At 59.2% G+C, this 469,051-nt stretch overlaps 8 protein-coding genes and 1 long non-coding RNA gene across 15 annotated transcripts; 5 read left to right on the top strand and 4 right to left on the bottom strand.

Moving 5' to 3' along the window:
- The first annotated feature begins 8,621 nt into the window (after window positions 1-8,621).
- Window positions 8,622-9,160, top strand: PHLDA2 (pleckstrin homology like domain family A member 2). Its single transcript, XM_045558465.1, has one exon. It carries the CDS (start codon window positions 8,722-8,724, stop codon window positions 9,109-9,111), a length of 390 nt encoding a protein of 129 aa, XP_045414421.1. The 5' UTR covers window positions 8,622-8,721; the 3' UTR covers window positions 9,112-9,160.
- Window positions 9,161-11,598: 2,438 nt separating this feature from the next.
- SLC22A18 (solute carrier family 22 member 18) lies at window positions 11,599-30,645 on the bottom strand. 3 transcript variants are annotated; one of them, XM_045558463.1, is made up of 11 exons: window positions 30,576-30,645; window positions 28,132-28,407; window positions 25,337-25,434; window positions 24,429-24,589; window positions 24,049-24,181; window positions 17,743-17,855; window positions 16,744-16,851; window positions 16,080-16,180; window positions 13,663-13,764; window positions 13,302-13,422; window positions 11,599-11,830 (listed from the first exon to the last, which is right to left on the bottom strand). In XM_045558463.1, exons 2-11 carry the CDS (start codon window positions 28,273-28,275, stop codon window positions 11,643-11,645), a joined length of 1,269 nt encoding a protein of 422 aa, XP_045414419.1. In that variant the 5' UTR covers window positions 28,276-28,407; window positions 30,576-30,645; the 3' UTR covers window positions 11,599-11,642. The 3 variants fall into 3 exon arrangements, with proteins under 3 accessions (XP_045414419.1, XP_045414418.1, XP_045414420.1); XM_045558462.1 differs by lacking the exon at window positions 30,576-30,645 and adding an exon at window positions 28,871-29,198; XM_045558464.1 differs by lacking the exon at window positions 30,576-30,645 and adding an exon at window positions 29,038-29,198.
- Window positions 30,646-43,140: 12,495 nt separating this feature from the next.
- On the top strand, window positions 43,141-45,526 carry CDKN1C (cyclin dependent kinase inhibitor 1C). Of its 2 annotated transcripts, none has more exons than XM_045558461.1 (4): window positions 43,141-43,289; window positions 43,466-44,127; window positions 44,608-44,746; window positions 44,827-45,526. In XM_045558461.1, the coding sequence occupies exons 2-3, from the start codon at window positions 43,476-43,478 to the stop codon at window positions 44,739-44,741; spliced, it is 786 nt and encodes a 261-aa protein (XP_045414417.1). In that variant the 5' UTR covers window positions 43,141-43,289; window positions 43,466-43,475; the 3' UTR covers window positions 44,742-44,746; window positions 44,827-45,526. The 2 variants fall into 2 exon arrangements, with proteins under 2 accessions (XP_045414417.1, XP_045414416.1); XM_045558460.1 differs by having other exon boundaries at window positions 43,161-43,289; window positions 44,832-45,526.
- Window positions 45,527-73,085: 27,559 nt separating this feature from the next.
- Window positions 73,086-365,131, bottom strand: KCNQ1 (potassium voltage-gated channel subfamily Q member 1). Its single transcript, XM_045558459.1, has 15 exons — window positions 365,056-365,131; window positions 329,117-329,243; window positions 328,520-328,598; window positions 327,838-327,934; window positions 327,060-327,200; window positions 317,978-318,088; window positions 316,741-316,836; window positions 314,536-314,658; window positions 313,502-313,643; window positions 244,992-245,112; window positions 144,703-144,778; window positions 141,216-141,310; window positions 140,331-140,377; window positions 139,375-139,436; window positions 73,086-74,265 (listed from the first exon to the last, which is right to left on the bottom strand). The coding sequence occupies exons 1-15, from the start codon at window positions 365,056-365,058 to the stop codon at window positions 74,077-74,079; spliced, it is 1,509 nt and encodes a 502-aa protein (XP_045414415.1). The 5' UTR covers window positions 365,059-365,131; the 3' UTR covers window positions 73,086-74,076.
- Window positions 365,132-401,955: 36,824 nt separating this feature from the next.
- On the top strand, window positions 401,956-404,374 carry LOC123642182 (collagen alpha-1(XVII) chain-like). Its single transcript, XM_045557083.1, has 4 exons — window positions 401,956-402,291; window positions 402,516-402,742; window positions 402,863-403,061; window positions 403,458-404,374. The coding sequence occupies exons 1-4, from the start codon at window positions 401,956-401,958 to the stop codon at window positions 404,043-404,045; spliced, it is 1,350 nt and encodes a 449-aa protein (XP_045413039.1). The 3' UTR covers window positions 404,046-404,374.
- An 8,887-nt stretch (window positions 404,375-413,261) lies between these two features.
- Window positions 413,262-415,201, top strand: LOC123641922. The gene is made up of 2 exons (XR_006736371.1): window positions 413,262-413,504; window positions 413,908-415,201. It is a non-coding gene; the product is annotated as an uncharacterized LOC123641922 (long non-coding RNA).
- Window positions 415,202-425,704: 10,503 nt separating this feature from the next.
- Window positions 425,705-441,621, top strand: TRPM5 (transient receptor potential cation channel subfamily M member 5). Its single transcript, XM_045558458.1, is given in 25 exon segments — window positions 425,705-425,762; window positions 425,765-425,820; window positions 426,198-426,378; window positions 426,978-427,144; window positions 427,658-427,844; window positions 429,022-429,086; window positions 429,233-429,424; window positions 429,658-429,760; window positions 430,938-431,056; window positions 431,509-431,850; window positions 431,917-432,057; window positions 432,123-432,246; window positions 432,675-432,820; window positions 433,236-433,348; window positions 433,546-433,638; window positions 433,753-434,011; window positions 434,704-434,822; window positions 434,994-435,126; window positions 435,274-435,448; window positions 438,329-438,482; window positions 438,836-439,014; window positions 439,274-439,406; window positions 440,260-440,332; window positions 440,769-440,835; window positions 441,213-441,621. Coding segments are annotated over 25 exon segments (3,486 nt in total). The 3' UTR covers window positions 441,320-441,621.
- A 704-nt stretch (window positions 441,622-442,325) lies between these two features.
- TSSC4 (tumor suppressing subtransferable candidate 4) lies at window positions 442,326-444,964 on the bottom strand. Of its 4 annotated transcripts, none has more exons than XM_045558454.1 (3): window positions 444,875-444,964; window positions 443,756-443,911; window positions 442,326-443,590 (listed from the first exon to the last, which is right to left on the bottom strand). In XM_045558454.1, exon 3 carries the CDS (start codon window positions 443,565-443,567, stop codon window positions 442,593-442,595), a length of 975 nt encoding a protein of 324 aa, XP_045414410.1. In that variant the 5' UTR covers window positions 443,568-443,590; window positions 443,756-443,911; window positions 444,875-444,964; the 3' UTR covers window positions 442,326-442,592. The 4 variants fall into 4 exon arrangements, with proteins under 4 accessions (XP_045414410.1, XP_045414413.1, XP_045414411.1 ...); XM_045558457.1 differs by having other exon boundaries at window positions 443,779-443,911; XM_045558455.1 differs by lacking the exon at window positions 444,875-444,964 and adding an exon at window positions 444,062-444,676.
- Window positions 444,965-447,111: 2,147 nt separating this feature from the next.
- On the bottom strand, window positions 447,112-463,655 carry CD81 (CD81 molecule). Its single transcript, XM_045558453.1, has 8 exons — window positions 463,373-463,655; window positions 453,241-453,355; window positions 449,989-450,086; window positions 449,293-449,367; window positions 448,913-449,017; window positions 448,475-448,573; window positions 447,815-447,901; window positions 447,112-447,722 (listed from the first exon to the last, which is right to left on the bottom strand). The coding sequence occupies exons 1-8, from the start codon at window positions 463,436-463,438 to the stop codon at window positions 447,660-447,662; spliced, it is 708 nt and encodes a 235-aa protein (XP_045414409.1). The 5' UTR covers window positions 463,439-463,655; the 3' UTR covers window positions 447,112-447,659.
- Window positions 463,656-469,051: the final 5,396 nt, after the last annotated feature.

The following is a 469,051-nucleotide window of genomic DNA, read 5'->3' as shown; positions in this document are numbered from 1 at the left end:
CTCCTTGTCCCAACTGACACCCTGGGCAGCCCCGTACTGAGGTGCAGGAGGGGGTCAGCACCCAGGCCTCCCGTGCTGCTCCCGTCCTCCCTGTGGCCATTCGTCTCGTGCTGCCCCTCATGCCTCTCAGGGGCGTGCCAGGCTCACTCAGAGCCAGGACTGAGCTGGTGCTGGCGCTGGCGCGTGCCTGGAACCCAGCTGTTTCGGAGGCTGAGCCAGAAGGATTACTTGAGCCCAGGAATTCGAGACCAGTCTGGGCAACACAGCCAGACCCCATCTCAAAAAGTAAACAACCCCTGGGACTGACCAAGGGCCCAGCTGGCCTTCGAGCTTCCTCCTGGGCCCGGGGAGGGAGGAATGGGGGTGCATCCTGGCAGGTGGGTGGGGGGCCGGGCTTGGGGCCTGGCTGCCCTCGTGACCCCCGTGCCTCTGCGCAGTGGCTCCAGTGCTTCCCTCAGCTGCCAGCAGTGAACCGGGCGGTGGCGGTGGCTGTACCTCAGCAAGGACAGGGTGGGAGGTGACCAGTGGGCCAGCCAGATGCTGGGCTGCCCCTTTGCCAGGAAGCTCCAGGACCTGCCATGGGAGCCACACGGAGGGGCTGGCCAAGGAGCTGTGGGGGTGCTGGAGGGGGTGGTGGATGGAGATGGGGTGGGCTGAGGTGTCCACAGGTCACCTCAAGTGGGTGTATTTCACTGTGTGTAAATTAGACCTCAGGGAAGCTCATTTTTCAAAGGCTCTCCACAGTGGGGTGACTCCCCTGGAAATGGTGGTTTCCTCTGGAGTCGGGAGCTGTATCCCCACCGGGCGCCCTGCGCCCCCCACAGCTGCTTCCTCGGCAGGGCCGGCCCTGTCCATGCAGCCTGCGGTTCGGCCCAGGGGTGGTGCGTCCCGGACTTGGCCAGTCTGCTCTGTGGGCTTGAGGCCCCCCTTTATGTGGGACGAAGGCCTGACTCCCCGCGAGGGCCCCAGGTACCAGGCCAGGGCTTCCTGCCATCCCTCCCATCCGTCAGAAGGCCCCGGGCCTGTTACTGCCAGGGTCTGAGCTTGCCCCGAGGTGGGAGGGCAGAGCCGAGGGGCAGCAGCCTGGCGGGGGAGGTGGAGCCCTCGGCCTCACTGTCTTCTGCAGGCACACTCTGGGTGGCGGTGCTGACCTCCGACCTCCCTGGCTCACCCTGGCCCTGACTTGCTTGGCTGTGAGTCCAGGCCCAGGGCTGGGGACCTGGTGAGCAACAGGAGACTTGGGAGGTGGACTGCGAAGGGGGGGCCGGGGGCAGGGGGTGGGAGAAGTGACCATCCCTGATGCGGCCACCTCCAGCCGCAGTGCCCTGAGGGAGCCCCTGGCTCCCCGCCAACTGACTGGACTTTGGGCCCTGCCGGGAAGCCCTTCAGAGCCGGTGACTTCCCAGCCTCCTCTGGAGGTAGGCGCCACCTCCCCACCACAACCTCAGGGAGCCATCTAGGGTGGGAGCCCCAAGAGACCCCAGACCCAGCCATTTGGGGTCCACCCACCAGGCGACACTGGCAGGCAGTGGCCCCCAGTGGCAGGGGCTCCAGGACCCCACTTCGGGCTGGCCCCGCTGAATTGGATGAAGGTTTCCAGGCACCTTGTGCACCAGGGACCTTCCCCACTGGAGGGTCGCAGGCCCTGGGGCTCAGAGCAGAAGCCCTGCCCCAGGTCACATGGGGCCGCGCTGAGCCGGGTTCCCACCAGGCCATCAACCCTTGAGCCTCCCTGGGCCAGCAGGAGGGTGAGGCTGGGCACACCCTGCCGAGGCCAGGTCACCTTGGTGTGCCTGGGCGGAGGCCCCGCCTGCAGGCTGTCCCCACTGCCAGTCACCGGCCCAGCCTGGCTGGGCTGACTCAGCTCTCCAGGGGCGGTGGCCGGATGTTACTTTCTATGACAACCCAACAGGCCTGGCTGGGCTGGGGAGACAGACAGCCGCTTCCAGGACACCACTCGGCAGACCCACACCGGTGCACCCTCCACGGGCGCTTCCTGGGCGTCCCCGAGCAGCCTGTGGTGGTGACCAAGTTTCCCAGGCTCTCTGGGTCTCAGTTTCTGCGCCTGCAGCCTGGGGAGAGGCCTCACCTCCTGTCCAGGCCCCAGACCCCCGCGGTGCCCACATCCGGGTCTGCCAGCCCCGAGCCGCCGCCGGTGCCTCAGCAAACAGGAGGGGCAGTGCTGGCAGGACAGGAGGGGGTGTGACTGGGGACAGCCGGGCACAGGTGCTGGGCCACAGGGGAGTCCTGAGGGCTTTGGGCCTCCACCTGCCCTATTGCCAGCATGGGCTGCCCTCCCCAAGGACTGGGACCCCAGACATCTGCTGGGGGGGACCGTGCTCGTCACTTCCAGCTTGTCGGGGTCCAGGGACTCCTTGGCAGTGGCCCCGATCTCTGCCTCTGTCTTCCCTCAGCCGCCTCCTTTCTGCACCTTCTCTGTCTCTCCTGTGAGGGGACATGGGAGGCACTTGGGCCTCACCTGGGTAGTCCAGGAAAAGCTCCGGGTCCTCACCTCAGTCACACCTGCCAGTAAGGTGGCATTCAGTCTTGGGCCACAGGAGGTCACATGCACAGGTTTCGGGGAAAGAACGTGGACGTGTCTTTCTGTCGGCCCACAAAAGGAGCTTTTCAGGCAGACAGAGCACGTGAAGAGGAGACAGCCTCGCCACGGCCCACGAGTCGCCAGAGGGATGGGCAGCCCCTGGCGGGCAGAGAGATGCGTGTGGAGATAAGACCCCGGTTTTTGGCCACCAGGTTGGTTAAAACAGAAAACCAAAAAAAAAAAAAAAGAAAACCGTGTAGCGCTTCCATGGTCAGCCCTGCCGCGGGGCAGTGGGCACCTGCAGCCTCAGGTGGGCGCGGGTGGGCAGCACCCACACCCCCGAGCGCCCCACCAACCCAGCCGCGTCTCACGCTCGGTCCAGGCGAGGGGCGCGCACACGAGCGCGAAGGCCAAGGCGTGCGGGCACGAGAGCCATCACCGGAGACGGGGAAGCTGTGGCCTGTCCCTCGGCAGTGAGGGGAGGTGGCCCAGACGCAGGAGGAGACAGGCTCCTGTCCCTGCATACGTGGAGGGTCACACGGAAACGCACATTTTAAACTGTGGTAAAGTACACGTAACAGAAACGTTGCCACCTTAGCCATGTTTCAGTGAAAGGTCACCGGCCTTAAGCACATTCATGTTGCTCCGCAGCCACCGCCACCGTCCGTCTCCAGAACTTTCTTGTCATCCCAGACTGACGCTCTGTCCCCAGTGGGCACTGACTCCCCAGCCCCTGGGACCTGGTGTCATCCACCTCCAGGAATCAGTGCGTGCATCCTTGCGTGCCTGGCTCGGTCCAGTGCGCAGTGGCCGCGCCAGACCCTCCTCCTCACGGCGGTGCCGCTGCGTGGCGTGGGTGGCCGCTCTGCCGGGCCCCCCTTTGCGAACGCTCCTGTGGACGTCACGCACGAGGGTCCGTTCCAGCCCTGCTTTCAGTTCTGACCCGTGGACGAGAAGTGGAATCGCTGATCACATGACAATCCTCTCAATGTTTTAAGGAAACGTAAATGCAGTTTTTAGAAGGGTGAAAGGGACACACCTTACCCTGAGTGGCCCTGGGTGGAGGCATGAGAGATGAGCACGCAGAACTTTGAAATCATTCCAGCCCATTTTTTATTTTTTATGTCAACAATACACTACTATTTTTGGTAATTTTTTACAGTAGGAAAGAACTAATAAAAATACACTGACAGGGCCCCGTGCCTCCCCCCATCCCTGACCCGCTGAGTAAGCCGCTCCGGCCACAGGGAGCGGGAGGACGCACCTGTGACTCCCAGGCTGAGCGCCGGCTCCTCTGCCCGGGCTCCCTCGCTCCCTTCCTGCATTTCCTTCATTCGTTTTGTTCTCCAAGCCCTGGAGAGATCCCGGTGAGCCAGACTGCCGCCTGGCCGAGGGCAGAGCTGGCTCCTCTGAGACCCCCGGGCCTGGCTTGCTCCACTCAGCACCATGTCCTCAGAGTCCAGCCATGTGGTAGATGCAGCCCCACCTCCACAACCCCTGCAGGCTCCAAACACCCTGCAGAAACCAGGAACACCCTTCCCTCCTTGGCCCCCTGGTGAGCTCCTATTCATTCCTCAGTACCCTGCTCAGAGGGGCATGGTGGGCCTGGCCCTATCTCCCAACCCCTGCAGGCTCCAGGACCCCCCCGTTCAGCCCACAATGGCCTGACAGAGCCCACCAGAGCCCCCCACGCCACTGTGCTCCTGCCCTCCACTCCAGATTCACTCCGAGGCAGCAGGGGCTCATGTTCTGGTGAGCAGATGCAGTGTCCACTAACTCCCGTCGTTCTGTACAGAGAGTCGGGTCTCTGGGACAATACAGTAGATGCTTTTTTAGCCATCTGTTCCCTAAATCATTTCCTGAGTGCCTAGGTGGGGCCCTGCAGGCCCTAAAGAATGAAACACTGTCACTGTATTCCAGGAGCTGTTAGTAATTTCTGAGCAGGGTACGGAGGGATGAGTAGGAGTTCACCAGGGGCCAAGGAGGGAACAGTGTTCTGGGTTTCTCATTCACTCCCCAATGCCTTGTGAGGTGGGGCCTGCCTGACTCCAGTGGAGGGGCTCGGGGAACCAGAGGCACAGAGGATACAACTCTGAGAGGCCACAGCCAGGCTGACAGCAAGTTCTGTACCTAAAACCAGGTGCCTCCCACCCTAGGCTTCTCACTTTCTTCAGGCTCTGGCTGGGAGGGGACAGATCCAGGGCGGGCCTGAGTCATAGGCCCTGGCTCACGAGGCACACCAGGCTCAGGTCAGGTGGCACCAGGGTGCCTCTCAGGTGCTGTGACTTCGCAGCCTGGGCCTCCCCCACCCTCCCCAGGTTCTCGCGGGAGCAGGGTCAGGGACCCAAGGCCCAGCAGTCATGTGGTTGGTGGGAGGCAGGCTTTAGAATGTGCCTGGCAATCCAAGAGGGCTTCCTGGGGGAGGCAGGGGACCAGGGGCCCCTCCTGAGGAAGGGCTGTCCCTGAGCACAGGAAGAGGGCGGTGTCGAGCCCCAGGCACCCAGGCCAGGCCCGATGACACATAGCAATCTCACAGGCTGGCCTGATGGCTGGGCTGGTCAGGCAAGTGCCTGGAGGGCTCAGCCTCGTCACCGCGTGGAAGTGACCTCACTCGGGGAGTTTCGGAGAGATGCCCACATTCCGCCCCAGCTGCCGACAGCCTCCCAGCTGGGCCCCAGTGCAGAGGAGCCGGAAAGCTGGACAGGACTGCGGGTGGGTGGCTGGGTGGGTGTCCCGGGCCGGATGTTTGGGACCCAGACTGTCCCACCACTGCCTGCCTGGGGGTGGGGGCCTCTTGGTCAGGCTCCATGCAAATCCCAACATGGCCCCTCGCACAAATATTAGTAAACTTGGCTTGGATTGACGCTGCCTGACGCCACCAACGTGCGGCAGAGCCATCCCGGTTCTGGGAAGCAGCTGCCAGACGTCTCCACCCAGAGAGGCCTCTGAGCGCCCGGGCGCCAGAGTGCAGTAGGAGGGGGACAGTGGTGGATTCCAGTCCCACTGGCCACTGTGACTTCGGACAAGTCACTTCACCTCTCTGAAACCACCACTCTGTGTTCCCTGCAAAGCCAAGAAAGCAGCCCCAGCAGCCCTGCCTCCCGGGGACCCTGAGGGGGAAATGAGGCCACATGGGCCTCCCGGTGGTTGTCAGGCCTGGACGCTTCTCAGGCCGAGGGCTGCCGCTCTCCGGCACCATGTGGGCGCAGCTCCTGCGGGGTCCAGCCGGGGTCCATACCGGGGTCCCCAGTACCCAGCAGGAAGCTGGGAAGGGGGGTGTCCAGTCTCCGTCCTGGAGGCTCCTCTGGGCTCTTGGCTATCAAATGGCCCTGGGATTAGGGTCACCCCAAAAGCTCCTTGCCCAGCGTTCCTATGTCAGCACTTTGCTTCCTCATTATTCTCCCCCACCCCAGTCCCATCCTCCGAAGGGGACCTTCGGACAGGCCTGCCTGGGCTCTGGGGACAGGGTCCCTTCCCGACAGTCACTCACCTCTCTGAGCCACCGTTTCTGCAATCAGTGCAATTCCTCCTCCCGGGACCTTACTAAGGTGGGACGTTGCACCTGTCTCAGCGACCTGCCAGGTGGTGCTTGGTCTCCTAACTCTGCAGCCCCTGACACTGTGGATCATTATTGCCCGCGTCTGTACAGAGGCCCTGAAGAAGTCCCACCTGGGGCACCTGGTCCCCGGCTGCCGGGATGGGGAGCCAGCCCCCCTTAGCTCTCAGCCAAGTTCTCCACCAGGTTCACGCTGGTTTGGCCAAGCAGAGCCCAGGATGTCTGGCAGCCGCCAAGGACCCGGCCCCTGGGGCAGGGGTGGCAGGTGGTAAAGCTGCCAGGGTCCCCTCCAGGGCCCTGACCTATTCCCAGTAGTCCTGCCTTGACCTTGACCTTGTCTATGAAGGCAGCAACAGTGAGGGGACTGGGCCTGGAACCAGGGCTCCCAGCCCCCCTGTGTCCTGGCCTCCCCCTCCTGCCCCCACCAGTCAGAGCACCAGCCCTGGGCTGCAGACTTCCCAGCCTCCCCTGGGAAGCCCGCTCAAGAGAGGGGGCTCGGGGAAGCACCTCACCTGGCCTCACCTGTTCCTCCCCCAGCGCTCTCCTCCCTGGACCTGTTTCCTCATCTGTGAAGTGGGGGTTAGAATACCCACTTTGGGGTGCTCTCAGGGTTAGTAGGTGGAGGCTGGGCACAGTGCCTGGCACACGACGCCAGCTGCCCCTTCGAGGTCTCCCTGGGACCCGTTCCTGGCACTCCGACCCCACAGAGTTCTCCACGCTGTCCTCTCGGCCCCATGCCCTCCCAGGCTGGTACCCGCTGTGCTCCTGAGGGCAAGTGGGCCTCTCGTCCTCTGGAGTTCCAGCACCAGCCAGGCCTGCACACACTAGGTGCTTAAGCCATGCCCAGTGTCTGGGGTTTCGCTGACTAGCCCTTGGGTGAGGGAGGCAAGCTGGTGGGCCTCAGACCGCTTGCAGGCAGGGCGCCCGGCTCCCTTGAGCAGTGACAGAGCGCCCCACGCCCGGCTGGGTTTTCCTGGTCTCCCGCTGCCCAGAGGAGCCTCTTGTCCAGAGCACACTGCCCAGCAGCCCAGGACCCAGGAAGGACAGCGCAGCCCTGTGGCGGTGGCATGGTGGCTGGGGACGGGACACCAGGGAGGGTCGGCATCTCTCCTGCCGTCTCACCCAGCCTGACGCTGCAATCCCCTCCACCCAGCAATTGGCCTGCGGGGCTGGATGCCACCTTTGACGGGGAGCTCATCACCTCTGCCCAGGGCCCGCCCAGCACTGTCCTGAGGGGAGCTCTTTCTACCCACCCTCTGGCCTGCCCCCTCCCTCCAGCCTCCCTGCAAGGACGGGCAGGCAGGGTGGCCAGGTTGACCTGCAGTCACATGCTGGGGACAGCGTCCTGGCACAGCCCATCTCTGCCCTTCCACGCCAGGTGTCCCGGCCACACAGGTGGGACTGCTGCAGCTGCCACCGGGATGGCATCCACAGAAGCCTGGTCCTGGGCCCGGTTGGAACCCTAAGTGCCTCTTTCCTCCTTACGGTGGCCCTGAAGGGCCGGGGTGCTGGGCTGGTCAGGGGGTAGGGGACTTGGGAGGCTTGTGGCAAGGGCGGGGCAGGGCTGGTCCCAGGACTGGGTTTGATGCTCTGGTGTCCCCACGTTGACATTTTTAATACTTTTTGAACCAACGGACTCTCCTTTTCACTTTGCGCGGGACTTACAACGTGAGGCCGTCCCGGTCGGGTCTCACCGCAGCGGCGGGACCTCGGTGCAGCTGGGGCGCAGCTGGCTGGGGGCGCGGGACCCCCAGGGGTCCGCTCAGCCGGCCCCAGCCCCGCCCCTGGGAACCCGGGAGGAGCTGGCTTTCGCTTCCGCCGCTATTAAACCCTTTAAAGGAAGAGGGTAAATCAAACTGCCCGTCAGCCCGGCTGGAAGGCGATGACTCAGCCGCCCCCGCCGCCCGCGGGCCCCCAGGGCCTCCCTCCGCCCGGCTGTGCCGTGGCGGCCCGAGGACCCCGACCCCGCTGGGGACGCCTGGCGGCCCCTCACGCCCCCTCAGGCCGCCTGCGTACCCCGCGCTGTGGTAGCCCCTGCCGGACCTAGCGGGTCACTGGGCCGGTTCAGAGGGGGAAACCGAGGCTCAGAGCAGGGGAGTCCTTCCAGGCGCTGCCCGTGGGTGGCAAGATGGGCGATAAGGCGACGGGCCGGGGCCCCTTCCGGAGAGGGTCTCTGGGTGCCCGGGGAGGGGCCCGAGGGCGACGGGACGCCCAGGGCTGAGAAGCTACGAGAGGCCTGGAGCGGGGTCCGGACGCCGCGGTCCCCGCGCCCACGGGCGCTTCCCGGGGCTCCCGGCGTGAGTCACCGCGGGCAGGGCCGGCGGAGCGCATTCCTGCGCGGGCGCCTGCGAGCCGAGGGGCGGGCGCCCGGGCGGTGGGGCCACGAGGCGCCCCCGGGCACGGCAGCGGGGGCAGCGGGGGCAGCCGGGCTGGGGGGCGCAGGCCTCGGACGTGGAGGAGGGGCGGCCTCGAGCGCCCCGGGATCGGGGCGGGGGCGGGCCGGGCCGGGGCGGGGCGGGGCCGCTATAAAGGCTGCGCCGGGGCCACGAGGCGCAGAGCCGGTGCCGCCGCCGCCCGGGAGCCCTCGCCGCGTCCCGCGCCCGCCGCCCCGCGCCCGGCCGACATGAAGACCCCCGGCGAGGTGCTGCGCGAGGGCGAGCTGGAGAAGCGCAGCGACAGCCTGTTCCAGCTGTGGAAGAAGAAGCGCGGCGTGCTCACCCCCGACCGCCTGAGCCTGTTCCCCGCCGGCGCCGGCGCGCGCCCCAAGGAGCTGCGCTTCCACTCCATCCTCAAGGTGGACTGCGTGGAGCGCACGGGCAAGTACGTGTACTTCACCATCGTCACCACCGACCGCAAGGAGATCGACTTCCGCTGCGCGGGCGAGAGCTGCTGGAGCGCGGCCATCACGCTGGCGCTCATCGACTTCCAGAACCGCCGCGCGCTGCAGGACTTCCGCGGCCGCCAGGAGCGCGCCGCGCCCGCGCCCGCGCCGCCCGGGCCCCGCGCGTCCTAGCCCCGCGCCGCCCGGGCCCCGCTCGTCCTGGCCCGCGCCGCCCGGGCCCCGCTCGTCCTAGCCCCGCGCCGCCCGGGCCCCGCTCGTCCTAGCCCGCAACGCCCGGGCCCCGCAGCGCCCTCGCGTCCTGGCCCGCACTCGGCCCGGCCCAGGGAGGACGACTGGACTGCGGCCGTCGGGGGAGGCCCGACCTCGCCGGGAGACGCTTCCAGAGGGGACATGGGGACCTGGCGCCACGCAGTGGCCTGAGGCGCGTGGCCGGAGCCGACGCCTGCCCCCGTCGCGCCGGGGTCCCGGGGCACTCAGGCCGGACCCCGGCCCGTTTCCCGCGGAGCCACACGCTGGACGAGTCCGGCCCGGCGCTCGGGCCGCCGCGCACCTGCCCGCAGAGGAGGACCTTCCCCGGCGTGCGGAGCCTGGCCCCGCTGCGCGGGCGCGTTAAGTTATTGGACTATCTATGTATTTATTTTGATGGGTCTTTGTCATGACACCGTTTTGTCTTAATATTTTGTTTTTGCATCAGTGTGTCCATTCCAAATAAATGACTCGAGCAGTTCTTTTTTCTACCATCGCTGTGGCGCAATGAGCTTCCTGCTGGGAGGGGGGAGGCTGGGATGGGGCGGCCGGGTGCCCGGCCTGGTCTGAAAGGCACTGGGTGGGACTTGGCCTTTAGTGAATGGTGTCATCTGGGCCACGTCCACCCCCTCCTTTCGCAGCCGCCTCCCCAGAGGCCAGGAAGTGCCTGGGGCTTGGCCCTGGCTACCTTCCCCTCCTGGGCGTGTCCTGGGAAGGACAGGGCGGCCGGCAGTGTTAGCTCTGGAGTTCACTCACAAACGCCCCATCCGAGCTGCTGCTGCGTGTGCGTGGGGTGTTCTTGGCCACCCCTCCTGCCCTCGCACCACCTGTCCAGCCACCGGCTGGCTGCCCCCGCTGGAGCATGGCAGCTCGGGCCCGCTGCCAGCCTTCCTGGCCAGCGGGGTGGGTGTTGTTCCCTGGGGAATGGAACAAAGATCTAGGTTGTCTAGTGGCAGGAGGTTGAGGTCCCTGAGTGACCAGGGGCTGGCCCAGTGACAGTGGGGGTGGAGAGGCAGCCCTCTGCGCTTCCTGAGCTACCTGGCCAGCTGGCTGCTTCTGCCTTCCCTGCCCGGCTACATCCGCTGTAGACAGGGATGGACCGAGACGGTTTATGTCACAGCTACCTGGCAGGCAGGACTCTGGACGTTTGTCCTCCACCCAGAGGATCTGTTGGTGGAGAACAAGCCCAGGTTAAAAGAGGGTTCAGACGCTGATTCTGCCCTGTGAGGGGCCTTCGTTTCTGGACTGTCCTGGCTGGTGGGCGGGGAGGTAGCAGTGAGGGGAGTGAAGCCCCACATTGGGCCCTAGTCTCTGTCACTTAGCCTTGGCCCAGTAGGAAGCCAACACAGGCTGGGGAGGTGCTGTCCCTTCGCTGGGTGGCCTGCCGGAGTCCTGGGTGCCAAGTCCAGAGAGGAAAGCTTCCCTGCAAGGCGTTTTCTCCCAAACACTATCTGTGGAACCCCTGTGCAAAGGGGTAGGTCCCCCCAAAGACAGCGGAGAAGACTCGCCACGGACCCTGCACTGGCCCAGCCGAGGGCCTCTCCCGCCACAACCTCGCGGGCAGCAGGGCCAGGGTTAGGAGGTGAGTCCCTGTCCCTGGCTGGGCTCCCGCAGAGGCCTGGCCTGCCTGCACTCTCGGCTCTCTGGGGCCACTGCCAGTGTGGGGCCCGTGGGATGCTGAGGTTTGGGGATTCTGTCCTAATGACTTTTTAAAGGAAGCCTGAGGGAGGAGGGGTGGCTTTCCTGGTCTCAGGGACATCTGCAGGCCCTGTTGAGGTTGTTCTCTCCAGATCAGTCACTCATTGGTCACTCAGTCACAGCAGCTGGGCTGGCCTCCCACCTACTGCCCCCTCCCCGGGGAGCCCAGAGCAGGGGGTGGCATGAGGGAGGTGGCTGCAGGGGTCCTGCCCGACAAATCGGCTCCAGGATGAAGAGGCTGAGAGGGGGAGACCCCGGAGGAAGCCCCTTTGGGAGGCCGGGCCGGCGTCGCCGGTGCAGTCTGGGACCGGGGCGTCGGGGCTCGTGTGCTCCGAGGCAACAGTGAGGGCCTGTTCCCTAGATCTCTCTGGCCTCGCTCCCCTGACCTTTTTTGTGTTATTCATTTTCCTGGGAGCACAGACTCAGTGGCTCTGAATATCCAGTGCCCTGATCTCTCAAACAAACCAACACGCTCCCACCGCGGGCTGGGCGTGAGTGAGCTGTCTGCACGGCAGCAGGGGGACTCCTCCCTGTCCGCGTTGGTGGACTGGAGATTGGGCTAATGGCTGGGAACAAACGGTGATTCTGTCTTGCCTGGAGCCCCAGGGCCCAGCTGCAGCCCTCTCCTCCAGGAAGCCCTCCAGCCCATGAGCTGCACCTCCCCGGCAACAGACGCAGACAGGCTCTGTGGGAGCTGCAGAAATCAGACCGGAAGAGTCCTGAGGGAGTTTATTGCCAGTCTGTGCTGGGTGCGGTGGTCACTGGACTTTGTCCCTCTTCCGGGGCGTAGGCTCCCTCCAGATGATCAGGAGGAGGAGGAAGTTGACAGCGGCCTGCACGTGGCCGAAGACGGGGACGCCAAAGCTGCGGTACAGCAGGCCACCCAGGGTGGGGCCCAGGGTGCGGGTCAGCGGCTGCACAGAGGCGCAGAGGCCCAGCATGGCCCCTGGGGGTAGGGATGGGGACCGGGGTCAGGCCCTGGGCAGGTCCCTGGCAGGATGCCCACCCCCACCCCCCTACCCGGTCTGCACGTCTCGAGGCCTGTGTGAAATCCTCCCCGAAACGCCCCGGAGCGTTTCCACCTGCCTGCTCCGAACCTTTGGTCCCCCTGGCCTGGCCTTGGGGGCACAAGGCAGTTCCGGCTACCCCTAGCCGCCCCCACGGGCAACCCAGCTGCGCAGGGGGCTGCCACGGAGTTCTCTGATATGGGGCTGAGCCTCCTCCCTGCTCCAGAAAGTTCCCCAGGGAAGGAGGAGCCTGGGAATGGGGCCACAGGTCGTGGGCAGCAGGCCCCACCCTCCCAGGCCTGCCAAGGGAGGTGGCATCTGGCCTGGGGCTGCCGAGGAGCCGGCTCTCAGGGCACTTTCCCAGGGCCCACACTGGCCGCTGAGGGCTGCTGAGAGCGGTGGGGTCTGCTGAGACACGGTGGGGCTCTGGGGCCAGGGTTTCAGCGTGGGCGCGACCCCCCAGTGCCGCCTCCGCAGCCTCCTGGCCATCAGCCCCTCCTCCAGCCACGGGCCCTGCAGCTCCCAGACACCCCCCACAGGGTGGGGAGAGCCCCCACCTGGCTGTCCCCACCTGAGCATGAGGGGCTCTCCATGTCCCTCTGGAGCTGTCCCCAGGGTGAACACGTACGTGGACACTACATGAGGCCGGGCGCAGCAGGCTGTAAGCGACCACCCCCAGAACTCAAGGTGGAAGGACCCCCTCTGCCCAATCCCAGCCCCCCAAAAGCACTGAGCTGTGGCCCCAAGCCCAGAGGGGATCCCCCAGGCCCCTCAGAGCTGGGGATTCCCAGCAGGTCACAGGGCCTGGCGAGGCTCCACCTGGCTCAGGGCCTGGGGGTGGGGAGGGATGGGGGTGTAATTTAAGAGCAGCCTCGCCCCCTCCCCCGCCCCTGCAGAACTACCGGCCCCTCTGCCCGCTGTTCCCAGGCTGGGGCTGGGAGCCCGGACCTGTTGCTCCTCCCACGCTGAGGGTGGGGCCCTGGGCACGACTGGCCTGCCCCACCCGGGCCCGGCCTTGCTCCCCTGCTCCCTCCTCTGGGCCTCTCACCCTCTGACTCCCACTGGCTGGGCGGGGGGATGGGGGAAGCCCGGCACCACGGCCCTCAGGGACCGTGAGTCCTTGCTGGCCTCCCCAGCTGCCTGGGCCACTGGGCTGTGTTCCCAGGGCCTCTGCAGGTGCTGTCCAAATCCACACCTCCACGCCCTGTTCAGCTGGCCCCGCCCAAAACGCCAACTTCCCATCTTCCCTGTTAGTGAAACCCTGCCTAGGGTCACAGCCAAGCCAAACACCGCCTCCAGGCAGCCCTCCTCCCACGGCCCTGGCCTGGGCCTGCCCCGGCCCACCCACACCCACCGGGCAGCTGGGCAGGCTCCACGGAGTGAGGGCCTGGCCCCAGATGGGCTGCTCACCCGTGTCCGCAGCCGGGACAGCCTTGGTCAGCATACTGTCAGTGACCACGTTGAGGGTGCAGAGGCTGAAGACCAGGCCGGGCACCAGCAGGCAGAAGTGGAAGACGTTGGTCATCATGGCCTGGCATGGGCGGGGGAGGGGGTGCGCTGAGCGGGGGCTGCACAGGGCCGGCGGGCTCCTCCCTGCAGCACCCCCTGCTCCTCTCACCCTGACTGCCACCTGCTCGGGGCTGGCCCTGACTGGGTGGAGGGTTGAGGTGGCCGGTGGGACATGGCCCGAGGGGCCATGCCCGCGGCAGAGGTCAGGGGAGTGGGACCGGGACCCCTCCTTCGCGGGGGCAGCCCACAGGGCAGTGCTCACCATGGCCAGCCCCACCAGGACGAAGACCAGCACGCTGGCCCGGAGCAGCGCTTCCTCCGAGAAGTGGCTGCTGAGCCGCCCGATGACCAGGCCCTGGGTCACCTAGGCCAGAAAGAGAGGGCGGAGGTGGGTGTGGGGGAGGCCTGGACGGCAGCCAGCCCTGCTGCAGCAGCCCCTCCTCAGAGAAGGCCCGGCACCATCTGCAGCCCTTGCCCGGAGGGCTCTGGGCTCCCTGGGGCGGCGGGGCTGCAAGGCCAGGCCCAAGCCAGGGCACCAGGGACTCGGCGCGACTCAGACAGACAGGCCTGGCCCGCGGGCCGCTCCCTACGTGGTCATCCGGCCTCCTGCAGCCTGCAGGACGGGCCGGGACCACACAGGGGGCCGTGTCCTGGGGAACCACCGCATTGGACCAATCCCTGTCCCGCTTCCTGCCAGGCACAATGAGACTGTCCCGACCGAAACACAAGTGTCCTTTAAAACAATCCAACTTTCACACGTGCTTCCTCTTTGGGTTTTCTGGAGTTTTTAAACGCTTTCTAAAGGAAGATCGATTTGACGAGTCGCACTCTGTGTACTGCATCTAAGAGGAGATTCCGCAGCAGGAAAGGCTTGAGTCGGGGCTCAGCGTGTAACGCAACACGCAGACCCACGTCCGCACCCGGCACGCACGGGGATGGCTCCGCTTTCCCGTGAACTCAAAGCCGCTTCTCCTTATGCGCCGCGCGGGTTACCGCAGGAGCTGGCGGGGCAGAGGGCCCATTTCCTCCCCACCTTCCCCTGCCCCCCTGTCCCCCACTGCCCCACCCCCCCCAAAGGGTCCCTGGGCCCCTAAAGCAGCCGGGCTTCTGCAGGGCCCCTGCTCAGACCCCCCTGCAGCCCCTGCAGACCACCCTCCCCCACCTGTCCCGCCTGTCCCCTCGATGGCTCCCTGCAGCAGGGGCCCCCCGCACCCAGGCCCCCCAGTTAGACCAGCACCCTTCCTTGTCCTCCCCTGACTTGTGACCTGGACCCACCCCAGGCGTGCCGGGTGGGGGCACACCTGCCCCGGTGGGGGGGGAGCTCGGTCTCCGCAGGGCCCTCGGAACGGCCAGCGGGGGGCTCCCGCAGGAGGCCTTCAGGGAACAGGGTCTGCAGGCCCCCCAGGACCTTCCCCTCAGGTCGGGACCTGTGTGCCCTGCAAGGTGTCCCCCGGGGCGTCGGTCACCACCCCAAGCCCATCTCAGGTAGAGTCACCACTGCAGCCGTGGCAGGCCCAGCCCCCCCCGCCGGGGTCAGAGGCTGCCGGCGTCCGTCCCAGGGGTCTCGGGGGTCTGCAGATGTCGGCCGGGTCAGTGGCTGGGAGCGCCGTGTTCAGAGCCGGCCCGTGTCTGCCCACTGAAGATTATTGTTATTGTTGTTTTTCTGTTTATCTCTTTTTTCCCACCAGGGCAGCCGCCCCGGCCCACGGTGGGGGGCCCCTCCCAGGAGGGGCTATTTTAGCACCAGGGCCTGAGGCTAGGGAGCAGATGGCTCGGAGGTGCCAGGAATGCCACATGCTTCTGGAGAGGTCGTGAGCAGCCCCCCACACCCGTCCCAAAATAGCCCCTCCAGCACTCCGGCTGTCAGGGTCCTGGGCGGCGGCACGTTGCCACCTGTCCCTGCTGCCACTGGCCTGGCCCAGCTGCCCAGGAGGAGCTGGGGTGGAGGAGGCCGGGCCTGGGCAGGGCTGGGCCTGGGCTGGGGCTGGGCCCTGGGGCTGGCAGACAGGACACCTGCCCCAGCCGAGCCGCCACAGCAGAGCCCGCGAGGGTGCCTGGCCCTGCTCTAAGGACGTCGCCACCTGAGGTCGCATAATCCACCTGACAGCCCCGTGAGGCGGGCAGGGTGGCCAGCCGCGCCAGGCAGGTGAGAAAGGAGACTGGGTTTGGGAAGCTTGCTCTGGCCACACGGCTGGAAGGCAGGTGGGCGGACGCAGACCCCAGCCGGCTGCCCACTGGAGGCCAGAGGCCACCATCTTCACGTGTCCCCACTGCTGGGGGCTGTCCCCGCCATCCTGTCCCTGCCGGCACACAGATGTGCACGTGATGTGGTGGCCCATGGGCCCCTGACCTGCTGGCCCAGGAGGCCGAGGGCTCACCAGCCCTCACTGGGGACAGGACCTCCAGGGACGGGTGGGCCCTGGTGCGCGGGCTTGGGGCTGGGCGGGGGCCTGAGTGCAGCCCCAGGCGTGGGGGCCGAGGCCACGGGGCGGGGAGCTGCAGGGAGGGGCAGCAGCGCTTCCAGCTGCAAGGAGGACGGGGGTGGGGGCTCGCAGGGAGGCAGAGGGGGGCCAGGAGGGCCCGGAAGCCCCGTGCAGGTGACCCAGGCAGGTCGGAGAACAGTCTGGACACCGCTGGGAACCCAAGTCCGCCAGGCCCCGTGCGCCGGCGCCCACTCACCATCTGGAGGACCCCGAAGAAGGACATGAGGTAGCCGGCCTGGGCGGCCTCCAGCTGGAAGAAGTCCATGGAGATGATGGAAAACATGACCATGAAGAGCCCTGGGCAGAGGCGGGCCGTCAGGGGCGCGAGTCACCCACCCCTGCCCCCTCGCTGGGTGGGCCCCCCCCCGGCCTGGCCAGTGCCTGGTTCAGGGAGGGGCACGTGGCCAAGGAGACCTTTCCCTGGGATTCTGTGGACCCTGCAGAAAGCCCCTCCCCCGGGGACTGCGAAGTTGCAGACCGAGCAGGAAGGTGCTGCAGGGGGGACCACGGCTGACCACATGGGCAGATTCGGCCCCCAGACCCACCGGTGGCCTCTGCGCTGTGAGCACTCAGAGCCCCCATTACTGAAGCTGGTGACTTGGGCGGGCTGGGGGCACAGAGGCCGGGGCAGCACCCCAGCCGCGTGGCCTCAGCTGAGCACTGCACGAGGCAGAGGGGGGTTAACCCCTGGGCACCCGAGGAGCTTTGCAGGTGGTTTCCCCAGTTTCTTCTCTGTGCTGCCTCCTGGCGGGTCGGAGCGCGGGACGCGGGACGCAGGCCACAGGACAGGCCGGGCCCTGACCGCAGACCGTCCCTGTAGCGGGCCCTGCGTGCCTGGGGGACCGGCCGTTGGGACTCACCTGAAGGGAAGCCGGAGACCAGCTTGACCAGGAAGACCCGCAGGACACCCGGCAGCAGCAGCAGGCGGGCGATGGCCTTCAGGTCAAACACGCTGGCCTGGGGGCCGCCTGGGCACCCGAGAGGCCAGTCAGACCCCTCGGAGGCCTTTAACCCGGCTCCCCGCCCCCGGCCCCTCCTGCCCTGCCCGGGCCCGGCCCAGCAGCCCTCCTGCCTCTGGCTTTGGTGCCGCCCGGGGCAGTGGGAGCTGACGACACTCCCCGCGCCCCTCCACTGCCCCCGCGTGGGCACCGAGCGGCTGCTCACACTCCCCGGGTCCTGGAGGCGCTCAGGGGAGCCTGGGTGCAGAGTGGTGGGGGCCCGCGACCCCCAATCCACGTGGCCTGGCGGCTGCTCCCAGGTGGCATCAAGTGCCCGCCAGGCCCTGACCCACCGGACACTTTCAAGCACTGTGTCGTGGGCCTCCCGGTGGGCTTGGTGGGTTCTCCTGCCCCTCCCTCCCCTCCCGGGGCCTCCTGCCTCCCTGGCTGCCCCCGTCCCTGTGCAGGTCTGGCCTGCGCCCCAGCCCCACCTCGTCCCAGGATGTCCCCTGGGGGGGGGGTCTTTCCATCCCAGACTGGCTCTCCATCCCTGGGCAAAGAGGTAGCGGGTCCAGCCGTGTGCCAGGCCCGTGGGGCTGGGACTCAGCCGGCGCCCCACAGAAGGGACCCCTCTGAGGAGCCCTGACCTCTCCTGGTGGGGCTGGCCTGCCATCTGCCCCCCACCCGCCGCTCCCCCAGGCTGGCTGTGCACCCACACGTCACCCTGGACACGTCACCCTGGACACACTGAGTCTCCGGGGCCCACCCGCCCTGCGGTCCCTCCTGGTCCTCCCCGGCCGCAGGCCTCAGGCTGTCCGACGCCGCACAGGTGCCGTGTGAGCACCCCCCACTCCCTCGTGACCCCCCCCACCCCCGCAGGCCTGGCGGGTGGGCGGGAGGAGCCTGTGCTGTGGCGCTTACCTGGTGGTGCAGCCTCGGCGCCGGGGCGCTTGGTGCTGGCGGGGATGCAGGTGGCGCTGAGGCCAGCTCCCAGGAGGTTGGCCACGAGAGCCACAACAGTGGGGCACTCAATCCTGGGGACAACAGCCTGGCTGCACAGGGTGCCCGTCCCACCCCGACCTGTGCTCCGGTCACACTAGAGCCTCAATGGCTGCAAACAGCCCCAACACGACCGCCCAGGCCCCCGCAGCCTGTGACACTCGGTGACAGAGGAAGGAGGAAGGATGGAGCCTCCCCTCTTCCCTGACTGTCACCCTTGTGTGGCCTTGGCAGCTTGGGGGTTTGGGGAAGCCAGGGTGGGGGCCCAGGAGGGCTGGGGCAGGGTCTGGGGCTGTGGACCCTCCCAGGGGCCGGCCGGCTCCCAGGCTCCCGAAGGTCAGGAAAGACCCCAAGGGCAGGTCTGTGTGCGTGTCGCTGGGGAGGCGGTGTCGGGGACCTGGGCGCCTACACTGTGTGGTGGGGACGGTCACACCACCCCTCACGGCGAGGACAGGCCTGGCTCTCCGTCCCATCCCATCAGGACCCCACCCCGCCTCCTCAGGGGCAGGGCATACTGGCCTGGGGGTGCTTTGGCTGGGGGTCCGAGCCTGCAATGCCCCAGACGCATCCTGCAGGCTGCCTGCCGCCTGCCAGGCCACCAGCGAGCCCATCTGGCTCCCCCCCAGCTTTCACCCCTGAGGATGCGTTTCTCGCTGAGTCAGCACGCAGAACCCTGGCCTGTGACCCCTCCGGAAGGAGCAGGCAGGCCCTGTCACCCGGGGAGCACAGGCACTTGGACACTGGCCATTCTGTCACCATTTCCTTCTGAGGGCTGGCCTACCCCCTGCCCTGACGGGGAGGCAGGAGGAGATGGGGAACTTCTCACTGAGCACAGTTGTAAGGCCTCCAGGCCCAGGCATGGCCTGAAATCCCTTCCTCTCAGCAGGTGAGCAAACTCCTATACATCCTGCAATGGCCCTTCTTGGTGCAGCCCTGGCCCTCCTTCCCAGATGGGACATCATCTCTGGGCCCCGGGTCTCAGAAGGACTTACTTTACCAGATGGCCAGAATCTGGGCACCTCATTCCATCACATGCAAATGACAGCTGGAACCAGGCGGCCCGAACCCAGGCTGGCGGAACAGCAGCGACCACGACGCTGCCTCCCACGCCCTCCCCAGCCGAGCGCCCGAGTCATCACCCCCCGCCTGCCTCCATCTGGACTCCTGCCCAACTCGACAGTGACAATTCCCCACCAAGCTGGTCACCCTCACCCCTTGCTCTGAGGCTCTGAGAGGGGACAGCAGGCACCAAGGTCACCTGCTGCTGGGAGCTAACCCTCAGTGGGCGTGGCCTTTTGGGCTGTGTCCCCTTCTTGTCCACCCTGGAAGACAGTCTAGGTCAGCTGCGACCTGGCTTTAATGACAGCTGGCTCACAAGGGGTGAGCAGGGGCCCAGAGAGTCACTGGACGTCCAGCCTAAGGCTGGGGGGAAGCTGTCTGCCCACCCCCTCCAGGCCCCACCACACTGTGGCCAGAACCACATCTGGAAATGAAGACCTCGGGGGACCACTCCTGACTCAGCTTCCCCCGGCTTCCAGGCCCCCAAGAAGGTCCTAAAGCCCTCTCAGGCCTAACCCCCGACCCCAGTCCACCACCACTGGCTAACCACACAGGCCTCCAGCCAGACTACAAGCTCCTTCCTGCCCCAGGGCCTTTGCACAGGCTTGTCCCTCAGCCTTAACACGGTCTGGCCCAGCCACTCCTTCCACAGTGACGTCTTCTCCCCTCCCAGGTCGCCCTGCGCTAGCCGCTACTCTCAGCCACTGTGCCGGTGGCGCTTCCCAGCCCCAGCACGCGGGTCCTTTGTCTGGGGAGGCGGAGGCCCGCTGGGGTGATTACATCCGGCCGTCCCACTCATAGGCCGCCTGGCTGGCCATTTTGAGTCACTCTGGTCCCCGAGGCTGTCCAGGGCAGCCCTGAGTGTCTACTCAGAAGCTTCCAGGGAGCCGGCACCACCGGGGGTGGGGGCAGGGTGAGGGCTGCGGCTCCGGGGTGTCCTCTGCCAGCTGAGCCACACCCAAGCCCGGGGGCGGCTGGGGGGCAGGTGGCCTGCGTTCCCAGCCCCAGGGGCCAGATAAGGTTCGCAGAAATATGTGCCGACTCACTGAGGGCTCCACGGGGGCAGTGCCGAGCCAGAGCTGGACCACCCACTGCCCAGGAGGGCCAGCAGGGGACACTCGCGTCTCAGGAGGCGCCCTGGCTTCCGCCCCTGTGACTGGATGGCCCCAGCCCAGCAACCAAACTCTCAGCAGGCCTGGCAGGCAGGCGTCCGCTGGAATCCAGGTCACTTTGGTGGGGGGGAGAGACCTCCAGGGGGCCAAGAGTCAGCAGTCTTGGCTGTGGGCCCAGCTGTGCCTGTGACTTGCTGTGTGGCCGCAGCTGGGCTGGCCTAACCCTAACCCTGAAGGTGAGGGTGGGTCTCCTCCAGCGCCCAATGGGAGGGCCTGGGGACCCCCCGCATGGGCCACCTGCTTGGAGGCTCACTTGCCTCTCTCCAGCAGGGTCACCGTTGGGGCTCAGTGGTCCTCACCCCATGCCACCTGCTGCCACAGCAGGGAGGCACCGTGGACCATATGTCAGTGAACAGGCATGGCTGCGTACCAATAAAACTTTATTGACAAACCCAGGCGGCAGCCTGCACTGGCCTGTGGACCACGGTCTGCCGTCCCCGTTCATGAGGCCACCTCCCAGGCTGACAGCTGGACACCCTGACATACAGCCTGGGCCTTCCCCGACCCCAGAGCCCTCATCACTGACCTTGGACGTCCGATGGCCCTCACACCCCACACGCCCTGCACTGGACTCCTGGCCAACCCCCACTCAACCCACAGAGGCCTCGGCTTGGTGGCCGCGTGGCCGTCCCCCCGGCTGCTCAGGCCAGAAACCTTGGGGTCCTCCCGACTCCCCTCCGCCCTGCACGCCCCTCCATCCTCAGCAAGTCCCGTGGGGCTCCCCTCCAGCACGGACCCTCCCGAGGCCTGGGCTCCCTGTCCACACAGCCCCCAACCCGCACCTGCCCCGAGAGCCCACTCCACACCACAGGCCCCTTGTCACAAATGTCCCTGTGGCCCCATCAGCTCTGCTCGGCGACAGCCCCGGCACACTCGGGCAGAGGCCCAGCCTTGCCGGCCAGCACCGCCTCGCTGGGCTCGGGTCACCCCAGCCCTTGCTTTCTCTCCAGCAAGCCGGGACGTCCTGTCTGCAGGGCCCTCTCACACGCTGGCTGGGACTGTGTCATCCAGAGAAGGTGACCCCGAGGGGCTGCATGCTGTGGTGCGCGGCCTGGGTGAGGGGGCTCTGTAGCCGTGGCTTCTGCCCAGTCCCTCCCCAGGCTGTGGGATCCTGGGCTGGGGACACAGTCACAGAGGGCCCAGCCCTCCGCCGGCAGCCAGGTCTCAGGTCTCCCAGCCCCGGGCTCCAGAGGCTGGGCCCAAACCAGTTAGGCCACTTCCTGCCCCAGGCCCCGGCAAGTCCCCTTCCGCCTCCCACCGGCACCGGGGTGTGGGTGGGGCACAACTCGGGCCTTTCAGGGGACGAGGTGGGGGTGGGGGTGGGCAGCGGGTGGCAGCCAGGGGGCACCCTCGCCATGCGGTTTCTATCAAGTTAGGGGAAGGGGGGGGTGCGAGTAGCTGCCCCAGGCTCAGCCAGAGGCCTGCGCAGCTGCAGGAGTTGGGGGACAGATGCAAATGCCCTCGCCTTGGGCCATCCGGTTCCGAGCCTGCCTCCCTGACCTCCAGGTGAGGACAGGGCGGGGACCACAGGCCAGGCCAACACTGGGCCCACTGTGGACCCTGCCCCATCTGGGTGGGATGAAGGCAGCGGATGGGCCACAAGGTCACTCACACGCCCTCCCCTGCCCCGCCACTCTCGGCAGCCAGCTACAGTGGCTGGGGGGTCAGCCTGAGCCCCTGCTCCTCCAGCTCCCTGTGTGTCCCCAGCCCTGGGCGCCGGGCGGGACTGGGAGCGGGACTGGAAGCCGTGGGGAGAGAGGCACACTCTCCCGGGCCTCGGCTCCCACCCATCGAAGGAGATGTCAGGCTCCCCCTTGGTAGATGTATATGTCAGGCTGAAAGCCCCTCAGAACCTGGGAGGAAAGCGGGCAGAGAAGCTGATGGAATGTTCTGGAAGCTGCGGGCAGGGGTAGAGGCCACCTGGAGGGCTGCTGGGAGGGGAGGGAAGTGAGTGGTGGCTTCCGCAGGCAGCGGGAAAGGGCAGCCTAGGACAGGAGGGGCCATGTGGCCGGGCATGCTGGGGCGGGGGGCGGGGGGGGGGACGGGGGACAGACGGACAATGGATGATGCTGCTCAGACCCTGTGGGCAAGCGAGGGCCTGTTCCGGGCGAGGAAACCAGGCGAACCAGAGTCCCTGTGGTGGGGCGGTATGGGGGGTCCTGCTGGTGCCCACCCCTCCATTCCCCCTCCTCACTCTAGCCACTCACTCCCCTTCAAATTGCCCCAGGCTGAGCTGTCCCTGTGGCCCCAGCCACCCTCCAGAGATGTCCCCCCTCCTGTCCTTGTCCCTGTCCTTCCCGTGGGCTCCTCCCATCCTGAACCCACCTGGACCCTGTCTGCATCTCCCATCTAGCGCACCTGGCGGCACCTGGCTCCCTCCAGCCCGGCCACAGAGGCAGCTGCCATCCAGGGCTGGACATAACCCTCCCCCCGCAACGGAGCCGAGGTCACTGGGGGGCCCTGGCCTACCAGACACGGCAGTTCAGGTGCGGCGGGTCCCTGCCCTCCAGGAGCCATACGGCCCTTCCCTTCTCCCCACCCTACGTACGGCCTGTCCCCAGTCCCCAAACATGAAGCGCCCAGGGCTGAGGGGCTCAGGCAGCCCAGGTGCCACCCCACCTGCAGGCTCCGTCACCGCTGCCTACTCCACAGCGCCCTCGAGCGCCCAACAAGCACCAGGACTGGCCCTGAACGGGACCCCAGGCTGCTTGGGCCTCAGCACAAGGCCCCCCTGTCAGGGCACGGTCTTGACACCACTGTCTTGAGTTCACACCCACAGCCCACCCATCGGCAAAACCAAGCCAGAGTCTGCCCTCTGCCCTCTCCCGCCACAGCCACCCCGGTTCAGGCTGCCACCCTCACTGCCCCCTGCCCTCCCTTCGGGGACTCTCACCCCCGTGTTCTCAACCCCTGCTGGTGCCCACCCAGGGCCTGTCCTGCCCCTGCCCCTCCCCAGCCCTCCAGCCATGAGGGCCCCATGGCCTCTGGCCAGGGAGCAGGCAGGGCCTCCACCCCAGCACCAGCCCCGGACCAAAACCAGGGCTGGGTCTGAGGGACAGGGCTGGTGCCAGGCTGCTCCAGGGGAAGCTGCCTCTGAGGGACAGTGGGAGCTTCAGGGGAGGGAGGAATGGGGGCGAGGCCTCATGGGGAGCTGGTTTCCCCGCGGCAGAAGGAAAGTCCCTCCAGGCCCAGGTGTGCTGGGTTCAAGGTCAAGCTCTTCTCCCCAGAGGTACCTGACCGCTCTGGCTGGACCACTGCAGGGGCTTGGGGCAAGAAGCCTGGCACGGGGTTCACCCTAGGGACCACGTGTGGGAGCTGCTGGCCATAGGACGCTGAATCCCGCAGGACAGGCCTGGGCAGCCCAGGGTGCACAGGCTGGGGGGGCAACGGTCTTCCCTTACAGCATGGGTTCCTTTCAGCGCCCGGAAGCCCAGGCTACTATCTGGATCCACATTGCAGAGGGGAGGAAACGGAGGCAAGGAGGCTGACAGGAAGCAGCAGACCCAGCGATCCTCCCCATCCTCCTCCCTTTGGAGCCCCCAGTCAGAGGGGTCCCTGCCGCAGCCCCCTTTTCCTGGGACACAGGCCCCCTCTCAGCCTCCAGGGGAAGCTGGAAAGGCACTGTCCCCAAGCAAAAGTTCCCCAAACAGAGACTGCACCTGCAGGCAGGACCCCTCAGTTCCCGCCCTCAGGCTGGGGGCGCTGCCTCGTGCCCCGCAGCCCGGCGTCCGGGATCCGGGACCCCCGCCCCAGAGCCCCGCCACCCCGGTTTCCTTTAGGCCAAGCCCGCCCAGGCTCCTCTAGCCGGCACAGCGCGGGCACCCCGCGGGCGTCCCTGCGCTCCGGGCCAGAGCCTGGGCACGGATGACGGCGCCCCTGCCGGCCAGGCCACGTGGGCCTCGGCCCCGCCCGCCACCCCGCCCGCTCTGCTCCAGACGGGGAAACCGAGGCAGGGGGAGGGCGCGGCCCCGCGAGGGTCCCCGGCCCAGCCACTCACCCGCACGCGGTGCTCAGGGTCCCGCCGAGCAGGGAGCCGAGGATGAGGCCGACGCCGAAGCAGAGGCCGAGCCGGCCCAGGGCCGCAGGCCGCTCCTCGGGCTCAGACAGGTCGGTGATGACCATCTGGGCGGCTGGGGGCGCATGGGGACTGAGGGCGCGGTACCCCTGCTGAGCCCCCGCCGACCGGGGTGCTGCCCCGCCCGGCCTTGCCCTCCATCGCCCCCCTCCACCCTGGACATACCACCCCTGTCCCCGTCGGGCCATCTATCGCCCCCCCCAGAAGTACCACCCCTGCCCCCCCCCCCCCGCCATCCACCCCCCCACGTACCACCCCGGCCCCGCCCCCATGGCCCTCGAGCCAGGCCCACCTGGCCCTACCTGGGAGCCCGTGCATGAGCGCGCTGGGCAGGCGGGAGGCGAAGAGCAGGTAGGTGCCCGGCAGGGCGGGGCTGCAGGAGGCCGCCAGGAGCAGGTAGAACGCGGAGGCCGCCAGGAAGGAGAGCGTGAGCGCCGCCCGCGCGCCGCGCTGGTCTGCGAACCTGGGGGCAGCGGCAATCAGGGCCCCCCAAGGGAGGCTGGGGTGCGAGGGGCTGGGGGCTGGGCCTGTTTCCCCATCGGCACAGTGTGGCAGTGAGCTGGGGCGGTCCGACCTGGGGACAGTCCCACTCGTGTGAACATAGTGATGGCATCCTACGGACCAAGGGGACGCGCCTGCGTTTTAGGGACTTTCACGGAAAGCGTTTCCCAGGTTGGGTCTGATCGGCCAGCTCCTTTCTCCTGAGTGTTCCCGCTCGGAGAAACCCTCCGCGACCCCGCTGGCCCTGCCTGCAGAACCGCTTCTTTTCTGCTTAAACGTTTCGCTGAAGGTGTGGCTGACACGTCACCCTCCATCCGCTGTGGTCTGTGGGAGGGCGTCCACTGTCCTGTCCCCAGCCTAGTGTCCCCGCAGCATGGAGACCAGGGGTCCCTGGAGGTCCTGCCTGGGTCCCAGTGGGCACTGGGCCCCAGAATCACCTTTTCAATCCAAGTTGATGGTGGGACTCCCAGCTCGGGGGGCTGGGCATTACTGCCACCAGCTGTCCACCAGTTAACCCCCCCTCTGGCCACAACCAGTTGGCGGAAGGCACAGGCTGGGGCCCTGGAGCCAGCTGAGGACAAAGCTCCTCTGCAGCTTGTCCTAGTTGGGGCCAGCGTGAGGTCAGGACCCAGTCTGTCACCCCTGAGGGGTGGGCCTGCGTCATCGTCATTGTGGGGTGAGGGCCCCCCACGCCCTCTACCTACTGTACCTGCCAAACACAGGCCCGCCGAGCAGCTGCAGCACGCCAAAGGTCGTCTGCAGGTAGCCAAAGGCGACAGAATCCAGGCCCAGCCTCCGCGACAGATACTGAAACACAGGAGGGAGCCCATGGGGAGGGTCTGGGGGGGGACCCCAGGCCTGGGATCTGGGGTCCCGGGACGGGCAGGGGGTGGAGGGAACAGAAGGCCTGGGCTCTGATGACTCCGCAGAGCCACCTGAGCTCTTAGGTGGGAGCCGTGGTGGCCCTCCTGCCCCTCTGCAGGGCACACCCCGGACGGAGCGCCTGCCGCCACCCTGTGTCTGCATCCACTCAGAGCTTTGCAGGGATGACGGCAGCTCCTGAACAGCGAGAGATTGTCCCAAAGCAACTTAGTGACTGCGGCCCGTTGCTCAGCCGGACACAGTCCACTCTGCGAGACCCCCAGCCCCCTCAGGGAGGGACAGGTCCCTGACAGTGTCCCTCCAGGGCACCTGGCGAGCCCCTGGGACCCTGCTCTAATTCTCTGTGACTTCAATGCCCCTGTCGCTGCTCCTGCCCCACCCTGGACTCTGAGCTCCTGACCCTCCCTCCAATGATCCCACTTATTATGGGATGGACTGTGTCTGCCCACAAGTCATATGTTGGGGTCCTCACCCCTAGTTCCTCATACCTTCTTAAGAATAGAGTCTTTTCAGAGACAGTCAAGCTACAGTAAGGACATGAGGGTGGCCCCTAATCTGATATGACCAATGTCCTTATTAGGAGGGGAGTTTTGGACACAGATGCACACAGAGGGGCGACAGTGTGAAACACACGTGACGCTGGGGGCAGAGACTGGAACGACGTGGCCATATGCCAAGGGCCGCTTGGGCTGCGGGGAGCTGGGGTGAGGATGGTTCCCTGCAGGTTTCGAGGTGGCGAGGCCCTGCTGACACCTGCAGAGCGCTGAGATGACAAACTGCTGCTGCTCGAAGCCCCCGAGTCGTTGGCACTTTGTCACGGCAGCTCCAACTCTGACCCTGGGCTCTCCCTAAGCGCAGACTTGGGGCCCCAATCCCCTGCTTTCCTACTGTACCCCTTGGGCCCTCTTTTGCTGTGGACTGTCCTGGGTCCCCTGGCCCTTCTTGGCCACCACTGCGGGTTCCTCCTGCCGACCCGGCCTCCAAGCCTCCCTCACTCTGGGGTAGCTCACCCCGTGACCGTCCCCGCGCTGCAGAGTCACAGAGCTTCCCTGGAGCCTTTGCGCCAACGCTGCCTTCTCAGTGCGGTGCTCCTTGTGTCCCCGCACTTGGTCCCCCGCCCTCCGCTTTCCCGCCGCACAATCTATGCATTGTGCTGTTAATGGTGCCCACCCCTCACAGCAGCACGCAGGTGACCGCCAGCTCTGAGGGGTGGGCTGTTTAGTGCCATGTGCAGGTTCTGAGGGCAGGTCCGCTCACAGGTGTGGGGCACGGGTGTGGGCACGGCAGCCTGCAGCTGCTGCTCCGCCTTGCCCAGTGCCGGCTGTTCTAACCTCTCACTCCGTCCGCCCACACTAACCCTACGAGGGAGGGACAGTCGCGACCCATTTTATGATGAGGAAGCCAAGGCTCCTGCCCAGGCTGCCCCAGTGCTAAGGAGGATATTCAGGGCCTGACCCCAGGCCCTGTAGCGGGAGTGAGCCGGGCTTGGGGCATGGTGGGCCGGGGTCTGCGGGCTCGCCATTTGGCTGGGAGCCCCTGCCATGCCTGCAATGGTGGCAAAGGCCACTGCCCACTGCCATCCAGACTCCCAGGCCCAGGTGGTGAGGGCCGCGAGGAGGAGGGGAGCCGGAGTATGGGAGGCCGCAGGCTGGCCCGAACTCTGCCTGCACTTCTTGGTGATGGGTGACTTTGGTCCCAAGTGTCTCTGAGCCTGAGACTCCTGGGGTAATGCGACTGGAGAACCGGCCTCAGTCAGGGCTGCCTCAGGCCTCGGCATCGCGGACCTGCCCGGCCTGGCGGGCTGACCACAGTGGGGCCGGGGTCCAGCGCCAGCAGAGCACCTCGTCCAGCCTGACCCTGGCTGCTCACGAAAATCTCCAGGGCAACAGCCCAGACAGAAAAGAACCTCTGGGGGTCTAGGTTCTTCCAAGCTCCCCTGAGTGTTGCTGCCCTTGGAGGGTGAGACCCCGTGGGCCTGCTCCATCGAGCTTTGCTGAGTGAATACACCGGAGTGAAAAGCGGGCATGATGGGGGCGGGTGGCCAGGCACAGCCCGCTGTCAGCCAGGCGAGCTCCGAGAGCGAGCTCCGGAAGGCAGAGCAAGGGGATCAGGTCCTGCCCTCCCGTCGGGGGTGGGGGGCAAAGAGGTGGCCGAACACACCTGGAATAGACTGTCAGGTGTGGGTGGGCAGGGGGACCCCGGGGAAACTGGGCAGGACGAGGGGGTGGAAAGGCCAGGCGGATGCAGGAAGGCCTCTCCCAGGGAGCGAGCTGCACAGAGGCCTGGGGCAGCCAGGACCAGGGTTGGGGCCGGGGATCGATAGGACAAAGGCCCCCAGGTAGGAGGAACAGTAAGGACAGCCTCTTGGAGGTGCTGCCACCAGCAGGGCCTCAGCCTGGGGTGGTTCCCTATGGCTCCTCTCCAGGGCTGGCGGTGCACCCAGAGCACGGGCCGTGCTGATGCGGGGCTCCTTACTCGGCTCGTGTGTGGCACGGAGCCCCAACCCCAAGGGGCCCTGGCAGCATCAGGCCTCACCCCACTCTCTGCCGCTGCCCAGATGGGAGGCAGGAAGGACAGGAGGGCAGCGGCTGGCTGGCTTCCGGGGGAGGCAGAGGCACTCACCGGCAAGATGGAGAACTGCATGAAGAGGCAGGTGAGCTCCAGGGTGGTCAGCAGGTAGGTGAGTCGGATGAGCCAGGGCTGGCCCAGAGCGCCCATCCTGCCTGGGGACTGGCCCCGGCCCCTGGGGCCCCCGGCTCCCTGCATCCCAGGCAGCACCGCAGGGAGACCTGGGAGAGATCCAAGCAGGCTGGAGGGGCAGGGGCAAAAGTCCTGTTGATCTGGGCACAGGCGCTGAGTCACTCAGGCGCAGTGGGGCGGCACCCAGCCTGGCCTCGCCTTGGGGAGAGAACAGCATTTTAGGATCCCCTAGTCAGGCTCCCCAGACACCTTGACCTTGGAGGACGAGGCAGGTGGCCCTCCCCTCCACATCTGACAACTCCTGGTCACCAGGCACATAGCCTCCATGGGAGAGGGACAGGGACCCCCCGCCCTGCAGTGTGGCCCTGCTCAGGGCCCCAGGTTTAGAGGGAACCAGGAAGGCACGGTGCCCTGTGTTTAGAGGGAAACAGGCTCAGAGCGGCTGCTGGCTGCAGCTCAGCTCAGCGCCTTCCGTGGGCCCCTGAGGCCCAGGGTGCACCTGCCCCGACACGGGGCAGCCCAAGACAGCGCAAGGCCTGCCTTCCCGACACCTCCAGCCAGAGCCCTCGCTTCTGGAGCGGCGCTGGGGGTGGCCCGAGGTGAGCCCCTCCCCCAAACCGGAAGAAACCGGATTTTGCCCCTGTACGCAGGCCTGCCCTACCTTTTGCCAAATTAACACCTGACAGTTGGAGCCCAAGGTTCAGAGCTTGGGGCAGGGCGAGGTGACAGCGCAGAGGGCCTGGGAGCTGGGTCCCGCCGCCCTCCCATGCCCGGGGTGCGGGGTGCCTGGGGGGAGCGGGGCAGCCCAGGCAGGCACGTCAGGGGCACCTCGCTGGGCGCAGGCTCGACGCTGCTCGGGGTTCGGGGATCCGGGCCCTTCTCAGGGGTGCGCTTGAGCACTGGTCAGGTGGGGTGAGCTCCGCCTCGCCTTTTGGGGCGACCGGGGACAAGGACCTCTCTTCTGGGGCTGGGTTCCCGCACCCCTTCCGCAACCTAGTGTTCCGCGAGCGCCCGCGGCGACCTTTGCGCTCTCATTGGCCGAGCGCGACACGCCCCGAGCGGGCCCCGCCCCTGCCAGCTTCCGTCCCGCCCTGGGCCTGGGGACCCGCCCCCGGCCAGATGTTGTCCCGCCCTGGGCCCGGGCGCCGAGGCCGGAGCTCTGTCCCCGAGCCGCACAGGGCGTCCCCTCGGGGCCGCGCGGGGCGGGAAGTGCGACCGGGAGGTGGAGGGGAGGGGAAGGGGAAGGGGGGAGGGGAAGGGGGAGCGGAGCAAAGCGGAAGGGTGGGGGTGGGGGTGGGAGAAGTGGGGGGGGGGACAGGCGGGCTAGTCTGGCCCGGCCTGTTAAGGTCCGCGCAGAGACCCAGGGGCGGGGCGGGGAGGCGGGGACGTTTCAGGGAACAGCTCCCAGCCCCGCCGCACCCCCCTCAGACCGGGAGGCAGCTTTTCCCCAATTCGTCCCGTCTACCCTGTCCCCACACCCTTGGCAGGGGCCGCCAGAGGTGCTGGTGCACAGGTGCGCACGGCCTCCCCGGAGCACACTTCGCGGGGCCTGCCCTGGGGGCCACTGTCCTCGGCGGGCTGACTGCGGCTAAGTAACCAGGCGCTCATGCGGGACTCCTGCCCCCGCACCTGCCCCGCCGCCGGGGCAGCAGCCAGGCCGCAGCCGATGTCAAAACCAGAGTGCCCTCCGCCATGTTTGCCCACAGCTCCACGGGGCAGAGAACTGCAGGGTGGGACGCTGGACAGGGCGGGGCGCGCGTCGCAGAGCCCCTCCTGTGTGCCTGAGCAAGAGTGGCCAAAGTCCTGGCAGTGAAGGGTCAGGGCCAGGTGGCCCCGAGGCCTGCTGCTGGGCATGTTTGAAGCCACCCCCAGTCAGCAGCACAGGTCATGCACTGAGGAAGGTTCCCGCCCAAACAGTGCAAACGGGGGCAATGTGTTTGTATCTGAGGTGCGTGTCCCCCAGGACCTCTGCCAAACTGAGTTTCGAGAATAGTCACCACTGGCCTCCCTGGGGGACTTGGGGAGCCCGGAGCCGGGCAGGTCCAGCCAGGGTTGCTGGCCTGGCGGGAGGCTGGGTGAAGGAGTCTGGGGGGTGTCGTAGGTTCAGGAGTCCAGGGGGAGGACTGATGTCCAGGTGGTTCTGTGCTCCATGGGGTGGGGGTGAGGGATTGTCCCCAAGAGGTTCCAGACTCCCCAGGACCTGGCAGCTCCTGGGCTGCTTCTCGGTGACCTGGCCAGGAGATTGGGCCTGTGCTCCCTGGGCAGGTGTTGGAGGGTGATAGGCAGGAAGGGAGGGAGGCGAGTGTCCCCAAACTGCCCAGGGCAGGTGGGGAGTTGGGGGAGGGGCAGAGGGGCCGGTTACTTACTGCCTTCTTCCTGCAGCTCAGGCAGGGCCCGTGTGGGAGAACTGGTTGAGTGAGCAGAAGTGATGGGATCTGGAGCTAGTTTTCCTGTTTGTCATGGATAAGCTGGGGGGCGGGGAGTGGGATGGGGGCAGCTTCCTGGTTCTGAGGGCAGGTGGGAAAGTTGCCCTTCAGGCTGGATGAGGAGAGAGGAGGACCTCCTCCTCCGGAGGAAGCAGCCTTGCTGTGGGCCAGGGGGCCAACCTCTCAGCCGCTCAACGAACTCTGTACTTCCCCAACCCCAGGGCGCTCACAGCCTCTGCGTGCCTCCCAGAAGCATGGCTGGCTGGCCTGGGCTTCGCCCACTGGGGTCTGGTTTGGGAGGGAGGGCTCCTCAGAGGAGGTGCCTTGCCGATCCTTATGGCAGGTGTGGGCTGGGCGTTCCAGGCAGAGGGAACAGCGTGGACAAAGGCTGAGAGGTGAGCCCAGGCTTGGGGTGTTTAGGAAGCAGAGAAGGCTTAGTGGGCTGGGGCAAAGGATGTGAAGTGGGGTGAGGGGGCAAGAGTGAGCCTGGAGAGAGGGTGGCCCGGGAAGTGCCGGAAGAGGGCAGGACCTGGCCAGCCGCCCTGGGAAGGGCCACTCCGACTCTGACTGCTGTGTCCTGGAGGCAGGGACCCCGGAGTCTCCCGGACGACAGGAGGCCAGCCCCTGAGCTGACCCCAGCCCACACTGCCCCCTGGGTGTCTGAAATGGCAGTGGACCTCGAAACAGGCAGCCTAGCTCAACCCAACGAGCATTTATGGAGCGCCTCCTGCATGCGAGCAGTGCCAGGCGTTGAGATGCTTGGCCCACAAGGCTGGCCGCACCTTTAGCTGTGTCACTGTGGGGCATGTGAGTGCTGGGGCAGAGGATACTCGAGCCCTGTGATGCGTGAGTAAGTGACATGCCGCTTGTGAGCACTCTGGCTCTTCCTTTGTGTGCAGTGGGAGCTCTTGCAGGTTTCTGACTTTATGTTTAGAAGGATCCTCTGGCTGATGTGCCCGTGAGGGATGGAAGGGGTGAGCCAGCACAGGGAGGCTTCTGCTGTGATCCAGATGAGAGGTGACAGGGGCTTGGATGGTGGGTGGCAGTGGAGGGAGGGGTGGGACTCTGCACATCTCTGGAAGGGCTGACAGGCTTTCCTGATCCACTGGGCCCGCCCGGGCTGAGTCTGTGGCGTTTGGCTGCTGCGGAGGGAGCTCAGTGTCGCCCATGGAGGGGAGGGGCCGTGAGTGAGTGGCCGGGGCAGAAGTCGGAGCTGGGTGTGTGGATTAGGGTGCAAGGAGATGGCATTAGCGCTGTGCACCTGGGCTGTGCACCTGGAGGAGATTCCGCAGGAGAGGGTGGGGAGCGAGGGGGGAGGGGCCAAGGGCCGAGGCGACCCCCACTCTGGGAGGAGGAGCCCCCTGAGACTGCCCAGGGAGAGGGAGGGGGCCGAGTGGAGAGGGTGAGTCCCTGCCCCAGGTCGCTGGCTCTGGCGGGCGATTCAGGCGGGAGGAACAGGCACCAGCTCGGCTGGGACGGCTCTTCTGAGGGGTTTTGCTGCGAAAGGGAGCTGAGAGAGGAAGTGGGATAAAGAGAGAAAACAGTTGTTTACAGTTTAAAAAAAAAAAATACATGACACTGCAGAGGAGAGAGAAGGGTGGGGGTGGCCCTGACACAGCACCAGACAGTTCTAGGTGGGCCGGTGGGGGGAGCAGGGCCCCAGGGTGGGTTGAGGGGCCTCCTATGGCACATGCAGGGAACGTGTGGAACCCCCGTTGTCTCCCCCAGGGCTCCCTGAGGACCCACCTCAAATGGCCCTTCTTCAGGGACACCAACAATGTTTTGGCTACGGGGGACCAGGGCCGAGGCAGGGTTGGTGTGGGTCCCCGATCTACCGGCCCCTGCCAGGGTGCCCAGGGCACCTGGCCAGCCCAGGGGAGCCACAGTTTCAGACCTTGGTTGGCAGGAGGTGCCTGGACCCCACAGCACTGCGGTCCCCAACCCCTGGGCCATAGACCAGACCGGTACCAGTCCGTGGCCTGTTAGGAGCCCGGCCACACAGCAGGAGGCCAGCGGCAGGAGAGTGAGCAAAGCTTCATCTGTGTTTGCAGCCGCTCCCATCGCTGACATCAGGGCATAAGCGCCGCCTCCTGTCACATCAGTGGCGGCATTAGATTGTCCCAGGAGCGCGAGCCCTACTGTAAACTGTGCCTGGAGGGCTCTAGGCTGTGGCTCCTTGTGAGACGCTCATGCCCGGTCTCAGGTGGAGCTGAGGCCATGACGCCAGCGCCGGGGAGCGGCCGCACACACAGACTGCCATCAGCAGAGAGGTCCGGCCGCACACACACGTGATGTGCGTGAATCATCCTGAAACCACCCCCCACCACCCATGGAAACATTGTCTTCCATGACACCAGTCCCTGGTGCCAAAACGGCGGGGGACCGCGGCCACAGCAGGCTCTGTTGGCAGGCAGGCACCTCACTGGGGTCCGTCCCAGCATCCCCAGGCCTGGCTGGCTCCGGCTTGGGGGTTGTCCTTGGAGCCTTACAAGGTCCCCCAAGGTGTCACAGCCTTACAAGGGCCCCCAAGCCTGCAGTGGGCACTGGGGCCTGGCCCGGGTGTTGGCTGCGTCTCAGAGGTGTCAGGCTGAGAGTATGGGAGGCAGCTCCAGAGGCTCCTCACCCCTGACCAGCGTCCTTGGCCCCAGGGGAACAGCCCTGGGCGGCCTGGTCATGCCCACCCTGCCTCTGACCTGCTGGGCACTGGTCCTTCGCAGGTGCCACACGAGGGGCTGGGCTGGCACGTCCTCAGGAACCTTCTGGAACTGGAGTCTGTGAATATGCTCCTTGGAGTCCGGGCAGAGGCTTTTTAGGAGGAGGAGCAGGGGCTGGGCCTTGTCCAGGGCTGGTTCTCCAGGGGGCAGGTGTGTGGAACTGAGGTCTTTGGGCCACGGCAGGGCCACGCCCCGGAGGATGCTCTGCCGGCCAACAGGGGCTTCTCCAGTGGCTTCTAGTGACCCAGGGACCTGGCCAGCCCCAGATGGCAGCTTCCCAGTGTAGGGACGGCAGCTGCTGTGGGCCTGGGGCAGAGGTCTGGGGTCCTGGGACGGGCGCGTTCCCACCCCTCACCCACGGGCTCCACTGTGGGCCTGGACGCAGGGGCTTGGCATGGGGGGACGTGGTTCACAGACTCCAGGGGCTCCTGCTGGTCGATGGCCACAACCAAGAGGGGTACAGGCCTGGTGGGGAGGCGTGGCCGAAAGCTGCCTGGAGGAGGTGTCCACTGTGCGAGGCCTGAAAGCTGGAGACCCCTGGGGTGTTGGAGAGAGGGCTGGGCAGTGGTCTGAGGTAGCCGGGTCCCCTTTCTCATGCCATGGGCCCCGGACAGAGGGGTTTCAGGATGAGGGTTTCCCATACTAAAATGGGGACATTGCCTGGCAAACCTGCTCCCCTCCCCTCACGGGTCCCTGCGGGCCAGACAGTGTCCCTGGGCCTTGACCTGGAGCGAGGAAGGGAAGATGCTGGAGGAGGGGAGGGGCGCGGCCTGGATCTTCCCTGCTTGTGCTCCGGAAGGAACCACAGCTTCAAAGGAGTGGGGAGTGGCCAGTGGCTGGCGGTGCTGGCCCGGAAAGGTCCTCGGGGTGTGTGTGTGTGTGTGTGTGTGTGTGTGTGTGTGTGTGTGTGTGAGGGGCAGCCTGCCTTGGGAAGAGGCGGCCTGTGGGCATCGCAGGAAAGCGACCCCACACCCGTTCACCAGGCTGGGCCGGGAGAGGAGTGAGGGTCAGTGGCACGTGCTCCCGGGGCCTGGTCCCCAGACAGGCACGTGCCTGAGGGCCCACGTTTGCCGCTGCCTGTCTCGTGGGTCCCGCGTCTGCCCTGAGCCCTGCCTCGTTTGGCCCTGGCTCCTGCTCCCCCAGGTATGAGGGACAGCCCCAGGCGCTGACATCCGGCCCACAGGCAGCATCTTTAGAACCTCTGACGTCTCAGAATTCAGTCCAGGGACCAGAAAGAAGCAAGAAGTCACGAAAGCCATGCACCCTTCTTGCCCTGGGGGTCCCTCAGCCTCACCTGGTCTCCTCCCCAGACTGGGCAGCATGCCAGGAGCCTGGGTGGCCACGCCGGCATCGCAGTGGGCCGGAGCAGCCTCTTCGCTCTGCTCTGGGCACCCCAGACCTGTCTGAGTGAGCCCCTCAACCCCTGGTGGCCCCGGCCAGCCTCCACCCCGGGCAGCAAGGCTCCCCTACCCCACTCGGCTCCCCCACCCCACTCGGCCCTGCTGGGTCTAGCACACATTTCCCGAACCGAGGAAGCCCGAGAGCGAGGCCTGGCTGCAGCCCTGCCTGCGGGGCCGCTGCGCCCTGTCTTGGGAGGGGTCTGTGCCCTTGTCTGCCCACCTGCCTGCCGATGCCTTCCACCCACGGATGTTTTCACCCTGCAAATCCTGCCCGGCCCCGTCTGGTCAGGCAGTTGGCACCCTGCCCTCCTGCAGCCCGGGCACTGCCCTGCTGCCTGCTCCCTCTCGCCTGCCCGGAAGCCCCTGAGGGCACAGCCTCCTGTGAGGGCACAGGGCGGTGGCTGCTGAAGGGAGGGATGGACAGAGATGAGGACGCGGATCAGACACCACCGGTCCAGGCCCTGACTGGAGAGGAGGAGGGACCAGGCCCCTATGCCCCAGCACTCTTGGCAGCGCCTCCCTCGATGTCTGTCACGGCTGGGGTTCAAATACAGACAAGGTCCAGCATTAGCTCGCGTCACTATTTGCTGCAAGTTAAAACCTGGCGCCACCTGGGGAGGGGACAGCTGAAGCTGGGGCTTAGCAGTCAGCCCCGCCAGGCCGGCATCTCATGATTTACCAGGCCTTGACCAGGGTCTTGACCTCTCCAGCCTCAGTTTCCGCACCTGTGAAATGGGGACACTAATGACTGTCTCGTAGGATGCTTGTGAGGGTTGAGTGAGATACTTCGCACGTAAAGTGCGAGCATGGGGCACGGGGGGGGTGCTGCCCAGAATTCGGGGGATGGGGACACTGCTGAGTGCCAGGCACGTGTGCAGCACCTGCTGGCGTGGGCCTGAGTGCTCCCTCAGGGCCTGAAGGAAGACGGACACATCAGAGTCACCGTGGTCTGCATCCCGGGGCCCCTGAACCCTGGTGGGGGTGGGGGGTGCTTGCACTGTCCAAGCTGCTTGTGTTGTAAATAGCATTTCGTCCCGCCCGGTAGTGCTTAGGGAACTACGGGATCAAGGGTCTGAGTTGTCCCTGCCGGCCCACGTCCCTGGGTTCAGAGCGAATGTCCAGTTTCATTGCGAAACAGCTGGAGGGGTTGTCGGTGTTGGGGTCTGTGCCCTGCCCACCCCTGGGTTGGAGGAGAGACTGGTGCTGGGAGGGGTGTGCGGCGTCCTCAAGAGTGCCGCTGTGCCCGGCACACGCTGACTTGGCCTCCACGCTTCATCAGGAGCCTTACAGGTGAGACAGCACAGGCACAGAGTGGTTAAGCAACCCACCCAGGGACACACAGCTGGTAAGAGGCAGTCACTCTGCCTGACCCTGATGCCTATAGTCTGCCCCTCGGCGGGGCAGTGCCTGGCCCTTGCAGGGTGAAGGCTGCGCTGTATTTGGACGACGTCAAGGTGAAGACTGCTCCTGGGCGGCAGCCCCAGGCCCTGCATGCCGGGCCCCTCCCCCAGCCCACCCTCTGCACGGCCTGTGTCCATCCTGATCTCAGCGCCCAGCGCCCAGCCCAGAAACAGGAGTTATGATGACTGCTCTGGTCGCCGTCGGGAGCAGCCGGAGCGCGGCTGAGCTTTACGACTGAAGCTGCGTGAGTGCGTGTCCGCACGTGGTCACCCAGCCCCGCGGGCCGGCGGAGAAGCTGGGGTGCAAAGGCAGAGGGTGCTGGGATGCCGCAGTCCGTGGGAAGACGGGCAGGAAGAGGAAGAGGAGGGGCTGGGAGGAAGGAGAGGAGGAGGGCCTACAACACAGGCGGGAGCCCACCCGGGTCTTTAGGGCAGGCTCCGTCTCTCCCTCCGCCCCTGCAGGTGGGAGAGGCCAACATGCTATTTCCCACTAAGGTGTGAGTGACAGCCCCCAAAGCACCTCGGGGTTTCGGGTTTTTTTGAAAATGAACTTTGGCCTTTCAGGGGCCTGACTGGCCACGGTGGGCAGAACCCCCATCTTAGGCTTGAGGGGTCTGCAGGTCACAGAGATTAAGGCCCTCACCCACGTCACCTGCAGCTGCGAGGCATGGGTGAGGTGGGCGGGGAGGCAGCAGGGCTGGGGGCTGCTCAGGGTTCCTGCCCGGCGGGGTGTGCGGTGCTCCGGGCAGCCATACCGTTTCAGGACACCAGGGGGCAGCAGCCGCCCGGCTTTGGTCATCAGGGCTGCCAGCTCGCGGATGGGTGGGAGCGGCTGTTCCGCTGCCCCTGCGGGGGAAGAGGGGCCCGGGCACCCCATCTGCTGAGCACCTACTTCAAGCGGCCCTGGGGGTGCAGGGTGACCGTGAGGAGCAGCCGGGTTGAAGCCTGTCCTGGGGTCCTGGGAGCTGGCCAGGGCGCAGCCACTGTTAGCTCCTGGCCTCACCTTGGAAACCCAGCGGGCGGGGGGGGGGGGTTTCCAAGCTGGGTGAAGTGAGGAAGCCCCTCTTCCTCCCCGACCCTGGGGGACGGTGGAGGCAGGACCCCAGCCCAGGGCAGGGCTCAGCCTGGTCGTCTCCGGCTTGCTGTCGGACCGAAGGCAGGTCACCCAGCCTCTCTGGGCCTCAGTTTCCTGCACAGGAATGTGACAAGGTTTAGTGAGGTCACACGGTGCATGGTAAGTGCTCAGCTGATGTCTAAAATAAAGCCTGTCCCAATGCCGAGGAAGCCCCTTCATCTCGGAGGTCCCGGTGGGCGCAGGCCGGGGGCTGGGGCTTCGGCCTGGAGCCTCCCTAACTGCAGGAGGGACGGCAGGGGTGCAGACGGGGACCCTTGAGCCGCCTCTGCAGGCACCGCCCCTCTCCTGTGGCATTTCAGGAGGCCCTGGGCTTCCCCGAACGCTGAGGCATGGGCGGTTTGGAAAGGCCTGGGGTCCCTGGTGCAGCCCGTGGGCAGGAGACTCCCAGTGATCCCCACCCCCCCGCTGGCTCCGACAGGAAGCTGGGGAGGCTCGGTGGGGAGGGGGGTCTGCTCACACCAGATTTGTTTTTCTTGCTGTTTCCCTGGTAAAGTGAGCCGCTGGCCGGGCCCTGCAGTCTGTGTCCTGCTGGTGGGGAGGAGGGCAGGCCTGGTGGGCTCAGAGCTGGCCAGAGGGCGTCTGACACAGGTCCCCACGAGCCCTCCAGATCCTCCTCCGCACCTGCCCCCTGGCCGGGGAGGGGCCCCCGAGAGGGGCCGTCTGTAGCCTAGGATGACCAGTGGTCCTAGGTTTCCTGGGACATTCTGTGTTGAAACCAGTCCCCTCCTGCAGACCCCCAAGGGACGCAGCCCCTGGCCCGTTTGTGAGACGGGCGGTGGGGGGCTGGCCTGCGGGCGGCGGCTCCCGTCCATGCTGTTCTCTCTTCCCAGCAGCCCTCCCTGCAGGGCCTGCCCAGTCCCTCCCACCGATTCCTGGGGAGTGTGGACCCCCGGCCCGGGACCCCAAGCACAAGGCAGTCCCTGTAATCGGAGCTTGTGCCGCATGTGGCCGCGTCACAGGAGGGAGGCCGGCACCTGCGGAGGACGTGTCTGGCAGCCTCCCCAAGAACAGCCTGTCCTGGGGGGCGGGGCGAGCCCTTGGGAACTGGTGCAGCAGGAGCAGCCCCTGCGCCAGCCCTGGGCCCCCATGCGCTGCGCTGGCTGCTGCTGGGGGTTGGCTGGTTAATCTGTAACTCCCCACCCCCGGCCCCGGTCAGACTCCCCACCCCATTTCATGGAGGAGAAGGTGGAGGCTTGGGGACAGAGCTGGGCAAGGTCCTGCCCTGGGCTGGTCCGAGTGCTTGGTGCTGGGCGAGCGGTGGCCCTTCTGGGGTCCCCCATCCCTGGTCAGGTCCGGAGCCTGCACAGATGCCCACCCTGGCTCCAGGGCTTGGGGGGATGTCAGGGGAGGCGCACTGGGGCCCTGACTTCTTCCCTCCTGCTTTCACGTCCCTGCCCTGGCAGAGTCTGTGGACAGGCTGAGCCTCAAGCCTTGGGGGTCTCAGGCTCAGTAAAATGGGCATAAAATCACCTCCCTGTCGGGGGCTTGGAAGGATCAGCTGAGGCCACGAGCCCGGCCCTGGTGCAGGGCAGGGCATAAGATGGGGACGGCTAGTGTCACCATTGTCTGTAACATCCCTCGGGCCTCCTCAGAACGGGTGCCACCTGGATACCAGTTGGGGAGGCACCTGGGAGGGCACAGACACAGACCCCCCTAGCAGGGACCGAGGAGTACTGCGGGAGGGCACGTGGTTGGCCTCAGTCCACGATGCTGGGGTGGCCGGGGGCACTCAGGTGCCCCAGTGGGCTCCAGAAGCAGCTACATGTGGCACGCAGCCCCCCTCCCCCCTGACCTGGAGCCTGCATTCCCAGCCTTCTGTGATTGATGGGTGACATGTGGCCCATGGCTCAGTGGAAAATTCTTCCAGGCCTTAATGTATGTGAAAGACAGCTCAGGGCCTCCGAACCCAGGGAACTGGCCCGAGGCAGGTTTGACCAAGGCCCAGAGGGGAGAAAGGAGCCCCAGGCCCATCTGGGGTCACCCCCTGGGAAGGGCCATTGGCTCAGCCTTGTCCCTGCCCCAGGCCAGGTGTCCTATGTCCCAGACTTTGTGTTCCCAGGGGCTCTGGGTCAGGGGGTGGGCCTGACCCAGGACAGCCGTCCCTGTCCCCAGGAAGCTGCCCATGGCACATGTTCCCAATGGGGTCTGTGGCCGTGCCAGAGAAGCAGCTGTGGAGACCCCACACCCAGGAGGGGCTTGGTGGGGGCAGGCCAGGCACCAGAGAGGAGATCGGCCACTAGGAAGCAGCACGTGGCCAAGGGCAGGGCCTCCTGGACCCACCCCAGCTCTGCTGCTCACTGGCCAGCGTGTTCGCCCGAAAGCCTCAGTCTCCTCAGCTGTAAAATGGGCCCACAACACCAACTGCCCAGCCATGGGGGGCACTGTGAAGACTGTCTGCTGGGGAACTGAGCTGCGTTAACTACCCAGTCTCCCCCGGGAGCTAAGCCCTGAGATGGCTGCGGCCGAATTGCTCTTGCTTCTGGGTGTGTTCGCAGCCTTAGAGCATGGTTAGGCCCCAGGTGCGTTCCCAGCACGGGAGTATAGTGGTTAGGCCCTGGGTGTGTTCCTAGCACGGGACTATAGCGGTCAGGCCCCGGGTTCGTTCCTAGCATGGGACTATAGTGGTCAGGCCTGGGGACTGGGCAGAGGAGTCAGACTATTCTAGGTGAATCCTGCCTTGAGCACTTGTGAGCAGGAGCAAGTTTTTAATCTTCCTAATCCTCTGTTTCCTCATTTATAAAACGCCGACTGAAATCAACCCGTGCCAGCCATGTATGTCAGAGTATGTAATGCCAGCCACTGTAACAGACACTCACATGTTTTCAGTGGGTTAAGATGCAATAACGTTTATTCCGTACTCCCAGCACGGGCTGCGTGGGTGTGCAGAGGGTGCTGGTGGGGCTGGCTGTCCCTCCACGTGGTCACTCGGGGCCTCGAGGCCCTGTGCGACCCTCCGTCTGGCCAGCAGAGGGCGGGGAAGGACTGCTGCGCCGTCTGCCTGTGCCCGCGGGAAGTTGTGCACAGCAGGGCTGACAGCCTTCCCTGGCCAAAACTAGTCCTCAGGCCACCTGAATGCAAAGGAGCTGGGACATGTGGTCTTTCTGGGTGCTCGAGGGAGCCGAGGCTGGGTGGACACACTGCCGTCCTCTGTGGCTTCACTGGAGGGGACAGGACTGACGGGAGTAGACGGGAGACAAACATGAACACCGCTTAGCAGGGCCTGGGCAGGAGAGCCCCCGCTCCCTGCACGCAGCATTCGGGCACTAGAGCAACCCATGAAGCCTGTCTCGGCGGAGCGGAGCCCATCCTGTGTGGTGGGACCAGCACCCCCTCCCCAGTTCTGCTCTGCACAACACGGAGTACAAATATTGTTCCCTTTGTTTCCTTTGGATGTATTTTTAATCACCAAATTGGAGCTCGGCTGTTGTACCCGAGACAGATGTTTGCTTGCTCCCGGGCCCCTTGGGATGGACGACTGGGCCTCCTCCCAGCGCCTGGGCTTGGGGCTCCCAGGCCCCAGCTCCGGGGTGCCTTCCTCCAGGTGTGTCCCTGGCTCAGGGTGGAGGCCTCAGCCCCACTCCTGGGACCAGCAGGTTTAATAAGCTACTTGGTTCCATCGTGGATTGAATTCAGAGCCACAGACTTCCAGAAAGTCACCTCCCAGGCTAACGAGGCCAAAAGAGGGGGAGTCCCCAGGGCACCAGCTTTGACTCCGTAATACGCCGGTAAAGCAGAAAGATGCAAGGAGGAAGCCTGAGTGGAAACCTGACCAGAAAGGAACTCAGGAGTGTCCCGGCCGCTTCCTCTGGCTGGGCGGCTGACCTAGAAGTCTCGTTGTTTCCCTTATAAAACAGGGTGAGAGTCGCTCCACCTACTCGGCCAAACGAGGGGGTGCACAAAGCCACCCTCCTGCTCCTGGCACCGGCTGAGCGCTGCAGTGAGCACCTTGGCTGGTTGGCCTTCCCGGGCAGCTGGAACCTGGGCATCCTGCCCTTTGGGAGATCCCGGGCTATGCAGTCACCACTCCATGGCCCTGTGCTCGGGGTCCCCTGGGGAGGCCGTGAGTGGCACTAGGCCAGACAAGACCCTAAGACCCTGCCCCCTTCTGCCCCCGCACCCCTGCCAGTTGATACCAGCCCTGCTAGAGGGGTTCATGGTGTCTGGGGAGCCTCCTTCAGCTTTTCTTTATTTTCCTGAAGATAAAAATTGTGACACTGGTGCTTGTGGGAAATTTGGAATATAGCATACAGAGAAAAATAAAGAAATCCACATAAATCATTGCCTCTGGTCCCACCAAAAGAGCAGCCCTCACCCCGCCCCTCACCTGGGTTGACACCTAGTCCCGAGCCGGTTGCTCCCCTAACTTCAGCCCTCCTTCCCGGGGACTCAGAAGACCCCTCCACACCCACATCCTCATGTTACCATGGCACCCCACCACTGGGGTGTCCTGGAACCCACCAGACCTGGAGGGGGAGGCAGCCTGGTGGGGGTGGGTGGGCCTCACTTTTCCTCCCCTCCCAGAGGCTGCTCTCGCTGACTTGAGGCTCAGGCTTACCTGAGACAGGGGCTGAGAGCTCAGCGCTGTGCTGGACTCTCCCAGCAGGTGCCTGGCAGCCCCCTCCTCCTGGGCTGCTCCAGGCTCGGGCTCGTTGGAGGGGGCTCCAGGCATTTCCTGGGCCCCTGTCTCATGAAAGGCTGGGCCAAAAAGAAGGCAGCAGAAAATAAAGGCCTCTCTTGGTCTGGCCCCGCTGGGATAAGAGCTAAGGGGTGTTTGTGTGTGTGTGTGTGTGTGCCGCGCGCCCGCGCTCGGAGTGAGTGTGTGAAAGAGACAGACCAGGGTCTGCAGCAAGAGGGGCTGCAGGTGGGGGAGGGGCATGGTCCTTCTCTGTGACCTCAGGCAGGTCCCTCCCTTTATCCAGCACAACAGCCTCCGGCCAGCCGGGCAGGCAGTTCCCGGGCCTGGAGTGGCCTAGCACAAGCCTGAGGCGGGTGGGCACCCGGTCAGTGAGGTGACAGGCACAGCCGAGGGTGGGCTTGGCATGTTTCCCATCTACTGGGCAGGGTGGGCCCCTGAAGATCGCGGCTCCAGGCTCCGACTCCGGGGGGGCTGACGGCAGGCTCTCCAAGGTGTCCCCACGTCGCCCCTCGGGGAAAGAGTGGCGCTGAGCCCTGTGCCCCCTCGCGACGCCAGGGCCGTAGGGCTGGCAGGTGTGTCAGGGCTCCAGGTGCGCGGACCCCTCGCAGAGACACGAGCCCGGAGCAGCAGGCCGCGCGGGGGCAGCCGAAGACCCCGTCCCGCTCCCACCAGGCGGGCTGGCAGCGGCGGGTTAAAGCCCCGTCAGCTGGCGCAGGCGGCCCAATGGCAGCGCGGGCGGCGGGGCTGCGCCGGGGTCCGGCCCGGGCCGGGGGCGCGCTGAGCTGGCGGGATGCCGGCCCCGCCGCGCCGGGCCGAGGGGGGCGCCCGCGCCGCCGCCGCGCAGCCCCCGCCTGCAGACAAAGGAGCCGGCGGGGGGCGGGCGCGGGGGGATGGGGCGAGGGGGCGGGGCGTCGCGGTGTCACGTTACCGCCCGCGGCGCCCTTTAACTCGAGCCCCGCCCCGCTCACCGCCCCCTTCCCCGGCTACAGCGCGCCGGCTGCGCGGCCGCCAATCAGCCGGCCGCCCCGGCCCGCCCCGTGGGTGTGCGCGCGGCCAATGGGCGGTGCGCGGGGGCCGGGCGGCCGGCGGGGCGGGGGCAGCGCGGCGCCGGCCAATCGCCGCCGTGTTGTTGAAACTGAAAATACTACATTATGCTAATCGCGGCGGGGCTCGCGCGCGCGGGGGAGGTGGGGTCCGGAGTATAAAGGGGGCGCGGGCGGGCTGGGCGTTCCACAGGCCAAGTGCGCTGTGCTCGAGGGGTGCCGGCGGGGCCAGAGGGAGCGAGCAGGCAGGCACCGAGGGGGCGCGGCTGCCGGCCGGACGAGACGGGCGAACCGGACGCGGGAGCAGTCCAGGACCAGACAGCCAGGTAGCCGCCGTGCCCGCCCTCCCGCCGCGTCCCTTTGCAATCGCAGTCTGGTCGCGCGGGGTCTCCCCTGCTCCCGGCCTCCGCCCTCCTTCTCTCCTCTCCCTCTCGCTCTCCTCTCCTCTCTCGCCGCCCGGCTTCGCGCAGCCCCCAGCCACGTCCGACGCGTACCTCCGCAGCACATCCACGATGGAGCGCCTCGTCGCCCGTGGGACCTTCCCTATCCTTGCGCGCACTAGCGCCTGCCGCAGCCTCTTCGGGCCCGTGGACCACGAGGAGTTGAGCCGGGAGCTGCAGACCCGCCTGGCCGAGCTGAACGCCGAGGACCAGAACCGCTGGGACTACGACTTCCAGCAGGACGTGCCGCTGCGGGGCCCTGGACGCCTGCAGTGGACCGAGGTGGACAGCGACTCCGTGCCTGCATTCTACCGCGAGACGGTGCAGGTGGGGCGCTGCCGCCTGCTGCTGGCGCCCCGGCCCGTCCCGGTCGCCGTGGCTGTCAGCCCGCCCCCTGAGTCGCCGGCCGCTGAGTCCCTCGACGGCCTCGAGGAGGCGCCGGAGCAGTCGCCCAGCGACCTGGCCCCGGCGCCCACCCCGCCCCCGGCCCCGGCCCCGGCCCCGGCCCCGGCCGCGGCCTCGGCCCCGGCCCCGGCCCCGGCCCCGGCCCCAGATGCGGCGCCTCTAGATAGCGCCGAGCAGGGTGCGAACCAGGCGCAGCGCAGCCAGGAGCCTCTTGCCGACCAGCTGCTCTCGGGGATTTCGGGACGTCCCGCGGCCGGCACCGCTGCCGCCAGCGCCAACGGCGCCGCGATCAAGAAGCTGTCCGGGCCTCTCATCTCCGGTGAGCCCCGCGCGGCCCCGCCCCGGCCCGGCCCCGCTTTGTCCGGCCGGCCGGTCTCCCCAGCCCTCGGGGGCCTCGCTCCGTTCCCGCCTCCTCCCGTGGCATTAAAGGGCCCGCGGCGCTCAGGGCGCGGCTGCGCCCGCGCCCGCCTCCCCGCCCCGCTGTTGTGCTCTCGGGCGGCTCGCGCGGGAGGGAGGGGAGGAGGAGTCCCGGCCGCGACCCCCTGGGAGCGCGGTCTTCGCCCCAAGACGCGGGAGACCCTCCCCGGGCGCGGCCGGGTGCGGTGAGCGCGGCGCGGAGGGGGTTAAGCACGGCAGCGGCCCCGGGGGGCTTGGCCGCGGGACAAGGGGAAATGCTTACACAGCACATTGCGCGGCGACGTAAACAAAGCTGACCCGCCGCGGACCTCGGCGCGGGCGGGGACGGCGCCCCCACCCCGCCGGCCCCGCCCCGACCGGCCGCGCGCGCTGTCGCCCGCAGATTTCTTCGCCAAGCGCAAGAGATCTGCGCCCGAGACCAAGTCTTCGAGCGATGTCCCCGCAGGGTGTCCCTCTCCTAGCGCCGCTGCTGGGGTGGGTGCGGCGGAGCAGACTCCGCGCAAGAGGCTGCGATGAGCTAGGTGAGTACGTCGCACCTGGGGCGGAGGGGCCAGCCCGCAGGGTCCCCGCTGTCCTTGCTCACCAAGCCTTCTCCCCGCAGTTTAGAGCCCAAAGAGCCCCGAGGGAACCTGCCGGGGCAGCGGACGTAGGAAGAGCGCTGGGCCTCGGCTGGGACCGTTCATGTAGCAGCAACCGGCGGCAGCTGCCGCAGAGCAGCGTTCGGTTTTGTGTTTAAAGTTTGAAAACTGTGCAATGTATTAATAACGTCTTTTTATATCTAAATGTATTCTGCACGAGGAGTACACTGGTCCCAAGGTGTAAAGCTTTAAGAGTCATTTATATAAAATGTTTAATCTCTGCTGAAACTCAGTGCAAAAAAAAAAAGAAAAAAGAAAAAAAAAAGGAAAAAATAAAAAAAACCATGTATATTTGTACAAAAAGTTTTTAAAGTTATACTAACTTATATTTTCTATTTATGTCCAGGCGTGGACCGCTCTGCCACGCAATAGCTCGGTTATTGGTTATGCCAAAGGCACTATCTACCACCCGCATCCCGTTATTGACAAATGTAAATTTATTTTTATAGCGGACTCTGGGGAAAAGGGTCGCTCACCAGCTGTAGCTGCCGTACATGCCCACCTAGCTTGCAGTCTCTTCGCGCTTTCGCTATCTCTCTTATTATTATTGTGTTTATTTTAAACTTGAAGACAAATCTGTTGAAATGGTTCCTGAGCCGTCTGTACCACTGCCCCGGCCCCTCGTCCGCCGGGTTCTAAATAAAGAGGCCGAAAAATGCTGCACTCCCCCTCCCCCTCCGTCTGTTTGTGCTTGTACACTTCTCGGGCTCCCTTCTGCTGTACCCCAAAAGCTGGGTTGCTAGAACACAGGGCAGAGCGGGCAAAAGCAGCAGCTCTGCAGGGGCAGCCCCAGTCTGCTTTCTATCACGTCTGTCCAGGACGGAGGGGGCTTCTCGTGGCCGGTCTGGCCAAGCCCACCTGCCCCAGACCCCTCAGCTAGTGAGGGGCACCCCACCCCGCCTGCATGTGTCACCCCACCCCGTGTGCCAGGCTTCGTGCAGCCTCTGACCTGCCCTTGTCAAAGAAACCACCTACATCCTGGCCACATCTGGCATCTTAGGGTTGAGGATGCGCTTGGGGGGCATATGGGGGGAGGGTGGGGAGCAGGGCTCTGGGGGGTGCCTGCTGGGGCTTGGCCAAGGCAGACCCACCCCTGCCGACTCCTTCAGACCCTGCACAAGGTGCAGCCCCCACTGCTCGGGGTGCCCAGCTTCATGGGCCACCAGACTGCAGTGTTCAAGACCTAGTTGCACCCGCAGTGGGGGAGGGGCAACCTCAAGGCCCATGGGGGGAGGGGGAGGGGGAGGGGCCGGGACCAGGAGTGGGTGGGGAGCAGTGGGCTCTGGCGCGAGGCTTGGTGGAGGCATTGGAGGCTGCATGCACGCTGCACACTTGCCCTGTCGCCACACTGGTCTCCTGGTTTCAAAGTGCCCCTTTTAGTCAAAAAGGATAGGTTTATTTTTTTTATAGCTGACCTATAAACCTCTGAAAATTATGGCTTACAATGGAAAGGGTGACGTAAAACAGCAAAAACAGAACGGCTAGCAGTATTTTTGCTGGTGCCTTGGGCCAGGAGAAGAACTGGGGGACCTCACGGGGCCACACGTAACCGGCACACACTTTCTCCACCCGTCAGGGGCAAAGCGGGGCTCAGGGCGAGATTTTCGGGATGCGTTTAGACATATAATTAACTAGTCTTCTCCCAACTGCCTGGGATGGGGGGAGGAGAGAGCCAGGCCTGGCCCCAAGGCCCCGGTGCCACCAGCGGCCCTCGCCTGATGGTAAAGGAGGAATTAGACCTTCACGGCCTGACGTCAGACTTCAAACCTCTCCTCTCAGGAGAAACTCCGCTGCATCCGCCTCTGTGGCCAGGACAAAGTCCTTTCCTCTCTGAGATGGAGGAGGGTGGGCACCTTCCGCCACGGGCCGGGGAGGTGTGAGCCGGGTTGAGGCTGGCCAGGTGCCTGGCGGGCAGTCGGTGGGGCGAGAGGTGACCGAGTGTGGCTGGGGAGGGGCCTTGCCCCCCCACAGACATACCTGCTGCAAAGGCCTCTCCTGCAGGCGCGGGTGGCCAAGTGTCTGCACTTGGCTTTGTTTCTCACAGCCCTGGTCTCTGGGCACAGGGACCTGGGGGTACACCCCGCTGGGGAGCTCTGATAATAACAACCACAGCGACAGCCACAGCCACCAAGCGTGGGCCGTGTGGCTTTTCTCCGTGCCAGGTGTGTGCTGAGCAGGATTCGTCTTTGGTGAGATCCTACCAGCAAGGTGCCGCCATGTTCCCCATGTGTCTCAGGAGGACACAGTGCAACCCACCTGAGGTCACACCACTGACCTTGGCCGGACCAGGGGTTTGGACTGGTGAGCTCTGGGGCCTGGCCTGGAAACCACCGTGCAATCCCGTCCCCTGGACCAGGCTGGGAAGACAAATGGTCACTCTGTTGGGCTCCAGATCAATAAAGCAGTGACAGGCAGGGTGCTGCTGGGGAGGGGTTGCCCTGGCAGTGGTGGTGGGGGGCTTGGGGAAGCCACACAGCAGCCAGGCAGGGTCCTGGGGAGGAAGGGTGAGTCGTCGGTGAGGCAGGGGAGATGAGGTCAGCGGGGAGGGAGCTGCTGGGGTCTGCCCTGGCGCCAGGGGCCTCGGCCGGCCTGGCCCGCATGTCAGGCCAGCACACATGCTGACACGTTATTCCACGGCAAAGCGCTGTTTGGGGTGTGCCTGCCTGGCCTCCCCCTTCCCTGTTCTGTCCTACTGGGCCTCATGGGCTGGGGTCAAAGGCTGACTGTTGTCTGTAGGCAGTGGGACATCCTGGAGGGACTGAAGCAACGGATGACAGGAGCCTCTGGAGGCTGCTGGATGGAGAGAGGAAGGGCCGAGGGTCCAGGAGGATGTGACGGTCCTGGCAGAGGCGCTGGGTTTGGCACATATTCCAAGAGCCTCTAGCATGCCAGGCTGTGCTCAGGCACCAGAGATGCTGCAATGAATAGGCACCTGACTCCCTGTCCCAGGGGCTGTCTCTGTCTGGGGGGGGGGGGTGACATAATTATACCTAGTAAGTGAGCTATAGCACACACACAGGTGGTGTCAGGGGTAAACAGAGCTGAGCAGCGGGCTTCTGTTGAAAGCGGGGCATGCCAGGAAGCCCCTCCTCCAGCTCGCAGCGGTGACACGGGGACAGACTGGTCTGGCAGAGAAAACAGCCAGTGCAAAGGCCCTGAGGCTGGGGCATCCATGGGATAGGAAGCCAGAGGGCCTGGAGGTGGGGTTGGGGGAGCTGTGAGATGTACTCAGTGGGGGGACTGGGGCCTGCGGATGGATTGAGGGGAGTCTAAGAAGCAAGTACCAGGAGGGCTCTGAGGGCCGGCGTGAAGGGCGCCATTCTCAGAGCCCAGGGAGTCTGCCCAGAGGAGGGAAGGAGAGCAAAGGGCGGAAGCCCTTCTTCTGGACGGACTGCAGTTCAGGCCACCCCTGCCCTGCAGACATGTGTTGGTTCTGTCAACAGCCCTGCCGACGGGGCGTCAGCGCCCAGGTTGCAGGGGCCACAGAGGCAAAGCCACATGCCCAGGGTCACTCCCTGCTAAAGCGCCAGCCCAGGCCTAGCCCAGCTGGCGTCCCATGGTGTCTTACGAGCACTGCTTTGTTTCTTATTTTTTGATTCCATGTTATTAACTGAAGTCCACAGTTTATGTTAGGGTTCACTCTTGGTCTTGTCCATTCTGTGGGTCTGGACAAATACTGACCTGTGTGCACCATCCCCGAATGGTACAGGAGCGTATCACTGCCCTAAATCCCTCCGTGCTCTACCTCCCCCCTCTCCCCGCCCCCAGCCCCTGGCGAGCCCTGGTCCCTTCAGCGTCACCATAGTTTTGTCTTCTCTAGGATGTCACAGGGTTGCACTCATACCGCATGTAGCCCTTTCAGATTGGCTTCTTTCACGCAGCAATGTGTATTTAATGTTCCTCCATGTCTTGCCACAGCTTGATAGCTCATTTCTGTTCAGCGCTGAATAATATTCCACTGTCCGATGCACCACAGTTTATTCATTCACCTGCTGAAGGCTGTCTTGGTTGCTTCCCCGTTTGGACAATTATAAATAGAACTGCTGTGAACATCTAGGTGCAGGTTTTTGTGTGGATGCAAGTTCTTACCTCGTTTGGGCAAAGGAATGCAATTGCTGGATCATATGTTAAGAATACTTTTAGTTTTGTAAGAAACCACCACACTGTCTTCCAAAGTGGCTGCACCATTTCGTAGTCTCAGCAGCAGGGGTGAGAGTTCTGGCTGAAGAGCACTGTTTTTCAAATGCTTCTCATCTGTAGATCACACCAGCCACCCAGTTCAGGTGAATCAAAAACCAAAAACCTCTTCACAATTTGGACATGACAAGGACAAAGCATAATTAAAAACGAGCAGTATGACCATGGTACAGGAGGAAGAGCCCGGGCTACTGGGTCAGTTTCTCGTCTAGCCGGCCTGTGGCACGTTGTTTCAGTGTCCAGGTATTTGCTACATGGCCTTGCAGGAGGACTCTGCGTCTCCGGTGGGTTGATATCAGACAGGGCCACATGGCTGGCTCTGGCCAGTGAAATGTGACTGAGGTGACACGTGCCATTGCTGAGCAGAGCCTGTCAAAGCCAGCGGTCCTCCATTTTGTCCCACTGGGAGACCAGTGAGAGGTCAGAGAGGGGCTGAGGGGTGGAGCACAGCCACAGCCTGCCAGCAGAGGGCTTGTCACGGCGAGTGAGAAACACTCCACGCTTGGTGTAAGGCCCCTGAGAGTTTGGGGCTTGTTTGTTACACAGCATAATGTAAACTGAGCTGACAGATGCAGTTTCTTTGAAAAATCTCAACTCACTGTTAGCAGTTTTTAGGAATGACAACAGGACCTTGTGGCATTTTAAGTTGTTCTGGGTACTTGGACATGTGTCCAGAAATTATGCAGAGCCTTCTCCCTGAGAGCTGCTCCATTGAGCCGATCACATTTAAAGGCTCCTGGCAGTGTGTGGGCACTGGGCCCTCCCTGTGGTTACCGTCTGCTCTGCCGTAGTGTGGTACGTGTGTTAACAACTGTCCAGTAACGCATCTCATTTTTTTCTTTGATGTGGGAAGAGAATTATCCTGATTTGGGAAAGGGTCAAAGTCTCAGAGATTGAGCTATTCGCCGCCCTACAGTGTGGCATACTTAGGAAATCCCAATTGCTTATTCTGAAAGTTAAAACTCGTAGTATTTGGGCCCTGCAGTGGGCATTTTAAGGGCAGTTGAGATACTGATTACACCACCAGGATGTGCTCCATGGGCAAGAGGAGCAAAAAATGGAAATGGCCTCCGGTGGCCTTATGGCATCAGGAAGAAATGCTGTGGTCACAGCTGTTGCTGGGAAGCCCCCAGGTCTTTGTCCTCAGGGCTGGCCTGCTTCAGCCTCATAGCTGTGTGGCACTACCCCCCTCAGCCCCAAGTTACAGCCACTATGTACTGCTCAAGACCGGGGCATAAAGTCAGGTGTGGACTGGCAGCAGTACCTTCTCTTCTGTTAGCATGATAACACCTGTTCTAATTATCTCTTGCCAAGTAAAAAACTATCCCAATACTTTGTGGCTTAAAACAATGGTTTCATTTATACCTATGATTATATGCGTCAGGAATCTGGGAAGAGTTGGCAGGGTAGCTTGGTTCTGCGTTACGGGGTGTCAGCTAGGGTAGTTGGATCCGGGTTGGAGGATCAACTTCCATGATGGCTTACGTCCCTGCCTGCCAGGGCCCTGCAGGCCGCCACCTGGGGGCCTCACCTCCTTTTCACATGGCTTCCTCCATAGGCCTGCTTGGGCTTCCTGACAGCATGGCAGCTGGGTTCCAAGAGAAAGTGTTCCCAGAGACCCTGGAGGAAGCAGCAGAGCTTCCAGAAACCTGGTCTTAGAAGCTGTGCAGCATCTTGTCTGCCTCATCTGATTAATTGAGTGAGCTACTGAGGCCAGCCCACGTTCCGTGGAGGGGACTTAGACTTTGCTTCTCAGCGGGGCACGTGGCAAAGAGCGTGCAGCCATCGTGGCCCCATGCCCTTGCCAGCAGTGCCCAGCCCTGGGGATCACTGAAATCCAGCATTTCGGGACTCGCAGAACAATTGTTACCTAAATTCAAAAGAAAAACAACATTTTTCTCCTTCTAGCATGGATTTTCAGTAATAAAGAGAATAAAAAATCATTGAACACTTTTGCTTGTGTTTGAACTGACCAAGTGCCGGGAGTGGCTCTCTGCTTGGCACCTTAGGAAGATGTGGGTGCAGGTGAGGGCAGAGAGCCGTGGGGACATGGCAGAAAGGACCCGTCACCCCCAAGGCCACTGAGATGCTGCCCCGAAAACACCTGATAGGGACATTTGCCAACAGCCTTTCTGCCTTCTTTTATTGCATGCTTGTACACAATGTATGTGTGCACTGAATATGCATAAGTAATGTGTACACATATCATACACACAACACATACGTATACGTGTGCATATATATGTATATTCCTCTCTCTCCGTTAACTTTGTATTTGGTATTAAATGTTTTCAGCAATATGTACTAGCATCACTTACATTTCCTTAAAAGCCTGCTTACGGAAATTGCCGCGCGCACACACACACAATTCAGCAGAACAGCACAGTGAGCTCCGCGTGCTCCCCGGGCAGCCTCGACAACCATCACCGTGTCCCCAGTCTTGTCCTACTTCGCACCCCAACTTTTACTTTTTATTTTTTTCTGGAGCGTTTTAAAGCTGCTCCCAGCCCTCCCACCTGCAGATTCTCACTCAGGGTGACTCAGGCAGGTGTCACTCCCGTCAGGTTGTCCTGGAAAGCGTGCCTTCTTGCGCTTTCTCACTCCACAATACTGCTGGGCTCCAGGGAAGGCCCTGGCTACGTTTGGAAATGCCACGGAACCACTGCTGGGCTCATGCCACCATCTGGCCAAGTCTCTTAAGAGACCATGCACCTGGAACGAGTCCAGTGACAACCTGGGTCCAGTGTCACGGTTGGTGCACGGTCCCCGCACATAGGCAACATCCCACATTCACCCTGGAATCCTGACGGGTCGGTATGTGACTGCTTTGCTGAGCCTCTTTGGAGCCATTGGTCTATTTGGGGACTTGAACAGGGAAATGCCACACATGCAAACGATAACACACAGGCAGTCCCTCAGCCACGCTGGCTCGCCCTTTGGGAGACAACAGGTTACAGACTCGTGGTCTGTGTGTGAACAAAACTCACCTTTCCTCCTTCCCTTGAAACTGCCACCTTCCTGTGGCTACTTGCCCTGTGGTCTGATGGTCTGGGGTGTCCCCATGCAGCCACTGGGTGGTCTTGGGGGCCTGTGGGCAGGAGCTTGGGTCAGAGGGTGGCTGGCTTGTGGCTGACAGGTAGAAAACACACAGGGATTCTGGACCAGCCCAGCTCAGCCCCGGAAGGGTGGAGCCCAGCCTGGAGCAGGGCGGGGCGGGGTGCTGTGACCAGCACTGGGCGTCTTTCTGTCTCCCGTTCTAGACCGCTCCCTTCTCGCTGGGGTCTGACTCTCTCTCCACTGGTCCGTCCACAGCGGGGAGACATCCAGGGTAAAGAAGCCCCTCTCTGGGCCTCGGTTTCCCCCTCTGAAGGGGAGCACGGGACAGCAGAGTCTCTGAGGGCCTGCCTGAGGGGCTCCGGGGCCAACGGCCTTTGGGTTTACGAGGTTTGTCTGTGGGTTGAAACCTGCCCCCGGCCTCTGCCATTTGTCCAGACTCTGCTGCTCTTGCTCGGTGCTGGCCTTGTCCCTGCACCTGCCTGGACTGAGGCTTGGAAGACAGGGTAGGAGGGAGCCGCGTCCCCACCCCCTGGTGCTCTGGGGGCTTTCATTTTGACAGCCACATGGGGTTTTATCAGCCCGCCCCAGCACTTCACTCTCAGTCCCGGGAAGGAGCACGTGGTCAGAGGACAGGGCCTTACAGAAGGGCGTGGCGGAGCTGGAACCGTGGAGGCTGGAAGGAAAGACATCCGCAACCCGGGGCGCTGGTCTGAACGTGTCCCCTCCAAAATTCATGTGCTGAAACTTAGTGGCCAATGTGACAGTATGAAGAGGTGGGGACTTTAGGAGGTGAGCAGGTCATGGGGGTTACTCACTGCTGAGTGGGATTAAGGCCCTCGGAGAAGAGGCTTCACTAAGCACCCGCTTGCTCACGACCGGGCGCCCGATGGAAGCAGGGGGCCCCCACCGGACAGCAGCCCCGCCGGCAGCTTGACTTTGGGCTTCCCAGCCTCTGAAACTGTGAGACGTGAATCTCTGCTCTTTATAAATTACCTGGTCTCAGGTGTTTTGGAGCAGCAGAAACAGACTAAGACACCTGGCGTCCTCCGCCCGAGGCTACCAGCCTGGCGCCTCTGTGCAGGGAGCCCGGCTTCCCCCAGGGACCACTGCGCTGCGGTGGGCAAGCTGACCCACCCTGCGGCCAGGACGGACGTTGCCAGGGCCTGGTCCCCAAGGAGGAGTCTTTGTTCCGACAAAGCCAGCGCCCGTCTCCTGTTTTCCTGTGTGAATGTCTCTCAAAGCTGGTGCCTTGTGTGCCTCGCTGCTGCCCGGTCTGCAGCTCGGAGTCGCTCTGAGACGCTGCCATTGGCTCCTGCAGAGCCATGTGCCCAAACCAGAGGGAGAGCGGGAGAGAGGGGGACAGGGAGACAGGAAAAGAGGGGGGAGGAGAGGAGGGAGGAAGGGAGGGAGAAAGGAAAGAGAGAGGGAGGAAGGAGGAAAGACATACCAATTGAATTCTGTCAAATGACTGGACTCTCTGAGAACTTGTTTTCCTTTCAGTGGCTCACTTAGGGGGTTTCTTCCTCAGTTTCTCATCTGCTGCTTTGGGGTCTCGAGGGGCCAGGCTTGGGGAGAAGACGCCAGCCCTGTGCTCTGCCGGGCTCCTCCAGGCTTCTGGGTGCCGGGGTTCTGGGGGCTCTCCCTGGGCCCTCTCATACCTCGCTTGGCGCATCCCACCCAAGGCCACTGAAAAGGGAACAGTGACAGAAAAATAAAGAGTGCAGGTCTCCAGGAAGACCCACGGGAGGGCTGGGGCCTCCTCGTGGGAACAGGGTTGGAGCTCTGAGGGAGGCCTCTCCCGGGAGCCCCAGGAAAGAAGGTGGGGAAGGTGGGAGGAAATTGAGTCGGTGGTGGCTGCTGGGAGGACGGAATCCTGTCAAACTGGCGTCCGGGCGGGGCACGGAGGAGCAGACCAGCCACGCAGCCACCGCGGGCTGGGGCCCGGAGTCACCCGAGGTCAGAAATGCCCAAGCAGGAAATGAGATGCAACTTGTAAAAGACATCAAAGGAAATGGAAAAACATTCTTCTAATATGTCAGGGAGGCTGGAGGAAGGAGGGGGAATGCTCCCTTTATTAGGGGACTGGGGAGGGGGCGATAAGAGATGGCACTGGACGGCCAGAAGTAATTAAAATCCAAAGTGCCAGACACCTGGGGGCGGGAACAAGGACCCCCCTGCAGCCCAGAGGCCCAAGGAGCCCGCTGAGAGTCCCCAGAGGAGCACGGGGACAGGGGGCCGAGAGGCTCGGCCCCGAGCAGGCCCAGGGCGTGCAGTCTTGCAGGGTGCACCCTGCAGGCAGCCAGCACCCGCTGGTCTTGGCAGAGGCCTGGGGGCTGAATGAACGCCTTTCCTGGAGGAAAATCCCAGCGGGGTCGGTGAGCCAACACGTGACGATCCACAGGGCATTGAGTTGCCAACCGGCTCCTTCCAGAGAGGAGCAGTGTGTCCACGCCGAGGGACGCTGCTGCACGGGGAAGGGGTGGCCTCGAGGTCCCCCTCGTCGGTAGCCAGGCTCAGCCTGCCTCTCTACACAGGTCCGGCCCATCTCCGGTGCCTGCCTGGGGTTGGCTGTTGGAAGTGGGGCCCTTCTCCCTGCCTCCTGCTCCTCAGGAAACCTCTGGATGGCTGCACCCCAAGGCGAGCCTACCCCAGGCCTGTGTGCACCCCAGGCGGCCTCACAGTGCCCACGCGGTGCCTCCTAGCAGCTCTGGAGCACTTCCTGCCCGGCCCAGCCATGGCTTCCACCCTCCAAGGAGCAGATTCCTTTATTCCAAGAGGAAGTTGGTGCTGGGCACACGTGGGAGCCTCCAGACAGCCGTGAACTCAGGCCCTGAGTGTGTCCCTCCCGGCTCAGCCCAGGCTCTGAACCGGAAGTGGGTGGAGGTGGAGGCGTCCTGGGCCTGGCACCCAGGATGGCCAGGGCTGCGTGGCTTCCACTAGCAACAGTCGCCTCAGGTGGCAAATGGGGCTACGAGGAACCCTGCAGCAGCCCTGGGGGCGGGCTTGTTTGTCCCAGGCCCCGGGGGAGCCAGGGCGAGCCTGTTCCTTGCAGAGCAGAGCTTTCCTGGCTCCCAGGACTGTAAACAGAAGCAACAGTAACGACTGGGGTTCAAAAGTTCAAGACTCTGGTTCAAAGGCGGCCGGAGTGGACGCCCTGAGCCCGGCGACGGGTGGGTAGGTGCGCACCCCGCAGGGGGCCGGTGGCGGTGGGCGCTGGCCACCCGAGGGAGGCCAGGCGCGGCTCGTGGCGTCGTGGTCGTCGTGGTCGCCGTCGGGGAGCGCGGGCAGCTGTGCGCAGGCGGGAGGGAGCGCGGCGCCCGGCCCTGCCCGAGACGGCCGGAGCCTCCCCCTCCCGGCCGGCCGCAGCGCTCAGCTCGCCGGTCCGTGGGGAGGGGCGGGAAGGCAGCTGGACCCGGCGCGATTTATGGGCCTTTCAGGCGAGCAGGTGCCTCCTCGGGCCGCCCATTGTCTCGCCGGCCTCACAATGGGCCGGGGCTGCTGCAGCCGCAGTGCCGGCCCCCGCCGCGGCCCGCACGGGCGCCACGGCCCCGGGCGACGCGAGAGCCGGGCCGCGCCGCCGCCCGCGCCAGTCATCGCCGGGCCGCGGGAGCGCCCCGTGCGCCCTTCGTGCGTCCTGCGCGCGCCGGCCCGGCTGGCCCGCGGGGACCCCGCGTGCGCCCGAGCGCCCGCGTCCTGCGCCGTCGGGCACCGGCTCTGCCCGGCTGCCAGGGCCCGCGCCGCCGCGTCGCGGTCGCACACAGGGGCCCATTCTTCCCGGCTCCGCGCAACCATATGGCAAATCCGCGTCGACACAGCAGCCCCCCGCTCATTCAGGCGCAGAATGTCCCGCAACAGGGAACAATCACAACTCTGTTCCCGTCTATTATGGATGCGAACGGGGCGAGAAAAAAAAATCATTTAACTCCAAGAGATAGCCAGCTAATTAGCAACCATATGTGAGCCCGGATTCAAAGCGATGCGAGGAGTTCATTCTGAGTCAGGCGACTTTATTAGGTATAGAAGACAGATGTCCCGACAGCCCACGCATCACAGAAAATCGTGTCGGGGAGTTCTTGAAATGTCCGGGAGAGCTCTTTAAATATTAAAGACCCAGCCCGCTGATGGACTGGGCCCGGGTCCTCTGGGATCGCCAGGCCCCAGGAGCAGGACTTAGCAACTGTGACACTGGCAGACGATGGCCCGACTGGCCCGGGGAGGGTCCCTCCTCCTCCTTCCTCCCCTCGGACTCAGACCCTGTCCACTCAGGTGCTCTGGGGGCCCAAGGAAGAACAAAGGGAACTAACTCCTGTACGCATTGACTGCCCGTTAGGCTGTACGGCCTGCATGGGCCAGCGAATGGCTCTGTTGGGGCATCCAGTCCCTCGTTTGCCCCAAGGAAGGAACTTAGAACCAAGCTGCCTGGGGAAGTGTCTGGGTACACGGGCCCAGCCGGCGCCCAGCGGGCCGTGCGTCCAGTAGGTCTTCCTTTGGAGGGGACAGAATGAGTGAATGAACGAGGGAATGAATGATCCAGTGTGGCAGCCAACCCAACCATGAAAATCCCTCGGGGCTGGGTGGGCGTGGGGGCAGTTGTGGAAGGTACACTCTCCTGATTTCTGTCCCGAGAAAGGAGCCTGTGGCCATGAGGCTCTGCTTCTTTGAGGAAGGAAAACGGAAAGCTCGTTAGAGAGAGAAAAAAACTTTCTCTGTTTTCCATGCAATGCAATTATGTTCCAGCTTTTTCTCCGTGTTATTCTTTTAAGCCAAATGTCTGAATAAAAGGATTATTCCCCCGCCCTCCCCCCCAGGACGGCCTGTGCGGCTGGGCTCGCAGGCGGGGCGCTGCTGGGGAGATTAACTGCAGCCCGTGGCTTCCGCATTTCTTCTGTGAAAATAAGTGAGGTCAGCTGCCATTCAATTGTCCAAGCATATATATTTGAAAATTTAAATATTTGAATCAAAGGGAAAAGGGGAATTTGCATTTGTGCCCAATGCGACGAGCGAGTCCCCGAACGCCGCACAATGGGGACGTTTCAGTCGGAATGAATTGTCTCCTCGCGGGAGGATTCTGTATAAAGGCAGCCAGTGCTTTCTCTTTTGTTTTCTTTTGCTTTTGTTTTGTGTTGTGTGTTTTTCTTTCCTCTTGCCCCGCTCCAATCCAGGAGGGTGTTTTCTGAAACTTGGTGACTGACTTTGGTTTTGAGGACATAAAGAAACATGGAAAAACTCCCAAGAAACATTCACATCAGAGGCTTCTCTGGCACAAAAGCGGAGTTTAATTGAACATGTGCGGGTGAAAAAATAGATGGGGGGTGGTGGTCCCAATGCCACTTAGAATGGGCTAATCAGCTGACTCCAGCTGGTCTGGATGAGGCTGTTAATGAAGCCCCCGGTGAGCGGGAGGGAGGCCCGGCCTGGTCCTTCAGGCAGGCCCTGGCTGTCCAGGGCCCCTGGCCTGCCCAGCCGCCCAAGCCAGCCGGACCCGAGTGCCCCTTGTCCGCAGTTAGCATTAGGGGCACACGGACATCGACTCTGCACGTGGCTTTTCTGTCTTGGCCTTGGAAAATGGCATTTTTGGGCGCTCCCCGCTTTTACGATGTGTCCCTAGGTGTAAAGGAAAGTAGCCGGGAGCCAGCTTATAGCATGAAGTCAGAAAGGGTCTCTAAGCCAGGGCTGGGTGGGGTCTGCTGGTCTGGAGCCCTGGGGCGTGGTCCCTGTCCACCCCGGCTGTGTGGGCCTGCACAGATATCTTCCCCGCCGTGGAGTTCCAGTAGGGCAGATGCTGGTGTGTCAGTGTCTCAGGGCTGCCGTGACAAAGTGCCACAGGCTGGTGCCTTCATCAGCAGACATGCATTCTCTCTCAGGTCTGGAGGCTGGAGTCCGTGACCAAGGTGTCACAGGGCTGGTTCCTCCTGAGGTTTCTCTGCATGGCTTGCAGACGGCCACCTTCTCCCTGTGTCCTCACATGGTCGCCCCTCTGTGGTGTCATGTCCTGACCTCCTCTTCTCATAGGGTCACCGTCCTACGGACGAGGGCTACACATACAGCCTCATTTTAGCATAGTTGCCTCTTTAAAGGCTCTGTCTCCAAATACAGTCACATGCCGAGGCACTGGGGGTCAGGGCTTCCACATGTGACTTTTACGGTGGACACAATTCAGCCCATAACACGGGGCTTCCAGCTTGGGCTTCCTGCCCTGTGGCCTGGGATGCCCAAGGCAAACTTCACTGTCCGGGCCTCTGGGGACCAGGCTCGGCAGGAGGGTGGGTGACCGCGGTTCATGACTAATGCAGCTGCCAGGGCCTCCCGCATTTCAGAGAGGCCTTTAGTGACATTTGGGAACCCTGGTCCTCCCAAGCCCTGCCCCCCAGCTTGATATTATCCCCAGAGGATAAGAGTCTGGGAGCAGATACTGTCGCCTGAGAACTGAGGTTCCTTTGGAGCCTCCAGGCCTAAGAGATATGTGTCTGATAATGAAGGCACCCAGCCTGTGGCGCTTTGTCATGGCGGCCCGAGACACGGACACGCCAGCATCCACCCTGTGGGCCCAGGCTGTGGGAGGAAGGGTGGTGGGCGAGTTTCCTGCTGGGGGCTCTGAGTGGCCACCCCGCCAGGCCCCCGCCCAAGGGGCCCGCTGTGCCTGCCTCTGCCTGCCTTTTCCTTTTTCCTCTCTTCCCTCATTCCTCCTTTATTTTCTCTTTCCCAAATCTGGCCCCCCACAAATCCCTGAATCCAAATAAAACCCAGCAGAGGCTGAAAAGCGAGATAAACCTCAGAGCTCCGCAAGATGACCTGGGGCTGAGCCCTGACATCTGTTCTTGCATCAGCCACTCTGCTGCTGTGCGACCCAGGCAGGTCGGTTGACCTCTCTGGGCCTTGGCTGGCCCGCATCACGGCAAACACAAACACAATGCTGACCTGTCTCTCGGGCAGAGTGAGAAGGAGCTAATGAAAATGGCTATAAAAACACTCCAGGCATTTAAAAAATGTCACGTAATTGCAAAATAATAACGATAACAACAATATACTTTGGAATTTTGCTGGAACTGAGAGCAGGCCCGCGTGGAATTTGGCACTAAGTGGGTCTGCCCTGGCCTCTGTCCAAGGGGGTTTAGTTACTGAGGCGCCCCCAGGACTCCACTCTGAGGCGGCCCTTCTCGTAAGGTGGTCCTGCCCGCGGATTCCCGTGCGGGGCTGGGGCCGGGGCCGGGGCTCTCCCCAGGCCGGGAGCCAGCTCCGAGCACTGTTGCTACAACCCCAGGTCACAGGGCTGGCAGACCGGTGGTGTTTCTTATTTCAATTCCCAAAATGAAAATAGCCTTCTATTTCCCCCTGATTGTAGAAATATCATGTGCTCATTGTAAAAAAAAAAAAATACAGAAACAATACAGGAATGCGTGAAAAAGAAAGTAAAAGTTCTCCCAGATAGATTCTGCCCCCGGAGATGGCCCCAGGTGGTAGTTTGGGGCTCCCTCCCATTTCACACCACAGGGACCCACATTTACTTTTTAGGTCCAAAATATTTTAAAATATTAGAATATCTATCTATACACACACATATATAAACATATTGCTTTAACTGAAAATATTTTACTGTAAGAAGAGGCTTAGGAGACCCATATATGAATGTGATAAACCAAGGAACAGACAGTGTGGGAGAGAGTTCAGGGTCCCCAGAAGCTGGTGACAGTACCACAAGTGGAGAAGACGGCTTACGTCTCCATAAGAGTGTCAGAAAAAGGTCCAGCTCCCCCCAGGTTACAGGACTGGGGAGATGCTGCTGTCGAGAAGTGGCCGCGGGGGCACAAGGAAGACACACATGCTCTTGAGATACCACACATGGGTGTGGTGGCCAGAGCAGCGTGTCCAGCGTGGCTGGCGGGGCCCAGGCCAGGGACAAGCTCCTGTCCCGGGACAAGCTGCAGGGGCGGAGGCGAGCTCAGCTGGGCAGGCTTCCCCAGGGGGAGACGGAGGCCCCCAGTTAATGAAGAGGCCACAGGGGGTCAGGACCAAGGGATGTTAGTCTCAAATGGGTGTAAAAATCCCATTTGAACAGTTTCCTGGAAAGAAAAGAAAGAGGGGGGTTTGAGGGGGCACCTGTTATTTCCACACTGATAGGAAATGGTTTCCCTCCCGTGACCATGGAAACTTCCATGGTACATCCTGGCTGTGCATTTCCTATATGCCGGGCTGCCCCTGCTCACAGCACGTCACCGTATTGGCACAGACTGGGACAGCGCCCTGCAGGATGGGCATCGAGGGTTGGCTGCAGCCTGGGTGTCTGCAGGACCCCTGTGCGGTCCCCCAGGTGGGCCCTGGGTACCGGCTAGGGTGCAGCCAGGCCCTGTGCTGGGCACCCAGCAGGCAAGGGCTCCCTTCAAGAAGTATCTGCTCAGAGGTGCCAGGTGAGGGGGGTGTGGCCCAGGGCAGAGAGCTGGTGAGGTTCCTGGGGACTGTCTGTCCAGGGAACAGCAGTGCCCTGAGCGGCCTGAGCAGGCATGGGGCTCCGGGCGGAGGGCTCAGCCGGCACAGGCTGCAGTGGGCTGGGGGTGGAGGGCAGGCACTGCTACAGGGTGGGGGGCTGCGGGGTGAGCCAGTCAAGGCCAGGCCAGGGTGCCAGGACCAGGTGGTGGCAGTTGGACCAGATTCATGGTGTCAGCTGACTTCAGTGCCAGCTGAAAATTGAAGGGTCCTCCTACCGTTGACTCAGCCCTTTGCCTGAGCAAGTTACAAAACCACAACAGAAAACCCATGGAACAGGTGAATCCTCTTTTCTCTGCAGTGGTGTCTCTGGCTGGGCCTGTTGGGGAGTACTTACCCACCCGAAACGGCTCTGCCCGCGCACAGCTGGTGGCAGAACAAGTTAGCCACCCGCCAGTGTATAGGTTTTCTAAGTTTGTGGTTGACATTTTGCTCGTGAAGCGCACACATCCCCTTCGTTTTCTCTCATTCACTGTCCAGACACCCCCGCCCCAGCCCCGCTGAAACAGCCGGGCACCCGCGGCTTCTCCCTGGCCGGTCGGGTCGGAGGCCCGGGCCCGGCTTCCGCGGGCGGAGGCGCGAGGTGGGAGGTGGCGCGGGAGGCCGGGCTGGCCCCAGGGATTGTGCTGGCCCTGCGCAGGCAGGGGATCTGTTTCTGTCGTGAAAGACGCAGGGTGACGAGTGGGGCGTCCGCTCCTCGTCCTGGTTGACCGCACCGTGCGAGGACCCGTGCTCGGGTGAGAGCAGAGCCCGCGTCTGGGAGCCGCGCCGCCGCCTGCGAGCGCCGCGGGCCGGGGGTCCCGCCGCCACCTCCACCCCCACCGCGCCGGGCCTGTTTGGAGAAGAAAGCGGGCCAATTTGTTTTCATTCAGAATCACTTAAGATCCCATTTCGGAGAAATGAAAAGAGAAAAGCGCGCTTCCCGCGCCCAGCGCAGGTGCCCGCCGCGGCGCGCTGGGGGCGGCGACCGCCCTCCCGGCCCGACCCGGCCCCTCCACGCGTCCCGTCCGGCCCGGCCGGGCTCCCGACCCGCTCGGCTCCCGCGTCGAGCGGCCGCCCCGCAGGCCCCGCTCGCCCCGCTCGCCCCGCTCATCTGCATGACGCGCACACTCGCGGCCCATCTGCAAAGGCGCAATTAAACGCGGGGGGGCGGGGGCGCCCGACATTAGCATTTCCGCGGCCATCTGGCGCGAGGAGCGGGCGCGGCCGGACAAAGGGCGCCGGGCGAGGGGAGAGGCGAGTGTGCCGCGGCATTGACCTGCAAATGAGGCTTTGTCCGCGCATTAAAGCTCGCCGGACCCCGACCCCGGCCCCGCCCCGCCCGCCGGCCGGCCACTGCGGCCCAGGCCCGGACAGGGCGCCCGAGGCCTGGTGGCCGTCGCGGCGCTGGGCCTGTGCGGAGCCAGGCCGGCCGGCGGCCGCGTCGCGTCGGGGGAGCCTCGAGGCCCCGCCCAGGCCTGGCCCTCCCGGCGGGGCCCTGGGACATGGGCCCCTGGGGCCTCTGACCCCTGCCCCGCCCCCACCGTGGTGCCCAGCCCACACCTCCTGAGGTTTTCTCAGGATACTGGAAGCCTTGGGGGGTGGGCGGCCGCAGGGGGCAGGGACAGGTGGGTGGTGTGCAGGACTTTATGTTGGGAGATACGAAAGCCCGCCACCTGGACCAGTTTTTATATTTTGCTGTGGTCATTAATGCCCTAAATCTTTGAAATGGTTTCACGGTGTTTTATGAGCCTTAAAAATTAGGGGACTCTGGAAATGGACAGGTTGCATTACAATTTGGTGACATGTGATGCTGAGGGACGGAGCCCTCTGTGTGGTGGCATCAGAGGAAGTCCGTGGCTCCTGAGGGCCCGGAGGCAGCTGGACCCTGTTGGCGTCTGGGTCAGTGGGGGTCTCCGTAAGGCCCCCTCGGCTTTCTACGGCCTTGCTCTGACTCTGGGCTCCTGCAAGCCGGGGCCCCTGGGCGGGCCGCCATGAGAGGCTGTGGCCCAAGCTAGACTGCGGTAGCAAACCCAGGACCCCTGTGAGGCACAGAGGACAGCGTGTGGCTGGCTGTCCTGGGTTTCGTCTCCCCAGGTGGACGAGTGGAGCCTTGGCGATGCTGTCCAGGGTGAGTCCGTCTGTGGTTGTCACCCTGCCCAGCCACCCAGCACCATCTCCTGGCAAGGCCCCCACCCCAGCCTGAGGGTGAGGAGGAGCTTTCCTGGAGGAGGAAGGCCTGAGCGGAGTCTTGCACCAGGCAGGGGGAGGGACTGTGGCCTGTCCTGGGGTCAGCAGGGGGAGGGGCTGGGACCTGGGAATCTGTTCAGGGTGCAGGGGAGGAGGATGCTGCAGATGCAGGTCGGGGCTGGGTCCTCAGGCCGTGCGTGTCAGACAGAATCAGGCTTTGGGGAGATCCTCAAATATCTCCCCATAGCAGAGGCCACGATGTCTCAAATCTGCCCAGAAACCCCCACCTCTGGGCTCCGATGAGGTCTTCAGGTTCTCCTGGGGTGCAAATACTGTCAGAAAGAGCAAGCTAGAAGTTGAGGTCAGTAACATTCTAGTGAGAATTACTCTGCCAACTAATTTTGTCAGTAATTGAGGGTCCAGGGACCAGCATGGAAACACGAGTCCCTTGGATGGGGCGCAGATAGGGAGTGTGTGGGCATGAAGCCTGGCACTGGATCACAGGTGTGGGGACTTTGCCAGGCATCCTAAGGGGTGGAGACCCTCCCCTTTGTGAAGTGGCTGCAGGAGCCGTGGCCTCAGCTGTGGGCCATGCACGTGGGCAGGGGCAAAGGTCTCTGGCCTGGGAGCCGTGTGAGCCGGGAGGCGTTTCTCCACGGGCCTTGTGTTTTTGTTTGCACCACCTCATGCCCTACCACAAGGGCACTGGGACAGGTGGTGCCTGGGACATGGTGGCATCTGGCTCTGAGTTGTGCCTTGGAAGCTGCAGTGGTTCATCAGACGAGGTTGTGGGTGTGAGATGTGCCTGGAAAAAGCAAAGCACAGCAGGACGGCGGCCCCTGTCTGTGCTGGGCTGGGGGCTGGGCATGTGGCCCCGGCTCTCCCGGCATCCGCTCGGGCCCCTGCAGGGGAGGTGGAGTCACAGGGATGTGGGACGCGGTGGGAGGGTTCTGGGGGTGGGTAGGGTGGCAGGCACACATGTGGGCTGGGGTCGGGCTGGTCTGGGGGGCCAGGTGCTGGAGGTAGGTGCGGTGGGGAGAACAGGAGGGGAGCCCCTCTTTCTCCTGCGTTGTTCCCGTGCTCTGGGGTCAGGTCCCAGCCACCAGCAGGCAGTGGAGCCCAGGGCCTGTGTTGGGAACAACCCCAGCCAGTGCTCTTTGTCCTCAGGAGGTCACAGGTCCAGCCTGAGGTGGCTCTCTGCAAACCCCCATTTACTGACCCCCAAGGGCTCTCCCTGTCATGCATCCCACCCGTGACCCCCTGGAGGGACTCTGCCTGTCTGAGGGGGAATCAGCTGCAAGGACACAGACGACGTCTGGAGTGGGTTCCAGGTGCCATGAGGGAAGAGCCTGAGCCACACATGGAAGGCATCATGGAAGAGGAGCCCCTTGTTCTGGGCTTTGGAGGATGAGTAGGAGTTTGCTAAGTCCAGATGGGGAGGCAGGTAGGTGGTGGTGGCCGTGGTGGCACGTCAGGGGTGGCCTTTGAGAGGGGCCTGGAGATGCACCTCATCCTGCCTGGGTTTCCAGTTCTTGCTTCCTGAGCTGGGTTGGAGCCCACATTCCTGTCACAGGATGCTCTTTTCAGCGTGACCAACTGGGCAGAAGTGCTCGTGGACCTGCCCGTATGGAAGGCAGGGCTGCTTTTGAGCCGGGGGTAGGGCCCGAGTCCTGGCCTGGGCCTGTGGCTCAGGAGGGTGGCCTGGAAGGAACATGGAGCCCACGGCCTGGCTTCAGAGTCCCCGCGAGCCCTGCAGTGCTCACAGCCTGGCTGGCCCAGGCTGACGCTGGCCTGGGCGGGGACCGGCTGTGAAGATGGCCAGTGGCCCGGCCCCCCTCGCGTCCCTGCCTGCTCTGTCCCTCGCTTCCTGCTTGGCCCGTGAGCGGCCAGCCTGGCTGGAGACCCCCCGCTGGAGAGCTGCTAAAGAGAAATGGCCTCTTTGCCTGCGGCCGGTCCTGTCCCCGTGGTCCCCGTGGGGCCCAGCAGGCCATAGGCTCAGTCGTTCTCCTCCCCGAGTCCTCGGAGGCTTTGACTGAAGCCCAGGCGGAAAAGCCAGTGCCCTCCCAGCCCAGCTTTGCCCGGATGTGGAGGCCGGGGCTGGGGTGGGGCGTGGGGCCACTGGCGGCCAGCAAGGCTGCTGTGGCTGCAGTCTCAGGACCCCAGCCTGCTCTGGGTTCCTCTGGCAGGACGTTAAAAAGGGTGGGCAGGGCAGGACCTTCTGTCCTCTATGCAGCTCCAGGAGGGCGGAGCCGGTGCCTTAGCCTCAGTTGCTTCCCAGATGGCCGCCTGCCGCCTCAGTTGCCCGGGTCCCAGGTCGCCTTGCCGCAGCCCATCTCATGCTCCCCACGGGCTGCCGGGGCCACCTTCTCCGTCTCTCACTTAGAGGGCACCCGCAAGGTGAGCCCAGGGGCAGGGTTGGTGCCAGCCTTGGGCTCCTTGTCTGTAAAATGGGGCAGTAACACTTGCCTGACAGGTGTAGGGCCCAGGTGGGGGGTCCCCGTGAATGCTTGGCTTGGAGGGCCCCCGAGCCTGTTCTGGACTGCCTGCCGTCTGGGAGGCCCTGGAGGTGGGGCAGGGTCTCTGCCGCCTTTGCCACCCCTCCCCACACTTGTCCCGGGAGGCAGTGGCTTGGGGAGGCCTGTGCTCAGGCGGGGGCCCAGGTGGTGGGGGGGCGGCCCCAGGTCGGGCCAGGCCGGCTCCAGGGAGGCTGAATGAGCACTCTGTCCTGCCACCCGCAGCTGTCATCTGCCGCTGGGATTCGGTTTCCTGGACTGGTGTGGCTGCAGGTGGATTCTGTGAGGCCCAGTGACCTCACAGCCTGGAGCCTGGGTGTCTCCCGAGCCAGGCGGTGGCCGGAGGGGTGGGAACAATGGGGCCTTTTCCCCCAGGGGAGCAGGGCCGAGCCGGTGTTGGGAAAGCAATCTGCCTGCACCGGGAGGCCTCTCGGGCTCGCTGGCAGGAAGAGGGGCCGCTGGGGACAGCAGTGCCAGGCCTTGGCAGGGCTCTTTGGAGGCTGGGCCAGCCAGGCAACGGGTAACTGAAGCCACCCAGGCACACGTGCAGGGTTTGTGGAGCATTTTCACGGCACAGCTCTGCCTGCTTTACCTTGAGGCTGGTGGCAGGAGGAGAGGAGTGTGGCAGTGGGCACCAGGGGGCGGGGGCTGACTGCCAGCTTCTCTGCTCCCCAGGGCGGCTCAGGCTCTGCAGGAGATGAGGGTGGGGCCGCCCCCTCCTCGTACTCTGGGGAGGCACAGGAGCTCTGGGTTTGTGTAGGGCACGAGAAACAGCTTCCTCTACCCGTCCAGTTCTTGGACTGAGCTACGAGTTAAATTGACACAAGGCAGATTAACAGGAGCAAACTCATTTTCACTATGTACATGTGAGGGAGTCCCACAAATGTGACACTCAAACGTGGGTGACATGTTGGGAGCTCATACGGCATCCTGAGCCGCAGGGAACAGGGGCTGGGGCTCCTGGGGGCTGGGGATGACTTGACTTACAGGAGGAGGGGTGAGGTCCCTGTGGGGCGTGGGCATCCAGCAGGAGGGGGGAGGTCCCACCTGGGTGTGCCCACCTGCTGTCTGGGGGCAGAGACTGGGGGTCACAGCCAGCGGAGTTGCAGTGGGCTGGCTGGGCCTTGGAGCCCTGGGAGGAGGCGCCTTCTGAGCCTTGACTGTTCCTTGCGTGCTTGAAGGATCTTTCTGGAGCACAGGGGCACTGGGAACAGCTCGGGGAGGGGGATTTGGGCTCTCAGGGCGAGCATGGGTGTGTGTGGGTGTGGTTCCCTGGGCACCTGGGACTGTCTTCTGGGACGGTGCTGAGCACACGTCTCGGTCTGAGGACGTCTGTGCTGAGGTCAGAAGGACAGAAGGTCCCCCAGGTGAGCCTGGCAAGCCCGCTCTGCCCCGCGAGTGGGCACCGGCAGGACAGTCGGGCTGCGGGCCGCGGTTGTAGGTAGCACCCAGGAAGGGGAGAGGTGTGTGGTGGTGGTGGGGGTGAGGCCCGCTTTTTCCAGCCTGTGGGCTGGGGTGTCTGCAAACATGCAGCAAGGAGGTTTTACTGTCTATACCTTGAAAAATAATGTCCAAGGCAGAAGGGGGGCATCCAGAGGGGGCCACTGGGGACTGTCGGCTTGAGGAGTCACCGTGGAACATTCAAGAAGCACCTACCACACATGCGGCATTGACTTGCTCACAGGCACGTAGGGTAGGATGTGGTCTCAGCCACATTTGACAGCTGGGGAAACCAAGGCACAGAGTGGCCCGGCATCTGGCCCAAGGTCACAGAAAATTCAGGCCTCTGAAACCCCCTCTCCCCTCCTGCGGCTCACCCGTGCCTCAGTTTCCCCTTCTGCAAGTGGTGGCTCTGAGCAGCTGTGTTGTCAGTGGTTGGAGGGCCCACGAGGTGCCTTCCTGGAGCGGCCGGTGGTGCATCTCCCCTGCCGACCCCTGGCGGGGGGGAGCCTGCTCCTGATCGGGGACAGTGTGGGTTCGCCGGGGTGCCAGAGGGACAGATGGAGGCCCAGAGAGGAGACCGGCCTGGCTGCGGGTCCAGAGTGGAGCTCCTGGCGGAGCGGGAGCCGGCCAGCTCAAGTGGAAGACCCGAGCCGACTGTCTGCGCCGGCTTCTCCTCGCCCAAGGCCTTTGACACACTCCTGTGGACGAGAGAGGGGATTTGATTAAGACCCTTTGAAATTACTTAATGACATTAACCACTGTCCTGACAACCCCTCTGTAGACAGCCCCTCCCGTGGGGCCCCCTCCCAGGCCATGCTGGGCTCCAGCTCCCTGGGCTTGCTGGGGCCCCCGGGGCCTGCCCAGGCCTGGCCCGGTGGGTCTCACACCCGCACGCTCCACCCCCAAGGGCCTGGGGGAGCCCCCCAGGCTGTGGCCTCTCCCAGCGAGGGCCTCCGCGTGCCCCGCCTGTTATGCCCGTGCCCTTGGCCGAGGTACTGCAGGCCTGGCCTTCTTGGGGTGGGCCGAGGGCCCGGTTGGGGTGAGTGCTCCCTGTGTACCCTCCCGCGGCCCCTCCGACAGGTCCTCCGGCCCTGCAGATGCTGGGGCCCCTCGGTCTTGCTGTGGGGCTACTCTCCCTGTTGACCTCCCTTGACCGTTGCGGGACAGCTGGGTGGCGTCTGAGGCCCTGGCCCCAGCAGTCACCTGTGCTGAGCCGGGCACCGCCCGCAGCTACGCCAGGCGATGTCCCGCGAGACGCCTCCCTCGCGGCCTGTTCGTGTTGAGCTGTGCTCAGGGACGTGCCGCTGGGCCTTCCCTGGGCGCAGCAGGCGCTGTCACTGGCGCTTGGTCTTGCGTCGCTGTGGCTTCGCGAGGTCTCCTCTTACGCTAGCGCCCGCGTCCCTGTGAGGCTGGGGCTGCAGTGACCGGCTGAAACCTGGAGCAGTTCGGGGCTGCCCGAGGGACACAGCGGAGAGGGGCTCCTGGCTTCTGGCTGCAGCTCCCCTCCGCCCTGCTGCCGCGGTCCACGTTCACAACGCGGCGGTTCTTGTGGCGTGCGTGCGTGTGTGGGCGTGTGCGTAAGGCGTGGCCGTGGGCTTTGGCTTTGCATGGTCCGGCTGTAACAGTCCCCTGAGGATCCACCTGTGAAGTCTGGAATTTTCCCTGCGGGGCAGGTGCAATGGACGCCTTCTTGGCACCGGGGGGCATGTCCTGAGGGACCACCTGGCCTGCTGTGCCAGGCAGACGCAGTGCTTGTGGCTGCTCAGCCTGTGGCCCGGCAGAGGAGCGTGCTCAGGCCACCTGGGAGTTTGCTGTGTCCCTTCCTCAGATCCAGCCCAAGCCTGAGACCCGGGAGGGCCAGCCCTGTGCTCCGGCCAGTGTAGCCCTCCCGGCCGGGCGGCCCAGCAGTAGCTCCTTTGCTGTTGGAAGTCCCGTTTGTGCTCTGGGGCTTCTCGGTGTGACGTCACACAGACAGGTGCTGTGTTGGGGCCTGCCCTGCCCTGGCCTTGGTCTCCCTTCCCTACAGGGGGCAGGGGGGGGACCACAGGCTCTGAGGCCGTTCTGCTCTGCGCGCCCCTCCCCTCGGGCACCCTGTCACTGCCCTCAGCACCAGCGACCCCGCGCGCTGGTCGGGCGGGTAGATGGTCCCGCCTTGATGCCGCTCGGCGGTGATGCCCAGCAAGACCACGCGGGCCCCTGCGGCCGGGCTCTGGGAGGGTTTCCACCGCGCCAAGTGTAGAGGGGGTGGGTGGCAGAGGAGGCAGCGGGCGTTTCCAGAGCCATGGGCAGGTGGCAGTCGCTGTGGTCCCCAGGTGACAAGCTCTTGACTGGGTCCACTCCCAGGAAGTGAGAGGGGTTGGGTGTGCGAGGCCCCTGTTGGGCACCAGGATGGACTCTGTCCTCTGAGCCCGGCCTGGGCCACCTCTGGGCCCGCTCATGTCTTCTCCGGCCGAGGCGAAACCCATCCTGAGGGACACGTGACAGGCAGGACACGGCTCGGCCCCAGGAGCTGAGGGCGCCCTGTCCCCTCTGGGTGCTGTAGGGTGGGGGGTCTGAAGGGACGTGGAGGCCAGAGGGGCCTGAGTGTCCCCTGGTGTCCGGCAGGGCCACCCTGGGCCTCTGTGCACCTCCTCCACCTTGCACCTCACTCAGGTGCCTGGGGCTGTGGGGGCTACGGGAGCAGGTAGGGTGCCTCGCAGGGATGCTGAGAGGAGGGCCAAGTGACAGAATCAGGGCCAGAGGTCACAGAACGACCTGCTGAGGGGGGGGATCTGGGGCTCAGGGCGGAGCCCACCCCCTGCCGCACAGCCAGGGTTTGTGGTCTGGGGGCAGCTGCTGTACCCTGGACTCAGCAGCCCTGGGATGGGGTGGCAGCCCCCAGCCCTCGAAGGGCCAGGACCCCATGTTTAGGGACATCTGGGCAAATGTCTCCAGCCAGTGCCGTGATCCCCCGCCCACCTTTGCCCAGGCCTGGCTGTGGGGGCTGGAGGCAGCTCCCCCCAGCAGGAGAAGAGACAGCAGCTGGCCGGCGAGGTCGGAGCCATGGCCTGTGGGCTCCTGTGCCACCAGCCCTCCCTGCTTTGCCACGGAGGCCCCGCTGCACGACGGCCGTCAAGGGCCCGGGCGGGAGCTGTCAGCTTCCAGAGGCTGCGGCCCCAGCCCTGCGCTCGGAGGTCAGTGGTGACCGAAGCTCTGTCTTTTCGGCTCTGGCTGCCTGGAGCACACCGCAGGCCCGGCTGCCTGGGACCCTGACCGACCCGGTGGGGACCCACAGTGGCCAAGGACAGCAAGGGTCGGGGTGCTGAGTCTCCAGCCATAGGCCCGACTGCCCCAAATCGCCTGACCCCTGGCCACAGGAACAGGCCATGAGGCAGGAGTGAGGCTGAGAAAGGGGGGTGCAGAGATGCTGGAGACCCCCACGGAGCTTCCGGGTCCGAGGGGACACACGGCCATGCTGGGCCTGGGGTGCTGGGGAAGGCGGCTTTTGGCTTGGCTAAGGAAGGGTCCCCGAGTCAGGGTCCTCCAAGTCACCTCCTCCGGCCCCTGCCTCACTCGGTGCGCTGTGTCGTAGGGGCTGCGGGAGGGGGGCGTGGGGCTTGGGGCTGTGTGGGGGTGTCCCCAGGAGTGCTGGCCCTCGTCTGTGCCCCCAGCTGTCTGGCTGCCTGGCCTGACCTCCCCCCACGGGGGCCCAGGGTGCAGACCCCCGGCTGCCCATAGGTGGTGCCTCCTGGTGGTGCCCCGCCTGGGTCCAGGTCAGCCTCTTTTCAAACTCTTGTTTCTTCATTTAACTGGCGCTTCCTGAGCACTCAGCCGGGGCCAGGCCTGTGCTGGGCACTCCTAGCTCCGGCCTCTCCCCCAGTGGTGGGCCGGTGGGCACTGCGCCCGACCCTCTATGGCAGGGGCTGCCTGCTGAGATGAGGGAGGGAAGCTCGGGCACAGGTGCAGGGGGAGGGGTGTGGGAGGGAGTTGGCCTGGTGCAGGGACTGGGCTCAGGCAGAGACGCGCTGGGGCCTCACAGGCTGGCCTGGGCGAGGCAGTGGGGAGCCAGAGTTGGTTTGGGAGCAGGACCGGGAGCAGCCAGCTGGGGTTGGACAGCTCTTGCTCTGGCTCCGAGGGGCAGGGGCCTCGGAGGGGTGAGGCTGGATGCAGGAGGGACTGGGAAGGAGCTCCCAGGGGTCAAGCCAGCCAGGCAGGGGTGCAGCAAGGAGGCAGAACGCAGTGTCACCCCCCCCCAAGCGGCTTGTCTGGCTTCCTTTACTAAGCACCTACTGTGTGCCTGGCCGAGGCCCAGACTTTGCATGTCTAATTGCCCCACCACGCTCCTTCGAGGGGTGCTTTCCCTGCTCCCCATTCCACAGCAGGGAGGGGTGGGCAGTGAGGGGCCATAGGCCTCCCCGCCCTTGCCTCCTCCTCCTGGGCCCCTGGCCCCAAAACGGGAGAACCCGCAGTGCGTCCAACGCCAGCACCGGAGACTGGCTCGCCGGGGCCCAGCCCAGTGCCAGCAAGGTGCCACGGAGGGCAGGCGGCGGGGAGGGGCGGCAGGGCGGAGGAGGAGGGTGCCCCATGAAGCAGGAGCGGCCCCTCCGTGGCCCCCCAGCAAGCAGATGCTCCTGGCACCCACTGGACACTGAGGACCTCAATAAGGGAGCCCAATTTGGAGACAAAGGCCGGGCTCTGCGGACAAACACTCGCGGACATCGTCAGCGAGGCGGCCAGGCAGCCGCGGCAGGGCCCACAAAGAGCCCGAAGAAAGGGGCCGAGGGAGGGGCCGTGAATGGGCCGGGGCTGCACATGCCACCGTTGCCCGGGCGACGGCCCTCTCCCGGAGAGGTCTGCCGGGCCATTGTCCGGGGCCCACAGGACGTGTCACACACCAGATGGTCGTGTGCTGTCTAGGTCACTTATCGGGGGACAGAGTGAAGGAATGCGGCCGGCGCGGCGGGCCGGGGCGCCATCTGTTCCCTCCGACCGCGGGGCACCGGCGGGCCTGGAGCTCCCGGCGGCCGGGCCCAGCCTCCACCGAGCTTTAATTAGCTAATTCCATAATTGGGCTTTATTTCAGGTAAATTGCATTTCACACCCGAGAGGGCTGCAATGGGCCGTGCGGGAGCGAGGGACTCGGCGCCGTGTGTGCCGTCGATAATGCGGCCACGCGGCCGGGGCGCAGGGGCCGCCCCTGCCCGGAGGGCACCCGCCGAGCCCCCTGCGGCCGGGCGGGGCCGGGGCGCTGCGGAGGGCCCTGCTTCCCCCTGCGCATCCCAGGGTTTCCACAAATATTTACTCAACACTGAAACAACAGCTCCTGCCTGTCAGCGCCACGCTGGTCCCGCCCCGAGGTGTGGGCTGCGAGGCCCGTGCGCCCCTCCCCTCCCCGGCAGCACGGGGCCGCAGGACGCCAGGGCCCTGTGGTGGGAGCTGGGGCCCCTCCAGTGGGGCCCAGCCCACTCCCCGCGGAGACCTGCGTCCCTGTCCCCCCACCATGCACCTGCTGCCTCCAGTGGACTTGGGACAGCCCCGTTCTTGAAACCTCAGATGCCCCCAGGCCTGGTGGGGGTGACTTTGGGGTGCGCTCAGGACGGAGGGCAGGAGGGACGCAGTCTCAAGGACTGAGATAGCGGTGTGGCGTGTGGGCACGGCAGAGGAACCCCCGTCCGGGCCGAGGGTCTGTCCTGTGAGCTGGGGCAGTGTTTCCATCTGCAGGAGGGAGGGCCACACACAGAGCCACGCGCACAGGGCGAGGGTGGGTGGCTGGTGCCCGCCTGGCATGTGCCCCCTGCGCAGGGCACTGGAAAGCTCAGGAGCATCGCGCTACTGACGGGGAAGTAGAGGCCCCAGGAGCCCCAGCCCTTCCCGGCACTGTACCCCGCAGTGTCCAGGCCCCAGGGACCTGGGGGGTGGGCCTGGCCTGGGGGGCGACGGAGAGACTGAGTCTGTCCCTGGGGGTCGCTGCCCAGCACCACTCCCCACCTGGGCCCCCCTGCCCCAGGGCCACAGGGTCTGCAGGAGACAGGCAGTGACCACACGTGACCACGCACTGTAGCCAGGGCCACACCAGGGAAGTCGTGAGGCCACCAGAGCCCCAACCAGGAGGGACATGGAGTGGGGCTGGCACCTCTGCTGGCCTCTTGCAGCCCCTCCGACCTCTGTGAATCCTGAACCAGCTCGGGCTTGGTGGCCGCCTGAGCCCAGGGGTCCTGTCCACCAGGGGTTCCTGGGGGTCGGGGATGCCTCGGGCAGGGCCTCTGGGGGAGGGAGCTGGTCCGAGGAGAAGCGGGCAGGGAGGGCAGGGGCCGAGGCCCGGGCTGTCCCGAAGATGGGGTTGGTGCCCCGCACTCAAGGCAAGACTGGCGCCCAGACCAACCTGTGATTCTCCGTGTTTATTAGGAAAAGACTGTACGATTAAGAACCAAAATCACACCGTGAAACTCCCTAAAACACAGATTCCAAATCACCGCAAATTACTGTTTCTATGAGACATGATGCCCAGAAGGAACCCCTGTTCTGCGTATACACCGTGACTCCTCTGCACATCGGCAGCTGGCTGGGGTGGGGGACACGGTGTCCCTCCATGTCTGTCCAGCTGCTCGGACGAGGAACTGGAGCCGGGGCTGCACACTTACGGGGCCCGGGGACCCTTCTTTCCAGATGGTGGGAGGAGCTGCCAGTCCAAGGCAGGGGAGGTGGACACCCTTCACTCTGACGTGCCCGGGGGCAGCGGTGCCTGTCCCTCACTGGGACCTGTGGCCTCAGGGGCAGCCCCGCAGTCCCCTGCTCATGGGTCAGCGTCTCTCGAGAGCAGGGAGCCAGGGCCCTCTGAGCGGCTCCCGGACATTCATCGTAGCCGCCCTTTAGTCGGCTTGGGCTGGGCCTGGATTCGAGGACAGCCCCTGTCCCTGTGTCACCCTCGGAAGCCCCGGGGCCCGCAGGGTGTGCCTGCTCTCAGCCTGTGCTGCTTCCTGGCCAGACACGGGCTGGGCTGGGCACCCTGGATGCTGGGCCCTGGGGGGCCACCCTGACGCCCCCACTGTGTCCCGACCACCATGCAAGCCATGTCATCCTCAGGATGTGGGGACTGGGTGCTAGGGGTGACAGCTCAGAGCTGAGAGGGACACCCCACCCAGCCAACTTCTAGTACCCCGCAGCCAGGAAGAGGTGGCCTTCGTGGACCCCCAAGCTCAGGCTGTGCCAGACAGCGTGGCCGCGGGGGTCCGGGGCCCTGGACAGTGGGGCTGTTCTCTCTGGGCCCTCCTGGAGGTGGCTGTGGACAGGTGGGTGCCCCTGCCGAGAGGGCCTCCCCTCCCAGCCCCGCCAAGCCCCATCAGGACCCCTCATCGGGGCCCCTCTGGGGCACAGTCAGCTGCTCGTAGGTCGGGAGGGAGCCATGGGCAGGAAGAGCTCGGGGTTGATGGTGGCGTCGCCGCTGCCACCGCCGCCACCAGGCTGGACTGCTGGGGCTCCGCCCGGGGAGCCGCCGCGGTGCAGGGAGAGCAGCTGGTGAAGCATGTCCGTGATGAGCACCAGCCTCTGGTCCAGCTGCGTCACCTGCAGGGACAAAAGCAGGTGTGAGCTGGTGGTGGGAGGTGGCCCAGGTGTGCGGACGGCCCAGGGCCTGCGCTCAGTGGGGGGGGCCTGGGGACGGGGAGTGTGGGTGGCACACGTGTGTGCAGCCATGTGCCTGTGCAAGGCCTCTGGTCACGCCTGTGTGCAGACTGTGCATACGTGTGCCCACTGGGGCGTGTGGCCTGTGTGCCGAGTGTCTGTGTGTGTCCACACGTGTACACACCCTGGGTGGGGAGAGCTCCTCTCCTCCTTGGCCCTCAGCCCCCGGCCCGGTGGCTGGAGGTTCGCCGGCAGCACCCCCAAGCTTGCTGCCCACCGTGGCCTGTGGCCAGGCCTTCCAGGTGGCCTCAGGTGTGGCAGGGTCTGCACCAGGGACCGGGCCCGAAGAGTCAGGTTTACTGCAACCTTCGGCTTCCTGGGGGACTTCGGGGTGAGGCGCCAAGGGAGGCTGGGGCTGCGTGTGCTCCGAGCAGGGGTGGAGCGTGGTGGGGCTGGCAGCGGGAAGGCGAAGCAGGCGCTTCTGCTGGGACCCCCAGGCACCACTCGCCTGACCTGGCAGGGACACCACCATCTCCCCAGACCCCGTCTGCGCTGGCTTCCGCGGGCGGGGAAGCGCCCGGAGCTCCCTCCCAGGCCAGCCACGCAGCCCCACCTTGCGTTCATCAAGGGCCGGTTCTGTGCTAAGCCACCGTGCCAGGGTGGCTGCCGTGCCAGGCTGGCAGGGAGGCAGAGGCAGGACAGGTCCTGAGACACGCGGGGCAGAGTAGGTGCTCCACGGAGGCCGCGTGGTGGCCGTGCCGTCAGCAGAGAAGCCCCAGATAGGCTGAGAGCTCCTGGGAAGGGCTGGGCCGCTGGGGAGGAGCTGAAGCCAGGCCTGGGGGGGAAGTGGAGGCAGGGCCCACGCCGGGGCAGGGAGGGCAGGGAGGGAGCCCAGGTTGGGGACCGTTCCCCAGGAGGGTGGCCCAGGAGGAGGTGCCCAGCCAGTGAGCGGGTCTGGGAAGGATGCGCAGCTCGGATGGCGGCCACAGGGGACGATCCTTCAGCCAGCAGCATCCCTGGGGGGATCCCTGAGGGTGCTGTGTCCAGAGTGACGTAGACGCTACTGCCACTCCACAGGTGCCTGGGGCACGGGAAAAGCCAGAAAGTAGGCGGCCAGGTCTGGGCGCTGGGCAGAATGGCAGAGCTGCCTGGGCAAAAGCGCAGCTTCTGGGGGAAGCCACACGGACGACTCAGCCAGGTGTCAGCCACTGGCCGTGGCCACCCGATCACAGGGACACGCACCATGGTGCAGGACGCCTGTGCCCCAGGCTGCCCAGGGTGGGCCCACATGGACCCCACTGCTGACCAGCCAGACAGGGTGGCCAGGCTGGACCTGGGGGTCGGCTGGGGGGGAGACGGCTCCAGGGAAGACGCTGCAGGGGCAGTGGGCACATCTCGTGCTGGCCGGAGGCGGAGCAACCCGTTTGCCAGGTTCCCGGGCAGGTCCCGGCCAGCCCAAGGATGGTGCTGTGGTCAGCAGCACCCAGCACCCCCCAACCGCGGAGGCCGGGCAGAGGGGAGGGCAAGGGAGAGGCGGCCGGGCAGGGCAGAGTCGAGGGGCGCGGTCTCCCCTGAGTGGGGCCAGAATGCCTGTCCCAGCAGCCCCAGAGGGCGAGGTGGGCACCCTCTACCTGGGAGGCAGGGCCTTTGCCCTTCCCGGAGGACCCCAGGGGACCCACCTCCCCAGCCCCACTGGTGGCAGCTGTAGGCTGAGGCTCCGGCTCCCCGCTCCCCGCCTGCCCCTGTCTTCCGGGTGTCGGGGCTGAGTCTGAGACCCACCCGTCCTGGGACCAAGGGTGGCTGCAGGCCCGGGGCCCGACAGCCCAGGCCAAGGCCAAGGCCGTTCCAATCTTCTATTTTCCCAGACAAACCTGCTGCGGAAGCCCGGGCTGTACGGAGAGGGGTGCAGGTGTCTGCGGTTTGGCCCAGGAAGGGGCCTGGGGCCCTCGCTCGGCCCCCCCGCCCAGGTACCTGCCAACACCTTAGCTCCCTGCAGAGCCGTTTGGGGACCACCCAGGGGGCCTCCACACCGCCCCCCCCCAGATGCAGACACTGAGGCCAGGAGAAGAAGGGCCTTGGTCAGGGTCACCGGCTGGGACTGCTGTGGCTGTCATCCTGCCCCCTGCAGCCCCGCACCCCAGGGCTCCATGCTGGGACCATGGCGCTGCCATGAGGGGACAGCCCAGCCCCTCTGTCCCCTGCACACCAGATCCCAGTGGGCCCTGCTGCTGGCAGGGCCAGGACCCTCAGTCCCACTGCCTGCTCATGCCCTGGGGGGCCATGGAGGTCCCCCAGGCTTCAGCGTCCACTTGGGGAAACTGAGGCCTGGGGACCTACAAGTACGTGGCAGATGAAAGCTGCAGCTGGGCTTGACCTCCGGGGTCACCAGGTGCTCACGCCCGGGTGCTGGTAGGGTTGGACGAGGGTGGTCCCACGTGGCTTAACGTCACTCTAACTGTGCTTGGCCATGGATTGGTTCGGCATTAACGAAAGCACTGAATATATCACAGACGACAGTCTGCGGTTTCATGAATTTTCACTTTCTGGTGCTGGAACATCTATGAAGCCCAACATGTGCCAAGGGGCTTGCAGACCTTTGTCGGGCATTCCTGGGTAAAGAAGCCGGGCTGGCTGCCTACAGGTGGGGCCCAGGGCCGTGGGTGTGGCGGGGAAGGGCCCAGTTGTGAGCCACCTGGGGTGACAGTCCTGGCGGGGAGCCCAGCTCCGCGTGGTGCCCAGCCTCCTGCTGCAGAGCGGGAGGGAGGTGGCCACAGGGCTGAGCTCGCCTCCGAGGGACACTGCAGTGCGTCCCTGAAGCCACCTGGGCCAGCACCAGCCCCTGCCCTGCTCTGGCTGCTCCCCGAGCTCATCCTGGCTGCTGCCCATGGCTGCTGGGGATGTGAGGGGCCCATGGGGGTCTCTGGTTCCCCCATGCTCCCTTTAGCCAGGCTGCTGGAGGCAGAGGCCCGGGGCGAGCTGGGTGTGGGCCAGAATCCCGGGGCAGGCCCGCGGCCCAGGGCCTGGTGTGGCCTCGTCCTCCTCACTCGGGAGGGCAAGTCTGGGGAGGACGGGAGAGAAGGGGTGTGATGGGGGCCTCTGACCAAATGGGTAACTCCAAAGCCTCTGGCCACGGTCGGGGTCCTCCTGTCACCCCAGGTCCTCCCGACCCTCCCGGCTCCTCCTCAGCCCCAGCCTCGGCGCTGGCCACAGCGAGTCTCGCAGAGACGTCCTGCGGGCGTCCCGCCCCACTTCCGCCCTTCCTGCTCTGAGCGCCGAGTGCCGGTACCTCGCGCCTGGGTTTGGTTTTGGGGGTGACGGGCGCCTGATGGGCACCTCGACCGGCGAGAGAGTGGCCCTGGCCAGAGCCGGCCGCAGGGAGGCCCGTCTGGCGGGTGCCCGGGGGCGGGGCCGCCGTCCTCAGGGGCAGGCACTGGGGCAGGCTCCCCAAGAGCTGCCGGGACAGATCTATTTTGGGGATCTCGGATCTCGCCGTTATTTGCAGTTTGATAGTGATCACGAGGGCAAGGCAAACAAAAGCTGCTTTGTGCCCTGCCCGACTCACCAAATTAATAACCATAAGAGACTCGTGCAGCCCTTGAAGAGAGAAAAGCAATTAGAATAACAGCTCGTTAGAGAGCCCGGGGCACAGTGATCACACCCAAGGCAACGGGCATTCCTGTTTGATGTGGTTATAAATTTGTTTTCAAAAGGAAATCTTGAAAAAGAGTCTTTCAAAGGAAATTTTTGCAGAACCTGCCCAGCCTTGATCCCTGCCTGGGGCCAGCAAAGGACGGGCCTGGTGGATGCCTGGGGCCGTCTCAGCCGGGCTGGCCAGAGACAGGCGGGAGAGCCGGGCACACCAGGGCCTGGCTTAGGGGGACAGGCACCCCACGATCTCCCCGCTGGAGCTCCCTGGGGCACCCTCTTGGTCAGTGCCTACAGGCAGGGTGGGCTTCCTCTAGGGACAGCCCAGGGCCCTCTGTATGGTCACAGGGCAAAGGTCACTTCGGCTGTGCTCCTGTCTGCGCTGAGGAACCAAGTTACTAGAGTTCTCAGGTGTGGGGCGGGCAGTACTCGCCGGTCTACACCAGGCGCTCAGCAGTCGGAAGCGGCCCCGGTTCCCACTGGGGCCGCAGGCAGCTGGGGAGGGGGTCCAGGCGCGGGGTGGGGCACACGGAAGCCTGGCACCCAGCCAGCGCTACCCTGTGATCACTCGGCAGAGAGCTGACCGGCGGGAGGTCACCATCGACCACGCCCTCAGACCCGTCCCGGGCCACCTGCCTCCCCCGCCCTCCCTGGTGCCCGCCGCTCGCTCCCCCAGCCAGGCGGGGGTGGGGCAGGCGTACACAGGCACCAGCCCCCCAGCAGCGGTGCCGAGGCCCCCAAAGCTGTCCAGCCTGGGCCTGATTTGCACAGGAGGAAAATGAGGCTTGATGACAGGAGGTGGCCTGCCCAGAGCCACCGGGGGGACACCTGCTGACCTAGGCCCAGCAGGGCACAGAGATGAGTTGGGGCAGAAACTGGGGGCTGGTGAGGGGCTCGTCCGTGTGCCCAGGGCTCACGTGTCTCACTCCACATCCTTTTAAGGGGCGGCCCCCACTTCCTAGACCCTGGGAGGGGGCAGGGCAAGGGGGTGCAGGAGGTGGGTGCGCGTGGGCAGCAAGGCCACTGCTGGGCTCACCGCCCCCCTCCTGCCCTGGCTGTGGCCTGCGGTGCCCAAACAGCCACCTGCCACCCGCCCGCATCGGCAAGTGATGCCACGGAGGCCCGAGCAGGCCCCACATCCCGGGACGCAGCCTGGAGGGACGTGACCCCTTTCCCACGCCCAGTCCACGCCGCACTGCACATCCCTGCCGCATCCTGTCCAGAGGCAGCTCGCGTCTCACTCCCAGGAGCAGCCCGGTCCCTCCTGTGGCCCCAAGGGCCCCAGGCCACGCAGGTGCCGGCATGTGCCTGCCTCCCTGCTGTTCCCACTGCTGGCAGGTCACCCCTGCCCCAGGTCTCACCAGCATCACCTGACCCGAGGCCATCTCCCTCCCTCTGTCATGGCCCTGCCTGTCCTCCGTCCCCAGTCTTCTTTTCTCCAAGGCACCTGGCGTGGCCACATCCAAGTTCCTCACCTGTCTCTCCCGCCGGAAGTAGGCTGAGGGCCCTGGGCCCCCGCCCGGCCTGCTGCACCCTCCGCGGGCACCGGGTCCCCGTGGAAGGACCCAGCTGCTGTTGAATGAGCACGGCAGGTGCTGCAGAGCCCCCAGGTGCCCCCAGCCTAGAGGGCGGGCAGGAGACGGTGGGGTGGGCGGGAGGTCCCTGGCCCCGGACTCTGCCTGTCCCCAGGGTGAGAGCAGGGATGACACCCACAAATCACCCTCTCGCCAGGGCTCGCGGGCTGGCCGAGCCTCAGCGCTGGGTACGAGTGGAAATAGATCACCGCGTTTCATAACGTCGTAATTTACGGTGGGAGCTGGTGTAATTGTGTTTATGACTTTGTTTTAGTGCTTCGGCTCTTGGAGAAAAATCCACTGTGTTTCTGGCTGCTGAGGTTTCACTGCCAGTCCCCGGGGCAGCTGCTCTGCTGGAACTTGCTGTCCCGCGGTCAGCCAGCCAGCGTGTACCCAGCGAGCTGGAGAGACGGCCCCAGCCTGCGGCCCACAGGGCCGGGGTTCAGGTCCTGCCTCTGCCGCTTCCTGGCTGGGTAACCACGGGTAAGTCACTCTGCCCCTCTGAACCTCAACTTGCCCACCTGTACATGGGGACAATGGTCGTACGTCCCTCAGTAGGGTGTCGTGAGCTTTGAGAATTCATGCGAGCAGGCACAGGAAGGGAGCCGGCACTCAGTGCACGGTGAGTCTCCCAAGAACCCCTGCGTCAGGGGCGCCTTGGGTGCGTGTACAGCCAGCCTGAGGCTGAAGGAGGATTGCTGCGTACACTGGAGGTGTGCACGGTGAGTCGGCCCGTGTGTGTGCACGCACATGTGCGTGCCCATGGCTTTATGAGGGTGTGAGAGACTATGTGTGCAAGAATACACGAACTACCCTGGGTGTGATTTTATACAGCTTCCTTCACTTCCCACAAATTGTCTGCCTGGACCACCAGGCCCCGGGGCCTTTGCACATGGCGTGGTGGTGAGCACTGCCCCTCTTCCCACCGGTGCGTGGTGCTGCCGGACCAGGCAGCTTGGAGGTGAGCAGGGGGCCCCCACAGTGCGGGGGCTCTGTTGGGTGCCAGGTGTCCTCTCCTGATGGGGAGGCAGATGCCACCACCTCTGGGACCCCACATTCACCAGCATGCCAGCCATTGTGCTTGTCCGCCCGGGGCAGTGCCAGGCTGCGCATGAACCTTGGCCCAGAGAGGTGGGTGGTGTGGCAGCCCCTTGTGCCTTGGCCCTGGGATTGGCGTCCGCGTGGGGCTGGTGGACTGGCACTTGGCTGAGCGGGTGTGTCTGCTCAGAGGCTGCAGACCAAGAGCCTTGTCCTTGTGACTTTCCCTTGTGTCCCTCACTGCTCTGGCTGCTGGGGAGTCAGAGGTGGCCACACTGCAGCAGGTGACCTGAGCCACCACAAGTGGTCAGACCTTCGGCAGGATGCTGGGCACAGAATGACCAGTGGCTGAAGGCCTGGTCAGTGCCGTCCGCAAGACCCTTCCTGGGGCCTGCCAGTGGCCGGCTGCCCATCGCCGACAAGCCGTCAGGGGCGCAGGCTGCCTCCCTCTGCGAGAGCTCCCGGATGGGAAAGACCCGTCCACCCGCCCACAGACACGCTCTGGCCAGTCCCTGCCCACTGGCAGACCGGGGCCTCCCCAGCACCATGGTCCAGGCTGACTGCAGAAGGGGTCTTGGGACCCCCTTGCCCCTCCACCGGCACCTGGTCCCCAGCTCTAGGCTCAGCTCTCTGCTCTCCCCAGGGCTCCAGGTCCCTGTCTCCTGGCACGCAGGTCAACAGCACCTCGGCTCAGAGGCCCAGGTGGGACTGGATCCCCCAGGCCTGCCCCGATCCCGTCCTCCCGTCTCAGAAAATGGCACCGACGTCCACACAGTGCGACCAACTGCCCAGGCTCCCCGGCGCTCACGTCACATCCCGCACCCTGGGGGGCTTGTGGCTCTGAATCCACCCTCCAACACGCCCACCGAGGCCAGCGGCCTCCTCTGCCTGGACGGCCACAACCACCTCTCACTGGCATGCTGTGTCCCTCCCACGGCTCCGAGCGGCAGCTGAGCCAAGCTTCCCCCTGAGCTGCCTCCCCCTCCACCGCCAGGAGAATCCAACCCCCAGAGTCCCCTGCGGTGTTGCCTCCACCCGCCCCTCAGGCCATCCTCCCCACCACTTCTCTCAGGCCCTGGGTGTACCTGTCCCCATCCTGCCCCAGGGCCTTTGCACTCGCTATCCCTCTGCCTGGGAAACTGTCCTCCCCACTTGTATAAGCTCAGCTCAGATCCAGGGCAGCCTCCCAGCCCTCTGGCTAATGTGCCTCCTCCTCGCCCCAGTGCTCCCTGGGGCCCTCCCCGCACCCGAACATCTCGGTCTGTCGCTCTCCTTGCCTGGCGGTCCCTCCTGAGGCCAGACTCGGCGCTGTCTGCCCCACAGTCTCCCGGTGCCTAGGACCCGGTAGGCCTCAGTAGACACGCGTGGGCCAGAGTTGGTGCTTCACAGATATTTGCCGAATCAGTCCCTGAGGCCCTGGCGGTTCCGGGGCCCCGCGGGGGTGGGTGCGGGGCGGGGACGCAGCGGCCAGGGCTGGCACCCCGGCCAGCCCCTTCACTGCACTGATTTGCCAGGACTCTCTGTGTGCCCAGCGAGTCTGACCTTCGACATGAGCACTGCAAATATCTTTTCCTAGTGCGCTATTTGCCTTGTGGATGGATTTGTGGTGTTGCCGTCTTGTGCTGCAGAGTTTTTTTCACTTTTTCGTGTGGTCAAAGCTACCCTTTTTCTCCTTCACGGCTTCTAACTCTACGCTTGCTGGAGGGGCCCTGCCCCTTCCGGTGCTCAAATATGTTTTCCCATAATTTTTTGATTTGTATTTTACCCTCAAACCTGCGACTCGTGCGGGCTCAATACCGACCCGCGGGGGTCACGCCGCCCACGGCCCCCCCGTTTCCTGTGCAGCTGGCCCTGAACCTACACGTGGATTTTCCTCCACCCCTCGGACAGCAAGACCGAGCCGTCCCCCCAGCCTCCCTGCGCGCGCACGGGACGGGGCCCGTGTGACGAGCAGCGAGGACGGCTCCTCTTCCTCATGCCCTCTCAGCGCCATCCCTGCTCTGACTGCGCTGCACCAATACGGCGTGTGCTGGTCGGCTTTGTGTCACCCGCAGGCTTCCTGTCAACAGTGGGCTGTTACAGCCGCCCAGTCTCCTGGGGGTCAGAAGTTACGCGTGGATTTTGGCTGCGTGGGGCTGGCACTCCCACGGCCCAGGGGCTCAGGGTCGGCCGCGGCAGGGTCCCCATGTGTCTTCACCCACTTTGGGGTCTGCACAAAACTGCTGCCACGGTTGCTCTCGTCCCCGCCTTGGCGGGGGAGGCAGGGCCTTCCCTTCTGGGGTCAGAGACAGCAGCGGCTCTCAGGGAGGTGGCCGGGGAGCCACAGCCAGCGGCTGGCCTGGGCGACCTCGCGGCGGCCACTCCCCTCCCCCTCCCCGGTGGAGACCTGCCCAGAGCCGGAGGACCCTGCCTTGCACTCTGAGCAGAAGACAAAGTCCTCACTCTGCTGTGGGGGCCGAGGCCCCGCCGCCACCCCTGCCCCCGCCGGCTCCGGCAGGGCCACTCCTGCCCCTTTCCTGCGGGAACGTCCTCCCCCTTGCCCACCCCTGTGGGTGTGCGCCGTGTTCACGGAGGTGCCAGCCGATGCCCTGGAGCTGGTGCCGCCTGACCCCGCCCTCCTGGACACTTAGCCGACCACGCTCGCACCCACAGCCTCACTGAGCCCCGCCATGGCAACCTCAGGGTGGGGTCAGAGGTTATGGAGGGGCTCAGTGGCAGAGTTGGGGCCCGTGAGCACACAGCTACCTGGGTGGCACAGAGACCCTTTGCCCTCCTCCCGGAGGGGTCTGGGTGGGGGGCCCAGAGCACAGAGGCCAGGGCTGCCTTGCCACCTGGCAGCTGGACGGGGTGGGGCAGGCCCAGGCCTGGAGGGGGCTCCAGCCTCCCCAGCCGACCGGCCAGTCCCTAGGTGGCCACAGTAGTGTTGCGGCTGCAAAGAGCCAGGCCGGGCGGGGCCGTCGGTGAGGGCAGCTGCCCACCTCGCGCAGCCCTGGGCCCGCTGGTTCCGCCGGCTTGCGGGGTGGGCGAGCCGGAGTGCCGGGCGGCTGGGAAAGGCCCGGAAGCTGAGAAGTGGTGTTTGTGTTGGCTGCAGGCAAAGGCCTCACCTGCACCAGATTCTCCTCCTGCACTGCCCTCTCTGACGAGCCACGGAGTCCCGGAAGCCGCGGGGACGCCAGGCAGAACACTCTGTCCCCAGGGGCCAGCGAGGGCTCCGCGGCCTCAGCCAAACCCCAGGCCTGGCGGGCGATGCTGGCCCTGCCACGGTGGCAGGTGGGCAGAGGCTGCCCGGAGGCTCCTGTGTTATTGCTCCAGGTTTGCCCACACGGGCCCTGCCGCTGGCTGCTCTCTGGCCAGGCCCAGCTGCCCCCGTATCCCCCACCTGGGGCTCTCAGCCAGGGACGGGGCAGGTCATGTGCCAAAGGCACCAGCCCCAGCGTCCCCTGTCCTCTCGCTGTCCCCGCAAGACCACAAGCAGAACCTGCTGTTGCTTCGGGCCAAAGACCCCCGTCCTCACCTCCTTCCCTCCATTCTGGACAGAGCCAGCCCTGCCCCCACTTCCAGAGAGTCCAGGCTTGTCCCCCCTGCCCCATGCCGGCACCTAGCTCCACCCTGCTGCTCTGAGCCCACCCAGCCCACCCCCACGTGTCTACCCGTCCACCCCACTGTCCGTTTACTCGTCTGCTTAACTGATGTCGGCCCCCGTGGCTCCCTCAGGGTGACCCACCCTGGCCCCCAGGTCTAAGTGTCTAGGCTGCCCCCTGCCCCTGCTGTTGGCTTTTGGCATGGCGCTGACGGTCCTTGGACACACTCCCCCAGGTACGTGGTGGGCACAGGGACTCTTCTCACCTGTCGCCCCCCCACTCCCCTCCCCGATGGACATGGCCCCCACGGGCCCGGTCTGGTTTCCTGAAGTAGCTGCACACCTAGAACGGCACCTGGCACGTAGCAGGTGCACCCCAGGGGTCCCTGAACGTGGCCTGGACGTTTCTTGCCAGCCCCTCCATCATTCCAAGTTGGCAACATTTTTCTCCAAAATGACCGCAGTTGCCCCGGCACCGTGGGCCCTGCCATCCCCTCTCCTGCCTGCAGCCAGAGAAAGCATTTGTGTCTGCCGACCTGGTCATGCCACCCCCCACCCTGCATGAGGACCCTAGGAGGTCTCCCCAGTGTCCTTGGCTTTGGCTTCCCGGGCCCCCGGGCCCCCTAGGCCCCCAGGGCCCCCTCACCCTTGCCCTGGCTTCCCCTCCTCCCTTCCTGCCGCAGGACCTTTGCACGAGCCGGCTGGCTTCCTGGAGTACCAGGCAGGCCCTGGGGTGAGGGTCTCCTTGGCCAGCCCCTGCCCCCACTCCTGGTTTTGCTGTCATCGCCCTCCTGCTCTCCTTCCAGGCCCTGCTGTTTCAAACATCTGCTCCTGAAAGCGGGGACTCTGCCGGGTCAACAATGGTTCGAAGGCCCCATCCTCGCTGTGTGTCCCCTTCTCAGCACAGGGCAGCCAGGGGGGCATGCTGGGTTGCGCCTGAGAATGGAGGCTTGTGTGCGGGGCAGGCCCTCTGGGGGCAGGTCTGGCTCCCCTGTCCAGCTCTGTGGGCCTGCGGGGAGGGGTCTGGGGACGTGTCCCCCAGCTCCCCGGGCACCTGGGAGCTGCCTCTGACCACTCCCTGGGTCCCCAGCATCAGCCTCCCCACGGCCAGCCATGTTTTCTCCCCACGCCGCCCCCACGCCACCTGTGGACGTCTCAAGATGACACTGGAAGCAGCTTCCCAGGTGCTCCCTGACCTTGCCCACTCCTGAGCCTCTTCCTCAGACCCCAACCCCCTGGCCGCCCGCCCCACCTGCCACCACCGGGCGGGCGCGCCCTGCCCTGCCCCCGCCAGCGCGCGGTGCTGCTGCAGCCCCAGAGCCCTCTGCCTCCTGCTGCAGCGCTCGCTTCACAGCCGGGCAGCAGACAGGACGAGGGTTTGCAGGACACAGGCACCCAGTGAAGACGTCCTCCCCCCGGATACAGATGCGCAGAGAAGCCCCCGTTTCACCTGCCCCGCCTCACTGGTCCCGTCCCCACCAGGCAGCCGTCCCAGGGAGCTGGCGCTTCTCCTTCCAGAACCCGCGCATGCGATGCCGCCCCCGCCCGCCGAGGCTCTGGCACACGTGGTAACATGATAGGCGTGTGGCTCCCGGCTGGCCTGTTTCCACTCAGCACAGGTTCCGAGGCCGCCTGCAGAGACACGTCGGCCGCGTCTGCTCCTCGGGGCGGGAGCGCAGCCTCCCGTGGGGGTCTGCGGACCTCACGACAGGGTCCCTGCTGGAGGTGGGGCAAGAGGCTGCACCGGCGACACCCTCGTGCCCACATGTGCTGGCATCTGGGGACACCGGGGAGGGCACCCTCTCCAGGGAATGGGTGTTCTTGGTGGCAAGGCCATCTCTGGGTGGCCCCACCACGTGGCTCCCCTGCCAGCCCCACTGCCCTCTTCTGTCCCCCGGGGCTCGAGGTCAGGCCTTGACTGACGTCCTCCCCCCGCTCCTGGCTGAAGGGTCCCACCTTGGTGGAAACACGACAGGTCCTCCCGGGCACCCGGCCCCTGGCTTTGCAGGGGGTGGGTCCTGTCCTGTGTCACTGGTCCTAGTCGTTCCTCCTGCCCCTCTCCCAAAGCCCCTGCTTTGAACCCAGGGTCGTGGGATGACAGCCCCCTGCGTCTCGTGACCTGCCCGCCCCAGCCGCGTTCCTGCAGAGGGGAGCCTCTGGGCTCCGGGTCAGAGCTCCAGCCCCACCCTGGCAGCTTCCAGACCTCCCAGCCCCCTGCTGAGGTCCTGGCCTCCATCCCCGGCACCCCGCGGGTCATGCCATAGTGGCCTCCTCAGGGAGCTTTCCTTCCCCCCACCCCCCAGCTCCGTGTGGTCTTAGCCCCACCTCCTGTGTGCCCTTGACCCCAAGACCACAGGCCAAGCCCCAGTCAAGCACCCTCTCACCGTGCGTCACCTGTCCCTACCCAGCTCGGCCACCCTCCCAGGCCGGACCTGGCCGTGTCCTCTCCAGACCCAGGGCCTCTGTCATTCCCGGACCCTCCAGGCTGGGCCTGCCGCAGGCCCTTTGCACCAGCTGTGTCTGCGAGGAAGCCTCTCCCCCCAGGAGCCCTTAGCTGGCCTCCTCTTCTTTAAGCCTGCACTTCCTGTCTGCCTCCCCAGGCCCTCCCCAGCACCCTCGCCACGCAGGCGCCCCCGCCCTGGCGCACGGGCGGCGCCCCTGGGCACTCTCGGCGCTAACCTTTCTTGTTTCCTCTCTGTCTGTGGCAGCCGGCCAGCGCCTTGCGGGCGGGAAGGAGCCGCGCCAGCGCCTGGTGCGCAGGGGGTGCTCGGTAAACACCGGGGGAGGTGAGTGGATAACGGTCACGAGACCAGAACTGTCTAGAACTCTGCTGCCAGGGGGGCTGGCAGAGGGCTCGCCGTGCGTGTGTGCATGTGTGCGCGGGTCTCTGGATGCAGGCTTCGCTGGAGCCGCGCCGGGCCCTGGGCTGGGCATGAGGACACCGGGAGCAGGGACGTGGAGCGGCATCTGGGTGGTGGCGGGGACCCAGGGCTGCAGTGCCAGGGCACAGGTCGGCAATAGCCAGGTACCGCCAGCCGTCCTCAGGCCCGGGGGCGCCCTGCCTGCCCCCCAGGGGCCGGGATGTCCAGTCTCACGCCGTTCCCGCCTCGGTCCTGGCCTGGAGACAGCGGCACCATGACTCAGCCGGCCGGGGCCGGGCTGCAGCTGCACCGACTAGATGGGCCGGCAGCCCCCGGCCCCCGGGCCCGTACCCAGGACGGGGCCTCTCTCCCTCCTTCCCCCACTTCCAGCTCCCGCCCCTAGGACAGGATTCCCTGAATTTGGGCCCCCTGAGGCGGGAGCCAGGTTGGAGGCCAGGCCTGGGGGCTCTGGGCTGGGGTCCCAGATCGGGGCTGGGTGGCCAGGCCTGGAATCTGGAATCCAGACCCTTTCCTGGCGTCTGGAAGTGCTTCGTGGAGAGGGAGACGTGGACAGACCTCGTGCTGAGGCTCAGACTCCCTCCCCGGAATCCGCTTTCCCGGGGAAGCTGAGGGGACCCTTCCCACTTCTGGGCTGAGCCCAGCCTTGCCTGGCATTCAAGGCCCAGCTGGGGGCTTGGGTGTCTCCCCCACTCGTGGACACTGGGCACCCTCCCTCGCCTCTACTTGCACCCCCGTGGGGCGGGGAACTCAGTCCTCACAGCCGGGCCGCTCCCACGCTCTGTGTCAGGGTGGCGGGAGAAGCCCTGGGAGACAGGCCCCGGGGCCGGGCTGAGTGGGGCAGCAGGATGTGACCGGGAGGCCCAGGATCGCACCTCTCTGGCCCTCTGGCTGCTGGGAGCAGCGAGACCCACCACATGGCAGCCCCCTCGCCCACAGACACGCTCCTGCATGGGGGTCCAGCGACGTGCCTGCGGCCCCCTCCGCTCTGGCCGTGCTCTGCCCGCCTTCCCCCGGCAGGTCCCCTGGTCCTCTGCAGCTCAGCTTGGAGGGTTCGAGCTGCTCCCCTGTCACTACGTCTGGGCGACTCCTCCGTGGTCTGCCCTGCCTGGACACTGGCCCTGCGGGGGCCGCCACACCACGCACCAAGCCGCCACGCCGTGCACCAAGCCGCCACGCCGGGCACCAAGCCGCGACCCCGCGCACCAAGCTGCGATGCCTGCAGCAGGTGCTCAGTGCCCGTCCCTGCACGAGCAGAGCAGTGCGGGAGGGGACAGGGGCCTCTGCCCATGCCTTCCCGGTGCCCAGCCCCCCGCAGAGCTCCTTGGGGCTAAGCAGGGTGCTGCCGCCCCACCCCCACTGCTGGGCGGCTGTCGGGAAGGGGTGAGGGGTGGGGGAGCAGGGTGGGCGGACAGGAAGTCGCTGGGGCTCCAGGCCAGGTCCTGAGCGCTCCAGCCCATCTGCGCATATTTGGCAGGTCCTGCTCCCCTCTGCTCCCAGGCCTGCCTGGACGGCCCCGGCGCCGGACATGCCAGCCCTCCCAGCTGCCTGGCTCCCCGTCCCCGCTGTGGCCTCTGTCCCACCCCAGGACACTTGCCCCTTTCCTGCTGCTGGGCCTCGCTGTCCTCCCGAGCAACCCTGCCGCTAGCGGGGCGCTGGGGGTGCTGGGGGTCTCTGCCCCTGAGATGGGCCCCCAGGTCCACGTGCCCGGGACAGACTTGGGGCATGACGGCTGTGCCCATGTGCCCACCCTGAAGGCCTAGACCCCATCGAGGTGGTCTGCAGAGAGGGTTCACAGGGCTGCAGGTTCCGGGTGGGGGAGGGCTGGGCCTGGGGGCAGGTGGGGGGCTCAGCTGCAGATTCTGCCACCCCTGCCCCCATCCAGGGCGGCGCCAGCCTCGTGGGAGGTGGAGGCGGCGGCTGCAGGTCAAGGGGCGGCACCTGGACAGAGAGAGACGGTGTCTGGACACAGGGGCGACCTTCAACCCCGGCCCCCGGGGCCCAGCCCTGGCTCTGGAAGTCCATGGGCCTCCCTGGCCCTCAGGGAAGAGAGGAGGGGCTGTGTCCCCTGCTCTGCTGCTGGGCCCCTCTCGGGAGGAGCACCCCCACGCACCCCCACCCTGCACGTCCTCCCCACTACCGAGGGCCCGGGAGTTGTCCCCACGGCCCTCCTGGCTCTGGAGCAGTCACGGACAGTGCTGTCCACTTCTCACCCCCGGTGGCCGGCAGTGTCCCCTGTGCAGCCTGCCCGGGGCAGGGGACAGTGGCCACAGCATCTATCTTCCACCAGCGGGAGGAGCAGGCTGGGGACGCTGTGGGGCCAGGTCAGGGTGGGAAGCGAAGGGCGGAGCCCCTGGGCCGAGCACGGCCTGTCCACCCCCCCGCAGCCCGGCCAGGCCCTGCAGGCGGGCGCGCCCTCTGCCCCTGCCCCACACTCGCCTCTCGCCGTGGCCCCAGCCTGACTGGTATCTCCCTGTCCCTGGGCCCCAGCCTTGCTCCTCTACCCACCGCGGGTCATTCAGCGGTGACCTGTCGGGAACCCTCTGCGGACGAGCCAGGGCAGGGTGCAGGCCCCCGACAGCGAGGCTGGCTGCCTTGGCCGACCCTGGCACGGAGAGACCCTGGTGTGGAGGACCCTGGCGCGGTGGGGTCATGCCCCCGCCCTGGCTTGCAGCAGGGGAGGCAGGCTGTGGGCAGATGTCCCAGAATGTCCACTGAGTGGGCACCTGTGGACATTTGTGGCTCATGTCACCCCCCATGACCCTGTGAGCTCAGGACCCTGCTTGGCCCCAGTCCAACCTGGACAGCCCCGCCGAGCTCCCACCATCTCGGCAGCTCCTGAGCATGCAGGTGGCTGAGCGCACACCTGCTCCCGCGGCTCGAGCCTGGGCGCACCGGCCCGGGCTCATGACGCTCTGCGCTAGGCGGCCGTGCTTGTGGTGCTGGCTGGCCTTCCTAGGGGGCTTGTCCTTCGGGCACGTCCATCAACCGGAGGCGGGCACCACTGTGCTCCGCGTGTTGGCGGACGGAGGCACACAGAGGCTGGGTACCTGCCCCCGGGTTGCCCAGCAGGGGGGTGGTGGGCACAGCAGGGAACGCGGCCCACCGGCTCCTGTAATGACCACGCCCTGTCCTGCCGCACAAGATCCACACGCGGTGGGGTGGGGGACCCAGGGACACCCATGCAGCCAAGAAGAATCCTGCTCGGCTCCTAACCCTTCATTTTCCTAATGGGAGAGCTGAGGCCTAGAAAGGGCCAACCTATGCTGGGTTACCTGGTACACAGGTGATGGGGGAGGGGAGGGCCCAGGTGTGTGGCCAGGGTGCTGGTGGGGACAAAGACAAATGTGGGGTGTCCTTGGGGGGTGGAGGTCTGAGGGCCGTGGAGCCGTGGGGGGGGTCCCAGGAAGGCCCACAATGCTAGGAACGGGGGCGGAAGCGAGGGGAGGCCTCCACCCGGGAAGGAGCCCCGGCCTGGCCCCCAGCCCGCCCGGCCCGGGCTGACCCTGTGAGCTGATGAGAGATTCAGGCCCCATCCTGCAGCTCCCAGCCCGCCCTTCCTGCTCCCACGGCCAGAAGGAAGAGGCTCTTGGGACACCGGGGCTGGGTGGGGTGACACACACTGACTATAGAGGGTGTGGTCTGCAGGCCTTGGGAGGGTCTGGGTCCCCAGATACAGGTTTCCCATTAGGTGACGTGGATCCTCGGGTCTTGGAGACCGTCTGAGGTATCATTCATGTCACAGCTCTGGGGGGCCTGCCCGGGGGGAGCCAGATCCCTGTGTCAACCTTAGCTAAACGTGGGAGGGGCGCCCACCAGCGAGCCCTGCTCTCCCCCCACGGCCCCCGCTATCTGGAGGGCTCCCGTGTGGGCCCCGCCAGCCCCGGCACGTGGCGTGAAGGGCCCGCTTGCCCGGCCTCTTCACCACGCGCCTGCCGCTCCCAGCCCCAGTGCCGCGCCCTCACCTGAGCCCCGCAGAGGCCCCAGCCCAGGGTGGACCCCTCCTCGCCAGGGCATTGGCGGAGTCCCCCCGCTCCCCGGCACCGTCATCCCTTCCTGCATTTTGGGGCCTTCTCAGCATGAGCCAGCGAACCCAGCTGAAGCTCCCCCATCTTTGAACAGCCTCCCTGGGTGCTGCGTCCTCCATCCCCGGCTCCCGTTCCCGAGGCAACCCCTCAACTCTCTCAACTGTCTCTGCTTTACCTTGGTGTTGCCAAACTACGCGCTCACATGGCTGCACCTCACTTCTGCAGTTTTAGACGTTATCTGTGATTGCCTGAGGTGGAAGATGAGAGATCAGGATTTTGTTCTCACGCCCCTGCCCCCAATTCCCTTATCTTCCCGGTATAGATACATCACAATGCTAGGCCAAATAAATATTGACTGTTTGCATTTTACATAAACACTATGTAACTCTTTATAGCACTATTTAAATACTGTTTTCAGCTGAGTCATATGGTCTTTGATTACAATTTATTGTTTTCTGTGGGTTTAGGAATTGCCTTTAGGATTTGCTTATTTTAATGCATCTATCACCAATTCATTCTTGTACTTTCTGGAAAGAATTGTAAAACTTCTATTCATCCTGTTGAGAACACTGGCAATCTATCAGCTTCATTAATTTTTGTCCTGGAAGTTTCTTCCTAGAGTCCTCGGCAGGACTAGTTGCTCCCTAGGCCTGCAGGACAGTGTAATGCTAGAATTTCTTTCCTCCAACAAGCTGGGAATTTTCTTGGCCTTTTTTTTTTTTTTTTTTTACCTTTTTTTGGTGTTGCATTCCTCCTGGTTCCTGAATTGTGTGTTTCTTTCTTTCTTGGTTTTTCCCCTCATTTTGCTGAAGCACATCCTCAAGTAACTTTCTGAGAAAAGTCGGGTGGTAGGTAAAGTTTTTGACTGTAAATGTCTGAAAATGTCTTTATTCTACTCTCATACCTGAGAGTTTGGGTATAGAATTCTGGATTGGAAATAATTTTTTCCCTCAGAAGTTTGCAGGCATGTCTCCATTATGTGAATTGCTGCGAAGAAGTCTGGCACCACTCTGAGTCTCGATTCTGCGAGTGTGACCTATTTTTCTCTCTGGAGACAGAATGTCTGCTCTGTTGCTGCTGCTATGAAATCACGGTGATGTGTCCCATGCAGGCATTCTGGGAGCCGAGGAGGGAAGGGGGCTTATTGCTTAGCACGAAACCTTCACTAAATCCCCGCTGTTCTCACCTGGGTAGTTCCTGCTCCACCCACGGCTGCTTCTCGTGTCCCCAAGTTCAGAACCTCTCAGGTTTGGCTTTTCCAGAGACTAAACCTCCTGTGTCTGGCTGGGCTGAGGGAGAGACAGGCCGCACCTGGCTTCATGGGCTGGGGTGACACCTGAGAACACCTGCTACTCAGACTGAGCTTCCCTAGGAATCCTTCTTTTTGCAGTTCCCTTGCCCTCCAGTCGGCCTGCAGCTGCTGGGGTCCCGGGCCAGCCCACCCTGCCACCTGGCTCCCCGCAGTTCCTCTTCCTGCGGGGCTCGGTGTCTCTGGTCCTGCAGGTCATTCTGCTGGTCTTTCGGCTTCCCAGTTTTCAAATGTTGTCAATGTTTTTTCGGTCTATGCTTGTCTTTTCTCCCAATCTCTTTACCCTTGTCGATTTATACCTTGACTTTCTTTTTTCGGTGCCTTCACTGCCATTTTAGCGGGGCGTGGAGGGAGCAGAAAGCAGCGTGTGCCAATGTGGCACGCTCGACCGGAGGTGGACCTGCTTCCTCAGCCCCGCTCTGGGCTTCAGCCCGGGCACCCCACTGCTCCGGGTCTCGGTGGCCTCCCTGTAGCCACTTCGTGCTGTCTTCGGTCCTGACTTCTCGACATTTTCCTCCCAGGGGGCCGGGCCTTCCCTGCCAAAGCCCTCTGGCCCCAGGACCCGTGTGCCACGGTGTCTCTCCTCCACACGGGCCGCCTCCTCCAAGTCCCCTCCGTGGCCCCTGTCCCCACTGGCCATGACATGGTGGCTGCCCAACCTTGGTCCTGCCCTCGCCCCTCTGCAGGTGCGAGCCACCTCTGTGGCTGACCTCAGCACATCTAACGGCCTCTGCCCGGTCTGGGCTCAGGGACAACCGTGCACGGTGCTCCCGGCCCCGACCTTGCCACTCGACACCTTGAATTCAGCATGTCCCCAGCGAGGCTCTTGCTGTGTCCCGTCCACCCATCCTCCTCAGCCCATGAAACGGCGTCACCGTGCCACCGGCTGCTTGTGCCCTGGGCTCCGCCACGCAGGTGTCCTTCCCTTCCCTCCCTCCGATTCCTGTGGCTCTTTCAGTCTGGCCTCCCAACTCCATGTGGAATTCACCCTCAGGCAGAGCCGGCTAATTGTCCCAGTGGGTGCTCTCCTGCTGCATCAACAGAACCCCGACTCCAGCTGACGTTTGCCGCCTGGGATAGAGACTCCGTCCCCGGGGCCCTTGCAGCCACTCGAGTGCACGTTACACTCTCGTGGTGCACAGGAGGGGACTCGGCCGCTTCCTTGCAGGGTCCCATGGAGGGGGGGCACCTGCCCTTCACTTCCCTTTTCTCTCCTTCCCGCTGCTGGAACGCAGATGTGATGGCGGAATGCAGATGTGATGGCGGCCACAGAGCAGCCCCCGGGGGCCGCAGGACAGGCCCTGTGTTGTGGAGAGCAAGGCGAGCAGGGAGAGGAAGTCGGACTCGGCCCTGGGCGTCTGCTAGGCTGGGACCCCACGGTGGCAAAGCTCTTGAATGGGCCACCCCTGCCGTCCGGCAGCTGAACCAAGAGCCTCCCGTCCTCCCACCCCAATCCTGACTGTAGCCTGTCACCGGTGGCAGCACATAGCCAGTCTCTCCCGCCACCCCCAGCCCGCTCTCCACACAGCTCCGCGGTAGCAGAACATGTCACCTCTGTGCCTGGAGCTTAAGACCCGCCTATGGCTTCCGAGGGACTGAACGTAAGTCCAAGCTCCTCAGGACACTGCTCCAGCGCCCCCTCCCTGGAGACGCCCGCTCCCCAGGTGCCCCAGTGCTCCCTGGCTGCGCCCTGCTTCTCCCTGTCCTGGCTGCTCCGGGCCTCGCGCCCCACGGGGAGGGGCGTGCGTGGTGTTGCCAGCGCACAGTAGGATCCTGGGTGGACGCAGGGCCGGCCCCGAGGTGAGGGGCGCCCGGTGGAGCCATTGCCGGATGCCTTCCCAGCCCCCGAGCCCCTCTGTGTTCTGTCCCCGGGACCACGAGTGGCGCCAGGCACGCTGGGCCGGCCTCCCAAGCCGGAGCCAGCAGGGGCACGTCCCCGCCGGTGCCGGCGGAGCAGGGCGGGAGCGGGCGGGAGAGGGGGCCTGAGAGCCGGCCTGGCGCACCGGCAGCCCTGCGTCCGCCTGAGTTTCCGTGACTGTCTGCGCGGAACCGCACGGCGGTTTCCATCCGCGCTGCCAAGTGGCGGCGGCAGGGCCTGGCCGCGGGCTCTGACCCCCGGCGGGGCCCGGACCCCCCCCAGGCAACCTGGGAAGTACTGGGGGGCCCGAAGGGTTAACCTGCCCTCCCCCCTCCCGTCTCAATTTCTTCATTTTTCGAAGGCCGGGCCCTCTTTCCTTCCAAGTCACAGCTGACGTGAAATGTAGCCTTAAAATGCAGCTGACATGAAAAACAATAGCACTCCCTCGGAGAGGCCCTGCTGCGGCTGCCGGCCCCCACCCCCAGTAATTACTCAAGACATTGGCATGAGCGGCCGGTTAGGTAACAGGCTGCTCGCTCCGAGACTTATAACTCACAGGCGGTTACACATAATCTCCACAGACAACAAAATCATTTCCAGGATGGCGGGAGGACCGGGCCTCGGGAGAGGGTACGGGGCAGGAGGTGGCCAGGCTGTGCTGACGGGGCTGGGGTCCGAGGAGGGAGCTTCCGGGGGCCCTGGGGACGCAGCCTGCAGACCCGGGGAGCTGGTGGAGTGTCCATGGCAAGGAGCTGCCCCACCCTCTCTGTCCCAAACCCCACCCTCACCCCATCCCTGGAGTGGAGGCCACCCTGGTGCAGTCCGTTACTGAGCAAAGCATCAGAGAAACTCATTCATACTGAAGTGTGAATGACTAACTACTTTGGGAGAGCCCTCACCCCCCCAACTCTGCGGAGGATAATTAATTTTCGGTTTACTGTCCGTGGCTCCACTGTACTGACTTCCGCGAGGGCAGGTCCACATACTTCCCCCGTGTTCCCAGAGCCTAGTACATAGCAGACATTCAGAAAATATTTGCTGAAGACGACGACAGTATCTAACCCAAACAAGGAAGCGTCCACGGTGTGACTTCAGGCACACGGGCGGCCCCCTGGCAGGAGGGCGGGAAGGTGCTGGAGTGCAGGGGTGTGGGGCACCTGCTGCCCTCGGTGCCTGCTCTCCTGGCACCCCGGGCCCCGGTGTCTTCGCACAAGACACGCCTATTCCCCGGAGGGATGGTGCACGAGGCCGGCTGTGGACTCGGACTTCCCCGCGGTCCGGTCTGCACCCGGCAGCCAGCCGGCAGCCCAGCCGCCATGGACAGCATGGTGGGCCCAGCCCCGCCTCGGGGAAGTGGCGCCTCCCACCCTCTCTGGACCCTTTTCCTCGTGACGCTACCTCTGTGCACTGCCTATCTCTGTCCAGGCTGAGGCTGCGCACACCACACCACCCGCACTGTCCCCGAGTGCAGGACAACGCTCGGATGTGGGGCTGGCCCGGCCCCCACATCCAAACATCCCCCTCCCCCGTCCGGTCACTCAGACCATAAGGCGCACGGGGCACTGCCGTGTGCCCGGCACGGGGCGTGCGTGAGCTCCTAGCCTGGATTGGCGTGGAGCCTCCCGTGTGGGGCAGGGTGTCCACGGCAAGGCACCGGGACAGGCCCGCAGCGGATCTCCATGGCGCAGGGCCCCACTGGCGGTCCCCATGCTTGACGCTCCCCCTGGGTGGGGGCCGAGCTCCCCGCCATCTCCCTGCCCCCGCCATCCCCGCCGCTGTTCCTGCGCCAGCTCAGCCCACTCGCTGCCCGGTGGAGCGTTCCCACTCTCTCCTCTCCCTGCCGTGTCTCGCCAGGTGACCTTGTCATCACCCTTCTTCAGGTGCTATCTCTGTGCTGACAGCCCTGGAACGTCCGTTTTCAGTTCCCGTCTCTCCTCGGAGCCTCACAGCCCAACTGCCACGCGGACACCTCCACGCAGCTGTCTCGAAACCCGTCGGGCTCAGCGCGTCATCCTCCAGCTCCCATCTGGGTGGACCCCTGTGGTCCCCGACCTCGTGGCTGTGCCAGAGCCTGGGGGCCTCTCCTGGTGACTCGCTCCCTCGCCCCACACCCAGCGCACCCCAAGCCGGGGACTCTGCCTCCTGCTCATGTCTGTGTCTGCCCATCTTTCCAGCCCAGGGTCCTCGCTGCAGGACCCCCCAGCCACGGTACAGCATGTCACAAACTGTCCTGGCTCTCAGCCCACATGCCAGCCCCACGCCTGGGGCAGTCCTTCCGTGGCCCCCTCACCAGCCTCGATAACGCGCCGGCTGTGTGGTTTCCTGATTTAGCAACCTCAGAATCTCTTACAAATGTCGCTCTGTGGAGGGCGAGGACCTCGCTCTTGTCCTGCTCCCTACGCCCCCTAACTGTCCTGTACAGCTTTCTTGTCACTGTCACAAAACCCACGCCTGGCACTCAGGTTCCCTGCAGAGCTGGGGGCACGCTCTGCTCACCTCTCCTGCAGGCATGGCGGTTCTGGTTCTCCACTCTGCACTCCAACAACGCCCTCCTCGGGGCGACCCTCTGCTGCTCTGGAAGCCCCGTTGCAGCAGGTTTTCCTCTTGGTCCCACCTGTTCCCTGTCCCGGGGGGGCCTCTCCTGGAGCACCTGTCCTCCGTGCTGGCCCGGGCCGGAGGCCTTCGGCCCTGGGCCCGGCGGCTGGGCTTGGACCTCCCTGACTTCTCTCTGCATGGCATCCGCGGCCTCCCATCTTTCCGTGTCTTCCTTTTCCCTGGTTTCTGCCCATGTTTTGCAGGAGCACATTCTCCACGACCTTCTAAGAAAAGGTGTGAAAAGTAAATTTTATAAGTCTTTTTCCCTTTTTAAAAAATTTCTGCAGTGACTTGGAAGAATTTTATAAGTTCTTGAGTGTCTGAAAATACCTTTATTGTCTTCTCACACTTGACAGATACTTCGGCTGGGTATAGAATTCTATTTTCCTCCAGAATTTTGAAGGCATCTGTCTTTCCACATCTTCTCCAGTGAAGGCCGTTTGGAGGCCCACAGCTTGGGAAGTTACCTGTTCGTACTTCGAGAAGATTCTTGGGGCCCCCTCTTTACCTCTGCTGTTTTAGAAGGACGTGACAACATGGCGGCTGCTCTTTTTTGTGGCAGTTCTCGATGGGCCCTTCCTTTCGTTTATGTTTCCCCTCACCGCCCTTTCTGGAACTTCTAGTAGCTGGATGTGGATCTCCTTGGATTGAGTCTCCATGTTTCTTGGCTGTACCCTCTGATTTTCCATCTCTCAGTTTTTATTCTACTTTTGGGGAGATTTACTTCAATCTTTTACTGATTTTTTTTGACTCAGCAGCATATTTTACATTTCCAAGAGCTCTTTCTGATTCTCTAATTGCTTCCTTTCCATGGCATCCTGCTCTGGCTCTTCTGGAATCTCAGAATGATTTTGCACACGTCAGTTTTTTTCAGGTTGCTGCCTTGCTTGCTTGGGTGCTGCTGCCTGAGGGTGGACCCTGCCTCGGGCTGTAGCCTCCCTCGCCCCACTTTCTCCCTGGGCCCGTGCTCAGCCCTCTGCATCCTCTCAGATCCATAGGCCGGGCACGCTCCTTCCTGCCCCAGGGCCTACGCACGTGCCGTCCCCATCTGGAAGGTTCTCTCCGTCTCTCTACTCAGTTGAGCTCATTTCCACTCATCCTTTGGTCTTCAGCTTGCAGACTGCATCCTTGGGACGCCTTTGCTAACGCCCTAGGTGGGGTCACAACCCGTTATGTCCCCCCTCTGCTCTCTTTACCGCACTTAGTACAATTCCTACCAAATCTTGTCGTGGTGGTTTAACACCTGTCCCATTTCGCCACCCTCACTTCCTAGAGGGACTCCCCCATGAGGGCAGGGGTCCCGGCCACCTCGGCCGCTGCTGTAACCCCGAGCCTGGCACTGAGCTGGTGCTCGGATCAGTGTCTTGCTCCTGCTCTAACCAGTTACCCCAAACTTACTGGTGCACACGTTTGTCATCTCACAGTTCTGGAGGCCAGAATCTTCACGGGGCTAAAGTCAAGGTGTGGGCAGGGCTGGTTCCTTCTGGAGGCTCCAGGGGCGAGCACGTTCCTCGCCTTTTCCCCGCTGCCCCGGGCTGTGCGTGCCCCTCGGCTGTGGTCCTTGCTCCGTCTCCAAGGCCAGCAGCGCAGCCCTGGGCCCTGCTCTGAGCTCTGCTGCCCTTGTCAGGTCTCCGTCTCTGCCTCTCATGCCTCCGCCTTGGAAGGGCCCTGCGGCCGCAGCCGGGGCCCAGCCGGGTGCTCCGGGACCGTCTCCGCTCTGAAGACTCTTCGCTCAGTCACATCCACAAAGTCCATTTTGCCCCGTAAGGGCACGGGCGAAGGTGCCATGGATCAGGACAGGACGTCTCCAGGGGCCACGACGTGCGCACGGCCCTCACGCGCCCTGGCTGAGGGGGGCAGGGTGGGGGTTGGCTCTAGAGGAGGGTGATGGGGTGTCCTGGAAGCAGCGCCATTTAAGGGCCACCTCAAGGGCCAACGGGAGGCAGCCAGGAAAGGGGGAGGGGTCCCGGGCACAGGGAACAAGGTGAGCAGGGCGGGGACTTCCCGGGGAGGGTGGCCCAGGGAGGCCACTCAAGGGCCTTGGAAGCCACCAATTCCGAACAGTCCAGCATTACAGTGAGGGGACGGGGGCAGTGGGGCTGTGCCCTCACTAGGCTTTTCTGCAGGCCACTTCCCGACGCCCGCCCACCCCGTCGGAGCCCACCGAGCCAGTCCCCGTGGGCCCCCTGACGCAACAGCCGGAGCAAGGACAGACGCACAGCGGCCCCCACGGCCCCCGCTCAGACCTCTCGAGGGCTTCCGTGCAGCGGGTGTGACAATTCGGCGCATGTGACTCGCACAACACTCCCCACCCACTGCCAGCCCTTGGCCTCCTTTCCGTCCTCTCTGTCACTGAGCCCCTGCCCTGCACGGGGCCTTTGCACGCGCCGCACCCCTGCATCTGGAGTCTCCCAGCTGAGGAGCGAGAGGCGGGGCCCACCCAGCTCTGGAGCTCGCCCGCCCGGGAGACCAGGGAGGAGTCTTCCCACACTCGGGGCCTGCCCCGCCCCCAGGGATCAGAGCAGAGGGACAGGGCCACCAGGTCGGCTTTAGATTAGATCTGATGTCCTCGGAGAGATGCAGAGGCCAGGCGCCCGCAAAGGGACAGAGATTAGAGACCCAGACGGCAGGAAGAAGCCTCCGGGGCGGGTGGAGACAGAATGGCCGGTGGCGGGGAGGAGCCCCCCCTGCCCATGTTTCCCCAGGACGCAGCATAGCGGGAAGAGCTGGGGACAAGGGGATGCACTTTCCAGAACTTCAGGACGCACCCTAGCCGGGGAGGAGGAAGGGAGGGAGGAGGGAGGCGCACAGACCCAAACCTAGAAAAGAGACGGTTTCCCCAGACGCGAGGAGAGGACAAGCGTCCCCCCCAGATGCTATTGGCCAGGCGCAGGGCACAGAGACGGACGTGGCACAGCGGGGACGCGGCAGGCGAGCTCGGGAGCACGGAGGCGGAGCGTCGGGACGACTCTGCTAGCCAGCGGCACTCGGTCAGCGGGAAAGACGCCACGGCCACCACACGTGTGTGTGAAGGCCCCAGAAATGACGTGAGGCCCCACAGAAAAATTCAGCAAATTTCAAAAAGTCCGTACCTTAGAATCAGAAATTAGTAACAACAAAAAGCGGGAAGACTGACTGATGTCCCCGGAAGGTTAGAGAGCGCACCTAACCTAAGTGACTGTCTAAGTGACTTTCTGATTAAGGAGAAGACACGATGGGAGTTAGACCCATCCCAGGATGGATCCACGATGAGATCGTGACCCTGCTGCGCCCAGGGCCGGGGGAGGCTGCCATGGGTGCACTTGGAGAAACACCCACAGCAGGTGCAGAAACTGGAAAAGCCTGAAAATAAACGTGCTAAGCTTTCGACCTCAGGAGCTGGAGAAGCGCGCTGGGGCCGGCAGGAAGAAAGCGGGAAAGGAACCGTCACGGTACAGGGGACGTGGCAAAAAGAAAACTCTTTCACGAACACAGAATCAATCAATCAAACCAAATCCCGGTGGCTTTAAGAGCCAATAAAATTGATAAACTTTGAGTGAAATTGCAGACGGGGGTGTGGAGAGGAGGTGGCGACTGCGGCTGAGTGGGAACCGAGGCGTGGTCAGTGGTGGGGACGTGCACGTCCACGTCAGCAAACTGGAGATGTGGCCGGAGGGGACGTTTCAAGGAAAAGGTTGCCAAAAGTGGCTAATACGGTAGAAAACCCAATAAACTCAAACCCAACGGAGAAACCGCAATGACAGCCGCCTACTCTCGTCTACACGGTTCCCAGCCCAGTTTTGGGGGTAATTTCTACAATTTCCTCAAAAAGCAGACGACATCCGTCTTACACAATGTGTTTCCGGGCACAGCTCAGGTGGGGAGTCCCCCAGCTCATCTTACGAGATAAAAACCAGGCACCAAAACTGGGCAAGGAAACACAAGAAAATCCTAGGCCCACACCAGGTACGGATGCAGATGACCAAATCCTCAAAAATACATCAGGGACAGAACTGAGCAGACGACTGAGTCAGGGTCACGCAAGGCCCGCCTGTGGGGAGGGTGGGTTGGGCCTTGCACCAGCCTTGCCTCCGCTCACAGCCCAGCTCGCAGCCAGGCATACAGCAGGCACTTAGCATCGCCATGAAACTGTCTTGCTTGCTTTTGGTTTCCTGAGTCATCCTCTGTCCTCCCCAGGGGGCCACGGGCTTGGGTGCTGGGCCTGCGGCGAGCTGGTCACCACTGGAGCTTGGAGCCCGAAGGACCGGGGTGCTCGGCGAGTGCCTGTGGAATGGCTGAGTGGACGGGGCAGGTGGGGACGGCGGGGGTCTCCCTGGGGCGCATCTGGCTGGTCTGCACCAAGGGAGTGGGGTGGGAGCAGGAGGAGGGGCCCCAGGGCCGGTGGCTGCGGGGAGGGTGGCTGGGGCTCCCACGCCACCTGCTTTCCGACTGGCAAGTGGCCCCCGTCTGACGCGACCGCTGGGCCCGGGGCCGTGTGCAGAGCTGCAGAGCCGGGCTGTCTCCCCGGCAGTTGTGAGGACACCTGTTGGGGAGGGCGTGGCGGGGGTCACACTGGCAGCTGAGCGGGGCTGGCCGGGCCGGGACAGGGCCTGGGGAGGGGGGTTCTGGGCAGCTGGCTCTGAGCACCCGACAGGTGGGCAGGGGTTAGGGGCTCGGCAGCTGGGACGGGGGCCGCATTCCAGGGTTTAGGCCCAGCCTCTGAGCTGTGTGCACACGTGTGTGGGGGGGTGGGGGGCAATGGCATTTGGTGCAGGACAAGGGACAATGGGGGACTTTCTGGGCCCCTCATCCGGGGTAGCAAAGCCCTGTGACAGCTCCCGGCATGTGTTTCAGATGTGCCATGGCATCTGCCCTGGCCGTCCCCTCTGACAAAGGCCTCTTGGAGCTTTTCTGGGGAGACTGGGCTGCCCTGGGGTGCGCAGACTGGGGGCTGCGGCCACACCTGGGACGGTGCCTCCAGGAACGTGGGGTGCAGCCTGCGTGCTCGCATGGCCAAGGCTCAGGGTGCGCCCACGGGTGGCACAAGGGCACAGGGTGACGTTCCTGGCCCCACACTCTTGGGCCGAGGGACACAGAGGGCAGGGGCCACAGACCCTCCCCTGAGCCGGGGAGCCGGGTCTGGCAGAGGCAGGGGCTCAGGGCACCCCGCTCCGCTCCAGGGGCCGGGAGACGCTGGGCTCTGACAGCGCAGAGTCGGATCCGCAGAACGCGTGGCTGGGGGTGTTTTAGTCCTGCCGCTTCCGCGCTGGGCAGTGGTCATTGTACCGCGAGCTCCGCCAGAGCGAAAGAAACAGGTTTTGGAGACAGTAGCAGTGTGGGAGCTCTTGGGTCAAACATGGTCAGGTTCTTTCGTCTCAGGCCTTCTCGGGGGCTTTGAAACGCATGTGTGCACCATTGGCACAAAGATGGTGGCTGCCGGCTGAGGAGGTGCTAAAACATGTCCCGCTGTGGATCCAGGGTCTGTCCTTGGCATTCCGGTTGCATCCCAAACACTCCGTGCGTCTTCAAGTCTAATTAACGTCCTACCTTTGCCACGGGGGAAGTGGGTGGGCCGTGACAGGATGGGCCCCATGTGGGAAGGGGCCCCCTGAATGGGTCAGTGCCGACAGTCCCCCAGCCCAGGGCGGCTCCCTCAGGCTTCGTGGAACTGGGACCGCCCCGAGTTAATGCCATGGGCTCTGCCCAGCGCCGGGAGCCCCACCAGTCTCGGTGCCTCCCTGGCCGGGGACACTGCTGGGCCTGCCGACGGCCCCGTCTCGGGTGCCAGGAACCAGAACCGGGGAACCTGTCCTTCCGCAGGGACGCTGAGGGGCTCAGCTCAGGACCTGAAACACCCCGGGGGTGCCCCCTGCCCGCTGGGTGGCCGCCATAGTTGGGTGTCAGCTTCGTTTTGGGGGTGTCAGTGTTGCACAGGTGGGGGAGCTGGGAGCACTGACGTGACCCTCATCCTGGGGTGCAACAGGGGTTCAAGGTAGCGCTCAGACACTGGCCGAAGCCATGGAAAGGGCCGTCGCGGGTTCTGTCCAATGTAGTTAAAAACATCTGACTGTGACCACAAAAATGCTGGCATCCGGGCCTGCTGCAAAAACATTTTCATGTCAAACGCAAATGCACTGGCGCTGTGAGAAGCTTGTGCCATTAACCCTTGGCGGATGCGTGTGCGAAGCCGGCCTGTGCAGCCGAGCCGGGCGCGGGCGGGGGCTGTGGGCCTCTGTCATGGGCCGTGGGACGCAGACTAGGGCGGGGGTGGCCTCCCGTGGTCCCTGGGCAGTCAAGATAGTGGCTGGGCTAGGTGGCCTGGGACCCGCCTGCAGCCCGCGGGCCCGACGACCCCTGGGGAAGGGGACCAAGGTCTCAGAGGGGCTCTCCAGAGGCAGGGGGCAGCCACCCCCTGGGTGGGCCATGCTCACAGATGCCCACATGTTCATTCAGGGAGCCCTGAGCCAGCACCCACGGGGTTCAGGTGCTGGGGAGGGGTGTGGGGTGAGCAGATGAGACCCCACCCTCTCACAGAGGGTGTCAGGGGCCGGGGCGATGGCCACACGCCAGGAAAGAAGCAAGGGCCACGTGGGGCCGGGGGCTCAGGGGGGCCTCCTTTGGGGGAGTTAGGCTGGGGCAGTGCCAGAATGTTCCAGGTGCAGCAAGTGCTTTCCCGCTTGATGAAACATCACGGCCATCCCTGGAGTCAAGGGGTCCCACTGTGCCCCTTTAGCTGCTGCCAGCCCCTCGTCGCGGTCTGGTTTCACCACGGTGTGGCCACCAGGCCCCTCCTGGTGACAGGCAGTCTGAGTGCAGCTTCTTCCCCGTCCCAGTGGCACAGCGGGGAGGCCTCTCCCCACCCCAGGACAGACTCAGAAGGGTGACGGCTGCACCGTAGGCCACACGCGGTCCCACTCCCACTGGCCCATTTTCCCAGAAGGCAGTGGAAGTTCTCCCCGGGCGCTGGGAGAGCCCCGCCTCCCCACGCGGTCCCCAGCACTGAGCTTTACTCCACTTTTTAATTTCGGCCCATCCGCCTCTAGAGTCTCCTCCTGCACCCGCGGAGGCACAGCCCTCGCCGCCCGTTTGACTTTGGTGCGGCAGGGAGCCCGCTGCACACCGTGGCTGGTGACCCTTCAGCGTGACACGGGCTCCACCAGCTTCCCAGAACAGAGCGGAGGTCCCCGGTCACTGTTCTCTTCCTTGGGGGCTTGTGGATCTCCCAAGCCCAGGCCACCAGCTGTCCACGTTCATCTCCCGGAGCCCGAGCCCGGGGCCGTGCGCACACTTGGGCCTCTCCGGTGCCTGCGCCCGCCTGCCAGGGAACGCATCCAGTTGGCCTGGTCCCCCAAGTCCCCCACCCCCAGTGCCCCGACAGGTGTGTGGTGACTCAGCGGTGTTTAATTTTTCAGCACCGGCAGCTGTCGGAGACAGCCCAGAGACCCCTGAGTAGCCTGCCTCCGGCTGAGGGCGGGGCCGAGCCAGGAGCCCGGGACTGTGGCAGAAAGGGGGGCAGCTCTGCCCAGGCCTCCCGGCCCCTCCCTCCCCTCAGGCCCTCTGCTCTCCTCTCTCCCTCACCCTCACCCGAGCAGCGGCTCCCGCACCTCCCAGCCCACCACTCTGCTTCATAGGGTGGGGACAGTCTGGGGGACAACAGTGCCAGCCCCTGCAACTCTACTGTCAGGTGTCCTGGGCACCCTGTTTTTCTTGGGGTTGGCAACTGCAACAGGACACCCTGTCCCCACTCTCAAAGGCTCTAGAAGGGGGCACTGGGGTAGGGGGTCATGAGCTGGTACCGTGCATTTGGGTCTACAGAGCGGGAGGGACCCCCAGGACCTTCTCTGACTCCACAGGGCCAGGAGAGGCCTCTGAGTTCACAGCCACACTGTGGGCCTTCAGCATCCACAGGTGGCCATGGGGTCCCTGAGCCTGGGGTCCCGTGTGCTGCCTGCTGTAGCATCCATGAGACCCACTTGGGCCTCTAGGGAGGGAGTGTGGGTGTGGCAGTGGCTGGACTCCTCCAGGGTCCCGAGTGGCCTTTCAGCCAGGTGCAGGCTGTCACCTGGCCACTCCAGGCTCGGGCCCCACACTAACCTGAGCATCAAGGCATGTGGGGAGGGGCCAGTAGTGACCACCTGGGGCTGTTGAGAGCATGGAGGTACCTAACACAGGGCCTGACACGTCAGAGGTGCGGGGACAATGGTTGCTACATCGACCCCTCCCTCACAGTCGTGAGGCTGAGATGGGGAAAGCCACATATGCAGAGAGCTGGCCTCAGACAGGCAGCTGGGCCCTCTGCGCAAGCACTTTCTCTCCAGGCCCCAGGCCAGGCCCAAGAGGGAGCGGGGCCAGGCTGACTGGGAGTGGAGAGAGAGCCAGGCTCCGTGGCACCTTCTCAGAAGCAGGGAAGAGTCTGGAAGGGAAATGGCTCGAGACCTAGGCCTTGGCAAGACAGTACAGTGGTCTTCCTAGCAGCCAGAGGCAGATGGAACTAGCGGGGATGCCAGCCTTGAGGGCTTGGGGCACACGTGTTCCTAATGAAGGAATCCTTGCTCGAGGTCCTTTGTCTACTCTTCCAAGCTTACTCACTCATTACCTCCTGCCCTCCCTTCCATATATCCATCCACCCTTCCTGCCTTCCTTTCCTCCTTCCATCCATCTACCTATCCACCATCCTATTCCTCATCTCTTCTTCCACCCACTCACCCATCCATGCATCATCCATCCATCATCCATCATTTATCTATCCCTCTTCCATCCATCCATCATCCATCTATTACCCATCATCCATCCATCCATCACCCATCATCCATCCATCCATCCATCACCCATCATCCATCCATCCATCACCCATCATCCATCCATCCATCATCCATCCATCCATCACCCATCATCCATCCATCCATCCATTCATCATCCATCCATCCATCACCCATCATCCATCCATCACCCATCATCCATCTATCCATCCATCCATCCATCACTCATCATCCATCCATCACCCATCATCCATCCATCCATCCATCATCCATCCATCCATCACCCATCATCCATCTATCCATCCATCCATCACCCATCATCCATCTATCCATCCATCCATCACCCATCATCCATCCATCACTCATCATCCATCCATCCATCCACCCATCATCCATCCATTCATCCATCACCCATCATCCATCCATCACCCATCATCCATCCATCCATCCATCACCCATCATCCATCCATCCATCACCCATCATCTATTCATCCATCATCCATCTATCCATCCCCCATCATCCATCCGTCCATCCATCCATCCATCATCCTTCATCCATCCATCTATCACCCATCATCCATCCATCACCCATCTATCCATCCACTCATCCATCTCTTTAGTCCTCTCATTTCTCCATCCATCCATCCACCCATCTCTCTGCCCATCCACCCATGAATCCCTTTCTTCAAACCCCGCTCCAGTCCCCGTCCATCCCTCTCTTCATCTCGTGCATGTTCATTCGCGTCCCTCACCCTGAGGCCCATGCGCCACCTTCATTCTTTCCACAAGCAGTTAGAAGCTGCCTCCTGTGTATCTTGCGGCAACAATGAGAAGATCAAAAGGCACTGATGACGCAGCCGCTGGCCTCTGGAGTGACAGCCTGCCACCAACTAAAAATAGACCAGAATCAACCAGGATGCTGGTCCTCCCTCTGTTCCTTCTCTCATCCTTTGAGTCCCTGCCCCCCTGACAGGGGACACACTCCATGTGGCCCAACAGTTTCAGATCAAAGAGGTGGTCATGGGATGGGTGGGGTGTTGTCAGGGCTTGGTGAGCAGGTATGGGTTGAGGAAGGGGGTGAGTCGGGATGATGTGGCGGGGGCAGGGGTGTTTGCTGAGAGCGCCAGTGCTGAAGGAGGGCAGGTTGGGGGAGGAATACGACGATTCTGGTCTCGCCCCGGTGAGGGTGGGGAGTCTGAGTCCCCCGAACGGAGGTGCACCAACGGTGGCTGGGCTGCAGTCAGGGGCCTGGGCAGCAGGGCCTTGAGGCGGGCCCTGGGCATTGAAGGGCGTGCTGGCATCCTGGGGCCATCACTGACCCCTACGGGCAGCCCCGGCACTCTGGGGCCAGGATGGAAAGCCCTCGGCTTACCGCCCGTTCCCTCGCTTTGACAGGTGACCCTACAGTGCCGAGAGGAGGACGAGGGCTCACAGTTCCTCGGGTATCTCCACCAGGCCAGGCTCTGTGCTAGGCACAGGACTCCGAAGGGGATGGTGCCCGGCCAGCCCTGCCTTCTGAGACCTTGCATTGCAGTGAGACAGCCAGGGCTTGGGGCCAGGCACGGGCACAGGGTGGGAGGGTGGCGAGGGATCAGGGTGCAGCCCGCGGCTGTGAGGGGACAGTGCGGCTGCCAGGGAAGGGCGAGCACAGACAGCGTCCCCGGGCATGGCCCAAGGGCACGACTCATGAGGCGCAGAGGCCTTGGGACCCAGGCGGAGTAGGAGCTTGAGGAAGGTGACCCCGCGGAGGCCACGGGGCGCAGGGCGCGGAAGGTGCCTGGATCGCATCCAGGGAAGAGGGAGGCCGCGGGGGCTTGAGCAGGGAGTGCTGTGGTCTGGTTTATGTTTTGAAGCCCCTCTGGCTGCTGCACGGAGACAGGAATGTGGGGGGAGAGAAAGCTGGGGCGCCCCTGGGGACGGGGCTGGCCCTCAGTGTCGGGAAGGAATGCCGTCTTCTCCATGCTGTCCCGCCCGCCAGCAGTGCCCTCCCGGCCTGGCAGAGGCTGCAGCAGGAAGAGCAGGACCACGGAGCTGGGCGGGCTGTGACACACTCGCGTCCCCCGTCGCTTCCACCTGTGCCTGTGTGCGGGTCATCAGGGTGGGCTGGGAACAGAACCTTCCCCTGGTCCCAGGTCACTGAGGAGGCGGCGGCAGGGAGGGCGGGGAGGACTTCTAGAAAGGGCTCTGGGGCTGCTCAGGTGTGTGAGCCAACACATTTCCTTCCCCGCTCAGACAGGTTCCCGGGACGTCGCTGTTCTTCGAAACAGAGCTCGTGGGAGGGTCCGGTTACCGGGCGAGCAGGGGCCGAAGCTGGCCGAGGGGGCCGGTGCAGGCCCGGGGCTGCCGAGGCTTCCGGAAGAGGGAGCGACGTGGAGGGCTGTGAGGGGCGGGCTGGGGCCAGCAGACGGCAGAGGGTCTGGGAGGGCAGCACGGCACGAGGACAGGGTATGGGGCTCAGGCCCGGGCGTGGCGGGTGCGCGGGGTGTGCCTGGCATGGCGCCTGAGCTGCTGCGGGCTCTGAGGGCTGCTCACGCTGCGAGCGTGCACCAAGAGCGGCTTCCCCTGCCGTCTGTTCACTTCTCAGAACTGCTCCCAGGCAGGGACCCAGGGCCCATCCTCTCCCCGATTCGCAGATAAGGAAATGCAGACTCCGAAACTCAACCTGCCTGAGGTCTCGCCTCAGGGGCCGACTGGGTGGCAGGGGCTGAGCTCACCCCCAGAGTCTGGTTAGGAGGCTGTATGGGGGTGGTAACGAGGGCCGGGGGGCTGGGAGGCACAGGGGTGGGGCACAGTGACGCTGAGCCCCCAGAGGACAGAGGCCGGGGCGCTGGTGTCTCCATCAGTGTCATGAGAGGAACGTGCCTGGCTTGCCCACGGGCCCAAAGGGATGACAGCCCCTGCCCGATGGCGCCTCAGCACCGCCCAGCCACCCCGCAGACCCGAGCGACTCTCAGTGCAAGGCAGTGAGACGTGGGGGCTGCTTGTCACACGGCGTAACTGACTGCTGCTTAGGGGTGGGCCCCAGAGGTTTCTCTAAACTTTGCAGAACATTCACAACCCTTCTCCTTCCACCCACATCACAACAAGGACGGGATTCTCAGCAGCCCCAGGGCACAGGCGGAGCTTTGCTGACCCACTGCCCACGCCCAGGGCCCCCTCACGGGCTGTGTGTGCAGAAAGGCCCACCTGCATCCCAGCCTGCACAGCGCCAGCTGCCAGTGCTGGAGAGGGCCCGGTGGCCATGTGACAGCTGCCAGCCTGAGGAGGAAGTCCCGCCATCTGATCTGCTTGGCCTCAGAACCCTGCTCACCCGCCAGGGGCAGGAAGCTGGCTCGGCCTGTGCAAGCCCAGGGGCAGGGAGGGGACCACGTGCGTCTGGTCCTCAAAGCAGCCCTGCGGGCTCGTGTCACCACGCCCAGCCAGCAGATGGGAAAACTGAGACTCGGGGACATCACGCACTTGGTGACCTCCTGAATCCGTCTGTCTCCAGGGAGCTTCCTTCTGCTCCCACTGCGTGTGCACAGGGTGTGGGGGGTGGGACAGAGACGAGCAGGTTATGACCCTGGGCCACGTGTGTGCCACAGGCTCCCAGCTCACGGGAGTCCACTGACATCCGCGTGACGTCCTAACCCTGCTGCTGGAGGGACACGCCAGTCTTGTGCTCACACAGTGGCTTCTCATCCTGTCCTCGCTGCCCAGAGGCCAGGACCGGACGCTGAGGCAGGGCCTCAAGTGCAAAGAGTTTATCTGGGAAAGTGGGAGGGAGGGGACCATCACAGACGCTGGGGCACCCAGGGCACCAAAGTCGGCCCCACTGGAGAGCCCAGGGGACCGTGGGGAACTTTCCCACCACCTCTCCGTGGCTGGCCAATGCCTCCGGGCCTCTCTGGTGTGCGGCTTGCCCTGCACTCGGGTGGCCGTGGTGTGGCGTGGTGCGGCGTGGAAGCCGCGGGCCCCACCTGCTTTACAGAAACGCAGGCCCCACTGCGAGTCCACACTCTGATCTCCGTGGACGCAGACACGTCGGTGGAGCCACCCCCACTCAGGAGCTCAGGAAACTGAGGAGGAGGACGTTCCCCGAGGGCCATCTGCTGGGGCCCGGCCTGCCCAGAGCGCGGCTTTTGCTGGGCTCTCCTCCCGCTGGTCTCCGCCCCCGGCCACCCTCCCTCAGCTCCCAGGATGTCCCCCAGACACCGGTCGGCCAACCCTCCTGGCACCACACCCACCCGGGACAGTGCTCAGGCTTGTGGCACCAGGAGGGCAGGAGTAGACCCAAGGCTGAGCACGGGGTCTTCGTCCTATCCCTCTGTCACAGCAGTGTCCTACTCAGTGAGACTCCCAGCCACCAGCCCTGTACCCCCAGACAGGCTCTTGGAAGCAGCGGCCTCAGCGCTATGATGTACGGGGTCCCTCAGTGTAGCGACAGGCACCTCCCCCATCACTGGCGCACAGCGTCCGTGCCAGCCAGCCAGCCTGCCCGCGCGCAGGGCTCACGCTGACACTTGGAGCGTGACAGAGAGAGGCTGATCAAACGGAAACAGGAGACCAGGGAACTAAGACGATCTTAAGATATAGGCCCTTCCCCGATAAAACCCCGCGGCCTGAATTTTCACTGGGAAATTCAGACACCTGGGCCTAGAATGTACACACTAAAAACCTCCAGGGAAAAAACAGAAAGTCCTCTTACAAAGGCATGAGAATTAAGCAAGCATCAGACTTCTTAAAGACAGGCTGCGGGACGAGGTCTTCAAAATTCTGAAGGAAAATCGCTTTCCACTTGAGATTCTATACCCAGTTAAACTAGCGATGGGGCACCGTGGTCGAATCAAGAAGTTTTCACCACGTGGGACTGTGAGCGCCGACCGCCCGCGTCAGGGAGGCACTGGGGGCTGCCCCGGGAAACTGAGGAAACAGAAACAGGAAGGCGTGAGCTCCGGGGAACAGTGAACACAACCCGGGACAGTCACGAAGGAAAGTTCCAGAAGGACTGGAGGCGGGAGGCCTCGGGAGAGACGGTCTCAACTGCCGCAGAGGAGGAAGGGGCTCTGCACAGAGGATCTGCGAGAAGGGCACCAGCCCGGAAACCCGGGCACTGGCACAGGGGACGGAGCGGACAAGGCAAGGGGAGGGCAGCAAAGCCACCGACCTTCCAGAATCAGTATCTGGAAGAATCCCTCCAACCAGGAGATTATTCCAAACCCAAGTGAAGAACCAAGGAAGAGGCAACTGCGGGGAGAGGACCACGGCGTGTTTCACGTAGAGCCAAGACAGGAGGGCGGCTGGCAGCGGGGCCTCAGGACCTCGAGTGTCACCAACCCAGACCGGCGCCCCCGTAGCCGCAGTCTCGTGACGACCACGCACGGAGAGGCAGGTGGCCGGGGTCGTGGCGCTGCTCGGGGCCACGTGAAGCTGAGAGACAACCACACAAACCCACGACGACTCAGCCTCCCACATCTTACGGTATTTTTCCCTTTACCCTGTGAGTGACATTTGGAAACGAATTTCTCTTTTGGTGCAGAAACATTTACCAGAATTCAGCATTTTTTCCCCCATTTCACTTTGGTTTTCTTTGTTAAGAAAAATGCCAATTTAAAAGTCGCAGGTATCATGTGATTATTTATAATAGTTTCGGATAGTATGCCTGTCCATTCGTCTGTCTGTCCACCCACTCATCCGTGCGTCATCCATCTGTCCCCTCTCCCTCTCTCTACCCATCCATCCGTCCCCCCATCCATTCATTTGTCCGTCTATCCATCCATCCATCCCCCCCATCCATTCATTTGTCCGTCCATCCATCCATCCGTCCCCCCCATCCATTCATTTGTCCGTCCATCCATCCATCCGTCCCCCCCATCCATTCATTTGTCCGTCCATCCATCCATCCATCCAACTATTCATCCACCCATTCACTCATCCACCCACCCAGCCACCCATTCTCTTTCTGTGCATCACGCAGAGAAATGTCTGGAATGCTGCTCCCCTCGCACTCATGGTGGGTATTTCTGGGATAAGAAGGGGTATCCTTCGGGAGAAGGGGGAGTCACAGAGATTTTCATCTTTCATTTCAGACTTTTATGTTTGAATTTTCTAGAAATTCAAATAGAACCTATGTTATCTATCAATCTACCTAAACATTTCCATTAAAACAATTTCTGATAGTTATCTACCGAGCTATCACGGTCCTCTCTTTGTTTTCTTCTCTGTTCGGCTCTGCATCGAAGTCTATTAATAGCAGGTCTGAACGCTATTTTCGGACGCCCTCCCGCGGAGGTCTTCCCTGACCACCCTCGGCCTGCCCGGCCCGCGCCTTGCTCCGCGCCTGCACGGTAATTATCCTGGTCTGTAATTACACGGTGTGTCTTTGACTGGGAGCTGCTCTGTAAATCTGGGACTCTGTCCTGTCCCTGCAGCAGCCCCAGCACCGCTCGCCGTCTGGGACGTCACGGGGGCTCGAGCAGGTGCCCTGGGAGGGATGGGGACGGGGTCAGCCCGATGGGCTCACCCCCCACGTCCCGAGCAGACAGTGTCGCGTCGCGGTCTGGCGCTTGCCAGCGGGCGGGGAAGCCAGCCCACAGCCGTGCCCACAGCCGTGCCCACGAGAGGGGCGGGAGACAGGCGCTCCCACTCGCCACGCGCCGGGCGCCGGGCCAGGTGCTCAGCGGGGAGGGCCCCAGGTAATGCTGGCACACGCCCAGAGCGAGCGGGCGTCCCGTCCTGCAGACGTGGAGACCGAGGCCCGGCGGGGCTGCCTGCGGCACCCGAGCTCTCTGCTGCGACCCCACTCGTGCCAATGCTCGGGGTTGCAGGGGGTGGGTGGGACAAGGGCTGATGGGGTCTCAAGACGGTGGCCCAGTCAGGGACCAGGTGGCCTTGGGCAGAAGCGAGACCGTCTGTTTGGGGGGAGATCGGTAGGTGGTGCCAGGTGGAGAGCGGGGGCCGAGAGATGTCCCTGAGACTGGGGCAGAGGGGTGTGAGGGCTGGGGAGAGGCTGGGGGCGGCTAGTCCCCAGGGTGCCCATGCTGGCTCCTGGCCCTGCACTGGGCCCCGTAGTGTCTGCACGTCCCCTGGGGTTGCCGGGCTGCCTGTCTCGGTCCCGCCTGGCTGAGAGGGCTCAGAGGCCGCACCTGGCCCCTTCTCCACGTGGAGAGACGGGTGGCCCTGAACGGGCCGGCCGGGGCCCCCTGAGCTGCCTCCCACGCTCCTGGGAGCAGGGTCAGCGTCCCCCAGGCCCCAGCCCGGCAGAGTCCTTTGGGGAGGCGCCCAGGAGCCGTGGGGACGAGGGGCCCCATTGCTTGTCTGTCCACTCACTCCAGGCAGGCGCTCCTGGGGCGGGGACCGCGTGCTCGGATCCCAGGGCCCGGGCAGTGGGGTGGGCGGGGGCGGTGGGCCCCTCGCAGATTGTGATGGGAGGAAAAGGGCTGGGGCGGGAGGCGGCGAGCCGGGGGGAGGCAGGCAGCTGGAGTGGCCGGGGCTGGGAGGAGGGTGGGGAGGACGGCGGGCTGCCCCTCGCCCGCCCCATGCCCAGAGCCCACGGCGCATCCTGGGGACGAGCGCGTGCAAGCGCGGCGTGGGGAGGCCGGTGGGCCGTGCGAGGGGAGCCCAGGGCCCGCGGAGTGTTCCGAGGAGAGATTTATTAGTGAAACAAAAGCATATTTTTTCAGGCAGGACTGTTTGTGCAGTTACCTCATGACATCGCCTTGGCCTCAGGCCCGGAGCGGGCAGCCGCGGGGGCCCCGCACGGCGACCGCGGGCGGCACAGACCCACTCGTAGCCGCCTGGTCCCCTCCCGGCCTTATCTGGTCCCGGACATCAAAGCGGGGGCTTTTCATAAGCGAATTAAAATAGCACACAAACAGCGCAGGGCCGGGAAGACCGGGCCAATTAGCTCCAGCAGAATAAGAGGCCTTTCAGCGCAGAGCCGCCTTCTTAAGGAGTCGCTGCGGCTTGTCAGGCTGGATGAAATATTTTGCCCAAAGCTCATTATAATAATGAACCTGCATTTCTTTCCTCAAGAGAATAATTAGCAGACTTCCAAACGGGTTAAAGCAGCAATTTAAACACTGCCCCCTTAATTGTCCCATTTACTTCATTCTGTGACAAGGAAACGTTGGCGCCTTCGGAAAAAGCCGAGACTCCCAGCGCCCTCCCCGCACCTCACAGAGCCGCGGGGCCTGCGGAGAGGGGCTGCGCCCCGGCCCCGGGGCCCCCGCCCTGCCACCCCCTGGCTGAGCCACCGTGGGCACAGTCCCTGAACGCCGGGCTGGCCCGAGAGGGAGCAGGGGGGGCCTCTGAGAGCTGGGAGTGGGGGCGGCGCACATCAGGCTGCCGGGCGCAGGAGGGCTGCGGAGGGTGAGGCTGGGCCTGCAGGCCCGGCCGCCGGGGGAGAACCCCGAAGGGCCACCCGAACCCGATACACTCACGGGCAGTGGCCTGGCCGCATCTGGGGCCCTGGCGATGCCCATGGAGGGGACGGAGGGGCCCGCGTGGGACGGAGCAGAGGGCTGAGAGAGCCAGAGAAGGGCGAGGTGGGGGGGGGTCAGGGCCACAGTCCCACAGAAAGCTGCGAAACCGGAGTGGCTCTGAGAAAGAAGGCACGGCCCAGCCGCCGGCCGCCTGGTGTCCAGCCACTCGGTGTGGCAGGTGGGGACCTGGTGGGCCCTGTCACACAGCCCACTCAGCTGTCACTGCAGACAGGGTGGTCAGGCTTCACTGCGCAGTGGCTGAGGTGGCCCTGGCTGGCCGGGCGGGACCGGTGAGTCCAAGCGGCGGTGCGGCCGGCCGGGCCAGCGTCCCCCAGCAAGGAAGCCTGCTCGTGCCTCCCGCTCTCCCTCCCGTTCTCCCTCCTCACCCCACGTTTACTGTTTATCTTTTTTTGATTATAAGAACCACTCAGGGCGGATTTCGGAAGATACAGAAAAATCTTTCCCAAACCCATCTCCGGTCCACCCTGCAGACAGGCGGGGTCACCTTCGGTGCGTTTCCCGCAAGCCGAGCGTCCACCTCCCCAGCCGGGTCCATCTGTCTCCATGTGGCCCACACTGCGCACTTTCCCGGGCCACCGAGCGATGTCTGAACGCAGCATAATTGTCCCTAATGTGCACGGCTCACCAACCGTCCTGCAGACGTGGGCCACGCGGTCTGTTTCCAATTTCTCACTGTTACAAATAAGGCTGTGATTAACTTGTTTGTGCATAGCTCTTTGCAGTGACTCGGATCTGTTCTTCAGGGATAGAGTCCTGGACGGAGGCCCGTGGGGGCAGGGGCGGCTTTCCGCACCCCCGACCTCTCTCCAGTGCCCTCTGGGGCGGTGACCCGGCCACGGTTCCGTCTCACCTCAGTGTCCCGGCACGGAACGTCGTACGTTCACGTGCGTTTCCGCCAATCTGGCATCTCTTCATTTAAGCCCTTAGAGCAAGGGTCGGCCGACTTTTCTGCAAAGGGCCAGAGAGTAAATACTTTAGGCTTTGTTGGTCACACCTCTGTCACAGCTACTCAAATGCCTACGTAGCACGAGAGCAGCCGGAGGCGACACGTTCTCCAGTGTGCGTGGCTTTGTTCTAACAAAACTTTATTTACAAAAGCAGGGGGCAGGGCTGCCCAGGCCCACTGGCTGTGGTTCACCAACGCTGCCTTAGAGGATGGACGGAGCAAGCTAGCTTCAGGTTCTTTGCTCACTTCCCTACTTTTGGGGCCGTGCTTTCCTGGTAGATGTGGAGTCTTTCCATAATGGCAATGGTCTCTCTCCGTCGCGGGCTGCAGTTTCTCCATCCATGCTGTCTGGCAGCAGCATGGGCAGGAGGGAGGGCAAGGCTGGGTGGGCTCTGCGGCCTGGGCCCCAGGACCTGTGAGCTCGGAGACAGAGCCTCACTCCTGCACTCCGCCCCGTCTCCACGTCCGGCTCAGCCTGACCCACCGGGGCCAGAGGACACGCCGTGTGGCTGTCCATGGGCAGGAGCCCGGGGCCCGCGGAGGGCGGGGCTCACGCTTCCTGGCTGTGCCCCCACATGGCTCCGTCCTGCCCACGGCCTGTCGCCCCTGGAATTCTGCTCACTCTGGCAGTGAGTTGTCTGTGTTGTCTCTGGCCGGCCATGCTGCCCCTCCCTGATCAGACGTGTCATCACATGTTCCAGGTGGAGCCAGGTGGCCTAGGGACAAATGCCAGCCGTGTGACCCTAGGCCTGTCTGTGACTTGGGCTCGTCAGACGCAAAGCGGGACGAGCAGCAGCAGCGACTCATGGAGGGAGCACGTGTCCCCGAGGCCCGGGATGCTCCACGCAGGGGGCGTGGCCTCGGGGCTGCCTCGGGCGCCAGGAAACGCCAAAGGTGGCAGCTGGTGCTTCGGCCTTGGGCAGGGCAGCCCTGCTCGTCACTGTCTTTCCCTCCAGAAATGTCATAGCTTTTTTCATCTCTATGCTTCGATGTGAGCTCTGGAACCATCTGTCAAGTCAGCGATCTGTCAAGTCAGCGATCTCACCAGTGCTCTGGCTGGAGGTGGAGACCGACCTGCAAGCGCAGCCGGGCCTGGCGGCATCTTGGTGACACCTGGTCCCTCCGACAGGGGCACCGGCTCCGCTCTGGCCTTCAGCTGTCCCCTCATCCCTCTCCACGCCGTTGCTGTGCTGCCCTTGTTTCTGCCCAGGGCAGCGGGTGTAGTGGCTCAGGGACCAGCCCGCCTGCGTTAGGATCTTGGCTCCACCACGGATAAGCCGGGTAGCCCTGTGGCACGGGGGTGCTTTGTGTCTCAGTTTCTCTTCTGTAATACGACGTTGTAGGAGGTGCCAGAGGCCTGGCTTGCGGGCACTTGCAGGGCGGGGTGGAGCTGGCACACAGCGTGGGTGCGCTGCAGTTACTCCCGTCCTTGGGAACATCGCTGCCCCTGCGGCTTCCGGCAGGCTGCTGGCCGTGGCAGAGAGCCGCGGCCCCTGTGGCACGTCCTCCTTAGCGTGCGGAAGGGGCTCCGGCTCTCAGACAGGTGCACGTGTGCTCCTGCCCCTCCCCTCAGCCTTTGCACCCTGACACCTTGCCCTGCACTCGGGGCTGTGGCCATGGGCTGCCCAAAGGCTCTGTGTGAGCCGAGTGGGACCTGCCAGCTGGCCAGAGGAGGTGACCCGAGGTGGCCCCAGCCAATGGGGTGCCCTGACTGTTTGTGAGAGCTCACCCTGGGGTCCATGGGGATGGCACGGGGGGAGCAGCTTTCCCTAAGGTGGGATGCGAGGGGAGGAGAGAGGCCGGGAGAGAGGTGGGGAGCGTCACTGAGAGGACAGGAGACAAAGGGGTCCTGGGAGCTCCCTGGGCAAGTCTGGGCAGGTGGCAGCCCTGAGACTTGGGGGGCAGGCTGGCGGTGGGCAGCAGGAAAGGGGCCGGGAGACGGGGCTACAGACGGCACAGGCCTAGACTTGCACCCCTGGTCCCGCTGGGCTCTTCTGCAGCCCCCAGCCCTGCCAGCCGCTCCCCCCACACCACACGGGCACCCCAAAAGCGCCTGGGACACAGGTGCACTGTCCGGAGCACACAGGGAGTGGCGTTCTACAGGCACAAGAGCGCCGCAGCTGCCCCCACACCACAAGCAGCCCCTTCCGCCAGCCGCCTGCGGCTCTCACAGGCCAGGCTGAGCCCCGCCCGAGTGCCACCGTCCGGGCTGACTTGCCGACTGGCGGCACTCCGCGTTCCTCGGCTGGGAGTGGGTGGCCAGGGGTGCCCCACAAAGCCAGATTCTGTCCCGGGTGTGCCTGTCGTGGAGACCCAGCTGGGTGTGCCCCCAGCCCCCTGCCGACACCGCCTCTCACAAACGGCTCCCGTGGCCTTTGGGCCCGGCTGGGAGCCCGTGCGGACCCCACGCCCACGCCACGCCCACGCCGCCAGCCTCGGCACAGCCCCCACGTGGGCTCCCGCGTGTGTCTGCCCTGCTCCGTGCAGGCAGCCGAGGAGGCCGCATCCAGGTGGCCCCGTGGAGCCTGGGGGACCGTCTGGTCTGCCTTCCCGGTCTGGCCTTCACAGACAGTGCTGCGGGGTCTGCAGGGGGCTTCCTGGGCTCTGCTGCAGGGGCCTGACATGGCAGGGCTGGGGCTGGCTGGTGGGACTGCAGGGTGGGGCTGGGGGAGCCAGCAGCGGGGGAGCCCGTGGTCCTGAGTGGACGACCCCACCCTGCGAGCCCTGACTCTGGACCTGGCGCCTCCAAAGTGCCCACGGCAGGGACACTCAGGCACCCTCTGTCCCTGGTCAGTGCCAGCAGGGGGTGAGGGGAATGAGCGTTTGCTGGACCCTGGGGTCTGGCCCCACATCGTGGGGACCGGGGGGCACTGGGCTGGCGCCTGAGAGGCAGGGTGGCCGCCAAAGCCACTGTCCCCAGAGAGCAAAGCTTTATGGGAGGGCGCCAAGCTGAGGCCCCGAGCCCCTGGAGGGGCGCCGTGACATGGCCGGTGTCTCCAGTGGGTTTAATTAACAGCCCCCAGGCAGGCCCATAAAGCGGCCGCCTGCACCCGAGGACGGTGCATTCCAGGGCCAGGCTCCCGGCCGCCACGATGGCCCCTCGGGATGACAGTTAATCTTGACGAGGTCGAGGAGGCTGTGCAGTGACCCCAGCCCCATCAGCCGGGGACAGGGAGGGGGATGGGGACGGAGCTGTGGGCCCTTCGTTTCTCCTCCCCCAGCAGACTGCGAAGGCCAGGAGGGTCCACGGGCCTCCCCACTGCGGGGGAGTGGCTTGGCAGGCCTCTCAGGTCCCCGGCACAGGGCAGGCCCCCTCCCCCCAAGTGAACTTCTGCAGCTGAGGCATCTCGCTGGGGCCCCCAGCCCTCCCCGGCAGGGTCTCTCGTCACCCCCACTTCATAGACGGGAAGGGGGGCGCGGGCAGGTGTGAGCTGCCCCAGGTCACAGGCGGGTGAGGGATGGAGTCACCCCAGACCCGTGAGGGGTGGGGAAGGTCACAGGAAGGAGGGGCCCAGAGTTGGGATCGAACACCCCACTCTGGGAAGATGTGGGAGCCAGTCAGTTCCCACACGACAGGCCCCCGGGGTCCCTGGCGAAGGGCCTCTCCCTACCCCCGCTCCGACCCACAGGCACTGGGCACCCTGCAGCCGTCCGGGGAGGCCCTGCTTCCCCTCACACGGAAGGACCTTCAAGGGATGCCGCGGGTGGACAGGCTTCCCCGGCGGCAGGAGGGCGGAGGGAGGGCCTGCAGGGTGCTCGCAGGCTGGGCGGGTGGGCAGGCGCGTGGCTCTGGCTGGCTGAGGGCCGGAGTGGGTGCGGGGCTCTGGGCACACCTGTCCTAAGCAGGGGTCCACCCTGAGCCCCAGGGGCCTGCCCGCCCACTCCAGAGCAGTGCAGGTGCTCAGGGCTCTGGGGCGGGCTCGGGGCACACCCAGCGCTTGCCCGGTGGAGTCCCGCCCCACAGGCCAGGGTCGGGCTCAGACCCGCAGACCTGTGCCTGGCACCTAGGAGGTGCCACACGGTACAGGCGTCTCTGCCCACCCGAGAGTAGCCAGGCCCGGGGACCAGCCTGGGCTTCCAGCTGGGACAGGAGGGCTCACAGAAGGCCAGAGGGGTCCAAGCCCCAGCAGCCGGGGAGTGGCCGGCCTGGGGTCTGAGACCTGACCCCGAAGTCAGCTCTGTCCCTGAGAGGAGAAAGGGGAATGGGCACAGGCCCGGCGGGCTCAGCACTGTCCCAAAGTGGGTGCAGCCACACCTGACTTCCCCTGCCAACCCCTGGAAAAGGGGAGCAGAGGACGGACGGGTCACGGCATCCTCAGCTCGTCCTGGGCCAGGGTGAGTGCCCACGGCCACTGCAGAAGGGAAGACACAGCCAGGGAGAATGCACACTCCGCGCCCTGCCCCAAGGCCACTCCGCTGTTCCCGCCGAGCACGCAAAGCCCCCCAGCCCCCACCGGGTGCAGAAGCCCCAGAACCTCTGTTGGCTCCTTCCGTACCCGGACCTGCCCAGGGCCCCGGGCTTCCGAGGTCTGTGTGCTGCCGGGGAGGGCATGGGGACAGGCAGAAGGGTGCACCCAGGAGCTGCTGGGACAGGGTCCCCATCTCCGCTGGTCTTCCCTGGCACGGGCAGCAGGTGTGGCCCTGAGAGGCAGGACACGCTGCCCCCAGCTCTCCCTTCTCTAAGCTCCGGCTTCTTGGCCCTGCACCCTGCGTGCGGCGGGCACCACCCCGGGCTCTGGCGCCCGGGCAGTGGACAGGCGCCACGGACTGAACTGCGTCCCCCAAATCCGTGTTGAAGCCCTAACCCCCCACGTGGCAGTATTTGGAGGTGAGGCCTTCAGGAGGCGATTAGTATTGCAGGACGTCACCAAGGCGGGGCCCTGATCTGAGAGCCTAGAGACCTGGTTAAGGCTCCGTTGGCCCCACACGCCTGCCCACCCTTGGGCAGCCGCCCTGGCCCCCGGGACCTCAGATCTGCACCTTCAAAATGAGCTCACCAGGCGGATACAGGATTAGTGGGCAGGTGTGGGACCCTCGGAGCTCAGGATGGCCAGAAGTCACACTCCTGCACGGCCACAGCCCCTGCCCAGCCACCGGAACCCTGTGCACCGCCCGCCTGGAGGCTGCCGGCCTCCGCTCGGCCTCCTCCTGTGACAGGGAACTCACTTCCACATCCACAGCTCTGACGACAGAGAAATTCTCCTAAACGTTCTCCACTCTGACCCAGAAGTTCTACTTCTAGAAAATAAAACACGAGAGAAAAATGCATAGGAGGGTATTTGCTGTAACAGGATGGAGAATGGTGACAAACTGCAAAAAGCTCAAATTCAGCTCCTTCCCGAACTGGCCCTTCAGCTGTCGTGGCCGCAACGAACACACGTCACACTCATATGAGTAAATGCACCATGGACATCACATACTACGTGTGCAAACACACAACACACATCACACGTGACACACAAACACACCACATACATCACAGGACAGATGCAGACACACACGCCACACTCACACATAAGAACATACCGTGTACATCACGCATGCACACACAGCCGTAGAAGTTAGACATTCCCTTCCACTCCATTCCAAAGAGTGCCGGAGGTCACCACTGGAGCGACCTCCTGGCCCGCCGTGGGTGCCCACCCGGAGTCTGAGTACACGGCCCTCCAGGTGTGGCCCCATCTGCCCCTCGTGCTTCCATGCAGGTGGGCGGCCTCTCTCTCTGCCCCAGGCTCCACCTGCCGCAGGGCCTTTGCTCTGGTGCTGCCTCTGCCTGGAGCCCCTTTCTAGTCACCTGAGGCCGCTGCTTCCTTGCCCTGTGCAGGTGTCTGTTCAGGTTTTCCCTGTCAGGCAAGTGCTACCTGGTCACCGTACTCCAGTCTAACGCCCCTTCCTGTGGGCTCCTTCAGGCCGGCACCTTCTCTCTACGTCCTCTGCTCATCCCTGCCCTGTTCCTAGTCCCCACGGCCCCTTCTCCATCCCAAATTAGGCAAATGCACAGGCACAAATCCACCCAGCCCCTCGATGCACAGGCGAGAGTTCAAACAACGCGACCAATTTATAAACAATTTTCTCTGCAACGATTAAGTTACATTTTCCCCAATAGCTGCTTCATTTTCTTGTCAGAAATACACAGTTTTCACATTTGTCTCACTGCAAGGGTAATTAATTTCCAGACCATAAGTAAGAACTTAATTTGATACCTGCAAGGATTATAAACTATTTCAAGCTGTTGTTTACACGAAATCAAGAGAGATTCGTTCTGTTTGCAATTATGTTAATGAGGAGATAGAACGGGTATTTCTTTTTTCCAGGGAACTCAGCATAATTTTGCCATTACCAATGAATTAGTCTCAAAAAGGCTACCGCTGCTGCAAATCCCTCGACGGCTATAGGTGACCCTGGCGAGGGGGCCCCCCAGACGGCTGAGCACCCCAAGGAAGGCTCTTGCGCAGCGGCTCAGATGCCCCTGGGCGTTGAGTTCTGGGGACTGGGCGTGACCCCAGGTTGTTGGCAGCTGGCCGGGCCGCAGGTGGGTCTGACGGATCTCTCCTAACCTCCCTCCTGGGGCTGAGCTGCGAGGGGTGACAGAGGAGGGTCCGGGTGGCGGGGAACTGGGGCACGATGGGCAGCCCCTTCTGCTCAGATGGTCGCTCCCAGGCTCCTGGGCCCCGGCACAGTGCTGGCCGCCCGGTGGGGCTGCAGGTGGGGGATGCTTATTCGTGGTGTGACCTGCTTGGGCTGCAGGCATGTTCGGCCCATCCCTGGCTGGCTGTCACTGTGGGCGTGGGGGTGGGGCCAGCATGCCCCCTGGCCCGGGCCCCAGCGCCAGCCCTTCCTCGCAGGCCTCCCCGCGCACCTCGGGGCCGCATGAGCAGCCGGCGCACGGCTTCGGGCTGCGTCCTCGTAAATCCTGGGATACTGGAGATGGCCCAGGTGAGGCCAAACGATGCCGCACTGTGGCCCATGGGGACAGTCTGCCACCACTTGCCTCTGGCGCAAACATACAATCTCCCCCTATGGACCCAATTTTGCCTCTGGCCCTCGGGGAGTCAGGACGGGCACGCACGGTCTCACTCGACACGGGACCCATCCACGGCCAGGACAAAGGCCGCCTCTGTTGGCACCATGAGGCAGACGTTCCACTGATCCATCGTTTGCGGCCTGTCACACCTGTCGGTGGTGCAGGCGGGACGGTGCAGCAGTGGGGACCGGCCGGGAGACCCACGGCAGGGAAGAACGGCCACAGCCTCCATTTTCCTGGGAGACCTGCGAGTCCTGGGGGGCCTTCCCGCCGCCTGGCTCCCCAGGGCGCCCACTCACTCCCTGCGGCTCTGAGGCGGGGGGCGCGGCGGGCCGAGCAGGGAGGAGCCTGGACACAGGCCCGGCCGAGCACTCTGAGCTCCAGGCGAGGGCAGGGCCGTCCACTCTTGGCCGCCACGGCCGCTTCACCCCCAACAGCACGGAGACACAGGGAGAGGAGACAAGGAAACTGAGGCAGGGAGGGGTCGCGAGACCGGCCCACGCCCCCCAGCCGGTGGGATGGCGCAGGTGGGTGGGTTGTGGGAGGAGGTAGCAAGAGGTGGGACAATTCCCTGGGTGCCACCAGCCACTGGCCAAGGATCCTCTGAGCTGTTGGACAACTTGGTCTTGACCTAGTGGCCCGCCATCCTCCTCCCCTCTGCAGCTCTGGAGGGCGCGGTGGGCACCCCCATCCCAGTCTCCCGCGGTGCACTCGGGCCACTGGCGCCATCCTGCCTGCAGGGACTAGGGAACCCGTGAACGTCCCTGACCTTCCACCCACCAGGAGGAGGGACCTCGGGAGGAACAGGTGTGGGGTTGTGGGCAGCAGCGTCAGAGCGGGGAGCTAGAGGGGGCGATGGAGGCCAGGAGGGACCCCCAGTCTTAGGCTCCCTCCCCTGGCCCGGCCCAGTGGGCCACCGTGCCTTGTCCCTGTCCTCCCAGGAGTGGCCAGTCCCTGGACCTTCCACTCCCCCCACCAGACGCCCTCCCGGACCCCCGTCCGTTCAGGGTCTGCTCCCCTATCGCCCACGAGCATGCCTGCCTCACTCCTCTGTGTCTTCAGGGTCCTGCGTCCTCGGGTGCCTGGTGGGGCACAGCTGAGTCCCAGAGAATGCGGCTCCCTCACTGTCCAGCTCCAGCCTCCGCCTTGCGCTGGGCTGTGGGGGGCCCGTCTGTCTGTCCCGGTCCCCACACGTTCCCCTCCTGTCCTTAACCCCACCTGTCTCCTTCCCTCATCCGTTTCCACCCAGCCTCTAAGCATCGGGGTTCCCGCTGCCCACCTGACAAGCTCAAAATGGAGTTGGAGATTCTCCCCACGTGCCCCCATCCGGGTGCTCCCCATGGAAGCCGGGGCCCTTCTCGAGCCCCCTCCCCTTGGTCTGCTCGTCCAGCCGACCAATGGGGCAGCAGGCTGGGAGCTGGCCCCCATGGGTGTCCACCCTAGTCTCAGGCGCCGATGCCATTTCTGACCCCACAGAGCCCCTTACCTCACCTGGGGCCCCGTCCTCCCTCTTCCCCTCCTCCCTCCTCCCACAGAAGCCAGAGCCGGCCCTGGCCCCGGACCCTTGGCCTGGCCAGCCTGCAGCTGGCCTGCCGGCCCCCCTGGCCCACGCTCACAGCCTCAGGGGGACGTGCCCTGGTGCCCCAGGACCTTTGCACTGGCTGCTCAGCCTGGGTGCTCTTCCACCTCCCTTCCTCCCTCCTCCAGGCCAAGGACCCCTGGCCAGAGACAGCCCTGCTGACCAGTACTTTCTCCCCCATCCGGGAGAGATGTGACGCCGGTCACCATGTGCACCCCACGCGTGCTCCGAGGGGCAGGAACCAGCCTGTAGTATTCGCGGTGGTGGCCCCGGGCGCGGAGCTGGTGCCCAGGGGACACGAGACAGAGAAACAGCGGACGGAGTAAATGCACACAGCGCTTCCGAAGGATCTTTCCTTGTTTCTTTCCTTCCTGCTCCTGTGGCGCCTGGTCCCGCCACGCAGACCGGAAGGGCCTCGTCTTTGAGGGTACTTGTGGCCCTCATGTGACTCGCCGGTGCCACTCCCACCCCGTTGTCAGCTGTGGCCCCTGAGCACCACGGGACATTGCAGAGCCCTAGACCAAGACCCCACCTGCTTGCTGGGCTCACAGGTGGGCCCTTGTCATCTGCAGGTGCCCAGCCGAGGGTGGCCGGGTGACTTGGGCACCTTCTCAGAAGCCCCCGGCCCCGGGGGTGGGCGCCCGTGGTCGGACGGGTGTCCCTTCTGCTGGACGGAGCGTCCCTGCACAGGCACCGGCCACCTCCCTGCCCGCACAGATGGCTCTTCCTGTGTGGGGCTACCGGGCACTCCCGGCTGGGGGCAGCGGAGGGGCCCCGTTCCACTGACCCACCTGCGTCCGGTGGGGGTGGCGGCAGTGGGCGGGGAGCAGGTCGGGGATGGGGCTGTGCGCTGGCCCCCAGCCCCTGCGCTCACACGGGCCCTCTCTGGCCTACCCTCACGTGCTCCACCCTGGCCTCCCCTGGCCCCAAAGCCCCTCATCTCCTCCACGTGAAGCCTCAAGTCCCGCACCGGCCAACGGGCCCGGCGCAGCCCCGGGCTCCTCCTCACCCCACGGCTCTGGCCTCACTGCCTTCCTGCTGTTCCGGGCACCGTCCCACCGCGGGGCCTCTGAGCTGGCTGCACCCTCCACCACCGGGAACACCCTCGCCCCAGACATGGCACGGTTCGTCCCCTGCCCCGAGGCCTCTGCTGGCAGTACCCGCACGCCCTCCAACTCCTTGCCGAAGGCCCAGACCCACCTGGACAGAGAAGGCTATTTCCGAGTGGAGGGAGGTGCAAGGCCCAGTCCTCTGTGCCAACCTAGTGACTTCTGCCTTCCTGGGAGCAGTGGCCACTGTGACAGGGAACCTGCACTGAGCATTTCCTGGGTGCTGGACCCATGGCATGCCCCACACACTGCTTGCCTCATCTACACGCTGGCTGCCATTTCACAGAAGAAGATCTGGGGGTCAGAGGGGCCCTAGAGAGGAGCAGCCTCTTCCTCATCCTGCAGCCTCTTCCAAACTTGGGAAGGGGCTCAGGCCTGCCCTGCTCTGGGCCATCATGGCGGTCCCCCCCAAGGCCATGGGAGTGAGGGAGGGGATGAGGGCCCAGGAGCGGGGTGGGGGAGGGGCCGGCGGAGGCATGAATGGATGTGCCGGGCTAGGCGGGAAGCAGCGGATGAGGAACGGGGTGGGGAGGGAGCACGCTGCCAACCCAAACAGCCCAGCGCGCCTCAGCCCCGTGTTTAATCCACAAAAATTTCCATCTGCCTCTGGAGCACTCAGAACCCGGGCAACGAAAGCCTGTTCGCTCGGCAAAGTAAACAGCAGCTCCGCGCAGCGACTCCCATGCGTTCGCGTCCCAGTTTGAAACGGCAGCGTCAGCCATTTTGTAGACACCGCGCCGTCCAAAGTGAGGCACGAGCCCCACACCTGGGTCTGGGAGGCCTGGAGCGGGGAGACCACCTGCTGCGTGTGGCTTTGCGGCCGGGGACCTGCTGGCATCCACCTGCCACCCAGTGCCGGGCGGACACGGCTGCCCCCGGCCCGGGGGGCAGAACACCAAGCCCGCCAGGCCCGGCCCTGGGGCCGCCAAGCCCCCAGCCCCTGGTGCTCCTTGGCATCCGCACCTGTCTCTGACCTGGCTCTGCAGATCTCGGGGGAGGTGGCCCCGAATGTGCCGGGCACGTGCCCCTGCTGCCTCCCACCCCCTCTGCCCCGCCCGCCACCCTGCCTCCGTGACCCGCCATTCTCCGAGCCGGCATGGCCAGAGGAGATGGCCCAGGCTCTGGGCTGGGACATCTATTTTTGGTGGTGACCAAGCCACTGCTTAATATGCAGAACCAGCCAGGGGCAGGCTGTGCCCTGACCCACAGGGTGACAAGTTTAAACAGGGGCCCATTTTGACCAAAATACATGTTTTCCTGAGGTTGGCTGAGGCAGCGGCAGGGTTCGCCGCACAGACGAGGCTCTGCCCGCGCTCACCCCAGGTCCCCTGCCGCAGAGGATGCGGTGACTGCGTTCCCCAAGGGGCTCCCGCCACGGCTCGCGGCCACGCACGCCGCACCCAGACCCGCACGCCTGCGCCTGCTCTGCTCCCGGCCTCTCTCGGGAGCAGTCGCACCCACAGGCCTTGACACGCACCCGAGCTGAATTTTTAAAAAATGTAGATTTCCTCTCTGGCCAATGTTTGAGGTCTGTAAATAGAGTCACGCTGGAGCGTCGGGAGGGCGGGGGCTGCCCCCAGCCAGGCCGGGAGAGAAACCCCCGAGAGAGAGGGGGGTGTGCAGGGCGAGACGGCTCTGCTGGGGCTGCCGAGGACGAGGAGAGCAGGAGGCCACGGTGCAGCTGGGGAAACTGAGGCCTGGACTCAGGGGGCTTGCTAAGGGCCTGACAGCGGGGTCGGGGCAGAGCTGGGGCTCCCAGAAGGGCCCTGGCCACCCTCCTGCCTGTCGCCAGCCCAGCCCTACGCCCACCCTCTCTGAGCTCTGCCACCAGCCGCCCAGGCCTCCTGGCTCGGAGACCACAATGCTGCCCACACCGCAGGGCCCTTGCACGAGGCTCCTCTGGCCCTGGTGGGATCAGTTCACGAATCCTCCAGCAGAGCTAATGTCACCCCCTCCACGGACTGGTGAGGAAACTGAGGCACCAAGAGCCTGCGTGGCCCGCCTGGGTCTCAGCCCCAGTGGGAGCAGGGGTGGGGCTCAAGCCTGGCCTCTGGCTCCAGAGACACAAAGGGAAGGCCCGGGTCAAGCTCCACGCAAAGTGGGAAGGGGGAACGAGAAGGCCCCTTGGGCTCCTTTGTGACTTTGAGCAGCGTGAGGCTACTTGCCTGCAGGTGACAGAAGAGCTGTACACACGGAGCCAGTGCCTGGTGCGGGACATTATGCACCCTGGTGCCGAGTGCAGGTGAGCCGGCTGCCGTGCTGTGTGCATGCGTGGACGCTGGGTGTGGACAGGCATGCCTGGCTAAGGACCCTGAGCACAGCGATGACGGTGATGACCTCTTCGATGGGGCTTGGGGGGGTTCGTGAGGGTCCAGTGGACAACTGGGGGTGGACAGGTGAGACGGCCTGCGGAACTGGCCAGGGCCGCCCCTCTGAACCCTACAGTGGAACCAGAGGTGGGGCCAGCTCCTGGTGCCACGGAGACACCAAGTGCCACGTATGCAGCCCCAGCAGGGGAGGTGGGAACAGCCCCATCCTGCCCAGCGACAGTCAGTGGCGGCCGACTCTATGGCGGGTTTGAGGGTCATTTCAGCGCACAGCGCAGCAGAGCAGCCTGGGGGTCAGAGGGCACGAGCCATCCCCCAGGGCCGGCGCAGGTCTGGCAGGCCGGGTCTGCAGCAGTAAGGCGGGACCCCCGTGCCGGGTTCTCTGCCAGCACGTGGCAGCCCCGTGGCAACCACTTGAGGGTGGGTGGCCCAGAGAGGGGCCCCGAGGAGGGAGGGCCTCACTGGACACTGGGGCTGTGGGGTGGTCCTTCCGGCGGGAGACCAGAGGACCAACGCGGGAGTCTGGGGCAAGGCAAGGTCTTGTTTCCAGGCGCCTTCATCCGTGGGACTCACCTTTACCAGAATCACTGTCCCTGGGGGAAAAGGAAATAGCCCGGAACGTGCCCACGGGCCGTTCAGCGCGTCTTGGCCTCTGAATCCAGCACACGGCTGCTCCGGGGTCCGGGAGCCGGGCCTGGGAAGGGAGGAGGCCGGCGCCCGGCTCCCATAGCACGGCTCTGCCGCGTCCCTGCCCCCGAGCTCTGTCTGGGCCACATGGCCCACGGACACAGGCTCACGCTTCTCGGCAACCTGGGCTTCTCGCCGAGCGATTCACCGAGGGTGTCCCTCACAGCGAGCTCGTGCGCACTCGGCATCGGGCTGCGCAACGTCCCCTGCGGGAGCCGCCCCGTCCTGGGGTAGACAGCCCTCCTCCCAGCGCCAGGCCAGTGGCTCCGAGCTGCTGGCAGTGACGCGCTCCAGCCAGACGGATCTCGTCGTGCACAAAACCTGCCCCTGCTGCTTTCCTTCTGGGAGCGAAGCTGCTGGATCAGAGCGCACGTGTATTTTCAATGTTCACAGACAGGGCCCGATGCCTTTCCAGACGCTCTGTGCCTACAGTGGTTCCCGTCCCCACCAGCGAGACAGAAGGATGTTTCCCCACCCCCGCCAGCGTGGGCAGCGCCATTTCCCTACACTCTGACTGCAGCCTGCGTCCCCACACGAGGCCGTTGGCCATGGCGGGGCCGTCTTTCAAAGATGCCTCTTGAGTCGGGCTCCAGGCACAGCCGCTGGGGGTGGCACATGGGCCTGGGCACCGGCCAGGTACGCTGGGACGGCCGTAAGGAGGCCAGGCGTGGCTCCCAGGGTCCCCGGAGGCGGGAACGGCTCTGACCTCAGGCTCCCTCCAGGAGAGGCCTCAGCCCGGCCCGGGGGCCCCGGCACGTCTCCCTGGCGCTCGCGGGCACAGGGACTCCCTGGCAGACACGCCCGCCCAGCCCAGGCACGGGGTGGCGGTGCTCAGCGTCAAACGACGCTTTCATTATAGGTTTATCTTTGAAACCCTAGACAAAACAGGGCTTGTGTGGTTTGACTGAGGGGCAGCACCTCAGGCCTCCGCCATCCACTAAGACGGCTCCTCAGGAAAGAAAAAATACACTAACCTTAAAATAACCAGTTCCCAGAATAGCAAACTAATGACGGCTTCTAAAGGGAGCCCTTTGATCAGTCGGAGCCCCCGCCTTTGCCTATTTACGGCCCTGTCACTCAAGAGCAGCCCCGCAGCAGAGAGGGAAGTGCCAGGAGGGAGGGAGCCGGGCAGAGGAGACGCCGGGCGCAGGGCTGCCGGTGCCCGCTCCAGGCTGCCCGCTCTAGGCTGCCTGGCCGTCTGCCTTCCTTTCTTTTTTTATTTCAGAGACAGGGTCTTGCTCTGTGGTCCAGGCTGGAGTATGGTCGTGCGATCATAGCTCACTGCAGCCTTGAACCCCTGGCCTCAAGCGATCCTCCCGCGTCAGCCCCCAGGTGGGCTGGGACTGCAGGCATGCACCGCCACACCAGCCAGGCTGACTTTCTGATGCAACCAGCCCGTGCCCGGGCAAGGTGCTCCCGGCCTCTACAGCAGCCCGACCCGCCAGCAGGGCAGTCTGCGGACGCGCGGGCGTGCCCCGCAGGCCGGTTCTCACGGCCTCCTGAGTGTCAGCTTCCAGGAGGGCAGCCAAGCCCCAGAGACAGACACGACTGTAAAGAGCAAGAATCCCGGGTGGATGGTCCTCAGGGACATCGGAGAGGCGTGGGTCATGGGCTCTGGGGGCTCAGGGAGAGGAATTCAGGGCAGATTCTGCAGAGAGGGAGCCCAGCAGGGGTCTGTTGGGGGAAAGGGGTGGGGAGGGGCCCTAAAACGCTGTGTAAGCTGCCACTCTCCTGCCCGGACACCCCTCCACCCGCACCCACCATGTTCTACTGGTGTGCACCAAGCCAGGCCCGGGTTACCTCCCACCATGAGGACACGATTGCCCAAAGCTGCACAGTCCAGCAGTCCAGCCACCAGCCCTGTGTGGCTACAGCACACTTGAAATGTGGCTACTGAGATCAAGGAACTGAAATCTTAATTTTATTTAATTTTAATAAATTGAAGTTAAAATTTAAATATGGATCCTTGATTCAGTTATTAGAAAACTTTTAAGTACGTTGGAAGTGACTTAGGCATGGGAACCTCTTCTTTCAACCGTAAACTTTATGAACTCTAAATACGGACCAAGTACTTCCCACGAAAACCCAGTGTCCGAATGGAGACGTTCCTAAAACACACGCCGGCTTCTGAAACCCAGCGTGAAAAAAAGAATGTAAACTATTCCAACAGTTTTTTAAATACTGATTATATACTGAAATGATAATATTTTGGGTCTACTGCATTAAATAAAATATTGTTTCAACTAATTTCACCTATTTCTTTTAATCATTTTTAAAGTGGCTATTAGAAAATCTAAAATCATATCTGTGTCCGGCACCAATGAGCTGACCAGGGAGTAAAGAAGGTTAGAAGCTGAGAATTCAGTGAAAGTGGGACCCCCAAAGGTGAGGGGGGCCCTGAAGGCCTTTGATGAATGGGATGAACTTGAGCTTTGGTTTTCACAGTCTCACCAGGGGCGGATAATTAGGCATCAAAGCCCAGGCCTGTGCCAGGTGGGCGGTCTCACGGCAGGGACCTACATAAAGCTGGGACCCTCAGAGGGCTCTATCTTCAGCGTGGGGCTCAGTGACAAAGCGCCCACTCCCCGAGAAGATTGCTAAGGAACTTGCCTCACTGCTAAGAGGAGGGGAATGAGTTTTGTCCTGGGAAGTCACGTTCACAAGCTGGTCCAGGCTTAGCTTGGAAGCTCCAATTCACACCACCTGGGTGGTCTAGGAAACCATGAGCCTGGAATCAAAGACCATGTTGGTGGTACATCCGTGTGTGTGGCAACGGAGGAGGCAAACACGAATCCTCCCTGAGGACCTCAACTTCACACCAGGCCTCGAGACTTCCCACAGATAAATTTCAAGCTATATGAGCTTACAGTTAAAAAAAAAAAAGCAAAGGAAATGAAACACTATGAATGAGGGCCAGCAGAAAACAATAAAACAGCGATACAGATTTAGATACTGGAATTCAGAAAAACTAAATATAAAACAGCCATATTTAATACACTTCAAGAGATTTTTAAACAGTTTGAATATATAAGTGAAGAGGAAGATACGATACAAATGACTTATCAGGTATGAATAAGAACCAAACAGAATTTTTATAAATAAAAATTAATAATTGGAATTTAAAAGTCACTGGACAGGTTTAACAGCAGATTAAACACAGCTGAAGAAACAATTAGTGAACTGGAAGATGAATAAGAAGATTATTTAGAATACAGTACAGAGAGACAAAGTGATAACATTTTTAGAAAGAGGTTCGGAGACAGGAAGGAGCGTGAGATGCTCTACCACACGTGGAATAAAAATTCCAAAAGGAGACCATGAGGCTGAAGCAAAACCTCAAGAGATATTGGCTGGGAATAATCCAGAACCTATGCCAAGATAAAGGCCAGACACCAAGCCACAGATAAAGGTAACCTGAGCAGAACAAAGGAAACCTCTTAACACATCCTGGTGACGATGCAGAAGAAGGTCAAAGGAAAGACCTTAAAGGCAGCCAGAGGAGAAAGACCGTTCACCTCCCAAGGAGCCACAGTGCCTCCTCCTCTTCCCTCTCGACAGTAACAATGAAAGTAAAAGAACAGTTTGATAATATTTTCAATGTGCTAAAAGAAAATAGTTTTGGTAAGCTAGGGCCTAGAGTTTTATAACTGGTAGCAATATTTTTTAAGAATGACAGTAAAATGGTCGTTGTCAAACAAATAACATCCGAGAGATTTTGATTTTCACTGAAAGAAATTCTAATGAATGCTTCAGCCAGAAAAAATGTGATCCCAGATTTAAGATCTGAGATGAAAAAGAAATGACAAGTGACAAAGAGACAAATAGGTTAAATTTAAACAAATGCTGATTGTATAAAACACCACCAATTCGTGGGTTAAAAAATAAACACGATTGAACTAAAATATACAACAACGAAGCACGTAAGTCAGGAGGAGAGTGATTGCAGTGAAAGTGCAAGGTCCTTGTTTTATTAAAGATATGGGTAAAGATAGCGATTACCTCTAACATACATTTAGAATGTTCCAGGTTGACCTCCACAAGAATGGCAATAGAATATACAACTTCAAAACCAGGGGAAGGAAAAGTAGAATGAGAAATAATAATCAACCCAACAAGAAGAGGAAAAAAATAAACATTAAAAATTTAGTACAAATGGAAAGCACAAAATACACTGTCAGAAATTATATTAAGTGTAAATTATTACATGATTTTTTAAAACCCAGTAATATAGTGTTCACAAGTAACAAACCTAGAACATACAGTTATAGGATTAAAAAGAAAAAGATTTAAAAACCTGACATCAAAGTCAGAAAAAAAATCACAAGGGAAGAAAACTATGGATCAAAATCCTTTATGAATACAAACTTTCTTACCAAAATGTCAGCAAACCTAATCCAGCATCACACATCATGACCAAGCGGGACTTATCCCAAAATGTGAGGTGGGTTTAACACCTGAAAATCAATGTCTCCACCATATCCACAGAACAAGGAATCAACCGCACGATCCTCTCAACAGACGCAGACAGGGCATCTGGGGACGTCCAACGTCCATTCACGATGAGAGATTTCCACACACTAAGAATAGAGGCAAATACCCTCGACGTGATAAAAGCACCTATGGAAAACCTACAGCTAATGTCATACTTCATGGCAAATGGCTGAATGCTTTTCCCGGCAAGATCTTGCTTTAGCCACTTTTAGTCAACATTTTACTGGAAGTTCAAGCCAGTGCCCTTAGGCAAAACACAGACATTAAAGGCATCTGATTGGAAGGGAAGAAGTAAAACTGTCTTGATTTGCACACGACATGACCCTATATGTAGAAAATCACAAGGAATCAATAGCAACAACAAAAACTACTAAGACTGCTAACCGCAAGGTCATGGTTTACAAGATTGATATAAAAAATTAATGGTGTTTCTATATACCAGTAATGAGCAGTTAAAAAATAAAATTAAGAAAATAATTCTATTAACAACAGGATGACAAATAAAATATTTAGGAATAAATTTAACAAAAGAGGTGTAAAATTCATACACTGAAAACTACAAAACATCACTGAAAGAAATTAAAGTAGATCAAATAAATGGAGGGCTATACCACGTTCATGGACTGTAAGGTATGATTTTGTTAAGATGTCAGTTTTCCCCAAATGGATCTATAGATGCAATATAATGCCTAACAAAATACCAGCAGGCTATTTATTTTTTTTTGACAAAAGTAAACAAGTTGAACCTAAAATTCATATGAAAATTCGGGGGGACTGAGAATGGACAAAAACAATTTGAAAAGAGACGAAAATTATTTAAGACTTACACTACTTCATTTCAAAACTTACTGTAAAGCTACAGGAATTAAGACAGTGTAGTGTGGGTTTATGGACAGGCATCCAGACCAACAGAACAGGGTTGAGAATCCAGAAAGAAACCCATACATCTGTGGTCAATCGATTTTTGACAAAGACGCCATAACTGAATGGAGGAGAAAGAGTCTTTTCAGCACGTGGGGCCGGGACAGCCACATCTCCAAAAGCAAAAACAAAATAAAAGAAAACAAACTCAGACTTTGCCTTACACCACATCCGAAAATTACCTCCTAATAAATATAGATCTAAACGTAAGAGCTAATTCTATACAACTTCTAGAAGAAAAAAAAATAGGAAAAAAGTGTTTATGACTTTGGATTAGGCAAAGAGGTCTCAGAACATCCAAAACATGAGCCATGCAAGAAAAGACAAATTGGACTTCATTAAAATTAAAACTTTTGTGATTTAAAAGACACGATTAAGAAAATGAAAAGACAGCCACAGACCGGGAGAAAATATTTGCAAGTCATAGATCTGATAAAGGCCTTGTATCCAGAACATGTAAAAAACTCTTGCAACTCAATAATAGAACAGACTACTTAATTAGAAAATGGGCCCGAGAGTTGAATAAACATTTCACCAAAGCAGACTATGAATGGCTAATAAGCACATGAAAAGTGGCTCGGCATCATTAGTCATTAGGGAAATGCAAATCAAAGCCACAATGAGATACCATTACATACTCGCTAAACGGGCGGAACTAAAAAAGGCCATGTATTTGCAAGGCTGTGGAACCTTTGTGCATTACTGATGGGAAAATGAAATGGTACAAATCCTTTGGAAACAGTTCAGAAGTTTCTTAGAAAGTTAAACAAATTTACCCTACGCCTTCTCGGTAATGCCAGATCAAGTAGATAAAAACGTTCCCAGGAGCAGGCAGAAGACCCGGAGCCTGCTCGGGTGACGTGAACCACGCCGTGCCCGGGAGGGTCAGGACAGACGCTGGTGTCCAGCACGGAAGGTACATTTACAAAAATTGACCACACATTTTGCCGTAAATCGTATGCCAAAACATTCCAAAAGATTGACATCATGCAGACGGATGCTCTCGCGTTACAGAGCAAGATTACTAGAAAGCTCTGCCACGATTATAGCAATGACAAAAGTCACGTTGCTAAATAACTCCTGAGATGAACAAGGGGGTCACGACAGAGCTGAGACGAACACAAAAGCGAATGGAGATTGAAAGTAAATGCCGTGTGCGGAGCACGGGGGATGCAGTTTGAGTGACATTTAGAGGAAAAACGTACAGGCCTGAATACCCACCTTAGACAGCTGGAAAGCCTGAAGGTTAATAATTACCCAGCGTAAGAAGTGAGAGAACGAGCAGTATACGAAGGCCAAATGAATGGGAGGAAGGAAATAAAGAAAAGAGTGAAACGGAACAAAACCCACAGTCGAGAGGATTAACGAAGCCAACTTTTGTTAAAAATTTTAATAGAACTGACGGATACCTGGGGGTGGGGGAGCGAAGGCACAAGCGCACAGCGTTGGGGACAAAGAGGGTCTAGATGCCGACGCGGCTGGCGTGGACATGATCACAAGTGCCAATGAACTCGAAACTAAGACGAAATGTATGAACTCCTAGAATTCACAGCCATCTATCAAAGCCCAGGCAAGAAGAAATAGAAACCCCGAGTTCCTCCTCACTGTGAATGGCATTGAATCCGTAATTAAGAATCTTCCCACAAAGAGAACACCAGGCCCCGGACCGCTTCACCCTTTAAGTTCCACCAAGCATCCGAGGAAAGAACAAAAGCCCCGAACTCGCACGGCCTTTCCCAGCTATGGGAAGAGGGACCGCTGCAAGCGCAGCCCGCAAAGCTCACGCCCCTCCGATGCCCCGACCCAACCGGCACAGACCAGCGGAGGAAATCATGTTATGCATGTATCTCACACGTAAATATTGACACAGAAATTCTGAACAAAAGATTAGCAAATGGATTTCAGCAGCGCTCGAGAAATAATATACGACGTGAAGGGTTGGCGGGCGGGGGAGAGGCTGGGGACCACATAGGTGGCTGGGAAAACAATCCGAGCGAGAGAGGGCCAAGGCCTGAGCTCAGCGGGGCTGGGCTGCAGAGCGAGGGCGCCGGCCTTGGGCCGCTCTGGGGGCGGAGCTGGGGCCTGCGTCCCGGAGGCACGTTTGCCCGGCTCCTGGGGCAGGAGGCGGTGGGGGGAGTGTCAGGTGGGGGCCTCTTCCCACTCGGCGCCCTCTGACTGGGGCCCAGAAACCTGGGACTCCCCCGTGTCCGGCTCTAAGCTGTGAACATTTCCGGCTGAACCAGAGAAGAAAGAAGCCCCCAGCCCACTGTGCTCCTATCAGCAAAAGCAGTGTGAGTGGAGCTTGCAAAACAAACAGGGCCCGACGTCAACACCGTGGCAGGTCCTGGGGGGACGGAGCTGAGGACCCACGCTCAGGAGGAAGGGCGGGACGGCCCTGCCATCGGCTCCCCCCAGGACAGGCCACGCTGCTGGCCCTGAGCCCTGCCCGGGACCCCGGAAGCCCTGGGGCTGCAGGAGTGCACAGGGCCGGCGTCCTCAGGACTCCCGCTGCAGGGACTGTCAGAATCGTCCACCCCCTGAGGCTGACCTTGCCGGCCCTGCCCCAACCCCAGCCCTCTGTCCCCGGCCTCTTTCCAAATGCAGAGTGATTATGAAACACCTTCTTGTTTTCTCTGTCCCCCCGCGCCTCCCCCACCTGTCTGTGGCCTCCTTGGGACCAGCCCTTCACCTAACTGGCTGTGTGCCCTCGGGTAACCACTTAACCTCTCTGGGCCTCAGTTTTCCCACCTGTAAAAGAGGACTTATTTGGGCAACTAAGAGTCCTTTCCAGAACAAAGAAGACAACGATACAAGACGACCGCGGGAGAGCATGTGCACACACATAGGAGTTCAGAGCCCCCCACATGACAGCGGAGGGCACGGGCAGGGAGCAGCCCCGTGCCGCGCCCGGGGTGCTGTCCGTGGGGCATGGGGCGGGCATGCCGTCTCTGCTCACCACACCCCAGAGTGAGGCAGAGCCTGAGTGGCCAGGGCAGGCAGGCAGGTGGGAAGGAGTCCCGGGGGGCGGGGGGCACCCCGCAGGGTGGGTGGGCGGCTCGTTTTGGAGCAAAGACACACGCTGCCAAGCAGAGTTTGCACAAGGCTGCACCGTGGGGCTTGGGCGAGAAGGGAGTCCATGGGCTCCCTCTCCCCGGGGTGGGCCCCTGGCCCGGACATAAAGGGAGGAGGGGCTCCCTGCTAGGGAAACTGAGGCAAGCCTGAAAAAGCTCCATGGCAACCCTGCAAGGGGACACTCCAGGCCTCCCTGACCCCTAGAATGACCCCCTCCCAGGAGTGGGGGCCAGGCAGCTGCGCGTCCCCAAGGCCTCTTCCCTGCTCCCCTCTGGGCCCCTCGTCCCTGTGGCTGGGCTGAGCTGAGAAAGCAGCTGGGGGCTGCAGCCTTGACTCCCTCCTGGCCCAGAGCCAGCGGGGGGTGCCGGGGAGGGGAAGGGGCCTCTGGGAGGGCCCGGGCTCTGGCTGGGCTGGCAGGCCGGCTGGCACTGGCGGTGTCGTGGGCCCGCCAGGCCTCCGCAGGCCAGTGGCTGCTGGACTTCCTGTCCCCTCTTCCCCAAGTCAGCAGGATTGCGCTTGGCTTGCTCGTGGTCCCGATGGCCGCGTTGATAACCGTGATAGGGGCCCAGGCTGTGCCGCCATGCCCTCTGGGCCCGGCGGCCTTTCCCAGGGTCTGTCCCCGAGGGGGCATCGGGCGGGGGAGGGGCTGGGCAGGCTGCCACCTGCCCGGCCGGGTCAGCACGTCTCTGTCAACCCTCAATGGGCAACCTGGTTCCAGCTCAGACCCCTTAGAGGGGCCGAGATTCAGTGTGGACCACGGTGCTGCTCACTAACTCGGGGACCCCAGGACAGGGACTCGGTGATGGGACGAGGATGGTGCAGGGCCAGTGCCGCTAAGTGAGGTGCGTGCAGAGCCTCCCGGCCCCGCGCAGCCCTGGCTCAGCGCCTGCTGGGGCCCTGCGACTCGGCCGCTTTGTTCTCAAACCTTCCCCCAGGGATCAGGGACTCCGGAAAACACTTGCGTTGCTGCTCAGATCTGACGGACGGGCAATAACTCTGCACCCCCAAGGCCAGTGCTGGCCCCACCGCAGCCCACCACACCGGCCTTGGTCACCCATGGGCGGTGTTCTCGTGCTCAGAACCCGGCAGGCCACGAGATGGCTGCTCCTCAAGCCCAGGAAAGGGGGTGCTGCCCTTCAGGGCCCCACGTCCCCCTGTCAGCCACCCACTGTGACCCCAAAGGGTACCAGGTTCCCAGTCTGGGCTTAAAGGGGGTGGCCCGTCTCGTGGAGGAGGAGGCAGAGCCACAGGAAAGGCCTGGAACTGCAGTGGTGGCAGGGTGGTGCTGGGGCCGGGGACTGTGGGGCAGGAGGCTCGTGCCCAGCCTGTGCCATCCACGAAAGGCCCCCAGGATCCTGCCTGTGACAGGCGTCGGGCCACAAAGGCTGCCTGGCCAGGGCTGCGTGAGGAGTGGAGGGGCCTGGTGCCACGCCCTGGCTCTAGCACGACTTCCTTTGATGTCATCTGGAAACTCCTAGCTCTGCCCTCAATACAGGGCGCCCGGCCTGCTGTGCCGGGTATGCCCGCGTGTGAGCAGCAGGGAAAGCCGAGCAGACACCCCCGTAGCCAGACGGCGGAGACTGGGGCTCCCAGGCCTCTGGGCCTGGCCGGGCTCGCGGGCAGACCTCCCCCAGGGCTCAGACCCTGCCCTGCCAGATAGGCACACCTTCACTGGGCCGTCTGCCGGGCACAGCCCTGCTCGGGCTTGTGCCGACCATGGATGGCCAGGCCCTCTGGGGGGCTCAGGGTGCGGGGGCCACACAGCCCCAGCGGGCCAGGCCCGAGCGAGTGTTCCAGTGGGCACCCGAACGCCGGCCCCTCGCCTGCTCCCAGCCACCGGTCTCGGGCCCCACGTCCACCCCAGGCCAGGGGCAGACTGTGCCAGGTGGGGAGAGGTGATGCTCCGGCCCTGGGCCCAGGATGGGGCGGGGCAGGATGGGGAGCCGGCTCGCCCGAGCGTGGGCCGGGCTGTGCCGCGGTGGACGTGTGCCAGAGCCAGGCGTTGCCGGGGAAACCGCACAGCAGACGCACTCCCTGCCCAACCGAAATTCCTCTATTTTTAGCCTCTCAGCTACTTTCAGATAAAGTCCATGCAGACAGCCGAGCTGTTTGGCAAGATAACAGCCCGCTTCAAACCACAGAGACTGCAAAGGGCAGCGGCGGGCTCAGCCATGGGCCTGAGAACCCCCTGCCCCTCGGCCCAGAGTGTCCTGTGGCTCCTGGGCCACCCCGGGTGCGGGGCACAGATCCTGGCAGGAGCAGGGCACCCTGGTGGCCCATCTGTGCGTGCCGAAGCCCTGGCGTCTGGATTCGCGGGGTCTTGGGCGGCCGGGACACAGAGGAGGAGCCACAGACCCTGCACCTCCCAGATGCCCAGTGGGGCCAGGCGGAGCCGTTACTGTGACCCAGGCAGGACCCTACCGCAGGGGTCATGCAGACGCGGGGGCTGAGGGGGCTGGCCGGGCAAAGCCGAGTCCTCCCCCAGCACGCCTGGGCTCAGGACAAGCAGAAGACACCTCTTCTCCCTGGAGCCCACCCTAGTCGGGCGCTGCGTCTCCCTGCACCCTCGCCCTGCCCATGCCAAGGCCCCAGACAGCTGGGCCCAGGGCAGGCTGGGACTGGAGGCCGGCACCCACCAGCCCTGCACTCAGGGCGTGGCCAGGAGCCTCCTGGAGCGAAAGCAGACTGTGCGAGGTTGCGGGAAACAGCGGGGTCACCGTGCAGGCCCCGGCGTGTGCCCCACCCTGAGGTCCTGCTCCCTGCTCGGGGGACAGGGCCAGAGCCCCTGGTGTGGGGAAGGGCCCTGGCTCCCCCAGTGCGCGGGCTGGGGGCTGAGGGAGCCATGAGAGGCGGGACCGCACTCCCCACCCGCCGGGTGATGGCGGCTCTTGGAAACGCCAGGGAGGGGCCAGTGGGCACTTCCCGCCGCTTGTCAGAGAACTAGACACCAGCTGGCCCCTTCCACGGGGACCGACGCCCAGCCGGGTGTGGGGTGGACCCACGTCCCATCTCGGAGCTGCCGTGCGCTGCCATGAGCGTGGGAAGGAGGGAGGAGGGAGGCCATGTGACGCTCGGGACAGAGCTGGGAGGGTGACATGCTGCTGCGACGCTGTGCCGTCCTCAAGGACGCTAACTGCCAGAGCGGCGGCGGCCGGACGCTCGAGCCTACCTTGTCTTCCACCCGGTTCAGGCGGGCGCCGATCGTGTTGCTGCCGCGGTCCTTGGTCTTTTCTGCAGGGCCAGAGCACCAACGTCAGGGGCGTGCAGCAGCGGGGGAGGGACAGGGCAGGTGGCCCTGGCTGGGCTGGTGGAGCCCGGGAGCAGGAGGCAGCCGAGGCGAAAGGCCTGACCTACAGGGGCATCTTTTAAAGGGCTCCCGTGGCGAGAACAGCAGGGGGCGGCGCAGTGGGCAGGGCACCGGCTGTGCCAGCCTGGACCTGGCTCCGTCCCTGCCCCACCCTTCACGCTCCGTGACCTCTGAGAACCTGTCCTGTGGCCACGGGCTCACCTTGCCCGGGGCTGCCTGGGCTGGGGTACCTGCCCAGGTGCAAACCCATGACATTCCTCCCCCAGGGCGGCACTGGCCCCGATCCAGGTGGCAGGGGTGGCAGGGGTGGGGGAGGTGCCTGCCTTGCTGTGAGCTGCCGCTCCGTCTGGACGGGGGCCGGGGCAACCCCAAGGAGCAGCCGTCCCACCACCCTGCCCCGGCGCGACTCCCAGCCCCTGTCCAGGGCCACAGCGAGCCGGCGCAGAGCCGGGGAACTGGCACCCTCACTGCTGTGTCCCCCACCTGAGCAGGGCGGCGCCCTGACGATGGCCCTTGAGTTCTGTGGGCAGCTCACCCCACCAAGCCCCACCCGCAGGCCCTTCCCTCGCCAAGACCCCCCTGAGAGGTTGCCCTGGAGTCACGTGTCCACACCCAACTGCCCAGCCCTGGAAGTTCCACATTTAAAGGGATCCAGGTGGGTTCTTAGGCGAACTGAAAAATCTTTGCAAAGCACCCCTGGAAGCCACTTTGCTTAGGGGTCTGCCTCGCCCCCCACCCTGGCTCTGGAGTCTGACTGTGGGGAGTGGCAGGCCGGGCGGGGGCTGGGGAGAAGGTGCTGTGTGGGCGGCGGAACCCACCTGACGCGGGGATGAACAGCGAGGGCTTCCCGATGGATTGGTCCAGCCTGGGGGGAGGAGACAGAGACCGGCTCACGCTGTGCCCTGGCACCGTGTGATGTCCGTGCTGTGCCCTGGCGCCGTGTGATGTCCAGCCATTGCGGGGCGGATGCGCTGATGCACCCAGCAAGACAGTGCACCCCCCCACCATTCTGGGGGCACCCACCACTGCCACCTGAGACCTGCCAGGTGCCCCCTGTGCCCATGCTCCCAAGGGGCCAGGCGGGCAGCTCAGAGAAGAGGGGTGGTAGGTGGGCTGCTCCTTACGCTTTCTCAGCAATGGGGGGGCACCCTGAGCCCCTGGCCTCCCCTTGGCCAGACAGACACAGCCTCCCAGCCACACCCCTGCAACACAGAGCCGGTTCCCGGCTAGCTGGTCTGAGCTTGAGCAGGCCCCCCGGATGGCACTGCTTCCATGGGAACCAGCTCTCCAGGATCCAAGCCAGAGCCCAGAACACGCTGGCTCCCGACTGGCAGGGTCCTCAGCTCCAGGCCCGGGGGCAGGGGCCTCTGCCAGGCACGTCTCCGCCTGCGGCTGGGCCTGGCCTCCTGCGTAGAGTGGTGGGAGGCGGGGGCTGGGCTGTGCAGCGACCCCAAGTCGGGAGGCGGCCGGGGCTGCTGCTCCAGCGGGGAGGGAGGCAGGTGTTTTCCTCCCTTGTGTCCCCAAAACTTCTCCAGCCTCTCCGGTCCGGGAGGCGCAGAAACAGCGGAGATGCCCACGGGGTTCTCCCTCCGTGGAGGGGAGGGGAGGGGCAGGAGGGCTCGGCCCTGCCCCCACGGAACTGAGGCTGGTTGTGCCCCCCCAGGTGCCCACGTGCCCCGTCGCTGGGGCCCGAGCCTGCCCACCTTCTCTGCAGCTCCTTGATGCGCACCATGAGGTTGAGGTGGCCCTGGGAGTACTGCTCGATGACGTCCCGCACGTCATAGGGCTTCCGCGCTTGCTGTGGGCCAGAAAGACACATGTCACTCCGCTCCCTGTGCCGTGGCATGGCTCTGAACACGTGGTGACGGGTCTGCCCTAGCGGGGCGGGTGAGATCTGGGAGCTCCCCTGCACAGCGTGGTGGGGCAGGCCGGGCAGGGTGTGTGTAGGTGACAGCAGGGCTTGTCCCCACTGGGTGACCCTGGGCCATTGGCTTGGCCTCTCTGGGCCTCAGCTTCCTGTCCAGTAATCAGCAGGGACCTGCCAGCTCCCCTTCCCAGGCCACTGGTCCCCAGTTCTCAAACAGCTTCAAGAGCTGGCCCCGCAGAGGGGCGGAAGAGCAGCACAGTGCCCAGGTGCCGGCCCAGCTCAGCTCTGCATGGCGCCCGCCGGGCCCCACGCTGACCCTTGGCAAGCTCGCCAGCAGCAGCCCCCACTGCTCTCAGGGCGGGCAGGTGGTCCGCCATGCACCCTTCCTGGCAGTCCCCAGTGCTGGGCAGGGGTGACCTCAGATGACAGCCCACCTCTGGGGTCCGCCTGACAGGGAGGGAGTGAGGATAAATGCGATAGAAGGTGGGAAAGGTCAGGGGTCCTTTCCGAGCCAGAACCAGAGCCGGCTGTGGCTGAGCCTCTTCTCAACACACGTTCCATGTGGCCCTGAGTCGTGGGGTCACTCCCTGTGGACTGAAGGGCTTTATGAGGCGTGGGGCACCTCTAGGTGTGCCTGGTGAGGTGTCGAGGTGACGGAGGCCTGACCCTTGGCGGGGCAAGTCCTTGTGCTGGTCCCCGGATGGCCTGGGCGGGTGCGGGTCGGGGTGCCCGGGGCCGCTGCAGACACCGGAGTGCGTGAACGTGCCCGTGTGAGCACTGAGGGGCGTCTGCGTGTGCGCGTGACGGCAGGGGCACGTCTGGACAGGGCCCTGGGCCTCCGCCTCGCTCCACCTGGGCACAGCCCAGGAAGCGTCGGCAGTGCCCACCGACACCCAGGGCCACAGCCCAGGGGCATCCCAGCTGCCGAGGCTTGTCCGAGAGCCGCCGGGGCCTGGCCAGGGCTCCGGGGGCCTCTGTCAAGTGGCCGCCTGGGGCCTGGCTGGAGAGACCGTCTCGGCTTTCTCTCCAGAACTCATTTCCCCGGCAGCGGCGGGAGCCCGCGATGAGCCGAGATAACGCCGGCCTGTCCAGACTGACCGACGGTGGACAGGGGAGTTCAAGGCAAACTTGGAGGGCTAAGAGGCTCTGGCTCCTCGGGCCAGACACAGGGGCGGCTGGCCAGGGACTTATCGGCCAGCTAAGCAGCCAGGGGGGCCACCCGCCACGTCTGCAGCCCCTGAGGCTGGGCAGGGGCGGGTGGGGGAAGGGGAGGCAGCCTGAGAGCTGGGCTGGTGGGTGTGGGTAGCCCCTGGAGCCCCACACAGCTCCTCACTGTCAACGGCTCCCCTCCCCTCGACTGTGGTCTCTGGAGGCCTCCTGCTCCCCAGGCCTCCAAGCTGCCCCTGTGACTCCAGCCAGCTGGGGAGGTCGGAGGGCGCCTAGACCCCATCCTCGTGCCAGAGCCTCTGTGCCCCACAAGGGCCCCGCTGCCACCAGGGCCTGGGGTGCAGGGAGCAGCAGAGAGCGGGGAGGTGGGTGCTGCCCAGTCTGCTTCCGGAAGCCTCGTGGGCCACTCAGACCCTGGCCTGTGTGCCGAGGCAGAAGAGGGGACCCCAGCCTGGGAGGGAGTGCAGGGCTCTCAGCCGGCTCCCCCCCAACGGCCAGTTTTCTTGCCTGCGCCTTAGGGACAGGGACGGCTGGGCCCTTGCCGACGATCTCTGGACCTGAGCTGGCAGCTGCCACATCACCCCTGGAGTTGGGCCTGCCCAGGAGCCACAAGGTCCGTATGCTCTGCTGGGTGCCACCAGACCCTGGAGGCCACCCCCAGGAAGCCCGGTGCCCACCCTGGAACAGTCCCACAAGTCCCCGTCGGGTTCTCGGCTCTGTCCCGCAGTGGCCCACCGTCTCAGGCCGGGGGCCACCCCCACCCTGGAAGACCCTCCACCACCTCTTCTCTCCCAGGGTGAGGTCAGTGGCTTTAGCTGTCAGGGCCACGCTGCCCTCCAGCAAGGCGATACCCAGGCCCTTCCCTTGGTCTCCTCTGCCCTTGGGGGCTGCTCTGTCCTGCCCTGTCCCTCGAGGGGTTCCTGCAGCCCTTTCCTTTCCCTGGGTGGGCGCTGGCTGGTGCCACCAGGAGGCCGGGGCCTCCTCTCCCAGTGCCCCTGCATCACTTCCTGTCCCAGCTGGCCCTCAGGTCTCCCCCAGAAAAGTCAGGCAGGTCTCCCAGTGCCAGCTGACAATGACATTTACTGTGACCCTTGTTTTGACAGTGAGAAGTCCCAGGCCCTGCTGGGGGCTGTGGCACAACTTGGTCTAGTTGAGACCCCCCCAGAGGGTGTAGGCAGAAGGGCAGGCAGCAGAACACCACCGTGGGACCGCTGAGTGTGCAAATTGTCCCTCAAGGTGGTGGCTGGTGCCCAGGACGAGGGGCCCACATGCTGCTCTCGTGTGGCCTGGCCCAGGGCTGCTCCCGGGGCTTGCGGCAGCTACAGGATCGAGGCACGCCCCTACGCAGTCCCGTGCCAGCCACTTGGGGAAGAGCTTGCCCAGGGCTGCCTGGGGCAGGGTCTGCATCCGGACCCCCCCATGGAGTCTAGAGGCTGTGGGGTGGCCGCTCCAGGGCCCAGGCGGGTGGGGACTCTGCTGAGGGGGCCTGGTGCCGGATGCAGGGGTGCTGCCGGGACCACCCTGGCAAGTTGTGCCAACCTTCCCTGCCGGGTGGTCTAGGCCTTCTGGAAGGAGAATGACTGTCTCCTACGCTGCTCCCGGGCACTCGTGTGAGGACTAAACCTCCCCCACTGCCACCTCGGCGCGAGGACTGCCCCCACAGCAGAAGGGGCCCTTGGACTCTGGAGGCCCCAAGGAGCTTCTGTGGGCCCCCTTGGAGGAATGCCGAAGGGACCCCTCCTCCCACAGACGGGCTGGCCCCTCTGTTCTTCCGGCTCCCACCGGGAGGCTGGGGACACCGAGCCAGCGCGGGAGAGGGCCCTGGGCTCTGGGGACCATACTTCCTGCCCAGGTGACTTGGGGCTGACTCCACCGTCTCTGAGTTGCTCCGACATCACCCACCCTCCCCTCACCGATGTTGTCTCCTAAGTAGGAAGGAGGAGGCCACACGTCCCCTAGGGCTTCCTTGAGGTCGTCCCTCAGGGGTCCTGCTGTCTGGGGAGAGGGGCTTCCCAGGGATGGATAAGGACGTCAACACAGGGTGCCTGCGGGGGGCTGGGTCGCAGACAGGCCCGCCTGGGCGGCTAGGGACGGAGGCTGTGACAGCCTCCGCTGGGGGCAGGGAGAGTCCGGGAGGGGCTCAGCACCAGACTGACCTGGAACTTCCTCTTGGCCACAAAGTACTGCATGCGTCGGATGACCCTGATGGCGGCCCGGTGGTGTTCCCGCAGCCTGCAGTGGAGAAGGGACACGAGGTGTGAGCAGCCGCCCGGTCGGCCGTCCCCACTGCTCTGTCCCAGGTTCAAGTACCCCTGCTGCATGTGGCCTAGACCCTTCCAGAAACAAGGAGAATGTTCAGCCCCATGGGATGGAGATCTTCGAGGCCAGGGGCAAGAGGCTTGAAAGGCGAAAGGTTTCCCCTCAGCTGTGAGGGGAAGAGGGACCCTGGCCTTGCCGGGTATTCAGGAGGGGACGGGGCAGGGGGCAAGGCCCTGGGCGCAGCTGCTCTGCCTCATGGCAAAGTCACGGTCACGTCTCTCTAGCCTGGGCCTTCAGGCCCCTCTTCGGCAACACGGGATGGGAGGGTGCAAGCAGATGATGCCTGAGGCCCACTAGCTGGAAGGTTCCACAGCCCCACAAACAGGCAGCACTTGGAAAACGTAGGGGCTGAGGACAAATTAATAAGGGACAGTTACTACTTGAGCCACTCCGTTAAGGGGGCTACATTGTTTTGCCTCTAAAGTTCCTTTTGGATAAAGAAATATCATTAAGGAAAAGAAACAAAAGAGATGATATATATGTGCTTAGAAAAGGACTCGAAGGAAATACAGCAACATGGAAACAGTAGGATTTTCCCTGCTGGCCGTGCAGCTGCTACCTGACCAAGCCCTCCCACGGAAACGCCCAGAACCACCGGCCAGACAGGCGACGGCGACAGCGACGCTGCCGGAGGCTGCTGCGAATGAGGAAGACCCGAAGGCTCGGACCCCAGACGCGGGAGACATGGGAGCCGGGCCCCCGCGCGAGGCTGCGCTTCCTCCCACGCAGTTTCGTCCACTCGCCACACAGGCGCTGGCGCTGAGCAGGGCAGGGGCTCGTGGGGCTGCTGAGCCCAGGGCCACAAAGACACCAGGACACAGGGGCCAGGATCCGGGTGAGCAGGGCACCACGGAGCAGTGAGCCCCCGTTCACACCAGTTCCCCTGGAAGCATCTGTGGATTCCTAAGCTGCACAGGTGGGTGAGATCTAGAGAAACTGAGCAAAAAGCAGCTGCTAAGAGGGTGAAAAGAGAACCTAGGGCTGGGTGTGGTGGTCACGCCTGTGACCCCAACACTCTGGGAGGCCGAGGCGGGAGGATGGCCTGAGCCCAGGAGTCTGAGGCTGCTGTGAGCTGTGATGACACCACTGTACTCCAGCCTGGGCGACAGAGCAAGACTCTGTCTCAAAAAAAAAAAAAAAAAAAAGCTGACCCAGGACTTAGCAGACTCATGTCACTGGGGACAGAAGCTATTGAGGGGGAGCCCCAGTCAATACCCCAGGCTCTCAGTTGAGACCCTGTCACTTAGCCTCACGTTGTCTCAATCCCTGACTGGACTGTGCTCTGCCCAGGTATGATCTGCTAGAAGAAAATAAAACGACCTGTAAGGAGACAGTATCATTGAGCCTCAACAATTTTTCATATGCAAAAGACTGAAAACCAAGGGGAAAAACAGATCGTAGAAACAGATCTAAAGGTGGGTACATTCAACTGCCTTCAACACAAATGCCTCCTCCCATTGAGAGAGGAGCTCTGCTACTACTTGAATTTGGGCCGAACTTACGTGACTTTAAGTGACTCGAAGAATGCTGGGAAACTTACACTGTGTATGACTCACGTGCTCTTGGAACGTGGCCGTGTGAACAGGCCTGAGCTTGCTGGCTGGAGAGGAATGTGGAGGAGAACGGAGGGACCTGACCAACCGCCAGCACCAACCACTAGGCATGTGAATGAGGCCGTCTTGGACCACGCAGCCCTGAGTGAGCTGCCAAGTGACGGTGGCTGCACGAGGTGTTGCAAAGCTGCAGGACAACCTCCTAGCTGAGCCAAGTCCAAATTTCTGACCCACAGAGTTACGAGCGAAGAAATTAATTATTTTAAGCCACTGAGCTGCAGTGTGGTTTGCTATATAGCAATAGATAACTGACAAAGAAATTAGGACTCAGAGGTAGGGTACCGTCATATCAGTATCCTAAAACATACGGCATGGATTTTGGGGCCAGGCATTGGGCAGAGGCTGGAAGAAGAGGCAGATCACAAGATGCGGGACTTCGGGCAGGATGCCGTCTGTAACTGGGGGAGAATCTTAGGTGACTTGGTGGGGTAAGTGAATTTTGCTCTGGTAGGTTAAAGATTGGTGTAAATTCATCGTAGTTGCTCCCACTGGGGGCTGGAGTCTGTCTCCACCACGGTGCAAATGGACCACGTGTTCTGCGCTTCAGCCTCCAGAGACCTTGCAGCCTCTGCTTTCACCGTCTTAGAATTCGGCTGCGTACAGTCCGAGCTGGCCTGCCGGAAAAGCCACCTGCAGGAAAGCCGAGGGGCCCTGGCTGGCAGCCTGACGGCTCCAGGTACAAGGCCGGCCGAGACTGCCGGCCACTGCCGAGGCGCCATGTGTGCCGCTGTGTGGTGGGCCCAGGTAGGACCACCCAGCTGGGCGGCCCACGCTGCCGACCCACAGACTCGTGAGCGAGTAGATGGCTGTGGCTGGCTCCGGGGTTCTTAGATGAGGGCTTAAAAATAACCACGCTAAACAGGGCCAAGAAAATAGATGAAAAGATGGGGAATATCACCAGAGAAATAAAAACTATATTAAAAAAATAAAACTCTAGAACAGGGCAATAACGAAAATTAAGAATGCAGCAGATGAACGGGACAGAGGCAACGTGGCAGAGAGGAATTCCTGTGGACTGGACGAGAACGGTCAGCTTGGAGCATGGAAAGAAAATAGAATGAAAAGAAGAGATGAAATAAAAGAAAAGGAAACATAAGAGGGTAGGCTGCACGCATCGCCAGTGGAGTAATATTCCAACTAAAGGATCAATATGGTCGGGCAGGATTAAGAGCAACTACACAAATCCACTTTAAAATATAATGATACAGAAAAACGTGTCTTGGTGTAGCGGAATGAAGGTAGGTGCAGGTAAATTAGTATCAGACAAGGTAGACTTTAAATATTACTAGAGATAAAGAATATTTCGTAATTATAAAAGTGTCAACTCGGCAGGAAGAGATCAATTCTAAATCTGTATGCAACTAAAAACATAACCAAAATATATAAAGCAAACTGGCAGAACTGAGAGGTAAACGAGAAAACCCACCGCCGTAGCGGGGGATTTGAATGCGTCTCGTCCGTGACCGATGGGAAACCAGCTGTCAGGGCATCCACAGAGAGGACCGCGGACAGCGCGATTTGCGCCGCGGCCCGGTGGGTGCAGACAGAGCACTGCCCCCCGCCCAGCTGCAGGCTGCGTGAGTTTCCAAGTACACACAGAACATGTACCAAAAGAGACCATATGCAGGGTTTTAAAAGCAAGTCCCAATGAATTTCAAAGAAATTACATCATGTTTAATATGTTCTCTGACCACAGGAAAATTAAACTAGGAATCAATACAAAAAGATAACTAGGGAATCCCCAAATGTTCTGGAAACTAAACAATCCAAATAACCTGAGGGTCAAAGGAAAAAAAATCCAATAAGAATGGAAAAATGGTTTACATTAAATAATAATGAAGACGTAACATATCAGAACTTACAGGTAAATAAGTGCATAGAGGGAAACCTATGGCTTTAAATGCGTGTCATAGAGCAGAGAAGAGGCTGGAATCCACCTCAAGATGTTAAAAAAAATAGCACATTAAGCCCAAAGAAAGTAGAAGGAAACAGGTAGTAAAGATAAGTACACAAGTCAATGAAATAAAAAATGAACGTTACGTTAAGGAAAATCTACAAAGCTAAAATGTTGTTCTCCGAGGAGACGAATAAAATCCGTCAACTTTTAGCAAGACTGATCGAATAGGGGAGGGGGACACAAGTCACCAACGTCAGGAATTAAAGCTGGGACGTCACTCTCGGTCTAGGGACAGTAACCCCGCTCGCAGGGCACTGCAAGCACAGTTTTGATAATTTCAAAACATCAAAACATTTCCAAAACATTTGATAATATCAAAACATAAACTTTGATAATTTAGATAAGATAAATTCCTTAAAAAAACACAACATATAAAAGCAGACATAAGAAGAAATAAAAAAATATAAATTGCCCAATATTAATTAAACAAATTAAACTTGGAATGTTAATGATCTTCCCACAAAGAAAACCATAAGTCTAGATGACTTCACCAGCAAATTCTTCCAAACATTTAAGGAAGAAAGAATACCAATTTTACATAAATCTTTGTAGAATGATTTTTATGAGGCGGCGTAACCTTGACGTCAAAAGGACATTTCAAGAAAGAAAAATCACAGGTTGTTTTCTCAGGCGAGCACAGATGCAAAGATCCTAAACACGACACCAGCAGACGCAATCCAGCGCTGAACGCGAAGACACATGGTCAAGTGTGGTTTAATCTAGTTGTGCAAGGTTAGTCTGACATGGGAGAATCAACCGACATAATTCACCGCATCGACAGAATAAGCAAAAACATATTCAACGCAAAAGATGCAGAAAAGTACTTGAAAAAATTCGAGGTCCATTTGTAATTAGAAACACAACTCTTAGGCAAACTAGGAATATTAGGAAACTCCATCATCTACAAAAGCTAAAACTGAAGCAAAAACAACTAAACCCTAAGCAAACAGAATTAATTGTGAAAAATTATACACTTTCTTCCCGAGATAGGGAGTGAGACAAAGGTGTCACCGTTTCTATTTAACATTGTCCAGAAAGTCCCAGCCAGCGTATTACGGTAAGAAAAAGGAGACAAAAGGCATAATGATTGGACAGGAAAAAATAAAACTGTCATTATTTGCAAATGACATATTCGTATATGTAAACAATTCCTAAGAATTTTCAAATCTTCAGATAAACTATTGGAATTAACGAATGAATTTAGCAAAAACACTGGTTTTAAGGACAATATGTAAAAACCAATTATATTTCTATATGCTAGTAACAAACAATTAGAAAATAAAAAGATATCAATTATAATAGCATCAAAACCCATAAACTTTACCGTAAGCCTAAGAATACATCTGTTTAAAGATGAGCAAGTCCTGTACACGGAAACGCACAAAACGTGAGTGAGAGGAACGAAAGGTGACCTAAATTCATCGAGGGATGTGATACGTTCACGTGTAAGAAGATATATGTTTATAAGACGTTAATTTTCCCCAAGTTGAGGGGGACTGCACTGTCCCCCGCCCAGCTGCAGGCTGCGTGAGTTTCCAAGTACACACAGAACACGTACCAAAAGAGACCATATGCAGGGTTTTAAAAGCAAGTCCCAATGAATTTCAAAGAAATTACATCATGTTTAATATGTTCTCTGACCACAGGAAAATTAAACTAGGAATCAATACAAAAAGATAACTAGGGAATCCCCAAATGTTCTGGAAACTAAACAATCCAAATAACCTGAGGGTCAAAGGAAAAAAAATCCAATAAGAATGGAAAAATGGTTTACATTAAATAATAATGAAGACGTAACATATCAGAACTTACAGGTAAATAAGTGCATAGAGGGAAACCTATGGCTTTAAATGCACGTCATAGAGCAGAGAAGAGGCTGGAATCCACGTCCAGTCCACAGACCCCAAGTTGAGGTCTAGATTCAATATGATTCCAGTCAATATCGGAGTGCTCTTTATTATTTATTTTGAAACTGACAAGCTGATTCTGAAATATTTATAAAAATGCAAAGCGCCCGGAGCAGCCAAGATGACTGTGAAGAACAACGACTGTGAAGAACAACGACGGAGCCGGGGGACTCGCAGCACCAGGGTTTAAAAGTCACGGCAAAGCCACGGCGGCGGACGCGGGTCGGCGCCAGCGGACGGGCAGATGAGCAGGTGCACAAGCGCACGCCGGTCACTTGGTTTATAACAAAGGTGGCTTCAGTTGAGTCGGGGGAAGAATGCTCTCGTCAATACATGGCACTGGAACAATTTGGATATGCACACGAAAATACGTAAACCGTGGCCCCTTCTACACACCGGTCACAGGACGACTTCGAGTGAGGTCGCCGGCCTGAGCAGAGGTGGAGGCAGCCGAGCCTGTAGAAGGAAACAGGACGGCACCTTCGGGCCTCTGACAGGCCAAGACCCGTCAGCGGCACGCAAGCAGCACACAGTTAAGAGAAAGGCGTTGGACAAATTGGAGACCCCAAGGTTTCCTGACGGCCTCATGAAGCCCTCCATCCCAGGCCCGACTCGCAGGAGTGGCTGTCACCCTGGCATGTCCCACCTCTTTCGGTGGTCTGGGGCAGGTGGAGAGTGGGCTGCACAGGCACCTGACTGAGAAGGGCGCCCGTGGCCACGACCTTGGCCCTGGGGTGCTGGTGGCCATGACCACCAAGGCCGGGACGTGTCCCCGTCGTGAGAACACTCAGGCCATCTCAGGTCTATTTTGCTCAAAGGGCCCCGCCCAGCGACTGCTCCGGAAGCCTCTGGAAGCTGCTGCTGCTGTACCTTCTGCCAACTCCCCAGAACCAAGCGGAGCCTTAGCAACCAAGGCCGGGCCTGGTCCCCAGCTCTGCCCAGGCCACAGTGCGGGCTGGACACAGACAACTCCGTGGCCTCAGAGGGAAGGGCCCGGCTTGCTCTTGCAAGGGGGTGTTCTTTTCTCTCGGGCTGGGGTGGCCTGGGAAGGCGGCCAAGTGGCCCCTCCTGTAGCTCTGACACAGGCGCAGGCCGATGATGGGTAGGGACAGGACGCAGCCTGGGGCTCACTGAGCCCTCAAGGAACTGACCCTGGACCCTGGCTGCAGGGAGGGGCTGAGGTCCCAGGGCTGGTGCCCTCCTGCCCCAGCTTCCTCGTCTGCTGGAGGGAAGGCGGACCGGCACGCCAGCCCTGCTCCCCCCACTTGGCTCGGGAGGTCACGGGGGCCAGGGTGTCGTGGCGAAGGAGGGAGCAGCCACCACGTGGCCTCTGGGGCTTGGCCGGGGGTGCTGCCACTGAGAAACGCCCCCTTCCTCCGTCTGCTCGTCTGCTCCTGCACCCGCCAAACTCTGTCTCATCTGTCCATTCACTGACTCACCCACTCAGCCACTCAGCCGCGGGTCCCTTCGTTAGTGCACTGCCTGAATTCCCCATTAATTCGTCCACTCCCTGCTCCCCTGCGCACCCCGTCCACGGACGTTAAGTGCAGGCTGGGTGCACGGCCCGGGCTCGGTGGTCTTGGGGGCTGAGCCCCCTGAAGGCCCCCTTGTTTCTGGATGGGTCAAATTCGAAGCTGGGAGCGGCAGTGCCACCCAGGGCAAGCTGGGCTGGGCTGGGGGCTGCTGGGCCACCCGAGGGGCAGCTGCTGCGTTCAGCACACATGTCACCGTGGGGCCATCGAGGGGGCACTGTGGGAAAGAAAAGGCCGGAAGTTTCCCGGAGCAGGCTCCCTGTCAGGCCGGGGGCCCGCCCGCTGGGGCCACCCTGCCACTTGCAGCTGAGCTGCCTCTGTCCAGGCAGAGCCCAGGGTCTGGGGGCGGGGCTTGCTTGTGGGTGGCAGGAGGTGACTCCAAGGGGTCCTGGGACGGGGGGCCCAGCACAGCCCAGGCTGGGGTTGTGCGGGGGAGACGTCCAGTGTGGAGGAGAGGCCCGGCCTCGCCAGTGCTCAGCCCCCCCGGAAGCCACCCTCCCAGTGATAAGTGGAACCTCCCCCTCAGCCTCCAGCTGCGGAGTGAAACCAGACGGAAGCCCCTTGCACCGCCGCCCCGCCCCCACCCGACCGGGGAGCTCTTAATCCTGGTGGAGCATCTTCCTTTAACTCCAGAGCAAGGGGAAACTTGCCAGCCCTGCCTGGAGTTGAGATATAAAGAAAGGAGGGAAACACGAGCTCCCTCCCTTCTTCTGGTATGCTGGGGTACAGCCTCACCCACTGCTGCAGCCCCCACCGCCCTGCCACCATGTGCCCTAGGAGACACAGCACTGTCCCAGGCCAAGCACCAAGGGGCCTCCCAGCCTTTATGTCCGGGAGTCGGCCTTCCTGTGCGGGCCTGGGGGGTCGTCTCCGGGGAGGCTCCCGCCGGCTGTCAAGGGCCCAAGCTCGGGGTGAGCTTGGTGGGGGTCCTCCACGTCACCACCCGGCACTGGGGGAGGAACATCCCTTGGGTGGGTCCCTGCACGGGCCCTCTCTGCCCACCCAGGGCTGCTGGGTGTGGGTGTCAGATGCAGGAGGCAGATGCCGGGGGCCAGCAGGCCGGTGAACCCCGGGTAGCATGAAGAGGGAAACCGAGGTCACCACATGCCACTCTCCCCAGTGGCCACCTCACGGACATGGGGCCTTGCAGGCCTTCCAGACTTTTCCTTTCACACAACCATCTATACACACAAACACGTCACTTCCCCACATCAACCAAGGTGCTGTTTTGCTCCTTTTTATTTTTAGCTTTTTATTTTGAAATAATTGTAGATTCCTAGGTAGTTGCAAAAAAAAAAAAAACCCATGTATGTACTGAGAGGTCCTGTGTATTCTTCACCCGGGTTCCCAATGTCACATTTTACAGGGCTAGAGAACAAGACCGACACCAGGAGACAGACGCCAGTACACAACCCTAAAGTCTGAATTTTGAGAATGTCGTCTGCGTGGAATCACGCAGTGACCCAGTGAGGCTTTTGTCCCCAGCGTAACTACCGCGAGATCCGGCCGCGTTGTCACGTGTGGACAGTTTGCTCCTTTTCACGGCGGAGATGCGCTCCCAGGGAGGGATGCGCAGCCGTCTGTGATCCACTCACCTGCTGAAGGATGCCTGGACTGTGCTCAGGCTCTGGCTTCTTACGAATAGAGCTTCTAGACACTCCCATCCATGGGCTTTGCGTGAGCACAGTCTTCCTTTCTGTGGGATGAGTTACCCGGGCGTGCAGCTGTGGGTGACGGGGGGGCGTGGGAGTTGCAAGCTAACTTTTATAAGAAACTACCAAGCTATTTTCCAGAGTTCCTGTAAGCATTTTATGTTTGCAGCAGCAGTGCCTGGGTAGACCCATTCCTCCGCGCCCTCGTCCACATGTGGTGTGGTCGCCATTGTTTATTTCAGCCATTCTGCCAGGTGCACAATGACAGTGCCCGGTGGCTTTGACCGGCCTGTCCCCAGAGGCTCACAGTGCCGACGCCGTCTCCTGTGCGTGCCTACCCATGCATCCTCTTCAGTGACACATCGCCTCGTGTCTTCACCCATTTTCTAGCTTGATTTGATGGTTTTTTTTTATTGCTGGGTTTTGAGAGTTCTTTCTATTCTAGATGTTAATTCTTTGTCGCATCCGTGGCTCACACGTATTTTCTCCCAGTCTGTAGCTTGTGATTTCACCTTCTTCGTAAGGTCTTTTGCAGAACAAAAGTTTTAAATTTTTTTTTTCTTTTTTAGAATTTTAATTTATTGATTTCCTTTAATATTTTTCTTTTTTTAATGTTATAGAAGTTTTTAATTTTGATACGGTCTATTTTACTGATTTCCTCGGTGAATCGTGTGTCAGCATCAATCGCGAGGACTCCTTCCATGTCCTGGATCCCAGATATTTTCTTCTCCACATTTTTCTAAAGTGTTCATAGTTTTATTTTTCACATTCAGGTCCAAGACGTGTGTTGAGCTAATTTTTATAAAAAGCGGGAGACTTGGATCAAGAGTCTCTGTGTTGCCCGTGGACGACTGGTTGCTGGAGCATGTTGGAGGGCAGCCTTCTCCGCGGAGCGGCCCGCGTCTCTGTCCTAAAGGTCAGGCAGGCGTGTTCGTGGGGTCTTTCTGGGTTCCCTGTTCTGCTCTGTTGATCCATGTGTTTATCCCTCCACCAGCATCATGCTGTTTTGATTCCTTCCTATTCAGGCCTTAAAATTAGTACGGTGATCGCCCTCCCGGATTCTTTTCTTCCAAGATTGTTTTAGCTGCCCTAGAGCTCGTGCCTTTCCATATACATTTTAGAACAAGTTTATCCTTCCTCATTAAAAACCTTGCTGGGATTTGTGTCAGGAACTGTGTCAAATTTACAGATAATTCTGGGGAGAATGGAATTTTTTACCATTTTGAGTTTTCTAATGTGGGAACGTGTGTCTGGATTTAGGTCGTCTTTGATTTCTTTCATCAGCGTATCGTGATCTTTAGCATCTAGGTCTGTACATGTTTTATTAAATTCATACTGAAGGATTTTAATTTCTTTGGAGAAACTGTGAATGGTGTCGTGTCTCTCATCTTGGCCTTCACACATTCACTGTCGGTGTGTAGAAACGCCCGCGGTTTGCCTGTGCTGGCCTCACACTCTGTGATCTTACTGAAGTCCTGCGTTCCAGAAGTTCTTATTGTAGATTCCTTGGGATTTTCCACACAGACAATTATGTCATCTGCAAACGGGGACCATTTCACAGCTTCCTGTCTAATCTGCATGGCTCATTTCTTTTGCCTGCCTTATTGCAGTGGCTTGAACGTCTAGCACCACGTGCGACAGAAGTGGTGAGAGCGGACAGCCTCGCCCTTTGCCGGGGAAAAGCGCCCCACCCCTCACCACCAAGGGTGATGCTAGCTGCGGGTTTTCTCTTTTTAGATGCTCTTTATCAAGTTGAGGAAGGTCCCTGGTAGATCACATTAGCTGAGTTTTCAGTGTTGAACTAGCCCTAACTATCTGGAATAAATCTCTCCTGGTTATGGTGTGTAATTTTCTTATACAATCTTATATAATTATTTTTTTTTAAAAAATGTAGAAAGACTCCAGAAACTCACTGTTCAAAATAAAAGCCAGAGCCACCAGCCCCCACCACAACTGTCCCCCAGTCTCCCCCGCCCTGGGTAACCATCCACCCGAATCCTGAGTTCCTCACTCCCTTGCTTTCTTTTTGTATAATTTCATTAAATCTGTGTGTATCCCTGACAAGTCATATATTTTTTACTTTAGTAATTTAAACTTAGTAAAAATACACCGGGCTATTCCTTGGTGTTACATGGCCAAGACCCAAGCACATGGCTGTCTGTAAGTCCGGCCCAGTCGCTTTGGCTGATAGGAAATTCTCCTCTGTGTGGGCTCCCACGTGTACTCTCCCCCTCCTGCTGCGGGCGTGTGGCTGGCTGCCAGGCCTGGGGTCCGTGACCCGAGCTGCAGCACATTCCTGTCCGCCCCCAGTTGTTCACGTCCCAGCGTTTCCCTGGGGTGTTTACCCTGACGTGCGCCTGCCGGGTCACCGTGTATGCGGATTCACAGCCTCGGGGGGGGGGAGGCCACACTCTCAGAGTGGCGGCCCCCCAGCAGTGCGGGGGAGACCCAGGGCCCACGTCCCTGTCCACACTCCTGGGGACCAGACTTTGTGGCTTCTGCCTGTGGAACAAAGTCAGTGGTCTGTGTCAGTGGTGCCTGCATGCGCTGAGCAGCCACACGCGCTGCCCGGCCACACGCGCTGCCCGGCCACACGCACTGCCCCGCTGGGAAAGGCTGAGCAAGGCTTGGACCTATTTTTCTGTCTGCTTATTTATGTTTTTATTGATTAGTTATTCTGGTTATTAATAGTTTATTTTATTGATTTTTAAACAAATAGATTCTGTATTAGTTATACATATACTAGTTCCTTGTCAATGTGGTGTATTGTGAACATCCACTTCCATGGTAGCAAAATAACGGCTCCCTCGAAGCTGTCCTAACCCCTAGAACCTGTGACTACGGAAAATACTTGAGAGGCAACCTGGCGGCTTTGCAGATGGAGGAAGGGCCACGAGCCAAGACATGTGGGCGCCGCTAGGAGCTGGAAAGGGAGGAAACGGGCTTTTCCCTGCAGCCTCCAGCAGGACCAGCCCCGATGCACCCGCCGGACCCGTCAGACCCGTGTCACACTCGGACCCACGGAGGTGAAAGGTAACAAACGTGTGCCGCGCTTGTGGCTGCTTGTACCGGCGGCAACAGGAAACGGCTGTGATTCTCGGTTCTCGGGTTCTCGACTTTTCACTTTCTCTAAGGCGTGTTTTGAGCACCTTGAACAGGGATTCTTATTTTATATAATCAAATTGATCGATATTTTTCTTTCGTAGTCAATGCTTTTGTGTTCTGTATAAAAAATATTTCCCTGTGCCAAGATATAAAAGATATTAACAAGCCTATATCATCGAGTGAGAGTTTTAAGGTTTGTATTTGACACTTAATTTCTAGATCCATCTGGAGGCAATTTTTGCACATGCTGTGAAAGGGGGTCCTAATATTCCCTTTTTCCTTATGGACGGTCACCTGGTCCAGTGAACCACGGAGCCACCTGGGTCGCACGCCGGGGCCCCGCACCTGTGCGAGTCTTTCAGGGCCCTCTGCTTTTGTCCATTGGGCTAATTATCTATCCCTGAACCTGCACTGCTACCTTTAATTGCCGTAGGCTCCTCCCGGGTCCTACCGTCTGGAAGGGAAGGTCCCTCCTTCATTTTCTTGAGAAGGTCTTGGTTATTCTTGGTTCTGTATCATCCACAGAAATTTTAGAAGCATCACCTTAAGTTCCATGAGAAAACCTGTTGGAGGCGGCTGTGGCCAGAGGTGAGAGGCTGAGGTGGTGGCAAACCGCTGTGCCGTGGCGCGTGAGCGCACACACGGAGTGGCCGTGCCCTGCACGGGGCCCTTCTGCCCCATGCGAGGACACACAGAAGGAGCTGTCTGTGAAGCGGACAGAACCCTCACCACACATCGTCGGATCTGCCAGCGTCTTGACCTTGTACTTCTCGGCCCCCAGAACGACGCATCTCTATTTATAAATCACCCGGTTACAGCACTGAGTGGACCGAGACACAGGACACTGTGTCGGATGCCCAGGACCACCCGGCACAGATGGGAAAACCAGCCGCTCAGCTCAACTCAGTTCAGTTAGTTCCCGTCAGCTCTGCTTAACTCACTCGGTTCACATCACGTCAACTGAGCTAAAACTAGCTCAGCTAGCACAACCCCGTTCAATCCAGTACGGTTCCACTGAGGCCAACACAACCCAACGCGTGTAGCTGCAGCCCCAGCTCCTGCTATGGGATCTCGTGGTGGGAATGGGAGGAGCAAGCCAGTCCCGTCTTGGGCAGACTCTCGGGACTTCTGGTGAGGAGAGTGTAGCACAAGGCACCCCAGAGAGGTGCCGAGGTGGCAGTGGTGTCTGCGAAAAGTATTGCTTTGCAGAAAAGCGTCTTTGAAGAAACCTCTTGCCACGCCGGTGGGCACCTGCTATGGCCAGCATGGGGCTCCACACTCTGGGCACGCCGGTGGGCATCTGCTATGGGCCAGCATGGGGCCCCACACTCTGCGCACGCCGGTGGGCACCTGCTATGGCCAGCATGGGGCCCCACACTCTGGGCACGCCGGTGGGCACCTGCTATGGCCAGCATGGGGCCCCACACTCTGGGGGTGGGAGAGGGCAGAGTCGAACAGGCCTCACCCTCCGGGTGCCCTTGGCCCGTCCAGAGCAGCCCTAAGACCACCGGAAACCGCCCAAGTGAGTGACATCCCATGCCACCAGTCTTGCCCCTGGGGACCCTAAGAAGGGAACAGGTTCAGGGAGGGAGCAGCCGGCACGGGAAGGCTTCCAGAGGGAGTGCCACCACCCAGGCAGGGGCCTGGCCACCAGTGGGCTCAGCCTGGCCCAGAACAGGCCACGGGGGTGGAAAAGACAAAATGCAGAGACCCCAGGATAGTTAGGGGTGGCCCAGGTTCCAGAAAGCACCACCCACATCAGTAACCCTGACGAGGCTGGGGAGAGTGTGGCAGCCCACCTGCCCTGCATGACAGCAGCTTGCCAGGGAGGGGCTGGCCTGGCCGTGCACCTGGACTGTGGCTCTCAGTGGCCCCTGGTGCCCCCTGCGCCAATGAGACTCAAGTGCCCGCATCAGGGGAAAGGGCTTCTTGGGGGTGGGACGTGGGACTCCTGCCCAGTCCTCCCCCCTCTGCCTGCGGGGATCCTCCCCCACACGCTGGCGGCCACTTCCCTGCGAGCGCCCGGACCGTCTCCGCGAGGGGACCGCGAAGGTGAGGGCTCGGGGGAGCTGGTGGGAGAGCCCGAGCCGGTGCCCCGCGCGCCTTGCTGGTTTGGGCAACTTGCCTCACCTTGGGAGGCCTGGGGAGCTGCAGGGAGAAAGGTGTGGACGGAGATGAGTTTTCACCGTGACAACACGGTGTCCCTGGGGACAACAGAGTGGAGCCCAGAAAAGCCAGGCACGGCCTCGCAGCTCAATCTGGGGAGGCCGTCAGCTCCTGAGAATCCTCGTGGCCTGGCTCCAGGCTCCGGCCCCGCTGGGTGGGGGGCCGGCAGGTGCCCCAAACTGGGCGGCCGGCCCTAAGGGCTGCGGCTGCCTGTGTGGCACTGGCAGGAAGCACCAGGGAAGAAACGCATCTTTGTCCCCGCTTCTTCCCGGGAGGGGCCGGGCGAGCAGACAGGTAAGGAGCCGGCGAGGTTGGGGTACAGGCGAGCGGCTAGGGAGGAACCCGTTTAAATCCTGGGGAGATTATGGGGACGTTTGTCGCAGGCTGTCAGCCCTCATTAAGTTAATGGAAGCGGCGAGTTGGCTGGCTTCCAGCGCGCCGGAGAAAGAAAACAAGAAAAGTGTTTTCAGTGAAAGAGCCAGGGGATCCCATTTCGCCCGGCAGCCCTGGGAGATTACGGGACATCGGTAATGGCCTGGCTGAAATGACTTATCGGGAACTTGTTGATTAAAACAAGGGAGAGAAACCCCCCAGTGTCTCAGGATGGCAGGGGCTCCTCAGCGCCTTCCTCCAGCAAGGCCGCAGGCGCCTGCCAAGCCCTGCACCTTACACAGGCCCCGAGGGGAGGGGAGGTGACACTGGGGACTCCGCACGGACGGGAGAGGAGCTCGGGCTCTGGGGAAGGGCCCAGCAGCTCACGGGCGAGGCACCCACAAAGCCTCCCACAGATTCCCCGACCGGGTGGCCACCCCCGCCGCACCTCCACCTCCCACCCCCTCGGCCCTGGGCTGAGGGCTCCATCCCGTTCCCGCCCCAGCCGCATCCTTCCCCAGAATACATGCTGTGCCTCAACTTCCCCAGAGCCCCCGCCTCTGGCTGCCCTGGCACTGACAGGATGCCGGACCCAGCAGACCTCGGGCGGGGCCCCCGCAGGCCTTGCCCCAGCCCTCCCAGGAAGGCACCTGGCTCCGCCACCAGCCTCTTGGCAGCGTGTTCTCCAGGTGCCTTCACACACCCTCTGTCACCCTATCATCCCCGTTGTACAAATAAGGAAGCTGAGGCCCAGAGAGGCTCAGCAACCTGCCTGAGGCCACACAGCTTGTTCAAGGCAAAGCCCACCTCCCCTCAGATCCCCTGCTCCCGGCTCGGTCTCAAAGACACTGAGCCACTTCCATGCCCTGCTGAGGCCTCCCCGGTACCCCGGTGCTTCCTAGGTGTCTTGACCTTGACTCTAAGACCCTCCTTGCAGAGCCTGTGCCCCCTCCAGGCCTGGCAGGTAGGTCTGGCACCATCCCAGGGGCCTTCGTGCCGGGGTGCTGGTGGGACAGGCCCCTTGACTGAGTGAAGGACACAGGCAGGGGGTCTCTGCGACACTTGGCCTGGCCTGAGCCTCCTCGCTCCAAGGCCCCATTCACGTTAACCGCGGGGCGCCAGGTTCCTGAGTTACTGTCTACTCCCCAAGGGCAGCAGGGGCCTGCTCGGCCTGGCGCACCCCCTCTCCCCCTGCTCCAGGCGCTCCCCCCACTGGGCCCTAAATAGCTCACATCTGAGGCAACATCTAAGGAACTCGCGGAACTCACATCTGAGGCACCTCAGCTCCCCGTCAGACTCAAGGACGAGGTGACAGCTGCGCAAGGGCGGTGGGTGCTCCGGGCGGTGGGGAGCTGCCCTGCACACCCAGCTGCCAGATGAAAGGTGGGACCTTGGCCGCATCGCACCCTCCGGAAACTCATAGCGAAGTCAAGAAAGGCCTAGAACGTCCTTCTCCCATGACAGATGGCCCTGGGGCCCAGAGAGGGAGGGCTGTAGCCGGCCAGACCCTGAGCTCTGTGACCGAGCCAGCGCTGGGATGGGAGTGGGGCCCCACCGTGGGCTCTGGGCCGCCTCCGGGACCGGCGCTGTGGCTCTAGCCTGGGAGCCGGCTGTGCCCTCGCTGCCGGGCCCGTCCCACCTGGCACCCTCACCTCCACGTGGACATCTCAGAGGCCAAGGCCCCCCCCGCTAGGGACAGCTGGGGGCATCCTGGTGGGGCCTAACCCAGGCAGCCCATGACAGCCCGGCCCCTCAGCTCCAGCCCACCCTGCGACATCCCTCAACACACACAGCCACGCCCACCTGGACAACAGGGCAGGCAAGGGACCCCCAGGGCGAGGTATCGGGGTGGGGGCATACTGGCCCGACCTGTGCTCCTAAGGGGGACTTTCTTCTCCCCGCACCCGAGGCCTGGGCACACAGGAGACACTGCTCTGTCCCCACTCGACTGGGGAAGGGGTCCAGGGTCAGGGGGCTTTCCCTGCCTAGCTCTAGGCCTCCCTCCGGGAGGGAAGAGCTGGCCGCCCCCAGCCCGGAGGACCTGCCCTTCCCTGGGGCACAGTGTGGGTGTAACGAGGATTTCTGCAAATCGGACCCTCCAGTCGGTGGGGGGAGCAGCCAGCTCTGGTCTGTCTCCAAGCCTGAGGGGCTGCTTTGAAATTCGAGTGTTATCTCCTCCTCGCCAGAGCCTGGGAAGCCGCTCCCCAGGCCTCCTCACCTGCCTCCTCCCCTGGGACCTTCCCCCTGGTCTGGAACCGGGACGGGGACCCAGAGACGGGCACACACTGCTCCCCTGCCTGACTGCCCCGCCCCTGCGAGTCCCGCCCCTCCCCCCACGGGCCTTCTGCAGGAAGCTCACCCCACGCCCACCCCACATGCCTTCCTCTCCCTTGGGGCACCTGTGACAGTGCTGGGCTGGTGGCCTTCAGGGGAGGGCACGCTCCTGAGCGCCCTGGTGTCCTCCTGGCTGTATTCCCAGCGCCTGGCACAGGGCGGGCTGGGGCTGCCCCGGCCCAGGCCGGCAGGGACAGGGCACGGGCCGCCCAGGGAGCAGGGCAGGGCCGCCGGCCGCAGAGCAGCATGCTGGGCAGGCCGCGCCCGGCCCCCCCGGGCCCCCCTGCCCTCCCTCCTGAAAGGGAAGGAGAGGTTAATAAACCAATTACTTTGGGCAACGAAGCAAAATAAGTCCCATTAAAGTAATTAATGTCCTTTGCACAGTCCCCATTGGAGAAGACTAATAAATTGGGGCTTTGTCACCATCCGGTAATTTCTCTGTGAGGCGTTTCTTCATCCCTGTCCAACAGCACAGTTTAAGGCTCTGTTAATACTTTTAAGACGGGCTCAATGCCAGACTAATTAGATTTGCATTTCCACCGCGGGCCAGGCCAGGCTCCGATGTGCCCAGGGAGAGAGGCTCCAGGACCCTGCTGGGCCCCAGGGACAGCACCCGCCTTTGAGAAGGGGCCATGTGTGGGTTCCCACGCTGCCCCAGGCGGTGGCCTGTCACCCGCCTGCCGCCCAGCTTCCCTGCCCTGGGGGACGGGCCGTGGCTTTGATCCAGGCGAGGCCAGACCTTATTCTTGGGGGTCCCTTCCTGAATCTGCCCGCGCTGGGGCTCCCCTGGACCCACAGGGTGACCCATGTCCTGGGGCCTCCTTGTGCCCCAGAGCCAAATGCTTGTGGGTCCTGGGAGGACAGTACGGAAAGTGGGGAAAAGGCCACTGCACAGTCGAGGAGACAACAGAGACGACCTCTGCCAGGGGACGGAGGGCAGCGTCTACCGCAGCACGGACCCTGCAGGGACCGTGGTCTTCCTCCCGACCCGCAGCCCCAAGGAAACACCCCACCTGCCCTCCCCGGGCCTGTCCAGGTCCCAGAACCAGCGAGAGTCTGAGAAACCGTCACAGCCAAGAGAAGCCTGGGGTCTGGGACAGGGTCCTGGGACAGAAAGGGGACAGCAGGGAAAAGCAAGGCACCGATGAGAGCGTGGACTCCAGTCAACAGCAAAGCCACCGCTGGCCCCACGGCGGTGAGGGGCGCAGGCTGACATAGCTGCAAACAACAGGGGCACTGAGTGGGGTACGTGGGAACGCTGCACTCTACCTCTGTAACAACCCTGCGCTTCTATAGCTGCTCCACAATCAAAAGCTTGTTTAAGATAAACAAAGCGATGGTGAGAGAGAAGAGGCTGGGAGAGGAAGGGGCCTGCTGCAGCCCCAGCTCCTTGACCCCGACCTCAGAGGGGCTGCCTGCTCCAAGGACGCGCCTAATGAGCGGACGGGATGCCGGCAAGTTCCCGCAGAGGCGGAGGGAGCCCTGCCCCCACGGGGCGCCCGGGACGGCGGAGGGATTTCGAAACACTGAGCCCCCCGGGCCTCCCCCAGCTCCAAGCCTGAAGACATGAGGGGTCGGACCAGGCAAGAATTTGAGGGGCCGGGAACGGGGCAGCCTCTGCTCCCTCCCAGACGCAGCCGGCCTCTGCAGCCACAGCCTCCTGGACTTACCCAGGGTGACAGCCACCGAGCCCCTGACTCAGAGTGCTGCCCCGGTCCTCACCCGTATAGGGAGCCAGACGTGGGTTGAGCACTGACCTGCTCTAACACACCGGGGACTCCTGGGACTCTGGGAGGTGCCCGGTGCTCCCCAACCTCTGCCTCCCCCCTGCACAGCGGGTTTCTCCATTCCGCGCTGAACCGGCACCACGACCAGGCGAGGCTGGGTGGGAATGCCCACTGGAGGGGTGGTGAGAGCCCCCAAGCCAGGGCACGTCACTGAGCTCGGGCATGTGCCTCAGGGCCGGCTGGGACCTGCAGTGCTGGCAGCAGCAAGCTCAGAGACAGCAAGTTTGGGACCTCGACCGAGTGGGCTGGGTGGGGTTTGAGTGCCGCACAAATGGAAGCCCCCCAGGTAGGACACAGCCTGAGAGGCGCAGGATGGGGGAGGAGAGCTGAGAGGTGCGTGGGACGGGGCACGGGTGCCCCAGCGAGGCTGCACCAGACCGAGCTTGAACGCCGGTTGTGGAATCTGAACGCCAGCGTGGATGGGTTTGCTGGGTGGGCAACTGCTCAGCTCTGCCTTTGCGGCGCGAACGCAGCCGTGGCCGGTGGGTAAGCGAGTGCCAATAAAACTTACTGTGTGGACACATACATTTAACTTTCATATACGTTTCATGTCTCAGAACTATTATTGTTCTTTCTATTTTTTTTTGACCATTTAAAAATTTAAAGACCACTGATGGCTCGTGGGCCACGTAAAGACAGGTGGCAGGTCATAGCTACAACCTTGGGCAGGCAGACCTGGGCAAGGACCACTCTGCACAGAGGGGTCACGTGGAACCCCTTGTATGCAGGTCGCTGAGAGATGTCGGCATACGTATGGATGAGATGATGCAAGATGTGACAGAAATTGCAAAGACAATGAAAATAAGAGTATTGTGGACATCTGTGAGCTCATAAGCTTAAACCCCCAGATGAAATTCATAATTCCTAGAACTACATAAAATGTCAAAATTGTTGCCAAAAGAGAGACTCAGATAAGTATTTAAGAAATTCAAATGTAATCTGAGACCTCCCCCCAAACTCAGGCCTAGGTGGCTTTGCAGGTGACCTCTACCACTGTCCACAAAACATCTACGTGGCTCCAGAGAACGGAAGAAGAGTAACATTTTCCAGTTCATTTGGGGAGGCTAATGGATTTGATTCTGAATCCATGCAAGAAAAATATAAGTAAGTAGAATTACAGGCCCATTTCTCTAAAGAATATAGAGGCAAAAATCCTAAATAAAATATTAGCTAACCAAACCCTATAATGTATCAAAAAGGAAGAAAAACAAATCAGGATTTATCCCAGGAAAGCAAAGATGGTTTAATACCTGAAATCTATCGGTGTGATTCTCCCCTTCAGGGACAAGCTGCATAATCATCCCAGTGAGTACGGGCAGCATTTGACAAGGTTCACAACTTTCCTATCACAAAACACAACCCTGACCTGGGTGCCCCCCAGGTGCCGTGGAGGGTCCCGCCCGCCTGCACCCCACACCCTTCAGGTGGCATCTGGAATTTCTCGGCTCTTTCTGCTTAGGAAGAAAGAGAACCGAAAGGCACTTATGGGACAATCTGAGAAAAAAATTCTTCTCGCATGTTTTACGATCGTCTTCCCTGTCTTCTTAGCTGTTTAGCTCCAACTTGCCTAGACGGAATCTTCCTCAAGCTGCCAGTTGAGTTTTCACCGCAGTCTGAAATTTGTCTCTGTGCACAGATTGTTACTGACCCACCTCCTCACAACCACACAACCACCCGGCCGAACCCGGCTGGGTCCTGGGGGGCAGCAGAGGTGGGGGGCAGGTGGGAGGGGGGGGCCCAGTGGGGCTAACCGGGAGTAGCTTGTGCAAATTTCAAAATGCAGCCCAAACCATCACAACCATTATGTCATACTATTACAACATTCCATATTTTATTCTATTACATTGATTAAAATAACAGAAGTTACCTTAAAAAGAGTAGGATAAGTCGGAATGGGAAACATGGCAGTGCATGCCGCGTGTGCGTGCCTGCGCAGGGGTGTGTGCTCTGCGTGCGTCCGGGGCTCGAGGGAAGCTGGACCCCGTGACTGGGCTGTCGGTAGATGCACCAGCGCTTGCTGGGAGGGTGCTGAGTGGGCCATGGGCATCAGAGAGAGGGTTTTTGGGGGGACACAGAGGGACTTGGGTGTTGCTTAGGAGAGTGACTCTACTCACTCCGGCGCAGAGCCCTGTGGTCCAGCTATGTAGACTCGAGGGATTGGAGGAAGGCAGGCTGGGCTGGGCTCATCTCCTCTAGGGGGACACAAGCCCCCAACAGGGCCGTGTGGGGCCAGCACAGGGCTCTGAGGCCTCTCCCTGCTCCCTCTGGGAGCTGAGTGCAGGGGAGCTGGCGGGGGCCCTGACATCTCAGGCTCTGAGCTCTGGGCAAAAGCCAGGGCCACTTTCAGCCCTAAGTTGACCAGCGAGAGGTGGGTGGGGGTCTGTTCTGAGGCCTGTGCCCCAGCACCTGGAGGGGAGGGGGCCTGACCAACAGACGCTTCCGAGGATGTGAAGAGAGATGCCCAGGGGCACCCCGACCTCACCTGCTGGAGGAGGACTGGGCCCTGGCACTGGAGGACCCCCCCCCCAAGAGAGCGATCAGCCCCACGTGGTGAGGGAGACCGTCGCTGGGAGGCCGTGCACCACCCAGCCCTGCCGAGACCGGCGGGAATGCCCCTTCCCCTGTGCAGGAGCCGGCCGGGCCCCAGTGCAGCACGCCTGCCTGGGTGCCCACTGAGGAACTCTCTGAAAGTATAAAACATCCACGTGGGAGTTGGGGCAAAGCGCAACCCTCTTGGACCTGAGGAGAGAACCAACCAGCCACCCAAACTCCCGGCCGCCCCGTGGCCCCGTGGCACGGTCTCGCCGGGCTGTTCTCACGCCGAGCCCCAGAGGGTGGGGGCGCTGGGCCTCCCGCGGGCCCGCCTGGTCACGCCCGGCCCCGGGCCGGCAGTCTGCTTTGCTGACCACGTTCGGGCAGAGGCCGTGCGGCGGCCCAGCTGGCCCCTTCGCATCCCTGGCCGGCCTGCCATGGAGTTCGGCACGTAGCGAGGAAAAGGCCGCCTTCTCGCTGAGGCGCTTGTTTGCAAAGCTCTGGAGAAACAGCAGGACGGGGCCTGGACAAACACGCGCATCCTCAGCTCCAGAACCACACCGGCTGGCGGTCCCCCACCACGCGCTTCTACCTCGGATTGATTCAGCTACAAAGTGTAAATTGCCCCAGGAAAGGGCTGAGGGGAACCCAGGGCCAGATTCGAATGAATCCGCCACATGGGGCAGCACGGCTGGGCGGACAGACCCCCACGGGCACGAGGGCCTCCCGCTGCAGCACGCGGGTGCAGTGGCCAGAGGGCCGTGAGCACCGAGACAGGCTGCAAATGGCTACGTGGGGCCAGCCCGGGAGCCCCAGGCCACCTGCCACCTCTCATCATATCTCACGTGTCTGAGCTTGGGGCACCAGGCCACCCTGCCCTGGACCACTCTGCCTGTCTCAGAGCTGGCAGGTTCCGGCCCGTGCTGCCTGGGGTCTCAACTTGTGGTGCGACCCTCCGAGCCCCCTGATGTGGGACGGGGAAGAGGGGACCGTAGTTCTGTGCAAAACCTCTGTCCACCTCGAGGGCAGGGCAGGGAGGGGCAAGCCTGTTTCTTTCAGCACTTATTTTTCTTCCTTTACCTTTGAATGTGGAAAGGCCTAGCCATGTCGCAGCACCCAGCAGAGGGTCCTGCAGCAGGCTAAGCGAGGGGTCAGCGCTGACTCAAACGCGACCGCCAGGAGCTGTTCGAGTTACAAAGCGGCCAGGAGCGGTCAGCCTGGGGCAGGCGGTAGGAGGGCCCTGCTGGGGGCCTCTGTGGGGTCCTGCAGATGGCAACCCGCCCCGGCCCTGCCAGGACGCCAGAGAGTGGGGCCTCGGCTGGGAGCAGGGGCTGGGGCCCCTCACGAACGGCAGCAAGAAGAGCTACAGGCCGAGGGTTCTTGGAAGAGCCCCAGACCCAGCTGCCCCTGTGAGGAGCCTGGTGTCCTCTGGGCTGGGCCCAGCTTCCCCAATCTGCCTCCGCTCACAGTGACGGGGTGACAGCTACAGGCCCGGGCAGCACCACATCCTGGAATGTTCCAGCAGTGAGGGGACTGCAGGACAGGGGGACAGGAGACCCAGACAGAGCTCAGGTCGGGGGCCCGAGGAGGGCAAGCTGGCTGGGCCGGCCCAGGCAGGGTGGGCTGCACATAGCAGGTGGCAGGGTGCGCGGGGGTGGGGGGCACACGTGAGTAGGCCCATGGGGGCACTTGGGGCCTTGCAAGGCTAGATACCGAGACAAAAGAGATGAAACCTCCAGGGGGACCTGCCCACTGGGCGCTGCCCGCCAGCAGGAGCAAGGCCGGCCTCTCTAGAGGCCCCTCCAGGGCTGCATGTCCCCCTACCCCCGGGCGGCTCCCTGCACAGCACGTCCTGCCCTGACGCGCCCCCTCCTCGGCCGGAGCCCTCCCCAGGGACTCGAATTCCATGTGAGGCAGCACAGCCCAAGCTGGCCCACGGGCCAAGGGGGTGCAAGGAGGCACGGCAGAGCTGTCCCCGACGCGGGGCACTGTAGTAGGCAGAACGTGGCCCCCAGGGGTGTCCGTATCCCAACCCTCCGAACCCACGGATAGGGCAGGTGACGCTGCAGAGAGAAAGGAAGCTTGCAGGTGGAGTCAGGGCTGCTAAGCGCCGACTTTGAATGGGAGGTGACCCCAGATTATCTGGCCCAAAGTGACCACAGGGGTCCCTATGAGGGGAGGAGCAGGAGGGTCAGAGGCAGGGAAGCAGCCGTGGCTGCAGAGGAAGGTGGGCGTGTGGCTCCACTGGCCGCAGCTGCCTGTGAAGGTCGAGGGCCGTGGACCGAGGGATGCGGGCGCCTCAGGAAGCTGGGAAGGGCAGGGAAGGGACTGTCCCCAGAGCGCCCAGAAGGAACAGCCCTGCTGGTACCTTGATCGTAGCCCAGTGAGACCTGTTCTGACCTTCGGGCCTGCAGGATTATAAATTCGTGTTGTTTTAAGCCACCAAAATTTCGGTCATTGCTACGCGGCGGTGGGAAGCTAATACAGGCACCTCCTCTATCAGATGCTGGCTCCACCGAGCAGAGGCCCCGGGGGCACCAGGTCCACCCACCCAAGTTCAGGGCCTGCTGGGAAGGACTTCAAAGTCCACGTCCGCCATCCCCGGGGGTGGGGCCGCATCGGGGTCCCTCACCCCATCTGTCACTCATTCCATATCTTTGAACACCTGTACTGCTGTTTGCTTAATGTTGTTCCTTAAATAGACTCCGTTTTCTTATCTAAGTGTATCTGGAGAGCCAGAAAAAGTGACTTAAAGTAGGAGGGAGTTGTCAGACATACACAATAAACAGTAGAATTTGTTGATGTCCGCCCATCCGGGCTGCTGGATAGCAGTGCCCTCTCCCTGTCCCCCAACCCTGCCCCCGCTGTTTGTGGAAGCTCCCCCAGGCCCCTCCCCAGAGGCCCCACCCAGCCCATTTCATGGAAGGGGGGAGAACAAGTCCTGAGGCCTCTCCTGGTTTTAAAGCAAACCAGGGTCACGGTGGCCCCACTGTGCCCTGTGCGGAGCCCGCTATTCAGGGCCACGGCAGGTGCCCAGGGTGAAGGCCCTGGGAACGCAGGCCACCGGGCCCTGGACAGCTTGGTGCCGAGCCCATCCTGCTTCCCCGGGGGCTGCCGCCGCATGGCTCACGCCCCAGGCCCACACACGCCAGGCCTCTCAGCCCCAGTGAGGACACCCCACCCCGGGGAGCCTCTGGTCCCCACCCACAGAGGCTGGCATCCCTCAGGACCCTCCTCCAAGCCACAGCCCAGGAGGGCTTCTGACAGCCTGTCCCTCCTCTCTCTCTGTGCCCCTGGACACAGTTAACCTGGCCAGTGTCCACGAGCCAGAGATCCCCACCCTGTCCCGTGAGACCCGCTGGCCCTGAAGCCCTGGCAGATATTTCCACCTTGAATCCCTGAGGGCCCCCAAGTGTCAGCTCCCCGAAACCTGTGGGGTCACTGTCAGGGGGGGCTGGGAGAGCGAGAACAGGCACTTGTGGGAAAAATCAGGACACTCGCATTCCCTGGCCTGAGACGAGGTCCTCGGCCTCTTTAGAATGAGATGGCAGCAGTTAATTAGAGCGAAGTTACTCTGTAGAAAGTCTGTTTTTGCATAATAGAAATGTTGGTCACCTTATGTTCATCCCATTTTTAGGGGTGGAGGGCACATCATGGCCTTTCCAGGGAGCCGATAAAACCCAAATAGCCATGAACCACTGACAGCGCAGAAATAGCCCACTGCCAGGAGCCAGGACTCCTGGGCTTAAATCCAGTGTGACCCTGGGCGACCCTGGGCCGACCACCATCCTTTCAGAGCCTCGACTGGTCCATCTGTGGGACGGGCTCACTCACAGAGCCTCACAGGGGGCGGGTGGACGTCACCTGTGGGCACTGGACAACCCCGAGCCAGCCTGGGGTGGGCCCTGCTGCGAGCGTGGCTTGCCCTGACGCAGAGCACACGCCTGGCGTGCCAGCCCGTGCCAGACACACCGCGTGCCCTCACGGCTGCCCCGGGAGGCTGCCACCCCTCATCACGGGGAGGTGGAGGCCACGGGGGTCGGGCCTCTCCCAGAGGCTCCATCTTCCTCCACCGACTCTCGAGCTCCACGCGACCAGGGATCCCGCCTGCTGCCGCTGCTGAGTGGCAGCCCACACTGCGCTGCCCGCCTGCTGCGGCGCCCACCCTGCACTTGCAGCAACAAGGTGGCTGTGGCTGGTGTCTGGTTACAGCCCCCTCCGCGGCCTGCTCGAATTCCTGCGGGAGGCTGGCGCGGGAGGCCTGGGGTGGGCAGGACAGTCCCCACAGTGTCTGCGCGGCCGGCACTCCAGCACATGATCTGCTGAGAGGACAGCCTGGCCTGGCCACAAGGTCCCCAGGACAGCCAGATGTCCCCACCCCAAACACCCAGAGGCTGCACAGGTCCCTTCCCAGGCCAAGCTCTGCTCTTCCCAGTGACCCCAGGACCCCGGGGGGTTGGGACAGCCTCCAAGGGCACTCTGCTTTAGGCCCAGCTGTGGGGTGGTGGGCACAGCTCTGGCCGGGGTCTCTGCCCCCAGTGGAAGGGAGCAGAAGCCCAGATGCCCCCATCAGACACGCCAGGTGCCTTGGCCCTGCCACGCCACATTCGTTCACTCGGGCCCTTGGCCTGGCAGGGGGCCCTGCCAACTCTCTCTGGCTCGGAACTAACGTCAGCTCCTCGGAGTGCCCTCCCTGAGCACCCTGGCCTCAGGACCACTCTGCTGCTCAGCCCAGGGGGCCCCACCCCAGACCCAGTGTCACCCTGCGTCTCCCCTCCGTCCCCACCGCCTGGACTGGCTTCTCCGTTCCTCACCCACCTTCATGTCTCCCGCCTTGCCTGCAGCCTGGGCGCCTGAGGGGCCAGCGGCCAGGGCCAGGCTGGGACACGCAGTTCTCCCTGGAACAGCTGAAGCCCGAGCCCAAGGTCATGCCTGGCACCCAGATGAAGCTGAGAGGGCAGAGCACCGTCTTGTGCCCCTGAATGTCCAGCCCCTGGCTGGAGGCAGGGGCGCCGACCCCTCTGTGCACCCTCCAGGTGCCCCCCTGCCACCAGCTCCTGCGTGCTGTGACCGCCGGGGTCTGTGACAGCAGCAGTGGCACTGCAGGCCCTGTCTTGGGGCCGCGTTCCCTCCAAGGTGCCTCTGCGCCCGGCCGCTGTCACTTTGGCGGTGAGATGGGCGCGGTGTGCGCAGGGATTCTGCAATGACCTCGTGTCCCCGCTGGGCCTGCGTGCGCTGAGGCAGCGCGAGTGCTGTCCGGAGTTTCACACAAAGGCTCTTCTCCATAGATGGAGTCAAACGGATTCGCGTTGGGATCATAAATATAATTAGGAGACTTTTATTTTCAAGTAGCACTTCTGAAATCTATAAAATTAAGCTAATATACTGATTTTTAAAACACAAGAATTTTATTGCTCTCTGAGTCAGCGTTTGCCAGCGCCCGAGGCCAGGAATTAACCCCTCGCGGCGCACGGCATTCTGCAGGCCTCCGGCCCAACGGCAGGTTGCTGGACAGGGTGACTGGGCAGGGGACCACCCTCTGCCCGCATGGCATCCGTCCCCCAGGGCTCCCCTCGCTCCCTCCCAGGTGCCCTGGGGTCCAGATGTTCCCGAGACCCGGCCGTCGCCTGCCCTGCGGAACGTGCTCCCCCGTAGCTGCCGTCCCGGCGCCTCCTCTCCTGGGGGGTGTCCAGCCTGATCCGCAGCCCTGGCCCAAGGGTCGCCCATTCCCACGGGGATCCTTTCTGGACCCCTGATGGGCTGCGGCATCTCGGCTTCCCCTCCTGGATGCTGGGGTCCCCGAGTGTGGAGACCTGGCGAGGGGCACTCAGGATGCCCCTGGGATGGGCAGGTGGGGGCAGGACAGGGCCTCCTCAGCCACCTTCAGCTGGCACCTTAGGGTGGCGTGAGGCTGACCCAGGCTCGACTGGGCTCCCTGCCTGTGGCTGTAGGTCCTTCAGCCTTGGGCATCTTATCTTGACCGACTTCTCGTTCTACAGCCCCGCCCGGCCTGGCACAGGCACCGGCACACGGCACACGGCACCAGCTGGGAGCCCAGCAGGGTGGCCACACACAGGTGGCAGATTCTCGAGCACTGGGAGGCTGCCCTTTGCTCTGGGCCATGCCTGAGTCACTGGCAGATCACAAGGGACACCTGGGAGGGGCGGCGGGCACAGAGGATTTGGTGCAGACCCCAGGGTCCCATTCAGGGGCTTCTTCTTCAGGCCGCTGGTGCTTGGCCCCTCCCACCCCCAGAGCCCACCTGCTTTCCAGGTATGGGGACCCCTATCTGACCCCAGGGCCCCCGAGTCTCCCAGGCCTGACACGTCACAAGTTCCAGGGAGACTCCAAGTTAGAGACCCCACGGGCTGCCAATGCCCCAAGCTCCAGCACCTGCAGGCCACGGATGTCAGCTTGCCAGCCTCAAACTGTCCCGGCCCCAGATACCCACGGCCCTGGTACTGCCCAGGCCGCCACACCCACAGGCCCCAGATATTGCCCGGACCCAGTTGTCCTCACTGCCACGTGGTCCCCCAGCCTGACAATGGAGTCCAGACTGTCCCCGTCCCAGTCCTCCTGGGACTGGGGCCCCCTTTGCACTGGGGTACCCGGGAGCCTGGGGGTGGCAGGAGGCCTGGGCCCCTTTCCAGGAGGGCTCTGCCCGATGAGCCCCTCTGGTATCTCCGGCCCCCACAGGTGCTACCCCTCCTGGCCCCCAGGCAGCTTGTGGACCTTCCGCACCCCCTGCCCAGCAGGGCAAGAAGCCCCCTCAGCTCTGCCCCCTTTGAACGCAGGGCAAGGCCTCCAGACACGCTGGAGGAACGGGTGGGCTCCTCCCGCCCACCTCATCCTGTCCCCAAACTTGACTGTACGCGGAGACAGGACTTACGAGAGGTGATTAAGCTAAAACGAGGTCACCAGGGTGGGCCCTAACCCACGGGACCGGGTCCTCACCAGAAGAGGAGGTCAGGACGCAGACAGGCGCAGAGAGACGGCCACGGGAAGACACGGGGAGGAGGCGCGTCCCCAGCCAAGGACAGGCCTTGGTCTCGACCTCAGCCTCCCAGACTGCGAGAGAACAAATGTCGTCGCTGGGGCGGCCTGTCTGTGGCTCTGTCACGGCGCTCCAGGCAGACTCAGTGCCCGGCCCCTCCAGGTGCTCCACACACTCACAAACTGGAAAATCTCGGAGTGCCCGCGGGACTGGCTGGGTGGGTGGAAGGGAGCAGTGGGACGGGGCCACCAGCCACGGTGGCTGCAGCCTCAGAGGCCAGGAGGGGCGGCCCCTGCCCTCCTCACCCGGGGCAGGTCTGGCACCACCAGCTGGTCCCCAAGTCCTCCCCATGGCACCGCGTTTCCCACCGTCCAGGGGCCCAGCCCTCCCTGGGGCCGCAGGGCAAGTGGCTTCTCGCAGAGGTGGGCACCTTAGCGGCCCCCCTCCGGCGTTGTCCCGCCAAGTCCCTCCCGTGACACTCTGAGCGCCACTGTCAGGTTCAACACGTTTTACTGGGGAGCTCAATTTAAGCCAGACGCGTGCTGACAGCCACAGTGCAGGCGATGACAAGACGGGGCTTCCCGGGCACATGTGCCTTTCGTTAGTGTGCCCCGCAGGCGCTACCCCACCAGCCCAGGGCGGCGTGTGCAGCCAGCTCGGCACGCAGCTGCTCTCGGGCACACGTGCGTCACGCCAACACATGCTGTCGGCCCAGAGGCCTCCTGGGGACACTGCTTTTTTGGTGGACCCAGCCCAGGGCCTGGGAAGCCACAGACGGGTCCAAGCAGGGACTGCAATCCCTATTTCACAGTGGGGGAAACTGAGGCTGGAGGAGGCAGGCGGCTTATCCAAGAGCACGCATAGTCCATGGCGGAGAAGCAGCACTCTTGTCCTCACTCCTGTCTGCAGGGTAGCTTCCGGAACCACCCCCCACTGGCACCCAGCTGCCTGGGGCCCGACTTGACCATTCCGGACTATTCAGGGGCCGCCCCCGACCCCCTGTTTAGGATCTGAAACTCACCAGCAATCTCTGGCTTCTGGCCCCTGGCCTGTGCAGTTTTCACTCATGTGTTGGATTGTTCATTCATTCGTTCTTCGAATGTTTGCCACGTACCCTCTCGCACACACCCGTGGGCCGCAGCAGGGTCCCCCTGCCGGTGCCAGGCAGCCCGGAACACGCAAACAGAGGCCAGAAGAGCTAGGAGGGCAAGGCTGGGGCCGGGAGGACCACGGATGGCCCTGATTTAGAATGTGCAAGCCGTCTGCAGGGGAGTCTCAGGGTAGCGTCAGCTGAGGCCTGAAGAATACACAGGACTTGCCCAGGGGGGAGACGGGTGCGAGTCTTGGGGGTATATGCCAGGCGGGGCCGAGGGAACAGCACATGCAAAGGCCCTGAGGTAGGAGAGAGAGTGACCAGCCGGCAGTCCCTTTCCCACCCTGTAGGCACCTCCCCACCGCCCATGCCCTCTGTGGGCTCTGCAGCAGAGGGGACAGGGCAGCATGCCTGTGCCCCGGCTCCTCCCCAACAGGGCCGCCTAGGTCTGGCCGGCCTCCTCCCAAAATGCCTCCTCTCCCGATCTCTCCTCCCTAGGGAGCTGGCAGCAAGCTTGGGGGTCCTCCACTGCCCTTCACGGTCCCCACACCCTACCCATATCTTTGTAACCACACCGAGTGGGCCCTTACTGAGACCTGACACCTGTGGGGGGCCCTGGGCAGAGGCGGAGGAAAGCGAGGGTCGGGGCCATGGGGGGAGCACGCAGGAGCCCCCCGAGAGTGCAGCCGGGAGGCCCGAGCAGGCGGCCATTCCCTCTGGACATGGAGAGGAAGGAGCGTTTGAGGAAAAGCAGCGGCCTGGCGGGCGGTGGGCACTGTCTCCAGCCCCGGCTGCTGGGCCAGGGCCGCGCTGAGTGGCCGAACGCGGCTGAGGCCGGCTGCTGCCTCCTGTGCTGGTGAGGAGGAAACTGAGGACGCGGGAGGCAAAGGGCCTGCACCAGGTGGAGGATGGGCTCAGGTGTGGCTGTGCCCAAGGCCCCCTCCGTCCACCAGCCTGGCTGGCGAGCTGCCTGTGGGTGGTCACGGGCTCCCTCCCGGCAGGAGCCCTAAGTCTCCGGCCCGAGCCGGCGGGTGGGATGGAGCCACCCCTGCCTTGGGCAAGATGGGGCTGAGGCCCCCAGGGCAGGGGAGACCGCCGGGGCAGGGGTCCCTTCCCCAGGCCCCAGTGGGTGGGACAGAGGCCCCTGGGCCCCGGCTGCGAGGCGAGGCTTCGGTGGCGGCCACAATAAATATGTTTGTTCAAGGGAAGCCAGGCTGGGAGCTGTGTGCGCCGCCCGGTGAGGAAGAAAAGGCCGCTTGTGCCTCGCACACTGGGGCGATTGTTCCTGCTCACGCAACTGCTGCCCCGTGGCCGGAAAGGTCAGACGGCCCTCGGGCCCCGTCGGAAGCACCGGTGCCTCGGGCCCCTTCGCTCGCGCCTGCTGTAACGGGCGCCCGCGCTGCTCGCCCTGGGCCTTGGCACGGGGAGGGAAGGTGCCAGGCAAGGTCTGGAAAATGGCCTGGCAAAGGCAAGGGGAGACCTGAAGCCAAGAGTCCGCCTGCCCGGCCCACGGCAGGCGTCAGGAATGGTGTGGGGACAGCGGGTCCCCGCTGGTGACCAGGGAACGGGCAGGGAGGTGCCTCTGGGCACGAGGAGCGTCACTGTGCCCCAGGCGGCAGCTTTCTCTCCAGCTGAACCAAGCGTATCAGCGATGCCACGGTGAGGGCTGGGGAGAGACGTGGGGCACACTAAAGCCAGCTGCAGCCCCCCAAGGCAAGACAGAGCCATCGCTGCCACCTGCTAGGAGAGAGGGCTGGGCCACTGGTGCGTGCTCCAGAACAGGCCTGGGGCACCGTGGGCCACTGGGAACAGCTGCCGGACGCCCACCTCGCACACTCCGGCTCTTCCCTGATCTCCAGCGCTACGGGGCTCAGGTCGGGAACACAGGCCTCATCTCCTGCTCCGCTACGCGGTGGAAGGAACACAGGGGCCCATGGCTCGCCGGCCTCTGGGTGCCGCCCCGGTGTCCCCCCTGGTCTCGGGCACCCTGCTCTCTCCCCGACCCGCGTGGGGAGGAAGCTCTGCGAGACGGGCTGTGTGGGACGGCCGTGGGCTCACTTCCGCCAGGGCGGCTGGTCCAGGACGGCCGAGGGGGGCGCGCCCGGGGGAGGCTGCCCCTCGGAGGCCCAGGTGCTGATGTCGAGCGGCCCCTGCGGAGCTGACTGGGTCCTCCCAAAGCACCTTTGGCCAGAGGCGCTGGGGCTGAGAGGCGGACACAGGGCCCGAGGGAAGAGCTCCAGCAGCCGCCGAGGAGACGGCCCGGGAGCCTCCGGACAGCGGGATGCTGGGCTGCGGGGGAGAGACCTGGGCGCCGGCTCCACACCCGGGCCTGCCCCGCCCTGCTCCAGGCGCCTTCCTCCAGCCTCAGTCTCCACCGTGTGCACTGCTGGGGCTGACTCTAGGGACCTGACCCCACCACCACAGGGTCCCCGGAAAGGCAAGTCTGCTCAAAGGGGCTTGCCTCGAGCTGAGGGTGACCCTGGACACGGGAGGCAAACCCCCTCCCGGATGAGAATGTGGGGGTGCGCGTCTGCCCGCGGAGAAGGCTCCCTGGACGCCCACCTTCCCGCACATTCGGGGCCGGGGCAGGATGGGGGTGGGTGGCCGGCACTGTTGGCTCACGGTCCCGGGACTCTCCCGCCGACACGCGGCCCAAATGTCCCAGACTCACCGAGGCCCGAATTCCCGAGGGGCCTGGCATTCCGCTGTGGGACGAGGGCGTTGCGCATTGTTCTCCTGGTACAATGGGGCGCATGGGCGGTGAGGCCCTCGGAACCCGCCTGCCACCCTCTGCCCTGTGAAACGGCGCCAGGTCTGACTCGGGCCTCCGGGAATCCAGCGTGCCCTCGAGCGGGGCAGAGCGGGCCGCACCGGGAGCAGCAGCACAGCCCCGGCCGCCCTCGCCTCCCCAAGGCTTTGGGGGCCCTTCAGGTTCTGGGGGAGCTGTCAGGCCAACGGCGAGTGTCTGCTCAACCACACCACGCGGCAAGGGCCTTCCCTCCGCTGTGAGCAGAGCCCAGACCCCTGTCGGCCTTGGTCACCACAGGCTGGGGCGGGGGGCTGTCGTGCCTGCAGTTGGTCAGGGACACCCCCTTCCACCCGGCCTAGTGCCGGGCCCTGTTCCTGGTCACACACTGTCCCTAAAATTGTCCCGAGTCAGGCCTGCAGCCTTCTGTCCTCTCTCTGTCTCTGCCGTTGAAACCACCACTGCTTGGGACAGGGTGTCTCCCAGCAGCGACCCCTTGCTGGCCCCTGCAGCAGTCCCCAGCCTAATTTGCCCCCCTGGACAACAGGCCCCAGATTGGGAGACTCTGTGGCCGCATAAGTCCCGCCCCAGCACTGGTTACCTGGGGACAAAATCCCAAGTCCCCACATGCTGCTACCCCCAGGATCTTCTACCTACCCCTGGGCCTCCCAAAAAGGACAAAGAGGGGCGGGGGCAGCCAGAAGAGGGCACGACAGAAGCAGAAGTCGGGGTTCTTGGGGGTGTGAGCCAAGGCAGGGCTCTCCAGACCCAGAAAGCAGAAACAGGTTCTCCCTGGAGCCTCTGGAAGGAACCCGGCCTGCTGGCACCTTGATCTGAGCCCAGGTTGGACTTCTGAGCTCCAGAACCATCAGATACTAAATGTGTTGTTTAAAGCCACAAGCTTGTGGGAGTCCGTTGAGCAGCAATAGGAAACAAACAGCCCCAAATCCTCCACTTCCCTTCTCGCCCACCTGGTCCAGCCGACATCGTCTTGCCCAGACTGGTGCAGCAGTCTCTGCCTGGTCTCCCGGGTGATTCCCAACTCTGCAGCCAGAGTGACCCTGCTGCCATCTGGGCCAGCTGCACCCCACCCGGGTGAGCCAGGGTCTGCACACGCCCTCACTCCCGGGGGCCTGGCACGCTGGCCTCTGCTGCTGTCCTGCTGGCCTAACAGGCCCCTTGTCACCTCAGGGTCTTTGCTGTGGCCGTGCCCTCTGTCCGGAACACGCTTCCCCCTGATGCCACGAGGTTCGCCTTCCCTAGGCCTTGGGGACACTCTCTGTGGGATGCTCCCGACCCCACTCACGACAGGCCCCTTGCCCACCCTGCCTGCACTTACAGATAAATAACGGACAGTCGTCCCTTGGTGTCTGTGGGGATGGGCTCCAGGACCTCCCACAGACACCAGAATCTGCAGGTACGCGAGTCTCTGACAGAGACGATGTGCACACGTGTAACCCACACGTCCTCTGCACATTCTAAATCATCTCCGGCGTACTCGCAGCACCTGGCACAATGTAAATGCTGTGTTGACAGTTGTCATACTATATGGTTCAGGGAACAATGACAAGGGAAAAGGTCTGTACATGTTCAGTACGGATGCAATTTTTGTAGAATATTTTCGAACCACGGCGGGTTGACTCTCCGGACCAGACCCGGGAGGGCTGGCCGTACCGGATCCATTCGGTATGGACTTGCAACTGCCGGTGGAGCCCCCTTGGGAACGTCCCCTGCTCTGGTCTGCGTGGACCTGTGTTGGTTTCACATCTGTCACTGCTGCACTCCCAGCACTTGGAGCAGGTGTCCAGTGTATGCGGAACAGACGCAAACTTGTCTCGCTTTAAGGACGTTCTATCTTATCTAATTTAATCAGCCTGGCAGCCCCATGATGTGGGGACTTTATTTACCCATTTTGTAGGTGTGGACACTGAGTTAGGGATTTGTCACCTGCAGGGTAGACACTTGAGCCCGCAGCTGGCTCCACCCCGGGCCTTCCTGAGCTGGCCTCCCCGCAGCAGCGCTGGACCCTCTCCCCGGGGACAGCCGGGCTCCCGGGTTCCTGGCCCGAGCGCCCTTTGTGCCCGCCCAGGCCGGGTGGGTGGCTGCAGGGCGGTGGATAAATGGGCTATTGTTCCGGCGCGTGCAGTTGCCCGCCTGGCGCGCACAACAGCCCCTGTGTCTCCAGCGGCTCCCAGAACCAATCAACACCTTATCGTGAGCATTAATCACCCCGCTATCTGCCCCAAATCAGGCAAACACTTCTGGGGACTTCAAACCCCTGACTTCACAGAAGTTTCTGTGTAATAATAGATTAAGTTTCTGGCGGTTCAACAGCATCCACTGAGGCCAGCTCTCTGGGGTGGTGTGGGGCTGGGGAGGCAAAGGAGGCCGGGGCTGCCGGGGCCAAGGGGACGCTCTGCTCCCAGCCCCAGCCAGCCCAGGGCCCTCCCAGGACACTCACCCCAGCCACAGCCTTGGGGACCTCCTGTCATCCTGGCACCCAGGCCGTTCCCCAGCCTGTCTCCCCTGGGCCTCTGGGGCCCCCATGCCCTCCTCCTCCCGAGGCCCAGCTCCGCCAGTGGCATCTCCTTGAGGAAGCGACCTGCACCTTGATGGGCAGGAGGCCGGACAGCCAGAGGCTGCAGAGTGAGCAGGAAGCCAGTCTGACCTTAGCCACCAAACAGCGACTCCCAGTTCTAGAGCCGAAAGCCGGGTCCCACAGAAGCAGCAGCTGGCAGGTGGGCACCGAGCTAGCTGTGGTTTCCTGAGGGCTGTGTCCAGGGCTGGAGTGGAAAGGGAGTCCTGGCCTGACTGTCCATCTGGGGTCACACACACCCTGTGGGGCACCAGAAAGAGCTGTGGGGGCCACGGCAGACATCAGAGCAGAAGGGGTGGGTGAGTGCCACTCCAGAGAAGCCTCTTGGTAGAGGGGAGAGGAGAGTGAGACCTGTGTGAGGGGAGGACAGAGCTGTCATATGTACTGGAGGGGATGTGTGCAAAGGCCCTGGGGCAGGAACAAGCTGGAAGAAGCTGAGGGACAAGAAGGCTAGAGGGGCCAGGTGCAGTGAGGAGGAGGGTGGGGGGAACAAGGCTGGGAGGTGACCAGGAACTGGTCACATGAGCCTTGGGCAGGGCAAGAGGTTTGGAGCATGTGCTACATGCAATGGGAATGGACTCTGTGACCAGCACAGAGTCTCAGGGGCTGTCGGAGCCCCTCCCCCTCCATGTGGTGCCCACAGGGGAAGGAATACCTGGCCATGTCCCTGCCCCTTCACGGCATGTGCAAAGTGCATGCCAGACTCGGCACTCAACATTTTATGTTGGTGCTGCTGGTGAATCTTGGACATTGTCCACTCAGCCCTTCTCCACCCAGCTCTCTCCACCCTCAGAGGCTGGTCTCTGTGGGTGCGTCCACAGGCTCCTTGCTCAGGGCTTTTGGTTTTTGGGTCTGGCCAATGGCAGGAGACTGGAAGGAGAGACCCGAAGGAGGCCAGGGTATCTACCCCTGCTCCGGGCCTGGAGCTGCCCAGGGCCAACGGGGACCCCCCATGCTAGGTCCTGGCTCCTCCGCTCAAGGTGACCTGTTCAGATAACCACTGTTCTGTTGGACTCCGGTAACCCCCCCTTTCTCTTGATCTCTCAAGTCTGGGGTAGGATTTGCGCCAATGATACCACCCTGGGTTCCTGCATGAGCCCTGGGGGTTCCTGACATCCTGCTCACCCATGAATGATCCCTGGGTGCCATCTGCTTCCTGTGGGATCCCCCCACACAGCCATAGTTGTCACCCCTATTTTACAGGTGAGGAAACAGAACCTCAGAGGGGGGTGAGAGCTGCCCTGGGTCTCAGGGATATGGGATTCAGACTCTCAGGTGTGTCTGCCCCCAGGGCCTCGGCATGTCCCCCAAGCCACCTTCATACCCCCTAACATCTGTAGATGCTGAGCTTTTGAGGCCGCTGGTGCTCTAGAATGCCCCAGGAACAGCTGTGGCTGCTCCATCCCGGAGTCCAGCTCATGCTTGTCTTGTTTCTGCTTCGGCAGGTGCATCCCTGGACCTCACAGGTTGAAGCAAACCCAACAGAGCAGGAGGGATGAGCAGAGCACGAGCTCCCAACCAAGCAGCTCACGTGTCCTCTGCCCCTGCTGACCTCTTTGCCCAGGGGCAGCCTTCACAGGGGGGCGGGGGCAAGGCTAGGAGAGCCCAGTGCCCCTGGGGGTAGCAGGGCCCAGGGTGAACCATCCCATCTCTCTTTAAGGAGCACGGGTGCTTTTGGGCTTCAGGTGGTGTGCTGGGAGCTGGGGGGAGGGCCTCTGGAAGGGCAGCCTCGTGCCTGTGCTGGCGGTCACCTCTCTGTCGAGTGGGGGCAAACGGGCATGGCTGCAGGAGAGGCACATTCCACGGGAAAGCAGGCATGCTGGAGCTTTAAAATCCCACCCCCCCACACTGAAGTCAGCTCCTATTTAGGCCAATGCAGAAATGACATGATTTGGGAGACAGCTATCAAATGCTATTCCTCCCCGCTGGGACGGGCCTCGCCTCACTCTCTGGCGTCGGTCCACCTGCTCTTCACCAGGGTCCCACCCACAGCCCCGCTGGGCTTCTGGCTGCCTCCCTTTCACATTGGCCACGGTGGCGTAGGGGAGGGGGACTGCTGGAACCTGGAGTGGGTGAGTCCCCACCCTCGGCCTCAGTTTCCCCACTCTGACAGAGCAGCATCCATCTCCTGAGTTGTGTCTAGGCCCCTTTGGAAACCTGCCACCAGCTGGACACTTGCCTCCAGCAAGAATGTGTCCCTCCCTCAACAAGCTGCCTCCAGTCTGAGGACACCAGCAGGTCCCCAAATCCATTCGGGGACCCCGGGGTCCTCAGGTCAGAAGCCCAGGAGGACGCTCCTCCACAAGCACTCTTGCCTGCACTCGCCACGTCAGCACACGTCTCGTGAGCCACCTCCCCGGACCCACCCTCGGTCTCCTCCCCGCCCCAGCCAGCTGGAAGCCGTCTCCCCAGAGTGGGCAGGTGGCCCTGCGAAGCAGTTCCTGAGAGGCCACCCTGGGTCCTGCACCCACACAGAGGTGGCTCTGCACCCACGGCCGCCTCGGGCCCCTTCCCTGCTGGAATGAACCAAGTGCTCTGGAATTCATGAAGAAACCAGGGGTCTTTAGCCTGCTGTTTTTCTTGGCGAGGCCTTATCACAAATTAGTGGGGAAGCCCGAAGGTTAGGGTTTCAGTCAGTTCAGCGGAATCTGAGAAGCAGGGAGTTGGTCTCCTGCCTGTCCAAGTCAGAAAACACTTGACCTGCGGGGCCCCGGGGAGCTCTCAGCCCAGGACGATCAACCGGCAGGTGACCTGTGCTCTGGGCAGGGTGGGGCCTAGGGGGACACAGGTCTCACACAGCCCAGTGAGCCCCAGTACCTTCCCTGGGTCACCCTCAGCCGCACGTGTCAGCTTGGCCGTGGAGCGCGGAGCCCACGGGCCTGGGGCCTTGGGCACAGAAGGCAGGACGGGGCACCTGGCCTCACGGAACAGGCACGTCCAGGAAGGGGTGAAGGCAAGTCCGGACCAGGGTTCCAGGGCACGCACTTTGAACCTGGGGACCTCACGCTAAGGTACTTCCTCCACCACAGTTAAACACGGGGCTTCTACTTCAGCAGCTCAGAGGGACCCCCAAGCAGACAGGCAGGTCACCTCCACTGTGACAGTGGGTTCTCCTGATGACAAGGCAGGCTGAGTTGCCTGTCCTGGTTCATAAAGCAGGAACCTGAAAACCAAACCACCAAGTAGCCACCAGCCACACGTAAACTGGCAAAGGCCAGGAACGTTTCTGACGGGGGCTGGCCCTGTGTGTCCCCCACCGGGGATGTGTACCAAGTCTGGTGTTCCGACTGCTGGAAGCTTCTTGCATTTGTTCGCCTTCGGCTCTGAGCAAGGATGGCCCTCCCCTCACTGCTGTCTCCGTCTCATGAATTCGTACCCACCCGCCCAGCCCTGCTCCCCCAGAGCTGAGATGGGTCCAGTGTTGTTTCTGGTGTGTGTTTAAAGGAGACGTGTCTGGGGGCACGCAGCAAACTGTGTGCCTGTCTGGGAACCCTGGTAGCAGGACAGATCCCAATCCGACGGCTCCATTTCTGAGCACCTGCTGTGCCAGGCCCTGCCCTTGGCACCAGGTGCAGGTTACTGGATCAGTCATCTCCCTCCCGTGGCAAAGACCACTGCGCCCCCACTTTATAGCCGAGAACACCGAGGCTCGGAACCTCTGAGCATCTTGTTCTAGGTCGCACGGCTGGCCAGCGGCGGGGCAAGATGGCGCACCTGGCTGTGTGTGATATCCAGAAGCCTGAGCCAGTGCCCCCACCACTGCAGGGGTGGCGACCCCTTGCCCCCACTCTGAGTCCTGGCTCTGCCGTCCCTGTGCCTCCTCGTGCAGGTCTCCGCACCCTGATCCACGAGCCCAGGCTAGTCACAGCATCGCCTTCTGCAGGCGGGAAGAGGGCTTGGTGGCAGAGGGCTTGGTGGCATGAGGCTGGCACTCACGCAGCTGTGGCACCTGCAGGCTCCTGCCCCTCCTTGAGTGAGACGCTGTGCTGAGATGGGGAGGGCTTCCTGACAGGCCCCCCACTAGGTGACGAGACCCCTTCCCATGGGGCACCCGCCCCCCTTCTCTCCTCCATTTGCCCCTCTGCCTCCCCTCTGCCAGGGGCAGCGCTAGCTTCCCGGGGTGGGGGTGTTCCAGCTCCAAGGCCCCGGGGACCCCTGGCCGCCAGCCCCGTTCTGTTGTGCAGAAACCCAATCCTGGCGGGAAGATGGCTGTCGCTCCCGAGGATTTAGGGCTGTCACCTGGCGGAGTGGGAGGGAGGGCTCTCCACCCTGACAGAATAAGTGGTTACATGCCGAAAGGTGACACCGTAAAGCGATCCCGGGCCGGCAGGAGGACCGTATATCATCCGAGCCGGGATGCTGTGCGTGTTTTTCTTTCAGTCTCTCCTTCCTGGTTTCCTTGTCGTGGGCCCTGGTGATCTTATCGGAACGCCCGGGGCCAGATGTGATTCTCTCTCTGAAGGACGGGGCCCCAGGCGGCACCCGGGGGGCCGTGTGTGGAGACAGAGGGGGCTGCGCGGATGGAGAGGGGCCTCCGTGACAGACACAGAGAGACGCGTTCAAATTCCCTCACAACTAGAGCAGATCACAAAGGCCACTGACTGTCCCCATCCCTGTGGCTCGTCCCTCTGCCGTGGGGCTTCCCCGGTCTCCCACCCCTCGTACCTGGGCCTGTGTGATGTGCCTCGGCCACCAGGTCATTAGCAAATGGGACACAGCCCAGGCTGGCTGCGCTTGTGGGAGAATGAGGCCCGGTGACCCCGCGGGAGGAGAGGCCCCACCAGCCGAGGGCCTGAGGCTGCCCGAGACCACTCCAGCCCCGTCCAGCCAGCCGGGCCCAGGGACCTGCTCAGCCAGCCTGCAGGGCCTGAGTGATGAGAAACAGGTGCTACTCTGAGCTGCTAAGTTTGGGGATGGTGCTACCTCTTTGGGCTCAGGGTTCTCTTTAAACGTCATTCCTTCTAGGCACCCTGTCACGCTATGGACAGAAGCAGACCCAGTGTGGGGCTGCCTTCACGGGCCACCCCACCTGCCAGGTATGCTAAGTGCTACCTGGTCTCACCTGACAACTCCCCCCGTCCACCCACGTGGCAGGGAGGGTGCCGGCGCAGCCATCTCACCGACGAGCACGCTGGGATCCAAGAGGAAGGGATTCACCAGGGGTCTTCAGGGCCAGATCTGGGACCGAGCTGCATCTGTGCTGGGCCCTGGGTCTCTGCGTCCCTCACTGCCCCCAGATCGTTGGGGACGGGCTGTCGGCACTGCTGCCCACAGACAAATGCCAGGCCAGGCCTGTGGCTACCCTCCTCCCAAGGCCCCCATGGAGGAAGGTTTCTAGGATCTGTCTAGGGCCCTCCTTGTCGTGTCCACACAGACCACCCAGCACAGGGATGGGACCAGGGGGCCCTCAGGGGACGTAGCTGGTCCTCAAGGCGCAGCCCTGAAGCACTCCCACGTGGCAGCTGCAGCCTGAAGGCCCTCCTTTAGCCCGTGTGTCCTGGGGTGACACACGCCCCTGTCCCCCATCCCCTGCTAAAGCAGCAGTTGCCATGGCACCCACCCAAAAGGGTGGTTCAGATGGTACCTCCACAGGGCCCATGTCAGCTGGCCGCACCGCGCGGGGGTGGAGGGAGGGAGGAAGGGTCACTGCCGCGCAGGGCCACGTGTGCTCGCTGGCAGGGCTGTAGGAGGGGCAGAGGGGTTGCCTTCCCAAGTTCCAAGGGTCTGCCATGCCCATTTACTAAACAGTCTCTATTTCTCCCAACCAAAACAGGGAGGAATGGAAGGAAGAAGGAGAGAGAGAGAGAGAAAGAGGAAGGAGAAGAGAGAGAGAGAAGGCGGGGAGGGAGGGAGCAGAGATGTCAGGTCTCCCTGGACCCCACTTTTCCTCCCAGCTCCTGCCCCTCTCCCCGAGTGGTGGCTGCCCTGACAGCTGTCCCGGTGTCTAAGCCCGTGGCCCCACCCCCAGCGCCTCTCAGCTTCACTGTGACCCCCAACAGGGCCTGACGCGCTGGCCTGTCCCTCCCCAGGAAAGCCTTCTCCCAAGGGCGCCCAAGCCTCTGCCTCCTGATCTCCCTGGCAGGGTCGTCCGCGACCCCTGACCTCTGGGTGCTGCAGGCCCCAGGGCTCAGTCTTTGGTCCTCTTCTCTCTGCCGACTGCCCCCCTCCTGGGGAATCCTGCCCAGCCCCGGGACTTCAGACACCAGCTCTGCTGTCAGCATCTGCCGAGATCTTACTGCCACCCAGACCGTATCCACCGCCCGCCCCTTGTGTCTCAGACTCGACAGGACCGTCCCTGGGTTCCCCAAGCACAGTCTCAGCCGCCGCATCCCTGCAGGGCTCAGGCCGTAAAGCTGGGCCACCCCCGCACAAGCTCCGTCTCCCAGGAAACCCTGTGCCTCCATGTTTCTTCCCGTTTCTGGATCCATTTCCCCTGCCCGCCCGTGGCTGCAGTCAGGGTCCGAGCTGCCGCCAGCCCTGGTCCCGGTGGCCATGCCGCCTTCCCGGGAAGTCTCCAGCTTTTGCCCGGGCGCTTCCTCTCATCTCCATGTGGCAGGCAGCTGCCCCTTTAGGACCCGCCCCCGGGACCCTCCTGTGGCCGCCTGGTCCGGGAGGCACCCCCACCTGCACCCCCACTCCCGGTCGTCGCTCCGCCCAGCCACACTGGCCTCTGGTGCGGCCGCCTCCCCTACTTCCGTGGCCTGACCCTGCTCTGACCTTCTTATCCAGGCCTTCTCCCTTCCCCAGGCCCACTGGACTTGTTCTCTGTCACCACGTGTGTCACCTTCCCCTGAACATTCTCATGACCACGTGATCACCTTCCTGGGTCCTTCCCTGTCTCCCCATCTCGAGAAGGGCAGGGTCTCTGCTTGTCTGAGTCGCCACCCCAAGCCTGGAGAGCGTCTTGTGGGATCAGCATTGCCAAGGCTGCCGCAGCCGCGCACCCCACTGCCCCCAGCCTGCAGGGTCTCATTATCCCCAGGTACCGATGAGGCTCGGGGGCCCCACCCCAGCTCCAAGGGCCATCGAGGCCAGGCTGGGCCACACGGCCACCCCTTTGCACAGCGTCAGGTCCAGGGAGGGCCTGTGTCCTGGCTGGGCCAACGACTTTCGCCCCACACTGGAGAGGCCGAACCTAGGGGGCCCTGGAGGAGGCCAGCTGGGGTCAGGGGCTTTTCTGGGCTCTCCCCAGCCTGGGTCCCTGTAGCTGTGAGGGAGTCTTTGGGTCACAATCAGAACCAGCGTGAGGATGCTGCAGGCTCCTGGCTCAGAGGCCATGTGTGTGCCTGTACCCGTGTGTCCGTGTGCGTTGGCCCTGCCTAGCCACCTGTGTGCGATGCCACCTGTACGTGTACACGGCCCACGTGTGGATGTGCAGCTACACGTACCTGCGTGGCCACACGTGCCATCTCTGACCCCACTCCTAGCTGGCTGGGGGCCGGGCGTGCCCCAGAGCCTGGCTTTGGCTGTGGGCAAACTTCCTCAACACCCGCCCTTGCTCTGAGCCCTCCTGGGTCCCCGGTGCACACAGGACCTCATCTTGGCCTCTCTGCCAACCCAGGCCCTGCCCCCACCAGGCTCCGGGCTCCAAGGCCCCCACTGTCCAGCACTCACAGCCCCCACGGTGGGCCGGCCTGGCCTGGTTCTGCACAACCATCACTGCCACGGACAGGCACCCACCCAAGGCCGCCCTGGCCTCCTGCTATCCTTCCCCCTCACCCAGCCTGCTTCTCCTCACCCGTCGACACCTGGGGAGAGGCCACGTCAGCAGGAGCCCGAGGGCAGGGGCGTGTTGCCTTTGTGGCTCCCCAGTCCCCCCCAGCCCCGACTCACCAGGGCTGGGACCTCAGGAGCCACCCTGCTCTGCGGGGGGACTGGGGCTTCCCACAGCCTGTGCTGGGAAGGACGCCAGGAGGCTGTCTGTGCGGGACCCGCACACAGTGGCCACTCGCTCAAGAAGGACGCCTCTGGCACGAGACCCCGTGGGGGTGAGGTGGCCACCACACGTGGGATGGGAAAGCTCCCGGCATGTGCCTCCCAGGGGTGACGTGGACAGAGCCAGGCCTCTCGGGTGTCCCTGTGCAGCAGCGCTGGGTCCCATGGGTCACCCCCAAGACAAGCTCATGGGGAGCCCTCCCTGAACTGGACGAGGGAACAGGCTGTTGAGGGCTGGGGACAGACAGATGGACAGACAGACAGCTTCAGGTGAACCTCCTCGGAGGCTCGATCGGGGTCCGGCCAGTGCCGCGTCAGGCCAGGCTGAGGCACTGTGACAACCACAGCTGTCGGGGGAGAGAGACGGCCAAGGGGCCGCCGTGCCCTGTCTGCCGCACCCTGGGGGGCCCAGAGTGGAGCACGTCCTCCTAAAAGACCCTGAAGGGAGGGGGATGGGTCCGGGGTGCCCCTGAGGCCTGACCCCACCCCAGCCCCCGAGGCCACCTGAGGCCTCCCACCCCCGCGGGCTGGAGACAGGGGACGGTCTGCCCAGAAGGTGGATCCCTAGAAATAGTCCTTGACACAATCTGCTGATCCCACCACACTCTGGGGGTGAAAGGCACCCCTGGACCTGCCCCTCGAGTGGGCTGGAGACGCAGTTTGCTGATTTGCTGGCCCCCTGAGGCGGCTCATGAGCTGCTCTGAACAAAGGCCACCATGGCCAGGTCCCCTTTCGAGGGGTCCCCGCGGGGAGCTCCACTCCCAGTGTTTTAACTCACGTCCCCCGTAGGAGCAACAGGGGAAGGAACGAGTCGCGATGCTGCAGGATGTTCTACGGCTTGTCAAGTTGTCCCCTGACCTTCAGAACGGAGCACCTGAGACAGGCGCCAGGAACTCCCTCCACACCTTTGAAAACTCCACACACTTTGAAAGACAAAAGCCCTTTCTGCATCTGGGGCCTGGACCCGGGGTGAGACGGCCCAGGAGAGCCGCTTCACGTCCTGCGGGCAGCAAGTCCCCTGCAACCAGGAAAACCAGGGACCCGGGGCAGGACTCCTGCGGCTGGGAGACCGAGGGCTCCCTGGGCGGCACGGGTCCCGTGTTCTGGGAGGCAGGCCTGCAAAGCGGGGTGGCTGGCAGCTGCCCACGCGAGGGCCCCCACGTTCAGTGGCCAAGGAGACTCCTCCTGGGCCCCGGCAGCCGGGTTGACGTCCCCAATGTAGGATGCTCAGAGGGCCGTGCGGGAGCTGGGAGCTCCAGGCAGGCGGGAGTTAACAACACACTGATGGCTCTGGCCGGCCCTGGGTCCCACTTCCCCTGCGGAGAGCAGCCAGGTGACCTTCGAGGGGGCTGCCTCTGCTTTGGGAGGCGTCCCCAAGGCCAGTGGTCTCCTTCTGGCCTTCAGCTGTCCCCACACAGGGCCAGCGCGGGCTCGGCCTGAAGGAAGCCTGACCTCAGCCTGGCCCCGGAAGGCGGCCGGGCCAGGAACGACATGCCTGCGTGTGCAAACGGGCTGGACGCGGAAGGCCGCCGACACGCCTGCGCCTTCGACACACCGCCAGTACTTTTCAAAGATCATAAACGCCAGGGATGTTTCTCGATTCTTTAAACTCTGTGTGCGCAGAGTTTCGGAAGACTCCTGTGCCATCTAACATACGGGAATTATCTCCTCGAAACCCCTCAGTCAGAAATTGTGCCCGCTCCTTTCGGCAAGAGCCCCTCGCACCGCCCTCGCACCAAGGAAAACGGGGCGTTTGGGGACGCATCTCGCAAGGCCGAGAGGCTCGGCGCGTTTGCACACACGGCGGACCAGCTTCGCCCCGCCCTGGCGTGCGAGGGGAAGGCCCAGGGGTCTCGCAGACCTAGTTGCACGTTTGCAGTGAGGGTCTGATCTGTGTCCGTTCCCGTCTTTCCGTAACCGAAGATTACGGCTAAGTAGGATGACTCCGGAGGTCACAGCTACACCAGGGCTGTTTGTGTCTCTGACGCCAGCACAGCGTCTGGCCCCAAAGCTCTGCCCCAGCCACCCTGGCTTCACTTGGCAGCCCGCCAGCAAGGCTCGCCAATCAGCAGGCAGTGTTTTCGCCCCGGGGTGATGAGAAAAAGAGGGTTCTCTGACTTCCTTCTTTGATCTGTGTTCTCCGAAGCCTGGGGTAACCAGCGTCACCTCACGGTACGATGACTAAATGTGTGTGTTCGTATCTCGTGTCCACAGCCACTGCAAGACATGGGTACGGCCATCGCATCCTGCTGGAGAGGGGAGGCCGAGACCTGGGAGGCAGCTCTGCGCCCCACACTGTGGCTTTGCAGCTCCACTGGCCACGGTGTCCCCACCCCCAGCACACACTCAAGGGCAGTCATAGGCACAGATGAGCACCCTACGGTCCCCCGGTGGACCCCAGGCCTCCAACTCAGGGCATGGATTCGGTAGCTCTGGGAATGGCCCAGGAATCTGCCTTTTAGTAGCCTTTCTGACCACTCAGGGCTTGGCGGAGGGTGCAGATCTGAGGCTACCACAGGCACAGTAACGACAGGGTGCCCACCCGGCCTGCTCTCGGCCGCACGTGGGAAAATGGGTCCCTGGCACAGCAGGGGCCAGGGCTTGGGCAACACCCGGGTGGACATCAACCCCTTAGCGTGGCCCTAACTGCAGCTGTCCTTCCCCTGACAGAGGTAGGTGGCCCTGGGCCAGGTCTCCAGGCGTGGAACCAGCGCCTGCCTATGCGAAACATGCAGGGGACTCGGGAAAGGTCCAGGTCACGCACGTGCCCTGAGGGCGGAGCTGGCTCGGATGCCCTGGCTATCCTTCACAACTTCCAGAGGTCACCCGGGCATCCACCAGAGGCCAGATAGTGGACTGATCAGTTCCTGCCCTTCCTTGGGCTCGTGCATGTCCTAGGAGCTGCACCCCAGAAGCCTCGAGGGTACAGGGGAGGACGGTGCAGGGAATGTGGTCTCAGCTTCTGGGGGGCCCTGACATGGAATTGGATGGGTAGGGGGGATCAGACAGGCAACGACAGGCGGCAGGGAGGCCAGCCGGGGCCGGGGTCTGCCTGGGCTCAGGCCTCCGAAGCCCAGGGTGAGGACAGGGTGTGCGGGAGCATGCGGGGGACGGAGGGGCCGAGGAAGGCAGCGGCCAGCAGGGCTGCCTCCCAGGCTGGAGCAGGGCTCTGAGCTGCACCCCAAGAGTACGGGTGGCCCTCGAAGGGTTTAAGCCAGGATGGGGCATGTTGGCCTGCCGACCCGGAGGTCGCCTCCAGAAGGGAGCAGCTCCACAGACACCGAGCTGCCTGCCGGGGGACCCAGATTACACCCTGTCAACAAAACAAAACAAGAACTGCTTCTCCAACAGACATGCCTTTCCTAGCCCTCAGAAACTAAGGCGACAGAGCAAGGTTTAGTCCTTTCTCCATGACCCCAGAACAACCCTGGATGCAGAGCTACTACCCTGGGGGGCACAAACCTGGAGGCCCCGAGGTGAGGGGGCGGCTGGAGGGCTCCCCAGCAAGGCCACAGACAGGCATGCGCGCCATGTTCTCGAGCCGCCGAGCAGCTTCCTGCCTCCTCCCCAGCACCCTCCTGCCATCCGTGCCTCCCCGCTCCTGCTCTTCCGAAAGCTTGTGTTTAAAACAAATCACAAAGCCAGTCTGTACGGGGCTGAGGAACTTCCCTGAATGTGGAGCTTCCCTCCCTCACCTGTCCCGGTCCCAGCTCATGGCCTGGCTCTGGAAGGAAGCCAGGGAAGAGGGGGACGCTGGATGGTGGGGGAAGCATTCTACCCTGGCTGCCGAGAAGTCTCCTTTGCTTGCTTTCTGGCTGCCCAGGGTGGAGACTTGTGGACAAATTTGGTACACTGCAAATGGAGGGGCAGGCTGCCGTTAAAGGTGCCTTGTGGTCCCGTCTGTCAACGCTATTACTTAGGGGTAACCCATGGGCTGAATTCCAACTTCCCCTTTCTCCTCCTAACTGGCCTTGAATGCTGCCAAGGTGACCCACTGAAGCCCCGGGGACACTGGGCTGGGCGTGGCCTGGGGTCTCACCCTGCAGACATCAGTGAATTGTTGGCCCTGCCAGGAGTGAGAGAGAAGACCAAGGTGGTTTGCAGAGCAGCCTGGGTCCTCCAGCAGAACCTGCGGCTGCTCCGTGCTGGATAGAGAGCCGTGGGGCCGCTTGTTACTCAGCAGGACCTTGGCCATCCTGACTGACACAGGGTACACGGGAAAACCATTCCTCACTGCCGACGAGATTCCTGCACTCAGCGCACACCCGTGGAGCTCATACCGCAGGCCCAGGCTTTGGCCAGTGGTGATGCCCGGGAGTTGCCCACTGTTTAGGACTCGCTTAGCTCTTGCTCGCAGCTGCTCAGAGCTCCCTCCAAACGTGGAAACAGATGGTTGCCCTGGATCCAGGACGTGGGGGTCCCTGCTCAACGTGGGCTGTGCAGTCCCACCCTTACAGGACTGCCCCTGCCTTCCACAGCTCCCTTCCTTCGAAGGAGTTCCCATATCTAGGGCCGGCCAGGGATCTGCAGTCTCTGGGGTGCGGGGCTGACTGTGGCTGGGAAGCCCTCAAGATAAGATGTTCTGGGAGGCAGGAAGTGGAATTCCAGCAGGCCCCCGCAGAACTGGAGCTGTTTGTGCTAAAGCTACTTGGCAAGCCAACCCCCGAGAGCCTGGGCGGGAACCACACGGCCTGGAAGCTTGAGGCTGGGCCCCGGAGGCCAAAGACAAGGCTACGGTGGAGGAGGGACACCCAGCTATTCCTAGAGAGCCAGCGCAAGGAGCCCGGGGACTGCATTCTGACCCACAGGCTCCCTTTTCCCACTGTGGCTTGGCCAGCCAGCCATGTCGCTCCACTACCCAAAGCTGTCCCCCTGGGGGTCCCCCAGGAGCCATGGTATGTCTGAGAGGTGTGGGAGGGGGTGCTTCAGCTTGGGTTTTTTTTTCCTGACTTCTTTCCCTAGTGAGAGAACTGCCTGAGCCTGGCCCCGGAGGGTGCATATTACTTTGGGGTTATTTTTGACCCCCCACAAATGTGAAAAATTGCAAGTGATACAAACAGCCATCAGTGTGGGCCCAGCAAGCAGTGGTAGGCTGGGAGCAGGTGCTCTGACCTCCGCAGGCAGGGTCAGTACCCTGAGGACAGAGCTCCCCGTCACTCCCGGTGCACAGGGGGCCAGAGGCAGGGTGCCACCGGGGAGCTGAGACTCTCTTTAATTTGCTTCTGTGGGAGAGAATTAATCCGAAAGCCACGCGCCTGAGGCTGTCAGGGAGCCTTGTTGTACCTCAGGTAGCCATATCCAGGGTTTGCCCACTGGGTGGAGGGCAGCTTCGTCCCGGCTGCCCTTCAGCAAGAGGCCAGCCGAGGGGTTTGGTGGTGACGAGGGGACAGCTTCCTGATTTGCAGCATCGTGGGCCCCTCCTGTCCCACCCCTCCTGCATGACACAGCCCACAGGCCTCACGGCAGGGGCTTCCCGAGCTCGCCCGAGAGCAGAGACCCTGAGAGAGGCTCCTGACCACACCCCAGCTGGCTGGGGCTCCATGCAACCAGGGCTGGTGGCATGGACTGCCCATGCCAAAGCTCCCAGGAGCATGTGTGCTGTGCTGGGGTCAGGCCCCTTGTGGTCACCTGTGCCAAGTGTCACTGGGCATTACTGCTGGGCCCACACCCTGCTATTCCTCCCAACCCCTCCTCCTCTAGGGCTTCACTCCTGCAGTGCCCCATGAGCGTGTCCAGGTGCAACACTGGCTGCCCGGAGAGCAGGTGTCGTGAGGGACACAGCAATCAGGTCTCCAGGATCTGGATGCTCAGAAAACACGCCTGCCTGCATCACTTCCCCGTTTGGCACTCTGGACTCTGCAGCTGCCCGCAAAGCACACGCCTGCCCTCCACACTCCGGCCTCCAGAGCCCCGGGTCCCTGCTGGGCATGCGGCTCCAACCAGCCCTTCACCCTCCAGGCCACGGTGCGTGCTGTGCCCGCTGCCTGGCATGCCATTTCCTCCTTTGAGAATCCACCTCTGTGAAGCCTCAGCGGACCCTCCATGCCCCACGTGTCCACCTAACACTCGCCACTGCCACGAGCTCCTCCGTCCACCCAGGACACCCACAGCATCACAGCCCTGTGCCCAGCCTGGGGACCCAGAGATGAACTGGGAGGCCGAGGGCAGACCATTATCACTCTGACACACGGCTGTGCTGCTGCCCTGACTCCGCCCTGAGCACACGCAGCCCTCCCACAGGAGCCACGGGAGGAAGGCTGGAATCCGCGGCCCAGCAGACAGTGTGGTCAGACCACTCACTGCCTCCCAGGGGCCAGGGAGGGCCACAGGGGGCTGACCTCGGGGCTCAGGCTGTGTTAGGAGCGGGCTTTGAGGGAGGTGAGGCCAGGCCCCGCCCCATCGGCTGGAGTGCTAGAACGCTCCCGTTTGACTCACCCCTTGACCTGACAGGGGGGTAAGCAGGACCTCTCCAGCCCAGGCACTCTGCATGTCCAGGCCCGTGCCCGGCCTGGAGCGGGGCCCGGCCACAGGAGAGGCTCAGGAAGAGGCCTGGCCCATGGCTGTGGCCCACAGCCTTGGTGCTCGGTCTCTGCAGAGACTGCCCATAGGGTGGGGAGCCGGGGGCCAAGGTGCCCGCACACACCCGAGCGGCACCCTGCGATGGCGAGGACGGAGCCGGGAGCAGAGAACAAAGGCTCGGTGGTGAGCCGCGCGCTGGGCCGTCGTGTCTGCAGGGCCGGGCTCTGAGCGCGTGTTTGCCCATCTGGAAGCAATATCGCAGTAATGCAAGATGACCAGAACGCACAATATCCTCTGAATCCATGAACTCTGCAGCGAGGAGTATGGATTGAGTGGATAATCTCACCAGCAGCCAAAGAGCCCGACTCCTCCCCGGCCTTCACCGGCACTTGGCTCCACCGCAGCGCAGCTCCGCCAGGGCCGCAGAGCCTGTGGCTGTGGCCTCCAGAACCGGGGCTGCCCTGGGGCCTGGGCTCAGTTTTTTCTCTCTTTGGGCGGGAGTGGGGGGATGGAGCCTGCCTCGGGGCCCAGCATGGGGCCTGTGCTGGAGACCCTCATCTTGCAGAGAAAAAAATTAAGTTGGAGAAAGTGAAAAATAAGCGGTGGCGGTGATTGATCAAAATCTACAATGGCTCTGACTTGTTCTGGAATCTGGGGGAGAAGAAACCATTTCTGTAGCTCTTCCCAACTTAATAGAGCTGGAATAATAAAATAAAACAATAAAAACCACAGCGGAAAAGATGACTGGAGAGTTTTTATGGCGAGCAGCAGAGGAAGAGCCCAGCAGGCCCGCGCAGCGCAGTGAACAACAGGATTCAGGGAAGGCTTCCAGCGGGGAGGAGGAGCGGCCGCGGGGCGGCTGGCCGGGGGCGCCCGGCGAGCAGGGGCTCCAGGCTGCTGCGTCCACGGAAGCCGCAGCTCAGGCAGGGGCCTGGCCATTCTCTGGGCTCTCATTTCAGAGGCTCATTAATCCCAGTGTAAAATCCCCCAAACAGCAAATGCTTCACAAAGTCATTAATTTCGTGGGGAGCCATTAGCTTGCTGCCTCCTGGGTGCCGCTCGCGAAGGGGTACACCACATAGGTGAGCCTCTGTTCCTCATCCTCGCCAGGACCCCCACGCCACCCTGTTTACAGCTGGGGTATCTTCCAGGCAGCTGACCTTGCTCTAGCCAGAGCCTCGGACGGAGGTGGGGGCCGGAGTCCGTCCAGTCCCCCGCTGCCCCCTCCCTGCGTCCAGCCCTCACTCTCCAGGAGATAATGTGTGTGCTCCATGCCGAGAGGCCGTGAGAAAGTCCCGTGCGGAAGAGGCACAGGAGCAGGGCTGCTGGGGCTCTCGGCCATCGGGCGCGGGCGTGGGAGGGTGAGGAAGGCCGAGGCTGGGTGGCAAGGGGGACTCCCACATGGGCCCAAGCAGGGGTGGGGGGACCTCAACCTCAGCCAGCCCCATCTGCACATTCCGAGAGGAATGGGGGCCCCCAAAGCTGCTTGACTCACCCCCATCTTATGAGCTGGGGACGGAAGCTAAGAGAGTCCACATCTGGGCCTCCGGCTACCCATCCAGCAGGGCAGCGGTCTGGCTTGGTGGCCTGAGGGAGCAGGTGGGAAGCGAGCTCCATTCTCTGCCCTGCAACACCTACTGGGATTGCTGGTGGCCCTGCTCTGAGCCTCCCCACAGCCTTCCGGGGGCTGCTGGAAGTATAAGGCCCCTGGGCAGGGCCCTCCTGCGCCTGTCCCACCCAGGCCCCAGCCACAGTGAGGGCTGAAATGATCTCCCGGGGGCCCGAATGCCCAGCTGGACCCCACCTCCCCCAGGGCAGGGGTCACTAGTGTCAGTTCACAGCACACTGCAATTCCCACGTCTAGCACAGGACAAGGCATGCAGAAGGTACTCAATAAATGCAGGGTGCGTGGATGGATGGAGTGAGCACATGTCCATGGCTTAAATAAGAACCAGTACAAAGCCTCCCCCAGGTTCCCAAAGGGCTTGAACACTGTCACTTCCTTAGTTCCTGGTCCCCTCCCTGGCTCTCTGGGGGGCAGGGAATACAGAAAGCATTTCCCCTTTTCACAGATGGGGAGAGAGACCTGGCACGGCTGGGGCTGGCAGGGATCCAGTTTGGTCCAAATGGCTTGGCCCTGCCCCGTCCAAGGGGATGGACGCAGGTGAGCAGCCCCCGGCCACCTGCCACCTGCCCAGGGCTCCAGGCAAGCATTTGCTGTGAGCCGACTCTCCCTCTCCTCAAAGGCACACTCCTCAGAAGCAGTGCCAGGACCCTCCCCCCAAGTCTGCAGAGTGGATTTGAGACCCTTGAGTTGAAAGGAAATTTGAAAAATCAAATTCCTTTTGTAAGCTGCCAAAGTCCTATTTCCCTGGCAGTAGGGCCTCAATATGCCTCACTTAGTATTTAAGGACTATTTATCAGTTGTGGGGATCTATGATAAAACCACCTGCCTGGGAAACTGCTCGGTTATACCCACAGACCTTCTCTGGGGCCCCTTCACCCTGTGCCCAGCCTTGGGGTGCGGAGGCTGGTGGGACAGTGGGGCCACCCTGACCTCAGAGCCCCATTTTGGGGATGGCACTCACATTGGCAGAGGATGACCAAGGCATGAGAAGAAGCCCCTTTGAGGTGCCACAAGAGCACCTGGACAGGACAGGTGCCGCAGTGAGCCTGCAGGAGCTGTGACAACAGGGCGCTCATGGGGAAGGGAAGAGAGAGGGTGCTCCAGGTATGGATGCTGGATGTGCCAAGACTTGGGCCTGGGCAAAAACCTGTGCACTGCCACAAGACAGGAGACCATGAAGAACCATCCCAGATGCCATGGGGTCTGAGAGGGGCCAGGAGGCCTAGAGTTGGGGGAGGCTTCATGGGCAACGGGCCTGGAGGATGGACAGAACCGGGCATATGGGGAGGAAGGACAGCTGGTGGGCACCACCAGACACCACCCTGACAGTGAACAAAAACAGTACAAACTGACACTCTGACAACTACAAGGCACTCTTGAAAGAAATTTTTAAAAATCAAAATACAATGAAAAGACATCCCATGCTCATGGACTGAAGATTTCGCCTTGTTAAGGTGGCAGCACTCCACAAATGAATTCAATGCAATCCCTTTCAGATTCCCAGCTGGCTTCTTTGCGGAAACTGACAAGCTGGTCATAAAATTCACATGGAAATTCAAGGGACCTAGAATGGCCAAAGCAATCTTGAAAAGAAAGAACAAAGTTGGAAAACTCACACTTCCCCAGTTCACAACTTACCATAAAGCTACAGAAATCAAGACAGTGTGGCACTGGCGTGAGGACCGACGTCTAGGTCAGCAGAATAGAACCGGAAGTCGAGAAACAAATGCTCGCATTTACTGTCAATTGATTTTTGACAGGGTATCAAGATCTCTCCATGGGGAAAGAGTCTTTTCAACAAATGGTGCCAGGAAAGCTGGCTACCCATGTAACAAAGAGTAAAGCTGGGCCCCCCGTCACACCATGTTATAGAGTTAACTCAGAATGGATCAAAGACCTACATGTAGGGCTAAGCTGCTAAACCCTTTGAAGAAAATGTACGGATAGATCCTTTTGACCTTGGATCGGCACACTGTTATTTAGATACGATACCAAAAACATAGGCAACAAAAGAAAAATAAATTGGACTTTATCAAAATTAAAACTTTTTGTCAATCAAACGATGCCATCAAGAAAGTGAAAAGGCAGCCCACAATTTGGGAGAAAACATATCTGATAAGGGACTGGTATCTAGAATATAAGAACTTGTGTCTAGAATATAAAGAACTCTACTCAATAATAAAAAGACAAATAACCCAATTAAAAATCAGGCAAAGGATCTGAATAGGCACTTCTCCAAAGAAGATACAAAAATGGCTGATAAGCACTTGAAAACATGTCCTACTTCATTAGACATCAGGGAAATGCCAATCAAAGCCACAAGGAGATATCACTCCATACCCACTAGGATGGCTAAAATGCAAACAGCAGACAGTGACAAGTGTTGGCAAGGATGTGGAGAAATAGGAACCTCATCCACTGCTGGTGGGAATGCAAGACAGTGCGGTCGCCGTGGGAAACAGTTGGACAGTTGCCCAAAAGGGTAAATATAGAGTTACCATAAGACCAAGCCAGCAGTTCTATTTCTTGGCGTATACTCAAGAGAAATGAAAATATGTATCCACAACAAGCTTGTGCCCCAATGTTCATGGCAATATTATTCATAATAGCAAAAACGTAGAAAGAGCCCAAATGTCCATCAATGGCTGAATGGATAAAGAAAATGTGGTCTATCTATACCACGGAATACTATTTGGCCATAAAAAGGAACGAAGCACTGATGCATACAACGTGAATGAATTTTTTTTTAAAATTTGGAACCACATGAATGAATCCTGACAACATTAGGCTAAGTGAAAGACGGCAGTCACAAAAGTGCACGCGGTGAATGAGTCCAGTTACACGAAACGTCCAGAACGGGCAACTCCAGAGATACGGAAAGCAGAGTCGTGGCTGACTGGGGCTGAGGAATGAGGGGGGCGGGGAGAATGGGAAGTGTTGGCTAAAGAATGCAGAGTTTCTTTTAGGGGTGTTGAAATGTGCTGGAGCTAGATAGAGAGATGGTTGCACAACTCTGAACATACTAAAAACCATTGAATTGTATACTTTAAATGGGTGAGTTGTATGGTATGTGAATATCTTAATAAAGCTGTTATAAAAACAAACATGAAAACCAAAAAAAAAAGCAAAACAAACAAAAAATAGCCCTGCAGAACTATAGCACCATAGTAGACCCCAAGAGTGGCCCCCAATGCTGGGATACCCCTGGATTTGGGGGCTTGGGGAGCCTCCGCAGGTCCCAGTGTCTAAGCTTCTACCCACTTCTTGCTACATGGTTCCCAGGTTTGCTGTTTCTCATGGTGAAAGCCCAGGACAGAGAGCCAGAAGTCCTCTGCAGCTGGGGCTGGGGGGGCCTGGAAGCCGCGCAGCAGAGATGGAGGCTCCCACGCTCCGGGGCCAAGCCGACGTGACTAAAGCTAAACAGACCCCATGCCACAGTGGGGTTACAGCTAATTCTGCGCAGCACACTGAGCCCCTCGCCAGTGATGGCGGCCTCAGGGAGGGGCGGCAGAGCAGGCAGCCCCAAAGGTAATTTGCACACGGAGTTTATAAGGCCCCTCAGCTCTTTTAAACATATGCTTCTCTGATTATAAACAGCTGATGGCTCACAAGATTCAGATTTTCCAGCAGGGCTTCCAAAAAAAGATTGCACTCCAAGCAGAGAAAGGTGACCGGGTGCTTTGCTGCGGACGTAAATCCAGCCATGTTCCCTCGCAGCTGCGGCTGCCCCTGTTGCCAGGCTCTGAACATGTCATATCTTTAAAATGTTTGCTGCTATTGACACGTCCCAAGGAGGGCTTCAGCCGTGGCCGTTAGCCTGGGGAGGGAACAGGGTGATGGGGATGAACCTCCCCCCACCCCACGCAAACCGGATCCTCCACCTCCCTGGAGTGGAGCTGCTCGAAGCCTTCACCTCCTGCCTGAGACATTTAACGCTAGATCAAGAGCCCTGGGGTGAGCCTTCCAGCCAACGCCCACCCTGTGCACCCCGGAGGTCTCTGCACCAATCCCCTGGGGGTCCCCCTCTGGCCACCTACCCGGCCCACAAGTGGGGTATGCCTCGGTTCAACCCCTGCTCTTGTCTGCCTCACCCTCCTCGGGGGCTCCGGATACACTGAAGGGGTGTTACAAGGGAAAGACAGGAGCGCGGGGCCAAGCAGAAATGCCAGCAAGCAATCGAGGAACGGTGCCTAAACGAGCTCCCAATTCACCCGCTCAGCCGCGCTAGCCGTGGGGGCTGCAGGTGCCCGTGGGGACGAGGATCCTGCTGAGGAGAGAGTCTAGGTCAGGTCTAGGACGGACGTCCATGCCACCGGAGGGCATGAGCTGGTCAGGGAGTCCTCACCCTTGCGAGGAAAGAGTCTTTCCGAGCCCTCCCTGTGACAGATGACGCCATGTCCCGGTGGGGCAAGTGAAGAACAGGGCCCTGGGGTCTCTGCCCTTGGCTGTCTGTTGGGGAAGACTTGGGGAGCGGGGCCACAGCCCCGAGGGGCCTGGCGCCTTGGGAGGCCGTGGCCATCGTCTCCCCCACCTGTGCACACTCACCTGGCCACAAACTACAACTCCTGGGGTCGGTGTACACAGGGGGTTGGAGCACACACAGGGTCGGGGCCCAGGAGGCCAAATGTGGGCAGAGACACACCCGACCCCTGCCCCCCAGCAAGTGCCCTATCCATGACAGAGGCTGCCTCTGCGACAGGGACCACATCCCTCATGCCGAGGCCACCTGGCGGAGAGGGGAGGACATCCCCTGCCCCGCCCCAGGTCCAGGTGCAGCCCAGCACCAGTACCTTCTACCCGTCTGATGATGGGAAAGTCCCTTGACCTCACTGTGCCTCAGTTTCCCCATCTCTACACCCACCACCCAAGAGGTGGGGGACCACCTCTTGCCACCTATCTGGCCCACCAGTGGGGCATGCCTGGGTTCGCCACAATGGGCGGTGATGAGGATGAAACCCTTAGACCCGTGTCTGACGGAGAGTGTGCTATGGAGCTACTGTTAGAACAGGCCTCCCTGCCCGGAGCGGGCCTGTGCACACCCACCTGTTTCTCTCCTGGGTCCAGGCTGCTCCCAGAGCTTCGCAGGGCTCCGAGCCGGACCTGTAAGCTGACGGCACAGAATGCCAGCTGGGCGTGAGGCCTTGGAGGCTGGGCCTGCCCGGTGAGGTGGGGGCACCGTGCCTGGGAGGGGTCTTGAGAGACCCCTGAGCGGTAGCTCAGCCCAGGCAGGGCCTGACTGGGGCGGCTCCATGCTGTTCTGTAACTTGCCTGCCAAGGTCTAAAGGAATCTCGCTCCGTACCTGCGACTGCTGCCTTTTGTTCCAGTGGACGTTCGCGGGGCAGAAATAATCCCTGCTTCCGGCACAGACCTCTCCCAAAGACTCAGGGGGACAGCAAGATGGGAGGCGGGCTTCGGTGCCACTTCCCACCCCTCTGGAGCGTCCCACCACCCCATCACGCCTGCTTCCTTTCCTGGGGCTGACTCACGACAGCGCCCTTCGATGCTCCTGGGCACAGAGCTGGCTGTGGGGGACCCCTCGCCTGGACCCTGCCGTGTCACCCTGAGTCTTGCCCACATTTCAAGGAAATGGATTTGGACATTCTCTGGGGGAGAAAAAGTCTCCTGTCATTATTTCTAAGTCACACTCCAGCTGTCAGCTTCTCCTAAGCATAATCATGTTGTCACTAAGTCACCCCAAACCCCCAACATCTTCCCACTGCCTGGAGGCCACCTACTGAGTCGAAATTTCTCTCATCTCCGGGAGTGGGACTTGCGCTGGGCAGTGGTTCTCATGGCAGCCCAGGTTAAGAGCCGCTGATCTGAAGTGCAGAATTCAAACTGAGAGCTTAAGGATACGACGTGCAGGTGAGGGGCAGATGTCCTATGTGGCCACAGCACTTTCTCCTGGTGCCCAGGTGCCACTTTCCATAGTGAAAGCTGACAGGCAGGCCGAGCCCACTTTGCTGCCCCGTCGAGGGTCAGACTGAACCTGGTGAGAGTGGGTGGCTGTACCAGCCAGCTATTGCTGAGTAACAAGTCACCCTACAACTTCACACCTTACGGCAACAAGCATTTGTTATCCCAGCATCTGTGGGTTAGGGGACTGGGAGTGGCTTGGCTGGGGGGTCCTGGCTCAGGGTCTCTCGGGAGGCTGCTGTCTCATCAGAAGGCTTGACTGGGGCTGGAGGATCTGTTTTATGCTCACTCATGGGGCCGCTGGCAGTAGGCTTCAGTTTTGCCCCAGGGCTTCTTCTAGAATCAGCCATCCCAGGGAGACAGAGCAAGGAGGAAGTCGTCTTTCACAACCTAGTCTTGGAAGTCACACTCTTGTCACTTCTTCCACATTCTATTTGTCAGAAGCAAATTACCAAGTCCAGCCCAAACTCAACGGGAGGGGAGTTGAGCCTCACTTCCTGAAGGGAGGAGTGTTCAGGGCCTCTTGCACACAGCTTAAAACCTGGCGCAGCCACGTGGTTTCCCAGTCAGGTTTCCCTTTCTTTTCATTCCTGCCCTTTTTGCTCAAATCACACCCATCCTCTGAGCCTCCCCAGCTGCTCTGCGGCCCTTTGCTGCTAGTGCCACCGATTGCCAGGGACCTGCCGGCCTCCTCCAGCACGGAGCTGGGAGCGGACTGGCGCTCTGCAGACATCTGTCCTCACGACAACTGACTGCTGAGGTCCTTCCTTGTTTCCAAACAAACGCTAACCACCAGCGTGACGGGGACGGGATTTCCTGCTAACACCTCTCCCAGGACGTAAGAGATAACTCGAAACACTTCCCACGTTGGTCCTAGCAGTGGCAACGTCCTCCAAGGCCTGAGCCCACTTTTCCCTGGCAGGCTGAGGGCACTGTTCTTGGCCCAGGGGCGGCCGTGGAGACGGCAGGCCTAAGCAGGAAGGGGGACGGACACGCCCTGAGCCTGGGATGCTTCGTGGGAGGAAATTGCCTCTGGAAGGTGGTGGTGGAAAGGCTCTGTAGGCGACGGGTCTGGCAGAGCCCGGCACACTTTATTTTCCCATCCCCTGTGCCTGGCATCCAACCAGGCCCCAAGCAGGTGCTCGGGAGACAGCTGCTGAGTTAACCCGCGTGGAAGCAGGGCTCTGGGAGAGCCGGGCCTGGCTAATCAAGGCTTGGCTGTGCAACGCCCAAACATATACACACGGCACAGCTGCCCTCCCCATGGGGAGCAGCCCGCACCCCGCGCTGCCACTCATGCAGACCGCCTGAGCCCCAGGCCCCCCATCTGGCCTCATGTCACCACCGACCCCAAACACAGGAACGCAAACCCACTCGTGAGGAGTGGCCAGAATGACCCTGAGGCAGCACGGCTGTCTGATGGCAGTGCCACCAGCAGTCTACCCCAAGGCTGCTCTTGGAGAAAGGGGGCCTTGAGGGCCTGAGACTGTCCTGGAACTGGGGACCCTCTGGGGGGAGCAGGACCCACACCTGTCACACTCCATCACTGTGTGGCCTGGGTAGCTAAGACAGAGAGGGGCACTACAGACAGGCCAGGCCCCCTGGGGTGACAGTGCCCCAGGGCCACAGAGCTGCCACTGCAGCTGGGTGGAGGGAGGCAGCTGACCCCATTACGTGGGTTTCTTAAGACCTGGCTCATCCACCTGGCTCGTGCCTTCCCTCCAAACCCGTCCTTCTCTGGGCTTGCCTGTTGCCACATGTGGCACCACCGTTGGGCTGTTGCCCTAGTTGGATGCCCAGGGGCTACCTCAAGCTCCTCTCTGTCCTCAGCCACCACTCCAGGGAGTCCTACCCAGGCCACTTCTCACACCTCCATAGGTGTCACCCTCCTCCAAGCCCCTCACCTCTCTCGTGGGTGATGGGGAGTGTCCCGGAATCTCATGGGTCCCCTCCCTTCAGTGCTCGCCCCATTCAGCATTGTGATTTTTCTAGAAGACAGACCTGGTCCTTGTAACTGCTCTGCTCAAAACCTCCGAGAGACACCCTGCTGCGCCTCACCTCCCACCACAGCCTGCAAAGCCCAGACGCACTGGAGTCCGCCCCTCTTGGCAGGCGGGACCAAGCACCAAAGTACAGAACACAAGACAGGGCAATTTGGGGGACAAAAGCTTTGGGTGGGGATGTGTGTGCACACCACCTGTGGGCACAGAGGAGACTCGAGGCAGGAAGTCGGGTACACACGTCTCACGGGCCGAGTGGGAGCTGAGAGTTGGCAACAAGCCTGTGTACCCAAAGCCATGAGGATGGAGGGAGGCCCAGAGACACACCGAGGCCACAGGAGGAGGAGATTCCTCAACAAGGGCATGGGCTGCAAGGTCAGCAGAGACCTGTGACCAGTGCAGAAGCCACTGGACAGAGGGTCAGAGGGTCAGAGGGTCACAGAGCCCTCACCCAGGACGGCTGCAGCGGTGTGTGTGCGTGCACAAAGCTGTACTGAAGGAAACCAAAGAGGAGCTGAGTGCAGGTGCCAACTGCAAGATCTGACCTTGAGAGTGGGCTCTGGGCAACGCATGAGCCACTCAGGGGTAACCCTGGGGTCCTCGCCACCCCTCCCATGTTAGTGTCCACTTTAGAGAGCAGCGTGGGGCAGGGGCTTTCTTAGAACACGGTCTGACCAGGCAGCCACGTGGCCCTGGGCCTCTCTGCTGCGGACGGAACCTGGCTGGGCCTGAAGATGGTCCCACCCTCAGGCTCTAGGGGCGGGGAGGGGGTAGGGAGAGAACTGAGGCCCCCAAACCCCTCTGCCAGGGCCTGCCACATGTCCCATGGCTCAAGTGAGGGGCTCCCACTGCAGCCCTTCCTCCGTCCTTGCCCTGCACGGCTGAGGGCTGGAGTTCCCTTGGGATGCCACTGGGGCTCTGGGCCCCATCTGCACTTCTGTGCTGGCAGAGGCAGAAGAATTAGCTCAGCAACTTCCTCCCCCTAATCCCCCTCCCCCACTCTAAATACCTTGGAATCAAGAGAAAAGCCGAGTGGACATTTTGAGCCTAATTCTCTTCAGCTGTGTGTGCGTGTGTGCGTGCGTGCATATGCTCTCGGGTGCAGAGGCTTGCAAGGAAACCTTTTGAACCCCAAATATCAGAGCTGGAGGCAGTGCAAGGAACTTTAGTTCAGCCCCCACCATGTACGGGTGAGGTAAACCAGATGCAGGAGGAGGATGAGACCTGCCTCTGTCCCATGGAGAGCCCAGGCAGAGGCCACCAGGTGGCCGGGCTCTCTTTCTCAGCCCCCCCACCACAGTCTTGAGCCCCAAGAAGGTGACAAGGTGCAGGCACCAAATCTCAAGGGCTTGCATGGCCAGAGAGCCGCTGGGCTGGGCTTGGGGGCCCATAGCACAAGCCAGAAAGGAGCTAGTCCTGACTGTGGCCCCTCCCCAAATTCCGTCATGATGCCCAAGGCCAGCTCTGGGTCCCCCCGCCCCAGCCTGCCTGCCAGTCCCATCTGCCTCTTGGCTGTCCTGGAGTCTGTCCAGCCCCACATACCCCCCCAGCCAATTCCCACGTGTCTCTTGTCTCCGGACAGGACAACACACTCCGCTCAGTCTCTCTGTTTCCCCTCTGTTCTCCCCAAAGGACAACAGGAGAGGCGGGGCAGGGGGGGGCACACAACAGGTGCACTGGGCTGGCGGGTGGCACTCGCTGATTGACGGCACCCTGTGTGTGGTGAGGGGGTGAGGCATGGGGGACATGGGGCTCAGAACCGTCCTTCCTGACTGCCATCCAGGAGCCTCTGTCAAAAACAACAATGACAGTCTCCTTGGCCTGGCAGGCCCACTAGGAGTGGGCCCGAGGAGACCGTGTGCAAACACACAAAGGTGGGGTACCCACGAATTTCACCATGAGGGAGTTTGTTAGAGGAAAATTCCAGTGCTCAGGAGCTTAGGGTCCGAGGCCACAGGGTCGGGTAGAGGGTGGGAGCCAGCCCCTAGCATGAACGTCAGCACCAGTGAGTCAGCTGCTGACTGGCAAGATGTGCCCCATCCGGGCCCACAGATGGAATCCACAGTTTGCTAAGACCAAATAAACTCAATTTCCATGCTTTAGAAAATCAGTTTTAATGATAAAATTCTAATCGACACCCTTTGTCACTCTTTCCTAGGAGAGTGGTCACCATTTTAAAGGAACTTGCTTTAGGTAGCTTTTCAGCTTGTGTTCAACATCCTTGGATAAAACAAAACAAAACAAAAGGCTGGGAAACAGCTCTGTGTCCAAGAGCGAAGACTAGAGAAGTTCACCAAGGCACTTCCGTATGACACAGCTGACAAAAGCCATAAGAAAAGTGCCCACAACATTCTGAAAATGTGTCTTCCCTACTTGAGCGTAAACGCTACATACGCAGGGATTTTTGTTTGGTGAAATCTGTGACTCTGAGGCCTGGGCTCCCGCCCCCTGACCTCCCCGGGGGATGGGCAGGGACATGCGGTGGGGGGAGGGGTGTCCCCGAGGGTGGCTGGGAGGCCAGGACCACGCTAGAATGGAGCTGCGCCCCCGAGCAGCACAAAGGAGCAGGCCGGGGCCGCCGCACTCGCCGGGTCCGCCAGTCTCTCTGCTGTCTCAATGGCTCCACGGGCCTGCGGCGTCACCTCCTTCCCACAGCGGGGAAATGAGACTCGCAGGGTCCCCGGGCTGCACAGAGTCCAGGCCCGGGTCAGGACTGCAGCCCTTCCCTGCTCGTCCTGGCCAGCAGTGCGAGATAACAGTGTCACCAAGTGCGGGCGGAGGTCAAGAGGGAGGGCGGGTGACCAGGGCAGGCAGGAAAGCGGCGGCCGCGCAGCCTGCCCGGAGGCGGCGGGAAGGCGGGGGAACCGCGCGGGAGTCCAGGCTCCAGGCAAGCTCGCTACCCTGTCTGACTTCACCTCCCAAGCACAAGTTCAAAGATAAAACCATTAGGAATGTCAGGACAGTGACAGCAGATCATTGACCCCTACGTGTGGGGCCCTTGGAGCAGGGGGCTGCCACCGGACTGGTCGCCCATCTGCCTCCGGAGCAGGAAGATGACAAACGCCCCCAGCCGGGTGGCAGGGGCAGGAAGATGACAAACGCCCCCAGCCAGGTGGTCCGGAGCAGGAAGATGACAAACGCCCCCAGCCAGGTGGCAGGGGCAGGCCGAGCCCTCTGGACCGGGAGCACCGACTGCAGCCGCCGTGTGACGGGCAGGCGCGCGACGACCGGCCTGGGCGTTGTTTCTAAAGGTCGGAAAGGAAGCTCTGGATGCTTGAAGAGGTGACACCGTCTCCCCTTTCCTCCTGGCTTGGCCACCACCGCTACCCCGGGCACCGCCCCCGAGGGAGGGATTCTGGGCTCTCTGCACAGACGCATTTTCAGCACAAGCGGTTAAGACGAGCAGCCTCGCCGCGCACTGTGAGGAGGGGACGGCCCGCTGCCCCGGCGGGCCCAAGCCGCCCCTTCCTTCTTCGCTTGGGGCCAGTCCTGGGCTGGGGCCGTGACAGCTCCTGGGGACACACCTAGGGCCCTGCGCTCCACACGGGCTTTGCACTCGGCGCGGGAGACCGCGGGCCCGACTCGCGGGTAAACCCTCCGGAGAGGGAGGCCGCGAGGGCCTTTCCCGACTGTCGTCCGCGCCGCTCTGGCGTTCGTGGCAGCGCCCGGCGCCAGAGGTGCCCGAGGGCACGGACTGGCCGAGGGACGCCGCCGAGCCAGGCCGGGCCCCAGGCCGGAGCCGGAGGAGGAGGAGGAGGGTGCTCAGGGGTCCGAGCTCAGTGAGGCGGACGCTCGGGACCCCGCACGTCCTCGGTGAGGCCTCCTCCACCAGGCGTCCGGCAAGAGCGAAACCGGGAGGCCCTGAGTGGAGGCCCCAGGGGGATCTCCAGGCACCTGGCCACCTGCGGCACCACACAGAGGGCGACAACGCCGCCTTCCGCACTGGGTGGCCGGCTCCACACGGTGGGGGCGGGGCGGGGCCTGTGACCCGGTGGGGGCGGGGCGACATCTCCGACTGAGGGGCTGGGACTGGGGCGCTGCACGCGGCACTGAACTCACCTGGCCAATCTGAGCCCAGGTGGCATCGAAACCAGCCCTTCGTGGCCAATGACAGAGTACGGCACATCGCTTTCCTTGCCCAGCCAATCCGCGCGGCAGTCCGCGGCAAGCCAGCCCTCGCGGGCAGCCCAATCAGCAGCAGGGTGGCCGCCACGTCACTCGGGTGTGGGTAGTCCGGGCGCTGCGGCTGTCTCCAGGCAGAACAGTCGCCGCTTGCCTCTGGCTGGTTCTGCAGGCGCGCTCCTCCTCAGCTCCGGGGCGCGGGCCTCAGCGCGGGCCTCTGCGCAGTTCTCCAGGGCACGGGCCTCAGCGCGGTTCTCCTGAGCGCGGTTCTCCAGGTCGCGGTCCTCTGCGCAGTTGTCCTCGGCTCCAGAGCGCGGTCCTCAGCGCGGTCCTCTACGCAGTTGTCCTCGGCTCCAGAGCGCGGTCCTCGGCGCGGTCTTCTGCGTAGTTGTCCTCGGCTCCAGGGCGCAGTCCTCGGCGCGGTCCTCTGCGCGGTTCTCCAGGGCGCGGTTCTCCAGGTCTCGGTCCTCTGCGTAGTTGCCCTCGGCTCCAGGGCGCGGTCCTCAGCGTGGTCCTCTGCGTAGTTGCCCTCGGCTCCAGGGCGCAGGCCTCGGCGCGGTCCTCTGCGTAGTTGCCCTCGGCTCCAGGGCGCAGTCCTCTGCGCGGTTCTCCAGGTCGCGGTCCTCTGTGTAGTTGCCCTCGGCTCCAGGGCGCGGTCCTCAGCGCGGTTCTCCAGGTCGGGGTCCTCTGCGTAGTTGTTCTCGGCTCCAGGGCGCGGTCCTCTGCGTAGTTGCCCTCGACTCCAGGGCGCGGTCCTCTGCGCCGTCCTCTGCGCGGTTCTCCAGGTCGGGGTCCTCTGCGTAGTTGCCCTCGGCTCCAGGGCGCGGTCCTCTGCGTAGTTGCCCTCGGCTCCAAGGCGCGGTCCTCAGCGCGGTTCTCCAGGTCGGGGTCCTCTGCGTAGTTGCCCTCGGCTCCAGGGCGCGGTCCTCTGCGTAGTTGCCCTCGGCTCCAAGGCGCGGTCCTCAGCGCGGTTCTCCAGGTCGGGGTCCTCTGCGTAGTTGTTCTCGGCTCCAGGGCGCGGTCGTCTAGGTCGGGGTCCTCTGCGTAGTTGCCCTCGGCTCCAGGGCGCGGTCCTCCAGGTCGGGGTCCTCTGCGTAGTTGCCCTCGGCTCCAGGGCGCGGGCCTCTGCGCGGTTCTCCTGAGCGCGGTTCTCCAGTCGTGGTCGTCCTGGGCTCCAGGTCGCGGTCCTCGGCGCGGTCCTCCTGAGCGCGGTTCTCCAGTCGCGGTCGTCCTGGGCTCCAGGGCGCAGTCCTCTGCACGGTTCTCCTCAGCATGGTTCTCCTCAGCACGGTTCTCCTCGGCTTGATTTTCCCGGGCATATTTTTAAGTGCGAGTCTCACCCTCTTGGTTCTCCCGGACTCGGTTTTCGGCGTGGTTCTCCTCGCTGCGGTTCTCATCACCGCGGTTATCGTCAGCGCGGTCATCCGGGCCGGGCTGCTGGGCGAGGTCCTCCAGGGCACGGCTTTCAGCGGTTCTCCCCGGCGCGGCTCTCCGGGGCGCGCTCCTCAGCACCGCTCTCCGGGGCGCGCGCCTCGGCGCCGTTCTCGGCGCTGCTTAGCGCGGCTCTCCGGGGCGCGCGCCTCGGCGCTGCAGGAGGGCCCGGGCGCGGCTGCCGCGGGAGCCTGGCCGACGGCGCGGGAGAGGCGGTCGCCGGCGGCGCTGAGGTGAGCTGCGGGTGCGCTGCGGCTCGGCTGCGGGCGGGCGGGCGGGCGGGCGTCAGCGGCTGGGCGGCGCGCTCCGCTCTGAGCCTGGCCGAGCGCGCGGCCAGAGCTGGGGTCGGGTCCAGGCTGGGATCGGAGTCCGGGTCTGGAGTCTGCTTGGGGGTGGTGGGGCAGGGCCGGAACTGGGATGGGGTCGGGAGCCCGCGCTGCGGTTCTGAGTCGGGCGTGTGGGGGTCGGGATGGCTCCGAGTGGGGCCCCGGTTGGGATCAGAGGCGGGAATCCGAGTTGCAGTTTTGAGTCGGGTGTCCTCACTCGGATCGGAGTCCGCGTCTGGAGTCCGCGTCGTGGTTCTGAGCTGGGCCCAAGCTGGGATCAGAATGCGGGACTAGAGTCCCTGTCGTGCATTGGAGTCCAGTATTCAAGCTGGAATCGGAATTCGCGTCTACATCGTAGAGTCTACACTGTGGCTCTGAGTCGGCAGCCATTTGGGACAGGAGCCAGTCCAGGTCTGCAGTCTGCATCGAGGTTTCCGTTTGGGCGGCACTGGGATCGGGGGCCGGTTTGGGGTCTGAGCTGGGACGTGAGTGGGTTTGCAGTCAGCGTTGGGTCCGCAGTCTACCTCAGTTGTGAGTTGGGAGCCTGAGTTGAGACGGGGGGTCAGAGGTCCAAGTTGGTGACTGGAGTCGGGGTCTGGAGTCTGCCTTTGGTTTGGGGTTCCCAGTGGGGCATTCTGAGTTGGGGATCAGAGTTGGGGTTAGGGGTCTGAGTGGGAGACTGGAGTCAGGAATTGAAGGGAGGCTCCGAGTCTGGGTGGGGATCTGAGTCAGAAGTCCAGGAGCCAAGTAAAGGTTCTGGTCCAAGCTGGGGATCACTGTCCAGGTGAGAGATAGCAGTAGCGGGTCACACTGTGGATCAGAGTTGATCGGACGGGGTCTCAGTCTGGACAGTAGCCCAGGCAGGTCATATTGCCCGTTCTATAAAGTGGTGATGAGAGTACGAACTTCCCATACAACCGTTCTGGGCGTGAAAGGAATAATTCACCTAGGCAGAATAGTTTTGTCTTTGATCATAAAGTATAAAAACTTTCCTAATAATAATATTCACATCTGATGTGCATTTAACCATCCCTTTCCTTATTGTGGTGCGGCTCTTGCTAGACCAAGGAGCTCCCGGGGAGGAACTCTTTCTGTTTTGTTCTCTGCTGCCTGCCTCACACCCAGCCAAGAGCCTGGTACACAGCCTTGCTCAGGCAATACTTGTTGAAGGAAAGCAGGCAGGCGGGATTAGCCGGATTTCTATGGTGTCTCAAATGATCCATTTCTGCACCTGTTTTCCAGATACTCACTAGGAGAAAAATTTAAGGATTGAGTTGCTTGATCATGGTCCTATTTTAATGTGTTTCCAAATACGCTGAAGAGAAAAGTGGGTCTGTTTCAGGATCTATGCTCCAGCTAGAGTGATCTTTTTAAATTGGGAACCAGAGCATATCCAAATTCAAATAAAGAAAGCACAGGAAAATTATGAGCCATTTCCCTTATGAGTGTAGATGCAGGAGTTCCATGTACAACGTTAGCTAACTGAGTCCAACAGCATGTTAAACAACAGTTCTTTTTAAACAAGTGGGATTTTGCCTAGGAATGCAAAGATGATCCAATATCAGAAACTTTATCCGTGTAATTCACCACATTAAGAGACTGCAGGAGAAGAACCATATGGTTCTCTCAATGGAGGCAGAAAAATTATGTGATAAAGTTTAGTGCTTTTATGTATGATTTTGGGGTGAGGGAGGACACCCTTAGTAAGCAGGTACAAGAAGGGAACTTCCCTAACATGATACAAGTTATTAATGTATACCAAAACTTTACTATCCTGTAACCTTAATAGAGAAACCTGAAGTGTATCATCCTGTTTAAGATAAGGAATGGGCCAGGGATGCCTTCCTGGCCACGTCCTAATGCAAGAAAAAGAAATGGAGATATGACGATTGTGCAGCAAGTCATAAAACTCTGACTCAGCTTATAGGATAGAGTGTCAATACCGCAGTTCTCAAACATTTTGGCGTTAGAACCCTTTGTACTTTTTAAAATTATTGAGGGCCCCAAAGGGCTTTTCTTGATATGGATTATATCTATTGATAGTTGCCTTCTTAGAAATTAAAACTGAGAAATGTTTAAAACAGGACTGTATAAGCTCATATGCCAGTGGGGTCATGCCACCTCTGAAAAACTTTTTACCCCCTGTGACAGTGAACGTAGAAAAGGCAAATAATGGCTGAGTATTATTATAGAAGTGTTTTTGACCTTTCCTGAAAGTATCTGGGAGCTCTCTGGAGTCCCCGGACTATACTTTGAAAACTGCTGAGTTACATGAAAAAAAAAAATTAAACTTTTACAACTAAAGAAAGATCTCAGAGAAATTTTGGATATAATTTTGGGTGTCAGTGTACCCAAAACAAAAAACAAACCACATTTCTTTATGCCAATAATGACTAAAAAAAGTTTAATAGAGATTAAGGTAACAATCAGAATAGCAAATAGATTTATACTAGGTCTGGGAATTAACAAAGAAGACTTTCATGGAAAAAAAATTTAAAACTATTGGGGGATATAAAGGAAGATTTTCTGATGTACAGAGACATTTCATTTTCTTGGATGGGGCAATTTAGCATTAGAAAGATGTCAGGATTTTTCAAATCTGTAAATTCAAATAGGACTTTACTCAGACTTCCAGTTGGAGGTTTTGAGGAACTTGACAAACATATTCTAAAATGTATGTGGAAGAAAAAGATGTGCAAATGCCAAGTGAACTTTGAAAAGGGAAGGGAGAGGAGGAGGACTTCTGCCCGCACACTCTAGGGCGTACTCCAAGCCTCAGCAATCAGAGCCATGCTGTGACAGAGGCCTGGAAGAGAGCTCAGAGTCCAGAGGAAGGTGGCATGTGACAAAGGTAGCACCACCTATCAATGCGGACTGTTCAGAAGATGATGTTGGAAAACTAGCCCATTTTAAATGTGGATTCCTAACTGAGCCCCTAGAAAAAGTGGGCTTCAAATGGGCTAAAGACTTAAAAGTAAAAGGCAGGAGAAAACTGAAGAATAGTCTTCTGGCCCAGGGTGGCTGTGGGGGTCTTAAACAGGACCCAGACAGCACAAACCTCAAGACTAAAATTTATGAATGTGAATACACACGAATCAAGGATTTCTGTCAAATAAAATGCATCAGGGCAGAGGTCAAGACTGTTTTCATAATAATGCTAAGAAATGATTTGCCTTTTTCACTCTCACTCTTGTAAGTGTAACTTTGCCCATGACAAATCACAAGATAATTGAAACAACTAAAACTTAATGAGAGAACAATAGCTAAAATGAATGAAAGCACTGCGAATCACTAAGAAAAAGATAGGAAGGTTGGTAGTTTGTAGGAAAGACAAATAGATGAAAATTTGCCCAAGCTCATCAGTCACCAGAGAAATGCAAATGAAAGCCACAGCTATTCTTCATAGGAGAAGCATTAGAAAGTGGGATAAGGCCAAATGTTGGCAGAAGGCAGGGAACAAGCCTCCCAGTGTGCTGCAGGTGGGGACGGAGACAGGCACAGACGTTCTGGAGAGCCAGCCAGCACTTCTTCCTCAAATAAAATATTTTATACCTGTGGCCCAGCAGTTTCCCTCCTGAGTAAACATGCTGGAGCAGTTCTCACCCAGAACAACGAGAGGCTGTGTGTGTGCACGCTCAGTGCAGCATGGCCCGTGGGGGTGGGCTCTTGGAGCCAGCCGCTGTGGTTAGGAGCGGGGGACTAGATGTACACTTCACACGATGAAGATGTGGAAACACGGTGCTGAGTGACACAAATGCCCAAAAGAATGAGGGGCTCAGTCCACGGCCATGTATTTAAATGAAAATTACACACGCCTAGACACATCGTACCAGGGTGCACACGCATGCACGCACATGATGATAGTAATACATTATGCTGGAGCAGCTGTCTATTGGGAGAGGAAAACAGGACCGGAGGACAGAGATTAAATGGAAAAGCACGGAAAGGAACAGAGTGGCACCTTTACATCGACCCTACAGGGTGACAGTGTTTCACAGGCTGAGGGCTGTGATGAACTCTCTGTCCTGTGCAGCACAGTCCCAACAGCTAAGAACGAATAAATGAATGAACGGACGTGTATCTGTCGCTCTGCTGCCAGATACCCTCTAGTGGCTTCTATTTCTAGGAAGTAAAATTCAAATTTCATCAAGATTTTGCAAGATTTGCCCAGCTTCCCTCTCTAACCACTGTCCTCCTCCCTCACTGAGCTCCGGCCATGCCAGCCTTCTTTCTGTTTCTTAAATCAGTGTCCCTCCTACCTCAGGGCCTTTGCACCAGTCACCTCTCCCTGGCTTGGCCTTTCCCGTGATCATCTCATGACAATTCTTTCTCATTGCTCAGGTCTCACGGGGAGTGTTGCTTGTTGAGGAGGCTTTATTTCACCTGCCAGGGCAGCCCTTTCAGTTACTTGTTAGCTCATGACCACGTCTCACGTCTCTGCAAAGCATGGGCTAGCTACATTACAGTATTTTTAGTTCCTTAGGCATCTACTTATTTGTTGACTGCCTGTCTCCTCCACCGGAAGGCAGGCCCCGTGGGAGCGTGTCTGTCTTCTCTATAGGGTCTGAACACAGCGGGTATGTCACACATTTCTGTTGAATGGCTTCATTGATTTGTTGAATGAATGGAGAGGCCAGGCCAGGAAAGAGTGCATCCATTTTCAGAACTTGGTGAGAAAGCGAGCCAGCATGTGAAAGTCCTAGTCCTTCAGACCAGGGTGTTTCTTAACAGCCAAACTGGAGACACTTGGGACAGGATCAGTCTTTGCTGTGAGGAGCTGTCCTCTGCCTTGTAAGACGTTTAGCGGCCTGCCTGGCCTCTGCCTAGTAGATACCAATAATCCTTCAGTAATTGTGATAACCAAAATGTCTCTCTCCAGACATTGCCATATGTCCCCTGGGAGGTACCCCAGGTAAGGGCCACTGCCTTAAGACTGTCTGCAAGCACTGAGATGGTTTCTGCGCTCTGGCCTTATAAACACAGCCAGCCCTGGCCTGCATTCTGCTGCATTCAGCACCCACAGCCTCACTGCCTCCGTGAGAAAGACCCTGGCCCAGGCCTGGCCGATCTGAGCACCCTCCTTCCCTGGTCAGCAGTTTAATTTGAGTTTTAGCAAGTACCTCCAGTCCCACAACCCGTGGGCTGCCACCCAGGACTTCAATTAGAACTATGTTTCAGCTGCAGTCCCTAAGCCGTTTCTAGCATGGGCTTGACCAGATTGGAGGTGGCCTGGAGGGAGGCTGGGCTGGGTCCTTCTCACCTTCTTTTAGTGCAGACTGATTGAATGAGCGGTTCTCAGCCAATGCTAGATCCGGAAGTTTGCAATATGCTCCAGAAGGAAGAAGAAGGTTTGCTTCAGAGCAGGCCGGGTTGGGAGTGGAAGAGGTCAGCCTCTAATACTGTCTTTCCTTCCTGTGCTCCAATCAGCTTTCGCCTTGCTCCTCTGAGCTGGTCTGCCCCGGCGGGTCTGGGTCACTGACCTGAGCTTAGATAACACATCAGAGAAGCCCGGAAGCCCCACGAGGCTGGAGGCAACTACTACCTAGTGGCTCTGTGTGTGGAACTAAAAGCCTTTCTCCCAAGCTTTTCCTAAGGCTGCGCCTGGAGGCCCTTGTTTGCAATTTAAATGTAGCCTCATTTATGGAAGAATCCCTGCTCCTCCAAAAAGCCTTGGGCTCTAACTCCCTAGCAGCCCAGGACTCTGCCTGGAGTAGAAATGGATCTAAAAGGCCTTTCTCCTGCTAATTGTAGCAATTAGCATTAGAGAATGGGGACTGGGGAGGAGGACAGTGCCTGGTGAACCAGCTTGTCCGAGCCCAGGCCCAGCTCCCAGACTGCTGCCCAGCCAGGCCCCACCGAGGCTCTGGCTGGTTTCAAAGGTTGGGGCGGAACAGAGGGCTGAGGCCCACTGGGTGCCAAGGGAAGTTGTGGCAGGAGCAGGAGTGCATCTGAGCCGTTCAGTCCAGTGGCTATATAGGTGACCCTGGGCTGTGACTTGTGGTCCTCTCAGAAGAGGGCCTGCTTGGAACCGGAGACAGACTGCATCTGCATGCGTGTGAAACGGAGTCAGAGGGGCAGACGTGAGGAATATCTGGTCTTCGAGCAAATGACTTTTATAGAGTAAGGAGCTATTCCCCAGTATGGCTTCCTGGAACCCTTTCTCTCTACTCCCTCCAGAAGGGAGCTCCTTCCTGTTCCTTCAGTGAGTGTGCTTGCTTGCTTATAAGGCACTTTGGGGCCTGGTGCTCTTTCTGGAACTAGGAGAGTGCAGTGGGCCTGATAGAAGACAGTCCCAGTCCTCACCGAGTGCATGGGCACCACACCTGCTCGTGATGGGGGTCATGCTACAGCTGCCTTTTAACCAGCATGCTGTGTTTGCACAGCAGGGCACCTTTCCAGGAAGCTAATTATGTCTGAGAGGCAGGGCGGTGACCACTGCCCCATTCTACAGATTCAGTCATTCAAGAAATAATTGTTGAAAACTCACCAGGCACTAGACACTGGCCGAGGCAGGAGAGATTTGATAGGACCAGGGACCTGCCTGCCCCCTGCCCATATGGGGCTTGTGGACCAAAGGGGAGAAAAACTAACCTATGTCTGAGTACTGTTTGACACTCAGGGAGGTGCTCTGAGGGCTGGGAGCACCTAAGATCTGTAACAGGAACCAACTGGAGCTAGTCTGGGATTTGAGAAACACCCTTGGGGGAAAGCGGAGGGGGCAGGCCAAGAGCCCTCTGTGGGAGGGAGCCCATGACTGCTCAGGGACCGAAAGACACCAGGCATCTGGATTGTGAGAGCTGCAGGATGATGCCAGACCCAGCAGGCCTCGATGCCACTGAGGGCTTTGGCCTCGTTCTGAGAGCACCAAGAACCATGAAGGGTCCCACTCAGAGGGAGATCCAGTTGGATCCAGACTTCAAAAGAATCTTTCTGTTGAGTGGACAATGGATTGCAAGGGAAGAGGGGATGTAAGGATGCCAGTTAGGAGGCAACTGCAGAGCAGAGAAATGGTGGCCACCCAGGGCAGTGGCAGTGGCAGTGGCAGTGGGAATGGAGGGGAGCAGGAAACCTCCAGAGCTATGGAGTTGTGGAGTCAGCCCGGCTCGGCGATGGGTTCAGTGCAGGCAGTGAGGAAGGGAACGTGTTGAGAATGCCCCCATAGCTTCTGGCTTGTGCTGTTGGAAGGGTGAGTGACAGATGAGGACCCTTGGTAGAATGGGCTGTGAAACGACGGGGCTGGGGGCAGGTGGCTGCAGTGCAGGTCCAGCTGGGCTGGAGCGACTTTGGGGCTCAGGAGCTCCCAGATGGTCTGGAAGCTCCAGACTTGGAGCAGCTCAGGGAAGCAGTTCTGAAGAGAGAAGGCACTGACATTTAATGGCCAGGCCAGGAGGGAGAACCTGCCAAAGAGACTGAGGACAGAGCCAGGGAGGTGGCAAGAAAACCAGAAGAACAGCAGGGAGAAAAAAGATGGCCTGCCTTAGGATCATGGTCCCAGCAGACATCACACTGGATCCAGTGCTGATCATCTGACTGTCCACAGTGGATGGCGACTGGTCTGCAAACGTCCCTGCTGGAATGTGCCCCCTGCCCATGTGACCCCTGCTGGCTGTCTTTCTCCGGGATAATTGGGCAAGGCCCTTCCCCACTTGGTCCTCGGTTTCACCCTTAGAATATGACAGTGAAGAGGACCTCCCCGCAGCAGGCTCAGGGAGGAAGCCGGGTCCGTTCCTCAGGGAGGCTTTGTCCTGCTGAGGTATTTCATCACCTCGCAAGGATGGAAAATCCCCCCAATTGTAACTCAAAGCCAAGCAAGCTGAAAAATGGCCTTGAACAGACTGAGATGAAAAAACAAAGAGGCCATCAACATCAGAGACTCAGGGGGGAGGGGGCTTTGGTGGGCTCCTGGCATACAGCAGTTCCTGGGCTCTAGCTAGTGCCCAGACTTGGAGGCCTGCCCCCAGGAAGGCAGGATGGGTGGTCACTGTAAGGGACAGTGGCCCTCTAACCTCAGCCCAGAGGCAGGAGATAGCCCCTTTCTCGTCATCTCTTCTCCCTGATTAACAGTTCAGAAAGCCTTCAAAGACTCAAAAGGGGTTAACTGCAGGTCCTCCAACTCCTCCGCTTGCTAATTTTTAAACGCAGCTGAGCTCCCAGTGCCCCTCCCAAGGCTGTGAGAGGCCAGAGGCCAGGCAGACTCTGCCCCGGCTCTGTGCTGGGTTTGCTGGGCCTCCACCCCTTGTCGCCAGGAATCTGCATGCATCTAGAACAAAGGCATCTCCATTCCTTCCCTCACCCAAGGTGTCCTGAGCCCAGACTGCATCCCGAAGCCTCATCGGTGCTCTGGTTGGTTGGCTTTTGTTAACACATGCCCACAACTCCCAGATGAACTTTTGAGGTTTGCTTAAAGGAGCTGGGACCTATAAAGATAAAACCCAGATAAGACAGTGGCTCATGGTCCCTGAGCCCTGAGAGGCACTATCTCCTGATAGTGGGAGGGCCCATAGCTAGGGACCTGGGAGCCAGGGAGCTCTCTACTGACCCACCTGCTGGGCCACATCCACCTAAGGCCATCCTCAACCGTTGGGATCAAATAGAAACTCCTCAGGAATTCCTAGGGACAGCCCCCTAGACCTACTGACACACTGACACACATTAACACATACACGCGTGCCCCACTCCTTGCCAGGGCCCAGGGTTCTGTCTGATATTCACGTTAATTCTTGTCTTTCCCCCAGGCCCAGAGGCACCTTCTTTGTGACGGATACTGAGACCCACCAGGCCCAGTGGCTGTTCTGAGGTCCCAGGACCCAGCCTCAGCTCTCATCCCACACCACTCCAGCCCCCTGACTCCACCTCTTCTAAGGAAGCGAGACGGCTCTCTTGGTCAGGCACACATCCCATGCCAGCTGTCTTCCCACCAGCACGTCTGAGGCAGCAGCCACAGTGCTCCCTAACTGCTGTGTTTGCTGCTTCTGGGCGCTGTGGACTTCATTAGTTTCCACATGTGCGGAGGCAGTGGAGGGTAGCTCAGCCACATGGAGTGACTCACCTGAGGCCATCAGACGCTTAACACGACAAAATTCAGCTTGTCTCTGGGGAGACCAGCCCTCTACGTCCTCTCACAGCTGGGGAGGACTGCTGCCCTGTGGCCCCCCGTTCTAACCTTGGAAAAGAGAGTCCTTGCTGTGTCTTCCCCTTACACAGAAGCAGGCTGGGAGAGGGGGCAGAGGCAGGACTGGCTCTGGGGGGCCTCACCTGCGTCATTAGCGCTCTGCTTGGCCAAGGCCTTCTAACCAGTCAGGCGCTGAGGCTGGTCAAAGTCATTTTTGGGCAAGACAGCTTGGGAGTCCCATAGGCTAGAGCAGTTAAGAGCCTTCCTGGAGAAGGGGCTGGATGTGCAGGGGTGGCTTCCCAGGAAGATGCCATAGCTGGGCACCTGGGAGGGCCAGCAGCCACCTGGAGAAGGCACTGCTTCCCCCTCCTGCCAGGGCTGCTTGGGAACGAAATGCCACCCACCAGCTTCCTGTGAACAAGTGGGACTGGGTCCCTGGCACTACACTTGGCCCCGGTGCACAAGGCAGCTGCCCCCTGTAGCTACTCACCCTGCTCTGGCCGCCTCAGCAGGCTGGGCCTCCCTTCACCCCTGTCCTGCACCTGCTGGCTTATTTTGTTGCTAAAGTGGCTGGATGTTTGAGAATCCAGAAGGTACCACCGCTATTAGATTTCCACCTCGTACGTCAGTTCATTATTCATTCTGTCCTTCCTGTGCAGGCCTAGTGCTGGGGCCCAGGGCCATAAGCCAGGGCACCCCCAGGGCTCTCTGCAGAACAGAGGTAGGCAGGGCAGGGGGCTCTTGGGGTGTCATTTCAGGAGGTGCTGTCCTCCTCCCTCAGTCTCCTTATTTTCCGAGGGTGGGCTCCTTCCACCCGCTCAGGCACCTCTTCCCAAGGCCAGCTGAAGGGCCTCAAGCTCCGGTGCTGGTGGTGGGGGGAGTCCTGAGGGTGGCATTGAGTCCCAGGGTTGGGGTGGGAGATTATCTGTGCAGAGGCTGATAGGAACGTCCCCCAAGGGCTGACTTCAAAGCTTGTCCTAAACCACTGCATCAAAGTCAGCAAGCTGAGCTGTTTGCACATAAAAGGGGAGGGGCAGGCCCGCCTCCCAGCCACCTGCATCTCTCCTCAGGGTCTCAAAGGCCTTCCTGTTCAGGCCGGGCAGGCCAAACCACCCTACTCCCAGGCAGGCGAGCCACCGGGGAGGAAGGGGAGGAGGCCCAGGCCTCCGGGATTCCACTCCAGGGCCCTGCAGACCCCCCTGCTCTGCAGGTCAGACTCCCAGGAGCCCTCAAGCCATGTGGGTCAGGTAGGGGGAGCCTATGTGGATGGCCCCAGCCCCAGCCCCGGCCCCAGCCCAGCTCAGCTCATGACCTGACCTTGCTGCTTGACCTCCCGCCCAGCCCTCTCCTCCTCAAGCACCTCTAGGGGGTGGGCCAGGTGGGCTGTGTTGGGGGAGGGCAGTATGCAGGCTGGTGCAGTGGGACAGCACTGCAGTGCCCACAGAGCTGAGAGGCGGGCAGCTCAGGCTGGATTTAGACGTGAGGTATGTGGAAATAGCAATAACAGGTGCCCCAGGGGCACTGGGCAGCTTCCAAAGCTGACCCAGGCCCAGCCTTCCGAAGAGCGCCTGGCTGCAGCAGCAGCTTAGTGTGGAACCATGACACCAGGGCCATGGGGCCCGGCTACATGACCTCAGCAACGCCGCCCAACGCAGGGCAGCCAGAGGCAGAGCCTGAACCTGGAATTCTTCTGTAAATTAGTGATGTCACAGGCAGAGGCTGTGGCCTACTGCTTGCGTGGAGGGCCAGTGGCGGGTGGCAATTGAAGCCTCTATGGGGAAGTCCCCCAGACACGAGAGGAAGACCCCCGTGAAGGCTGTGCGCGTGACATGCTTGGATTTTCCAGAGTCTTCATTTTCCTTGTCTAAACAGAGGCGGCAAGGCGCCTCCCTCTCAGATCAAACGGCCCTGTGTGAGTGGATGCACCCTCGGTGGGCTCTGGGGCAGCCCCTCCCCCTCTCTCAGGAACCCTCTGCAGAGGCCCAGGGGAGCTGCGTGGGGTCTTTCCAGCTCAGCCTCCCTCCCCACCCCCGCCAGGTCCCCTGCCTGACCCCAGCATACCCAGGCCCCAGAACCACCAACAACTCACTGCAGCTGAGCGGAGCAGAGCGTGTGCCTGCCCGAGCCCAGAGGGGTGCTGACCCCTCCCTCATATGGGGAGACATCAAAGGGAAGCAGGAAGCAGCAGGCCCTGGCTGACCCCCAGCGGGTGGGAGAAGTGCGGCCTCATGGCTCAGCCCTGGCTGGCTGCTGGGGATTTTCCATCCCACCAGGATTTCCGCAGGACACCCCGAGTCCAACCTCTGAGGCTCCTCAGGATGCCAGAGTTTGGGCTGGTGCCTGTTGGGGCAGGGAATGGGGGCCAGGTGGGTGGGTTGGGGGCATGGCCAGGTACTCTCAGTGGGCCCTGTCCTCAGTCTCCCCAAGACTTGCTGGCTATTGGCCTGAACTCTGGGCCCAGGCCCAGCAGGACACCGTACCCTGGGCTCCCTGGGACCTGGCTAGTGAGGGGAGGTCAGGTTTTGCAGGGGCCTGAGAAGAGTGAGGAAGGGCTATGATATCTGCCTCTCCCCCCAGCCACACCTCCTCAACAGGGGTCATCAGAGCCTCAAGGCTGCTCTAGGCGCATCGGGGAGGGGACTGTATAGAGAAGACTGGCCCAAGTCCCAGGGTGCCTGGGACGGCCCTTTCTAACATGCTGCCGCAGCTCTGGTGCAGGCAGGGACCGGCATGACAGGTGGGCGTGCAGAGGGGTATACTGACCTCACGGACCCAGCTCCGAGTGGCAGCCGGGGCGGGCCTGGCCACCCTTGCCTCTGCACACAGCCCTCAGCTAAAGCCCTGGGAGGCCTAAAAACTCCGCACCTCTCAAAGCTGGGAGGAAAGAGGCCAGAGCTGGTGGCAACACTGGCTGAGTGAAATTCACACCTGTCCCAGCACCAGGGTGCCCTCTGTCCCACCCGGGCTTTGGCAGCCTTCTGTGCTTTGTAGGGGAAGCTGACTTTCAGCTCCCTCCGTGTGGTTTGTGGGCTAAGGCTTACTTAATATACCTGACTCAGGGCATCTTATGTCACTCCCTGGCATCCCTGTCCTCCAGAGCTGGGACTGCCAGGTTTTGGCCCTGAGCTCTTTCTCCCACTCCGGTAATTATAGGCCCAGCCTTGTCCTTGCCTTCATCCCCGCTCTGGATCACAGAGACCCTCATGGACCTGGATGGAGCTGCTTCTGCCTCCAGGCTGGTCACCGGACAGACACACACCAGGGCCTTTGGCCAGAGGGCACAGTAGCTCTAAGTCTCTTCCGCTACTCTGTAGTAGGAGCGAGCAGGGGGCCCTGGCTTCATAGAGGATGCACATTTACAGTTGGAAGCCACTGGTCCTGGACTGAAAGTGGGGCTGGGTGGGACATCCTGGCCTCAAACACGGGTTTGCCATCCAAGTGGGGACCCATGTATGGTCCAGAAGTGATTCTTGGTGCAGACCAGAGCTGGGCCTGAGAACAGCCGCGCTCACATAGAAAGTGCCAGCTGCCAGGCACCCACTCAGGTCAGCCCGGCTGTCCTTGCAGGAACTTCCCAGGGCTGGGAACTGTTCTGGGGATGCACACAAGACTCTACGCTGGAGGAGGGCAGGGGTGTCTATTGGTGGGAATTATTTCAAAACGGTCACTGAAACTTGGCAGTGCAGGGGCTCTGGGCATAGGAGTCCAAGTCTCCTGCTCAGGGTTTGGGGTTCCCTAGCTCTGCTGATAAGCCCACAGGAGCGTGTTCCTCCCCTAGCCTAGAGTGGGCAGGACTGGCCTGGCCCCACTCAGCGTGGGGGACGGGAGAAGGCTAGTCAGGAGGCAGGCCTTCTGACTCCTTCCCCCTCCCAGGCAGTCCTGCCCAGGGGCTCGCCTTGGGCTCCTCAGCCCAGGCAAGTGCTCAGTTGGCCACCAGCTGCCAGCAAGTCTTTCTTTCCTGGCTTCTTCAAGGAAGGCTTAGCCTCAACTCTGGGACCATAGATAAGGCACACTCTCTTTTGCTGGAAAGTCACTAAGGGACATGGAGAAGATATCAAATCTCTTGCCTTTCTAACACCTAACAGTGGAATAAGAGGAAGAGAAGGGGATTTCAGCCAGAAAGTTCTGGAACATAGTCTGTTTACCAAAGGAGCTGTCTTCAAATGAAAGATGCTGCTGCAGGGGAGTTGAGGAATCGGTGAGGACTGTCCCCACATGGCCCACTAGGGCTTGGTTTGTGCCGGCAGCAAGCCCCAGGCCTGCATACACATACCTGGACCACCTCAGAAGAGAGACTGTAGGGCCAGAAGTGGAGCGGACCCTCCAGCCTAACCAGCTCCCCTTTTTTTAAGTCACTTGATCCAATCAGAGAAGGTACTGGGTAGGGTAAGAGCTGCCTATCTCCTGGCAGAGCCCAGCCAAACCCCAGTGGGCACTTCTCTCCCTGAGCCCTCCGGTGTGCCCATTCTTCAAGGGAAACCAGCCCCTGAAGAGCTGGTGTGACAGGGTCCCCAAGCTGCTGTGCCAGTTAATGAATTATTTACTCTAAACAACGTCTTGATAAAGGGGGAGGATGCAGTTAGCTGGTGTTGACTAAGGAGAGACACGGTTGCCAAGGAAATTCTTCTAAATGGAAAGAAACAAAAGGCAATCATCCATTTTTGCCTGCCTAGGAAAAATGTCACAGAGAGTATACCTGTGGCCATCTTTTTTGTTTACAGTTTGGAAGAGAGAGGCAGCAGGGGGAGGAATCTAACAAAGCGAGGTCTGCGAGGTGGAGGTGGGGATTTTGGGGTGCGGAGCAAGAACATCCAGGCCCAGAGGCTCAGTTCACCTGGGCTGCCCAGAGCTAAAGCCAGGTATCCAGAGGGAGTAAGGGAAGAAGGGCCCAGAGGCCCAGGCCGGGCCTCTCACACTGGTACTGAGCCGGGCAAGCGAGGGATGGTTCTTGCACCAATGAAGGGCCCAGCTGCATGGAGCAGTGTTTGAAATGGGCTGGCATTTTAGGCAGTTTTGTGGTGCTGGTCAGCGAGTAGGGGCTTCTGCTTCTGCTTTCCATCTTGCTCTGTGTCATAAATCTCTGCTTCTCTTCAGCAGTTTGAAATGTTTACTCTGAACTAAGCCCTATGCTTTAACAAGTCATGTTTTAATAGGAAGACCATCATTGATGGAATCGTATACGATTCCTACTTTTTTCCAGTTACTCATTCCTGGGGAAAGCTCAGCCACTGGGCAACCAGCCAGAGCCCCAGGAACCAGCATTTGCAGACAGTAGTGGCAGACATAGTGGCCTAGTGTTTGGCAGGGAACCCTGGCTTCCGTGTGTCTGGTCTTGCAAACTAAAATGCCATTGCCCAGACTCAGGCTGACAGGTTCTGGAGGGTCAGGGACCCTCGCTCTGGCCCTCACCTCCAGCCCTGTCACCTCCACAGCAGGAACTCTCAGTAGGAAGCTTTACTCAGGTGCTTGTGCATTCTTAATGCTAGCTTGTCCCCACACCTCCTGGGCTGGTGAGACATATCCTGGGAACAAGGAAATCTGAAGGCCCCTGGTCCTCAGGCTAGTGAGAGTCATGCTTTTAAGAAGCAGGACAAGACTGCCTTTCTCAGGAGGGCAGGACTGGAGATGTCTCAGCACATGCCCTGGCTGGCAGAAGGACCCCTGGCTTTGCTGCAGTGCAGACCTGGGAACCTCCCCGGGTGCCACCATTTTCTTTTTCTGTCCCCAAGCATCAGTTTCTTGATCTGCAAAAACTGAGATAGTCCCTTTCATACAGGTCCCCAGGGTGATCACCAGAGTCACTGCATCTCATGGGGCCAGATTTCCCTGTGTTTGTAGAATGGCGGCAGAAATGAGTGGGCTTCAGGGGGAGAGATGTTTTACAACTAGAGACCTTCTGGTAGACTTTGAGCCCAGCTGCTGTGGACAGTGGAGTGGGGACATGACTGCTGGACTAAAGTCTTTTTTTCCCCCCAGGATATTATGGGGGTACAAACATTTTGGTTACATAAATTGCTTTTGTACCATTTGAGTCAAAGTTATAAGTGTGCCCATCTCCCAGGGGAGTACTAAAGTCTTGCCACTCTCCAAGACCTACCTCCGGCTCCCTGGGCCCCAGCACAGCCTTCCTGGGACTGCAGCCTGGGTCCTAGCACCTGACTGACCTGGGCACAAGTCCTTACTCATGCATGCATTCACATTTACTCATCGAACATTCGCCGAGCGTCTGTGACAGGCTCCACATGGATTAGACACTGAAGATAAAACACTGAACAGAAGTAGCCAGTCTCTGCCCTCGTGGGCCTTGAATGCAACTGAAGAAGCCAGCCAGTAAACTCTCCACCACAAAAAAACACACAGTTACACATTAAGAATGGGAGGGAGGTACGAGGTTCTCCACCTTCAGCCCAATCTGAAGCTTAGAAGTTGGCCACTTTAAGGAAGGGACATTTCAGCTAAGACCTGCAGAATAAGCCAGCCAGCCCTCGCCTGGGGGAGGGGAGAGAGGATCAGGAGAGAGCTCGGCATGTTTAATACCGAGGGAATATTTGAGTAGCTGGGGCTAGCTTTCTGACCCTGGGCCCTGGATTTGATCCCTCAAGCCTCAAATTGATTATCCATAAAACAGGAATGATAATATTCTTCTGTCAAAGGCCACTGTGAAGATCAGGGAAATGATGTTTATAAAGCACTCAGCCCAGTGCCTGGCAAACAGGAAGTGTTAATAGTAGTATTACTTTAAGATTATTCTTTAGCCAAAAGGTGTGTTCAGAGCCAGCGTGTCTTCTCCTTACCTAGACAGTAGTGCTGGCCTACTCTAGAGTACCACGTTGCCCAGGGAGCACGGATGATATGACCATAACCTCTGAGAGCAGGGACTGCATCTGTCCTGTTCCTTCTGGTCCCCAGGGCCTGCACGGGGCCTCGTGTGTGTGTGATCAGTGGGCACTGAGTGGACAGATGGACACATGGAAGCATTGGCAGGTGCCTGGTCTTCAAGGGTGAGAGAGCACCCTCCCTTCCACTTGCTTTCAGGGTGCTGCACTGAACTTTCTAGTCCCTTTAGCTTCCAGAGCCTAGACCCCTCACACATCAACTCAGCCTGGCATCAGCTTTGGGAAGCCCGCTGGAGCTGCCCTTTACCGTTGTTAGCCCATTGCGTGCACGTGTGTGTGCACACGTGGGTGTGTACAGCTAGAAACCCCCAGAAAAGGCAAGTTCTTCTTTAGAAAAGGGCAAGTTCCTTCCAGGCTTCATAGGCTGGTCCAGTCTTTCCAACTTGGCTTTGCTAAGCCCTGTTTCCCATCTAGGGAGTCTGAGGCCATTAAGGTCAACTGGCCACACTGCCCCCAGAGGTCTCACAGGGATCCCCATTCTTTATCTTCAGTCACCCCAGCCCCAAGAGCTGTCCGCTACACGGGGGTGAGCAGGGAGCTACAAGGAGAAGACTGGGAGTCACAGAGTTGGAGAGAGACAGAGACAGAATGGGGTGGCTGGTGGGAGACAGGAAGATAAAGGGACAAAAAGGGAGAAAGTGAAGCTCTCTGGGGAAGTATTTGCGGCAGGAACTCCACTGTCCTTCCCCCAGTTTGGCCCCCCATGGCTCCCAAGCCCCTCCTCAGGTGGCTCCCTGAGTCCCCGCATCTATCCTATATGGAGATAACTGGCTCCTTCTACCCCTGCTACACAAAACATAAACAAAAATGATGTTTTCTGAACCCTCTTTAGCATTAAAAAATAGAATTGTTGCAAAATAATTTTTTCACAGTTTTTGAAGATTCATTTAAAAATAACCACATCATTAATGAAATCTTCTAAGGTCTCTTTTTGGAGCCCAAATTCCACTGATGTCCAAATCTGAAAGGCTAGCATGATAAAAGAACACACATCTGTTTCATCCGTGATGGTCAGTGCAAAAATCAGAAAGAAAATGTTAGTAACTAGGGTCCATCAGCTTTAAAACAGGGGTCATACCAGGAATGCAAGGTACACACAACAACCTGGATGAACCACTAGGGAATTATGCTTCAAGAAGAAAGCCAATCCCAAGAGGTGACACGCTGTATGATTCTATTTACATACCATCCTTGTAATGACAAAATTAAAGAAATGAAGAATAGATTAGTAGTTGCCAGGGGCTCAGGACAGGGTGGAGTGAGAGGGAAATGGGGGTGGCTATAAAAGGGGGACACAGGCATCCTTAAAGAGGGGATAGGAGTGTTCTTGGACTGTACTGTCAGTATCAGCACCCTGGTCATAATAGTGTACTATAATTTTACAAGATGTTACCATTGGGGGACAGTGAGTAAAGGGGTCAGTAGGATCTCTGTTATTTCTTACAACTGCATGTGAATCTACGATTACTTCAAAATAAAAAATTTAGTTAAAAAATCATAATTCTCAGATTAAAAAAAATCAGTAGTCCTAAAAATATCCAGAAATGAATTTTAAAACTGTACAAAATCTATACGAACAAAAATCTAAAAATACTGAGGGACATTATAATTGATTTGAACACATGGATAAACACTCTTGTTTGTGGCTAGAAAAACTAGTTTCGGAAGGAAAAAAAGATAATTCTTCCTAAGTTAATCTAAATTGAATGATTTCAATAGAAAGTATGAGTGGAATAGGGATATATACACAGATATACACACAATTTTTTTTAAATTCATCAAGCTGATTTCTAAAGGTTTTGTGAAAATAATATGCATGTTCTGTAAAATTCTGGAAGAGCAAATAGCCTGTCCCGTGGTGCTCCTCGAGGCTGGCCTGACAAGCTCTGTCACGTGGCTGGGGCCATTTTCCCGTCACTGCCCACAGCTTCTGGACAAGAATGGTGAGGAAGGCAGATTGCAAAGACTTTTTTTTGTACATCCTAAATAATCTTATGAGGATATGCTTGCAATTTTTTCTGATGCAGGTACTCATTCAAACTCATCGCCCCATTGGCCCCAGGAGTACCATGTCACATGTGATAAAAACGAACTGAATGGCTACTTGTGAGATGTGCCAGTGCATTTAACTAGCTCTACACAACCACCGCAAGTCAGGCACCTTTCTGCATGCTTTACGTTATTAATTTAATTTTCCCAACAACCCCATGAGGAAGGTACCTTATGATCCCCTTTCGCAGATGGGGAAACTGAGACTGAAGTTAAGTGACTCACTTAAGGTCTAGCAGGTGGGAGGTGGTTGAGGCAGGATTTGAACTTGGGCTGTGGCTCGAGAGCCTGCTCTTAACCGCTACCTTTAGTTATAAATCAGTAAAGGAGAGTACCCAGCAGAGGGGAGGGGGCAGGAAGCCACATTCCTCTGGACCAGCTTCATATGGATGAGGCTGCGTTGGTTTAGGTGGCTCAGCCGGAACAAGGAGACTGAGTCACTGCCGTCTAAGTTATGCTGTGAAACAATTTTGACCTGCATAGTGATACTAGCACTCTAGCTATGACATTTTATGGTAGTAAAGTCAGGGTTTTCCTTCTTGGTGGCTGGTGTGGGGAAGGGGCTGGGCTACATGTTCTAGATTGCGTTTCTTATTTCAGGTTTGTACATTCTTCTTGAATTGGGCTTATTTACTCTCCTCTTCTCCATTGAGTTAACTAATTCCAGTTTCCTAAGATGCCCTAAAAGTGTGATTATACATGTGTATGAAATGGCCCCTAGGTCCGGCCAGCAACCCCTCTGCACCCCTGGCTTGGACTCTGCCTTGCCTTATGAGTGAGCCCTGGAAGAAGCAGGTGCTCAAGTTCCTGACATTATTAGCTGCCGGGATGAAGACTCAGTCCCAAACACCCCAGCTTCCTGTCTAACTCAAGAGCTAATCCTATGTTTAAATCTTAAGAGTGTTTAGATCGTAGGCCATGCCATGAATTCCCCTGGATGACTGCATTGTGAAAATGAGCTTCCTGTTATTGGCTCTTAAGTAACAGAGATGAGGGGAAGCCCTGCTATCCAGTTCAGTGTGTCATAAAGTTATATAATTAAAATAACTGCGCTTTGGCCTATCAACAGGCCCATTAGCAGTCCAATGTAGAGTCTAGAAGTGGACACAAATTAAATGAGAGTCTGAAATATAATAAAGGTAGCAGTTGAAATCAGTAGAGAGATGACGTACTCAAATAAATAGTGTTAGGACAACTGGGTAAATACATGGAAAATAAATTGGATTTAATGGCTCTTTATTGCCAAGATCCAGATGAAGCAAGGATTTATATGCAAACAATGAAATAAAAAATGATAGAAGAAAACAGGAGAATTTATTAAAGTAATCTCAGGATGAGGAAGTTATTTCAAAATGATAACAGCGACCCCAAATCATAAAAGACTGGCAAAGTTGACTATGTGAAATTTTAAAATTTCTGCCACCAGAAAAAGCCGAAACACCTAAGAAAAATCGGGATAAAATATTTTCAACAGAAATGATAAAGAGAGTTCTCATAAATCAGTAAGACAAGGTATTTTAACAGTCCAAAGGGTTTGAAGGGTTTCTCTTTTTTTCACAAAAAAAAGAGAAAACAAATGCTTTTTTAATCATTTGAAAAGTTAAAATCTCATTTACAATAAAAGAAATATAAATTAAAGCTCCAGTATACCATTTCTCATCTATCAAATTAGTGAAGATAAAAGCTGTGATTATACGCTTGTTGGAGAGGGTGTGTGTGTGGGGGGAAACAGGCACATTTGTGTGGTGCTTATACTAGCATAAATCTTTATTTGGCAGCATCTATCAAGATATGTACAAATATTTTAATTCTGCTGGAAGTGGAGTGACGGGAAGACCTCTTAAAGAGAATCCACTGAAAATCAGACCAAAATTTTATCATAAACAGATCTGATTGGGAAGTTATTTTGAAAAATAACAACAGTTGCAAAACTATTACTTTAGCTCATATAGTAACAGGTGTTATAGTTGCAAATATATACTCATTTTAGAAAAAAACAAATCGAGAGGGGTTTTGGTTTACTTTTTGTAACAAAACATCATATGGTGACACACTGAGGGCAGCTTTTACTTGACAGTGGACCTTGGAGGCCCTTCCATAGAGAGGGTCATTTTTTGGTAGAAGTATGGTAGGGCTTCATTGCTTGGTGGAGGGGACCCTGCATCAGTTTTCCTCTCCTTTGCTGTCCTTTGAAATGCTTATCTAGGCATCAGCCTTGAATTTTCTCTTCAGTTGATAACTGGTCTGACTCTGCCTAATCTCTAGAGTTCTTAAATATCACCTGCCATAACTTGATGAAATTTATCTTGGCAAGATACGCAGTTCTTTATAAGTGATTTACTTTGTGTATGCTTTATATCGTCTTTGGTTGACAAGGGACGGCCTGGAAAGAGATTGGTCAACAAGAGATACAAGCCGGGGTGAAGATGGGTGGGGATAAACAACAGTGTTCAGTGGGGAGGGATGTTTCAGGGTGAACTAATTTCATAAACGATCAGTTCATTAGTGAATATATCTGAACGGTTAATGGTGATTTTTAGCTGCCCTACATGCTCATCAATAGGGGACTTGTTCTATAAATCATAGCACAATGGAAAACTCTGTAGATGTTAACAAAAAGGAGATTTGCTAGATGTTTTAATATAGATCTATCTCTGGAACACAGCAGCATCTTTCCTTTTAAGCGGTGCGCATTGGGGCTGAGTGTGTACTGAGAAATGAGAGGGCTCCCCTAGGCAAGGCTGAAAGGTGTTATTACCGTGTGACGCCTGTGAGAGAGCCCAGCCCGCCACACTGACCATCATTCCATTCTCTTCACATGCCCTGAGGTCTCTTCATGCTGCAGACTACCATGCCCCGTGGCCACTATGCAACTGCTGGGCCACCTCCTGCTAGGCTCCAGTCCTTAGTCTTGCCCTTGGAAATGCTCAAGGTCTTAATGAACTGCCCATCTGTGAATCTGTTGAGCTGCTTCTTAAAGGCCCCTCTGGAGAGGCAGCTGTTTAACACTCAGCGTGACGTTCCTCAGCCTTCTTAAGGCCCTTCTGCACCACTACCTACAGGCCCTTGCCAGGCATCGCAGGTCCAAGTGTTCACCAGACCTGGAATTGATGCCAGACAGATTACAGCTAACCACCTAAGCAGAACTGGGAGCACTTCCCATCTGGGAAAAGCCCAGCCCAGTGGGCTGAGTGTTAGGCTGAGAGCATGGGGCCTATGCCATAGGCCAGCAGTCCCCAACCTTTTTGGCACCAGGGACCAGTTTCATGGAAGACAATGTTTTCACAGACCAGGCGGGGGTTGGGGATGGGGAGCAGCTGTAAGTACAGATGAAGCTTTGCTAGCTTTGCTAGCTCTGCTGTGCGGCCCAGTTCCTAACAGGCCACGGACCAGAACTGGTTTGTGGCCCAGGGGTTGGGGACCACAGACATAGGCCACATTCCCTCAAAGTATACTGGAAGCCCAACCACGAGAAAGCAGCACTTCACCTACACTGTTTAGAACTGTCACCTGTCACACCTGTGTGCACTATATGCATGTACATACATAGCATTTTGAAATAGGAGTGCTTCTCAGATGTACTGCACCACGATAAACCAGCATTGCATAGGCAGCTCCAAAAGAAGTATGGCATATCTATGGACGAAGTCAAAAAAGGCAAAGTGCAGAGAAATACACACACACACACACACACACACACATATACGTATGTTCCATTTGTGTAAAAAGGAGGTTTATGCACACACAATTTGTTTATAAAAATTATCTCTGGAAAGATATGATAGGAAACTATTAACAGCAGTAACCTTTAGGCAATGGACTTAGCGGTTGGGGTGGGGAAAGTCTAATTTTTTACCATATTCCCTTTTGTACTCTGAATTTATTTTACTATGTGTGTAAAGCCTATTTTATGATTTTTTTTTTAAGCACAGCACTTTAGTACATAAAGCACAGCTTGCTCCTGGGCTCAGCAGGTGCTTTGCTAGTCTGCGAATGAAGGTGGGACAGGGCACAGCCCCGCGCCATGGCATGGTGTGCTCTGTGAGCAGCGGCTCCCCGTACATGGAGCTATGAGCCTCTGGTTCATGTCACTCTGTGGAGTAAGGGCTGCTCCAGCACAAAAAAGTTTTTGACAAGGAAAGGCAGAGCCAGAGTCAGGGCAGGCCTGGGCGGGCTCCCAGAGAGCCCAACCACTCTCTCATAAGCGGTGCTCTCCACCCATCTGAAGGGCAGCCTGGATCTCCTAGGAAATGAAACCGTTACGTCTGTCTTAGTACAGAATTTCAAGTGGAGTGATTTTGATAGAAACGAATGTGTACAGCATGTTCTGACTGCAGTGTCTCATTAAATATTTCAGTTTTTATGTAATTTTTTTCCACTTTCAGGTAATCTTTCATTTTGATTAATGCAAAATGACAACCCACACTTAATACGATTTTCAATCGATTTGCCTAATGTCTATGCTTAAATGTTTTCTAGTGCATATCCACATTTTAAATTCATTAAAAAAAAAAGTGTAACTTAGAACCCTTTCTACGTTCGTGTTTTATATTGCCAAAACTCTGCTTTTGGGAGGGGTGAGTTATCTTCACTTCTGAAGCCGCATGGCTTTGGAGCTGGTTTGGCCCTGGCCCTTCTGGGAAATGATACAATGTTGACCTAGGAGGGGCCCTAATCTCTCCCTACTAGAGCACTACCCCCAATGTGGGGGCAGGGGAAGAAGAGGCTGGCGAGCCCACCTCTGGGTTTGTCCACTCGGGACTTGCCCACACTAGCCTCTCCAGGGGCTCTACCCTTGGCATCCCTGTCCCCCACCTGGGCACTGGCAGAGAAGTCAGGCGGGAAGAAGCCAGCCGAGCGCCCGCCACTGTAAGAGGAAATGAAGAGAAACAGCTCCAGTCAGCCCTAGAAGCAAGGCCTGGAAAAACTCTGCAGCTGGAGCTAACACAAAGGACTTTTCAGACCCTGCAGCCAAGGTGCCCAGTGATTTTTTTTTATTTTTTTAACAGCTATTAGGGTGACAAGCCTTTCCAAAGGCCAGCAGTTGGCGAGAGTTTCCAGGAAGCTGGTCTGGCACCGGGCTGGGATTGGAGCAACTTTAACAAGTTTAAGTTCAGAAGGAAGGAGTCATCAGGAAAGGTTTTAAGGTTCAGCAAACTTTTCGAATTACTTTGCAAAAAGTTCTGGCTTTCCAATTCAAAGGCATGTTTCACTGTGCCTGTTTTAAGCCAGAGCCTATTTCAAAGGAAATGCAACTCGCACGTTTCTGATTTACTCAGTCGAGGTGTTTGTGTAACTCCTAGAGATGGGCTTTGCAAGTGCCATGTAGTGCCGTGTCGCACTGGGGCCATCTTATACATCTCGATAAACAGCCCTCGACCACGTGCCTCTCTCCTCTGCCAGGCTCTGTGGTCCGGTGCGCGCGCGCATGCACACACACACACACACACACACACACACACCCCTTCCCTAGGCAGGAAAGCTGCTCTTTGCCAAGAGTGAATGGAATTCAGATTTCCAAAGGGTGTCCTTGGCCTCCACCTCCACGCCTGCACGCTGAAGAAAGGTCCTAGTGTGTGTGCTGGGGGCTGGGAGAGAGGGGCCTCCAGCTCTGCTCTCATTTATCTGGGCCCCAAGAAAAACCCATAACTGGCTGTGCTCTCCCCAGCCACACCCAGCCTCAGTTACATTCCTTCCCTTCCTGAGCCCACACTGGGTGGCCCCAGCAAACCAGCTCCCACACCCCTCCCCACTGGCAGGGAGACCTAGCTTAGGCCCCCATGGGGCAGCCTGGAAGTACAAATCGGTGGGCCGCATCCCAGACCCAAAGCAGCTAGACAGCACCGAGGGGCCCTCTGAGGCTAGGCATCCTCCCTGTGGCTGCTCTCATCCATGGGGGAGATGCCACACTCACTCCTTCAGCCAACACCCCCTGGGGCTGGGCTTCTACATCTTCTCGTCCCCGCTCCCAGGAAGTCTCTCTTGGTATCCAGCCTCGACTCTCCTGGCTGTGGGGTCTGGGACTGAAGGGCCTGCTGCAGGGGTTGATCCTGCCCTTCCCCACCAGATGTTTCCAGTACACCAGCAAAAAGGACTGTACCTCCCTTCCCTGTCCAGCTGGGCCTTCCAAGTCCTAAGATCTGGCATCCTTGGGAGTTAAACATATATAGAAAAAGGCCACCACGAACCAGGTAAATGAGCAGAGTAGTCATCAGCAGTGGCAGGTGAACAGGCTGGTCACACTTAGCTTCTCTTTAGCCCAAGTCACTGGGCCGTGCACCCGCGTGGCCAGGTAAGGGCTCAGCTGAGACACTGATCTTTCCACAGGCCATCAGGATCAACAAGTGGCCGGGGTAGGCAGGGGCATTTATGGCATGGCAGGTGCTCAAAGCAGCCTGGCACCAAGTTAGAACCCCCCTGGCCTGGGGTGCAGGGAGAGGATGGACTGAAACAAAGGCCAAGGGCAGCTCCACATTTTTACTAATGAGACTGTTTTCTAAAGCTATGCCTCCTGGTAGCCTGGACCGTTTCTCTTGAGATGTCTTCTCGGGGAGAAGGCCGAGGCTTTGCAGTCTACCTTACCTGGTCCCTGGAGTCTATAGGAGACTCAGCATGTCTAGTCACAGTTGGGCTGCCTGACCCTCTTGCCGTGTCAGGAATGGTGGGCACCCCTGCCCTGGTGCTGCCCACTGGGGTCTCCTGCTGATTACCATGAAGTCCTCCTGAAGCCCGAGGACTTCAGTGTCCCTTATGGCCAGCCCCAGAGCCTGTATTTAAGGGTTTATGTAATGCCTGATTCCACTGGCCTGTCCTTCCAGGCAGGGCCAACAATGGACTCACTTGGGGATCACTCTTCCCCATCACCTGGCGGAGGGCTTGCATAGCCAGGCCCAGGGCCTGAGTGACATGTGCTGCTCATCTAGCCGTCAGTTGGCCAGGATGTGGCTCTCAGGGAAGGGCCCTGGGCAGACACCAGGATTGGGTTCACTGGGTTCAGCCCTGCTGAAGAAGACTGGCTAGGCCTGGTACAGGGAGGAGATAGGCCCCACCGGACCAGCAGAAGAGTACGGGACTCGAGGTTAGGAGCCTGACATCTGGTCTTGGCTCTGCCATCAGCTAGTGGTGTCCTCTGGGCAAGGTCCTGTCACCTCTGATCTTGGGGCTCCCACCTCCCCAGTCTGCCCATCTCCTGATATCTGCAGAATTCAGGCTGCATGGTCTGATGGGGAGACTTCTTGGAGCAGGAGACAGGCTGGCGATGGAGGTGGCCTGAGAGCACAGGCTCCTTGGCACTGCCATGGAGTATGGGGAGCCCAGGGGAAGGACATCTCAAGTGAAACCCTTCTCAGGAGCCCCCAGGGTGGACAGTTCCCTGCTCCCTGCCCCTACACCCACACCAGCTCAAGCTCAGCCAGGCTGGGAGCTGGTTTGCCCAAGCATCACTCCACCAAAGGTCACCCCTGCCCCGCAGCCCTGGCCCCCTGCTCCTGCACATGCCCAGCTGGTGGGGTTCATTCGGCAGCTCAGAAAGAAAAGCAGGAAAAAAATGATCCAAGTGTTTCAGACTGGAAGGGATTCGATTTAATTTTAAAAATCCAGACATGAACCTAAAGCAAACATTGAAAAACCAGCTCACCTTTGAAAGGCCCAAGAGGAGGGAGGATTAGGTGGGAGAAGAAAGGTCCCTCTGGGGCAGAGGACAGCTGTTCAATCTGACCAGGGAGTGGGGGAGGACACTGGGTCTGAGTACTGAGCAGGGTAGGGCAGGGTGACAATCCCAGAACACAGTCAAGGACTTGAAGTCAAAGGTCCCAATCTGACCTTAGCCTACTCTTTCCGCCCCAGAGACAGAGACCGGCTGCCTGAGGAATAGCAGCAGGGCCCAGAGGCTGGCTGCTTGCTGCTGCCCACCTCCTCCCTGGGGCTGAACCACAGTGAGGCTGCACGGATCCATCTGGGGGAAGGACCCTGAGTGGGAATGAGCGTGTGCGTGCGTGCGTGCGTGTGTGTGTACGTGTAGTGCCACGGTCTCTGAACAGCCCTGCCTGCCACCTTACCTCCCACGTACCCTCTGCTGCCTTGTAAAGTCACCTCCCTGCTCTCTGCCTCAATATCCCCAGCAGGGCACCATAGGACACTGCTGTGGCAAAGATTGTACTTTGGGTGTAGTACAATCTGTTCTTGTACGAGGGTTCAGTGCCAAAGTCTTAGAAGAAAAGTGAGAGTCAAAATTGCCTTTGAAAATTCTATGAATAGCCCCTAAAAATAATCCCTCTCTCAGAGCTTTGCATATGAACACCGCCTGCTAAGTTGCTCTTCTGCCCACTGAAATGGCAGAGACTCTGAGTGCACACGGAGGGTCCCTGGGAGAGGCGTGCCCGGTGTTCTGTGCTGCTTCCAGGATACTTCCGGTGCCCCCTGGGCCTGGTTCCCTTCAGAAGGAATCTTTGGGGCTGCAACCGCATGTGTGAAGAGATCACTTAAGGAGAAGATCAAAGCAGGTGGTGGGGCCATGGCTAAGGGGTTGGGGACAATGGGGACGCCTGACTCTGAAGCCAGACCTGGACTCCTGTCTACCTCTGTCTCTACCTTTTATTTCTCTTTCTCCTCTCCCTCCTTCTGAGATGGCACTTCAGGTCTCCCATAGGACTAGCCAGGCCTGACAGACTTACAGCCAGACGCCCTCCTGCTAGCCAGTCACTGCCAAGGATGTGCACTCAGGTGTGGTCCCTGTCCAGGACACCTGCATTGTCCCTAAAGGGCCTCTACATTTAAGGCATAAATGACTTACCTTTTGACTCTACCTGACTTTTCTTATAAGACTTTGGCACTGAGCCTTCATCCAGGATCAGGCTGTGCTGCACCCAAAGTGTAATCCTCGCCACATCAATGTCCTGTGGTGCTCTGCGGGGGAAACTGAGGCAGAGAGTAGGGGATACTTTGCTGGGCCTGCCACTCTGCATCTGGGGAGGGCAGGTCAGCCTTGCCCAAATGATCCAGGAGCCCCTGAGTGGCCCATAGGCCTGTGAGGGCCCTTGTCCTCCTTGCCTAGCGGTACCAGGTCTGCGATGCACATAGAGGCTAAACTTGAAGAATTCTTATTGTAGAGTGTGGTCACAAAGAGGCACCCAGCCAGCACCCAGATTGTCTCTCTGTGGACTGATCCTTCCTGCCCCACGAGCCACAGGATCCCTGTCTCATTACTGTCCCCCTGCCTGCCTGCCTGCCACCCTTGAGGCTCCAGTCTCCCCCATGCAGACCAGACTCCCCTAGAGACTGTGTCTGGGAATAAGCCCTGACCCTGCTATCACCTCCCAGTGGTACTGGCAATTCTCTATACTTGAAGCCTCAGTTTCCCCTTCTGTGAACCCAGGGGACTGACCTACTAGGTGCTTTCTAAGGGACCTACCAAAGACACGGGCTGTGTCTCAACCAATAGCAGCATCTCTTTCTAATACTAACACAAGAAATGCACACAGCAGGTACTCAGTTAATGCTACTGGAATTTCAACCTATTCTAAGCACCTAAAAGCCACCAAGTCTGAACACTGCTGCCACATCTGGGATCATCTCTCCGTTGGGCACCTATGGGTTGCCAGAGACAGAGATGAGCTCCCATGGCCCCCTGTGACGTGCAGGACCCACTGAGGGCAGGCCACATATCCCACCCTGCCCCTCGCACGGCCTGAAGGTAGGTGCTGGCCGTGGCAGATGGGTGCAACTGCAGTGAGAACAAATGGCAGATGCACATGGAGCGCCCATGACCGTCGTGGGCACAGTCCATGGGTTCCTCCTCTAGCCCCTCTTCAGAGCAGAGTAGTGGGTGCCAGCTTTCTACCAACTCCTCCACGGGAGCCACACGGCACGTGAGCCTCTTGCCCAGAGACTCGAGGCTGTGGGTTGAAGGTGTTGAAGGCAGACTCCCTTTGCCTCCAGACCATCCTGGGGCTTGAGACGCTCAGGCCCCCCGGGTGCATCTTGTTAAGGATAGTACCTGATGGCCACAGTGTTGTGACCCCATCTGTACCCCATGGAAACTCATGACCTGGCTGTTTCAAAAGCTCTCAGGCCAAATACAGGAGGTCCCCACAGGCCACAAAGTGACATTTTATGCTGCCTGACATTTCCAGGCGTTTCCCCAAGTCAAGTATATGGCCAGATGTCTGCCTTATCTCCCTGAGGCCTCACACCAACACTGTAAGGTACCCCTGATCACCAAGTTAGGTAACTGCCCGAGGGTCCTGTGGCAGGATGAATGACTCAAGCTGGCAGACATGTCTCAGGGCTCAGTGAACCCACAGTAAACCATCAGCTGATAAAGAGTAAATCCAACGAGCTGTACACCACCCTGAGAACTACAGGACACAGTAAGAGAAAAGAAAGATGAGCTAAATAAACAAAGGAGACATAGGCCACGATTCAGATACCCATTCTCCCATGCCTGTCTAGGAGTCCACTGTACCCCAAGGAGACTTTCTGTGGAAACTGGTATGTGTCTGGTGAAGCCCTGCAAAGATAGCCAAGCCCGTCACGAGGAAGGAGAAATGGCTGGAGCCAGCCTGACCAGTTGTCAAGACCCGTTAGCAAACTACAGTGAGAATGAACATGGCCCTGGCCGTAAAAAACCACTTGCATCTGACCAGTGCCACCAAATAGGGTCCTGAAAGAAAGTCACATGTAGACAGCTGATTCATGACAATGCTGATAACAGCAGGGTATGGGCCTTTCCAAAAAGGGTACTGAGTCAAACTGGATCTCTGAGTGGGAGGAAAGTGTACCTTGACCTCAGCCTCACATTGGACGCAAAAATTGATGCCAGATGGAGTACAGATCTATCTACATGTGAAAGGTGAGCTAATAATGCTTTAGAACAAACCAGAATATCTTTAAGACCTTGGAGTAGTCAAAGTTTCTTAAATAGGACACAAACAGCACTATCCAGAGAGGAAATGTTTGATTAACTGGACCACATGAAAATTAAGACCTTATGTTCATCAAAAGACACCGTCGAGAGACAAAAAAGGCAGCCTGCGGAGGGGGAGGTGGTATTTGCAATACATGCATATGTACACACACACACGTATCTGACAGTTGCTCATATCCAGAATATATAAAGATATAGAGAACTATAAATTGACAAAAAAGATCCCCCCAACATATAAAACAGGCCAAAGATGTGGGCATTTTACAGAGGGTGATACATCTGACTAAATAACAACATGGAAAGGGGCTCAGCTTTGTGAGCCATCTGGTTAGTGCCAATTAAAGTCGCAGTCTGATGCCACTAGACATTCATCAGCATGGCTAAAAAGGAAACAAGCGTTAGGATGTGGAGCAACCGGAATGCTCAGACACTGCCAGTGGGAGTGAAAATCGGGAAGACTGCTTTGGGAAACTGGCAGCGTTCACTAAACTGAACATAGGCCCATCTAGTGACGCAGCCATTCCATACCTAGGCGTGTCCTCGCTAGAAACACAGGTGGATCTTCACCAAAAAATACACAGAGTGTTCTTAGAGCTATGATAGCAACCCCACATCCCACTGTGGTCCAGTGGCCACAGACAGAATGGATAAGCAGGGTAGGCCGTGCATACCATGGAGCACCAGACAGCGAGGAGCTTGAGGGACCCACTGCTCTTCTCAGCCCCGAGAAGAGGCTCACAGATGTCACATCCAGCAAAGGACGTCAGACGCAAGGGTGTGTGCACTGTGCGATTCCAACTATGTAAAGTTCAAATATGGGCAAAGCTGTTCATTTCAAGCTAGTCTCGTGGTTACTCTCCGATATCAGTAACAGGAAGTAAGAACCCCGGGGGCTTTGTAGGGCTCTTGTTGCTTCCTCTGGGTGCTGCTTCTGTGGGTCCCCAGGGGGTGAAAATGCACCGAGCTGTGCACTTGAGATTTGTGTACTCATCTGTGTGTGCTCTACCCTTCATCCAAGAGTTTAAAAGCCACTGCCCTATACCAGGATGGCCCTCTCTGAGCCTAACTGGAGAAGGGGCCAGACCAGGTCTGCAGAGAGGTTGGGCCCTTTCCCTCACCCCTCGCTAAAGGGGCCGCATCCCTCAGAGCTCCTGACTAGGCCGTCTCAGGGCCGCATCCTCCACACGCTCTGTGGTTCAGTCTCCCCTACCAGGTCTGGTCGCGGCACACAGGGGAGCTGTTTGGGACCCCCAACTGCCAGAAGTATCTCCATGACAACAACAGTGCAGTTTGTAAAGTCACCTTGTCCTCTAGCCACCGTTACACGGACATTCTATCATATCCTCTAACACTGCCCACCTGGCTGAGGACCTGAGAGGCATCATGGCTCAGGGGCCACAGAGGGAGAGGGTGGAGCCCGGCCGGAGTACCCCGGGCTGGGGTCATCAGGCTGGCCCTTCCCCTGCCAAGGAAGCGAGAAGCCTCACTGCTTTCCTCCGGGCCATCCACCTAGACGGTGTGGCCCCCTCCCTGGAGCAGTGGCCCCAGGAGGCCCGCTGTGTCCTCTTCACGTGCTCAGATGGAGGAAGTGCGGCTCAGAAAGGTTAGGAGGCCTTTGGGGGCTGCCGCAGGCGAGCCGAGGCGGGCTGGGAGCCAGATCGCGGGCATCCGATTCCCAGTCCCATCTCTTTCCCACTGAGCCACTCCGCCTCGCTTTTAATTTAATTAGGAGAACATTTAATCCCCCCGTGCATTTCAGAGATGGGTTTGAGCCTGGCTGGGGCTGTGTGGGGCTCTGACGGGGATCCTGTGACTCATGCAGCCCTGCACAGCCCTCCCGGGCGGGCTCCCACAGGGTTTCCTTGGCACCTCGTGTAGACAGAGGTGGTCTGGAGCTTTGCAGAAGACAGGACACCAGTCTGGAAAGACAAAATGGTCTCATCTGTTCTTGGCAAGTCCCCTTCCTCATCCTCCTGGACACTGGTCCCAGAACGGCCTCTCTATCCTTTCTCACCAAATTTTACAGGGTGAGAAACAAGGTGAAGGCTCAGTTACTCACAGAGGTGTAGTGCCTGGCGCCCCTGGGGTCTGCGGGAGTGGGCCACAGTGGGCCCTGGGTGTCTCCAAAATGTCGCAGGCAAAGGTGGCCCCTGCGAGCTAGCCCCCTGGCCCATGGAGCTGGATGTGGGGTCAGCCTTGTGACATTTGCCCCCATTTCCAGAAGGCACAGGCTGGCCCTGGCCTCGCTGACAAATGCAGAATTCAGGAGACATTAGTAGTGATGTGGATGAAAGCCAGGCCACAGCGGCCTTGCTGGAAAAGAGCAACTTGAACGTCTTGGCGTGAGATTCTGCAGGGTCCAGGAGAAAGTTGAAGACATGGAAATTCTAATTAATGCACACGGGGCTGGTTTTACTCAAGGATTTGCAAAGCTGTCATGTCGCAAGAGGCCAGGCAAGCACATGCTGACCAGGGAGGTGCTCACGGTCACCTGGTGGGGGTCTCTGCAGCTTTCTCTGTGCCTTTTTTTCCACTCCCTGTGTCCAGCCTTGGGGCCCCTGGCCCTCCCCATGCCCATTTCAGTGGACAGGTTGCTCCCTGAACGTTCCCTTGCAGAGTGGGCTTGGGGAGGTGTCTAGGAAACATGAGCTGAGGCTTGCCAGTCTAAGATGCCGCAACAGAAAAGATGGAGGGGCCCTTCAGGGGAACTGCACAGCTGGGCTGGGCAGGCCATGGGCCTGACCTCTTGGGCTATCTGTCTTGGGTGTCCACTTGGTAACCAACGGGCCAGATGTGTAGATTCCAGACCAGTCCTGGCTGGCTTGGGAGCCAGGGATGGGAGATGAGCCATTCACAAAAATGGCTACGGCCTGCCAAGGCCGTTGGGAGAAGCTCACCCAGGCCACACCTGCATGTGACTCCCAAGCTCAGAGCTGCAGATCCTCATGCCCCTGGCCCTGTGCTCGGCATCCCCAGAAGGCATCTGCAGCTCTTGCTCCAGCTCAGGCAGGGCTGAAGGGGTGCTCTGTGCACGGGGTGGGGAGTGGCAGTCCTGGGGCTCCTCAGCGCCTGGGTCTTCAGGGGTTCTGGGGAAGGAAAGGCTGAGAGGGTCTTCACATATCCTGCCTCCTCCTGACCTTAAGGGCTCAGGGGAGCTGGGACTGAGGGCTTTGGGAGCCAAAGGAGGTCACATCTGCCCAGCCTCAGGAGTGTCCGGGGGGGGGGGGGGTTCTTGCTGAGGCAGGGATGACTGAGCAGACATTAGAAAGATGAATGGGAATCTGATGGACACAGATTGAGTGACAAGGGCATTCCAGATGGCAGGGTACCACCTGCAAGGCACAAGGGCACACACAGGCATTACAGCCCTCCATCCCACTGTCCTGCCGATGGCCCCCGTGGGCAGAGACGAGCAAGTGGGGCAGAATCCTGGGAACTCATCCTGGCCGTTGTTGGGGTATAGGGCTCCCCTGTCCTCGTGGAGGTCCCCTACACACTTCCCAGGAAGGCCTATAGACTATACTTCACCCTTGCCTCTCAGAAGCCCTGCAGCAAGGTCCTGGGTGGGAGACCCAGGCTTAGGGAGCTTGAGACCCCGTTGGAGCTGGGGAGACCGCTTCTGCCCGAAAGGGGTGTGTGGGGCTGAGACTCAGCCCACGCAGAGCTGGGCACCCCTGGGCTTCACGGGGAGCACCTGGGCTTGCCTACCAGCTGGGGGACAGCAAAGCCACTCTGTCTCCCCAGCACCCAGCCCCTGCTTGCGAACAATTGCCGGGAGCTTGCAGCAGGCCCGCTTGCTAACTCCTTCCCACCCCCGGCCCCACCGCTGGCCAGCAGACCCCGGAAAGAGGAGCTTCATCCAGCCCCAGGGACCTTCCGTAATCAAGGCTGCAGTGACCTCACCTCCCTGGGGCCCTGTGGGCGGGGAAAGCTTGAGGTGGAAACAAAATGTGTCTTTATTTATGCTTTTAATTTGAATTCTGGAACTGGCCCAGCGTGGTAATACAGTTAACATCAGGAAAATGCTGAAGAAAAACGGATCTGTTTTTCGGTAACCGCCTCCCACCCACTCTGCCCCCGTGAGACCCCCGCACACATCCCTGTCCCTCGCACACACACCAGGGCATGCACCTCTTTTCTCAGCGAGGGGTCCGCAGGGCTGGGCTGCCCACGGGAGCTTAGCTCCAGCCCCAAGCAGCTGGAGCCGAGTTTAATTACAGGCATCAATCACCAGGAGAGCCGTGCGGGAGGCAGAGGAATGTGGCCCTGATGCGGGCAGGAAGACCTGGCCTCCCCACCCCCACCCTGCAGCCAGGCTGTCCGAGCCCTGAGTAAACACAGCACCCACCGCTGCCTGCCTTCTCCCCCTGATGGGGTAGGGCCTCTGCCCAGTCTTTTGCCTTGGGGGCACCTGGGTTCATTGCCCCGACACTTTATACCTGCATCCCACCCTCTCTTCTAGGCCTCCCTGGAGAGATAGCACCCCAACTCCTAAGGATGTAGGCACACAGATACCCCTATGCCTCGTCCCAGACCCTGCCCTGCCCTGACCACAGTGCCTCAAGGTAGCCCCTCTGCTGAAACCTCATTCTCCCCTTCCCCAGCCCCCACCTCAGATCCTTCCCCCAAGCACCGTGCCTGGGATCCTTCCCATCGTCCTAGGCTGGCTCACATCCAGTGGCGGCTTTTGGAAGGTCCTGTCCTGGGAAAAACCTTGACAGGTGCCAGGGCAGGGACCTGGCTAGGTGACGACGGGGGTTTCTGCCCTGCCTGCGCCCAGACAGCACTGGAGGCAATGGAGGAGCCGTCCTTGACCCCAGCAGGCCATGGGAGTGCCGGCCTGAGAGGGCCCCAAGCAGCTTCCTGGATGGTGGTATGCCAGGCCCACAGTAGGCAGAAGCCTTAAGGGCTAATTCAGGTATCTCAGGCTCCGCCATCTTGGAGGGGGACAAGAAATGGCCTAGTGACCGGATGACCCAGTCACACTGGCTTGGGATCACCTCCAGAGCAGGTGGGCAGTCTTTGGCTCCAGGAAGCTCGTCATGTGCTGATAACAGAACGGGCAGCCCTCGCTCCCAAGGGGGTGGTTACAAGGCGGCCGCAGGCTTGGCTGTAGTGCACATCAGTGTCCAGTCCTTCACCTGGGCCCACCTATAGGGGCTTCTCAGGACCCAGAAGCAAGGGGGTGGTAGGTGGGTCTGACTGCCCGGCTAGATGGACGGTGGGTGACAGCCCTGTCCTCCCAGAGTGTGACTGTGTATATCCGTAGGCTGGTCCATGGCCAAGAAAATGAAGGAGAATGAGCTCCAACAGGAGGAAAGAGTAGCCAAGAGGACAAGGAGGGACAGACTGAGTGGCCCAGTGAGGCCTGGGTGGCATCTGGGCCCAAACCCTGGGGCATTCCAGCGTTCCCAGTGTACTCTTGGCTGTCCTCTGAGCAGGTACTGCCACCCATGTTGCATACAACACCAGTCACAGAACTCCATTTGACACTCTTGGGTCTTTCACACCCCGACTTGGTGCAAGCCTTGGCACAGCGTATACCAGTGTTCTGCCTTCTGGCCCCTGTTCCTGCCCAGCCCGTCTGGCGGCCGCCCTGTTTGTCGTACCTCTGCTCCTGCCTGTTGACCTAGCCGGCCGGTCAGACTGTCTTCAGCAGGGACTCAGAGCTCCAAGCCCTGGTCCCAGGGCGTCCATGAGCGGTTGCCCCTGCCTCCCAGTGACCTGCCGGCTCTCCTAGAGCCTGTAAACACTCCTTTCCACACCCTGCCAACCATCGGGTGTTGCCCATCTCCCGGTAAACCCGGGGGCCTGGAAAGACAGCGAGCGGGTCTTATCTGATCATAATTACACCTTAAGACAGCCTGTCCCCTCCCTGGGCATGGCCTCATTCTGGCTACCCGGCCTTGCTAGTCCTCTGGGTACACGAGCAGCCCCTGGCACTGTGGGTCCCAATTACCTTAGTCACCTGCAAAGCCAAGCCCACATCCGGCTGGCAGCGAAGGCCAGAGGCCCGGGGCCCACTAAGACAAAGGTGCACGCAGGCAGGACACCCTCCCGACCCTCAGAGAGTCTCAGGAGCAAAACGTGGTTTAGAGAAATGTCAGTAACGAGAAGGAAGAGTCCCAGCGAGTGACCCTCAGAAGGGCCGAGAGTGCTGCGCACACATTCTGGCACAAAGTCGCTTCTCAAGGGGAATCCCCAGTGAGACAGTGGCCAGAATGGGCCCGAGCGCCTCACTGACCCTAGCGCACGGCTGTTACCGCTGGGTGCCCTGGCTGGGGGTACTGAGTCACACGTCACAGGGAAGCACACCATGGCCGGGCACCAGGGATTGGCCTCGAGATGCCGTGACGGCGGGGGAGGATGGGCATGTGTCCCAGGCCAGCTGTGCCTCAGGGGAAGGCCAACGGGAAGGCATGGAAAATCAGCTATTTCCTGCGCCTGAAGGAGCCCCAGAGGTCAGCAGCAGCAACTGGCACATTGCACCCAGCATCTGCCCTGTCTTTGGCCAGGGTTCCACGGGGAAAGGCTAAAAACCAAAGTTGTCTCTTTTTGGGGGGATGGGATGCGGAGGGGGACGGGGAGAGAAAAACGATCTCCGATGCTCAAAGCGCGAAAACAAGTGGAAAACGATCTGTCTGGTTTTCCGTAAGTCAGAACCGGAGGGTCATGTTCCCTTACTCAGTGGCAGGATCCCTGCTGTCCTCTGCTGCTTGGTGCCCAGGCACCAGGGCCAGCCCCCGTGGCCGGCAGCACCAGGTCCCTGAGGGCACTGGGCAAGTAGACAGTGCCCCAGCCAGAGAAGGAGCCTTCTCCCAGTGCCAAGGTGGCTTTTCCGAGCCCCGGCGCCCATGGGCCCGGCCTGCGTGGGCACTCACTGCGAGACGTGGGTGATTGGTGCCAGCAGCGTCTCCCCTTCCAGGTCCAGGTCCTCGGTGAAGCTGTTGGTTCTCATGAAGTGGGCTGCGGTCACCTCCAGCAGCGTGGGGCTCTTCCTCACTGCAGAGAAAGTTGGGGGACGGGACGTTAGGGCTGCCACTCCAACCTGCCACTGCCGTGGGACAAGCCTGCGAGCTCCCAGGGCCAGGTGAGGAGCAGGGATCGTGCCTAGAAGCTCCCACCCTGACAGGCTTATGTTGGAGTAGAACGGGTGGGTTTTTAAGGAGGTCCCCACGTGTCTGAGGCCTCAGTGTCTAGAGAAGGTAGAGGCCTATGAATCCTTCTCAGATCGGTAACTGCCTGGGGCTGAGCTCAGGTGTCCCGGACTCGCCCCAACCCAAGCTCTGGGTCTCTCCCCTGGATCGCGCCTGACATTGGGGTCAAGAATAAAACGGAAGTGACAAGCACAGGTAAGAGATAGCAACTCCCACCACCACGCTGTCACACTCATACACTGACAGAGCAACGGGCCAGCAAAGACTGGGTGGTGGCAGGAGCCCTGCCCGTGAGGAGTTGTGAGCCCAGGAGGGAGGGGTGACCACAGAGCACCTCACTCAAAACACGATGCCGCACCAGCGTCTGCGGCCCGAAGGAAGCACAAGAGTCACCCCAGCAGCTGGCTCCACAGTCAAATTCCTGGGCCCACCCCTCTGGGATTCTGACACGGGACCCGAAGGAACCGACCTATGGCAGTCTCTATTTGTTCTAGCAGTGTTTGCTCTGGTCTTCATTTTTTCTTCATTTAAAGTTTTTGTAGCAAAAAGAGTAAGTACTAGTTGCAAGTAGAATAACTCAAAGATTTACAGTGGCTCTTCTCCCTCAAGAGCGTCAGCGCTGACCGCCAGCTGGATCCCCAGCTCCCGCCTTCTCTGCTCATCCTAGCAGCAGATGCTAGGTGGGATGATTTTATATACGTGGGACAGCTCCTATCACTTGGTTCCTGTCACTCTGCAACACGCTCATCTAATTTTTCCCCAGGTATATAGACATGGATCTAATTCTCACTTTAGTAATTGCATAATAGTTCATAGTTTAGACTGGCCGAAATTAATTCAACTATTCTGTATTTCATGGACATTCAGTCTCTTTTATTTTAAGCCACTTCTTCAGATAATGATGCAACACCCACCTTTATTCTTAAAAGCTGACATATTGGAGCAGGGTGAATGGGTGCGCCCTTGGTTTCACCCAATAGACGTTGCTCAATTGCTTTCCCAAGAAGTTATAGCAATCCGGACTCCCTCAGCTTCCCCACAGCCATGCCTGGGAGAACTGTCAGCACCCGTGGCAGGGCCCGCCAAGTATGGATGAAAACTGAGGCCCTGCTGTCACTTCCGTCTGTGCTGGCGCCTTTTATGCACATGGTGTCGATCTGGGTTTCCTCTTGCAGAATTCCTTATTCATATCCTTCACTCATTTTTGCTTATCACTTTGTAGGAATTTTTTACATATTAGAGATATTACTTTGTTTTATGGGGCACAAATATCTTCTCCAGTCTATCTTTGGATTTTTAACTGTAATGATTGATTGATTGATTAATTAATTAGAGACAGGGTCTCACTCTGTCACCCAGGCTGGAGTGCCATGGTGTGTTCATAGTTCGCTGTAACCTCTAACTCCTGGGGTCCAGCGATCCTCCTACCTGAGCCTCCCAAGTAGCTAGTACTACAGGCATGCACCACCATGCCTGAATATTTTTTAAGCTTTATTTTTTGTAGAGATTGGGTCTCACTATGTGGCCTAGGCTGGTCTTAAACTTCTGGCCTCAGGCGAGCCTCCTGCCTCAGACTCCTAAAGTGCTGGGATTACAAGCATGAGCAACTGTGTATGGTCTTAATTATTTATTTTTTTAAATCATAGAAAATATTTTATGTCTTTAAAGTGATATTGCTTTATGAAAAAGGTTTTCCCATACCAAAGTATTAATAATACTCTCTTAAATTTATTTCTAATATAAATATATGAATGTGTGTATACATGTGTGTGTAAATGTTAATACATTTAGCATTTATGCCTAATGTTAGAGATGACTAACAATTAGAAAATGAAAAATTAAAAGGTATTATATAGGGGGATGGGGGTCAAGGGCAATATACGTAACCTAAACTTTTGTACCCCTACAATATGCTGAAATAATAATAAAAATAAATTTTTAAAAAAGGTATTATATACTTAAAAAAACTAAAGTAAACCATAAAACCATAATTTCTTGAAGAAAACATAGGAGAAAATCTCTAGGACCTCGGATTTGGCAGTGAATTTTGAAATACAACACCAAAACCTCAACTCATAAGAGAAAAAGAACCAACAAATTGCACTTCATTAAAATTAAAAGCTTTTGCTCTGTAAAATATACTATCAATGGAATGAAAAGACAAGCCACAGACTTGGAGAAAATATTTGCACATCACCTATCCAGTCAAGGATTTGTACCCAAAATATATAAAGAATGCTTACAACTTGACAATGATAAAGCAAACACTCCAATTTAAAAAACAGATTAAAAATAAGCACATGAAAAGATACCCAATCAACATCAATGGTCATTATGGAAATGCAAATTAAAACCACGATGAGATACCACTACAGCATTATTAGAGTGGCTATAATTAAAAAAAAAAAAAAATCAAAGCCTAACAGTACCAAGCAATCTTGAGGATGTGGAGCAACTGGAACTCCCACATGTTGCTGGGGGAAATGAAAAATGGCACAGAGACTTTGGAAAACAGTTTGGCAATTTCTTATGAAGTTATACATACACAAACCATGTGACCTAGCAGCCCCTTTCCCAGATATTTACCCAAATGAATTGGATATTTACGTTCACCCAGCCCTGTACATAAATACACACAGCAACTGTACTTACAATAGCCAAATACCGGAACCAACCAAGATGTCCCTCAGTAGGTGAGTGGATGAACAAAACATGGTACATCCATGCAACAGAATATCACCCAGCAATAAAAAGAAATAAACTAATGATTTCATGCAACAGCATGGATGAATCTCAAATGCATTTTGCTAAACAATAAAAGAAGCTAGATGTGAAAGGCTACATGTTATAGGATTCCATTTATAGGACATTCTAGAAAAAAAATCACAGGGATGTAAAACAGATCAATGGCTGCCAGTGGTTAGGGGAGGAGGGGTATTTGCCTTCAAAAGGCTCATCCCAGGGCATTTTTGGGGCTATGGAACTTCTCTGCATGATACCGTGTGATGTATGACTCCAGGAGTTCGCTAAAGCCCGCAGAACTATGAATCTCCAAGAGTGAATTGCACTGTGTGCAAATTAACAAAAAATCAACCAGGATGTTTGAGTACCCTTGGATGGAAAGCAGACTGCGATCAGTGACTTGTAAGTGTGTTACAAATGTGTGACATATCCCTGAAAGGGGAGAGGAAGAAGGAGCTGGCCTGTGTTGCTTTCAGAAACAATGTTTCGCCTGGACACTGGAAATCAGCCAGGCTCCTCACTGTCAGAGATAAAGTTACAAATTAAGTGTGTGTGTGTGGGCGCCTGTGAGTATGCACTCACGTTAGGTTAGTACAGATCCAGAGAAACACGGAAGCATAGGTATGTGCGCATGCTCAGGTTATGCACATACTACGTACATCGTCAAGTTCTGTCTAGTGAGAGGAGATAGAAGTAGTGACATCCCAGTAACTGTGAGCACACCTCATGCCCAGATCCTGATTTCTAAATACCATTCATTCTCCAGTAAAGGGATCCAGGGCTCTCTGGATACATGGTAATTCTAGGGCTAGGGCAGGGAAGATACAAGATGAGCCTGAAGCATTGTCTAGTGCTAGAAGAGATAAAAGTGCTAAAAAATAAATAAATGAACAGAATGGGGGCACACCAAAAGGATACATGAACCAAACAATGGCCAGAGCTAGAATAGTTTGAGCAACAAAATAAATGATGATAGTATTGGATAACTCAATAAATATTTCTGAGTCTATACTGATAAAATTAAATGAATAATTGGAGGAGAGCTCTAGGTCTTCCTTACAGAAGAATTTCAAGTAATAAATATGGAAGGAACGAGGAGAATAGAAACATATCACAGCAGTTGCTGCAGGAATGATCCACAGATGAAGGCTGAAATTAGTAGGTGAAACTTTAAGGAGAAACTTCAAAGTATTTTCCTTCAAAATATGTTTTAATTGCTGTGGTGGTTTTAACGTATGTTCACAGATTCTTTGATACTCGCCTTGCGGGAGGCAGAGCTGAACTCCGCTTCCCTTGAGGTTGGGCTGCATTTGGTGACTTGTTTCTAATGACTGGACTATGGAAGGGGAAAAAACAGTAACTCAGTTACCGTGGAGGAACTTGGCCAACACCACCTTAACAAAGTGAATCGAGGTTAACATCACCAGTGATAAATCACCTTGATGTCGCGTCCCACTGGTAGGATGCAATGAGAAAAGCAACTTGCCTTGGTGGCATTCTTCCCCCCGTGCTATCACCCTAGTCTAATTTTGAGAAAACATCAGACAGACCCAAACAGTGAAAGATACTCACACCTGACCAGTATTTTTCAAAAGTGTCAAGGTAATGAAAAACAAGAATGAAAAGCTGTCACAGATCAGAGGAGACTAAGGAGAACTGCTGAGTAAATATAATGATGGATCTTGGATGGAATTGTGGAACAGAAAAAGAATATTAATAGTTAAAGTGGGGAAATTCAAATAAATTAACTAAACTGTAGCTTCATGGTGTTGCACCATTGTTAATTTCTTAGCGTTGGTCAATGTCGGTGGTATGGAAGATGCTAACATTAGGTGAAGCTGGTGAAAGAGATGTGGGGAGTCTACTATTTTTGCCTCTCTTCTGTAAATTAAAAATTTTGAAATAAAAAGTGACAGCCTGTATACAATAGTACAAAAGAAAATTAAGGCCGGGCGCGGTGGCTCACGCCTGTAATCCTAGCTCTGGGAGGCCGAGGCGGGTGGATCGCTCGAGGTCAGGAGTTCGAGACCAGCCTGAGCAAGAGTGAGACCCCGTCTCTACTAAAAAAATAGAAAGAAATTATCTGGCCAACTAAAAATATATATACAAAAAAATTAGCCGGGCATGGTGGCTCATGCCTGTAGTCCCAGCTACTCGGGAGGCTGAGGCAGTAGGATCGCTTGAGCCCAGGAGTTTGAGGTTGCTGTGAGCTAGGCTGACGCCACGGCACTCACTCTAGCCCGGGCAACAAAGTGAGACTCTGTCTCAAAAAAAAAAAAAAAAAGAAAATTAAAGATGTGAAAGAACTCTGTGGAGAAGATTATAAAACTTTAATGAGAAACATTGAAGAAGACATAAATAAATGGAGAAATATGCCTTCATTCCATTGACTGGAAGACTCAATACTGAAAAGATGCTCTCTAAATCTTAATAAATCTCTCCAAATCTTAATAAAAATCCCAAGGTTTGTGTGTGAGAACCTTGGCAAGTTGATTCTAGAAGTGATTTGAAACTACAAATAGCCGAGAATTGTCAGTATTCTTGAAGAAGAACAAGGTGGGAGAACTTGCTGTACCAACATCAGTACTTCTTCCTGGGCAGTGGTCGTTACGACAGTGTGAGGCTGATGCAGGGAGACCAATGGGCCGCTGGGGCAGGACTGAGCATCGGGAAACAGCCTACACATGGATGGACACTTGCTGCGTATCGGAGGTGGCCTGCCTAGCGTGGGAAGAGGATGGATTTTTTTCAATCAAACGTTCAGGGGCAATTGGATACCCACATGGGAAAACATTTAATGTTCAATGGACCCTTAATTACCTCACATCATACACCAAAAATTCATTCTTGGCATTCCTGGGGATTGAAGACCTAATTATGAAAAGCAAAACTATTATAATGACCTTATAACATTTAGAAGACTATCTTAATGACGTTGGGGTTAGGAAGGATTTTTTCGTTTAAGAAGCAGTAGCCATAAAGGAAAAGACTGATAATTTGACTACATTATACTTAAAAATCTAATCATCAAAATACACCTTAAGGAGTGAAAAGACAATCACAAAAGAATAGTGCCCACAAAATACAAAGAACTCCTGCGAATCAATAGGAAAAATATAAATGACCTAATGGAAAATGGCCAACAGACAGACAGACACACCGCATGGGAGGAATCCGACCACCGACGAGCGTGTGGAAAGGTGTTGGGCCTGACCAGCAGTTGGGCAAATGTAAATAGACTGGAGCACACAGCCTGGCCCGTGGGGTGGGCGGCAGACTTCCAGCAGGAAACCGAGCAGACATGACTTAGTCGCAGCCGGGAGAAGGGCTCAGAGTGGAGGCTCTGTGCCCATGACATCCTCAGAGAGACGAGGGAAGGACCGGTGAGCCTTGAAGAATGTGCTCACAGTCAGAGGCCCACAGGTCTGGGGCCTGGCAGGAGCCCCCACTGTAGAGATTTGGGGCTGGGAGATTCAAGGACCCTGGGTTATATTATACAGTTGTCAAGTGACAGGGCTAAAACTTCATCCAGGACTCTAATGTTCTTACAAAAAAAAAAAAAAAAAAAAAAGAAGGAAAAGAGAAAAAAGGGAAGAAGAAAAAGAACACAAATACATATTTCAATGTCTACATCACTTGCATACAGAGGGAGGGAGCAGCAGAGCAGTGGCTAGAACATGGGGCTCCTCTCCAGACACCTGGGATGACAAGTGCCATCTCCAAAGCCTGAGGGCCAAGGGTGAGCCACCTGACCCCTGAGAAAGGCCCAGCCCTAGTGTTTTAGGAAATTAAAATGTGCACATCAGTTGGCTGCTCAGAGCGGGCGGGGCCTGCACCTGCCAGAGAGGAATGCACACTCTGTGGTTTAATCCCGGGAAAAGCACTTGGGGCCCCCAGAGCAAGGGGCAAAGAGAGGGGCTCTACAGGGTTGTTTTTCCAAGTGAAAAGAAAAGGTGGCTTTCTGCTCGACTTGTGTGTTGGGGACTGTGGGGCATGCCTCCCGCCCACGGCGAGCAGTGGCCAGGGCTGCTACATCTTCCCTGTTCCCACCTGTGGTCACAGCCAGGTCTAACAGCTGTGAGAGAGTGGAGAGGGTTTGGCGGGTGGGGTGGAGATTCAGCGCCTCCTAGACAGCGGTGTTGCCCATGTCAGGCCAGGGCTTGAAGGCGAATGCCGTGTCCTAAGAGACCCAGGGTTGTCACCTCCACCTCCAAGGTAGGTATTTCAGAGCCTGAACTCACAGCAGCAGAGAAGGCTGCGCTCATGGTGGACTTGGTGGGGCAGCTCACCTAGACACTCAGGCCCTGCAGAGGACATCAGAGCAACACCAGGTGCCCTCTGCTGAGCTGTCCAGAATGCCTGACCCTGGGGACAAAGAGCATAGCATCCCGGTGACAATGAAGTCACACTTTCCTAAGACAGTCCCAGTTTTTGATGCTTTAATTCCTTGGCTGCCTTTGCTTTGTCAAAGCCAGAATTGGGCCTAATTTTTCAGGGCAGAACAAAACAATTTTGTTTTCTAGGAAAATGGGAGGTCTGGGATGGTGAAGGCAGCCTCAGGCGTGGCGACTACCCCAGCTGGGACACCGGCTGCCAAATCTCACCCTCTCTCAAGAGGGCAGGAACAAAACTCGGCACAGTATCTTCCTTTCTAGCTAGTGGAGCTGCTGAATAGGGGGATTTGGATTTTAAAAAGAAATACAGGCACAGAAAAAAGACTGGAAGGAAATAGATCCAAATGTTAACTGTGTTGGTCTTTGGGCAAAAGGGACTTCAGGTGATTTTCACTTCCTTCCTTATCATGTCTGTTTTCTATTTTGAACGACACTTTTCACAAGTCAAACAGTAGTCTGTGGAAGCCTCCTGCATGTGTGCCTTGCTCCCTGGCCCACACGCTGCACACCTCTTCCTGTCGTCAGCGGAATATGTCCCTCTGTCTGGCCTGGAGCTGCCCACGTGGCTACACGGAGCTCTGTCCTGCCACAAGGGTCTTCAAGGCTTTCTGTTCTCAGATGCTTCCGGGCTTGCTTCCTCTGCCTTCTCACTGAGCCTCCGGCTCTCCCTGCCCAGACTAGTCCGGCATTCAGGTACCAAGTCCAACTTGCAGCCGGGCCCCGGCCCACCCCTGCTGCCTTCGAGAGTCTCACCAGCGTCTGGGCCCTTCCCAGTAACTTCACCCGGCTGTTCACCCCCTGCCCTTCCCCTCCCGACTGATTAAATCCTGCCTAATCTCCCAGGTGTAACCCAAGCCCTCTTCCCCCACAAGCTTTCCAAGGCCCCAGAGATCATCCCCTCCCCTGGACGCCTGCAGGGCTTATGTGTGCCTGGCCCTCAGCACAGGGACCTCGCCGTCCGCCTCCCCCACATCCCTCCGGGGCCTGCACAGTCAAGTTCCCCGAGCCAGCTCATCCCACAGGGATAAAGAGAAGCTGCCTGTCCTTCCCAAGCAGAAGCTCCTTCCCCGGCCCCCTCAAGAAATCTCCCCCTCTCAGTGGACTCGCCGAAGCCCTGCGGATCCTGCCCGTGAAGGAGAAGCCCTCCCCAGGGCATCCGGACAGCTGCAGCCAGACCTTGCGTGACATTGCTGAGCCACAGCCTGTGCCAGCTGCCCATGCCCAGCTCACAGACCCCGAGCCAGAGTGACCCCGCCGCCACCTGTGTCTCCACTCAGAGGCAAGCAGTAAGGGACACGGACGGAAAGTGTGAAAGCCATTCCCACAACAGCTGCCAGGAACAAGACGAGGAACGGAGTGAAAATGTATATTCACAGCTGGCACCCAGTTCCGCTTAGGAAAATACCTTGCTTGAGTGGACACCTGTTGTTTTTGCCTGCCTCGCAGCCAGGCCTGGCTTCTGGGAACAGCTTCTCGAATCTTCTTTAGGGGGCTCCTCTTTTCCCATTCCTACTATGCAGGATTCAGGTACCCACTGGTGATTCCCAGAGGGGGGTCCTTATGGCCCAAACCTTGGCCATCAGAGGTACAGTTGCAGGGCCAAGGATGGTTTATACCCCAGCTGGGGGCCGATGGGAACCTGGCCTTAGTTTCTGACGGGAATTATGCAGATAGAGTTGGCCTCTTTCTGCTGAGTTTGCTGAGCTGGCAGATGTGGGCTGGTGCCATCTTGCCGCCACTGAGGATACAGCCATCCGTGGGGCCAGCGGAGAGAGGAGAGTGAGGGAAAGGGAGGACAAAAGGGAGGGGACGGGCAGGAGGGGGGAAAACAGAAGAAGGGGAGAGTGAGAGTGAGCAAGATCATCTCGGGCCCAGGGTCCAGCTGTGTCGGAAACAGCTTGGTCCAGCTGTGCGAGCCAAAAAATGTCCCTTTTGTGCTTAGGCTAGTTTGAGTTAAGGTTCCATTATTTGTTACCAAGAGAGTCCTCAGGAATGTGTGTGACAAATTTCAGGGTGAGGTGTGAGCCCAAGGATATGGGCCCCCGGGGAGTGAAGATTCCAAAAGAACAGAACTGCCCCGCCCTGCCCTTGCTAGGTGCTGTAGGGCAGGAGAGAAGCCGGCCTGAGGCCCCGAGCCTGCCCTGCCACACACACGGAGCTCTCAGAAAGGGTTCCCTAAGGAAAGTCTTGACTTTCTACTGCTGTGATGGAAAACTGCATCTCCCCAAACCTTCAGGGAGCCCCTCTCCACGCCCTGGCGCAAGACGATGTTTGGAGCAGATTACGGAACACGTCAGATCTCAAGCGAGTGTAGGATACATCTGACCTGAGCACAACAGAGATGGGACAGAGTCAGAGATGGCCTCCGGGACCCCAAGCGACTCCGGGGAGGATGCGGGCCTCCCATGACCCCAGAGTGTAGGGTCGTGAGGACCCCGCCCCCTGACCCTGCAACTCTCCCTATCAAGGCAGGGACAGATCTCAGAGTGAACGGAAATGGCTCTGTGGGTCCAAGGGTGGGGCCTGAATAGCGGGGGTGCTGAGGACAGGCCGCGACAGAGCCAGGACAAGGTCAGCCCTGAGTGAGCCCAGGAAATGGAAAGAGAGCAACACAGCCGCCCACACAGCTAAACCGACCCGCCCGGGCCTCCATGCTGCAGGAAGTCACTGTCCAGGTCTCCCAAGGCACATTTTCAGGGGAAGGTTCCAGGCAGCAAGAGCAGCCCCGGGAAACTTTAATATACAATGGAATCTGGGTTAAGCACTATCTTCTCCAAGAGTTGAGCTCACAGGACATTCCCCAGAAACCTCTGGAGAGGTGGGGAGGAAAGTTTCTGGAGGTCTTTGGATGAAGAAAACAAAAAAGTGGCCTTGATTTTCAAGGCGAAATTACACAGGAAGAAAAAAATGTTTTTAATCTAATTAAGAGCGATCTTTTCACCTTCATCACAACATCACGGAAATGTGCCAGTTCTTAACTTCACACAATAATCAAAGCAATTAGTGAGGGAGAAGCCTTGGAAACCGGTGCAGATGTTCTCAGAATGTTTAATGGGGAAATGAGTTGCAGGCCTCGTTCTCAGCATCCGGCTCCAGGCCCTGGCTACCAAATCCAGACATCTGCTGGGGCCCCACCCCCAGGCCCCGAGGGCGCAGGCTTGAGAAACACAGGTCCCTTCCCAGGCCGCCTCCCAGCCAGGCCAGATCTGGGGCCGAGAGGCTCCCCATGGCTCCTCAAGCTGGAGCCTGGACACAGTCAGCCGCTCCAGAGCTGGGGAGAGGCTTAACGTCAAAATTATGTTAACAACTGATGTCAAAAGTAATCAGCACAGCTTGGCTCCCCCACCTCTGCCGGCTGCAGGAGGGCTGTGAGTGGGAGGAGGGCAAGGGGCCCCAGAGAGACCTTTCTCGCTATGACCCCCTCAGCCTGAACAACATTGCAAGAAAAGAGGTGGTGGCATCTGTCTGGTGTGGCCCTGGGGGCCCCATTCCAATGCAGCTAGATTCTTAAGGGGCCCGCGAATCAAACTGGTCAACACTTGAGGACTTTCCCACAATCAGAGAAAAGATGCAGAAATGAGGATGAAGGTTACTTAAGAAATGTCCTGTTGCAGAGAGCAGAAGGCCACGTGGCTAATGTTAACTGCTGAGGGAGAGACAGGGACCCCAGGTGGGGCAGGCAGCAAACTTTCTTGGAGGCCCTGCTGTATGGCAGGCACTGGGGACATGAAGGTAGAGAACACACTGTCCCTGTTCTCAAGGACACACAGGCAGTGTGGGGGCCCCAACCGTGTGCTCAGCGTTCCCGTTCTGCGTGCACCAGTGCTTTCCTAACTCGAGCCCGCCAGATACCTTGACAAGCACCACCTCTGACCTCAAGGGCCAGTTTAGCTGCACACAGGGCAAGTCAAAAGGGACAGAAAGCAGGCCACTGCAGGAGTAGTGCTCGGTGGTGACATAAATACCGCAGTTCACTCAGGGGCTGGTAGAACAACTCTGAGGGGGGCTTTACACAGCTTCCCAGCTGTCACCGGGGAGCTCCTCCTCAACCGGCCGCCACGAGGATGCCCGAATCAGGCTGTGTGTCCTGTGCAACTGACCCAAGATAGTACGGCAGGAAGCTGCCAAAGCATTTAAGTGGGGAAGCAGCAAGACCCACTTTAAAGAATTCCCTTGAGCTGCTGTGTGAATAACGGGGTCGAGGAGGCAAGAGTGGAAACTGGGAGAGCAGTGACCTGAAAAGGGCAGCAGCCCAGGTAGAGAAGCCATCGTGGCTCTAACCAGGGAGGTGGCCAGAGAGGCCAGGAATGGGCAGATCCAGAGAGTCGGTAAGACTTAGTGATGCATTAGCTAGGGGCACTAAGATACAGGGATAATTTTTAAAAGACTTCTATCCAGGCTCAGAGAACAATGGCATGCTGCTCCCATTTCCCTCTCACCTCCTATCTCCCCAATTACCTCCTCCCCCAAAGCATAAAACCATCAAGAAGTGCAAATAAAACCACATGATGACCCATGTCTTTACTAGTACTAGGAGACAGAATACCATCCAATTACCTGTGAGGAGAGAAATGAACTGAATTCCAACAGCATTCAAATCCCCCGCCCAGCACTGCAAACGGGGTATAAAGAGTCCGGGAGAAGCATCTCTGTCACAGTTTGAGGGTGGAGAGTGACACGAGCAAACACAGAGGAGTAAGTACCTCCAAGGACCTTCCCTTCAGAGAAATATCAAAAACCAAACAAAAAACAACAAGCAAAACCTGTCGGATCAATTTTATCACAACTCTTTGAAGAAGTCAATGGATTACAGCAAGCTAGTGAACATCAAACCAAGAAACAGGCCCTCTTGGAATGACAGAAAAGTGCTATGGCGTTTTACTCACCGCTGCAACCCCCCGCCCCTTCACGTGGTGACATTCCTGAAGATGGAAACCCATGTCCTAAGCGTGGGGCCCTAGACTCTCGTTCCGGATCAGAATAGATCTGATTGTCATTGCATTTTTTTTTTGTTCTATACTATCTGGAGACTTCCTGAAGGACGGATGTAAGGTGATTGTTTGTTTTGCCTCACTCAGAATTCAGGGCAGAAAATGGTGGACATGACTTGAAAACATTGTAAGGCAGTTGATCAAATCACAGTGACCTGGGGAAAAGATTATAGCTGTGACTGACAGACAATAGAGCACCGAAACCTGGGAGGACAATCTGCAGAGTTTCTCTGGGGAATTAGAGCATTCAAAAATGCCTGTGTATACTGGGAAATTTATAAACTCATATGCATGCCCAGGGCTGAATACATACTCAGAAAGGTCCTAAGAACACCTTAATTTTTACCTCTGGCTGATATCTGTGTTCACCTTAAGTTGAAAGTGAAGGCTAAGACAGTTGTAAGCAGTCTGGCTAAATGTCAATGAAATGTCCAATACAGAGTTAGTCTGCAAAGGCTAGGAGGACTTTTTTCTTTTTCTTCTCTCCTACTGCCTCCTCTGACTCCTGGCACTCAAGGAAATCGCTGCCAAAACATTAACTGAAGATAAGCCGGAGGACCAGAGACTTCAGAGACTACATATGATAAGAATATAGACTCCACAAAAATAGTTTAGAAGTCACGAAACAAATAGCTATAGTCCGTGGCATAAAAAAGTCCTGAGGCAGGGAAAGAATCTGATGTCTAGAGTTTTCATGTGTAATATTTAAAATGTTAAGTTTTCAACAAAAAACTATGAAACATACAAAGGAACAAAAGAATATGGCCCACGTGCAGAAAAAATTTCCCTGAGGAAGCATGGACATTGAACTTACAAGACTTTAAATAATTTGTCTTAAATATGTTTAAGGAGCTAAAGTAAACTAGGAGAATAGAGAGTATCAATAAGGAGATGTAAATTAGAAAAAGGATTTACACAAATTCTGAAACTGAAAAGAATAATAACTGAAATGAAAAGCTCACTAGAGGGTTTCATTAGCAGATATATAAACAGGCAGAAAGAATCAGTGACCTTGAAAAAAAGGCAAGTGAAATTATTCAATCTGAGGAACAGAAAGAAAAAAGAATGAAGAAAAATGAACAGTACCTGAGGGGGTTATGGAAAACCATCACGTATACCAACACACACACACACACACACACACACACACAGGAAATCCCCAAAGGAGACAGAAATGAAAGGGGCAGGAAAATCTCTTGAAGAAATACTGGCTGCCAGATTCTCAATTTTCTTTTTTAAATAGAGTCTTGCTCTATTGCCCTAGGTAGAGTGCAGTGGCATCATTATAGCTCCCTGCAACCTCAAATTCCTGGGCTCAAGTGATCCTCCTGCCTCAGCCTCCCAAGTAGCTGGGACTATAGGTGCGTGCCATAATGCCTGGCTAATTTTTCTATTTTTAGTAGAGACAGGGTCTCACTCTTGCTCAGGCTGGTCTCAAACTCCTGAGCTCAAACAGTCCTTCTGCCTCAGCCTCCTAAAATGTTATGAATTCTAAAATTTGATGAAAGAGGAATCTTTATGCCCCCAAACCTAAAACTCAAAAAAAGGGTTGACACAGATTCACACAAAGACACATCATAATCAAATTGTTGAAAGACAAAAACAGATAATTATGAAAGGAGCAAGCAACATGACTTATCACATACAATGATTCTCAGTAAGATTAACAACATTTCCCATCAGTATGAAGAGGCCAGAATGGAATGGTATGACGTTATTTTAAATGCTGAGGCATCTGTCAATCAATAATTCTCTTAGTAACTCTTCTTTATTTACTGGGCATACACTGTATAAAGATGAAATTTTAGACAATAAGAAGATAAGGGGAAATGGAGCTGTATAGGATCTGAGTTCCTGTATGCTATTGAAACTAAGTTGGTATAAGCTCAAACTAGATTGTTATAAATTTAAGATGTCATACATAACCCCCATCTAAACCACTAAGAAACTATCTAAGAAAACATAAAAAGAGTTGCACAGGTAAGGAGCTTGGGTATCACCACTCTGCCCTAACAAGTAAAAGACTGAACAAACTGAAAGATCAATGTCCTAGATCTGTAAGAGAAGTTAGGTCACAGGGCAAACTGCTGCCCCCCAAATCAGAAAGGTGGATAAAGAGAATCACAACATATTGGAGCAAAAAATCTCTGGGAACCAGGGCCAGGGCAGGAAAACCTGAACTGCATTTGAAGAACTGATGCAGGCTAGGTGTGGTCAAGAATAAGAGTTAAAAACTCCAGGGGGACCCAGTTATAGCTCCCCCCACCCAGGCTTTTGCAAGATGCTACCTCTAGGAACTTGACCATGTTCTCATATAAAGTAAATATCAGAGAAAAATTTGTGCTTCCAGCATAGGGAGGGGTAAAGGAGACATTCTGAAATAAGCCAGAGTGCTCTGTTCTTAAAAGTCTGCCCTCAGGAGAAACTAGTTAACTAGAACCTAATGTACTAGGGTTTTATCATAGCCTAACTGACCTAGGGGAATGGAAGTAACCAACTCTAGTCAGCTGTAGCCTTCCATGAAGAAAAGAAATTTCCAACTCCAGGTCCCTCTTAGCCACTTAAAGGGGGAGAAAAAAGCCAGGAATGCTTATGAAGTTTGCAGTCCAGAGGCATAGGCTCATTAAAAGACTGAGTGTGGACTTGAACCCTGAGCTGCATGTCAGGGACCACCACCATTGCCAGCAACCCTGCCCACTCCAGAGACAGGGCAGTTTCATGCCTGAGCTTGTTGCCACCCAGTAGCCCAAGGACTGGCCCATCACTGCTGGTGACTGTGTGTGCCCCCTGGAGTCCCCAAAACTGGCCCACCCAGTGTCCACATCCCCAGCAAAGCCTCTTCATTGCCTCCACAAACTTAAGCACTGAAAAGCCTAAGCCACTGAAGAACGCGCAGACATTGATTATAGCCTAGTTAATGATATGGAGACTACCCACGTGTGCCCACCCAGAGCTAATGCCAAAGCACCCTACCCAAATGACACTATAGACACATGTAGGAAAAAAGTCTTTCCCTACAAAAGCTACTATGTAAAATTGGAAGAAGCATCTGTTATTCCAGATACACAGATATCAACATAGGGATACAAGGAACGTGAAAAAGCAAGGAAACATGACAACTCCAGTGAAACACAATAATTCTGAGGCAATAGACCCCAAAGAAAAGGAAATCTTACAGAAACTGAATGAGATACAAGAATACAGGTAAGCAATACAAAGATACGAGGAAAACAATTCACGATCTAAATGGGAAATTCAACATGGAGTTAGATATCATAAAATAGAATCAGACGTATATGTGGAACTGAAAAATTCAATGAATGAAATAAAAAAATGTAGTGAGAGAACTTCAATAATAGATTATATCAAGCAGAAGAAAGAATTTCTGAAATTGACAGACCAAAAATCCCCCACAAAAGCCAAAAATAAAAAAGAATGAAGAAAGCCAACATGACATATGAGATACTACCAAGAAAATAAACATTGTGGGAGTTCCTGAAGAGTTGGTAAAAGGCATAGAAAACCTATTTAATGAAACAATAGCTGAAAATTTCTCAAGTCTTGGGAAAGAAAAATAAATACAGATACAGGAAGCTCAAAAATCTCCAAACAGATTCAAACCAAAAAGGTCCTCTCTGAGGTATATTTCTTCAAACTGCCTAAAGTTAAAGACGGAATTCTAAAACACCAACAGAAAAGTTTCAAGTCACATACAAGAGAATCTCCTTCAGACTAACAACAGACTTCTCAGCAGAAACCTTACAGGCAAAGAGAGAATGGGATGATATAGTCAAAGTGCTGAAAGAAAAAAACCTACCAGGCAGAATACTAAACTCAACAAAGTTATCACTCAGAAATGAAGGAGAAATAAACGTCTTTCTAAGGCAAGCAAAAATTGAGGGAATCCATCACCTCTAGACAGGCCCTACAAGAAATGCTACCGGAGTCCTACATCTGGAAGCTAACAGATGATATCCACCGTTATAAAACACATGGACTTATAAAACCCACTGGTAGAGCAGATACTCAAATGAGAAACGGAGAGGAATCAAACGTTATCACTACAGAAAACCACCAAGGTGCAAAGATAAACAATAAGAGAGGAAGACAGGAACAAAGGGTATACAAAACAACCAGAAAACAATAAAATGGCGGGAGCAATTTCTCACCTATTGATAACAACCTTGAATGTAAATGGTTTAAGTCTCCCAATTAAAAGATATAGACTAGCTAAATGGATAAAAAAAAAAAAGCCCAACTATATGCAACTTCACCTGTAAAGACATCCATGGACTGTAAGGGAGGAAATGGAAAAAAGATATTCCACACAATCGGAAACCAAAAGTGTACAGGAATAGCTATACTTCTATCAGACAAAAAATACTCTAATTCAAAAAGCAGAAATACAGAGATTATATAATGATTAAATGGATCAACTCAGCAAGAGGATATAACAGTTTTAAATATATATGCACCCAACACAGGAGTCCTGGATATATAAAGCAAATATTATTAGAGCTAAAGAGAGAGATATACCCCATTGTAATTATAGTCGGGTACTTTAACACCACTCTTTAAGCCTTGGACAAATCATCTGGAAAGAAAAGAAACGTCGTACTTAGACTGTACTATAGATCAAACAGACCTAACAGACATTTATAGAACATTTCACCCAACAGGTACAAAATACACATTTTTCTCATCAGCCTATGGATCATTCTCTAAGACAGATCATATGTTAGAACACAAAACAAGTCTCAACAAATTTTAAAAAACTGAAATCATATCAAGTGTCTTCTCAGACCGCAATGGAATAACGCTAGATCTCAAAACAATAGAAACCTTTTAAACTGAACACATAGAAATTAAACAACATGCTTCTGAACGACTATTGAATCAATGAAGAAATTGAGGAAATAAAAAAATTTCTTGCAACAAATGAAAATAGGAATACAATATACAAAGCATTGGATACAGAAAAAAGTGATAAGAAGGAATGTATAGCAATAAATACATCAAAAAAGAAGGATTTCAAATAACCTAATGATACATCTCAAGGTTTGAGGAAAATACCAAACTCAAAATAAGTAGAAGGAAAGAAATAGTAAAGAGAGCCCTCCCCCCACAAATATTAATACAAAAGAACAATGAAAAGTTGTTTTTTTGAAAAGGTAAAAAAGTCTACAAACCGTTAGCTACACTAACCAAAAAGAAAAGAGAGCAGCCTCAAATAAATAAAATCAGAAACAGAAAAGACATTACAACTGATATACAGAAATACAAAGGATCATTAGAGACTAATGTGAATATACACCAAAAAATCAGAACACCTAGAAGAAATGTATAAATTCCTGGACACACACAACCTACCAAGATTGAACCAGGAAGAAACAGAAAAACCTGAATAGGACAATAACAAGTAATGAGACTTAATCAGTAATAAAAAGTTTCCAACAAAGGAAACCCCAGGACAAGATCGGTTTACTGAATTCTATCAAACATTTATAGAAGAACTAACACCAATTCTTCTCAAACTATTCCAAAAAATTAAAGAGGAAGGAATTCCTCCAAACTCACTGTATGAAGCCAGCATTACCCTGATACCAAAGCCAGATAAGAACACAACAACAACAAAATGAAAACTATAGGACAATATCCCTGATAAAAATAGATGCAAAAATCCTTAAGAAAATACTAGGAAACGGAATTCAACAATGCATCCAAACAAACAAACACCAACACAATGATCAAGTGGGATTTATCCCAGGAATGCAAGGATGGTTCAATATATGCAAACAAAAAAATTTAATAAATTACATCAATAGAATGAATGACAAAAACCATATGATCATCTCAATAGATACATAAAAAGGACAGATAAAATTCAACATCTCTTCATGATAAAAAAATCTGAACAAATTGGGTTTACAAGGAACATACCTCAACACAAGGAAATCTAACACAACATGATTAATCCATAGCTAAAATCATACTGAATGCGGAAAAGCTGAAAGCCGTTACTCCTAGAACTGGAAAAAGGATGCCCATTTTCCCCTCTCTTATTCAACATAGTACTGGTAGTCTTGGCCAGAGCAACTATGCAAGAGGAAGAAATAAAAGGTATTTACATTGGAAAAGAGACAAAGTGTTCCTCTTTGCAAATGTCATGATCTGATAGCAAAATCTGAAGATGCACCAAAAAACCGTTAGAACTGGTAAATGAATTCAGTAAAGTTGCAGGAAACAAAATCAATCAATCAAAGTCAGTAGTGTTTCTATACACTGATAACAAACTGGCTGAAAACGAAATCAAGAAGGCAATCCCATTGACCATAGCCACAAAAAGAAAAAATAACCTGGGAATAAACTCTGAAGGAAGTGAGAGAACTCTACAATGAAAACTATAAAACACTAGGGACCCAGTGACCGTAATTAAAGAGGTAATAAAAAAAAAAAAGGAAAGGCATCCCATGCTCATCGATTGAAAGAATATTGTTAAAATGACCATACTACCCAAAGTAATCTACAGAGTCAATGAAATCACTATCCAAATACAAGAAGCGGTTTCGAGATGGCTAACTAGAGTCATTGGGTGCTTGCTTCTTCCACAAAGAAGAACCACAATAGCAAGTTAATAACAACACTTTGATTAGATCACCCAAGAGGAATGCTGGAATCCAACAGATAAGTGACAGGAAATACATAAGGCAAGGAAGGAGAGGGAAGGTTGGTGGGTGACTTATCCTGGACCCGCTGAGAGCCTGGAGAGGCTCCCTAGCATGAGGAAAGGCCAAGTGGATGATCCCCAGCAGTCCACCTTCCCACTGAAGACTCCTGTCCCAGCCCTGGGAGGGCTTCTTGACCCACGCGGGCCCTGAGACTAATGGGGACCGCCTGGAAACTGCACAATGGCATTGCCCCAGGGAGGGAGTTAATGCTGGATCCCACGGGCCCTTGAGTCCTCAGTGGCTACAGCTAGGCACCACTTTCCGTGCCCAGCCTCCACCATGCTGCATCCTGTCTGGGGGACCAACAGCCCCCACATCTCCACATCCAGGGAGGACTGTTGACATCTTGCGCACATAGCTGGGTGCTCTTGCTGGCTGCTGCCGCCAGGGCCAAAGCATGAGCTGTTGGCAGTGACGCCACCACCCCCAGTGGCAGGGCTGGTGTGGATTTTAAAGCACTCTCAGGAAAGACTACCCCACTTGTGGCCACAACCTAGGACCAAAGCACACGCTCCCCAGCTGCCTGTTTATGGCTGCTGCCACTGAGAGCAGCTCTGCCCTCTCAAGCAGCAGGGCCACAGCACAGCCAGTGCTACCCCTACCTAAGCATTCTGTAGGGTGCATGGGGTCGCCAGGCCTACCGCAGCCCACAGCCACATGCACCGCTGGAGGGCCTCAGGACAGGCCTGCCCAGCCCAGATACCCCCCCAAGTGCCCAAGCATGCCATCCAAGGGCCGGGGATTGGCAATTAAAGGATTTGTTCTGTAAAATTTGGATTCAGTAAAAGGCCTCAATCAAGGATCCAGAAAGCCATATGTGGCTCTAAGGCCACAGGTTCCCCACCCCTGCACCACTGGCACCTGAGCACTCCTCCCAGGGATCTGAAGATGGTCGCACCCAACCTGCCACTAACACCACCTGCAGGCCTGGGTACCGCCACCGCTAACAGCAGTGTGAACTGCTCAGAAGCCAGAGGACTGTCCTGCTATTGCCACCGCCATCACCCACGCCATATCTGCTGCCCAAGTGCCTGAGGACCCACCTAGCCCACTGCTGACACCTAAGTAAGATACCTGGAGGCCCCAAATCAGCCTGCCTAGACCTGCTAAAACCAGTTCCAATGTACACTGCCCTGGGGCCCAAGGACAGGCATGCTTGTTCTGCTGCTGCCACCAGTGGGGCCTGAGGATTGTCCCACTTGATGTCCCCATCCCCAGCAGAATTTCATGACAGTCTACACTAACAACAGCACGGTAAGCCCCTGAGAAAAATCACAGACACCACTGACACTGTTTAAAGCCAAAGAAATTATACAGAGACTACACTACTACTTGCACTCAGAATCAGTGCCCTATCCAACCAATACCATAGACACATCTCCAGGAAAAAGTTCTTCCCTATGAGAGCAAGTTCAAAAATTTGGAAGAAGTGACTATTATGCCCAGAGTGAGATATCAATGTAAGGACAAAAGAAACATGAAAAAGGAAGGAAATGTGACACCTTCGAAGGAACACAATCATTCTTCAACAGATTCCAGTTAAAAAGATATTTATGGCTGGGCGCAGTGGCTCACACCTGTAATCCTAGCACTCTGGGAGGCTGAGGCGGGTGGATCGCTCGAGGTCAGGAGTTCGAGACCAGCCTGAGCAAGAGCAAGACACCATCTCTACTAAAAATAAAAGGAATTATCTGGCCAACTAAAAATATATATAGAAAAAATTAGCCGGGCATGGTGGCACAGCCTGTAGTCCCAGCTACTTGGGAAGCTGAGGCAGGAGGATTGCTTAAGCCCAGGAGTTTGAGGTTGCTGTGAGCTAGGCTGATGCCACGGCACTTACTGTAGCCCGGGAAATAGAGCAAGACTTTGTCTCAAAAAAAAAAAAAAAAAAGATATTTATGAAATCCTGGATGAAAATTTAAAATGACGATATTAAATAAGCTCAGTGAGATATAAGAGAATTCAGATAAACAATACAAAGAAATCAGGAAAATAATTCAGGATATTAATCAGAAATTTACCAAAGAGACAGACATAAAAAAGGACCAAACAGAAAGTCTGGAACTGATGAATTCATTGAATGAAATACTAAATACATTTGAAACCTTCCACAATAGACTAGATTAAGAAGAAATAATTTCAGAGCCTGAAGACAGATCTTTTTAAATAACCCAGTGAGATAAAAACATTACATATGTAACAACATAAAGCAATCAAATGTTCAAATTTTCAGTGTCCAGAAGGTGAAGAGAGAAGGGAATGCATAGAAAACCTATTTGATGGTATAGCTGAAATCTTTCTAATGCAAGCAAGAGGTTTGGACATCCAGATACAGGAATCTCAGAGATCCCCAACAGATGCATTCCAAAAAGCTCTTATCCACAACACATCATAGTCAAACTGGCAAATGTTGAAGAGAGCAAGATTTCTAAAAACAGGAAGGGAAAAGCTTCTAGTCACTTATAAGGGGACTTCCATCAGATGAACAGCAGATACCTCAGCAGAAACCTTACAGACCAGGAGAGAATGGGATGATATATTCAAAGTGCTGGAAGAAAAAAAAAAAAAAACCCTGCCACTCAGGGATATTATAACCAGTAAAGTTATCCTTCAGAAATGAAGGAGAAATAAAGTCTTTCTCAGATAAGCAAAAGCTGTGGGAATTCACCACTAGACAGGTCTTGCAAGAAATGCCTCAAGGAGCCTTACATGAGGAAGCAAAATGATGGTATCTACCATCATGAAAACACACAAAAGTATAAAGAGCTACTGGTAAAGCAAACACAAATGAGGAAGACAAAGGACTCAAGTGTTAGCACTATGTAAAACCACCAAATCACAACGATAAATAATAAAAGAGAAAGCAACAAAGGATATACAAAATAATAGGAAGCCAATTAATAAAATGACAGGAAGCCCTCACGTATCAATAATAACCTTTAACATAAACATTAAGCTTTCCACTTAAAAGGTATAAACTGGCTAAATGAATAAAAATATGACCCAACTATATGCTGCCTATAAGAAATGCATCTCACCCTTGAAGACACATACAGACTCAAAGTAAAGGGATGGAAAAAGATATTTTATGTGAACACCAAAACCAACAATGAGGAGGAGCAGCTATACTTATGTCAGATAAACAGACTGTAAGCCAAGAACAATACAAAGAGACAAAGAAGGTCACTATATAATGACAAATGGATCAATTAAGCAAGAGGACATAATTCTGAACATACGGCTCTAACACCAAATATCCAGATATATAAATCAAATATTATTACATCTAAAGGGAGAGATATACTCCCACACAATAATATTGGGGACTTCTACATCCCACTTCCAGCATTGGACAGATCATCTAGACAGAAAATTAACAAAGAAACGCTGGATTTAAACTATACTGTAGACCAACAGACATTTAAAGAACATTTCATCCAGCAGCTACAGAGTATGTATTCTTCTCATCACCAAACCCAAAATTAGCAGGAGGAAAGAAATAATAAAGATTAGAGAAGAACTAAGTGAAAAGGAGACTAAAATTAAAATAATAATACAAAAGATCATGAAATGAAAAGTTGAGTTTTTAAAAGGTTAACAAATTTGATAAACTCCTAGCTAGACTAACCAAGCGAAAAAAAAAAGTCCCAAATAAAATCAGAAACAGAAAAGGAGATATTACAAACATTATCAGAGAAATAAAAAAAAAAATCACTGAAGACTTTTAGGAACAACTGTACATGAACAAACTGGAAAACCTAGAGGAAATGGATAAATTCCTGGACACATATAACCTACCAAGACAGAATCAGACAGAAATAAAAAACTGAACAGATCAATAAGAAGTAAAGAGATTGAATCAGTAATAAAAATTCTCCCAAAGAAGAAAAGTCCACAGTTGGATGCCTTCACTGCCAAATTCTACCAAACTTAACCAAGAAGAACTAACACCAATTCTTCTCAAACTAGTCCACAAAATTAAAAAGGAGAAAATTCTCCCTAACAAATTCTGTGAGGCCAGCATTACCCTGGTACCAAAACCAGACAAGGACACAACAAAAAAAGAGAAAACTATAGGCCGATATTCCTGATGAGTATAGATGAAAAATCCTCAGAAAAAATACTAGGAAACAAAATTCAATAGCACATAAAAAAATACACCATGACCAAGTGGGATTTATCTGAGGGATGCAAGGATGGTTCAACATATACAAAACAACAAATGTGATGCGTCACATCAACAGAATGAGGGACAAAAACCATATGATCATCTCAATAGAGGTAGTAAAAACATTGATAAAATTCAACATCCTTTCATGATAAAAACTCAACAAACTGGGCATAGAAGGAACATATCTCAGCATAATAAAAATCACATATTATCAACACACAGCTACCACATTACTGAATGTGGCCAAGCTAAAAACCTTTCCTCTAAGAACTGAAACAAGAAAAGGATGCCCACTTTCACCACTCCAATTCCACATAGTTCTGGAAGTCTTACCCAGAGCAATCACGCAAGAGGAATACAAGGCATCCAAATTAGAAAAAAGGAAGTCAAACTGTCTCTCTTTGCACGTGATATTATATCTAGAAAAACCCAAAGACTCCACCAAAAAACTCTTAACATCTCACAAATAAATCTGATAAAGTTGCAGGATAAAAAAAATCAACATACAAAAATCAGTAGCATTTCTATACACCAATAATAAACTAGCTGAGAAAGAAATCAAGAAGGCAATCTCATTTACAATCATTATAGAAAACAATAACTGGGAATAAATTTAACTAAGGAGGTGAGAGACCTCTACAAGGAAAACTAGAAAACTCTGATGAAAGAAATTGAAGAGGACACTAACAAATGGAAGGACATTCCATGTTCCAATGCTGGATTGGAAGAATTAACGACATTAAAATGACCATACTACCTAAAGCAATCTAAAGATTCAGTGCAGTCCCCATCAAACACCAATGCCATTTTTCAGAGAAACACAAGAAACCCTAAAATTCGTATGAAACAAAAAAATGAGTCATAATAGCCAAAGGAATTCTGAGCAAAAAGAGCACAGCTGGGGGCCCCACACTACCTGGCTTCAAGATACATTACAAGCCTGTGGTAACCAAAACAGCATGGCGCTGGAATAGAAGCAGACACACAGAAGGCTGACTAGATGTAGGTATTATATGCCTCCTCCATAAAGAGGAACCAAAATAGTAAAGTAGATACTCAGTTTCAAACAGATCGTCTAGGAGAGAACACCAGGATTTACCAGAGAAGTAATGGGAAGCACCAAAAGTAAGTAAGGACTGGGTTTAAGGCAATTGCCTGGCCAGGGACTGGCTGAGAGCCAGGAAAAGCTCATGGATGGGGGGAAACAGTAGGAGAAAAACCCCCAGGGCTTCATATTCTGAAATGGGCTTTTATAATCTTATCTATAGGAGAACCCCTTGATGCATGTGGGCCTTAAGCCTTACTTAGGGAGCTGCCTAGATATTGCACAGCGATGTTATTCCACAAAGGGAACTCACATGCAATCCCACAAGCATCTGAGCCTAGAGTACTTCAAACTGGGTGCCATTCTGAGAGCCTAAATATTAGGGATCTACAGACATAGCTGCCGCCACTGTGCTGCTCTGAGGAGGGAGAGGGGAAAATGGGGGCTCTCATGCAACTCTGGGGAGATCCCTACCACCCTGCTGTGGGGTGATGTTGGGACTGAAATGTGAGTGGGTAGCACTCTCTACAGCTTCTTGCCCATGCTGCCTCCCAGGAGCAGCACACCCTCTCTGGTGGCAGACCCGCGGCTGGCAACATTTTGAGAGTTTAACGCTGGGCTGTGCCCTGCCCTGAAGCTGAATTCAGGCCAACACAGTTGCAGTCACCACCTGGCTGGGGAGGGAAAGGAAACCAGGCTCTCTGATGCATGTCTAGGACAATGCACACCACTCTACAGTGGGCTGCTGTGAGACTCAGATGTGAGTGGACTGTACTCCCCAGAGCTTCTTGTCCATGCTGCTTGCCTGGGAAGAGCCTAATCCTCCCTGGTCTCAGGCCCAAGGCACCATTTTGAGAGTTTAATGCTGGGCTGTGCCCAACCCTTGGGCTGAGTTTGGGCTGATGCGGTAGCAGCTGCTGCATGACCAAGGAGGGACATGGAAACCAGGCTGTCGTGTGCATATGTAGGACAATACCCAGCACTGTGAAATGGGCTGCTAGGAGACTAAAAAATGAGTGGACCACATTCCCTATATAGCTTCTTGGCCATACTGCTTGCCTGCGCAGGGCCCCACCACCTCTGGTTGTAGGCTCACAGCTGGCACCATTTTGAGGGTTTAACACTGCACTATGACCCAATATTGGGCTGAGCTTGAGGTCATGTGGCTGAAGCTGCCACCTTGCCAGGGAAGACTAGGAAAACGAAGCTCTCCTAAGCACACCTAGGACCATAACCATCACCACCCTGCTTTTGGGGGCCATAGGACTGCAGACTTGCATACCCAGCCTACCACAGCTACCTGCAGTAGCAGTACCAATGTGGACCCTTTGGTCCCAGTGGCTGCTCCACCACTACTACTGCCATCACCCACATCACACCTGTTGCTTAGGGACTTGAGAACCTGGCCACACACCCAGCCCATCCCTCCCACTATTACCTTCTGAGCAAGCCACCTGGAGACTCAAAAATTGGCTCTCTAGGATCCACTAACAGCAGTGACAGTGTATGCTGTTCTGGGGCCTAAAAATAGGAACACTACTCAGCTCACTGCTAGACTGGCTCAGTTGGCATCCAAGCCCCCAGCAAAACTTCACCACAGCCTGAACTAATAACCATAGTCTAAGCCACTGAGGGAATCACAGATATCACTGTCTCTGTGTACTGCTGAAGAATCATATAAAGATCACACTACGACAGGGACACAAAAGCAAACCCAAACTGTCTATCAAGCCAACAACACATATGTCTTCAGGAAAAAATTCTCTACAAAAGCAACTTGAAAAAAATGGAAGAAGTGACTGCTACATCAGATGTGTAGATATCAATGGAAGGACACAGGAAATATGAAAAAGGAAATATGACATCACCAAAGGATCACAACAATTGTCCAGTTACAGATCCCAATCAAAAAGAACATCTCAAAATGCTAGACAAAGAATTCAAAATACTGATTTTAATAAAGCTCAATGAGATGCAAGAGAAATCTGAAAACCAATGCAAGGAAAGCAGAAAATTAATTCTGAATATGAATGAGAAACTTACCAAGGAGACAGATACCTTAAAAAACAAACAAATTCTGGAATTTAAAAACTCATTAAAGGAAATGCAAAACATATTTGAAAACGTCAATAATAGACTAGACCAGGTGGAAGAATAAATCTCAGAACTTAAAGATAGGTCTTTTGATATAATCCAGTCAGACAAAAATAAAATAAGAAAAATAGAATAAAAAAGAATGAACAAAGCCTTCAAGACATCTTGGACTAGGCTGGGCCCAATGGCTTATGCATGTAATCCCAGCATTTTGATGAGTGGATCACTTGAGGCCAGGAGTTCTGAGCTATCATCATGTCACTGTGCTCCCTCCTGGATAACAGAGCAAGACCCTGTCTTTAAAAAAAATGAATAAAGACATTTGGGACTATGTAAAGTGCCTAAACTTATGAATTATTGGTATCCCTAAGGGGGAAGAAAGATCAAAAAGTTTAGGAAATCTATTTAAGGAAGTAATTGATGAAAACTTCTCAAGTCTAGCAAGAGGGTTAGACACCCAGATACAGGAGGCCCATTGACTCCCAGGCAAATACATGGCAAAAAGTACTTCTCCATGGCACGTTACATGCAGAATGTCTAAAATCAAAATGAAAGAAAGAATTTTAAAACTAGCAAGAGAAAAGTGTCTAGTCACCTATAAAGGAAACCTCATCAGAATAACAATGGACTTCTCATCAGAAACCTTAAGTGCCAGAAAAGAATGGAATGGCATTTTCAAAGTGCTGAAAGAAAAAAATTGTCAGACACGAATTTTATATCCTGCCAGAATAAGCTTCCAAAATGAAGGAGAAATAAAGTATTTCCTAGACAAGCAAACATCAAGGGAGTTCATCGCCACTAGATCAGCCCTACAGGAAATGCCCAAAGGTGTCTTAAACATGGAAATGACAGATATTCTCCACCAGGAAAACATGAAAATATTAACTCACAGGTCTTATAAATCATATAAAAGAGCAAGAGAAAGGATTTGAATGGCAACATCACAGAATTTCATCAAACCACAAAGACAAAAAGAGAAATAGAAAGAATTTATAAAACAACTAGAAAACAACAATATGACGGATTAAAGCCTCACATATCAATATTAACTTCAAACAAAAATAGGTTAAATATTCTATTCGAAAGATATAGATTGGCAGAATGGATTAAAAAATATGATCCAACTATTTGCTCCTTACAAGAAACTCACCTTACCCATAAAGACACATGTAAAGTGGTAGAAAAAGATATTCCATGCAAACAGAAACCAAAAGCAAGCAGGAGTACCTATACTTATATCAGATAAAACAAACTTTAAATCAAACACAATAAAAGACAAAGAAGGTCATTATATAGTGATAAAAAGATCAATTCAACAAGAAGATGCAACAATCCTAAATATACATATGCACCCAACTTCAAAGCTCCCAGGTTCACAAAGCAATTATTACTAGATCTAAAGAAAGAGATAGACAGGAATATAATAACAGTAGGGGACTTCAACACCCCACTCACAGCATTAGACAGATCACTGAGAAAGAAAAATCAAAAAAGAAACATTGGATTTAAATTAGACTTTATACCAAATGGATTAAACAGGCATTTACAAAACATTCTACCCCCAAAATACATAATATCCATTCTTTTCACCAGCACATGGAATATTCTCCAAGATAGATCACATTTTAGGCAACAAGTCTTCACAAACTTTAAAAAATCACATCATACCAAGTATCTTCTCAGATCACAGTGAATAATGCAAGAAATCAATATGAAGAGGAACTTCAGAAATGATGAAAATACATGAAAATTAAACTACATGCTCCTGAACAATGGTCAATGAAGAAATTAAAACAGAAATTAAAAAAAAATTAACATGAAAACACAACATACCAAAACCTGTGGGATATAGTGAAAGCAATGCTATGAGGTAAATTTATGACATTAAATGCCTACATCAAAAAAGTAGGTCACAAATTATCAACCTAATGTCACACCTTAAAGAACTAGAAAAATAAGAACACACCAAACCCAAAGTTAGCATAACAGAGAATTAAATTAGAGACAAAAAAAATACAAAGGATAAACAAAATGAAAAGTTGGTTCTTCAAAAGGATAAACAAAATCTATAAACCACTAGCTAGACTAACTGAGAGAGGATCCAAATAAAATCAGAAGTGAAAATGGAGACTTACAACTAATAACATGGAAATACAAAAGATCATCAAAGACTACTATGAATAACTATGTTCACCAACTAGAAAACCTAGTGGAAATGGATAAATTCCTGGAAACGTACGACCTCCTGAAATTGAACCAGGAGGAAATAAAACACCTGAACAGAGATATAATGAGTAGAGAGATTGAATCAGTAATAAAAAAAATCTTCAAAAAACAACAAACAAACAAAATCCCAGGACCAGACATATTCACTGCCAAATTCTATCAAACATATAAAGAAGAACTAATGCCAATCTTACTGAAACTATTCCAAAAAATCAAAGAGGAAGGAGTTCTCTCTGGCTCATTCTACAAGGCCAGTATCACCCTGATATCAAAACCAGACAAGGACACAACAAAAAAGAAAATTAAAGACCAGTATCTCTGATGAACATATTATGGATGCAAAAATCCTCAACAAAATCTAGCAAATTGAATCCAACAGCACATCAAAGAGATAATACACCATGATTAAGTGTAATTTACCACAGGGATGCCAAGGTGGCTCAATATATGCAAATCAATAAACGTGGTACATTACATAAACAGAATTAAGGGAAAAACCCATATGATCATCTCAATAGATGCAGAAAAGGCATTCAATAAAATTCATTATCCCTTCATGATAAAAATCCTCAAAAAACTAAGTGATAAAGGAACATCCATCAATATAATAAAGGCCATATACAACAAACCCACAGGTAATATCATAGTTAATGGGGAAAAGTCGAAAGCATTCCCCCTGGGAATGGGAAGACGACAAGGATACCCACTTTTACCACTCTTATTTAACATAGTATTGGAAGTCCTCACTAGAGCAATCATTCAAGAGAAAAAAATAAAAGGATTCCAAATTGGAAAAGAGAATGTCATGTTGTTCCTCTTTGCTAATGATACAATCTTATATCTAGAAAACCCTAAAGATTCCACACACAAAAAAAATCTTAGATTTGATAAATGTAAAGTTTCAGGACACAAAATCAATATACAGGAATCAGTAGCATTTCTATACACCAACAAAAATCTAGCTAAGAACAAAATCAAGAGGGCACTCCCATTTACAATAGCTGCAAAAAACCAAAAAATATCTAGTAATGTATTAAACCAAGGAGGTGAAAGATCTCTACAAGGATAACTAGAAAACATTGATGAAAGAAATTGTAGATGACACAAAAAAATGGAAAAACATGCTACACTATTGGATCAGAAGAATTAATATTGTTAAAATGACCATATTGCTTAAAACAATTTATAGGTTTAATGTGATCCCTATTAAAATACCAATGCTATTTTTCATGGAATTAGAAAAAACAATTGTAAAGTTCATATGGAGCAAAAAAAGCAATCTTGAGGAAAAAGAACAAAGCAGGAGGCATCACATCCTCTGACTTTAAGTTATACTACAAGGTGATAGTAAACAAAACAACATAGTATTGAAAAAAAAAAAGGCACACAGATCAATGGAACAGAACAGAGGATCTAGAAATAAAGCCAAAATGCTTACAGCCAACTGATTTTGGACCACGTCGACAGGACTGGGGAAAGGAAACCCTTTTCAATACATGGTTCTGGGAATATTGGATTGCAATATGCAGAAGCATACAATTGGATCTTTATCTCTCAACATATTAAAAAATCAACTTGAGATAGATTAAAGGCTTGAATGTAATACCTGAAACTATAAAAATACTAGAAGAAAACCTAGGGAAAACTCTTCTGGACACCTCAAAAGCACAGGGAAGGAAAACAAAAATAACTAAATGTGACTTAATTAAAATACAAAGCTTCTGTATAATAAAAGAAATAATGAATAGAGTGAATGGACAACCTACAGAATGGAATAAAATAAATAGCAAACTATACTTCCAACAGGGGACTAATATCCAAAATTTATAAAGAACTGAAACAACTCAACGACAACAAAAAAAACCCCAATTAGTCCCATTTAAAAGTGGGCTAAAGACATAAGTAGACGTTTGTTCAAAAGAAGACAAGGAAATGGCCAAAAAGCATTTAGAAAAATGTTCAACATCACTAATCATCAGAGAAATGAAAATCAAAACCATAATGAGATATCATCGTACCCCAGTCAGAATGGCTATTGTTAAAATGACGAAAAAAAAAAAAAAACATGCTGGAGAGGTTGCAGAAAAGGGAACTCTTACACACTGTTGCTGGGATTGTAAATTAGTGCATCCACTATGGAAAACAGTATGGAGATTTCTCATAAAACTAAAAATAGAACTACCATACGATCTAGCAATCCCCCTACTGGGTATTCATCCAAAGGAAAAGAAATCAGTATATCAAAAGGATATCTGCAATCACATGCTTATTGCAGCACTATTCACAATAGCAAAGATATGGAATCAACCTAAGTGTCCATCAACAGACAAGTGGGTAAAGAAACTGTGGTATATATACAATGGAATACTATTTGGCTATAAAAAGGAATGAAATCATGTAATTTGCAGCAATATCGATGGAACTGGAGGTCATTAAGTGAAATAAGTCAGACACAGAAAGATAAATATCAGATGTGCTCAACTATGTGGGAGCTAAAAAGGTTGATCTCATGGAGGTAGAGAGTAGAATGACAGATACCAGAGGCTAGGAAGGGTGTGTGGTCGGAGGAGGGTATGAAAAGACGTTGGCTAATGGTTACAAACACAGTTACATAGAAGAAGGAAATTCCAGTATTTGATAGTAGACTACAGTGACTATAATTAACAACAGTGTATTGTATACTTGAAAATAGCTAGTAGAGAGGACTTGAAATGTTCCTAACATATAGAAATGACAAATACTTAAGGTAGACACCCTAAATATCCTGACTTGAGTATTATACATTCTATGCATGTAACAAAATATCACAGGGATCCCATAAATATGTATAAATATTATGTAGAATTAAAATAAACAAAGAAAAAAGGTAGTTCTAAAAAATACTAATGACATTCTTCACAGAAATAGAAGAAACAATTCTGTAATTTGTTTGGAACCACAAAAGACTCCAAATAGCCAAAGCAATACTGAGGAAGAAGAACAAAACTTGAGGCACTCCACTATCTGACTTCAAAGTACAATTGACCCTTTAAAAACACAGATTGGAACTGCACAGGTCCACTAATGCAGATTTTTTTAAACCTAACATGGATCAAAAATACAGTATTTACAAAAGCGAACCCTGCATATACAGAGGTATTTTTGTATACCTGAGTTTCTCAGGGCTGACTGTGGTACTTGAGTATGTGTGGATTTTGGTAAACGTGGATTTTGCTATATGTGGTGGGTCCTGGAACCAAATCCCCACATATATCAAGGGGCAACTGGATACTATTAACAATGGTGAGTAAAACACAATGGTGTGGGTATACAACAGACACACAGACCAATGGAACAGAATACAGAACTCAGAATTAAACCCATGTATTCTATTTACAGACAACTGATTTTTGACAAAGGAGCCAAGAACACACATTGGGGAACGGACACCTTGTTCAACAAATTGTGCTGAGAAAACTGGATCTCCATATGCAAAAGAATTAAACTAGGCCCCTATCTCTAACCATATAAAAAAACCAACTCAGAATTGATTAGAGAATTAAAAGTATGACTTGAAACTATAAAACTACTGGAAGAAATCAAAGGGGAAACCCTTCAGTACATTGGTCTAGGCAAATATTTTATGGGTAAAACTTCACAAGTACAGGCAACAAAAACAAAAAATAGACAAATGGGGGTTTATCAAACTAAAAAGTCTCTGAACATCAAAGGAAATGAGAAGCAGAAGAGCCCTCCTGTAGAATGGTAGAAAATATTTACAACTATTCATCTGACATGGCATTAATATTCAGAATGTAATAGGCACTCAAACAACTCAACAGTAAATAAATAAACCCATCAAAAAGTAGGTAAAGGACATGAATAGACATTTCTTGAAAGAATATACAAATGGCCAACAGGTATATAAAAAATATTCAACATTAATAATCATCAGAGAAATGCAAATAAAATCACAGTGAGATACAATCTTACCCCAGTCAGAATGGCTGTTATTAAAAAGACAAAAATTTACATGCTGGACAGGATGCAGGGAAACGGGAACTCTTATACACTGTTTGTGGGCTTATAAATTACTGCAGCCACTATGGAAAACATCATGGAGATTTCTTAAAAAACTAAAAATAGAACTACCATATGATGCAGCGATCCCCTTAGTGGGTATTTATCTAAAGGAAAAGAGCTCAATATACCAAAAATATTCCTGCACTCACATGTTTATTGCAGCACTATTCACAGTAGCAAAGATATGGAATCTACCTAAGTGTCCATCAGTGGACAAATGGATAAATAAAATGTGGTATATACACACAATGGAATATTATTCAGCTATAAAAACATGAACTCCTGTCATTTGCGGCAACATCAATGAGCTTGGAGGACATTATGTTAAGTGAAATAAGTTAGAGACAGAAAAATATTGCATATTCTCATATGTAGCAGCTAAAAATATTGAGCTCATAGGCTGGGCATGGTGGCTCATGCCTGTAATCCTAGCACTCTGGGAGGCCGAGGCGGGTGGATTGCTGGAGGTCAGGAGTTCGAGACCAGCCTGAGCGAGACTCTGTCTCTACTAAAAATAGAAATAAAAATTATCTGGACAACTAAAAATATATGTAGAAAAAATTAGCCAGGCATGGTGGCGCATGCCTGTAGTCTCAGCTACTCGGGAGGCTGAGGCAGGAGGATCGCTTAAGCCCAGGAGTTTGAGGTTGCTGTGAGCTAGGCTGACACCACGGTACTCACTCTAGCCTGGGCAACAAAGCGAGACTCTGTCTCAAAAAAAAAAAAAAAAAAATTGAGCTCATAGAAGTAGAGAATATAATTTTGGTTAGAAGACGCTGGGAAGTGTTGGGGGAGGGGAGAATAGAGTGAGATTAGTTATCAGATATAAAATTACATCTAGATAGGAGGAATAAGTATTCTAGAGCACCGGTGGGTAAATATGGTTAACAGTAATTTATTGTGCATTTTCAAAAAGCTAGAAGAAAGGATTTTGAATGTTCACAAAACAAAGAAATAATAAATGCCCTGATTTGACCATTATATCTTGTATACATGTATCAAAATATCACCCTGTATCCCATATATATGTACAATTTTTACATGTCAACTAAAAATGAAAGGAAAAACTAGAAGAGAATAGAAGGAAACCAGTTCAACATAATAGATGCCATGTATGAAAAACCTACAGTGAACATCATAATGTTCAAAGACTGAAAGCTTTTTCTTTAAGATCAGGAACAAAGCAAGATGTCCACTTTAGCCACTTCTATTCATCATGGTAGTGGATATTCTTGCTAGAGCAAATAGAAAGATAAGACATATAAATTGGAAAGGAAGAAATAAAATTATATCTTCATAGATATGATCATATATATAGAAAACTCTTAAAATTCACCACAAAAATGTTCAAATAAATGATTCATCAAAGTATCAGGATAGACAGCATATACTATTCAGTTGCATTTCTACACATTAATAGTAAACAATCTGAAAAGGATATCACAAACACAATTCCATTTCCAGCAGTATAAGGATAACCACAGCCTTGGCAGCCATGGACTCCTGTAATCTTTGCTGCTGCTAACTTCAGCTGACAGAGCTGCAAGGAGAATATGCCATTATACTCTCACCAAGGGTCCAACTGCCACACCACATTCAGCATCCTTGCACCTACCCATAAGTGAATGTCTTTCCCCACCAAAACTGCTCCATAATGTCTGGAATAGATGAATACTCCATCAAGTGAGTGGATTTCAACTCAGTGTAACAAGAAACATGAAAAACTAAGGAAACATGGCATCATCAAACAAATACCATAATTTTCCAGTGATCAACCCCAATGAAATATAGATATATGAATTTCCTGACAGAGAATTAAAATTGAATGTTTTAAGGAAGCTCAGTGTGCTACAAAAGAACAGAGAGACAACTTAATGGAATCATAAAAACAATACGTGAAGAAAAGGAGACATTCAGTAAAGAAACAGAAATCACAAAAAATAACCAAACATGTTCTGGAAGTGAAGAATGAAAAAATGAAATGAAAAGTGCAACAGAGAACATCAACAGAAGACTTTATCAAGTACAAGGGATCTGTGAACTTGAAGCAAGGTTATTTGAAAATACCCAGTCAGAGGAGAAAAAAGGAAATGAAAAGGAAATAAAGAAAATTTGCAGGATTTATGGGCCATCAAGAAATCTAACTTTCACAAAGGATTTATAGAAGGACAGGAGACAGATAAAGGGGAAGAAAATTTATTTGAAGAAATAATGGCTGAAAACTTCCCAAATCTGGGGCTATCCCCAGCGATATGGACATCTAGGTACAGAAAGCTCGATGGACTCCAATCATGTTCAATCCAATGGAGATTTCCCCTAGATATATCACAAACTGTCAAAGATTGAAGATGAGAGAATTTTGAAAACAGCAAGAGAACTAAGGTTCTTCACATAAAAGGGAACTTCTATATAAGGCTATCGTGGATTTCTGAGCACAAACTTTCCGGGTCAGGAAAGAGTGGGATTATATATTCAAAGTGTCAAAACAAATAAAAAAGCTGCCATCCAAGAAGGTGTTCTTCAGATATGAATGTGACATATAAGACTTTCTGTAACATACAAAAGTAGGCGGAGTTTATCACCGTCAGTCCTGCCTTACAAGAAATCCTAAAGGGAGTTCTTCAAGCTGAAGTAAAAGGATGACAAATCTACAGCTAACATATTCAGTGGTGAAAAGCTAAATGCTTTCCCTGTAAGAGCAGAAACAAGAAAAGGATGCTCACTCTCATCACTTCTATTCAACATAGTTCTGGAAGTCCTAGCCAGAGAAATTAAACAAGAAAACACTATAGACTCTATTAAAAAAAACTTTTAGAAGTAATAAACCAATTCAGTATGAAGTTTCATGATAGAAAATCACCATAAAAATCATTTGCTGTTCTATACACTAACAACTGTAAAAAAAAACAAATTAAGAAAAAATTTCAGTGAAAATAGCATCAAAAAGAATAGAGAACTCAGAAATAAACCCTTATATATATGGAGAAATGATTTCTGATGGGCATGTCAAAGCCATTAAATGAGGAAAGGACTGTCTTTTCAACAAATGGTGCAGGGACAACTGGATATCTACCTGTAAAAGAATGAAGTTGGGACCCTTACCTAACACCATATAGAAAAATTAACTCAAAATGGAGAAAAGGCCTAAATGTAAGATCTAAAACTATAAAACTTGTAGAATATAACACAGTGTAAAAACTTCTTGACATTGGATTTGGCAGTGATTTCTTGAATATGGCACCAAAGGCCCAGAGGGGAAAAAATAGAGAAATTGGACTACATGAAATTTAGGAATCAATTTAATCAATGAGGTACAAGACCTGTACACTGAAAACTATAAAATATTGATGAAAGAATTTGAAGATGACACAAATAAATGGAAAGATATGTGATGTTTGTGGATCAGAAGAATCAATGTTGTTAAAATGTCAGTACCAACCAAAGCAATCTACAGATTTAATGCAATCCTATGAAAATTGCAAAGGCAGTATTACAGATATAGAAAAAATGTGAAAATTAGCATGGAACCACAAAAGACCCTGAAGATCTAAAGCATTTTTGAGAAATAAGAACAAAGTTAGAGGCATTACATATTATGATTTAAATACAAAGTTATAGCAGTCAAATAGTATGGTACTGGTATAAAAATAGAGAAATAAATCAATGGAATAGAATAGAATGCCCAGAAATAATCTCACACATATATGGTCAACTAATATTTGACAAAGGCACCAAAAATATGCCATTGGGAAAGAATATTTTATTCAATAAATGGTGTTGTCTCTTCAATAAACTGTATATCCACATGTAAAAAAATGAAATTGGATCCTCATTCTACACCATACACAAAAATCAAGTTGAAGTGGATTAAAGTTTTAAACATATGACCTGAAACCATAATTCTTCTAAAAGAAAACATAGGAGAAAAGCTTCCTGTTACTGCTTCATGCAATGATTTCTTGGATATGACATCAAAAGCACAAGGAAAAAAATAAACAAGTAGGACTACATCCAATGAAACAGTTTCTGCACAATAACAGAAACAGCAAAATGAAAAGGCAACCCACGGGACAGGATAAAATATTTCCAACCCATATTTCCAATAAAGTATTAATATCTATAATAAAGATATATAAGATTATATATATAATAAAGTATATAAGGAACGTAAGTCAATAGTAAAAAAAAAATTTAAAAAATGATAAAGGACGTGAATAGAAATTTTCCCAAAGATGACATACAAATAGCAAACAGATATATGAAAAGGTGATAACATCACTAATCATCATGGAAATGCAAATCAAAACCACATTGAGATAGCACCTTACAACTGTTAGAATTGCTGTTATCAAAATGTCAAACAGATGCAAGTGCTGGTAAAAATGTGGAGAAAAGGTAACCCTTATACATGTTTTTTTCAGGAGTATAAATTGATATAGCCATTATGGAGCTTCCTTAAAAAATTAAAAAGAACTTCTATATGATCCAGCAATCTCAGTTCTGGGTATATACTAAGGGAAATGAAAGCAGTATCTTAAGGAGATATCTGCAACTCCCATGTTCATTGCAGAATTATTCGTAATAGCCAAGAAATGGAAATAACATAGTGTCCATCCATGGATGAAGGGATGAAGAAAATGTAATATATTATGTATATATATATATATATATATATATATATATACATATACATACACACACACACACACATATATATATACACACACATATACATACATATAACCACAATGAAATATTATTTAGTCTTGAAAAAGAAGGAAGTCTTGCCATTTGTGACAATATGCATGAACCTAGGGGACATTATTCTAAGTGAAATAAGGCACAAACAGAAAAAAATACTGCACTCTCTCAGTTGTAATGTGGAATCTAAAAAGGTCAAACTCATAGAAACAGAGAGTAGAGGGTGGTTACCAGCGGACAGGGAGGAAGGAGATGGCCAGTGTTGGCTGAAGGGTACAAACTTACAGTTATAAGATGAGTAAGTTCTGAAGACCTAAAATCCAGCATGGTGAATACACTTAATGATAATGTATACTTGGAATTTGCTAAGAGAGTATATCTTAGGTATTTGCAACACACACACACACACACACATGGTAACTATGTGATGTGATGGATATCTTAATTGGCTTGACTGTGGTACTCATTTCACAATGGATGTCAAAATACCACATTGAACATTTTGAATATATACAATTCTGTCAGTTATATCTCAATAAAGCTGAAAAAAGCATCAAGAAGAATAAAATGCTTAAAAATTCACCAAGGAGTTGAAAGAATTGCACAATAAAAAATTATAAAGCATTGCTGAAAGAAATCTAAGAAGACATAAATAAACAAGAAGCACATCCCATGTTCATGGATTGGAAGACTTAATATTGTTATGATGTCAATATTACACAAAGCAATGTAAATATCGAAGGCAATCCCAATAAAAATCCCAATGATATTACTTGCATCAAGAGAAATACCCATCCTAAAATTCATATGGAATCTCAAGGGACTCTGAATAACCAAAACAATCTTGAAAAAGAAGAACAATATTGGAGGACTCACACTTCCTGATTTCAAAACTTACTGCAAAGCTGCAATAATCAAAACTGTGTAATACTGGCATAAAGACAGACATATAGACCAATGGAACAGGATAGAGATCCCATGAATACATGGTCAAATGATTTCTGAGACGGGTGCCAAGACCATTCGACAGGGAAAGGTCTGTCTTTTCAACAAATGGTGCTGGAAAGACTGAATATCCACATGTAAAAGAATGAAGTTGGTACCCTTACTTAACACCATGGACAAAAATTAACTAAAAATGGATCAAGACCCAAATATAAGACCTAAAATTATAAAAGTCTTATAAGAAAACATAGGGCAAAACTTCATAACTTTCGATTTGGCAGTGACTTCTTGGATATGGCACCAAAGGCACAGGCAACAAAAGAAAAAATAGACAAAAAGAACTTCATTAAGATTTTAAAATTTTGTACATCAAAAAAATATCAACCAAGTAAAAAGGCAACCCCCAAAATGGGATAAAATATTTATAAATATTGTATCTGATAGGGATTAGTATCCAGAATATATAGAGAACTTCTAAAAATAAACAACAATAACAAACCTGGTTGAAAATGGGCAAAGGACTTGGATGGACATTTCTACAAAGAAGACATACAAATGGAAAATAGTGCATAAAAAGATACTCTCCGCTAACCATTAGAAAAATGCAAGTCAACACTACGAGATACCACATCACACATATGCAGATAACTACTATATAAACAAACAGAAGATAACCAGTGCTAGTGAGGAGATGGAGAAATTGGAATTCTTATGCACTGTTTGGTGGGAATATAAAAATATTGCAGCCCTTGTGGAAAACAGCTTGGTGGTTCCTCAAAAAATTAAAAATAGAATGATCATATGATCCAGCAATTCTACTTCTGGATATATATCCAATGAATCAAAAACACAGTCGTAGGTATTTGTCCACCCATGTTCACAATGGCATTATTTATACCAGCTAAAACATAGAAACAACCCAAATGTCCATAGATGGATGAATGGACATATAATGGAATATTATTCAGCTTCAAAAAGAGGAAATTCTGACATATGCCACAATATGGATGAACCTTGAGGAATTATGCTAAGCGAAATGAAGCAGTCACAATAAGAAAAATACTGTATGATTCTATTTACATGAGGTACTTGGAGGAGTCAAAATCATAGAGATAGAAAGTAGACTGGTCATTTCCAGAGGATAGCGGGAAGGATTTGGGAGTTATTATTTAATGGGTATAGAGAGTTTCATATGTGCAAACGCAAAGTGTTACGAAGATGGGTGGTGGTGATATTAATAGTTGCACATTATAAATGAATCTGTACCACTGAATTGTACACTAAAAGTTGTTACAATAGTAAATTTTATCACAATAAAGAAATTAAAAAACAAAAACAAATCTCCCAGAAGTTAAATTAGGAAAAAATCTACATGACCTTTGGTCTGGTGATGACTTTTTAGATATGACACCCAAGGCGTTCATGGAAGAAAGAACTGATAAGCTGAGCTTTGTTAAAAATAACAATTTCCATTTTACAAAACATGCTATCAAGAGAATAAAAAGACAAGCCACAGAATGGGAGGAAAAATTTGCAAAAGACATATCTGATAAGGGACTATTTAGCTAAAGCATACAAAGAACTTTTCAAACTTAGCAAGAAAGGAAACCGGACTAAAAAATGGGCCAAAGACTTTATAGACATCTCACCAGTGAAGACATACAGATGGAAACTAAATACATGAAAAGATGCTCCACATCTTACATCATTAGGGAAATGCAAATTAAAACAAAAATATCATGTTTCCACACACTTATTAGAATGGCCAAAATTCAGAACACTGATAACACCAAATGCTGGCTACTATGTGGAGCAACAAGAACTCTTGTGCACTGCTGGTGGGAATGCAAAATGGTACAGCCACTTTGGAAAACAGTTTGGTGGTTTCTTATTAAATGAAACATATTCTTGCCATACAATCCAGCAATCAAATCCTTGATATTTACTCAAAGGAGTTGAAAATTTATGTCCACACGAAAACCTGCACATGGATATTTATAGCAGCTTTATTCATGATTGCTGAAATTGGAAGCAACCAAGATGCCCTTCAGTAGGTGAGTAGAGAAATAAACCGTGCTACATCCATACAATGAAATATTACTCAGTGCTATAAAGAAATGAGCTATCAAGCCATGAAAAGGCATGGAGGAAACTTACATGCATATCACTGTGTGAAATAAGGCAATCTGAACTCCACTGCATTCTGGAAAAGGCAAAACTACAGACACAGCAAAAAGTTTAGTTGTTGCCAGGGGTTTAAGGGAAGGAGGGATGAATAGGCAGTGCACAGAGTATTTTTAGGGCAGTGAAAATGTAGAAGTGTATGTGAATATATATTAATAGTATCTATATGATTCTATAATGGTAGGTACATGTCATACATTTGTATAAACCCGCAGAATGTACAAACCAAGAGTAAATCCTAATATAAACTATGGAATTTGAATGATAATGATGTGTATATACAGATTCATCAATCATCACAAATGTACCACTCTGGTAGGGGATGTTGATAATGGGGCAGACGTGCTGATGCAGTGGATATATGGGAGGTCCCTGTATTGTCCTCTGAATTTTGCTATGAACCTAAAACTTTTCTAAAAATATAAAGTCTTTAAAATACACACACAGAGAATCAAATAGAGAATCATACTGGTACAATACTTAAAAAACAATTAAACACAAAAAAATGCAGCAATGAAGGAAATAATGGACCAAAATGGTGTAAGACATAAAAAACACAAATAGCAAAATAGCACAAGTTCTTCCTTATCAGTAATTACTTTAAATGTAAATTGATGAAATTCTCCAAAAGACTGAGGTTGGCAGAATGAATTTTTAAAAAAATATTATCCAACTTATGCTGTCTGTGACAAACTCACTTTTGATCCAAAGACACAAAAAGATTGAAAGTGAAAAGATGAAAAATATTTCACACAAATGTAACTAAAAGAAAGTTAGGCAGTTATACTAATAAAATAAATAAGTACACTTTAAGTAAAAAATTATTACAGGAGACAAAAGAGAACATTATATACTGAGAAAAGGATCAATTGCTCAAAAGACTTAACAATCATAAATATATACACACCAAAATACAGAGCCCCAGAATATATAAAGAAAGCATTGACAGAACTGGAAGAAGAAAGACAGGCCTACAGTCTGTTAGGTTAGGGTTAGCATAAATAATTAAATAATGTATATGACAGTAGAGATAAATAAAATAGAGATTAAATAAAAATAGAGATAATTAAAGCAAAAGTTCATTATTTTTGAAAAAAAAATCGCCAAAATTGAAAACTTTAACTAGAAAGACTAAGAAAAAATTAGAGAAGGTACAAATGTCTAAAATCATAAATGAAAGTGGGAACATTAAAACTGACCTTACAGAAATAAAAAGAATTATAAAAGTACTATGGATAATTGTACACCAACAAATTAGATAACCTAGATAAAAAGGACAAATTTTTAGGATTACACAAATTACCAATACTTACTCAAGAAGAAATAGAAATTACGAGCAGACTCATAAAAGTAAAAAGTTTGAATCTAAAATTAAAAACCTCCCAACAAAGAAAACAAAAACACATTCTGCGAGGCAAGTATTACTCTGATTCCAAAGCCAGAAAAATATATCATAAGAAAAAGCTAGATACCAATATCTTTTATAAATGCAAAAATACTTAACAAAATACTAGCTAACCAAATTCAACAGCATGTTAAAAGGGTTATATATCATCAGCAAATGGGATTTCTCTCTGGAATGCAAGGGTGGTTCATGGTTCAACATACTGATAAATGTAATATATCACATTCATAGAATGAAGGAGGAAAATCATGTGATCATCTCAATTGAGTCAGAAAAAGCATTTGACAAAATCCAACAGCCTTTCAGGATAAAAACACACAGAAAATTGGGAATTAAAGGAAACTTCCAAAATGTGATAAAGAGCGTTCATAAAAATCCACAGCTAACATACTTAATGATAGAAGACTGAAAACTTTCTCCCTAAAATCAGGAATAACACAAAGATGCATCCTTTCACCACTGCTATTGAATGATGTGCTAGAAGTTTTAGCCATAGCAATGAAACAAATAAATAAGTAAACAAATAGCATCCCTCCCCAAACAGGAAAGGAAGAAATGAACCTATATTCACAGATGCCACAATCCTATTTACAGAAATTCTCAGAGAATCCACAAACTACTAGAGCTAATAATTGAGTTCAGCAAAGTTGAAGGGTACGTATTCAATACAGACAAAGAAATCAGTTGTGTTTCTATATAGCAGGAATGAATAATCCAAGAAGGAAATTTTAAAATATTCCATTTATAGAAGTATCTAAAAGAATAAAATACCTAGGAATGAATTAAACCAAGGGGGTGAAAGGCTTCTACACTAAAAACTATAAAATGCTGTTGACAAAAAGTAAAGAAGACCTAAATTATTGGAACATCCAATATTCGTCAATTGGAAGATTTAATATTAAGATGGAAATATTATCTAGTGATCTATAGAGTCAATACAATCCTTATCAAAATTCCAAGAGGTTTTTTCTTCATAAATGTAAAAACTGATCTAAAAATTTATATGTAATTATACAAGGCCCCAAATATCTAAAATGATCTTGAAAAAGAACAAAACTGGAGGATTCAAACTTGCCAATTTCAAAACTTATACAAAGCTACAGTAATCAAAACAACGCAGTATTGACAGAAAGACAGACATATAGACCAATGAAATAAAATATAGAACTCAGAAATAAAGTGTCACATACGTGGTGAATTGATTTTCAACAAAGTACCAAGAAATCAGTGGCAAAAGAGTAGGTGCTTCAACAAACAGTGCTGGGGCAACCGTATACTCACATACCAAAGAATGAAGTCGGACCCCTACCTCACACTATATAAAAATTATCTCAAAATGCATGTGACCCAAATATAAGAACTAAAAGCATACCTTTCTTGGAACAAAATATAGGGGTGAATATTTATGACCTTGAGATTGGCAATAAATTCTTAGATATAACACAAAAAGCACAAACAAAAACCACAGCCCTGTGAATGTACTAAATGCCAATGAATTGTTTGCTTTATAATGGTCAATTTATGTTATTTAAGAACGTTTCTAAAAAGGGTGCACAGAAGACTGAAAAGCACCTACAGAATCATCACCTGAAAAAGAAAGTCCAACGTTAAATGTTGGTGTGGAAAATACAGGTGAGAAATGGGCATCTCACAGCACGAGCTGTCACGAGGGGGCTTAAAAATGACTGGGATTTGAGGTGGCAGCCTCAGGGCATCCCTTCTTGGGGGTAGATCTGATATATAGAGAAGCAGATGTATAGACATCCAGGAAAGCCACAGATTGGTGTGCAGAGCTGCCATCTAGAAACTACCTACACGTGCAAACGTAAGAGATTGGTCAAAAAGGCTACAGTACATAGACACCAAGGAATACTATGCAACTTTAACAAAGAAAGAGAAAGATCTTCGTGAATGGATATTGAGTGATTTTCAGAAGATTTTGTGATGTGAGAAAAGCAAAGCATGAAAGGACATTATAGAATGCCACACTGTTTTTTTGTAATAAAGAAAGGGAAATGAAAAAATAATCACATATTTTGCAAAGAACAAACACAAATTATAAACTAGAAAGCGCTGACCCTGGCTCCCTACAAGGGGTAGGGGAGTAGGATGGAAGGATCTGGGAAGGAGAAACTCTCAGTAGATCCTTTTGTGTAGTTTTGACCTTTGGAAGTATGTTAATGTTATATGTATTCAAAAAATAAAATTAACTCAAGAATATTCTGGCCACTTCTGGAATGGTGGAACGAGCACCTCGGTACAACCGCTCCCTAGAAAGCAACGATAACACCAGACAAACTTACCATTTAAGAACTCTGGTAATTAACCAAAGGCATACAACAATTGAAGTGCTTATTGGAGAAAAATACTAGGCCTTTGTAGGAACAGCCAAATCTGTGGCAATGTAACTTGAGGTTGCCATCTGCCACCCAAGCTCAGCGGCACAGTCGCCTTGGGGACAGCAGCCTCACTGGTAACAAAGATGGCTCACCTGATCTTGAGCTCCACAGAAAATCTCACGCACTGTGTCAAGAAATAGTGATCTCAGTGGCAAACAACTGGAGGAGGTGAACATAACAGCAACCCAGTGTTCAATGCTGGTTGGGACAAGCAACAGATTAACAAAAATTTTAAAAGGGATTCCTAGAGATTTGGAAGATTGTACACGCTCTCAAGAGAGAGCAGGGAGGTGTCCTGTTTTCTACGTATCCCTGGGGCTGGCTGAGAGACTTCGTGTGAGCAGACAGTAAAAGAGGACAGAGGTATAAAGAACCTAGACTTCGCATGTCCCCATCCACACAGAAATCCCCCAAGCAAAGGGTGGAAGATTCACTGGCTTAAGATATTTCAACAAAGCCTCTGACTAATCATAGCTTGACCACTAGGCTGTGCTGACCCAGGGTGACAACAATGAAGCCAGGCTTACAAATCAAACACAAAAATTAAACAAACAAACAAACAAACAAAAAACCAAAAGAAACTGAACAGAGCCATCAGTGGCCGGAAACTGTAGGAGAAAGACTACAGAATCATGGCAGACAAAGTATAAAACAAGTGAGCAAACAAATAAATTAGCAAAACTAATCACCCCTCTCCCCAGCGCTAGCATCACCGCCTCAGCTCCATCTCAGATCGTCAGGCATCGGATTCTCACGAGGAACCACAACCTAGGTCCCTGCGTGCACAGTTTACAGTAGGGTTCGCGCTCCTATGAGACTCTAATGCTGCTGCTGCTCTGACAGGAGGCGGGGCTTACGTGGTGATGCGAGGGATGGCGAGTGGCTGTAAATACAGATGAAGCTTCGCGTGTTTGCCCTCCGCTGACCTTCTGCTGTGCAGACTGGGGATTGGGGACCACAGCCTTACATAGCAGAGGGAACAAGGTAGCCACTGAGGTTTCTTTTATAAGGGCCCTAACCCCTTTCATGGGGGTTTCTACCCTCATGACCTAATCACCTCCTACAGGCCCCACCTCCTAATACCAACACATTGGGAGCCAGGGTTTCAGCACATGAATTTGGGGGGAACATAAACAGTCTATAGCAATTAACAATGAAATAAAAGACACAGAAAAGCATGTGATAAAATTCAACACTCTTCCACGATGGCGGGGGGTGGGGGAACCGTCCAATATACTGGGAGTAGAAAGGAACATCCTCAACCTGATACAGGGCATCTATTAAAAACCACAGCTAGGCCGGGCGCGGTGGCTCACGCCTGTAATCCCAGCACTGTGGGAGGCCGAGGCAGGTGGATCGTTTGAGCTCAGAAGTTTGAGACCAGCCTGAGCAAGAGCGAGACCCCATCTCTACTAAAAATAGAAAGAAATTATCTGGCCAACTAAAAAATATATATATAGAAAAAATTAGCTGGGCATGGTGGTGCATGCCTGTAGTCCCAGCTACTTGGGAGGCTAAGGCAGGAGGATCACTTGAGCCCAGGAGTTTGAAGTTGCTGTGAGCTAGGCTGACGCCACAGCACTCACTCTAGCCCGGGCAACAAAGCGAGACTTTGTCTCAAAAAAAAAAAAAAAAAAATTAGCTGCCTGTGGTAGCACGCACCTGTAGTCTCTTAGATGTAGCATCAAGAGCAACAAAAGAAGAAATAGATATATTGGACTTCATCAAAATTAAAAGCTTTATAGTACTTCCAAGTACGTGATAAATAAAGTGAAAACACAATCCACACATTGGAGAAAATATTTGCAAATAATTTATCTGATAGGGGACTTGTAACTAGATATATAAAGAACTCCTACAACTCAAAAACAAAAGGACGAATATCACAATTTAAAAAAATGGACTAAGGATCTGACTAGACATTTAATTTAGACAAACAAATGGGCCAATGAACACAGGAAAATATGTGCAACATCACTAGAGGGAAATATAAATCAAAACCAAAATGAGATACCATGTAATACCCACTAAGATGGCTACAATTAAAAAACAGATAACAAACATTGATGAGGATGTGGGGAAACCACAGTGTTCATACACTGTTGGCAGGAACGTGAAACTGTGCGTCCACTGTAGAAAACAGTTCTAGAGAGATGAGCGTAGAGTCACCACTGGACTCAGCTGTCCGCTCCTTTGTATTTGCCCAAGAGCGATGAATACACGTCTGTGCGAAAACTTGTACACGGATGTTTGCAGCAGCATTATCCAAAAGAGTAAAAGGGTAGGAACAACCTGAAATGTTTATCAGCTAATGAATGGACAAACCCAACATGGTATATTCATACAGTGGAACATTATTCATCCATCAGGAGAATGAAGCACGGACACGCTACAACACGGATGGACCCTGAAAACATGATGCTGAGAGAAGCCAGCCACAAAGGACCACGTATTGAATGATTCTGAGTATAGGAAACATCCAGAATAGGCAAATCCGTGGAGATAAAAAGTAGATAAGTGACCGCCAGGGTTTAGGGGATGGAATGGAGTGAGGGCGTGATACCTAAAAGGCACAGGGCTTCTTTTTGGGATGACAAGAATGTTCTAAAACTGCAGCGATGGTCGCACAACTCTGGGGACACACAGGCTTCCCTTGTGTTACTGAGCTTATATTTTTGCATTTTGTGTAAATTGTGTTTTTTAAAAATTGAGAGTTTGTGGCAAGTCTGCATGGGGCGAGTCTATCAGTGCCCAGCACCACGCGCTTGCTTCACGTCTCTGTGTTAGCATTTTTCTTTTAGCAATAAATTTGTTTGTTTTTGAGACAAGGTCTTGCTTTGTTGCCCAAGCCAGAGTGCAGTGGCACAATCATAGCTCACTGCAGCCACTAACTCCTGGGCTCAAGCGATCCTCCCGCCTCAGCCTCCTGAGTAGCTGGGACTACAGACACGTACCACCGCACCCGGCTAACTTTTAAACTTTTGTAGAAACAAGGTCTTGCTATGTTGCCCAGGCTGGTCTTGAACTCCAGGCCTCAAGCAATCCTCCCACCTTGGCCTCCCAAAGCTCTGGGATTACACACGTAAGCCCCCATGCCCGGCCGCAATAAAGTGTTTTTTAATTAAGGAAAGCATATTGTTTTCTTAGACATACTATTGTACACTTAATAGACTACAGTATAAACATGGCTTTTACGTGCACTGGGAAACCAAAAAATTTGTGTGCCTTTATTGCAATATTTGCTTTACTGTGGTGGTCTGGAAGCAAACCCACAGTATCTCCAAGGTGTGCCTGCACTAAGAACCACTGACTTGCATTCTTCATTTTTTTTTATTCCAGAGTTTTATGGGGATATACACATTTTAGTTACATAATTTGCTTTTGTACAGTTTGAGTCAAAGTTATAAGCGTGCCCTTCACCCAGTTAGTGTGCTTGTACCCTTAGGTGTGAATTTACCACCTCTTCCCCCCACCTACTTGGGTTCCCTTGAGTTTTACTTCCATATGCGCACATAAGTGTTGATCAATTAGTTCCAATTTAGTATTGGGTACATGTGGTGTTTGTTTTTCCATTCTTGTGATACGTTGCTGAGAAGAATGGTCTCCAGTTCCAACCAGCTTGTTACAAAAGACACCAGATCTCCATTTCTTTATGGCTGAGTAGTGCTCCATGGTGTACATACACCACACTTTATTAATCCACTCATATACTGATGGGCACTTGGGTTGTTTATACATCTTTGCAATTGTGAATTGTGCTGCTATAAACATTCGAGTGCAAGTGTCTTTTCTATAAAATGTCTTTTTTTCCTTTGGGGAGATACCTAATAGTGGGATTGCTGGATCAAATGGTAGTTCTACTTTTAGTTCTTTGAAGCATCTCCAAACTACTTTCTGTAGAGGTTGTACTAGTTTGCAGTCCCACCAACAGTGTTTAAGTGTACCTTTCTCTCTGCATCCACACCAGCATCTGTTGTTATGGGACTTTTTAAATAAAAGCCATTCTCACTGGAGTTAGGTGATATCTCATTGTGGTTTCGGTTGGCATTTCCCTGATGATTAGAGATGTTGAGCACTTTTTCATATGTTTCTTGGCCATTAGTCTATCTTCTTTTGAAAAGTTTCTGTTCATGTCTTTTGCCCACTTATTAATGGGGTCGTTTGGGTTTTTTTCTTGCTGGTTTGCTTGAGTTCTTTGTAGATTCTGGTTGTCAGCCCTTTATTGAATGCATAGCATGCAAGCATTTTCTCCCATTCTGTAGGTTGTCTATTTGTTTGATTGTGTCCTTGAATTGTATTCTTTAAATGGGTAGATTATATGGTATATGAATTACATCTCAATAAAGCTGTAAAAAAATTATCAGAGAAAACATTCAGGGTCTAAGGCTAGCCAAAGAGTTCTTAGACCTGACATCAAAAGTACAGTCCATAAAAAGGATAAATTGGATTTCATCAAAATTTAAAATGTTGCTTTGTGAAGGAACCCACTAACAGGATGAAAAAATAAGCTACAGAGTGGGTAGGACATTTGCAAACCACGTATCTGACTCAGGATCAGTACGTACAATATATAAAGACCTCTCGCAACTCAACACTTAAAAAATACAATTAGAAAATGGGCAAATGGTACAAACAAGCTTTTCACAGAATAGGATATACAAATGGCAAATCAGCACAAGAAAAGATGTTCAGTATCATCAGCCGTTGGGAAAATGTGAATTTAAATGACAATGAGTTACCAGTACACGCCTGTCGGAGCGGGTAGAACGGAAAACAGTGCCCACGCCAGATGGCAGCGAGGGCACAGAGACACCAGCTCACCTGCCCGCCGCTCAGCGGGGCTGTGACGTGGCACAGCCACTCTGGAAAACAGTCTGGTGGTTTCTTATAAAACCAAACATGCAGCTACTGTACACCTCAGTAGTCACTCTCGGACTCTTATACCAAAGAAATAAAAACTTACGTTCAGACACAAATCTGTACGTGGATGTTCACACCAGCTTTGTTAGTATGTTAGTTCCTGTTGCTGCTATAATACATTTTCACAAACCTAATGGCTTAAAATGTCCCAAGTTTATTCTTTTCTAGTTCTAGAGGCCAGAAGTCTGAAAAGAATCTTACAGGACTGAGAATCAAGGCGTCAGCAGGGCTGGCTCCTGCTGGAGGCTCTGGGGAGCATCTGTTTCCTTGCTGTTTTCCTATTTCTAGAAACTATCCGCCTTCCTTGGCTTGCGGCCCCCTCCTCTCATTGTGTTGCGTTTTCTCCCCGGGCTTTCGTGGCCACATAGCCTTCTTTTCCGGGGTCGAATCTTCCTCTCCCTCCCTCTTACAAGGATACTTGTGATTACATCAGGCCACAGATAATCCAGGGTCATCTGCCCGTCTCAAAACCCTTAAACTGATCTACAGAGTCCCCTTTGCCATATAAGGAGACAGCCACAGGTCCTAGGAATTAGGACCTGGATAATTTGGGGGCCCTTATTCAGCCTCCTACAATCTGTAATGGCGCCACACTGGGAACTGCCAGATGTCCTTGGACGAGTGGTTAAATAAACTGGGCACATCCGTACCACGGGATCTCACTCGACAACACAACCGAATGAACTGCTGCTGTACAAAATGACTCGAATGAATCTCCAGAGAATTATTCTGACTCAATAGAGCCAATTTCCGGCTGGGCGCGCCTGTAATCCTAGCACTCGGGGAGGCCGAGGTGGGAGGATCAGTTGTGGTCAGGAGCTCAAGACCAGCCTGAGCCAGAGCAAGACCCTGTCTCTACTTGGTGGACGGCTCTAGTCCCAGCTACTCGGGAGCTGGAGAAAGAGGATCACTCGATCCCAGGAGTTGGAGGTTGCAGTGAGCTACAATGGTGCCAGGACATCAGAGCGAGATTCTAAAAAAAAAAAAAAAAAAAAAAAAAGAGCCAAATTCCAAGATATCATGTGCTGTGTGATCCCAGATATATGGCATTCTTGAAAAGACAAAACTCTAAAAGCAGAGAACAGATTAGCGGTCACTGGGGATTAAGGAGGAGCGGGGTGAGAGGGAAGTGGGCGTGGCCACAGAAGGGCAAACACCAGAGCTCAGAGCTCCCTGTGCTGATAAAAACGCTCTGCGTCTTGACTGTGTCAGTGCTGACAGCCTGGTTACCGCGTCGTCCTACAGTTTTAAGAGATGCTACGACTGGGGAAACTAAGCAAGTGGTGCATGGGCTCTCTCCGTATTTCTTACAACTGCATGTGAATGTCCAAAAATAAAAAGTTTAACAGTTTAATTTAAAAAATGGGCAAAAGATCAGAATAGACGTTTCCTAAAGAAGATACAGAATTGGGCAATAAGCACACGAAAAAATGCTCAGCGTCATTAGACATTAGGAAAATGCAAATCAAAACCACAACGAGGTAACACGATTCTAGCCGGACAGTATTTTCCTTTCTTTCCGTGCTTTTGTGGAGGGGGTGCTAGAGTTGGAAAATCGCCATTTTGCAACCACCATAATGAAGGCTGGTTCCCAAAAGCATCCAAATCTGGGAGACATTTTTTGATAAGGAGTAGGACACTTGCATTGCCTTAAAGAATCTCTCCCAGGGTGTTTATCTGTGGCGGGTAAAATACAGCAACTGCACAGTAGAAAAGGGGCCACTGCCTTGACTTGGTGACCAAGATGCTACCGTCACCGAGGACGCAGGACGCTGAGAACGATGCCACACCGTGCTCAGAGTGCTCCAGCTGCAGACGCACAGCCTGGATCCAACCACGAGGAAACATCAGACAAACCGCCCCTGCCCGAGTGGCAGGCTATCTCGTGCAGAGCCGGCGAGATCGTAAAAGACAAGTAGAGACTGGACATGTTCCAGATTAAAGGAGACTAAAGAGACACAGCGGCAGACCCCGCTGCCAGTGGGCTGCACCCTGCACTGGCGGGGAACGTGCACAAAGGACACTGTCGCGGTAACTGGCACAACCGGAACACGGGCGTTCGGTCAGGTCGGGGGACTGCACTGGCGTCTAATTGCACAGGCTGATAACCGTGCTGCAGCTTTCGAGGGGATATTTATTTTTAGGAAACACACAGGAAAACGTTTCAGGGCAAAGGCTGTAGAGTCTGCAACTTCCGCTCCAATGTTTTAGAAAACAGTATGCGAGTATGTATATAGAAAGGGGGTCAAATGATAACGCGCAGGCAAATGTTAACAGTTAGTAATTAGTCAATCTTAGTAAAGGGTTTGTATCTCATTCTTTCCATTTTTCTGTAGTTCAAAATTATTTCCAAATAAACGGTTTTTGTTTTGTTTTTAAAAAAAACCACACTGAGGTATCACTTTAGCCCAGTGGTTCACACCTGGGGAGTTCTGCCCCCCACGGGACATCTGATGACACATGGGTACGCTTTTGTCACAGCTGAGGGAACGGTGCCGCTGGCTCACCTGGAGAGGCCGGAGGTGCTGGTAAACATCCCGTAACACACGGGACACCCGCCCCTGACAGAGTCGGTGGCATCGGATGTCAGCAGTGTCACTGTGGAGGAACTGCCCTACCTGGCTAAGGACAACTGCTCTGCGGGACTGGCCGGCGGGAACGCCGGGAGAGGGGACCCTGTCTGTGGAATGTGAGGCCAGACGGCCCTGGAGGAAAGCCATCTGGTGGCATCCACCGAAATTAACAAGGCGCCTATCCCTGTCATGGGCTGGTTGTGTCCCCCCAAGATTCCTAAGTGGAAGCCCCCAAGACCTCAGAGTGGCTGTGTCTGGACATGGGACCTTTAAGGAGGTGATGAAGCTAAAACGAGGTCGGCAGGGTGGCCCGATCCAATCTGACATCCTCATGAGACAAGGAGGTGTGGACACGCACAGAGACACCAGGGGTGGACGTGCACCGAGAAGAGACCACGTGAGGACACGGGGAGAAGGTGGCCGTCCGCAAGCCGAGGAGAGAGGCCTCTGGAAACCAGCCCTGCTGACTCTTGGATCTTGGGCCTCCAGCCTCCAGAATCGCGAGCAATCGGTGTTAATCTGCCCAGTCTGTGCTGTTTTGTTATGGCAGCCCTAGCCAACTAATACCTTCTGGGAATTTACCACACAGAAACCAAATTACTATACATAGGAACACGGGTTCGAGGGGCAAAGCAGATTTCAAGCTGTAGAGCACATCACGGTTCAAGCGCACCAGGAGGGATTCGGCAGAGATTGCACGTTTTAGAATAAAACAGAACTGAAATAGAAATAAAATTCAATCAGACATAGAACTGAAACAGAATTGTTCCAACAGCCTTGGAGGAAGTTTCACTACGTATTACTAAACGAGGAAAGCAAGATGCAGAGAAGCATGTACAATACAATCCTTTGAGTTTGGAAAACAATTATAATCCCCGAATTATGCCACATATATTTTATTTCATTGTATATCATATGAACATTGGGAAACTGTGAGGGAATACGTCCTAGATCACCAACACAGCTTACAGAGGAGAAGGTGCCACGCAAACATCAGGAGAAAAAGGACGGCACGGAAACATACACATCACACGTGTCTACGTTGGGAAGTGTAAACATGAGACAGGAATACAATCTTTTAGGCCTCTTGAAAGAACAGCGGGTAGATTTGTGGTACGAGGAGCGCAGGGGAGTGGGGGGCTGTTTGGAGGGGAGGAGAGCGGGTCTGGCGCTGGCGGGACCCGGGTCCGGTCAGCAGGACACAGAGACACGGGAGTGCTGCGGTCGCGGCCCGGGCGGGCACTTCCACGTTCCAACTCGGCACCGCAGGCCTGGGAGCGGGCGCAGCTCGGACCCTGGTTTCCCAGACGTGGACACGAGGCACAGAGAAGGCTGCAACTCGCCCAGGGTCACACGGGAGCAAACGGCAGAGCTGGGCCGTGGCCCCGGGAAGGTTGGCCGTGGCTGTGCTCCGGATCACGCCATGAAACTGCCACTTCACTTTTAGGAATATAATCGCAAAGGAAGGATTTAATTTCCCTGTTTCATAATTTGGCAGATGCATTACATGAAAAAAAAGCAGGAGCAGAGCAGATCTGAATGGTGCGATGAACGAGTACAGACACGTGCAGGCACCTACGGGTCCACGTCTGCGTGGATCTTCACTGCCTGTGTGCACATAAAATGCTGCAACCCACGGATAGCAGAGGTGCCTTCTCAGGTCCTTGGAATGTTTACAAAATACAATGATCTTATTTTTATACTTGCACATAAAGAAATCATTATTTTTTAAAAAGTGGAGATTTCACAGGCTCTATTCTTTTGTTGTAAGCCTATTAAATTAGAAATAAGTGATAAAAGTTTACTGCTTAAAAATTAATATTTCTAAGAAGAACTCTGTTTTAAAGAGAAAAATCAAAACTAAAGATTATAAAAAAAGTAACGAAAAGGAACATATTTCATACTAAGATCTGTGTCACAGCTGAAGCTGCAGAGGAAAATTGATATCCTTTGAAATGCCTTTTAGCATAAAGACTTTAAACAAATGAACTAAATATTACTCTTAATTAAATAAAAGAAAATCAACCAGGAAGAGAAAACAGATATAAAAGCACAAATTGATGAAACAGACAATAAAAATAGCACAAATAGTTTTCTGATAAGATAATAAAGATGTAACAAGCAAAACAGATAAATATCTCACCAACTTAAGAAAAAAGGAGAACTATAAATGTTCAGGAAAAAAAAAAAAAAAAGATGACAGAGCCCATAAAATCACTAAAGGGAAAAATTAATTGCTCCCAAGTGGCAACACAATTGAAATGCTTGAGGAAATTAAATAGTAATGAATAAATTACCCAAAAAGATGCAGTAAACTAATTTAGAACAAATTGCCACAGAATGGCCTAAAAAGAATGACTAAAGATCTCCTTTAAAACACGTGTCAGGCCCAGATGGTTTTACAACTTAGTTCTATTAAACGTTTAAAGAGAAGATGATTCCAATGTTCTTCAAGCCGTTCCAGGACACAGAACGAGGCAGGCGGGTCTCCGTTCCGTAAAGCGCCGTATTTGCCCACACGAGACGCCAGGTTTCGTGCCCTTCTGACCCTCACGTGTTCTTATTTTCAGGCTCAGAGCCGAGGGACGTCCTTCCTCAGTGCTGACAGTGCAGCTCCGCAGTTTCACAACTGTCAAACAGGTACATGACACTCCCAGCAGCCCCCGCTGATGGGTATGTCCGGGGTTTGCAATCTTTCGCTATTTAGCAATTGGAGACATCAACCTCCCGATGGCGGATCATTTGGCAAATGTGTAATCTGTATGTGGAACAAATTCCTAGAAGGGTTCAAAGGCACATGCAGCTTTAATTTTGATTGAAATTGCCTCATTTATCTCCAGGGAGTATATCGGTTTTATTCTTTCAACATCAATGACTGAAGCTGAGTCTCCCTATAAACTCACCCAGAGAGGATTATTAATATCAAACTCTGATATTTAATAATCAGGTTTCAAAACTCCCATTGCTTTAATTTGCATTTCCACTGTTATGACTGAAGTTGTCTACTATCGTTTCATCCTTAAAAACCCTTGATGTTTCCTTTTCTGTGAACTGTTTTTATATGCTTTATCTATTTGTCTTTTTGATTTACGAGAGCCTTTTTATGTAGGGATGAAATTAGCCCTATGCCTATATAAAAGTAGCTTACTAGTTTCCCCAGGTTATCATTTCAAAAATTACTTCTGGTGTTTGCTATGCTATGCAAAATATTATTTTATAGATTTTTAACAGCTTTATTGAGGTATAATTGACATAATAAACTGTACATGTTTAAAGTGCACAGTGTGGGTAACTTTTGACATCCGATGAGACCATTGCCACAGTTAAGATGATGAATGTCTCCATTGCCCCCAAGTTTCCTTGTGCCGTCTTATTCTTTCCTGCCTGCCAACATCTCCCTCCCTTGGCAAACACTAACCTTTTCAACACTCTAGGTTATTCCTTGTTTTCTATATTTTTATATAAATAGAATGAGACAGCATATACTCTCCATCTGGCTTCTTTTATTCTGCAATTCCTCCATGCTGTAGGTGCATCAACCGTTCATTGCTTTGCACTTCTGAGTAGTACTCCATTGTAGGGGTACACCACAGCATCTATTCAAACGTTGATGGGCATTTGGGTTGTTTCCAGTTTTGGGTTTCCAGTTTTCATACAACTGCTATGAATATTCCATGTACAAGTGTTGGTATATGCGTGTGCTCTTACTTCTTCTGAGTAAATAGGGTGGAATGGCCAGATGCTACGGCCGTAGGTATTTAACACACCGACTGTCCCCCTGGCTTCCGAGGCAGCTGCGCTGCTGCGGGATCCGCCCCCAGCGGGCGGGCACGAGGGCCAGCTCCCCCGTGTGCCGCTGACCCCGGCGCTCTGGGCCTCCTTAAATCTACAGTAATTGGGTAGTAGTGTCTCACCGAGGTTTTAATTTGCATTTCTCTAATAACTAACGACATCGAGCATCTTTTTATGTGCTTATCCACATATCTTCTTCAGCAAAGTGCCTGTTTAAATCTTTGTCCGCTTCTGTGATTTGTTATTTGTATTATTCCGTTGACATGCCCTTATACGTTCTGGATACAATTTATCAGACGTATGATTTGAAAATCCTTCTCCCAACCTCTCATTTGTCCTTTTATTCTTCTCTTAATAGTGTCTTTCAAAGAAAATGTTTTGATTTTGATAAGTCTGTTGATCCATTTGTTCTTAGTATGGCTCGTGCCTTTGGTGTCACATCTATGAAATCTTAACTGTCTCAGGGTCACAAAGATCTTCTCCTAAGTTTTCTTCTATACGTTTTATAGTTTTAGGCTTTGCATTTAATTCTATGACAAATTTTGACTTAATTTTTGTATATGATGTGGATCAACGTTCATTTTTTAGCATATAGATATCCAATTATTCTAACACCACTTGTTAAAAAGACTTGTCCTTTTCCCATCAAATCGCCTTTGTACCTGATAAAAGATCAGCCGCCCGCAAATGTGTATCTGGTCTCTATTCTGCTCTAGTGATTTATTCACTTATCTTCATGCTAACGCCAGACTGCCAGCGTCAGTCCTCCAACCTTGCTCATTGTCAAAGTCGTCTTGGACACTCCAGGTCACGTGCATGCTGGGATCTTGGCTGGTGTTACACGGAATTCAGAGATCAACAGTGAGTCTTGCGATTCACGAACATGGTGTATTTACTTATTTAAATATTCTTTCATTTCCCTCCACAATGTTTTGCAGTTTCCAGAGTAAAGCGCTTTCGCATCTTTTGCCAGGTTAATCTCTAAGCAATTTATATTTCAGTGCCATTGTAAGTGGCCTGAGCACACCTTGGAGACCCTGAGGGTTTGATTCTAGGCCACCGCAATAGAGTATCGCGACAGAGTGAGTCACACACACCGCACGGAAGTCTAGTAAGTGTGCAACAGCACCATGTCTGAAAGCAACGTGTCTATCCTCACTAAAAATAATTCACTGCTGACGAATGCTGACTATCATCTGAGCCCTCCGCAAGCCATCATCGTCTTGCCGGTGGAGGGCGCTGTCTTTTCACGTCGGTAGCTGCAGGAGGTTGGGGTGGCTATGGCAACCTCTGAAAATAACTACCAAGTTTGCCACCTTGATGGACTCTTCCTTTCATGAAAGATGTTTCTGTGGAATGTGACGCTGTTTGATAGCATTTTATCCACAGCTGAACTTCTTCAAAATTGGAATCGGTCCTCTAAAACCCTGCTGCTGCTTTATCAACTACGTTTACGTAATCTTCTAAATCCTTTGTCATTTCAGCAACATCCACGGTACCTTTAGATTCCATCTCAAGAAAATACTTTCTTTGCTCACCCCCAAAAAGCAACTCCTCAAGTCTGATCAGGATTTGCCGCAATCCCGTCACATCTCTGGGCTGCACTCCTGACACTAGTTCTCCTGCTACTGACATCCGCGCTTGCCCCACGGAGGCCTGAAACCCTTAATCAACTTCTTCCAAACTCCTGCTAATGTTGATACTTTGACCTCCTCCCATGAGTCATGAATGTTCTTAATGGCATCTAGAAGGGTGAATCCTTTCCAGAAGGTTTCAATTTACTTTGCCCAGATCCATCAGAGGAATCACTGTCTATGGCAGTGATAGCCTTACAAAATGTATTTCTTAAGTAGTAAGACTTGAAAGTCAAAATTACTCCTTGATCCATGGCCTGCAGAATGGATGCTGTGTTAGCAGCATGAGAACATTAATCTCATGTGCATCTCCATCAGAGCTCTTGGGTAGCTAGGTACACTGTCAACGAGAAGGAATATTGCGGAAGGAATCTTTTTCTCCTGAGCAGTGAGTCTCAACAGTGGGCTTAACATATTCAGTAAACCACGCTGTAAACAGATGTTCTGTCATTCTGGCTTTGTTGTTTCACTTACAGAACACAGGCAGAGTAGATGTAGCATCATTCTGAAAGGCCCTAGGATTTCTGGAGCGGTGAAGGAGCAGTGGCTTCAACTTAAAGTCACCAGCTACACTGGCCCCTAATAAGAGAGTCAGCCTGTCCTTTGAAGCTCTGAAGCCAGGCACTGACTTCTCCTCTCCAGCTGTGACAGTCCTAGATGGCACCTTCCTCCACTAGAAGCTGTTTCATCGACACTGAAAGTCTGGTAGTGTAGCCGCTTTCACCAACGATCTCAGCTAGACCTTCTGGGTAACTTGCTGCAGCTTCTACATCAGCACCTGCTCCTTTCACCTTGCACTTCCATGTTACGGAGATGGCTTCTTCCCTTAAACCTCATGAACCAACCCCTGCTAGCTTCAGACTTTTCTTCTGCAGCTTCCTCACCTCCCTCAGCCTTCATAAAACTGAAGAGAGTCAGGACCTTGGTCTGGATTAGGCTTTGGCTTAAGGGAATGTCGTGGCTGGTCTGATCTTCTGTCCAGACCACTCAAACTTTCTTTATACCAGCAATAAGGCTGTTTTGCTTTCCTATAATTTGTGTGTTCACTGGAGTAGCATTTTAAATTTTCAGGAACTTTTCCTTTGCATTCATAACTTGGCTGTTTGGCATGTGACTCTTCCTTTCACTTGAACACCCAGAGGCCATTGTAGGGTTATTAATTGGCCTAATTTCAATATTATTGTGTCTCAGGGAATAGGGAGGCCCGAGGAGAGGGAGAGAGACAGGGGAACAGCCAGTTAGTGGAGCAGTTGGAACACACACGTTTGTTACGTTCACCATCCTACATGAGTGTGGGCCAGGGCACCTTGACACAATTACAATAGTAACATCAGAGATCACTGATCACGGATCACCATGACAAATACAATAATGAAAAAGTCTGAAATATTGCAAAAATCACCAAAACATGACACAGAGACATGAAGTGAACGTGGGCCATTGAACAAATGGAGCTGGCAGATTTGACAGCGTTGCCATAAACCTTCCATTTGTTAAAAAAAAAAAATGCATTATCTGTGAAGTACAATAAAGCAAAGCACAATAAAACAAGATATGCCTATAGTTTTAAAATTTCAATTTCAGATTTGCCGCTAGCATGTAGGAATCAAATTTATTTTTTATATTAATCTGTGTTTGCCGTCCATCTTGTTAAATTCACATATTAGTTCTAATTGCCATCTCATATATTCATCAGATACTCTGGACAGATAACCATATCATCTGCAAATAAATACAGTTTTACTTCTTTTCCAACTGGATGCCTAGAATTTCTTTTTCTTGCCTTATTCCACTGGCAGTAGTCTCCAGTTTACTGTTGAACCGAAGTGGTAAGAGCCGACATTCTTGGTGTGTTTCTCATCTCACAGGGAAGGAGATCAGTGTTTCTTCAGTCAATATGTTCACTACAGGGTTTTTGTCAATAACGTGGATCAGGTTGAGGAAGCTCCTTTCTTTTTTCCATTTCTTGAGAGATTTTACAATGAATGGCTGTTGGATTTTGTCAAATGATTTTTCTGCATCTATTGAGATGATCATATGACTTTTCTTATCATTTGTTAATATGCTTCATGGATTTTTTAATATCAAACTAACTTTATATTCCTGAACCCTAGTTGATCCTTCCCCCGTGCCCCCCCGCCACCCCCAGAGTCTGACTTTGTCGCCCAGGTAGAGTGCAGTGGCATCATCACAGCTCCCTGCAACCTTCAACTCCTGGGCTCAAGTGATCCTCCTGCCTCAGCCTCCCAAGTAGCTGGGACTACAGGTGTGTGCCACCATGTCTGGCTAACTTTTTCTATTTTTAGTAGAGACGGGGTCTCATTCTTGCTCAGGCTGGTCTCAAACTCCTGACCTCAGGTGATCCTCCCTCCTCAGCCTCCCAGAGTGCTAGGATTACAGGCATGAACCACCATGCCTGGCCAATCCTTTAATATAATGTTGGATTTGCTAAAATTTTGCTTAGAATTTTTGCATCTATCTTCATGAGGGATACTTATCTATAGCTTTCTTTTCTTGTAATGTCTTCGGCTGGTTTTCATATCAGGGTAATACCAGCCTAAGAGTTTGGAAATACTCCCTTTTCAACTTTCTAGAACATATTGTCTAGAATTGATTTTATTTTTTTCTTAAAGGTAGGGCAGGATTCAGCAGTGAAGCCATATAGTACTGGAGTATTCTTTGGGGGGTATATTTTAAACTGCAACTTGTATTTTAATAATTACAGAGCTATGCAGGTTGTACGTTTCTTGAGTAGTTTTTGTCTTTCAAGAGTTTGCTCATTTCATCTAAATTGTTGAGTTTAATAGCAAAGAGGTGTATAGAATATTCCCTTATTATCATTTTACTGTCCATATAATCTGTAGTGATGCCACATACCTCATTCCAGACACTGGCAATCTGTGTCTTCTTTGTCTTCTGATCTATCTGGGTAGAGGCTTACCAATTTTATTAATCTTATTAAAAAATCAGTTTTTGGTGTCATTAATTTTTTTCCTATTGTTTTTATGTTTCTTCTTTCATTTGTTTCCTCTTCAATCTTTATTATGTCCTTGCTTTTACTTATTTTGGGTTTAGTTTGCTACTGTTTCTCTAGTTTCTTAAGGTGGAAGCTGAGGCCATCAATTGAGACCTTTTCCCCTAACATATACACGTTTTTGGTGTATTTCCCTCTGTGCTTTTAGTAGCATCCTACAGATTTTGATACTTTGTGTTTTAATTTTCATTCGGTACAAAATATTTTCCAGTTTTCCTTTTTATTTCTTCTTGGAATCTGTGTTAGTTGCAAGCATGTTACTTACTTTCCAAATATTTGAGGATTTGCAGAGATCTTTTTGTTACTGATTCTTAATTTAATTCCATTGTGGTCAGAGGACATACTTATATCGCTGGAATCATTTTAAATGTATTGAGATTTGTTTTATGGTTCAGAACATGGTCTATCTTGGTAAATGTTCTTGCAAACCATACACATTCTGCCACCGTTGCGAGGAGTATTCTATAAACGTTACTTATGTGAACTTGGTGAAAAGTATTATTCAGATTTATCTCTGCCGATTCTCTAATTGTTCTGTCAACTCTTGAGATAGGCATACGGAAATCTCCAACTCTAACTGCGGATTCCTTTCTTTGACACATTATTCAGTATTTTTTCCTTTTCAGTTATTGGGTTTAAAGTCATATTTAGAAATGCCAATTTATGAATCAACAGTAACTTAAGCACTTTAAATACTTTAAAACACTCCACAGGATCTGATGTGAAGTGTTTCCATTACTGTTATTTTCATTAATATAAACATATAGACATTCTCTAATTTGGGATCTTATCTCCTCTTTGCAGAGGAGGAGTTTAAAAACCAGCAGCAACACCATTCAGAGCGGCAAAGCTCTGAATCCGTTTCCATCAAAGCAGTGAGGCTCTTGGGCAAGGCTGTCCCGCCGTGGAATGTTTCCAAACTAGTCTAGAGGTTCTAACGCAGCAGCTCAAAACCACAACATCACTGGCGTAAATATTTTCTTAGAAACGACAAAAATTAGTTTTAAAAGAATTTCAAGCGATATGTGGCAACGATGTCACAACGAGTGAAGAAGCAGGAACACAACTGAGTTGTGCGTGTGGAGCCACACCAGGGCGTAGCTTCGTCACGGTGGGGCCGGGGGAGGGTCACGTGCGTCTCAAAGCTGACAGTTGCTGTCTTTGAGTGGCAAGACAACAGGGGATTGTCCTTTTTTCATCACTCTCTTCTGTGTCTGCCGCATGCTCTGTAATAAACATGTACCACGTTTCCAGTCAGAGCAGATTTGAGGAGGGACACGTGTTCCCCGCGGAGCTGTGGGCAGTGGTGGCAGGCCTCTGCGCACGGCACCCAGGTGGGAGGGCACAGCTGTGGGCGGGGACGGACTGGGCAGAGCAGCGGGCAGCGGAGAGACAGTGAGGAGGACGCCGCAGCAGCGGCGGCGAAGGCCCGGGGGAAGGGCAGACGCGGGAGCAGAAGTGAGAGGCTGGGTGAGGGCCAACGAGAAGGTTCTGGTCCAGGAGCTCAGGGCGTGCGTGAGGAGCCGGGCCCGGCCTCCCCCAAGCCCCGCCATACTCCCACCCCACTCAGTGAGGCAGGGCCCAGCCCGAAAGGCCTGGGGACCACTTCCCCAGGACTCTGAGGCTGTCATGGGCCACGTGTGACAGCCAGGACGATCGCTACAAGTTATAACCAGAGTCCTCTCCAGAGCCATGGACAGTATCACTCCCGAGACCTGGAGCAGAGGTTCAGGTGCCCGGAGCGGGCCCGGGACCCTGTTCTCGTCCCAGACAAGTACCTTTTCCTTCCATCCAGGCGAGACAGAGGCAGCACCAGTGGGACAAGCCTGGGTCCGCAGAAGCCCCACTCTGGTTTCCCTGACCCTGGTGCTGGCCGCACGTGTGGGATTAGCCGGCGCAGGCCACGGACAACTTGCTCTACGGTAACCTGGAGGCTTGTTGAAAACACAGATTCCGGGGCCTCCCTGCAGCCGCTGTGACCCAAAATCTCCAGGCACGGGCCTGTGAGTCTGTGTGCAAAGTGTCACGGCCAGGCCTCCTGCCATGGGGCTCCTGGCTTCCCTTGTTAGCGACAGCCCCGCCCGGCACAAAGATGGAGACTTCTGTTTCTGGGCGTTAAGTGCACCTGCTGCCCTGAAAGTCCTGTCCCCGCAAGTCCCCAAACAGACTTGCACACACAGAGCAGGTATCCTGCTGTGTGCCCTGCTGAGCTCCCCTGACACGGAGGGTGTCCCCAAGCGCTGAGGATGAAGCACTTGCTGTGTGCTGGCTTGACACCGGCGGGTCCTGGGAGTTCGCCCAGCCGAGTGACCACAGTGTGGACTTCAATGCCCTCCCCGGGGGCCTGGCACCAGCACAGGGCAGGAATGAGTCGCCGGGATGCCTGCCTGTGAACTAGGCCTCTACAAAGGTGGAGCCGGTGATAAAAACGTAGACTCAAGTGAAACAAAGCAAAACACAGCAAACACAACAAACCCACGTGCTGGCAGAGGGAGGGGGGAAAAAAGGAAATTCAGTTTTCTCGGCCTATTTTCCTGGAGTATAAAACAAAAAGTCTCCTCTTGACATGTGTAACTTGGGCTCGTTCTCGCAAGAGACGGAGGGTCTGTCCACACTGCATGGGCTGTCGGGAAAATCCCAGATCTATAAATTTAGATTGGTTCACTGGGTCACCCTGTACAAGCAAAGGGACAACTTCCTCAGAGGCATGTGCCCTCAAACAGGACACGTGGGAACCCTACAAACAAAAAACATCTGCCAGTCACAAGCTCATAATCTAAACTTACAAACCCACAAGGAAACAAGCTACCATGAGCAAGAGTCAGGAGAAACCACAGTAAACAGAATTAGACTCTCCAAGAACTGCAGAAGATGAAATTACAGGATAGAGGCTACAAAATGAGCATATTCAAATGGCTTAAACATTTAAAGTTGTAATGTAAAATATGAGAAAATTACAAGATGCTAAAGTCAATCAGATTAAACCCCCAGACAAACATTTATAGGTCTAAGAAACACATATGGCAACTGAAATTGAAGTCCCCAGGAGTGGATGAAGCAGGGGGTAGACACATCTGAACAGCTGGTGACCTGGACAGAAAATGCTGTGGGTGCAGCACAGGGGACAGAGCCGGACACTACATGCAGCCAGGGGACGGGATGAGACGGGGATGTCGGGGGAGGGGACATTCCACAGCACGGCGGTGCCGACTTTCCGTACTTGATGGAAGACATAAACCCTCAGATTCGGGAATCACAACACATTGCTGGCAGGATAAATAAAAATAATCCACCAACTGATACACTCTCATGAACTGCTCAACCCCAAAGCCAAAAGGAAGGTTTTCAAAGCCAGGGGAGGCCACCCACAAAGGAATGAAAAACGGGCTTGGCGTAACCTGGAAGCCAGGACCCGGCGGCATTCCCCCTCCGGTCTTCTGAGAAAATGCTGACCACCGTCCGAGAGCAGAGGCAAAATGCAGAAACGTCAGACAGACAGAAACGAAGAATTTACGTTCACTGAAGGAAGCCGACTCCAGGAGGAAGCAAATTAAATCCAGAACGAGACAGAAAACTGGCCAAGTGTGGGGGCACAGGCGTGGCACGGCGGACCCGACAGCAAGAGCCGTTCGGAAAGCAAATCCGAGCGGCGGCGACTGTGCCGTGGTGGGAGGCCACAGGACGTGGCGCGTCAGGGTCCCGGCGAGGTTCCGGAGGAGAAGGGCACACTTTGGGCTCAAGTCCTGCGGGAGCCACCCAAGAACACGGTCAGAACGGCAGCCCACCCGCGGGAGAAGGCGGAAGGCGAGCCCGCCGTGTGGCCAGCGCACCACCGACCCGCAGGGCCCAGGGCGAGTGTAAGGGTCGAGGCTGTTGCAAGGTCTCCCCCTCAGAAAAGCAAAGGGACACGAGGGGGACGACCCCTCCCAGGCCACGCTGGGGACCTCTGTGCACGGTGCGTGCTCCTCGGGCAGAGCGGGGCTGTGGGCTGTGATGCGTCACACTTTGCACTTTGGCATCTGCCCGTCTGAAATGCCGTGACGGACACGGCACAGAAATAAACCGTCTCTCCTCTCACCGGCCCACCCCCGCCACGCTGCTCTCCGCCTGGCCCCCAGGGCTGCCGCCGGTCCCCACGCCTGCAGACCCTGGGTCCTGACGTCCCAGCCCCTCTTCCTCCTCGTCAAGTCCCATGTGGCTGCCCTGCTGCCTGTCCGCTGTGCTCCGGGACCCGCTCCTGCCCCACGCCCCGACCTCAACCCCTGGGCTGTGGGGGGACGTGGGGCGTAGGAAGCTCACAGTTGACCCACAGCCAGCCCTGCGCAGGGCCACCGAAGCCCCAGCTCTGGGTAACCCAAGCGGCACCCCCAGGTGTGGGTGATCCCCACACCTTCCCGTGAGGCAGGTGACACGAAACCCCACTTCACAAATGCTGCTCCCAGGGCGCCCAGCACATACGTGGAGACCCGAGGAGGCACAGCTGTGCCCCCGTGCTGCGGCCTCTTCCCCGGCCGGCTCTGCTCAGCCCTGATGTCACCTCCCTCAGGAAGCCTTCCTGGGCTTCGCCACCCATCTTCCTCCTGCGATGGCAGGGAAGCCACCCCGGCCCACGCGGAGCAGGCCCTGGCGGACGGCTGCCGACAGGCCAGGACGGAGCAGGAGACTGAGCGGCTGGAGCCTACGGGGGGCTGGAAGCTGGGGGAGGAAGAGGAAGAGGACTCTGTGGCTTACGCGACCCTCATGGTGCCCCTGCTGCCTGCCAGTTGTGACACTGTCCCTGAACAGGGCAGGTTCCCCGAGGAGACACAGTGGCTTGAAAAAGGCCCTGGAGCCCACGGCAAGAGTGGCAGCTGCCTGGGGGCCCTCGCTGATGGCCACAGGACGGACACCCAAGACACAGAGAACCACGGAGCCAGGGGACACGTGGTGAGTCCACGGGTCTTGGCCCCGAGAACACACCTCTTCCAAGCAGCTCCCCCAAATCGCTTCAGAATTCCCTGAAAGGCACATGCTACTCGACCCCGAAGTCACAGACCCGAGACCTCCCAGCCCAGCATCCTCGGAGGGGCCCGTGTGAGGTGTCCTGCCGGAGGCCTCTGGGACCAGCAGATTTGGGAAAGTCCCCTCCAGCCACCGGGGGCCTCGGAGCTCTGGAGGTGGCCCCTGGCCAACCCTGCCATGACTGTCAGATGAAAGCTGGGCGGTGGTGCAGCCACGCAAGTTTCATCAACGCGTGACACGGGTTGAGCACGGCCAGCTCGGGAGGGTCCATCCGCCTCAAGGAGCAGATGGGGTGAACTGGCGAGTGGGCAGCAGGCCACGGGGATGGTGGCGTGGCGGGGGACGGTGGCGTGGCGGGGGACGGTGGCGTGGCGGGGCACGGTGGCGTGGCGGGGGACGGTGGCGTGGCGGGGGACGGTGGCGTGGCGGGGGACGGGGCAGGCAGTGCCTGGCAGGGTCGGCTCCTTCAGGAATCCCTGGAGGAGAAAAGACTGTTCCGGGCAGAGGGAACAGCCACGGTGATACCTCTGAGGCAGGGACAGGGAGACAGGATGGCCAGTGTCCCCTGGTCCCTCTGGGCAGGAGGCTGCCCATGTCTGACGCCCACACAGTGAGTCCTCAGGACACCACGGGCAGCGGCCAGGCATCAACAATGGTCACCGTGTCCTCACAGGTGTCTGGGCCTTGCCCTGCGCTTCTCCCTTGCAGGCGTGTGGCCCGGTCCCCAAGTCCTCTGTGGGCATCGGTGACACTTCACTGCAGAGAAGCCAGCCCTGGCCGGGTCCCACTGCGCTCCTGCTCTGGACCGGTGGCTAAGTGGCGTTAATGCTCCTCTACCTCCCTGCCCGGGGCCAGGGGTTGGTGGGGAGCGCGGGGGCTGCAGCGTTGGGCGGGGGCTGGTTCCTCCCCTCTGCGGGACCACCCAGCCCACTCCTGCTGCAGGTTGGTCCGGGCTCTGAGCCTCCATGTGGGGACTCCTTCCTTCCCAGGTCCCCTTCCTGCCGCAGGAGGTCCCCACGTGGCCCCAGGCCTCGGGCCTCCCGACGCCGCAGCCCAGCCCTGCAAGGTGCCGTGAGCGAGAGGGGCTGGCGGGCGGGCTGCCGAGCCAGGGTCAGGGTGGCGTCTGCCCGTCCTGCAGGGTCACCCTCCCAGAAAGCACAGCCGGGCGAGGTCTGGTGCCCGCACGGGTGCTCACGCCAGGTCTCCTGGGAACAGGGGCTGTGGGGCTTTTCTGGTGGTGGCATTCCTGGGATTAGCACCCCTTTTTCCCACGCCAGGGCTCTCTGAGAGCCTGCATGGCAAGGAGGATTCGGGAGCATCAGGTGACCCACGGGCAGGGGCTGCTCGGGTCCCGGGGGCCGGGCCCGTGGCTCAGGCCCCAACACCCAGTGGCCCCGGGCTGGGCTGACTTCAAGCAGCGGGAAGGAGAAACGCTCCGTGTGGGAGCTCCACAAAGGGTGCCGACTCTCCCCACTGGAACCTCATTAGCATTCCGCAGGCGGCCCGCGGCTTAGTAACACCGAGCAGGCTGAATGGACGCACCGAGATCGCGCCCGCATTCAGGAAGCAGCGAGGCCGCCCCCCCAGCCCCCGGCCACGCCCGGCCGCCCATTAGCATGCACAGAGAGCCCCCATTTGCATCGGGACAATGGCCCTGCCCCCGAAGCCGGAGCCGCGGGGGCACCGGGCATTTGTTGGCACAATCACCCTTTGTGCTGCTCCAGTGGGCAGGCAGGGAGCGCGTCCCGGGGGCTCACCGAGACGTGGCCGGGCTGGCTTTGCCTGGGGCCTCGCAGGAGGATGCGCAGGAAGGCCCCAAGCGGGGAGCAGCCACAGCCCCTTTCCGGAACACTTCTGCCCCTGCACGGTGCGGCGTGGGGACCAGGTACAGGCCTGTCACCCAGCTACACGCTGGAGTGTGGCGGGCCTGTGAGCACAAAGGGGTGGGAGCAGCGTGGGCTTGTCACCTTCTGCCCTGCTTAAGACGGTGACAGTATCCTCACTGCCAACTGCCTACAAGCTGGAATGTTCTCCTGGGCCCTGGAATGTTCTGGTCAGTCTCAGGCCCTGGGAAGAGGTCTGAGAGGGGGAGGGACGGATTCAGAAATGACCAAAGAGCACAGAGGTCCCCCCTGCGCGGGGACGGGCGCAGGGACGGTACCAGCTCTGGACCCCATGTCTCCCGGCATGGGGGGTGGGCAGCGTCTGCAGACAGAGCCTTCCTGTCACACACAGGCCCCGGCTACGCAGCACGACTGAGGTGGGGCCTGGCTGCCAACAGCCACCGAGGGGACTGGCCCGTGCGGCCCGTGGAAGACGGCTGCTAGGGGAGAGGAGAGGGTCCCCCAGGCGGGGCCACCACAGGCACCTTTCGTGTCTGCGCAGCCAGCGGCCTGGGAAGAGCAGCGGCTGGTGAGACACGTGCGGTGGCCACAACCGTGGCTGCCCCAGTCCAGCCACCCGGGCTGCCGCGTGTGCTCAGCCTCCCTGGGCCTCGCCCTCCCGTCTGTCGGAGAGCCGCTCTGACGCGGGGGAACCCTTTGCTTGGGACTGGGGACGACCAGACAGACCCTGGACGGGCCGCGGTGCAACCCGCACGTTCTGCGGAGCGTGGCTCATCCCGGCCCCTCGTGAGCTGCGAGAAGAGAGGCGGGTCCGGGTCGTGAGGCCCACCTGGCCCCGCAAGGCCCCGCAACCTACCCAGGCCCAGGCGCCTTCCTGCAGTGCCCATCCCTGCCACCCTCCCCCCAGACTCCCCGACTAGGGCCCAGAGAGGCCACCCCGCCACGTTGCAAGCACAGCACGTGGGCTCTGCCAGGGGGAAGCCTGGCCACAGATTCGACAACGCGCCTTCCCCCGGCACCGCCAGCCTGTCCTGTCATCCGTCTGAGCTCCCCTCTCAACAGAACACGTGGCGAGCCCCCTCCTCAGGAAAAACTGAGGGGGAAGCAGCTAGAAAGTGTCCAGAAGTTTCTAGAAGCCCCACCCTCCGTCCATCCCTCATTAGCAGAGACCTCAGCCCCAGGAGAAAACTCGCTCAGCTTCCCAAAAAAGGCAGTGATGTGTACACGTATGGGTGGGCGGGGGGTGCCCAGGGAGAAGGTTCTGGCAGCGGCAGGGTGGCCGCGAGGCTCCGGGGCAGAGCGCAGCATCCGGGCCGGCCCCACCCGCCACGCCGTGCCGGGGTCCTCACCAGAACTGTCGTAGCCGTCGACAGAGAAGTGGTCTGGCCTCCGCTCTTCCGGGGGGTCACACGTGATGTGGGGCACAGTGAGCATCTTCTCTCCGGGGCTCACCCCGTTGTCCTTGTCCAGTTTGAACTTTTTTTTCTTGACCTAAAAAAGGTGATAAATTGGTGACTCCTGGCACTCTCGGCCAAGCCCTCCCCTGACCTCAGAGTGCTGCGGTGGGTGCCATGCCGCCGGGACCGGGGGCCCCGGGCAAGCTCCAGCGCCCTCCGCGGGGCCAGGGTGGAGCCGCACGGGCCTCCTGAGGGCTTGGCCTGGCCCCTGCGGTGGGGGGCGGGGGGCACAGTGCGGCAAGGGCAGCAGACGGGAAACGGGTGGACAGGGGAGTGCCTGAGATGGTGCTGGCAGGCGGTGACGAGGGCCGTGGCCAGGGGAGGACCAGAGCACGTGAGGGGCACCGACCGGGGTCCAGCAGGGCCTGTCTGGGGAGGGCACCAGTGGCGGTGAGCGAGCAGGCTGGGTGGAGGCCGGGGAGGGTGTCCCGGCAGAAGGAAGACAGACCCGAGGCTCAGTGGCGGCTGGAGGCCGGAAGGCCAGGTCTCCCCAGCGAGGGTGTGTGCTCGGCCCAGGAAGGGGGTGATGCCAGGCTCAAGCCCAGCTTTCATCCACCGCCAACGCCGTGCCACAGGCCTCCTGCCCTGAGCCTGCCTGACCTCCCCCACCCTGTGACCTCGAGACCCTCTGCCCCGCGTGGCCGCCTCGCCCAGCTGGCAAAGCCCGCCGGCAAGGCCCTCTCAGGAGCTTCCTCGCCAGCTCCGGCCAGAACTCGGCCTTGGAGCGGACGGTCCTACGTGCCCCCACACCTGGGGACGTTGGACGGCAGGGACTCAGCATGGGCATACACCCCAGCGCCTGGACACTGAGCTGAAACACCGAGGACAGAGCACCCCAAAACCCCGGCTATAAGCCGTGGCCTCCTCAGCCTCTCCCTGCTGACTGGCAGCCCTGCCCTGGCGTTTCAGCTCGGGGGGCCGCTCACCATGACAGACTTCTTGGGCTTGGGGCTGGGGGACAGCAGGGCGGGGCTCCGGGAAGGCTTGCGGACATAGATCTTCCAGGTGGAGGAGTCGGGGCTCTCGGCAGCGTAGCACCTCCATGCGGTCTGGAATCGGTGGGGGGGGAGGCCGTCACCTGTCAAGCCATCCACTGGGGGCCTGGGGGAGCTGCGGCCCGAGTCCCATTCCCCAGGGCCCGGCCCTCCCCTCAGAGTCACCCGGCCTGAAGTGGTCCCAGCGCACGGCCCCCGCCCTGACGTCCTTCCTGCACCCGGCAGTTCGCTGCGTCACCCCCGATGGTGACTCTCAGCTCAGACGCCTCACTTCACCTGTGAGCCCCACCCGCACAGCGCCACCCCCGCCGTCCTGCGGACAGGCCCACGCCCCACCCAAGCACAGGCTGCGACAGCGAACGCAGGGGACACACAGGTGCACACCTGGCAGCCCAGGCCTCAGCCAGGAGGGGCTGCGGAGGGGCCGCTGGGGCCTGTGTGGGCGTCAGGCAGGGGCAGGGTCCCTGGGGCTGGTGGGAGGTGAGGCTGAGCCCCTCCCAGAAGTCCCTGAGGGCCACTCTGCTGGTGGGGGCCTCTGGTGGCACATGGGTGAAGCTCTTAGCTGTGCTCTAGAGAGTCCCCCTGGGAGCCACCATGCAGGACAACCCGGAGGGAGCCGAGGGGAGGCCGTGTGGAGTCCACATGGGCAGGGATGGGGGTGCTCCCGAGCCTCTTATGAGACGGGGCAAGTGGAAAAGGTGCCTGCACGACGGGGGCTCCTGAGTGACAGTGATGTCACCGTGATGACCGCCCTGGGCAGACACAGTGGCTGAGGAGGGGCACGTGCGGCCCCCACTCCCACAGGCGACGGGCAGCCAGGAGGAGGCCGCAGCCCGGCCTTTCTGAGGCCGATGCTTCCCGTGCACACACTGGGACGTCCCCATCCCCTGACACCCCAAGTCAGGCACCGCCCACCACCCACTGCCGCTCTGTCGTCTGCGGCCCCAGGTCCCGCCTCCCCGGTGGGTGTGGGGTGGCCGGAGGGAGCCCCAAGTTTGCAGGATGTGGGGCTCAGGGAGCAGCGTCAGTGCTCGCAGGGCCTCCGCTGTGCTGCCCGGCGGCCTGAGGCGGGTTTGTGGGCCTGACTGTTTATGGCCTCCCTGAGACCAGGCCGTGAAACCAGGCCCGAGGTGGGGGCCCAGCCCCGCCAGCCCCACCAGCCCCGCCAGCCCCGCGGCCCAGCTTTATGGACGCGGCTGGTGTTTCCTTCCTGCTCGGGTGTGACGTGCAGGCGCCAGACACTTGGCTCTGACGTGCTCGACGAGCGAGGCGGAGACCACGGCTGAGCCACAGCCCCGACAGCCACCACCCCGCGCCGGGGCCCTGCCTGGGCAGAGTGGTCGGGACACTGAGGCCTGTGGGGGGCCCAGACCTCCCCTGGGGGGCATTCAGCTCAGGGCCCCCAGACTGGACACCCAGCCACTGCGCCGGGCAGAGGGCCACGTCCACAGCCGAGTGCTGGCCCACACGCTAGGCCCCGCAGCCCCCGCAGCAGCAAAGGCCCCAGGGACACGGCCTGTGGACGGTTCTCACACCTGAGTGAGTTTCTGTCTACGTCAAAGGCCGCCCAGTTCCCCGGTGCGTCTCGGGCTCAGGGCTGCCAGCGCCCACCCTCTGCAGAAACTCCCTTCCCCGGTTGCCCTGTGGGCCCAGGAGGCGGCCCGTGCTGTCCACTGCTGGTCCTTGGCTCTTGTCAGGTGGCCCCAAGGGGTGCTGGGCCCGTCTCCCCTGGAGGACAGCCACCGGGGGCCCTGGACCCCCGCCCTCCCTGGCTTAGCCCTGCGGCAAGCAGGGGCCGTCCGGATGGAGGGGGAACAGAGGGGACAGTGGCAGGACCCCAAGGCTGGCCAGGGCAAGGGACCCTGGGAGCCCATCCTGTCTAATTGTGGAGCTGCCGCAGTTGCACCTCGTCCCCAGCCCGTGCGGTGTGACCCTCAGCAGGGGCCGCCGTGGAGGGAGACGGGCTCCCAGGGCCCTGTGCCGCCCTGCTGCCCAGGCAGATGCCCCACGAGCACAGCGCCTCCCGGGCCGAGACTTTCCCACTGACGCTGGCTTTATTTCCCCAGGCGGACACGTGGGTTGCAGAAGACAGCGATGACAGCGACCACGGCAACCAGGGCCACGCAGGGACTGCACCTGAATGAGCGAGGCCGCCGCTGGGATCTGCCGATTGAAGTGCTTCTGCCTCTGCTTCTGCTGGACCTTCAAGGCGAACCCGGAGCCGAGAATGCCCTGGGAAGGAAGGGAGCGGAGGCTCACGTCCACACGGGCTCATGTCCACACTGCACAGGACCCAGCTCGCAGGACATGGATGCCGGGTCACCAGTGAGGGAAAGCCAGGCCTGGCCCATGCTGGAGGCCACGCCCGCGGGGCCGGCACCTGTGACCCCGCCCGGCCTGCCCGGGCCGTCGCGGAGACAGAAATCACACCGCAGGGGTCATGCAGGGAGGGCCCGGCCCCAGGAGGGGCCAGAGCCTCCCCTACCCGTTCCCGGAGACCGCGGGGGCCGGGGAGGCCTGGCCCTTCCTCACGCACCCAGCAGTGAGACAGCAGCCCCAGCCGGGACAGCTAGTGAGGCAGCGAGGACACGCCCAGCAGCTGCGAGTCCCCCGTCAGTGCAGGGCACGGAGCCGTGCACACGCCCGTGGTGTCACGTCCACATGTGTGCGTGTGCCTGTGACACACACACACACAACAGGCACAGGCACCGGCACACGCACTAGCACACCTACACACAGTACACAGGCACACACACAACACAGTATACACACACCGGTGACACCTGCACACACACATGCATATGTGCACAGACACATACTATATACACGTATAACATATGTACATGTACACATGACACACGACACACGTGTGCTATATAAATATGTACATAGACACGCACATGATACAGTGTGCACACGTGTAACATACAGTACAGGACACATCTATACATGATACATACACATAACATCAATACACGCAGCACACGTATGTACACGCACATCACACACACACACACACACACACACACACACACACAGTGGGCTAGAAGAGTTTCACTCGCACGGTCTGATTTCTGCAAAGGACTTGGAATGAAGCCCCTGCGGGGCCACAGTGCGGGGCCACTGCTCCCTCTCTGGGCACAGACCCTGCCCTGCGGTGACTCGGTGACACGGCATTGGGCGGGGCTCCCCCCTCCGCAGGCCCACACCCCACACTGGCTACGAAGGACCCCACACTGGCTACGAAGGACCCCGCAGGGCTGGGGGCAGGGGCCGTGCCGGGGGAAGGGCCGTCCCAGCTCTGAACAAGCCGCCTCTGCAGGGGGCTCCGCCCGGGGGCCGTGGAGCAGCGAGACAGCCCCGCGGCACCTACCGCCGGGAGCGCGAAGAAGGAGATGGCGAAGACAGAGAAGCAGGAGGCGATCGTCTTCCCGACCCACGTCTGGGGCACTTTGTCCCCGTAGCCAATGGTGGTGACCGTGACCTGCAGGAGGGGACAGCGGTGAGCAGCGCACGGGCCCAGAACAGCGGGAGGGCCACCGGCCTGGACAAACCCACCCCTCGATGAGCAGAGACGCCTGGAGACCCCAGCCACCAGGGCGCATGCCGTGCCGCTCAGCGAAGCCCCGGGAACCACGCGGCAGCGCGGAGCGCCCTGGCCGGGGCCCTCGGGGCCACACGTGGCACACGGCCCGCCAGGCACAGACACGCAGGCCCGGGTGCCCCCTGCACGGAAGGCCGGGCATGGCGGCTGAGCAACCCCACCAGGCAGGGCCCCAGTAGACAAAGAGCTGCGACTGGGATGACGTGTCACCTCCTGACACCCCCTGGGGCACCCGATGCTTCATCCTTCCTCTTCTCTGAGAGCAGGAGATGAAGCTCGCACCTCCCCCTCAGCGGGGAACCACCGGCCCAGGCACGTGCTGGGACAATGGGAGCCAGGGGCTGCCCCCACCTCCTGCTGGCAGCCAAGGTTTGCTCCTTGGGCCTCAGGGCCAGCCTGACAGTGACAATCTGCAGGACTGGAGAGCGCATCATGGCTGGGGCCAGGTCTGCTGTGCCCCCGTGGTGCAGCCGTGTGGCTACTTGGGGACCTCGTGGAGCTGGCTGTGAGCCTGGCGAGGACAGCCGGCCGCCCCCAAGACACAGCTCGTCCTGTGGACACGTGGACTCATGCCCGGCACACGGGGGCAGCAGGCACGGCGGCCCAGGCCGGCCCTGCAGCTGGGAGAGGTCTGCAGCCCTATCCTGGGCACCCTGCTCGGGACAGCCCGGCATTTGCCCCCATGGTACCTCCAGTCAAGGCCGCGTGACAACCGCCTCACCCCTCACAGGCCCGGGGAGGCTCCCAGCTGAGAGCACCGCGGGGGCCCGTTCGCCCCCTGCCCGCGGCCAGTGCAGACGACGGCAGCGCCAGGAGGCCCTTCCAACCGACCCACGCGAAGGCAAGGACAACAGCCGGCCACGCTGGGCTGCCCCGTGCTTTCCACCCGCCACCCGGGAGGAGGGAAGCAGGGAGGGGAGAAGCCCCGGGGCCACAGCCGGACAGGGACGCACACGCGTGGAGAGAGACACAGAGCCGTGCACAGCACATGCGACTGCTCAGAGCTGCTGGAGCAGCAGGCATGACCACATTGCAGGAGACCGGATTGTACCGACCAGCACCCTAACGTGTTGGAAAGCGACGTCTGAATTTCGGGGGAACCAGGCAACGTCCCAGGCTGCCACTGGGACCCCTGGGCCCAGCGCTGTGCCCTGAGGGCACTTCTGCGGAGGCCGCTCTCAAGCCGCCTCCCCCAGCTGCCTGCACGAGCCTCTCCTGCAGCGTCGCCGTCCGGGAGACACGCGTGTGCCCCGCACGCAGGCGTGGCGCTCACAGGACGCGTCCACTGCCAGGCCCTTGAGCGGACATCAGCCCCGGGTGTGTGGGCGCACGCTCGCTGCCACGCCTCAGAGACCCAAACACACGCTCACACACACCGAAACACGCGACTCCACGTGCCAAGGCCACAGGAAGGCACACGTGCATCTGCATCATGCACATACAACACAGCAAGGTCACGCACGACGGGGGCTGGACTCCATGTCTGAGCCTGACAGTCTCAGGGCACGCTGGGCCCAGACACCTTGAACACGTGCACGTCCCTGGGACGCAGCCAGCACCCGCAGGGTACAGCCAGGCCACCCCGGGGCCACAGGCAGGGCTGACAGTGGGCTGGCGGACGGGGGGCCCTGAGGGGGCCTGGAGCCCCCCCGCTGGCACGGTGTCCTCCGCAGAGGGCCTGCGCCCACATGCAAGGGCTGGGCGGACGTGGGGTTGTGACACAGGGGCTCTGAGAGCAGGGGCCTTGCCTGCATGGGGGGTGACTTCACCCGGCAGCATCACAGCCCAGAGGGCTTGGGGGCAGCTGCCCAGGGCACTCACATGTCCACCAGCCTGTCACACGGATGCTCACTGGGCCCACGGCAAGGCCGAGACGGCGCACAGAGGTGGCCAGGAAGGGCCTGAGCAAAGCTGGGAAGTGGGTGCCCTGGCCGGTGGCTCTCAGGCACCTGTGTTCCAGCCTCCGGCTCGGTCGTCTCAGGAGGACGGTCACTCCCTGCTCAGCGAGAATGTGCTGCTTCCCACGTGTTCATCCAGTGACCTCCTGGTCACCCCCCAAAACACTGCTGGTGACCCGGTGGCTCCTCTGACACCTGAGGCCACGGCCACCCCTCCACTCCCGGTTCTGCTGTTGCCCTGCACGTGGCCTGTCACAGCCCTGCATGCCCCAGTGCACCCACCTGGCCACGGGGCCTGAGGGGCAGCCCGGGGGTGCCGAGTCCCACTCATCTGGGGGTCCCTCTGCCAGCACCCGGTCGGGGGACACAACCGGGCCCGAGAGAGAAGGGGTAGAAGGGCCACCCCCCGGGGCAGGAGCCCATCTCGGCTCACAGGCAGGGCCAGCGACAGCAGCGCCAGGCTTGGCGGGGACACGCTCGCTCCCGCCCGGCACGAGGACGTGCGTGTCACCACCCAGACAGAGGAAGGTGTGAGAACCCAGCTGTCCTCCCGGGGCCAGACTTCCCAGAAACTTGCAGAAACGTACGTTCTTCTTTCAGTATTTTGTTTTGTTTTGTTTTGGAAAACGTAGTAACTTTTCATAAAATTATTTTATTTATGTAAACGTATAATGAGTCTATTACCTTAATAAATATGGAATCATTTAAAAAATTTCTCAGTTTTATTAAATATAGAGCATACACCCCCCCACACACGAGTTCCCTGTTCAGCAGCTCCCTGGCCCCGGCCCGCAGGCCCCTCCGCACAGAGCTGGCCCCGCCAGGACCAGACAGCGGCCGCAACCGTGTCGCGAACGGCGGGGGCGGCACCCCGGCGCCTGCAGACTCTGCCGGCTGCACGACACGTGCTGATGCCACTTAATATTCAATTTTTTAAAAATATTTAAAAATGATTAATTTTTAAATAAAGGTATCATATTTTAACTTTTTAAAGAAATCTAAATTACAGCAAAAAGTCCATAATGAAAGGGGGGAGGGGCTGAGGCCCCCTGTGCAGACAGGACTGCGGAAAGGTCTGGGGGCCCCACGCTGGGCCTGGCTGGTCAGCAGGAGCCGGCCAGGCCGGGAGGAAGGCTGGCTCCACGCAGTGCCCCGGGGTGCGCCCCGCCGCGGACCCTCCTCGTCTGTTAACGAGGCCATGCCGGGGAGCGGCCCCTCGGCGAGCTGCTTGCTGTTCCTGGACGCACGGACACAGGCAGCTCGGGAATGGGCTGCTCTACGGGCGCTGAGCCGGGAAGTGCCGGCAGCCGCCGTCGAGAATGCAGAGCTACATGTCTCCTGGGCCAACAAACGGAGGGACACGGACCCCCGCGGTGCCTCGCGGGGGCGCAGGCCACCCTGGGCACACCCGGGCCATTTGCGCCCAGGACAGGAACCGTGGGGTGAACTGGGGCCCACGCCCTCCTGGTGGGGCAAGTCCACCGTGTGTCACCATCAGGGCTTGCGAGCGCAGGGCCGGCCTGGGGAGGGGAAGCCGTGGCCGGGCGGGGGCAGGGCTGTCTCCACGGCAGCCACGCGGGGCACGGCCTCCCCGGGCTCTGCCAGGCCAGGCGCTCGGTTCCAAAGGGACACCCAGTGCTGGCCCCGCATGGGGCTGCCCAGGAGCCCGTGGCCTGGCGCGTGGGAGGAGGCACGTGGGGACGGTGCTGCCCGTGGGGCCGAGGGGAGCAGTCGGTGCTCTCTGGACAAAGATGAGCACAAACACGCACCCCGAAATAAAACTGCTTCCTTTCAGCAGGAAAAAGTCAGCACACGAACACAGATCCACCCGGGCCTGGGTCTTCTTGTCACGTGAGTCCATCTCACTCTGAAAACCCTGGAGCCCAGGCCGGGCGGGTCCCGTGTCCTGCCCTGGTGTGGTGCAGGTCACCCACCGTACCCCAGCGGGACGAGGACACGCAACGCTGTGCTGTGGTGGAGGGGCTGTGCCGGCACCATCACCACACCCCCGCGGGAGTCAGTGCCCCTTCCGTCCCCTCCTCCCGAGCAAAACTGGGAGCCCCACGCAGACGCTGCCACACGGGCACGTCCACCCCGCACACGGCTGGGCGCAAGGCCCCAGGTGCTGGTGGCCCAAGTGATTGCACCCTGGGGACTCAGCTCAGGTGTCACCTCTTCAGGGAGGCCTCCCCCCATTCTCAGGTCCAAGGCTGTCCCCTCCAGGGACATGCCACGGGGCCACCCGCACACCACCCCGTGCCAGCCACGGCTCAGAGAGCAAGACCAGGGCGGCCTGAAGCCCTGCCAATGCCCAGCGCAGAGCGGACCCCACGCTCTGGGCCCGGACAGGGGACCGGCAAACGAGGTGGCCCAGCCTCACCAGGAGGCCCCAGCGCCGAGGGAAGTCTCCACGGCAAAAGGACCAGTTGCTGCCTCTGGGATCGTGGTCCCCACAGAGCCCTCCCAGCAAGCCCCACATCGGCCCAGGAGGCGGGCTGCCATCTGCCTGCTCAGCAGAAAGGGAAACTGAGCCACAGAATGATGCTGTGCTTTGCCCCAGTCCCAAGGCCTGTTCAACGGTGCCGCTGGCCTTGCCCAGGAAGCCGACCGTGGCCTCCCCGCCCAGCCCAGGGGAGCCAGTCCTGCTCTGCTGCCAGCCGCCAGCTGTGCCCAGGCCCTGGGGGTCCCCGGAGTCCAGGACTGAGAAGGCTGGACAGGCCACAGCCGCACACACCGCGAAGGGATGCCGGGGGAATGGGCAGGGCCCACCCGAGGACCAGCAGGGCTGAGCACTGTCACTGGGCCGTAGCAGCCCCAAACCTGTTAGTGTGAATTAGCTTCCGTAGGCCACCAACTGGCATTTGGCTTTGGGGAATGCCGAGAGACCCGTGGCTGGCAATGTCCTTCCAAGATTTACGACCAACCCTTACGACCAGCGTTACGTGTCCCGGCCAGGTGCCCGGCACCCCAGGCTCATCTGTGCATTCGCTGACCTGACTCCCCAGCAATCCGCAGAGCTAGGTGTGTCATCTCACACGCACTTCACAGACGCCCAGAGAGGGTGGGTGACCTGCTGGGGCACCAGCTGGTCAGTGGTCGGGGTGGGAGGTCCGGCCCCCGTCACCCCACCTCCTCCTGGTTCAGTGCTTCGCGATGCAACTGTTTCTTTTCCCTTTGCCTGAAGAGTAGCTGGAAAGGTCTGTCCTGAGTCTCTGAGCCCTGAGACTTCTGAGGGCTCACCCTCTACCCCAGGAGAAAATGAATCTTGTGTGCCACCCTCACTGGGCCTGCCACATCCACACAGAATTTCCACAGTCACTGGCCTGGGGTCAGTAGGTACATGATGACAGACCTGCCTTGTGGACTCCTATTCATCCTACAAAACCTGGCTGTAAAGTCCCTCCTTAGGGAGAGCCCTCTGGCCGGGGTCCTGCAGACCCTGTTCACAGCTGCACAGCAGCCCCAGGCAGAGGAAGGGCCCCGGTCTGGGTGGGGTCTGTGTGCCGGGGCGGGGGCCTGGCCCCGCCACGCCTGGTCCACAGGGCTTCCCCAGCCTAAAGGAGGTCCTGACGCCAGCCCTTCCCGCTGGACAGGCCCACAGGGCTCACGTGGGACTGTCTGGGAGGCCCCACCTCTCCTGGCCCACGCCCCATCCCCCACCCCGCACAGGCCGGGGAGGACTCGGGACCGCCCGGGGCGGGGGGAGAAACCGTCTGAGCCTCCAGGTGAGGACTGAGCGAACAGCGAGCAGCCAGACTCTATTTTAAAAGGTGGCTGGGACGTAGGGATGGGATTCCAGCTTTTTACTCTCAATTCTAAATTTAGACGCAGGGGCAGGGGGGTAAACAGAGCCCGCAGCCTCCTGTGTGCAGAGACCCCCGGGCCCTGAACAGAGGAGCCCGTGTTTGCAAAAACTGCTTTTCCTCTGCTCAAACTTGAACACAAACAAACGCATTTTGTTCCAAGGGCAAAGAAAAAAGTCTTAAATCCTCCCCAAGTGCCTTGGCGGCCAGGCGCGGGCGCCACGCTTGGGGGTGAAGGAGGTCTCGCGTCCGAGTTGGCATCTCCACGTGGGGGAGGGGGACAGGAGGGGTCGCCCAGCCACCGAGCCAGCACCTTCACCTGACAGCTGTGGAAACTGAGGCCCAGCCAGGGGAAGGACCTTCCCACCAAGCCCTGGGACACCCGCCACCCTGTGCTGCATGCGTCCCCCTCGATTCACGCCCACCCGGCCCCTCAGAACGTGCTCTTATTTGGAAATAGGGTCTTCAAAGATGTAGCTAAGGGTCTCAAGATGCGATCATCCCAGACCATCTGGGTGGGCCCTAAGTCCAATGACAAGCGTCCCTGTGCGAGAGGAGAGAGGCAGAAGGGATGAAGTGGCCACAAGCCCACGGACACCTGGGGTCAGCAGAGCTGGAAGGGGCAAAGAGGTTGTCCCCGAGCCTCTGGAGGGAGCGTGGCCCTGCCGACACCTCGATTTCAGACTTGTGGCCTCCAGACTGAAATAACTTTCTTCTGTTTCAGGCCAGTTTGTGGGGCTTTGCTGTGGCAGCTCCAGCCCTATCTTGGGGTGCATCTGAGGAGCGAGGGGTCCACAGAGCCCAGGCGAGGCCTGGGACGGACGCAGCGTGGAGACGGGAGGGGCCCGGCCTCCGGGAAGCCGCCCGCCCACAGGCGCCCACAGGCGGGGCTCGGCCGTGCCAGGGCTCTCCGGGGCTCTCCCACCCATGCCTGTCTGCGCTCCCCGGTGGGGTGAGGGAGGCCGGGACAAAGGAACCCGAGAGGAAACAACTGCTCGGGGTGCAGTTGCGAATTGGCAACTGGCTTTGGAGCCCCATCTGGGCTGCCCCGTCTTGCATTTCTCAAGCTCTGTCTGTCCGCAGAGCGCCAGGAGCACAGCCCATAACTCAAGCCGCAGGGGCTGCTCCCCCCGGACAGCTGCAGGGGCAGCTGAATGGGAGCGTTTGCCCCAGAGCCCCAGGCGGGGTGGGGGGGCCGGGGGGACCGGGGCCTCGGGCCGGCGGGAACAATGGCCAGGGCACACGGTGGCCCAGGCGCGGGCTGCAGCTGACGGCGCGGGCCGGGGCACCGGTGCCAAGCCGGGCACAAAGGGGCCGTGTTCCCGGCCAGCGGGCGGATGTTTGCACAGGTGTGGGAGTGGAAGCGAGGCTCTGCCACGGGCGGGGGCTGGGAGTAGCCTCCGCTGCCCGCAGCACCAGCGGGCGGCCAGGAAGGCAGGCAGGGCAGCACCGAGGCTGGGCACCGCCTACGGGCCTGCCGCGGGCCATCACCTCTGGCTTCTGCTGTGCTGTCGGGACTCATCCCCACCCTGCCGGGGTCCTCCCGGACCGGCAGCCTGTGCCCCACGCAGGCCGGCCCTGCCCCACTCCCAGCGGGCAAGCTCCTTGCCCGGGGCCTGCTCACGCCTGCTACGCTGGGGCCTCCGGGGACACGGGACATGGGCTCCAGGAGGACAGGCAGAGGCCAAAACTGGGGTCTGCCCCAACCTGGGAGCTGTGTCAGCACATCCTTGCCTTCCCTGAGCAGTCTGGCATGTTGGAAGCTTCCAGAAAACATGCTGACTGGGCCCATGTCAGGACCCCCCTCCAGGTGCCTGGCCTCCCTGGGGCACAGGAATCACAGGGCACAGCCTGCCCCGCCCGACGCTCAGATGGGCTCCCTTCGGTGGCCCTTCCTCGCTGGAGGGGCCCTTAGGGACAGACAGGCTGGGGCCTGACACGCTGCCACACGTTCGCCGGAGCCATCCTGCCCACCCCCCGCCCTCAGGCCCTGCGTGGCCGCCCCCCGCCCTGGCTCCCACCCAGGGTGGCTGCACCTCTCCTCTCCCCACCCCAGTCCCGTGGCTGCCACCTCCATCCTCCTCAGGGGACCTGGGGGGCCTGGAGCTCCGCAGAGGAGCAGACTCGGGGCAGCCCCGTCCCCGCCGAGCCCAGGCCCAGCAGCCCACCTGCCCCTGCAGCTGAGGGGCGAGCGGTGGGCTAGGCGTGGATGGACTGGCCCCCGTCCCCGCCCTCTAGCCTCGAGCCAGCCGCTCCCGCTGGGGTCTGTGTGCTCCCGGTGGAGACGACCCTGAGGTTTTGCATAATACACGAAAGCTGGTTTTCTCTGGAGGGTGTGAAGGCCGTGCGGGCAGTAACCAGCTCCTGCAGGGACGCTGTCGGCCTGGCCGTCCGCCTGAAAACGTGAGGCGGCATCCTCCAAGCCCCACGAAATGAGTCCCAGGCCTGTGCCCCGGCAACATGGCGCACGGCTGCTCTGGGCGGCTGGAGCCGTCTCCCCCCGCAGCCTCAGGCCCGGGACAGCACCTTCTCAGGCCCGGCCACACCTGCACTGCTGCCCGGGCCAGCGACAGCCCACAGGCCCACGTCCACGGGAACAGGCCCCTTCCCTCTCCCAGGGCCTCTCCACCCACCACGGTGCCTTGTTTGCTATTTCCTGTCCCGCTCCCGGGCACGGGGATGCATACAGGGCTGGGGCGACACTCGGACACGGCGGGCACGCACCTGACACCCCCACCCGCACCTGCACCGCCTGGGGAGGGGTGGAGGCAGGACAGGCAGCCTAGGACCCAGCCCGGGGGGCGGCAGGGGGTGAGCCCACACCTGAGCCAAGGCCCTAAGCCCCCCACCCCCACACTCGAAGCACAAGTTCAAAGAAGAAAGTGCTAGAAACGTCTAAACGGTCGACATGGAAACGGTGCCTCCAGAGCAGCCGGCGTGGGGTGTGGGGTGTGGGCCATGGGACCTGCCGTGGCTTTGGGAACAGACACGTGGGCAAGGGCAAAGGCAAAGGGAGTGAGCGCCCAGGCAGAGCCCTGCCAACGAGGCATCGGATCGCCAGAAACCCGCGCCCCGTGCCCTGCCCCCCTCTGCCCGGGCCCACGTGGCCTCAGCCTAGGACCCCCGCCCCGCCCAGGGGTCCTGACTCACCACGCCCCACCACAGCGCATCCGCGTAGCTGCCAAACTCGACGCGGCCCGACTCGTTCACCGCGTCCTTCTCGGCCAGGTAGACGAAGTACGAGGAGAAGATGAGGCCCAGGAAGCCGATGTACAGGGTGGTCACCAGCTCCTAGGTCAGCAAGCAAACACCGCGTCAGCCCAGGCCCCGACACCGCCTGCCGCGAGGGGACGACGTCTGGCAGACAGGTCTCCGCCGGCCGCGTGTCTCCGCGTGGAGAGCAGACCTCAAAACCACCCACTTCCCACAACCCGCGTGGGAGGCTCGGCCCTGCGACCGCCCGGCTCGCTCCCCAGGATGGGGCCAGAGCTGACGGGGACCAGCAGAGCCTCCGGGAGGTGCAGGCCCCCCACTCCTTGGAGCCAGGGACCTCGCGGCCTGTGCCTGGGCCCCGGGAAAGGGTGTCGGTGGCTTCGCCTGCACCGGGTTTTTCCCGATTTGCCTGGTTTTGGGTTTCTGAGTCTCTTGGACGTTTTTTCCCCTCTATGTTTCTGTCTTTTCATCTGCCCCACAGTTCTTTGTCCCCAGCTCAATGGGAGGTGGGCATGTGATCAGCGTGGCAGGCCGGGACGATGGCCCCGTGGTGTGGGGGGCGGCGTCCCACCTGGACTCGGGCTGGGTGCCTGCTCTGGGGTCCCAGGCTCCGTGCCCATACCCAGGGGTCTGGCACCCGGTCCTCACAGCGGGGCAGAGCCATCCCGGTGTGGCCACACTGCTCTGCGCCCCCCGCGCCCATCTGGCCACACACCTGGCGGTGGATGAAGACCACGGAGCCCAGGAGCCTCCAGGTGCCTCCCTGGCGGTCCACGTGCAGCATCCGGAGGATCTGGAGGAAGCGGATGCCCCTGAGGGGAGACAGCGCGGGGCTGAGAGGGGCACGCTGGTCTCAGGGGTCCCCACTGGGGCCCAGAGCCTGCAGGTGGGGTGAGCATCCCAGCCCCCCAGGCTCCCATGCTGGGTGGGAGACTCTGCACAGCCACCAGGACGGGACCCTGTCACCTCCACGCTCGCCCTCCTAACTTGGCCCTGCAGGGGCACCTCTGAGCTCCCCCTCGAGCACAGCCCCCACGGCCTGGCTCTGCATCTGTGTGGCCACGGTGTCGGGGCTGGGGCTGCACACCTCCACACCCCTCGGTCCCCAGACCCCTTCTGGGGAGGCCGGGTCACCCCAGTCTTCAGAGGGGCGGGCTGTCACCACAATGGTCAGGTCACCACCCAGGTCCCAGAAGCTAGGACGTGCCAGGCCAGGGCCACCCAGCACACTGACCCATGCCCCTGGGGGCGGCGGGGACCCAGGAGGGTGAGCACGTGAGAGCCGGGTAGACGGGGCAGGCGCGAGGCCACCGCAGCCTGGGAGAAGGAGCTGGTGGCAGCTCAGCCCCCCAGCCGCGGGGGCAGCACAGCAGGGGCAGTGCCCGGCGCAGACACACCTGATGGCCGATGTGGCGAACACCTGCCCTTTGGAGCCCACGCAGAGGACCACCATGGAGGCCACGACCACGATGAGGTCTGCGGGACACGGGAGGGAGCGGCTTTCACAGCTGTCACCAGCCGCGCCCTCCGCCCACATCTGCGGACAGGGCTTGCTGGTCAGGGCAGGGCGCAACAACAGGGATGTGACACAGCTCGGGTGGCGGGTCAGACAGCACCTGAATGCAGAGACCCGGCCCTTCCTCCCAGCCACGTGGAACCCGGCCCCCACTCCAGCTGGGGCTCGGCCCCGTGCTGGGCCCTGCGAGGGGTCAGAGAGGACGGAGCCTCAGGCCTGGGCCACGGTTCTCAGGCTGCCGAGGGCGGCCATCGAGCCACGCTGAGCGGGGAGGGTCCTGGGAAGCTGTGAGGGACCCCTGATCCCACGAGCAGCGTCTCTGTGCGGAGGTGGCCTGGGGACCCCGCGCCTTCACAGGCGGTCAGAGTCGCTGGGGTCTCCCAGGGGCCTCCGTCGCGTGGCGGCTGTGACGTGGTCCTTCCCAGTCTGGCCCCCGGGGCTGAGCCTCCACGGGGCGGGGGGTGGGGGCGCGACTCACCGATGATGGAGATGGGCTTCCGGGCGAAGCGCAGCCGCCCCCAGACGCCCACGTACTTGCTGCGGCAGCCGGCCGACCAGAGGCGGACCACGTACTCTGTCCCAAAGAACACGACCAGGACGATCTCCTGCAGGGACAGAGGGAGGCGAGGGCACTTTACACAGGGCTCTGCCGTACCCAGCGTGGGGCCTGCGACCTGCAGGACTCGGGGAGCCTGTGCTGAGGGAACCCCAGGGACGGCAGGCCCAGGTCCCGGTGGCCGCCGTGGCAAGAACCCCGGGCGCCCCCAGTGAGAGGCACCTTCCCAACAGCCCCGTCTCTGGGCCTGGCACAGCCACCCACCCTCCTGGAAGACCCAAGACAGCCGGTCCCACTGCCCCATGGCCCCACCGTCCCACCGCACCCCGATGCCTGGTAGACACGCCCCAGCCGCCCCTGACTCCACCGAGCCCGGAGGGAGGAGGCTCCCAGCAGAGTGGGAAGAGGCCCCGTGGGGCTGAATCCCACCCCGGGGTGCTTGGGGAGCCTGAGCCTCGGTTTCCTCAGCCGTGGAACGGAGATGGTGACAGTCCCGTCTTGGTCTTGGTGGGCCGAGGTGGGGTTTATGGCCAAGATCAGTATCTAAGGTGACAGCCAAGAGTGTGGCGGCCCCCGCAGGCCTGCAGGCCAGGCCCCAGGGAAGGCGAAGCCCAAAGCGTCCCCCTCAGGCAAGCCATCTGTGGCCTCGACAGGGAGCCGTCCCCACAGGCTCTGCCCAGCTCTGCGGCCCACCCCCCTCCGAGCTGACCGACCGACCGCTGAACAGGCTGGTTCTTGTTTTGATGGAGTTTTAAGATCACTTAACCTAGGCAGATGTGAAGTGCCAGGTGTGTCTGTGCCCGAGAATTGACCATCAGCGCTGCCTTCCATGGCTGCGCCCCCCCCCCCAAGTGACCCCGGCCTGACGCTCGGGGAGAACCTGTACGGGAGCCGTCCGCCCAAACGCAGGACGGCCCCTCCGGGGGCGGGTGGGAATCACTCAGAACAACGCTGACCCCCAAGTCCCGTCTGCCGTGGGAACGTGCCCCAGGCCCGGCTGCCGGGAAGGACCCAGTTAATTAGCGCGGTGCTGCCGGGCTGGGAGGGGCAGAGGAGATCAGCCATTTCACCATCCCCAGGCCGGAGACCGCGGGACGGAATGTTTGCTCAGAGATAAAACTATCTCCACTGCCATCGGCCTCGCGAGCAGGCCAAGGCCGCGGCGGGACCCCAGGGCTCACGCTCAGGCAGCGATGGAGAGGAGGGCCGTTGCCCCCGATTCAGGGGACAGCACCCCAAGGCCAGCGCCGTCTCACGGAACAGCAGGGCCGCCTCCCATGGCTCTGGTGTGGGGAGGCCGCCCAGGCCTCGCGGTGCAGACCGGGTGGGGGTGCCCTCGCCATCCTTGGGCCCAGGCCCACCTGCCTTTGCAGACCTGGCCCTATGCACAGCCCCAAAGTTGAACTAAAGAGGCCTCAAGCTCCTCCCCAGAACCTGCAAACATCCATCCCCTTCACGGGCCCCTGCCCTGCTCAAGCAACTGCCATGGCTCCCACCGTCCACACCACAGGGTCAGGGTCTGGGGCTGGCACCTAACGCCTCTTTCCAGAGACTTGCAGACCATTCCCCCGAGAGCCTCCCATGGGCCCCAGGTGCCCCCATGCCCTGGGGGCTCCCGTGCCTACCTCCCACCTCCAAGTACCCCTCCTCCAGCCAGGCCAGCCCCGTACCCTCACCCCCTCTGAGAGCCCTGCCCGCCACACCTGCAGGCCGAGGGACGGCCTGCTCCAGAGGCCTCCCCTGAGGGACACCCTGCATCACCCGGCCCCCCAAAGGGCCTCTCAGCAAGAGCCACGTGGCACCGAGCTGGGGCCAAGGATGCAACATCTCGGACATTGACGGAGTGTGGTCCTGATCTCTGCCCCGAGATACGAGACGGGCTGTCCTTGGGCCGAAGAACTGAGGAGCTCTGCTGAGACCACAGTCAGACCAAAGGGACCAAGAGGCCCCTTCTGCCCCGGCTGCTGTCCTTCAGAGCAAAACAAGGCCACTTCCTGAGTGCAGATGGCTTCATGCACAAGGGGCCTCCGAGCTGGGCACAGACCCACACAGCCGCGGCCCGACCCGGTGAGCCAGGCCCGTGGTCACTGCCCCCCATTCTGCAGAGGAGGGGGAGGCTGGGAGAGGCCGGATCGACCACCGAGCCCCACGGGCTGGGGCAGGGGAGGGCGGGGAGCCCAGGGCAGGAGGAAGCTCAGGCGTCCTCAGGGTGGGAGTGGACGCTGGCGAGCGAGGCCAGTCCCTGCCGTGGAGGCTGGGCCCCTTGCGCATAGGCACGGCCTACGGTGCAGGGACAGCGGGGCTCTGGGAGTGGCCCTGCCACAGTGGGCAGCGTGGGTGCGGGCCAGAGGCAGCAAGGCCTCAGTGAGGGAAGCCCAAGTGGGAGATGAGGCCGACCAGCAGCTGCCAGGCGGCCCAGGGGTGGGTGGGGGGTGTCGTGGGTACCTAGGGACAAGTTGGGGATGACAGGCCTGGGTGTTCTGAGCACCGCTTGGTCACCTTGTGGACAGCCAGACAACCCGAGGAAGCTCAGAGTCAGGTCTGGCTGGAGGGTGCTGGCAGTGGCAGCCACGTGGGTGTGCGAAGTCCCCAAGGAGGATGCGGCACGAGAGCACCCTCCTTCCTCCAGACCCAGGAGGGAGCCGGGGAGGACGATGCCTAGTGCTCAGGAGGTGGCCACGTCCCACCAGGTCTGTCCCTCCCAAGCCACCTTCACAGCAGTGGCAGGAAAGATGCAGGGAAGGGGACAAACACCACGTGGCCTTGGCCGACACAGCCACTCCTCCCCGTGGGACCCACACGTGGGACTGCGCTTTTCTAACAAGGCCCGAGAGCCCGGACAAGACAGGCCTCGGGTCAGTCCTCTGCCCACATGCCGGCTGTCCCACCCCACGCCCGGGTCTGCTCTGCCACGTGGACCCAGATGCACCCCAGGCTCCTCCTGTCCCACACCGGGTCGGGTCAGGAGTTGGCTGGCAGTGGCATTATCTGTGCGATTTAAAATTACTTTAGAAAACAAAGTTTCTAACCACCCAACTTTAAAAAATGGGTAAAGGACTTGAATAGACGTGTCTCTAAAGACGCTGTACAAACAGCCAACAGGCACACGAGAGGCTGAACGTCCCTGATCCTGGAAAACGCAGATCGAGACCACAGAGAGATGCCACCTCCCCTGCCCCCCAGGACGGCCACGAAACGTAAATCAGAAACGGAGTGAAAGTGGCTGTCGGGGGCTGGGGGAGGGGTGAACGGGGTGAGTGTAGATGGGTTACAGGGTCTCCTTTTGGGAAGGTTCTGGAACTAGACAGAGGTGGTGGTTGTGCAACCTTGTGAATGCTCTAACTGCGGCTTTAAGAGGGTTGGCACGGTGAACTGTATGTTACGTGTTTCACAACAGTAAACCTGTGCCTCACGGGGCCCCGGCTCCGGGCAGGGGCTCCCGGGCTCCGCCGGTCAGGTCTCTGCAAAGGGCCCTGCGGTGGCCCTGAGTCTGCCACGCCCCAGGCTGTCCTTGAGCCTTTGGTCCCTAATCTCTGTGGACTGTTGTTAGCTCAGCATTAACCGCAGCTGAGCACACGGGGTCCGTCAGCAGCACGATGGCCGCGGGCCTGCGAGTCCCCTCGCGACAGAGACGGGGAGGTGAGCGCCGGGCGTGCAAAGGGCTGGACCCCAGCGGTGTCCCACTCTCCGTGGAGGCCCTGGGTGCCAACGGGGACGCACTGAGGGGGTCGCTCTGCCACCGGCGACTCCACTGCCCACACTGACATCTCGTCACCCGGCACACAGACACGGGACCCTCACCCCCGACCCAGAGGAGGTCAGTGGGTGACGCAGGAGGAAAAGGAAAATCTCACAGGCACGGAGAAGGGGACAGGCTGTCACGTGCGTGCGCACGCCAGCTCCACGCTTGTTTTCGGTGCCTGGGGGGGCGGCAGGACAAACAGCAGATCTGCCCAGACCTGAGGGGCCAAGATAACGGCCGAGCAGAGCAGGTGCTTATCTGGGATTCTGTCCCCCTCTGAGTGCACAGAAAGGGGGAAAGGTCGGGGCTCGGCGCAAACATTTCGAAACCGGCTGTGGAACCATCACTCACCGGGAAGGATGAAGGTCGACGTGGCCGTCTTATCTACTGTTTTATTTTTATCAGCGGGAGAATCCGCATCATTGGGGAGATTTTCTAGGGCTCAACGTGTTTTGAAGTTCGGCGCTGCCGGCAGGGCATGATTTAGAAGTTCCGAGAAGGTCCCCGTCCCCCGCCAAGTGTGCCCGCGGGGCGACAGCGCGGCGGCTGGAGGCACCAGCGAGGTCAGCCGCGGGCACCCTGCCTTTCCGGGTGCAAGAGGTGTTTTTCTTTGCTCGCCACGAAGGAGGCCCCACAGACCCCGACTGCGATTACCCTGGTGTCTCTGATGTTACTGTCCTATTACCCTTTTAATAAAGAATTAATTTTAAGGAGGGCTGAAAGAGCAGCTCTTGGACTCCTGAGGACTCAGTGCTGAGCCTGGGGCTCCGGGAAGCAAAGGTGGGACCCGCCCGGCAGCCCCCGCCTCGAAGGCACCCTGGACGGGAGGGCGCTCACTGAGGGGGGTGTGGGGACCAGGGCATGGGGTCTCGCCCCCTCCCACCGCTGGAGCCCTGTGGCTGGGGCTGCCCGCACCAGGCAGGCCCCGGGGGGGTCCGCAGAGCACAGGGCCCGGCTGGCGGGCTCTGGGGCCGGCTGTTGCGAGTCCACGCAGGCCCGCGAGCCAGAGTGCGCCAGCCTCACGCTCCCAGGAGGGTCAGCCGGCCGGAGGGCTCGGCACGGGCACACGGGACGCTCAAAGGCCCTTTGTTCGGGGCCTGCCTGTGGCCAGCTGCTCCTAGCTTCCAGCCTGTGCCGAGCGCTCACGGGCCCCCCGGTGACGTGCCCGGCACAGCTGGAGCCCCCAGGCCACGCTGGCCGCCTACAGCGGGGAGCAGCAGCCCCCACCCTGCCCAGGCAGCCGGCCCGCTGCAGGCACCGTGGCGCAGCGGCCAGGCCCAGGTGAGGTGCACGGGCCGCCGGCTGGAGGTGGTGGCCCAGCGGCCTGGCACAGGCTTCCCTGCTGGGGAGCTGAGCCCTGCCCTGCCACGACCCCTCCCCTGTCAAGTCCCCGTTAGCGTGGGCGCTGCTGGGGCACCACGGCCCGGCCCACGCTGGGTCCCTCTGCTCCGCCACGTCCCCTCGGCCCCCCTGAACGAGCAGCCCACGACCCTGCGAGGGAGCCCGTGTCCTGCCGAGGCCCTGGGCGCAGAGGTGGCCGGGAGCAGGCCCAAGCCCTGGAGGACAGGACACCCAGGCCAGCAAGGGCCCCGCTCCCCAGGAGCTCCCGGTGGGGACGGGGCCACCAGGCCCGAGCGCCCCTCCCTCACACTGGGAGACAAAGGCCGCTGAACAGGAAGCAGACGGCTCAGCGCTCTGTGCCTCAGTGTCCCCGTCCATAGAATGGGGGCCGCACCCCCTCCTGGGGCAGTGGGGAGGGCGAAACAAGAATGATCCACTCTGGCCTGTGGAGATGCCAGCAGAAAGTTCTAGAAGGAAGGACCGTGTTTATTGCAGGGAGGGGTCGTGAGTGCAGGTGGGGGTGACGACACCCCTGCGGCACAGAAGAACCCTGGCGACCCCACGCCCAGCCTGGGCTGCTCCGGCGTGGAGGCCCCCGAGCCTCTGGCTGCCCACCTGCCCTGGGTCCCCCCACTCGGCCTTCAGAGCACTGCGCAGCCCCTCCCTGCACGGTGCCCCTCGCCAGGGACCCCCCTCTCCTCCACCTTCCTGTCTCGCCCAGAGCACCCGAAAGGCAGGGTCTGACTTCTCCACCTCGGACGCCCAGCACATCACCCGCCTGGTGCCCATGCAGCCCGCTGGCACGGGGCAGAGGTACCTCCCACCCCCGGCCCCAGGCACCTGCCTCGTGGGTGCTTTTTGAGGGGCTCGAGGACCCAGAAAGACCTGCAGAACCCCGAGGCCAGACGCCACTTCCTGCGTCTGGGGCGCCGTCTTCCCTGCCAGGCCGCTCTGGAGCTCCTGGTCCAGGTCCCCCACCCTGAAGTCACTGGGGCTTTGGGGGTCCTGGCCCTGCGGGACAACACGGCAGGAAGCCAGCCTCTCCCTGACTTCCCACAGGGGCCCCAGAGCAGCAAGGCGGTGGGGGAGGAAGAGGCCTGTGCCAGGAAGGGGCAGAGCGGCCCCAAGGACGGGCCTTCCCGGCTCAGCCGGCCGGTCTCCGACCTTCAGAGCATGACCGGCCAGCTGCTGTGTGCCTGCTCCCACTTGCTAAGGAAGTTGTGATTTGGGGGTGACTCTGGGGGGCACAGAGCCACTTTCCCCTGAGAACCAGCCCCACCTGCCAGCTGTCCGGGGGGCTGTGCTGCCCACCGAGCAGAAGAGGCCACAAGGCTTGCCCAGTTGTCATGGGGACGGGCGTTCCCATCTACCGGGCAGCCGGGCCCCGCAAGTGGGCGACAGCTGTCGTCTGGTCCCCGCCCCGGACGCTGCCCCAACAGGTGGCACAAGGCCCTGTGTCCACCACGGGCTGTCTGGGGAGGCTCTCATGAGGCTAAAACCACAGGGCTGCCCCCCCCACCCTGTAACCACACCCAGCAGCCACCTGGGGGATGCCTGGGGGTGCTGAGCCCAGGGGCGTCCACCCCGGGCCCCCTGGCAGCGCCGCCTCAGCCTAGCGTCTCACCACACCTCTCTACACGTCTAGTGGCCAATGCAGCAGAGCCTTGGATGTCCCAACTCGCAGCAGGCGGCATCCTCCGAGGGCTCCCCGGGAAGGGCCTCTGCAGACGCCACTGGCATTTCAGAGAGCAACAAAAGCACGATATTTTAGCTCAAGGGACACCCTCAAGCAAACCCTCCCTGCAGGCTCAGGTGATCCCGGGTCTCCAGTCCCTCCTCCCTCCTCCTCTGCAGCTCTGGGGACAAGTCCTGACGTCTGTCATTGGGGTGCTGCAGCGGCCTGGGCAGAAGGCAGCCTGTGGTGGCCGCCCGTGCACACGTGTATCAGAGGGGTGAGGGGCTTCTCAGGGCAGATGGGGAACAAGGCCAAGATCAGACCCGCGGGCCGCACACACACACGGGCCCGTTATCATGGGGATGGAATCTCTCCCAGGACCGCCGGCTGCCGGGCCTCGGCCTCTGAGTGGAGGCCGCCCACCCACGGTGGGGAAGACAGCCGGCCCCTCGGTGATTTCCCTTTCACACGCACTGCCGGTGCCTGACCAAGGCCGACTAGAGTTACACGGGCTCCAGGTGGTTTAACGAGGTGCCTCCAGCCCTGGGACCCAGCTAGCTTCAGAGGAGGGCGAGCCAGAGGGGATGGGGGGTGCCCACACGCTGCCCACTTCCTCCCCACGGGCCTGGCAGCCACCTGACACCTGACCGGGGCGGGAACAGCAGACGGTGCCAGGCAGAGGGCCCACGGACTGGCCCAGCGAATCCCTGCCCAGAACCAGGCCTATCGGCAGATTCTGATGAAACAAAACGATGTGACGCCCCCACCCCACCCCACCCCGAGACCCCCAGGACACTGACTCGACCCATCGCCTGGCAAAGGGTGGGCACCAGGAGGCACTGGGCAAACGGTGTGTTTGCACAATAGACACGCACATCCTGTACTATTGTCCCTTAATGGATGAATTTCAATCCACGTGGGGAGACGTTTGCAAACACACGGACACCAGCAGGGCTGGGGGCAACGGCATGAAGGTCGCAAGAGGAAAGGCCCTGCGGTCAGTGTGGGCGCGGGAAGGGTCTGGAAAGCACCTTCCTCCCACGCAGGGGCCTCCCGTAACCCTCGCCCAGTCCCACATCCCTCCCTTCTTTGTGACAGTTTAGGAGGGTGCTGCTTAATTATCAAATAGTTAAGGGCTTTTTAGCTTTTTGCAATCTTTTAAGAATTTATTTCTAATTGTATTGGGTTTTTTTTTTTTTTTTTTTTTTTTTTTGAGACAGAGTCTCGCTCTGTTGCCCGGGCTAGAGTGAGTGCCGTGTTGTCAGCCTAGCTCACAGCAACCTCAGACTCCTGGGCTCAAGCGATCCTCCTGCCTCAGCCTCCCGAGTAGCTGGGACTACAGGCATGCACCACCATGCCCGGCTAATTTTTTTTTTCTATATATATTTTTAGCTGGCCAGATAATTTATTTCTGTTTTTAGTAGAGATGGGGTCTCGCTCAGGATGGTCTCGAACTCCTGACCTCGAGCGATCCACCCGCTTCGGCCTCCCAGAGGGCTAGGATTACAGGCGTGAGCCACTGCGCCCGGCCTGTATTGGGTTTTGATTAGAGAGCATGGCCAGGTAAATCTCAATGCTTTCAGCTATGTTAGGTTTTTTTTTAAAAATAGTTACATAAATGACTGGTTTTGTAAATGTCCCATGGGCACAAGGAGATAAAGGTCTCCATTACTAGGATCCAAACTGACAGTGCTGGTGTTAAAACACACTCCTGAAATTCTCTGCCACTCCTCCCACTGAATCTGGGCTCTGTGACAGCTTAGTCAGAAGAGCACAGGAAGGTGACCATGGTACGGTCTCCAGGTACCTCCTGTCTCCTGGACTATCCACTCCTGGAACTGAGCCGTGAGGGTTCCCGGCAGCCTGAGAGAGGCCCCTGTGAAGAGGAGCCTCACCAGCCATCGTGGAAGTGGCACCTCCAGCCCCAGCGACACGACACGGAGAAGGGACGAGCCGCCCACGGAGCCCCACCCAGACTGCAGATTGGTGGCTGTTTGAAGATGCTAGATTTGTGGATGGTTTGTTATGTGGCTATAGATAAAAAGAAGTTATTTCAGATTACTGTTAGAACCTGCAATTGCTCATAACATTTGACTGTCCACATCCTCACTGTGTCCCCTGGAATTGTCCTATTGTGAAAAGGGTGCACTAAATCTCCCACAATTTAGCCCACTTTTCCTTGCACACTTGACAGTTTTTGCTTTACATACTTTATGTTGTTTGATGCCTTAAACTTTACAACTAAGTCTTAGGTCATGCATACGTGTCATCTGGGTTTCAGTGTTGGTATTAATATTGTGCCTCTTGGTTTCACCTTTTTTTTTTGCTTGAAGTTTCTTGGCATCTTTTTGGCCGTTCCTTTATTTTTCAACTGCCCCATTATCAGTCTGCTTTACTTAATTCTACTGAACAATGTATTTGTTAAAAAATAAAGACAATTCTGGTAGTCCTCTGTCTTTTAATAGAAGAATTCTGGCCATTTACATTTAGTGTACAACTGGATACACATGATTTGATTCTTTCCATCTTTATATTTGCTATTTTACTTCGTTGCTTCTTCCTTTTCTTTACAGTTGATTAGTTGACCAACATATTATCCATTCTCTTCTTATCTCATGAATTTGGGAGTTTCAATGAACTCTTCATTCCACTAGTTGCTTAAACTCATAACTGAACCCGCTACTATTTGAAAACAGTTTCCACCATAGTGTCTTCCCCGAGGCTTCCTCCCCAGCAAGATAAGAATTTGTGTGTGACTTCATTTCCTCCCTCTCCCTTTGTGCCCACTGACGGCTTTTTGGGTAAATAAAGGCATCTCCAGCATTGCTGTCACAGTTTAGGACGGGCGTGGCAAGCTGTTCCCAAAGGGCAGATGGTATATTTTAGGCCACCTGCCCCTGCTGCAGTGACTCAGCTCTGCTGCTGCTGAAGCACAGAAGCGCCCAAAGGCAATACACTCACAAGCACATGTGCACACGTGGCCATGTGCTAATAAAACTTTATTTACACAAACAAGCAGCTAGGTTTGTAGGCCATGGTTTGTAGACCCTTGGGTTAAAGTATCTCTGACGGGGAAGTGCTGCTATGGCCTGAATTCTGCACTCCTCCCGAATTCACATGTCGACATCCTAAGCCCCAGGACCTCACCGTGTAACCTTGTTTGGAAACAGGGCTGTTGCTGACGTCTTAGTTAAGATGAGGTCATAAGGATCCCGTATAACCAGGGTCCTTATGCAAAGGGGACACCTGGACATGGACTTGCACACGGGGAAAATGCCACGTGAGGGTGATGGCAGAGATCGGGGTGATGTGCCTACAAGACAAGGAACCCCAAAGCTCACCAGCAAACCACCCGCAGCCTGGGGGAGGCCTGGGACGGAGTCTCCCTCACTGCCTCAGCGGGACCCACCCCGCTGACACCTGGATCCCAGACTTCTGGACTGTGAGAGGGGACAGCTGGCACCTACAGGCTCTAAGCTGCCACCGAGTCCAGGCTAGAGGGCTGGATAAGGGTCCCTGGAGGGGTAGAAGCCACAGGCCTGAGGGCCCGAAGCGTGCTCCTTGTCCGCAGGGGTGAGGCCGGGCGCTCTTCCTCCCTGCAGGGGCATATCGGCCCCTCCCCATCCTCAGGGACACAGGAGACAACTCACGATGCCGGCAGAGGCACTCCAGGCCACCCTGGCAGAAGCAGAGGCCCAGGGGCAGGAGGAGGTGGGTGTGGGGACACCAGGCCACTGAACAGTGAAGGCGGCAGGTGGGGGCCGCTGGAGAGCAGGCCCAGACGCCCCCAGCCCCGCAGTGCAGCAGCTGCCCTGCGAATCATTCCCGGGCCTCGCACACACGGGCGCGGCCGGGCTGGCCGCCCTGCAATTTGTGGTGGGGAAGCCAGTGGCCCCGAGACCGCCTACCCGCGGCAGACACCGCGAGCCGCCGGCAGTCAGCTTTGCACGTATTTACAGCAAATCCCCGTCCCCCGCAGGCAGGGCTATTTCCGTCTGCAGGCCAGTTAAACGGGATTTGCTTGCAGCCCGGACCCCGCTGCGATGGCTGCTAACCCCAAAGACGTCCCACCCTCTCACGGCCGCCTTCGCCGGGGCTGGGATGGGACAAAAGGTGGAGGGGGACATAGGTTTACCTGCCAGGAGCGCAGCTTCTAAAATGTCTTATTTAAAATTTTCATCAAAGCTAGAGGTTTAGCAAACCAGAGACTCGGGGAGGAGCGCTGAGAAGGACCTGCCTCGGCCTCGGGTTCGAGCCCTGTTCACGCCGGCAGAGGGTGCGGTGTCAAGAGTGACCCCGGCAGTCCGGGGCCGCGCAGCGCGGGGACGGGCAGGGCCGACACAGGTTAAAGGTCGCGCTTGTGTGTGTGCGTGCGTGTGTGTGTGCGCGTGTGCCAGGCGCGTGTGTGCATGCAGGCCCGTCCCGGTCGGCTGTTGACTGCCGGGTGCCGCACTCTGATTCCACGGATCTAGAGATTTTAATGGCAGGCAGTGAATTTAAACAGTTTTTTTTTTTTCCTTTCAGGAATGTTTTAAGGGATTGAGAGGAAATTGTGCACGGATTTTGCTGTTTTAAGAGCTAATATGTGAACAACTTCAGAAGGATGTATGTTGTTTTAGGGCTGAAGTTTACACAGCAAACGGGAGAGACAAAAGCAGACTTGTCATGGGCTCGGAGGGCCGTCTTCTTGAATTTCATTCCTCAGAGAGGGGGCCGTGTCCTGGGGAGTGATGTGGGAAGGAAACAGCCAAAGTCTGATCTTCGTCGCTGCCCCTGCTGTGTCCCCTCCCAGAACCACTGGGGCGGGTGCCTGGCGGGATGGCCAGTGGCAGATGGGACCGGGAAGGGACCTGGGCGGCTCTGGGGCTAAAGGCCCCACTCCAGGTCCTCTCCTGGGGCGCCCAGGAGGGTCCCCCGCGGAGGGCTGCTTTGGGACATTTGCACCCCCCACAGCCCCCAAGCCAGCCGGAATGACATCCCAGCACAAGACGGTCTGTTTTCAAATTTCAAATACCTTCAAAGACACAAACTACCAAAACTTAGTCAAGAAGAAACAGACAACCTGGACAGCCCTATAGCTACCGAATTTCCAACAAAAAACTTCCCTGCACAAAGCACTCCAGGCCCAGGCGGCTTCACGTGCTCTATCAAACTTTAAGGAAGAAATAACAGCAACTCCACACAAACTCTTCCCACCAACTGAAGGGCAGGAAATATCTCCCAGCCACTCCCCGACGCCGACGCCGGACCTCACAGGCAAACACACTGCCGGCGACATCCCTCACGGCACAGACGCAAACATCCTATACGGGATTGCAGTCAGTCCGGTCCAGCAATATACGTTTAAAATGCACGACGACCGAGTGGGCTTGGCGTTAGGCGTGCAGGGTTGCTTCACTGTTTGAAACGCGATCGGTGCGATTCACCGTGTTAACAAGCTAAGAAAGAAAAACACGTGGGGATCTCCACAGCAGTAAAAAAAAGCGTTTGCCAAATCTACCAGCCGTTCTCAACCCACTCGCTCTTCTCAGCACACCTTCAGCCTGAGGCAGGGCGCCCGACCCCACAGCCCACGTCTCGCCCGTCAGCAAGAGACTGGACACTGCGCCCCTTCTCGCGGGGGCAGGACAGGGACACATGCTCTCCCCTCACCGGCCCGGGTGGTACCGCTGCTCCTACCCAGCCAGCGTATCGAGGCAAAAACAAAAAACCAAAAGCATAGAGATTGAAAAGGAGAAAACAAGACTGACTTTCCTTGGTACAACCTGATCATCTCCGTAGAAAATCCTAGAGAACCTGCAAAAAACAAAAATGAACGTCTAGAACTAATACGTAAGGCTAGCAAAGTCACAGGACACAAAGCCAAGACACACACAAAAAAACCAACTGTGTTTCTACATCCTAGCAACACAATCTGAAAATGAAATGGAGAAACAATGTCATTTCAGGAGCTTCAAAAGCATAAAATACTTAGTAACAAACCCAACAAATTCTGTGCATTGAAAACGATGCAACATGGATGAGCAGCATTTGGAAATATCTGAGCAGAGAGAGACTGCGTCCACGGGTCTGAAAACCCAGCATGGTTAAGACGTCGTGCGTGACACTCAACTTCACCTACGTGTGCAATGCAACGTCAGTCAAACGCCGGCAGGATACTTTGTGCAGAAATTGACGAGCTGACTCTAAGATTTACACGGGAATGTGAAGGTCCTGGCAGAACAACACACTTCTGAAAATGAACAAAATTGGAGGATTAACAGGACCCGATTCCAAGGCTTAGTGTAAAAGTCACAGTAATCAGGACAGTGCTTTCCTGGCAGAACAGATTACAAAGTCCAGAAATCGGACCCACACACACGGCCAACTGATTTTCATCAAAGGTGCCAAAGTAATTCAACGGAAAAAAAGTCTCTGGGACGACTGGATAACCACATGCAAAAAGAGTTAACCTCCATCTATACCTGTCACCGTATATAAAGTTAAACTTGAAATGAATCGCAGATCTAAACAAGAAATGTGAAACTACAAAACTTCTACAGAAAACAGGAGAAAAAGCTTTGTAACCTTGGATTAGGCAAATGTTTCTCAGACAGAACACAAAAAACATGAACCCTAAAGAAAAAAAAATCCTGATGAATCGGACTTCATCGGAATTAAAAACTGCTGCTCGTTTGAGAGATGCTGTTAAGAAAATGCAAAGACACCCTGCAGCCTGGGAGGAGACGTGTGCAGAGCACAGATCTGCCGCAGGACGGCCATCTCAAACACGGACGCAGCAGCTCTTTCTGCTCAGAAGCGGGAAGACGACACAGTTATGAGACCTGCAGCACACCGACCAGATGCTTCCCCAGAGGAGGTGTGTGCCCGACACCATCAGAGCCGGGGAAATGCAACTCACAGCCACCACGTGACGCGGCGACGACACACCACCCAGAATGGCGAAGACTTAAAAAGCAGACAACACTCAGTGCTGGTGAGAACGGGTCGCAGCCACGGGGCTCTCAGCATCGATGCCGAGTGGACGCTGGCCTCTCCTTGCGCAGCGCGGTTTGGCAGTTTCTCAGCAAGGGAAACACGTCGCCCGGGCCGGCAGGCCCACTCCTAGGGATTTACCCGGGAGACACGAAGACAGATGATTACTCAGAAACCTGAACGCAATATTCGTGGCAGTTTTAATCATAACAGCCGAATGCTGGAAACAGCTCAAATGTCCATCAGCCTGTGAATGGATAAACAAACTGTGGTACATTGTATCCTTTCCAAATAAAAGGAAACAAACTACTGAATGCAGACCACGACGCGGATGGACCTCAGATGAATTACGCTAAGTGATGGAAGCCAGGCACCGCGGCCACATTCTGTGGGATTCCATTCACATGACGCGCTAGAAACGACAGGACTGTAGGGACGGGAAACATGTCGGCATTACCAGGTGCGGGGAGGGGTCGGCTGCAAAGGGGCACAGAGGAACTTTCGGGGGTGATGGGAATGGCTCGGATCCTGCTTTCGGGGGTGGTTCCATGGCTGTAAGTGTTTGCCAGAACTCATCAAACCGGACACCTGAAGGAGAAGAGAATTTTCCTGCATGTCATTTAAACCTCAAACCTAAATTTAAATAGGAAATCAGAAAAATAATAAGTCTAACCTAAGAAACGTATGCGTCAATCGATAATTTTTTTAAGTTAATATATTAGGAGAGAAGAGCTAAATCAAAGATTTGGTCTTGGCGATTAAAAAAACAGTCTCAAATCAGGAATTGGCATCCCGGCTTCAAAACCCTGCGGCTGCTCCGTCCTCACACCAAGCCCGGTGAGCACGGCCAGGCCTCCCCTCACCACCCCCATTGCCACCTGGACCCCTGCTGGGGAACGTGCCCGTCCATTGCCCCTCCAGACATCTCCGAAACGCCCTCCCCATGCATCCGTCTGGGTGCCACGTGCTGCCCGGGGCCGACCCCTCCACCCACCACCCTGCTGGGGGCTCCCCAGGGCGGCTCAGTCTCCATCCAAGTCGTGCCCTCCCCTGGGCTGGGCACAGCGGATGCAGGTGCTGGGCACATCCTGGGGACAGGCCGACGTCCAGACATCACATTCGGGATCCCGCCTCTTTGTACCTGGTCCTGGGCTGAGCCCCGGGCCATCCGCCCTCCCCGCCCAGCAGCAAGGGGGCCCTTCTCTGCCCCTCCCCCTCCAGCCCCCTCCCAGAAACTCCTGACCAGACTCCCACCGAGGACACGGTGTCTGCCGGCCCCTCGCTCACCACCCCAGTGCCAGTCCCATGCCTGTTTCATAAGGGGCCCACCTTCGTGTCACCCAGGCTGGTGTGTTGCCTGTGCCCAAGCCCAGCACCCTGATCTTGGAAAGTGTCCCAGGCCCCTCTGCGCATCGGGCGCTCCATTCCCAGGGGCAGGCAGCTCACCTCGGGTCGCGTTCCAGCGCCCCCAGGGCCCCCCACACATGGAGTTGCTCAGGAAGGAATTTGGAGAGTTCTGGGCTTTCTGTGCTGCTGCAAGTGTGTTGGCCTCTTCCACCTTCCACCGACGTCATTTCATGTAACCCCAGAGTGACCTGGGGAGGGGCCTTAGGGCCAACGGCAAGGACGCAGATACCCCAGCGTGGAGGAAATCCAGCCACAGGGCCGTTCTCTTCCCCCGCAAAGACCCCCCTGTGAGCAGAAAGGCTCGCTCTCCAGGAGGGACCAAACTGCCAGGGAGCGCAAAGGCCCACGCTGGCGGGGGCAGAAGGATGGCAGGGCGGAGGGACAGCCTCGCGGCCAAAGAGACGTCCGAGCTGCAGCCTGACCCTCTCTGGTCCCTTACACAAAACACCGGCCACCCTCTCGTCTGAGCCATCCCTGAAGACACACACAGAACAAGATCCACAGCAGATCTGCACGGCTGGGGCCAGGGTGCCCCCAGATCCACAGCTCCGCTGCCACCCTGTGCAGCTCATGCCGGGTGGCGGTGTGGCGGGCAGGGGCCCGAAGCCCCGGGTTGCGTCACACGGAAAGGAAAGCCAGGGAGGGCCGCCCTGCCCGGGGGTCTCTCCACTGCCTGGGACTGGCCACGTGGGCACCCGTGGCTTGGGGCCACGTGCCTCTGCTCACGTCCACTGCCCGCCAGGCATCCCCACCCCAGTCCCCCGGGAGCCCGGCCGCTGGAAAGGCGGCCGCAGCACACAGAACGCCTGTTGTTCCCATCCCAGGTGCGTGGGGGAGGGAGCCCGCCCTCCGGCCGTGTGGAGCAGTTACTGGAAGTGCCTCGGACGGGGGCAGGTCACGGAGCTCTGCACAAACAGGACCTGCCTGGGTCAGGACACCGGGCACCCTTCACCACACCCCAGGGGACCCTCTGCAAGGGCCCCACATCACCTGTGCCCCACCTTTTTCTGATGGAGAAACTGAGGCACCAAACTGCCCCCAGTGAGGGCAAGGGTCAGAGGTGAGAGAGGCTGGCAAGGACCAGCAGGGCGGGGGCAGCCCAAGCGGGGCCCAGGTTTCTCCCGCACCCCGACACCTGCCCGGCTCTTCCTTCCCGCAGCCTCAGCCAGCAGCCTAGTGCCAGCGGGCTCGTGCTGGCGCTGGCTGGCTGCTGTAGCCTGCTGGTGGCCCCCGCCATGCAGCGTTGGGGACCCGGAGCCGCACAACTGGCAGTCCCCAGAACCTGCTCCGGCAACCCCGGCCGGCCTTCCCCGGGGTAGAAGCTGAAAGTTCTCTGGCACCCACCCCGGACACAGCCCTGAGATAAAGAAACCGGGTCCTGTCCGGGCCTCAGCAGCTGTCACCAAACATCCTCCAAAGTGTGGATTTTCCAGCCACAGGGGCTCAGGAGGGCTGGGGTGGGTGAGGAACAGGGCCCCTTTGTTCCCTCCAAATATGTCCTCACGTTACCCCAAGGTCAACAATGGTGCCTCTCTCCCTGGCACCCACCCCTGTGGGCCAAGCCGGGTCGCGTGTGGGTACACACGTGCACACACAGCCAGGCACAGACAGGCCACCCCCAGAGCCCAACACAGCATGTGCACACAAGCACGGCACAGACTGTCCACGATGCAGTAAGACTTGGCTTGAAGTGGGTCCTTGTGTCCAGACGCCCCCACCCCACATACCTACAAAATTGTCCGAAGTAGTTTTCTCCCCAAGGGACTGGCAGACTCCTGAGATGCCTTCGCAGAATTTAGCCATCTGCAGACACGTCAATATGTCCCCCACTCCTGGGCACCAGGACCCCCCAACTGTACCTACAAAGCCAAGAGAGGGAATAGGAACTGCCGTAGAGAAATGAGTCTGTAGTTCCGTTCAACAGGGACTCTTCCACGGACACGAGAATGCAGAAGATACCGTGACAAACACAAACACGCACACGCGCCGCCTGCTCCGCCTTCCCGCTTTGCCACACGGGGTTCAGATTCTTTCCTGGGAAACAGGACCTATGGGGACCAGCGAAAGACGTCTCCAACCTGCCTCCTAGGAAAAGCCACCGTCTGGGAGTATGAACACGACCTCACATCCTACCCACGTTCCGCGCTTGCACGACACGTGACGTCAGAATAAACACGCACGTCCACGGAGCCTCTCGGTCTGAGATGCTGTCCCTGGGCGCCTGCCACCGCCTGTCCTGGGCCTGGCCCCGCTGGTCCCAGGAGCTGTGTTGGGCCTGAGCCAGGCCAGGCCTCCAGCTCCCACCATGCACAGCAGAAGCCCAAGTGCCCAGAGCAGCCCCCGGCCCCCCACACTAGGCTCCTGCTCCCTACCTTCCCCTCTCTGGACACTCCGGGCTCCTCGCAGTGCTTGCCGCCCGTGCCAGCAGCCTGTCCTCCCAGGGCCTTAATAAGTGCTGTCCCGTCTGCCAGGAATGCTTGCGCCGCCCCCCCGGCCCCCAAGACCTGGACCTTCACCTTCCTACAGAGGCCTGTGGCCACGGCTCGAGGAGGCCACCAGGACCACTCTACTGAGGCTGCAGCCCACCCCACACCACTTCCCACTCCCTAACCCTGGTGTCCCGTGGTCCATCCAAGGGTTGTGGGTCTGCAACTTACAGAAGACAGAAAGGGGACAAGCTCATTGTTTGTGGTGTACGTAATGGGGGGGGAAGATGTTAATAAAACCAACAAGCCAGATGGTGAAGGAGTAAATGAGAAAACAGAGACTAGGGAAATGGAAAAAGCTGTAAGTATGGAGGTAGCTGTTGGAGCAGAGATACGAGGCTTCCCAAATGCCACAATAACTTTACAGAGCAAAGAATACACACATTGTAGAGAAAACTACCGCAGCAACCACGACGAAATGTGTACAATTATAAAAGACCATGACAGAGTCGAGACCAATGACATCAGTCACATTAATGAATGTAAATGAGCTTGACTTATCCATAAGAAGACACATATTTTAATTTGACTCACAAAATAAGACTCAACCATATGCTTTATACAAGAAACACACAAATAGTTTACAAGTAAAATATATGATAAAAATATACCATGCTAGCACTAATTTTAAAAAAGCCAGAGTAACTATATTAATATCAGAGAAAGCACATTTCGAAGTAAAGAACATTACCAGGGGTAAAGGAGGCAATTTCACAGTGGTAAATGGGTCAGTTCACTAAGACGACAGAACAATCCTAAGTGCTAACGCGCCCAGTAACAAAGCTTCAGAATACAGTGAACAAAGACGACTAGAACTGGAGGAATCGAGACAAATCCACGGTTATAGCTGGAGATCCTGACATCTGCCTCCCAATAACTGACAGAACAAGCTGACAAACGCAGTAAAGATACAGTAGCCTCCGACCATACTGTCAACCACACGAATCCATCGGACATTTATAGAAAGTCTTCCTAGCAACAGAGTAACACCCCTTTCAAGCGCACACCAGAAAATTTATCAAGATAAATCATATGCTGGACTGTAAAACAAGTCTTAATACATTTTAAAAGACTCAACTCATATGAAGTATTTCCTATGAACACAAATGAATTAAAGCAGAAATCAATAACAGAAAGGGATCTTGAAACCCCCCCAAATGTTTGAAATAGACTTTTAAATAACACATGTATCAAAGAAGAAATCAAAAAGGAAATTAGAAATATTTTGAATGGAATAAAAATAACACAAACTCTGCGGGATGCAACTAAAGTGATCTTTAGAGAGAAATGTAACAGTCTGGTTGCTCTTCAGATCGTATAAATCTTTCGCCTTTTAGAGAGAAATGTAACAGTCTCAAGTACCTCTATTAGAAGTTGAAAAAAAAAAAAGACCTCTAATAAATGACCTTGGCTTCCACCTTAGGAAACTAGAAAAAGAGCAAATTAAAACTGAGTAAGCATAATAAAAGAAATAATAAAAATCAGAGCATAAATCAAATAAGCAAACACAAAAATGAAAAAAAGAAAAAATCCAACGAAACAAAAAGCTGATTCTTTGAGATCAGTAAAAGTGCTAAAACTCTAGCTGGACTGATCACACACAAACAAATCACCAACGTCAGGAACAAGAGAGGGGACATTGCTACAAATTCTACAAATATTTAAAGAATAATAGAATATTATGAACTTTATGCCAATAAATTTAACACCTAGGTGAAATGAACAGATTTTTTCAAACACACAAAATACCAAAGCTCACTCAGGAAGAAATAGATAACTGAATACTATTAAGTAAATCTGAAACCTTGTTAACAATCTTCCCATAAAGAGAAGTGCAGGCCTATGTAGCTTTCCTGATGAAGCCCACCAAACACACAGCGAAGAAATAAGACCAATTCTACACAAAATCCTCCCCTAAAAGGAAGAGAAGACACTTCCCTCACCTTAGTCTGTCACGCCTGCATCACTCTCATCCCGAATCCAAAGACATTACAAGAAGACTGTAGACAATATCCTTCGTGAGCTCAGATGCAAAAGTTCTCAGCAAAACTTTAACAAATCAAGTCCAATATACAGAAAGAATAATACAACATGACCAAAGTGGGTTTATTCAGGAATGCAAGATTTAACACTTGAAAGTCAATCAGTATAATTTATCATATTTAGAGATTAAAGAAGGAAAAACTACATGACCATATCAAAGTGTGTATAAAGAAGCTTTTGACAAAATTCAGCACACACTCACGTTAAAAACTCAGTAAGAGCATTAGAAGGGCTGCTCCTCAACCTGCTAACAGACATCTACGGAGACCTGCTAACAGTACGCTTCACGGTGAAAGTCAATATGTTTCTTGTAAGATTCAGGACAAGCAAAGACGTCTATTCTTCCCACTTCTACTAAACAGCGCACTGGACGGGCTGGCCAGTGCAGTCAGGCCAAGGAATAAGTAGCCACCCAGGTTGGAAAAGGGAGAGGCCAGTCATCTTTATTTGCAGACAACATGATCATCAGTGTAAGAAAATCAAGGGAATCCACAACAAAGCTACTAGAATAAGTGAGTTTAGCAAGTGTGCAAGACACAAGATAAATTTGCCAAAATGAATCTCAGTTCTAAATCAGAAATCAAAATTAGCAAAGCAATACCATTGGCAATACTATCAAAAACATGAAACATTTAGGTACCTGACAAAAAATGTACGAGAATATACACTGAAAACTACAAAACGTCCAGGAGAAAATAAAGATCTAAATAAATGGAGAGAGATATAACGCTTACGGACCAGGAGAGTCAATGTTGGTAAGATGTGAATTCTCCCCAAGTTGATCTTTAGTGTCAACGCAATCCCAAACACAAATCTACCAGGCTTCTTTGTAAAAATTGGCAGCAGCTTCCAAAACTTACATACAAATGCAAGGGATTCGGGACAAGCAAAAAAACTTGAGAAAGAAAAATAAAGTTGGATGAATTATCCTAACTTATTTCAAGCCTTATTACAGAGCTACAATAATCAAGGCAGTGTGGGATCGGCAAAAAGAAAGACTCAGAGATCGATGAGTAAGAACAGAGAGGCCCGTGGCAAAGGACGTCCTTTTCACCAAACCTCACCGGGATGATTAGACATCCCATGAAAAAGATGTATAACCCTCAACCTGTACTCTACCTGATATGTAAAGATTAACTCAAAATGCCTCGCAGACCTCAATGTAAGCACTAAAACTACAACACCTCTAGAAAAAAGCTTAGCAATCACGTGTTTGGGAAAGATTTTTTTTTTTTAAAAACATGACATAAAAAGCCAGAAAAGTATTTAAAAGAAAAAACAAATTTGACTTCATACAACTGAAAACTTTTTGTCTTTAAAAGATACTACTAAATAAATGGTAAGGTAAGCCACAGCCTGGGAGAAAATGTGTAAAACACAAATCTACGGTATGTAACCAGAATATATAAAGAACTTTTACAACTCAATCAGAAAAATACAAATAGCCCAATTTTAAACCGGGTGAAAGATTTAAAAAGATACTTTTCACCAGAGAAGTTACATGGATGCCAATTACACACATGAAAATTTACTCAACGTCCTCGGTCATTAGTAAATGAAAATCAGAATCACAAGATACCCCTCACCCCATCAGGCTGACTGACACTGAAAACGAGCGGCCGTGTCCAGTGTGGATGGGGAGGTGGAGGCACCAGGCGTGTCACATGCAGCTCTCACGGGAATGCAAGATGGCACAGCCGCTTTGGAACACAGTCTGCCAGTCCCTTGAACAGTCAACGATACGCCCACCATGTCAGCCAGCCATTCTGTTTCCACGTATTCACCAAGGAAACAGGACATACACGTCCTTACGAACACTCGTACGCAAAGCTGGTCTGTCGGCACACCCGTGGGTAAAGGAACCGCGGCACGTCCCCACGAGGGAATCCCGCCCAGCCACTAAAAACAAGGGGCTACTGACACATGCAACAGCCTGGATGAATCTCAAAGTGATGATGCTGAGTGAAAGGAAACAGGCAAAAGGAGTATATGATATATAATTCAATGTACAGAAAACTCTAGAAAATGCAAACTATTCTGACGGCAAGCAGATCGGTGGCTGCCTCCTGGCTGGGGGAGGGGTGGAGGAGAGACCCCCAAGGGGCACGAGAGCGTGTCTGGGGGTGATGGATGTGTTCACGCTCCCGGTGGCGGTGGTGGCTCTGTGGTGTATACACATGTCCAAACTTACCAAATGGCACACTTTAAACACGGCAGTCTACCGCATGCCACATAGATCTCAATAAAGCCAATTTTTTTAAGTGAGCGCAATATAAACCTGAGGCTACAGCGATTCCTAATCGAGGTCCCTCCCTCCCGACCAGGACACCTCTGGCGAGTGCCAGGGCCTGTCCCACCCCTCCCCAGCACTGCACCCCTGCCGGGAGGAGGCCCCGTCCACCAACACCCTGTGGCCCTCCCGGCCACTGGCTCCCCACTGAGCGTTTTCACGCTGTGTCCTCACAGCCCCAGCAGCTAAAGTCCCTGACATCACCTGTAGTTCACACACGAGGACACTGAGGCCCAGAGACGGTCAGGAACATGCAGACCCACAGGCAGCCTCGGCGATCCGGACCCCACCATGGCTGCAGTCTCTGTTCCCAGCCTCCAGGGCCATGGCCGGCTCGGCACACAGCCCTGAGGCCGCCCCGGGTCTGTGGCTCCGCTGCTGCGCTCTCACCAGAGGGCCACTGAGGTCCCCAGAGGCCACCGGCCACCCCCAGACCCCCTCGGCTGCCCAGGGCCTCGGCTTCTGACAGAGGCTCTGTGGACACGGGGTGGGGCGGGGGGACTACAAATTCCCACAAACTCCCGGGACGAGGGGGCACTTTCCAAGGTCCCGGAGCTCCCGGGTGGCCTAGCAGATGTCCTCATTTAAAAACAAAATCACCTGAGCCTGAGACGGAGCAAGACAACTTGAGCAAAGGGACTTTCTGTGTGAAAGGTCAGGGACGCTGCAGTGGGGACCAAGCCCTGCTCACGAGCACCTGAAAGCGCAAGGTCACCACGGCTCTGTCCTTAGTCCCAGGCTTGTGCAGCAACTGCTGGGTCCAGGACTTTGCGGGGTTGGCAACGCCGAGAAATGGACCCCAGCCTGGTCCCCACCCCCACGGACAGCACAACCGTCCCCCGGTCTCCCCAGCCAGCCCCGGAGCACGGTCAGGGAGGAGAGACGCAGGCCCAGCGAAACAAACTTAAAATCAAATAAAGATGCCCGTCGTTCCCCAGGCCCCGACCAAGCTGTGCTCTGATGCACAAATTATTCTCAGCACACGGTGCTGGGACTGACCGGATCGCCGCCCGCCAGGAAAGGGGCCCGCGCCCCTCGGCACACGCTTGACATTCTGTTCTCATCCAGCTTCCCGCGCTGACAGTTTCTGGATTAAATGTGCAAATGGAACGCAGCCCCGAGGGGGTCCCGCTCCCCGCCGGCCCGAGCTCCGGGCCTGAGCGTGCTCGTGTGCACGTGTGCATGCAGGCATGTGTGTGAGCCTGAGCGTGCATGCACACGTGAGTGTCCACGCGGTGCCTGTGTGCTTGTCTGTGTCTGTCTGCACGCACGTGTACACATGTATGCACACGTGTGCCTGTATGTTCACGCATGTGTGTCTGTGTGTGTCCGTGTGCGCCCCCTTCTCAGTCAGGCACCCCAGCTAGACCAGGCTGTGTGTTTTCCAACCTGGCACTTCTACCACCTTAACCATGACCACGTCTGGAAACGCAGCCCCCTCTGCGTGATCTTCAGCACAAGGACTGCTTTCCGGCAAATCTCCAGGCCGGGGGCTCTGCCTCCCGCCACCACCCGGGAGGACACGAGGCTGCGGAGGCTGGAGGCCGGATTGAGCCGCCCCGTGCCGGGAGCCTGGAAGGTGGTCGGCTGCAGTGAGACCACATGTGTGGGGAGCAGAACGCTGCTCTCCGCCGCTACAACTCTAAAGACACAGGAAGGTAGGATCCGCCCCTCTTGAGCCCAGCTGGGGCAGCCCCCACGGGCGACTGAAGAGGCTGCGCGTCCCCTGGCCCCAGGTACCCGTTTGTCATGCAGTTTCGTGGTGGGGGGCTGGGGGGGGTGGGCAGGAAGTCACGTGGAAGGAGCTGCCTGGCCCGGCTCTGAGGTCGGCTCAGCGAAGCGGGGGCCGGGAGACCCAGGTGCTGCAGTGCAGCCCCCTGGCCCCGTGAGGCTGCGCCGACCCCCACCAGCCCTGCAAAGCTGCACGACACGCTTCGCTGGTGCACGCTGGGGCCTCGGGTTTGTTCTGTGTGACCTGGGAGGCCGAGAACGTGATCAGGCCTCATCTGAATGCGGTGCCCGGGGGGATTACTCTGGCACCTGCCCAGACCCCCTCCCGGGCCCCTGCCCAGCAACAGCCGAGCACTCTGGCAGCCTCCTCGGCCAGGCGGGACAGCTGCTAGATCCCACCCTGCAGCACCCCACAGCCGCGAGGCCCCGCAGGGCGCATCCTATTACCCCCAAGACTCCCATGCGGAGCCCGTGCCCAGCCTGCCCGGCCCACCCCACTGTGTTATGTCAGCTGTTGCCCTGCGCTTGCAACAAGGCGCTCCAGCTGGCTGGGGTCAGATGTAAAAACAAGGACCTACCCAGACCTGCCCCCCAGCTACCCTGAACTGGAGACCCCCACGGAACGTGGCACTCGCTGACGAGGGGCCTTCCAGCCCTGGGGCGCAGCATGAAGGAAGCACCTGTCCTGCCACACACGCTAATCCCGCTAAACCAAATGGAGAAGCCCGAGGGCCGAGCGGCGCCCCACCAAGGCCGGCTTTCGTCCTGGGCCTCAGGGAAGCTGTGGGTGGCGGGAGAGAAAACACGGCCCCCGGAGCCGAGGCCGCCCTCACGGGACTCAGCTTCCAGCCAGACCCACGGCAGAGGACAAAGCGCCATGGCGGCTCCTCCTCCAGGCAGCCTGGCTGCCTGGCCCCTCCATCCTGCGGTCCCTCCTGGCCCCTGTACCTTGTCACCTTCCAGAAGGGCAGGGGGCTCCCGCTCCGGAAAGGCCACTCCCGCCGACGTGGAGCCGGGTGGTGCTCCCGCCCCGGCCCCGCCTGTACCTGCCCTGCAGCCGGGCCAGCAGCCGGGCCAGCTCTGCTCTCGTCACCAACCCAGAGCCGAGTCACCACAATTTCTGGAAAGAGGGAAGAAGGAGAAGCGGGTGCGGTGGGGAAAGTTCCAGAACGTAAGACCACCCAGACACCTGGTGGCACGGGGAGAGCCCTGGAGACCACGCACACCACACCCACACGGGCACGCGCCACGCACACCACCTGCCAGGAGGGCTGAGAGGTGCCAGTGGGTTCAGCCGCCTGGTCCCCCTGCCCGTGAGGGAGATGAGGCCGTGCTACCCCCCTTCCCTCCCACCCGCCTCTTTCCAGGGGCCTGAGGACGGGGCGGGGCAGCTGCCAGGAAGGCAAGACCAGGGGACACTTGCTGTGGCCCGCGGGCCCCAGGCCCGTTCACGTGCTCGGCTCCGGCATCTGCACGGGGCCGGCACACTCAGCGTGTGTCACGCAAAGGTGCAGCCGGGGCCTCTCACCAGGGCTGCTGCTGAGGTGCCTGGTGTCATCTACGACGCCAGCACCCGCCCAGACTGTCCCTCTTCCCACTCAGCACCACGGGCTGCACAGCCGAGAACGGGACAGACCACAGCAACAAGCTGACGGGGCCCAGGCCTGGGAGCCGGGGCCTCTACGTGTCCACTACAGGGTCCTCCTGGCCCCAAAGGACCTGCCGCCAGGCACCAGCCAGGGGCCCCTCCCTTTTCCTGTGGGGGTGCAGTTGGAACTAAGGGCCAGGTGGCACCTGGGCGAGGTGCTGAGACAGCCCTGGAGGAGACCGGGAGGGCACCTGCCCCCAGAGGGCCCTGAGCTTTGGGCAGGACGTCACCCCACTCACGCCTCAGCCTCCAGGCCTGGCTGGGACACCGTGGGCTGAGAACACGTCCCCCGCACCCCCAGGTTCCTCAGACCCAGGTGGGGCGGCTGCTGTCCACCCGCTCAGCCTCCTGGGGACAGACACTGCCTGGCGGTTCCGGAGCCCAGCCCGGAGCGTCGGCCCGATTCGCACAAACCACTTGGACGGGATCAGGTTACGTGTTTTTGGGGAAGATTTCAAAAATCCTGCATTGTTTCCTCTGCCTCCTGCCCAGGCCCCTCAACCCCCCCATCTAGTTCTGAACAAATTTGATATATATGACAATTCTGGCCCGAAACAGATAACGTGAGGCCCAGTGCTGGCTTCACAGAGGAAGTCTTTGTTACGGAAAACAAGCTGCCGAGGGACCCTCCACGCACAAGGCCCAGTGCACTGGGGAACGGCCCACTTAGTCCCACTTACGGCCGAGGATTCCGGCTTCACGGCTCTGCACAGAGCACAGACTTTGCATAAAGGAATGTCAGCTGTCCCACTAGTGAGCAGCTGCCTCCAGGGCAGGAACGTGGCCAATCCAAACCCCGTAAACCTCAGTTCGGGGACAGGGGACCGGGGAGGGCGTAAACAATGTCCACCGTGGCAGAGACAGCCTGCTCTGCCGCCTCCGCCCGGGCCCCCCTGAGGCCCCGCAGCCCTTCCCACACGGAAACCTCGGAGCCAGGGGCCCGGAGCCCCCACGTCCACCCCCACCGCGGGTCAAGACCAAAACCACGTGACAGCCGCATACAGCGAGAGAAAACCAGTCTCGCTCCCAGGGACGAGTGGTGAAGCCTGAAAGCAAACTGTGATCAGACGGTGTCCCGCCGGGGTCGCACGTCCCGGGTTAAGTGGAAGGTCCTTGTCCTAGAGCCGACACACAGGCTCAAAGGGACAAAGGAACACACTATTTTCAACTCACCCTCAAACAGCTCAGAAAAAAACAAAAACCCACAGGGTTATATTTTCTCACATGGGAGAAAACGGTACAAGACGAAAACCGCCAGGGGGCCGGGGCCGGGGCCACGGGTTCCTGGGAGGCGCTCATGCTAACTGTCCTCTGAGTCAGAAATTAAATAAAAATTAAAACACCCGAAAGAGAGACATTGTGGGACCAGAAGGGCCGTGAACCGTCCTGGTGCCACACGGTGGGGGTGTGGGGGGCAGCCCGGGGCGGCACACGCTCCCCACCTCTGTGTCCCCGGGGGGAAATGTTGGTAATTTAAATGCAAGTTTAAACGTACCCAGCAACTGTTCTTTTAAAAGTTACCCTGCTAAATAAATAGTTTAGAACAGGGCTCGGCAAACTTTTTCCAAGGCAGATAGGAAGCATTTTAGGCTTCGGGCCACACAACCTCCGTCACAAAGGTGAGACTCTGCGTCACGGTGCACAGGCAGCAGAGATGACAGGGTCTCAAGGGCACGCGGCTGTGCGCTGATAAAACTTTATCCACACAAACAGGCGGCCACGTGGGCCGTGTCTTGTAGGCCCCTGGGCTCCCCCCAAATTCACATGTTGAAGCCTTAACCCCCAGGACCTCAGAGTGAGCCTGTTTGGAGACGAGGGTGTTGCAGAGGGGACTCGTGGAGGCGAGGTCCTCCTGGGGGAAGGTGGCCCCAAATCCAACACGACCAACGTCCTTTATAGGAGGGGAAATTAGGGCACAGACTCACAGGGAGGACGCTGGGTGACAATGAAGGGGACACCAGGGTGACGGGTCGACAAGACGCAGGACCGAGATGGCCAGCAAAGCCCCAGGAGCTGGAGAGGCCTCAGCCTAGAAGACCCGCCGGGCGCACACCGCATCGCAGACGGCCAGCCCCACAGCCGCAGAGGGGCCGGGGCTCTGTAGTCTAAACCGCCAGCCCAGCCCCGGCCCTCTGTGACATGCCCCGGCAGGCCCACATGGCAGCCCGAGACCCAGCGGCCCTTCTCGGAGGGCCGGGTGCCAGGGCGGAGGCCCACAGCTTCATGCATTTGGTTTTACAACACAGGTGGCAAACCCACTGCTCGTGGCCCATCCAGCTCTGGGCTTCTGGCGGGGCCCGCAGAAGGGTCCTGAGATGCACCACAAAGCCCCCAGCCCCGATGATTCTGCCGGACTCCGGGGACAGCCGGGGCAGCCTCAAAACCGCTTTGCCCTCCTGAGCCCAGGGTGTCTCCTCGGCCCGTGGAGCCGGCAGCAGCCCGGCCTGACACTCCGGCATCTTCTCTCTCGTGAGGTGGGGACGTGCCGGAGCCCCGGCAGAGCCTCCCTCCCAATTCCCGGGTCTGATCCGTGCAGACGGCACAGACGGCAACTTACCACCGTCTCAGTGCAAAGGAAGCCTCGTGAGGCAGCAGTCTCCACTGCAGCCCAACATGGCAGGAAATTTCTAGAAATCCCTCAACGCACTGGAGCCATAGGCCCAGCTGAGCTCACTGCCACGTGCAGCCCCAAGCCCTGGGATCGTCACTGGCAGCGGCTCCTGTGGCCGCGTGTGCCCGTTCGGCTGCGCGAGGGGCTGGGTGGCCAGGACGGCGGTGGGCGTGCCCGCAGGAGCGCGTGGCCGGCGAGGCTGGACCGCGGCTGCGTGGGGAGGCAGATCTGCCCTGTTTCCCAGCTGAGCCCTGAGGGCCTCAGGCTCCGAGACTGTGGCTTCGGCAACGCGCCCTCCCCTCGAGGCCGCGTGTGGCTCCGCGTCAGGCAGAGCGGCTGCACGCAGGGGCACCCACCGCGGGCACAGGCCCGGCAGGCGGGCAACATGGCCCACCCCAGCCTGGAGAAGCAGCCTCAGACGAAGTGTAGGTCTGCAGAGAGCCCGCACCTCCCCTCTCACTGGGGATAGGTGGGGACACTTGTAGGAAAGCCCGAAGCTGACACACAGACTGGGTGAGGGTCAGGAGAGGCTGCACAGGCTCCCAGACTGGAAGCTCCTTGTGGCACGACACGGACAGCCCCTGCAACAGCTCCGCACCACCTCGGGGTGGCTGGGCGGGTGGGGGCCTCTCGGCTGAGGTGGTCCTCACCGGCCGGCACAGGGCTCCCGAGTGTCGGCCAAGTGACTTCTGCCTCCGTACGGCAGCGGTTTTGAGTTCTACTTGGTGACTTCTGAGGCTTTGCTGAGACACGTACAGGGACATCAGGGATGACCCAGACCTGGAAAGAGCCCTGCAGCTGCAGCCGGTGGTGGCCTAGGCTGGGCCCTCTTGGTGTCCCCTAACCTGGCGCAGCCTCCCTGCCCCAGACAGGCACTCGGGGTCTGCCCCTCCTCCGCCTGCCGAGGAGCAGCCTGGGGCCCCGTCCCCCTCTGCCTTCCAGCCCAGAGGCCGGCAATTCTCCACCCCAACAGGCCCGAGAGCTGCCCTCTTCCTGGGCTCCCAGGGCAGATGGGGGAGAAGTTCCTCCCACACCTGTGCCTCGGGCCATGCGCAGGGCTGGGGCCCACACCCATCCGTGCTCCAAGCCCAGCCGTGGGGCTCGGCGCAGGCAGGGCTGGTACGTCCTGCCCTCTGTGAGCCCACAGTCTGCACGTAGAACCTGGCACACAGTAGGTGCTTAATAAATATTTGCCGGCGGAATGAACGTAGGAGAGAACCCCCAGTCAGGCGGCAGGAGCCAGCCTCTGCTGGGCAGCCCCGTGTGACAAGGACAAAGAGACAAACAAGCTCAGGGGCCCCAGAGGGAGCTGAACCTTCCTGTCCCCGAGCCGGGGGCGGCGGGGGGGGGGGGGGGTAACACCCCCGCGAGCGAGTCGGAGGGAGCAGCTCTCCAAGCGTGGGGTGCGCTGGGCGCCCAGGGCAGACAGCGGCGTGGAGGGAAATCAGACCTCAGGTTTGTTAATGGAAAAGCCAAGCCACCCGCTGGTCCCCTGACCTTGGGCAAAAGTGCCTTAACCTCAGAGTCCCCTCTCTCGGCCGGTGGGGGCCCTGCACGTGGCAGGCTCTGCACAACAGCCCCGAGGCCTCCCTGGTGGCCGCCTTGGCGGTGAGGGTGTGGGGGGGGGCCGCGCCAAGAGAGGAGGGGGGCTGGGACGTGGAGGACAGAGCCTGGCCTTGCTCCACACACAAGGGGACCCACCAAGGGCTGTCACCAGGGCCCCAGGGAGGCCCCAGGGGTCTCGTCTTGCTGGAAAACAGAGGCCTGGGGACAGAGGGCCTCACTCTGTGCTGAGGGGAGCAGAACCCGAGGCGGAGGATCCAGCTGGCGGGAGGGTGGGTCACCGCGCGGCCTCAGCAGGCGGGAGGAAGCCCAGCGATGACCTCATCCCCCAGGCCTCTGGGGCCGCCGCTCACGGGTTTTTAACCACAGGCATCGCGGACAATTCCCTGGTATGTTCCCCACCAGAAGGCACAGAATACCCGCAGTGTTTGTGTTGTGCTTTCGAGTGCCTCTTTGTGTGGGATTTGAAAAAAGCTGTGATTCTGAGACAAAAGCCAGCCCCTCACCTGGGCTGGGGCCTCCTGTTGCAGAGATGGGGTGGGGGCGGCTCAGCCCACAGCAGGCAGGAGCCACACAGCGGGCCGTTCCCAGGCCCAGCACACACAAAGCACGCGTGGACACACATGCACGTGGGCACACGGACAAGGCAGACACGCATGTGCACACACGGCGATCCCCACAGCACACTGAACGCACACGCCTTCGCTGCACGCCCAGACACACGTGCAGACAGGCACGCACACGCACACGCACACACACGCGGGACCCAGGCTGGAGCCCTGTCTGAACCCCAGAAGCGGCTCCCCTGCCTGGGAGGCCACACCGGGTCTCAAGCGTGGCGGGACCCCAGCCGGGATGGGCTTCCTCCCAAAATGGCTTTTTCAGGCCCCCACCGAATGTCCCTGGCTCAGCAGAAAGCCTAATCCCTGCGAGGCCGCCCGGGGTTTCCTCCGACCGTGCAGAGATAACAGCTCTCCGGTGCCGCGGGGTCCCGGGAGCCCCGGGAGCGGCGGGGACCGGCTCGGGCGCACCGGCGGCGGTGGGCGAAGCGCGGGCTCCGAGCCCCGCGCCCCCCCGGCTCCCGCGCTGCGGTTTCGGCTCCCGCCCCGCCCGGTGCTGGGCCGCGGCCGGCAGCCCTCACCCGCGTGGCGCGCGTGCCCCCTGCTGGCCGCCAAGGACGCGGCCCCGGACACCTTTGTTCCTGCTGCCCCCCACCCCGCCCCGCCCACAGCCCCCCACCGGGGTCCGCACCCACGCTCACCCTGGGGGTGCAGGACCCGACTCGGCCGTGCCATGAGCCCGGGCCCTGCACCTGCCCACCCTGCAGGCCGGAGCTGCGGGATGGTGGCCCCAGCCCCTGCGCCCCCTCCTCACCCTGCCCCTCCTGCCTGCGCGCCCACCCGCCCCTCCACTCCCCGGCCCTGCACCTCCTGCACCCACCCTTCCCCCTCCCCGGCCCCTGCACCTCCTGCACCCACCCTTCCCCCTCCCCGGCCCCTGCACCTCCTGCACCCACCCTTCCCCCTCCCCGGCCCCTGCACCTCCTGCACCCACCCTTCCCCCTCCCCAGCCCCTGCACCTCCTGCACCCACCCCTCCCCAGCCCCTGCACCTCCTGCACCCACCCTTCCCCCTCCCCAGCCCCTGCACCTCCTGCACCCACCCCTCCCCAGCCCCTGCACCTCCTGCACCCACCCCTCCCCGGCCTTGCACCTACTACACCCGCCCCTCCCCAGCTGGGCAGCAGCTGCTCCCTGCTGGGCCCCTGTGACCCCTGGCCGTGACTCATGGCTCCAGGGGCCCAGGGATCTGCTGAAACCCACAGGGACAGAGCAGGGTCCACAAGGCCACCACGTGGGGCAACTGCTTGGAAACTTGGCAAGGCTGTGAGGGAAGGGAAGTCTGAGCTGCCTTGCACCCCCTCCATTGTACACGTGGGGAAACTGAGGCCTAGGACCACCCAGCAACTTGGGGTGTCTCTGTGGGGCAGCTCTGGGCAAACGGGCTGGCTGGCTGGAGGGCTGTCCACAGTTGGTGGTGCCACGCGGGTTGTGTAGGGTGAGCACGGCTGGGGGTCCCTGACCTCAAGGACTGTGGGATGGAGGGAGGAGACACCGTCAGAACCCCCAGCTGAGCCCTGTCGCACGCAGACACTGAGGAAAGTGCAGGGGCTGCTGCGGGGCGCTGGGCATGCACGGAGGGCGCGCATGGTGACTGCCAAGCTGAGGCCTGGCACCCGACAGGAAGCCAGTCCTTCACCACACCGGAGAAACAGCCAGACTATGGGCAGAGCACGTGCCAAGGCCCTGGGGCAGCTGGTGTGTCCCAGGGTCAGTGATAGGTTCCTGGAGTGAGCAGGGAGGGTGCAGGCAGGCCAGGCCGGGAGTCTGGGGGCAGAGGGGCCACAGCAGAGAAGCTGGAATTCACCCCGATGCCATGGGGAGCTTCTGGGACCATCAGGGTTTTGGTGTCGGAGGTCCCCCAGATGCCATGTAGAGGGGGCACCTGGTGGGACAGGAAGGGTGGCAGGGAGGTGGCCAACGTGAGAGAATGGGGGCGAGGGAGGCAGTAGGGTCTCTACCCTCCCAGGGGTGGGGAAGGACCAGTTGAGAGGGGCCCCAGGGCGGAGGGGCTGGGCCTGGGGCTGGGGGCTCACGGGGCAGGGGAGCTGCTTCACAGCACACTGGGCCCGTGGCAAGGGCGGCGCAGGACGGGCTGCAGAGGACGGACGGTGGCCGCAGTTCAGAGAGAGGCCGCCAGGTGTCGCGTGGGCCCCAGAGAAGCCAGGACGGGCGGCGGAGGAGGAAGACGCTCCCTGGACATGTCTCAGCCCCGTGCCCCAAATCTAGGGACAGTGAGCTCCTGTCAGCCTCAGAAACGCTGCCTGGGGAGGGAGGGGCTCCTGGCCACACCCAACAAGGCCTGAGGCCGCCAGGGTCCGCCCGCCTCCCTCCCAGGGCAGGGGCTGCGTGCTGGGGAGCGCCCCTTCCAGGCTGGTTTGACCCCCAGTTGCTATGCCTGGTCCACGTGCAGGGCATGGGGACTCTCGGGTGCTGCAAAGGGGCACATGGAGCCCAGGGCACAGCTGGGAGGGTCCCCACGGCTTCACCCACATGCCAGCTGCGCTGGGAGGTGAGGCCAAGGCGCCACCAGAGCGCACGACAAGGACCCGGGAAGTTGGGACCTGAACTCAGAGCCCTGGTGCCCACAGCCCCGGGCCAGGCAGGGCCAGGCAGGACGCTGGAGGCTCGCGGCAGCCCCGGGAGCACCTGCTGCTGCAGCCGTCCAGAACCCCCGGGGTCCCCAGCAGCTGAGCGACTGACCCGAGTCACTCAGGGGACGCCGGGCTGACCATCCCCGTGCCAGCCACACACATGAACACCGTGTACGTATTACATGTATTAATACACGTAAACATGACACAAACACACGTTTATGGATACACACATAGCCATGTGTATGTAAATATGTATACATGCTCACAGGTACACAGCACAATGTGCATACATCTGGTCACATACACGTGTACATGCTCAGATACACACATGCAAACACATACACACGCACTCAGAGATAAACATGCATAACCCTCCCACTCATACATATAATCACATACATGCTCAGATACACATGCATGCTTAAACACACGGCTATAAACACACGCACATGTATACTCTGATATACACGTCCATGCATGTACACACAGCCGCACATGTATACATTCCTGTGCATATGAACACACACACATGCGTGTGCACAGATGCACACGTGGCCTCTGATGGAGACCCCCCCAAGGGAACACTTGGCAGCCAGGCTCTCACAGCCTGGGAGCCACCGGGCACCCTTGGCCCGAGGACCTCCAAGGACGGACAAGTCCCAGGCCAAGGACCCCGCAGACCCGGCCCCCATGGAGAAGCCACCCCCGGTGGGGCCAACCCTGTCAGCTGTGGCTGGGACATGACATCCCCCGTATGAGACAGCGCCGGACACTCGTCTGAGAGCCAGCGGGCGAGGAGGACGCGACGATGCCGGACAGTGCCGTGGGGACACCTCGAAACACGAGGCCCACGTCCCCACAGCTACTGGAAGTCACCCTGCGCGGAAAGACGATGGTCTCAACCTGATACACATGGCACCACGAGAGGACACACAGAACCACGTCACAGCTGTCAGGCTAAAGGTCCTCGACAAAATACGAGTGCATGCGCTGGTCAGCCACGGAAACCACGTGCCAGGACCGGGGGGTTATCCCAGGAAAGTGAGGCGGGACCCCCCCCCCCAAGAGCATCTCGCAAATGCAGGAAAGACACCAGCTACGGAACACAACCATGTCACAACCGCACCGTCACACCAGGCTCGTGGGGCCGCCCCTGCCCACGGCATGCAGGGCGCAGCCCCCGCCGCAGCGTCAGGGGGAGCGTGCCGCGCCGTCCGACCAGCCGCAGGCTCCACCCCGGTGCGCCGGGCAGAGCGAGCCGCGTCCCGGCCCGGACAGGGACCCCTCAGCCAGAGACGCAGAAGAGCCCAGCAGTGAGACAGCAGAGTCGCGGGTTAGAACAACAGAAATCAGCAGCCCCCATGGACCCCAAAAGAGTCCCCAGGAAATGTAAGGGAAGAGGAGATGCTCTGTGTGATAGCAGCTGACAACTTCCTGTCACCAACGCTATCATCATAAGCGAAATCAACGAGAACTGTCTAAAACCCACACACCAAAACCATAAACCCCTCCCAGATGGACGCACCATGGCGTGGACGCCACAGAGACGCCCGTGTCCCTGCACCCCCTCTTCAAATGCCACCAGGTTCCTTCCTGGAGCTGGGTGAGGTACGTGTCGTGTCCACTGTGACAGCGAACACGCAGGAATCACCAGGGAACCCCTGCCCAGGTGCAAAATCACGCCCTAACACAGAGTTCAGGACCGGCAGACCCAGACCCGCGGCCTGGCCGACAGAGCAGCGGGACGGACACGGCGCCCAGAGCAGCCTCGCGGCACCGGGACACCCGGCCGGCAGGACAGACGGCTCCTCACGCCGGGAAGGAGAGCTGGACTTTGGAATGAGGGGCGTTGGCGCAACGGGGAGGCCGAGGGCAAGAATAAAAGCGGGTCTGTGCCGCACAGCCCTCACCAGGAAATTCCCAACGGCCACCGGCAACATAAACACACAAAATAAACACGCCTTTCGCGCACTAGAAGTCAAGGGTGGATTCTTCTGCGCTTACTTACGCCTCAAAGTCCAGAAGCAACGAAGGAAGATAAAGTCGACTGCCTGAAAGCAAAACGCACCGCTGCCACGGAGGCCACCACGGAGGCCACCAGAGCCCGCGTGGCCAGGTCCCCGGCCAGGAAAACACAGCGAGGACAAGCGCGACACAGCCCCAGGCCAGCCCCACGGAAGCTGGGAATAGGGAGCTGAGTGGTGACTCTCTTCCCTCGTCGATGGTGGGGACCTTCCCAGACAAGACACGAAACACAGACGCAGCCCCAGAGAGCGGCGGGCGCAGCCCTGCGGGAACCTGCACACTCGCCCTTGGGTTCAGGCGGCTTCCCCGGGGGGTCCTGTGTCCCCAGACGTGCCTGTGTCCCGCCAGCCCGTGAGCCTGCTCGTGCCGTTCCCAGGCTGGCGGTGAGTGGCCCGTGCGGATGAATCTGCCCTGCCAGGCCCAGCTCTGCTCGGCAGTGGGGCGTCCGGGACCCGTCCCAGGCCATCCTGAGGGGTCTCCGCCGGCTGGGAGGTCCTCGAGGCCCACTGCTCAGAGCGAGGGGCCCAGACGGGCTGCCCAGGCCGAGGGGCCGGGCCTGCGGCTGGAAATTCCCTCAGTCCTCAACCGGCCGCCAGCACCTCCCGTAGGGCCGGGACACAGGCTCAGGTTGAATGGTCACAGCCGTCACCCACGGGGAGGAACATGTGTGGCTGCCAGAGGCTCCCGCAAGAGGTGACGCTGGGCTGAGGCCTCTCAGGCCAATGCTGGGACCGTCCAGGTGACTGGGCAGGAGGACGGGGCTGGGACACGGGCACCAGTGACAGTCCGGAGCAGGAGTCACCCGGCCTCCAAGGCCACTGTGCACATAGGCTTGGGCAGGGCTTCCCAGCCACACCTGGTCCTCCTGCCCCCTCCTCCAGGCAGCCCTCCCAGACCACCAGCTCCAGGTCCCTCTCGTTCCTTGGCCCTTCCCACCTGTGGCACACACGTCCCGAGGGGCCAGCACGTGAGTCGGGCGGGGCAGCAGGTGACTGCAGGTGAGAGGCTGGGAGCAGCTCTGCCGCACCTTATTGGGCCAAATGCCCAGGAGATGCCAGTCCCCAGGGCGACTGTGACGACCGCCACGGCCGCTGTGGCACCTACGTACCATCCAGAAGAGGGTCCCCGTGGCCAGGGCGGCATACTGCTCGATGGTAGACAGCACGCTGAAGATGAGGCAGACCAGGACGATGAGGAAGCTGCAAAACAGGCCACACGGTCAGCGCCCATGGCACCTGTCCACCCGGCCGCCCCGCCCCCTAGGCGCACCTGGGCACGGAGGCCCCACGCGTCGGCCCCACCCGGCATGAGAACTTAAAGCCCCGCCCGAGCCCAGTCGCCCGCGGCTGGCACGGACACGGGCGCGGAGCATCTGCAGAGGGACGTCCCCCGCCACAGAAAGGGGCGAAGCGCCACCCACGCCGCGGCCGGACAGACCTCAGAGGCACCACGCTAAGACCCCGACACAAAAGGCCACCTGCTGCACGACTGCGTCCAGGACAGGCCGACGCCCGGGAACAGAAAGCAGACTGGCCACGGCAGGAGGGCACGGGGCTTCCTTTTTGGAGCGACTGAACGTTCTAGATTTCGATGGTAGTGACGGCTGCGTGGCTCTCAATGCCCCAAGTACCAACGGCGGGCAGTGGGGGGGAGCATTCCACCTAACGCGCCGTGAGCTGGGGCCGACGGCGTCACGGTAAAGCTGCTTCTGCTAATGACTCCCAAAGAGGAGTTGAGCCCCCAGGGCCCGGGCAGGGGCTCCTGGCGGTGACAGCGTTGGAGCTGCCTGTCAGGTGGGCCCTGACTCCCGCCCCTGCTGTCAGGGTGTCGCCAAGAGTCTGTGGCCCCCAGAGGGGCCTCGAGGCTGCAGGGCGTGGCCCTTCTCCTCTCGCTTCCCCTCCCCGGTCCCAGAGGCCGCCCAGCGCGGACTCATCAAAGGGAAGGAGCGAGGAGCCCCGCCCCGCGCCAGCGCTCTGGCCTGGCCGGCACACACAACGCAGAGGGCGGCCTACTCTGATCACAGCAGAACGGTGACGATAAGGAGGCCACCTCCTGCGGCAAACCCTTCAGGGCCCTGACCCTTGGCGGCGGCCTTTCCTCTGAGCTCAGTGTCCCCGGGTAGCACCAGGCCAAGGTGGCCCCGGCCCTCCTCCTGCCTGGGAAGAGATTCCAGTGGGCGCCGGAGACTCCAGGCACCCTTGAGGGGGGTCCTTGGGGACAGGACAGCTAGGAAGCTGCCACATGGGAAACGTGGACAGAGAGAAAGCCACAGGCACAGAGCCCAGGGGCCCACAGCACTGACGCTCGGCCCAGGCCTCCCCAAGATCCTGCCACCCCAGTGGCTTTTAATGCCCCCCACCCCGGTCCCCCTGCAGCAGCCGGGATGCCCCCTGCCTGTCCCCAACCCAGCAGGCTCAGCGCCACTGGGACCTCACCCCCACCTGTCTGTCTGCCGCACACAGCCCAGCCCACCCTCCCCGGCCCCCGAGGTCACACATAGGCTGCCTGCCACAGCCAGTCCCAGCCCTGGCCACTCCCCGCCCAGCCCTGACCTTCCTGGGGCAGGTGAGACTCTGGGGTCCCCCGCACACTCCTATGGGAAGGGCCACCCGTTCCTGACCTCTGGCGCCCATATCCCTCCCACGATGACCCACTGCGCTGCCCCTCAGTGGGTGACAGCCCAGCGTAGTGCTGGCCCTGGCCACACCCCCACCGAGGACGCCTGAGCCAAAGCACAAGCCTGATCGGACCCAAGTCTCAGGGCGGCCCCTGCAGGACCGAGGGTGGGGCACGCAGCCCCGCCCGCCTCGGGCCTCACCTGCCGCCACCCCGCTCCGCGCACGCCTGGCGCTCCTGCTCGGTCGAGCTGCCTGGCGCGTTCACCCGCAGGGCCTCCCGCCAGGTCCCCTCCTGCGCCCCCCGCCCCGCATCACCTCAGACCCGTCCTGCCCAGCTCGGACGGGGCGTCCAGGCCCCTCCGAGCGCTCCCCGGGCCTGCTGTCCCCACCCTGCAACTGCCCGTGCCCTCGTCTGTCTCCGAGTCACCAGTGCCACTCGGAGCAGGCAGAGTCACACACCCGACAGACGTGGCTGGGACCCCAGGCCGGACCCCAGGGGGAGCCCTCCGAGGGGAAACGCAACGTGGGTTCCCAGCTCAGCTTGGGACCTCACGGGGACACGAGCAGGTGGGCGGGGCAGTGCCCATCTGCAGCGGGTGCCGTCCCAGGCTCGGGGAAATGGCTCGGGCCACCCCGCCCTGCACGGAGCGCAGTGCCCACTGTGGGGCCAGGGGCTCCACCCAGGCTCTCGGAAGGGGCCCTGCGTGGTCCCAGCCCCACCCCGCACGGCCTCTGCCCCTTGCTGGTCCGGCTGCCCAAGGAGCCCCTTCCCCGCGGCGGGAGGGGGCGTCAGTCGACACCCACCGGCCAGGCCACCGTCCAGCCTTGCTGAGTTCTGCCGGCTGAACAGTTCTGCAAATATTTGAACACGCTGCTCTGCCTCAGACAGAATTGTATAATAAAGTTTGCTTTTATCTCCTCCAGATAAAACCAGTTTTATCTTATTTACCACTTTATCTTTTCCTGTCCTGGGCGGAGCTGGGAGCCTCGGGCGGCTGAGCCAGGGTCCCTGCTCGCGAGGAGCCTAGGCCTGGGTGCTGCTCCCCTCCCGCCCCGGCCCCCACGGAGCCCGGACGCTGCGGCCCCGCCTCCGAATGCCGCCCCACCAGGTTCCCAGGAGGGCATGGCTGGGGGGCTGGGGGGCTGGGGGGCTGCGAGGTGGAGACAGAGCACAGCCCGAGGACAATACCCTACTTGTTTCCCTCGGTGGCAAAGTGACCTCAGGAGCTGTGACCGCAAGTGCCGCCCCAAGGGACGTCCAGCGTGTTATCGGACATCATTCCAACGTCTCAGCAGCCAGGTGCCCTGGAAACAGGAAGGAGGCGGGGGCCTGTCTGGGCTGCGTCTGAGCCCTCTGCAGGGGGCCCCCCCAGGGTGGAGGCGGCAGAGTGTGGGGGGCTCGGGGCCACTGGCAGGCTGTGTCTAAGGCAACCAGCGGGGCCGGGACTCTGAGACCTTCTCCTTTGCATGTGCTGGGCCCTGGCTGGCACCTCTGCTGGGGCTGGGTTGACCCAGGTGATCCTCAAGGACCCAGCCCAGGCAGGTCCCCCCCCAGGAGAGGCGGGGGCCACTCAGGTGCATGTCCCGCTGGCGGCAGCAGTGTCTGTAGCTGTGGGGGCGTCTAGTAGCCCTGGGATACCTCCCAATACGCCGAGAACCGTTAGAGAGAACCGTGTACTCCACGTGCTGAGAAATCTGTGTTTGCACCTTGATCCACCGCACACGAGAATTAAAAATTATGCGAACACCGGAGAAGGTTTCTTGGTCTGGACAAACGTCACGCACAAAGGACACGAGAGCGGAGAAACCGCAGACACTACGCTGAGCGGGACGAGCTGGTGACAGAGGACAGATGCCCCGAGATCCCACCCACGTGATGTCCCCGAGGGGTGGAACCCGCAGGGGCCCAGGGCAGGACGGGGGCGCCGGGAGGGGGTGCGGGAGTTGGTGTCTCTCAGGGACAGACCCAGGGACAGACGAGGATGCTCTGGAGGCGGCTGGTGTGATGGCCACACAACGTGGGTGTCCTCATGGCGGTAAACTGAGCGCTTAAAAGTGGTTGAGATGGCAGATTTTGTATCATGTGTATTTTGCCACAATTAAATTTTAAAGGAAACTGAGTAAATGACATTTATAAACGAAGTCTTGGACGGAAGTGTCACTGCGGATGGTGCACAAGGCCCAGCGCGTCCACAGGCCCTGCGGGACGGGACCCCAGGCCGGTACGCGGACGGCGGTTTGTTGAGCTGGGCCCTGAGCCGGCTGCAGAGGGCTCCGGGCGCGGCTGCACGAGACCAGCACCGGGTGCTAAAACCCCAAGCCACGGCGAGGGCGGGGAGTTTTTAAACAAAAGTCACCTGGAACATTCCAAACACCCCTAACAGGCTCCTCCCCAGGAAGGAAGCACTGGGGGCCGGGGAGGGGCCGGGCGCCCGCTCGCTCCCTGCCCACCTGCCCTCCATCCATCGGCGGTGGGCTGCCCGGCCACAGTGGGGACACTCAGAGCTGGGGGACAGCGGCCTCCGGCCTGCGGCTGAGTCGGCACCACAGACAAAGCTACGGGCCGGTCACCAGCACCACGTGTCTCCCGGGCAGTGTCAGCAGGGGCCGGGGGACACGAGGCCTCCACCGCCTGCTCCCCAGCACCATGTGGGGGGGGACAAGCGCGGTTCCCTCACCTGAGCCCGTGGGGAAGGCAGTGCCTCCCCAGTGAGGAGACAGAGGCCCTGTCCCAGGCCACCCACCCACACAAGCCCCCTGGATTGGGGACATCGAGGCTCGGACACAGTAGGGGATACACCCAGGGCCACATGGATGTGAGAGGCTACGAGTCGTCTGGGCGGGGGCCGGGGGTGACAAGCAGGTCTGGGCCCTCCCTCCCAGCCTCTGCGACCAGGCCCCTGCATCACTCATGTCTCTGCCTGCTTGGCCCACGCCTCCTCCATCAAAGCTCCCGTGTCCCCTAGGGGGACACTGGTCACGGGACTCAGCCCACCTGGGTAGCCCGGGACGATCGCCTCGTCTGGGACCCTCAGCAGCAAAGATGCTTTTTCTATAAAAGGCCACATTCCCAGGCTCTGGGGATGGACGCGTTGGGGCCTCCGTCCAGCCTACTGTGACGTGTGGCAGGTGTGTAATAGATCACTTCGATGGCAGGAAGTATCAGTGAATCTTTTTTTTTTTTGAGACAGAGTCTCACTCTGCTGCCCGGGCTAGAGTGAGTGCTGCCGTGGCGTCAGCCTAGCTCACAGCAACCTCAGACTCCTGGGCTTCAGCAATCCTCCTGCCTCAGCCTCCCCAGTAGCTGGGACTACAGGCATGCGCCACCATGCCCGGCTAATCTTTTTCTGTATATTTTTAGTTGTCCATATAATAATTTCTTTCTATGTTTAGTAGAGACGGGTCTCGCTCTTGCTCAGGCTGGTCTCGAACTCCTGAGCTCAAATGATCCACCCGCCTTGGCCTCCCAGAGTGCTAGGATTACAGGCGTGAGCCACCACGCCCGGCCAGTATCAGTGAATCTTGAATTCTTAAGAATCAGAATTAGGCATCCGACAAAAACATATATTAACATTGTAATTTTTATACCACGGTTTACACTGTTTCCTTTTCATCTTCTCGCCTTGAGACGCTTCACTGAGTTGCATCTGCCCAGACTCTCTTAAGAATAAGGTCACGTCCACGTGTCCCGGAACCAGCAGGGGACGGTCTCTCTTCCAAGACATCGTTCGGCCCATGGCACTATCCAAACCCCGTCACGGTGGGGAGAGAGCAGACGGCGGTGACAGCTCAGGTGCGGGCGGGACCCGGCCCGGGCCAGGCCCCTGCAAGGGCAGCACCCATGGTGGGCAGGTTCCCGTGGGGCTCACAGAGTTGGTCTCGGCCCCTGGGGGCCTTCGCTCCTCGCCAGAATGACGCAGCCCCTGTGGCCACCACACACCCCTTGCCGATGCCCGTTACTACGCAGCCACGGAGCTGGCAGCCACATCCTCTTTACAAACAGGCCCCCAGGTGGCCACCCCAGGAGTGTGGTCCCAGCGGGTCAGAGGCCCCAGGCATAGGGGGAGGGGACGAGCCATGTAAAAGCCCCACATCCTCCTGTCGGCTCTAAACCTCACAAGGAGTCTGAGAAAGTGATCCATCACTTGTTTACAGGAGAGACTGGAGAAGCTCAGAGAGGTTAAGTGACCTGCCTGGAGTCACACAGCACTGAGCAGTCAGCAGACACTGGTCTCCAGACCTCCCACCGCACCCCGAAGCCACCAGGGAAACCATGACCCACAGGGTCAACCTGGAGCGGCAGGGCTTCCGGGCTGCCTGGCCTTCCAGGAGGGGCTTCCGGAACGAGGCCCGGCCTGGTGGCGGGGGGACGAGCCCCAGGCAGGCTCAGGTAGGAGGGCTGTGGCATGTCCCGGCCCTCGGAGTGGCTGGAGTGTGCAGGAGGGCCCGGGACACAGCCAGGCCCTGGCAGCCTATGAGCAGGGCGAGGACGGGGCTCTCCTCCCAGGGACCCGGAGGAGGCGGGTGGTGTGGCAGAGGGTCGGGCCTCCCCAGGGCCGGGGCTCCGTCCTCCTGGTGCCGGCCACACTCGGCCTGGCTCCCCGGGCCCGTGATAAGACGCCCCGCAGAGGGTAAATTTAGAAGGTGCCGGGAGAACAAACTGAAGTGACCCCACGGACACGAACTTATCTGCGGAGGACGCACAGCCTCGTCCCTTGTGAGCGTCCCCAGGGTGGGAGGGGCTGGGCAGCCCCTCCCAGGGGCCAGATGCACCTGCACCCACTCCCAGGCCCCGGAAACGGCCAGGCCCCTGCCTGGGGACAGCCCGGTCCCACAGCCTCGCCTGGCTCCGGGCCTCGCCCCCTCCGATGCCAAGGTAGCACTTGCTGTCCTGGGGCGGGTGGCCTCGCAGGGCAGGGGCAGGCACCGGTGGCGGGTGTGAGGGGCTGGCTCTACGGCCTAGAGGAAGTGGGCAGTGCTCCCAGGCACCTTGAGCCGAGAAGGGGGTGGGGGGCCTGGTGACGTCTCAGACACGCTGGGCACTCAGGTAGCCAGGCCCACGAGAGCCACCAGAACTGGGGGCTGGGCCTGCAGGACTCATCTCTATGCTGGACGGTCCCTTGTTACATCTGACCCAGGTCTTTCTTGCTGTAGTTTGGTCTCCAGCAGAAGGAAACCTCCTGCCCCGCCCCAGAGGACACAGGATCCCTGGAGGCTGAGTGCGTGACCTCTGAGCCTCAGTCTCCCCACTGGGGAGTGGGGGTGCACCAGAGGTGTCCCCAGCCTCTTGATTGATATTCTAGACACGGAGGCAGCCCCAGGCTCTGTGGCCCCAGGCTCTGTGGCCGAGCACTTTGGGGGCAGGCGGGGGGCGATCAGTGTGGACTCCCGTCTGCTGTGGAAACAGCTGCCCCCACCCAGAAGGACCCTCATGTCCCACGGGGCCCTCGAATCACGGCACCTTCCGGCCGAGGTCTCCGATGCTCAGACCTCCCTGCAGGCCGACACCGGGGCTGCCAGGAGGAGCAGACGGGCTGCGCCGGCGGCGGGGCCCCCCACGAGGGGGCAGCAAGGGCGTGGACTCTCCTCACATGGCTGCTGACCTGCTCTGTGAGCATCGCAGATGAAGAACCCCCCCCCCCCCCCCGAGTCCCCAGCGCCACCACGCGCAGCCTGGGCTGGGGGACAGCCAGGCAAGGGCAGCCGACCCTGCCGGGGGCCACCAGGACCAGGAACCCGGCCAAGCGCGGCCTGGGCCCGACCACCCAGCCTGCTCGGACGAAGAGCTGACGCCTGGGCCCGGACGTGGAGCCCACGCGTGCTTCTCCCGACGGGGCCACAGGGTCAGGTGACCCTCGGGGATCAGCTCGGCCGGGCCACGGCGCCCAGCTGTCGGTCGCCCTCCTGTCTGGACCTTGGTGGGAAAGCATTTTTCCGACGGGATTAACGTTAAGTCAGCGACTCTGAGCAAAGCGGTCGCCCTCCAGGGGCGGCGGGAGGCGGCAGAGCAGCCAGGTACTAGGGCGCCCGATTCGCAGGTGGGGAAACAGACTCAACGCGCCGAGGGCGTTGCTCAAACCCAGCTCGCTCCGGTCCCACCTGACTCCCCACGCCCGGGGCTCCCCACAGAAGGAGAAACGCCGGCACAGGCGCCCAGGCCCGAGGGCCCGGCCCAGACGAGAGCCAGGACCACTGGCCCTGCGCCCCCCGGGCCTCGGCTTGGTCTCGGGTGAAGCCCAGCGGCTCCCGCTTCCACAGAGGACAAACAGGCCCGGAGAGACGGGGCTGCCCCCGCGACGCTGCGCGATCGCTTCTCAGAGAACAGCCGCAGGGGTCCCCCCAGCCCCCCGTAGGGAGCTTCTCGGTCGCTGCCCCCTGCGTGTGTTGGGCACGGCCCGCCCACAGCCGGCAGGCGCCAGGAAGACCCTGCCCAGCTTCACCCTCCGGGTCGGCCCTGGCAGCCCCCGAACCCGGCACGTGCAGAGCCCGACGTCGGGCACGAAAGAGCCCAGGGCCCCCATGGGCACTGCCCCCGGAGTTGTGCGATGTCACGACCAGGAAGGAGCTGCCGTGTGGCCCCTGCAGCCACGTCACACGGGGTCAGGAGTCACCAGGTGAGACCTGGCGGCCCAGAGCCCACCACAGCATCAGGGCTCCAGCCTCGGGGACCGTCCTTCCCACCCAGAGGCCAGAGCCCGGCCACAGCCGCCTTCCTGAGCCGGGACCATCCGTGTTCCCGAGGCCCTCGCCAGGGGCTGTGCCGAGGGTCCTAAGGCCCCACAGTCTGCTCCCCAGGGACCCTGGCCGGGAAGCCCTCTGCTGACCAAACAAGGACCCACGAAGGGGACGGCCCACCTCGGGGGGAACACACCAACCCACCCACCCCAGGCGGCGCCTCCTCAGTGGGGCCGTTCACCCGGCCCCAGGGGGGCGGCCGCACCCTGACCACAAGGGGCAGGTCTCAGGATCGGGGCAGGGACGGAGCCTCTGTCCGCGCTGCGCTGTGGCCGTGGACGTCCAGGGACCCAGTCCGCCCGGTCTCAGGCCCACGGCAGGGCGTCCTGGCTCAGAGAACAAGAGCGGCGAGACGCGGGCATGAGCCATGAGTGCAGTCTCGCCTCAGGCTGTCCCCGGAAGCCGCTGAGGGACACCTCAACTCGAAGCCCGCTGGCCCAGTGTGGTCACGGCTTGTCTGTGGGGAAGTGGGGGAGACCTCGTCCCGGGTGCCACGTGCCCTGCTGCAAACCCACAGCCACCAAAGGGGAACCAGGGTGCACGTGAGCAGGGACGGGGATCTGGAGGGTGTCAGGGGTGCCATGGTTGGGGGACAGTCCCTCGCTGTCACAGGGACTCCACCTTTCTGCTGGTGGCCCCCAATCTGGCCCCCATGCTTCTCTGTGTGCTGCTGACATCTGGGGGCAACGGGGCCACACCTGCAGCCCCCCAGCACCTCCCCAGCCAGGGCACGGTGGGACTCTCAGTCTCCAAGGACTGCAGGGGTCCCCTGACCGGCAGCTGCGGCCCTGAGCCAGGCCCCAGCCGGCCCCCAGTGAGGTCCGCACCTGGGCATGCCAGGGCTTGCTGTCCGACTGGGTCTGACTTTCGGAAAGTCCTCCCTCGCGCCCACCCTCGACCTCTGCCCGGCCCGCAAGGCTACAGCAAGGACACCTGGAGGCAGGTGGGCAGCAGAGGCCACAGCAGGGGGCCTGGGTCATCGGGACTCGGGGCCGCGAGCCCTGGGACCCTAGGCCCTGGGATAGAGGTCTGGGGGCCACAGACTCGGCCCCACAATGACAGTCTTCAAGGAAGGCAGCAGGGACCCGGCAGGAACTGAGCGCGATGCCCCTGCGGCCATCGCCTGCCCCGGCACCAGCTCCTCCAGCCGCCGAGGCCACCAGGGGACCTGAGTGTGCACCGCTGTCACCGTCACTGCACAGCCGCAGCCTGGGGGCCCCCAGGACGAGTCACAAGTCCCACTCCCGAGAGGGGCGGCCAGGCCTCTGCAGACCCTGCCTCCAGGAACGAGACAAGCTCTGCGCTTCCTCTCGCCCGTCCACGCCCCTCTCTGCCCTGGGGCCTCCCTGTGCTCGGCTGCGCATGGAGCTGCCCCCACGCCGCCCAGCGCCTGCCTCCCCCGCCTGGGCTCCTATATCGAGGTCCCCAGTTTGGGGAGGACTCTCCTGGCTGGACTTCTCCCGGCCCCCCAGAACCAGGGCCGGCCTCCCCCCAAACCAGGAGCCACTCGGGGGCCGGGGGGAGGAAGTGGCCAATCGTGCAGAAGGCCTGGCAGGGGCGTCGCTGATCCTCACGGGCAGCCAGGGTTACCCAACAGCAGACGTGGTGGCGGTTTCATTTCTGCCGCAGCATCCTCGGTCCCACTGCACGGTGGACACCTCTGCACGGTGACCAGGAGAAGGGAAACGCCCTCGCCCGCCACGTGCCACAAACCACCGAGCACGGAGGGAGGACCCACAGGCAGGGAGGGAGGACCCACAGGCCACGGAGTAACCAGGCCTGGGCTACACCATGTCCCTACCCACCTAGAGTCCCACCACAAAGGACACGTGGGATGCAAGGCTGCTCTGGCCCCATGGGGGGTTAGAAACAGGAATCGGGTGGGGTCTATTGCCACCCCCAGGAAGCCCTCCAGTGGCACCCCAGGCCAGGAATAAATGCACATTCGTGGCCTTGCCTCCCAGGCCCAGTGGGGTGTGCCCTCCCCCCACCCCCAGGCCTCCTGCCTTCCCACTCCCGGTCCTTGTCCCGGCAGCGCCCACCCAGAAAGCACTCGGTGCATGTGTGAGCCAGGCGGGCCCTGGGGTGCGGCGGGAACGACGCTGACACAGGGAGAGGGAAGATAAACCAAAGGCAAACGCACGAGTGACGACTGCTGGGAAGAGAAAGGAGAGTCCCAGGGAGTGGCAGGGCAGCGGGGCTGCTCGGGGAGGTGACGTGGAAGTGGAGCCAGGAGAACAGCTGGGGACGGACACTCCAGGCAGAGAGAGCACACGTGCAAAGGCCCGGAGACACTGTCACACGTGCGCGGGCTGAGGGCCGGCTGGCGGAGCGGCCGGAGGGCAGGCGGAGCCCTCATGCTGGGGCCCGAGCGGGGAGCCGCCAGGCCCCCAGGCCCTGCAGGCGGCTCCGGTCTGAGATCTGCTGTCAGCAGGGGCACACCTGGCCTGGGCCTCGGACCCCAGCCGGAAGGGAGGGTGGGACAACACTGGTGTCACTGCACCTTCACGGACCCAACCGCAGTGGCAGGAGGACACCTCCCCAGACTTGAACCCCAGGGAACAAAAGCCAGATGCTGGGACGCATCCAGAGAGAGAGGAGGCTGTCACGGGCCACCTCTGTGGCATCTCCCGACCCGGCTGCCCCAGGCCACCCCCAGCCGGCCCGGCCAGGGCTCCCGCCCATCCGTCGGCCCCGCCTGCGGCCACCGAGCCCAGAAACCCCCCTCCTGTCTCACTGCTGCCTCCAGACCACCCCCTCACAGCCAGGCAGGGAGGAGAGAGGACGGGGCGTGCAGGACGTGCTGGGGGTGAACACGCAGTCGCCCCACAGCCACTGTGAGCACGCCCTGAGCCTCCGCCCTCCGACCCCTCGCCCAGAGCTGCCACTTCCCGCCTGCTGCCCAGAACAGCCCAGCCTTCCCCACCTCCGCCCAGGACACTGACGCCCCCCAGCCACCGGCCGTTCCCTGGAGCAGAGGGAGTCGTGGCCGGTCCCAGACGGGACAGGGTTTGCCAGGCAGGGGTCCTGGGGCGCAGAGACACCACACTTGAACAGGGAGGGGGAGACGTGTTGATGCCAACAGGAGGGGCACCCTGGGACCCCACCAAAGCCCCCCTTTGTGAAATATTACATGATATTAAAAATTGAAATTAAGTTTCATGAAACAGCAAATAAAAACCTTTAGCTAGCTGCTCTGCCTCCCAATCTGTGCCATGCCCTTCCTGTAGCACAAACACCATCCTTCCCCCAAGGGCCCCTCAAGTTCCCTAATTCGGGGCATATGTTGTACTAATTTGCAAACTTCCCTTTAAGCCTGAGTAACACCTCCTCCAGGAAGCCTCTCCAGATTGCAGTCGAGTCCACACAGACCCTGCACACATTTGCCTGGTGCCGTGCACCTGCCCACTGCCCTCTCCCAGCTCTTTGTCGGCTGTCTTTGTTCCTGTGATTCTGTGACGAAGGGTGACCCCCAGTGCCCACGAGGGCGGGGTTTGCACGGGGCATGCTGGCGTGGGGGGCACACACTTTACACACGCAGCCTTCCTCGGCCTCCTCAAGCCCCAAGTGAGACCAGGGCAAGTGACGCCTTTCTTCTCAAACAGCTTCATTCAACAGTCCATTTCGGGCGTTTCTGCAGTGGAAGCCTGGGGTCACTGTCCCCCAGAGGGTTCCCTGGGGTCTCCAAGCAACACCACGACAGCTGGGTCACCTACGCCCCCTGCACTCCAAGAAGCCCACCTGCTGGTCTCCCGAGGCCGTGTGAGCCGGGCGAGACCCTCGCCCCACTAGGTATCGTCCCTCCCTGCCTGGCCCTCGGTGTCACCCCTCTCTGGACCCCCCACCATCCTGTGTGGAACAGCCGGCCCCGGAGCCGCTCCCGGACCCACAGGTCAGCCCCTGGGGTCCCAAAGCCTGCCCGGCCGAGCCCCGGCTCCAGTGACGGGGCTCCTGGCTGAGCTGGGCCACAGCAGGTCAGCTGAGCCAGTGTTGTGCCTGGGGGTCAAAGCCCCCGAAGGCCCCCGTGCCTGGGTGAGCCTGGAACCTGGCTGTGTGGCGTTTGCAAAGTTCTCCCCCAGCAGCGGCAGCCCTGAGAACAGCACCAGGGCCTTGGGGCCCAGGCCAGCCCCGGGGGACTGAGCTGGTCCATGCCCGAGAGGTCGCAGGGCAGGGTCTCAGCCCCCACACACGCGTGTGGGGTAAAACCCGTGAGCCACTCGCCAAGCCCAGACACCAGTTCTGAAGCCCCTGGGAGCCGCTCAGTGCAGTGTCCCCTTGCCTGGGTTCCAGGACATGCCCCTCCTGGCCCCGGCCCTGTCCCCCCCCAGCCCACTCCCCGGGGACAACCCGTCGGCCCTGGCTCTCACGCTGCTTCTGTGTGGGTGCCCAGCCAAGCTCTCAGCCCCAGCTCCCACCTGTGCACCTCGCCGGCTGCCTCACGAACAACAGCACGGCCCCACTGGCCGCGTGTCCCCAACCCGACCCCAGCGCCTTCGCCACCTCAGAGACAGAAAGTGTCTTCCTACCAGGTGCCTCCTCCTCCCCTGCGCCCACCCCGACGCCTGCCGTCCAGTCCACCTGCAAACCCTGTCGCCTACCGTGGTGGTCCTGGCTGCTCACCCCATCCCACCCCCAGAGCAAGCGCTCCCCACCCCACAGCTGCCCCCTGCCCCGCCCAGCCCTGCGCCACTCGAGGCCAGAGGGACCCCACGCGGTGCCAGCAACTGCCGAGGAAGGAGCCGGGCAGCCGGCGCACGAGAGCAGCTGAACGCAGCAGGCCAAGCCCCAAACTTCCAGAAGGAAACACAGTCAACCCCCCCGTGACCCCAGAGCAGGGACAGGCCTCCCAGCCACCCAGGACCCAGGGCCACAGGAGAGAGGGCTCAACCTGACCACAGCAACAGGCACGATTTTTTCATAACAAAAAGCACCATAAACAAAGTTAAAAGACAACTGACCAACTGGGGCAAAAAAATTCATGACATAAACCCAGACAAATGACTAATATTCCCACAACATAAATAGCTTAAAAACTGAGGGACCGAGAACCAAACACCCAATAGAAAAACTGGGAAACAAAATTATGGACAATGTACAAATACACATATGACTTTCAGACATATGAAAAACATTTAAAGTAATTCATAATTATAGAAATACAGATTAAACAAAGCTATGGAGCTGGCAAAAAGTAAAACAGTGTGACAACACACCACGGGGCAGAGTGCGGGGAGCCCAGTGTGCTCGCACAGCCCGGGGACGCGAAGGTACAACCCTCCAGGAGGGAATTCGGTCGGACCTAACAAAGCTACACACTCGTCTTTCAACCCGACATTCCCGTTTCTAGGACTCTACCCTGCAGGTGCACTTCTAACAATGTGAACAGACACACACGTGTACAAGGCTATTCTTTGCAACATTGTTGCAACACCACAATACACCTATGTACAAGGTTACATTTGGCAACATTATTTGATGTTGCACAATATTAGAAAACCCCAAATGCCCGTAGATAGCTAGGGATCGAATAAGGACGACGGATCCACGTTGTAATGTATTGGGTGACTATAAAAAAGACGACGGAAGATCTTGATAAACTGGTATGTAGTAATCTCCAGGAAATACTGTTAAGTGAGAAAAATAAACACAAAAAGAGTAAATACAGTCTTTTCAACAATGGTGCTGGGGAAACCTAATATCCACATGCAAAACGATATAGTTGGATATATAAAAATCTACTTAAAATGGATCAAAGATCTAAATGTAAGACATTTTAAAGTATAAAAATGTTGGAAGAGAACACAGAGCACAAGCTTCATGACGTTAGATTTGGGGGTGATTTCTGGGTTATGACACCAAAGGCATAGAGAACAAAAAAAAAAAGACAAATTGAACTTCATGAAAATTTAAAACAAAATTGTGCATCAAAAATCAGTCTCAACAATGGCAGAATGGATAAACACTCTCCAACCACACACTGTCCCCAACTGACCCACTTTGGATCCGAAGACACAAATGGATTGAAAGTGAAAGGGTGGAAAAAGATGTTCCAAGCAAACAGCGACCAAAAGACAGCCGGGGAGGCTGTGCTCATACCAGACTAAAATAGATTTTAAATCAACAAAGGTTACAAGAAAGGGGGACATCGTATACTAATAACAGGCTTGATACAGCAAGAAGAAGACGGGAAGATATAACCATTATAAACACTGGTGCACCCAGCGCAGGCCATCCAAATACGTGAAATAAAACCTTCCAGAACCGAAGGAGAAGTGAGCAGTCCTACGACAATGCCGCACTCTCAATCGTAATGAACCGGACAGAAGGTGAAGTGAGAAGACAGGGGACTTAAACACACGAACCAACTAGACCTACCACTGCAGTCCCCAGCCCCCGGGCCACAGACTGGTACCGATCGCAGCCTGTTAGGGACCAGGCCACAGAGCTCTGCCCCGCACCGTCCCCACCATCCTCTGTGGGAAAACTGTCTTCCGTGAAACTTAGAAAGTGGGGGCACAGGAAGTGAGTGGCGGGGCTAGGTGTTTGCGGCCGCTCCCCATGGCTCACATCACCGCTGAGCTCGCCTCCCCTCCCCCCACTGTGGAAATACTGTCTTCCATGAAACCGGTCCCTGGTGCCAAGCAGCCGGGCACGGCTGCTGCAGGGGCACGCACACAACACACCACCCAGCAGTGACAGGCACCTCCTCATGCGCACACGGAACGACTTCCAGAAGATGTCATATGTGAGGCCACAAATGAAGTCTCAACAGATTCAAAAAGACAGAGCTCATACAAAGAATCTTCTCCCGCCACAATGGGGTAAAGTGAGAAACCAGTAACAGAAGTAAAACAGGGAAATTCACAAATTTGTGGAAGTGAAACAACGTACTCTTAACCAACGGATCAAAGAAGAAACCAGAAGGGAAATCAGAAAACGCCCCATGCAATGAAAATCGGAACATGAGACACTGAGATTCAGCGCCACCCGGCGAGGGCAGGGCCCATGGACTGGACGCTGTCAACTCCTACATTAATGAGCAAGAAATCCAGTCGGCAACCTAACTTTCCAACTAGGGAACTAGAAAAAGAAGAACGAGCCAAACCCAAAGCTAGCAGAAGGAAGGAAATAAACATCAGGGCAGAGACCAACCAAAGAGAGAACAGAAACATCAGAGAAAACAAATGAAACCAAAGGCTGTTCCTGAGATCAAATAATAGACACAACTTTAACCGTAGGGATTGCGTGATAAAGGAAGACGACTCGAATTACCAAAGTTAGAAACGGAGGGGTCAGGGACACAGACCCTGCAGAGGAAGGGAGATCGCAGGAGCACCATGCACAATCGCACGCCAACGATAGCGCGGAGCTAGACAAAAAGGACAAATTCTTAGAAACACAAAACCTACCAAGACTAAATCACAGAGAAACAGAACATCTGAATAGCCCTATAACTAGCAAGGAGATTGAATCAGTGATTTAAAAAACTCCCAACAGAAGAAAGCCCTGGACCAGTGGCTTCACCAGTGAATTCTACCAAATATTTAAAGAACCAACACCAATCCTTCTCAAACTTTCCCAGAAAACTGAAGAGGAGGGAAGACTTACTAACTCATTCTACGAGGCCAGCATTACCCTGGCACCAAAGCCAGACACTATGAGAAAATTACAGCCCAACATCCTTTACGAACATTGATGCAAAAATCACAACAAGATACTAGCAAGGCATGTTGAGCAGCGTATTAAAAGCATCACACACCAGGACCCCGTGGGATTTATTCCTGGAATGCAAAACGCAATCAGTGCAATACACCATATTCACAGAATGAAGGAAAAGAAAAACACACAATAATCTCAATTGATGCAAAAAAAAAAAATTTACAAAATTCAACATCCTCATATCAAGATCATTTGACTACAAAATTCAACATCCTTTATGATTAAAAAAAAACTCTCAACAAACTGGAAATAGAAGGAAATTATCTCAACATAATAAAAATCATATATGAAAAATCCACAACTAACATCATAACCATGAAAGACAAAATTTTTCCCCCACGATCAGGAGAAAGGCGAGGATGCCTTCTTCCACCAGAGCCCTAGTCACACTCAGCATCGTACTGGAACTTCCAGAGCAAGGAATCCAAAATGGAAAGGAAGGAGTAAAATTACCTGTGTTCACAAATGATATGATCTTATATGTAGAAAACCCTAAAGATTCCATGAAAAACCTATTAGAACTAATAGATGAATTCAGCAGAGTAACAGGATGGATACAAAGTTGATACATAAAAACCAGTTGCATTCCTATATGCTAACAACGAACAACTCAAAAATGAAATTAAGAAAACAATTCCACTTACAACAGCATCAAATAGAATAAAATACTTAGGAATGCACTTAACCACGGAGCTCAGAGTCCTGTGCAATGAAAACTACAAAACATTATCGAAAGGAACATAAAACGACTTAAATAAATGGAAACATGTCCCGTGTACGTGGGTTGAAAGACTTAATGTTGAGATGTCAATGCTACCCAAAGTGATCTACAGACTTGATGCAATCCCTACCAAAATCCCAGCGACAGTTTTTGCAGAAATAGAAAAATCAGTCCTAAAATTCATATGGAAACTCAAGGAACCCCAAATAGCCAAAAACAATCTTGAAAAGAAAACCAAAGCTGGGAGCCTAATGCTTCCCAGTTTTGAAACTCGCTATGAGACAAAGCTATGGTAACCGAGACAGTGAGCCACTGGCATAAACACAGACCTACAGACCGTGGAATGCGAGAGAGAACACAGAAATGAACCCCGCTATGTGGTCAAATGACTCTGGCAAGGGTACCAAGACCATCTGATGGGAAAACTACCGTCTGTTCAACAAACGGTGCCGGGCACACTGGACGTGCACATGGAAAGGACAGACACTGGACCTCACGTCACACCACAGATAAAAATTAACTTGAAATGGGTGAAAGACCTAAAACTATAAAACTTAGAAGAAAACGTAGGGTAAACTTCGTAACACTGGATTTGGCAATGGTTTCTTGGATATGACACCGAAGACACAGTCAAAAAACAAAAACAGATAATTTGGACTTCACAAGAAATTTATAATTTTGTGCATCAAAAGACAATACCCACAGAGTAAAAAGGTAGCCCACAGAATGGGAGAATATATTTGCAAGTCCAATATCTGATAAGAGATTAATATCTACAATTTATCGAGAACTTTTAAAACATAGCAACAAAAAAACCCACCGGATTTAAAAAACAGTCGAAAGACTTAAGTAGATTTTCTCCAAAGATGACACACAAATGGCTAATAACAACATGAAAAGATGCTCAACGTCACTAATCGAGAGGAAATGTAAATAAAAACTACAAAAACGATACCCATTAGGATGGCTACTGTTGCCACACACAAACAGAAAGCAACAAGTGTCATTAAGGACGAGGAAAAGCAGAGCTTGTGTGCGCTGCTGGCAGGAACATACATGGTGCTGCCACTGTGGAAAACAGTACAGAAACTCCTCAAAAAATTAAAAATACAGTTACCACACGATCCACTTCTGGACGCACACCCGAAAGAATTGAGAGCCGGGTCTTGCAAACACGTTTATACGGCCGCGCTCACTGCAGCATCATTCACAATAACAAGACACGGGAGCAACCCGGGGTCCACCCGCCGAGGACAGACAAAACGTGCCCTGTACATACAGAGGAGTATTATTCAGCCTTAAAAAGGAAATTCTGCAACGTACCACAGCCTGGGTGGACCCCGACGGCCTCACGAGAAGCGACATAAAGCAGACACAGAAGAACAAATGCGAGTGAGTCCACTCCCGTGAGGTCCCTGGAGTCTGCAAATCTGCAGAGACAGGAAGCAGACGGGGGTGCCCGGGGCTGGGAGCCGGCGCTTACCGGGGAGAGAGTTCCAGTTTTGCAAGATGCCACAGTTCTGAGATGCAGGGTGGTGATGCTTGCACAATACAAATGTACTTAATGCCCCTGAACTGCACACCCAAGGCTGGTTAATATGTCAAATTTCAGGAGCACATACGATGTGCTTCCGTTTACGAGAGAAAGAGGGACACAGGAAAACACGCATTGGCCCATCTGTGAGAGAGAACCGCGGGGGAAAGACAAGAAACTGAAGCGACTGCTGTGCCCAGGTGTCCGGGGGCGGGGGGGGGGGGAACGGCGTCTGCTCCAAGGACACCTTCGTGCAGCTCCGACTCTCGGAGCCATGGTATTTTCTCATCCCCATTGCAGAGACCCCCGAGTAAGCAATCAAAGCCAGCCAGGGTGGGGGCACCCCAAATGGAATGAGCTCACCCTGCAGCAGCACGGGCGGAACCGCAGGGTCCCCCCGGGGGGCTTTCCCCTGCCTCTGCCACCCCGAGACAGCAAGACCTGCCCCTCCTCCTCCACACGAACACGAGGACGAAGACCTTTGGGACCACCCACTTCCACTCAAACAGTGAACACGTTTTCTCGTCCTTGTGCTTTTCTGAAAAGCCCCTTTTCTCAGCTCATCGCTGTCCGCACACGGTACGTGCGACACGCGACACGTAACATGTGACACACACTGCAGGTTCATCGACTGCTCGCGTTATCAGCAAGGCTTCCCGTCAACACCAGGCTGTTGGGAAAGTTTTGGGGGAGTGGAACGTGACACATGGATTTTCAGCTGCTCCGGGGTTGGCACCTGTGGGTGAACTCTGCCAACCCAGCAGCAGAACCCAACCGCATCTCAGATGGACGAAACGTCCTCACCGAAGGGAGCAGAGCAGAAAGGTACACTGAGTCACGCGGGGACAGTATTTGACCGCACTCTGCGAGGCTCGCTGTGCAGCGCTTGCTGTGCACGGGCCCTGGGGGCGGGTCGCCAACCTGCCTCCCGCGGCCGTGGCCGGCGAGTGTGGAGATCGTCGGCGTCAGCAGCGGGGAGCAAACAGGAGAATGTGTCACGACCACGTTTCTCACTGTCAGAGAGGGTGTTTCCATCGAGAGAGAATGAGCCGTGGGGCAGAGGTGGAGTTGGAGACGCCAGTGTGAGCCCACATGTATGTTCACATATGTGCAGATGGACACAGAAGGCTAGACGTGGGGGGTGCCACACACACATGCCCCGGGTCAGCTGCGAAGGCCCAGGGTAGTGGCACCACAGTCACTGTGAGCTCACCAGCACCGGACGTTGCTTTGTGAAGCCCGCTCTCCAAGCTCGCCACGGAAGACCAGCGCTCTTTGGAGAAGCGGCCGACCTCGGGGCAGGGGCGAGGACAGCGTGAGCTGGGCCGGGCACCGCGGGGTGCCAGGGAGCAAGGCGGTGCTGGAGAGAAGCGAGGGCTCACGGAAAGGGCACAGAAGTGACCGGGAGGAGTTCCCGACGCCCAAGCTGGCACAATTCGAGCAACAAAGATAAATAACGATAGTACTGGATTATAGCCCATAAAATAAATACCTGTGAAACCGCACTGATAGACCAAACCATCAAACAAGTAACTGGAGAAAGGGGACGGCAACTCCTACAGAATCCCGGGAGGCAGACGCAGAAGGAACGTGGACAACAGAACGTCCCCGCTCGGCACCGCAGAGCTGGCCCGGCACACGCGAGAGCGGCAGACGGAAGCTACAATCAGCGGGGCAGGTCAGAGGAGAAACGGGATTTTACGGCGTCTCCACACATCTCCCTCGAGATGCCGGGCAGTTGCGCAGGGCAACGGTAAATCCACGGTGGGGACGCCCAGCGGACACGCCCTTGCCGGACAGTCAAGGTCAAACCACCGCAGTGACACCTGCCGGCGTCAGCGCCCCCGCCGGGCATTCTCGCCAGAAACACGTAATCTCAATCTAATTGCCGAGGGACACTCTGCACAGCACCTGCTCAGTGCTTGTCTAAGACATCGCGGCCACGAAGACAGACGGGGGGGACAGGGGGCTGTCGCAGGCCACGGGACACAGAGAAGGCAATCACCGAGCGCAGCTGGGGACCGGGGAACAGAAAAAGGACATTAGCAGAAACCAGGGCGGTTCACTCCCACTGGAGTCGGGTGACAGTAACGCGCCAACGTCAGTTTCCTGCTTTGTCACACTAGACCCTGGTTATAGAAGGTGCTAATATGAGGGGCAGACCGGGAGGCGTCTACTGGAACGCTCAGGCCTGTCCTGGGACTTCTCTGTGAGTCTAAAATTATTGCAAAATAAAAAGTTTTTTTAAAAAGTACAGAAGTGGAGAGAGGGCAGATCTTGTCCCTCACCAGTCACACCCCTGGGCACTCGCGGCCTCTCACAGGCTGTCACTTAATGGCCTGGCCCCCTCCCCTATCTCCAGCATCTGCCCCACCTCTGCTCTAGCCCTGGCCCCTCGAGTTCCTCACGCTCACCAAGCACGTTCTTGCCGCGGGGCCTTTGCACGTGCTGTGCCCGCTGCCCAGACGCGCTTCCTTCAGAAGCAGGCACAGCCCCTGCCTCGGTGCCTTCAGGTCTCTGCTGAGAGGCCTCCCGGTCCCAGAGGCCGTCCCCGTGTACCCGCCACCAAGGGCACCCTCCCCTCCCCACCCTTTCCCTGCCTGACTCCTTCTCGGGGTCTTACCACTGCCAGACGCACCACACATCTGTCCTTGACTGTCCCCACTCTCTTGCGCGTCATTTTCTGGAGGGCAACCGTGCTGTCTCATTAACTCAGTTTCCCAACGCCCCAGACGGGAGCCTGGCGCACCACAGGTGCACAGCGGGCAGGTGGCCGGCGGATGAATGGCCACGACACAAAGGGGCCCATAAACACAGAAGCACAGCCCTCACTAACAACAACAAGGAGGTTCTATTTTTGCCTCATCCAAATGGCAAAGTGTTTTTACGAGCGTGCGCGGCTCCAGGGAGGGCAGGGAATCCGCGGTGCCCCGTGTCCCGGCAGGGAGCTGAATCGGGAAAACCGTCCCGGGAGGCAGTTCGGCTACGGGTATCAGAGCCACGAAACGTGGGAACCCTGTGAGCCTGTTGGTTTTCTCCTGCAAATGTGACCACGGAAGTGACCTTGAGTTCCGGGCAAAAATGAACGCGTGAGGATTTGCCCACAACGTTATGTAAACAATTAGGACATAACCCAGTTGTCAACGACAGTGATTATGTTTAGTGACACTGTGCAACACCAGGCAGCCACTAAACTCCTGCATCTGGGAGGAGGAAGACATGAGAAACGTCCACAGGTGAGTCGTCTAGCGTCATCCCAATTTTACCAGATACCTGCACAAACACACGGGGTGCAGACACGCAGGTCACCAAAGCGATCACCGCTGCCGGGGCTTCCCGAGCGAGCACCCAGCTAACCCAGCTAAGGGTGCCATGGAACGAGCTTGTCTAGTCCCCAAACCACCACGCCAGGCGAGGACTCTCCTTGCTCCCGTTTCACAGATGAACAAACAGAGACAGACGAGGAAAGCAAGGGGCCCACGGGGCACGTGGCTGGTGGGGCAGCACGCTGGCCGAGGACACGCCACTCACTCCTGACAGCACTGGGCGTGTGCCCAGGCCCGCCACACACGCACCACACACACACACTCACCCAGAAGAAAAGACCGGAAGGAAACCAACAGCAGGCATCTCTGGCTTTCGGTACAATGAGTCATTTTAATTTTCTTCTTTAAAACTTCCAAATGTTCTCCGATTATCATTTCTGAGTTATATTATCATAAAAACTAATCTACCCAGAACGGTTTCTGGCGTTTGGTGAGGAGATAAGTGGACGCCTCCCTGGTACACTGGAACAGTCACACGCTTTTGATTAGAACTCGTGACACGGCGTGTCGTATCCGCGAGTTTCAGAGGGGAAACCGCCCCTCCCGGTGGTGGCGGGAGATACCCACAGTGATGGCAAAGCGATGTGGCGCGTGGTTCTTTTCTTTCCGTTTATATAACATCAGTTCAAACTTAGAGACGTTGCAAGAAGAGTGCAAGGAACGCCCGACACACTCGGCCCGGACTCGCCAGCGGCTTCCACGGCCTGAGCCGTCCGGAACCCTTTGCGAGTGGGCTGGACACACCTTGCCTGTCTGTCTGCTGCCGATACTCCCGCAGGAATTTCTCAGGAACAGGGATGCTCTCCCTCCCTAAGCACGCGGCGCCGCGGTCGGACTCTGGGGACTTGACACCAACAGGAGACGGTTCTCCACTTCACGGCACATGCTCTAACGTTGCCAACAACTTCAGCAGCGGTCATCGCAGCTGCTTTTTGCCCAGAGGGGTTCAATCCAGAATCACAGATTCCACTTGGTGATGACATTTCTTCATTCTCCTTTAACAGGAACAGTTCTTAGGCCAGGAGTGGTGGCTCGTGCCTGTAGTCCTAGCACTTTGGGAGGCTGAGGCAGGAGGATCACTTGAGCCCAGGAGTTAGAGGCTGCAGTAGGCTATGATTGCACCTCTGCACTCCAGCCTGGGCAACAGAGGGAGACCCTGTCTCCAAAGGAAAGATTTTTTTTTTTTTTTTTTTTTTTTTGAGACAGAGTCTCGCTCTATTGCCCGGCTAGAGTGAGTGCCGTGGCATCAGCCTAGCTCACAGCAACCTCAAACTCCTGCGGTTAAGCGATCCTCCTGCCTCAGCCTCCCGAGTAGTGGGGACTACAGGCATGTGCCACCGTGCCTGGCTAATTTTTTCTGTATATATTTTTTTAGTTGCCCAGATAATTTCTTTCTATTTTTAGGAGAGACGGGGTCTCACTCTTGCTCAGGCTGGTCTCAAACTCCTGACCTCGAGCGATCCACCCGCCTAGGCCTCCCAGAGTGCTAGGATTACAGGCGTGAGCCACCGCACCCGGCCGGAAAGATTTTTAAAAAACTTAAAAAAGCAAATGGTTCTTCAGTCTGTCCTTACATATTTAGGTCTTGGCATTTTTGAAGAGTTCAGGCCACTCCCTTTGCAAGCGTCCCTCCCTGGGGGTTTACCAGATCACGTGTCTTTGGCAGGGACACTCCACCTGAGGACATCCAATCAGGTGTGTCCCATTCCTGGAGATGTCAGCTGGGATCACCGGGTCAGGGCAGCAGTGCCCAGTCTGGGCCCTGGCAAGTTGCTGTTTTCCTTTGTAATGAGCACGTGAGCTCAGGGACACACGCCGACACCATTGCCATCCCGCTCCTCAAACTCCTGCCCCGTGTCGTGGCTTCCCTGTGGCCTCCCGGCCCCGTCTCCTCTTCCACCTCCGCGGGTCGCCTCCCACGTGTTTACCGTGTACGTGTGGACGCGCGGGCTCCTGCTTTATTGCGTGAGCTATAACCCATCACCATCCTTGTGTGTGGTCATGTTTAACCTGCCGTGGGTTTCGATTTGCGATCTACTGAGGATTCTCACGGCCGCCTGCACACATCACCCGTCCGCGGCTTCCCTGCCAACGTCTGCGCCGGAGGTTTCCCATCGGCGCTCGGCCCACAGCGCCCGGGCAGCCTGTCCGCCCGCCGGTGTCTCGGAGGCGTCTCGTCCCCACGGTGGAAAGGACCTGGGCATCCTGGCCCAAAGGCTGTGCCAGGAGAAACTTTGTGACGACTTTATAAAAAGAATTTTCTATTTCGTATCAGCGAACGCCACATAGCCGGCACCTAGACATGACCACCGTTTTGCCACGTGTCTTCCGTCTCCAGCCACCTCATTTTCCGACGCATTCCAAGGAGGCTGCGGGCGCTTTGGGGATGTTTCCAAGATTATCCCACACTTACCGAAATTTTCCACTTCTCCCTAACTTTGAATTTCATATTCTTTCCCAAATAATCAACCATTTCACAAAAGCTTCAATTTTTTGGAATTTTATAAATTATTGCCAAATCTAAAACTTTTTCTAATCTATTGCTGAAGGGACTTCTCATGTCTAACTATTAGTTATGGACCTGAGGGTTTCCTCGATTGGAATTATGAAGGCATCTTTTTCCCCTCAAAAAACTAGCTCCTGAAAAGGATGGTCAATGCTGTTTTTTCGGTGAACTTTTTAACTTACATGCTTAGTTTACTTGTTTCTTTTTTAAAAACAAAGTACCGACACAGCTATGAATGTGTCTCAGGTACAGATGTGCATATAGCCACGTAATGTTTAGGTTTGTCAGACGGCAATATTGTTGCTGTTTTTATTGCTAAGATTTTTCTTCTTTAAACTTTTACAAATTAAACTTGTAATTAATAAGTTTTAACCTTACGTTTAAATCAGGGATGTCCAGTATAGGTTCTTAATTTCAGACTGTGTTGAGGCTTTTGCAGTCCAGTGTAAGGTCAATTTCTGTGGGTCCCAGGAATACTGTAAAAGGCACATCTTTTGCTTTTGGGGTACAAAGTTTTACACACCCATCAACTTAACTGCATTAATAACTCAAATTATTTGTTTTCTGGATCTACCAAAGATCAGATGAGATGATTAAAGCTTCTATTTCCCTTTACATTCTAAATAATTTTTATTTTATTGCCGTTATGAAAGTTGCAGCCTCACAGCTGACTACCTCTAGCAATACTCTCTGAGATCAAGGCTGCGACCTCTGTCTTGTATAGCAGGTGTATATACCTGAAAACCTCTAGCCATTCTTTTACCATGATGGTGCCATACTTGATTTTGTGATTTTCATAAGCAACACGTATTTGAGTTTGTTTGTTTGTTTTTTAAATCAATCCTAAGAACCAGGCCTTGGGAAGTGGGACTCTGGCCACCGGCGTGCGTGTGGACAGCACTGCTGGGAAGTCTGGCCAGGAGGGAGCGAGGAGGAGCCTGGGGTGCGGCTGGGAGATCGTTTTCCATTTGGTTCTGGTCTGGGGCAGCGGTGAGCACGGGTGATGGCACCGAGAAAGCGCCGGGAGGAATTCAGGAAGGCGGCAGCCTCTGCGGTGAGGCCCCAGACCCCGCTGGATGGAAGCCAGGCTTGTCTCCCCTGGAGAGGGGGGAGGGAGCAGGGCGCTGTGGCTGTGGGCAGGGTGGCGGGACTCTGACGTCTGGAGAGAGGTCACGGTGGTGGGAGAGGCCAGTCCTGGTGGAGACTGAGCACAGCAGGAGGCCATCCCCTGCCCCACCCGATTCGAGTCCTACCCAGGCTGAGTGTGGAAGGAGCAGGGTGGCCTGCATCCTTCCCCAGGGCCTAGTTCTGGAACACTCCATCTTGCTCCACCATGGTCTTGGGGGCTGCGGACAATGTAGCCCTTTCTCATCACAGGTGGACAGCGGGTGCTGAGAAGTGGCTGTCAGTCCAAGCCAGAAGCCACAGGAGCAGGGTGGCATCTGGCAGCAGTGGGGAGGAAGGCATGTGGCTCCGGACGCCCAGGGCAAGAGCAGGCTTCGCACAGACCTGGGCCTGGGCGTCCACAGCGGGACCTGTCACAACAGCCAGGGTGGAAGCAGCCAGCGTCTCCCGCCAGGAACAGACAACCAACCACAGTTGACCCGCACAACACATGACAGTCGGCTCGAAAGGCAGTGGATCCCCATGTGTGTTGTGACACGGTGGCCTCTGAACAGTGTACTCAGGGAAGGAGCCCAGCCACAAAGGGCCACATTCCACGATTCCACGGAACGTCCAGAACAGACAGACCCAGAGACAGGAAGTCGACTTGGGGCTGTCAGGGCTGGGGGACGGTGGCGGGGGCGACTGGCAGGTGTGGACTTCCTTCTGGGGTGGCGGAACATTCAGGAACTAGAAAGAGGTGATGGTTGCGCCACATTGTGAATGAACCAAAAACCAGGGAATCGCACATTTTAAAATGGTTAAAATGGCAAATTTTGTTATGTATATTTGACCACAATAAAAACGCACATTTAAGCATGTGCACACGTGTGCACACACACACACAAAGGTGATCTCTGAAGTCGAACGCCGGGGTTCCCATCCAGCTCCGCCCGCACAAGCTGCACACCCTGTGCCTCAGTTTCCCTGTAGGTAGACGAGGCCACTGAATGGCCGCAGTGAGGTTCCCACAGGTAAGTCTGCACGAAGTGCGCGGGCCAGGGCTCCCCGCCACAGTCCACCGCAGCCCACCCTGGCCACGAACACCCTCTTCCTCGAACCCAACCCAAACCCGCAGCTGTGGCCGCCCCATGCTCTGAGTCCCTCCGTCCCCCCGCCCAGGCTCCCACATACCACGGAACACGCGGACGCAAAGGCCTTTTGTCTGGGAGCCGAAAGGGCCTCCGGCAGCGGCATCGGATCATAAATGTTTCAGAGACCTGGCTCGGCTGCCCGCCCCTCCCCGAGGGCACAGCAGGCACCTGGGCTGGGCAAACTGCCTCGACACTGGGTGGCACCTGCTGCCTGCTGGCCACTTGGGACCCGTCACCTGGCGGCCACTGGAGCTCCGGTTTGCTCAGCTGCAGGGTGGGAAGGTCCCTGCAGGGCTGGGCATGCACGTCCACCGCAGCCAGGGCACTAGCCCAACGGGCAACACGGCACGTGAGCCTTGTCCCCTGGGTGGTCCCCACTGCCCAGGCTGGGCACCTGCCCGAGGCCAACCACGTCTCTCTCCTGCTTGAGGTCAACAAAGAAGTCGTGGCCCCAGGTGCCACATGACCCCCCGGTGGTCACCACCAGGAGACCAGAGGACAGCAGAGGAGACCAGGCCTGAGAACCTCATGCCCGAGACCCTGGCTCCCACCCACCCCTCCCGCCGGCCTTTCGGACCCCCAGTTTCCCCGCATGGAGCCAAACAAGCCTCCCAGAGCCCGTGCTAAGGGCAGGATCAGAGCAGCTCTGTGCTGGGGGACACGTGGAGAGACTGCCGGGCTGGGAGCCCTGGGCCAGGCACAGCCCACTCCCCAGTGGTCACGCGGCTCCCCCTGCCCACCCAGCTCCTCCCGAGGGCCCCGCAGTCCCCGTGCCTGGCGCCAGGTGTCTGCTGCAGGTTTGCCGAAGGAGGGCGTCCATCTGGGAGGCAGGACGCACGGCTCTCCCAGGCTCCCACGGGTGGCAGGTGTGCCGTGAGGCACGTGGGTGGCCTGTGCAGCCTCCAGTGATGGCCATGTCAGCTGGCGCGTCCCAGGCCCGGCCTGAGCAGAGAGGCACCTCCCCAGCAACCAGGGCCTCGGATGCCCACAGGCTGCCGTGTCCAGACCGGCCAGGCCCTCAAAGCCAGCTGAGGGATGACACGCGTTCACACACTCGCTCTACAAGCCGTGTGTGACGCACAACCGCGCACGATGACCGAGCATCTATGCTCCACTGCGTGCTGCCCCACAGCTGGGGACAACAGACCCGACAGGAGATGGCCCTGCCCCTCGGGGCTCCCTGCCCAGACCCCTTCCCTCCCCACCCTGCTCCGGGGAAGGAGCCCGGCCCCACACGGTCCCTGTCTCGTGGCAGAGACACCACGTGAAGGGTCAGTCCCCACCGGGGCCCCCAAGTGCCGGATGAAATGGATGTCATGAGTCCCACTGGGTCTGTCGGCACTTCAGCAACCTGGCTGCTGTCTCCACAGGTGGACAGGCGGGGTCAGCGGCTCGTAACGTCGGAGGCCCCAGAATCGCTGCCTAGCACTGCAGACAGCTGGGTGGGGGTGGGCATGCGCCGTGGACAGAGGGGGAGGGGAGGGAGGGAGCAGAGCATTTGGGGTCCAGCCCAGCCCACCAGCACCCACAGAGCAACACGGGGCTGGGGGAGGTCCGAGAGAAAGGCTGGGGACCCTGCAGCCACACAGGCTCGTGGTTCAGAGTCCTGGGTCCCCAGGTCCAGCTGTGGACGACTGGGCCAGACTCCCGCCATGGGGCGGTGGGGAGACCGAGATGACAAGGGAGGGGTGATGGCAGGTGGGGCCCGGGGAAGGGGTCCGGGGAGGGTCTTTCCAGCAAGTGCTGCTGGAACCCGAGGACCCCGCCGGGGAGGGAGCGTCCACACCTCGCGGCCGACGCAGAAAGCAGCTCAGAAAGGACCCTCGACCTCCACGTGAATAAAACCTCGCCCTGCAAAACCGCTAGAAGAAAACAGAGAAAACCTTTGCGCCTTTGGTTTGGGCAAAGATCTCTTGGATACGATGGCAGAAACAAACCCACAGAACAACTGACGGATGCGGCTTCGTCAGAATAAAACCTTTGCTCTTCGACAGACGGGGCTGAGCGAGAGGGAGGAAGAGCCACGGACCGCGGAGGTCTGTGAGCAGCCGTGTCCGACGAGGGGCTCGGTCTGGAACACGGCAACACACAGAGTGTGAAGAGACCCTCGAATTCACCGGCAGGAAAACAGCCCACGTTTCTTCATGGACAAAAGATCTGAGTAGACGCTTCGCCAAAGACGGTAAATGAACAGCAAGTAAGCACGTGGAAAGCTCGGCACCAGCGTCACAGGGACGGGGGGTGCCCACAAGCCATGGCAAGGTCCCCGACACGCCCGCTAGATGGGCCAGAATTCAAAAGACCGATGACGCCGAGGGCTGGCAAGGGGGTGGAGCAACTGGGACGCTCTCCCCGGCAGCGGCAAATGGAGCAGCCGGTTTGGAAAACAGCTTGGCAGCGACCTGGAAAGTGGAACCCACACCTCCCACCCGACCCCGCCGATTCCCCCCCAGGATTCACCCCAGAGAAGAGAAAGTGTTCACCCGCACAAAGACTTGGACGCAAATACTCCTGGCAGCTTCGTTCCTATGAGCCCCAACTGGACCCGGCCCAAATGTCCCCCAGCAGGTGACCGGATAGGCAAACGGGGTCCACCCGCACACGGCACAGCTCAGCCACAGACGGGAACCAGCTCCCGACGTAACATTCTACAGTGTGCAAACCACCAGGCTGCCCGAGGACAGCATGGGGGGAGGGGCACTGTGGGGGGAGGGGCACTGTGGGGGGAGGGGCGTGTCCACGCGCCTGATGCTGGTGTCACGGGGTCTGCAGATGTCCAGACAAATCACGCTGTCCCCTTGCACACGTGTGGTTAGTTGGATGTCACCACACCTCAATGAAGCTGCTTTTACAAAAAGTCACTACGAGAGGGGATCCATGGCTGGTGACAGGCTTGGCGCCCTGGTGGGAGTGAGCACTCCCTGGCACCAGCTCTGTCCCAGGCAGGGTCTCAGCACGTCACTGCCAAGCTCGGGAGGAGCTGCTGTCACTCGTGCCTGTTTCACGGGTGGGAGAGAAAACAAGAACCGAGAGCTGGAGGCCTGTGCCCACGGACCGGTCTCCACACGTGGGCGGCCCCTTGGCCTCCCTGCCCTGCCCGTGGCAGAAGGCAGGCTCCAGGCAGGGCGACCATGCCAGCCCCAATGTAGGGGCGTCTGTGCTGCCCACAAGTGCCCAGGCCCCTTCCCTGCCCACCTTGTGCCTGACTCTTTGAGGGAGGCGGAAGGGGACAGGGGTCCCGAAGCCCCCACTGCCGGGTGCCCAGCAGCTGGCTGCGTGTGCTGGTCCATGTGCCCTGGGCTGGGCCCAGTGGACAGCAGCCTGTCCAGCACTGGGCACCTGGAGGTGGCCTTGCCCAAGCCCCAGCTCCCAGCCTGCCCCCGGCCGTGACCAGATACCATCTCAACGGCCCCTGCAGCTCTGGATGCCACATGCTGGGCTGTATCTGTCCCTAGTGTCTTCTCAGCTGACCCTTCCGGCCACACCACATCCTCTGCCAGAGCCTGTTTGGAGCTAGGGGACCAGGCCCCCAATCCCCAGCTGACCCAGGGAAGCAGGGACAGCTTCCTCCACCTCCAAGGGACAAAAGGGAGGGGCCAGACACTGTGGAAGCCAGCTCTGCCCTCCTGGGCCCCAACTCTGTGCCAGGCACCAAAGTGCCACGACAGCAGCCACAGCTCAGTCCCAACCCCAGGAGCCCTGGGCAGTCTGGGAATGAGCCCAGACCCCATAATGGCCCCTTGCCGCCCCTGCAGTGGTGCCCGGTGCACCCCCTGAAGATGCACCCCAAGGCCTGGGCCCTGCCCCAGCTCCAGCCACAGCTTGGCCCCCTGAGCTCCGGGTTACTTCCTGCCCCCGCCTGGAGTGCCCGTCACATCCACTGCCCCTAGGACCCCTCCTTGGGCCCCCTCAGGCCCCTGCAGCCCAGGTGTCCACAAACTTGCCAGGAAGGGCCCCGGGCTGTGGCCCAAGGGTGGCCGTTGGAGGGCGTGGGCAGGCGTGTGGGGAGCAGGCAGGCCCCTGTGAGGAGCCGGACCTGGCAGGCTGGTGGCAGAGAGGCAGGCGGGTGGCAGAGGGGCAGGCGGGCTGTAGTGTCCAGGCTGGCACAAGGACAGTGGCCTCAGTGGGAGGCCGGGCCAGGGTGCAATGGTCCCCGGAGGCCTCCAGGGACACAGGATGGTCCCCCAAATTGAGTGGCAGGCTCCAAATCACCCCACACTGGAGACCCTGAACACCAACCACGAAAGAGCCTGGGAGGCCCAAGCCGGGTGGAGCGGGGCCAGCTGAAGGCGCAGGACGCCCACGCGGCGGGCAAGGGCTGAGACCCCAGCGTGAGCCCACAGACCCACCCTGGTCGGCCAAGGCTCCAGGCGCCCCCTGGACAGGGTCTGGGGTCTGCTCTGGGCATCCCCAAGTCCGAACCGGATGCTGGGACCGCACCGCCCTGGTCAGCTGTCCCCACGAGGCCGAGGGCACCAGGGCGTCACCTCCTGTCTACCCCAACTCTGCCCTTCCAAAAGCACTAAGGGCCCTTCCCGCTTCGCTCCAGCCCCGCCCGCAGGCGCCAACCACGGGGAACGGCAGGAGGACACGGGACAGCGGGGAGCCATGGGGCTGACCGGCAGGACGGCCTTCGACCCAGGCCACCCCCACGGGGGCACCTGCTGCCCCCAGCAGAGCCGAGCGCAGGGACAGCCCAGCCAAGCCCTGCGTCCACCTGCCCGTGTCCTAAGGCCAGCAGTGGCCTCGCAAGTCCTCCCAACGGCCACTCAGCAATCAGCCTTCTTGGGTGGGTGACTTGGCCCCAGGGGACACTGGGCACTGTCTGGGGACATTCTCATTGCCACCATGGCGGGCGGACGCCTCTGGCTTCTGGTGGGTCGAGCCAAGGGTGCTGCTCAGCACCCTGTGACGTACGAGACAGTCCCCACGACAGAATGACCAGAGCCCCGTGTCACCAGCGCTGAGGGGGAGAGACCCTGCTCTGCAAACTAAAACCACCAAGATCTGTTTCCCGACAGCACGACTGAGGCCTGGAGCCCAAGCAGCCACCAGGCTGTGCCACCCTGTCCCCACCAGGACAGGAAGGCCGTCCCTCTGCCCGTCTGGCAGGAGGCTCTGGGCTGGCCAGCGATCCCATGGCCCAGCTGTGGCCGTGGCCCGACAGCTGCTCCCAGGGGCCCTCTGGCCCTCGGGGACCGAGTTCCACTGGGCTGGGCTGACGTGAGGCTGAACCCCCAAGGCCGGACAGATGTCCACGGGCCATCCCGACTCCTGCTGCAGGACAGGCCCGGGGGACAGGGAGGTTGCGGCTGCCACCACCAGTGACACTGGCTGGCCCTCGCCCCAGGGAATAGCGGCCCCAGCACCCCACTGTTCCCCCTCGGCTTCCGTGAGCCCCACTCCTCCTCCTGCAAAGCAGGGGACAGACCGGTGGGGGGAGCCCCAGGGTGCCTTCCCACCACCAAGCACCCACCCAGGCGGGAGCTCAGCCAAGGTGTCCGCTGCCCCACGGGAGGCCCTGTGTCTGCTCCAGGCCTCGGTTTCCCCAGCTATAAATGGGAGAGCTAGGCCACAGACTGTCTGCGTCTCCTCTAAGACGACAATGACGGTCCTGTTCAGCTTTCTTGGTGACACGTCCTGGGCAGAGGCATCAGGGAGACTCCAATACGTCCCAAGTCCCCTGGGGCAGGCTGGGTGAGCAGGTCCCAGCCGGGACAGCAGGGAGCGGTGCCCACGCCAAGCGCCTGCCACGCACACCCCCAAGGGCACGGGCTCCCAGCAGACACCCCGTGGCAGTCACCAAGCTCCCAGAGGAAGGACAGGTCAGGTCACCAGCCCAGCAGGTGCTACCAGGAGCCACTCAAATCCAGACTCGCCTAGGGAAGCTCCATTCTGCCTGCGAGCCTGCCAGGCCCAGGAGGACCTTCCAGGCTCCCAGGAGCACGGCTGGTGCCCACCACGTCTGTTCCTGCCCGGGCCACGCCGAGGCCCTCCCTCCAACGCCACCTGGAAGCTCCCTGGGGGGAGGCAGAGTGGACGGAGCCCACCCATCCCCTCCCTGCCTCCCCCACAGGCCTCCTGGGCCCACCTCCCCCTCCCAGCTCCCACCCTGTCCTCCGCAGGCCTGGCGAGGGAGCCTGCTCAGGCCGCCAGCAGGAAAGCAGCCCCAGCATGGCCCCAAGTCCCAGCAGGTGCTTGTGCAAAGCACGTGTGACAGGACCTCAGACGGGTGTGGGGTGGGGCTGCCCAGAGCCACTTGGGGGGCACCGAACAGAGGCGACATGGCTCCAACCCCCAGCAGTGACCCTGTGCACATGCCTGCCGCTCTTGGGCTTTGATCCCCCGGGACGAGCTGCAAGAGAGACACACTCAGAGCTGACTCAGAGCTGTCTCAGCCCTGGGGGGCCACGGTTCCTCCCCACTCGGACCCCCAGCTGGCCTTGCCTTGGAGGAGCTGGTGGTCTCGGGCCACGTGGCTCGACTGCAGGCACAGAGCCCTGCCCCAGAGCTGTCCCTGCAGCGAGGGCCTCCACCTGGACAGGAGACCAGGCGTCCGGGCTGGTCCCTTGGATGAGGGGTCACAGTGCCTACTGCAAGCCTGGTCCCCAGGTCCCCAAGGCCACACTTCCTCTCTCCCTTCCCTGGCCAGAGGCCTTTGATGGAGCCGCTGCCTGCCCACTGCACGGGAACTTCCGCCACCACCCACCCCCGAGGAAGGAGGAAAAGGGAAGCCCCCTGTGGACTCCAGCTCCTTTCATCTCCGCTCAGGACCCTCCGGAAGGGACCTGCCCACCAGCCCCAGCCCCCCTGTGCAGGTTCGGCACGGCAGCCTCCGCCTCGCCCGGACTGTCCCCCCCGCCGCACCCTGGAGCCCCACGTGGACTGAGCGATCCCGGCCCACGAGAGCCGCTGGGACCCACCACCCAGCGGCCCCCACCTCACACACTCCCCAAGGACGGTTCCCGCAACCCAGCCCCAGTCCAGGGCCCAACAGGGGGACAGCCCAGAGCCAGGAGCCCACGGGGCCACATGGCCCAGGGCCACGGCGCCTGCCCCACCCGCCACCCTCTGGGCCAAACCACACTCAAGGTACCCGAGTTCTCAGGCCCAGTCCCCGCGACACACTCAGGGCTCCACACCCCCCTTTCAGGCCTCTGGTCGCTTATATATTTTAATTAAAATGACCTCTAATGTTTAAAAGAAAAGCAACATGTTTTTAATTAGAAAATTGAGATAAGCAAAAATAGAAAGATTAAACCCATAACCCACACCTGGGGTGACCACAAGGAGCCCTTGGTGTCACTTTCTGGACATCATGTGTCTTGGCCCCAGAGAGAGCGTCCAGCCTACTGTTCACAGCCCGCGACGGTGACGCCCCCTTCCTGTGTCGGTTACACGCAGGCCATGTGCTAACTGCCCCAAGGTGTCCCCCAGGTCCCGGCCGCACCCTGCCCGGATCGGTCCTGCCGTGGCTGACGTCCGTTTTCCTTGGTGCCATCTGTGGAGACGGGCCCGTCACCCGGGCCCACGACCAATCAATCCAGACCCAACTGTGCACATGAGCCCCGAGGACAGGAGCCCGCGGAGGGCTGGCCCTCGCCCGGGAGGAACTGTCCCTCTGATCCATCCGTCAGACAATTCCCGGGACGACAGCCCCGCGTGGAGAGGGGCACAGGCACCCACAGCACCCTGGCATCGCTGGGCCGTGGCCAGGGCCGGGCTGAGCCCCCCCATGGCCATGTTCCTGAGACCCACAGGGAGCAGCCACCACTGCCCTCAAACTCAGGGAGCAGACGCAGGTTCACATCTGGCTCGGGCACCCCCAGACCTCACCAACTAGTGTATGTGGAGCTCAGCACGACTCTGGGCACCCGGTGAGCCCACAAACGACAGCACCCCCCACCCCCCGCGCGCCCCCCAGAAGAGTCTAGACCCCAGGATGCCCTGGGGCGGCGTGACTTTGAGGTGGCAGGCGGCCTGCCAGAGGGGCTGTGATAAGCGCTTGGGGGGCGGAGCCTGCCCTGGGGACTGGCCAGGGCCCCCTGCCCCTCCCCTCGCCTGTGCCAAGGGCAGCCAGAACATTCCAGCACTCACCGGGAGGTGCCGTGCCCCCTGGAGCTGCACCAGGGACCTGAGTGGGCCCGGATCCAGGGGACAGAGGGGCAAACGCTCCTTAGCAGGGAACAGCCTCTACCTCGCGGGGCTGGCAGGGACTTTTCAAAGGCCTTTTGTGTTCCTGTCTTCTGTCCCTGCCCCCAGGTAGGTAGAAATTAGGCTCACCAGGGACATAGGAAAGTCACCTGGTCACCCAAGGTCACACGGCAGTGCAGCACAAAGCCAGGAACGGGGCACCGTGTCCCGATTCCCCGCTCTTCCCAGAACCCACCCACCTCCACCTCCCAGTCACCATGTCCCCACAGCAGGGACACCCCCAAGAGGGTCCCAGGCCCCCTTCCCAGCCCCACAGCCCCAGGCCCTCCAGTGGCTGCCGGCTCCACCCACCAGCTCGGGAGGCTCACGCCACGCTGCAGCTGCTCAGAAGCCACCAGAACTAGGCCAGGCCGGTGCAGAGGTCCAGCCTCGGTGCCCGCCAGGGAGGGCTCCTTCCTGCCCCTCACAGCTGCCAGGCCCACCAACCCCCAGAGCCCTCAGCTGCTGTTCTTGCCAGCCCCGGCCTCCCCAGTCCTCGCCCGTAGGCCTGCCACTGAGCAGAGCCACCGGCGGCTCCCCCAAACCCCCCACCGCGGGGGCAGCGCCAGGGCAGAGGCCAGCGGAGTGTCCACAGGGTGACGCAGGCGGGAGAGCTTGCCTGACACTCGGTAGCTGGCAGGGTCTTACAGGATGTGAGGGGTCTGACAGCTGCCGCCCCGACCCCGCCAGGCAGTGGGACGGTGCACGTGGTCCCTCAGCGCAAAGAGAAGACGGCACATTCCAGAAACCAGAGGCCTCCGCCAGAGCCCCAGGCAGGTGTAAGGCTCAGGAAGAGACCTGTCGGAGGTGGCAGCAGGTGAGATGGTGACCCTGGACATGGGCCCGATGGCTACCCTGCCCCCATTGTGCACGTCCACCCTGCAGTGGCCTGGTGGGCCCAGGACAGCCACGGAGACCCACCCGACACCCACGAGTCCAGGACCCAACGCCCATGTGTCCGGGACCCGACACCCGTGTATCCAGAACACACCACCAGAAGGCTCCCACGGCTCTCCACGGGACGTGTCTGCAAAGACACCCCTTAGCCCAGGGAGGAGCTCTGAGTCACTTATGACCCCGAGAAAGACACGACGGGGCTGGGTCCCCTCCCAAGTCTCAGACCTTAGCTCCGTCGGCCCAGGATGCACAGTGGACCGGCCACCAGGACGGCCACGCTGGGGCCAGGCTGGCCAAGGCCACACCCACCAGACCCTCTCCAGAACCTCCCTCTCGGGACGGAGGGCGCTGGAACCAGCCATCCACCCGCTTCTCTCTCTGTCCCCCACCCACCCGTCCACCCTTCAGGACACCGACTCCATGCCAGCCCTGCAGTGGCACAGGTGGCTGAAGATCCTTGCCATGTTCCACGGCGGCCACAGGCCTCAAATTCCTGAGACCCAGATGCCTGGACTCGGGGGTGGGGGTGGGGATGGGGGTGGGGGTGGGAGCCGGGGCCACATGAACAAGAACAGCTGCAACCGGGGCCACGCAAACCTAGGCCTGGCGCCACGGCCATCCCACCCTCCTGACATGCTCGTGCACTGAGACAAGGCCTCCGCTTGGCCTCTCCCGGCCCTGTGCCCGGAGGCTGGCAGGGGCGGAGGCTGGCGGGGACGGAGGCTGGCGGGGACGGAGGCTGGCAGGAGTGTGCCCCGGCCCCGCTCCAGGCCAGCCCGCCCTGCCAGTGCGGGCTTATCTCCTCGCGAGGTCCACTCCAGGACGGAGCTTCGAGGCTATTTTAGGAACAAAACTGACCGGCATGGAGACGTGTCTGCGTGTTGGCTGAGAAACCCTTCCCTTCCGAGGCCGAAGGCGGAGAGACACCGGACAGCAAGGCGGCAGCCCCGCCGGGCCACACACACACGGGCCGAGCCGCACACACATGACCGCACCAGACTCGTCACCAAGCCGAGACGAGGCTCCAGTGCCAACAACATGTGACGGCAGCCTTGGAGGAGGTGACCGCCACGGCCACTGCAGGAGGGCGGGGCTGGGAGGCACAGCGGTGCTGACTCCAGGACAGCGCCAAGCCCATCTCAGCCCCCCCACCCGCTCCCCCGGCCGCAGGCTCAGACGCCACCCCTGGAGCGAGGAGGCTGAGGCCCACCCGACTCCTGAACACCCCGGACGCCCAGGGCCTGCGGCATTAGCACCCCGGGACCCCCAGGCTGTGCCATCAGCGGGCGAGAACGACAAGAAGTGTCCCGCACACAGCGCCGTTCCTGGAGCCAGCGCTCCTCTGTGGCCTCGGAGCAGTCTCTGGAGCAGACGCCTCCCCCCACACTGAAGGTCTGCAGCACCCAGGCACAGCCCCGGCCACAGGCCACCCGAAACGGGGGCTCTCCCATCCAGCCCACTGCCATCGAGTCCCTGGCAATGGGCACAGGACATTTGGCAAATGGCCACATGCAAACCTTTGGTTCAGGGTGTAGACACAGCTGGGCTGACATCCCCGGGCAGGGCAGGAGCAGCGCACGGCCCCAGGGAGGAGGCGGGTGGTGTGGGAAGGAGGTCGCTGCACAGACAAGCACCACCTGCCCTCGGGTTGCCGGGGGCCCGTGCGCCCCCTCCTCCCTCGGGGTACCGCTGCCCCACACCAGCCACAGAGCCCCTCGAAAAGCCCCCAGGAGGTGGGCACTGTACCTGTCAACCGGAGGAGGGCGGGCCAGCAGCAAAGCCCGCGCTGCCCACATGCCCTGGCCGGGTGGAGTCCTGCTCCCAGCTCAGCCGGCAGGCGGGACCCTGACCTGTCTCGGGGGAGGGTCTTCCTGCAGGGCCGGTGACCTGCAGCCCATCCAGGTTTTCGGGGAACTCTGAGCTTCAACACATGCTGGGATGGGCTCACGCACTCACAAGAAAAACGTGTTGTTCACACCAGGTACTAAATTCGGTTTGTCTGAAGACTGCAAAGCCTGCAGCGTGGCTTTAAATAAACCACGTATCTCTTCTGGCCTACAGGTTCCCACACGTGAGGAGGAAGAAACAAACACGCTCACTCACCAGGTCTTGCTAAACCCGTCCTCTGACCCAGCCCCGGGTCCCGGCCCAGTGGGTTTAAGAAGTGACCCCTCACCTCGATTCTGCCAGCCCCGAACCAGCTACCGCTGGAGCCACGAGCAAGAACCAGCCCCTTCCACACCCACTGGTCACGAAGCAGGAGCTCCCGGGTGGCAGGAGGGGCCTAGGTGACCTCCGGAGTGGTCTCAGGGGAAGACACAGCCACGCGGACAGCGGTCCACCCCAGGGCCGCCTCCCACCGTGGACTGGACGGAAGCTGACTCGTCACCGAGTTACCTGCCCTGCAGGAAGACCCTCCTCCGAGGCACGTCAGAGTCCGTGGGCAGCAGCAGGAGGGCCCAGGTCCCCACCTGCCGGCTAAGTTGGGAGCAGGACTCCACTTGGGGCGGCCGCAGGGGCAGCTCGGGCTTTGGGACTGGCCCACCCTCCTCCGGGTCGACAGGTACAGTGTGCGCCCGGCTGGCCCACCCTCCTCCGGGTCGACAGGTACAGTGTGCGCCTGGCTGGCTGGTGTCTCCACGCGTGGGCAGGACTCACGGCGCCCCGGGCACCGTCCTCAGAGCCCGGCACTTGCTGCAGGGCAGCGATCGCGTTTGTAGACGCCCTCTGCGGCCTGCAAGCTGCATCCCCCCCAGACAGGGGCCCGGCGGGACAGCCTCCTTGCCACAGGGTCACACAGAGTCCCTAGGTCCACGGGGCCAGGCCAGCCCCACTAGGTGGGATCGAGGGACAGAGGGAGCGGAGGGTGGTTTAGAAGCCGGCGAGCCCTTCTCCCCATCTCTCCTGCCGAGCTTCTCTCCGTGGGGCTGGAGCAGGAGAGGCCCGGCCCTGTAGTATGCAACAAGCAGCCACGGGAGTCTGAGATGACTTCTGTTCCCCTAGGGGTTTGTCTGGGCCACTTCCTGTCCTCAGCTGCCTCCGCAGGCTGCAGGTCGAGGCATCGCGGGGGCCGGGCTGAGCCGGACGGGCAACGGCCACAGCTCGAGGCCGGGGCCTTCCCCAGACAGTGTGGCCACATCCCACATGGGCCTCAGAGCCCTCCAGCGCTCACCCGACAGCCCCTTCTCCTCACCTGCCCTGCCCCGATTCCACCCAGCATCCTCCCGGGCCTCCCCAGGAGGTGTGGGGTGTGCCCTTTTCCCCGGGGAACCGGCCCCCATCAGGCTCCTACTCAGACCCCAGTTGCTGACGCCCAGTCTCGGCCTGAGGTCGGGGCAAGGTCAGAGTGCGCTGTGTCCCAGGCCCAGCTCCAGGCAGGCCACACAGCCGGTGAGCACCACACCCCAGACCCCAGCGGCCGTGGCGTCCCCACCCCTGCCCACTAGGGAAGCCTGGCTCTCCCTGTTCTGTGGCCGAGGTCACGGGGCCAGCCAGGAGCTGGTGCAAACCCCGGTCTGTTTGCTCCAGAGACCCCTAAATCCCCGTCCCTGGGAAGGGAGGGGCCAGTCACAAAATTCCCAACAGCCCTGAACCCTCCCGGCCGGGCAGACGCGATCGGGAACCAGGAGACGACGGCACAGGCCCTGGCGGGCGAGGCAGGATGACGATGCCCAGAGGATGTCACTGAACCGTAACTGCAGGGTTTGCAGTTGGTCTGATCAGGACCTAAGAAAGGCTGAGCGCCCGTCGGTGGGACTGTGATTCTTAGACCTTGTCCTTTGTTTATCTCCTGGCGTTTCACTTACGGGAGAAGCCCGCCGTCTGTCCTGGAAAGCAGCACAGCCGGACTTTGCAGACGGCCTCTGCGGCGTCATTTAGCGCGTCCCCGGGCCCCGGCATTTCCAATAAACTCGTATTTCCATCCAGAGGCTCCGTCAGTCATTCGCCCAGCGAGGAACCGCTGTGGGCCGAGGTGCTCCCCGGGCTCCGTCCCGGGCCCCGGCTGTCGGGACGTCTGTGCGGTGGCAGCATCCACCGAGTCCACGCCGAGTCCACAACCGCGCCGGTGCAGGGGACGGTGAGGCACGGGGGCAGGCGAGTTCCCCAGTCTCACAATTACAGAGAGACCGTGTCACGCCTCTTCCTGCTTCTGCCAGGGCCTTCAGGAAAGATTCCAGACAGTGGGGTTGTCGGGTCAGAGGTCAACGCATACACGGCTTTGCCAGATGCTACCGAATCCCCCTCAGTGGTCTAACACATCGCGTGCCCGCCGCCAAACGCCTTGGGGTTTCTGCCAGTCTGGAGGGGACCCTGGTGACGTTTTCATCTGCATGTTTCTCACCAGGAGCAAAGGCGGCAGCTTCCTGCGTGTTCAAAGCCACCCGTGGCCACTTGCTCTGTGAGCAGGTGTTCGGGCCTCCCGCTTTCTTCTGTTTTCAGAAACTCCACGTCGGCGATGTCAACCTCTCGCGACAAGTCACACCCTCCCCCCCCCAGGCTGGTGTCTGCTTATCGTCCACACGGTGGTGGCACCGCTCGCAAGTCACTTCTTTCTTCCACAGTCACACACGTCCCTCTGTGCAACGCACCCGCCTCCGACGCGTCCCCCACCCCAGGGTGCAGGACGCCTGGAGCCCGGGTGGTTTGCTGGCCCACGTGGGTTCATTCTGGCATGAGGCGACACGTGGGTTCCGTCTGGTGGCATCCACGCGGCCACCTGGCCACCCGGCCTCGGTCATCAGCAAGCCTGTCTTCCCACTGGCGTGAGACTCTCTTCCACTGAGCCTCCATCCAGTCTGTGCGTGGCTCACAAACTCCATGCCCTTGGTGATGTGCCCCTCCGTGTGGCAGTACCCGGTGGTCTTAATTACCAAAGCTTTATGTTTCATAATATTTTGCTCCATCCCAGCCAACAGCACGGACGCGACTTTTCACAAGACAATAGCTGGAGACGTCATGGGGGAAAATGCCAAACCCAGGACCCGCCAAGATCAAACATTTGAAGCGTGGGGTTCCTGGGGCTGCTGGGACGTAGCCGAAGGTGACTCTGGGTGCCCCCCACTCTAGCTGCTCCCCTCTGCGGGGCGGGGGCACCCAGGGAGGGAACCGCCGGGGCAGAGGGGCCTTCCTGCCTCGGTCAGCGTCCTGTGGTCACTCCTGCTCAGCCAGAGGCCAAGGAGGCGGCCTGGCCCTGGGGGCTGGGGTCCCAGTGCAGCTGGGCTGTCACCACACAGGGGAGCTTCCCAGCAGGCAGAGGGAGGGCAGGCGGGGGTCTCTGTCCAGCCGTCTGCCTTCGGTTCCCATCTTCTGAATCTCTCCAGCTCTGCGCACAGAGCAAGTCCGGTGGGAAGAGGCCGTGACAGCTGTCCAGAGTGTCCTTCCGGTTTGCCCAAGAGTGTGGTTTGGGAGGGGGCGGAGGAGGTGCCCGTCCTTGGTACACACAGGGGGTCCCAGAGCCCCTGCCCCCCAGTGGCCCTGCGCCCCGTGGGTGGGGGCAGCCAGCAGCGCACCCACTGCCGAGACACAGGCGCAAGGCAACGTTTGAGGGTAAGAAGGGGGGGCCCTTGGGGTGCTTCCTGGAGGCGGCAGAGGCACCGTCTGCAGATTGGAGGCAAAGGCCGGGTGAGCACGGGGTGCCCACGGGTGCACGCCGGGCCTGATGCCAGAAACAGGTGACACCGTGCCCGAGACCACAGCATCCTGAGGCTTCCAGGCAGAAGTGGAAAAGCTCCCCACGTGTGGCATGAGCAGAGTGGCTGAGCCTCAGTTTCCCCATCTGCATGATGGCAACTCAAATGCCCCCATCTGTAAGCCAATGAGCAAAAATGGGAGCAGGACTCTCCCGCCAGCCACGGGGTCCCTGTGGCTTCTGCCCACCACCTTCCCAAGCTCAGGAATGTCACCAGATCAGAGTACCGACAGGCAGATGTCAGCGGCCTGGCCAGTCTGGGCTGGGAGTTGCTGGGTGGCAGCCATGACACTACAGGGTTGCGGGTGGGCAGGAGCAGGGAGAGGCAAGGAGGGGCCTGGGTTTCAGAGACCAGACGCCAGGTGACCCCATCCAGAGGAGTGAGACCTGCCCACGTGGACCCTCAGACGCCCAGGGTCACACCAACGCCCCATACAGAGCCCGAAGGGGGATGGTGAGGAAGGCAGCACTCTGCCTGGGGCAGCATGGGGAGGCTTCCTGGAGGAGGTGGCCTCAGAGCCAAGCCCCAGCCAGAGGAAGCAGGCAGATGAAAGGCCCTGGCCGGCTGGTCACCCTACCCCAGGGCAGGCGGCCCTAGGACACTGAGGGAGCCGAGTCAGGCTGGGCCCACCTGGGCTCCACATTCCACTCTCAGGAAGTGGCTTCCTCTTCTCTCCTTCCAGGACAGCACCCACTCCTCACGTGGCCAAGCCACCGAACGAGTGACAGCCCCCACCCAATGGTCCCCCCTGTGGAGCGTGAACAAGGCCTCAAGGGCCTGTCGCATCCCAGCCTGGCTGCCGGGCAGGCACGTGGACAAGCAGGTCGGGGCTCCAGAGTCCGGCGGCCTCGGGCACAGCTGTGTGGCCTCGGGCAGCCACCTGCTCTGAGTCCCGCGGTTCCCAGCGTGCTCAGCAAACCGCGCCCTTGGCAGGTGCTCCGCCAGGCAACTCGCACTGCCGCTCCCATCCCGCCCAAGGCCCCCGGGGCAGAGACGGGCTGCCCCCTACCAGGCACCCCGGCCCGGCCAGCACCCACAAGCCCCATCGTGTGGTCAGAAGCCACAAAAATGGCTGTGTGGGCTCAGGTCCCGGGCTGTGCCCTGGTCACCTGGCCCACAGCAGAGCCACCAGCAGGCTCCTCCTCGGTCCCCTCGACAGCCACACCGGCCCTGCCCTCCGAGAGATCGGCGGTTTCTCACGGTGCCCGGCAGGGCCACTGGAGAGAGACGACCACCCAACAGGCGTCGTGAAGACCTGGACAGTCTCACAGATGCGCCCACAGGGACCCCAGACACGTGCGCAGCCCCGAGGAGGAGAGCCGGGTGCCGGGGTGACCGTTAGTGACACCAACCCCAGACTGGCCGCCTCCCAGAGTGAAGCCGGACCCCACGACCCTCCCCTCTGCAACCAAATCTTTGGGGTCAAAGTGGCCTAAGGTGGTGGCGTTCACCACCTCATTCTGCCCTCCAGTAGCAGTGGCCAGGCTTCTGGAAGCTTCTCTGTGGCATCTCCCAGGGCCAGCCACACACCCATGTCTCTCCTTGGACATGTGCCCCCTTGGCTCCTCCTGGGCCTGGAACATTCTCCTCGCAGGCCACCACCCCCGGAGCCAGCGGCGAGGCTGTCCCTGCCGTCACCCTCACCTGTAGACAGGGCAAGTCGCACAGAGATGCCATTTGCAAGGTCAGGGCTGGAAAGCGCCGTGGAGCTCGTCTGGGTCCATTCCCAGACGAGGGGGCTGGTGGGCTGTGGGGGGCCCTGCCCAGGCTGAGAAGGGGCTCAGGACCAGAGCCCGCACACCAGCACCTTGCTACCCAGAGTCCTGCCCACAGGCAGGTGGTACCCCCTGAGGCCGGAGCTCCCAGACTCCCCATGCCCGCTGGGTCAGCACCGCCCGAGAGCTCATCTGAGCAGCTCCGGGTCACGCTGGCACAGGAAGAGCAAACTCAGAAACCAGCTTTTGTAGCAGCAGGAGGATTCGGCACCAACACCTTTAGGAATGGGGCATTGCCACCCCGGTGGAGGTGGGGCCCCAGTGCCCCTCACTCCGGCACGTGGGTAGGCACCGCACTCCTGCCCGCCTCAGCTGCTCCCACCCGCTCAGCCCCGCACCGCCTGTCCCCAGCTCTGTGGCTGGGACTTGGAGCTGCTCTCCCCTCCTGCCCCCCTGCTGGGTGTGCCGCAAGCCAGGCAGCAAGTGGCAGAAGCCACAGCAGTGGGCAACCAGCTCCCCGGGCTCCGGTCACTCTGCCCTCGCAGAGGGTGGCCCCGCCAGGCAGCCCAGCCGGAAGCTGACTCAGGGAAACCCTCCCGGCACGCAGAGGTGGCAGCGCCCTGGGCTGCTGTGATGGGGCACCACACACTGAGCGGCTCGAGTCACAGACATTTCCTGTCTCCTGGTCCTGGAGGCGGCACGTCCAAGATGGAGGTGTCATCGGGACGGCTCCTCCTTGGCTGGCAGATGGCTGTCTCCTGTGTCTTCACATGGTCGTCCCTCTGTGTCTGTGTCCTAATCCCCTTTTCTTATGGGGACACCAGTCACATGGGATTCGAACCCACCCTCGTGGCCTCACTTTACCATCACCTCTGTAAAGACCCATCTCCAAATATGATCGTATCGAGGGACTGGGAGTTAGGACTCACCCTCTCTTTGAGGGACACGACTCAACTCAAACAGAGCAGACATGTGTCCTGACTCTACTGCCACCACCTCTGCTGGGCACCATCCCCCTGTCCCTCAGCGGCGGGGGCCTGGGCCCTCCCACGCAGAGGAAGGCCATCGCGTTGGCACCAACGCCCCCGCAGCCCCTCCCGCAGACCCACGGCTGCCGGCCCGTGTGCCAAGGAGCCAGAGCCTCGGACGGCCAGGTGCAAGGGGAACCTCCTGTCCCTCCACCTGCCCCTGGCAGCTGCGGGTGAGACCCTCGAGCACACGGCTCCTGGGCTGCCCACTCTGTGCCGGCACCTGTGCACGCACCAGCCTCCCCCGAGCAGCCCTGCACGGAAGGTGCCGGCACCACCACCAGCCTGCCACAGGGGCAAGACGCAGATTCAGAGGACTCAGGGACCTGGCTGGGGTGGCCCAGCCTCGAGGTGGCACTCAGATACGAAGCTCCATCCTGCTCCCACGTCCACCCTGGCCAGGTCCCGGCACCGTCCCGACCTGTCCTCAGGGCAGGCTGGGAGGCCCTTCCTCCCAGAGCCCCGAGCTCTTTCGCCACCCCCGACTGTCTCCCTCCCTCCCGGCCACTCCCCCAGCTGGTGCCGGGCCATGGTCTGACACTCCACACATGCGGCAGAGACACGGGGCAGGGTCTGCAGTGGAGGCTGGGGGGTCTCTAGGCAGCCAGGGGATGAGACAAAGGGACCAGGCCCCAGAGAAGGCGGCTGTGTGAGGAGCCCCAAAAGGAACCCCCGGTTTTACTGGGAACCCTGGGTGAGGGGCCTAGAGGGGACAGAGGGCAAGAGACCAGCCTGTCCTCCCAGCCTCCCCCGCCCACTGTGGCAGCTGCCCAGCAGCCTCTTCAGACCGAGGCCGGAGCCTGGAAGCCGGTGGGTACGGGGGAGCCTCGGAGTCGGGTGACGTGGCCTGAGAACTGGCCTCCACTTGGCCTTGGCTTCTAGACCGGCTCAGCCCAATAAAGCACCAGGACCTGCTTCTGGCTCCATCAATGATTAACACGTGTCGAGGGTGCTACCAAAAGCCACCGGAGAGGTCTCGGGAAGCTGGGACAGCAGAGGCTGAGGGCCGGGGACAGCGGAGGCTGAGGGCTGGGACCAGCGGTGCTGAGCCGAGCGGGATTCGAGAGCCCGGGGCGGGGCAGCCTCCCCTCCCCCTGGTCCCCTCCCCAGATCCCTCTTCTCAGCCGGGGCAGATGTCCGGGCACCTCGGCAGCCAGAGCAGGCGCTGCTGGACACCGCGGCCTCGTCAGCAGGTAGCTGGGACCCCCAGTGGCCAGCGGGGCTGCAGGACCACCGTGCCCCCTGATACAGTAGGGGTTCCCACGATGGGGGCTCAAAGGGCCACGGAAGAGGACCGGGGAGGGCAGGGGACAGACAGGAAGCCCACGCGGGCGAGGGCCACGGCCGGGGCACTGCGTCCTGCTCCCTGACCCCGGCAGGCCCGGGGGCGCCGAGGAACACAGGAAGAGCTGCCGGGGGGTTCCCCAAGGAGAGGCAGGATATCCTGGCCTGCTTCCCGGCCACTCGCACGCGGGAGAGCGTGTCCCGGCTCCCACCCTGACACCCCTGCACACTCCGGGCCCCAGCTCGTCCTCCTCCAGCCCAAAGCCCACGACCCTTCTCCTTTTACAGTCTGCCTCACCGAGGACAGAGCTCTCCCTCCGCCACCACCTCAGACACTCGGAGTGACACTAGGGTGGACCACAGCGTCCTCCCGGGCTCCGGCCAGTCTGTGATCCCAGTGAGAGGCCGGGTCTCCCCCAAGGGACTGGCTAGATTGAGAGTGTTCAGCGCCCTGTGACCCCCTGGAGACTTTGGGGTGAGGGGGCCTCCCCAGGCCCCAGACAAGCCACATGCCCTGCCTCACACTACCTCAGGTGTCCCAGGGCCAGGCACACCTCATACAGGGACGGGGCCCAAGGCCACATGCCACTCACAGAAGCGTCCCTTTCCTGGCTCCCTGTCCCCAGAAGCTGCCCCTGCCCTGCCCGCTCCAGGAGGCTGGGCAAAGGCAGACCGCGCTGAGCAAACTTCCGAGAGCTAAACAATCAGAATCAGGAAGAAAACACAAGCGTAAGCAGAGACTTCCTCTGGGGCGCGGCGAGCCCTCTTCCTCCGCAGGCACCGCGGCGACCCGGGAGGTCCCAAGATGCTTGCCCCGGACCCGTACTCCCAGGGCGCGACCGAAAGGCGGCTAAAGGCAAGGGGGGCTTCCGGACAGAGGGGCCTCTGGACAGGGGCTCCTCACACATCTGGCTGCGGGGTCTGCCTGCTTCCGGGCACCCCAGGGAGTTGGGGCCCAGCAGGCGAGTGCTAGGAGTGCTCCTGTCTGCACCACAGCACCCACAAGCCTGGGGTTTGCTGGACACTCCCACAGTGACATCCAACCCGGGTGGGGTCCCTTGGGGTCACTGCACACGAACATCTCCCAAAGCCCCCGACAAGCTGCTGCAGCCGTGGGCAGAACCCTCCCCTCCCACAGACCAGCCACGGCTCCGCACCCTCTGCCACTTGAGGAGGCCCGGGCTGCGGAGCTGGGGTGGGAAGAGTCTCTGAGACCACGGTCCAGCCGTGTCTTTGGGACAGTTGTCCCCAGACTGGCCCTCCCTGCCTTGGAAGGCCCTGCCTCTCTCACCAAGGTGGGCAGCGCCCCTGGGACCACAGCCCCACTCCCTCACCTGAGACGATGCTCCAAGCCGGACAGGTCCTGCTGCTCCCCTGGGGCCCTGGTGGCAGCCACCAGCAGGAGTGACAGGTCCCCCGATGCCCTTCGGCCAGGTCTCCAGCAGACCCAGGGGAGGAAGCAGGGATGAGCACACTCTGCCACCGGCCACCCTGCACAGCCCTCAGATGAGCCCACGGGACACGGAGCAAAGGCTCCCAGGCAAGAGGCTGCTGGCTGGGCAGCCAGGAAGTAGGGCCACCAGGCAGCAAGCCAGAGCAGCCAGACTCTCCTCGGAGGGAACTTCTTATGCCCGTCCCTGAGAAGCCCAGCACCCTGCCCCACTCAGCCACGCGGTGCTGGGAATCGGAGCCACCTGGCAAGAGCAAGGGCCAGGTGCTACCTGCCCGCTTTCTCGTGGTGCACAGCTGCCTCTGATGGAGGCTGCAGGCGGCCCCGCCCCCTCCCCGTGCCCCTCCATTCTCGGCATCAACCCAGGTTTTCCGCATCTTGGTTCGGTTAACTCAGGGCCGGTGAGCGCTCTCCACACCATGCTGGCCCTGCAGGAAGGCACCGCCTGCACCGTCCTGCCTGGACGTGAGTCCACCTGGGCCTGAGGGTCTCAGACCGGCTGGCACCAGCAGGAGCATAGGCCCCTCCCCTCTTGGGGGCTCCTGAGCATCCCCTGTGTCCCCACCGACCTTGGGGAATCCTCTGTGCTGTGCCCAAGGGCAGCTCCCCCACGCTGCTGCTCTGCTCCCCCTTGTCCCAGAGGGATTGACACCCGGACTGTCCCTCCAGGAGGAGTGGAACCAGCTTCTGGGCTCTGGGCACCCCTCGCCTGCTGGCCCCCCCACACATGCCCAGGCGGGCCTGTGAGGAGCGTCCCACCCACAGTCACAGCAGTGTCCCTGAACTTCAAGAAACGGGCGCCGGTCTTGTTTCTGCTTTTCCCCATTAACCCCTTCCTCCCCTCTCCTGCTCCCGCTTGGCAGCTGGGCCGGCAGGTGGCTGGGACAGGGCTCCAGCCGGCGGAAAGCCCCTGGGGTGGCGGGCGATACTCACACGCGAAGTGGTAGACGAAGCACTTCCAGCCGGTGGGGCGCTCGAGGAAGTTGTAGACGCGGCCCTGGACGTGGGTGCGCGCCAGCAGCGGGCGGCGCGTGCTGTAGATGGAGACGCGCGGGTCCAGGCTCACGCGCGGCCGCGGGCCGAGCTCGGCGGCCGGGGGCGCGGGGGGCGCGGCGGGGGCCGCGGGGGGCGCGGGCCCCGGGGCGCCGGGCGGCGCGATCGGGGCATAGAGCGCGCCGCCCGCCGGGCCGCCCTCCGCCAGCTCCAGCGAGAACGGGCACCTCTTGGCCGGGCCCGCGCTGCCTCTCCGGGCGCCCGGCAGGCGGCCCCAGCCCCAGCGCGTCCTCTCGGCCCCGGGCGGGGAGGCCGCGGCCATGGCGCGCGCCCGCGGGGCCGGAGCTGCGGCGAGGGCGAGCGCCCGGGCACAGTGCGGGCGGCCGCTGCTGCCACCCCGCCGCGGGGGGCCGCTGCCCGCTCCGCCCGGGAGGGGCGGGGCCGGAGGGGGCGGGGGCCGCGGGCCGGTCCCCTGGGGCGCCGGCCCCGCCCCGCCGGACGCCCCGCCCCGCCCGCCCGCGCCCACCTGCTGGGCCCGCCCCGCCCCGCCCCGCCCCGCCCCGCCCACCTGCTCGCCCCCACTCCCCGGGCTGCGGGAGGAAGGCGGGGGCCGGCAGGTGTCTTAACCGCGAACCGCGCAGCTCGGGCGGTGGGACCCGGCAGGGCGCGGGCGCCCACTTTCCCGCCCTCTGAGCCGTCCCGGGGGGCGGGTGGGAGGAAAGGGCGAAAGAGGGGCGCCCTGGGGCACTCGCGCCGATCCTCTTGGGGCCGGACGGCCGGGAGTGCTGGCCCCGCGCACACTCTGAGCGCCCCGGGGTGCCTGGGGTGCGCGAGCCGCAGGCGGAGAGTGGGCTCTGGGGCCCTGCCCACTGGGACCGTCCGCCCCGGAGGTGAGATGGGGCCACCGACGGTCAGGCACGGCTTAGTGGGAGCTCTGGCGGGGACCCTGTGTCGCTGGGCAGGTCTAGGGAGAGGCGTAGGCACGCCCCAGGGACTGGGGGGGCTGCGCGTCTTGTCCTGTGCTCTCCAGACGTGGGGCTGCGCAGTGGGTCGGGGATCCCCAGGTGGGGAAGGTGTGGAGGTGAGTGGTGGGTGGGAGATTTGCGCCTCTGGCCCCGCTGCGCTGGCCTTTGGGTCTCAGCGCATTTCTGCTCTGGGGTGGTGGGGGCGGGGCAGCACAGAGAAAAGACCGCCCTGGGGGGGGGGCCACTGTACCCCAAGGCAGGGCCTGGAGGCAGCTCTGCTGAGCCCGCTGCCCTGCCCAGGGACTCACAGCTCATGTGACACCTCTAGGTCTTCACCCAGCGCCCTGGGCTGACTTACTGGGTGTCTCCCCCCACCAGAAACTCAGCTCTCCAAGATGGGACAGAGTCCAGCTCCGGCCCTTGACCCTGACCCCCCCACCCAGTGTGGTGCCCGCTCAGAGAGGGCACAGTGTGATTCGCAGAAACAGCAAATGAAGAGGGTCCCACCGGTGCTGCACCGTGAGGCACGGGAGGCACGGGGCCAGGGAGCTTCCTGGGGAGCCTCGGGGTAAGGCACCAAGGGGCAGAGGGCCAGAAGGGGGCGGCTGCCTCTTTGGGGACGCCTGGCAAGGACTTTCCGCGGAGGAGTGCCTGAACCACGCACGCCGATAGTGTCTGCACTCCGGCCTCCCGCTCTGTGGGTGCGTCGTGAGAGGAGAAAGGACACACCGGGTCCGTTTCTCACACCGCACAGAAGAGATTTCAAACGGATCGGAGGCTTAAATGCAAACGTTGAAATGAAGTTGTGCAGATTCTGTGGGAAAATAGGGATGAATCCCCCAGTAACCTGGGAGTTGGGAAACATCTCCAATTATGACCTGGATTTCAAAAGCAAAAGATAAGAAAAATAAAAACCAAAACCACCATTAGCAAAGTAAAAGAAACAAATGACAAATTGGGGAAAGTATTTGCATTCTATCACAGGCAAAGGATCCATGTCACCACCATATAAAGAACTCACAAAACTGGGAAGAAGAAACTGCCACATCCTATGGAAAACTGGGCAAAAGCTGCGAACAGTTCACAGGAAATAGGGTTCGTGACCTTTGTGCTTATGAAAAAATGCCCAGCCTTGCCCAGAACAAGGAAAATGCAAATCAAAAGTACACCCTGATGCCGCTGCCCACATATCTGATTGGCAGAGCTCCAAGCCTTTGAGGCCGCCCTCCAGGAGGGAGGACAGGGCGGCAGGTGCGCGGCTCCGCGGCAGGGAGACGCTGGCAGTATTAGCAAAAGCACAGGTAGCATCTGACCGGGAAGCCCCACTCCTAGGAACCAGCCCAAAGATATGTGGGAAAACCAGGAAAGCATTTTCATGCATATACACATTGCTATTCATCGCGCACGCTCTGTGTTAGCAAAACCGTCGCGGTATCCTTCAGTGGGTTCGATTCCGCTATGCCACAGCCGCACGATGAAGCGTCATGATCAACGTTATCGCTGATACCCAAGGAACAAACGGAACTCAAAGAACTGTATTGTTAGTAATATTGGCATTCTTATTTTGAAATTATATATGTATATATATATCAAATAAAGAATTATGTTATATTCCTTTGGAACCAAGATTTTCAGTGTAAGAGAAAAGAGATAATATAAAATCAAAGAAGTACAAACCAATCCTTAAGTGTGATTTGGAAATATTAGCATAAACCCCTCAGCTGCTTTAACTGAAGACACCATTATGTCTCGTGCTGTCCACTGCACAGCTTGGGAAGAGGCTGTTCAACAATAGGATAATTTGAGCCTCAAAAAGAAGTATGGAGGAAAACACACGAAATATCTGAAAAGCCCATCCATTCATGATAACACTGCCCGTCCTATCTGGCCTTTCACGGGTTGCCCGAGCACGGGAAGAGTCGGCATGGACCTGCCTTCCCGGCCCAAACCGAACTGCAGGGCAGGAGAGGCCAGCCCTGCTAGAGGTGTGTATCGAAGGATTTCCAGACAGACGAGTGTGACGTGGGGAATTGCTTCAAAATAATCAGTAGAGAGGCGAAGGGAGTTGGGGTAGAGATAAAACAAAACTGCCTCTGAATTGGGAATTGTTGAAGCCAGGTGGTGAATGCACTCAGCTGCATCTGGGTGCGTTTCCATGTTTTAAAATTCTAGCAACTGGCCACCCAAGCACCTGGGGAGGCTTCCTGGAGGCCCCAGGGCTGTGCCCGTGGCCAGCTAGAGGGGCTCCGCAGGGCTCTGGGGGGCTGATGCTGCTCTGCTAGTCTGGGGTCCTGTCGGCTTGGGGACACTGAGGTGGGGGGAGGCTGGACAAGGGGTTGTCTGTGAGCCCCCTGCAGGCTCCAAAGAGCTGGGGGTCTGGGGGAGGTGCCCAAGATGTGGCAGCTGCCTGACACAGCCCAGTGGCCACTCTCAGGGCTGGCAAGGGGGTGAGGAGGCCCCCTGAGGGGCCCATAAGCTGAGGGGGACAGGGTCCCTGGGTCCCAGCCTGCCAGCTGCCACCTGCTCCCTCCACACCCCCACAAACAGGTTCTGTGCAAACTAGAGCTGGGGGACCTAAGGCAGTTCCTTCGCCTGTGAAATGGGAGATCCGCCCCATCTCACAGAGAGGAGGGCATGTGCCCACGGGCTGTCACCTATCCCCCGACTCTTGGTCTGAGTGCACCCCGCCTCCTCTTCCAGGATGTGCTGAGCACCAAGACTGAGCGCTGTGCACACGCACGTGCAGGCATGTGCAGGCGTGCAGTTGTGTACACACGGTGTACACAGGGCCCAGGAACCTCCCCCACCCCCCATCCCTCAGGCAATGGGCTCTGGCAGGCTGGGACAGCTTTGCTCAGACGAGACACCAGTGGGGCAGAATCGGGGGGTGGGGAGCTACCCCAGGGAGCACGGGGCCCTCCCACAGAGTCACACGTCCATGCTCAGCCCTCCCACCCAGGACTCTGGGTCCCAGCCCAGCGCTCCCCTGCTGTGCTCACCTGGGGCTGAATGAGGTCACCTGATGTCACCGCAGAGGACTGAGCTGGTCTCACACACCCTGTTCTCGGGAAACTCCCAGACCCTGTCAGGGCCCCCCCTCCCCCACCCGACCGAAGGCCCTTCCGACGTCGCTCTGGGCGCAGCACTGATCTTCCCAGCCCAGGGAGGGACTGACAAGTACCAGCCGTTGGCACCTGCTCTGTGGGCTGGGGGAGTTGGCTTCCACGGGCACCCAAGGCCCCCCCCCGTGCCCCATCACTGGCCATGAGCCTCCCCTCCCCTTCAAGTGGCCTGTTGGGGACCAGTCCTGAGAGTCTAAAGATCTTAGGCCTCCTCCAGCCCTTGTGGGGGTCCCTGCCCACGGGAGCAGCCGCCACTGGGCACACGGCCCTTCCCTGGCAGCTGGGCCCCAGAGCCCTTCCAGCCGGGGCAGCACTAACACCTCCCTGGGCCATCACGGGCACCCCTGGCCGCTCGGAGAACAGAGGGCAAAAGACCTGGGGTGAGTGGGCTGTCCCCAAGTCCTTCCAGGCATGGCGGGCCGTTCCCGGCCAGGCCCTGTCCTCCCGGCTGGAGCTGCCGCCTGGCCTCGCCCTCGAAGCCCCCGCACCTGTCACAGGCAGAGCCCAGAGCCGGCCTGAGCAGAGGCAGGACCAGAGGGGGTGCCCACAGGCTGGCAGGGAGGGTGGGGTGGGGAGTGAGGATGAGGAGGCAGGGATGACTCAGACAGCCCGCTGGTATTTATTGGGCGCCTACTGGGTTCCCATGCTGGCCGGCTTGCTGTGGGGGGGGGGGCGGAAGAGCAGAAAGGGAGGCCTCGGGCCTCAGAGGACAGTGGCCCTGTGTGTACACCTGCGTGGAGGGAGGAGCCGCGTGAGAAGCTCACGAGCTCACGTCCTCCCCCGTGGCCACCCTGAGCCTGAGAAGGAGCCACCCCCGCTCTGGCGGTGGCTTCCTGCAGTCAGAGGCTGGTCACTTGCCCTGGTGAGCACGGGGGCCGGGCGGGTGGGCGGGGCAGACGGACCACCCTTCCTTGAGTCTTTCGGCAAGAGTTACCTCCTCCCTGAAGCCTTCCTTGACCAGCCTGTGTAAAATTCAACCTCACGACTGGTCGACCACAATTTAATCTTCTCCGCAGCCATGTTAGTGATTCATTTTCCGCCTTTCTCATTCACTTCCTGCACGTCACTGCGTCCCCCCAACCCCGACACCCCACACGGTGCTCGGCAAACCTGTGCGCAGGGGCTGCATGGGCCGCGGGGTCCTCGGCTGGCTGAGGAGCAGGGCGGCCAGGGGTGCTCAGGGGTGCCCGCCGGTCCAGGGACCCCAACGTCACCCCTCTCCCCACACGCCATGCACCACCAGCGGGGCGCCTGCTCCAGAGCCCCGGGCATCCACGCACACAGTGTGTTCCACACACGCACACACATGTCCACACACACACACACGATGTGTTCAGTGCACACACAGGTGTTCAACACATGTGTCCACACACACAGACACACACGATGTGTTCAACACATACACACATGTTCAACACACACACATGTCCACACACACAATGTGTTCATTTACATGGACAAACACACACACACACACACACACACACACACACACAGGCCCCGTGGCTACACACACACATGCACACACACAGGCACACGCCCGGCACAGGCTGGTCCTTCCTCTCGGGCCCACCTGTGCCCACCCAGACCCGGCGCTGTCGGAGCGGAGCCCTGCTGGGCACCGCCATGCATATCGTCCCCTCGGTCCTCGCGGGCCACTGAGACGTGCCGTTACTGTCATCCAGTCTCCACTTGGGACCTGGGATCCAAGTCACCAAAGGTCATGTCGCAGCCCTGGCCGCCCGCCCCGTGCCCGCTGCGCAAGCCACACGCCCGCTCGGACACACGCAGAGCAGCTGCCGCAGCACGGCCACGTGCGACAGCCCCTCCCCAGCCCCGGGCAGCCGCTCGGCCCCCACAGCCGTGCCTGCTCACGATGGCCGGGTTGCTGGCCCAGTGCGGTGACAGGCCCGGTGGGTGGCAGGGGCACTCCTTTATTTGCACTCCTGCCGTTTGGCCTCCAGGCACCCTCTGTGGGGCAGGGGGGTATCTCCTTCCCAAAGCTCCAGGTGCTGCAGGGAGGGGGAGGAGAGGGTGCGAGCCTCGAGTCTCAGCACGTGCCGGCCACTTGGCCTCTCTGGGCTCTATCCCGGGCTGTGTGACGGGGTTAAGGTCAAGGTCGCCTCTCCCAGGGCTGACGGTCGGCTAGAGGTGACGCGCCAAGGACAATGCAGCTGTAGTGGGGCTGACTTCAGGTGCTGCCCGCACGGCTGGGGCCAGAGGCCGGCTCAGGGCTCGCCGCCTGGGACGCTGCACGGCCCTCTGTCCCTTCCCTGCCCCAGCCTGGGGCAGAAGGCACAGACCAAGGTCCCTGCTGGACACAGATCCTGGGCTGAGGAGACCCCCGTGGCCACTTCAGGGAGGGGACGCTGGCCATGCCATGGGAAACAAGGACCACGGGAAACAAGGACGGCTTCAGAACCGTGGGCACCATCACGGGAAGAGGGGCCACCAGGTCCCCGGAGCCCCCCGAGGTGGCTCAGCCCTGTGGGTGGCCTCGGGAGGTCCTGGGGTCTGTGGGCAGCAGGACAAGTCGCTCACTGGGGGGGGAGTCGGGGCCTGAGTCTGGGCTGCCTCTATGCGTTGACCCTTAATGGAGGAGATGGACATGTGGCTCCACTGGTCCCACTGGTCTCGCCCTCCACTGCTGGGTGCTCGGGGTCGGCCCCGGGGCTGCAGCCTGCAGACTTGCCTGTGGCCCTGTCACCGTGTCACTCATAGCCCTGTGCTCTCCAACCAGGAGTGGCCAGGAGTGACGTCCTCGCTGCCAGCTGTTCCTGTCTGAGGGGCTCTGGGCCCTCCCTCCCCCAGAGTCTCGGCCTTGCGTGGCCCAGAGGGACGTGCCGGCCCCTTTCTGGGTGGCAGCTTCACGCCTGTAAGACATGGGAGAGGCGGTCAGAGGCTGCGAGTCTTTGTTCAAGTCAGACGCCGTGTGGCACCCCAGGACGTACCCAGGGAGGGGTCATCCGTGGGCACAGCTTGGGAGCCACCCCCAGCCCGCTCCCCGAGCCCAGGCCCGAGGGTCCTGGTCAGAGACGCCGGGGCGGCCAGTGGACTCTGGCCATCCTGGACAGGGGCTCAGCTTTTGGGACGTGGCCCGGCCTCCGCAGCCAGCGGGCGGCTGGCGGTCTGGACGGGACCTGCGGTCCCGGGGCGGAGGCCTGGCTGGGGCGGGGCAGACCCTGCTGGACCCTTCTACGCCAGGCGTGGCCTCTCCCCCAGAGGAAGTTCCCACGTGGCGCCTGCCAGGGCCAACTGTAGCAAAGGGGACGGAAGCAGCTGGGCGCAGAGCCACCGCGGGGTGAGGGAGACTCCGGCAGTGTGCAGGGACGCAGGCAACGGCCCTGGCACCGGCCCCCCCACGGCGGTGCGGGGGGAGGGGGGCCCCTGAGCCCGGCCCAGTATCCGCCCTGTGCACCCTGTCCCCCCAAACTGCCACCTCCCCAAACCCCCCCGCCGCTGCCCCCACAGGTCTGCACAGACACACACCTGGGCATCCCGTCATCGGTTCACTCATTCCTTCATTCATTCATTCATTCACTGCACTGGGGCTCACACCGTGCCAGGGTGTTCTGGGCCCTGGGGGGCGCAGGGAACACCCAGGCCACAGTCCCAGGCGGCAAGTGACGCAGATAAGCAGACAAGTACAGGAAAGACCATCTCAGAGAGTGTGGCACCCTGAAAACTGCACCGGGGCCCGTGGAGGAGAGACCAAGGGGAGGCACCCGTGCCCGCGTGAGCCGGGCCGGGGGTCTCTGGGGAAGACGGGGAAGCTGAGCTCTCAGCGGCAAGGAGCCAGCAGGAGGAGCTCCCGGGAAGGGGCTCCTAGCTGGGCAGCAGAAGCAAAGGCACCAGGGCCTGTTGGGTTTTCTTGCCAGGGAAATAGGGAGCCAAGGAAGGTTGTAGGCAGGGAGGAGTATGAGCTGGTACTGGACTGGAGGTGGCTGCAGAGGGGCCACTGCAGTCCCCTGGGTGTCCAGGAGACAGAGGAGCCCTTGCAGAGGGGCAGGGGCAGGAACAGAATAGACGAAGGACTGTGCCCCCACCCCATAGGCTCAGAGGGTCTGGGGAGACCCCTGCACTCTCCACATAACCCCAGACACTGGCAGGACCCACAGTAGGGCCAGGCCCTGGGCTGGGGGGGGGTGTGAGCTCAGGCTGGACCTCCAGGGCCCAGTGGACCCCTGTCCTTGCCCGGGGCCAGGGTCGGCCTCTCCCTGTCAGAACTGGGCCCTCAGGGCTGCAGGCCGTGAGGGCTTGTAGGGCCCCTGCCCTGGAGCCCCAAGTACCTGGAGTCGAGCTCTGGGCCTCTGACCCTGTGTCCTCCCTGCATTTACTGAGGCACCTGACGGCCGCTTGCCCTCCCAGGGCCGGACAGCCACGCCAGGGACTAGAGGACATGCCCGGCCAGCTCACAGGGGCTGCGGTGCGATCCCCGAGCCCTCCTGCCCAGGGTGATGTCACCGCCTCCACCCCACGGTCCTCAGCCGCCAGCCAGCTCTGCCCGTGGTCCTGGGGCGCTCTCTGGTGGCCAACGGGCTAGACTAGCGAGGCCGCCGGAGTCCCCTAGAGTGGGTCACAGGGCACGAGGCCGGAGGGCCCGGGTCTCTGGGGAAGGGGCACAGGGGACCATCGTCAGACTCGGTCCCCTAGTGTGTCCCCCTCAACCTCCCGGAAGCTGGGCTGTTAGAATCCCCCTTTTACAGACCAAGAAACTGAGGCAGGGAGTGATTAAGGAGCCCAGGTGGGAGTCCGGGAGGCACGCTCTGCCCCACGGGCACCCCGTCCTGCCCAGGTGCGGGGCAATCCTCACGCAGCACCCAGGGCACTGGCTGGCAGCCCCGTCTGGCCCACGCTGCGTGGCTTTCCAGGACAGGGGACACACCGTGGGGACAGTCCATGGGACAGTGGGGCCCGGCACCCTGGCGTGGGACATGTGCTCTGAGACAGCTGCCATTCCCACTTCCTGGGGAAACTGAGGCAGAGAACCCCGTCCAATCACATGTTAGAGTGTGACGCTAGCTGGACTCGGCCCGGGGCCTCAGGCCACCCTGCGGGCAGAGCCCAGGGAGGTGCAGCCTCCGCCCGCCGCCTCCCTGTCGACTGGATGTGCCCTTGGGCCCTGGGGGCCGGTCATGCCCGAGGAAGGGTTAGGCTCCTCGGCAGGGCCTTTGGGGACAGCAGGTCTGTGGGCCGGTTGTGCCGAGACGGTCGGTGGTGCCCTGTGTCTGCTCACAGCCTGCTCCGTGGGGCTGGCGTTGGCCGCCCCGGTGCCGGGCGTGGTGGGCGGGGAGGAGGAGGAGCCGAGGGCTGGGCTCACAGGCGCACCCTGCGGTGGCAGACGCTGTCCTGCTCCTGGGCTGGTGGCCGCACGTCAGGGTGCCGGAGAGGGGAGAGGGGGTGCACAGGTAGGCCCATGCCACTGCCAGCGCCTAGGACGTGCCCCCTCCTCCCCAGGGCGGGTGGGCAGGAGGGGCAGGGGACCAGGGCCACGTGGGAGAATCCTCCCTTCCCGGGGCTGAGCGGTGGGTGAGGTGGCGGGTGAGGTGGGGTATTCCGGAAGGGGCTACCTGGTGCTTGGGGAGGGTCTGGGCAGGAGGGAGCCTGGACAGGGCGGTGGGGCCGTGGGAGGGAACGTGGGGAACCCGAGTCGCTGCTGTGCCCCTGTCACCCTCCCCGGCCTGCGTCCTCGGGGGACCAGGGGCGCAAAACTGACTTCACACCTGCCACATGCAGGGACCTTCCCGGCACCTTCTCCCTGTAACGGCCCCTCTACCTGAATCTCGGGGCGGGGCCGGCCCAGGAATTCTGAGGGATCTGTCCAAAGTCACAGAGCTGGTGACCAGCGGGCCGGGACTCTGCCGGGGCCACTCAGCTCAGGCTGTTCTGTGACGGCCTCTGGCCGGCGGGGCCTTCGCTGCCGGGGCCCAGGAGTCTGCTTTGTGGGGGACCTGGGATGGGATTCCGGCACACAGGACCCCCGCTGCCCCCAGCTCCCCTCCCCTCCAGAGATGTGCGGGGCGGGGGACAGAGGGCAGTGACGACCAGGCACCTGCCATGCAAATCGGGCTGTTTGCATACCCCCCCGCCCCATTTGCCTGGCGCCTGGCACCCTTCCCCACGCCCGCCCGAGTGGGGCCGGGCCCTGGGAACCGGGCTGTGCCCCAGGGAAGGTGAGGCTGCCCTGCTCCTCTTCCAGGGGCACAGCCCCACCCCCGCCCCCCATCCTGTCAGGGAGGAAAGAGGCGAGGTGGCCGTGGGAGGCCCAGGGGGACACCTGGTGGCTGCCTCCCGCTCTGGGGGCCTTCACAGAGGGGGAGGCCCCGCTGAGCCCCGGGCAGAGACGCACACGGGGGTCTGGGCCTTGGGGAGGAGAGGAATTTCAGGGGCCAGGCCCCCACCGGCTTCCCCACCAGGGGTCGGGGCGGAAGAGTGAGGTCCCGTCTCTGGCCTGCAGCTCATGGGGTCGGCGAGGATGTCATGCTTGTCCGGCTGAGTGTCCCTCAGGCTGAGGGAAATGGCTGGGCTCAGGCCCCCCAACCCCCCAGCCCCCAGGCAAGGAGACACGTCCAGCCACGTACCCCCCTGCTGCAGGGCATGTGTGCAGATGTGGCAAGCGATGGCCCTACTGGGTGGCAGGCATGACAGGGCCCTGGCGGCAGTGAGGGCCAACCGAGCCACGGGGCCCTCGGTCCCCACCCCACCCCCGCCCACACAGCAAGCACCGGCCCTCTCGGTGCCTATTCTGCACTGAGGAGTGCCCCCCTAGACGGTGGACCCGTGTCCCCCAGGAGTCTCGGAATGTGACCTTTGGAAGTAGGGTCTTTGCAGACGTGATCTGCAATGGCGGGCCCCGCTGGGCAGGCCCGGTGGCTGGTGTCCTCACGAGAAGAGGAAACAGACACACGTGAGGAAGGCCACATGGCAGCAGAGGCAGAGGCCACATGCCAAGGGACGCCTAGAGCCACCAGGAGCCGGAGGGGGCAAGGAAGGGAGCTCCCCTGAGGAGTGGAGGGAGCGCGGGCTGCCACGCCTTGACTTTGGATCTCCGGCCTCCGCAGCTGTCACTTTGCAGCCCCCAGTTTGAGGTCCTTGGTCTCCACAGCCAGGGGACACCAATGCGCTGCGTGTCCTGCCCTCCTAGGCCCAAGCACCAGGCAGGCTGGCCTGCAGACACCAGCCATGTGAGCCACCTCCCGGGAGGCCACATTCAAATGCCGCCCCCTGCGGTGTGGCTGTGGGAGCAGGCAGGGCGGCAGGATTTGCATCCCACCCGGCCAGCTCTTGGGCTCCCTGGGGCAGCCCCGCCTGCGGCCGCACAGCCACCCTGGACCTGCCCCGGGCCCACGCAGGCACACGCTTGCTGCCCCGCTGGGCCGCAAACTGCACACGTGTCCTGGGGCTGCCAGGACAAGTGGCCGCGCGCTGGGCATCTTGAACCGACAGGAATCTAACCTTGCCCTGACCTGGAGGCTGAAGGGGCCCGTCCTGCCAGGGTGTGGGCAGGCCGGGCAGTCGGAGGCCCCTCCCTGCCTCTCGTGCGTCCCTCCCCCCGCCCTCACATCACCTTCCCTCCGTGTCTGTGTGTGTCCCAATGTCCCCTTTTTATAAGGACAGCAGCCGTGGGGTCAGAGCCCACCCTACCCAGCAAGGCCTCGTCTTGGTGACATCACAGTCACCTCTGCAAAGACCCTGCTTCCAAAGGTCGCAGGCACAGGTGCCAGGGGCTAGGACTCGGACACATCTTTTGGGGGGACACCTTCTTTGGGGGACACAGTTGCTGTGCTGGCTCCAGAGGCACAGTGGGGAGGGCCCTGGCTCAGCCCCTGCCCCCAGCGGGCTCCCTGTGCTGCCCGAGGCACCCTGCCCCTTGCCCGTGCCCGTCCGGGTGCCCAGGTGCCAACCTCTGTAGGAAACAAAGCCTTTTCCTCTCATGCAGGGCTGTGAGCCCGGCACTGCCCAGGGTGCCCGGGGGCAGTCTGGGCGTGACAGGGCAGGGCACTGCCCGGGGGACAGGGGAACTAGCTCTGCGGAAGTGGGAGCTGCAGTGGCCCCAGGAGGACAGGGTGGCTGGGAGCCCGAGGGGTGCGTCCTGCCTGAGCAGGCCCCAGGGGACCTCTGCCCGCAGGCCTGTGCCCGGGCGCCTGGTTCTAGGCAGGAGGGCGGAGGACAGGCCCAGCCCCGCAGGTTTTCAGAGGCGCTGATCGGAGGGAGGCAGGACGCGGCCGGGCACGGTCAGCGAGGCCGGTGCTGGGCAGCTGGGGGGCATCGGGTGTCGGGCCAGGAGGGCTGGGGCCCGAGGGGCTGGGCTCCTCCTGCCACGGACAGCAGGGCTGAGACACCGTCCGCAGGGGCGGTGGGAGGTGCTGCGGGCGGCCTCTCCTCCTGCCACTGGCTGACGCAGGAGCTGCAGGGGAGAGCTTGGCGGTGGCTCTGTGGCGATGCTGCGTGTGCCGGGCGGGGCCTCCCCTCTCTGGGCGCTGGGGCCCACCTGGGCAAGGAGCGGGGGTCCCGCCCCTCCTCCGCCTGTCTTCCGAGCCCCCCGCACCTGAGCTGGGAGCACCAGCCTCCCTCGTCACCTGCCCTCCAGGCGCACCCAGGGTGTCCTGGGGGCAGATGGGCTGTGTGGCCAAAAGGCTATGAGTCTCCTGCTAAGTCTTTCGGGGTTTCCAGGACGACCCCCAGCAGAGCCTTCGGAGAGGAGTGGACGGGTGAGGTCGGCCCGAGGCGGCTGGGCTGGGGTAAGTAGCGGGACCAGGAGCCTGGACGTGTCCCAGTCCTCGCCTGGGAAGGGGCGTAGTGGGCACTGCTGGGGGGGGGCTGGCTGGAGGGACGGCCACTGGGGCAAAGACCCCCTTGTGGGGGTCCCCAACTCTCTGCCAGCATGACGGCTGCGGAGAGGGGCTCCCCTTCTGACAGCAGCCCCAGGCCCGCGCAGGGAGGAAGGTGGGGATCGGGTTCTCCTGCCCTCAGGTTTGGCTGTGTCCCCATAGAGAGGCCACCATGCAGGACACCCGGGACGCCTGTCCCGACAGCCCCAGGGATGCTGCAGATGGGCAGGGCCAGGCCTGTGCCGGGGTGAGATCGACTTCGGGGAGTCTGGGAAGAAGCGAGGCAAGGTAGGGGCGGCCCAGGCCCTGTGTGCTGCCGGCGTGTGCACCCCGGAGCCCCTGGTGTCCCGTGTCTGAGCACAGTGTGCTTCTCTCCCCGGCTGTGCTCCCTCGGGCCGTGCTCGGAGCCCTACAGGGCGGAAAGTAGAGCCGGAGGCCTCTGGCGGCACCTCCCGCCCCTTACAGTAACGAGAGCCCCCGAGTCCCCCGGGGAGGGCTGGGAGGCGCTGGGGTCAGCACCCTCATCTCTCCGAAGGGCAGGCCAGGCCCCAGGAGGCGCTGGGACTGCCCAGGCCACACGGCAGGTCAAGGCAGGACCAGCCCTGTTCCAGAAAGGTCCTGGGGGCCTCCCCCTGCTACCGCACCCTGAGCCCCCTGCCCTGCAGTTCGTGAAGGTGCCGAGCAGCGTGGCCCCCTCTGTGCTGTTCGACCTGCTGCTGACCAGGTGGCACCTGCCGGCCCCCAACCTGGTGGTGTCCCTGGTGGGTGAGGAGCGGCCCTTCGCCATGAAGCCCTGGCTGCGGGACCTGCTGCGCAAGGGGCTGGTGAAGGCGGCCCAGACCACGGGTGAGCCCACCGTGCCCCGCCGGCTGCCCCTGCCGCAGTGGAAGCTGCTCTTGGGGACACTGTGCGGCCTCAGCCCGGACCAAGTGGCTCCCTGCTGGGTCCCGGCCACCCTGCAGGCAGAGGCCTGGCCCTTCCTGAGAGCCACCCCCCCACTCGCGGGGCTCGGGCTCTACTCAGGGGTGGCCTCTGCCGGCAGAACACACGTGGAAGGGTTTGGGGTTTCTGAGTCTGTTACCGCAGAAATGATAGTAGCACAAAAGGATTCTCAAACCAGACACGGGCTGAGGGCTTTGTCATTTGGAAAAACCAGTCTGGGATTCTGGTCTGGCTGTGACAGGATTTGTCCCACGGGGAGCTGGCTCCTGGCACGCGCCCTTCAGGCCAGGCTGGGGCTGCCACTTCACCCCGCCTGGGGACCTGGGTTTGGGGTCCTCCCAGCTGCTGCGTGGCCTGTGCAGCTGCCGTGCCGTCTCTGAGCCCTGCTGCCCCCGGGCCCAAGCCCTTGTCCCCGGTCACCGGCTGCTGACTGGCCTGGGGTCAGGGCCAGCTGGGCAGGACCCGGGGCCCTGGCTGGATGAGCGTCCCCTCCTGCCCCACAGGGGCCTGGATCCTGACCAGCGCCCTGCGCGTGGGCTCAGCCTGGCACGTCGGGCAGGCCGTGCGCGACCACTCGCTGGCCAGCACGTCCGCCAAGGTGCGCATGGTCGCCATCGGCATAGCCCCTCTGGGGCGCGTCCTGCACCGCCGGCTCCTGGAGGACGCCCGGGTGAGCTCCTGGCTCTGCGCCGGGCCAGGGGGGCCTGGGAGGCAGGAAGGGCGGGGGCAGAGCAGCCCCTGCTCCCAGGGCTCAGGCCACAGGCTGCGGGCGTCACGGGCGTGGGCAGGGGAAGCGCTGGGAGGACGGGCCTGGACACGCGGCCAGCAGGTGGCGGCATTGCTCAGGAAACTGCGGGCGCAGCCCCACGTGGGGACCCGGCCTGACCAGGGGCCCAGCCCGGCTTGGCCAGCGCCCCCAAGGTTTGCGCAGCCCGGGTCCCCCCCACACCCCGGCTGGGGGTCTGTCCAAGGCGGCCCCTGCAGAGCCTGGAAGGAGGAGCTCCCACCCAGCCCTGCCCCGACCAGGGAGGGCCCCCGCCCCAGCAGCTTGGGCCTCCCCCGACCGAGCAGAGCCCCGTGCAGGGCCTCAGGCTTGTGTGCGTGGCGTGGCGGGGAGGGTCCCACGGGGAGCCCAGCCCGGCTGCCTCCTGAGGGCTCGGCCTTGTCTCCCCACTGGGTGCAGGAGGACACCCCCGTCCACTACCCTGCAGAGGACAGCGGCAGCAGCCAGGGCCCCCTCTGCTCCCTGGACAGCAACCTCTCCCACTTCATCCTGGTGGAGCCGGGGCCCCCTGGGCAGGGGGACGGGCTGACGGGGCTGCGGCTGCGGCTGGAGAAGCACATCTCAGAACAGAGGACGGGCTACGGAGGTGAGGCCCGCCCTGGCCCCCGCCCACCCCTGCCTTGGGACCCAGGGAGGTGCAGGGCCCGGCGTGTGGGCGGGGGCGGGGGAGGGACCACCAGGGAGTGTGGGGAAGCCCCTCCCGGGCAGAAGGCCCCCGGCACACCTGTGCTTTGAGACCTGGGCCCCAGGAGCAGCAGCTGTCCAGGCAGGGTTGGCACGGCGGGCACAGTGGCCCCCGGCAGGCAGCGACGTCCCCTCAGGGGGCAGAACAGCTGGGGCTCGTTTTCGCTGGGCTCCCCCCAGCCAGAGGCTCTGGGCTCTGGGAAGCACAAGGAGACCTGTGAGTTGCACGAGGCTCGTTTCTTTCCGCGGGCCGCGAGGTACGCTGCCACCAGGAGCAGCGTTGCCCGAGACACGGGCGCCGCCGTGGTCAGCCGCGGGTTCGAAAGCCGGATTTACTAAGAAAACACTGGTGTGCAAACAGTGTCTATAAACAGAATGCACGATGGTTTGTATCAGTGACACTTACTAGCCAGGGAGAGTGTCTATAAACAAAAGGTGCAACCCTTGAGCGCGCGTCCCAGACGAAATGAGTAAGTCCATCAACACGCAGAAGGACAACCTGCTCTGCCCACCCCGCGGCCCAGGCTCCACCTTGGCCAGCCCTGGCCGACCCTCCAGATTCCACCCGGAGGCTCCTCTCAAAGCTGCCCCCAGAGGTCGGGCCCCCCCGGGTGGTTCTGCCGCCTCTTGTTCCCTCCAGGGCGACCAGGGTGGGTCCAGGCCTCTCGGGGGCTTTGCAGATGGGACTCTTGCTCCCAGCTTCCGTCTGGGGGGAGCCTGCACCCCTCCTTCAGCTCTCAGCTTCGCTCAGCACACCTCTCCGGTCCGGAGCAGCCCGGCCAGCAGAGCTGCCCGTGACCCTGGGACGCCCCCTCCCAGGGTGCGCCTGAGGGGCCGGGCGTCCCACTTCATTTATGTCTAAATAGCCGCGTGCCATCCTTGCCACAAGGCCATTGATGGGACAGCGCAGATGGGGAATTGAAGTCCTTGCCCCCCATGTGCCCAGGGGCTTGTAATAAGTGGCCCCTTGACCAGCCTCTGCCCAGAAACTATGGCAGCTGGGGGCCCCGGCCTCTCGCCACCCCCATCCCACTCAGCCTGAGCACCCGGGGGGACGTCACGGGGCGCTCTGTCTGCAGGCACCGGCAGCATCGAGATCCCCGTCCTTTGCCTACTGGTCAACGGGGACCCCGGCGCCCTGGAGGTAGGGCAGAGGAGCAAGGGGGGGCCTGGCGGGAGCCCCCAGCTGGCGGGAGCCTCCTGGAGGGGGTGTGATGGGGTTGCCCGACACATGCACCTGGAAGTCACCTGGGCTGACCGCAATCACTGTCCCCTCCCCACCCACGGCAGAGGGTTTCCCGGGCCGTGGAGCAGGCTGCGCCGTGGCTGATCCTGGCAGGCTCCGGGGGCGTGGCCGACGTGCTGGCTGCCCTAGTGAGCCAGCCCCACCCCCTGGTGCCCCAGGTGGCCGAGAAGCAGTTTAAGGAGAAGTTCCCCAGCGAGCGTTTCTCCTGGGAGGACATCATGCACTGGACCAAGCTGGTACGCGCCCCAGACGCTCCCCTCCGTCCGCCTGGGGGGCGCTGCTCCCCCCGGGGTTCCTGCTGATGCAGCTGCCGGCCCCCCCACCCCCGCTCGCTCTTGCTTCGCGCTCTGCGGTGCGGAGGCCCCTCGGCAGCCAGCCCCTGGTCTGTGAGTGGCTCTGAGCCCGCCCCAGGGAGGGGCTGCCCTGCACTGGCCGGCGTGGTGACCCTGGGGGCCTTCGCCCTGTGCAGCTGCAGAACATCACCTCGCACCCGCACCTGCTCACCGTGCACGACTTCGAGCAGGAGGGCTCCGAGGAGCTGGACACCGTCATCCTCAAGGCTCTGGTGAAAGGTGGGCGCAGAGCAGGGTGGTGGCACCTGGCGGCGTCTGTGCTCTGGGCCACCCGGGGTGTGGCAGCCTGGCGGCCGTTTCTGACGGGCGCCTGTGTGACCTGTGCCCGGGAAGACGACGCACAACTTCATGACATGTCCTGCAGCTGGCAAATCTCATGATATAGATTTTTTTCACCATAATGTTAAAAGATTTTTAAAGTATTCAGTCCCGTGGTTCTAGCACGTTCACGAGGTGGTGCGACTGCCACCGTCCCCCAGTCCCAGAACCTTCCCGTCACCGCAGAGAGCCCGTGCGGTTAGCGCCCTGCCACCCCCAACCCACTCTCCTCGCCGGATGTGCCGTCTGGGCAGAGCCGACCGTACAGAGACGCGTGGGGCTGGCTCTGTGGCTCGGCACCCTTCCCAAGGCTCGTCCACGCTGCAGCCTGTGGCAGTGCCGCAGTCCTGTCCTGAGGCCACGTGAGCCATTGTGTGGACAGACTGGTTTATCTACGTGGTGCTGATGGAAACTGATGAGCATCTGATGCCCTTTTATTGGAGGCAAACGTGTGCCAAAGGCTGACCCGTGGCAGCCGACCCAGGCTCACGGCGGGGGGCGGCAGGGCTGGTGGAGCAAGAGCTGGGACTCCCCTGAGTGAGGGGCCTCTGCACTAGGGTGGTTCTGGCTTAGTGACCCCAGGCGATGAGCCCAGGGGAGCCCCTGTGCAGGAAGCTCCTCGTGGTTTCCCACGAGTCAGGCTGTTCCCACGGCTGGGAGGGGCACCGCGGTCCCCCAGTGCTCACAGTCGTGGAGTCTGAGGCCCGAGGGCTTCCCTCACGGGTCTGGCGAGGACAGCGGCCTCCACGTCCAGTCCGTGCCTCATCGCGTGGCCCCGCAGTGCCCGGCCGTGGCCAGATGCCCCTCCCCAAGGAGAAAACGTGGCCAAACCCACTTCCCCGAACCGTCCGTGGGGAGGGGCCCCAGGCCTGGGTGTTACCTGGGGTCCCTTCCGTCACCACCAAGGGAGCTTCCCTACGTGGGAGCAGAGAGGCTTCTCGGCCCCCTCGACCCCTCCGGCGGGGACTCGGGCACCCACCCACAAAGCGGAGCCTCTCGCCAGCTCGCAGGGGTGCGGAGCCCTGGTCCTGCGTGTCAGCGGCTCCTCCCTCACTGCCCCTGCCCGCTCCGCCCACAGCCTGCAAGAGCCACAGCCAGGAGGCACAGGACTACCTGGACGAGCTCAAGCTGGCCGTGGCCTGGGACCGCGTGGACATCGCCAAGAGCGAGATCTTCAATGGGGACGTGGAGTGGAAGGTGCCGCCCGACCCCACGTGCCCAGCCTATGGCTGCCCCCAAGCCCCGCTGTGGCCGGCACCGGGCAGGGCCGTGCTGAGGGCTGGGGCAGCGGAGTCCCAAGGGCTGCTGGCTGCCCACTCCGGCCCAGCTGCCCGAGGGGGCGTGATGAGGCCACAGCACCGCCGAGCTTCTGCGTCTCTCACTGGCCAGGCGGAGCGGGCTGGATCTCCCCTGGGTGTGGGCCACCCCCAAAGCCTCAGGGAGTCACGGTGCCCTTGGTGCCCCCAGACTGTCGGGACCCACCTGTGCCCGCCGCGACCCAGGGGCACAGGCTGGGTGCCTGGGGAGCAGGGTCAGTGTGGCCCGGCCCTGGGCAGAGGCCCCCCCTCCCTCGGCCACCCGCTTCCCCACCAGCTCCGACTCACTGTCACTGTCCCCCCTTCCCTGGGCGCCCCCCCCCGGCCGTCCAGTCCCGTGACCTGGAGGAGGTGATGATGGACGCCCTGGTCAGCAACAAGCCTGAGTTCGTGCGGCTCTTCGTGGACAACGGGGCCGACGTGGCAGACTTCCTGACCTTCGGGCGGCTGCAGCAGCTGTACCGCTCCGTGGCGCCCAAGAGCCTGCTCTTCGACCTGCTGCAGCGCAAGCACGAGGAGGCGCGGCGCACGCTGGGCGTGCAGCAGGCTCGGGAGCCGCCCGCTGGGCCACCCGCCTTCTCCCTGCACGAGGTCTCCCGCGTGCTCAAGGACTTCCTGCGGGACGCCTGCCGCGGCCTCTACCAGGACGGCGGGCCCGGTGGCCGGAGGAAGGTGGTGAGTGGGGGCTGGGCGAGGGGCTGGGCCGGGGCCGCAGCTGGAGCCGACGGCCTTGTCCTCCAGGAGAGGGGTCCGGCCAAGCGGCCCACGGGCCAGAAGTGGCTGCCGGACCTCAGCCAGAGGAGCGAGCAGCCCTGGCGGGACCTGTTCCTGTGGGCCGTGCTGCAGAACCGCCACGAGATGGCCACCTACTTCTGGGCCATGGTGAGCGGCAGCCCTGGCCCCCGGTGTGGGGGGAGGTGGGCAGCCCCTGAGACCCCGTCTCCTAGGGCCAGGAGGGCGTGGCAGCCGCGCTGGCTGCCTGCAAAATCCTCAAAGAGATGTCCCACCTGGAGCCGGAGGCCGAGGTGGCCCGGGCCATGCGTGAGGCCAAGTATGAGCAGCTGGCCCTCGGTGAGTGGACGCCTGGTGGCCAGGGCCCTGCAGGTGGGGGAAAACGAGGCGAAGGGGCCAGACCGAGGGGCGGGGCTCCCCGCCAGGCCACCTGCTCCCGCTGTGTGGCCCAGTGTGACCTCAGTGGTCCCTCTGCAGAATGGGTGGGGGGCCCTCAAACCCTGAGCAGGAGGGACTGGGCACGGGGTGAGGAAGACGCAGCCTCGCGCCCCTGCCGTGCACTGCGCCCTGCTGGTGGGGACATTAGAGTGACAGAGCCTCCCGTGGTCCTGTGGTGGAGCGTGGCCCAGTGCCGCCGCAGGGCTGTCACCGGCCCCCAGTGCAGAGGCCTGGCTGCCCCTGGGGTGGGGACGCGGGTTCCAGGCGCAGGAGGGAGAGGGGCGCAGGGTGCCGGGCGAGTCCCATCAGCGGCAGGCCCCGCGGGGCAGACCTGTTCTCCGAGTGCTACAGCAACAGCGAGGACCGCGCCTTCGCCCTGCTGGTGCGGCGCAACCGCTGCTGGAGCAGGACCACCTGCCTGCACCTGGCCACCGAGGCCGACACCAAGGCTTTCTTTGCCCATGACGGCGTGCAGGTGGGTGCTGGCCATGCAGGGCCCCGTCGCCCTGGTCTGAACCCTCGGGGAGGGCCCCCAGGGGCGAGGCGGGCGGGCGAGCAGGTCCCAGGCCCCCCTGAGCCAGTGAGGTGCCCAGCTGACCACCAGCCTGCAGGCTCTGGCTCCCCTGGGCCCGCCCCACCGGGCACGCTCGTCCTGCCCAGCCCTGCCTGCCTCTGGGTGAAGGCTCACGCCACAGCGACACCCATCCTCCTGCGACTGGCCCCTCCGTGCCACCCTGCACGGCAGCGGGAAGGGCTGGCAGGGGCACGTCTTCAGCTCCCCTCGAGGAGCAGCTGGCATTTGCCAGGCATGGGGGAAGGGCATTCCTGGCGCAGGGCACAGAGTGGGCGAAGGTGGAGGTGGGAGGCCAGCAGGCGCGTCTCTGTCTCAGGCCTTCCTGACCAAGATCTGGTGGGGGGACATGGCCACGGGCACACCCATCCTGCGGCTGCTGGGCGCCTTCTTCTGCCCGCCCCTCATCTACACCAACCTCGTCACCTTCAGGTAGGTCGGGCCCGGGCCCGCGGGTGCCGGTGGCCGCATGTCTCTGGGACCCCCGAGTCCAGGATCCCCGTGGCCGGGCTGCCCACGCCCGTGCGCGCAGCTGGGCACTGCAGCCTCCGTCGTTCTCGGTGCGCAGGACCAAGCGGGTGCCCCTGGGTGCCCTTCCTGCGGGCCCTGAGCGTCCCCTGTGCCCGCAGCGAGGAGGCCCCTCTGCGGACCGGCCCGGAGGACCTGCAGGAGCTGGACAGCCTGGGCGCAGAGAGGAGCCTGCTCTGCGGCCCGGGCAGCCTGTGAGGGCCCGAGGGGCTGGGCAGGGTGGGGGCCGGCGGGGGTGGCCGGAGGTTGGACCCCGCTGGGGTGCCTGCTGGGTGCGGCTCACCACTGCGGCCTCCTGCCCGGCACAGGGCGGAGGAGCGGGCAGAGGCGCCGAGGGCTCAGGGTGACCGAGGCCCGCACGCGGCCTTCCTGCTCACGCGCTGGCGGAAGTTCTGGGGCGCTCCCGTGACCGTGTTTCTGGGGAACGTGGTCATGTACTTCGCCTTCCTCTTCCTGTTCACCTACGTCCTGCTGGTGGACTTCAGGCCGCCCCCCCAGGGGCCATCGGGGGCTGAGGTCACCCTGTACTTCTGGGTCTTCACGCTGGTGCTGGAGGAGATCCGGCAGGTCAGGGGCCAGCCCAGCCCTGTTCCCTCTGCTCTGCAGCTCCGGGCTGGGGGGACTCACGGGGTCCTGCCCTCTCGAGGCTGTGGCTCCTCATCTGCAGAACAAGAACAGCATCACCAGAGCCTTGATCCTGGTCACAGACTGAGCCCTGATCCCAGCCCCAGTCCAGACTGAGCCCTGATCCCAGCCCTACTTCAGACTGATCCCTGATCCCAGCCCCACTCCAGACTGAGCTCTGATCCCAGCCCTACTTCAGACTGAGCCCTGATCCCAGCCCCACTCCAGACTGAGCTCTGATCCCAGCCCCACCACAGGCTGAGCCCTGATCCCAGCCCCACTCCAGACTGAGCCCTGATCCCAGCTCCAGACTAAGCATGACCATTGTCTCTCTAGTAAGAGTGTGAACCCTGACCTATATCATAGCCAAAGTCCAGACACTGAATATAAACTAATCCTGGACCCTGGTCACAAAGAGCACTGACCCCAAGTTCAAATTAACCCCAGGTTTTGTCCCCAGATTTAGCCCTGGGATATCTTCAGTTGACCCCCAGTCCTACTCAGAGCCTGGGTCCTGGTCACAGATGGAACCCGATCCCATGGCAGGCTGAGCACAGACCCCAGGCGGGGCGGGCGGGGCTGTCCAGTGAGGTGGGCCCAGGCAGTGGCAGCAGAAGCGTCCGCCTGTCTGCCAGGGCTTCTTCACGGACGAGGACACACACTTGCTGAAGAAGTTCATGCTGTACGTGGAGGACAACTGGAACAAATGTGACATGGTGGCCATCTTCCTGTTCATCGTTGGCGTCACCTGCAGGTCCGTGGGGCCCAGAGGCCCTGTTCTCAGGAGGGCTGCGGGCAGGCGTCCAGATGAGGATGCTTGGAAGCTCAGAGGTCTTGGCTCGGCCCTGGCATCCGCCCTTTGGCCCGAGCAGTCCTCCTCCCCTCTGGGCTCCAGCCATCCCGTCCAGCCTGCTGTCCCCCCCAGGATGCTGCCCTCCGTGTTTGAGGCCGGCCGCTCCGTCCTGGCCATGGATTTCATGGTGTTCACGCTCCGGCTCATCCACATCTTTGCCATTCACAAGCAGCTGGGCCCCAAGATCATCATTGTGGAGCGCATGGTGAGCCCCTCTGTCCCCACACTGTCCCCCACTGTCCACCTGGGTGGGTAGTGAGCCCCTATGTCCCCCACTGTCCCCCCCGGGTGGGTGGTGAGCCACCCACCAAGGGGCTGCTAACAGCCCTTTCCCTGCCCCGGCCCCATGGAGATGAAGGATGTCTTCTTCTTCCTCTTCTTCCTGAGCGTGTGGCTCGTGGCCTACGGCGTGACCACCCAGGCACTGCTGCACCCCCACGACAGCCGCCTGGAGTGGATCTTCCGCCGCGTGCTCTACCGGCCCTACCTGCAGATCTTCGGGCAGATCCCGCTGGACGAGATCGATGGTTCGCATCCGGCCAGGCGGGCGCGGGGTGGCAGGGACCCCCCCCCCAGGTGCAACCAAAGGGAGTCCGGTTTTTCCAAGTCCCTGGGTATGCAGCTCTCCAGAGGGGCCTGTCGGGGTCACAGGAGACCCCAGCCTGGAGCTGAGATGGGAGGAGTCCCTGAGGCCAGGCCCAGAGGCAGGGACAGGGTTAGCTCCGGGCACAGAGCCTCCGACCTCAGGAACCAGACACAGGAGACCTCGAGGCAGCTGGGGGTGGCCGGCGGCTTGGAGGCCTTGCTGGGGGCGACGTGGGGCAGGGCAGGTGCTACAGGCACAGAGCAGGGGTGTCAGGGAGACCGTCACCTGGTGTCTGGGCCCCTCTGGCTTGGCCTCAACCCTCAGGCAAGGCCCCGCATGGCTGAGGTGTCCCTGTCACCCATCCTCCTGAGGCCTGTCAGCTGCGAGGCCACCCTGCAGGCACCCTTGCTTCTTCTGGGGACCCACCCACCGTGCATGCGCTACCTGTGGGCCTCGGGTGCGTGGGCCTGTCTGTGGCTGTGGGTGCCCCAAGCTGGCTGTGCCTGGCGGGGGCTGGAGGAGGCTCCAGGAACCTTTCCCAAGTGGGTTTGGGGGCTCAGAGCCACTAGGCCATGGGGATGTCAGTGGTGACACGGACCGTAAAGGCCCTGGGGTGGCTGGGATCCAGGGAGGTGCAGGAGGGGGCACCGCCTCGGGGAAGGCGGGCCAGAGTGAGGGGCTCCGGGACGCTGGCCCCATGGGTGCTCCCGGGGTGCTCTAGGCTCAGTGGCGGCACAGAGCAGGGCTGTAGGGCCATCGTGCTGCTCGGCCTGACCCCACGCTCCTGGAGGAGCTGCAGGGAGGCCAGGGCCGCGCTCCACTGCGACACACACCTGTGACGGGCTGACCGCAGGACGGAGGCAAACACAGGGAGATGAGGGCACGGGGGAGGGGTGTGCCGTCCGGGAATCGCCTCTTAGTCGGAGTGGTCCCCGTTTCCTTGGGCCGCTCCCCTACCCCCAGCGCCTGTGGGTTTGGCCTTTGCGCATCAGTTTTCCAGGCCCTGCGCTCCTCCCCTCCTCCCCTCACCGCGTGGCCTCCAGCCAGGGCAGGGTTGAGAGGCCCCTTCCCAAGTGGCTGCTTCTCTGGCCCAGCCAGCCCCAGCCACTAGTGTGAGGGGACAGGCCTGGTCACAGCCCAAATCTCCCTGGAGGGCCTGCAGACTCCCCAGCCCCGCCCGAGGGCTGCCTCGGTGTCCACAGCGCGGCGGTGGCCAGGGCCTGCTCCAGTCCTGTCCCTGTCACCTCCCTTCTCTGGGCCCTTCTCTGTGAGTCCACCACGCTACTGGGCGCAGAGTCATACACTAACACATGCCTGGGCTGAGAGGGAAACTGAGGCTCAGGCGGCTCCCCCCACAGCCTGCGGGTCCCTTGGGGTCCAGGGAAGCCCCTACCCTCCTGCTCTGCACACGTGCCACACCGGAGCTTGTTCTCCTGGGCTCAGGACCCAGGGACAGTTTAATTTCCACCCTGGCTTGGTGCCACCTTCTCAAATCACAGAGTGGGGAGGGCTCGGGGGTCTCGTTACCTCGGAGCCACTTTTCTCAGACAGACAGATTTGCAGCTGCGCAGGCCCGCTCTCAGGCTGGCCCTGGCCCACCTCTGCAGGCGCCAGGAGAAGGGAGGGCCACGACCAGCCCCCCCGGAGCAGATTCACGGGCTGGGGGCTGCCGGGCGGTGGCAGGTGGGACCGGCGCTCTGACTGCTGTCGCCCCTCCCCCACGCGCACTGCGTAACTGGCTCGGGAGAAGCAGGCGGGGACTCGCCCCAGGGAGGGAGGCACAGACACGTGGAAACGGGCCCTGAAGCCCGACACTCACGCGGAGGCAAGAGCACGGGTACACACAGGTGGACCTCGAGAGACAGAGAGCCGGGGACAGGCGCAGAAACATGCTCGAATGTGCACGTGTGCACTGTGCTCACATGCAGAGACACACACGCACGTGCACCCACACGTGGCCATGCACATGCACACACAGACACACCCACCCGCACGCTGGCGCAGTCTGGGGAGGGCGGGGAAGTGGATTCCCTTTTGGATGAAGCGAGGAATCGTAGCGGCCTCTGCCCTGTGCACCCAGGGCCTCCAGGGCCAGCACACTCACCCCGACTTCCAGATGCTCTGAGGGGCTGGAGTGGTGATCCGTGGGCCCCCCAGGGTGTCCCTGCCCAGGGCCGAGGGAGCTCAGCCTGTGGGCTCCTGGACCACGCGGGCTGGAGAATGCCCCTCAGACTGGAGTGCGTCAGTGCAGGCTCTGTGCCCTCCAGGCCTGCTGGCTTAATATGCTTTGGAAAGTTGTCAGACTTACCCCCAGCTTGGAGCCTGTGACAGGCATTAGCTCTGTAAAGGTTCTGATAAGTCCTGCAGTAAGGACACCTCCCCTCCCAGCTCTCCCTAAACCTGCTTGACAGCAGAGCCTTTGGTTGGGCGTGGGTGGGGTGTTAATCCATGTAACAGCCAGCAGAAACTGTGTCCCCTGAGTCCTCCTTCCCCCACCTTCCATCCCCCAAGGGGTCTTGGCTGTGACCCAGGCCCTGGTGGAAGCCCCGCAGAGGGAGGAGAGGCAGCCCTGCGCTGGGTGAACCACCCGTCTGGTTCTCCAGGACCGGCGCGTCCCATGATGGGGCTTTCAGGGCTAAGACCCAGACGACCCCGGGCAACACAGGACAGCAGCCCACACAGCCACGGCCCCTGTGCCCTGGCTGGCCTAGATCCCGGGACCAAGCTCTGGGGTCTCGGCGTTTGCCCGAGGCTGCCCAGGCACTGCCCCTGGCCGCGGCTCCACCGGCCCCACCGGCCCCACCGGCCCCTTGCCTTGCAGAAGCCCGCGTGAACTGCTCTGCACACTCGCTGCTGCCGCAGCGCTCGCCCTCCTGCCCCAACCTCTATGCCAACTGGCTGGTCATCCTGCTGCTGGTCACCTTCCTGCTGGTCACCAACGTGCTGCTCATGAACCTGCTCATCGCCATGTTCAGGTGCCCCTCAGTCCAGGCTGGTCCCGCCCGCCCGGAGTGCATGCCGGGTGCCCCGGGCCCCGGAGGCGGAGCAGTCAGGCACTGCCAGGCTTTGCTTGCCCAAGGCCCCGACTCGGTGGGCCGCCTTCCCTGCTCCCACAAAGCAGGGCCTGGGTCTCTGGGGGGTGGGGGGGAACTGGGTGGTGTCAGGAGCCCTGGCCTTGCCCGGGAGAGCAGGGGGCGTGGGGGGAGGGGGACAGTGGAGGACCCGGATGAATGGACCCTGAGACACACCCCCAGGGCCAGCGCAGAGGCAGGTGCTGGGCCCTGGCTTCTGAAGTGGCCCCCAGCACTCAGGGGCAGTGTCCCCGCAGCTACACGTTCCAGGTGGTGCAGGGCAACGCAGACATGTTCTGGAAGTTCCAGCGCTACCACCTGATCGTGGAGTACCACGAGCGCCCCGCCCTGGCCCCGCCCTTCATCCTGCTCAGCCACCTGAGCCTGGCCCTGCGCAGGGCCGTGAGGAAGGGGGAGCACAAGCGGGAGCACCTGGGTGAGGCGGGCGGCTGGGTGCGGGCGGTCAGGAGAGGCCTGGGCTCCCCCTCGGCCCTGGCCTCCTGGGCTGGGCTCCTCCCAGGCTGACCCAAGCCCCAGGCCCAGGCCCAGGGCCGCGGAGAGGCTCCCTGCAGCCTGCATGTCCCTGTGGGGCCTGTCCTTGCCCCGTCACCTCGTGCCCCACCCCAAGGCCAGGCCTGGCTCTGCCACTGAGCCCCAGGTGGCCCCGGCAAAGCTTGCTGCCCTGGCCTCCCTAGAGCGAGACCTGCCAGACCCCCTGGACCAGCAGATCGTCACCTGGGAGACGGTTCAGAAGGAAAACTTCTTGAGCAAGGTGGAGAAGAGGCGGCGCGACAGCGAGGGGGAGGTGCTGCGGAAAACGGCCCACAGGTGCGGGCGAGGGCTGTGGCAGGAGACTCCGCTGAGGCGCCTCTGCCCCCGGGGCTGCCCAGAGACGCCAGGCGGCCCAGAGACAGGAGGCTGCCCAGAGACGCCAGGCGGCCCAGAGACAGGAGGCGGCCCAGAGACAGGAGGCTGTGCAGAGACGCAACACTGCCCAGAGACACGGGGCTGCCCAGAGATGCCAGGCGGCCCAGAGACACGGGGCTGCTCAGAGACGCCAGGCGGCCCAGAGACACGGGGCTGCCCAGAGACGCCCTGGCTGCTCTCGGCCCTGAGCGGCCCCTGAGCCGTGGTGCCGGCGCCAACCTTGCTGTCGGGTGCTGTGAAGGTGGCAGGAGAGCCTGATCCCTAGGGGACCTTGGGGACCTCTGCCATTATCACTGGAGGGGTGTCCTCTGGGGCCAGCGACAGAGGATCTGAGCTGGGGACCTGAGGCTGAGAGGGGAGGGCTCCGCTGGGGACTTGCCTGCCCTGCAGTTGGGGACTGTGGGCACGAACCGTGCGTCCTCCCTGCTGTGGGTCTCGGGGGTGACACTGGGCCCCTCCTCCCTTCTCTTTGGTCCCCAGTGGTCCATTCCCCGCCCTCGCTTCAGGGTCCTTGTCCTGTCCTGCCTGGGGTGGCGACTATCCTGCCCTGTGTCCCCCTCGCTGGACGGTGTGACCTGACCTAGGCAGGGAGGGCGCAGAAGCGCTCAGTACTATAGACTGGGCCGTGCCCTAAGGAGTCCTGGGTGCCACCAGATCGGGCACCTTGGGGGGACAGGGAGGGGGGAATGCGGAGGCTCCCCACACGTGGAGCACCATGTGGCGGTCAGCAGCCTGCCTTCTGCCTCTGTCACAGAGTGGACTTCGTCGCCAAGTACCTTGGGGGGCTGAGAGAGCAAGACAAGCGGATCAAGTCTCTGGAATCGCAGGCAAGTGACGGCAAGGCCACGAGCTCCTCTCCCCATCCTGGGAGGCAGCTCCGCAGAGCCCAGGGGCCTGCCCACTGCCCACAGCCCTGTGCCCACAGCCCCGTGCCCAGACACGAGCTGCGGAGCACGCCAGGGCCTGGTGGGAGCGGGCACCCCTGTGGGTGGGCCCTAGGGAGAGGGCCAGTCGGCACCTGGGCCTGTCCCGGCTCCAGGTCACATGAGACCACAGCCCGCCCCAGAGGGTCTCACATCCCAGTCCCCTCACTGCCCACCCTGCACACAGCACGCCAGCACCTCACGTCCCCTGCCCCTTCCTGTGAGCCGCAGCCCCTAGACGGAGGGTCACAGGGCAGCAGGCCTTGGCAGGGGTGGGGGCAGGCGGAGGGTGCCTGTCCCCTGCTGTCCTGGGAACCCTGGATACTTCGCCCTCTTCCAGGTCAACTACTGCACCACGCTCCTGTCCTCCGTGGCTGACTCGCTGGCCCAGGGCGGCGTCCCCTGGAGTAAGCCTGTCTGGGGAGCGTGCGGTGAGGGGGGGCACACGAAACACGCCCCACGGGCAGCCGGTCATGCCTCGTGCCCTGCGGCCCTCCCCTTCCCCGGGCCTGGGGTCTCTAGATGGCCTTGGCGGGTCCTGTCCCTTGGGCAGTGCAGGTGCCCTCTGATGAGGCCCGGGCCTCGGCCAGGGTGCGAGGGCCTGGCTCACCCCGACTCTGGAGGCTCTGCCTGCGCGGGCCCTTCTGGGCCACCCCCTCAGCAGGCACACCCCTGGCCCCAGGGCTCAGACACCTGGCCTGCTTTAGGCTGCCCAGCCGTCCCCCCTCTGAGGGCCACCATGCCCTGGTCCTCGCCTCTGAGCAGGGGCCTTCCTTCCTACCAGGCTCACGGAACTGTGGCGGCGGGAGCTGGCAGGACACTGCTGACCACAGAGGGGGCCCTGGTGGCAGGGAGCTCCCGCAGCCTGGCCAGCCACCCTCGGACCCCTGAGCTGCTTGGCCTGTTGCGTGCAGGGCCCACTTCTCAGCTCGTCACCCTGGGCCTCACAGACACGCTGACCTCGCCCACCTCCTGTGGAGCCCAGGGGCAGTGGCCCTCATGGCTCCACTACAGGCCAGCCCTCCCCGGACATCTGACCCCACAAAAAGGAACCTCTCCTTGTCCTGCCTGACACCTTCCCAGGGACCCCCGGGAAGCACAGCAGTGTCCTGGAACAGTGTCCCTGCCAGCAGGAAATGTGTGCCCCCAGCCCCCATCCGAGCACCACCCTGAGAGCTCCTTGGGGGCACCCCCCCCCCACTCGTGTTACCTGATAAGAAACAAATCTTGTTTTGAAACGCTAGTGGTTGGAATTTCTGCCTTTTAAGACCCCGTCCTCCAGCACTCGGCAGACTGGCTCCGGAGGGTATCTGTCCTGCCACGCCCACCCCTCTTCCCCATAGCTGGCGGAGCACACGCTGGTGCACCTACCCTGGGCGACAGCCCAGAACGGTCCTGCCAGGTGCTGCCTCATTTCCAATGGGACCTGTAGGACACAGCACCGCACCTGGCCCAGGTCAAACCAGACCCCAGGTGGCTGAGGTGTGTAGGTCACCAAGCACCAGCAAACACTCAGGAGCAGGGACGTACCCGCCAGGCCCCTCCCGGGCCACATGCTCACACGCAGGCTCTCCTGGCCAGACGCGACCTCTGGCCCCCACCCTGTCTGTGGCTGGCACCAGGCTGGGGGCAGATTCTGCACCACCCAGGCCCACTCAGGACACTGGTTGGACACCCACAGTGGTGAGCTGCTAGCCCTGGAGGGGACAGGCCTCCTACCTCTTGTCACATCAGTCCCTCCAGGAAATGTGCTGGGGAGGAGTGGAGGTGCTAGCGGACACCTGCAAGGCAGCCCAGGCCTAGGCTGGAGAATCATGTGGAGGGACGGAGCGACCAGGCGAGGCGGGAGAGCAGGCCCCAGCTGCAGAGGGCTGGGCCGACAGACACGGAACTCGAGGAAGATCTGAAACGTTTGTTTATTGTGCCCCGTGGACAGCAACGGATCCCAGTGCCCCCGGCCCACACCCCCATGGGCCCCAGCGCAGCCGGGTTCCCAGAGCCCCTGCCAGGGCTGTTGCCACCACCTACAGGCTGCCCTGGGCTTCCTCCCCAGGGGGATGGTGCTTCCACTCCAGCTGGGCAGTGCCCTGGGGCCTCTGATGCCAGCCATGCAGGCAGCCTGGCCAGGAAGGCAGGACAACCACAGAGACCAGTGTCTGGGCTCTTAGACCTCAGCACCTGGGCCCTCGGGGCTGCTGCCCTTGCTCCGGAAATGGTCTCTACTCCGCTTCTTGCTGCCATGGAAACCAACAGTCTCCACCAGTGGGGGGGAGCCTGGTGCGGACCCACTGTGGACAGCCCCTGACAGGGGTCCCACTTCCTGCAGGCCCCCAAGGGGGCTGTTCCACTCCTCAGCCTCAGGGCTCCCGGGCCGGGCCAGGTGTGCCAGCTCCACAGGGCCCTCCCCACCAGTAGTGCCAGGGCCCCTGCCCAGATCCGCCCCCTTCCTCAGGACCCTCTTCCTCTCGGGTCTGGCCTCGCCACCTCGAGCCGGTTTGGTAAAGACCACTCTCCCCTCCCCGCAGCTGGAAGGGTCCTGGTTGAAGGAGGGCACGAAGTGAGTGGGGACAGCAAGGCTTCGGGAGCCCAGGAACGCCAGAGCAGCCGCCTGATTGTCCTGTTCACTGGCCTCAGCCACGTCCCCCAGGCTGTACTTGGTCCAGCGCTCAGGGTGCGCCACATAATCGGGGACAGGGGGTACCCTCGAGGGGGCAGGGCTCCGAGGGGCCCTGCGAGGGCCTTCCACTGAAGGCTGGCTCGAGGGTGCCAGGGGCTGCCGGAAGCTCCTGCTGTCACTCACGCTGGTGTGGGCCAGAGAGGCTGGAGCCCGCCTGGCTGCCCCCTCCAGGCAGTCAAAGATGTCGTGGCTGCGCTGGGAGAAAGTGGAGCTCATGCCCCGCAGATGGAACGGCTGCACCGCGGCGACAGGCGGCAGGGAGGGCTCGTCGGGGCCTGAATCCTCCTGGGCCTCCCCAGGCAGCACCCCTGGGGACAGCACCTCCACCTCAGTGCCACCGGGCAGGCTGAGGTCAGAGTCAGAGTCACTGAGGGAGGCCGCGTCGGAAGGCAGGGTGTCGTACTCTGTCCCTTGCTTGCCCTCCAAGCCAGGGGATGGCTCTCCTGTCCCTGCCTCAGCCATGTGTGCCTGAGGCCACACCACACCTAGACCAAAACAGAAGTTTGTTTCGGAGCGGAGAGCAGAACTTAGCACAAGGTCCTCTGCAGATCCACCACCCTGGGCAGCGGGCAGGCAGATCAGCAGAAAGAACTGTGTCCTACAAAGGGTTGGGGCCCCACCCTCACCTCCCCGAAGCCCTCCTCTCTCACCTCCCCATCTGCTGGGTGGGCACCTGTGGTGGACGCTGGAGTGCTGGCTGGACAGCGGGGTGCGAAGCCCTGACGCAGGTCCTCAGTGGCAAAGGCGTGGCTGTCTCAGTCCCAGGAGTCCCCCGGGTGGGGCTCTGTGCGGCTGTCCAACTGAGGCTGGGTGGGAGGTAGGGGGAGGGCGAGAACCAGCCATCAGACCAGAGAATGAACATATAAAAGAGACACCAGGACCCAAGCGACCCAGGCCTGGTTTATGGAGCCCCCAATACAGGCTAAGAACAAGGGCAGGGACTTTTGACTCGATACCTAATTTACCATAACAAGCCTCCCAGGTAGGCTCGGACGATTAAGTGGCCAGTCGCGGCTTGCACCTAGGCCCCAGAACTGCCTCTGCGCGACTCCACCGTCGTTTACAAGCTGCTCGCTAAACACGGTGTGCGATGAGCGCCCCCCAGAGACCCGCCCGTCCCGGTCCGTGGGCAGGAGGTGGGCTCCTGTTTGCAGGGAGATCCCTGGGAGCTCCCGAGAGATCCGCAGCCAAGTCCCCGGCATCTGAGAGTCAAGCTCTCACGGTCACCCGGAGCAGCCCTGCGGGGCAGAGGCAAGCCCCCACAGCTCCCGGGGCACAGGCCTTTCTCCTGGGTCACTCAACACAGTCCTGCCCTTCTCCAGCCGTGCAGACGAGCGCTGCCGCGGGCCCCCACCGAGTGTCGAGTGACACCGGTGCCCCGAGCTTGCTTCCAGGCTCCCAGGGCGGCCCGGCCGCTGCCCTCAGCCACCGGTCCCCCGGCTCCGCCCCGCCGGGCTTCCCTGCCCGGGGAGCCACGAGCAAGGATGCGGCCGGCGACCTGCGCCCCACCGGCTCGGACGCCAGCGGGATCTCAATGCCTGCCGGCGCGACTCTCCGCAGCGAAGGGCCGCCCGCACGCCCCCGCTGTGTGCCAACCGCCCAGGTCACGCCGCCGCCGGACTCCGCGCCAGGCCGCGCTCGGACGGCCTCGGGGGCGCAGGCCCGGCCGCCCCGTCCGCGCTGGGAGGCGGGGCCGAGTCTTCCTCTCGCCGCGGCGGGGCGGGGCGGGCGACCTCCCGGGGCCCGCGGCGCCGCCCGCCCCCACGCACCTGCCGCCGCCGTCCGTCCGGCACAGCCCGCTCCCGCGCCAGGAGCCATCCGTCCCCCGCGGCACGGCGCACGCGCGCGGCCCGCCCCGGAAGCGGCGGGGCCCTCGCAGCCGCCAGCCCGAGCGGCGGGCAGGAAGGGGCGGGGCGGGGCTGCGGCTCCCGCGCGATTAACTGGCCGCGGCGCCGTCCCGGGGCCCCAGCGCCGCCTGCCGGAAGCCGCCAGGACTGCGGCCGCCGTAGGCAGGAAGTGCGTCATCGCGCACGGAGGGCGCGAGACCGTTCCCGGGCATTTCCGGTTACAGCCGGAAGCGGCTGCCGTCGTCGCACTTTGTCCCGTCAGTGCCCGGAAGCAGGGCGGCGGGAGACCCCTCGGGGGGCGACCCCAGCCCCTCGTTGCCCGCAGTCCCCTGGCACCCGTGGCCCCACTTAGGCCAGAGGCCGAGCCGGCCCCAGCCGCAGACAAGCACGCGGGGTGCGCGAGGCGGCCCCCTCGTCCGCCCGCCCGGCTGACGCTTCTCCCCGAGGGACTTCCAGGGCCCTGGCCGCTCCGCCTTTTTCTTTGTGGGGCGTTGCCCTCGGGGACACTGCCCCGGCCACCTGCTCACTCCTCGGCCCGCAGCTCAGAGGCCTTGCTCTGGGCTTGGGAGGTACAGATCACGTTCCCCCGAGGTCACTGCAGGGAACCCAGGGTCAGGCTGTGTTCTGACACCTTCCAGATCACTGGTCCACCCGGGACCCCCGGCGGCCTGGCCCAGGGGGCATGGGGAGTGCTGGGCAGGATGGAGAGGCCACCTGGCAGCCGCGGCAGGGGAGGACAGTGAGCACTCCCCAACCTCCCGAGCCAGCCAGGGCTGGGTGGGCGGCAGCCAGGGAGGACGAGGTTCCCCCTGGACAAGCCACATCTGCCGTGGCCTCCAGGCCCTCGGTGGGCAGCACATTTTTCTGCTCTGGTGGGAGTGCTTCATGCCCCACAAACTTAAGGCACCTGAGTTCCCCTTGGCTTCTAGACCCACCATCACTCTGAGGACCAAAGAGAGAACTCTCCCTCCCCCAGGGCCTGCTGTCCTGGCATCCACTGGGAAACCAGGACTCAAGGACGGTTCTTGCCTGGAGTAGAGATACAAAGAGGGGAAGCAGGAGCCCCACTCAGCTGTGCACCTTTGGGATACCTTATTCCTAATACTGCTCTTCCCTCCCCACGGCCCCAACCAGGAAGGCACAGTCCAGTGGACCCTAAGCGCTTGCTCCTTAACGTCACCTTGCAGCTTCCAGGCAGCCAGGTGGAGGACCAGGCAACAGCCTTGGGGCCTTGCAGCACAGGTTGAAGTAGGGAGAAGGGGACTCCTTGGACCATCCTGTTTTCCCAACCAAACCAGGCGTGGGAGGGGGTTGAGAGCATCGGATGAGGGCCTGCAGAGACCTTGTAGCCCCCCCAGTGCAAGGCTGGGGTTAGTTTCCAAACTCCACCTGCAAGGAGGCCGCTGGGAGCCCTTAACATGAATCCCAGGCCTTCATTTCCTCCAGCAGCCATGAAACCTGCCAGCACCCCTGGCTAGGGGGAACGGCTGAGCCAGAGCAAGCTCCAACCCAGGGGGGCAGCAGACAGGACAGTCCAGAGTCCAGTGGCTGTAAGTACTCAGGGAAAAGGAAGAGGGGAGCACGGGAGGCTGCTTAGCCTTAGAGCCTCGGTCCGGCTTGGCGGGCTGGGTGGGTTCCCCAGGTGGCTAAGATCTTCCCCTCCAACCCCTCCGAGAGGCAGCTTAGGCCCTGAGCCACCCAGGTCCTCAATGACATGTTTACAGGCACCTGGAGACAGGCAGGGAAGGCACCCTCAAATGCCCAGGAGGGGCAGTGTGTCCATCCATTACTGTGCTGGGCCTCAGGAGGAAAGGGAGTCTTGCAGCTCCCCCTCACCTCCTGCTCCAAGCCTCCCCTGTCCTGCATCCTCTGGCTGCCTGACCTCTCCTGCTCATCTCTGGGCAATGTTGCCCAAGGACTGAAGTGGGAGGGAGGTGGGAGCTTCTGCAGGCAACACAGGGCCCCAAAAGGGGCATGAACCACACAGAGTGCTCCCCAGGGATCCCCCCACCCCCCTGGCTGGCAGCCCCCCTCAGGATGGCTTACTCTAGACCTGGCACAGCCCACAGAGGCAAGTCCCACCCATGCCAGGCTCCTGTGCCCCTCCAGCTGCCCGCTGGGTCTCAGATGCCGGCACAGGAAAGGGCTGGACAGTCCTGTTAGCATGCCTGACTTTTCCTTCTTTATTAAATGACTGTTTCAAGATGTAATTACAGTTGAAAGTCACATGTTAGAAAGGATAAGTGCATTGAAGGCATAAGAGTGCTCATAGACCCGGCTCTCAAACTGGGGCAGGAGGGAACAAGGAATAAAAAGGCATGAGCCGTGCAGCCCACAGGATGGACGGGCAGGGTGGGTGGACACAGCCTGAGCTCGGGCAAGCTGAGCCTCTGGGCTAGTGGCCCCGGGAGAGGCCTGGCTGAGCAGGCAGAGCTCCCCAAAGGGTCCCAGAAGCAGAGGGACTCCTGCCCTGCAGTCCCCAAGGGCTGGGCCTGTCTCCACTCACACACACGCCACCTACATGTGACGTCAGCCCTGAAAAGGTAATAGGAAAGTTCAGAACAGAAACAAAACCTCAAAAGTAAAAAGGCTACGTGTAGCAGAGTAATACCGGAAAGTTATATACACAGGTGGTGACGGCCCCTCAGAAGTGTCCGGGTCACTCGGGGGGCACTGCAGGGGTCCCCCGCGACAAGTTACAGGGGCCTCAGTACACGGAGCTGTTCCGGATGCCGCAGCACAGCACCATGCTTAGGATCATCTCGAAGATCTGCGGGAAGGTGGCGGGTGGGCACAGACAGTCAGCACCCGGGCCCTGTGGGCAGGAGAGCCCAGGCCCCACCCACCCTGCCCCCGGCTCACCATGATCACGGCGACCACGATGGCCGCAATGCCGATGAGGTACAGCTTCCCAGAGAAGAGCTCGTCAATCTTCTGGTGGCAGTCGTCCTGCGGGGGTGGCCATCAGGCGGTCAGGGGCTGGGCCTCAGCTCCCTGCCCCCTCTTGTCATGCAGCAATCCGTGGTCATCGCACAGAGCGCAGAGGGGCCCACGGCCACGACACCCTGCCCACCTCAGGAGAGGCAGGTGTGGCAGCCGGGCCTCTGCCAGGTTTTTATCTTCCATCCATTTTAAAACAACACAAAACACCCGGGACACATTGCCTGTGCCCCTTTTCAGTCTCTAGCGCCCTGCAGTGCGGCTGGTGTGCACCGCCCAGATGATGTTACTGAGGCCTTGGTGGGCGATTTCCTCGGGGCACTGACCCAGGTGGTCGGGGCCTCCGTGCCCGCCTAGTGTGCCCGTCAAACTGTGGGACCTGGGTGCACCTCCCCCCGCAGCCGCAGCTGCCTCATCTGAACACGCGGCACAGGGCACCTGCCTCCTGGGCCACACTCGGCCTCCCCGCGACCCTCCCAGGCAAAGCCCTGACACAGGTCACGGCACTGCCTGGTGTGGCTGCTTCCCCGCCAGGGCCAGCCGGCCGCCCAGGGCCCCACCCCGGGAAGGACTTGTGCGCACCTTAAACAAGTCCCCGATGATGTTGCCTGAGGGACACAAGTTGTTCTTCAGCACCGAGGTGGTCAGTTTGGACAGTGTGCTAGAGCCACAGCAGTCGAGCTGCAGAGACCGAGGGCGCCGCGGTCAGCCTTGGGCACGCGCAGGGAGACGGCAGCCTGGAGCTCCAGGGGACCCGAGGGGAGACAGCCAGGGATACGCACCCCACCCCACCGCAAACGGGCCCGGGCCAGCCGTCCTCCCTGCTCAGCGGCCCCCGCATACTCAGCCAGCCTGTCCCACGGGGCTCCCACCCAGGGACCAGTGGAGCCCCGAGTGCCCAGAGTCCACAGGCACTACCTGCCCCAGGTCTGGGCTGAGGCAGGACTCGCCCCAGGAGAGGAACACCCCCGCCCGGGGTCCCAGGGCCCCTGTGCTGTGCCCACCCCCGCCCGGCCGCACCGTCTCATGGAAGGTCTTCACTACGGCCTTGGCATTGTTGGCGTCGTCGTCCACCACGGCTTGCTGCAGGGCCTGGTCGTAGAACTGCTTCACATCCTTGGCGATCTGGGGGTGGCGGGAGCACGGTCATATGCACACTGGGACCATCCCCCTGGGCAGACATGCCCTTCCCCCAGGAAGGTACACCTCCAGGACAAACCCCAGAGGGCTGCCAGGCGGCCCTCAGGCCCCTCCTGCCTGAAGCCCCTGAGACCTGCCTAACAGGTGAGCCCAGGAAGAGCCCAGAGAGCGCCCCACAAACCCCTGGGCAAGATCACCCCATCCCCTGCAACATGAGGGGCCCTGCCTCCCCTCCAGGCCCGTGGTGGGCACACGCTCACCTGGTCCTTGTTGACGAAGCCCCAGATGCCGGCGGCCACCTCGCAGGCGAAGAGGATCACCAGGCAGGTGAAGAACTGGGGGCCACACGGGAAGAAAACGGGGGTGGGGTGGGGGTCGGTTGAGGGGTGGAGAACAGGGTCAGGCTGTGGGCAGGCCCTGGCAGGGCGGGCAGCTTGGGGCTGGGCCCCCTCCCTTTCTCCTGCTCCCCATGGGTGTGCCTCAGTTTCTCCCACTGGTGACCCTGGCATAGGCTCCCCCTTCCTAGACCAGCCAGGCCCTGGATGGCACAGCCAGGCCTGAGCTCCCATTGGCGGGTGGCATGCCAAGGACACCCGAGGCTGGCTTGGGTCTGAGACGCTCCCTGTTATGTTTGTGGCTTTTTTCAAAAAAGAAAGAGAAAAGGCCACTTTGGAACAGACACGACAGAGATCAACCACAGTGGGATTTAATTTACAAACCAAAGGGGAAAATCAGGGAGCCAGACTCCCAGGAAGGTGCCGAGGCCACCCCGTGAGCCCTGGTCCCGGCCGGCCCAGCAGGGGAGGCGCCGAGCTCCATGTCCCAGCCTGTTGGGGAGAACCCGGCAGCCTCCCCCGGAGCTCCTGGTTCTGCCCCTCGTGCCAGCTCTGCCGCCCACCCGCTCCTCGGCACTGAACGCAGCTTCCGCCAGCCCAGGCCAGGCCGGCCCGCCTTACCGTCCCCAGCAGGCACTGGGACTCCTGGATGGCCCCGTAGCAGCCCAGGAAGCCGACAAACATCATCACAGCACCCACGGCGATGAGGATGTAGATGCCTTCGGGGGAGAGGGGGACGCTGGTGAGCCGCCGCCCCAGACCTCCCCCAGCCGAGGCCACCACTGACTCTGGAGGGCCCAAGGCGCCGATGCCCGCGTGGGCAGGAAGACACGCGACGCTGTGGAGCAAGGGGCCTGCAGCCCCAGCCTGGCTCGGGCTGGCCACGTGCACGCCACTCTCTGCCCCATTTTCCTCTTCTGTGACGGGAAGGACACCGTTGACACCACAGTGAGAAGTGAGTGGCATCGTGGGAGCACTCGGAGAACGCCGCGATTGGTGCTTTACACAGACCATGTCCCTCGGTGTGTCCCGCCACATGACCCACACCCGCTCCCAGCAACCTCCGCGGGTGGGGCCCTGAGACCCACCGCCTGTCTCAGCGTGGGGGGTGACGCGCCAGACGCTGTGTGGCCAGCCCAGCTGCTGGCCTGGGGGTGGGAGACAGCCCTGGCTCTGCACGCCAACTCCCAGCGCAGGCGTGTGGAGGGGCGCTGGGGCCTTGCTGGCCTCCCCCGTCCCCCCACCCCGTCCCACTGCATGACGCCGGGTCCCGGGGAAGCAGCGTCTGAACTGGCTGCTCTGTACGGCTGGGGTCAGGTGGGCTCCTGACGCCCCAGCCCCCGAGTGCTGAAGCCTGCTGGATGGGGTGGCGGCCAGGGCGGCCTGCCCCGACTGCCCCACACCGAGGGGCCGGGCAGCACGTCCCTGGGGAGGCAGAAAGGGCCACCCAAGGGCGGGCGCACGTGGGCAGGGCTAAGTGGCAGTGTCTGTCCCGGGCCCTTCCACGCCCCGGTCCCTCAGCAAGCTGGGCACCTCCCCCGGCTGCCACGGCAACAGTGAAGGCAGCGGAGCCTCCTCCACACGGCCAGGCCCCCTTGTCCCCTGCCTGGTCAGCCCCGGGGAGAAGGCGCCTGGGGCCAGGGCCCACCGCCAGCTCAGACCCCGCCCAGATCTGGGGCTTGGCCTCCTGCCGGCTGGGGGCTGGGTGCCCTGGGCCGGGTCTTCCTCTCCTTACGCCCTAACCCCCAACCTTGAGGTGTGGTGCCCCCCCGCCCCGGGTCCCTTTCCCTGTGGCCCTAGGTCAGGTTCAGCAGGGCGGGGGGAGCCCAGCAGCCCCTCTAGGCCCGCCCTACCCAGCCTGCAGCATTTCAGGGCGGGGGTCTGAGGGAGCCTGGCAAACCCGCCCGCTCCCCAGCCCTGGACAAAGAGCCCTTGTAGAGGCTGCATCTGCTCCCGCCAGCCCACGCTGGGGCAGCCAGCAGCTCCGCCAGGCCGACTCTGGGATGGGCAGGGACGTGGTGGCCAGAGGGGATTGGAGCAGCCCCCACCCGCTGGGGACATGGCAGCCCACATCCCGGGGTAGCAGCCCTGCTGTCCAGTGACCAACCCGCCAGGTGGTCCCGGCTCCCCTGGGGGCGGTTTTCCCGGCACCAGGGAAGCCGTAACTTAGGACAGGTGGGTGGGCAGCCCCAGGGCCAGAGGCCTGTTGTGGCCCATGGGGGGTCCCACGTGGTCAGACACCTGCTTCCAGCACCAGCCTTGCCTGGCGCCCTGGAGCCAGCCCGGCAAGCCCCTCTCCCACGGCACTACTGCCCTGCTGGAGCCTGGCGCAGCCCTGTCCCCTGCCCTCGCCCCAAGCAGCCCGGGCCAGAAGCTAGGTGACCCTGCAGCTCCTCTCTGGCCACACCGGGCCAGGCACTGACCCGTGAGCAGAAGCTGCCCCAGCCTGAGGGTCAGCCACTGCAGGCCAAGGAGAGCGACCCCTTCCGAAAACGCCCGCCCTGGGGCTGCCTAACTCCACCATGGGCAAAGCCACACCTACGGCGCCCAGGTCCTGGGGAGAGGACTCTCGGGAACTTGGTGGGCAGAGGCTGCGCTGCCCCCTGGACGGGAGGGCGAGGACATAGCCATGGAAACTGCCTCAGCTCCTCCGGTGGCCGTGGAGGACAAGACCCAGGCTTGCTGGGAGGGCACCCCCAATTCAGACCAAGCACCCCAATTATCTGCGGAGGAGGGGCCGGCCTCCCAGGGGAGAAACCGCCCTCCAGGGTTCAGAGGATCCTGGCCGGGCCCTCCGACGCCCGCGTCCTCCAACACGTGGGCAGAGCCGCCAAGGACGCCCGGCCCCGTGTGCAGGGGGCGATGGTCTCCACACACGCCCTGGGGGGGCAGGCTTCCCCTCCCTCCCCGACACTCACACCTGTGAGGGCACCCCCACACCTAGGCCCAGGACCCACTGCCCGCCACCGGCTCGGGTCTCCAGGGAGGACAAGGCCGGATTGACGGGCCTACAGGGAGGGAGGGGGTAGGAGTGGGCAGCCACGTGACCAGGGTGTCTGGGAGGGATGCTGAGTGGCCTCCCGGGGCCCTGGTCAGCAGCCAGGCCACGCAGGACTCCGCCAGGCCTGCGGGCAGCTGCCCCCCGAGCGGGGAGCCCTGAGGCCTGGGATACACATGCCGCCGCCCTGCCGCCCACCCTTCAGCCTGTGGGGACAGCAGGTCCTCCCGGAGCCCCCTCCTTTAAAGGACAGAAACATCTCAACAAAGACTCCCAGAGAGCTGCCAGGGCCGGGCCCCGCCTTCCCTGCCAGGGGCATCAGGGGGAGGGGTGCTGCTCCCCACGGGACAGTCCTTCTCCTCGCCACCCCTGCCCCTGGGCGGGGCAGGCAGCCCAGGCCCCCACTGGTGGCCTAATAAGGCAGCAAGGTGCGGCTGCCTGCCGGGGCGGCTGAGTCACGCCAGCCTCCAGGCCTCTGTCTCTATCCCTCCCCGCTAAGGGCTCCAGCTGCCTCAGCTGCTCTGGGGCAGCCCAGGCCCCAGCCCCACCCCTCCCCAGGGAGCCTCCCCCGAAATACCACACGTTAAAATAAGCAAGGTCTTGACACGGCTCCCCCCATCTTGCCAGCTGCGCCCTCCTGCCCTGGCTCAGCCCAGAGGTGCCTGGAGGGGCCCCCACACACCACAGGCCCGTCTCCCCCTCACCCCTCCCGCCCAAAGAGCCCTTCCTGGCCAGCCGCCTCCCTGCCCAGCACGCGCCACACCCCACTGCCTCTGTCACCCCTTGTCCCACCCTCAAAGTCCTCCCTGACCGCCTGCCACCTGTCGGGGGCACCGTGAGCTCATGGTCAGTCCCCCCCCCAGGTGGGCACTCACCTACGTAGAAGGTGTTGGGTGCCGGCCTGTCTCCCAGCTCCAGATAGAGGAGGTTGGTGGTCTGCGGGTCATGGCGGAGCCACAGGGCCACGCCTAGGATCACACCTCCGGCCAGCTGGGAAAAGAGCAGGAACCAAGTCACGTGCAGCCTGGAGCACTGTGGGAGTGTGACCGTGCAGTGCCACCGTCCTGAGTAGTGCCCCTACTGGGCGGAACTGCCCGCTGGCTGCAGAGGGGCAGGTGTCGGCTCTGCTGCCTGGTGTCCGAGGTGCCCCAGAGAGCCCTGGGGACCGGGCGCCACATGGTGGGTCTTTCGGCACCATCCACTTGGAGCCCGGCCCCCACCAGCACCTGTGAGTGCGGCTCAGGGCAGGGTGGCCGGACGAGGGCGGCACACCAGCTAGATGTGCGTCTCAGACAGATGACCGGACGCTTCCTTAGCGTAAGTGTGTCCCAGACACGGGATGAAATATCTTTAAACATCGAATTATAGAAGGAACTCCTGTGTTTTCATCTGCTAGTTCTGGCCAGAGCCACACTCACTGGACTGAGCACCCCAGGGACTACCGCCTCCCCCCACCCCCCGGGGCTGGTACCAGCCCAACAGTCCTGGGTTTGTTTGGGGACTGCCCTGGGGACACTGAGAACCCCGGGGTGGTGGGGGCTCAAGCCTCTGCTGCCAGGACAGGGGTGGGGGTGTGATGCCGCTGGCCCCTGTGGGTGGTGGCATCCAAGGGCTGTGTGACAAATCCCCAGTGCTGTTGGTGCTGGGAAGAGACGCTCTAGCAAGGAAGGAGGTGGCGCTGAGGCCTTCAAGGCAGGCGGGAGGAAGAGGCTTAGAGAGCCTGGCACGCGGGGGCTGTGCACACACGCCCAGCTTTGCCAGGTGGGGTCTGCCGTGAGGCTCGGCCACCCTGGGCATCTGACCAGCCAGGCTCGGCCCCTCCCTCCTGGGGGGGTGTCACGGCCTCATCCGCCAATGGCCCTGGACTGGCACACACACGGCACCTCTCCGACATGTGGCCCCCGTGAATGACCAGTGACCCAGAGTCCTGCCTGCCCCACTCTCCCCCACGCCAGCACCCCTCGGCCGCTGCCCGCAGACGCTCTTTCCTGGTCAGATGGGGGGGGCCCTTCAGATCCCTTCTGGGGTTTCTTCCGGCCCCAGGTGTGGAGCTCGGCCCCACACCCCTCCTGCGGTCTGGGGACACTGCGTTCCAAGGACAAGGACAGCTGGTCAGTTCCAGGGTCCGTGGGCAGTACGGAGGACCAGGCTTTAGCCTGTCTCCCTGGGAGGACATCATGAGAATCACCTGAACCTGGTCCTGGCAGGGGCCGCCAGGGAGGGGTGCACAGGGGAGCGGACACAGGGAGTGAACACGCAGGGGGTCTTGGGTGGGAACGCCTGGCTCTGCAGCCAGCCAGGCACCGGGCAGGTCCCGTCCCCTGTGCAAGCAGGGCCAGCCACGGAGGCCTCGCCACGCCAGCACTGGCTGCTTCTGGACGCTGAACCCACCCCAGGTCCGGGGCCACTGGTCAGATGCAGAAGGGAAACCGAGACCTGGGCCCAGAACACCAACTGGCAGCCCCGCTCTTGCCCCAGGGGCCCAGCGGGGGTGGGGGAGGGGTGTGCTCAGCAGAGCAGTGGGAAGTTTAGGCCCCAGCGGCACAGCCCCCCCCCCCCCCCCCCGGGGAAAGCCCACAAGGGCCCTGGGGACTCCCTGCGCTGGCGATGGGGGAGGTGTGGGCTCCGCAGCGGGCCGTCCCCTCAGATTCCTGCTGCCGACCCCCACCCAGGCCTCCCGAACGGGGCCTGGCCTAAAGGAAGGCCAGTGAGGTCCGCGGGCGCCGCAGCTGTGGGCTCTCACCCTGAAAGGGACAGTGGGTGGCAACCCTGGCAGGACCACCAGGCCCCCTCTCTGGGCAGCCCCGCCCAGGGGCTGGTGCTGTGGTTTCTCAGCCCCTTCCTGGCAGGCCGCGCCTCCGGCCGCTCCTAGGGGAGTCTGAACTCAGTTTTCAAACTTTGGTTTGGGGGGAGGGGCCCCGGCTCTCCCCACTGGGCCGTGGCGTGTGCGTGAGGTCGGAGCCCATGGCGGAAATCATCTGGCAGCTGGGACCCTAGTGCACCCCTCACATGACAAGGCCTCGGGTGCAGACAGCCCGGCCTCCTCTGTGCCTGTCGAGGCCTGTCGCTCCCATGGGGGCGGGAGGGCGGCTGGCGGTGGCCCGGGGGGAGGAGGAGGTGGCAGGCCGAGGGTTGCTGTGGTAACTCTGGCTTCCTCCAGCGGCTCTGAAAACATCACTTACTTTGTTTGAATCTGTGTTCCAGAGATCGCTGTGAGACGCTCCAGGACGGAGGGGGGCAGGTGGATGGGGGAGCCCTGGCCCCATCCTGCCCTCTGTGGTCACAGAGACCTGGTTACAGCCGTGACTCAGCTGCGGAAGCCATGGGGCTGCTGCCAGGCCGCCATCCTCCTGTGCCTCAGTGTCCCCATGCGCAAAGCAGAGCTGTGCTCGAAAGCCACTCCATGGGTGCCAATCCAGCCCACGCCCTCCGTGGCTGCGCAGGGACCACCCTGTCTTCCTGGGCAGCCGCCCTGGCCCGCGGTGTGAGGGGTCCCATCTAACGGGCACGTGGTCCCAGCCCACACATGAGCGTGAGCTGCTAACCCAACCTGCTGCCCGTGGACCTCAGGCCAAGCCGCACGTCTCGCTCTGTTCAGGAAGGGGCTTTCAGCTCAATCGCCCGGGCTGGGGGAGGCTGCCCCCAGGCCCTCCCCGAGGGAGGGTGACAAAGAAGCCGCCCAGCCACAGGGTAGGGAAGCCCACCTGAGGGGCCGTCAGTGAGGAGGAGCCTCCAGGCCAAGGGGGGTGGGGGCAGCTGGAGATGGGGGCTCACGGGGGCCCTGGGGACGCTGTGGGGGGTAGAGAGCACGTTCACTCTCCTAATGGCGGTGACGGTTTCTCTGGGGACAAATATGTCAAAACTTACCGAGTTGTGCACTTAAATACGTGCATTTCCTCTGGTGTCAATCACAGAGTGGGATTAAGTGGGATTAAATAAAGCTGTCTGAAATCCCCCCCGTGCCCCCAAACCCCTGACGACCGAACTCCTCAGGGGTCAATGTTTCCTCTGGGCCCCAGAGAGCCCAGGCTGCCATCGGGCTCGAACCCGGACGCTCGGGCTTTCTGTGGCCAGCAAGTGTCGTCAGACACGCTGAAGTCCGGTTCCTGGAACTGCGGTTTGAGGAAAGCAAAGCCAGGAACGGGGGAGACTGCGGGCACACGTGTCAACTACAGACGAGAGCCCAGCGCTAGTGGGAACAGGGAGTGACGGGTTGGCTGAAGGCCCGGAGCACGGACGTGAAGCGTGACCGGAGGGCCTGCGGCTGGTCCCGTGGCCCGGGTGACCTCGGGCCCACTGCAGCCTCTCTCTGCCTCCGGAACCCTCGTGCGCACACGAGGAAACAGAGGCCGATACCCAGGGTGTCCAGCGCGGAGCTCTCAACGGCGCTGGCGACTGTCACCAAGGTTGGGTTTCATAAACAAAAGTCGTCCCTCTCCCCACAGACGCCTCCCTGCCGAGAGCCCACCCGTCAGCCTGGCACCGCCACCTGCCCCTGCCTCCCGAGACACCCGACACGGCGCGGGGGCCGGACGGTTCTCGGAAAGGCCCGAGTCACGTGCTGGGGTTCCCGGAGGGCCCCGCGCGAGGGAGCAGACACAGAAAGGAGTGTGCGTAACTCCGCAAAGATTCTGTTTCTGTTTCCTTCTTTCTCCTTCCTGAGAATTATAAATAACAGAGCAGCTCCAGCCAGCGGCTGCCAAGCACACAGGGTTCCTGCCCAGCCTGTCTGCTCGTTCCAGAAAGTGGCTACCAGGGAGCAAAGGGAGCGGGTGCTGCCCGGGCAGACCTGGGACAGCCCCTCCTGTGCCAGCCGCCCCTGCCCCGCACCCCCCCCAAGCCGGACAGCCAGTTGCTGAGGGGCCGGGGGCACTGCCCACCAGCACACATACCCACCGCCCCAGCAAGGGAAGGGGATCTGGTCGCCCCCCACCAGCCGGGCCACGTGCCCACCCTGCGTCCTGCCCACACGTCCGGCGGAGCGAGGATGGCATGAGCAGGCTCGCCCCCGCCCCAAGCAGCAGCTGAGCGTCCCTGTGTCTCCAGCCCAGATCGGACCTGGATGTTCTTGGAGAGTGGGCTGCCAGGCAGGGGGCGCGCTGCGGGCCTGGGGGGCTGCAGGCCCTGCGCCTCCTCCCTGCCACCTGGGGGGTGTGGGTACGTGCTGGGAAAGGCACAGAAAGTGCCTACTTGGCTGGGCCAGTGTGAGGTGCTGGGGGCCTGAGAGCCCCTCCTGGGAGGACAGGGAGGGCCAGAGATGGGAAGGACAGAGGAAGTCCCCTCAGGGATGCTGGGACAAGCCAGAGGGAAGAGTCCTGGCCAGGATGCTTTCAGGAGGGGATGCCAGAGCGCCGGGGGGTGCAGGTGCTGATGCCGTGGGGGAGGGGAGCTGGGTCCCTGCAGGCCAACCCCTCGCTCTCCGCCATGAGGGGACAGGGCCCCTCAGGCCTTCCCGGGAAGCTGCAGCTCCCCTTGCCACGGGGCCCAGGCGGGAAGGAAGCGTGGCAGGAAGAGCAGGAATCCTCACCTCGGTCAGGAAGTGGAAGCTCCACTCACGCGGCCCCTGGCCTCAGGAAGCCGCCTGTCTCAGCATCTAAAAATAGATGCCAGGCGAGGTCGCTGGCCCTTCTGGGACCTGCTGGCCAGAGGACGTGAGAGCACTTCCCGCAGGGCCAGGAGGTGAGCACAGGCTCGAGGGACACTCTGCTACCCCTCAGGGCTGGGGTGGGCACAGGCGCCCCGAGCACCAGGCCCCTTCCAGGCCACACCCCGCACCTGCTCCCCGACCTGCACCTGCCCCTCCTCTGGGAAGCCCCCCTGCCCCTCGGCCCTGCGAGGAGGCGCACGTGGACACAGACCTGCTGGAAGGGCCCAGGGCAGCTGTGGGGTACGGCCAGCGCCCCCAGAGTCCGTGTGCTTCACAGGAAGAGGTCTGGCTGGGCCAGCACCCCCCAGCGAAGGTGACTGGAGCTGGGTGCGTCTCAGGCAGGGACCAGCGAGCGGGTGGAAGAGCCCAGGGCGCTCGGCGTGTCTGCCTAGTGGCAGCACCAGGGAGGCCGCCGGGCACTGCCTGGCCCACGGGCTGGTACCTACTCCTACCCGGGCAAGGACACCAAGACACTCCAGGCAGTGGCTCTGGTTTTCAGCCACCTCCTCCTGCTGTCACTTGGAACCTCAGTTTCCTTATCGCTGCAGTGACCCTGAGAACACCCCAGCACACTGGAGGCAGTGGGGTCGGCTCCCAGCCCAGTGCCTGCCTGGCACAGAGGAGTGCTGCTGCGGGGACAGAGGGCAGGGCCTGGGGGAGCAGGACGCTGTGAGGGGGTGAGCCTCCCTCTCACCCTGGGCGGCACGGGGGAGTCTGTGTCTCCCAAACCACTGCCCCCGGAAGCTCCGGGGGCCCCCCTCTAGAGCTCCGGGCTCAGGCCCCCAGCCCCCAGGACTAGAGCCCAGGAGGGCAGGCGGCCTGGGGCCTCCACTGACGACCGCCCCCGCCCCGGCCAGAGTGCCCCCAGCAGCCCCCGAAGCTGGCTGTGAGCTGCGGCACAGAATCAGCCACGGGGCCTAACCACCAACCACAAGCAACCGCCCAGGAAAGCCGTTACAGGGCGCCCAGACTCGCCCTGAGAAGTTAATGACCCAGGCCGATGTGGGCCCCGTGCACCACAGGGTGCCCTGGGGGGGCGGCCGGCACCATCCCCTCCACGAGGCACAGTGACCTGAGCCTTCCTGTCTTCCAGACTCACCGCAGTACTCGGGGACAGAGAGAAAGAGGGAAGTGTTCACTTCCCACGCTAGTTAAAGGGGTACATCTCCAGAGCAGGGGGCGAGGCAGTCGGTGTGGGGAGCCCCAGGCTCCGGCCAGGCTGGCTCCCTGTCTCCGGGGCCTGCGTGGCGCTCAGCCTGGCTGCGGCACCCTCCCCACCGACTCCACACACTCACGAGGTCTGGGCCCCTGGCCACCCAGCCCTTGCCAGATCTTGCCCCTGGGGGGCAGCTGCCAGGGCACCTGGAGTGAGGCCCAACCACCAGCTGTCGGCTCCCCCTTGTGCAGGGAGCCGCCCCACCTGGGGGCCCACCCAGAGGACCCCCAAGTGGTCTCCTATGACTCAGCATCTGCCCTACAGCCCACCAGTGGAGAGGCTTCTTAGGTTAGGCCCAGAAGTACAGAGAATGTGTGTGGAGGGGCACTGAATAAGTACAGAGGCTTCTGGAAGCTGCCCAGCAGGCGGGTCCCACCCCGTCTTACTGCACAGGCAGGAATGACTCAGAGGCAAAGGCTGCTGGGGGCCATTTCTGGGTGAGCCTGGCTTTCCGTGCAGAAGAGGGGTCCCGGGGACAAGGTGGACACCTCCAAGGCTGGAAGACCGGCCAGCACTGTGTGCCCGGCCTGGGTCACAGGGGGTCAGGGCCAGAGCAAGGTGCACCTGGCCTCTCCCCAGCCCCACCCCTACCCAGGGTCCTTCCAGAACCCCGATCTGCCCCCTCCCTTGGGTGACCAGGCTTTAAGCCTTATTAATTCGATGACTGGATGGATGACTGGAGGTTCCCCCGACCGGATTTCAGGTGCTGAGATGGGGCACAGGGGTGGGGTGTGTCCTTGTCTGGGCTCGGAGACAGTTATGAGGGTGAGGTGGACTCGATTCTGCAGGCAGAGCTGACCTGGGGCTGGGTGGGGTGGGGGCCAGCCCCTCACACCCAAAGAAGGGACTGGGGCTCTGAGGCACCATCTCTGGTACCAGAAGGGAGGGTGGGCACCATGTGGGACCAGAGCAGGGCCAGCCAGGAGGGTGGCCGGGGTCCTAGGCCCCCCAGCTCCTTGTTTGAGGGCCCGTACCCCTCCCTGCTTAAACACCTGCACCGGGCCAGTCTGCCCCAGAGACAAACCACAGACTTCCTCTCTGGACGGGGCCAGGCCAGCCTGGCCAGGCCGTTTCCCCAGAGCTGGGCAGCCAGACAGCCCTGGGGGAAAGTCCACTCCCCCCAGCTCCATGAAGCCAGGCACAGGAAGTCCCCGCCCCCACCCAGAGACGCCTGGGTTGCAGCCTGGGCTGCAGCCCCTCTCCGGAAGGATAGTGACAGACTTGCTAAGTGACAGTCATGTGCTGTCTGGAAGGGAGAATTAAATGCCAGGTAGCAAGGCTTCTAATCAGTCTCCTCAAGGCTTCTAATCAGTCTCCTTCCTGGCCGGGTCTGGCCGACAAGGCGGCCACCAGCTACATTAGGTTGGAGGAGCAGCCAGTCCCAGGCGGGGGACGCGGCTCTTCTCTCCGCAGGGTCTGGTGGCACCTCTCATGCACTCCCTGGCCAGCCCACAGGGAGAAGGCTATTTTCATACCCATTTCACAGATGTGGCAGTGAGGCTCATGCAGCCAAGCGCCTGGCTCTCCTGCCCTGCCCCCAGCTGTCCCTCGAGGTCTCTGGAATCCTCGGCCATGGCCTCCGCACTGTCTCCCTGCCCCAGCCCCTGCCTCCCAGCCATGCACACCCAGGCAGGAGGCCAGGGAACCGCTGGACCCCAAAGCAGGCTCTATCGGGGCAGGCCGAGTGCACACTGCCCGGGGTCCGTGGAGGGAGAGCGGGGGTGTGAGTGAGCTTGTGTGCACAGGTGAGCGTGTGCATCAGTGCACAGGCTGCCTCGGATGCCTCCGCTTCCTCCCCAGGGGAAGCATTTTCCTCTCTAAAACGGAACTTTTAAAAAGTGCCCCATTCAGACACCCACTGTCGACCTCTTCCTCCGCAGCCTCCTCCCGCCCCGCCCAGCACGCGCGTGTCTGGGACAGCCCCAGGTCCTCCAGGCCCTGCAGGGCACCTGCAACCCGCTCCCCAAGGAAGCTCCCCAAAGTGCTTCCTACTCGACGGCTGGGCTCTCCTTGGCAGCGTTCCCCGTGGACGCCATGCCAACACCCACTCCTGGGCCCTCCCTGCCAAGCCCCTCAGTCAGCACTTAGGGCACTAGCTAATCCACCAATGCCTGAGACAGGGACCCTGAGGACCCCACTTTGGAGGGGAGGAAGCTGAGGCCCAGGACCAGAGTAATGGCGTGGGGACTTCACCGAGGCCCAACCCCCTGGCACTAAGCTCTCATAAGACAAGCCCTGTGATGCCAGGGGCAGAGGGGGCTCCACCGGGGTGGTGGCCACCAGCACAGCCCTGCTCAGCCCTGGCTAGGCAGGGCCCACGCGGGTGGTGGGTCCACAGGGACTGTGGCCGGAAGCAGTTCTCAATGCTCTGCACTGGGCGGGCCCTGGGAGGGGAGGGGCCGCCTCAGTAAAGAGCGCCTGGGGATGGGACGGGTCAGGCCTCCACCCCAGCTGCTTGGGAAACTACCAGGCTGGGCGGGACAAGCTCCCCGGGAGTTGCCCGGGAGACCTCCCAGCCGGGCAGGTGGGAGGGACTCACCAGTATTGACAAGAGGGCAAAAACCCACTTCTGGAGAAGTCCCTTCCTCCACCTACGCTCCAGCTGTCTGCCCCACACCAGGCTCTCCTTTAGGGGCCCGGGCAGGGCCAGCAGAGGGACGGGCCCGCTAGCCTGGGCAGAAACAGGCAAACGCCAGTCAGCACTGGTGCGCCTCTGCAGCCCAGGCCCCAGGGCCACGCCGGGACAGGCCAAGCCCACCCCAGCCAGCTCGCTGCTCCCACTCCCAGGGCACAGCAATGGCCACCGTGACGTCCCACTGGTGTCCCCAGGCGGGCCATGCAGCAAGGTGGGCTTGGGGAGGTGCGACGTGACCCCCTACTCCACTCTCAGCTGGGAGTCCGGCCCCATCTCTGTCCTCCCCCCCTCCCCCAATGGTCCACGCTGGAGTCTTCAGCAGTCCAGATGGAAAACAGATGTCCCCAGTGCCACACACGGGCTGCAGGGGCCACTGCAGAAGTTTGCCCTCCCTGCCCCAACTGGAGAAATACACGGTCCACTGGGAGGTCGACTCCCCCGTGGGAAGGGGATGGCAGCCTGGGGGCCCGGGAGGGGCTTGTGGTCGCTACAAGGGACCCAGCCAAGGGGAGGCAGGGCACAGCCACTCAGTGCTTCTAGGCCAAGAAGGACTCTCCACCCCATCCCCAACTCCAGCGCTGACAGGAAATGGAAACAAAAGGCAAAAGCCCCATCAATCACGGCCCCGTCGGGAAGACGGGTCAGCGGAGAGCAACCCGTCCTGCAGGAGACCGTCCTGCACCCAAGCGGGCACCCAAAGAGGACTGACGCGTGGGCACCGCCTTGCACAGTGGAGACTTGGGCACCCGCTCCGGGAAGCAGGCCCTGGTACTCGGAGACCCACGGGTCTTTGGGGCCATCCTTTGCCTTGTGCCAACTCAGAACCGCCCAGCCCCCTCCCTTTAAAGCCCCCACAACCCCCCCGGGAGCAAGGCCAGGGCTGGAATCTGTCTGGGTGCGGAGAGGGGGACGGTCCCCAGGAAACGAGGCCACCATGGTGCAGGCACCCCAGCACGCGGGACATCCCGGGCTCCGTGAACTCGCTGTCGCGCGCTCCGCCCGAAGCCCGACCCTCAGGGCGGTCCCCAGGGTGGCGACAGCAGACTGGAGGGTGGGCTGGGAGGGGGGAAGAGTGGGGCGGACGGCCCCCAGGGCTCCGGCGGAGAGTGCGCGTCCCCCCAGCCAGGGGCGGTGGCCCTGATGAGCTCATGGGGGCGGGGCGCGCGAAGTCCCGCCCTCGAGCCCCCCTTCGCCCCGTGAAGCGGGTGGTCCCCGAAACTGCGGCAAGGGGGGATGCACGGCCCCTCCCGGCCGAAGGGGCGGCCGAGCGCGCGGCTCCCGGCGCGGCCACAGCACGAAGCGGGAGCGCAGCGGCGGCCCCGACGCCCGCCTGGCCGCAGGGGCCTGGGAACGCGCTGGGAGCCCCCGGCCCCTCCGTCGGGGGCGTGGCGTCCCCGGCGACCCCCCAGCCGCGCCGGGAGCCCACAGGTGGCGCCGCGACTTGGCGGCCCGGGGCCTAGCACGGCCGCCGGCCCGGCCAGCCCCCCGGCCTCCCCCGCCCGCGCTCACCCAGAAGACGAAATTGAAGACGAAGAGCAGGTACTTGATGCACTTGGTGCAGCCCTCCACTCCCATGGCGGCGGCGGCCTGGGGCGCGGGCCGGGCTGCGCGGCGGGCGGGCGGGCGGCCGGGGCGAGGGCGGCCGGGATCTGGCGGGCGGGCCGGGGGCCGGGCGCGGCGAGCCGGACGCGGGGAGCGCGGGGGGCGCGGGGGGCGCGGGGGGCGCGGGCGCGGACGGCCTGGCCGGGGAGCGGAGGGGTCGCGGCCGCTGCTGCGCGCTCGCTCTCTGGCCGGGCGCGCGCCCCGCTCCGCGCCGCTTATAGGCCGCCGCGCCCCGCCCCCCGCAGGCCCCGCCCCGGCCGCCCCTCCTCCCGCCGCCCGGGCGCGAGGGCGCCGCAACCGCCCGGGCGCAGCGCGCGCACTTTGGGGCTCCGGACCTACGCGCCGCCGCGGCCTCGGGCCTGGGTGCACTGTGCAGGGGTGGGAGGCGACCCGCGCTGCTGTCCTCCGAGTCCCCCAGGGGGTGGCGGCGGAGCCGCGCCTGAGGACAGTGCAGCGTCTACCCCGGAGCGCAGCGCTTCGTCTCAGGCGCCTTGGACAATCCGGGAGGGCTCCCAGGAGAAGGTGAGGCGCCGGCGGATGGCTTTGCAAAGATAGCGCTTTGCTTGCAGCGCTTTTGTGGGTGGGAGCCTGGGTAGGCACGAGGCCCCGAGAGTCAGCGGGGGTGTCCGCATGACAGTCTTAGAACGCGATTACAGGCAGCCAGTCCCTCGTCCCGTGGAAAGGGTGACTTGCTGACCCCAAACACGTGCTGGCGTGTGTACCCGGGGATGCCAGCCCCGCACTCTGGCTCGCTGCTTTGGGCCAGTGAGGACGTGGAGCCTGGTTCAGGGAGTGAGGGGCGCTTTCTCTCAGGGTGAAGGGGTGGAGGTTCTCCACGTCCTCCCCAGGAAAACTGATGGGCCCTGGGGCTGCTTCGTGGGCAGGGGGGCCCCTGAGGGGCCAGGTCGGGAGAGCTGTCCTTTACCACGGTCTGGTCCCTCTTAGCAGAGCATCGCCTGCCCTGTGCTGCCCGGCAGAATTGCAGTGACAGGCGTGTTTGTGTCTGGCAACTCTCCGGCACAGTGGCCACCGGCCACCAGAGTGTGGCCACAAGGAACTGAATTTTTCATTGTGTTCCATGATAACTTAAATTCAAAGAGCCTTGAGTGGCCAGTAGCTAATGCTGGCCAGAGCAGCTTTGTGGCGATCATCCGTGCTCTACTCCTGTAGTTGTCTTGGTGATTAATTTGTAAATTTGTTTTGCCTTAATGCTTGCAATAGAGCTACAAGCACAAGTTGATACCCAGTTTTATGTTTTGTGCCTGCGATGTACCATTGTAAGAAAAGAAACTGAAGTGTTCGCTTGGGGGTTTGCAAGGATTCTTTCTGAGTAAAAGGGGCACAAAAGGCCTACAGTGTGGGGAAGCGTTTCGGTGATGTCCTGGGTGCCTGCTGTCCCCTCGGCTCCTCGCTGTCCCCAGTGATGAGGACACTGCCCCCCAGAGGTGTGGGCTGTATCCTCGGCAGGGGGAGGCGGAGAGAGACAGTGACCTCACCCTCAGGGAGTGGGAGGAGGGGGCAGATGCATGCACACAGTGTCCTTGGTCCAACAGCCTCCAAAGCAGGTCACGCCAGCCCGCGGCCTGCTTGTTCTGTCCCCTTCTTCAGTCATGCGTCAGATATTTAGCGGTGCCTGCTGTGCACCAGGCGCCGTTCCAGGCACCGGCTGTGGGGAGCCAGGCAACTGGACCCCTCCTCTTGAGGACCTTGGGCTCTGGTGGGGGACAGTTGTCATGCCCGTCCTGTCAACGCTGGAGGGAGGGAATTCCTAGGATGCCTGAAAGAGGGCACGGGGGCACCCCTGCAGTGTGGGCTCCCAGCAGCAGCCAGGCAGGGCTGGAGGAGCATTCCAGGAGGAGAGGTGAGGCTGGGGGAGCAGAGAGGAGGCTGGGCTGGGCGCAGACAGAGCAGGGGAGAGGGCCAGACACTGAGGCCATGCGGGCGCTGAGCCGGCAGGCGGTGGGCTGGGCAGGCGGTGAGTTGGCCAGGCGGGTGGGCTGGTGTCGGGGCCTGAAGGCCAGAGTGGGCTGCAGCAGGGTGACTTGTGGACTGAACAGGGTGGGGCAGCAGCTGGAACTGGCCACAGGCCCCTGGGGACTCGCTGGAGGTTGGGCTTTGAGGGTTTATGGGACCACCCGGCAGGGCTGACACCTGTGAGCTCCACATCTTAGGTGTCCTTCCCAGCGGCCCACCAGCTTGACCTCACGAGGACCTTGGGGGACCCCTGACCAACAATGGCATGATTGTGTCACTGTCATTCTGGGGCAAGTGGGCACCCAGTGGGCGCAGTTGGGCCTAGTGGAGCTTCTGGCTCCAGGACACTGTGGACAGATGTGGGCTGTGTCAGAGGATGAGGGGGAGAGAGGGAGGGTGCTTGCCTGGCAGTCGTGCCTGGGATAGGAGACCCCCTTGCTGGGCCCCCCTCACTGGGCAGGCCCCGAGAGGACTGAGTGCCTGGGGCCAGTGGGGCTGCTGGGCTGCCTAGGATTCTTCCCCTCCACGTGTGCTGGGTTGTCTGGGATTCTTCCCCTCCATGTGACTTGGGCTGGTTCCTCAGTCTCCCCATCTGTAGAGCAGGTGAAGGGCAGCAATGTGCCCACGGCACTTGGAGCAGGGCCTGGCCTGTGGGAGGCACAAGGTCGCTGGCTCCTTTACGTCGCATGTGATGTTTGCCCAGGAGGCTCCTCTGCCTGGTGGAGGTCCAGGGGCTGATGACTCCCAAGGAGCACACGTTCTGTCGTGGGGTCCATTACGGAGCCCCCGTGCCTTGCTTTCCTGTGGACATACGTGCAGACCCCCAATCTGAGAACAAGCGGAGGCTGTTCGTGCAGAGTTTGCTCTAGCAAGGGAGTTGGCCAGCGTCACTTGTGTTTGGCAGAGACTCAAAGGCAGGCAGGGAGGGGGACAGCTTTATATATAAAAAGAGGGAGGGGAGAGTTTAAAATCCAAAAAGCGATCAAAGTAATACACCACATTAATAGCATAAAGCACAAAAACCATAGGATCATCTCCATAGGTGAAGGAAAAGCTACCCAACAAAACCTAACACTCTCCCGCGATAAAAACACTTAACTTACCAGAAACATTAATAGAAGGGAACGTCTCCCCCGATAAGGGCATCTGTGGAAAGCCCACAGCTAAGGTCGCACTCGATGCTGGAAGACTGACATCTTTCCCCCTAAGATTGGGACAAGATAGGAGTGAACACTCACCAATTCTATTCAACCTTGTGCTAAAGGTTCTGGCCAGGGCAATTGACAAGAAAACTATGTAAAAGGAACCCCTATTGGAAAGGAATATGTAAAATGCTATGGTCTGAATGTTTATGTCCCCCCCCAAATTCGTTTGTTGAAATCCTAACCCCCAAGGTGATTATATTTGGAAGTGGGGCCTTTGGCAGGTGGTTAGGTTGCAAGGGCAGAGCCCTCATGAGTTGGATTAGTGCCCTAAAAGAGGCCCTACGGACCCCCGGCCCCTTCCTGCCACTGCGTGAGGACACAGGAAGGTGCCCTCATCAGACACCGAATCTCCTGGCACCTTGATCTTGGACTTCCCAGCCTCCAGAACTGTGAGAAATACATTTCTGTTGTTTATAAGACACCTGGTCTATCGTATTCTATTGTAGCAGCCCAAATGGAATAAGGCATAAGACTCTCTATTTGCTTGTCATATATTGTATATAGAAAACCCTAAGAAATGCCCTAAAAACCTACTAAAACTAATAAATGTGTACAGCACTGTGGCAGGATATAAGATTAATATACAAAAATCAATTTCATTTCTGTACACTAGCAATGAACAATGCAAAAATAAAATTAAGATGACAATCCCATTTATAACAAAATAACAAAAAGAACAAAATACCTAGGAATAAATTTAGCAAAAGAAATGTAAGGCCTGGACACTGAAAGCTACAAAATGTTGTTGAAAGAAATCAAAGAAGATCTAATTAAGTGGTAAGACAGCCCGTGGTCGCGGAGCAGACTTCCTATTGTTTAGATGGCAACACTCCCAAACTGATCTGCAGATCCAAGGCGATCTCTGTCAAATCCCTAGCTGGCTTTTTATAAGCTGGTCCTAAAATCCACATGCAGATGTCAGGGCCCCAGAATAGCCGAAACAGCCTTGAAAGGGAAGAACAAGGTCGGAGGATGCTCACGTCCTGACGCAAATCTACCGCAAAGCTACGGTAGCCGAGGCAGCGTGGTACTGGCGTAGGGACAGACATGGAAATCAACGGAATAGAAGTGAGACTCCGGAAGCAAACCCTCACGTTTGTGATCAGCTGATTTCTGACGAGGGTGCCACGGCAACCCAATGGGGGAAAGAATCGTCTTTCCAGAAGTGTTGCTGGGACGAATGTCCACGTGCAGGAGTTCAGTTGGATTCTCTGCCTTGCAAACACAGCAGGAAAATGCCTCCTCCTAGAACTTCCCCGGTCGCAGTTAGAGATCAGTCCCATGAGCTCTCTCACCAACAGGGGCCCTGCAGGAGCTCTGTTTTGCACAACTTCTGAAAAAGCCTAATGAACGGAAGAAAAATGGAAATCTCTGTCTTTCGAAATTGTTTATTTGAGAATCTGCTTTTCCAGAGTTGCTGAGTAAACAGCAGGAGGACGAGCTCCAGCCTCAACCACCTCTTGAGGACAGAGTCACCTCTCCTGCGATGACAGTCCCTTCTCCAAGGAAGGACAGGAAACCAACTTTTGGACTTTGACATCCTAGCAGTTCTTGTTATCTACCTGCTGCTGCTTTTGTTACTGACTGACGGTGGTCACTATTTTTTTCTCTCTGCGTCCCCCTTCAAATCAGCGGCTTGGCCTCATTGCTGGCCCCCCTTCTGTTTCTTTGGGACGTCACGACGTCTCTCTGCTCTGTTCCCTCCTCCACGCTTCTCTCTTTCTCTCTCATTCTCTCTGTCCTTCTGAGAAGATAAAATAGACGTTTTTACTTTCATATCTTAATCTCTGAGTGAGAAATCTTTCTCCACCTACCTGCCAGCCTTTCCACCCTGTCATGTGGTGGCCCGCCCGGGGACTTTTCTCTGCCTCCCCACGGGAAAAAGTCACTTTTCTCCCCCGCGAGGGGTAGGGGGACTGACTTGTTCTCTCATTTCTCCACCTCTGGACAGGGAGCTGCTTCAGTCTTGAAACTGCTCCCTCTGCACAGTTCCTCGGACAATCTCGGTGCCTTCAAATCACTCAGAACTCGGTGAGTCGCTCGGTCTCTGGAAACTTTGGGAACGGTCCCATGCACGAGGTGGAGAGTGGCAGCTTTCTTGTTTGGTCAAAAGAAACCCAGTGCTGGATCTGCCACACAGGAGGGTGGCACGGGGGGACATTGTCCCCATCAGTCTTCACCCAGACCCAGGGATGCCCGGCTATGGGCAAGACTTCAAGGTCACAATCTGAGTCATCGTTCGGGGACGCCCGTTCTCTGGCCCAGATAACTAGGTTTTGGTGTGATGTCGGGGGATGCCTGATGCCTGACCAGACCTTCAGTGGCCATCTGAGTTGGGGACGCCCTCTCAGACTTCTTCTATTTCCACATGTGACCCTCCCTAAAATGTCCTTTTCTTCCTCCTAGT

The sequence above is a fragment of the Lemur catta genome, chromosome 7 (assembly GCF_020740605.2).
Source record: "Lemur catta isolate mLemCat1 chromosome 7, mLemCat1.pri, whole genome shotgun sequence".
NCBI lineage: Eukaryota > Metazoa > Chordata > Mammalia > Primates > Lemuridae > Lemur > Lemur catta.
The sequence above is the reverse complement of the archived record's forward strand: the minus strand, read 5'-3'. Positions and strand labels throughout refer to the sequence as shown.

Coding starts and splice junctions, on each gene's coding strand:
- TSSC4 (XM_045558454.1), bottom strand. CDS start 443,567: ATGGCTGAGGCAGGGACAGGAGAGCCATCCCCTGGCTTGGAGGGCAAG.
- CDKN1C (XM_045558461.1), top strand. CDS start 43,476: ATGGAGCGCCTCGTCGCCCGTGGGACCTTCCCTATCCTTGCGCGCACT. Junction 44,128..44,607: donor GTCCGGGCCTCTCATCTCCG/GTGAGCCCCGCG, acceptor TGTCGCCCGCAG/ATTTCTTCGCCAAGCGCAAG.
- LOC123642182 (XM_045557083.1), top strand. CDS start 401,956: ATGGCCACATGCAAACCTTTGGTTCAGGGTGTAGACACAGCTGGGCTG. Junction 402,292..402,515: donor GCTCCCAGCTCAGCCGGCAG/GCGGGACCCTGA, acceptor TCTGGCCTACAG/GTTCCCACACGTGAGGAGGA. Junction 402,743..402,862: donor GGGTGGCAGGAGGGGCCTAG/GTGACCTCCGGA, acceptor CCTGCCCTGCAG/GAAGACCCTCCTCCGAGGCA.
- KCNQ1 (XM_045558459.1), bottom strand. Junction 314,659..316,740: donor CGGCGGCCTCGCTCATTCAG/GTGCAGTCCCTG, acceptor CACCGATTCCAG/ACCGCATGGAGGTGCTACGC. Junction 139,437..140,330: donor GCTGTTCATCCCCGCGTCAG/GTGGGTTCCGCC, acceptor CTGGCCCTGCAG/AAAAGACCAAGGACCGCGGC.
- SLC22A18 (XM_045558463.1), bottom strand. CDS start 28,275: ATGCAGGGAGCCGGGGGCCCCAGGGGCCGGGGCCAGTCCCCAGGCAGG. Junction 16,852..17,742: donor CGCCGAGGCTGCACCACCAG/GTAAGCGCCACA, acceptor TCGGGTGCCCAG/GCGGCCCCCAGGCCAGCGTG. Junction 13,765..16,079: donor TCTTCGGGGTCCTCCAGATG/GTGAGTGGGCGC, acceptor TTTCTGGCCTAG/GTGACCCAGGGCCTGGTCAT.
- CD81 (XM_045558453.1), bottom strand. CDS start 463,438: ATGGGAGTGGAGGGCTGCACCAAGTGCATCAAGTACCTGCTCTTCGTC. Junction 449,368..449,988: donor CCCAGTGCCTGCTGGGGACG/GTAAGGCGGGCC, acceptor TGTGGCCCCCAG/TTCTTCACCTGCCTGGTGAT. Junction 447,902..448,474: donor TCATCGGGGACTTGTTTAAG/GTGCGCACAAGT, acceptor CCACCCCCGCAG/GACGACTGCCACCAGAAGAT.
- PHLDA2 (XM_045558465.1), top strand. CDS start 8,722: ATGAAGACCCCCGGCGAGGTGCTGCGCGAGGGCGAGCTGGAGAAGCGC.